The sequence below is a fragment of the Lathamus discolor genome, chromosome Z (assembly GCF_037157495.1).
Source record: "Lathamus discolor isolate bLatDis1 chromosome Z, bLatDis1.hap1, whole genome shotgun sequence".
NCBI lineage: Eukaryota > Metazoa > Chordata > Aves > Psittaciformes > Psittacidae > Lathamus > Lathamus discolor.
This window is the reverse complement of record NC_088909.1, coordinates 110,105,680-110,658,703: the sequence shown is the minus strand read 5'-3', so window position 1 is coordinate 110,658,703 and position 553,024 is coordinate 110,105,680. Positions and strand designations below refer to the sequence as shown.

The 553,024-nt window shown below is 45.3% G+C and overlaps 10 protein-coding genes and 6 long non-coding RNA genes across 31 annotated transcripts; 8 read left to right on the top strand and 8 right to left on the bottom strand.

Moving 5' to 3' along the window:
• Positions 1-6,030: 6,030 nt before the first annotated feature.
• ELAC1 (elaC ribonuclease Z 1) lies at positions 6,031-11,314 on the bottom strand. 2 transcript variants are annotated; one of them, XM_065661665.1, is made up of 4 exons: positions 11,235-11,314; positions 9,583-9,758; positions 7,769-8,236; positions 6,031-6,949 (listed from the first exon to the last, which is right to left on the bottom strand). In XM_065661665.1, exons 2-4 carry the CDS (start codon positions 9,737-9,739, stop codon positions 6,480-6,482), a joined length of 1,095 nt encoding a protein of 364 aa, XP_065517737.1. In that variant the 5' UTR covers positions 9,740-9,758; positions 11,235-11,314; the 3' UTR covers positions 6,031-6,479. The 2 variants fall into 2 exon arrangements, with proteins under 2 accessions (XP_065517737.1, XP_065517738.1); XM_065661666.1 differs by lacking the exon at positions 11,235-11,314 and adding an exon at positions 11,170-11,223.
• Positions 11,315-12,369: 1,055 nt separating this feature from the next.
• Positions 12,370-52,426, bottom strand: ME2 (malic enzyme 2). Of its 2 annotated transcripts, none has more exons than XM_065662540.1 (16): positions 52,324-52,426; positions 45,436-45,562; positions 34,878-35,011; positions 33,385-33,534; positions 30,282-30,357; positions 29,402-29,563; positions 28,804-28,907; positions 28,345-28,454; positions 28,142-28,239; positions 25,280-25,393; positions 25,072-25,186; positions 23,788-23,930; positions 20,325-20,427; positions 19,607-19,677; positions 18,728-18,826; positions 12,370-18,378 (listed from the first exon to the last, which is right to left on the bottom strand). In XM_065662540.1, exons 2-16 carry the CDS (start codon positions 45,541-45,543, stop codon positions 18,229-18,231), a joined length of 1,737 nt encoding a protein of 578 aa, XP_065518612.1. In that variant the 5' UTR covers positions 45,544-45,562; positions 52,324-52,426; the 3' UTR covers positions 12,370-18,228. The 2 variants fall into 2 exon arrangements, with proteins under 2 accessions (XP_065518612.1, XP_065518613.1); XM_065662541.1 differs by having other exon boundaries at positions 12,370-18,060.
• Positions 52,427-52,710: 284 nt separating this feature from the next.
• Positions 52,711-59,933, top strand: LOC136004946 (uncharacterized). 3 transcript variants are annotated; one of them, XR_010608627.1, is made up of 5 exons: positions 52,711-52,791; positions 54,183-54,353; positions 56,331-56,644; positions 57,461-57,564; positions 58,346-59,933. It is a non-coding gene; the product is annotated as an uncharacterized LOC136004946 (long non-coding RNA). The 3 variants fall into 3 exon arrangements; XR_010608626.1 differs by having other exon boundaries at positions 56,331-57,564; positions 58,401-59,933; XR_010608625.1 differs by having other exon boundaries at positions 56,331-57,564.
• Positions 59,934-72,399: 12,466 nt separating this feature from the next.
• On the bottom strand, positions 72,400-118,516 carry MAPK4 (mitogen-activated protein kinase 4). Of its 2 annotated transcripts, none has more exons than XM_065663297.1 (7): positions 118,433-118,516; positions 96,265-96,418; positions 95,054-95,745; positions 85,995-86,139; positions 80,006-80,167; positions 77,752-77,953; positions 72,400-75,764 (listed from the first exon to the last, which is right to left on the bottom strand). In XM_065663297.1, the coding sequence occupies exons 3-7, from the start codon at positions 95,597-95,599 to the stop codon at positions 75,077-75,079; spliced, it is 1,743 nt and encodes a 580-aa protein (XP_065519369.1). In that variant the 5' UTR covers positions 95,600-95,745; positions 96,265-96,418; positions 118,433-118,516; the 3' UTR covers positions 72,400-75,076. The 2 variants fall into 2 exon arrangements, with proteins under 2 accessions (XP_065519369.1, XP_065519370.1); XM_065663298.1 differs by having other exon boundaries at positions 95,054-95,677.
• Positions 118,517-136,692: 18,176 nt separating this feature from the next.
• Positions 136,693-155,690, bottom strand: LOC136004840 (spindle and kinetochore-associated protein 1-like). The gene is made up of 8 exons (XM_065661736.1): positions 155,672-155,690; positions 153,833-153,954; positions 153,475-153,599; positions 152,691-152,779; positions 151,362-151,496; positions 148,520-148,654; positions 139,913-140,082; positions 136,693-137,832 (listed from the first exon to the last, which is right to left on the bottom strand). The coding sequence occupies exons 2-8, from the start codon at positions 153,948-153,950 to the stop codon at positions 137,684-137,686; spliced, it is 921 nt and encodes a 306-aa protein (XP_065517808.1). The 5' UTR covers positions 153,951-153,954; positions 155,672-155,690; the 3' UTR covers positions 136,693-137,683.
• Positions 155,691-158,523: 2,833 nt separating this feature from the next.
• LOC136005566 (uncharacterized) lies at positions 158,524-200,817 on the bottom strand. Of its 3 annotated transcripts, none has more exons than XM_065663157.1 (15): positions 200,692-200,817; positions 198,999-199,120; positions 197,940-198,064; positions 197,156-197,244; positions 195,829-195,963; positions 192,938-193,072; positions 190,565-190,696; positions 186,245-186,379; positions 184,278-184,409; positions 179,958-180,092; positions 177,991-178,122; positions 173,671-173,805; positions 170,875-171,009; positions 161,744-161,913; positions 158,524-159,663 (listed from the first exon to the last, which is right to left on the bottom strand). In XM_065663157.1, the coding sequence occupies exons 2-15, from the start codon at positions 199,114-199,116 to the stop codon at positions 159,515-159,517; spliced, it is 1,857 nt and encodes a 618-aa protein (XP_065519229.1). In that variant the 5' UTR covers positions 199,117-199,120; positions 200,692-200,817; the 3' UTR covers positions 158,524-159,514. The 3 variants fall into 3 exon arrangements, with proteins under 3 accessions (XP_065519229.1, XP_065519230.1, XP_065519231.1); XM_065663158.1 differs by lacking the exon at positions 200,692-200,817 and adding an exon at positions 200,457-200,546; XM_065663159.1 differs by lacking the exon at positions 173,671-173,805 and having other exon boundaries at positions 200,692-200,816.
• A 3,292-nt stretch (positions 200,818-204,109) lies between these two features.
• On the bottom strand, positions 204,110-240,114 carry LOC136005677 (spindle and kinetochore-associated protein 1-like). 3 transcript variants are annotated; one of them, XM_065663374.1, is made up of 13 exons: positions 239,986-240,114; positions 238,293-238,414; positions 237,234-237,358; positions 236,450-236,538; positions 235,123-235,257; positions 232,232-232,366; positions 229,859-229,990; positions 225,539-225,673; positions 223,572-223,703; positions 219,252-219,386; positions 216,464-216,598; positions 207,334-207,503; positions 204,110-205,250 (listed from the first exon to the last, which is right to left on the bottom strand). In XM_065663374.1, the coding sequence occupies exons 2-13, from the start codon at positions 238,408-238,410 to the stop codon at positions 205,102-205,104; spliced, it is 1,590 nt and encodes a 529-aa protein (XP_065519446.1). In that variant the 5' UTR covers positions 238,411-238,414; positions 239,986-240,114; the 3' UTR covers positions 204,110-205,101. The 3 variants fall into 3 exon arrangements, with proteins under 3 accessions (XP_065519446.1, XP_065519447.1, XP_065519448.1); XM_065663375.1 differs by lacking the exon at positions 239,986-240,114 and adding an exon at positions 239,751-239,768; XM_065663376.1 differs by lacking the exon at positions 219,252-219,386.
• A 3,289-nt stretch (positions 240,115-243,403) lies between these two features.
• LOC136005684 (spindle and kinetochore-associated protein 1-like) lies at positions 243,404-276,048 on the bottom strand. Of its 4 annotated transcripts, none has more exons than XM_065663379.1 (12): positions 275,882-276,040; positions 274,193-274,314; positions 273,134-273,258; positions 272,350-272,438; positions 271,023-271,157; positions 268,130-268,264; positions 265,237-265,371; positions 262,864-262,995; positions 258,546-258,680; positions 255,753-255,887; positions 246,624-246,793; positions 243,404-244,543 (listed from the first exon to the last, which is right to left on the bottom strand). In XM_065663379.1, the coding sequence occupies exons 2-12, from the start codon at positions 274,308-274,310 to the stop codon at positions 244,395-244,397; spliced, it is 1,458 nt and encodes a 485-aa protein (XP_065519451.1). In that variant the 5' UTR covers positions 274,311-274,314; positions 275,882-276,040; the 3' UTR covers positions 243,404-244,394. The 4 variants fall into 4 exon arrangements, with proteins under 4 accessions (XP_065519451.1, XP_065519452.1, XP_065519456.1 ...); XM_065663380.1 differs by lacking the exon at positions 275,882-276,040 and adding an exon at positions 275,647-275,760; XM_065663384.1 differs by lacking the exon at positions 258,546-258,680 and having other exon boundaries at positions 275,882-276,048.
• A 6,578-nt stretch (positions 276,049-282,626) lies between these two features.
• Positions 282,627-300,232, top strand: CFAP53 (cilia and flagella associated protein 53). Its single transcript, XM_065662163.1, has 8 exons — positions 282,627-282,700; positions 283,941-284,170; positions 286,411-286,584; positions 292,419-292,722; positions 296,091-296,306; positions 297,367-297,583; positions 298,080-298,182; positions 299,690-300,232. The coding sequence occupies exons 1-8, from the start codon at positions 282,641-282,643 to the stop codon at positions 299,904-299,906; spliced, it is 1,521 nt and encodes a 506-aa protein (XP_065518235.1). The 5' UTR covers positions 282,627-282,640; the 3' UTR covers positions 299,907-300,232.
• A 6,591-nt stretch (positions 300,233-306,823) lies between these two features.
• On the top strand, positions 306,824-464,313 carry MYO5B (myosin VB). Of its 3 annotated transcripts, XM_065663543.1 has the most exons (40): positions 306,824-307,001; positions 337,955-338,065; positions 340,886-341,057; positions 343,951-344,095; positions 361,716-361,872; positions 364,403-364,546; positions 365,503-365,584; positions 370,248-370,355; positions 372,465-372,574; positions 374,820-375,085; positions 379,964-380,045; positions 381,621-381,761; positions 388,772-388,894; positions 390,146-390,229; positions 395,955-396,104; positions 396,236-396,333; positions 400,753-400,839; positions 409,227-409,338; positions 410,663-410,874; positions 413,496-413,652; positions 416,182-416,421; positions 421,946-422,185; positions 428,817-428,901; positions 430,487-430,635; positions 431,414-431,533; positions 432,658-432,795; positions 435,703-435,765; positions 439,986-440,225; positions 441,037-441,134; positions 446,956-447,033; positions 450,157-450,355; positions 450,998-451,091; positions 452,282-452,425; positions 453,511-453,662; positions 454,007-454,096; positions 456,252-456,402; positions 457,564-457,849; positions 458,924-459,098; positions 460,175-460,255; positions 461,025-464,313. In XM_065663543.1, the coding sequence occupies exons 1-40, from the start codon at positions 306,975-306,977 to the stop codon at positions 461,175-461,177; spliced, it is 5,544 nt and encodes a 1,847-aa protein (XP_065519615.1). In that variant the 5' UTR covers positions 306,824-306,974; the 3' UTR covers positions 461,178-464,313. The 3 variants fall into 3 exon arrangements, with proteins under 3 accessions (XP_065519615.1, XP_065519614.1, XP_065519613.1); XM_065663542.1 differs by lacking the exon at positions 446,956-447,033 and having other exon boundaries at positions 431,417-431,533; XM_065663541.1 differs by lacking the exon at positions 446,956-447,033.
• LOC136006092 (uncharacterized) lies at positions 316,790-318,634 on the top strand. Its single transcript, XR_010608965.1, has 2 exons — positions 316,790-316,876; positions 318,387-318,634. It is a non-coding gene; the product is annotated as an uncharacterized LOC136006092 (long non-coding RNA).
• On the bottom strand, positions 461,169-466,328 carry LOC136005761 (uncharacterized). Of its 2 annotated transcripts, XR_010608874.1 has the most exons (4): positions 465,708-466,328; positions 464,847-465,139; positions 463,404-463,503; positions 461,169-462,763 (listed from the first exon to the last, which is right to left on the bottom strand). It is a non-coding gene; the product is annotated as an uncharacterized LOC136005761 (long non-coding RNA). The 2 variants fall into 2 exon arrangements; XR_010608875.1 differs by lacking the exon at positions 463,404-463,503.
• ACAA2 (acetyl-CoA acyltransferase 2) lies at positions 466,034-483,800 on the top strand. Its single transcript, XM_065663544.1, has 10 exons — positions 466,034-466,136; positions 470,308-470,474; positions 472,444-472,572; positions 474,551-474,667; positions 476,107-476,254; positions 477,863-478,038; positions 479,018-479,147; positions 481,372-481,442; positions 482,081-482,235; positions 483,145-483,800. The coding sequence occupies exons 1-10, from the start codon at positions 466,121-466,123 to the stop codon at positions 483,227-483,229; spliced, it is 1,194 nt and encodes a 397-aa protein (XP_065519616.1). The 5' UTR covers positions 466,034-466,120; the 3' UTR covers positions 483,230-483,800.
• On the top strand, positions 466,240-468,523 carry LOC136005762 (uncharacterized). The gene is made up of 3 exons (XR_010608876.1): positions 466,240-467,297; positions 467,409-467,525; positions 468,453-468,523. It is a non-coding gene; the product is annotated as an uncharacterized LOC136005762 (long non-coding RNA).
• A 1,654-nt stretch (positions 483,801-485,454) lies between the features above and the next one.
• Positions 485,455-487,039, top strand: LOC136005701 (uncharacterized). The gene is made up of 3 exons (XR_010608844.1): positions 485,455-485,546; positions 486,096-486,230; positions 486,732-487,039. It is a non-coding gene; the product is annotated as an uncharacterized LOC136005701 (long non-coding RNA).
• Positions 487,040-490,787: 3,748 nt separating this feature from the next.
• On the top strand, positions 490,788-505,518 carry LOC136005025 (uncharacterized). The gene is made up of 2 exons (XR_010608665.1): positions 490,788-490,932; positions 501,466-505,518. It is a non-coding gene; the product is annotated as an uncharacterized LOC136005025 (long non-coding RNA).
• The last annotated feature ends 47,506 nt before the right edge of the window (positions 505,519-553,024 follow it).

Below are 553,024 nucleotides of genomic sequence, written 5' to 3'. Positions count from 1 at the left end.
GGAAACAAAACCCAAACAAACTCCGAGCCCTGCAAATGCAAAGCCCCCCAAAAGCAACATCCAGCAGTGCACAGCCCCAAATGCAACCCCTGCAAGTTGAGAGCCCTGGAACTACTGCCCCAGCAAACCCATGGCCCTGCAAAATGCAACCTCCCAGAGTGCAAAGCCCCACAAATCCAGCCCCAACAAACACAAACGTTTCCCCATTCCCCGTCACCATGTCCAGCAGAAGCAAACCCTCCAAAAGAATTCGGCTGAAAAGGGAAAGATTCATTTATATTTTAAACTAGAAGGTTACCTCCTCCCACCTGTGTGGTGCTGGGCCATTTTTAGGATGCCAAACAGAAGGGAAAAGGTGCACGAAAAACCATAGTACGGCAAAATACAGTATGTTTTTGCTAAATAAATAGGGTGTTTTGGTGCACTGTGGCAACTACTCTGATAAGAGCTAAGAGTGATGGAAATTTAGAACTGTTATGTTGCCATACCAAAGTCTCCTGCTCACACCATTAAGTCATTTATAATCACTCCCGCATCCTTAAGAGGATCTTAGTGATGAAAACCAATGTAAAATGCTGCTAGATTTGTCATCTTTTCCTGGGTAAATTAATTGAAGCCTCCTCCCACTAGGACTTGCTGAGAGTGTTGTAAATTACCTGTTTCTGGAGCGTGTGAAGCATTAAGGATGGGAGAGGGGAGCTCCAGTTCAATGGGGAGCAGCAAACGCATGTGCTCAGGGGCTGCCTCTCTGCGGGCACATTTACACCAGCACTTCCCTACCCTTCACAAGATATATAGTTTAAAAGCAAATAAATCATTAAGTAATTTCTAATCTGTAATCACAGCCTTTTCCTCTTTCTGCTTCCAGACCCAGCTTCAGCCCCTCATCCAGGGACACGATTTGCTCTAATGCGGGGCTGAATGGTGCAAAGTGTTCATGCTGAGTGCCAAGCAGTATAATTTTCACAGTTCCCAATGGCAAATAATGAGTCTAAATATAATATTTTACATTTTCTTCCACTGGAAATAGCCCTCATTTGCTTTCAAGACATGCCATCAACCAAAGCCCCATTTAGACTACCGGAGCACAGCAAACTGCCATTACTGATGCTGTGCATTAAACATCTTTTCAACATCTTTATAGTCAAAAATGTAGGGTTTAGGAATGGAGATGAAAGGGTGTAGGGAAATCTGATGCAATCTTTCACTTTATTCCACAAGCAGGCATGAACAAGGTGCAAATTCAACAAGGAAATTCCCAAGGATGACACTGCAGCAGGGTTGTGAGTGAGATTAATTCACCCCTGTAGCACGAATGTTGTATTAAATCAGACAGGATCTGAAACAGACATCTCAAAATTACTGTACCTGTGGTAACTCTCTCTGTGGTCTGTTTTGAGGCTGATGATAAAGCAATCATGGTGATGTGACAGAATCCCAGACTGGTTTGGGTTGGAAGGTGCCTCATCCACTTCCAACCCCTGCCATGGGCAGGGACACCTTTCACTAGACCAGGGTGCTCCAAGCCGCTGTGTCCAACCTGGCCTTGAGCACTGCCAGGGATGGGGCAGCCATCCCTGTTTGTGCTGGGATTGCCCTGACCCAGGGGCAGGACCTTGCCCTTGGGCTGGTTGAACTCCATGAGGTTCACACAGTCCCACTCTGCAGCCTGTCCAGGTTCCTCTCAAGATCCTGCTCAACAGGATCTGGGAACGTGAAATTTGGGGGTGTACAAGCTGCTGAGCAAGTGCCACCATCTGTCTCTGGCATCCCAAGCTCGGTGCCACAAGCCTTTGTGCATGGAGGCTGCTGGAGACACAAGGTGAATCCCACCACAGCCAGCTCCAGCATGAGGAAAGAACTGATCTGGAGCTGGAAAGGGGTGGAAATCTGCTTTACCAGGGAAGATACTGAGCAGCTGCCTCATGTTTATCCAAAGCCAAACAGCTCCAGTAACAATTAAGTCACGGAAGGGACCTTTATAGGCCATTAAAGTGATGCTGAAAGGCTGCAGAGATACCATATCCGACAAAAAGGTACTTTTCCTGAACACCTTTGAATTCAAACACGTTTCAAATATCAAACGCTGGTATTAGCAGAATCAATTCAGTGTGTTGTGGTTTAGCATCCACCCTTCCCCTCTTCAGAACACTGCTTTGATCAAATTTCTGCAACTTCTTCTACCTCAAGATCCCAATCAATATGCTTTTATCATTAATAAAAAAGCATTAAGTTGTTCCAGTGACTACAAGCCAAACCACCAATTTCACTGAGACCTGGATCTGTCCTGCCACCTCGCCAGAAATTAGATTTCTAGAATGAAACCATCCGAGGTAAATAATTAATATCCTTTTCCTTATAAATTAACATGATTCACTAAGAGCAAATTCTATTCAAAGTCTTTAAAACATAATAAAAATGCTCCCAAATGAAGATCGCGTTTCTCCTGCATTGCCAGATGAAGCGTCCTACTGGTTGATACCAAAGGTTGAGCCACCTCTGGCATCAAGGATCCCTTTCCCAGTGCGATTTAGAGCCCAGACTTGGTCCTGAGCTCTCCACGCTGCCTGCACTCAGAGCAGCACACCACTCCTGCGCTCGTTTCCCAGCCTTTTCTGCAGATTCATGCAGACCTCAGGAGAGGGAAGATTTGCCCTCGCTCCTTTGGTTGGTGCTCACCCATTCCGTTAGCAGCCGCATGTAGAAAGCAGGAACATCTCTGCTGTTACAAAACTCTTTCCTCTGTCCTCCTCTTTCCCGTAACATAAAATGCTTCTTTCGCAGTTTACCAAGTCCCTCTGCTGGTACGAGCTACAAAAAAAGGAACCAAACTTAGCGGAACTCGACCAGGAAAGCAGAAGAATGTTTAAAATCAGATATTCAAAGCTAAAAAAAAACAAAACCAAAACAAAAAAAAAATCTTCATTTAGAGACTCAGAACCTGTTAAAACACCCTCTGAGTCCTCAGAGGACCAGACCAGAATCGTTTATGTGCTGTCAAAGGAAATGCTCTCTGGCAGATCTATTTTAATGCAAAGGAATTCTGTTCTTCAGTAATTAACAACTGGTTAATGGAAAGATAAATTCATCTGGAAAAACAGGCAATTTATGGTCTAAATTTGTTGGTCCTGACTGGTGCACATGTTCCTATTAATTTAATTCAAGTCTCACTAGCAGTCAGATTTATGAAGAAATTCCGCATCCAAGACTTCGAGAGAGGAGTGGAACATCGTAAGCAAAACCACAAGGATCTGCTAAGCATGAGGCAACTGTAACTGGATTACAAATACTAAAATATATTAAAGTGGAAATAAAGGAATTTCACATAACTCCAGCAGTAGATACACCCTCATTCACCAACATACCAAAAAAGAAACCATTTCAGAAAGTCACAGAATCATAGAACAGAGTCCCAGACTGGTTTGTGTTGAAGGGACCTTAAAGCTTCTCCAGCTCCAACCCCTGCCACGGGCAGGGACCCCTTCCACTGGAGCAGCTTGCTCCAAGCCCCTGTGTCCAACCTGGCCTTGAGCACTGCCAGGGATGGGGCAGCCACAGCTTCTCTGGGCACCCTGTGCCAGCGCCTCAGCACCCTCACAGCAAAGAGCTTCTGCCTAAGAGCTCAGCTCAGTCTCCCCTCTGGCAGGTTAAAGCCATTCCCCTTTGCCTGTCCCTACAGGCCCTTGTCCGAAGCCCCTCTTCAGGTTTCCTGCAGCCCTTTTAGGCTCTGGAAGGACACTGACAGCTATATAGTTAACCTGGCCTTGAACACAGACCAGGCACTTTGCAGCTTTTCTTCTCAGGTTAGATGAAATGAGCATTTCCCCCCTTGGTTTTCCGTGCAGAATAAATAGCCCTAAAAATTGCACTAACACATCAATTCCGTGCAACAAAATTCCTAAACCTAACACTTGAAGCCCTAGCCTGCTCTTTTAATTCGCTACAATTTTCTCCTTTCTGTTCTTTACCCTAACTGACCCTTTCTGAATTAGAATTTAGATCCTAAAACATATTTATGATGTAGCTATTTAGCATATTTAGGGTGTGGTAGGACCGACATGATGTATCAGCTCACTATGTTAAAACTGGGGCTCCCAAGCAGTTCTGGCATGGCACTTCTGCACCCTCCTTTGTTCAAGTCATGCAGCAAGACAGCTCACTGACTGACTCAGTGATCGAGCAGAAAATGGGCCCAGAGGCTGTTTTCCTGAAGCCTATTGAGAAACTGTGTGTTTTTAGCCAGGCAAGCACGGACCAGCACATTGAGCTGGACCATGCGGGACTGCAGGGCACAGAGATGTGAGGCTTCCTCCGCACCAGGAGCCTGCACTGTGGATTCTCCGCACCCATCTACCCACCCCCTCTGTCATCTGAATGGGAACTGAAGATACTCCTGCATTCACAGCAATTAACTAACCACATGAATGCAAAACGGTATTTACTGCCGGGATGGATAACCCAGTTCTGGAGCAACAGTATCCAGCACTGCGGGGAGGCGAGCTGCAGTGGTGCCTGCACACAGGTTCCATAGGCTTTTGGGCTGTACCCTGGTTTTATTTCCACCCTTTGATTTTGTCACATGCAGGTGATATCCACAAAGCCTTTAAGTCATTCCCTAAACTTCATATCATGACTGTGAATGCCTTAGATATAGGAATTTTTGGTTGTTCCAGTGTGGAAGCAGATGTAGCAGAGCAGGTCAGGACACAAATAAAGTCATTCTTTCACTGTAAGAACCATAGGATAGCTGGAGTCTGCTCAGCTTTTGAACACATACAGCAGCATGAATATCAAGGTCTCTGGAGCTGGTATTCATTTTTATCTTACAAAAGAAAAACAATTTATGGGGTGAAAGAACGTTCCAGTGCATGATCTGCAGATTCTGCCTGCTTTGTACCATTTTTAAGAGAGAAGTCAGAGATCAGTGAGTTTCTACTCCAGAATTCATGTTCTTCAAGTCTGCACTCTTCTCAATACTTTAAGAAACCTCAGACACCCTCTAAATTTGAAGCAGAAAATATTAATGTTGGTGTAATTCAGTTCAGAGTTACCCTAACTGCAGGTAAGACAGTTTTGCAGGGTGGGGATAAGATGTTGAATTCAATTGCATCCATTTACTTAAACAGTAGGAAATCACACTCTTCCTTTGAAGACTGTTGCTTCATTACAGCCAAGAACACTCTTAGTGAAAAAAACTTGAATATCCTAAAGAAAGCTGCAGGATTTGACTTCCTCACCTCCAGTTTGGTCTGGGTGAGGGTTACTGCAGCACATATAGTGCACAGTGCTCTGTATCTAGAGGGGAGGGATTTTTAAAGAGCAGGAGTGTTCTCACGTTTTAGAGCTTTGTTATTCTTCATTAAAAGCAGGAAGGAAAACTGTATATTAAAAGGGATTTGTTTTCTATCTGTATTACCATCAAGTACACAAAGTAAAGCACAGACACAGCAGCTGCACTTTACATCTGCCAGAGTTTTCAGTGTTTATTAGAAAGCTCTGAAGTGTTTCAGCTTTCAGGAAATCTGTGCTGGGGAAAACAGCTTTAGGGTTCAAAACCACTCCGTTTCACTTTCAACCAGAAAAATAAGCTAAAATTTGGACACTTCTAGTTGGTTTCAAGGCAGGAAGAAAAGAAGATAAAGTTGGTCTGTATGTCCCTTAACTGATAAAGTTATTGCAGAAACAGACTGAGCAACACATAGGTGAAATTCCTCCTGTAGGGGTATTTCTACAAACACAAATATGCTTTTAATCGGGATAATTTGTCTTAGAAAATGCACCTGGAGGAGCATTTTAGGAGAGGCTACTTGTCACCTGCTAAAGACTTCCAGAGTCTTCTAAAACTTCACTGATGCAGGGAATAGGTATGCAAACTTAGGGCTCACGCCTCAGAGCTTTAAATGAATCAAACTTTTTAAGAGTGATTCAGGGAAGCCTAAACTGCATTTATTTATGGGGAAACTTCATATGCAAAGGGAGAATTAGAAGAGCTCCTCAACTTGAGCAGTAGCAACACCCAAGTTACAACCATTTGGCAAAGCTATACTTTATTAGTTCCAGTGTGATAGTCCTCTTACACAGAAACAGGGTCACAGTTACAGAATGCTATAGACAAGTTTGAAATAGATGTTACTCAAAAGCTTGTAACAGGCCAGGTATCTTAAATTCTGGTGCAGAACACAGACCTTCCTATTGTATCAAGCCAAATGATCTAGTGCTCTGCTCTAAGAATCTGTAGCCCAAAGAAGAGGACAGACCAGCCTACACATTCAGTTTCTGGGGTGTCTGAAACCATCTATTATGAATTTATTCCAAGTTCCAGACATCCGAGTATCCTTTTTTCTTGCTTTACAGAAGCAACATAACTGTACCTGGTACTGTCTCCAGTTTGCAAGTGTTCTGTGTGTCACAGCTGGATACCAGAACCCCACTGTTACCCAACACCGTCCTTGGTCTTCACAACAAGCTTGCTAACACTATCATTTTAACTTTTTCATTGGAATTTCTATTGTCATGAAGTCCTCTGCTAGTGTTACTTCTTGGCCATCTAACACTGACTCTGCCTGTTTCTTCAGTTCGGTGATGTCCGCATCCCCCTCACCTCTCTGCGCAGCCGGTTTGTACCGCTGACTGAAGTGAGTCAACACCAGTTTCTTAACTTTACACCATTTCGCAAACTCTGAAGCCATTTTTGGAGTGCTATGACCATGTTCTCTGGCCTTTTCCTCCTGGGTATCATCCAAAGTGGCTTCGTGTATCAGTACATCTGCTCCACAGCAAAGCTTTGCGGCCGCATCTCCAACCACCCCTGAACAATCCCCCAGAATGCAAATTTTTCTTCCAGGAATAGGGTCTTCTAAGACATCAGAAGGAGAAATCGTTAGTCCATTATCTAGAACAACTGTACTCCCATTCTTCAGCTTCCCATATAAAGGACCTGGTTGAACTCCTGGTGAATAAAGGCAAAAGAGTCCATAAGTATTATAACAAGTGTCAGGTTTAAAAATAAGAAGAAATACCCTCTATATATTATATACCTTTATATATATAGCTATCTCACTGAAAACATACAACCTCAATGTAAGGTGAGGTTAGAGTGGTGAGGCACTGGAATGCGTTGCCCAGGGAGGTTGTGAGTGCTCCATCCCTGGCAGTGTTCAAGGCCAGGTTGGACGAAGCCTTGGGTGGGATGGTTTAGTGTGAGGTGTCCCTGCCCATGGCAGGGCGGTTGGAACTAGATGATCTTGAGGTCCTTTCCAACTCTAACTATTCTATGATTCTATGATTCTAAGTAGAAATATAAATTGCAATTGACACTTCATATGCTTCATGCAAATACAGAGCTTATAACATTAACAGGAAGTGTGTCTGAAGGAAAGCTATATTAGCCATACTAAAGTCAATAAAGCCATGCAGATACACCAGCCATACATTTCCCTGAAAGCCACATTGTGCTTTTAAAACTCAACATCTGAACTTGTTTGCCCTTCTCAGTATGACAAGATTAAATGGCACTACTGTTACATACCAACATGAAGCATTTAAATGCCTTTCATAGAAAATGGAAAATTGAATTAAAGTGGTTATGGAAACATACAGCAGCTCTAATTTGCTAGACCCTTGGAAAGGCTGGTCACAAAGATTTCAACTGCCTGTGAATGCAATTTTGTTCCATTTGCTGAAAATCAGAGTCGCTACTCAGCTTAAACACATACATTTAGGCATTTAAAATACTTAAAAAAGACAGAAAACAAGTCAAAGTAATTACCAAGGTCTTTCAGCTTCTGTACATTGAGTTTACCGGTGCGGGGCTTCTCTTCCACCACAAAGCCAAAGGAAGGAATGCGGTGAAACAGGCGAAATGCTTTCAGAACTAGCTGCTCATCCTCAAGCAGCAAGTAAGAGTCTTCTACTGGATCCAGATGGATTATTCTCCCTTGTGCTCCCTCAGGAGGTATCTCATCACTGCCCATGTGAGAGAACTCTTTGAATTCTTCTGCAGGGCACTGGTCCCGTGTAGGCACCAGTTCATGAACAGCATAGGGAAAGAGAAGTTGTGAGTGGGAGAGCTCCATACTTCTCCAGATGAAGTCTCGCAGCCCTAATGGTCCATAAATATCCAGAGGTGGTTTGTCTGCGTCAGGGCTGCTTTGGAGGCTAATCGTACACAGCAGGCCAGGAAGTCCAAAAAAGTGGTCGCCATGAAGATGACTGATGAAGATCTTGGTAATTCTGCCTGTTGATCAGAACAACAGGGAAAGAAAAACCAGGAAAATAAAACCCAGGAAAATAAATGAGCACAGCAACTCAGAAACACTCACTTTGGGGCAAGAAGTAGAAAATGTAAGGGAGGAGGGAAATTAATATAAAACTAGTGTTTAAGAAATAAATTCCAAACCACAGTTTTTCTTTTCCACAGCAGTAATAAGTTTCGACACCAGGTTTATTTTGGCTTGATTTGCCAAAGACTGCCAGGACAGAAGTTTTAGTTCCTTCTAAGCAAAACATGCTACAAGCAGTAAGAGAGATGAGTGGTGATATCTGCTGTATTAAAAAGTGAAGAAGTGCTGGAAAGTGGTCATGCTTCCTCCATACATTACATGGAATCTGTAGGCTAACGAGAAATGTAATGTGGAATCTGTGTTGTTCCTACTTTTGAATTTAGCACATGAAATGAACACAAATTAAAACCAAAAAGCATCCAGGTTTGATTTCAACGTTTTTAAAAGGCAAGAACCCCACAGATCCTGCCTCGTTTCTTTGGAACAGATGAAAACCTGCACTTAAAAGATTTGGCTTTGTTTTTGTGTCTAAGCCCTCCTCTTGATCGATTACAAAAGCCCAGAATCTTCTCTCATTACAGACACATGTACTTTAACCAGGCTGCCTCAGCTGAGGTTCCACATCAACACAGTGAGGCATTTTCTCCACCATCTGTTAGGACTCAGCAGTAGGAAGAACAGAATCTTTGTTTTGATTGAGGAACAATTAAGTAAATATCAGTAACTCTAGCAAAAAATTAATCTATCCATTTGGCCACTAAATCCCCTGATAGCTTCAGATTTCAAAGGAGCAGAAGGCTGGTTTTCTGCTCATAATTGGTAATTCCATCTTTACAACTCGGGAGTCAGAAGTCTGCTCTTGCCACTTCAGGATGAGAATCACAGCGACTGAAGGCTTAAGTCTGGTTTCTACTTAATTTGCCAAAATGGAAAAGTTACCATGAATTCACAGAACTTTTCCTGAAAACAAAAGCACAATAATTACTGAGAGGAAGACTCACAGCAGGTTATTGTCTAGAGCTGCCTTCACACAGATGCAAACTGCACTGGTTTAAAGCTGGTTTGCGGCCCATATTTCAAAGTACAAAGCCTGATACATTAATTACGGAGAGTTTGGTCCTCAAACAGAATTCTTTACCAAAGGGCAATCAAGGATTTACTGCACAGCGGGTTCAGCAGCTGCCATCCATAGCCTCATGCATGTTCAGTACGTATTCCAATGCCACAAGAATAGAGTGTTTTGTGTAGAGCTCCTGAAACTCCCCCCTTCCCTCATCGCAATAGCTTCCACAGCACAAACCTGCTCTGAGATGGCTCTTCATGAACTGTGTTTGAGTTCCCTCCCCGCAGTCGAACAGCCAGCACTCTCCTTCCCTGCGAAGCACCAGTGCCGATGCTCCTCTGGTTGGAGAGGGATATGCCGAGCCAGTGCCGAGGAAAGTTATATCCATTGACATCCTCAGTGCGTCCGTATACCTGGAAGAGAGATCCTGAGCTGCTGAACATTTGTATTCATGCTGGGAAAGAAACGAACGTTTTGGCTTTAAATGAAGGCATCCTCCCTACTTTAGTGTGAGGACCAAATTCCCCTCCCCTGGAACAGGGTGTGACTTTCAGACAACATAATATTTACACGCAGAAACTCCTCTTTATGTCAGTGGAAGGTTGCAAACAGCCCAAACATAAGGACTGTGTTCATTACCCAAAGACACAGCCCTATCCAGGTGGAAATGCTCAAATCTTTAAACACACTACTACTTCGTTCTTCTTCTTCAAACTTTGTGTCCTCCTGCATGTGCTTTCCTCTAAAAGCCGTTTTGGAATGACTGAGAGCACAGCCACTGCTGACACTTGAATGTCGTTATTGGATGTCAGAAGCAGGCAGCCAAACAATGCAGAGGTGAGAGATCTGCTCCCCTCAAGACAACTTCAGAGACCACTGATTTACTTCACCTTTGCAACGGCACCTTTGAAAGCCTGTTTGATGTCTCAGTGTTAGGTGGCAAAACAAACCAAATTACCAAGGCTTACATAGCCATGAAGCTGTGTAACAGCCCACGGGACACCTACGGTGGCTGAAGGATCTACACTATCAGCTGTGCAGTGCTGGATGTACCCACTGTAGCGTCTGGATGAGGAGCCTGGCTGGTCTGCATGAACAGCACAACCTTTGGAAAGCTATGCTAGAATCATCGAATCCCAGACTGGCTTGTGTTGGAAGGGACCTTAAAGCTCACCCATTTCCAACCCCCTGCCATGAGCAGGGACCCCTTCCGCTGGAGCAGCTTGCTCCAAGCCCCTGTGTCCAACCTGGCCTTGAGCACTGCCAGGGATGGGGCAGCCACAGCTTCTCTGGGCACCCTGTGCCAGCGCCTCAGCACCCTCACAGGGAAGAGCTTCTGCCTAAGAGCTCAGCTCAGTCTCCCCTCGGGCAGGTTCAAGCCATTCCCCTTGGCCTGTCCCTACAGGCCCTTGTCCCAAGCCCCTCTCCAGGTTCCCTGCAGCCCCTTTAGGCACTGGAGCTGCTCTCAGGTCTCCCCTTCAGGAGCCTTCTCTTGTCCAGGCTGCCCCAGCCCAGCTCTCTCAGCCTGGCTCCAGAGCAGAGCTGCTCCAGCCCTCGCAGCATCTCCATGGCCTCCTCTGGCCTCGCTCCAGCAGCTCCACGTCCCTCTTGTGCTGCTGCCCCAGAGCTGGATCAGGGCTGCAGGGGGGCCTCCCCAGAGCGCAGCAGAGGGGCAGGATGATTCCCGTCACCCCCAACCCCACAGACGGGCGTTTCTCTCTCTCCCCGCTGCGAAAGCAGCCACATCTCCTCAGCAGCCTCCCGAGCTCCGCTCCGGGGGAACCCCCGCCCCGCTCCGGGCCTGCCCCCGCCGCTTCTCCGCACCGCCCGCGGAAACGGCCCGGGGGGTCCCGAGGCTGCCGCTCGGGGCCCGGCTCAGCAGGGCCTACCGAGTCCTCAGCGCGGCCCGGCCCGGCCCCTCCGCGCTCTCCCAGGCGGCTCTGCGGGCGGGGCGGGGCGGACGAGCCGCTGCGGCAGGTCCTGGCTGCGGCCGCGGGCTGTGGAAACGGGGGTGCAGCCCCGCGCGTGTGGGGCTGGTGTGTCAGTTAGCCTTGAGCAGGGATGGAAGGCAGCTGGTTCTAAATCCATGGAATCATGGAACAGTCAGGGTGGGAAAGGACCTCAAGATCATCCAGTTCCAACCCCCCTGCCGTGGGCAGGGACACCTCACACTAAACCATCCCACACAAGGCTTCATCCAACCTGGCCTTGAACACCGCCAGGGATGGAGCACTCACAACCTCCCTGGGCAACCCATTCCAGTGCCTCACCACCCTAACAGGAAAGAATTTCCTCCTTATATCCAATCTAAACTTCCCCTGTTTCAGTTTTAACCCGTTACCCCTTGTCCTGTCACTACAGTCCCTGACAAAGAGTCCCTCCCCAGCATCCCTATAGGCCCCCTTCAGGTACTGGAAGGCTGCTATTAGGTTCCCCACACAGCCTTCTCTTCTCCAGGCTGAGCAGCCCCAACTTCCTCAGCCTGTCTTCATACGCGAGGTGCTCCAGTCCCCTGATCATCCTCGTGGCCTCCTCTGGACTTGTTCCAACAGTTCCATGTCCTTTTTAAATTGAATTGTTAATGAAAGCAATACTAATATGCATGATCCTATCCAGTCCATGCACACCTGGCATTAATGCCTCTAAAATCATTCTGTTCCAAGAGCTACCTGGAAGCATACTTGATGAATTCCATGATTCACTGAATCCCAGACTGGTTTGTGTTGGAAGGGACCTTAAAGCTCCTCCAGCTCCAACCCCTGCCCCAGGCAGGGACCCCTTCCACTGGAGCAGCTTGCTCCAAGCCCCTGTGTCCAACCTGGCCTTGAGCACTGCCAGGGATGGGGCAGCCACAGCTTCTCTGGGCACCCTGTGCCAGCACCTCAGGACCAGTGTCCAAAAGAGGATACGTTTGGAGGTGATGTTTTGTGTAGTGAGGGTATGTTGGGCTCTGTAGGACTCTTGAGGTTACCCCTGTTTGGTGCCTCAAAGGAAAGAGGGTGAAGCACAAAGAAGACAAACCCATTTTGAAGATGGGTACCAAAGGTTTATTAGGATGTGGTGCGGATACTGTGATAAGATTGCTCCAACATCTGTGCAGTTTCACTGATGGCTTTTCCAAATGACCTGGACAGTAACAACAGTATGCTTGCTAGGTTTCAGTAGTGGACTTGGCAGTGACTGGTGAATGGTTGGACTCAATTATATTACAAGTGTTTTCCAACCGAAACAGTACTTTAAGCCCCTTTACAAGGGCTTTCTTTGACAGTGCGGTAAAACAACCAAATGTTCAAAAAAGCTGTTTTGTAATAAAAACTGGAATTGCATTACCTTCAGCTTAACTACCTGTTTTGTTGGCTGATCAGGCCAGGATGGATGGGGCTTGGAATAACGTGGTCTACTGGAAGGTGTCCCTGCCCGTGGTTGGAACTGGATGAGTTTTAGGATCCCTTCCAACCCAAACCAGCCTGAGATTCTATGATCATTTGCAAGGGGCAAAAGGGGGGGGGAGGGGGGGGGAATAAACCAAACCATCAGTAATCATGTACCAATTCCATACAGATTAAGTGCTATTTTCACAGAATAAATAATATCAAATATAAGCAAAGGGAATGCATTTTACTAAGAAAATAGAAGACCAGAACACACATTTCAATAGAGTTACAATATTATAAAGGAAGAAAAATCCCCAACCTCTTTACATTTAAATACAATTTTAGTTTCAGCTGAGCAATGACCCTCCCAGGTAAAGCCAAGCCTGGACAGATGAGGCTAGAACTGTTCTCACAAGCATTCCAGTAGACTTACATTTATTTTTGTAAGGTGGATATGCTCAAAATAAAAATAAATGTGGATTATTTTGACATTTATTGACAAACTGGCCATCTTACTATGTTTGTGTATTCCTAATAGTATTTTTATTTCCATTAGGAAGGAGCTACTTAAAGGATGGGTGAGTCAGAGTCAAAGACAGTTGGAGAGTTAAGTGCAATCCAGCGCCAACATTGTGTGCAGGGAATACAAACGCACACCACAGGTTTCTGCACTGCACGCACAACGTCTGATGTGAGGCAGCTTTTTACATGAGCCACGGTCCACTGTGCCAGCAGGTTCCGGATTAATCCCCATGAACATTTTCCCCCGGAGCAGGCATGAGTAAGCTGCGTCATCATGGAGTGCTGCAGTACGGGAAGCAATGGTAGGAAGCAGAGGTCTAAAGCTGGATTTTCCTTGCTGTTCACCCAGAACATCTGAAGGCTTCCCGATACCACGGTAATGATTTTTTTAGAAGCAGGTAAGTAGGTCAGTGTAGATCCATACAGAATTAGATGTTCCTTCAACAATGATAACTGAATTATGTTTCCCAAATTCATCAGCCATTTGGGTACAATTCGAGCTCTGCTCTAGATTTTCTCCTTGCTCCAGTATTCAATGTAACACCAGTCCCCGCCTGTTACATATGGCTGTTACAAAACACCACAGCAGTATGCATGCCCTTAAAAAGAGTTCAAAAACAACAGTGGTTTTCTTAGATTCGGGAATAGCATTTATGGCTGAGACAGAATGTGAATCCAAACTTGTAGTCCGATCTGAGAGGCTCACGGATACCGTTATTTGAATGACAGAGGTGCTCAAACCTGCACCTTTGAAGTCAAGATGACCCGGAGCAAATGGAAGATGACAACTTGGATTTAGTTAGGCCCAGAGTCAGCTGAACTAAGATTCACAGTTGTAGTTGTACATCAGTAATCCCCGTTCTCCTACAGGAGTAGTCACCAAATAGGGCTGCTAGTGAAAAACTAAAAGGAGTATCACTTATATTTGCAGTTACTACCAGAGGAGTGTGACAAGAGTTACTTTACCTTCTCCCACAAAATAGCGTGCTGGAAAGAACAGTACAGAGAAGACACGCACATACCACAGGAAACCTGTTAAACACCAATCTGCAGGTACAGTGTGGCTTTGTTTTAAGATTGGAAAACAGACACAACATCATGAAACATCACTATTCACAAACATAACTGAGAATTTATGCAACAGTCACATTTGGGGTTTAAAATCTATCAGACACTGCATTTTAACAATCTTCCTCTACATGTCAGTTGTGGGCATGTGCTTCAGGAACATACAAATCATCGTGGTATCTTTGAACAAGAATATGGGTATTTTATTAAAAAAGGCTGCACTCCCTTAGCTTTCTTCTTCTCTAGATGCTTCTATACATTGCTGCCACAAGGCTCAGCCCTCTCCTGTTGATTTTAAGGAAGCAAGTCCTGAAAAAGACCAAGCTACTGACCTCAGCGGGAGTTTCTGATCCTCTCAAAGTGTTCTGTACAACCAGAGCAGTATCCTCACAGAAGAGACAGGAAATACAGACTTCTGTATCACTTGGAGGGGGAAGTCCCTTTGTGAGGAGCTAGCACACTAGTCATCCTTTAGGCAATATATTTTTTTAACTTATGGTATGTAACATTAGAAAATGCATCCTGGTGACAATATTTTCCCTTTGCATACTGCATAAGAGTTTTCTGTATAGATAAAGATCAGTAAATGCTTTTGAATAAGCCATAAAACAGAAAAAATCAAGTAATACATGAAAATGGTACTGTGATTCCTTACTAAACGGCAAGAGTAGAAGTTGTAATTAATTGAAAGATTAACTGGATCTGAAGAATACTCAAAACTGAAAAAAAAAGTATCTATGTATTTTATATAAAGAAAAAATAACCTGTAAAAGATGACAGGGAGAGTGAAATGCACTTGAACATTTGCGAGCTGATATGTTACTTGTTGCTAAGGGAAAACAGCAGTACACTATAGGTAAAATTCCACCACGTCTTTGTTGCAAGAACCTGATTAAACTATGTCCACAAGTGAGGATGCACAGATGAGGTCTAACTGGTACCAGTTAGCCGCAGTAACTTGGACGGGTTAAAGAGGGACAGTCTACTCTAGAGCTCCAAAACGTGCAGATCAGGGCAGGGCTAGATGCCTGGAGCCTCAGAGCCAGCTAAAGGCTGTTTTTTTCCTCACCTGTGCAGTGGTATTTCCAGAAAATTTATGCAGGAACATTTGTACTTGGGAAGATCCCACTGACAGCCAGTTCTGAACAATCCCTCTTGGCATCTGCTTGAAGACAGCAGGGAGCCTGTGCCAGGAAGGGAAAGGACTGCACTGCTCAAAACAGGCATCTTCCCTTAGCTCGGTAGCAGCCCCTGCCAGTTTCAAGTGCAGGAGCTCCCCCTGGGAACAGAATTCGCTCTTGCTCAAAGCAAAGACTCCTGTTGGACACAGGTATTGCTATTTTTGCAAGCAGGAGGTTTTCACAGGTACTACCAGTGCCCACTGTTCATGGGCTGTGACTGCACTTCTTGCCTGAAAAAAATGATCAGACTGAAGAGATGGATGCACATCTTTATTTTGTAAGACAAGAGTTATGTTTACGGACTGACTGCCCTTACTCTGTAATCATTCCCAGCCAGGACACAAGATCAGTGCATGGGACATTTTTGTTACTTGTCTTATCTGATCAGTATGTGGGCAGATGTGGGGAAGTGTGCATTCCCAAAGTACTTGAATCTAATGATGTAGAACTCCACCGGCACTACAACAGGCTTCAGCTAGAGCTGAATTTTCAGGAGGCAAAAATAATTTGTACACTAAATAAATAATTTTTCAGTAAGATCACAGATTTAAATACAATAAAAACCAGGCACAGCAAAAACAGATGGGGAAAAAAGCATCCTCTGTAAAAACATCCCATGTGTGTGTTGGTCTTTTTGTCTATATGCTTAAGTATACAAGTTGCAAACCACGTACGTCGCCCAATTTGGCAATGCAGCATTTCAAGCCCCACCAGACAGCACTTTACCAGTTTGAATACACAGTCATTTCTCCACATCACTATTTTCTGTTTATGTAATCAGTCTTCTTTCCTCACTTAGGTAAAGCCTTCCCAAAGTTTATTCTTTTTATTTAATACATGGAGAAAATTTTAAATTCAAAGACTAAGCAGTAAGTGACAGAGCCTATGTCTAAGGGGGTAATAGAGATTATTTTCCTTGTTCTGTTTCAGGCCTACTCTGTGGAGACTGCATTTTCCAATATAAATGAAGCTATGAGAGACGTCCTTGCCATGACTAAATCCTGAACAAGCTTTATTTCATCACTACTACATTGGAATCTGGCTTCAAGTTTGCCACTATCGCCTTGTTATGTCTAATTATTCAGTTTTGGCTTTTTTCTGTTTTTCCTAATGCCTTGATGCAGCAAACAATGGAACAACACATTAACTTTTTTGTTCCTAATATACCACTGTTATAGTTACAGAGATTAGATTAGGAGAAGTCACAGACCAAAACTACCGGTGTGTGTCTGTGCCTGCTAACATGAAGTGATGGAGGGCACTCCGACCTCGTATAAACAAACCAGAAAGGAATACATTCTGGCATCTGCAGCAAATGTGCAGTACTGCTTATTTCAAGGAAAAATTCAACTTGCATTTTGTGTTCACACAAAAAAATCCCCTGACAAACCCGTAAATGGAGTGAGGAAGATGAAGTGATCAACTTGGAGCTTCGAAGCATGAGGTCTTTTGAGTCCAGTATTCAAACTGAATCAAATATACCAGACTGAGACCACAGGAAACATTCAGACTTGTGTATATATGTGCGTCAATAACTGCCTGTAACATTTTCTGTTCTAGCTTCCTCAGCTGCCTGTGGGGCATTTCTTTGACATGACAACTGAGTCCACTTAGGAGTTTTTGAGTCTACAATGTCATAGAAACATCACACACAAGTCTTTGTGAGAAATGGGTATGCAAGGGAAAGAATGATTAAACTTAGAAGAAACAGAACCTTGAAAAATTAACAAGTGAAACAAAAACCCTTCGGTACATCACCTTGGAGTCTGCTGCAGGAAATCTCCTTGTAAAATCTCTAAAATATTTTGGTTAGTTACCTCAGATCCTGCCCTTTACATGATAAAGTCTACTATGCAACAGTATAGCTTTGTTTTTAAAATATGTTAAGCAATTAATATTATTTTGGGGCTTTCTGAGCATAATTTTAACTGTTTCACATTTTTCCTGATTCATACATTTCACACAATGATGAAAACATGAAACACAAACATTGCTGCAGAGTCCACATCTCCAACCATGCAGCTCCTCAGAGCACACTCAAAGAAACAGAGGAGCCAACGCCACAAGCAAGACTGGATATGGCAAACTTTAAACATCAGACAAACCAGAAACCCCATTATAGAATCACAGATAGGTTTGGGTTGGAAAGGACCTTAAGATCACAAAGTTCCAAACCCCTGCCATCACCCTAGACCACATTGCCCAAGGCTCTCTCCAACCTAGCCTTGAAAAAAATTAGACTGTTAATTTTGTTTTAAGCTACTTTTTTTTGTTTGACAAATGCTCTCTGGTGATGTCACAGATAATGCAGTGTGACAACACGAGGACAATTAGAAGACTGATTATTTAAAGCAGAAATAAATCATTCTGGAAATTGGCAGTGATGAGAGAGCTATAGTTCATCATCAAACACATGTTTCTAAAACATCATTAATGGAATTTTTAGTGTGGTGCTGGCTTTAAGCTAGAAATGCAGTGTCATTAAATTAATTCTGGAGAGCTCTCTCATTCCTGTGACAGATGTCATCATCCATACAGTTTATCAGGTACTTGGGAGAGTGGGGAGAAATCTATGTCAAGTGAAAAACAGCACAGAAGGGGGGGGGGGGAAGAAAAAAAAGACAACAAAATGAGTGAAAATAAATTACAGGACTCAAAGATCATTATTTAAATCAGACCAAAAAGGGGATCCCTGCAGAGAAGAAGATACTGCCTAAGGAGTGTGATCTTCTGATGCATCAGTGAACCTTAGATTCAGGCCAGTCATACACATCTGGCATGAAGGACTCGTATTCGTAGGACCAAACCTTTGATCGAATGTAACTGTTCTTGTCTGCAGGTTCAGGGTAATGGAAAGCCATGTTGTTTGCGTACAAAAATTCCATAACCTGGAAAGTTAAATCACCATGTGGTTTGTGCCTTTTATTACATTCGCATAGCATCCAGTGCTTCCACTGCAATATGCTTAGAACTCACAAACTGGATAAAGACAAACACCAAAGGGATCTGAAAACTTAATTTCAGAAATCAAAGGAGGATAACTTTGGCTCACCATCACTGCCATACTGAAGCACCCAACAAATTTAGGCATTTTAAAGCATCTCTTATTAAAGGCATAAAGAGCTGGGTATTTTGTGCCCCAGCACCTAGTGTTCGAGGGTCATAGTGTGCAATTCAGCAGCTTAATGGACACATAAAACACTTTTAGTACAGTCCACTTTTATGCTTCATACTCACCTTGACAGCAATATAAATAGAAACTTCCCTGATATTAGACAGTGGAGGATAGAGTCTTCCCTGTGCAAGTTCTTCATCAGTCAACTGTTCCGACAATGCCTGGGTTAGAAAAACAAACAAATCCTTAGAGCAGCTCCAGTGCCTAAAGGGGCTGCAGGAAAGCTGGAGAGGGGCTTTGGACAAGGGCCTGTAGGGACAGGCCAAGGGGAGTGGCTTTAACCTGCCCAAGGGGAGACTGAGATGAGCTCTTAGGCAGAAGCTCTTCCCTGTGAGGGTGCTGAGGCGCTGGCACAGGGTGCCCAGAGAAGCTGTGGCTGCCCCATCCCTGGCAGTGCTCAAGGCCAGCTTGGACACAGGGGCTTGGAGCAAGCTGCTCCAGTGGAAGGGGTCCCTGCCTGTGGCAGGGGTTGGAGCTGGGTGAGCTTTAAGGTCCCTTCCAACACAAACCAGCCTGGGATTCTATTTACTGCTTCCCAAATAGGATCAAGAACATGCTAAAACACCTGAGAGAACAAGTTCCAGTGTTCTTACTACTAAAGTGCTCCCAAAGCACTAGAAAAACACAGTCAAAAAATCTCAAAATTCTCAAAGGTCAACTGAGGCCTGCTGCCAGACATACAAGGTGGGGAGGCACTGTACACATGGACAGATTTCCTATTTGAGTGTTTAGTTTCTGGATGAAAAAAATAAAAACTGCAGTGAAAGCTGACACTTTCCACACTTTTGTCTGATCAAAATCCTTTTTTTCCCACTGGGGAGGGCTAAACCAAGCAGAAATCAAACGGGAAACCTGAGAGTTTCAGCAAGACTGGCGAAATTGCCCATCGTGCCATCCACCATCACGTCAGAAGCCCCAGCCTACGCTGTTCCCACACTTACCTTAGCAGCTTCTAGGAAAACCTTATCACTAATATGTCGAACACTGCTGAGGATCACAGCAAGAGCCACACCTACAGTGAAATTATTGCCAATTAGGACACATCACTTTAAAACAGCAGCCTGCTGCTGAGAGCTGACAGTCATCTAGAATGTGGGGGGTTTTATTAATCTACCCATAGCTTTCTACATACATTCACAAAACTCTCAGCATGTGTGCTAGTCATTTACCCTAATAGGTAGCTTTCAGCAAGGAGCTACAGATTAGCAGCTCAGGAAGGATAGGGAGAGAAATATCCCCAGTGCTTCTTTTGTACTCTCACTTGTGCAGAGGTTAACTTCAAGGGGAGCATATTAACACCTATTTTGTGCCCCCCCTGCCTCCCCCACAAATAAGCAGAAGAACCCACAATGCAGCAGCTTTCAAAGCCTTTAATAACATCCTTCTGTTTTCTTAGAAACAATCAGTTGGGTGAGCTCACTGTGTGCATGTTTGCATGTGTAGCTAAACATGCCTAACATCCATCCTTAACTGATTTTCTTTCATTGATTCCGCTGATTAAATTCTCAGCTTTAAAGCAATTAAAGCATTTAAATGCTGGTAACGCCTCACGCTGCTTCACAAACAGTGCCTAGTGTAGCAAGGGAACCCAGGAAGAGGTACTAATAGCCTACAGATTAAATGATTTTTAAGTAGATTTTTAACAATTTTATTTATTACCTGGAAAAATATAAGCATTGTTTCCTTGGCCTGGTTTGAAGCTTCTTCCATCTTTCAGAGTCACCAGCTCAAAGGGACTGCCACTGGCAAACAAGCAACGACCCTGTTAAACAGAGGAATGATCACAGTCAGGCGACTTCTAAAGAACCAGGAGTATGGAGTCATTAAGAAATGCAGGGACACCAGAGTCCTGCAGCTCCCAGCTTTAGGACTGAGTCAGGAAGGCACTTGACCATACAGCAAAATGGCAAATGGCCCTTCTGAATGCAACTGGATTCAAGGACACACTTAAATCCCTTGCTGACTGTTTCTAGATGACAACCACCAAACCCACTCTTTCCAGTAGGGCCTGGAAGAGATACAAGAATCAGTAAGCACTGCATGTTTCTGAAGAAACACTACAGCAAACATCTGGAAAGTGAGAGGCAAGCACACACATTGAATTGTGCTGCTTTCTAAGGAACTGGAGCAATCTATTTGTTTTATCATTCATAGTTCTTTAAGACAGCAATGTTCAGAGGAACTCCTCACAGACAAAATAAAGTATTTGTGTATTAATTGTTATTATAACCATAACCATGATTGGAACCCACCAACGCAGGGACTGCATAAAGACAGCTGAAAACAGCTACTTCCAAAAGGAGATTGAGTAAAAGTACAGTAACAAAAGGGCACTTGTTTAGTGACGGGTGGGAGGGTGAAAGGGGGAGTGCTGTATCATACTTGCTGAGAGCTCTGAGAGGGGTGAATAATGCAGTTTGCTTACCCTTCCTTTGAAAAGGATTTTAATCAGCATGAAACATTAAAGCAAATCCAGAGCTTGGAGTGTGAAATACACCCTCCAGATAAATGACCCTTTCCTCAGGCAATAAACTCCCTATAAGCAAAAAATATCTACTTTCTTTTGAGTAACAGATTTAATAGCATTACTTTAAAATGCTCAAGGCTCCTCAGGACCACTACATTTGAAAACAAACCACCAAAGAGGCTAAAGTCTCGGGAGCTACGTTTGAATGTTAGGGCATACCCATGACAATAGCCTTTTGTGTAGGGAGCAAAACGTATGGATGCATTTGAGACAGGACCAAAGGACAATGAATATTAAAGCACAACAAAAGCCCACACAATACACAGTGGCAAAGGGCGCTAAAGCATCCTCGGGCTGTTACAGGTGCCACCTAGTGGAAAAAGAGTAAGGAATAGAAGGCTAGTGATGATACTTTCCTTACTGAGCTCCTACCTAAGATTTCACACCAGGATTAGGCTATTCCCGAGGCCAGAAGACACATGGGGCTGACAGCTCTGATCCCTAATTGCTTGACAACCTTTGTTACTTAAAACATTACGCTCTAAGGGCAAACGAGGGGTAAACTGAGTACATTTCAGAGAACTAAGACGCATTCTGAAAACAAACATTAGATGTGGAGAAAGAGCCAGAAACATTACAAAATTTATGGAACAAAATTAGACCCATTCATTTACTGGCCAGGACTATTTAATAATCCAAATAACCCATGTCTATAAACAATAACTTATAGAAAATACTGAATAAAAGGACATACAGATTCAATACAGGAGAAAACCGAAGTTCCTCTCTCCATTTGGCACAAACACTTCAAATAGCACTATGCTCACACAGCTACTTCAGTGAAGGCCTGTTACCACACCTTAATCCTACCAGCACAGTCTAATCTTGCTTCTGCATCTGATAACAACTGCCCCGAGGTCTGACTTGTGGGACTCGTCACACAGCCACAGGGAACAAGTGAGCCTCTTCCCTTAAAACATCTATTGCTCTGTTGATGCTCCATAAAAAGTGCAAGGAAAAATTAGGCTGATTCTCCCTCTTATAGTGCTGCTGGCCTCCTTCAGCCATCGGAGATGACAGTGGGTTTCACATTTATTTATGCCAACGAAAGGCTCTGCTGTGTAACGAACACTTGTTTACTTTTTATCCAAGATACTGGAATTTAATTTTGCATACTGAAACACTGCCCAAATCACTATTCTGACTAATGCAAAGTATCTGAGACATATTAAACCATCTTCATTTAAAACCATTTTCATTTATTATTAAAAGCTTTTGCCCAGAGGCTGTTATTCCTGGCAAGGCCTCACTCTGGACCTGCAAATCTCTGTTAATAAGAGCTCCCTTCAAGCTGACAGGCCCAGTAACAAAGAAAACCTGGGTGCCAACTGGACATAATGGAATGATACCCTTCCCAGAGTTAAGCTAACATCCCTGAGGCTGTAATGCTGTAAAATGAACCACACTGAAAGTGGAAGGAAGGAGTCTGTAGTTCTGCATTAAGAAACAAGGAAAGATATCCACCCATTCATTTTCATGTATGAGTCACTTGGTTTGGGACTGTATTAAGAAAAAAAAAAGTTAAAAAAGAAGTCTTTTCATGAGTCCCACCCCTGAAGCCTGCAGGCAGGCCCTGTGGACAGGGAGAGATTGCAGTGAGCTGGAGCTACGATGTAGAGGAAAAGCATTAACAATCAGTTCACAGTGTCAGAGAGTGCTCTATCTGCCTCATGCTCCCTTGGCCCCACCTCTGCCCTCAAGCTTTCTTCAGAGACAATTAGTTTCATATAAAAGGTAGTGCAGAAGGATAAAAGATAGAGATCCAGAGGTGCTGGTGATAGTGTTACTGAAAAACACCCAAAACCCCCAACCCCCACAAACACCCCAGAGTGTAATGGCTTGGAGGTAATGGTGCAGAATGAGATGTATCTGTTCTTGGTTCACTCATTTCAGTGTTTGGTGGTGTCAGTGTATGAGACACAGACTTTGTGAGAGGGATTCACGAGGACAGAGGGCTACCACTGACTCCTGCACAGGAAGCAAAGTCTTCATGGGTCATAGTTAATGATACGAGTTCTGACTTGCAGACATCAGGAAATGACCGAATACAAAGCAGAATTCCTGAACTGATGCAAGGACATTACCTGCTTTAAGGATTTTATTCAACCATTACATTTTGCAGGTCTCCCCTAGTCTCTATTACAGTATTAAGATCATACAATCACAGACTGGTGTGAGTTGGAAGGAACCCTAAAACTCATCCAGTTTCATCCCCATGCCATACGCAGGGATGCCCTCCATTAGACCAGGTTGCTCCAAGCCCCATCTTTAAAACCCAAAATAATTAAAAAGCATGGTGGGAAACAGTTAATTGAGTAAAGCTATGAAACAGCACCTACTAGTTATTCTTTTAAAAAGTAATAACAAAGATTTGGGCTATTTTAAGCTTTTAAACAAAATGTCATTATTTAAAAATCAAGACTTCTTTCCACATCACCTCCATTTACTTTTTGCCAGAAGACAGGAAAGATCTGAATTATTATGTCAGTAACTCCAAATAATAAAAAAATAAATTGAGTTCTTGTATTCTCACAGTCAGTAAACAGTTTCATCACTAATGTTGCCAATAGGTCAACATTTCTGTACGTTACATACCTCTGTTAATGTATATGCTTCCTCTGCTGTGCATTCAGATTTCACTGTGGGGTTACTTAGTGCAAATATTATTGGTCGCTCATTGATAGAGGCCATTGCTTTGATCACATCCTGAGAGAAGAGCCGCCCAGCTCCTGCAACTCCTGGAATAAATGGAAACACATAAAAATAGAATCAGTACTTGTCTGCCTCAGGGCAGGTGGCAGTGACTGTAGATTAAGTTCTTATCAACCCTGAAGTCTCCCACTCAGAGCAAAGCATCGCGGGCTTTTCTAGCAGCAGGAGAAGGAAACCAGGCACTGCTCTGTTTCTGGATGCTTAAAATTCTCATTTTCACAGGAACATCTAATTAATGTGTTCCAAAAGCCTATTTTACATAATTTTTTTGTATTAATATGTACAAAGAACACTTATCGCTGCCCTGTGGGAACTGCAGATTCTTCACAGATGATTCATCCTAGCTGGGTGTTAACTGTGCAATGCACATTCCCTTCATGCTGGTATTTCTCACCACACCCAAACACATAGGTGCAAACACATAAAAACACAGTGTACATGTACACTGGCTATAGACTTCAGGGAAGCTACTCAGCTAAGAAACTGCAACATTCCAAATAAATCACATGCAAAGGAAATTGCAGAGTTGCATTAGGAAATACCTGTAATCCCACCTGACCTCTGCAGACAGCCACAGTTATAAATCAATACCTACATATGTCAGTAACATAACAGGTATAGGTGACCTGCAGTATGAAACAAGCTCCTTCAAGCCATGCTGCTGTCAGATTCTGGCCAGCGAAGCTAATCAGGCAGGGAAGGTCAGAAAAATATAATTACTCAAGAAACTCCTGCAAAGCAGAAAACGTTGTGTTTGCGACTGTTGTCACCTTATTGATGATGTAGGGGATGTGTCTGGGGAAAAAAATGGTTGTATTTTTGCCTTCCTCTTAGTCCCTTTCATTACAATTTCAGTTCATTATGGCCATGCAGTCCCTGAGAACATGCTCAGTCTTCTAAAGAAGTCTAACACAAGGTGGGCAAGGACGAGAGGAAACTTAACACGGACACAAGATGCAGAAGGAGCACCACAACTGAATGAAGGATGCACTGGGAGCTAACCTGCAGCTCAGTGTATTTTCAAGCAGAAAACTGACCTCACATTTTCATCTTACACCAGCGGAAATGCAGATAACTGTCACCAACCTCCTTGGAGCCACATCTGTGAATCAAATGCAGCAAATAACTGAATGATGGAGCCACAGGATCAAAAATAATCTTACTTACCAATGATAGCTGAAGGCCGAAGTACATTCACTGCCTCCACAAATGTCTTTGGTATCTGCTCTGGAACCTGATGCGTAAATGGTTCTTGATTAGCATCAACCTTTTGTTCTCGGCCCTGTAGATAAAAGGTTGATTATTTTTGTGAGGAAGACACAGAAAGCATCTGGCCATCTGTACTGTGGTATTTCAAGGCATGGTGCACCCTTACCTGAACCAGTAAACCATATTTGTCAAACATCCATATTCTCCTATAGGCTTCCTCAGTAGAAACACCACTTTCCATCATAGCCATAACAATGAGGTTTGCAATTCCCAGTGCAGCCTTAGGGATAAAAGGACCTGGATTTTTAGCAATTCACAAAAAAGGTTTCTCATCACAAATCACAACCATCCCCCCCCAGTGCAAGATCTCCACAAAACTCATTTAATAAGCCAGTTCTGAAACACAAGTGATGCTTCCCTAGAGGGGGACAGACTACTGGCATCAACAGTGTCATGTTTTCAAGAGAGAGGCAGCATTTCTGGGTGTTGTGCCCCCATGTCTGTACCAGTTCAGCAGCCAGTATAAAGCAGCCCAACCAAACAGTAACAACAATTTCACAGAATCACAGAATCCCAAGGGTTGGAAGGGACCTAAAAAGATCATCTAGTCCAACCCCCCTGCAAGAGCAGGGTATCCTACAGTACATCACAGAGGAACTTGTCCAGGCGGGCCTTGAATATCTCCAGTGTAGGAGACTCCACAACCCCCCTGGGCAACCTGTTCCAGTGCTCTGTCACTCTTACAGTAAAGAAGTTCTTCCTGATGTTAACGTGGAACTTCCTATGCTCCAGTTTACACCCATTGCCCCTTGTCCTATCACTGGGTATCACTGAAAAAAGCCTAGCTCCATCATCCTGACACCTACCCTTCACATATTTGTAAACATTGATGAGGTCACCCCTCAGTCTCCTCTTTTGCAAGCTAAAGAGACCCAGCTCCCTCAGCCTCTCCTCATAAGGGAGATGTTCCACTCCCTTAATCATCTTTGTGGCTCTGCGCTGGACTCCTTCAAGCAATTCCCTGTCCTTCTTGAACAGAGGGGCCCAGAACTGGACGCAATATTCCAGATGCGGCCTCACCAAGGCTGAGTAGAGGGGGAGGAGAACCTCTCTTGACCTACTAACCACTCCCTTTCTAATGCACCCTAAGATGCCATTTGCCTTCTTGGCCACAAGAGCACATTGCTGGCTCATGGTCATCCTCCTATCCACCAGGACCCCCAGGTCCCTTTCCCCTTCACTACTTTCCAGCAGGTCAACCCCCAACCTGTACTGGTACATGGGGTTGTTCTTCCCCAGATGCAAGACTCTACACTTGCCCTTGTTAAATTTCATCAAGTTTCTCCCCGCCCAACTCTCCAGCCTGTCCAGGTCACGCTGAATGGCAGCACAGTCCTCTGGTGTGTCAGCCACTCCTCCCAGTTTTGTGTCATCAGCAAACTTGCTGAGGGTGCACTCAGTTCCCTCATCCAGGTCATTGATGAAAATATTAAACAGCACCGGTCCCAGCACCGACCCCTGAGGAACTCCACTAGTCACAGACCTCCAGCTAGATTCTGCGCCATTGACCACAACTCTCTGCCTTCTTCCTTTCAACCAGTTCTCGATCCACCTCACTACTTGATCGTCAAGCCCACACTTCCTTAGCTTATCTATGAGGATGCTGTGGGAGACAGTATCAAATGCCTTACTGAAATCAAGAAAAACTACATCTACCGCTCTACCATCATCCCTCCACCTAGTCACTTCCTCATAGAAGGCTATAAGGTTGGTCATACATGACTTCCCCCTCATAAAACCATGTTGGCTGTTCTTAATGACCCCCTCATCCTTGATATGCCTAGTGATGGAGTCAAGAATAAGTTGTTCCATCATCTTTCCAGGGATGGAGGTAAGGCTGACCGGTCTATAATTACCCGGGTCCTCCTTCTTGCCCTTCTTATAGATTGGTGTGACCTTTGCCATCCGCCAATCCTCAGGCACCTCGCCCGTTTCCCACGACTTACCAAAGATGATGGAAAGTGGCCTAGCAATGACCTCCGCCAGCTCCCTCAGCACCCGTGGGTGCATTCCATCCGGACCCATCGATTTACAGATGTCCAGTTTGCATAGCTGATCCCTAACCCAATCCTCATCTACCAAAGCAAACTCCTCCTTTGCCCTGACTCCTTCTGGGGCTATAGAAATCCGGGGCCCTCGGGGAGAGTCTGCAGGAGTAAAGACAGAGGCAAAGAAGGCATTCAGCACCTCTGCCTTCTTTATATCCTCTGTCTCCAGCCCTCCTGTCAAGAAACCATAGCAGAGTGTTTTGTGCCCAGCTGCTTTCCAATCCTGTCTTTTCTCCTGCTGCCCGTGATAAAGGCCTTGCTGACAGAGGACACAAAGTAGGTGCTGGCAGTGCTTCCCTCCACATCCCTTCTCTTGGCTCACTGCACACGCTGCTATATCTGGCAGCAGAAATAAGGTAGAGGGAAGTGCAGAGCAGGGCAACAACACAACATTGGCCAGTTACTGCAATCATAACCTTCCCTGGTTGGTTGGGAGAAATTTTTGGCTAATTAAGTTATTTTGCCAGCACCATACAAGCAATTTCACTGATATACCAAGAAGCATGGTGCTGGTCCTGACACGGCTGCCCCAGTAAACTTGCTGCGAACAGCCACTGATTCAACTTGCTAAGGAAACCACCACGTACATCTCTCAAATGCTACAAAAATTAACAAGATGCTCTTTCCCTCTCTCTTACTAATTATAATTTTATGGCACATTCCCCTTCAACTACACACAAGTCACTGATGCTTTTTCAGGTCCATGTAAGAAAGTGAAAAACTCGAGTCTTGTAAATGTTAAACACCTTTCAAATAGTCAACTTTCAGCAGGTAGTCCCTTCTGTTAACGTATTTCAGCTGACCTCACATAAAAAGTCCTGCAACGGAGTTCAGAGAATATGAATTTCCATTGAGTCCTACAGAACCAGAAAATAGACAGTTAAATCTCTTGTTGCTCTAGAGCCCTTAAGAGAACTCACCTCTCCTGCCCCAAGGAACAGCACTTTCTGCTCTGCAAGTGGTTTACCCGTGGCTTTTTGTGCTGCCAGCAGTCCTGCCAAAGCCACTGAAGCTGTGCCTGTGAAAGCAGTACAAATCTAAGGTGAGCCGAACAGATTTCTGTGGTAGATTATGGCTTCAGGCAAAATTTCTGCATACACATTAAGGAACATAAAGGGTGTACCTTGAATATCGTCATTGAAGGTACAATATTTCTCTCTATATTTTCTTAAAAACCGAAAAGCATTGTGGTTTCCAAAGTCTTCAAACTGGATAAGTGTGTTCTGGCCATACCTACAGAATGCGGCAAATATTCCTATCACCAGACACATCAAGAAATACAATCCTTTTAAAACAAATCCTGCACATAATCTATTATCTTTGGAAAGAGATTGTCCTCTGGCCTTTCACTGTTTGAAACAGTTCCATCTCTGTTCTATGTGTACTTAAGAGATAACTACAAGCAGCATGTTCCAGGTCACAGAGATAAATCACTACAGGGCAGATATACAGCCATGCCTCTTGACTTCTAGTCCTATTCTTATTCCCTAAATGACTGTTCCAAGGACTGTGTCTGGGGTGGGGGGGTGGTTTCTGCCAGGACTTTTGGCCATATTACATGCAAGAATATTCAGTGTCATACCTGTCTGTAATGGCTTCCATAAATTCATCAATTAGGTCGTCATAGACCTGAGAGCGATCCCTTTTTTGGTATAGTCCCATATAAAATGGGTCTTTTAAGAGTGTCTGAAAAAGAATAAATCAGACAGTAGCAGGATGAATCACTTCCTCAATATCCACTTTCGAGAGTTCACAGTAACACATTTCACCCCAAAGATATTGCATTTATATAGCCACTGTAACTGCCTCCAGTCTGTATCAATGTTCAGTAATTTCAGCTGGCACTTTAGATTGGTGATGGCTGTTTTTAAAATGGAACAAATCAATACTGTGAACAATAAATTGCTTTAATAAATCTGATTCACATTTCCAGCTTCTTAAAGTCAGGTCAGCCCGATCATCTGTTTTACAGTGTTGCAGCATTCAGATTACTTCCAAATGCAACATTTCACTGACAAATTAATTGGTATTTTTCAGTCACTTTTATTTATAACGTATTCCAAATAATTTACCCTTACATAAAATATTTGGTTTTATCTTTAACAAAAGTGCTCAAATAAATACCTTCTCTTACAGGACTAAGGGATAACTTAGGGCAGGTAAAGTGCAGTGAAACTCACTGTATTATCAGTTCCAACGTCGATGCACACAGGCAAGCATTTATCTGGATGTATTCCTGCACAGGCTGTATACAAACACAGTTTTCCTACTGGAATTCCCATTCCATACACACCTAGATCTCCGAGACCTAATATTCTTTCTCCATCAGTTACAACAACAGCCTGAAAACAAAAGGAGGTGAAATTATATACGATCACTGAAATTCATAAAGTTTAGAGCAATACCAGCAAAAATTCAGGTATGCTTGCACAATCAAGAAATAGATTACAAGGAATATTTTACTTGAGGCAATAAAGCTTAATGTTAGAATCTGCTATGCTTTTTCTTTGCCAAAACCCACTGAGTGGGAAGAATCCAAGCTGCTGTATGGAACTGCAGCTTGTAACTTGGCTTTATTATTTCCATTTGTAAATAATCCAGACATCAAAAAATTTCTGTAACTATTGTTCACTTCATCTCCTCATGGTTCTTGACTCAACTGGACCATAGAGGACCTAATGGCAAAATGTGGGCCTCTAAACTACCACTTCTCTGTCCTAATCTGAGGACAAGACCACTTCTGCTGCTGCTATGTAAAAGAGTAAGGAAGACATAGAGGTGCATCCCCCAACACCTCCCCAAAAGGTGGAATAAAGAAGTGAAGCAAAACATTTGGCAAGTCTAGTTCTCATCATCACCATTTACTCAAACCACAGACCTCATATTTAGGATAAAACACTGTTCTTCAAGGTACACTTCATTAGCTGCACTTTGCCATCATTGTCAAACAGCCAAGGATGTATTGTTCAGTATTTACAATTCCATCAAAAGGTGACAAATCTTAAGAAGCTCAACTGAGATTAAATAACAACTAGGAAAAATATTAAGCAGTGTTAGTACCTTAACGTCATTCTCTGGCCAGTTGTTCACAATTGACCGTATATGGCCTCTGTCTGAGATAGAAATAAATAATCCTCTGAAAGAAAAAAAAAAACAAAAACACCAGAAATAATTTATAGGTAACAGTTAGAAATTTCACCTTGCTTTATAAAGCTCAATGTCAAACAGAAGAGATTGCTTAAAATCAAAAGCGTAGTCAGGCATATATCACTCAAAGGACAATTTCTAACACAGAAGTCTGTACTTTGACACTCTTAAAATAAGAGCACAGAGAAAACAATTTTCCTGATGCTACCTGGATTTTACACTACTACAGATAATCACCTTTAATACCCCTCGAGGGCAAAATACCTCTGGTATTAGCATCAGACAGGACAGGGTCTACACTCCCCTCTAAGGATATGAGAAGGGAACATGGTCCTAAGCCTGGCTTTACCTTAGTGAATCTCCATCCATGGCATTACAAAAGGTTAGGGGAGGGAAAAGAAAGGGACAACAAAGACAGGGACTGAGCATAGTCTTCTGCAAGACCAGAAGAACAGTGCTTCCCCCTGCTGACTGTTCATCGGGGGTAACAGAGCTGAGAAAAAGCAGCAGAAAGAAGAGATGAAGAGAAGCATCTGTATTTCTTCTGCTTGAGCAACCCCTCTGTTTTTAGGAGGAAAGGGGGCATGAAAGGCTCAGCAGAGGTGGAAAGAGATAAATCACAAACACTTGGAAAGTGCTAGTTCTCAAAAAGAAGTGGGGGGGGGGACTTCCTGAATTCCAAACCATACTGCTCCTTCTTATACAGACAACTTCTTGATTGGCACAAGTTTCAAACTGGTCTATAATACATAGAGAGATGTGGAAGAGGAAAGGAAGAAAGTAAGAACTAAGGGGTGCATCTTCCACATCCCCTGTCCCAGATCAGCAGCAAACCCATGAGTTTCTTACTGTCTTTACCACAGCAGCTGCACTACACAGCCGAGTCCTCATGGCAGTGAAGGATTAGCCCTTCCTCCACACAGCACTAAAGCCTGCAAGCTTTCTAGAGGACTCCAGAAATATACCTGGAATTGCAGTGAGAGTGCCATGGAAATGAGCTGATACAACTGCCAGTCTGAACTGATTGCCTTAACACAGAGCTAAATAACCTGAAAAGTTGTTTTGAAGTCACTGCTGAACCCAACCTGATGCCAGCCAAGCGTATTTACTGTGCCAGAGTAACTGAAAGCTGACTCCTAGTGGCACAGCTTTAATACGGGGACTGTCTGCATTGAACAGTCTATTGAGCCACCACGAGCCAAGCCTCTCCCTTTCTGCTTTGCCAACATCCTTCCAACTGCTTGCTGGCTTCTGCTCCCGCACCCAAGACGTCTGCTGTGTGCTCTGCAACATCATGAGATGTCTCCAGCCCTGCGACCCTTTGCCACCAGCAGAAACATAGAATCCCAAACTGGTTTGGGATGAAAGGAGCTTAAAGCTCATCCAATTCCAACCCCTGCCACGGGCAGGGAGACCTTCCACTGGAGCAGCTTGCTCCAAGCCCCTGTGCCCAACCCAGCCTTGAACACTGCCAGGGGTGGGGCAGCCACAGCTTCTCTGGGCACCCTGTGCCAGCGTCTCAGCACCCTCACAGGGAAGAGCTTCTGCCTAAGAGCTCATCTTAGTCTCCCCTCTGGCAGGTTAAAGCCATTCCCCTTGGCCTGTCCAGGCCTCTGAAGACGTTAGTGACAGCTCTGAGCTGCCATTAGCCTGTGACTCCTCCAGCAAAACTGCTGTATGGGTGTGCATGCCCTTGTGTTTCTGTCCCTGTGCAAGGTTGCACAGCTGAATATATCTCCAATGAATCTACTTGAAGTTACCCTTTCTGAACAGAGGGTGAGAGTGGATGACCTCCAGAAATCCCTTTAAGTCTGCATTTCCCTTCAAATGCTCTGTCCTGGTATAGATCCTCAGACTCACATGTGATTTTGAGAGCTGGAGAAAGCCACAGCACTCTCCTTGGAATTAAGGAGCTCTATGGCATTGCCATGTGCTCCCCCATTTAATCCGTTACTTGGCAAGCTACCATTTTTGAAAAGCCAAAAGCTTGGTATTGTCACAGTTGCTTCTGTAGTAGTGCCACCAGATATCACCAACTGTTGCAACGACCCTTCTCCAGTGCATACACGTCATACAGCCATGGCAGACAAATACAGCCCACACTGTGGCAGCATGCTCCTGCTTAAGCCACAGGCACCAATGGGGGTTGTGGTGGCTGCTGCATCCAGCTTACTCTGGTCTTTGGTGGTCAAATGCTGCCAGGAACACTGATCCAGACCTCTTGCTGGTACATAGCCATGACTACCAGTCAGTCATCTCACTCTATAAGCAGTGGGCAGCTCGGAGCCTGTGGAGTTCTCCTGCACAGCAGCAGGCTGCACTTCAGGATCTTCCCTTGCACAGGAGTACCTCTCAATGTTACTCCTTGAGCTTGAGAGATTCCTTGCCACAACAGATCCTCAATAAGTGATTAACAGCATGCTAAACTTTGAAGAAGTAAGGAATATAAAGGATTAATTGCACATATATAATCCTGTGGGCATAAACTGATGACCAAGTGTAGGATGGATCCAGCTGTACCTAGACTTCTCTCTGACGAGTTTAGAAAGTAAGGGGGTCCTTTCTTAATCTTATGACTCAACAGGAGGATCTCCCTGACAGTTCTCTCTGACCCTGTCCTCTATATAGTAAATAATCAAGTGTACCTTGCATTGAATCTTGTTAAACCACTGTTTGCATTTACCATTGAACTTTGTCATATCAATAAAATATATTGTTGTTTCTTTCTTAACGAGTGAAGTGCATGACTGCATCCATGGCAGTGGATGGAAGTGGGTTGAAGCCCTGCACTTGTGGTATTTATGCGACACATTACCACTTCCATTTTCAAATGTTCTTTTTCTGATATAACCCAGGTCTTGAGATACTATTTAGTGAACATTTACTGCCTGAATTGGCACAAGTCCTGCATACCTGAATTCCAATGAAAATGACATAAAACATTTCCCACACCTCAGGCAACTATTGAGACAAACTGGCATTAAAAGTAGCAGCAGTATGTATCTGTTGTTCTTACTTTGGTCTCCTGAAGATGTGGCCATACTGGGAGCAGGCAAGGCCCACTGTTGGAGTGTATACAATTGGCATTAACCGCTCAATATCATCTTGTAATACCCTATAGAATAATTTTTCATTTCTCTCTTGGATTCCCATTATATAGATATACCTGAAATTAAGAAAAAGAGGAAAAAAAAAGTCACTTACTGTTTCACACTTATGCTTATTTAAAACAATGTAAAAAACGTCAAAGCATAAAACAGGTTTGCTCTGTATTTTTTCTGCATGAAGTTACTGCTTCCACTCAAGACTCTTGAGTACTAAACGCAAGCTGGAAAAGAGAGAGCAGCAGAACTGAAAAGCTGAAACAAGAACACTGGATATGACATACCATACATGTAAACATGCACTGTGATAAAAGACAACCCATGGATTCATTACAGGATGCAGCTGGGAATCTCATTACTGTTAAAGAAATACCAGTGAAAGAATTTTTCATCCAAAAAAAGTAAGGTCCTGACAGTAAGGTCTTGTTAATCTTGATATTAACACAGTTGTAAAACAGATTAACTACTAACAAAAGTTCATTCTGAAGGATTTACCCAGGTGTGCCAACTAAACCTGCATTTTTGCAAATTCACCTACCAACCTACCACATACTCATTCACATTCAGTCTTGCTGACCCAACTACATAAAGATAATGAATTAGTGATTCATCTTAGGCTACAGCCACTTTGCCAATACAGATGATACATATTATATGTTTCAGAACAGCAAGTGACATGAGTGTATTTGAAAATCACCTTTGGTTTTCATGAGAAATAGTTTTGTTGTGGCCCAGTAAGCCTCAAATCATGCTAGTTCTCCTCACACTGGTAGGAGACTGGATATTTTTACATGCAGATATACACAGGCATATATATAAAAACAGTAACAGGATGCTAAAACTGTTATTTAAAAAAACACACTATATTTCTTCACCAAACTAGTGTGCTAAATAGAAAAATAATATAAAAAATTACACATTATGAGTTTCAAAATTCTGACCCTGTAATTCCTTTCTAGCAGTAACTAGATAAACACTGGTTTTCATTCCTAATTATCGAACCCTCAGTTTACCTTCATGCTCACATACTTTTCTAGCATGTGCTAGCTGTCCCCTCCTCTCCCCCAACAGTTCTGTGCTCTTAACAACCTGCCACCCAAAACTTAGATGTTACAGAAACACACAGAACATATTACAGCAAGGTTTGCAGCTTTGTTACTGGCTAACTTGTGCACATTCTTGTTATCTTACGACTATGGAATACAAGAAAGAAGTTCCCAACCTCATTTAGCCGCATGATGAATACATGGTCAACGAAACCAGTTTTCTGTGCAAAAGTGAAAATAACCCCCAACAACTGAAAGACCCAGAAGAGGCACTGAAACCATGTTTAGTTATCCCCATGCGATATTTTACAGCAATTTCCATTTACTTGCATGACAAAACAAGGCCAGAGAGTGCTTACTTTTCCAAGGGATCAGTCATTTTTGCCAAATTCTTATGAAAGCGTAAGGCTTGAATGTCTTGTGTCTCTATTTTAGGAGGTAGAAGTCCTTGCAGACCAAGCATTTGTCGTTCATGTAATGTGAAGGCCATACCCTGAAAACAAGAGAGGTGAGAAATAATTAGTGGTTCTTCTAGCATTTCTACTTATAATCTGCCATTTCCAACTACCCACTGCATTCTTTCGTCATGGCAGAAGCCACAGCAGGCATGGTTTGGATGTATTTGCTTGGGTTCTCCTCATCTTATGTGTGTATCCCTTCTGACCACAGCTGTTGCACATCTCTGAGACCTCATGCCTTTTGCCAGACTGCATTTTCCTCTGTGAAACTGAAGAACAACTAAAAGATCCTACTGCAGACAGACCAAGGCTTACAAATAAAATAACAGCTGCTTTTTTAATCTTTTCATAGGAACATAAGGTTGATCAAGAACATATGCTTCAGACCCAGCATGGTCCCTGCAGCTACAGACAGTGACATTTAGTCCACAGAGGCTCATCTGCATTGCTCCATTTGCTTCAGTAATCCAGCCAGATCCCAAAGTTACTGAATTGCCCCAGTGCTTCTATTGAGATCATAATTAAACCTCACTTCTTTCTTTTTACTTAGGTCTAGAAGTAATTTATTGGTTTCCAGCTGTAGTTTTCTTCTACCAAAAAGCCTCATCTGTTAACAGATTAAACTTCGGAAGAGTTAAACTTGTATAATATCACACCATTTCCATTCTTCACTGTTTCAAGGTGGATGAAGACTTTAATTTATTGTTATTTAAAGACTAATTAAAATGATTTAACAATAACATTCAATAAAACTGGCTTTTCACTCAGTACACAAAACAGCCTGCTGTGAGCTACCTGCCAGTAGAGACTGGTAGGCACTTTACAAGCAGTTCACTCCACGGTGTAACTTTGTAAGGCGTTGACCAATCCCAGTCTGGATTCACAGACAATCTGTCTCGAACTGCTGACTCCATTTTGCACAACAACTGACCATGCTCTGATTTTGCCACTTCCAAACTGTAAACTTTCCTCATTTCAGTTCATCCAACTGGGTCAGTGCAGCAAATGGCTAAATAAATATTTGCGAAGAGGGGAGCTGAAAAAGCAGGAAAGCGTTTTGTTGTGCCAAGACCGTGCATCCATCTGCGAGCAAAAGCAGAATCTGAAAGGGAGGGGTTCTGGTAGCTGCAGTGTTTTCAAAGAGATGGGAACAAGACGCAGCAGTTCTGCTCCCAAACCACACTTCCTTTGTTTACTACAGCACACAGATTAAAAACCAACAGCACATTCTCTTAACATTTCCCCACACTGGAAGCTGATGCTTACTGCCAAGTAAAAAAAAAAAAAAAAAAAGAAAAGAAAAGTTTATAAAAGCTCTCTAAAGTTTGTTTTAAGCCTTGTAAGTACACCCCAAATTTTTCCTGAAATCAGAGGAAAAAAATAATCACCAAAAGAATTCGGTATTTTCTCACTTTAGAAAAAAAGGCAAATTCAGACTAGAAAATACATATACTTGCACCTCTGTTTATGTTTGAATAGACTTTCAGAGGTATTTGTAGAAAGTATGCCCATTAACAAAAAATCCCTAAATTAGCATCTACACTTGGTGTAATTCAGCACACTTGAATGGATTATAACTAATAGAACTACTCCTTAGGAAAAAACATTATTAAATATTAATGTTTTTACATAATTTTTCTCTTTGCTTAATATCCACTGTTTTTGATTCAAACTTGAATCAAGTGATTCAAGCACTCCACCTTCTTTTCTGTACTAATTCTATACTATGTTCAAAAGTAATATAATATTTGAAGAGTTAGCAAGAAAAAAATAGAACAAAGTGTTTTACAAAAAAACAATTGCAAATACTTTCTTGCTAAAAAATATCTAATCCTAAAGTAGATCAATGCTTTGTATTTCTGATAAAATAATTTATATATATAATGTATATATAAAATACATATATATACACATCTGGGGAAGAACAACCCCATGTACCAGTACAGGTTGGGGGGTGACCTGCTGGAAAGTAGTGAAGGGGAAAGGGACCTGGGGGTCCTGGTGGATAGGAGGATGACCATGAGCCAGCAATGGGCTCTTGTGGCCAAGAAGGCAAATGGCATCTTAGGGTGCATTAGAAAGGGAGTGGTTAGTAGGGCAAGAGAGGTTCTCCTCCCCCTCTACTCAGCCTTGGTGAGGCCGCATCTGGAATACTGCGTCCAGTTCTGGGCCCCTCTGTTCAAGAAGGACAGGGAATTGCTTGAAGGAGTCCAGCGCAGAGCCACAAAGATGATTAAGGGAGTGGAACATCTCCCTTATGAGGAGAGGCTGAGGGAGCTGGGTCTCTTTAGCTTGCAAAAGAGGAGACTGAGGGGTGACCTCATCAATGTTTACAAATATGTGAAGGGTAGGTGTCAGGATGATGGAGCTAGGCTTTTTTCAGTGATATCCAGTGATAGGACAAGGGGCAATGGGTGTAAACTGGAACATAGGAAGTTCCACGTTAACATCAGGAAGAACTTCTTTACTGTAAGAGTGACAGAGCACTGGAACAGGTTGCCCAGGGGGGTTGTGGAGTCTCCTACACTGGAGATATTCAAGGCCCGCCTGGACAAGTTCCTGTGTGATGTACTGTAGGTTACCCTGCTCTTGTGGGGGGGCTGGACTAGATGATCTTTTTAGGTCCCTTCCAACCCTTGGGATTCTGTGATTCTGTGATTCTGTGATACACAACTGAATGTGTAATTATTCCATACAATAGATTTAACATTAAATACTGGACTCAGTTTATCCTTTTTGTACTCTCTGCAAGTCATCTGCAAACCACTGGTTTCTTTCCTCATGTAATTGTTATTCTCAAGTATTCTTCCAGCATTATCTCTAAATAAATTTCAGATGAGGCTTGCTCCTGAACTTTTTTAACCTTGCTGCTGGTCTTTTGCTGGCTGTAACAGTCACTTTAGCTATCTGATACTCTTTTTCTGGAAACTGAATTGAAGAATCCAGAATTTCCACTGAGAACACAACAATGCAAGCAGCACTGGCATGAGGAAAAAAACCACAAGTACACACTGAATGCTGGATTTTATATCCTATACTGCAAAGGATTTACTTAGTTTCACTTCTGCATACGGAAACATTAAATACTGAAACATTATCTGGGAACACAAATGCATCTTTCAAAGTTGCATGGAAGAGAACCATGCAAAAGTGTCCCAGCTATCCTCCCTTTTTCCTTAACTACCCCCTAATTTGTCACCCTGAGAAGTTCAGGTCTTTCTAAAACAGCTTCTAAACACAAACTGTACTTGCAGTGGAAGTGATGTAGAACACAAAGCTGAGTACAGCTGGTAAACATCTGTAATACTGTTACTTTAGCCATTACAAAACCAAAAACGATGCCAAAAGACTTACAATATTAAGAAGGGGAAAAGAAAACAAGTCGCTTTTCAGAAAATAGATAAACACTGGCCAGTAAAGCCACTAATGTCACTAGCATGTCAAAGGCCAGAATTCCTTCAGTGCTACCATACTGGCCACACTGACATTTTACTCTAAACTAGCTGAAATATGTCACTAGCAAAACCTATGTCCTCCCCATCAGAAACTCTCAAGTCCCTTAGAAATAAAGCCTACCTAATTTCAAATTCCCGCTATTAGCATGACTCTGGGATGTGGCTTTTCCTTAATTTCCCTGCACACTGACCTTAAACTGTCTAGGTCTTTAATATCAAATGAGCCCTGAGGTCAGCACTAAGCAGAACCCATCTTTATTTGTTTTATTCACATTGTTCCCAGCCTACAGGCAACCTGGATTATCAGTGTATCTGGAGTTACAATAACATTAAACACAGTGAATTTTTAAGTGGCACTAAGTATTTCCAGCAGTTTATGTACAGGACAATTAGATCATACCACATTAAAAGACGCTTGCAATTTCTGCCCAGGCCTAACTCGGGAATCTAAATGCCATCAGCCTCCACACAGAAATCTAATCTTCTTTCCACCTAGAACAGCACAAGTTTTGTCCAGAGCAGCACTATAAAAACCCATAGCTCTTCCAACACTTGCTGTATTCCCATTCACTGTCTTCATCCACAAACACCAGCCACCTCTTGTTTTGGATTTGGGATTGTGGCTTGCTCCCTGCACAGCACCTTGCAGGATCTTCCTTAAACTAGCATGCCCAGGAGCTGCAGAATTGCACATTTCTCAGCTTTTTCCCTCATTTTGTGAAGGTCAGTACAGTTCGACAGCACCAGCTATCAGTTCCCAGTGAATCAGGAGGCAGTCAGCAATTTGCAGCAGTGAGACTGATGTTCTCAAAGGCACTTAAGATCCCAGCACCTATTTAAGAGCCAAATCCTCTCTGTTCTCCACTGGGATTAAATACTGAAATGCTGTAATGACGTGGGTTTAAGTCACAGTGATCACTTTTTTGCTTCCTTTGACCCACAGTGTCCTTTCTCTGAGTGTTATGCACTGACTTTCACTTCTATTAGGCCCCTTAATCCTCCTTATAGCTCAGAGAAATCAGGTGTCCTTTCCAAGGCGGACAAAGCAAGCAAGGAACGCATCTCAGAGAAAACCCAGCACACTTCAAAGACTACAAATGAATAAATTAATGCACATGGACAAATTAATTGCAAGAAAACTGATGTACTGCCATGGGGAAAAAAATGAAGTGTTGACAGTTATTTAGTTAAGACAAGCTCACACTGGATCACCACTACTGTGCCTTTAATCCATGTTTGTGTGTCTGGCAGTAGGACCCTCCTTTGGCCACAACAGCTGGGCTCTACCACACAAAGTGAGTGGTGCTATAGACATCAGCATATAAAAACTCTAGTTGCTTTGCATGAAGGTGAACAGGAGACCTGAATCCTGCAAGCATGATTTTTATAGCACCACTGATTAAGTAATACAGAGAGGTTTCTAGGCAGAAGAGTACTAGTGGTGATAACTTTTTCCTCACCTGCAAAGTCTTGGAGCCGTATACACACACACACATATAAAGGAGGGGATACTTTTAACTGATACCATAAATGTCCCCAAGCATCCTGCAAGCCTGTACAGTTTATAATAAAAACCTCATTCCAAGCCCCTCATAAAAATGTAAATCAGAATATATCCAAACACTCTGTTTGGGAAATGAGTTAGCCTACTTCACAGGGGAGATATAATCAAATGGTTTTCATGTAACTTCTAATCATTGTTATATTCAGCAGTATATCGTAGTCTTTGAAGTAGCATCATAAACAGTTTTAAAATAAAGCAGGTTTTACACTGGATTGTGGGCTGCTTCTCTTAACTCTGCTTCCTTTTGATAAATCAAAGTTCACGACTGCACAACATGTCTCCACTGCAAATTAATGAAGTTCATGCATATAAATCAAAGGTGTATTTGCTATCTCAACCACAGATTCAAAGTTTCTCTGTGTTTATGAGAACAGTGACAGCATGAAAATCTCCTTTGATTTCTCCTGCTTCATCTTTTAAACTCAATTTTGGATCTTTGTTCTTCCAGAAACTTGTAGCATATATACTGGAGGGAGCAGCTGATTGAGCACAGCAATTTAACTCCCTGCTGATCCATGAAATGACCCAGACATTCCCCAGGTTATTCAGCCTTTAAAACCCATAGTCTCACTGCAGGCAAAGATACCACCATTTCTTGTATTGCCTCTGTATGTGTGGAACCAAACGTAAGCCACTATGGCTGCTACCTGCAGTAGCTCTCATTTACTAATGACGTGGCTTCAACTAAAAGCATTCCCCCTGCAGAAAATGGGGAAAAATCAGAAACAGCCTTCACACTGGGAAGAAAGTCATACAGCCTCCCTAGGGTTTGCTTCCAAGCACCCACAGTTATGGTAAAGCTGTACCTTGCAAATCATGTGCATGATGACTGAAATTGTTCATCACATAGCATCCCTGAGCACCTCAGAGACATTTCATTAAGCTGCTGTTTTTCTAACTGAGCAGATGACATTGCTTTTGTTCCCCTTTAATGGCATTAATCCTACAACTAAAAAACCCAAAGCCAAAAAAAATTAAAAGCAAAGACAGTTTCCTTCCTTCATTCATTCACCAGCTCACAAGTCCTGAGCAGAACAGCTATCTAAGTAAAACAAGGTGCAATACAACCTACCACCTTTGGCACCTATAGCACCTCTTCAGACAGATGATAAAAGCTGGTTAAACAGATCCGTCTTTCCACATTTAATTCCCTCTAAAAGCATGCAGATCTCAAGGAAGCTGATAAAAGCAGTTTCTATCCATTTCCTGCCTTCTAGAATATTTCTTTGCAACCGATCAGAAACGGTATTATTTCAAGCACTGTATTTCCTAGCGACATGACAATTATCATCTGAAGTACATCTCCACATTCAGCCTATCTTGCTTTCCCCAGGAAGGCAGATGGGCATTGTGTATTCCACACCCCGGCTGCTCGACCCAACCGACACAGTCTGAGAAGTATTAAAATAAAAGAAATCAAACGTGTCAAAAACCAGCATGGTGAGAAAGGGCAGTGGAAAGGACAATCTGCTTTTAGATCTTCAAGTCCCTATTATATTTCTGCACATTCTCGTCCTATCTTATTTATTTTGTCCAATTACCTTTAACTTTGCGTTGGGTTTCTCTATTTTGTTTTTTATTCCAAATTGGAAACACAGTTTGAATATTTACCTAAAGTCAGTGAGGTTATATACACCTTTCTTAAGGAAACTGATTCTTTATACAAAAGGAATCTGTCAGAGTTTCTGGAAGTATTTATTAAGGCATACAGGAAAATAAATCGAGCAGAAAACGTGGGGAATGAACACAGATGAAACTGTGATTAGCAGTCTAGCTAAACACAACATATGAGAAGATGAGCACCCACATGGAAGACAGACACTGGGACAGTTTCTCATGAATTGGCCTGGGGTTAAACTGCCATTTGTGATATAGAATCATAGAATGGTTTTGGCTGGAAAGGACCTTAAGATCATCCAGTTCCAACCCCCCTGCCATTGGCAGGAACACCTCAAACTAAACCATGTCACCCGAGGTTCTGTCCAACCTGGCCTTGAACACCACCAGGGATGGAGCATTCACAGCTTCCTTGGGCCACCCATTTCAGTGCCTCACCACCCTTACAGTAAAGAATTTCTTCCTTATATGGTTTCTTTTTTAAAAAACTTACCATGTAATCCCATGCACATGTGCCCAGGCATATACAAGCATACATAAAATATGTGTGCATGCACGCGTGTTTAATGCAATGTCCTAAAGATGTTTGCTGCAACTAAAAGTTTGAGAGGCATTGTCAGGACAGGAGAAAGATATTAAAGAATGAAATAACCACACAGTATTGGGAAATAGAGTGACAGAAAAGGGGTAATGGAGTCAAGTGTACAAAACAGACACACGCTTAGAGAAGAAGAACTGATGCCACAAGGCAGAAAAGTCACCAACTAAAACACAGAAAGTGTCACTAATTAAGTGCCACAAATTTGCTGTAAGCACACAGAAAGCAAACATACAGATGGTATTACAGCTCACATATTTCCAGTGAAGATAAAGACATACTGATGTCACTCTATATGGCAGAATGGACATTGCCAAGGTCAGGGATCATGTAGTCATGCATCATGTTTGGTGCTGGAAGAATAAATCCTGAGCCTTGAGTGAGAATCTGAAGCCTTACCACAATATACTGTAAGAGTGACAGAGCACTGGAACAGGTTGCCCAGGGGGGTTGTGGAGTCTCCTACACTGGAGATATTCAAGGCCCGCCTGGACAAGTTCCTGTGTGATGTACTGTAGGTTACCCTGCTCTTGCAGGGGGGTTGGACTAGATGATCTTTTTAGGTCCCTTCCAACCCTTGGGATTCTGTGATTCTGTGTAATATAAGTAGCAATTTAATTGCCAGTATTAAACAAACGAGATTGTCCTAACAGTGTTCTAAGCATCCAACAGGCTTAAAATGCTGCCTTGTCACAGCAGGGATCTTCAGCAGAATAAAAGGTCCTGAAGCCAATTAACCGTAACTTGAATCCCTGTCACAGAGCTGAAATCAAATATCATGGAAACGTAAAACACCAAACCAGCTCATGCAGGTGTAGTATGCACAGGCAAAAGACAGGTAAGGATGGGAAAGTGAAGAATTAAAAACACAAATGATGAGGAGAGGAAAAAAAAGACACTCCCAAGAGCAGATCAATTTGCACAAGGGGAAGGGTGGTTTTCTGTTACTGATGCTGCCATCTTGCAGTTCTTATTTTAGGGCCCACATAATAAAAGAAGACCAAATGTTCTGCAGAGTTGATGGGGACTGTAAAAGCTAAACAACAACAGCTAAAAATTATAATCTCAACAAGCTGCCAGCAAGAGATAAAGCCCTTTATCTGTGCTTGTATATGTATTATACACATATATGCACATGAGGCACTGGGGACAAGAAAAGCACAAGGGGTAAAGTACTTTGCATATTTAGTCAATCATTTATTTCTCTGCTGAATTTCCAAAACAGATCTCTATATAGATACTGCATCTTGTCTCAAGCAGGATCACTTAACTAGCTAACAGATCCATTCAAACAGGTGTCAGTCTTAAAGTCAGACTGACACAACAGAGCCAAACAAATATGACAAGTTTTTCACCTCTCACAACTAACATTTCTTGGACACATTCAGAAGTCAAGAAAACTAAACTGCTGTTAGTCTCTGATGTTCCCTGCTCCTCCTCAAAAAACCCCAAACCATAAATACTGCACTGTCCTCAGTCCACCAGAGAATTCCAGGCTCAAAAAAAAAGTAATAAAAATTAAAATTATATCACCACTATAAAAACAGTAAGAAATGACCTATTGTTCTTGTTTCTGAATACTGTTGCATAATCAGCCTTGGAAAAGCTTACAGGGCATGAAACGATTTCTACTGGCATGTCAAAGTGTTTATAGTTCAGAAAAGACTTGAGATAATCTGATCTTGACAAATCACACCAATTTGCTCTTTTCTCCTTCCCTGACACGGCAATCCCAATTTCACTTTTGCAGTCAGCCAGTCTCTAACCTCTACAGCTCACGCTCTCTATAGGCAACCTGCATTCATGCAGTATCTAAGCATGTCACACAAGAAACAAACATGACTGCAGGTCTACATCTTGTCCTCTTCTTTGCTCTTGAGGAGACTTAGGAATCATGCTTGCCAAAAGGCACACTGGAGCAATTCTCCCTGTAGTTAAAGGCAGAACACAAGGAAATACAGCCTTCAGTTTCTAGCTTAATATCCTCCATGGATATTTTGAGCCCTGTGGCCAACATCTAATTCTGACAAAAAGAGGCAGGGACAGGAGAGGGACAAAAAAGGTTTGCCATGCAGGGGAAAGAACCAGCCTAGCCTTTCTGCTGAGAGACAGGCTTGGGGTTATGTGTCTGGCTTGCCAGCTGGCCAGCTTATAGCAGCACATGCTTCTTTGCATGCAGGCAAACAGGACATGGGATGGAGCTAAGAACACAAGGGGATAGGAGGAGTCAGGGCCATGGGCAGAAAAGGAAGAAAGTTAACAGTAAAGGGGAAATATAAAGCATTAAAGGAAAACGGAGCGGAATAAAAATCAGAGAATGGGGAAGGGGAAAAAAGGTAGACATTACTAACACAAGACAGAACTATGGAAGTCCAGCTTCCATAGTGCCGTTGCTCAGGAAATACCCTGCCAGGGGAAGCTAGCTTTGTCACCTTTGTGGGCTACTTTGAACATCTTGGATGAGGTACCAAAAGCTCTCATCTCATTTCTTACTAGTTTTAGTTTGCACATTCCTGAAGATTCCTGAAGGCTACTACTACTGCTACAGGAAAAAATAAAAAAACCAAAGGGATTAGGAATGGGTTTGTGGAAATAGGAGAATTTTTGTGAAGGGTGAAAAAAAAAAAGAAGTTACTTTTCTTAGGCAAAGCTCCTCCCAGTGCAGGGAATTAATGTCTCTACCTCCAAGCTCTATTCAAGGTTTATTTTTAGATGCTTTCAGTTCAACTCTCTGCACAGGGATGTTTCTTATTCATATGGCTCAGTCCCAAGTCACAGTCTTGCAGGAAAAAGCCAGGACTAGGACAAAGAGGGTAACACTTTCTATCACAAGCAAGACTGAATTCAGAATTAACTTTTGCAGACTATGAAATAAGACTCTTTAACTGCTGAAGCTTTATTTGAATTCAGCCAGCCCCAAAACCTAAGTCAGTAATCTGCAAGAATGGGCAACTCTTCATTTGGCACAAGGAAGGAGCAGTACTGATTGCGTAAACCATAGCAAACAAGGGGAGGTGCAGACTGATAGAAGCAGAAGGTGTTATTGGAAGTCCTTGTACTGTAGGCATCCAGGTAGTAAACCTGAAATGATCGCTGACTCCTCTGTCTTCTGTACCCTTTTTTGGCTGTGTCCCAGTACACCTCCAGGAGGTGGTTTAACCCTGGACCAAGCACTGGACAATTACTGAATGAAGATAAGGTATTTGATAACCATACAGTACCAACCTTGTTTGTTCTTGGGTTTAACATCAGTGGCTTGCCCTTCTCTTTTGTGTGCACGCTGCGACGTGCCATCGCACAGGGAGTGGTAGCGGCTCTCAGTCGGGAAAACATCTTTCCTCTTATACTGCACCTGAAAAAAGGGAAAGAAAACCATTCAGATGCAGAGGCAGCAGAACTAATGTTCATATTTGTAGGCCATCTGTTGTAAAAGGAATAGGGACATGCTAGATAAGAGTCTTTGCTCTTAACACTGTGATAATAACAACACAAAATTGCCTTGCGGCAGCAAGAAATAAAAAAGGGAGTCTTTAAGCAAAGAGAGCACATGAGTGAGTGAAGAGAATACACAGGGACACTGATGTGAGCTAGCATTATGCTGTGGGCTGCAATCAGGCAGCATTCAGTAAGTATTGTCTTATAGCACCATAAACCCAGAGCAAATTGCCATTAGCAAATATTAACCTTCTGTGGTGACCCATGAAACTGGCACCAGTACAAATACCAGGGAGGGCAGAATGACTTGGGCTAGTACAGCAGGAAAACTTAAACTGAGTTTCTCCAACCATGAAAACTTGTCACCTGGATAGCAGAAAAGAAAGAAACTATGCCTGTTAGAATATGAAAACTAGATTTGAATAAAATGTAGAATTAAAATGGTCAGAAATTCATTGAACTCTGGACTCTATACTTAGATTTTTTTTTTTAATTCCAAACCTAAAATAAAAGGCTATTTTAAGAAGGAATATATCCTTTTCAATAAAGGATATGTTTGTCTAATAAAATAAATACCCCTTAAGCATCAGGCTTATAGACAGCAAGGCAAAGATCCAGATCAACATGTCAAGGCACCCCTGCATCCCATGCTCCACCATCCCCTGACCCAGCTATTTGTTTATGTCCAAGACACAGGCTAGGACAGTAAAGCAGGTTACGAGACATTTTTAAGGACTGAAATGATGCATGATTTGGATTTTTAATTTCTTCCAGATGGAAGCCAAAATTAGATTAAGGAACAAAACTTCATTATCTTAAATATAGCCTGAATACTTCAGAAGACCTCTCTATAATCAAATTTACACATAATCAGCTTTTAAGACGGCAGGCTGATCTTACAAGTTACAGTCTGAGGATTCTCTTCAAAATCTTTCCAAGCGGTAAAAGAACATGAAAACATTTAATATTTTTCATCAGTAGTTACTCCTGAGTTTCTCTTCTACCCATGATAAAGCAGCACTGACATTCAGGAGGATCCCTTTTTCGCATCCTGTTTGCTTGTTTATGCCTTCCTGTTGGAAAAAGTTCCGCTCAAAACCAGCTGTTTCATGGAAAAGAACATAAATTTATTGTGGAGAGAAGAATGGGAGCCTTACAGCACTACTAACACATATTGCTTTTAACATTGATTCCTCCCTAAACCAGCTAGCGGTGGGCTAAACACAGCTCATATGCCAGAAATCAGGGCACCTGGAAACCAGTGACAGATCAGCAAAATTGATTTCATCCTGCAAAACAACCAGCCTTTAGGAATGGCAAATTCAGTCCTAACTCGTTTTAATCCCAATTGCTCATCTGCCATCATTAAACACTTGTGTGCCCATCTCCTCACACACGAGGCTAAAAATGATCTGTAGTGAGTCACATGAAACCTCAGCCCGCATCCCATCCATGTGGTGTTTGGGTGACTTCAGTCTATCGCGAGCAAACACCTTAAACAAGAAATTGAAAAGCAAGCCAAACACCCCACCTTATCTTACTCTAATTAAATTTAAATCACTTCATTGTAACTAACAAGGATTTAAGAAACAAGCAAGACTGTGGCCCAGATGTCTCCCAACTTGATCAATTAGCTGTCTGATCAGCGAGAGAGAGAAAAAAGACTTTTCAGGAGTGTGATTCAAATCTTAGAGATGTTACTTTCTTCTCTTCTGTGAGAGAGAAGACTTACTCCTCTCCTCTGAGGTGTACCTAAAATTATTCCCTTGGTGAAGGTATCTTAGATACATAAAGCAAGTGGGAGAATCAGGATTCATTTTCAACTCGGTCCTTCTGTTTAGATCCAAGAGATAAAATCCCAGTTAATTTATATCCAGCAAAAAACCTGACTGGTTACTCCTGCGCTCTCCTTCTCTCGCTCTTTTAATTGTTTCTTATTTGTTTCACCTCCCATCTTGCACATCTCCTCTAACTCCTTTTGCTGCAGACTTTTAAACATGTTTTAGCAAGAACCTGCCTCCAAAACTCACCTTAACATGAGTTACTCTGAAACCACAACACAAGCATCTTCACCCATCCCTGGTCCACATTCCTCTGTAGAGATGCCAAGAGCTCTGTGCTTTGCCAGTGTGCCCACAGCCCTCCATGACTCACCACCTCCTCCCAGCTCTGCTGGCCACCAGCCTGGCAAGAACAAGCCACCCGTATGCCCACGTCCTCCTTCTTCACAAGTCCTAATTCCTCCTCAAGAACACATGTACAGTAACCCTTAAGATTAAAAATCAAGTCTACATCCATACATGCTGCCAATGGTTTACTGCTCCTTAAAACAGAGCTCCCAGGCTGGCTCTGCTCACAGACAGTTTAAGCCAGATGGAACACTGAGGTAGCCATAAAAACCAGCTCACACTAGAAGCTTGGGATAGAGCTTCTCACATGAAAGATGCCATCAGACAGTAAAAATACTTTAAATGCAGCATGGTCTGACTGACAACAAATAAGCTGCCCTGGGCAGCAGCACTTCTCCCCTGACCTCATGGGAAATAAAGAAGGGACACAAAGCCTTGTGTCCAGTGGCTTATATTGCCAGCCCTGTTTCTGGGAAGCACTTTGGGCAGGCAGCAAGCTGCAAGGACAGGTCTGGAAGAACAGTCCCCAAACTGATACCTGGTTTCAAGAAGATAAAAAAGTTGGGTCATGCTTCTTTGTTTTTAAATGGTTTATGATGGTTTTGTAGAAGAGTGGCCAGGCTTGAGATCTTGGTACTTTATCCATATGAAAAAGGAATACTGATTTTGATAGCAGAGGCTGATAGAGAAGGGGAAGGATGTCAACTGAGGGAAAGTGAGGGGGTTGCAATGATGTGAAAGCATCCACAGAGGACAGAGGTTGTGCAATGTCTGCAAAGAAAGCAGAGGAATTGAAAAGGGAATAAAAGCCAGCTAAATCATGTGTCAGCATAACCAGAACAAGGACTTGTTTTCTTCTCTCAGTGGTATGGACAAGATGAGACCACAGTGTACCACTAAACGTAATCCAATTCAATTGGTAATTTCTGAGTTATTACTATGTACATGCTGTGCTACAATTTAAGAGAATTAAATTCTTAAGTATAACAGATGACAGCTCTCTGCTGTGCCTTATCAGGAGGCATCTGGCCAGGTCAAACTAATTACCAATACTGCACAAGTGCCCTTATCTAGGAGCAAATGTTTTGCTGCTGCAATTATGGATTTGTTAAATTGCAAAAGCTACTTTTAAGGGAAATGTTCATAATACTTTTAAAAGGTGCAATTATGTTGCTCAGAGATTCAGGAAGCTAAGCATCAATTAAAGCAAGGTTTGCTTCAATTACTGCACAGGCTGCCTTTTATGTGGATTATGCCTTAATGCAGATGAGTGGACAACAACTTGTGCTTGATGAGTCTGCAGTCATCCTTCAGTCCGAAGGATGGCTAAACATAAATAGGTTTCAAGTATTCCTGAAATGAACAGTTCTGATCTTACCTCTATGTACAAAAGTTACCAAGACTTGTGTGTTAACAGGAACTTGTTCTTGGTGGTACTTTCTGGAATTGTTAGTTCAAGACCCTACAGACCCCAAAGTGTTTCCAATCTTTCTGGCCTCAGTCAGTTTTTGTTTTTAAGCACCACTGCACTAGAGCCAACAAACATTTTCTCTTATACACCCGCAGCAATCTATGCAGTGGGTCTGCTGTGGATGCACCACTGCACTCTGTTCCCTCACTCTTACTCTTTTTAACAAACAGAAAAGCCTTGCCTACCCAAGCATGACACAAACCAGGCACACACTACCTGGCTTCATCACTTCAGTAATGATAAAGCAGTCAAAATTATTACATTACGCAAGCATCAACAATAAATGTGCTTCCCAATGAGACTTTTACTTAGAGAAAGCAGCTTTTCCTGCACCCTTCTTTGTGGATCAAGGGGAAGGGGGCATTCCATTTCACAACTGAAGCATGTACATGTGAGGAGGAAGGAGCAGAGAGATGAGGCTGGGCCATGCAGTTCCACACAGCAACTCGGCACCTCCAATTCCTTGAGCTCGTCAGACACCACTGGGGAAAGTTAGCAGAAAATGGTGGTAATAATGTTTCATGTTCCTTCCAGCAAAGCCCTGAGTTGTCATTCTAATATACCATAAGATCTGCAGATTAAAATGAATAATCATATGGGAAGATGTTACTATGTTACTAATAAAAGGTTTGGCAGCAATAAGTGGGTCCTTTTGGAAGCAGATCTTTAACATATTGGAACTTTTCTTCCTTCTTATTCTGAGGCAATCATTTCAATAAGGAGAAAAGTTAGATGTGAAGCATGTAAGTAGAGCAAATAAGTTCACAACTCGAGGTTTGAAATATTCAGCAAATAAAGCACACTTAGGTGAATTCAAACGAGAATGATTTCAGAACACCTTTGCAAAAACAGCCTGTGCTCTCTGAATTACTTTATCTAGGACTGAGTTGTTTGTTATGGAGTCTTGGTTCATAAAAGCTCTTACCATACAACATCAGAGAGCTATTGTTTTTTTATACATTAATGGATCTGACCTAAACATTTTACTTAAGCACCAGAAAGTCCATTATCCTGTGCTGTGGAAACTGCAGCAGCAGTATTTTCAGCCTTCTCTGACAAGAAGATGACTTTACATTCTTGATTTTATCCCAATTGTCTAACTGGGGGTGCTACCTGTTGTAAACGTAGGTGCATCTCTGTAGGACAATGGCCTTATCCTGCAGAATCCTCTGAAAGACTGCAGAAATAAACACAAAGGCATTGTTGCTTTATTCTGGAGAACCAGTATATCTCTGTATTAGACCTCTATTCAGATCAAAAATACGTATTTTTCTGGAGATAAGTTGAGAAAGAGACAAGAATGTTCTGAAAAACTGCTGCACTATCACAACAGGGAATACTTCTTTGGAGAACAGCTCAGCAATAAGCACAGAGAAACTGAGCTGCTAGCTAATTCAGTGCTCATTCGGTTAAGTATGAACCTGCCAACCACTTATAAACCTTGGTGTGCACTATAGTTAAGGACTGTAAATAAAAAAAGTCCTGTTTAAACTACAGAAGAATCTGAAAACTACCCACACACAAAGAGTTACCAGCCCAGGTAACAGTGAAGCCCTTCTGTTGCAATAAAGGTGCTGCCACCAGTAGTAAAGATGAAGATTCAGTTAGTACTCACTCAGGCACAGCACACACTACCACGCGTTTTGACAGCTTCTTCCCCAGCTTGCAGAAGGAAAAGCTTCAGATCTTGCCTGCACTCTCACTGCTGACTCAGAAAGCTACCACACAGGACGACCAGAAGTTGTGTCCTGGGACCGTTAACACACAATTTCGCTTAAAAGACTTGCTCAGACCAAATTTCTACAGACCTTATAGGGCCAGCATCACATTCAACAGTGCTGGGTGCACACACACATGGGTTGCTTACAGGGCTTCTTACTCTGCCTAGCAATATTAGCCATGTGCATATACTCTTACACAGAAAGTTTCTCTCTGCGGTTCACTATTAACATTTTGGAATTAAAACCACGAAGATACCAAATCAACAGCTTTCTTGGCTGCAAGATCATCCCTTTTAATCAGCTGTTTGTCAACAAAGTTTTTGGGTTTCTTTAATCATTGGGAGATACGTGCCATGACATAACACACCAAGGTGCTGAGACACCAGCACCATGAGAAGCTGCTGTGCCTCAGAGGCCAAGAGAGACGTGGGACCTGCGGCGGTAGCACTTCAAACAGCCACTGCTGCTTCTTGTGACCAAGAGCCAAAAGGCAGACCCCGAGGTCTGCTCTAAAAATACCAGCAGCCTGACAAGCATTTCCTCTTCCAACAGCAGCTCCGCTACTGCCCAGCATTTGCTCTCTAGTGTTTAGGGACACGCCGTAAAACTTCATTGCCGGCATGGGGACCATTGGCCAACACTAAACAGCTGGAAAAGCAGCTTCACCCTGGATGAGGGGGTTTGGGGAGCATCCCCCAGCCCTGACCCGAGGAGCAGCCTCCAGCGATGGGGGCTGTTCCTGAAGGGCGGCAGCCGCGTTTAACACCGCTCTGACAGCTGGTAAACACGCACCGCTGCACGGCCCAGGCCACGCAACCTCCTGTTTCCCCCGCAGCAAAACACCCGCTTTGGTTTCTTTCGGTTTCCACCTGCCGCCGGAGCCGCCCGGGACCAGGGCAGCGGGCCGCGGCGGGCGGAGCGGGCCCCGGGGTGGGGGGGTCCCCAGAGCAGGCCGAGCCCCAGGGCCTCACAGCGAACACAGAGGGGGTTTGGTGCGACTTAAGAGAGGCCGCGGGGGACCGGACTGAGGGGCGCGGAGCTCCCTGCGCCCCGCCCGGCCTCGTGCCCCTTCAGGGTGGGACGGGGCTGGCCACACGCCCGGGCCCTGCCAGTCCCGGTGCCGCCCCGGCCCTGCCCACCGCACACCTCCGGCGACTGCTCGGCGGGGTGCGAAGCGAGCGGCCTCTCCTCACCCTGGCAGCACGCAGGGTACTGTGCCGGGGGAGAGGTTTCAGAGGGAGGAGGGCAGGCAGCGAGGGTCGAGGCTCTGTAGAAAACACCCCCGAGACACGGGTTGTAAAGAGAGGCCTTTCGTACGCCATTGCAATCGTAAGATTGTTACCAGAAGGGGATCTACCTCTTCCTGCTGCTGCTGCGGCTGCTGCCTGCCGAGCGATGCTGGCCGAGGACCTGTGTCTATTGTGCCACAGCAACTCCCACCGCCGGAGCTCCGTCCACCACGGAGCCCACCACTGAATGAAGCGGACGGGGAGGCGCCGGCGAGGGACACCCCGGAGGGCGGGGCGTCAGCCGTGATCGACAGCACCGCCCAGCCAATGAGAAGGAAACCGGCTTGCCCGCCTGTGGCCTCGCTCAGCCAATCAATTGCCTTTGCCGCCCTGACACAAGGGAAACCGCGGCCGGGCACCGCCTGTGATATGTTAATGAGGCGGGAGCGACAGCGAATCAGCGCGGGGGGTGGGGCTGTGTGCCGGCCGTGCCCTGAGGGGACGCTGAGGGCCGGGGGTCTCATGGAGGACAGGACTGGGGTGCGGCGGGAGCGCGGCTGCGGGGCTGGCACGGAGCTCCCCTTGACCTGTGTGCAGTGAGTCCAGGGCCCCCCGTGTGCTGGGCTGCACCCCCAGGGCGTGAGCAGCAGCTCAGGGAGGGGATCCTGCCCCTCTGCTGCGCTCTGGGGAGACCCCCCCTGCAGCCCTGATCCAGCTCTGGGGCAGCAGCACAAGAGGGACGTGGAGCTGCTGGAGCGAGGGCAGAGGAGGCCATGGAGATGCTGCGAGGGCTGGAGCAGCTCTGCTCTGGAGCCAGGCTGAGAGAGCTGGGCTGGGGCAGCCTGGACAAGAAAAGGCTCCTGAAGGGGAGACCTGAGAGCAGCTCCAGTGCCTAAAGGGGCTGCAGGGAACCTGGAGAGGGGCTTGGGACAAGGGCCTGTAGGGACAGGCCAAGGGGAATGGCTTGAACCTGCCCCAGGGGAGACTGAGATGGGCTCTTAGGCAGCAGCTCTTTGCTGTGAGGGTGCTGAGGCGCTGGCACAGGGTGCCCAGAGAAGCTGTGGCTGCCCCATCCCTGGCAGTGCTCAAGGCCAGGTTGGACACAGGGGCTTGGAGCAAGCTGCTCCAGTGGAAGGGGTCCCTGCCCGTTGCAGGAGGTTGGGACTGGAGGAGCTTTAAGCTCCCTTCCATCGCAAACCAGACTGGGATTCGTTCATTCTATGTTTTCTAGTATTGCAAATATTGAGGGTCTTAATTCTCTGCTGGCCTCTAACATGATTTAAATTGTGAAATGTAGGAACAAGGACTGTGCAGTTAAAAGAAGCAGTGTTGCTATGGTAACTAACAATAACTCTATAAATCCACTTAATCAAAACCCCCTCGACTAATTGTGATTTTGAAGCCTGTCATTAAGTGCTCATTGTGCTGCTTTCCCCCTGTCAGCATGACTGATGGCTTTGAAACATCTCTGAATAATGTGGTGCTGAACCTATAAACAAAGGAGATGTATAAAATAACACGCAAGGTCATGACTTTTTTTAACCATGCATGGTTTAAAATAGCCCAAATCGCAGGCATTTAAAAATGACAGAGCTCATCTCCAAATAGGATGAATTGGTGTAGCTGTAAACCCATGTCATTTCAGACAGATCAAGGATCTTACCCAGTACATCTATATCATTAACTACAACAGTTAATGACATGTAAACTCATGTCATTTCAGACAGATCGAGGATCTTACCCAGTATATCATTAACTGCAATAGTTAATGGCTTGTTGCAGTTTATTGCAAAACACTTCTTTGTGAAAGAATCTGTTGAAAGCTGTGTTGTAATTAATCCCAGAAGTGAAAAACTTACACCCCAGGGAACAGGATTAGGCAGGGCTGCAAAGCCTGGAACTCACAGCAGCAGCTTTTAATGGAGGGAGAACTTTGGTTTCTAGACAGCACACCCACTACTTCTGCACTGGTGTTTTCTCCCAGCAGCTCTCTGATGTCCGTCACACTCATTCTTGAAGCCAGACTCCAAGCCACCAAGCCTTTTCCAAGCTACAGGTTGTTGTGAAGAGGAAGTATGGTACATCCTTCGTATCTTAACATAACCCTGGTCTTGTGCCATGGAGGCATGTGTCATGGTGATGCTCAGCCTACTGTCAGGTAATGCAGACTTGGCTTGTCCTGAGATAAGAAGGGGGTGCCTTACATTTTGTCCATTCATCTCATGCTGCTCCATAACCACTGAGTGCATGTTATGTTTCTAGCTACTTCCAGCAACTGCCTGTGGTACAGAAGCAGGGAAGTTGTCATTTCTTCTTCCTGCTGAGGACTTTAATCACCATATTTGGTGCTCAGCACAGAGGAGTTTCTTTTGGTGCTCATGATGTTGTTGCTTTGCTGTTGCCAAGAGAGCAACTTGGAGCCTTTGGCATTCCTTAGCTCCATAAAGCCAACTGTGATGGCTCTGTTGTTGCTCTGAGCTGTACGGGAGCAGCCTCGAGCAGTGTCACAGCTCACTTACTATGGGGCACGAATTCATTCAGGAACTTTTGATACAACAGGAGCCTCTTTGATTTCAACAGCAGATTTACCACAGGCCACTACATTTTACTGGGGTCCCTGTTCAGTGCTGAAGTAAAATGCATCTCTCAAACATCAGTTTCAAGGTTGTACATCAAGGTGGTTTTCTTAAATCACCTCCACTCTCCTAAAACCGCACTCTATTTGCTCTGAGCTTTCCTGGGCTTTTGATCATTTGCTGCTGTTCTGTCTCCCTGTGCTAAATGACAGTCAGATACTTCCTGTTTCATTTTCCTTGTGATAAACTGTATTGATTGTAACCCAGTCTGACAAATTAAACAGAAGACTTTTGATTTCTGTCCTTGAGATGATTGTGTCTCTGTTTTCTGTAACATTCCCTATTTTTAAAATATCTTATTTAAAGCAAAGTCACCAGAGCTGGACTCAGTATTTTCATCTTTTTATGTCAGTGATTCTTAATGGAAACTACCCCTCCAAAAAAAAAATCAAACCCCAAACTTCTCTGTTTTCAAGATCCAAAGCTCTTTTCCTCTTTTCCTTTCCTCCACAGCACTGCCCCAACACCTATGCTGTCACTTCTATAAATATATTTATAATGTAGTTATATATATATATATATATATATACAGCTACTGAACAAACAAATATTTAAGCAGTCATGTTGCTTTTTATCTACCTTCAATCTTGGACTTTTTTACAGTGCTGACTAGCAGACAAGCCATCTCTCAGGAAAATAAAAACTGGCACCTTCACTTTCCACTGTATTTCTGTTAAAAAGTGCCAGTTGTTAACTTCATGGTTAAACTAGCCCTCATATGGAGAGATGACTCTACTGACTCTTCTCATTTACGTTGTGAGACTATAGCCGGAAGTAGGCAGTAAAGATGATTGTTACCTCAAGGCAAGGCTTGTGAAGAAAAATGGTATCTTTTATTAAACTGATCCCACTGGAAGATACTGTTCTCCCCACACACCTTGTCTCTCTTATATCTTTAGAGCAACACTGCAAACTATCTTTATGCTGTTTCCATTATTTGATTCTACTTCTGCCTAGTAATTTTGTTCTATCTTTTAAAGTTGTTCTGCTTAAAATCACTCATGTAGCATTTTTACGATCAGATGTGTCCAGAATATTCTCTGGCTCCGAGACCAGCTCGCATGGGAACATCCCACATCCATGCTATAAAAGTGTTTTACAATCTAAATCAACGTTTATGTGCAGACTGCACTTTGGGCATAGCATGCTAATTCCCACACTGTCTCCAGCAGTTGTTTAGGAAACTGCTAGCTGGCCTGATCCAGAGCTATGCCTGGGGTTGTCCTATCAACTGAACAGTGTAGGTGACAAAGCTCCACCTCCTGGGGACATTTTGTAGCACTGTTAAATCTGTGCCTATTGGGGATGATGTTCTTTAAGCATATGTCCATACGTGTCTGTAAGTCTTCCCAGTTAGGGAGCTTTGGCCTACGTGCATACAAGTCCCTTCCCAAACTAGTTCTGATTAATTGCTTAGTAACTCTTGTAGGTTAACAATAGTCTGGCATTTGCTGCTTTTTAATTTAGGTTTTACTTTCCCTGCTTTTTGATATTTTCAGGCTGCCGACCCATTTCACCTCAGATCGTCAGTTGCTTCTACTCTGCTGAGCTCCTTGAACAGCCGGGGACATGGTGGCACAACCAGGTGGTACTTTATCTTGCTTTTCTGGCTCTTCCTCTTCTTCCTTCAATTTTCAGTTTCCTCAGTCTATCTTCAACACTGTGTCACACTACTTCTATTGACCGATGATGATTTCCTCCCTCCTCATTTTTGTTCCATTAATACAGCCACACAGTGAGTAGAAGATACGGTTGCAGTTTGCACAGATTTAACTGTACTGGAGCTAATCTGCCCACTATGGCAGGGCCAGAAGTAAGTGCATTGTAAAGGAAAGGCTGTTTTACCACTGGGTGCAGAGAGTGCAGGTACCACAAGTAGCAGCCTTCACAGGGGGAAATTGTAGCCTTTTTGGTGCATTAATCCCTTAATAAATTTTCTGCTGGGAATCACGGTAAACCTCTTCCTCTTCTCCACTGCTGCTAGTTGTATTAGTTGTGTTAAACCCAGGTAGATTTGTATGTGCTGTGCTCACAGCTCTCAGCACTGGTGCAGACACACAGTGGCCTTTCCTACACCATCCTGTCAACTAGGAGCTTTATTCCAGAGATTATCTACAGCACCCTAGCTCTGACATTCTGAACCATCTTCCTTAACATCCCCTTTCTTATAGTTCGTAGAATCACAGAATCCAGGTTGGAAGGGTCCTCAAGGATCATCTGGTCCAACCCTTCTATGCAAAGCATGACCTAGACTGGATGTCCCAGCACCCTGTCCAGCCCAATCTTAACAGTGTCCAACACTGGGGAACCCACCACTTCCCTAGGGAGATTATTCTCCCCATAAGAATAATCTGATTGTTCTCAGTGTGAAAATTTTCCTCTTATGTCCAGTTAGAATCTCCCCAGGAGTAACTTGTGCCCATCATCCCTTGTCTTTTCCATGGGACTCCTTGTAAAAAGGGAGTCTGTCTTCTTTGTAACCACCCTTTAAACCCTGGAACTTCTCAGAAGGCTTAGCTCCTTAGTTGTATTGATGGAAGGACAGAAGGACATGGGGCCTGAACTGAGGCTGGCAATTTAGTCTAAGGAGAAAAACCTTGTGTCTTTAATGTTCCTGTTTTAAGCACAGAAGTAACCAATTAATTTTCATCAAGAAGCTCGAATGGCTTATTGTCCTGTCTCCTTTTGTGTGATCATCCAGGAGGCGGCTGGGAACTAAAGTAGTCCTCACAGGTAAGTCTTTACCAGTCCGTTTCCACCAGTGTAACGGTATCAGCACGTACCTGCAACATCAAGTTTGTGGGTTTGAGACTGTTAATCCAAGCCTAAAGCAGAGCAAGTACTGAGGGGAAGGACTGCCCTCTTCTGATCACTCAGTATATAGCAAGTTGAGATGGTCATAGCTTGCTTTGACAAAACCGGGTATAAAAACCACAAAAACCTGAACACTAAACTTACCGTGAGTTTAGATGTCCTAACCACTGACTTCAGTTAAGCTGGCAAGAGGCATCACTCAGACACCTCAGAAGAAAGTCTAACTCCATCAGTAAGTGTTTGGTGACATTGCATCTGAGTTTAACATCTTGAAATCAGCATACAGTGCTTTTCTGTCTCTCTCATATCTGATATGGTGTGTCTGTGTGTGGCAGAATGAGACTTGGACCTTGCAGGGACTGATCAGAGCCAGTGGTAAGGTCTGAAAGTTAAAGGCCAAGTGCCCATCAACATACACACACTAGATGATTTTTGCTCCTGCCTTAAAATGGTGGACACCACACTCTCAGCCTGAGCTCCCAGGCAATTACAGTAGTGTTTCAGGCTTGAAACTGTTTAATGAGAACCATGTGCTTTTTCCCCCAGTATAGCAGTGACAGACAAAAATAATAGAGAAACCTGCCAAACCTGATCCATTAACCTTCACTAGGTCTCCAAATTGCAGTGGCTTGAGAGGCCTAAAAGTCAATTTTCTATATTGTTACATGGTATCACCATCTCCACCTTGACTTCTACCTAGGGTAGCAAAGGATATTGTCCTAACCAGTGCAAATCAACTTTGTTTCGTACCAAAGAAGTGACAGAACGGACTATGAGCTGGTAAGCAGAGCACCATCCTGGCACTGAAGAGAAAGAGCTTTTGCTTCCAGAGCCTCCATTTGCCTTCTGAATGTTGCTGAAGACAAGCCCACTCTGCTGTGACTCTGCTAAAGTGATGTTACAGCCGCTGACCCAAAACGTCACATCTGTGTCCTGCTTGGATTCCTGTGCACTTAAAGTCATTTGATACATACCCTCACTGGCTGCATATTGCTAGCTGAACCATAAAATTTACCTTCTCCTGCAGGAGAAGGCTGATATTAAAACACTGAATCATAGAATCATCTACCTGGACTTGTGCAAGGCATTTGACACTGTCCCACATGACATCCTTGTCTCTAAGCTGGAGAGGCATGGATTTGACAGATGGACAACTCTGTGGATGAGGAACTGGCTGGATGGTCGCACTCAAAGAGTTGTGGTCAGCAGCTCAGTGTCCAAAAGGAAACTGGTAATGAGTGGTGTCCATCAGAGGTCAGTACTGTTACCAGTCCTGTTCGTCGTCTTTGTCAGTGACATGGACAGTGGGATAGAGCACCCACAGCAAGTTCACCAATGACACCAAGCTGTGTAGTGCAGTTGACATGCTGGAGAGTCAATGGATGGCATCCAGAGGGACCTGAACAGGCCAGAGAGTTGGGGCCATGTGAACCTCATAGAGTTCAACCAAACCAAGTGCAAGGTCCTGCCCCTGGGTCAGGGGAATCCCCAGCACAAACACAGGCTTGGGGAGACTGGATGAAGCAGCCTGAGGAGAAGGACTTGGGGTGTTGAGTGAGGAGAAGCTCCCCATGACCCGGCTTCAGTGAGCGCTTGAGCGCAGAACTCTCCTGTGTGCTGGGCTGCACTCCTAGAGCGTGAGCAGCAGCTCAGGGAGGGGATCTTGCCCCTCTGCTGTGCTCTGGAGAGACCCCCCCCCCTGCAGTCCTGATCCAGCTCTGGGGCAGCAGCACAAGAGGGACGTGGAGCTGCTGGAGCGAGGCCAGAGGAGGACACAGAGATGCTGCGAGGGCTGGAGCAGCTCTGCTCTGGAGCCAGGCTGAGAGAGCTGGGTTGGGTCAGCCTGGAGAAGAGAAGGCTCCTGAAGGGGAGACCTGAGAGCAGCTCCAGTGCCTAAAGGGGCTGCAGGAAACCTGGAAAGGGGCTTGGGACAAGGGCCTGTAGGGACAGGCCAAGGGGAATGGCTTGAACCTGCCCGAGGGGAGACTGAGATGAGCTCTTAGGCAGCAGCTCTTTGCTGTGAGGGTGCTGAGGCGCTGGCACAGGGTGCCCAGAGAAGCTGTGGCTGCCCCATCCGTGGCAGTGCTCAAGGCCAGGTTGGACACAGGGGCCTGGATCAGCCTGGTCTAGTGGAAAGTGTCCCTGCACATGGCAGAGGGTTGGAGCTGGATGAATTTTAATGTTCCTTTCAACCCAAACCATTCTATATTAAAAACCAGATCAAGGAGAAGCAATTACATGGTGAGTTTCTACATCTCATACACACAATAAAAAACATAAATCCTTTACATCAATGGTGCATCGTATCACTTGCCAGAATATGCAGACATCTGGATTTGGAACAGTGACAGACATCTTAGTTATGAGATATCCGGATGGGGAGTTATGAGCAAGCTATAAAACCTCTTTTATAAAACAAGCTTTGGCTCTTATTCTGAGGACCTTCTGTAGTTTAAATTACAGAGAGTATAACTCCATCAAGATTTCACCAGCGCTGCTGTGAATGGAAGTTTCTCATTCTTGACAACTTCCAGAAACAAGATATTTCTCTTTTATGAAAGCAGCAGAACTTGAATCTTTTGAAAATTGAAACCTACTTAGCCATAAAATTTGGTGGTTTTTTTTCTAGTTCAGGCCTGTTTTCCTCAGTTCAAGGATTGGGTGAACTGAGGCTGAATGAAGCCACTGCAGGTTGAAGATAAAAGCTGGCATACCACAGAGCTGCAGAAACTACATATCTTACCTCTACTCTGATCCTGCAGGCCACAGATCTTAAAGGCAGTGTGCTGAAAGAAGAAAGCCATCACAGAAAGCTGTTAGGAATATTTACCCTCTGTCAATCTATGTCAGTTGTTCCCAACCACCTTTATCCAGTTCAGGAACTCACAAATGCCTTCCAGGATGATTTGCTCCATTTTCTTTGCAGGACCTCAGCCAAGGCTGCCTGACCTGCAGGCTCGAGTGATCCCTTCTATCCTGAGGAGGGTTTGGGGTCCCTTTGCACCCCTGCTCACACTTAATGCACCCCAGAGCAGCTCCTCCACCACTCCAGGAGTTGACTGAAGATGAGAGATGCTGTCAGTCCCTAACCAGGAACCTGCCAGCAGAAGCTGTTAGGCGCTGTCAGAAGCAAAAGCCTCCAGATGCCAGCCCTCACGGCATGGTCCCCACATCCCCAGGGGCCAGGCCTGGAAGCAGGGCTGCAGTCAGTGTGTATTTGCTGCATGACTGGGCCCAGGAGAGTCAGTTCATTACTCAGTGTCTGTTGTTCCACATGTCTCCTGCAAACTGCAAATTGCAGCCATCCGAGAATCCTCACTGGGGCAGCAGCTGTCGGTATTGCTGTTTGGATCCTTTACTTTCCAGTGCATACAAAAGCCTGAACAGCAAGACATTGTACTTTTTTAACTGTAGAGAAGCTCTTGTGAATGTGCGCTGCACATTATCCCTGTCACAAACGTCTGGGGGATGCAGAGTTAATGGGAAATCTGGTGGCAACACCAGGTTACTGTTCATAAAGATGTGGACTTGGCAGGAGATTGGAACTAGATGATCTTAAGGTCCTTTCCAACCCTAGCTACTCTATGATTCTATGATCCTATTACTTCTTACTTTGAGCTTCCCCAGTAGATCATATGCTTCTCTGTAGGAGAGAAAAAGCTGTCTCCAACGTATTTTTTAAAAAATATTGCTAAAAACATAAACCTCCTGGGTTTAAAAGCCACCTAATTTGTCAGGACCTATCAGTGCAGTCACACATGGGAAGACATTCCTCTTTTCTGCCTCCTTTGTCAGAGGGTACTGACAAAACTGAAGAATTTATATTTTTTAGGCACATTGATACATTGATACAATCCAGTTGGCTGCAGTGCTTACACAGGGTGGACTTGGGTCACCAGAAACAGAATGATTTCATTTTCTGTTCTAATCTCTTATTACTTAAAGACCAACCCGGGGGAACAAAGTGCTTAACCACATGTGTGTACACAACAGAACACTAGAGTAATCCCTGTTGACATAAATGTCTCTGCTGACCTGCTTGACAACGATGTGCTCAAATATTTTGCTGGAGAAAATCTACCTGATGCGATTCAGCAAGACAAAACACCTCCTGGCTTCATTCACAGGCACAGGGAGCACTCACCACCCTGCAAGCCCAGACCTACAGCTGCTCCTCACTGCTCACACATACACCAAATATGTGTGATCCCGTTATTTCTTCCCACAGGAGGAAAAGCTTGATGTCAAATCACCAGCTGCTGGTCCACCCTCGACCTGCGGCTCATCTGCACATCATGGGCACTGAAAATGGAAGTCAGCAGCCCAGAATGCCAGCTGTATCCTGGGCTGCATCAAAAGGAATGTGATCAGGAGCTCAAAGGACGTGATCCTGCCCCTCTACAACATAAAAAGGACATGGAACTGTTGGAACAAGTCCAGAGGAGGGCCATGAGTATGATTGGCGACTGGAGCACCTCCCGTATGAAGACAGGCTGAGAAAGTTGAGGCTGTTCAGCCTGGAGAAGAGAAGGCTGCGTGGGGACCTCATAGCAGCCTTCCAGTACCCGAAGGGGGCCTATAAGGATGCTGGGGAGGGACTCTTCATTAGGGACTGGAGTGATAGGACAAGGGGTAACAGGATAAAACTTAGACAGGGGAAGTTTAGATTGGATTGAAGGAAGAAGTTCTTTACTGTAAGGGTGGTGAGGCACTGGAATAGGTTGCCCAAGGAAGTTGTGAATGCTCCATCCCTTGCAGTGTTCAAGGCCAGGTTGGATGAAGCCTTGGGCTTCATCCACTTGGTTTAGTGTGAGGTGTCCCTGCCCATGGCAGGGGGGTTGGAACTAGATGATCTTAAGGTCCTGTCCAGCCCTGACTATTCTACGATTCTATGATTCTACTCTGCTCTCATGAAATCCTACTTGTAGCACTGTATACAGTTCTGGTGTCCCTAATGTCCCCAATGTAAGAAAAACATGGAGCTGTTGGAGCAAGTCCAGAAGAGGCTATGAGGATGATCAGGGGCTGGAGCACCTCCTATATGAAGACAGAACATTGGGGCTGTTCAGCGTGGAGAAGAGAAGGCTCTGGATACTTCAGAGCAGCTTCCAGTGTCTGAAGGGGGCTACAAGGATACTGGAGAGGGACTCTTCAGGGGTGATGGGTTCAAATGGAGACAGGGGAAGTTCAGGCTAGATAAAAGGAAGAAATTCTTTAATATGAGGGTGGTGAGGAACTGTCACAGGTTGCCCAGAGAAGTGATGAATGCTCCATCCCTGGCAGTGTTCAAGGCCCGGTTGAACAGAGCCTTGTGCGACATGGTCTAGTGTGAGGTGTCCCTGCCCACGGCAGGCGGTTGGAACTGGATGATCTTAAGGTCCTTGCCAAACCAAACCGTTTTGATTCTATATGTAAGGTCATGTCAGGGCTCTTACTCTAGGTGGCGTCTTCAGTCTGTGTCCCCCGTGGGGTTGGTGTGAGAATTGAATCCAGGCAGTGAGTTGTAAAGGGCGGGAACCGCACTTTGATGAACTTCCCTGCAGAGGGCAGTGCGTCCTCGCCTAAGGCAGCGCACATCTCCAAGAGCCGCACAACTCTGAAGTCAGAACAGACTTGTAACTAGGAAATACAATTCTTTCCGGTGTCTGGGAAGGAGATGCCCTCCAGAGCGACAGCCCTGGCCTGGGGAGATGCTCCTGAATCTACAACCCAGCTTCCATTTCTGCATGTGCGTGCTCAGCTCTGTACCCATGACTTCCCATCTCCTATGGTTTCTCCGTCTACCCCTCTTTTCTCTATCCTTCTCCTCAAAAAGCCAATTCTGGCTCTTTTATGGCTGCTGCTGAGCAAACAGCTCAGCATGTCCAGCAGGAACCTGTGCTAGAAATGGAGTCACAGTAGCTGGGACACGTGGGCTTGGGGTCTGCTGCTCACCCCATTGATGGTAACTTCACTGACCTAAACTACATGATTGTTAAAAGTCCCTTCCAACTCAAACCATTCTGTGATTCATAACAATTGGAGAAGAAAACCAGAAGATACCTCACCTTTTTCATCAGTCAGTCTTACAGCATATTCTTTGCATCTTCCCCATTTACAGATGAGGTCAAGCAGAAACGCATACAGAGATGGGGTGGTTCTGCCCCTGGGAACTCAGGAGACCAGGGAGGAACAGAGTGAGTCTGAGAGCAGCAGTCTGCCATGTTTCTAATCCCTGAGTAAGGAAGTAAGGGTTATAGAATCATAGAATAGTTAGGGTTAGAAAAGACCTTAAAATCATCAAGTTCCAACCCCCGTGCCATGGGCAGGGACACCTCACACTAAACCATCCCACACAAGGCTCTGTCCAACCTGGCCTTGAGCACTGCAAGGGATGGAGCATTCACAGCTTCCCTGAGCGACACATTCCAGTGCCTCACCACCCTAAACAGTAAAGAACTTCTTCCTTATATCTAATCTAAACTTCCCCTGTTTAAGTTTTAACCCATTACCCCTTGTCCTATCACTCCAGTCCCTAATGAAGAGTCCCTCCCCAGCATCCCTATAGGCCCCCTTCAGGTACTGGAAGGCTGCTATGAGGTCTCCACGCAGCCTTCTCTTCTCCAGGCTGAACAGCCCCAACTTCCTCAGCCTGTTTTCATACGGGAGGTGCTCCAGTCCCTTGATCATCCTCGTGGCCTCCTCTGGACTTGTTCCAGCAGTTCCATGTCCTTTTTATGTCGAGGACACCAGAACTGCACACAATGCTCCAGGTGAGGTCTCATGAGAGCAGAGTAGAGGGGAAGGATCACCTCCTTCAACCTGCTGGTCACGCTCCTTCTGATGCAGCCCAGGATACAGTTGGCTTTCTGGGCTGCGAGCGCACACTGAAGCCAGCTCATGTTAAGTTTCTCATTGACCAATACCCCCAAGTCCTTCTCCTTGGGCTGCTCTGAATCTCTTATTTGCCCATCCTGTAGTTGTGCCTGGGATTGCTCTGACCCTGGTGTAGGACTTTGCACTTAGTATGGTTAAACTTCATAAGGTTGGCATCAGCTCACCTCACAAGCATGTCAAGGTCCCTCTGGATGGCATTCCTTCCCTCCAGTGTATCAACTGAACCACACAGCTTGGTGTCCACGGCAGACTTGCTGAGGGCGCACTCAATCCCACTGTCCATGTCACCGACAAAGATGTTGAACAAGACCGGTCCCAACACCCATCCCTGAGGGACACCACTCATTACTGGTCTACAGCTGGACATTGAGCCATTGACCACAACTCTTTGCATGCGGCCATCCAGCCATTTCTTTATCCATTGAGTGGTCCATCCATCAAATTGATATCTCTCCAATTTATAGATAAGGATGTAGTGTGGGACAGTGTTGAGTGCTTTGCACAAGTCGAGGTAGATGATGTCAGGTGCTCTGCCCCTGTCCATCAGTTCCATAGACCCATCGTAGAAGGCCACCAAATTGGTCAGGCAGGATTTCTGCTTAGTGAAGCCACACTGGCTGTCACCAGCCACCTTGTTGTTGTTCATGTGCCTTAGCATGCCTTCCAGGAGAATCTGCTCCAAGATTTTGCCAGGCACAGAGGTGCGACTGACTGGTCTATAATTCCCCGCGTCATCCATTTTCCTCTTCTTGAAAATGGGGATTATATTTCCCTTTTTCCAGTTGTCCCGAACTTCACCTGACTGCCATAATTTTTCAAATATAATGGACAGTGGCTTAAGCAACTTCATTCACCAGCTAGTAAAGTTGCTAATGGAAACTGAGTACGGGCACAGTGGTGTTTACCGGAAGATGAGACTACATAGCTCTTGGGGGAACAGCTCAAAGTGGTAGGCGAATAGATGGAAGATCTTAGCATTTACTGGCAGCTGCCATGTTTGTGGGTTTGAGGAACAGCATGTAGGCAACGAAGTACCTGATGTTTAATGGACTCTTTCCTGATGGAGAGATGATGAAGGCGTCTTGCTCATGTTTTACTTTTTATGAGCCAGTTCAGTCAGTGTGAAATGTCAGTTGGTGTCTGTGGAGACAAATCACAACCAAAGGAATAAACCAAGGTTTCTGCTTTGAGCTCCCATTAAATGGCTCTGTGATTAAATGCTTCAGTCTGTTGCTCAGCAGTTTATGGAATGACATTGGCTACCCAGGATTTGGAGAAGGCTGAGGTTCTTAATGACTTCTTTGCCTCGGTCTTCGCTGGCAAAGGCTCTGACTGCACTGCCCAAGTCTTGGAAGGCAGACACAAGGACTGTGAGAATGATGAACCTAGGCCCACTGTAGAAGAGAATCTGGTTTGAGACCATCTTAAAAACCTGAATGTACACAAGGCCATGGGACCTGATGAAATCCACCTGTGGGTCCTGAAGGAGCTGGCAAATGAAGTTGCTAAGCCACTGGCCATCATATTTGAAAAATCATGAGAGTTCAGTGAAATTCGGGACGACTGGAAAAAGGGAAATATAATCCCCATTTTCAAGAAGAAGATAATGGATGACCCAGGGAATTACAGACCAGTCAGTCGCACCTCTGTGCCTGGCAAAATCCTGGAGCAGATTCTCCTGGAAGGCATGCTAAGGCGCATGAACAAAAACAAGGTGGCTGGTGACAGCCAGCGCGGCTTCACTAAGGGGAAATCCTGCCTGACCAATTTGGTGGCCTTCTATGATGGGGCTATGGAACTGATAGACAGGGTTAGAGCAGCTGATATCATCTACCTGGACTCGTGCAAAGCATTCAACACTGTCCCACACTACATCCTTGTCCGTAAATTGGAGAGACATCAATTTGATAGGTGGAGCACTCAGTGGACAAAGAACTGGCTGGATGGCTGCACGCAAAGAGTTGTGGTCAATGGCTCAATGTCCAGCTGTAGACCAGTAACAAGTGGTGTCCCTCAGGGATGGGTGTTGGGACCAGTCTTGTTCAACATCTTTGTCGGTGACATGGACAGTGGGATTGAGTGCGCCCTCAGCAAGTCTGCCGTGGACACCAAGCTGTGTGGTTCAGTTGATACACTGGAGGGAAGGAATGCCATCCAGAGGGACCTTGACATGCTTGTGAGGTGAGCTGATGCCAACCTTATGAAGTTTAACCATACTAAGTGCAAAGTCCTACACCAGGGTCAGAGCAATCCCAGGCACAACTACAGGATGGGCAAATAAGAGATTCAGAGCAGCCCAAGGAGAAGGACTTGGGGGTGTTGGTCGATGAGAAAATGAACATGAGCCGGCAGTGTGCGCTCGCAGCCCAGAAAGCCAACCGTATCCTGGGCTGCATCCAAAGGAGCGTGACCAGCAGGTCGAAGGAGGTGATCCTGCCCCTCTACTCCGCTCTTGTGAGACCTCACTTGGAGCATTGTGTGCAGTTCTGGTGTCCTCGACATAGAAAGGACATGGAACTGCTGGAACAAGTCCAGAGGAGGGCCATGAGGATGATCAGGGGACTGGAGCACCTCCCGTATGAAGACAGGCTGAGGAAGTTGGGGCTGTTCAGGGTGGAGAAGAGAAGGCTGCATGGAGACCTCATAGCAGCCTTCCAGTACCTGAAGGGGCCCTATAGGGATGCTGGGGAGGGACTCTTTGTCAGGGACTGTAGTGACAGGACAAGGGGTAGTGGGTTAAATCTTAAACAGGGGAAGTTTAGATTAGATATAAGGAAGAAATTCTTTCCTGTAAGGGTGGTGAGGCACTGGAATGTGTTGCTCAGGGAAGTTGTGAATGCTCCATCCCTTGCAGTGTTCAGGGCCAGGTTGGACAGAGCCTTGTGTGGGATGGTTTAGTGTGAGGTGTCCCTGCCCATGGCAGGGGAGTTGGAACTTGATGATCTTAAGGTCCTTTCCAACACTAACTATTCTATGGTTCTATGATTCTATGATTTTTGCCACAGCTGCCTTCAGTTTCCCACTTGTTTTCCCATCCGAGACTTAGTGAACGCGCAGCCTGGCTGAGGACGCAGGGGTGACACAGCAACTGCCACTGCCAGCTCTGCCAACACATGACTCCACATGCCAGCCACATCTCTGTTCCCAGCCAATCCTGTCCCTCCACTATGGAGGGACACCATAGAGAAGCTCACCCACATCCCAGCCAAGCCTGTCCCTCTGCTGTGGAGGATGGACAAGCTCACCCCGACCACGCAAATCCCTGGTGGCACTTGGAAGTTGGTGGGGTGCAGCTCCAGTAGAAGTGGGATGAATGTACAGCAACCATGGGCAAGAGATGGCATGAGCCATGTCACAAGGGTGACGTGAGCCCCTGATTTGATGCTAATTTGGACAAGAAAAACTAATTTTCTGCATCCTTCTGTAGGAAGAGAATAATGAGCTATCTCAGCTGGAGGGACCACAGAGGACTCCAGCTGCTCAGCACACTGAATGAGAGTCAGAAACACTTTAATGTAAGGCCTCGTTTTGCTGCAGTGATGAATAACCATTATATACCATATTCTCTGGAGGGAGAGGCTTTTCTTCTTTCCTTTCACAGCTGACAGTTGCATGGGATTACACAAGGAAAAGCTGGAGCCTACTGTAAATGGTTTTTAACAGTTTCCAGGAGGGTTGTGTCTTGTTCCTGGACCTCCCTGGAGGCTGTTTATCTACACTGGGCAGACGACAGCAGTCCACATGTCCCTCTTGCCTTGCCTAGCCTTCCTCACTACCAGCTCTGCCAAGCAACTGATTCTTGACCTTCAGGAGACTTTCCCAGTTAAAGGTCTTCTCTGGCCCAGCAGTGACTTCTCTGGGGACTGATGAGTCTTCCTTGGTAGGATGTGAGAGCTGCCCATCCACAAACATGTCCAGGCTCATCAGAATCCTAAAACTATGGGCTAGTTCCTCAGGAATGGAGTAATTCAAGTATCAGTCATCACCAGCAAGCAGATGATCTGTCTGCAGACAGCTTGGATCCTTGCTGCATTTGCTTTACACTGGGCTCCTGGTGTTTTTATTCCTGCAACGGCGCGAAGAAGCTCTCATAAGGGAGAAGGAATTCACATCTCCAGAGGCAAAGAAGGCTGAAGAGATGTGGCTCAGCATTGTGATGAGGGGGAAAGATGGAACTGTAAGGATGGAAACAAGACGCCTCTATCCAGTGACATGATTCAGGAGCTCCCCAGGCATTCTCTCCCATGGACACTGAAGCACAGAGGGTAAGCAGAGTGTTCAAATCACACCTTGAAGCACCTTTATCTGCATCTGTTGCCATTTCTGGGAGGGATATTACATATTCCTTAAACTTAATATACTGTTTCTGTGTGTGTACGTACAAACACTTTATGTAATAGTGACATATAGCAGGAGTTAATTATATTTTTAGTTACATTCTGCCCTGTCAAATAATTACCTGAGTATATTCTCTCCAAAGCTTCATAAAAATTTGTACAGACATCCTGAAACCCTGCTTATTTTCACTGCGACATTAATTAAAGCAACCCTTTTGGGATCCTTTTGTTGCAACCTATTCTGCTGCAACCTAAGAGCCAATGGAGTAAGACCCCGTAAAAAAAGACAGAATCATAGAATCTTAGAATAGTTAGGGTTGGAAAGGACCTTAAGTTCCAACCCCCCTGACATGGACAGGGACACCTCACACTAAACCATCCCACCCAAGGCTCTGTCCAACCTGGCCTTGAACACCACCAGGGATGGAGCACTCACAGCTTCCATGGGCAACCCATTCCAGTGCCTCATCACCCTCACAGTAAAGAACTTCCTTATATCCAATCTAAACTTCCCGTTTCAGTTTTAACCCATTACCCTTTGTCCTGTCACTACAGTCCCTGATGAAGAGTCCCTCCCCAGCATCCCTTTAGGCCCCTTCAGGTACTAGAAGGCTGCTATGAGGTCCCCACGCAGCCTTCTCTTCTCCAGGCTGAACAGCCCCAACTTTCTCAGCCTGTTTTCATACGGGAGGTGCTCCAGCCCCCGATCATTCTCATGGCCCTCCTCTGGACTTGTTCCAACAGTTCCATGTCCTTTTTATGTTGAGGACACCAGAACTGTGCACAGTACTCCAAGTGAGGTTCCATGAGAGCAGAGTAGAGGGGCAGGATCACCTCCTTCAACCTGCTGGTCACGCTGCTTTTGATGCAGCCCAGGATACGGTTGGCTTTCTGGGCTGCGAGTGCACACTGTTGGCTCATGTCCCATTTTCTCATCGACCAGCACCCCCAAGGACTTCTCCACAGGGCTGCTCTGAATCTCTTCTTTGCCCAAACTACAGATGTGCCTGGGATTGCTCTGACCCAGGTGTAGGACCTTGCACTTGTCATGGTTGAACTTCATAAGTTGGCATCAGCCCACCTCACAAGCATGTCAAGGACCCTCTGGATGGCATCCCTTCCCTCCAGCGTATCAACCGGACCACACAGCTTGGTGTCATCGGCAAACTTGCTGAGGGTGCACTCAATCCCACTGTCCATGTCACCGACAAAGATGTTGAACAAGACCGGTCCCAACACCCATCCCTGACGGACACCACTCGTTACTGGTCTACAGCTGGACATTGAGCCATTGACCACAACTCTTTGCGTGCGGCCATCCAGCCAGTTTTTTATCCATTGAGTGGTCCATCCATCAAATTGATATCTCTCCAATTTATAGATAAGGATGTAGTGTGGGACAGTGTTGAGTGCTTTGCACAAGTCGAGGTAGATGATGTCAGGTGCTCTGCCCCTGTCCATCAGTTCCATAGACCCATCGTAGAAGGCCACCAAATTGGTCAGGCAGGATTTCCCCTTAGTGAAGCCACACTGGCTGTCACCAGCCACCTTGTTGTTATTCATGTGCCTTAGCATGCCTTCCAGGAGAATCTGCTCCAAGATTTTGCCAGGCACAGAGGTGCGACTGACTGGTCCATAATTCCCCGCGTCATCCATTTTCCTCTTCTTGAAAATGGGGGTTATATTTCCCTTTTTCCAGTCATTGGAACTTCACCTGACTGCCATGATTTTTCAAATATGATGGCCGGTGGCTTAGCAACTTCATTTGCCAGCTCCTTCAGGACCCACAGGTGGATTTCATCAGGTCCCGTGGACTTGTGCATGTTCAGGTTCTTAAGATGGTCTCAAAACAGATCCTCTCCTACAGTGGGCACAGGGTCTTCATTCTTTAAATCTTTTTAAGACAGATTCTCCTCTTTTTATATATATAAATAAAATTCTGCTCTTTGAATTTAGCAATGTGATTGTTACAAACCAGCTCCAACAGAGGCCTGATTGTAGTGCAAAATACCATGGTGAGCATGGTCTAGGAAAGTGAAGATGCCCTTTGAAAGGACTACATTCATCTGAATGTTTTACTACTTGATGATCAAACCCTGCCTTTGAAAATGTCAAAGGCAACTATTCAAGATCAAACACCATACGGTACATTTGTCCTCTTCAATTCCTCTTACAATCAATAGGTGAACATTTCAGACCTGCATGCCACACTATACAGTGTTATCACCTCAAGACCTCCAAAATGTGAGATAGTGGCAGGAAACTGCTCAAATACATGTTTGCTGGATTAAAAGGAACAAAAATGATCATTAGAAGTCCAGTCTCCTATAGCTCTGTTTGTGACACTATGGTGTGGTTTTACTCTGGAATCCAGGTGTGATTTGCTTATGAAACACTTCCCAGGATGTCCCTAGAACCATATATAGAAGTAATCTGAAGTTGATTTTTCATGACTCTACTAGTAAAGCTCTGAAGATCTGGTTAATGCAGCTGTGTGATAGGGTAACAGCTGCTGAGCCCAACATGATTAAAAATAAACCACAGTAAAAATAGTCATGTATTTGTAACTGGGGAGGAACAATCACCAGGGCAGCAGCTGAACTGTTGACAGGCAGGCATCACGTTGACATTTAAAGGTGTTTTTAAGGGCAGCTGCACCCTCCTCTCCCTGATGGATTCCTGGTCCCCAGCTTGTGGCAGGCGGATGGCTGTAGTGGATATACCTGACCACTGGCTTAAACACACCTCTAAACTTGAGGTCCTCCTCAGCTTAGAGACAACTGCAGTCCCTCTGCTTCTGGCATCTGACACCTGAAGTCCCCTGTGCTGGCACTGTGGTGCCTCTTAATGTCACCAAACAGGATGACCTCACTCCTGAGCCCTGGTGATCCCAGTGAGCACCTTCCATCCCTTTGGCCTCTGCTCAGCATTCCCACTTTGGCACATCTCTAAATCCAAGGTGGTCACCCACCCAGTACCACTTGGCCTCGGAGACCGAACTGTTAATGACAGTAGTGCTCCTTTTTTTCTCTTTTGCAAATACGTAACATGCAGATTTATTGAAACACCTCATGGTTAACCTTGCACTGAAGTGATTCTTCAAACTGCAAGAAGAAGCAGTTTGCAGAAGTCATTGGGTTGGTGACACAGTCTAAATTCCCTCCCTGTGACTGTGAGCACTCAGCTGGCCTGCACCAATCAAAGCAAAACCCAGTGAAAAGCAGCCCAACACAAACAACCCCAGAATGCAAATATTCATCTGATGCATGCATAAATGGAAGTGTCTGTGATCATTCCTAAAGGTCTTCTCCCATTTTTGTTGGAAGGGGCCTTAAAGCTCATCCAGTTCCAGCCCCCTGCCATGGGCAGGGACACTTTCCACTAGAGCAGGTTGCACCAAGCCCTGTCCGACCTGGCCTTGAACACTGCCAGGGATGGGGCATTGCAGAAGAACCTAGATGTGAGTACTGGAATAAAAATTTCTAGTCTCATAATGAGCAAAATAATTACACGCTATGAAGCAAGGAAGTCTCAGGCCTTAAGTTTTATTGTTGATGAGAAACAAATCCGGCTTGTGATTGGCTGAGCACACTCAGGTAACGAATTAAAGCCACGCTTCTCATTATCCCCTTTATCGCAGCACGTGATTCTGAGGTTTTGGAACAACATTAAATTACCGCTCACAAACCAAGATGAAAAATTGAGAGCAGCAGCAGTACAATCTATATGCTTCTTGTGAAGTTAGTATTACACTTTAACTGTGGATTTAACAGCTCTCACTACTCTTAGAAGAAAATATGCAAAAGCAAAACTGGTAATTCCATGGCTGTAACAAACAGTCCCATAGGCCTCTGGTGAAAATGTTCAGCCTAAGTGTAACAACCCATGGAAAATGGCTTCTGGTTTCAGAGACATTTTTACATGTCAGCATGTATCCATGTTTAACACAATGGTAGCAAATAGTCACTGAATCTGTCAGAAGAGAGTTTTAGAAGTCAGCTCTGGCCTTGCTGATCTTATCCTTCATTTCTAAACTCCATCAGCTCCCAAACACCTAATTTTTCATTGATGCCCCGGCTGCAGTGTTTGTGCATCTCCCATCAGAAGCTAGGTGTTATCTGCTCCTCTCCTGTTGGGTGGCACAAAGCGATGGGACACAACTGCTGTCACCTCCTCTCGTGGCATACACTTGAGCTCCGTTAATCCCACTCCCAGCCTTTCCTGGATGCTGCCGGCTGCATGGTGAAGTTGAGCGGGACTGACCATGGGCAGCGAGTCGTGGGCTACAGGGCCTGGATCTGAATCCACTCCACTGCAGGGGTGGCTGCTCTTCAGCATCTGAATTTCTCCCACCATCAGTAAAAGTTCTGAGCTTTAGCTGAGGTATATCAATTATCTGCAATACACTGGAAACCAACCTCTGTTTCTCCTCTGATTCCCCTTTCTAAACCACTGTGGGGGACATCCAAATGGTAGAAGTGAAGACCAGTGCCCAGTTTGCTTTCCACCCCTGCCCCAGTACTTCCACCCCATCCCATCCATGCAGCCAGCAGCCGTCACACCTATGCTGCTGATTAGCTGTGGTAACTGCATTTTCATCAGCTAAAGAGAGATCTGCTCAATAAGAAAATGTTTTTGGGCTTGTCAATGCTTAGCACAAGCTCTCCTACAGCTAAACCTGTCCCTGATCCCACCAAGAACAGAAAGCAGGGTTAATATAGTAAATGCTGCTATTGATTATGATCTGAGTCTCACAGGAGTTTTCTTCGGATCTCAGAACATTTAGTAGATTGCTTGTTAGAAGAGCAGAAATAATTCGCATAGGAACAATAGTTAAATATGGACCTTGGAGTTACTAAATACAGGAATTTTTCTTTTACAAATGAAAGTAGTGCTGCTCTGCTGGAGAGCACAGTGACATGATGGCAAGGAAAGCAGAGATTGGCTTTTATGACACTATTTACAGATTTTCCATTTAAAAAACTGCTGAATTTGATTAAATATAAGTATAGAACTTTTCTTCCATATACAAACTCTTGTTAGCTGATTAATTATTAAGGTGCTCAGAAGTGTGGATGAAAACAGAAGTTACAGTAGATCAGTTGTGGTTTCGTCTATTTACAAACCGCGCTCAGTTGCCTGCTGACACTAGTATCTTCCAAAGGAGCTGGAAACCAAGTGGCCAGTTACAAATCTACTGCCACAGGAACTGTTGTCTTCTTCACACAATCTCTGTCAGAAGGTAAAATAGTAGTACTTCCATTCATTTTTTATTAGCAAAGGTGGGTGCCCTTGCTGAGTCTGTGTAGCTGGTGGTGCCAAGCAGCATCACACCGTGAGACACCCCGTTTCTAGCTGTTGACTCCTGTCCAGACCTTACCACCAGAATTTGCTGGTCTGATGGGCAGCTGCCCAAGTGAGGACTCGCAGCACCAGGTTGTTACACTGCAATGCATTGTGTATGGAGCCTTCTGAGTACTCAGAGAGCTCAGATCTACCATGTGCAACAGAAGGGAACATTTATGTGTGAGAAACCAAACAAGGAGAATGCGCTTAGCAAAAAATCTTGTCTTCCCATCAGAAAAAATAAAGTCCCAAGTGGCCCATATTTTGTAGGTCAAATTCCTTCCCCATTAACATTCTCAGAGTTATTTCCTGTCTGAGGCCAAAATCTACCTCTGGTTCTGTTCTCTGCTAACTGGCGGCTGACCACTGCCTGGCATTGCTTTTCTCCGTACAGTCTGTATGTGCATGGGTGCCTCAGAGGAGCTCAAAGTTTGCAGTTTTGGGGATCTGTCAAACCAGGAGGGTATCTGACCAGAATGAAAATGCTGATTTTTGTCCTTGTCATTTTAAGATGCTATAGAAAAAGAAAGGAAAATGAGTTGATTTGATTCCTGTTTGTAAACTTACTATGTACTGTCATCTTCCCCATGTACATTTAAGTTTCAAACAGGTCCCAGAGATTGCAAGGCAAGAGTGTTAAGGCAGTATAAGAAACTCAGTATTTTATTCACACCTCTTGATTCCCTTAAATGTATTTCTAAGGCATCAAAAGGGGCACATGGTTTGTGCTTGCCTTTTCAGAAAAAGGCATTCAGTACAGTGTAAAAAATGGGTGCTCAACGACAGACGTAAGATGCTCACAGCCCCAGGCAATGGCCACACCATTAGAGAGGAAGGAGGAGATGCATCGGGGTTTCCTGGGTGTGGGTTCCTCACCATCGATCTTTCTGGTACACCTCTGTTTGTACAATCTCATTGGGGTGCTCAGATATGCAGGCCCCATTGATGTCATTAAGCTTGCTGTCTGGAAGATCTTCAGGTTTTGTGCAAAGTTTCAGTGCCCTGGAGATGAAGACGTCCAAATCAAACTCAGAGTCTTTTTTGCTGTTTACCTCCATGGGTTCTTTGTGGAGGTGGTGAGGAGAAGATGGCAGGCTCCGTTCCTGAATCTCTGGAAGTGGACTGGGACACTCAAGGCCCACCTGCGTGCTCTTCACCCACTGAGCAATCTCCAGGAAGAGGTTGGATGGTTCTTCTTCTAGTGACAGCTCAGCTGTGGGTGCTATGGCTGCTCTTTTCCAGTGGGATAAATCTAAAATCAGCTTGGGTTCTGAGTAGTGATGGGGCTTATTGTCTCTCCACAGCAATTTGTCCAAGTAGGAAGGTGACCCCACTTTGTAATCACATGATTTTCCACAGTCGGCATCGAATACTCGGTCCATGGATGAGTGGGAGAGCTCCAAGAACCTCTCTGAGCTGCTTTGTGAGTATTTCCGTGGATCAACTTGTGCTTCCTCAGCGATGGATTCAGACCCTGCCCGAGGGTCGCGCTGAACATCATCCATATCATGGTATTTATCGTGTCTCCATTCCAGGTCAGAGGAGAGGCTTATGTGATACCTGTGAAAAACACGCTGTTATTAGACACGCAGATGATGGCTTCATTAGAAGCAGCACTGCTCAAACAGACATGCACCTTGCTGCTGCTATTTTTGCCTTTTTCTTGCTAATATACTGCTTAACTACAGATTTCTAACTTATTAGTATTAGAGATCTTCTGTGTGTTAAAACAGACAGGGGGTGGTTAGAAGTTTATCAAGAGTCTGAGATGGGACCAGTACTAGGTATAAAGCCCCAACAACCAAACCAACCGGATCCTTCATTTAGGCCTTCATCATCTTCCCTCCACTTGGTATTAAAACATTATTAACAATGTTAATAATGAAACTGACCTTCAGCCCACAGACAAGTACCCTCAGTGTGCGAGCTCCTTGTTTGTTGGCATAGAAGTAAAAAAGATGAGATTGTACATCACCATTTACTCTGACACTGAGATTGTATATCAGCATTTACCCTGAAATGGTGGACCAAGACCATCGCTGAAGGGCCACCTTCCAAAGTGATTACTTCTCTCCATTAACTGCAATTACCTGATAACACCCATTCTTAAACATGATTTTTCAAAGTGACATTTAATTTACTGGTTCCTAACTGAGCTGCTTTTAAAAGACATATTATCCCAGTTACTGGGGCTCTGTGTCCCAGGAATGAAATGGTCTTCAGGTATCCCACAACAAACAGGTAGAAATCGCTTCCCATCTCTAAAACACTCAGCTTGTGTTGCAAAAAATGTAGGCCCCTATAGCAGATGTCCCCAGCTGGGTGGCAGGACCTACAGCCCAGGTCACAGCTTCTTGTGTCACACCAAGAAAACCAAGAGATAAAAAGGTGACCAGGTGACCTCCAGCAACTGATTTGCTGCTTTGGAGATTATAATGGGAGGGATTCTGGAGCTGTGGGTACATGGAAGACAGAAATCCTGAGAAAAGCTTCCAGCTTTCCTCTTATACCTGATTTACCTCATTGCCCCCCAGCCTCCACACTGATATGTGTTCACCAAGCAGACAGACTAATAATAGTGAAGGCAAGGGATTTCTTTAGATTACTTTTTCAGTGCTGGTGAAATACGGTGGATTAAGAAGGCGAGGAGATTTAATTGCTATTCAGAGAGCAACAATGCTGCAGACATCCTCAGGCAGCTCACCCCACTCAGCTAGAAAGAGCTGTGTAGGAAAATGAACCTACTTAATTCTTAGCTGCTTATTTTGTCCTACCTGCTCTGGCACTGGGACTGGCCTAGTAACTGGGGTAATCATCTAGGGCATGGGAGGCCTCAGCTCAAGGCTTTGGTTTGCTCTAAACTTGCTGTACGATTCCCAGCAAACTATTTAAAAGTCATGCAATTAAGAATACTTTAAAAAAACCCAGATATGTAGCCTCTGAGGCTTATGAACCTTGAAAAGTGATTATATTCTGCTCCAAATCAGGCCCAGTCCCCAAAAGGTACAAGAATTACATTATTTTGTAACCGGTATTATCATAGAATCCCAGCCTGGTTTGTGTTGGAAGGGACCTTAAAGCTCACCCAGTTCCAACCCCCTGCCACTGGCAGGGACACCTTCCACTAGAGCAGGTTGCTCCAAGCCTCATTCAACCTAGCCTTGAACACTGAGAGGGATGGGGCAGCCACAGCTTCTCTGGGCACCCTGTGCCAGGGACAGAGGACAGAGGGAAGAACCATAACATCACTTCAACAGAGTAACTCAAATGAAGACAATATAGGCTGTGAATAAAAGCAAGAGCAGAAAGATAGTGACTGGGATGTGCGCACTCAGCATCTGCTCACTATGGACATCAGTGATGAACCTCTCATTGCCTTTAAAGAAAGCATAAAGATGGCATAAAGAAACAAAAGCAGGTGTCCTTTGTGGGTCTGCAACATGTGTGATTGAATCTAGCCAAGAGCAGGTCGGAGGTTCACCAGTCAGGTTCTGCTTAAGTTATGTAAGCCAGTATCTGGTCTGTGCCCCAGCCTTGGGTACCATACCTGTCCCAGTTAGACATCTGGCTCTGGTTGGCTTCCATCAGTAAAATATCATCAATCTCATCCTCAATCCGGAATGGATGCTGAGACACTGGTTCATCCTCGGGGCAGGAATACTGACTCATGTAAGGATGCTGCAGACCCATCTCAGCTGTTAATCGATCCATAGGGTTAAATGTCAGTATTTTCTCCAGAAAATCAATAGCTGTGAAGCAAAGAGAAACAAGCTCACTAATTCCTCAAAAGCAATACCAGATTCCTTTCCAGGATAAGCCTTTTGAATCCCCCATAACAAATCCCTTTGAAGTAAGGAAGGAATTAAAGGTCACATGCTGTGTGCATCTAAAACAGGCACTTCTGTCCTTGCAGCATCCATCTTACTTGCCCCGGGAGCAGTGTCCTTGGAGTGGAGCAATCCGACATCCTGCAGGTGTCATTTTATCTAGCAAGGCAGAAAAAATGACTGAGAATATCACACCTCCACAGTGCAGCATGTACACGTTATACCCTGTCCTGTTATGTTCTGTGATCCTGGGCCAGAACACTGAGCTCAATGTCAAAAGACCTTTGCATGGTGTTGGTTTGATTCTGTGCTCTCAGATTCATTTGACAAGCACACTGCATTTCAGACAACTGATTTCACATCTTGTGCAGCTGAAGTGGGATTAGATTTAAAGTGCAATTTTTAGAAGTCTTTGGCATGACCAACACTATGAAATTATTTACCCTTCAATATTTAAAGAACTCTGAGTGCCTAATATGACTTTAGAAAGACTGTGGAGCATGAACTCTTTTTACAATGATGAAGGAGGAAGTTAAGTGAAATTGAAATTTCTAGAATTACATCTAATATAGAGGTCTTGTTGTGATTTCTTTGATGATACATTTTACTGAGTTTATGTGTAAAGATCAAATCCTGTCATTAAAGAGGCTCTTCAGTTTATTCTTGGTGAATGGAAAAAACCCTTTAGAGTTCAGATAATACAAATAGGAAAACACCTTTCTTCAACTGCAACTGTGGATTGTACCTTCAGAAATATCTTCATTAAAGGTGTAAGTATGAATGGGACAGTTTCTTCAAGGACAAAAATCACTCAGCAGAAATGGCAGGCCATACCTGTTGCCTCAGTGCTTAAACATTAACCGATATCCAATTGTCTCCCACAAGATTATTTCATTGCTTGGGCTAATTAAGTAGGAAGGAATCAAAAGCTTCATAAGGTCACCGACTGTGAGCAAGAAGCATGGAGGAATGATATATTACAATGTATTACGGGTCAGAGAGGAAGGAAAATATCAATGAATTATATAAAGTGCACAGGTGACCTTTCTTCCCACAGTAACGACAGGGAATAAATCCATCCCTGCTTGCTGGAGGCTGACGCAGGTAACCCAGGCCGATGGCTATCACATTGCCAAGCCCTGGTAGCACACGTCTTATAACCAGGAATTATGCCAATGAACATAAGCCAGGCTGGGTCTTGACGTCTTCCCAAAAGCAGGAGGCCACGTCCACTACCCCAGTTTAAGCCTTGGAAGGAGGTCAGAAGAGCGGATGTGCCCTGATCCACACTGCTCAACTCTGGCTGCCACCCTGCAAGCTCTCACTGCCTGCAAAGCTGCTTCAGGCAAACGTTCAGGTCTGGAAGCCTGTGGTTTTCAGCCCCCTCACAACAACACACTGCTGATTCCTACTTTTTTAAGATTTAGCCAAAGGAGGAAAGGGGCTGAAGTGGTGCTCGAGCACTGCAGGCTGCAACAGCCTGACATGAGTAATGTCCAAGCCTCAAAGCACTTGGATGCTTCTGCTTGTAGTAACCATCTCACTGAGTTCAGATATTTGTGAAGTAAATGAATTTATTCTCTTGTATTATACAATTGCATTCATGCAAAAAGCACAGCAAGAAAATTAACAGGGCTTGAAAATAACCTCTGGAGTGAAGCCTCACAGCTCAAGAAAAAGCATAGGAATGCAAGGATACACCTTGAAAGTGTCTTGGAATAGTCCTGGAAGACTATTTCTCCCTTATTTCTAGAACAGCTACCTGCAAGCAAACTACTGCATCACCCTTGCTGTCCTGCGGCCACATCTTCCCTGGTGGGATGGCAAACAGGACCCTGGTGGGGACAGCCATGCACTGTAACCCCTCAGATATCTGAACCCTGTTCACCAGTGTTAATGCACTTGGACTTAGAGGAGAATTCCTGTGACCCCCTGAGAAAACAGGTCTGCTGAAGCCGGCAGGCACTACAGTACCTTCACTGTCCACTTCGGGGAGCAGCTTACGCAGTGGCTTCCTCACTTCCCAGGTGCTGTTGATGAACGTGGGCATCACTTTGAGCAGTTCCTCTTTGTCCTCCTCATGGATAACTGGAATTGTCTCCAGAATAAGCTGCATCTGTTCCAGCTCGTGACCCCCTAAGGGGGCAGAAAACAGGCAGAGAGGTAAGACACAGAAATTAAACTGGGTGTGCATGTGTGTGGCATTACCTCCCTGAAATGAGCCATGTCACTGCAATGCTGCATCTCTGAGTGCATCTCTGCACTGATGCTTTCCAGCATCAGCCACCACTATAAATGCAAGGAAAACATTCTCACTGGCTTCTCATGAACCAGGTGCAGTAATATTACCAGGTCACTTTCCTGTTCCTCTGTTCCTATGCTTCTCCTGCATGAGAGCTCACCTTTTGGTTCTCCCTCTACACAGCAGCACGTGGAGCAACCGCTCAGGTGTGTCCAAGGTAGAGCTTCAGGTGAGATGCCTCCATCTACACACACACAGGCCGTGCAGCCCAGAAAACCCCCATACCTCCTCTCCCATTCACCCTGGCCGGACAGCAGGGTCACCTCATTTTAAGGGTTTAAAAGTTGACCTAGACAATTTGCCCCTTATCACCCTGAGGCTGTCAGGCAGAGCAGAAACTTTACCCAAACAAAATCACAGAGGTGGGAGCTATTATCCATTGCTGGGCTCCATCCTGTGTGATAACGAGGAGATGAATATTTGCTCTAACAACAGCCTCAAAAATGACAACTCCTCTACCTCTAGTGTGCTCTGGGGAGACCCCCCCCCCTGCAGTCCTGGTCCAGCTCCGGGGGAACAACACTCTTTAAATGAATGCAAGCACAACATTTGGGAGAGCACAAGGCTCTGATTGTGACAGTCCCCACAACTGCCATGAACAATCATGTATTTTTCATCCTTTTCCTTCAGGACATATTAATCCACAGCTACGAGTCAATGAGGGGAAGAAGCAGCATTGTCAGTGGAGCGAAGCAAACCACCTCATTAATGAACGTTAATCCCATTCTTTGATGCACTATTGGATGTGACCAACAGCTCAGCGGCTGATTTCCAGCCTTCTATGTGTACAGAGAAGCAGCCTGGCAGAAATACCGAGTCACACTATTGATTTTGTGTCTGCCAGAAACGCTGATTATAAATATTCTGTCATTAGAGGCAGGACTATCCATTAAGACAGCAAGCTGTCTGGCGTGAACAAACCAATGTGGGTTTTTGGGCCACCAAGACCCTGCTGTCCAAGTTGTGGATTTCAGGTGGCTTCACTGGCGAGCAGCAACCGGATGATCCACAACAAGAGAAGTGAACCTCATTTATGGCACAGGACTTCAAACCAGTCTGCAGGGAGGGTGGAGAGCACAACCTATAGGGGCTGGTGTGGACCATCACTGGTTTCACACCCTCAGACAACTCCTTCCCTTTGGAGGCCCCCGGCACCTTGCAGGGGCTGCCCTCCCCAGCCCAGAGCTCCCTCTGGGTTTGCAGGAGGTTTCCAGACTCACGTCCATGGAGCTGACCCCAAACACACACAACCCAGGGCAAGGGTACGTCCAAATGTCAAGGTTGGGAAAGGGTCTCCACCCATCATGGCCTCATCACTCCAACAAGTTTTGGTTCAGTGTAGTTGTGTGCACTCCAAACAGCAGAGCTCCAAGCCAGGACATGACAATGAACTTAGACAACACCAAAGTAACACTTGATATATTTTGAACAACCTGCTCTAGTGGAAGGTGTCCCTGCCTGTGGCAGGGGGTTGGAATTGGATGAGCTTTAAGGTCCCTTTCAAACCAAACCACTCTGGGATTCTATGACATTAGCAGACCTGGTCACCACTGCACCGCACATCCACCCAGAAGAAAACCTCAGAAGAAGATAGAGCAATAGGAAAGAAAAAAAAAAAAAAGACAGAGGGACAGTCTCTCAAAAAATCAGTCCTGGGCAAATTAATTAACTTTCCTATAGAAGAACTAATTTTACGTCATTTAGAGGTTCACAACATGGCTCCAGGAGAAACTAAAGATGACCATCAAGAAACAAACACTTTGTTGGTCAGGCTAATTCCCAAACTGTGATCAGAATCACAGGGTATTGAAAATCCCAAAGGCTTCATGGCTGTTCTCCTTTCAGTGCAGCTCCTGCCACTGCTCACTGAAGGTATGTGGAAGCCAAAAAGCACAGTGTTTAGGCACACAGAGAAGCTGCTAATGCAACGCTGAAAGCCTTGAATTACAGCTCTCAGGAATCCAATTCTCCACCATTATCCTCTTATTTATGTAATTCCTAGGGACCTTCTGGAGGCATTAATTCCTGAGAAGAAAAACACAAACTACAGACAGAATAAACGTAATGTGCTGTCATTACCCGAGGAGAGAACAAGGAGCTCTGCATCACATCTTGGAAAAGGGAACCCTTCCCTTGGGCTTGCAGCCAAATCCTGGCTCAGCACCCAAGCCCTACTAGCGAATTATCTAGGAGCAAGCACTGATCCCACGGGAAATGCCACCACATCACCTCCTATCTCATGGTCACGGCCCACTGGCAAACCCCACAGACACCTGCAAGGACAGGCAGCTTATCTTTTCCTCCCAGTTTTCTCTTGCCCGCACTGGCGAGGCTTTCAGATGCACTTCGGCAGCAGAGGGTGGAAAGGTCACTAGAGGGAGCTGTAGCTGCTCAACTGTGGATGCTGTTCCTTGTTCTCAATGCAACTCGCGCTGGGGGAGCTCTCCAAAGAGCCAGATTTTAGCTGCGGGAGACAGGCTACGCTCCGTGAGCTTTGGATCAGTCACATTTCTTGTGGTTTCCCAGGTTTCTGCCAAACCCAAAGCTGCTCCTGCCACCGCACCACACAGAGAAGGAGCTGTGGAGAGGGCAAGAAGCTGGGGTCCCTCTTTGCTGGGTGTTCACTAACATGTGTGGGAGAATGAAAGCAGTGAGTGAAAGCTAGTAACTGATCACCTTAAGTTAACTGTGTTGCTTAAGGAGCCCAAACAGACTACCGAGTTAATTACATTGACTTATGCCAAGCACTTAAGTTGTGCTACTGACGCATACTCAGAAAACAATTTATCCAGTGAAAGGCAATTACTGGAGGTTTGCAACTTTCTGGGAACTACATCGCTCTTCTTTCCCACGGGGTGTTGCTGGCGATCCAGAACCCTCCAGAAGTCTAATCCTGCAGTGATGGGGGCTGTAGCTGGCATTGGACAAACTCATTCCCCCAAGCAAAGAGGAGAAAACAAAAGGAAAGATGAACCTGTGCTGTCCTATGAGTGTTCACCAGTTTTAGTTGCTCTGAGTGGCTGGAGTTTATTCCCCTCCTCTTTGGACACCAGCAGACGAAAGTACATGGCATGGGACACCACCATGGGCACCCTACCCACTGCCAGGCTCCCACCCCAGCTCTTCTTTACTTACTGGTATAGGAGGAGGCCAGGAAAATGGAGCACAGGGCCAAGACCTTCCCATAACAACTCTATGGACTATTTTTAAAGCAACCCAAAATGAATATATATTTTGAGCTTTGGTTTTGATCCCCACCCATTAACTCAGTATCCTGCCATCATCTGGAGGCTTATTAAGGGACTGCACAGGGCTGGAAAGCAGAGAAGCAGAGATGCTCGCAGCATGTGTCTGGCTGAGCCCAACCTGTGACCTGCCAAATCCCATCTCCTGATCTCTGACCTACTGTGGACTCTCAGGAACCAACCTGCAAAGTAGGTTCCCGTATGTCTGCTCTGGGGCACCTCACCGGGGCACCCAAGACAGGACTGATGTGGCCTGTACCCATGTGTAACACCAGCACAAGCACTTCAACTGTCCTCCAGACACTTCTTATATTGGAAAAATAAATAGTCAGTTAATCTCATCTAATGCAGAGAGCTAATAGAGAACAAATGAATCACATTCTGGAGCTGCCTTTGCCTCTGCCTTGACCATGAAGGGAGCTTTAAGGACCAGTGTGTAGGTTGTAGGTATCTGGTGTCAGCCAATGTAAATTCTACCCCAGGGTCTACAAACAGCAAAAACACCAAGCTGAGGCAGGGGTCAAGCATGGCTTGAAATGCCAGGATAAAGATGAGTGCTTGGCTGCTATGGCGGGGATGGCCAGAGAAAGACGTAGACAAGCTAGTCTTGTTTTGCTGTTTGACACAGGCAATGAGTACAGGAGAACAGAAATTGATTTGAGTCCAAAACGATTTCCCTGGGGCTCCAGCCCAGGGAGGCTTAGTATGTTTCGTATGAGGTAGTGCACTGCTCTGCTCTGGTTCAACTCCTGCAGGACCAGGACCATCTGAGCTGAGGTTTGCTTCTGCTGCTCTGGTTTACCTGGAGATAGTTTGGATCCAGTGCTCTGGACTGGCAGAGCTGAGGTGCCTGATAATGCCTGCAAAGGCATCGTCCAGTTTGCTGCCACCCAAAAAACTCAGGAGACTCTTCCACGTTGTAAACCATGGCCTGGCAAGGTGAGGCCCCTGGCAGAGCTGTCCCTGGACCTCACCCATGTGTAGTGTCTCCCAGTGCCTGCACAGACAAGTGGCACGTGGAGACATGCCCTCTCCTGGAATACATCCTGAGGAGGCACCAGAAGCAGCCAGGTCTGACTGAATTATTTTCATAACTGAAGACCCTGGACTTGAAAATTCTGGGGAGGGGGGGACCAAGGACATGAGGAAGGAAGGAAAATGAGGCAGTTTTAATGACCTCTTCCAAGTGATACTGACTGCTTCATTTTCAGCTTTCACAAAATAAATATGGAAGCTGGAGCATGAAGGGAGCAATTGAGCAGCTGCAATCAAGCACCAGCTGTGGAGCTCTGCAGCGCACTGAAATATTTGTGAAAAAAATGTCCTTCTCCATTATTAATGAGCCTAATTATTTATTTACACAACTCTGTGAGCAGCTGCATGCAGAATGCATAAGACCTTGTCATTCACAGCACTAACAGGCAATGGAGAGACAGGCGAGGAGGAGGGCTGCTGCAGACACCAGGCACGGGAGCAGTGTGGCCAGCAAGCAGAGAGTGGCTGCTTAATCCCCAAACATGTCTTCATGTCCAGCCTGGGCAGCACAGCTTTGCTCCTGACAGCAGCACTTGCATTAAATCAAGATTTGCTTCTCAAGAACATCAGAGCTGAGCTTCAAATGCTGCACTGATAATTATGCTCTCCTTGCCACTGTTGCCTTTGTCTTCTTTTCTTTGCGCTGCACCTCTACAACTCCAATACCTGCTTATAAGGAAATCCTGAAAATGGCTGCAAATGGATAGTGGCATTAAAATGTCTTCCTTCAAAGAAAAGAGATACCTTGAGGACACCAACCGCAATTCAGATCCATAGCTTAGAGTACAAACCTCTTGGGACCAGCTCACATTATCATCTCCCATCCTATACTCTACCCTATATTACTTTTTAGCATCCTCTGTCCCAACAAATGCTCCTACTTTCTGTTGAAAACCCAGAAACAGAAGAAAGTCTGATTGTCTCACCAGAATTGCTCATTGTTTGGGTTTTACCTTTGGCAGCAGACCATCTCTGCCCGACAAGGCTCAGCACAGCAGCACTGTCAACCCCAGCCAGCCTCAGGCACCCCACCAGCTGGTGGCTTTCCTCTGGGGCCATCATACCAATACCAACAGGTGTCCTTGCCAGGGAAGCGCAAGAAAACTGAGTGAAAATCAACTCTTCTCCATCCCCAGGAGCCTGCCTATATCAGGGAAGTCTGTACCAATCAAGGGACCCTGTAATAGAGGCTGTGCAAGTGATGTTTTTTCTGGAGACAACTCCATGTAAACAACTGTAGGACCCCTGTAGTGATGCTACAAGTATTGCCTTAGCTGGAAGGAGAGGGGAATTACCTCTGCCATGCTAGGAAGGCTTAGAACTGGGTAGCAGGGAGAGAGGGATGAAACAAAAATGAATTAACAGGGAGGCAGAAACCTACCAGCAAAGAGCATCCTTCCCGTCAGCATCTCAGCAAGGATGCAGCCGGCTGCCCACATGTCGATGGCTTTGGTGTAGTTGTTTGGCGAGAGGAGGAGCCGGGGGGAGCGGTACCATTTTGTCACTAAGCCTTCAGAAAGGTAACCCTGGAACAGCAGAGACAGATATGTCAGGAGCCTTGCAGCAACCATGCTGGCACCATGGCCACACCATCAGATCCTACAAAACCTGCCCACCACACTTGTGCCGTACCTAAGGCAGGCTGCGGTTGTGTATCTTGCAGGAAGCAAGACATGAGACATACACCACAGGCAACAAGAGATGCTTCACTCCTCCAGGAGACAAAGCACTTGCAGCTCCCCTAAAACTTGTTTGCTGTTTGTCACCATAGGATTGAAGCAACTTCTGCAAAGAACAGATGGCTTGAATAGCACAGATTTGCAGATCGTACCTGCAAAAGTTATTTCAGGTCACTGTTAAGAGGACTTAGATGTATTATATAAATCCCAATTTCATCATCTGAGGCATTTGGGAAGTTAAGCACGTTATTTCAGTACTTTGCTGGGTCCCAGCTGTAACGCAGCAGCGTGTGAAGGAAGCCCTTCCCAGCTCAGTACTAGAAGCACAGTGCTTAGACTTCCAAATGTCAACAGTTTGCAAACTTTTACTGATTCCATCTCTACTTAATCCCACATCTACAGTCCCTCCATAGCTACCTAAACCACTGGTAACAGCAAGCTACATATCGTTGAGTTCCCACGGATCCAACTCCAAGCCCTGATGCCAAAAATTGATTTTATAAGGGCAGGAGCTCCCAGGGGAGCCCACGCAAGAGGAGGCACCCATGGGTAAGTCCAGCAAGCACCAGGGGACACACAAGACCAGAGCAGAGGTGGCTGAAAGGACTTCCAAGTGGACAGCACCCAGAGGATGTGCTCATCAGGATCTAGTCTTTCACAGAAGCCAGGCTTCCTTGGGATGCTGCCATAGCTAACCCCACTTGGGTTTGGGGCACATGCTGTGAACTGCAGATGAGCCTCTTCAGCATCTCACAGGGGTGAGACGTGGGACCTTGTGATAAGGAAGAAAACAAGGGAATGGGCAGAGAAATGGATTTAGGGAGGAACATCACTACTGCATGGAAGGAAAGCCTTCTGGATGAACAGATGTCTTAAAGCATCGCCGAGCCGGTAACAGCCCCACAAGGGCTCTTAGCCAAGACTCTTGAAAGTAAGACACCATGGGATAAGTGGGAAAGCCCTTTCGAGGATTAGCTAGCTGATGCAGAGCGAGGAAACCCTGCCATTTCTGCACCAAGCCTGAGTGTTGCCTAATATATCACCTCCCTCCCTCACTGCCCAGCTCCTGCAGACCCAGCATTGCAGCTGGGTGGCATGGAGCAGGTCATCTCCTCTGTCCTACTTTGCTTACAGTAGGATGTTTTGCTGGGATGCCTGACCTGCTTTTAAAGGAGATGCCCTCAGCAGCACCCCATGGGACAAAGACCAAGCGCTGTCACCTCCTGGACCCCAGCCTTCCTGTTCCTGAGTTCACCCAGGAGATTCAAGACAAGTGCCAAGCGCTCAGCAGCTCCCGCTGGAATCAAGGGGATGTGTTCAATCCTGCAAATAACACTGGCACCATGAGGGATGTCCCATCGCCCCCCTCTTTGCCCACCAGCCAAGCTCCGGATGCGTGGCGCAGATGGGCATGAGTAGTTATTTCACCAGGATAATACCAGAATATTCCTAAGTGCCATTTTCTACATTAAATATAATGCAGTAAAAGAACGAAATAGATTGAAATGCACTTGCAGAAGTAGAAAAGACAAACTAAAATTAAATTATAAATTTAAATTGCATTTAAATGCCGTGAAGCACTTGGAGAGTATCTAAATGCAATGACAGCATGAATACAGTTCACATAAAAACTCCATCCTAGTTGATTTAATTCACAAACTGTCTTCAGTTGCAATACAACTGTGGATGCAGTTATGCCATGTAACGTCTCCTAGCATGTTACAGGATGCATCTCTCAACCTAAACAGGAGAGCAGTGCACCATCACAAACACGCTCCTCTTCCCCCAGTGCAGGTTTTTGCTCCCATTTCCAAATGCGCAAGTCATCAAGCTTTTAATCATAAAGGGTTTGCTTTTAAAAGAACATTTTAATTTTGGTCTTCTTGAGATAAATTGTAATGAAGACTGATGAGCTGAGAAGTTTCATTTAATGCCATTACATTTTTGTTAATGCTGCTGAATCAGAACCAGCACAAAACCCCCCAGGCATTAACTGATCAGACCGCCACTCTTCAGCTACTGCAATTATTCCCAACAATGCTGATACTTATTGGAAAATCCTAAGAAAATGAATTTTGGGGATAATGATCCCAGGCAACTCATAGCAGTAGCAAATTATTCCCCTTTGCAGAAAAGGAATGCCACTCTCCTTACAGATTTAACACTTGGTTCATACATTTATTTTCTCTGACAAGATGGATTTGAGTTCTTGGGGGCATGTACAGCATGCAAAATGTATGAGGAATATACTGCAAATATCTATATGTTAGAATAAGCCAAACCTTTTTTCCCCCAGGCATCTCTCATGTATTGCAGAAAATTCCCTACAAAAACTCACCCAATACTGTGGACACATCAACCCCTCCCCTGCCGTGTGAGGTTACTGGTGGTAATTAATTAGCAGCACTTCTCATTGTGCTTCCCTCTTCTGTCACCCATCACCATGACTTTGGCTGCCGTCCCCTGTTTTCCTCTACTGAATAACCCAGACACTGGGTCACCCACCACCAAGCCAAGGAAGGATCCGTGGAGAGGCGCAACTACATGAACCAGACTGATGCATCGATCCCTCCTTGCTTCCCATGGCATTCTGCTGCTGTGCTCTGGGTTATTCTTCCTCTTTCCCAGGAGGAAAATAGTGGGAAGGGATGATGGGAGGTTTGAAGATAGATAGACTTTACTGACCTGGCCTGAGGTCTTCCAGTGGGAGCAGCTGGGGTTGCTGCCACAGCAGTCCAGTCCTGGGCGGCTTATACAGCCCCAACGCCTATGTCTGCTCTGCCTCTATGGTGGCTAAAAACGTGTGCTATGTGTTTGCTTTTATAAAATATACAGAATAAGTTGCTGTCCACAGACCTGTGGACTATAAAGTCCTCAGGAGAAATACCACCACAGCTCGGTGGCAGCCGAGATCATGCAGTCACTGGCACAGCCACAGGATGCTTGGGTAAGGATCCACCTAAACCTAGGTTAGGTATGGGCTTGGCTCTTACCCATGGTGCCAAGACTTGTCTGAGGACAGGAGCCATGCCAGGATGCAGGGCCTGAGCACTTCCAGTCATCACCTATACAGGGCATGGGCTTTAGCACAAGAATTTCACCATTTATGTGTATTCAACCAGACAGACAGACCAAGAACAGGAGTATGTTAATTAGTTCTAATTAAGATGGAACATACATCTTCATGACAATATTCTGTGGATTCAGCACAGCCCTTTCTGAACTGAAGAACTCCCATAATCTCTTTAAAATCCAATATAACGGAGTCGATTTGAAAACAGAAGTAGCTTCAAGTCCAAGGTTTGCTCTCAAGCCCTCCCACGCTATTTTGGGGTGGGTTTTTTGCAGTTTTCAAGTACCATTTTCCTGCTTCTCCTCTGCTCCTATAGCATGTGCAGGCATGCTCAGCAATCTATAAATGCGATGAATTCACTACAGGTAGGATAAACATTGAGTTGCATTCAACAGCACCAACCAGAAACTGAAAAGCAAAACAAAAAAGAATGTTTCTTTCTAATCTTTACACAACACAGATTTTGTGTGTCACTTGTAGCACCAGAAGGAAAAACTATTTCAGGTGGGTACTGCTGCATCCCAGCATTGCACTGGTCATGACCGCCTGCATCCCGAGAGCACCATGGGAAGCTGGCACAGCATGACAGCACATGGGGAGCACAGCAAGATCCCCCAGTGCTCTGAAACAACCATCATCCAAGGCCAGAGCTCCTCCTTGGAGCTGGAGGCCTCCTTGAGGTGGATACCAAAATCCAGGATCCCACCTCCTGCAGACCAGGCAGCCCCCAGTGCTGTAGCCCAAAGCTTCTCCTGAGAGTGTTTCACACCAAAATCCATCTTCCTGCACTCAAAAAGCCACAGAAGTGCAGACCAGGCACCCACAAATTGTAAATCCAACAGGATTCAGGCACAGCCTGTGTATTCACACCTCCATCCACAGCAGCAGACAGGATTTCTGTAGCTGCACCAGGAGCTGGGTCAATTCCTGCTGCAGATGGCTGCATTGCCAAGGTATGGGGACTCAAAATAGCAACAACCCCAAGCTTTTGGAATGATGCTGTGCAGCAGCGGGCTGCTGCCTCTGTACAGCATGGTTCTTAACCTTATCCTTTAGAAGGCAGGTAGGGCAGATCTAGGAGGAGCTGAGAAAGAAGACAGATTTGCAGGAACATTGTTCTGTAATAAAATAATAAAACTGGCATTGTGCACGGTTCCAGCAATATGACGTGTGTTCTCATGGTTTTGGGATGACAGAGCACATTTATTTCAGGACTACACACTGTTTTGTGCTTCATCAGAGGACAGAGAAGGAGAACAACTGAGCTGGGGTCACAGCTGGGAGGCTCGGTGCTGCCTGCACGGGGCCACAGGCAACTGCCCGAGGGCTGGACATGGAGGGTGGTCCTCTCCAGGGCGAGTCGGGACCAATATCTACATCCTCCTCTCCTCTGAAGACCTCCTCGTGATGCCCCACCTGGGAATTCCATTGTTTTACTGGATGAACTGGAAGCTATTAAGTTTGCAATGACCAGCAAGTACAAAACAAAGGGAGGACTTCAAAGGTTTGAAGATGTTCTGAAAACTATTTACCACGAGATCGTCCCCTAAAAGTGCTGCTGCACCCTCCTTAGCATGGAATTTCTGCCAATTAATTCTGTAATTAATGTTGCCGTTAAAGGCAAAGGGAGAGAGGCAGCCCCATGCAGATGCCCCCAAGCGCTTTGACGAGCCAGACAGAGCCCCCATATCCCCACAAGAGGTAATATGACTATTTTGTACAACATGGGCAGGCTCAGGAGTGTCCCACTTCACTGTCCTGTCACTTGAGTAAGGAGATTTAGCAAGTCTTTGTATCCCCATATAATAGCAGGCATTTCTGCTGTCTTCTCCAGCCATCTCTGACCAGCACTAGGCACCATGACACACGGAATGCATGGCCTGGGCCGTCTGCCCTCCAAAATTATTCTGAAGTCTAGACATTCATTGATATTTATCCCACTTCCTTATTCTTGACTTTGCTACCTCCCTGCTTTCCCATCCCTCCTGCCTACCATGAGCTGATGATGCTCAAGGGAGGAGAGCACCTCACATTTGCACCCCTCTCCCTCCCACATTTGGGGCAGATCACATGTGGATATTTTATTAGGCATAAGATCAGGGGTGGGTGGATGGATGGATGAGCAGCTAAGCACACTCAGGCAGTATCTGAAGAAATGCAAGACGGAGCATTGCAGAGTGCTCCCGTGGCGAAGGTGAGATGCTTCGTTCAGCAAGGAGGTGGTTAATGACAAGGAAACACTCAGCTTTGCCTGTTTTGCACATGAATAAGGACCCTGTGGAGGCTGAATCTGCCCCTTACCTTCATCTCCAACACTCCTCTGCTCACCATTTGGGCACCAAGTCACATGGCAAAGCATTCAGACCACAAACAGCAGGGACTGAGGAAAAAGGGATTAACATGGAGATGTTCTACAGTGATAGACAGCAGGATTAGTAACTCCTGGGTAAGAAGAAGGAAGAGAAGGGAGCCTGCATGGCTGGATGGCGACAGCATCAGATAACAGACAGGATGGCAGAGAAACAGGGACATACAGCATCATCTCCTTGCTAGACCTGATATTCTGTGCCCTAAAGAGATGCTTGCAAGCTCATGAGCACCCAAGTTGCTTAAAAACGTGTTTATGTGATACAGGGCTAAAATTTAAGCTGACAGGTCTAAGCAGCCTGTGAAGGTGCAGACACAATCTGGATGTGACCTTGGCAGCCTGAAATTCATCTCGTCTGTTATGGGGAGGTTTGAAAACAACAGATGCACATGCGCTGCTCTTAACGCGTGAAGAAAGGGATTTGAGCAGCAAACACAGCCAAATGGTGGGAGAAACACAGGTGAAGCTGCTCTGCTTCAAAGCTGGTGTGAGCCAGCACCCTGCAGTGGTCCAGGGCATCTCCCAGAGCTGAAGAGCTCCCTCTTTTCCACCAAATCATCCTCAGTAAACGGCTGCCTGCTGCAAGCATGTGAACAAGGCACATTGCCAAGTAAGGGCTATTATTTAAGCAGTATATGTATTTCTAAACTCTGTTCAAAACTCTGCTTGGTTTGGGACTTGAGAAGCATCGGGGCAGAAAAGCTGTGACCTTTTAGACAAATAACAATACACAGCCTGTGATTTTTTGGTTTTAGCAGAAGCCAGACACCAGTCCAAGCACATTCCAGATACAAAACATCCTAAAGGAAAAAAAAAATCCAAGTGTTTAAGACAACCCTTCCTCACCACAAAGGCTTGAAGAAGACATTATGCTAGAGTTATGCACTGCCTTCAGAGGTTTGGATCTGATGGGTCTTTACAGTAATTAATTACCCTGGGAGAAGGATTTCACATGCTTTTGGCCAGCTCTGCATTAGCACTTGCTGTGCTACCAAATTAGCACTTGCATTAGCACCAAAACTGGGCTGGGAGGATCTCTGTTATGCTCAGTGCTGGCTGGCAGCAGTGTGGAGGCTCAGCAGCTTCAGACAGGACCAGTGATGCTCTGGTCCTTTCCCTCTTGCTGATGCTTTCTGCGAAAGCACAGACCAAGGAGCTTATAAATCTGTATGAGCCCCTCAGGAAGGTGGAGGTTGAAAGAGAAATATAGAAAGGAATTGATTTTTATGAGTCATCTGAGACGAGATGGAGATCAAAGGCGCAAATGACCCAAGCCCTCTTGTCAGACCTTTGCAGCAACCATCACCTGACAGCAAACACAGTCCTCCCCACCACCAGAATTTACAGGTAACTGACATCATTTGTGGTGCTGGGTGCTCACCACTGCTGCTATTTTCAGCTCTGCTCTGGAGTGCTATCCAGCCTTCCCTGCACAGTGGGGATCTGCGGGCTTGTTTGCAGTGATGCTCCAGTGGGAGGAATCAGAGGATGCTCATGGAATGGCATCTTGCTTAGTTACATCCCACCACAGAGCCACAGCCCTTGACAGATCTTTCCCACTGCACTGGCTGTTATTAAGGTGACACAGAATCGCTTAGAAATAACAATAGTTGTGCAGCACAGACAGATGACTCTTACCCTGATCCTTGTGTCTGACAAGATGATGCTCCTTAAATCGATGACTTTCTGACTCATGAAGCACTGCCTTGTTTGCAGGGTTTTTTTTTTTCCCAGGAGTTTCCCTCCCTTGGGAAAAGCCTCTGAATGCATTTGACTTTAAAAAACAGAAACCACACACTTAAAAAGCCAGAAGCCTCTTCCTTAGCTGGGTAATAAATAACCAGTGAGGAAGGGGCAGGAAGCAGTGACAAAGACCCTCCTCTCAATCCTGATGTCCCTTGCAACCTTCTTCCTTTTCCCTAGGCTCTGTTTCAACCCAAACCCCAGATTTAAAACCAGATCAGGGCTCAGCTTCAGGATCACAAGATAGTCTCCACCATCCTTCTCCCTACCCTCTTTCCTGCCTACCCACACAAAGCAACAGTGTCCAAATGAGAGCCATGCTGGGGAGGTACATGCAAAGTGCATTTAAACCTCAGCACAGGCACAACAGCGGGTCCATGGGGACACCAGATTCATCCACACAAAGATCTAGCTTAAGAAAGCAGATGTTACCTTTTCTCACAATATCAAATAGCAATTTCCACCAGATACCAGCTGCACCTGCAGCATCACATCTGCTGGCACAGACCATTTCCTTTTTCCCAGCAGCATGTGGCTCCACGACCTGATGAAGCATCCACTGCACTTCTCTGGTACTCAAAAGCTCCAGCCTGGGCAGCAACCCACATTAAACATCTGCAACTCCCTTCAAAACCCATTAGCATCAGGACTATGTGTTACAGAGACCTGTGACCCATTTTCTTCACCCCCCTCCCTCCCAGACTGCCTGCCCGTTGTCAGCACAGCCACTGCTCCCACCTTGAGTTGCTCCAACAGTGAAGCCACCATGAGCTGGTCCCAGCTTCAACCTCACTTTCTGGAAGGTAAAGGAGAGCCTGGGGACAGGCCGGCAGCTGTGGGATGGCAGCTTCCTGCCCAACCCCATCTCCTAAGAGAGGGCAACACATCCAGGGCTACCCCACCAGGTGGTTTCTCTCCAGGAGAATGTCACACTGGATTGAATTTGTTAGAGGAAAAGTGCAGTTCCTTTAAGATGTGCATGTTTGCCCGAGTATAGAACTGAGCATGGTCCTGCGTCCAGCTTTGGGGCAACAGCACAAGAGGGACATGGAGCTGTTGGAGCGAGGCCAGAGAAGGCCATGGAGCTGCTGTGAGGGCTGGAGCAGCTCTGCTCTGAAGCCAGGCTGAGAGAGCTGGGCTGGGGCAGCCTGGACAAGAGAAGGCTCCTGAAGGGGAGACCTGAGAGCAGCTCCAGTGCCTAAAGGGGCTGCAGAAAACCTGGAGAGGGGCTTGGGACAAGGGCCTGTAGGGACACGACAAGGGGAATGGCTTGAACCTGCCCGAGGGGAGACTGAGATGAGCTCTTAGGCAGAAGCTCTTCCCTGTGAGGGTGCTGAGGCACTGGCACGGGGTGCCCAGAGAAGCTGTGGCTGCCCCATCCCTGGCAGTGCTCAAGGCCAGGTTGGACACAGGGGCTTGGAGCAAGCTGCTCCAGTGGAAGGGGTCCCTGCCCATGGCAGGGGGTTGGAACTGGATGAGCTTTAAGGTCCCTTCCAACACAAACCAGTCTGGGATTCTGATTCTGTAACACCTCCTGTGCCAGCCAGCAGCTCATTGAACAATCTGGCGCTGCCTACCTTGTGTGAGTAATGCTGATCCACGATCCTGGCCAGCCCGAAGTCTCCGATCTTCAGCACCAGGTCCTCTGTGCTGATGAAAATATTGGCTGGCTTTAGGTCACGGTGGAGGACATTGGCCGAGTGGATGTACTTGAGCCCCCGCAGCAGCTGGTACATGAAGAGCTTGGCATGCTCCTCGGCGAGCTTCCCCTGCTCCAGCAGGCGCGCCAGGTCTGTCTCCATGTACTCCTGGACGATGTACACCATGTTGAACTTGAAGAAATCCCCACGCAGGCAGGCGCCCTTGGGGCCTAGCACCTCGTACACCTTCACAATGTTGTCATGGTCCAAGCGGCGGATGATCTTGATCTCACGGAAGGCGTGCTTCATGCTGCGTGCGTCACCGATGGTGATCTTCTTCACCGCCACTTTGCGGCAGCTCTTGCTGTCTAGGGCTGACAGCACCAGCCCATTGGCCCCAAAGCCTAAGGGCCGGAAATTAATGAAGCGACAGCCCAGGTCATATCCGTACATGCTGGCGATGCAGTCGCACTTCTCTGCCATCGTGGGATCTGTCCTCTTGAGGCTCTTTCTCCTTCACTTGAAAAGCTGGGAGAGTCAGAGGGCTTCCAGATCACAAATCTGGTTTGAAATCAAGAGCCTCATTATTACTTACAGATGCTTGGAGGGATCTTGCTCTGAGCCCATTGCTTCAAGATGACACGCGGACGCAGTGAAAATAGATGCGAGCACACACAGACACAAACAAAATGTTTTAAACTGGGTAGAAGAGACTTTGAAGCAGCAAAACAGAAAGTTTATCTTTCTTGAGACTAAAGAAACCAGCACTGCTACATTTTCCAGACACTGTCTTGGTTTCCTTCTCTGATGTCCCCAAGATGATGCCAAAGCACAGGGCTGGAGGTGCAGCCAGATGCCTGGCCTCACGTCCCCAGTGTCTCAGTGCTAGAGCGGCCAGGCAGCCCCGCCATGGGGCAGAGCCCAGAGAAGCCCCATGGCCCCTCCGCTGCCCCAAACCCTCCCTTCCCACAAGTTTTGACAGTGTTTTCCCCACCAGTGAAGTGCATCCAGGCACTGGCCGGGGTCCCCAGTGGTCAGCAAAGCTTCACCCTTCTCATTGCTCCCTTTTTGGTATAGGCAGACCTCATCTTCCCCATCAGCTGATAGAAATCTCAATGGCAGCAAATGTTTTGCAGACCAAAACTCACTTTATCGGCTGCATTCAGCACAGCAGGCTTCCATGCTTGCAGTTCCTTCTATGTCTTTTGTCGGCGAAGCCAAGTGTCATCAGATCTTTACAGCTTGATGGAATTCCCTGTGCTGCACAGCCTGGTTTTGCCTCTGTCGGTCTCAGGACCACTCCTGGAAGAAAAGAGGACATGGATTCATTTGACACCAGCACTGCCTAGTAATGGCTTGCTGAAGGTGTGAGCAAAACTGTGACCTTTCAGAGACTCATTAGTTATCCCCTCCAGAAGCACACACAATTACCAGCATGTTACAGATGGTTAATCCTTCCTTTTCAATTGGTAATTTGCAGAAAACTCTAGCTCTTCCTTTCCCCTTTGCTCTTCAGTTTTCATTTTAATCTGTCTGAAACTGTTATGGAGCGATATGCACAGGCTGCACAGGGTGCTGTGTCTCCAACTGCCCATTTAAACCCCATCACAAGGAGAGCAGCAGCCCATGAGGCTATAAACCCTGGGAGCAGAGAGGACCACAGAGTTTATGGGCTTATAGCAATCAAAACTGCTGTGGAAAAGCTGCAGTGCCACCCTGTGTGGTTTTGCAAAGAGCCCTAAAGACTGGCTGTGAGGGTGGGACACCCCCCGAACTTGGGTCTGACAGCAAACCTCAGCAGCCTGGGAATGCCGCTGGCTCCGTGCTGGTTCCGTGCTTGCGGTCACTGGGAGCTGCCAAGCCCTTCCCTCATGCAGCAAACCATTTAGTGCCTTACAGAGATGCTCGATATTGCTCAGCCTGGGGTGCATGCACAGCACATAACACAGCTTTTTTCTTCTTGGATGTGCAGGGGGAAGGAGGAGAGCATCCTTATTAAGACGAATGGAAGAAGGTGACCCTGCCCATGGCAGAGGGTTGGAACTGGATGAACTTTAATGCCCCTTCAACCCAAACCAGCCTGGGATTCTGTGATTCTACTCCCAAACACCCCCTGACACCTCATTTTGCATCACCACATGGAGTCTGGTGTCCTGTGCTGCCCACCAAGGGGACCACCAGGTCCTTCAGAACCTGGGGCAGCTGCATGACAATGGCTCTAATTTTGCATAAGGATGTCCCAGATTACCAGCACTGCTCAGAGGGGAGGAAATAAAATTACCATGGATCTGCTCTCCTTGTGTTCCTCATGCCAGAATAATGCCTCTGCTGGAGCCCTTTATCACCAGAGCTGCTCCATTAACCCGGCCACGAGTTCCCAGCACGGTCCTTCACTTTGCAGCCCCCAAGCATCAGCATTCCCTGCCTTCTGCTCTCTGGCAGAAGTCACCCATGAAGTAATGATAAGGAAAATACCAAATGCTGAGCTATGTTTCAATCTGCATCCTTCAATCATTTAAGATTGAAGAGAAATGTAATATTTGAGGCCAGCATGGAGCATGCATTTGAAGAGGGAACTGGCTAATTGTTAAAAGACGTATGGACCATATGATGGCTGGGAGGGATGTAGGCTGGGCAGGGATACCCTGCAAGGAGCATCTGCCAGCAGTTACCAAACAATTTGGCAAACACTGCTTGCTCCTGTAGTTGGAAACAAAAATAATTACAGCCTCTCTTCAATCCAGCAATTATCTAATGCTGGCTTTTGCATGCAAAGATTGAATGGAGAAAACTGCTCTTGCTATTACAAGTGGGGCAACACACAGCCAGAGAAATGTCTTGGTCTGTAGTCAAACAGAGGGAAAAGAAATAAGGATGAGAAACAAGGAGTGAAGGGGGAAAGGCAGGTAAATAAATCCCAAGGCTCTGCAAGGACAGCAGGAAAGAGGAGCCTGTGCAGGAAGGTTACCTCTGTATTGCAACCCATGTGCATGGCCAAGGAAAGGGAGCATGAGTTGCTTAAACCCCAAGAAGGCAGTGGAGGATTTGAGGACCACAGGATGGCTTACGGGCAGGCTGGGACCTGATGAGCCACAAGAGTGCTGCAAGAGGTACACCTGGGCAACACGTTCCCCTTGTGGTGACTAGTCTTGAGTTTCCTAAGCCTGTGCTGGAGAACTCAGTGTCTGCACAGGTCTCCTGGATGTCTGAGGAGGGAAAAACACCAAGGAAAGTAGCAAAAATTTCCTACTGGCAAAAAGGGAACTCTGAGAGGTAGGAGTTGGGCCAACGTGCTTCTACACAGTGCTACATCAGTTTGAGATCCACCTCTACATCTCACCTCTCAGCACCGTCATAGAACACAAGACGCTTCCCAGCTTTTTGGCACTATGAGCCAAACTCCCCAGGGTTGCTGAGACCAGGTAGGGCTGGATGGGAGGTGGTGCTGGCTCCCACACTGAACTTCTTGGCTTACTCTACATGCAATGGAAGGAAACCAAGTTTTGCCTCGTCAGCTTAATTATTAATAATTAGTACAGTTCTAGAAGCACTGAAAGGGAAAATGCAAAGCATGAGACTAAAAGGGAAGAAAGAGCCTCATTTTATCTCATGAGCAAAGTGATGGGCTTCATGGCGCTCCTGGCTACATCTCAGTCCCTGATGAATGATGACCCTGCAGCATGTCCTGCAATTAGAGGGCCAAGGCAGAATCACCCCTGAAAGGATGACCCCAGAGGATTCAGGCTATGTTCTTGCCCTTGTTCTCATGGCTGGGTCCCTCTCATTGAACCACCCAGGGAAAAGCTGGTGGTGAATACGGGGATGTGCACCATGGCTGAGAGACCAGCAGGTAACACGCTCCCACTGGGGCAGTGCTAACCTAGTGGGAGTTCCAGGATTCACCATCAGCAATCCCAGTATTTGACTCTTCTCTTCTTGGGTCTCCAGGTCTATTGTAATGAAAAAGTATTATTTCAGTGGCCTAATGAAAATAGCTGCTTAGACCAACAGCTGTCGTAAAACCAGCAGTGATGCTCTCTGGCAACAGATGATGGAAACTGTGGTCTGTTTTCATGGAACTACAAACCAGAGTCCCAAGGGCTTTTCAAGCTGATGGATCCACTTGAGAAACCAAATTCAATGGGAGCTTCAGGGCAAACTGCAGCAGAAGACAGCCAACAGGTCCTGAAGCACAACAGAGGGTCAGGAGCAAACATTAATGCAATCTGTGGTTACATCAAGATGGCATTTGGGGAAAATAAATCTGAGTTGTTTATATTGGTGAAGTCAGCCCAATCTTTTGCTCATGTGCTCGATAGACGGTTTTGTTGCGGTGCTGGAAGATGGTAGAACACAAAGGGACAGTAATTTTTAGAGATTTGAGTGCTAACTTGATTCCCATCCCATTTCCCACCTCCTATCCATCCTAGTTTAAGGCTAGGAAATCTTTTGGGAACTTTCAGAAAACACATACCAAAATTGTTCTCTGTTGGAAAATTCTCCTGTTCTGTGGACCATAAATCCCATCCATTTAATACATATGAGCAAGGTCAAACTCATCGTTGAAACATGCAGCATGGACAGACAGAAGGGTCAGGAGCTCTCATGATGCCCCTGATCCAATCACCCAGCCCTTCAGTTGCCTGGCCATGGCCAGGAGACCAGGGAAGGGACACAGTTGCTTATAAAGAGAACTATACAAGCAAACTGGTAATAAAACAAATCAATCAAATACAACCAAACCAAGCACAAACACAGGCTGGGGGAGACTGGATGAAGCAGCCTGAGAAGGACTTGGGGTGCTGGGTGAGGAGAAGCCCCCCATGACCTGGCTTCAGAGAGTGCTTGAGCCCAGAACCCCCCCGGGTGCTGGGCTGCACCCCCAGAGCGTGAGCAGCAGCTCAGGGAGGGGATCCTGCCCCTCTGCTGCGCTCTGGGGAGACCCCCCCTGCAGCCCTGATCCAGCTCTGGGGCAGCAGCACAAGAGGGACGTGGAGCTGCTGGAGCGAGGCCAGAGGAGGCCATGGAGATGCTGCGAGGGCTGGAGCAGCTCTGCTCTGGAGCCAGGCTGAGAGAGCTGGGCTGGGGCAGCCTGGACAAGAGAAGGCTCCTGAAGGGGAGACCTGAGAGCAGCTCCAGTGCCTAAAGGGGCTGCAGGAAACCTGGAGAGGGGCTTGGGACAAGGGCCTGTAGGGACAGGCCAAGGGGAATGGCTTGAACCTGCCCGAGGGGAGACTGAGAGGAGCTCTTAGGCAGAAGCCCTTCCCTGTGAGGGTGCTGAGGCGCTGGCACAGGGTGCCCAGAGAAGCTGTGGCTGCCCCATCCCTGGCAGTGCTCAAGGCCAGGTTGGACCAGTTTGTGATTCTGTGAAATTCCCAAGAAACACTGTGCATATAAGAATAATGCAGGAAATGCAAAGACTTGTTCCGTCTTTATGAACACTGAGCAGATTTTACAGTTTCCGTTTACCTCTCACTTGCTTTTTACTGAAGGCAGCTGCAGCCTCTGCACAGATGCAGAGATTTCATAATCAGGACCCCTTATTCCATAAAATAGTAGGATGAGGGAATCAAGAAGTTTTCTTCTATTCTTCCATTCTCTCTCGTTCACCACTCTAGGCAAGGTAAGCATTTCTCCTTGTGTTGCTGCTGGGATCTGCAGGCACCTTTCTGCTCCCTTCACTGCTCTGAAGGCAAGGGGAGATCTGGGTGCCCTCGCATGAGCTCTCCATGCCATCTCCCAGCATTTCCCAGCCCAAGCCCTGCCCAAGACGTTGTGATGAGCTTTTCCTTGCCACCAAACCCTCTCCAAGCTGCATCAGTCTCTCTACCTAGATGAATTCATTAAAGCTCAAACTTCATAACAAGATGTCTGTTATTAACAGGGCACCACATGTGCTAATTAAAGGAGGATAACAGCGATCTCTTAAACACTTTGTAAAGGGATGCATCCTGCAAACCATCACATCTCTACAGCCTTTTCAACTGGTGCCAAGATTAAACATAAAGCAGAAGGGGTGCAGCAGGGGCTGTGTTCATCGTACAGGCTTAGCTCATTGATTCCTGCATTCGGTGGGTCTGGCGGGAGCAGGATGAGATTCATTTATGTTATTTCTCCTCACTCCAGAATCCCTCCCCTCCTTCCCAGCATCAAAAGCCTTTCAAATGCCCTTTCTCTTTGCCTCACTGCTCTCAGTGCCACAGCAGCATCATCCCCACCGAGCACAGAAGAAGCCACCTCTGACCCAGAGGAGCTGAGCAGAGCAGCAGAGACCCCGCAGTGGAGGGTGCAGAGAACTGAGGATGGGGAATTTGGTGCCCACTGCTCCCGTGATGGACTTGCATGTCCTTAGGGAATCTCTCCAAGCTTTAGTCACAGTAATGGAGTTAGTGAAGCAGAGGGAGTATGGGCAAACCTCCTGTAGCTCGTAGCTTCGAGGCCAGTGGCTGCTTCAAGGCTGAAATTTAATGAGTTCTTCCCATGAATAAACATGGGCTCCTGCTGCTCAGTTCTGCAGGAACATCCTGCAGAGAGCCCCAGGGAGGGTCACTCTTTGGGGCTGAACACAGGTAAAGGCAATGCTCTGGTCTTGGCAAAGAGCCTCTTCCTTTCCCTCCTGCAGCTGTGAACTATGGGATCTGGTTACGTGCTTTGCAATGTCCCGCATTGCCCAGGAATATGAAGTTCCTATCACAGCCCTGGGAAGCTTCATGCCCTGTCCCTTCCCGAGACTCTCCAGACACTCTGATGCCAAAGGGCTGTGCTCTGCACCAGCCTCCCCAGGAGAACAAGCACATCGGTCAGTTGCCTGTAATATATACTCAGAGCAATGCAGAGATATTCCAGCTGCTCCAGCCAATGAGCCGCCTTCATCTGAGGCTCGGCTCAGATGCCTCTATCCAAAAGCCTGTAGCATGGCGAATAAACAAGAGGAATTAGAGACGTGTGCACGTCTAAGGGGGTATGATATAACAGGCATCACAGAAACATGGTGGGATGGCTCCTATGACTGGAATGTTGGAATGGAAGGTTATAGGCTCTTTAGAAAGGACAGGCCAGGCAGGCGGGGAGGGGGAGTTGCTATTTATGTTAAAGATAGGCTGAAGAGCATGGAACTCTGTCTGGGGGCAGGTGAGCAGTCAACAGACAGTTTGTGGGTCAGGCTTAAAGACAGAAGAGCTATGGGGGACATTACTGTGGGGATCTGTTACAGACTGCCTGAACAAGAGGCCTCTGTGGGTGAAGCATTCTACAGACAGATAGTAACAGCCTCATGATCGCAGGCCCTTGTTCTCATGGGTGACTTCAACCACCCTGACATCTGTTGGAATGATGGTACTGCCCGGCACAAGCAATCCAGGAGGTTCCTCGATTGTGTGGAAGACAACTTCCTTCCGCAAGTAATAGAGGAGCCGACAAGGAGAGGTGCCATGCTTGACCTTGTGCTCACCAACAGGGAAGGGCTCGTTGGAAATGTGACGCGCCAGGGCAGCCTTGGTTGCAGCGATCATGAGATGGTTGAATTCGAGATCCTCAGGACAGTGAGAAGAGTGTACAGCAAGCTCATTGACGTGGACTTCAAGAGAGCAGACTTTGGCCTCTTCAGGAGCCTGCTTAGTAAGGTTCCATGGGATATAGCCCTGGAGGGCAGGGGGGCCCAAGACTGTTGGTTGATATTCAAGGATCACCTGCTACAAGCTCAGGAGTGATGCATCCCGACTAGAAGGAAGTATGGCAGAAGGGCCAGGAGACCTCCTTGGATGGATAAGGAGCTGCTGAGGAAACTTAGAGGGGAAAAAAAGGGCTCACAAAAGGTGGAAGCAAGGACAAGCAGCCTGGGAAGAATACAGGGATGTTGTCTGAGAAGCTAGGGACCACGTTGGGAAAGCTAAGGCCCAGTTAGAAGTAAACTTTGCTAGGGATGTGAAAGATAACAGGAAGGGATTCTGTAGGCACATTGCAAATAAAAAACAGACTAGGGACAAAATAGGCCCCCTGAGGAAGCTTTTGGGAGAACTGGCTACACAGGATTTGGAGAAGGCTGAGGTTCTGAATGACTTCTTCACCTCGGTCTTCACTGGCAAAGGCTCTGACCGCAAAACCCAAGTCTTGGAAGGCAGATGCAGGGACTGTGAGAATGAAGACCTTGGGCCCACTGTAGGAGAGGATCTGGTTAGAGAACATCTTAAAAATCTGAACGCAGACAAGTCCACGGGACCTGATAAAACCCATACGCGGGTCCTGAAGGAGCTGGCGAATGAAGTTGCTAAGCCACTGGCCATCGTATTTGAAAAATCATGGCAGTCAGGTGAAGTTCCCAACGACTGGAAAAAGGGAAATATAACCCCCATTTTCAAGAAGGGGAAAATGGAAGACCCGGGGAATTACAGACCAGTCAGTCTCACCTCTGTGCCTGGCAAAATCTTGGAGCAGATTCTCCTGGAAGGCATGCTAAGGCACATGAAAAACAACAAGGTGCTTGGTGACAGCCAGCATGGCTTCATTAAGGGGAAATCCTGCTGACCAATTTGGTGGCCTTCTGTGATGGGGCTACGGAGCTGATGGACAGGGGTAGAGCAGTTGATGTCATCTACCTGGACTTGTGCAAAGTGTTCAACACTGTCCCATACAACATCCTTGTCTCTAAATTGGAGAGACATCAATTTGATAGATGGACCACTCGGTGGATAAAGAACTGGCTGGATGGGTGCACACAAAGAGTTGTGGTCAACGGCTCGATGTCCGGCTGGAGACCGGTAACAAGTGGTGTCCCTCAGGGATGGGTGTTGGGACCGGTCTTGTTCAACATCTTCATCGCTGACATGGACAGTGGGATTGAGTGTGCCCTCAGCAAGTTTGCCGATGACACCAAGCTGTGTGGTCCGGTTGATACGCTGAAGGGAAGGGATGCCATCCAGAGGGACCTTGACACGCTTGTGAGGTGGGCTGATGGCAGCCTCATGAAGTTCAACCATGCCAAGTGCAAGGTCCTACACCTGGGTCGGAGCAGTCCCAGGCACAGCTACAGGTTGGGCAGAGAAGAGATTCAGAGCGGCCCTGCAGAGAAGAACTTGGAGGTGTTGGTCAATGAGAAACTTAACAGGAGCCGGCTGCAGTGTGCACTCACAGGCCAGAAAGCCAACTGTATCCTGGGCTGCATCAAAAGGAGCGTGACCAGCAGGTCGAAGGAGGTGATCCTGCCCCTGTACTCTGCTCTTGTGAGACCTCACTTGGAGCATTGTGTGCAGTTCTGGTGTCCTCAACATAAAAAGGACATGGAACTGCTGGAACAAGTCCAGAGGAGGCCACGAGGATGATCAGGGGACTGGAGCACCTCCTGTATGAAGACAGGCTGAGGAAGTTGGGGCTGTTCAGCCTGGAGAAGAGAAGGCTGCGTGAAGACCTCATAGCAGCCTTCCAGTACCTGAAGGGGCCCTATAGGGATGCTGGGGAGGGACTCTTTGTTAGGGACTGTAGTGATAGGACAAGGGGTAATGGGTTAAAACTTCAACAGGGGAAGCTGAGATTGGATATAAGGAAGAAATTCTTTACTTTAAGGGTGGTGAGGCACTGGAATGTGTTGCCCAGGGAAGTTGTGAATGCTCCATCCCTGGCGGTGTTCATGGCCAGCTTGGACAGAGCCTTGTGTGGGATGGTTTAGTGTGAGGTGTCCCTGCCCATGGCAGGGGGGTTGAAACTTTATGATCTTAAGGTCCTTTCCAACCCTAATTATTCTATGATTCTATTATCAGGAGACCAGATGTGGCAGGTGGGATCCCAGAGAAACAGGAAAATGGGGGGGGGGGGGGGGGGGGGGGCAAGAACCCCAAAGAAAATGGTCTAATCTCAGAGGAATGAGTGTTCCCCAAACCTCCTGAGGAATACAGCCAACAACAGGAACTGCTCAGCCTTTGAAGGATGGTGAGGAACAGGCAATGCTCTTGTGCTGTGTGTCCTCAGCCGCCTCGGTGCTGTGGTCTCTGCCAGAAACACAACACAGGTACCCCAGAAATTATCACAAGCCTGTGCACAGACACTGGCAAGCACCAGGACCTGTCTAAAGACAAGCTACAAAATCAGAGAATGGATGTTGTGAGCTCCTCAGAATGAAGCTGTTGCTAATTGCCACCGGCAGAGTCCTTCCCCTGTGTAGAATCAGAACCTCTTATGCCAGAGCTGCTTATAGCAAAGACTGAGAGATTACTAGAGTCAAATCGACGAGCACACTTCGGGTTTCTCAGCATGGGTTTATCCTCCCTGGTGCACTGAAGTAACCTGTTTTTCACAGAGCTTTTTCCTTTGGCATCTATCATGCCTAACAGCCTGGCTGTACCAAGCAACAGACATGCAACCTGCTCAGGGGAGATCATATACCTACATCTCAAAAAATAGTATTTATTGGATGCATTTAATACCAGGGTCCAAATGGAAACCCACTGAGAAGATGAGCAGAGCTGCCACCAGCTAAAAGCCAGAAGTCACCAAGTGGCCCTGCCCCAGAAGGTGAAATCTCTGTGAGCCTGCAGGAAAAACCAGAAAGAAAAGGCAAAACCAAAGAGAAACAGGACAAAAATGACCCCGGAGTCCTGGCTTGAACAGTAGTAAAACAATTTTCCCATGCATACCATTGTACTGTAAGTGGTGGAGCAGCATCACTCAGCATTGCAAAATCACCTCTGCTGCCCAAACCTCTCGCAGGAAAATAGGAATTTTCCTCCTTCACAGCGAGGGCCCTTGTGGCCAGGCCAAATCACACTCAGGAAAGCAAAAAAGACAAATCAGACAACGTTCATTAGTTCACAGAAAGAACAGAAAACAATGAAGAACTCGCAGGGGTTTGAAGCAGTGCGGGAAAGCCGCCGTCTAGCGCCTGACTGGGTCTGGTCAATCAGCCGTGGCAGGGGGCTGTGAGCTGAACACAGCAGAGATGTGGGCAAAGGTCTTGTTTCCCAGTGGGACCTAGCACATACAACTGCCCTGGGGTTGGTGGTCTTCAGCCAGACAGCAACCAGACAGGGCTCCCTATGTGTGCCCTCTCCCACCAGCCTAAGCACATTTGTGTAATGTGGTATTAGCTGGAAAAGCCCAGCTCCATCTCTGTGAAGGCATCCACCTGCATCTAGCCATTCACAGTGAATCGACAGACAGACGCTGTAGCCAGCACATTCTGCTCTACCTGTAACCTCCATCCTGCTCCCTCTCCAGCCCCTATTCCTGCCAGCCATAGTTTTCATGCTGCATGGGCTCTTAATCGATTTAAGAGCAGCAGAATTATTTCTGTTACATAAATAAAGCAATTCCTAGAAGAGATGACTCAGAAGCCTCTCCCCTAGCCATAAATCAGAGAAGAAACATGATACCTCATCGGGGCAAATCACTTTGCCCTTTTGGTTTGGCACCTACAGTCTTTCCTTCCCAAAAGAGACGAGATCCGCTCTCAGCCAGTGCTGTGTTGGAGACCTGGGCTTCGTTCCCCAGAACACCACAGGTCAGGACCTTGCCTGTGTTATCACTGGAGGGCTGGAGCAAGATAAGCAAAAGCAGGACGGTTATTAAAAAAAATAGTAAAATATCACATAGAAACAGCCCTAAAGGTGTTTTTTTTCATTGTGACTGAGGAACCCACACAAGGAATTTGCCCCAGAGGAAGTATGCGCAGCATGTACCAGAAGGCAGAAAGATGGCAGAGTGACTCCTTCACCTCACACCTACCCAACATGGGCCCCCAGAGAGCCTGATCTCCTCTCAAAACACTACACTAGGATCTCACAAAAGTGCTTGCATTGGTGTCTCTCAGAGCTGGTCTGTAACCTCCCTGTTAATCCTCCTGCTCACTGACAAAGCTCATCCAGTTTATTCTGGGGGACGGGGCCAGGCTGCATGCTCGGCTTGGGAAAACAACCAAGACAGGCTTTATGGAGAAGAAAAAACCCTACATTTGTGTGCAGAAACCATTCTGTAAAAGGTTTCCACACTCACTCTTCCCACTGCAGTCCTGCAGCGATGTCCCCATGCTGCTGCAGCATGAAAGATGCAACTGAGAGAGGAAAGGGGGTAAAACTATACAGTAGGGAGACCTGCACAGGGCCCCAGACAGAAAAAAACCCTGGCACCCCCTTCTCCTCCCAGACAGCACTGCTGAGAGCTTCAGGGATCTGTACATACAGCCACGCGCTCTTGTCTCCATCATTCTGGAGAGGAGTAACCAGAGACATCCATCGATGAACCACCCTCAGGGAGGGTGAGGGCAGCCTTCACACAACCGATGCTCCCACAAGGCGCTGGGGCTGCCAGACTGAGTGGCATGGCTGCTGAGCACAGTGACCTGAGACAGTGACCTGTAACCCATCATAACCAGCACAGGCTGCTCAAACCTCGAGGAGAATTAATTGTATGTCCAGGAGATTGAGCAGGCATGGGATTTCATAGAAACACAGACTGGTTTGTGTTGAAGGGAGCTTAAAGCTCATCCAGCTCCAAACCCCGGCCACAGGCAGGGACCCCTTCCGCTGGAGCAGCTTGCTCCAAGCCCCTGTGTCCAACCTGGCCTTGAGCACTGCCAGGGATGGGGCAGCCACAGCTTCTCTGGGCACCCTGTGCCAGCGCCTCAGCACCCTCCCAGGGAAGAGCTTCTGCCTAAGAGCTCCTCTCAGTCTCCCCTCGGGCAGGTTCAAGCCATTCCCCTTGGCCTGTCCCTACAGGCCCTTGTCCCAAGCCCCTCTCCAGGTTCCCTGCAGCCCCTTTAGGCACTGGAGCTGCTCTCAGGTCTCCCCTTCAGGAGCCTTCTCTTGTCCAGGCTGCCCCAGCCCAGCTCTCTCAGCCTGGCTCCAGAGCAGAGCTGCTCCAGCCCTCGCAGCATCTCCATGGCCTCCTCTGGCCTCGCTCCAGCAGCTCCACGTCCCTCTTGTGCTGCTGCCCCAGAGCTGGATCAGGGCTGCAGGGGGGGTCTCCCCAGAGCGCAGCAGAGGGGCAGGATCCCCTCCCTGAGCTGCTGCTCACGCTCTGGGGGTGCAGCCCAGCACCCGGGGGGGTTCTGGGCTCAAGCGCTCACTGAAGCCAGGTCGTGGGGAGCTTCTCCTCACCCAGCACCCCAAGTCCTTCTCAGGGCTTATTTCACAACAAGCTCTGTGATACTGGGGCACTGTTGAAGAGTCAGTCCTTGATCCAAGCACATGGGGGTTGGGCAGCAACATGGGGGCTAGGCAGCAACATCTCCTGGACGAAGGGCAGGCTTGAGCTTTGTTTCAAACCCAAACTGCTTCACCACTCTTACAGACACAAGCCCTTGGTCATGCTCAGGTTTCTGTGGTGCACATCTCTGCCCCACATTAATGTGCAGCCCACCCAGTGTGACCCACACATCTACTTCAGATGCCCTTGTACATCTCATCTGCCTGGTGCAGCCAGCAGCTCCATCCTAGTAATGGTGACACAGCATCCCAAACCTCAGCCCTTTTCTTAGCCTGAATCCCTGCAGAGCAGAGCCACAGGTTCCCAAACCTGCAAAGAGATAGTGGAGACCAGGAACCCCACACTAAATAAAGCTCCCCTCTTCTACCCTGGGGAAAAAGGTCTCTGCTGTTTTAATGCTTCCCGGGAGACCATGGTGAGGAGTTATGGGATGCCAGCAAAGCTAAAAGCCAGTGGCAGAAATGTGCCTGCATTGTCAAAAATAATGTGGAAGATTTCCTAGAGAATTGAAACAAAAATGTTGTAAGTCCTGGTCCTAAAATAGCCTGAGTAAAACCAAAGCACATACCCAGCGACTTGTAGCCATCCAGATAATGGATGGGGGATAAAAGGCTCTGCTGGACCACTGCTAAAGCTTGCTCTCAGTATAATCACCTACTACTATAATAAGATTATGTGGATTAGCTGTGTTTTAAGGGAACATCAATGAACCGGACAGCCTTTCTAGGCAGGTTTTTAGTGCTGCACAGAGTAATACCGGAAAGACATCAAACCAGGCAGCTATTTTTAGAAAGAATTCCTCTAAATAACCTATATCACAAGGCAACAAGGTGCTTTAATGCAGGCAGTAGCTAAATGAATGAATGCTGCAAAGGAAAACAATTCATCTCTGGTTTCCCTGGCTGAGTTGCACCAGAAATTAACTCAGCCAGACTTAAGCTTGCTTTTCTCTAATGCTGTGTTGTGAAACAGGCTCAGTCTGTGCTCCCTCAGCCCTGCAGTGGTGATGAGCCCCAAGTCCTCCCCCAGGCACATGCCTGGGAAAGCATCCCGCAAATGACTCTGGAATTGGACTTGATCATCATCACCACGGTATCCACCACCACATGAGGTGCAGCAGCTGTGTCCCATACAGACAGCAGGTCTGGCAGGTCACCAAGGTGCAGACAGGCACTCAGAGGGATGGTCTGTGTTACAGTCATTGAACTCTTGCTCAGGGAACCCACTGCTTGTGTACTCACTCTCATTTTCTCCTCACTATCCTCAGGATTTAAGAGGAACTCTAAGAGAATCCATTTATTTATTTTTTTTTCATTGCTTTTTGTTCTTGGAGCATACTCCTGCAAAATACCCAGCAAAAAATAGGTAAATACCCAGTCAAAATAAACTGGACACTGCACTGTCCGAAGTCCTCAAACTCTTCTTGTCTAGGATGGATCCAAACTGGAGCAGTGGGGATTGAAGCCTGGATGTTTTCCTGTCCATGGTCTATCCAGACACATCTCTGCACCAACTTCTCTCGCTGTGACTCAGCCAGGGCTGGTGAATAAAACCCAATTAGGGATTAAGCATCAGAGCATCACAGCACAAGGATTGTCCCTACCTCAGACAGCTCACAGCCTGGATCTTTAGCTACCACCCTGGTGAAGCGACAAAAAATTGACTCATTAAAAAGTCACCTTAATTGCCTTGCCAGTGGATTGCACAAACTCCAAGCCAATGCTTGAGGTTAAATTGAACTAAGGCTTAAACAGCAAATTCTCTTCCATTCCTCCCACTTCCACCTTAAATTTCAATGGCATCATAGTAAGGGGCAAAACAGACCCATACAGTCCTCCAGCTCTTGTACCCAGCTCCTCTCCAAGGACCAGGCTCAGCTCCACTGTGTTTGCTTCCTCATGGGCTCCCATTGCAGTCACCCAGTCTGTTTTGGGACGCATCAACCACCCAGGCTGCTGCCTACATGCAACTAAGACAGTTATGAAGTCAATATTCTTCATGTCAGAAGGAGTCTTAATCAGGAGAGGAAAATTGAGAGGATGCAACCATGCACCCCAGTCCTGCAGAGCCATGGGAAGGTCTGCTCTATCCTATGTGAGGCTTGTGCTACTCAAACATTGCCCAGCTCTTCGTGTCCAGGTTGTCCACCACTCTTCTCTTGGAAAAAAAGATGCAAACAGGAGATAACCTGTTGGAGCAAGTCCAGAGGAGGCCATGGAGATGCTGCGAGGGCTGGAACAGCTCTGCTCTGGAGCCAGGCTGAGAGAGCTGGGCTGGGGCAGCCTGGACAAGAGAAGGCTCCTGAAGGGGAGACCTGAGAGCAGCTCCAGTGCCTAAAGGGGCTGCAGGGAACCTGGAGAGGGGCTTGGGACAAGGGCCTGTAGGGACAGGCCAAGGGGAATGGCTTGAACCTGCTCGAGGGGAGACTGAGCTGAGCTCTTAGGCAGAAGCTCTTCCCTGTGAGGGTGCTGAGGTGCTGGCACAGGGTGCCCAGAGAAGCTGTGGCTGCCCCATCCCTGGCAGTGTTCAAGGCCAGGTTGGCTTGGAGTAAGCTGCTCTAGTGGAAGGCGTCCCTGCCCATGGCACGGGGTTGGAGCTGGATGAGCTTAAAGCTCCCTTCAACCCAAACTAGTCTGGGATTCATTGATTCTATGATACGTAGCAAAGCCCAAACAGCACCTCACTGGAGCACAAGTACAGCACTGCCTGACCACTGCCTGCTACACATGAATCATCTGAACTGGCACAACCCTGCTGCTCATCAAGAGCTGGGTGCCCAGCAGGGAGTGAGACAGCAGCTTCATGGCAAAAATGGAAGTTTGCTGACAGTTCAGACCAGTTTGCTGCATTTTAAAATCTGATGCATTAAATGCAGAGCTAGAGCATCATCCCACCCTCTGCTTCACTGAGAGGAATGCAGTGAGGATCCTCTGCACCAGCTTGGACTCTAGACCACTGGTGCCTCTCATTTAGTCAAATATTGCTTTGAAATATCCCTTCTGCTCTACACAGGGTCGTAAAAGAATGATCAGGATGGAGCAATCCATTGCCTTCATCCCTTTCTTCCCTTCTGGCTCCAGCAGGCAGTAAGATACCCATTTTGCAAAAGGAATCATGCCAAGAAAACCTGGCTGAGTGGTTTGGTTTGGTTTATAAGACTCAAGTCTTGGAGACTCTTTCAGTATTTATTGCTCAAAAAAAAATGCTTATGTTTCTAAAGCATTTTTCAGATATTACAGTACTTTGCTGGGATAAAGGAAAGCTGACAAACATACTATGGCAATAAAGATTACTTTTACTGTCTAAGTAGTAGCAGACACACGAAATTTATTTACTCAGGTAGAAGAAGCCAGTGTAGGAGATGCGCTTAGATTCTGAGATACATGTCCAAATCATTGGGAGATTTGCTGACTCCATGGAGGATGGGCATCCCACATCACAACATGGGACATCCTGCACTAAAAGCAGCATCCCCAACCCTTTCCAAGGCTTGCAGGACTCTGTCCTCCTCAGTCTCTAATGAAATGAAATGGGTGAGATGAGCAAAACTACCAACTCATGCCCCTCTGTAGGGATAAAGGAGTTTTCCAGACTTTTCTGTGATGGCTCTTCCCCAGCTGTTCAGCTACTGCATTCATCCTGCGGCTGCCCCGGGGATCTGCTGGAACACACCACATTTTCATGTACTGAAAAGATGTTGCAAGCATTATAATAGGAATTTCCTTCAAACTTCCTCCCTCCTTCCAGAACCACTCTGCCCATTTTGCTGTGTTTAAGGAGCAGGCAGCGATTACCTTTCCAGCTCACAGATACTAATATTTTTTCATCCTTAGACACATCTTTCTAACAGATGAGATCTTGGCATTTCTAATGACTTAAGGAGACAAAGGACTGTAAAAGCCTTCCCCAAATGCACAATTGCCTCCTTGCTCTCCACACACACAAGATAATGAGGCCTTTCAAGTGCTCTTATCAAACTCCTTCCTACCAGTCCCGATTAGTGCCACTAACAATCTTGTTTGTGTCTCCATCACCTCACCCAGCTCAGCAAAGAGCTTTCTGCAGCATTTACACTGAGTTAATCAGCTGGTATTTGACACAAACCTGAGGTGGCTTGTGCTGAGCTGCTCACCTGCCTTAACATCAGGGATGCGGTCATGCAACTGAATCCCCAGGCAAAGCTGATGGGGCACACAGATGGCATGGACGTCTGTCGTGCCTAAAATCAAGCAGAAGCAGGTATTTGGGGAATCTCTGTTTTCTCTTTAAATAGGCTGAATAAACAAACCACTGTCTGGTAACAGGGGCAGATAAGACTCAGGTGAAGGTGAGACAAGTCAAAAAGGTCAGTAGTATCAGCCACTGATCCTGTTTGGCAAACATAAAGCCCATCAAGATGCCCTTTGAGGTTTCCCTGCCTCTTATTCAAGTGAGAAAGGAGATAACTCAGTGATGCCGTGTTACAAGACCCGCTCCTCTCCACCCCACAAGCATTTCTGCTTCACAAGGCTTCCCTTTAGGCTCTGCCCTACACCCACTTCCCCACCATTCCCTCTCCACCCATTCTCTGCTCCCAGCTTTCCTTAGCAAGACAAGAAGCCTTGCTTACATCCACAGAAGCAGCGGCAGCCTGCTCCCTGCTTCCTGCCTTACTAGAGACATGGAATTATTTCTCATTCATGGAATTTCTGCACTTCTGACATCACTGAGCCTGGGAGATATGTGGAAGGAGACTAAGGCAGGCATGCATTTCAGGCTCTGGGGAAAGCCTTTCTGAAGCTGATACAACCTCGAATGAAAATTAACAAAAAAACAGTGAGGAAGCAGAATTCCCAAAGAGAAAAACCATTATAAGTCTTAAAAGAAATTTTCTGAAATATTCCCTGGGTCAGATTCCTTGCGCGTAGAAGAGATGTAAACCAGTTCAGTGTTCCACACTGCAAAACCTGACAGAAACGCAGAAACAATCTTGTTTCCTCTCTTCCCATTCTCCTTGAGCTCATTTTAATTGGAACTGGTCCCATCTGAATCAGATCCTGAGAAGCCCAGCACCTACCCTTTGTCCTTGAAGTCGTTTTAAGCTGGGACCTATTTCCACATTCACATTTCCAGCCCTGCCTCCTCACAGCAGGCAAGGGTTTAATTTACCTGTACCCAAAGGCACTTTGTAATGGCTCAGAACTTTCCCTGTCTCACCAGACGGGGCAGGGGGAGTTAATGGAGCACACACACAGCCCCTGCGAGGGCACAACCACTGGGAAGATATTCCACCTGGACTGCAGACCTGATCCTGCCTGCATTTTCCTCTGCCTTCTCTCCTCCATAAACCCCTAGACCAGAAGCATGTGGTTTGGGAATGTGGATACCCCCAGCTCCTTCCAGAAGGATTGGCAGCATCACAGCCATAAAAATGGGAGATAGGGAAGGGGGAATAACTCCTTCTAGAAAGGCTCCTTGGTAGCTGATGTGCTGCATTCCCCTGCCCCGCTTCACTTACATGCAGGAACAAGCCTCTCTCAGGGTCCAGAAATGTTCTGCAGCTCCCTTTAGGTAGGGATTATGGGCTTTGGAAGCCTCTAGAAACATGATATTTCATTGGGGTTTTTATCTCAGTTTACATAGCTAATTGTTGCATAAGTATCAATTACCATGTAATTAATAGGGTTGTAAAATCAGGTGTAGCCCAATAACTGACTTGTGCAAACAATCTGAGCGGGTGGAACAGATGGACACCGATGGTTATCAGCCCCAGGGAGTTGTTTGATCTTTCCTGAATCTTGAGGGATCCTAAAATGAAGCTGGGATGCAGCTGATCCTCTTCCCTGGGAAATCATATGGACTCCAAGTCTCCCATCACTCAGCCTGGAGTAAGACCTGTGTGTCTGTTCTCAGGAGGAGCATCCCTGCTGGTGACTCAACAGACACACACATACCTGGGCACTGCTCCTCACACCACCAGGGAATGAAGGCTCACACCAGCGCTCCAGAAAGCCTCTTCCTTGAGTGACCCCCCCTCCCCGCTCCTTCCCATCCTCCCAGGAACGCCCCAAGGATAAGCACGCTAAGAGCCATGTAGCTCCAGGCTGCTGCAGCGGCGTGGGCTGGCCAGCTTCCTACAGAGATGACTGTTGTGTATAATATAGAAACTGAGCTGCTTGTTCCAAGCACAACCACGCTGGCTGCTTTTTAAAGACAGGCTTAGCTCGGATGTGAAGCGCTGCAGGAACAAGAAGCACTAATTCCCCCTGCAGCCTCCAAGCCAGGGGAAGTTTTCAGCAGGGAGATTTGTGAGCTTGTCCTGCTCCTGACCCAGCTCCAGGGACAGGGTAATCCTGGCACCTTTCAGTAGGGCTGAAATAGGCTCCTGTAAATCCTCACATGGAATTCTGCCTGGAAAGCTTTCAAAGCAGATCGCTGTTTAACCTTGCCCTAGCAGAGATCATGGGAAACACACAGTAGCTTCCCGGTGCCAGGCTTGAGCTGCACCCGTCAGCATTGTGCCTGCCTGGGAAGCACAGCCTGGGAAGTTTGAAAGGTGCAGCCATCGGTTAGGAGAGGAATATGTAGACATTGAGGCACAAAAGAAGAGATTTGGTGCTTAAACATGCCAAAATAATGAAAAATGTATGAAGTACGTTTGGGACATACAGCAGATTTTCTTTGCAGTGGTGTCAAAGACACTCAAAGACTATTTATTGGGTATTTGCAGGTCATAATCAATGAATTTTACTCTACGTGTTCAGCCACACTGGTGCAAGGAGGACATCTTAGAATAATCAAAAAATGGTTAGGGTTAGGGTACAGTATCACAGGGATACATGTCATAGGAATGGTTAGGGTCTTGCCACTATTCAGAACATAGAATCATAGAATCATAGAATAGTTAGGGTTGGAAAGGACCTCAAGATCATCCAGTTCCAACCCCCCTGCCATGGACAGGGACACCTCACACTAAACCATCCCACACAAGGCTTCATCCAACCTGGCCTTGAACACTGCCAGGGATGGAGCACTCACAGCCTCCCTGGGCAACCGATTCCTGTGTCTCACCACCCTAACAGGAAAGAATTTCCTCCTTATATCCAATTTAAACTTCATCTGTTTAAGTTTTAACCCGTTACCCCTTGTCCTGTCACTACAGTCCCTGATGAAGAGTCCCTCCCCAGCATCCCTATAGGCCCCCTTCAGATACTGGAAGGCTGCTATGAGGTCTCCACGCAGCCTTCTCTTCTCCAGGCTGAACAGCCCCAACTTCCTCAGCCTGTCTTCATACGGGAGGTGCTCCAGTCCCCTGATCATCCTCGTGGCCCTCCTCTGAACATACATACACCTAGGCAGGCAAATAAAAATACCACAACACAACAACTGATGAATAATCAATACCAAAGCCAAGGAACACACTGGTAAGTCTTTTGGATGAAAAACTGCTGCTAGCACACGGAGTAGCTCATGTTTCAACATTAATTGCCCAAGGAGCAGCAGCAGATCTACAAGACAAGGATGAAGCCAAAATGAACTGCCATGTCTAATGCAAGTCCTCTTCCATTACAGGTTGCTCCTGTGCCAGTCACAGAAACCACAAGCCCAAAATAATGGCAGCAGTGTCTAAATTTAAAAGGGCCAATTTTAAAAAGCCAAAAGCAATCAGTTAGCATCACTGACAGTACAGGACTCGCTTAAAGCATCTACCAGTGACCTCACAAGTTCAAACCTTGAAAAGCAGCAGGAGTTAAGTCATGAAATAAACATTCTGGAAAAAATGAGATGTGGAAACATGGTCTTTCTACAACACACAGAAGGGAAGAAGAAATGGCACTGGAAAGGAAATGTCCAGGCATTAGTAACTGATGAGGAGGTCTAAAAGAATCCATTAAATCTGAACAGCCAGCAGAATTAATTGTAAAGTAAGGCACTTAAGCAGTCTAAGAATAGAGAATTAGATAGCTGCTAGATTCACTATTAGGTACCATGAGTAAAATTGGAAGCAAGTTCTGTGCTGCCAATGGGATGAACAGTTGCCAAAGAGAATGAGAAATTCAGTCTACAGCTAAACCATGTTCCCCCCGCCTCATTGCGCAAAAGCAGGGTCCCAAAAACCTCCTGTATAACCTGTCCTAAAACCCCTCAATGACAGAGATTTCAGTATTGCCAAACATCTGCTAAGATAAAGCATTTTATGACCAACCAGTGGAACGCAGGGAAGCTTTGTGTAGTGCAATATTTTGGGAAAGGATGAGAGGTGAGAGGCAGGAGCAGGAGGCTACCTGGGGTCCACTCCAGCTAGGAACAGTGGGACAGAAATCTCAGGTACATACATGAATTGGAGACTAAAAATACAATTCCAATCAGCCTGCTGAGTTTCCTGGAATTAGATCTATTTAAAACACTTTCTTCTGACAGCTAACAGGGCTGCATGATGCAAGAGCCTCAACACAGAGTTTGCCCCCATTTCTTCAAAGCACATAATGTTTTGAGTATGAATCTCACACCAGGTGTAACAATCTCCACACACGTTAGGTATGTGCTGACACTGCCCTTAGCATCACTGTTTGTGGGGCGAGACCAGAGAGGGAAGCCAATACCCAAGCATGGTCCTCAGGGATTTTTGTTACTGCTTAGTCTCACCTGTGATTCTTTGCAGGGTTTTATTAACTATAAACCTGTAACATAGACAAAAAACCCAGTAACTCATGGGTGGCTGATTGACAGCACATTGCACAGAGACCCAAATCACCTCAGTGGAGGTTACAGTCCAACAGATCATGATTTCATGTGGTCAGGTAATCATGGAATGGTTTGTGTTGGAAGGGAGCTTTTAAGCTCATCCAGTTCCAACCCCTGCCACAGGCAGGGACCCCTTCCACTGGAGCAGCTTGCTCCAAGCCCCTGTGTCCAGCCTGGCCTTGAGCACTGCCAGGGATGGGGCAGCCACAGCTTCTCTGGGCACCCTGTGCCAGCGCCTCAGCACCCTCACAGGGAAGAGCTTCTGCCTAAGAGCTCAGCTCAGTCTCCCCTCGGGCAGGTTCAAGCCATTCCCCTTGGCCTGTCCCTACAGGCCCTTGTCCCAAGCCCCTCTCCAGGTTCCCTGCAGCCCCTTTAGGCACTGGAGCTGCTCTCAGGTCTCCCCTTCAGGAGCCTTCTCTTGTCCAGGCTGCCCCAGCCCAGCTCTCTCAGCCTGGCTCCAGAGCAGAGCTGCTCCAGCCCTCGCAGCATCTCCATGGCCTCATCACCTTCTCCACCCAAGCACACGGACAGTTACCGGAGGTACCCCAACACCTCCAGCACTGAGAACAGCCGGAGCTCTGCACACACACTGGACCCGAGGGACGCCTCTCTCCCAACCCACACCTCGGGGCTGCAGGACAGGCTTAGTGCGGGTCAGAGCCGCTGGGACACGAGGGTCGGGGTTTCTCCCGGCGTTTCTGATGCTCGCACTACACCAGCCTGGGGGGGGAAGCCTCTTCCCGAGGCGCCGCTTCCCGGAGCGGCCGCCAGACCCGCACGCATGGAGCACGTTCGGTACTATGGACGCTCGGACTGTGGCCGACTGCCATCTCCAGCGCACACTCCCAGATGGGAGGGTCTCATTTCGGCGAGGAGAAGAGGAGCGAAGGCAGCCTGCCTTGGAGCGGGGGTAGGGGCACAGAACCCGGATTCCCTGCCCGGTGATGGGGAAGGGACCGCGACCTGCCCGGCACCGTGCCAGCAGCGGCTCGGCGGTGCGCAGGCTGAGGTGTGCAAGCGCACGGGGCCGTACGTGCACACACATGAAACACGCACACAGCCGCAGAGAACCACATGCATGTGCACCGCTCGCCCTCCTGGGCGGCGAACCGGCGCCTCACGGATTCGAAGCGCACCGTGCCACGGAGAGGGAGGGGGGGGCGGAGGGGGGTGTCTGCAGCAGGCCGGCGCTGAGCCCCGGGGAAAGGCGAGGCCACACCGGCACCGACGAGGGCTCCAGAGACCGCTCCCCCCGTGCGGGTCCCGCCGGGCACCCCCGCTGCCCGGCCCCGCACAGCGAACCGGTCACCGCTACCAGCTCCGCGGGCCCCTCGCAGGGCTCAGCCCGCGGCACCGGCGCGGCGCTGACAAGTGTGGGGGTGAGGCGGGCACCGCGCTTACCGGTTCCGTTCGGCTCCGCTCGGTTCAGTCTCGACTCGGCTCCGCTCGGCCCGGCGCACCGGCACCGCGCGCCCGCCCCCGCCGCTGACGTCACCCACCGGCCTCCGCCGCCGCGCTGGAGCCACCTGCCGGGAGAGGGACCGGGGAAGCGGCGGGGGGGGGGGGGACACGGACCCAGCTCCCCTCACCCTGCCCGGGAGGAGCCGCCCCAGCGGATCCTGTGTCCGCGGCCCCCCCCGCCGCGGTCCCTGTGAGGAGTCCCCTGGGGGAACCTGGTTGGTGACCCCCGTACCAGCCCCGCCACGGTCCCTGTGAGGGACTGAGGGAATCGGGTGTCATCCCCGCACCCCGCCCTCCCCGCCATAGACCCTGTGAGGAGACTCTGGAGGGACCCGGTGCCCCCCGTGAGGAGCGGCCTGAGGGGATCTTGCCCGTGACCCCCGTACCCGCCCTGCCATAGTCCCTCTGGGGAGCCTCCTGAGGCGACCAGCCATAGAACAGTGAGGGTTGGAAAGGACCTCAAGATCATCCAGTTCCAACCCCCCTGCCATAGGCAGGGACACCTCGCACTAAACCATCCCACACAAGGCTTCATCCAACCTGGCCTTGAACACTGCCAGGGATGGAGCACTCACAGCCTCCCTGGGCAACCGATTCCAGTGCCTCACCACCCTAACAGGAAAGAATTTCCTCCTTATATCCAATTTAAACTTCATCTGTTTAAGTTTTAACCCGTTACCCCTTGTCCTGTCACTACAGTCCCTGATGAAGAGTCCCTCCCCAGCATCCCTATAGGCCCCCTTCAGATACTGGAAGGCTGCTCTGAGGTCTCCACGCAGCCTTCTCTTCTCCAGGCTGAACAGCCCCAACTTCCTCAGCCTGTCTTCACACGGGAGGTGCTCCAGTCCCTGATCATCCTCGTGGCCTCCTCTGGGCTTGTTCCAACAGTTCCATGTCCTTTTTATGTTGAGGACACCAGAACTGCACACAATGCTCCAGGGGAGGTCTCACAAGAGCAGAGCAGAGGGGCAGGATCACCTCCTTCGACCTGCTGGTCATGCTCCTTTTGATGCAGTCCCATATATATACACTCCCATCAGCCATAACCCCTATAAGGAGCCACTTAAGGGGGTTGGGTCACCATTTTAATCCCCCCCCCTCCCTCCCCCCCCCCCCCCGGCACAGTCCCTGTGAGGAGCCGCAGAGAAAGTATCTCAGTGCACTGGTTCACACAGGGGTGATGAACCCCCTCCCTCCAAACACCAGCGCAACCCTGTCTGTGTTTCTGCCCTTTTCCCCTGCAGTAGCCCACGTATATCTGCTGGTTGGTGTTAACGTGGGCCTGCACCAAGCCAGTGTTCCCAGAATGGCTGGGGTTGAAGTGACCTCTGGAGATCATCCAGTCATGCCCTGGCCAAGGCAGGGCCACCCAGAGCAGGTCAAACAGGAACGTGTCCAGGCAGGTTTGAATGTCTCCACTGAGGGAAACTCCACAAACCCCCTGTCCTGGTGCGCTAATACACTCAATGCAAAGGAGTTCTTCCTCATGTTGAGGTGAAACTTCTTGTGTTTTCCTTTATGGCTCCTTGTCTTGTCACTGGGCACCACTGGAAAAAGCCTGGCACCATCCTGGTGCCGCCTTTGAGATAATTGATCTGCACTGATGCAACTGCCTCTCAGCCTGCTCTTCTCCAGACTAAACAGGCCCCTGCCAGGGATGGGGCAGCCACAGCTTCTCTGGGCACCCTGTGCCAGCGCCTCAGCACCCTCCCAGGGAAGAGCTTCTGCCTAAGAGCTCAGCTCAGTCTCCCCTCAGGCAGGTTCAAGCCATTCCCCTTGGCCTGTCCCTATAGGCCCTTGTCCCAAGCCCCTCTCCAGGTTTCCTGCAGCCCCTTTAGGCACTGGAGCTGCTCTCAGGTCTCCCCTTCAGGAGCCTTCTCTTGTCCAGGCTGCCCCAGCCCAGCTCTCTCAGCCTGGCTCCAGAGCAGAGCTGCTCCAGCCCTCACAGCATCTCCGTGGCCTCCTCTGCCCTCGCTCCAGCAGCTCCACGTCCCTCTTGTGCTGCTGCCCCAGAGCTGTACCAGGGCTGCAGGGGGGGGTCTCCCCAGAGCGCAGCAGAGGGGCAGGATCCCCTCCCTGAGCTGCTGCTCATGCTCTGGGGGTGCAGCCCAGCACACGGGGGGGTTCTGGGCTCAAGCACTCTCTGAAGCCGGGTCATAGAGAACTTCTCATTGACCAACACCCCAAGTCCTTTTCCTCAGGGCTGCTCCAGTCTCCCCCAGCCTGTGTTTGTGCTGGGGATTCCCCTGACCCAGGGGCAGGATCTTGCTTTTGGAAGAGCTTGTTGGGGCAAAATAGGGGTTCTTGGGCAAAGATGTTCTCAAACATCTACTGACTGGTATATTGCTTCAAGGTTTTCTTACAGTGAACCATGTCGTCATACGCTCAGCACTGACTCGATGGTCCTTGCAATGAAGCAGTAAGTGTATGTCGATGCACATAATAAATTATATTTTCTTTCAAAGGGCTGGTTTGTTTGGTAGAGGCTGGATAGTGCCAGCATTTCAGAAAACCCAGCAGTGCTCAGCACCTCACAGGACGTTCGCTCCAGGACCCTGTTGCCAGAGCAGCACTGTGTGACAAACAAACTCCGTTTGCATTGTGCAGCAGCTCTCACACCACTCTAGTAACGAACACCACAGCCTGGCAGGATCTGTCCTGAACACCGATGAGAGAAAGGGGTATCTCCGTTCAAATGGGGTGATTAAACTCAGCAATAGCTCATCATGACCACCAAGCTGCCATGCGTAATGAATGGAAATGCCATACTTGAAGCATGTGATGTTGGCATGACTCAAGCTGTGCGCCATAAATTGCAGGGTTTGGGCACTTGTGGGTGCGTAATGGTGCTGATGTTGGACATGCACGCACACAGGAGCTCCTGCTCTCTAGCATGAGATGGGTGCAAGACAACATGTTTCCATGCGGGATGAAGAGAGACAGAATGGTAACATGATGAGGGACTTAATTAAACACTGTGGAGCCTGAATAGATAATCACAGGCCTGTGCTGCATCTTCATGCATGAGGAGTTGTGTCTCTTTGTAAGCAGGGGAGAAGCAAAGCTCTCAATAACCTGAGTGTTTACATTAATTTCCCATGATTGGTGAGGAGGGACCCAGCGCACTTGATCAAAGCAGGCAACGCTGGTGCCTGAAGCGTGTGCCAATAATGGGAGCTATGAGAACCTCGTTTTTCACCCTGCCATAAGGTGGATTTTAATCCAAGCTCTCTCCCTCTCCTCTGTGAGAAGCATAGGGAAGGCAAAAACAGAATAGTGAAGCATTAGTCCTGGAAGTCAGGGATTTGGCTTTCCTGCTGCAGGCATGGGCTATTAGACACCTTTAGGAAGAGGCTGCTTTACTCTGCTCTCTCCTCCTACACTTCATATGTTCATAGAGGGAGGGGGCATTTTAATTGTCTAACCACAGCAGCATTTTATTCAGAGACTGAAATTCACCCCTTTTACAGGCAAGCAAGCTGAGGCCCACAGGGGTGATGTTCAGACTGTACTGGGGGTTTATACCCTGTCTGTGTGTAGATTTCACCGCAGCTGCAAAACAATGCCCTTATACCCACTGCAAAATGTTTGTCTTGCATAATACTGTTGCATCTCTCATTACAGGACTTCTCCAGCATATTTAGGAAGTTAAATCATTAGCTGCTCCAAGTGCATACAGCATGAATGAGGCTCAGCAATTCTCTGCCAGACCTGGACACCTGTGTCATCAGCGAAGTGATAGGAGTCAGCCCAGCACCAGTGTTCCCACAGGGAACATTCAGCACATCCTTTTTAATACTGCCTTTTCTGGACACTTCCCAGTGTTTTATCAGCACTTGGAACAAGGTACAACATGTCATGTGGTTGCCCTATTAGTGACCTGCAGTAGTACACCTTGGGATGGATCACTGATACTTTCACCAACCCACACACAACAGGCAGAGAACAGACTCTTTTTCTCATAACAAAGTCGATAAAATGACGAAGCAGTGTAAAAGTGGCCACAGTTCCAGAGGTGCTAAGACCAACTGATGGGCTTTGGGAGCATCTAAGGACCCATGAAAGAAGAAAAAACTTGCTTTTATTCAACATTTTAAGAATTGCTCTATGTGGTAGGAATTTTCCATGTTACAGTTGCTTGTGGGGAACCACAGGACAATTTATGTGGGAAGGGACCTCTGGAATCACCCAGTCCAGCTTGGAGCACATCTTCTCAGATCAGATTCCTCACAGCTGAGTCTTGACCACCTCAAAGGATGGAAGGTTGTATGGTGGGGTAGGGAGAAGGGGATTTAACAGAATCGGGTTTCCTGTGTGAGGCAGGAAAAGAAAAACAGCGTTGCTTGCCTCGGCAGTCTTCTCTGTTGCACATTGCTCACCAAATTTTAGCTTTCTTCAGCGCTTTGAGCTTGCAGCCCAATTTCGTTCTGTCAGCTGTATTATTAATCAGCAGGCTGCCAATTATTTTGCTGTAACCCATGTACTTTCTATATTTTAAACTGGAAATAAGATAAATTGGTGCAGGGTAAACAAATTCCAGCTTTCTGAGAGAAGCACAGAGCCAGCACAGCAGAGCAAGGGGAGCTGTGGGTGCTACAGCCAGGAGCCCATGGAGAGCAACCTCAGTGAGCCTGGACCCCTTGTCAGCTGATGGAGATAATTGATGGAGTGCTCATCCAGACAGGCTCCATACAGATCACAGAGCAGCAAACACACCTGCAAGACCATCTCCCTCCTGCTTCTCACCCAAGGTGCCTCTCGGTCTGCTCAACACCGGCATAAATCACCATGTGAGCATGGTCCAGTGGCATGAGTTCTGGTAGCTCCATTGAAATCACTCTGTGTTTGCACTGACGCCATCAGAAAAAGATGAATTCCCCAGGGGATTGTGTGACAGTAACGTGGGATCAGTCGCCCCAGAGCAGTATGAATATACAAAAAATAAAGTGGAAATTAAAAACAGTGGGACAGGAAAGTGCTGTGACTGTGTCAAGCAGAGGAAATTAAATCGCTCCAACACACCACGTATGCTGATTTCTCCCCAGAGTGTTATAAATCAAATAGATGCTTCAATATTGGTGTCTGCAAAGCAGCTAGGCACGTTAGTCCTGGCTGGTGGGGGCATATTAGTGGGGTGAAGCAGCTGTTGGTGTACAATGCCCTTCCCACAACGACTAAGGACATCAGAACCAACAGGCATCACACCTTCCTCTTTAATCTACCTTTAAAACACCAAAGATATGTCATAGAATCATGAATCCCAGCTTGGAAGGGACCTCAAGGTTGGATCTGGTCCAACCTTTGTAGGCAAAGAATGACCTAAACTAGATGTCCCAGCACCCTGTCAGCTGAAGCTTAACTGTCCTGCGTTGAAGAGTCTACCGCTTCCCTTGGGAGATTATTCCAATGACTGGTTGTTCCCGTGGTGAAAAATTTCCCTTTGGTGAAAGAAAGGATCTCCCCAAGACTAACTTGTGCCCATCACCCCTCATCTTTTCCATGGGACTCCCTGTAAAATAGGAGTCTCCATCTTCTTTGTATCCACCCTTTAAATACTGGAACATGGTGACAAGGTCTCTCCTGAGCCTTTTTTATTCCAGCTGAAGTGTTCCAGCTCTCTCAGCTTTTCCTCACACGCTACCCAATCCTTGGATCATCTTTGTGGCCCTTCTCTGGACCCTCTCTGTCCATCCACATCTTTTTTGTATAGCGGGGACCAAAACTGAACACAGTATTCCAGGGGTGACCCGACAAGTGGTGAGCAGAGTGGGACAACACCACCTTTATCTCTGCTGGTGATGCCGTTCTTGATGTTCCGCAGCATCCTCTTGGCTTTCTGTGCCACCGCTGCTCACTGTTCACTACGATTGAGCTTGTGTCCCCCAGGACCCTCAGGTCCCTTTCCCCAGAGCAGATGATGCCCAGACATCGTGGTCCTCAGGATGAGCCCACCTAGGGAAAGCAGTATCAGCAGCCCAGCCCATTTACTTTATATTTATTGCAAATGCTGGTTTGCTGCCTTGTGCCTCCAGAGTCTGCCTCTGGTGCTCTTCCTCCCTGTCCCACCCCACCACAGCAGCACCCAGGCCTCGGCACCCTCCTTGCATCCAGAATTAACACTCTTTACTCCCTCTTCCTCCATCTTCCCACATCATGTTCAATTTAACACTGGTGTCAAAGCACCCACCCACCAAAGCAGGGCAAGAGCTACCACTCGGCAGCTGCGAGGGATCCCAGCTTGCTCCTTCCACCTCACTGGCAACAAAACTAGTTGAGAGCAGAGCTTTTCATTTCCCAATTTGGCATCAACTCCCTTGAAGGTTTCCTGTTTTCTTCTGTTTTATTAAACTGACCTAAAACTGCCAAAGCAAAGAGAAATATGATGAAGTCTCTGTCACATCACAGGCAGCCACCTTTATAAATCCTGGGGAAGGAGCTTGTCACAACTCCCTGGTACAGGAGGATGCCCTTAGAGCAGCTGCACGCCCCCATTCTCCATCAACATCCTGCTATTATTTTTCACGTATGTCATAACCAGCCTTTATACAGACCATGAACATCACATCTGCCAGAACAATGGCAGAAGCCTCCCGGGGACATGTAAATGCCACCTGGTTTAATGTGCTGGGGAGCTTCAGGGGTGGCCTTGGAGAGCCCAGATTTTGCCATGGTGCTTCCCTGTTTCTCTCCCACCCAGAGCCGGTTTTTCACAAGCAATTAGCACATGCCCGAGAAGGAAATCCTGCAGCCCACAGCATCGCCTCCCTTTTCCTGCCTAGTGTCCTTCCCTACTTACCATGCAAGCCATTTACCCTGGCAACTCGGTCATTAACTGTCCTGTGTTCAATTTAAAGGTTCTAATTAAAAGCACAACCTCTGCCTGCCCATAACCCTTGATGGCACTGGTTTAGCCATGGCTTCCGAAGCTATGAGGGGCAAGGAGAGCCCAGGCACAGCGGAAAGAACCGTGCAGGGTCCACAGCGCTACAAGGTAATTTTGGAGGCTGGTATCCAGGTCAGCTGCACTCCTCATTGTTCTCATAGCAGAAATCCAGAAAACCATCAAAAGTCTTTTAGAACTTGTGGTATTCTTTGTAAAAGCAGACACTTTTCATTTGTCATGGCTGTCCCCCGCATGCCAAATGCAGAAGGCACGCAGCATCACCTCAAAAATCCTGTTTCCCCACCCTCTGGGGCAAATTCCAAGGAGTACTTGGATCCAAGCTTAGCTTTAACAAAGGAGCTATCCCAGGACCGAGTCACCTGTGTTTGACAAGCATCCTTGCTCTTTGCTGGACTGTGCCTGTAGGAAACAAGTGGCCAGGTTATCTTTCCATGGAGCTTCACAAAGTGCCCCTCCAAATTACCTGGGAGAAGCATGGGAAGCAGAGGAGAAAGAAAAATGGGAGTGAGTTAAGGTCTTCCTATTCACAGATTATTTTATCCATTAATTAAAGCAGAGCAGGCTTCAGAATGGGAACAGCTTCCCTGAGGTACCAATTAAGTGGGATGGCTTTGCACCAGCCGCAGTGGGTATCCGAAGGACTGGGTGAGGACAGAGGGATTGATGGATGATAATGAAGGAGCTGTTTGAACACGTGCAAGTGAAGCTCACAAATGACCTTAAGCAGCCTGGTTTGGGAAAGCTGTGCTGTCTGTGCCTGGAGATGCTATCTCCTCTGAGAACAAAGCTGAGGCATCATACAGCCCTTTAGATTTTAGATCAAACGTCTTGGGAATATTTCAACATGAGAAATAACCAATCTCAAGTACACAGCAAGAGAATATTTACTGTTTTTTTCCCCCAAGACTGTCCATTTCCCTGCACTGTTCTAATTGCAAATGGTGTTTTTAAGCTTAAAAATATGTTTTGGAAGTGATGCAAACTGTCCCAGCCTCTCAGAGCCCATGAAATACTGAAGCTGAGCAGTGTGTAGCCGAGTTTGCCTTTTAATAGGGGGATCAACTTGAATTTACAACTCCCCCCAAACACTTCAACGCTAGGAATGCAAAGAAGCAGATGCTGACAACTACCTCCCTGCAGAGAAATCTCCCAGACCAACACAGTTGTCCAAGAGCAGCATCTGGATGTCACATGGGGAGCACATTTGAGGTAATGCCAAAGGTAGTTTGGGAAACAAGCTCTTAACTAATACTGCTGTGCCTTTTCTAGAGGCTCTTAGCTGGGAGTTCAGCAGGGAAAGGTTGGCAGCACTGCAGAGCTGCTCGCTTCCACCCCAAGCTGAGAAGATGCATCTGATGTGCTTATGACAGCAGCATAACAGTCCAGGGAGAAATAGCTCATAAGGCAGTTGCTTAGCCCAAAATTTCATCCCTTCCCTGCACACATCACCCTGCTGCCTTATGTGGGCTCCAGCCACTGCTTTTGTCCTTGGAATTAGCCAGCCACTGCATGTCCTCATGAGGTCATCTTGGGAATGCCTATGCTGTGTGGGAGCCCCTCCTGGTTCACACTGCAGCAGAAAGTATTGATAACTTCCAAGTCATTTGTGACAATCTGGGGATGGAAATGCCCAATAAGGATCTCATACAGGTGCTTCACAGAGAGCTCAACCCATCACACAGCAGGAAGAAGCCCCATGAGCGTGTGACTACAGATAGTAGAGCAGCCAAAACATCTCAAAACCTCCAAACCAGTTCAGGAGTGAGGGACAAGCAAGCACGGGGTCAGGCAGGGACAGAGGAGCCCCAGAGCCAGGCACCCGCTAGCACAGAGACATCCATTCGATACTCATATACTTTACTAACAAACCAGGGGTCCCGCTGCATGGGCTGGGCTCACTCTTCGCATGAAGGACTGTTTAAATTTGAATTGGCACGTGCATATATGTTCATACCCACCCAACTCCAGCCTGAAATGTTGCCATGGCATTTCCCAGCCCCACAGCATCGATATTTGACTGCCAGATTATTTACACCCAGCGGTGCTGAGGGACAGCAGGGGATTCATAGCTTGGATGTACCAGCATGGGGAGAAACAGGATGGTTTATGTTCATTGGGTTTTAAAGAACCAGTGAAATTGCTGCTGCTCTGCCTAATTACACCCTTCATTATCAGCAGGGGAAAGAAACACTGCAACTCCATCAATTTCCAGACTTCCCAGTTGCTGGAAGAGAGAAGTGAGGATCCAGGAGAGACCCAGTGTCGTATTTGGGATGCACCCTCCAATGAGACACTACAGCAGCCCAGCTCCAAGGTCAGCACTTCCACAGCTGCTCATGTATGTATTCCCATACAACCACCCTTCTGAGAGCAGGATCCCGGAGCCATTTCCCAGTGGGTAGCAATCCTGAGCCTTTCTCCCCTTAAGCAACTGAGCAACAACCAGAAGGAAATGCTGCTGCAAACAATAAACACAAGATCAACGTATTTCCAGTTTGTAACACCGCATTGTTTAATTAAAAAACCTTGTTAAGATCAGCCTGATTTCCCAGAGTGAAAATGTATATAAATCACTCCAGCTGGTTATGCTCACTGCAGTTACTGTTAAGGCAGGGACACCTTCTGCCCTGAACACCCACTGCACCTGAGAGCAACAAGAGGAGGAACATTTCTAGTCCTAATTCCCTGTGCAATCAGGTTTCAGGGCCACCTTCACATTTGTTGACTCTTCCCAGCAGGTAGCACAGGCTGATAATTTAAAGTCTATTTATTCCAATATGCTTAAATGAGGAGCCTTTGCACCCTGAAGTAGTTTTTTGTGGGTTTTAAAAGCCTTCTGACTTTTAAGATATTGCAGGAGTATATTACTGGGCACTGCTAAAGAGCTAGTAAATGTAATTTTGATTTAAACTCATCTGGAGGCAAATAACTTCATCATCTAGAAGAGCAGTTTTCCTCACTGGGCACCTGGAGCTCTGACCACATAGAGGACACTGTCCTGCATTATGGATTCGTTTGAGGCAAACCTGGTTTATCCTCAGTGGGTATGGAATCCCAAACTGCCTTTTTTTTGGGTTGGAGGGACCTTAAAGATCATCCAGCTACAAGCCCTGCCATGAGCAGGGACACCTTCCACTAGAGCAGCTTGCTCCAAGCCCCATGCATCTTGGCCTTGAACAGTTCCAGGAAGCAGAAGACATGGATCTTGGGCAAAATATTGTTTAGAAATCAGGAGCTCACATGGCAGCAGCAGGGAAAGAAGGGTCCCATTAGTATTTTAATGTAATTTATTTCCTTATTTTTTGGGAGGGTGCAGAATCAGGCTGTCAGACCTCCAATCCAGGCTGCCAAGATGACTGACACAACCACACTCTTTACAGATGGAAGAAGACAACAGACTAGTGATAAACCCACTCTTAATTAAACATTTGTCTTGCAGTTACATACTCCTGAGTAATTATCGCCATCAAGACAAACACCAACTGGATTACACAGAGAAGAGACAGACGGTAAAAGGTTAATGAGTCTTCTTCTCCCTTTGCAATTATTCCTGAGATCTTGCAGAGGGAAGGGCAGGACGTCCAGAGAGCTGCTCCCACTATGAGAGAGGAACAAGCTCATTCAAGGAAGAATAAGCCTGAACTAGCTGATTGTGAAATTACAGGACTGAGAGGTTGGATGATAATTTCTTTGAGATCCTGGTCCAGGCTCGGTGCAGCCTAGACCATATCCAACAGCCTCCAGTGGTTGTGAATCATCCCTCCATAGCACCTTCCCATGTTATATCTGCTCTGAGGCCCATGAACACTGCTGCTGGCACACAAGCACACAGCTTCAGTACAGGGCTTTGGGCTCTGCAAAAACTGGGATTGGGAGTGTCCAGGAGTGGCTTAATGCTATTCTCCTTGGCCCTTCTCCAACACCAGTCCATCTAGTCCCACAGCAGGGTCCCCATAAAAGCGTTCTCCTCAGGGCTGCTCTGAATCTCTTCTCTGCCCAAACTACAGATGTGCCTGGGATTGCTCCGACCCATGTGTAGGACCTTGCACTTGTCGTGGTTGAACTTCATAAGGTTGGCATCAGCCCACCTCACAAGCGTGTCAAGGTCCCTCTGGATGGCATCCCTTCCCTCCAGCATATAAACTGGACCACACAGCTTGGTGTCATCGGCAAACTTGCTGAGGGCGCACTCATTCCCACTGTCCATGTCAGTGACGAAGATGTTAAACAAGACCGGTCTCAACGCTGATCCCTGAGGGACACCACTTGTTACTGGTCTCCAGACAGACATTGAGCCATTGACCACAACTCTTTGCATGCGGCCATCCAGCCAGTTCTTTATCCACCGAATGATCCATGCTTACTGCCAGCCATCTCCCCCAAATGCTCCCTCCAGGAGCAAGTTGCTGTTCTCCTCCTTGCTCTGAACCCATCATTTTTCTACTGTGAAAATTGAGCCAATGCTGGAGTACTAATGGCCAGCGCCACCATCTCTGCAAGGAACAAGCACACAGGTCGCAGTCATTACACCAGCAAAAGTTTCAAGGTAGCCCATGCCTGTGAAGGAGCTCATGGCCTGCTCAGGCCATAGGGGAATGTCATTATTTAGGTTTCTCAGCTGTTGCGTAAATATCAACCATAAAACATCAGTTCATAACTGAAATGCTGCTGCTCAGCACATGGCACGAGTAGCTGCATCAGCAGGAATGGGTGAGGTGGGGATGACCAGTGCAAAGGGGTACAGGGGAACAGGGGCTGAGGTTCTCCTGTGGACAAATTCCCCTGAAATCTGGGAAAATTTGAATCAATAAGGGGAAAAAAAAATAAACTTCAGGATGAATCAATCCACAAGACTTCTATTAAGCATAAAACAGCCTTAAAATATTACCAGGAGAGTCCAAGCAGCTTGAGCTCACAAAGTGACATAAAGACCTGGATGTATCATCAGCTACTAATCTCACATCAACTAAATAAGAAACACTACTAAATTGGAATAGAAAAAAAAACTGGAAACAACAAAAATTTCTTTAATTTCTTGACTAAGAAGGGTGTGTTGCTATTCACTGCTGTGATTTTCCACTAGTTTTAAATCCAGGAAGAACTGAGGAAATGGGAAAACTAATTTTCCTAGTACAATTCTCAATACAAGGAGGCAGAAGCTATGACCCTGTACATCAAAGTACAAACACACTTACCTGGTTCTGATCATGGCTTTCCAAAACACTTGGTTTTATTCAGCTTTGAAAGCAACACATGTAGGAACAAACTTGTTCCGTGGTTCTATACGTATAAAACAAAAAAGTGCTTCTGTCTATACATAAACCCCAGTGTGTTGAAGTGACTTCATTTAAACAAGTTTTTCTGCATTTTAATTGCATCCCAGGAAATTCCATGTGACACAAGATATATTTAAAAAAAAAAATTTAATAAGAAAGTACCATTTAATTTTCCTTCTTCACTGTGGAAAAACTGCAACCCTAATTACAAGGATATTATACATATACAAGGATACTGTATGTATACAAGCACCTTTGTAGCTGATTAAATATATATTCTCCTGATTATCACATGCACATCTTCCACGTTTAGCCCAACTCTTGGTTTTGGTTGCAGTGAACATGTCATAAAGGGTCTTGTCCAGTAAGAAAAGCACCTAAGAGGAAGAAAAAAACAACAAACAAGTGCAAAACTGGATTAAAAATCATTATTTGAATGCAGGTTTCCTGCTTTTCCATGCTGGTCCTCAGCACAGGAGCTCTCTGTAAATAGAAATATATACATATTCTATTCTTCATAATATTATATTCCAAATATTATATTATTATATATATAAGGAAATATAAACCCCATTTTCAAGAAGGGGAAAATGGAAGACCCAGGGAATTACAGACCCGTCAGTCTCACCTCTGTGCCTGGCAAAATCCTGGAGCACATTCTCCTGGAAGGCATGCTAAGGCACATGAAAAACAACAAGGTGCTTGGTGACAGCCAGCATGGCTTCACTAAGGGGAAATCCTGCCTGACCAATTTGGTGGCCTTCTATGATGGGGCTATGGAACTGATGGACAGGGGTAGAGCAGTTGATGTCATCTACCTGGACTTGTGCAAAGCGTTCAACACTGTCCCACACCACATCCTTCTCTCTAAATTGGAGAGACATCAATTTGATGGATGGACCACTCGGTGGATAAAGAACTGGCTGGATGGCCGCACACAAAGAGTTGTGGTCAATGGCTCAATGTCCGGCTGGAGACCAGTACAAGTGGTGTCCCTCAGGGATGGGTGTTGGGACCGGTCTTGTTCAACATCTTCATCGCTGACATGGACAGTGGGATTGAGTGCGCCCTCAGCAAGTTTGCTGATGACACCAAGCTGTGTGGTCCGGTTGATATGCTGGAGGGAAGGGATGCCATCCAGAGGGACCTTGACACGCTTGTGAGGTGGGCTGATGCCAACCTCATGAAGTTCAACCATGACAAGTGCAAGGTCCTACACCTGGGTCAGGGCAATCCCAGGCACAGCTACAGGTTGGGCAGAGAAGAGATTCAGAGCAGCCCAAGGAGAAGGACTTCGGGGTGCTGGTCGATGAGAAAATGAACATGAGCCGGCTGCAGTGTGCGCTCGCAGCCCAGAAACCAACCGTATCCTGGGCTGCATCCAAAGGAGCGTGACCAGCAGGGCGAAGGAGGTGATCCTGCCCCTCTGCTCTGCTCTTGTGAGACCTCCCCTGGAGCATTGCGTGCAGTTCTGGTGTCCTCAACATAAAAAGGACATGGAACTGCTGGAACAAGTCCAGAGGAGGCCACGAGGATGATCAGGGGACTGGAGCACCTCCCGTATGAAGACAGGCTGAGGAAGTTGGGGCTGTTCAGCATGGAGAAGAGAAGGCTGCGTGGAGACCTCATAGCAGCCTTCCAGTACCTGAATGGGGCCTATAGGGATGCTGGGGAGGGACTTTTCTTCAGGGACTGTAGTGACAGGACAAGGGGTAATGGGTTAAAACTTAAACAGGGGAAGTTTAGATTGGATATAAGGAGGAAATTCTTTCCTGTTAGGGTGGTGAGGCACTGGAATGGGTTGCCCAGGGAGGTTGTGAATGCTCCATCCCTGGCAGTGTTCAAGGCCAGGTTGGACAGAGCCTTGAATGACACGGTTTAGTGCGAGGTGTCCCTGCCTATGGCAGGGGGGTTGGAACTAGATGATCTTAAGGTCCTTTCCAACCCTAACTATTCTATGATTCTATGATTCTATGATTCTATAGCTGCATGGGTTTGTAGCTTGTTTGAAGGCTATGAAGCTTTCAAGCTCATAGAGACAGGGAAGGGGAAGGCAGGCAGACCTCTGACAGCAAAAACCACGGTACAAGACTTAGTCCCCTGAGCCATAATAGCACCATCCCAGAGAAAAGGCTGTTAAAATTTCATAGTTTATTTGATTTTTTAAAGTAAGAGAAAACTCTGAGGGTCACTCGAAAAAGCTGTCCACGGCAGAGACACTGTTCTCAGCTCTCCTGTCCAAGTCCTTCACATCAGTTACTTCCTTCACCCAGCAAATGCTGGGTTACCTACAGTTACCTACCTTACGGTTACCTACCAGCTTTGCTCAGTACTAACTCCCTGGAAGTGAAGATACAGCATGAATGACATGAAACTCATTTTCTCTTCCTCCTCATGGGCACAGTGAAAGGGAACATGTGCTCTCACAGATGGCAGTCACTGCCTCCTGAAAGAACACGCAGCTAAACACCCAACTAAATACTCACGGGTAAGACAGCTCTGAGCTTTGACTTCAACAGATAATTTTTTCCATTAGTGCCTCTTCAAAAGGGGAGTTTAGGGAAACAACAACAAAAAAAGCAAGCTTTCGTCTTCTTTTAACAAAACAGCAGAGCAACAGGAATGAACACTTTTTAGATGATGTGGAGGGTCCCTGCTGGCACAGGACTCACAGCCTCATGCAGTGGTGCTGTCATGGTCAGATGGCATCTTTCCCATCGTCCAAACCCTCCCCCACGTGCAGGGCGATGGGATTCAGTTTGATTTCTGACCCTCAAGGCCGAAGTGAACTGACATTTCTTTCCACCTCATAGAACTATAGAATAGAATCATAGAACAGTTAGGGTTGGAAAGGACCTTAAGATCATGCAGTTCCAACCCCCCTGCCATGGGCAGGGACCTCTCCCACTAAACCATGCCACCCAAGGCTCTGTTCAACCTGGCCTTGGACACCTCTGCCCAAGACTTTCACCGTATCACATCCAACCATTGCAAACACCAGGTTCCGTGTTTTGTCTCAACCAGCCCGAGGATGCAGCTTTGCTCACCAAATACATTCATCAACTGTTTCTCCTGTTCCTCACAGCTGCTGCCGCACCCAGGGTGTAAAAGCAGAAAGCCGGCTGTGTCCCAAAGAGAACAGATTACAGCTGCGGGAAGATCGTGATTTCCTTACTAACGTATCAGGTAATTAAACTTGTGTTACCCCGGCTGTGTTTTCTTGTTTTCAGAAGCGAGGATATCAGAGAGGCCAGAAAGCTGCAAATTCATTATATTTTGGAGTAGTATTACATTAAACCATCTGGCAGGACCATCAGAAACACTGGTATCTAGTTCTGTTGCCGGCTGTATGCTGATGAAAGATAACGGGGAGCACTGGCCAGCGGGAGAGACAAGTAAACACACAGCAGAAGATAGTTATCTTTTGAAGCAGCTCCTAGAAATGAACATTTTGTCCCCAAAATGGAGATCTGGTATCTCTTTGGAAACACCAAAAACTCCTTGAAGAGAGGAGACAGGAACTTGCTGAGCAGCCCGGACACCAGGGCACTGCACTTCACTAGCTTGCAAGTCCTTGTGAACTCCTTGACGGAGAAGGGTTGAAGGGTACAGTAAGTGACCATCATCCGGGACTAGATCTCCTCTTGAGGGGTGAAAGAAAGGAACCCACACTGTTGGGATAGCAGATGCAAATAACAAGCATGTTTGTGAAAATCTGCCTGGGGGAAAAGAGTTTGGAAAATTCAAAACTCCATTGTAACAGACTGAAAGCTGCTCACCAACATCCAAGGATCACCTGCTACAAGCTCAGGAGTGCTGCATCCCAACTAGAAGGAAGTGCAGCAGGAGGGCCAGGAGACCTCCTTGGATGGATAAGGAGCTGCTGAGGAAAATTCAAAGGAAAAAAGAGGCTTACAAAAAATGGAAGCAAGGACAGGCGGCCTGGGTACAGTACAGGGATGTTGTCCGGGAAGCTAGGGACCACGTTAGGAAGGCTAAGGCCCAGTTAGAATTAAACCTAGCCAGGGATGTTAAGGATAACAGGAAGGGATTCTACAGGTACGCAGCAAACAAAAAACAGAGTAGGGACAACATAGGCCCCCTGAGGAAACTTTCAGGAGAACTGGCTACACAGGATTTGGAGAAGGCTGAGGTTCTGAATGACTTCTTTGCCTCGGTCTTCACTGGCAAAGGCTCTGACTGCACCACCCAGTTCTTAGAAGGTAGATGCAGGGACTGTGAGAATGAAGACCTTGGGCCCACTGTGGGAGAGGATCTGGTTTGGGACCATCTTCAAAATCTGAACGCACACAAGTCCGTGGGACCTGATGGAATCCATCCGCGGGTCCTGAAGGAGCTGGTGAATGAAGTTGCTGAGCCACTGGCCATCGTATTTGAAAAATCATGGCAGTCAGGTGAAGTTCCCGACGACTGGAAAAAGGGAAATATAACCCCCATTTTCAAGAAGGGGAAAATGGAAGACCCGGGGAATTACAGACCAGTCAGTCTCACCTCTGTGCCTGGTAAAATCTTGGAGCACATTCTCCTGGAAGGCATGCTAAGGCACATGAAAAACAACAAGGTGCTTGGTGACAGCCAGCACGGCTTCACTAAGGGGAAATCCTGCCTGACCAATTTGGTGGCCTTCTGTGATGGGGCTACAGAACTGATGGACAGGGGTAGAGCAGCTGACGTCATCTACCCGGACTTGTGCAAAGCGTTTGACACTGTCCCACACGACATCCTTCTCTCTAAATTGGAGAGATATCAATTTGATAGATGGACCACTCGGTGAATAAAGAACTGGCTGGATGGCCGCACACAAAGAGTTGTGGTCAATGGCTCGATGTCTGGCTGGAGACCGGTAACAAGTGGTGTCCCTCAGGGATGGGTGTTGGGACCGGTCTTGTTTAACATCTTCATCGCTGACATGGACAGTGGGATTGAGTGCGCCCTCAGCAAGTTTGCCGATGACACCAAGCTGTGCGGTTCGGTTGATACGCTGGAGGGAAGGGATGCCATCCAGAGGGACCTTGACACGCTTGTGAGGTGGGCTGATGCCAGCCTTATGAAGTTCAGCCACAACAAGTGCAAGGTCCTACACCTGGGTCGGAGCAATCCCAGGCACAGCTACAGGTTGGGCAGAGAAGAGATTCAGAGCAGGCCAAGGAGAAGGACTTGGGGGTGCTGGTCGATGAGAAAATGAACATGAGCCGGCTGCAGTGTGCGCTCGCAGCCCAGAAAGCCAACCGTATCCTGGGCTGCATCAAAAGGAGCGTGACCAGCAGGGCGAAGGAGGTGATCCTGCCCCTGTACTCTGCTCTTGTGAGACCTCACCTGGAGCATTGTGTGCAGTTCTGGTGTCCTCAACATAAAAAGGACATGGAACTGCTGGAACAAGTCCAGAGGAGGCCACGAGGATGATCAGGGGCTGGAGCACCTCCCGTATGAAGACGGGCTGAGGAAGTTGGGGCTGTTCAGCCTGGAGAAGAGAAGGCTGCATGGGGAACCTCAGCAGCCTTCCAGTATCTGAAAGGGGTCTATAGGGATGCTGGGGAGGGACTCTTTGTCAGGGACCGTAGTGACAGAACAAGGGGTAACGGGTTAAAACTTAAACAGGCGAAGTTTAGATTGGATATAAGGAAGAAGTTCTTTCCTGTTAGGGTGCTGAGGCACTGGAATGAGTTGCCCAGGGAGGCTGTGAATGCTCCATCCCTGGCGGTGTTCAAGGCCAGCTTGGACAGGGCCTTTGGTGGGATGGTTTAGTGTGAGGTGTCCCTGCCCATGGCAGGGGGGTTGGAACTTGGATGATCTTAAGGTCCTTTCCAACCCTAACTATGATTCTATGATTTTAAGGTCCTCTCCAACCCAAACCAGTCTGTGGTTCTCTCAATTTATTCCGACACGATGCAGAGTAGAGACTTCACGTTGGATCTCAATACCCCACACAGAAGACCAAAAAGACTCCACCTCAAAACCAGCCAACACAGCCCCTCAGAAAAAAGCACAGAAATCTAGGGTTGCGTAGCACGTGTTGGGGTACACCTTTATTAATAAATTTAGACGTATTTTTTTTTTACTCACATTGTCATTTTCATGGGCCGCGAGAGCAGATATTTTAGATGAGATGATGGGCCTAAAACAGGGATGTGTGGTCTTTTTTGTCTATGAGCATGTTTCTCTTTTTTTTTGACCAACTTGCAGAATTAGAACTTATCACAATTAAATTTGTTCTGGGACTCCAAGGCGTTCTAAAACAACCTTCTAAATCAAAAACTGGCAAGTTTGGCCACCGTTCTCAAAACGGACGTCGACTTTTCTCCTTAAAAACACTCACTCCTCTGCAGGTTTGGTCCAAGGGGTAAGCCTGAGGGGAAAAAAATCTGGCTTTTTTGTCTTCATGAAATCCAAAACCTGCATGGCTCATAGAAACTACCTGGCACAGAACAACCTGTTAATGTTAAAATGGCATCAGATATTCCTGCTCAAGTGATGGATACTCCAAAACATACAATTAGGATCAGAAGGACTAAGAAATGAAAATCTGGAAACTGGTTTGCAGGATTTAAGAAAACAGACCAGAATCAAATGCTTCCTTTGAGTAGCTGCAGAGCTTTGGACACAGTATGTAACTCATAAACAAAAAAAGGAACTTAACGGTAGTGTAGAGGACATTAATGTTCAAGTGCTGATCTGAAAATGTGATTAAGACTGCCTGTGAGCACAGATGAGCCAATCACTTCTTCGGTTTACACACATAACCTATCAAAAGACATTAGCTCCCTCTCAAGTTTTCAAAACAAAAATCAGATACTTTGAGGCCTTTTGGGATTGCCAGTCCTGATTTCGGATGTCTGAAAAACACTAGGGAAAACATTGCCTTTCAGAAAATAAAGAGACCTAAACAGTAATGTCGACACATGCAACCTTTCTGCATACAACAAATCTCTCTCTGTGTCTCAAAACACTGCTGCCATCTACATCTGGGGTAAGCAGAGTATGGGAAGCACGTTAGCACATGGCATAGAGGATAATTCCAGAGGTACGAATTACTTTCAGTCTTCGGAAGTGGCGCAGGACGGTGATGATCTGATAGAAGCGCTTATCCATCTTCATAGAGGTGAACAATCTGATATCCTCCTCCACAATAAAAGGACAACCTGGAAAACAAGAAACGGCTTTGGTAGAGAAACAACTGCTGTAGGATACGCTTAATATTGCACACATAACTACACAACCTCTACTTAGCAACTGCACGTGCTTATAAACAATACAGTCATCAGCAGGACAGCCTCACACTGTCTCAGGAGCTTTGTCCTAACATCTAAACTATCACCAGAAAGAAGAATTACCAGCGTTCATTAAGTTAACGGAAACCCTGCACCATCCACAGGCCCCATTCAGTGAGCTCCCTCTGTTATCAGCCGTATCTACCAACGTCTCCCAAACCACGCACCCTCCTGTCAGGGTGAACATTACAATCACCGAGTGGTCTGTGTTGGAAGAAACCTTATGGCTCATCCAGCTCCAACCCCTGCCACGGGCAGGGACCCCTTCCGCTGGAGCAGCTTGCTCCAAGCCCCTGTGTCCAACCTGGCCTTGAGCACTGCCAGGGATGGGGCAGCCACAGCTTCTCTGGGCACCCTGTACCAGCGCCTCAGCACCCTCACAGGGAAGAGCTTGTGCCTAAGAGCTCATCTCAGTCTCCCCTCGGGCAGGTTCAAGCCATTCCCCTTGGCCTGTCCCTACAGGCCCTTGTCCCAAGCCCCTCTCCAGGTTCCCTGCAGCCCCTTTAGGCACTGGAGCTGCTCTCAGGTCTCCCCTTCAGGAGCCTGCTCTTCTCCAGGCTGCCCCAGCCCAGCTCTCTCAGCCTGGCTCCAGAGCAGAGCTGCTCCAGCCCTCGCAGCATCTCTGTGGCCCCCTGCTCTGGACTCAAGCAGGCCCACAGTATATTATCACCCTACCATAATATTGGGAGAGTCTCAATGAGCAACAAATCCAAAAGAAGCAGGAAAAAGTCTCAGTTTGTCATAAGGTGACTCCCAAGTACCCAGTGAATGCTTAGGGCAGAATGTTCTTGCGTTCTCTCCAGGGCAAAAATTAAGAGGCGGGCCCCAACATAAAGAACTCTCCTTCTGTGAGACAGACAGAGTTTCCTCCGTGTTTTATGTCTGAACTTAGAAACATGAGGACATTCTAAGGATATTGCCAAGCACGGCATGTGGAGTACACCCCTCCAGGAATAATTACATTCTTGTTCTCAAAAGGAATGTCAAATAGGGCATTTTAATATTAGAGATTCATTGTGCCATGTATCTTCGAAAAACTAACCTGTAAGAACAACTGGCTTTTAAGTTGAGGGAAAGACATTTTGGTGTATTGTCACTCTTTCCACACTTTAAAGAGGAGAAAACCTCTTGAGACTATCAGACAGCCCTGTCTTTTCTATAAACCCTCTGCAGCATGACTGATTACCCAGATTTCCCAACCTGAGAACAAGTATTTTAATAGTTCGTGTCCATTCTAGCTTAAAACCTGAAAGCACCGTTTATGCAGCTTGGTTATCAAAGCAGGAGCTTCCAGAACTTGTAGCAGTTCCTCACTAAACCTTTGTGCACTCAAAGATTTTGCTACAACACACTGTGAAAGTGATAATTTTTTTAGTGAAAACATATAAAAAGCAACCAAGTTGATAATGGGAAAAGTCTTCACTCAAAACCATAACCCTTATTGCTATGTTGTATGACTTTATCCAGAAAAGGTTTTTATACTGAGTACTTCAAAAGGTTTTTTATACTGAGAATATCAAAAGGATTTTATACTGACTACCCAGATCTGTACAGTAATAAGACACTTATAGTCCTTATGGCCTAGAATCTAATCTGGAACCAAATCTCATTTCTGTTCCCCTTCCCTTACACAGAGGCAGAAGCAGAACTTCCCAAGCTCCAGACTGCTGAAGCATTGTAACTCCACAAACTATTATTGTTTCACTACTTTTTTTTCATCTGAGAATAAGCAACAGCAGATTTCCTAAACACTCCAGCAGGTTAGACCATTCCACCATTTACCACAGCCTGCACAGACTGTTAGCTGACAATAAAATGCTCCGAGTTACACCATAACGTGAAAAGCATGTGCTGTCATTAACAATTCAATATTTTGGTCAGTATCTTTATACTTGCGCTGCAATATCCAAATGTTACGAATTTGGTACTAAGAAAGGGATAAAAAAAATACCTTCTCTAGTCTCGCTTTCTTCTCTTATGTATCTGTAGTACAGGGTTCTGTCTCTTGTATTCAGAGAACTTGGAGCCTGACAGCGGATCCTGTATTTGGCCATCATTGCTTTGTTTAGATTATTAACAACCGCATTGATCTGATCACATGTTATGCGGCCTTTCATATACCTGAAAATAAAAAATAAAAATCAGTAACCAGAAAATCAAAGTTCTGTGTTTTTCACCTGCCTTCATTGAACACCTTATTCAGTTTCTTCTTCAGTTTTTCTGCTCTGTTAATGAATAAACACAGTAGTTAATTTCGTTCATTTCCTTGACTGTCTAATAATCTTGAAAGTAAAAAGCTGTGATAAAACTTAAACCAGAGAGATGAAAATTAAAAAAATTTCAAGAAATCTATTTTAAGTAAAAAAACCCCCAGTGCTTAAGTTGTAAGAAGCATTTCAAGATGGAGCAAAGGTTGCTGTTACATTGTACCACTTATAGAATCATAGAATGGTTAGGGTTGGAAAGGACCTCAAGATCATCTAGTTCCAACCCCCCTGCCATGCACAGGGACACCTCTCACTAAACCATCCCACACAAGGCTTCATCCAACCTGGCCTTGAACACCGCCAGGGATGGAGCACTCACAACTTCCCTGGGCAACCCATTCCAGTGCCTCAGCACCCTAACAGGAAAGAGCTTCTTCCTTATATCCAATCTAAACTTCCCCTGTTTAAGTTTTAACCCGTTACCCCTTGTCCTGTCACTACAGTTCCTGATGAAGAGTCCCTCCACAGCATCCCTATAGGCCCCCTTCAGGTACTGGAAGGTTGCTATGAGGTCCCCACGCTGCCTTCTCCTCTCCAGGCTGAGCAGCCCCAACTTCCTCAGCCCGTCTTCATATGGGAGGTGCTCCAGTCCCCTGGTCATCCTCGTGGCCCTCCTCTGGACTTGTTCCAGCAGTTCCATGTCCTTTTTATGCTGAGGACACCAGAACTGCACACAATGCTCCAGGGGAGGTCTCACAAGAGCAGAGTACAGGGGCAGGATCACCTCCTTCCACCTCTTGGTCACGCTCCTTTTGATGCAGCCCAGGATACGGTTGGTTTCTGGGCTGCGAGCGCACACTGAAGCCGGCTCATGTTCATTTTCTCATCGACCAGCATCCCCAAGTCCTCCTCTGCAGGGCCGCTCTGAATCTCTTCTTTGCCCAACCTGTAGCCGTGCCTGGGATTGCTCCGACCCAGGTGTAGGACCTTGCACTTGTCGTGGTTGAACTTCATAAGGTTGGCATCAGCCCACCTCACAAGCATGTCAAGGTCCCTCTGGATGGCATCCCTTCCCTCCAGCATATCAACCGAACCACACAGCTTGGTGTCATCGGCAAACTTGCTGAGGGCACACTCAATCCCACTGTCCATGTCAGCGATGAAGATGTTGAACAAGACCGGTCCCAACACCGATCCCTGAGGGACACCACTCATTACCGGTCTCCAGCCAGACATCGAGCCATACAAATGCAGAAAAATCAAACAGCATTGCAGAAAACACTGTACAAGCCAAAACTGAAATTAAATGTTTCTGCCTAAGAGTGCAATGTTATTAGCACTAGATACTGTGTGTGAATCTAGAGCCATTCCTGTCTTTTCCTGAAGAAATACCAGTTTTGTGTTGTTTTCTCTATTTTATTGTGCAGTGTACTGAGCTATGCAAGACACAGCTCCTCTGAACTTTCAGAGCGGTTCATAAAACTGGCACTAAAATAGTAAGATCTGCCAATAACAGCCTAGAGGTGCAGGAAGCACAGAAGATAAAGTGATGTGGAAGCATTAGAACACTGGAATATTTGCAAGTTAAACTATTTAGTATTTATTATGTAAAGGCATGAATTCAAGAAAAAGGAAACATGCTACAAACTGAGGAGCCATTATAAGTTTTAACCCATTACCCCTTGTCCTGGTCTCTTCGTCAGGGACTGTAGTGACAGGACAAGGGGTAACGGGTTAAAACTGAAACAGGGGAAGCTTAGATTGGATCTAAGGAGGAAATTCTTTCCTGTTAGGGTGGTCAGACACTGGAATGGGTTGCCCAGGGGGGTTGTGAGTGCTCCATCCCTGGCCATGCTCAGGGCCAGGCTGGACAGGGCCTTTGGTGAGATGGTTTAGTGTGAGGTGTCCCTGCCCATGGCAGGGGGGTTGGAACTGGATGATCTTGAGGTCCTTTCCAACCCAAACTATTCTATGATTCCATATAGAAACACAGGCTGAAACTCACATAAACAAGCAGTAAGCTAAATACAAAATAAGACCCCAGAAACCACTGCAGTAACAGAGAGGGCGCCCTTGTAACCTGAATTATCCTGTGACTGCTTTTCAGGCACTACAACAAACCAAACTTGGCTGTTGGTGTTTGGTTCAGTACCAGATCGCTGATGTGTGGAACTGAGGGAAGTGGTGCCATTAATTTTAAGAACAGAGTTCTTTAGGTTGGTACATCAGGTGGCTAAAAGCTGTAGGAGAGTAAGGCTGAAAAGATTAATGAACAGAAAATTTCTTCCCTCGTTTTAATCTGAATGGAAAAACGTATTTGGAAAACATACAAAGCGTTAAAAGCACAAGCAGCTGATCATTGAGAAATTCAATACACCAAACCACAACGTGGCCAGGCATTCTACAATTGCCAACTAGAAATAACTGTTTGCTGTCAATCTGAAGAATAGCCAGCCCCTGCCAGGAACACAGGCCTGCAAGGGGAGTGTAAAATCTCCTGAATTCAAAGCATTTGATCTAAACCCAGCCTGAAGAGCTGCTAAGTTATTTGCTACCAGTTTTCAACTGTATTGATACTTTGGTTAATCCAGACTCAAAGTTTGAGGTGCAGGCATTTCTTTTTATAAGAATATTCTACTTTGCACAAATAGCATCTGTTCAAATAAAAGCAGCACTTCCACCCCTGAAGTTCAGTCACACTTGGCATAAACAACCACAGAAGGGCTTTGCCTGTATACATTAACTGCTATTTATTGCTCTATCTGCATCCCTTAGCCTATTTATGAAGTCACAGGGGAGGGTGCAGAGTTACAAAGATTAAGGCCAGAGGATAAAATACCTACATTTAAGTTCCTGTGCTCCCACTACCAGAAGCCAAAGAGTGTGGGAAGCAGAAACAGAAAAGCAGGATTTGGTTACCTGAGCCTGAGAAACGAGTGCTCAACGAGAGGCCCTCAGGGATCCAAGGTGTGCTTGGCGGCGGCCAGCAGATGTGCTAGGGTTTAGAGACAACTCACTAACTAAAGATCTGACAGTGCATGCTACAGCATCCGCAAAGCCACCAACTGCCTTCTGGTTTCTCCAAAGGCATTCAGGGACAAGAGGGGGAGGTGGGGCACCCAGTAAGCATAGGGACACCAGTATCACAGACATATACACGTAGATGCCTTCATCTGAAAGGAAATTCTGCCAAAAGAAACTGCAATTTTTTTTTCTGTGCGTAACCGTACGGGTCACAAAACCCCCTCATGTTTCGAACAACCATGGCTGGCAAACACGTAAATGCTGGCACTTATTTCCGTTGGCACATACAGCAATATGAAAACACAAAGTTGAGAAGTTAAAAATTCACCCATTTAATTTAGATTTAAAGTAACTTTAAAATCTATTTTACTACACCAAATGCAAAAGAAAAAAAAATAGAAAATCAGATTCTTTTTTATTTTTTAAAAGAGTGACCCAATTTCAATTTTAATCCACAGAAGCTCTTTTCAAAACGTTTTTCTCCCTAGGTACGAAAACCAAAGCACAGTGCTAGTTCTTCAAAGAAAAAACCATCAGTATATCACATATATGTCACTGGAAAAGAGATGAACCTCCTCCTAATGGCTAGCCCCTGCTCCCTCAAAAGTATTTAGGCTAAAAGAAATCTCTGTTCCCCCAAGTTACCATCTTCTGAGACTCGAATTATAACGAATGTGCAAATTCTAAAATATCTTAAGTGGTAAGAATTTTATGCAGGGAATAAAGCAAGCATTTTCTTTTGCCTTGAATTCAATGTTAACTGAGACAGCCACTGTGCAATTTCCTTTCTCTTCCTCCAAAACGTGCCTTTCTGTGACAGCTTTGAAGGGCGAGATGATTTGCAAGTTTCTTCCTGTGCTGAAGCATTCTGTTTGATCAAGGGACTCTTGCATCCACACTTTAACACAGCATGGACCTCTGCGAAATACCTGCTGCAGAGTTCCAAAATTAGGAAGCCACTGCAGACAATACCCCTTTTTGTGCCCTAATGATGTTAGGGATAGGCTGTTGTTCACATTCAGCACAAAGAGGGTGAAAACCACCTAGATTATTCAGTTACAATCTACAGCAGCTGTGGGAGGCAAGGAGAGAGGAATGAGACACTTGGCAGATGCAAAATCCAAGATACCCAGCTGGTACAGGATTTAGACACATATGTGATGCATTTGTGCTTTACTAAGTCCCTCAGACAGGCTTAGCACAGTCACAGTCCTGTGCTACCACAGCCAAGCAGCTCTAGGACTAGAGGTGTGCAAAGAAGCAGCAGGTACATTGACAGACCTGACATTGGAACCAGTGCTGACCTAGAGAACTGGGATACGAGCCTAATTCTCATTGTTCTAGGACAATATGTGAAGTGTGAGAAAACCTGGGTCACAAGCTTGCTGGTTAGATTTGAATAAACAGTATGTGAGATGGCAAGTTTAGCAGACTCTCCCAACCTTCTGTTACAACACTGCCAGGCAACAGATAAAAAATGGCAGACTAATAGTACTGCTTGAATTCATGTAAATGATCCTCCACAGAACAAACATGCTTTTCCCATACGAGTAAAAATACTTCTATAGCTCCAGAAGCACAGTTTAAGATGTGACCTTTGTATAAACCTGGAATAAATAGAAGAGAGCCCATCTGGGCTCTATCCTGATAGGGCTCCCCACCTGGGATCAGCAGTGGAAAGTCTTCCATTTTTAGGGATAATGAAACAATCAAGAAGTTGCATGGAAGACTGTAGTGTTAAGTGGAAGACACAATATTTGGCCGCAATGTCTGGCTGGAACTACTCCTGCAATAGCATGGGACTAAAAATTCATGTACTCCAGATTCACCTTTCCAAAATTTTATCAGAGAAGCACCTACAGGATTAAATCCACCCTATACCAGAAATGATAACCAGAGTGAAAAATACCAGCAGCACACACTTTTAAGAAGTAACCAAGAGTTGTGCTTCATTAGCTCAATGTTGAGACAAAAAACTAAAAATATCTTACAGAAATAAATACTATCAGGGAACACGCTCAATCCAGACTCTTGGTAACAAGGAACCAGTGAGCCCAGAGGAGACCATGGAGATGCTGAAGAGGGCTGGAGCAGCTCTGCTCTGGAGCTAGACTGAGAGAACTGGGCTGGGGCAGCCTGGAGAAGAGAAGGCTCCTGAAGGGGAGACCTGAGAGCAGCTCCAGTGCCTAAAGGGGCTGCAGGAAAGCTGGAGAGGGGCTTGGGACAAGGGCCTGTAGGGACAATCTTAAAAAGTAGACACAGGGACTGCGAGAATGAAGACCTTGGGCCCACTGTAGGAAAGGATCTGGTTTGAGACCATCTTAAAAATCTGAACGCGCACAAGTCCGTGGGACCTGATGGAATCCATCCGCGGGTCCTGAAGGAGCTGGCGAATGAAGTTGCTGAGCCACTGGCCATCATATTTGAAAAATCATGGCAGTCAGGTGAAGTTCCCGACGACTGGAAAAAGGGAAATATAACCCCCATTTTCAAGAAGGGGAAAATGGAAGACCCGGGGAATTACAGACCAGTCAGTCTCACCTCTGTGCCTGGTAAAATCCTGGAGCACATTCTCCTGGAAGGCATGCTAAGGCACATGAACAACAACAAGGTGCTTGGTGACAGCCAGCATGGCTTCACTAAGGGGAAATCCTGCCTGACCAATCTGGTGGCCTTCTACGATGGGGCTACAGGATTGATGGGTAAGGGTAAAGCAGCTGACGCCATCTACCTGGACTTGTGCAAAGCGTTTGACACTGTCCCACACGATATCCTTGTCTCTAAATTGGAGAGACATCAGTTTGATAGGTGGAGCACTCAGTGGATAAAGAACTGGCTGGATGGCCACACACAAAGAGTTGTGGTCAATGGCTCGATGCCCGGCTAGGGAGACCAGTAATGAGTGGTGTCCCCCAGGGATTGGTGATGGGACCGGTCTTGGTGACAGCCAGCATGGCTTCCCTAAGGGGAAATCCTGCCTGACCAATTTGGTGGCCTTCTATGATGGGGCTACAGAATTGATGGATAAGGGTAAAGCAGTTGATGTCATCTACCTGGACTTGTGCAAAGCGTTTGACACTGTCCCACAGATGCCATCCAGAGGGACCTTGACACGCTTGTGAGGTGGGCTGATGCCAACCTTATGAAGTTCAACCACAACAAGTGCAAGGTCCTACACCTGGGTCGGAGCAATCCCAGGCACAGCTACAGACTGGGCAAAGAAGAGATTCAGAGCGGCCCTGCAGAGAAGGACTTGGGGGTGCTGGTCGATGAGAAAATGAACAGGAGCTGGCTTCAGAGTGTGCTCGCAGCCCAGAAAGCCAACCGTATCCTGGGCTGCATCCAAAGGAGCGTGACCAGCAGGGCGAAGGAGGTGATCCTGCCCCTCTGCTCTGCTCTTGTGAGACCTCACCTGGAGCATCGTGTGCAGTTCTGGTATCCTCACCATAAAAAGGACATGGAACTGTTGGAACAAGTCCAGAGGAGGCCACGAGGATGATCAGGGGACTGGAGCACCTCCCGTATGAAGACAGGCTGAGGAAGTTGGGGCTGCTCAGCCTGGAGAAGAGAAGGCTGCGTGGGGACCTCATAGCAACCTTCCAGTACCTGAAGGGGGCTATAGGCTTGCTGGGGAGGGACTCTTCGTCAGGGACTGTAGTGACAGGACAAGGGGTAAGGGGCTAAAACTTAAACAGGGGAAGTTTAGATTGGATATAAGGAAGGAGCTCTTTCCTGTTAGGGTGGTGAGGCACTGGAATGGGTTGCCCAGAGAGGCTGTGAATGCTCCATCCCTGGCAGTGTTCAAGGCCAGGGTGGATGAAGCCTTGGGTGAGATGGTTTAGTGTGAGATGTCCCTGCCCATGGCAGGGGGGTTGGAACTGGATGATCTTGAGGTCCTTTCCAACCCTAACTATTTTATGATTCTATGACACAACAAGGGCAATGGCTTTAATGTGACAGAGGGGAGACTGAGATGAGCTCTTAGGCAGAAGCTCTTCCCTGTGAGGGTGCTGAGGCACTGGCACAGGGTGCCCAGAGAAGCTGTGGCTGCCCCATCCCTGGCAGTGCTCAAGGCCAGGTTGGACACAGGGGCTTGGAGCAAGCTGCTCCAGTGGAAAGTGTCCTGCCTGTGGCAGGGGTTGGGACTGGAAGAGCTTTAAGTTCCCTTCCAACTACACCATCGGTAATTTCAGGGTAACAATTTGGTCATAAACATAATTCCCTCATTTGGGCAGAAATATTTGTTCTTGTCTATCAAATGCCATGTAAGAAAAGTTACTCCTACATAACAGACTGAAAAACACCCTTTAAGGGAACAGCACAGGATGGGGCAAGTTGGTGCAGTCCGGCCAGTTTAGACCCATATGGCCAGTGCAAAAGTCTAAAAGAGAGCAGAGACTAACAGCAGACTTCTAAGAGAGCAGAGACTAACAGCAGACTGTCGTACCCTGAATGAAGTCATAGCAGCACTGAGTGCTGCCGTACCGGACATGCTAGAACTTCAGTATGAACTCGAGTCAAAGGCAGCTAAGTGAGATATCACAATTGATATCGCCAAGGCATTTTTCTCCATCCCTTTGGCAGCAGAGTGCAGGCTACAGTTCATGTTTACTTGGAGGGGCATCCAGTACATTTGGAATCAACTGCCCCAGGGCTGAAAACACAGCTACTAGAAAGCAGAAAAAAGACTGCTACAGCTGAACCCATGAAACGAGGACCTATAATAATCAGGTCCTCACAGTAGAGGAAAAACCCACAGTTGTCCATTCCGAAAATCTGGGATGTTATAACGGGAGGCCTTTTTTTCTTTTAAAAAGTCTGGTTTCTTTTCCTGTCCCAGAGCAGGCTGGTAAAGTCTAGACCTTAAGCTTTCAGAAACCAACTGTTAGGTTGAATAAAACCAGCATTTATTATTGATTCTCCTTTTAAGCATAACCGTACCTTTACTCTTATGACATAGTGGGTCCCTTACTTTACGCCTCTTTGCAGAACACAAAGAGAACGCATCTATACATAAAATAGCTAAGATATTTCATAAACTCAAAGTGACTTTAGAGAATGAGAGGTTTGGGGTTTAAGTGATGGTTTCTCATCTTCCCAGCATACACATCAGAAAGGAATATAAGCACCTCCATTACTTTCATTTCCAGGTTTTACAGTGTTGCACATAAGTTATCTGGAGCTCACATCATGATGTTCCACCCTGTGGAATATCTACAACTTTAAAGCAGCTCTGTCAGTCTCAGATATGCAAGAGCTCACTCACCCAGACCTGCCCTTGCCACCAGACTGGCACAACAGCGGTAAGAAAAGCCACGCATACTTACACAGGAAGTTCTTCAAGATCTTCCAGGGTTACTGGGAGAATTTTCTGAGAAAATGCTGGTATTTCACATGCCTTTGGGGGTTTTCCTTCTTTGCCTTGTGGTCTTTCTGAAGGTTTCTTGCTTCTCCCAAAGGCACTGTAAATTGAATGAATATTAAGTGTATAAATAGCAGGTAAGTGTAAGGAGAATACCATTAAAGTATCAAGTCTGCTCACTCACAGGCCTAAACTTCCGACCCATCTGTCTGAAGGAAGACAATTCACAATCTCTTCTGAAAGAAGAGGAAATAACAAAGCGCACCTACTCCATTGTAAGTTGCATTCTTCAGCTGACTTCGGGATAGCTCTTCATTTCTCGGCTAGAGAGGCTGATAGCTGGTGAATTAGAAGCACTCCAAACACAGCACAGCGCAGTTCAGGATTCAACGTACCATTACATTTCACACAGAACATGAGGCCTCACTTTTCATCAGATGAACCACAGCACAGAACTGCAGCCTAACAGGCAGATCTCAAACACTTCACAGTGCTTTGAAACAATTCCAAACCTTGGGAAGCCTGACTCGCCCATTAAGGTTATCAAGCAAAGGAATCCAACACCATGCAGCAGGCTAGGGCTGTTTACATATGAATTTCTGTTGCTTAGGCAAGCTCCCAAAAGCTGAGGAATGTCCTGCTTTGAGTGATTATTAGAGAATTATTTTCATATTTCCTCAAAGCCCTCACCTTAGAGCCTCAAACACCAACTTACTTGCCAGTCGCACACCCAGCTGCTCTCCTACTCACTGGTAAGAGAACAGCAAAGAGCATTTAGCCTAATCCAGCTGAACAAAGGACATAGCTGGGATGAGATGTGCAACACAAATAACTTAAAAGCAGTACCAATCTCATCTGTCACAAAAAGCTGATCCTCTACTTCAATCTAACCTTCCCACGAGAAGAAATATTTGAAAGGGCTCTACACCCACTGAAGGGCACACTAGTGCCCCATCTGTTGACACCAGGGCTGAGATTTCATGTGTTGCTCAAGGCAACACCCCCAAAACAAGTGTCCTGCACTAGTGGCAGGGAACATCTGCCAAGAGTTCCCTCAAGGAAGGGTGTGGATTTCTGGTGGTTTGGAAGGAGGATACGAAATGGGATAAACACAAGGACCAAGAGATGCGAGTTCACATCTTAAAACTGCATTCCTCCCATACTCTCCAGTCTTATGCTATCCTCCTCGCCACAACAAACCTTTCCTAGAGGATTCCCTGCTCATCTATACCATCTATGACCCACATGTACTCCAGGACTGTGGGTTCCCACCCACTACCTCGACTCTATACAGCTGCAATGAGATAGTACATTTACACAGTTGGCTGCTAACCTCAACCACGAAAAGAAACAACTGAAGCATATTTCAAAACCTTGCTGCTGTGTAATGATAATCCGCTCTCTAAAGAAACACCTAGAATACAAAGGGCTTAAAACATACTCAACTCGCTTTTTACTTCAGTGAGATTCCTCTGCTAAATGAGAACATCAGAACCAAGAATATGAGAGAAAAACAGCTAAAGACATGAACTGCCCCATTCCTCTCTGTGTGCATTCTCAGTCTCCCTCAGATTTGAAGCCCTGCATCAGCAGCACTCAAGAGCTCTGCTTTCTCCATCACTTACAAAACGTACTCAAAGGGTAATTAGTGCTTGCCTCCCCACACAGTTTGGGACATACGGGAACAGAAATGGAGAAAGTCAACGCAGGAATGTTTGAGGAAGACGACTGAAGACCTATTTACAGCAATACAGAATCACAGAATCACAGAATCCCAAGGGTTGGAAGGGACCTAAAAAGATCAAATACAGATGGATCCTGACCAATTACGCTCTGTCTGGCACTTGCTTCATCCTCCACTGCACAACAAAGTGAACATCAAGAAGTGACAACACCAGAGACATTGGCACACAGTGCCCAGAGAAGCTGTGGCTACCCCATCCCTGGCAGTGTCCAAAGCCAGGCTGGACAGGGCGTGGAGCATCCTGCTCTAGCGGAAGGTGTCCCTGCCTGTGCCAAGGGGGTGGAACTGGGTAAGCTTTAACGTCCCTTCCAACCTAAATCGGTCTTGGATTTTAGGATAACAATTTAGTATCAGGCATCAAGAGAACTCCCTCTTTTGGGCAGAAATACTTGTCCGTGTCCAAAAAATATCATTTAAGAAAAGTTATTACTACATGACAGACTGCAGGCAATAACATCTGTCAATCTGGTCCTGAGGGTAGGGGACAAGAAACACACAGCTTTCCATTCAAGAAATCTGGGATCTTTCAGTGGGTGGTCTTGGTTGCTTTTAACAAGTCTGATTGACAGTCTAAATCAGATTAAGTGTCTGAATGCCTGTCCCAGAGCAGATTGGAAAGTCCAGACCTGAAGCTGTCAGAAACCAACTGTTAGGTTGAATAAAACCAGCATTTATTATTAGTTTTCCTTTTAAGCAAAACCTTACCTTTCCTCTTTCATTTACGCTTCTATGCAGAACACAAGGAAAACCCATCTATACACGCAGTAGCTAAGATATTTCATAAACTCAAAGTGACTTTAGAGAATGAGAGGTTTGGGGTTTAAGTGATGGTTTCTCATCTTCCCAGCATACACATTAGAAAGGAACATAAGCACCTCCATTACTTTCATTTCCAGGTTTTACAGTGTTGCACATAAGCTATCTGGAGCTCACATCATGATGTTCCACCCCGTGGAACATCTACAACTTTAAAGCAGCTCAGATCTGCAAGAGCTCACTCACCCAGACCTGCCCTTGCCACCAGACTGGCACAACAGTGGTAAGAAAAGCCACGCATACTTACGGTGGAGCTTCTTGAACATCTTCTGTTTCGACTGTGACTGTATCCCTTGGAAATCCTGGGTTTGCTGATGCCTTCGTGTGTTGTTTTTCCGTCTCCGCTGGCCTGGTGTCATGGTCCGGGTTTTGCAAAAACTCACTGTAAAATGAATGAATATTAAGTGTATAAATAGCAAGTACGTATAAGGAGACATCACAGGTCCATAGGTACATCATGCATAAGGTACATCACAGTATCAAGTCTGCTCACTCACAGGCCTAAAGTTCCGACCCATCTGTCTGAAGGAAGACAATTCACAATCTCTTCTGAAAGAAGAGGAAATAACAAAGCGCACCTACTCCATTGTAAGCGGTGTTCTACAGCTGACTTCGGGATAGGTCTTCATTTCTCGGCTAGAGAGGCTGATAGCTGGTGAATTAGAAGCACTCCAAACACAGCACAGCGCAGTTCACAATTCAACGTACCATTACATTTCACACAGAACATGAGGCATCGCTTTTCATCAGATGAACCACAGCACAGAGCTGCAGCCTAACAGGCAGATCTCAAACACTTCACAGCTCTTTGAAACAATTCCAAACCTTGGGAAGCCTGACTCGCCCATTAAGGTTATCAAGCAAAGGAATCCAACACCATGCAGCAGGCTAGGGTTGTTTACATATGAATTTCTGTTGCTTAGGCAAGCTCCCAAAAGCTGAGGAATGTCCTGCTTCGAGTGATTATTAGAAAATCACTTTCATAAAATTACTTTTCCTCAAAGCCCTCACCTTAGAGCCTCAAACACCAACTTACTTGCCAGTCGCACACCCAGCTGCTCTCCTACTCACTGGTAAGAGAACAGCAAAGGGGATGCATTTAGCCTAATCCACCTGAATACAAGGACATTACAGGGCTGAGACGCCCAACACAAGTAACTTAAAGGAGTACCATGCTGATCTACCACAAATAACTGATCCTGTATTTCTATCTACACTTCCCACATGAAGAGATCTTTGTTTGGAAGGGCCCTACACTCACTGAAGGGCACACTAGTGCCCCATCTGAGCCCACACGAGGGCTGAGATTTCATGCGTTGCTCAACGCAACACCCCCAAACCCTGTGTCCTTCTTGCTAGTGAAGATGACCTGTGTTTTTCAGATTTTACCCAAGGGATTTTTTAGGGTTCTAGCAGAAGCTTTAAAGCGAATAGTCAAGAGCAAACTCTGGAATCAATACATATAACAACCTCAAGTCCCAAATGTTCACAGTCAATATACAGGAAAACAAGTACCATTCTGCAGCTGGACAATGCCAGGAGCAGCCCAAGCCCTCCATACTTATGTACCACATACCAGCTGCCCCATGCAAAATGACCATTAGGAAGCACTTCCAGATAGCTGTGTGCTTCATTCTTTTTCTTCTCCACAGTGTCCTGGAGCTCCTATAATTAATTTAAAACTTTATCAGAAATCTTGAATTATTAATGTCAAGCACATAAAATTAGTTTACTATTAGGGTATTGCTGAAGTAATTTTTAACTTGGTAACAGGTGTTCTTTCCTCTCCCCTCATCATCTCACTTCTTCACCCTGCACTTTACCAAAAGCAACTAGTAAAGCTTAGAAAAACAAATCTAATTATGTCTGTCCTTGCCCTCAAAGTGGCAAATACCTGTGAGCAGGCAAGAAAAATCTTTACTAATATACCTTAGTAAGTCTGGGCAGGGGAATGGTGAGGGCAATGAATGATCACATAGTACAGAAAACTCATCTACATTCCCCAAACAACACTTTCACAAAGACTTAACACATGAAAGCGCTGCATACACTTACGAGAACACCACAAAGAATTAAATAGTTTTTGTAGCTACAGCAAGGATGCAGAAATAGAACTGCTGTTTAGCTCATGTATCTCTTAGGATCAAGATGTGCTTTCAATCTATAAAGCTTGATAAATAAAATGTTTAGTTTTCACTGTGCTGGAGAGCTGTTTAATAAACCATTAATAAACCCAGTACAGGCCCCAGCTGCTTCTGTAAGCACTGAGGATCTGGAAAAGAACAACTACACGTTTATCAAACATCCCTTTGCATCTTCCGGTGTTTTATGAACAGGATTAAAAAAGAAAAAAAGATTACTTTTAGTGATGTTGTCTTTCCAAGATTTTCTTGAAAATCATGTTCTATTTTATTCAGAAGACTATGCAAGGCTGTTATCTGTTCTCTTATTTCAGAGACCACACAACTAAGGGTTCCTTCTTTACCTGCCAGAAAGAAAGAACATTAAGCCAAACCATCTCCAACACAAAATGAAAATCCCATTTACCTCCCCTCCACGTGTAGCCATTATCTACTAACTCTATGCTCCCCAAACACCAGCATCTTCCCAGGAGAAGCACCAATATTTGCTGGTCAAACTGTTCCCTGTGTATAATTACAGCATTCCCATTTTCTGCAGGGAGGTGCAAACCAAAACCCACTCTTAAGTTCCTTTTACCTGCAAATGCTAATGCAAGAAGCTTTTTCAAATATGCAATCTTTCCCGTTTCACCATGTAACATGTTCAGGTCTGACAGCAACCTTTCCGGGTATAAAAAAGCACAACCCTCTGCCATCACTCTGAAGGGAAACAAAGAAAGCAGTAATTTCAGAAAGAATTGCAAACACTAGGCACGCAAGCAGCATTTTAAAGAGGACCCTGATCTGCCAAAGCAGCAAAAGGAACCTGAATGAAGTAGTAAATGCAGTAACTACAAAACAAAGCAATTTCCTTTAACTCTGGAGATAAACACAGTGTAACACCATACATTACTCATGAAACTGAATTAAGTCTTTAGCATATTAAAGTGCTCACTACTAAAGGAGCTGGAAACTTAATGCAATAAACAGGAAAAATGGGTTTATATGGACTAGACCTATAAATCCCTCTCTGGGATAGATCCTGAGGTGATCAATATTTAAAGACACTGTGCTTGTTGCAGGTTTTTTAAGAAATTAGACAAACAAACAAAACAACCCACCAAAAAAAAGAAACACAACAAACAACAAAAACGAAAACACAAAGAGAAAAAACCCAACATGCTCTTGCTTGCTAGAGCACAGAATGAAAGCACAAAAAACAGCGTTATGGAAAAACAGAACGGTTTTGACTGCAAGGGAGCTTAAAGCTCTTCCAGTTCCAAACCCCGGCCATGGGCAGGGACCCCTTCCACTGGAGCAGCTTGCTCCAAGCCCCTGTGTCCAACCTGGCCTTGAGCACTGCCAGGGATGGGGCAGCCACAGCTTCTCTGGGCACCCTGTGCCAGCGCCTCAGCACCCTCACAGGGAAGAGCTTCTGCCTAAGAGCTCAGCTCAGTCTCCCCTCGGGCAGGTTCAAGCCATTCCCCTTGGCCTGTCCCTACAGGCCCTTGTCCCAAGCCCCTCTCCAGGTTTCCTGCAGCCCCTTTAGGCACTGGAGCTACTTTAAGGGCTTCGCGCAACAGCCCCCGCCTTGGCCGCGCCGCCCCTGCAGTCAACACCCTCACATCCCTACCTCCGGTGTACCCCTCACGCCGGAAAACCAAGCTTTGCTTTCCTTTTAGTTTCGCAGCGCTACGAACCAGCACATCGCAGGTATCAGTCAGTCACGACAGCCCGGCCGACCTCCGCGCCTCAGGAGAAGCGGGCGGGGCTCCTTCCTCACCCGCATTACCCCGCGGCACTCCCACCTCCCTCACCCCCATTTTCTCCTCGCCCCAGCACGACCCCTTATGTCCCCCGGCACTCACCGCACCGATGCCTACAGCGACCAAGAGAAGAGAAGGCACGAAGGACCAAAACAGACACAGAAGAGGCGCCTCAGCCGAGCGGCTCCGCTTGTAACCCGCCGCGCTCCGGCGGCCTTTTAAGAGCGCGGGCAGGCGCCGCAGGGGCACATGGGAATGGGGTCTCAGCGGAGCAGCGCGGCGGCTCCCCCCGGCGGCGGCCCCGCAGCGGTTGTGGATTGCGATAAAAGTTCAGTTTATGTCGGCGTTCCACACCAGGCAAGGCCATCAGGGAACAGAAGCCGGTTTCCAGCGCGTCCGGACTCGTACGTCTCCCACGAAACACTGAAATCCTCCCCTTTCCTTTTTCCTCGGGGAGAGGGATAAAGTTCACCCTAACTCCTTTCTGTTCTGCTCACCTACATATATAAAGGCTTATTGCTAAGGATACGCTGTTTATCTCTCCGAATTAAAACCAAGCAAAAACTCTGCTGCTTTTCCACAGTTCCCTAATAAAACATAGCTCATCGCTCTCCCTCGAACGTTAAAAATGACCCAATCCCCCTAAAGAACTGAGAAACAGATTAACGTACAAACGAGTTAAAGAAGGGCCGTTTTAAAGCAGCAGTGCACTCCAAGCAGTGACTGCACTCAGCAGACCTGTAAGAAGAAAGGAGAATCAGCAAACAAGGAGTTGCATTGACAGTAATTAAGTTACTGAAGCCGACCCATGGAAGGACACAGCATTTTAACATATTTAGCACCGGAAAGGAATCACATCTTCAGGGGCACAGGGCAGCGAGCACAAACCCCAACAGCAGTCCTGTCTCCACAACCACATTGAGCTATTCTGTTCTCTGATTCCCATTTCTCAGCCTGTATTAATCTAATTATTCAACTCCTACACTAAATAGAAAAAAATGGACTGTATTTCTGTGGGCAAACCATAAACGCATCAGTAAGGGGGGGGGGGGGGGGGTTGGGGGGGGCGGGGAGAAAGAGAAAGAGAATCAAAGGCCCTGTTTCACAAGCAATTTTCCTAAAAACAAAGAATCACAGAGTAGTTAGGGTTGGAAAGGACCTCAAGATCACCTAGTTCCAAACCCCCTGCCATGGGCAGGGACCCCTCACACTAAACCATGCCACCCAAGGCTTTCTCCAGCCTGCCCCTGAACACTGCCAGGGATGGAGCACTCACAACCTCCCTGGGCCACCCATTCCAGTGCCTCAGCACCCTAACGGTAAAGAACTTCTTCCTTATATCCAGTCTAAACTTCCCCTGTTTAAGTTTTAACCTGTTACCCCTTGTCCTGTCACTACAGTCCCTAATGAAGAGTCCCTCCCCAGCATCCTCATAGCCCCCCCTCAGACACTGCTCTGAGGTCTCCGCACAGCTTCTCTCCTCCGGCCTGAACAGCCCCAACTTTCCCTGCCTGCCTCCATACAGGACGTGCTCCAGCCCCTGACCATCCTCGGGGCCCTCCTCTGCACTTGCTCCAACAGCTCCATGTCCTTTTTATGCTGAGGACACCAGAACTGTACACAGCGCTCCCTCAAATACTGCTTCTAGGTTTTAACTTCTTTGTTAGTTGTCTTGCACCAGAAACCTGTGCAGTAAATCGAATTACAACATACGACCATAAGAACCATATCATCCCGGAATGGTTTGGGTTGAAGGGACCTTAAAGCTCATCCAGTTCCAAAGCCCTGCCAGGAGCAGGGACACCTTCCACTAGAGCAGGTTGCTGCAAGCCCTGTCCAGCCTGGCCCAGAGCACTTCCAGCCTATGAAGGCAGGCTGAGAGAGCTGGGCTGCTTCAGCCTGCAGAAGAGCAGGCTGCTTTAGGGGAGACCTTAGAGCAGCTCCGGTGCCTAAAGGGGCCCTAAAAGAAATCTGGGGAGGGGCTTTGGACAAGAGCATGTAGTGAAAGGACAACAGAGAGTGGTTTTAAACTGAAAGAGGGGAAATTTAAATTAGACATTAGGAAGTTCTTTACTGTGAGGCTGGTGAGGCCCAGGTTGTCCAGAGAAGCTGTAGCTGCCCGGAGATCTTAAATTGTTTCAGAAATTAACTTCTTCTTGCGGTTGAGCTAAAAGAAAGCAAAGACATAACAGCCGGATCCTCACAAAGCAGTTCCGCCTTCTATGATGGGGCTATGGAACTGATGGACAAGGGTAGAGCAGTTGATGTCATCTACCTGGACTTGTGCAAAGCGTTCGACACTGTCCCACATGACATCCTTCTCTCTAAATTGGAGAGACATCAGTTTGATGGATGGACCACTCGGTGGATAAAGAACTGGCTGGATGGCCGCACACAAAGAGTTGTGGTCAATGGCTTAATGTCCGGCTGGAGACCGGTAACAAGCGGTGTCCGTCAGGGATTGGTGTTGGGACCGGTCTTGTTCAACATCTTCGTCGCTGACATGGACAGTGGGATTGAGTGTGCCCTCAGCAAGTTTGCCGATGACACCAAGCTGTGTGGTTCGGTTGATACACTGGAGGGAAGGAATGCCATCCAGAGGGACCTTGACACGCTTGTGAGGTGGGCTGATGCCAACCTTATGAAGTTCAACCACGGCAAGTGCAAGGTCCTACACCTGGGTCGGAGCAATCCCAGGCACAGCTACAGGTTGGGCAGAGAAGAGATTCAGAGCAGCCCAAGGAGAAGGACTTGGGGGTGTTGGTCGATGAGAAAATGAACATGAGCCGGCTTCAGTGTGCGCTCGCAGCCCAGAAAGCCAACCGTATCCTGGGCTGCATCCAAAGGAGCGTGACCAGCAGGGCGAAGGAGGTGATCCTGCCCCTCTGCTCTGCTCTTGTGAGACCTCCCCAGGCCACGGGGATGATCAGGGGACTGGAGCACCTCCCGTATGAAGACAGGCTGAGGAAGTTGGGGCTGTTCAGCCTGGAGAAGAGAAGGCTGCGTGGGGAACCTCAGCAGCCTTCCAGTATCTGAAAGGGGTCTATAGGGATGCTGGGGAGGGACTCTTCGTCAGGGACCGTAGTGACAGAACAAGGGGTAATGGGTTAAAACTTAAACAGGGGAAGTTTAGATTGGATATAAGGAAGAAGTTCTTTCCTGTTAGGGTGCTGAGGCACTGGAATGAGTTGCCCAGGGAGGCTGTGAATGCTCCATCCCTGGCCTTGCCCAGGGCCAGGCTGGACAGGGCCTTTGGTGGGATGGTTTAGTGTGAGGTGTCCCTGCCCATGGCAGGGGGGTTGGAACTTGGATGATCTTAAGGTCCTTTCCAACCCTAACTATGATTCTATGATTTTAAGGTCCTCTCCAACCCAAACCAGTCTGTGGTTCTCTCAATTTATTCCGACACGATGCAGAGTAGAGACTTCACGTTGGATCTCAATACCCCACACAGAAGACCAAAAAGACTCCACCTCAAAACCAGCCAACACAGCCCCTCAGAAAAAAGCACAGAAATCTAGGGTTGCGTAGCACGTGTTGGGGTACACCTTTATTAATAAATTTAGACGTATTTTTTTTTTACTCACATTGTCATTTTCATGGGCCGCGAGAGCAGATATTTTAGATGAGATGATGGGCCTAAAACAGGGATGTGTGGTCTTTTTTGTCTATGAGCATGTTTCTCTTTTTTTTTGACCAACTTGCAGAATTAGAACTTATCACAATTAAATTTGTTCTGGGACTCCAAGGCGTTCTAAAACAACCTTCTAAATCAAAAACTGGCAAGTTTGGCCACCGTTCTCAAAACGGACGTCGACTTTTCTCCTTAAAAACACTCACTCCTCTGCAGGTTTGGTCCAAGGGATAAGCCTGAGGGGAAAAAAATCTGGCTTTTTTGTCTTCATGAAATCCAAAACCTGCATGGCTCATAGAAACTACCTGGCACAGAACAACCTGTTAATGTTAAAATGGCATCAGATATTCCTGCTCAAGTGATGGATACTCCAAAACATACAATTAGGATCAGAAGGACTAAGAAATGAAAATCTGGAAACTGGTTTGCAGGATTTAAGAAAACAGACCAGAATCAAATGCTTCCTTTGAGTAGCTGCAGAGCTTTGGACACAGTATGTAACTCATAAACAAAAAAAGGAACTTAACGGTACTGTAGAGGACATTAATGTTCAAGTGCTGATCTGAAAATGTGATTAAGACTGCCTGTGAGCACAGATGAGCCAATCACTTCTTCGGTTTACACACATAACCTATCAAAAGACATTAGCTCCCTCTCAAGTTTTCAAAACAAAAATCAGATACTTTGAGGCCTTTTGGGATTGCCAGTCCTGATTTCGGATGTCTGAAAAACACTAGGGAAAACATTGCCTTTCAGAAAATAAAGAGACCTAAACAGTAATGTCGACACACGCAACCTTTCTGCATACAACAAATCTCTCTCTGTGTCTCAAAACACTGCTGCCATCTACATCTGGGGTAAGCAGAGTATGGGAAGCACGTTAGCACATGGCATAGAGGATAATTCCAGAGGTACGAATTACTTTCAGTCTTCGGAAGTGGCGCAGGATGGTGATGATCCGATAGAAGCGCTTATCCATCTTCATAGAGGTGAACAATCTGATATCCTCCTCCACAATAAAAGGACAACCTGGAAAACAAGAAACGGCTTTGGTAGAGAAACAACTGCTGTAGGATACGCTTAATATTGCACACATAACTACACAACCTCTACTTAGCAACTGCACGTGCTTATAAACAATACAGTCATCAGCAGGACAGCCTCACACTGTCTCAGGAGCTTTGTCCTAACATCTAAACTATCACCAGAAAGAAGAATTACCAGCGTTCATTAAGTTAACGGAAACCCTGCACCATCCACAGGCCCCATTCAGTGAGCTCCCTCTGTTATCAGCCGTATCTACCAACGTCTCCCAAACCACGCACCCTCCTGTCAGGGTGAACATTACAATCACCGAGTGGTCTGTGTTGGAAGAAACCTTATGGCTCATCCAGCTCCAACCCCTGCCATGGGCAGGGACCCCTTCCGCTGGAGCAGCTTGCTCCAAGCCCCTGTGTCCAACCTGGCCTTGAGCACTGCCAGGGATGGGGCAGCCACAGCTTCTCTGGGCACCCTGTACCAGCGCCTCAGCACCCTCACAGGGAAGAGCTTGTGCCTAAGAGCTCATCTCAGTCTCCCCTCGGGCAGGTTCAAGCCATTCCCCTTGGCCTGTCCCTACAGGCCCTTGTCCCAAGCCCCTCTCCAGGTTCCCTGCAGCCCCTTTAGGCACTGGAGCTGCTCTCAGGTCTCCCCTTCAGGAGCCTGCTCTTCTCCAGGCTGCCCCAGCCCAGCTCTCTCAGCCTGGCTCCAGAGCAGAGCTGCTCCAGCCCTCGCAGCATCTCTGTGGCCCCCTGCTCTGGACTCAAGCAGGCCCACAGTATATTATCACCCTACCATAATATTGGGAGAGTCTCAATGAGCAACAAATCCAAAAGAAGCAGGAAAAAGTCTCAGTTTGTCATAAGGTGACTCCCAAGTACCCAGTGAATGCTTAGGGCAGAATGTTCTTGCGTTCTCTCCAGGGCAAAAATTAAGAGGCGGGCCCCAACATAAAGAACTCTCCTTCTGTGAGACAGACAGAGTTTCCTCCGTGTTTTATGTCTGAACTTAGAAACATGAGGACATTCTAAGGATATTGCCAAGCACGGCATGTGGAGTACACCCCTCCAGGAATAATTACATTCTTGTTCTCAAAAGGAATGTCAAATAGGGCATTTTAATATTAGAGATTCATTGTGCCATGTATCTTCGAAAAACTAACCTGTAAGAACAACTGGCTTTTAAGTTGAGGGAAAGACATTTTGGTGTATTGTCACTCTTTCCACACTTTAAAGAGGAGAAAACCTCTTGAGACTATCAGACAGCCCTGTCTTTTCTATAAACCCTCTGCAGCATGACTGATTACCCAGATTTCCCGACCTGAGAACAAGTATTTTAATAGTTCGTGTCCATTCTAGCTTAAAACCTGAAAGCACCGTTTATGCAGCTTGGTTATCAAAGCAGGAGCTTCCAGAACTTGTAGCAGTTCCCCACTAAACCTTTGTGCACTCAAAGATTTTGCTACAACACACTGTGAAAGTGATAATTTTTTTAGTGAAAACATATAAAAAGCAACCAAGTTGATAATGGGAAAAGTCTTCACTCAAAACCATAACCCTTATTGCTATGTTGTATGACTTTATCCAGAAAAGGTTTTTATACTGAGTACTTCAAAAGGTTTTTTATACTGAGAATATCAAAAGGATTTTATACTGATTACCCAGATCTGTACAGTAATAAGACACTTATAGTCCTTATGGCCTAGAATCTAATCTGGAACCAAATCTCATTTCTGTTCCCCTTCCCTTACACAGAGGCAGAAGCAGAACTTCCCAAGCTCCAGACTGCTGAAGCATTGTAACTCCACAAACTATTATTGTTTCACTACTTTTTTTTCATCTGAGAATAAGCAACAGCAGATTTCCTAAACACTCCAGCAGGTTAGCCCATTCCACCATTTACCACAGCCTGCACAGACTGTTAGCTGACAATAAAATGCTCCGAGTTACACCATAACGTGAAAAGCATGTGCTGTCATTAACAATTCAATATTTTGGTCAGTATCTTTATACTTGTGCTGCAACATCCAAATGTTACGAATTTGGTACTAAGAAAGGGATAAAAAAAATACCTTCTCTAGTCTCACTTTCTTCTCTTATGTATCTGTAGTACAGGGTTCTGTCTCTTGTATTCAGAGAACTTGGAGCCTGACAGCGGATCCTGTATTTGGCCATCATTGCTTTGTTTAGATTATTAACAACCGCATTGATCTGATCACATGTTATGCGGCATTTCATATACCTGAAAATAAAAAATAAAAATCAGTAACCAGAAAAACAAAGTTCTGTGTTTTTCACCTGCCTTCATTGAACACCTTATTCAGTTTCTTCTTCAGTTTTTCTGCTCTGTTAATGAATAAACACAGTAGTTAATTTCGTTCATTTCCTCGACTGTCTAATAATCTTGAAAGTAAAAAGCTGTGATAAAACTTAAACCAGAGAGATGAAACATCAGAAAGCTAAATTAAGTAAAAAAACCCCCAGTGCTTAAGTTGTAAGAAGCATTTCGAGATGGAGCAAAGGTTGCTGTTACATTGTACCACTTGAAATACAAATGCAGAAAAATCAAACAGCATTACAGAAAACACTGTACAAGCCAAAACTGAAATTAAATGTTTCTGCCTAAGAGCGCAATGTTATTAGCACTAGATACTGTGTGTGAATCTAGAGCCATTCCTGTCTTTTCCTGAAGAAATACCAGTTTTGTGTTGTTTTCTCTATTTTATTGTGCAGTGTACTGAGCTATGCAAGACACAGCTCCTCTGAACTTTCAGAGCGGTTCATAAAACTGGCACTAAAATAGTAAGATCTGCCAATAACAGCCTAGAGGTGCAGGAAGCACAGAAGATAAAGTGATGTGGAAGCATTAGAACACTGGAATATTTGCAAGTTAAACTATTTAGTATTTATAATGTAAAGGCATGAATTCAAGAAAAAGGAAACATGCTACAAACTGAGGAGCCATTATAAGTTTTAACCCATTACCCCTTGTCCTGGTCTCTTCGTCAGGGACTGTAGTGACAGGACAAGGGGTAACGGGTTAAAACTGAAACAGGGGAAGCTTAGATTGGATCTAAGGAGGAAATTCTTTCCTGTTAGGGTGGTCAGACACTGGAATGGGTTGCCCAGGGGGGTTGTGAGTGCTCCATCCCTGGCCATGCTCAGGGCCAGGCTGGACAGGGCCTTTGGTGAGATGGTTTAGTGTGAGGTGTCCCTGCCCATGGCAGGGGGGTTGGAACTGGATGATCTTGAGGTCCTTTCCAACCCAAACTATTCTATGATTCCATATAGAAACACAGGCTGAAACTCACATAAACAAGCAGTAAGCTAAATACAAAATAAGACCCCAGAAACCACTGCAGTAACAGAGAGGGCGCCCTTGTAACCTGAATTATCCTGTGACTGCTTTTCAGGCACTACAACAAACCAAACTTGGCTGTTGGTGTTTGGTTCAGTACCAGATCGCTGATGTGTGGAACTGAGGGAAGTGGTGCCATTAATTTTAAGAACAGAGTTCTTTAGGTTGGTACATCAGGTGGCTAAAAGCTGTACGAGAGTAAGGCTGAAAAGATTAATGAACAGAAAATTTCTTCCCTCGTTTTAATCTGAATGGAAAAACGTATTTGGAAAACATACAAAGCGTTAAAAGCACAAGCAGCTGATCATTGAGAAATTCAATACACCAAACCACAACGTGGCCAGGCATTCTACAATTGCCAACTAGAAATAACTGTTTGCTGTCAATCTGAAGAATAGCCAGCCCCTGCCAGGAACACAGGCCTGCAAGGGGAGTGTAAAATCTCCTGAATTCAAAGCATTTGATCTAAACCCAGCCTGAAGAGCTGCTAAGTTATTTGCTACCAGTTTTCAACTGTATTGATACTTTGGTTAATCCAGACTCAAAGTTTGAGGTGCAGGCATTTCTTTTTATAAGAATATTCTACTTTGCACAAATAGCATCTGTTCAAATAAAAGCAGCACTTCCACCCCTGAAGTTCAGTCACACTTGGCATAAACAACCACAGAAGGGCTTTGCCTGTATACATTAACTGCTATTTATTGCTCTATCTGCATCCCTTAGCCTATTTATGAAGTCACAGGGGAGGGTGCAGAGTTACAAAGATTAAGGCCAGAGGATAAAATACCTACATTTAAGTTCCTGTGCTCCCACTACCAGAAGCCAAAGAGTGTGGGAAGCAGAAACAGAAAAGCAGGATTTGGTTACCTGAGCCTGAGAAACGAGTGCTCAACGAGAGGCCCTCAGGGATCCAAGGTGTGCTTGGCGGCGGCCAGCAGATGTGCTAGGGTTTAGAGACAACTCACTAACTAAAGATCTGACAGTGCATGCTACAGCATCCGCAAAGCCACCAACTGCCTTCTGGTTTCTCCAAAGGCATTCAGGGACAAGAGGGGGAGGTGGGGCACCCAGTAAGCATAGGGACACCAGTATCACAGACATATACACGTAGATGCCTTCATCTGAAAGGAAATTCTGCCAAAAGAAACTGCAATTTTTTTTTCTGTGCGTAACCGTACGGGTCACAAAACCCCCTCATGTTTCGAACAACCATGGCTGGCAAACACGTAAATGCTGGCACTTATCCCGTTGGCACATACAGCAATATGAAAACACAAAGTTGAGAAGTTAAAAATTCACCCATTTAATTTAGATTTAAAGTAACTTTAAAATCTATTTTACTACACCAAATGCAAAAGAAAAAAAAAATAGAAAATCAGATTCTTTTTTATTTTTTAAAAGAGTGACCCAATTTCAATTTTAATCCACAGAAGCTCTTTTCAAAACGTTTTTCTCCCTAGGTACGAAAACCAAAGCACAGTGCTAGTTCTTCAAAGAAAAAACCATCAGTATATCACATATATGTCACTGGAAAAGAGATGAACCTCCTCCTAATGGCTAGCCCCTGCTCCCTCAAAAGTATTTAGGCTAAAAGAAATCTCTGTTCCCCCAAGTTACCATCTTCTGAGACTTGAATTATAACGAATGTGCAAATTCTAAAATATCTTAAGTGGTAAGAATTTTATACAGGGAATAAAGCAAGCATTTTCTTTTGCCTTGAATTCAATGTTAACTGAGACAGCCACTGTGCAATTTCCTTTCTCTTCCTCCAAAACGTGCCTTTCTGTGACAGCTTTGAAGGGCGAGATAATTTGCAAGTTTCTTCCTGTGCTGAAGCATTCTGTTTGATCAAGGGACTCTTGCATCCACACTTTAACACAGCATGGACCTCTGCGAAATACCTGCTGCAGAGTTCCAAAATTAGGAAGCCACTGCAGACAATACCCCTTTTTGTGCCCTAATGATGTTAGGGATAGGCTGTTGTTCACATTCAGCACAAAGAGGGTGAAAACCACCTAGATTATTCAGTTACAATCTACAGCAGCTGTGGGAGGCAAGGAGAGAGGAATGAGACACTTGGCAGATGCAAAATCCAAGATACCCAGCTGGTACAGGATTTAGACACATATGTGATGCATTTGTGCTTTACTAAGTCCCTCAGACAGGCTTAGCACAGTCACAGTCCTGTGCTACCACAGCCAAGCAGCTCTAGGACTAGAGGTGTGCAAAGAAGCAGCAGGTATAAAGAGACCTGACATTGGAACCAGTGCTGACCTAGAGAACTGGGATACGAGCCTAATTCTCATTGTTCTAGGACAATATGTGAAGTGTGAGAAAACCTGGGTCACAAGCTTGCTGGTTAGATTTGAATAAACAGTATGTGAGATGGCAAGTTTAGCAGACTCTCCCAACCTTCTGTTACAACACTGCCAGGCAACAGATAAAAAATGGCAGACTAATAGTACTGCTTGAATTCATGTAAATGATCCTCCACAGAACAAACATGCTTTTCCCATACGAGTAAAAATACTTCTATAGCTCCAGAAGCACAGTTTAAGATGTGACCTTTGTATAAACCTGGAATAAATAGAAGAGAACCCATCTGGGCTCTATCCTGATAGGGCTCCCCACCTGGGATCAGCAGTGGAAAGTCTTCCATTTTTAGGGATAATGAAACAATCAAGAAGTTGCATGGAAGACTGTAGTGTTAAGTGGAAGACACAATATTTGGCCGCAATGTCTGGCTGGAACTACTCCTGCAATAGCATGGGACTAAAAATTCATGTACTCCAGATTCACCTTTCCAAAATTTTATCAGAGAAGCACCTACAGGATTAAATCCACCCTATACCAGAAATGATAACCAGAGTGAAAAATACCAGCAGCAGGTACTGTGAGAATGAAGACCTTGGGCCCACTGTAGGAGAGGACCTGGTTAGAGAACATCTTAAAAATCTGAACATGCACAAGTCCGTGGGACCTGATGGAATCCATCCGCGGGTCCTGAAGGAGCTGGCGAATGAAGTTGCTGAGCCACTGGCCATCATATTTGAAAAATCATGGCAGTCAGGTGAAGTTCCCGACGACTGGAAAAAGGGAAATATAACCCCCATTTTCAAGAAGGGGAAAATGGAAGACCCGGGGAATTACAGACCAGTCAGTCTCACCTCTGTGCCTGGTAAAATCTCAGAGCAGATTCTCCTGGAAGGCATGCTAAGGCTCATGAAAAACAACAAGGTGCTTGGTGACAGCCAGCACGGCTTCACTAAGGGCAAATCCTGCTTGACCAATTTGGTGGCCTTCTATGATGGGGCTACAGGATTGATGGATAAGGGTAAAGCAGTTGATGTCATCTACCTGGACTTGTGCAAAGCGTTTGACACTGTCCCACACGACATCCTTCTCTCTAAATTGGAGAGACATCAGTTTGATAGGTGCAGCACTCAGTGGATAAAGAACTGGCTGGATGGCCGCACGCAAAGACTTGTGGTCAATGGCTCGATGTCCGGCTGGAGACCAGTAATGAGTGGTGTCCCCCAGGGATTGGTGATGGGACCGGTCATGTTGACAGCCAGCATGGCTTCCCTAAGGGGAAATCCTGCCTGACCAATTTGGTGGCCTTCTATGATGGGGCTACAGAATTGATGGATAAGGGTAAAGCAGTTGATGTCATCTACCTGGACTTGTGCGAAGCGTTTGACACTGTCCCACAGATGCCATCCAGAGGGACCTTGACACGCTTGTGAGGTGGGCTGATGCCAGCCTTATGAAGTTCAACCACAACAAGTGCAAGGTCCTACACCTGGGTCGGAGCAATCCCAGGCACAGCTACAGACTGGGCAAAGAAGAGATTCAGAGCGGCCCTGCAGAGAAGGACTTGGGGGTGCTGGTCGATGAGAAAATGGACATGAGCTGGCTTCAGTGTGCGCTCGCAGCCCAGAAATCCAACCGTATCCTGGGCTGCATCAAAAGGAGCGTGACCAGCAGGTCGAAGGAGGTGATCCTGCCCCTCTGCTCTGCTCTTGTGAGACCTCACCTGGAGCATTGTGTGCAGTTCTGGTGTCCTCAGCATAAAAAGGACATGGAACTGCTGGAACAAGTCCAGAGGAGGCCACGAGAATGATCAGGGGGCTGGAGCACCTCCCGTATGAAGACAGGCTGAGGAAGTCGGGGCTGTTCAGCCTGGAGAGGAGAAGGCTGCGTGGGGACCTCATAGCAACCTTCCAGTACCTGAAGGGGGCTATAGGCTTGCTGGGGAGAGACTCTTCTTCAGGGACTGTAGTGACAGGACAAGGGGTAAGGGGCTAAAACTTAAACAGGGGAAGTTTAGATTGGATATAAGGAAGGAGCTCTTTCCTGTTAGGGTGCTGAGGCACTGGAATGGGTTGCCCAGAGAGGCTGTGAATGCTCCATCCCTGGCAGTGTTCAAGGCCAGGGTGGATGAAGCCTTGGGTGAGATGGTTTAGTGTGAGATGTCCCTGCCCATGGCAGGGGGGTTGGAACTGGATGATCTTGAGGTCCTTTCCAACCCTAACTATTTTATGATTCTATGACACAACAAGGGCAATGGCTTTAATGTGACAGAGGGGAGACTGAGATGAGCTCTTAGGCAGAAGCTCTTCCCTGTGAGGGTGCTGAGGCACTGGCACAGGGTGCCCAGAGAAGCTGTGGCTGCCCCATCCCTGGCAGTGCTCAAGGCCAGGTTGGACACAGGGGCTTGGAGCAAGCTGCTCCAGTGGAAAGTGTCCTGCCTGTGGCAGGGGTTGGAACTGGAAGAGCTTTAAGTTCCCTTCCAACTAGACCATCGGTAATTTCAGGGTAACAATTTGGTCATAAACATAATTCCCTCATTTGGGCAGAAATATTTGTTCTTGTCTATCAAATGCCATGTAAGAAAAGTTACTCCTACATAACAGACTGAAAAACACCCTTTAAGGGAACAGCACAGGATGGGGCAAGTTGGTGCAGTCCGGCCAGTTTAGACCCATATGGCCAGTGCAAAAGTCTAAAAGAGAGCAGAGACTAACAGCAGACTTCTAAGAGAGCAGAGACTAACAGCAGACTGTCGTACCCTGAATGAAGTCATAGCAGCACTGAGTGCTGCCGTACCAGACATGCTAGAACTTCAGTATGAACTCGAGTCAAAGGCAGCTAAGTGAGATATCACAATTGATATCGCCAAGGCATTTTTCTCCATCCCTTTGGCAGCAGAGTGCAGGCCACAGTTCATGTTTACTTGGAGGGGCATCCAGTACATTTGGAATCAACTGCCCCAGGGCTGAAAACACAGCTGCTAGAAAGCAGAAAAAAGACTGCTACAGCTGAACCCATGACACGAGGACCTATAATAATCACAGAATCACAGAATCCCAGGGGTTGGAAGGGACCTCAAAAGATCATCTAGTCCAAACCCCCGCAAGAGCAGGGTAACCTACAGTACATCACAGAGGAACTTGTCCAGGCGGGCCTTGAATATCTCCAGTGTAGGAGACTCCACAACCCCCCTGGGCAACCTGTTCCAGTGCTCTGTCACTCTTACAGTAAAGAAGTTCTTCCTGATGTTAACGTGGAACTTCCTATGCTCCAGTTTACACCCATTGCCCCTTGTCCTATCACTGGATATCACTGAAAAAAGCCTAGCTCCATCATCCTGACACCTACCCTTTACATATTTGTAAACATTGATGAGGTCACCCCTCAGTCTCCTCTTCTCCAAGCTAAAGAGACCCAGCTCCCTCAGCCTCTCCTCATAAGGGAGATGTTCCACTCCCTTAATCATCTTTGTGGCTCTGCGCTGGACTCCTTCAAGCAATTCCCTGTCCTTCTTGAACAGAGGGGCCCAGAACTGGACGCAATATTCCAGATGCGGCCTCACCAAGGCTGAGTAGAGGGGGAGGAGAACCTCTCTTGACCTACTAACCACTCCCTTTCTAATGCACCCTAAGATGCCATTTGCCTTCTTGGCCGCAAGAGCACATTGCTGGCTCATGGTCATCCTCCTATCCACCAGGACCCCCAGGTCCCTTTCCCCTTCGCTACTTTCCAGCAGGTCAACCCCCAACCTGTACTGGTACATGGGGTTGTTCTTCCCCAGATGCAAGACTCTACACTTGCCCTTGTTAAATTTCATCAAGTTTCTCCCCGCCCAACTCTCCAGCCTGTCCAGGTCTCGCTGAATGGCAGCACAGTCCTCTGGTGTGTCAGCCACTCCTCCCAGTTTTGTGTCATCAGCAAACTTGCTGAGGGTGCACTCAGTTCCCTCATCCAGGTCATTGATGAAAATATTAAACAGCACCGGTCCCAGCACCGACCCCTGAGGGACTCCACTAGTCACAGACCTCCAGCTAGATTCTGCGCCATTGACCACAACTCTCTGCCTTCTTCCTTTCAACCAGTTCTCGATCCACCTCACTACTTGATCATCAAGCCCACACTTCTTTAGCTTATCTATGAGGATGCTGTGGGAGACAGTATCAAATGCCTTACTGAAATCAAGGAAAACCACATCTACCGCTCTACCATCATCCCTCCACCTAGTCACTTCCTCATAGAAGGCTATAAGGTTGGTCATACATGACTTCCCCCTCATAAAACCATGTTGGCTGTTCTTAATGACCCCCTCATCCTTGATATGCCTAGTGATGGAGTCAAGAATAAGTTGTTCCATCATCTTTCCAGGGATGGAGGTAAGGCTGACCGGTCTATAATTACCCGGGTCCTCCTTCTTGCCCTTCTTATAGATTGGTGTGACCTTTGCCATCCGCCAATCCTCAGGCACCTCGCCCGTTTCCCACGACTTACCAAAGATGATGGAGAGTGGCCTAGCAATGACCTCCGCCAGCTCCCTCAGCACCTGTGGGTGCATTCCATCCGGACCCATCGATTTACAGATGTCCAGATTGCATAGCTGATCCCTAACCCAATCCTCATCTACCAAAGCAAACTCCTCCTTTGTCCTGACTCCTTCTGGGGCTATAGAAATCCGGGGCCCTCGGGGAGAGTCTGCAGGAGTAAAGACAGAGGCAAAGAAGGCATTCAGCACCTCTGCCTTCTTTATATCCTCTGTCTCCAGGGCACCCACTTCGTTCAGCAGTGGGCCTATATTGCCTCTTGTGTTAGTTTTATTTGCAATGTATTTGAAGAAACCCTTTCTATTGTCTTTAACCCGACTAGCAAGATTGAGTCCCAAGGAGGCCTTAGCTGTCCTAATTGCCTCCCTACATCCTCTAACAACTGTCCTATATTCCATAATCAGGTCCTCACAGTAGAGGAAAAACCCACAGTTGTCCATTCCAAAAATCTGGGATGTTATAATGGGAGGCCTTTTTTTCTTTTAAAAAGTCTGGTTTCTTTTCCTGTCCCAGAGCAGGCTGGTAAAGTCAAGACCTTAAGCTTTCAGAAACCAACTGTTAGGTTGAATAAAACCAGCATTTTTTATTGATTCTCCTTTTAAGCATAACCGTACCTTTACTCTTATGACATAGTGGGTCCCTTACTTTACGCCTCTTTGCAGAACACAAAGAGAACGCATCTATACATACAGTAGCTAAGATATTTCATAAACTCAAAGTGACTTTAGAGAGGTTTGGGGTTTAAGTGATGGTTTCTCATCTTCCCAGCATACACATCAGAAAGGAACATAAGCACCTCCATTACTTTCATTTCCAGGTTTTACAGTGTTGCACATAAGCTATCTGGAGCTCACATCATGATGTTCCACCATGTGGAACATCTACAACTTTAAAGCAGCTCTGTCAGTCTCAGATCTGCAAGAGCTCACTCACCCAGACCTGCCCTTGCCACCAGACTGGCACAACAGCGGTAAGAAAAGCCACGCATACTTACACAGGAAGTTCTTCAAGATCTTCCGGGGTTACTCGGAGAATTTTCTGAGAAAATGCTGGTATTTCGCATGCCTTTGGCGGTTTTCCTTCCTTGCCTTGTGGTCTTTCTGAAGGTTTCTTGCTTCTCCCAAAGGCACTGTAAATTGAATGAATATTAAGTGTATAAATAGCAGGTAAGTGTAAGGAGAATACCATTAAAGTATCAAGTCTGCTCACTCACAGGCCCAAACTTCCGACCCATCTGTCTGAAGGAAGACAATTCACAATCTCTTCTGAAAGAAGAGGAAATAACAAAGCGCACCTACTCCATTGTAAGCGGTGTTCTTCAGCTGACTTCGGGATAGCTCTTCATTTCTCGGCTAGAGAGGCTGATAGCCGGTGAATTAGAAGCACTCCAAACACAGCACAGCGCAGTTCAGGATTCAACGTACCATTACATTTCACACAGAACATGAGGCCTCACTTTTCATCAGATGAACCACAGCACAGAGCTGCAGCCTAACAGGCAGATCTCAAACACTTCACAGCTCTTTGAAACAATTCCAAACCTTGGGAAGCCTGACTCGCCCATTAAGGTTATAAAGCAAAGGAATCCAACACCATGCAGCAGGCTAGGGCTGTTTACATATGAATTTCTGTTGCTTAGGCAAGCTCCCAAAAGCTGAGGAATGTCCTGCTTTGAGTGATTATTAGAGAATCACTTTCATAAAATTACTTTTCCTCAAAGCCCTCACCTTAGAGCCTCAAACACCAACTTACTTGCCAGTCGCACACCCAGCTGCTCTCCTACTCACTGGTAAGAGGACAGCAAAGAGCATTTAGCCTAATCCAGCTGAACAAAGGACATAGCTGGGATGAGATGTGCAACACAAATAACTTAAAAGCAGTACCAATCCCATCTGTCACAAGAAGCTGATCCTCTACTTCAATCTAACCTTCCCGCGAGAAGAAATATTTGAAAGGGCTCTACACCCACTGAAGGGCACACTAGTGCCCCATCTGTTGACAAGAGGGCTGAGATTTCATGTGTTGCTCAAGGCAACACCCCCAAAACAAGTGTCCTGCACTAGCGGCAGGGAACATCTGCCAAGGGTTCCCTCAGGGAAGGGTGTGGATTTCTGGTGGTTTGGAAGGAGGATACGAAATTGGATAAACACAATGACCAAGAGATGCAAGTTCACATCTTAAAACTTCATTCCTCCCATGCACTCCAGTCTTACGCTATCCTCCTCGCCACAACAAACACACCTTTCCTAGAGGATTCCCTGCTCATCTATACCATCTATGACCCACAGGTACTTCGGGGCTGTGGGTTCCCACCCACTACCTCGACTCTATACAGCTGCAATGAGATAGTACATTTACACAGTTGGCTGCTAACCTCAACCACGAAAAGAAACAACTGAAGCATGTTTCAAAACCTTGCTGCTGTGTAATGATAATCTGCTCTCTAAATAAACACCTGGAATACAAAGAGCTTAAGACATACTCAACTCGCTTTTTACTTCAGTGAGATTCCTCTGCTAAATGAGAACATCAGAACCAAGAATATGAGAGAAAAACAGCTAAAGACATGAACTGCCCCATTCCTCTCTGTGTGCATTCTCAGTCTTCCTCAGATTTGAAGGCCTGCATCTCCATGCTCAAGTGCTTTGCTTTCTCCATCACTTACAGAACGTATTCTAAGGGCAATCAGTGCTTGCCTCCCCACGCAGATTGGGACATACAGGAGCAGAAATGGAGAAAGTCAACGCAGGAATGTTTGAGGAAGACGACTGAAGACCTATTTACAGCAATACAGATGGATCCTGACCAATTACGCTCTGTCTGGCACTTGCTTCATCCTCCACTGCACAACAAAGTGAACATCAAGAAGTGACAACACCAGAGACATTGGCACACAGTGCCCAAAGAAGCTGTGGCTACCCCATCCCTGGCAGTGTCCAAAGCCAGGCTGGACAGGGCTTGGCGCATCCTGCTCTAGCGGAAGGTGTCCCTGCCTGTGCCAAGGGGGTGGAACTGGGTAAACTTTAACGTCCCTTCCAACCTAAATCGGTCTTGGATTTTAGGATAACAATTTAGTATCAGGCATCAAGAGAACTCCCTCTTTTGGGCAGAAATACTTGTCCGTGTCCAAAAAATGCCATTTAAGAAAAGTTATTACTACATGACAGACTGCAGGCAATAACATCTGTCAATCTGGTCCTGAGGGTAGGGGACAAGAAACACACAGCTTTCCATTCCAGATATCTGGGATCTTTCAGTGGGTGGTCTTGGTTGCTTTTAACAAGTCTGACTGACAGTCTGAATCAGATTAAGTGTCTGAATGCCTGTCCCAGAGCAGATTGGTAAATCCAGACCTGAAGCTGTCAGAAACCAACTGTTAGGTTGAATAAAACCAGCATTTATTATTAGTTTTCCTTTTAAGCAAAACCTTACCTTTCCTCTTTCATTTACGCTTCTATGCAGAACACAAGGAAAACGCATCTATACACACAGCAGCTAAGATATTTCATAAACTCAAAGTGACTTCAGAGAATGAGAGGTTTGGGGTTTAAGTGATGGTTTCTCATCTTCCCAGCATACACATTAGAAAGGAACATAAGCACCTCCATTACTTTCATTTCCAGGTTTTACAGTGTTGCACATAAGCTATCTGGAGCTCACATCATGATGTTCCACCCCGTGGAACATCTACAACTTTAAAGCAGCTCAGATCTGCAAGAGCTCACTCACCCAGACCTGCCCTTACCACCAGACTGGCACGACAGTGGTAAGAAAAGCCACGCATACTTACGGTGGAACTTCTTGAACATCTTCTGTTTCGACTTTGACTGTATCCCTTGGAAATCCTGGGTTTGCTGATGCCTTCGTGTGTTGTTTTTCCGTCTCCCGTGGCCTGGTGTCATGGCCCGAGTTTTGCAAAAACTCTCTGTAAAATGAATGAATATTAAGTGTATAAATAGCAAGTACGTATAAGGAGACATCACAGGTCCATAGGTACATCATGTATAAGGTACATCACAGTATCAAGTCTGCTCACTCACAGGACTAAAGTTCTGACCCATCTGTCTGAAGGAAGACAATTCACAATCTCTTCTGAATGAAGAGGAAATAACAAAGCGCACCTACTCCATTGTAAGCTGTGTTCTTCAGCTGACTTCGGGATAGCTCTTCATTTCTTGGCTAGAGAGGCTGATAGCCGGTGAATTAGAAGCACTCCAAACACAGCACAGCGCAGTTCACAATTCAACGTACCATTACATTTCACACAGAACATGAGGCCTCGCTTTTCATCAGATGAACCACAGCACAGAGCTGCAGCCTAACAGGCAGATCTCAAACACTTCACAGCTCTTTGAAACAATTCCAAACCTTGGGAAGCCTGACTCGCCCATTAAGGTTATCAAGCAAAGGAATCCAACACCATGCAGCAGGCTAGGGCTGTTTACATATGAATTTCTGTTGCTTAGGCAAGCTCCCAAATGCTGAGGAATGTCTTGCTTTGAGTGATTATTAGAAAATTATTTTCATATTTCCTCAAAGCCCTCACCTTAGAGCCTCAAACACCAACTTACTTGCCAGTCGCACACCCAGCTGCTCTCCTACTCACTGGTAAGAGAACAGCAAAGGGGATGCATTTAGCCTAATAAATCTGATCAAAGGACATAGCTGGGATGAGATGTGCAACACAAATAACTTAAAGCAGTACCAATCCCATCTGCCACAAAAAGCTGATCCTTTACTTCAATCTAACCTTCCCACGAGAAGAAATATTTGAAAGGGCTCTACACTCACTGAAGGGCACACTAGTGCCCCATCTGTTGACACCAGGGCTGAGATTTCATGTGTTGCTCAAGGCAACACCCCCAAACCAAGTGTCCTGCACTAGCAGCAGGGAACATCTGCCAAGGGTTCCCTCAGGGAAGGGTGTGGATTTCTGGTGGTTTGGAGGACGATATGAAATGGGATAAACACAAGGACCAAGAGATGCGTGTTCACATCTTAAAACTTCATTCCTCCCATACACTCCAGTTTTATGCTATCCTCTTCACCACAACAAACACACCTTTCCTAGAGGATTCCCTGCTCATCTATACCATCAATTGCTGAGATGAGCAGCTTCACAGAGGATGCCTTCAACACCGGAGCAGGGGAGAGATCAGTGTCCAGGAGCCTCAAATCAGAGCGGCCAGAGCTACCAAGGGAGCCTCAAGTCCTTGACATGAACTGACACGAGCAGGTACTCACGTGGGGCGGAGTCAGGAGGAGCGGCACCAGCACTGAGTGGTTAAAAACCTGCCCCAGGGAGCGCGGCGACCAGGGCGGGTCGGGGCAGGCAACCAGGATGTTGAGCACCCATCATATGACCAGGGTCTGCTCTGGGAGCTCTGCTCTGGCTGGCCTTGCAGTGGCCAGCGTGGGCACCCAGACAGAGCAGATGACAGGGGAGGCTGCAGTGCAGAGCTCGGAGTGTAGAGAGTGCCTGCGCTGGTCTTGTGAGAGAAAGGTGCACGATGGGCAGGGTTGCACCCAGTGCTCCCTGGTGGAGGTCCTCCTGCAGCAGGGGCTGAGCTGCGGGGTGCTATTAAGAGGCTGCAAGATGTCAGGGTAGCTAAGAGGAAGCAGGGCTGCTTGCTCCAGCCCCAAACTGTGCAGGGGCCTCAAGCTCATGAAGGAAAGAAGGAGGCCATTACTCCGGTAAGCTGGGAATTAGTGACAAAAAAAACAAAAAACAAACCACAAACCAAAAATCGCACAACAAAAGAAGGAGGAAAAGGACAATTAAAGCCAAGGGGCTTCCTCCTAAATCTGTTGTCCCTACGCAGAACCCCTTTGCTGTCCTGCAGGAGGCTAATGAGGAAACGCGCTTGCACCAGAAATAGTCGGCTGACGCACAGGTAAAGATCTCTGCTGGCACTGCCAAGAAAAAGCGGCAGGTCGTAGTAGTAGGGAACTCTACTTTGAAAGGGACAGAAGCACTCGTCTGTTGGCCTGACCCTGATCCCAGGCGAGGTGTGTTGCCTACCAGGGGCATGGATCAGGGATGTTACAGAGAGGCTGCCTGCTCTAGTAAGTCCCAAGGACTATTACCCGCTCCTGGTGATCCATGTGGGTGCTAGGGATATAGACAGTAGTAGACTGGGGACCATAAGGAAAGACTACAGAGCCCTGGGAGAGGTGGTTAGGGTCTCTGGAGCTCAGATAGTCTTTTTGTCAATTCTCCAGGACACAGGGGAGGACCAAGAAAAAGCTGGGAGGATTGCCCAGGTTAATAAATGGTTAAAAGGGTGGTGTCATAGTCAAGGGTTTGGGTGTCTTAACATGGGACTGAAGCTTGTAGGCCAGGTCTACTGTGGGCTGGTGGAGCTGGTCTGGTGATAAAGAGGGGGAAGAGCAGTTTTGGTAGGAGGCTTGCCAGACTGGTCAAGGAGGCTTTAAACTAGATGTGTTGGGGGAGGTGGGCATCATTACATCCCAACACACCCAGTCAGTTGCCAACACCTAGAATAAATGCTCAGAGTAATGTAGATATATTCCAGGCGCTCTAGCCAATGAGCCGGCTTCATTTGGAGCTCGGCTCAGATGCCTCCATACAAATGCCCGTAGCATGGGGAACAAACAAGAGGAATTAGAGATGTGTGCACGTCTACAGGAGTATGATATAACAGGCATCACAGAAACATGGTGGGATGGCTCCTATGACTGGAGTGTTGGAATGGAAGGTTACAGGCTCTTTAGAAAAGACAGGCCTGGCAGGGAGGGGGAGTTGCCCTTTATGTTAGGGATAGGCTGGAGAGTCTGGAACTCTGTCTGGGGACAGATGAGCAGTTTACAGAGAGTTTGCGGGTCAGTTTGTGGGTTTGCGGGAACAAATTTCCTCTTTATATCCAATCTCAACTTCCCCTGTTGAAGTTTTAACCCATTATCTCTTGTCCTGTCACTGCAGTCCCTGATGAAGAGTCCCTCCCCAGAATCCCTATAGGCCCCCTTCAGATACTGGAAGGCTGCTATGAGGTCCCCACGCAGCCTTCTCTTCTCCAGGCTGAACAGCCCCAACTTCCTCAGCCTGTCTTCATACGGGAGGGGCTCCAGCCCCTGATCATCCTCGTGGCCTCCTCTGGACTTGTTCCAGCAGTTCCATGTCCTTTTGACCACAAACTCTCTGTAAACTGCTTGATCCTCCACTGCACAACAAAGAGAAGGTCAAGTGACAATACCAGAGACACTGGCATACAGTGCCCAGAGAAGCTGTGGCTACCCCATCCCTGGCAGTGTCCAAAGCCAGGCTGGACAGGGCTTGGAGCATCCTGCTCTAGTGGAAGGTGTCCCTACCTGTGCCAAGGGGGCAGAACTTGGCAAGCTTTAACATCCCTTCCAGCCTAAACTGGTCTGGGATTTTTGGATAACAATTTAGCATCAGGCATCAAGAGAACTCCCTCTTTTGGGCAGAAATATTTGTCCGTGTCCAAAAAATGCCATTTAAGAAAAGTTATTACTACATGACAGCCTACAGGCAAGAACATCTGTTTATCTGGTCCTGAGGGCAGGGGACAAGAAACACACAGCTTTCCATTCCAGAAATCTGGGATCTTTCAGTGGGTGGTCTTGGTTGCTTTTAACAAGTCTGATTTAATGCCTGTCCCCGAGCAGATTGGTAAGTCCAGACTTGAAGCTGTCAGAAACCAACTGTTAGGTTGAATAAAACCAGCATTTATTATTAGTTTTCCTTTTAAGCAAAACCTTACCTTTCCTGTTTCATTTACACTTCTATGTAAAACACAAGGAAAACACATCTATACACACAGTAGCTAAGATATTTCATAAACTCAAAGTGACTTTAGAGAATGAGAGGTTTGGGGTTTAAGTGATGGTTTCTGATCTTCCCAGCATACACATCAGAAAGGAACATAAGCACCTCCATTACTTTCTTTTCCAGGTTTTACAGTGTTGCACATAAGCTATCTGGAGCTCATATCATGATGTTCCACACTGTGGAACATCTACAACTTCAAAGCAGCACTGTCAATCTCAGAGCTGCAAGAGCTCACTCACCCAGACCTGCCCTTGCCACCAGACTGGCACAACAGCGGTAAGAAAAGCCACGCATACTTACGGAGGAACTTCTTGAGCATCTGTTTCGACAACAAGCATATCACTAGGAAATGCTGGGTTTTCAGACATCTTCAAGGGATTTTTTTCTCTCACAAGCGGCTTCACATCTTTTTTTTGGTTTACCAAAAACTTACTGTAAAATGAATAAATATTAAGTGTATAAATAGCAGATAAATATAAAGAAAATACGATTACAGTATCAAGTCTGCTCACTCACAGGCCTAAATTCCGACCAATCTGTCTGAAGGAAGACAATTCACAATCTCTTCTGAAAAAAGAGGAAATAACAAAGCGCACACCACAAGGCAGAGAGCCCTTCTGAAAACCAGTTACACTAATTCAAATTTAAACATCTGAAAAACAAGATGAGGCACGGAACAAAATTGATCCTGGCACCCCTGAGCTAGCACTAGCGGCAGGGAACATCAGCCAAGAGTTCCCTCAGGGAAGGGTGTGGATTTCTGGTGGTTTGGAAGGAGGATACGAAATGGGATAAACACAAGGACCAAGAGATGCGAGTTCACATCTTAAAACTTCATTCCTCCCATGCACTCCAGTCTTACGCTATCCTCCTCGCCACAACAAACACACCTTTCCTAGAGGATTCCCTGCTCATCTATACCATCTATGACCCACAGGTACTTCGGGGCTGTGGGTTCCCACCCACTACCTCGACTCTATACAGCTGCAATGAGATAGTACATTTACACAGTTGGCTGCTAACCTCAACCACGAAAAGAAACAACTGAAGCATGTTTCAAAACCTTGCTGTTGTGTAATGATAAACTGCTCTCTAAATAAACACCTGGAATACAAAGGGCTTAAGACATACTCAACTCGCTTTTTACTTCAGTGAGATTCCTCTGCTAAATGAGAACATCAGAACCAAGAATATGAGAGAAAAACAGCTAAAGACATGAACTGCCCCATTCCTCTCTGTGTGCATTCTCAGTCTTCCTCAGATTTGAAGGCCTGCATCTCCATGCTCAAGTGCTTTGCTTTCTCCATCACTTACAGAACGTATTCTAAGGGCAATCAGTGCTTGCCTCCCCATGCAGTTTGGGACATACAGGAACAGAAATGGAGAAAGTCAATGCAGGAACGTTTGAGGAAGACGACTGAAGACCTATTTACAGCAATACAGATGGATCCTGACCAAGTATGCTCTGCCTAGCATTTGCCTGAGCAGGGGGTTGGATCAGGGTGAGCTTTAAGGTCCCTTCCAACCTGAACCAGTTTGTGATTTTAGGATAACAATTTAGCTTCAGGCATCAAGAGAACTCCCTCAGTTTGGCAGAAATACTTCTCCTTGTCCAAAAAAGGCCATTTAAGAAAAGTTATTCCTACATGACAGACCGCAGGCCAGAACACCTATGAGTCAGGTCCTGATGGTAGGGGAAAATACCCACAGCTTTCCATTCCAGAAATCTGGGATCTTTCAGTGGCTGGTCTTGATTGCTTTTAACAAGTCTGATTTAATGCCTGTCCCAGAGTAGGCTGTTAAGTCAAGACCTGAAGCTGTCAGAAACCAACTGGTAGGTTGAATAAAACCAGCATTTATTATTAGTTTTCTTTTTAGGCTTAACCGTATGTTTCCTCTTATGACATGATGGCTCATTTTTTTTAATTCCTCTTCTCAAAGCACAAGGAGAACCCATCTACGCATGCAGTAGCTATGACATTTCATAAACTCAAAGTGACTTCAGAGAATGAGAGGTTTGGGGTTTAAGTGATGGTTTCTCATCTTCCCAGCATACACATTAGAAAGGAACATAAGCACCTCCATTACTTTCATTTCCAGGTTTTACAGTGTTGCACATAAGCTATCTGGAGCTCACATCATGATGTTCCACCCCGTGGAACATCTACAACTTTAAAGCAGCTCAGATCTGCAAGAGCTCACTCACCCAGACCTGCCCTTACCACCAGACTGGCACGACAGTGGTAAGAAAAGCCACGCATACTTACGGTGGAACTTCTTGAACATCTTCTGTTTCGACTTTGACTGTATCCCTTGGAAATCCTGGGTTTGCTGATGCCTTCGTGTGTTGTTTTTCCGTCTCCCGTGGCCTGGTGTCATGGCCCGAGTTTTGCAAAAACTCTCTGTAAAATGAATGAATATTAAGTGTATAAATAGCAAGTACGTATAAGGAGACATCACAGGTCCATAGGTACATCATGTATAAGGTACATCACAGTATCAAGTCTGCTCACTCACAGGACTAAAGTTCTGACCCATCTGTCTGAAGGAAGACAATTCACAATCTCTTCTGAATGAAGAGGAAATAACAAAGCGCACCTACTCCATTGTAAGCTGTGTTCTTCAGCTGACTTCGGGATAGCTCTTCATTTCTTGGCTAGAGAGGCTGATAGCCGGTGAATTAGAAGCACTCCAAACACAGCACAGCGCAGTTCACAATTCAACGTACCATTACATTTCACACAGAACATGAGGCCTCGCTTTTCATCAGATGAACCACAGCACAGAGCTGCAGCCTAACAGGCAGATCTCAAACACTTCACAGCTCTTTGAAACAATTCCAAACCTTGGGAAGCCTGACTCGCCCATTAAGGTTATCAAGCAAAGGAATCCAACACCATGCAGCAGGCTAGGGCTGTTTACATATGAATTTCTGTTGCTTAGGCAAGCTCCCAAATGCTGAGGAATGTCCTGCTTTGAGTGATTATTAGAAAATTATTTTCATATTTCTTCAAAGCCCTCACCTTAGAGCCTCAAACACCAACTTACTTGCCAGTCGCACACCCAGCTGCTCTCCTACTCACTGGTAAGAGAACAGCAAAGGGGATGCATTTAGCCTAATCCATCTGATCAAAGGACATAGCTGGGATGAGATGTGCAACACAAATAACTTAAAGCAGTACCAATCCCATCTGCCACAAAAAGCTGATCCTTTACTTCAATCTAACCTTCCCACGAGAAGAAATATTTGAAAGGGCTCTACACTCACTGAAGGGCACACTAGTGCCCCATCTGTTGACACCAGGGCTGAGATTTCATGTGTTGCTCAAGGCAACACCCCCAAACCAAGTGTCCTGCACTAGCAGCAGGGAACATCTGCCAAGGGTTCCCTCAGGGAAGGGTGTGGATTTCTGGTGGTTTGGAGGACGATATGAAATGGGATAAACACAAGGACCAAGAGATGCGTGTTCACATCTTAAAACTTCATTCCTCCCATACACTCCAGTTTTATGCTATCCTCTTCACCACAACAAACACACCTTTCCTAGAGGATTCCCTGCTCATCTATACCATCAATTGCTGAGATGAGCAGCTTCACAGAGGATGCCTTCAACACCGGAGCAGGGGAGAGATCAGTGTCCAGGAGCCTCAAATCAGAGCGGCCAGAGCTACCAAGGGAGCCTCAAGTCCTTGACATGAACTGACACGAGCAGGTACTCACGTGGGGCGGAGTCAGGAGGAGCGGCACCAGCACTGAGTGGTTAAAAACCTGCCCCAGGGAGCGCGGCGACCAGGGCGGGTCGGGGCAGGCAACCAGGATGTTGAGCACCCATCATATGACCAGGGTCTGCTCTGGGAGCTCTGCTCTGGCTGGCCTTGCAGTGGCCAGCGTGGGCACCCAGACAGAGCAGATGACAGGGGAGGCTGCAGTGCAGAGCTCGGAGTGTAGAGAGTGCCTGCGCTGGTCTTGTGAGAGAAAGGTGCACGATGGGCAGGGTTGCACCCAGTGCTCCCTGGTGGAGGTCCTCCTGCAGCAGGGGCTGAGCTGCGGGGTGCTATTAAGAGGCTGCAAGATGTCAGGGTAGCTAAGAGGAAGCAGGGCTGCTTGCTCCAGCCCCAAACTGTGCAGGGGCCTCAAGCTCATGAAGGAAAGAAGGAGGCCATTACTCCGGTAAGCTGGGAATTAGTGACAAAAAAAACAAAAAACAAACCACAAACCAAAAATCGCACAACAAAAGAAGGAGGAAAAGGACAATTAAAGCCAAGGGGCTTCCTCCTAAATCTGTTGTCCCTACGCAGAACCCCTTTGCTGTCCTGCAGGAGGCTAATGAGGAAACGCGCTTGCACCAGAAATAGTCGGCTGACGCACAGGTAAAGATCTCTGCTGGCACTGCCAAGAAAAAGCGGCAGGTCGTAGTAGTAGGGAACTCTACTTTGAAAGGGACAGAAGCACTCGTCTGTTGGCCTGACCCTGATCCCAGGCGAGGTGTGTTGCCTACCAGGGGCATGGATCAGGGATGTTACAGAGAGGCTGCCTGCTCTAGTAAGTCCCAAGGACTATTACCCGCTCCTGGTGATCCATGTGGGTGCTAGGGATATAGACAGTAGTAGACTGGGGACCATAAGGAAAGACTACAGAGCCCTGGGAGAGGTGGTTAGGGTCTCTGGAGCTCAGATAGTCTTTTTGTCAATTCTCCAGGACACAGGGGAGGACCAAGAAAAAGCTGGGAGGATTGCCCAGGTTAATAAATGGTTAAAAGGGTGGTGTCATAGTCAAGGGTTTGGGTGTCTTAACATGGGACTGAAGCTTGTAGGCCAGGTCTACTGTGGGCTGGTGGAGCTGGTCTGGTGATAAAGAGGGGGAAGAGCAGTTTTGGTAGGAGGCTTGCCAGACTGGTCAAGGAGGCTTTAAACTAGATGTGTTGGGGGAGGTGGGCATCATTACATCCCAACACACCCAGTCAGTTGCCAACACCTAGAATAAATGCTCAGAGTAATGTAGATATATTCCAGGCGCTCTAGCCAATGAGCCGGCTTCATTTGGAGCTCGGCTCAGATGCCTCCATACAAATGCCCGTAGCATGGGGAACAAACAAGAGGAATTAGAGATGTGTGCACGTCTACAGGAGTATGATATAACAGGCATCACAGAAACATGGTGGGATGGCTCCTATGACTGGAGTGTTGGAATGGAAGGTTACAGGCTCTTTAGAAAAGACAGGCCTGGCAGGGAGGGGGAGTTGCCCTTTATGTTAGGGATAGGCTGGAGAGTCTGGAACTCTGTCTGGGGACAGATGAGCAGTTTACAGAGAGTTTGCGGGTCAGTTTGTGGGTTTGCGGGAACAAATTTCCTCTTTATATCCAATCTCAACTTCCCCTGTTGAAGTTTTAACCCATTATCTCTTGTCCTGTCACTGCAGTCCCTGATGAAGAGTCCCTCCCCAGAATCCCTATAGGCCCCCTTCAGATACTGGAAGGCTGCTATGAGGTCCCCACGCAGCCTTCTCTTCTCCAGGCTGAACAGCCCCAACTTCCTCAGCCTGTCTTCATACGGGAGGGGCTCCAGCCCCTGATCATCCTCGTGGCCTCCTCTGGACTTGTTCCAGCAGTTCCATGTCCTTTTGACCACAAACTCTCTGTAAACTGCTTGATCCTCCACTGCACAACAAAGAGAAGGTCAAGTGACAATACCAGAGACACTGGCATACAGTGCCCAGAGAAGCTGTGGCTACCCCATCCCTGGCAGTGTCCAAAGCCAGGCTGGACAGGGCTTGGAGCATCCTGCTCTAGTGGAAGGTGTCCCTACCTGTGCCAAGGGGGCAGAACTTGGCAAGCTTTAACATCCCTTCCAGCCTAAACTGGTCTGGGATTTTTGGATAACAATTTAGCATCAGGCATCAAGAGAACTCCCTCTTTTGGGCAGAAATATTTGTCCGTGTCCAAAAAATGCCATTTAAGAAAAGTTATTACTACATGACAGCCTACAGGCAAGAACATCTGTTTATCTGGTCCTGAGGGCAGGGGACAAGAAACACACAGCTTTCCATTCCAGAAATCTGGGATCTTTCAGTGGGTGGTCTTGGTTGCTTTTAACAAGTCTGATTTAATGCCTGTCCCCGAGCAGATTGGTAAGTCCAGACTTGAAGCTGTCAGAAACCAACTGTTAGGTTGAATAAAACCAGCATTTATTATTAGTTTTCCTTTTAAGCAAAACCTTACCTTTCCTGTTTCATTTACACTTCTATGTAAAACACAAGGAAAACACATCTATACACACAGTAGCTAAGATATTTCATAAACTCAAAGTGACTTTAGAGAATGAGAGGTTTGGGGTTTAAGTGATGGTTTCTGATCTTCCCAGCATACACATCAGAAAGGAACATAAGCACCTCCATTACTTTCTTTTCCAGGTTTTACAGTGTTGCACATAAGCTATCTGGAGCTCATATCATGATGTTCCACACTGTGGAACATCTACAACTTCAAAGCAGCACTGTCAATCTCAGAGCTGCAAGAGCTCACTCACCCAGACCTGCCCTTGCCACCAGACTGGCACAACAGCGGTAAGAAAAGCCACGCATACTTACGGAGGAACTTCTTGAGCATCTGTTTCGACAACAAGCATATCACTAGGAAATGCTGGGTTTTCAGACATCTTCAAGGGATTTTTTTCTCTCACAAGCGGCTTCACATCTTTTTTTTGGTTTACCAAAAACTTACTGTAAAATGAATAAATATTAAGTGTATAAATAGCAGATAAATATAAAGAAAATACGATTACAGTATCAAGTCTGCTCACTCACAGGCCTAAATTCCGACCAATCTGTCTGAAGGAAGACAATTCACAATCTCTTCTGAAAAAAGAGGAAATAACAAAGCGCACACCACAAGGCAGAGAGCCCTTCTGAAAACCAGTTACACTAATTCAAATTTAAACATCTGAAAAACAAGATGAGGCACGGAACAAAATTGATCCTGGCACCCCTGAGCTAGCACTAGCGGCAGGGAACATCAGCCAAGAGTTCCCTCAGGGAAGGGTGTGGATTTCTGGTGGTTTGGAAGGAGGATACGAAATGGGATAAACACAAGGACCAAGAGATGCGAGTTCACATCTTAAAACTTCATTCCTCCCATGCACTCCAGTCTTACGCTATCCTCCTCGCCACAACAAACACACCTTTCCTAGAGGATTCCCTGCTCATCTATACCATCTATGACCCACAGGTACTTCGGGGCTGTGGGTTCCCACCCACTACCTCGACTCTATACAGCTGCAATGAGATAGTACATTTACACAGTTGGCTGCTAACCTCAACCACGAAAAGAAACAACTGAAGCATGTTTCAAAACCTTGCTGTTGTGTAATGATAAACTGCTCTCTAAATAAACACCTGGAATACAAAGGGCTTAAGACATACTCAACTCGCTTTTTACTTCAGTGAGATTCCTCTGCTAAATGAGAACATCAGAACCAAGAATATGAGAGAAAAACAGCTAAAGACATGAACTGCCCCATTCCTCTCTGTGTGCATTCTCAGTCTTCCTCAGATTTGAAGGCCTGCATCTCCATGCTCAAGTGCTTTGCTTTCTCCATCACTTACAGAACGTATTCTAAGGGCAATCAGTGCTTGCCTCCCCATGCAGTTTGGGACATACAGGAACAGAAATGGAGAAAGTCAATGCAGGAACGTTTGAGGAAGACGACTGAAGACCTATTTACAGCAATACAGATGGATCCTGACCAAGTATGCTCTGCCTAGCATTTGCCTGAGCAGGGGGTTGGATCAGGGTGAGCTTTAAGGTCCCTTCCAACCTGAACCAGTTTGTGATTTTAGGATAACAATTTAGCTTCAGGCATCAAGAGAACTCCCTCAGTTTGGCAGAAATACTTCTCCTTGTCCAAAAAAGGCCATTTAAGAAAAGTTATTCCTACATGACAGACCGCAGGCCAGAACACCTATGAGTCAGGTCCTGATGGTAGGGGAAAATACCCACAGCTTTCCATTCCAGAAATCTGGGATCTTTCAGTGGCTGGTCTTGATTGCTTTTAACAAGTCTGATTTAATGCCTGTCCCAGAGTAGGCTGTTAAGTCAAGACCTGAAGCTGTCAGAAACCAACTGGTAGGTTGAATAAAACCAGCATTTATTATTAGTTTTCTTTTTAGGCTTAACCGTATGTTTCCTCTTATGACATGATGGCTCATTTTTTTTAATTCCTCTTCTCAAAGCACAAGGAGAACCCATCTACGCATGCAGTAGCTATGACATTTCATAAACTCAAAGTGACTTCAGAGAATGAGAGGTTTGGGGTTTAAGTGATGGTTTCTCATCTTCCCAGCATACACATTAGAAAGGAACATAAGCACCTCCATTACTTTCATTTCCAGGTTTTACAGTGTTGCACATAAGCTATCTGGAGCTCACATCATGATGTTCCACCCCGTGGAACATCTACAACTTTAAAGCAGCTCAGATCTGCAAGAGCTCACTCACCCAGACCTGCCCTTACCACCAGACTGGCACGACAGTGGTAAGAAAAGCCACGCATACTTACGGTGGAACTTCTTGAACATCTTCTGTTTCGACTTTGACTGTATCCCTTGGAAATCCTGGGTTTGCTGATGCCTTCGTGTGTTGTTTTTCCGTCTCCCGTGGCCTGGTGTCATGGCCCGAGTTTTGCAAAAACTCTCTGTAAAATGAATGAATATTAAGTGTATAAATAGCAAGTACGTATAAGGAGACATCACAGGTCCATAGGTACATCATGTATAAGGTACATCACAGTATCAAGTCTGCTCACTCACAGGACTAAAGTTCTGACCCATCTGTCTGAAGGAAGACAATTCACAATCTCTTCTGAATGAAGAGGAAATAACAAAGCGCACCTACTCCATTGTAAGCTGTGTTCTTCAGCTGACTTCGGGATAGCTCTTCATTTCTTGGCTAGAGAGGCTGATAGCCGGTGAATTAGAAGCACTCCAAACACAGCACAGCGCAGTTCACAATTCAACGTACCATTACATTTCACACAGAACATGAGGCCTCGCTTTTCATCAGATGAACCACAGCACAGAGCTGCAGCCTAACAGGCAGATCTCAAACACTTCACAGCTCTTTGAAACAATTCCAAACCTTGGGAAGCCTGACTCGCCCATTAAGGTTATCAAGCAAAGGAATCCAACACCATGCAGCAGGCTAGGGCTGTTTACATATGAATTTCTGTTGCTTAGGCAAGCTCCCAAATGCTGAGGAATGTCCTGCTTTGAGTGATTATTAGAAAATTATTTTCATATTTCTTCAAAGCCCTCACCTTAGAGCCTCAAACACCAACTTACTTGCCAGTCGCACACCCAGCTGCTCTCCTACTCACTGGTAAGAGAACAGCAAAGGGGATGCATTTAGCCTAATCCATCTGATCAAAGGACATAGCTGGGATGAGATGTGCAACACAAATAACTTAAAGCAGTACCAATCCCATCTGCCACAAAAAGCTGATCCTTTACTTCAATCTAACCTTCCCACGAGAAGAAATATTTGAAAGGGCTCTACACTCACTGAAGGGCACACTAGTGCCCCATCTGTTGACACCAGGGCTGAGATTTCATGTGTTGCTCAAGGCAACACCCCCAAACCAAGTGTCCTGCACTAGCAGCAGGGAACATCTGCCAAGGGTTCCCTCAGGGAAGGGTGTGGATTTCTGGTGGTTTGGAGGACGATATGAAATGGGATAAACACAAGGACCAAGAGATGCGTGTTCACATCTTAAAACTTCATTCCTCCCATACACTCCAGTTTTATGCTATCCTCTTCACCACAACAAACACACCTTTCCTAGAGGATTCCCTGCTCATCTATACCATCAATTGCTGAGATGAGCAGCTTCACAGAGGATGCCTTCAACACCGGAGCAGGGGAGAGATCAGTGTCCAGGAGCCTCAAATCAGAGCGGCCAGAGCTACCAAGGGAGCCTCAAGTCCTTGACATGAACTGACACGAGCAGGTACTCACGTGGGGCGGAGTCAGGAGGAGCGGCACCAGCACTGAGTGGTTAAAAACCTGCCCCAGGGAGCGCGGCGACCAGGGCGGGTCGGGGCAGGCAACCAGGATGTTGAGCACCCATCATATGACCAGGGTCTGCTCTGGGAGCTCTGCTCTGGCTGGCCTTGCAGTGGCCAGCGTGGGCACCCAGACAGAGCAGATGACAGGGGAGGCTGCAGTGCAGAGCTCGGAGTGTAGAGAGTGCCTGCGCTGGTCTTGTGAGAGAAAGGTGCACGATGGGCAGGGTTGCACCCAGTGCTCCCTGGTGGAGGTCCTCCTGCAGCAGGGGCTGAGCTGCGGGGTGCTATTAAGAGGCTGCAAGATGTCAGGGTAGCTAAGAGGAAGCAGGGCTGCTTGCTCCAGCCCCAAACTGTGCAGGGGCCTCAAGCTCATGAAGGAAAGAAGGAGGCCATTACTCCGGTAAGCTGGGAATTAGTGACAAAAAAAACAAAAAACAAACCACAAACCAAAAATCGCACAACAAAAGAAGGAGGAAAAGGACAATTAAAGCCAAGGGGCTTCCTCCTAAATCTGTTGTCCCTACGCAGAACCCCTTTGCTGTCCTGCAGGAGGCTAATGAGGAAACGCGCTTGCACCAGAAATAGTCGGCTGACGCACAGGTAAAGATCTCTGCTGGCACTGCCAAGAAAAAGCGGCAGGTCGTAGTAGTAGGGAACTCTACTTTGAAAGGGACAGAAGCACTCGTCTGTTGGCCTGACCCTGATCCCAGGCGAGGTGTGTTGCCTACCAGGGGCATGGATCAGGGATGTTACAGAGAGGCTGCCTGCTCTAGTATGTCCCAAGGACTATTACCCGCTCCTGGTGATCCATGTGGGTGCTAGGGATATAGACAGTAGTAGACTGGGGACCATAAGGAAAGACTACAGAGCCCTGGGAGAGGTGGTTAGGGTCTCTGGAGCTCAGATAGTCTTTTTGTCAATTCTCCAGGACACAGGGGAGGACCAAGAAAAAGCTGGGAGGATTGCCCAGGTTAATAAATGGTTAAAAGGGTGGTGTCATAGTCAAGGGTTTGGGTGTCTTAACATGGGACTGAAGCTTGTAGGCCAGGTCTACTGTGGGCTGGTGGAGCTGGTCTGGTGATAAAGAGGGGGAAGAGCAGTTTTGGTAGGAGGCTTGCCAGACTGGTCAAGGAGGCTTTAAACTAGATGTGTTGGGGGAGGTGGGCATCATTACATCCCAACACACCCAGTCAGTTGCCAACACCTAGAATAAATGCTCAGAGTAATGTAGATATATTCCAGGCGCTCTAGCCAATGAGCCGGCTTCATTTGGAGCTCGGCTCAGATGCCTCCATACAAATGCCCGTAGCATGGGGAACAAACAAGAGGAATTAGAGATGTGTGCACGTCTACAGGAGTATGATATAACAGGCATCACAGAAACATGGTGGGATGGCTCCTATGACTGGAGTGTTGGAATGGAAGGTTACAGGCTCTTTAGAAAAGACAGGCCTGGCAGGGAGGGGGAGTTGCCCTTTATGTTAGGGATAGGCTGGAGAGTCTGGAACTCTGTCTGGGGACAGATGAGCAGTTTACAGAGAGTTTGCGGGTCAGTTTGTGGGTTTGCGGGAACAAATTTCCTCTTTATATCCAATCTCAACTTCCCCTGTTGAAGTTTTAACCCATTATCTCTTGTCCTGTCACTGCAGTCCCTGATGAAGAGTCCCTCCCCAGAATCCCTATAGGCCCCCTTCAGATACTGGAAGGCTGCTATGAGGTCCCCACGCAGCCTTCTCTTCTCCAGGCTGAACAGCCCCAACTTCCTCAGCCTGTCTTCATACGGGAGGGGCTCCAGCCCCTGATCATCCTCGTGGCCTCCTCTGGACTTGTTCCAGCAGTTCCATGTCCTTTTGACCACAAACTCTCTGTAAACTGCTTGATCCTCCACTGCACAACAAAGAGAAGGTCAAGTGACAATACCAGAGACACTGGCATACAGTGCCCAGAGAAGCTGTGGCTACCCCATCCCTGGCAGTGTCCAAAGCCAGGCTGGACAGGGCTTGGAGCATCCTGCTCTAGTGGAAGGTGTCCCTACCTGTGCCAAGGGGGCAGAACTTGGCAAGCTTTAACATCCCTTCCAGCCTAAACTGGTCTGGGATTTTTGGATAACAATTTAGCATCAGGCATCAAGAGAACTCCCTCTTTTGGGCAGAAATATTTGTCCGTGTCCAAAAAATGCCATTTAAGAAAAGTTATTACTACATGACAGCCTACAGGCAAGAACATCTGTTTATCTGGTCCTGAGGGCAGGGGACAAGAAACACACAGCTTTCCATTCCAGAAATCTGGGATCTTTCAGTGGGTGGTCTTGGTTGCTTTTAACAAGTCTGATTTAATGCCTGTCCCCGAGCAGATTGGTAAGTCCAGACTTGAAGCTGTCAGAAACCAACTGTTAGGTTGAATAAAACCAGCATTTATTATTAGTTTTCCTTTTAAGCAAAACCTTACCTTTCCTGTTTCATTTACACTTCTATGTAAAACACAAGGAAAACACATCTATACACACAGTAGCTAAGATATTTCATAAACTCAAAGTGACTTTAGAGAATGAGAGGTTTGGGGTTTAAGTGATGGTTTCTGATCTTCCCAGCATACACATCAGAAAGGAACATAAGCACCTCCATTACTTTCTTTTCCAGGTTTTACAGTGTTGCACATAAGCTATCTGGAGCTCATATCATGATGTTCCACACTGTGGAACATCTACAACTTCAAAGCAGCACTGTCAATCTCAGAGCTGCAAGAGCTCACTCACCCAGACCTGCCCTTGCCACCAGACTGGCACAACAGCGGTAAGAAAAGCCACGCATACTTACGGAGGAACTTCTTGAGCATCTGTTTCGACAACAAGCATATCACTAGGAAATGCTGGGTTTTCAGACATCTTCAAGGGATTTTTTTCTCTCACAAGCGGCTTCACATCTTTTTTTTGGTTTACCAAAAACTTACTGTAAAATGAATAAATATTAAGTGTATAAATAGCAGATAAATATAAAGAAAATACGATTACAGTATCAAGTCTGCTCACTCACAGGCCTAAATTCCGACCAATCTGTCTGAAGGAAGACAATTCACAATCTCTTCTGAAAAAAGAGGAAATAACAAAGCGCACACCACAAGGCAGAGAGCCCTTCTGAAAACCAGTTACACTAATTCAAATTTAAACATCTGAAAAACAAGATGAGGCACGGAACAAAATTGATCCTGGCACCCCTGAGCTAGCACTAGCGGCAGGGAACATCAGCCAAGAGTTCCCTCAGGGAAGGGTGTGGATTTCTGGTGGTTTGGAAGGAGGATACGAAATGGGATAAACACAAGGACCAAGAGATGCGAGTTCACATCTTAAAACTTCATTCCTCCCATGCACTCCAGTCTTACGCTATCCTCCTCGCCACAACAAACACACCTTTCCTAGAGGATTCCCTGCTCATCTATACCATCTATGACCCACAGGTACTTCGGGGCTGTGGGTTCCCACCCACTACCTCGACTCTATACAGCTGCAATGAGATAGTACATTTACACAGTTGGCTGCTAACCTCAACCACGAAAAGAAACAACTGAAGCATGTTTCAAAACCTTGCTGTTGTGTAATGATAAACTGCTCTCTAAATAAACACCTGGAATACAAAGGGCTTAAGACATACTCAACTCGCTTTTTACTTCAGTGAGATTCCTCTGCTAAATGAGAACATCAGAACCAAGAATATGAGAGAAAAACAGCTAAAGACATGAACTGCCCCATTCCTCTCTGTGTGCATTCTCAGTCTTCCTCAGATTTGAAGGCCTGCATCTCCATGCTCAAGTGCTTTGCTTTCTCCATCACTTACAGAACGTATTCTAAGGGCAATCAGTGCTTGCCTCCCCATGCAGTTTGGGACATACAGGAACAGAAATGGAGAAAGTCAATGCAGGAACGTTTGAGGAAGACGACTGAAGACCTATTTACAGCAATACAGATGGATCCTGACCAAGTATGCTCTGCCTAGCATTTGCCTGAGCAGGGGGTTGGATCAGGGTGAGCTTTAAGGTCCCTTCCAACCTGAACCAGTTTGTGATTTTAGGATAACAATTTAGCTTCAGGCATCAAGAGAACTCCCTCAGTTTGGCAGAAATACTTCTCCTTGTCCAAAAAAGGCCATTTAAGAAAAGTTATTCCTACATGACAGACCGCAGGCCAGAACACCTATGAGTCAGGTCCTGATGGTAGGGGAAAATACCCACAGCTTTCCATTCCAGAAATCTGGGATCTTTCAGTGGCTGGTCTTGATTGCTTTTAACAAGTCTGATTTAATGCCTGTCCCAGAGTAGGCTGTTAAGTCAAGACCTGAAGCTGTCAGAAACCAACTGGTAGGTTGAATAAAACCAGCATTTATTATTAGTTTTCTTTTTAGGCTTAACCGTATGTTTCCTCTTATGACATGATGGCTCATTTTTTTTAATTCCTCTTCTCAAAGCACAAGGAGAACCCATCTACGCATGCAGTAGCTATGACATTTCATAAACTCAAAGTGACTTCAGAGATGAGAGGTTTGGGGTTTAAGTGATGATTTCTCATCTTCCCAGCATACACATCAGAAAGGAACATAAGCACCTGTGGGAATCGCCGGGAGACGAGCTTATCAGATGATGACCGACAAGTCTCATTTATTGCTAAGCAGATGGACACTTATATACTTTGCATACAGAGATCATTAGCTCATAGCTTTTACATGTTACAAGATCATTGGCTCGTGATGCGGTAATAGAGTACATCAGAACAGGGTAAAAAATAGAACCGAGAATAAGGAGTCTAGTAGTAGTAAGATAAACATTAAACAATTTGAAGGTCACAAAATTAATTATCGTTCTGCTTCTGCCGCAGACTATCTCCAGGGCGCATTCTTCTTGCTCCCTCGCACTTCTTCATCTGAAATCTACTCCAGCTGCAGTACATCACTATGACCTTTATCTTTTAACCATTCAGCAACATAGCAACTCTCCACAAGCACCTCCATTACTTTCATTTCCAGGTTTTACAGTGTTGCACATAAGCTATCTGGAGCTCACATCATGATGCTCCACCCTGTGGAACATCTACAACTTTAAAGCAGCTCTGTCAGTCTCAGATCTGCAAGAGCTCACTCACCCAAACCTGCCCTTGCCACCAGACTGGCACAACAGCGGTAAGAAAAGCCGCACATACTTACGGCGGAACTTCTTGAACATCTGTTTCGATTGACAATGTATCCCTTTGAAATCCTGGGTTTCCACAAGCTTCTTCTGTGGGTGGTTTTTCTGTCTCCACTGGCCTGATGTTAAGGTCCCGGGTTTGCAAAACCTCACTGTAAAATGAATGAATATTAAGTGTATAAATAGCAGGTACGTATAAGGAGACATCACAGGTCTATAGGTACATCATGTATAAGGTACATCACAGTACCAAGTCTGCTCACTCACAGGCCTAAAGTTCCAACCCATCTGTCTGAAGGAAGACAATTCACAACCTCTTCAGAAAGAAGAAGAAATAACAAAGCGCACCTACTCCATTGTAAGCGGTGTTCTACAGCTGACTTCGGGATAGCTCTTCATTTCTCGGCTAGAGAGGCTGATAGCCAGTGAATTAGAAGCACTCCAAACACAGCACAGCGCAGTTCACAATTCAACGTACCATTACATTTCACACAGAACATGAGGCCTCGCTTTTCATCAGATGAACCACAGCACAGAGCTGCAGCCTAACAGGCAGATCTCAAACACTTCACAGCTCTTTGAAACAATTCCAAACCTTGGGAAGCCTGACTCGCCCATTAAGGTTATCAAGCAAAGGAATCCAACACCATGCAGCAGGCTAGGGCTGTTTACATATGAATTTCTGTTGCTTAGGCAAGCTCCCAAAAGCTGAGGAATGTCCTGCTTTGAGTGATTATTAGAGAATTATTTTCATAAAATTACTTTTCCTCAAAGCCCTCACCTTAGAGCCTCAAACACCAACTTACTTGCCAGTCGCACACCCAGCTGCTCTCCTACTCACTGGTAAGAGAACAGCAAAGGGGATGCATTTAGCCTAATCCACCTGAATACAAGGACATTACAGGGCTGAGACGCCCAACACAAGTAACTTAAAGGAGTACCATGCTGATCTACCACAAATAACTGATCCTGTATTTCTATCTACACTTCCCACATGAAGAGATCTTTGTTTGGAAGGGCCCTACACTCACTGAAGGGCACACTAGTGCCCCATCTGTTGACACCAGGGCTGAGATTTCATGTGTTGCTCAACGCAACACCCCCAAACCCAGTGTCCTTCTTCCTGGGGAAGACGACTGCAGCGTAGGGGACAGCCAGTGACACCTGCTGGACTCCCAAGCTGTCTGGTCTGCAACTCAGGGACAGGGGAATGCTCTGCTCCCTGCCACACCACAAGGCAGAGAGCCCTTCTGAAAACCAGTTACACTAATTCAGATTTAAACATCTGAAAAACAAGATGAGGCACTGAACAAAATTGATCCTGGCACCCCTGAGCTAGCACTAGCGGCAGGGAACATCTGCCAAGGGTTCCCTCAGGGAAGGGTGTGGATTTCTGGTGGTTTGGAAGGAGGATACGAAATTGGATAAACACAAGGACCAAGAGATGCAAGTTCACATCTTAAAACTTCATTCCTCCCATGCACTCCAGTCTTACGCTATCCTCCTCGCCACAACAAACACACCTTTCCTAGAGGATTCCCTGCTCATCTATACCATCTATGACCCACAGGTACTTCGGGGCTGTGGGTTCCCACCCACTACCTCGACTCTATACAGCTGCAATGAGATAGTACATTTACACAGTTGGCTGCTAACCTCAACCACGAAAAGAAACAACTGAAGCATGTTTCAAAACCTTGCTGCTGTGTAATGATAAACTGCTCTCTAAATAAACACCTGGAATACAAAGAGCTTAAGACATACTCAACTCGCTTTTTACTTCAGTGAGATTCCTCTGCTAAATGAGAACATCAGAACCAAGAATATGAGAGAAAAACAGCTAAAGACATGAACTGCCCCATTCCTCTCTGTGTGCATTCTCAGTCTTCCTCAGATTTGAAGGCCTGCATCTCCATGCTCAAGTGCTTTGCTTTCTCCATCACTTACAGAACGTATTCTAAGGGCAATCAGTGCTTGCCTCCCCACGCAGATTGGGACATACAGGAGCAGAAATGGAGAAAGTCAACGCAGGAATGTTTGAGGAAGACGACTGAAGACCTATTTACAGCAATACAGATGGATCCTGACCAAGTATGCTCTGTCTAGCATTTGCCTGAGCAGGGGGTTGGATCAGGGTGAGCGTTAAGGTCCCTTCCAACCTGAACCAGTTTGTGATTTTAGGATAACAATTTAGCTTCAGGCATCAAGAGAACTCCCTCAGTTTGGCAGAAATACTTCTCCTTGTCCAAAAAAGGCCATTTAAGAAAAGTTATTCCTACATGACAGACCGCAGGCCAGAACACCTATGAGTCAGGTCCTGATGGTAGGGGAAAATACCCACAGCTTTCCATTCCAGAAATCTGGGATCTTTCAGTGGCTGGTCTTGATTGCTTTTAACAAGTCTGATTTAATGCCTGTCCCAGAGTAGGTTGTTAAGTCAAGACCTGAAGCTGTCAGAAACCAACTGGTAGGTTGAATAAAACCGGCATTTATTATTAGTTTTCTTTTTAGGCTTAACCGTATGTTTCCTCTTATGACATGATGGCTCATTTTTTTAATTCCTCTTCTCAAAGCACAAGGAGAACCCATCTACGCATGCAGTAGCTATGACATTTCATAAACTCAAAGTGACTTCAGAGATGAGAGGTTTGGGGTTTAAGTGATGATTTCTCATCTTCCCAGCATACACATCAGAAAGGAACATAAGCACCTCCATTACTTTCATTTCCAGGTTTTACAGTGTTGCACATAAGCTATCTGGAGCTCACATCATGATGCTCCACCCTGTGGAACATCTACAACTTTAAAGCAGCTCTGTCAGTCTCAGATCTGCAAGAGCTCACTCACCCAGACCTGCCCTTGACACTAGACTGGCACAACAGTGCTAAGAAAAGCCACGCATACTTACGGCGGAACTTCTTGAACATCTGTTTCGATTGACAATGTATCCCTTTGAAATCCTGGGTTTCCACAAGTTTCTTCTGTGGGTTGTTTTTCTGTCTCCGCTGGCCTGATGTTAAGGTCCCGGGTTTGCAAAAACTCACTGTAAAATGAATGAATATTAAGTGTATAAATAGCAGGTACGCATAAGGAGACATCACAGGTCTATAGGTACATCATGTATAAGGTACATCACAGTACCAAGTCTGCTCACTCACAGGCCTAAAGTTCCGACCCATCTGTCTGAAGGAAGACAATTCACAACCTCTTCGGAAAGAAGAAGAAATAACAAAGCGCACCTACTCCATTGTAAGCGGTGTTCTACAGCTGACTTCGGGATAGGTCTTCATTTCTCGGCTAGAGAGGCTGATAGCCGGTGAATTAGAAGCACTCCAAACACAGCACAGCGCAGTTCACAATTCAACGTACCATTACATTTCACACAGAACATGAGGCCTCGCTTTTCATCAGATGAACCACAGCACAGAGCTGCAGCCTAACAGGCAGATCTCAAACACTTCACAGCTCTTTGAAACAATTCTAAACCTTGGGAAGCCTGACTCGCCCATTAAGGTTATCAAGCAAAGGAATCCAACACCATGCAGCAGGCTAGGGTTGTTTACATATGAATTTCTGTTGCTTAGGCAAGCTCCCAAAAGCTGAGGAATGTCCTGCTTCGAGTGATTATTAGAAAATCACTTTCATAAAATTACTTTTCCTCAAAGCCCTCACCTTAGAGCCTCAAACACCAACTTACTTGCCAGTCGCACACCCAGCTGCTCTCCTACTCACTGGTAAGAGAACAGCAAAGGGGATGCATTTAGCCTAATCCACCTGAATACAAGGACATTACAGGGCTGAGACGCCCAACACAAGTAACTTAAAGGAGTACCATGCTGATCTACCACAAATAACTGATCCTGTATTTCTATCTACACTTCCCACATGAAGCGATCTTTGTTTGAAAGGGCCCTACACTCACTGAAGGGCACACTAGTGCCCCATCTGTTGACACCAGGGCTGAGATTTCATGTGTTGCTCAACGCAACACCCCCAAACCCAGTGTCCTTCTTGCTAGTGAAGATGACCTGTGTTTTTCAGATTTTACCCAAGGGGTTTTTTAGGGTTCTAGCAGAAGCTTTAAAGCGAATAGTCAAGAGCAAACTCTGGAATCAATACATGTAACAACCTCAAGTCTCAAATGTTCACAGTCAATATACAGGAAAACAAGTACCATTCTGCAGCTGGACAATGCCAGGAGCAGCCCAAGCCCTCCATACTTATGTACCACATACCAGGTGCTCCATGCACAATGACCATGAGGACGCACTTCCAGATAGGTGTGTGCTTCATTCTTTTTCTTCTCCACAGTGTCCTGGAGCTCCTACAATTAATTTAAAACTTTATCAGAAATCTTGAATTATTAATGTCAAGCACATAAAATTAGTTTACTATTAGGGTATTGCTGAAGTAATTTTTAACTTGGTAACAGGTGTTCTTTTCTCTCCCCTCACCATCTCACTTCTTCACCCTGCACTTTACCAAAAGCAACTAGTAAAGCTTAGAAAAACAAATCTAATTATGTCTGTCCTTGCCCTCAAAGTGGCAAATAACTGTGAGCAGGCAAGAAAAATCTTTACTAATATACCTCAGTAAGTCTGGGCAGGGGAATGGTGAGGGCAATGAATGATCACATAGTACAGGAAACTCATCTACATTCCCCAAACAACACTTTCACAAAGACTTAACACATGAAAGCACTGCATACACTTACGAGAACACCACAAAGAATTAAATAGTTTTCGTAGCTACAGCAAGGATGCAAAAATAGAACTGCTGTTTAGCTCATGTATCTCTTAGGATCAAGATGTGCTTTCAATCTATAAAGCTTGATAAATAAAATGTTTAGTTTTCACTGTGCTGGAGAGCTGTTTAATAAACCATTAATAAACCCAGTACAGGCCCCAGCTGCTTCTGTAAGCACTGAGGATCTGGAAAAGAACAACTACACGTTTATCAAACATCCCTTTGCATCTTCCGGTGTTTTATGAACAGGATTAAAAAAGAAAAAAAGATTACTTTTAGTGATGTTGTCTCTCCAAGATTTTCTTGAAAATCATGTTCTATTTTATTCAGAAGACTATGCAAGGCTGTTATCCGCTTTCTTATTTCAGAGACCACACAATCAAGGGATCCTTCTTTACCTGCCAGAAAGTAAGAACATTAAGCCAAACCATCTCCAACACAAAATGAAAATCCCATTTCCCTCCCCTCCACGTGTAGCCATTATCTACTAACTCTATGCTCCCCAAACACCAGTATCTTCCCAGGAGAAGCACCAATATTTGCTGGTCTAACTGTCAACCACAGAGCCAACAGTCCAAAGCTGCTGTGGGAATAAAGGCTTCTCTCCAGCACGAGGCCAGAAAGCACTAAGCTTTACCCACTACTGCTACAGGTTACAGGTGGACGACATAGGTTTTAAACATAGTCTGGCTTTCACAAGCACTTGGCTTCAGCACCCTGCTCTGTCATGATCTCCCTCTGCTTAGGGATATAGTTCTCTGTGAACAATAGGATAGCTTGGATGACCAGATGACTCTCCCAACAAACATTTCTATGATCCTGTGTAAGCTCTATTTGTGCCTAGGAATGGATAAGAGATCAATGTAAAACATTCAGACCTATTTTAGTACATCAGATTAAATAAGCTTGTTATTTAAGCACTGTGGGTCTTCATCACAGCCAGGCACTCCTGGAATGCTAGGCTAAGACACCTGTATACATCTCCATCAGTGCTTTTGCACAGTTTTGTGATTAGGCTTAACACACTCATTTAACATACCAACCAAGACAGTTTTTTTCTCCTATCGGGGTCTTTCCCCACAAATTATGTAAAATACAGGGTACCTTAACCACCAGTCTTCAAGTCCCACAGCAGAAGATACTTGCACTTAGCCCACATTCTCTGCCTGGCACCTGTGATAATTTTCCCATTTTACTATATCCTTGCTCACTTTCTTTGTCACTTTATTTTACTTGATTTCCGCTTCATGTCATGTTCCCTGTGTATAATTACAGCATTCCCATTTTCTGCAGGGAGGTGCAAACCAAAACCCACTCTGAAGTTCCTTTTACCTGCAAATGCTAATGCAAGAAGCTTTTTCAAATATGCAATCTTTCCCATTTCACCATGTAACATGTTCAGGTCTGACAGCAACCTTTCCAGGTATAAAAAAGCACAACCCTCTGCCATCACTCTGAAGGGAAACAAAGAAAGCAGTAATTTCAGAAAGAATTGCAAACACTAGGCACGCAAGCAGCATTTTAAAGAGGACCCTGATCTGCCAAAGCAGCAAAAGGAACCTGAATGAAGTAGTAAATGCAGTAACTACAAAACAAAGCAATTTCCTTTAACTCTGGAGATAAACACAGTGTAACACCATACATTACTCATGAAACTGAATTAAGTCTTTAGCATATTAAAGTGCTCACTACTAAAGAAGCTGGAAACTTAATGCAATAAACAGGAAAAATGGGTTTATATGGACTAGACCTATAAATCCCTCTCTGGGATAGATCCTGAGGTGATCAATATTTAAAGACACTGTGCTTGTTGCAGGTTTTTTAAGAAATTAGACAAACAAACAAAACAACCCACCAAAAAAAGAAACACAGCAAACAACAAAAACGAAAACACAAAGAGAAAACCCCCAACATGCTCTTGCTTGCTAGAGCACAGAATGAAAGCACAAAAAGCAGCGTTATGGAAAAACAGAACAGTTTTGACTGCAAGGGAGCTTAAAGCTCTTCCAGTTCCAAACCCCGGCCATGGGCAGGGACACCTTCCACTGGAGCAGCTTGCTCCAAGCCCCTCTCCAGGTTCCCTGCAGCCCCTTTAGGCACTGGAGCTGCTCTCAGGTCTCCCCTTCAGGAGCCTTCTCTTCTCCAGGCTGCCCCAGCCCAGCTCTCTCAGCCTGGCTCCAGAGCAAAGCTGCTCCAGCCCTCGCAGCATCTCCAGGGCCTCCTCTGGCCTCGCTCCAGCAGCTCCACGTCGCTCTTGTGCTGCTGCCCCAGAGCTGGATCAGGGCCCAGAGCGCAGCAGAGGGGCAGGATCCCCTCCCTGAGCTGCTGCTCACACTGGGGGGAGGTAGAGCCCAGCACAGCCGGGGGGGGGGGGGGGGCTCGGCTCACTGCACACTGGTCACGGGGAGCTCCGTGCCAGCCCCCCAGCCGCGGTCCTGCCGTACCAGGGTCCCGTCCGCCATGAGATCTCCGACCCTCAGCGTCCCCTCAGGACGCACCCAACCTGGCCTTGAGCACTGCCAGGGATGGGGCAGCCACAGCTTCTCTGGGCACCCTGTGCCAGCGCCTCAGCACCCTCACAGGGAAGAGCTTCTGCCTAAGAGCTCAGCTCAGTCTCCCCTCGGGCAGGTTCAAGCCATTCCCCTTGGCCTGTCCCTACAGGCCCTTGTCCCAAGCCCCTCTCCAGGTTTCCTGCAGCCCCTTCAGGCACTGGAGCTACTTTAAGGGCTTCGCGCAACAGCCCCCGCCTTGGCCGCGCCGCCCCTGCAGTCAACACCCTCACATCCCTACCTCCGGTGTACCCCTCACGCCGGAAAACCAAGCTTTGCTTTCCTTTTAGTTTCGCAGCGCTACGAACCAGCACATCGCAGGTATCAGTCAGTCACGACAGCCCGGCCGACCTCCGCGCCTCAGGAGAAGCGGGCGGGGCTCCTTCCTCACCCGCATTACCCCGCGGCACTCCCACCTCCCTCACCCCCATTTTCTCCTCGCCCCAGCACGACCCCTTATGTCCCCCGGCACTCACCGCACCGATGCCTACAGCGACCAAGAGAAGAGAAGGCACGAAGGACCAAAACAGACACAGAAGAGGCGCCTCAGCCGAGCGGCTCCGCTTGTAACCCGCCGCGCTCCGGCGGCCTTTTAAGAGCGCGGGCAGGCGCCGCAGGGGCACATGGGAATGGGGTCTCAGCGGAGCAGCGCGGCGGCTCCCCCCGGCGGCGGCCCCGCAGCGGTTGTGGATTGCGATAAAAGTTCAGTTTATGTCGGCGTTCCACACCAGGCAAGGCCATCAGGGAACAGAAGCCGGTTTCCAGCGCGTCCGGACTCGTACGTCTCCCACGAAACACTGAAATCCTCCCCTTTCCTTTTTCCTCGGGGAGAGGGATAAAGTTCACCCTAGCTCCTTTCTGTTCTGCTCACCTACATATATAAAGGCTTATTGCTAAGGATACGCTGTTTATCTCTCCGAATTAAAACCAAGCAAAAACTCTGCTGCTTTTCCACAGTTCCCTAATAAAACATAGCTCATCGCTCTCCCTCGAACGTTAAAAATGACCCAATCCCCCTAAAGAACTGAGAAACAGATTAACGTACAAACGAGTTAAAGAAGGGCCGTTTTAAAGCAGCAGTGCACTCCAAGCAGTGACTGCACTCAGCAGACCTGTAAGAAGAAAGGAGAATCAGCAAACAAGGAGTTGCATTGACAGTAATTAAGTTACTGAAGCCGACCCATGGAAGGACACAGCATTTTAACATATTTAGCACCGGAAAGGAATCACATCTTCAGGGGCACAGGGCAGCGAGCACAAACCCCAACAGCAGTCCTGTCTCCACAACCACATTGAGCTATTCTGTTCTCTGATTCCCATTTCTCAGCCTGTATTAATCTAATTATTCAACTCCTACACTAAATAGAAAAAAATGGACTGTATTTCTGTGGGCAAACCATAAACGCATCAGTAAGGGGGGGGGGGGGGTTGGGGGGGGCGGGGAGAAAGAGAAAGAGAATCAAAGGCCCTGTTTCACAAGCAATTTTCCTAAAAACAAAGAATCACAGAGTAGTTAGGGTTGGAAAGGACCTCAAGATCACCTAGTTCCAAACCCCCTGCCATGGGCAGGGACCCCTCACACTAAACCATGCCACCCAAGGCTTTCTCCAGCCTGCCCCTGAACACTGCCAGGGATGGAGCACTCACAACCTCCCTGGGCCACCCATTCCAGTGCCTCAGCACCCTAACGGTAAAGAACTTCTTCCTTATATCCAGTCTAAACTTCCCCTGTTTAAGTTTTAACCTGTTACCCCTTGTCCTGTCACTACAGTCCCTAATGAAGAGTCCCTCCCCAGCATCCTCATAGCCCCCCCTCAGACACTGCTCTGAGGTCTCCGCACAGCTTCTCTCCTCCGGCCTGAACAGCCCCAACTTTCCCTGCCTGCCTCCATACAGGACGTGCTCCAGCCCCTGACCATCCTCGGGGCCCTCCTCTGCACTTGCTCCAACAGCTCCATGTCCTTTTTATGCTGAGGACACCAGAACTGTACACAGCGCTCCCTCAAATACTGCTTCTAGGTTTTAACTTCTTTGTTAGTTGTCTTGCACCAGAAACCTGTGCAGTAAATCGAATTACAACATACGACCATAAGAACCATATCATCCCGGAATGGTTTGGGTTGAAGGGACCTTAAAGCTCATCCAGTTCCAAAGCCCTGCCAGGAGCAGGGACACCTTCCACTAGAGCAGGTTGCTGCAAGCCCTGTCCAGCCTGGCCCAGAGCACTTCCAGCCTATGAAGGCAGGCTGAGAGAGCTGGGCTGCTTCAGCCTGCAGAAGAGCAGGCTGCTTTAGGGGAGACCTTAGAGCAGCTCCGGTGCCTAAAGGGGCCCTAAAAGAAATCTGGGGAGGGGCTTTGGACAAGAGCATGTAGTGAAAGGACAACAGAGAGTGGTTTTAAACTGAAAGAGGGGAAATTTAAATTAGACATTAGGAAGTTCTTTACTGTGAGGCTGGTGAGGCCCAGGTTGTCCAGAGAAGCTGTAGCTGCCCGGAGATCTTAAATTGTTTCAGAAATTAACTTCTTCTTGCGGTTGAGCTAAAAGAAAGCAAAGACATAACAGCCGGATCCTCACAAAGCAGTTCCGCCTTCTATGATGGGGCTATGGAACTGATGGACAAGGGTAGAGCAGTTGATGTCATCTACCTGGACTTGTGCAAAGCGTTCGACACTGTCCCACATGACATCCTTCTCTCTAAATTGGAGAGACATCAGTTTGATGGATGGACCACTCGGTGGATAAAGAACTGGCTGGATGGCCGCACACAAAGAGTTGTGGTCAATGGCTTAATGTCCGGCTGGAGACCGGTAACAAGCGGTGTCCGTCAGGGATTGGTGTTGGGACCGGTCTTGTTCAACATCTTCGTCGCTGACATGGACAGTGGGATTGAGTGTGCCCTCAGCAAGTTTGCCGATGACACCAAGCTGTGTGGTTCGGTTGATACACTGGAGGGAAGGAATGCCATCCAGAGGGACCTTGACACGCTTGTGAGGTGGGCTGATGCCAACCTTATGAAGTTCAACCACGGCAAGTGCAAGGTCCTACACCTGGGTCGGAGCAATCCCAGGCACAGCTACAGGTTGGGCAGAGAAGAGATTCAGAGCAGCCCAAGGAGAAGGACTTGGGGGTGTTGGTCGATGAGAAAATGAACATGAGCCGGCTTCAGTGTGCGCTCGCAGCCCAGAAAGCCAACCGTATCCTGGGCTGCATCCAAAGGAGCGAGACCAGCAGGGCGAAGGAGGTGATCCTGCCCCTCTGCTCTGCTCTTGTGAGACCTCCCCAGGCCACGGGGATGATCAGGGGACTGGAGCACCTCCCGTATGAAGACAGGCTGAGGAAGTTGGGGCTGTTCAGCCTGGAGAAGAGAAGGCTGCGTGGGGAACCTCAGCAGCCTTCCAGTATCTGAAAGGGGTCTATAGGGATGCTGGGGAGGGACTCTTCGTCAGGGACCGTAGTGACAGAACAAGGGGTAATGGGTTAAAACTTAAACAGGGGAAGTTTAGATTGGATATAAGGAAGAAGTTCTTTCCTGTTAGGGTGCTGAGGCACTGGAATGAGTTGCCCAGGGAGGCTGTGAATGCTCCATCCCTGGCCTTGCCCAGGGCCAGGCTGGACAGGGCCTTTGGTGGGATGGTTTAGTGTGAGGTGTCCCTGCCCATGGCAGGGGGGTTGGAACTTGGATGATCTTAAGGTCCTTTCCAACCCTAACTATGATTCTATGATTTTAAGGTCCTCTCCAACCCAAACCAGTCTGTGGTTCTCTCAATTTATTCCGACACGATGCAGAGTAGAGACTTCACGTTGGATCTCAATACCCCACACAGAAGACCAAAAAGACTCCACCTCAAAACCAGCCAACACAGCCCCTCAGAAAAAAGCACAGAAATCTAGGGTTGCGTAGCACGTGTTGGGGTACACCTTTATTAATAAATTTAGACGTATTTTTTTTTTTACTCACATTGTCATTTTCATGGGCCGCGAGAGCAGATATTTTAGATGAGATGATGGGCCTAAAACAGGGATGTGTGGTCTTTTTTGTCTATGAGCATGTTTCTCTTTTTTTTTGACCAACTTGCAGAATTAGAACTTATCACAATTAAATTTGTTCTGGGACTCCAAGGCGTTCTAAAACAACCTTCTAAATCAAAAACTGGCAAGTTTGGCCACCGTTCTCAAAACGGACGTCGACTTTTCTCCTTAAAAACACTCACTCCTCTGCAGGTTTGGTCCAAGGGATAAGCCTGAGGGGAAAAAAATCTGGCTTTTTTGTCTTCATGAAATCCAAAACCTGCATGGCTCATAGAAACTACCTGGCACAGAACAACCTGTTAATGTTAAAATGGCATCAGATATTCCTGCTCAAGTGATGGATACTCCAAAACATACAATTAGGATCAGAAGGACTAAGAAATGAAAATCTGGAAACTGGTTTGCAGGATTTAAGAAAACAGACCAGAATCAAATGCTTCCTTTGAGTAGCTGCAGAGCTTTGGACACAGTATGTAACTCATAAACAAAAAAAGGAACTTAACGGTACTGTAGAGGACATTAATGTTCAAGTGCTGATCTGAAAATGTGATTAAGACTGCCTGTGAGCACAGATGAGCCAATCACTTCTTCGGTTTACACACATAACCTATCAAAAGACATTAGCTCCCTCTCAAGTTTTCAAAACAAAAATCAGATACTTTGAGGCCTTTTGGGATTGCCAGTCCTGATTTCGGATGTCTGAAAAACACTAGGGAAAACATTGCCTTTCAGAAAATAAAGAGACCTAAACAGTAATGTCGACACACGCAACCTTTCTGCATACAACAAATCTCTCTCTGTGTCTCAAAACACTGCTGCCATCTACATCTGGGGTAAGCAGAGTATGGGAAGCACGTTAGCACATGGCATAGAGGATAATTCCAGAGGTACGAATTACTTTCAGTCTTCGGAAGTGGCGCAGGATGGTGATGATCCGATAGAAGCGCTTATCCATCTTCATAGAGGTGAACAATCTGATATCCTCCTCCACAATAAAAGGACAACCTGGAAAACAAGAAACGGCTTTGGTAGAGAAATAACTGCTGTAGGATACGCTTAATATTGCACACATAACTACACAACCTCTACTTAGCAACTGCACGTGCTTATAAACAATACAGTCATCAGCAGGACAGCCTCACACTGTCTCAGGAGCTTTGTCCTAACAACATCTAAACTATCACCAGAAAGAAGAATTACCAGCGTTCATTAAGTTAACGGAAACCCTGCACCATCCACAGGCCCCATTCAGTGAGCTCCCTCTGTTATCAGCCGTATCTACCAACGTCTCCCAAACCACGCACCCTCCTGTCAGGGTGAACATTACAATCACCGAGTGGTCTGTGTTGGAAGAAACCTTATGGCTCATCCAGCTCCAACCCCTGCCACGGGCAGGGACCCCTTCCGCTGGAGCAGCTTGCTCCAAGCCCCTGTGTCCAACCTGGCCTTGAGCACTGCCAGGGATGGGGCAGCCACAGCTTCTCTGGGCACCCTGTACCAGCGCCTCAGCACCCTCACAGGGAAGAGCTTGTGCCTAAGAGCTCATCTCAGTCTCCCCTCGGGCAGGTTCAAGCCATTCCCCTTGGCCTGTCCCTACAGGCCCTTGTCCCAAGCCCCTCTCCAGGTTCCCTGCAGCCCCTTTAGGCACTGGAGCTGCTCTCAGGTCTCCCCTTCAGGAGCCTGCTCTTCTCCAGGCTGCCCCAGCCCAGCTCTCTCAGCCTGGCTCCAGAGCAGAGCTGCTCCAGCCCTCGCAGCATCTCTGTGGCCCCCTGCTCTGGACTCAAGCAGGCCCACAGTATATTATCACCCTACCATAATATTGGGAGAGTCTCAATGAGCAACAAATCCAAAAGAAGCAGGAAAAAGTCTCAGTTTGTCATAAGGTGACTCCCAAGTACCCAGTGAATGCTTAGGGCAGAATGTTCTTGCGTTCTCTCCAGGGCAAAAATTAAGAGGCGGGCCCCAACATAAAGAACTCTCCTTCTGTGAGACAGACAGAGTTTCCTCCGTGTTTTATGTCTGAACTTAGAAACATGAGGACATTCTAAGGATATTGCCAAGCACGGCATGTGGAGTACACCCCTCCAGGAATAATTACATTCTTGTTCTCAAAAGGAATGTCAAATAGGGCATTTTAATATTAGAGATTCATTGTGCCATGTATCTTCGAAAAACTAACCTGTAAGAACAACTGGCTTTTAAGTTGAGGGAAAGACATTTTGGTGTATTGTCACTCTTTCCACACTTTAAAGAGGAGAAAACCTCTTGAGACTATCAGACAGCCCTGTCTTTTCTATAAACCCTCTGCAGCATGACTGATTACCCAGATTTCCCGACCTGAGAACAAGTATTTTAATAGTTCGTGTCCATTCTAGCTTAAAACCTGAAAGCACCGTTTATGCAGCTTGGTTATCAAAGCAGGAGCTTCCAGAACTTGTAGCAGTTCCCCACTAAACCTTTGTGCACTCAAAGATTTTGCTACAACACACTGTGAAAGTGATAATTTTTTTAGTGAAAACATATAAAAAGCAACCAAGTTGATAATGGGAAAAGTCTTCACTCAAAACCATAACCCTTATTGCTATGTTGTATGACTTTATCCAGAAAAGGTTTTTATACTGAGTACTTCAAAAGGTTTTTTATACTGAGAATATCAAAAGGATTTTATACTGATTACCCAGATCTGTACAGTAATAAGACACTTATAGTCCTTATGGCCTAGAATCTAATCTGGAACCAAATCTCATTTCTGTTCCCCTTCCCTTACACAGAGGCAGAAGCAGAACTTCCCAAGCTCCAGACTGCTGAAGCATTGTAACTCCACAAACTATTATTGTTTCACTACTTTTTTTTCATCTGAGAATAAGCAACAGCAGATTTCCTAAACACTCCAGCAGGTTAGCCCATTCCACCATTTACCACAGCCTGCACAGACTGTTAGCTGACAATAAAATGCTCCGAGTTACACCATAACGTGAAAAGCATGTGCTGTCATTAACAATTCAATATTTTGGTCAGTATCTTTATACTTGTGCTGCAACATCCAAATGTTACGAATTTGGTACTAAGAAAGGGATAAAAAAAATACCTTCTCTAGTCTCGCTTTCTTCTCTTATGTATCTGTAGTACAGGGTTCTGTCTCTTGTATTCAGAGAACTTGGAGCCTGACAGCGGATCCTGTATTTGGCCATCATTGCTTTGTTTAGATTATTAACAACCGCATTGATCTGATCACATGTTATGCGGCATTTCATATACCTGAAAATAAAAAATAAAAATCAGTAACCAGAAAAACAAAGTTCTGCGTTTTTCACCTGCCTTCATTGAACACCTTATTCAGTTTCTTCTTCAGTTTTTCTGCTCTGTTAATGAATAAACACAGTAGTTAATTTCGTTCATTTCCTCGACTGTCTAATAATCTTGAAAGTAAAAAGCTGTGATAAAACTTAAACCAGAGAGATGAAACATCAGAAAGCTAAATTAAGTAAAAAAACCCCCAGTGCTTAAGTTGTAAGAAGCATTTCGAGATGGAGCAAAGGTTGCTGTTACATTGTACCACTTGAAATACAAATGCAGAAAAATCAAACAGCATTACAGAAAACACTGTACAAGCCAAAACTGAAATTAAATGTTTCTGCCTAAGAGCGCAATGTTATTAGCACTAGATACTGTGTGTGAATCTAGAGCCATTCCTGTCTTTTCCTGAAGAAATACCAGTTTTGTGTTGTTTTCTCTATTTTATTGTGCAGTGTACTGAGCTATGCAAGACACAGCTCCTCTGAACTTTCAGAGCGGTTCATAAAACTGGCACTAAAATAGTAAGATCTGCCAATAACAGCCTAGAGGTGCAGGAAGCACAGAAGATAAAGTGATGTGGAAGCATTAGAACACTGGAATATTTGCAAGTTAAACTATTTAGTATTTATAATGTAAAGGCATGAATTCAAGAAAAAGGAAACATGCTACAAACTGAGGAGCCATTATAAGTTTTAACCCATTACCCCTTGTCCTGGTCTCTTCGTCAGGGACTGTAGTGACAGGACAAGGGGTAACGGGTTAAAACTGAAACAGGGGAAGCTTAGATTGGATCTAAGGAGGAAATTCTTTCCTGTTAGGGTGGTCAGACACTGGAATGGGTTGCCCAGGGGGGTTGTGAGTGCTCCATCCCTGGCCATGCTCAGGGCCAGGCTGGACAGGGCCTTTGGTGAGATGGTTTAGTGTGAGGTGTCCCTGCCCATGGCAGGGGGGTTGGAACTGGATGATCTTGAGGTCCTTTCCAACCCAAACTATTCTATGATTCCACATAGAAACACAGGCTGAAACTCACATAAACAAGCAGTAAGCTAAATACAAAATAAGACCCCAGAAACCACTGCAGTAACAGAGAGGGCGCCCTTGTAACCTGAATTATCCTGTGACTGCTTTTCAGGCACTACAACAAACCAAACTTGGCTGTTGGTGTTTGGTTCAGTACCAGATCGCTGATGTGTGGAACTGAGGGAAGTGGTGCCATTAATTTTAAGAACAGAGTTCTTTAGGTTGGTACATCAGGTGGCTAAAAGCTGTAGGAGAGTAAGGCTGAAAAGATTAATGAACAGAAAATTTCTTCCCTCGTTTTAATCTGAATGGAAAAACGTATTTGGAAAACATACAAAGCGTTAAAAGCACAAGCAGCTGATCATTGAGAAATTCAATACACCAAACCACAACGTGGCCAGGCATTCTACAATTGCCAACTAGAAATAACTGTTTGCTGTCAATCTGAAGAATAGCCAGCCCCTGCCAGGAACACAGGCCTGCAAGGGGAGTGTAAAATCTCCTGAATTCAAAGCATTTGATCTAAACCCAGCCTGAAGAGCTGCTAAGTTATTTGCTACCAGTTTTCAACTGTATTGATACTTTGGTTAATCCAGACTCAAAGTTTGAGGTGCAGGCATTTCTTTTTATAAGAATATTCTACTTTGCACAAATAGCATCTGTTCAAATAAAAGCAGCACTTCCACCCCTGAAGTTCAGTCACACTTGACATAAACAACCACAGAAGGGCTTTGCCTGTATACATTAACTGCTATTTATTGCTCTATCTGCATCCCTTAGCCTATTTATGAAGTCACAGGGGAGGGTGCAGAGTTACAAAGATTAAGGCCAGAGGATAAAATACCTACATTTAAGTTCCTGTGCTCCCACTACCAGAAGCCAAAGAGTGTGGGAAGCAGAAACAGAAAAGCAGGATTTGGTTACCTGAGCCTGAGAAACGAGTGCTCAACGAGAGGCCCTCAGGGATCCAAGGTGTGCTTGGCGGCGGCCAGCAGATGTGCTAGGGTTTAGAGACAACTCACTAACTAAAGATCTGACAGTGCATGCTACAGCATCCGCAAAGCCACCAACTGCCTTCTGGTTTCTCCAAAGGCATTCAGGGACAAGAGGGGGAGGTGGGGCACCCAGTAAGCATAGGGACACCAGTATCACAGACATATACACGTAGATGCCTTCATCTGAAAGGAAATTCTGCCAAAAGAAACTGCAATTTTTTTTTCTGTGCGTAACCGTACGGGTCACAAAACCCCCTCATGTTTCAAACAACCATGGCTGGCAAACACGTAAATGCTGGCACTTATCCCGTTGGCACATACAGCAATATGAAAACACAAAGTTGAGAAGTTAAAAATTCACCCATTTAATTTAGATTTAAAGTAACTTTAAAATCTATTTTACTACACCAAATGCAAAAGAAAAAAAAATAGAAAATCAGATTCTTTTTTATTTTTTAAAAGAGTGACCCAATTTCAATTTTAATCCACAGAAGCTCTTTTCAAAACGTTTTTCTCCCTAGGTACGAAAACCAAAGCACAGTGCTAGTTCTTCAAAGAAAAAACCATCAGTATATCACATATATGTCACTGGAAAAGAGATGAACCTCCTCCTAATGGCTAGCCCCTGCTCCCTCAAAAGTATTTAGGCTAAAAGAAATCTCTGTTCCCCCAAGTTACCATCTTCTGAGACTTGAATTATAACGAATGTGCAAATTCTAAAATATCTTAAGTGGTAAGAATTTTATACAGGGAATAAAGCAAGCATTTTCTTTTGCCTTGAATTCAATGTTAACTGAGACAGCCACTGTGCAATTTCCTTTCTCTTCCTCCAAAACGTGCCTTTCTGTGACAGCTTTGAAGGGCGAGATGATTTGCAAGTTTCTTCCTGTGCTGAAGCATTCTGTTTGATCAAGGGACTCTTGCATCCACACTTTAACACAGCATGGACCTCTGCGAAATACCTGCTGCAGAGTTCCAAAATTAGGAAGCCACTGCAGACAATACCCCTTTTTGTGCCCTAATGATGTTAGGGATAGGCTGTTGTTCACATTCAGCACAAAGAGGGTGAAAACCACCTAGATTATTCAGTTACAATCTACAGCAGCTGTGGGAGGCAAGGAGAGAGGAATGAGACACTTGGCAGATGCAAAATCCAAGATACCCAGCTGGTACAGGATTTAGACACATATGTGATGCATTTGTGCTTTACTAAGTCCCTCAGACAGGCTTAGCACAGTCACAGTCCTGTGCTACCACAGCCAAGCAGCTCTAGGACTAGAGGTGTGCAAAGAAGCAGCAGGTATAAAGAGACCTGACATTGGAACCAGTGCTGACCTAGAGAACTGGGATACGAGCCTAATTCTCATTGTTCTAGGACAATATGTGAAGTGTGAGAAAACCTGGGTCACAAGCTTGCTGGTTAGATTTGAATAAACAGTATGTGAGATGGCAAGTTTAGCAGACTCTCCCAACCTTCTGTTACAACACTGCCAGGCAACAGATAAAAAATGGCAGACTAATAGTACTGCTTGAATTCATGTAAATGATCCTCCACAGAACAAACATGCTTTTCCCATACGAGTAAAAATACTTCTATAGCTCCAGAAGCACAGTTTAAGATGTGACCTTTGTATAAACCTGGAATAAATAGAAGAGAACCCATCTGGGCTCTATCCTGATAGGGCTCCCCACCTGGGATCAGCAGTGGAAAGTCTTCCATTTTTAGGGATAATGAAACAATCAAGAAGTTGCATGGAAGACTGTAGTGTTAAGTGGAAGACACAATATTTGGCCGCAATGTCTGGCTGGAACTACTCCTGCAATAGCATGGGACTAAAAATTCATGTACTCCAGATTCACCTTTCCAAAATTTTATCAGAGAAGCACCTACAGGATTAAATCCACCCTATACCAGAAATGATAACCAGAGTGAAAAATACCAGCAGCAGGTACTGTGAGAATGAAGACCTTGGGCCCACTGTAGGAGAGGACCTGGTTAGAGAACATCTTAAAAATCTGAACATGCACAAGTCCGTGGGACCTGATGGAATCCATCCGCGGGTCCTGAAGGAGCTGGCGAATGAAGTTGCTGAGCCACTGGCCATCATATTTGAAAAATCATGGCAGTCAGGTGAAGTTCCCGACGACTGGAAAAAGGGAAATATAACCCCCATTTTCAAGAAGGGGAAAATGGAAGACCCGGGGAATTACAGACCAGTCAGTCTCACCTCTGTGCCTGGTAAAATCTCAGAGCAGATTCTCCTGGAAGGCATGCTAAGGCACATGAAAAACAACAAGGTGATTGGTGACAGCCAGCACGGCTTCACTAAGGGGAAATCCTGCTTGACCAATTTGGTGGCCTTCTATGATGGGGCTACAGGATTGATGGATAAGGGTAAAGCAGTTGATGTCATCTACCTGGACTTGTGCAAAGCGTTTGACACTGTCCCACACGACATCCTTCTCTCTAAATTGGAGAGACATCAGTTTGATAGGTGCAGCACTCAGTGGATAAAGAACTGGCTGGATGGCCGCACGCAAAGACTTGTGGTCAATGGCTCGATGTCCGGCTGGAGACCAGTAATGAGTGGTGTCCCCCAGGGATTGGTGATGGGACCGGTCATGTTGACAGCCAGCATGGCTTCCCTAAGGGGAAATCCTGCCTGACCAATTTGGTGGCCTTCTATGATGGGGCTACAGAATTGATGGATAAGGGTAAAGCAGTTGATGTCATCTACCTGGACTTGTGCAAAGCGTTTGACACTGTCCCACAGATGCCATCCAGAGGGACCTTGACACGTTTGTGAGGTGGGCTGATGCCAACCTTATGAAGTTCAACCACAACAAGTGCAAGGTCCTACACCTGGGTCGGAGCAATCCCAGGCACAGCTACAGACTGGGCAAAGAAGAGATTCAGAGCGGCCCTGCAGAGAAGGACTTGGGGGTGCTGGTCGATGAGAAAATGGACATGAGCTGGCTTCAGTGTGCGCTCGCAGCCCAGAAATCCAACCGTATCCTGGGCTGCATCAAAAGGAGCGTGACCAGCAGGTCGAAGGAGGTGATCCTGCCCCTCTGCTCTGCTCTTGTGAGACCTCACCTGGAGCATTGTGTGCAGTTCTGGTGTCCTCAGCATAAAAAGGACATGGAACTGCTGGAACAAGTCCAGAGGAGGCCACGAGAATGATCAGGGGGCTGGAGCACCTCCCGTATGAAGACAGGCTGAGGAAGTCGGGGCTGCTCAGCCTGGAGAGGAGAAGGCTGCGTGGGGACCTCATAGCAACCTTCCAGTACCTGAAGGGGGCTATAGGCTTGCTGGGGAGAGACTCTTCTTCAGGGACTGTAGTGACAGGACAAGGGGTAAGGGGCTAAAACTTAAACAGGGGAAGTTTAGATTGGATATAAGGAAGGAGCTCTTTCCTGTTAGGGTGCTGAGGCACTGGAATGGGTTGCCCAGAGAGGCTGTGAATGCTCCATCCCTGGCAGTGTTCAAGGCCAGGGTGGATGAAGCCTTGGGTGAGATGGTTTAGTGTGAGATGTCCCTGCCCATGGCAGGGGGGTTGGAACTGGATGATCTTGAGGTCCTTTCCAACCCTAACTATTTTATGATTCTATGACACAACAAGGGCAATGGCTTTAATGTGACAGAGGGGAGACTGAGATGAGCTCTTAGGCAGAAGCTCTTCCCTGTGAGGGTGCTGAGGCACTGGCACAGGGTGCCCAGAGAAGCTGTGGCTGCCCCATCCCTGGCAGTGCTCAAGGCCAGGTTGGACACAGGGGCTTGGAGCAAGCTGCTCCAGTGGAAAGTGTCCTGCCTGTGGCAGGGGTTGGAACTGGAAGAGCTTTAAGTTCCCTTCCAACTAGACCATCGGTAATTTCAGGGTAACAATTTGGTCATAAACATAATTCCCTCATTTGGGCAGAAATATTTGTTCTTGTCTATCAAATGCCATGTAAGAAAAGTTACTCCTACATAACAGACTGAAAAACACCCTTTAAGGGAACAGCACAGGATGGGGCAAGTTGGTGCAGTCCGGCCAGTTTAGACCCATATGGCCAGTGCAAAAGTCTAAAAGAGAGCAGAGACTAACAGCAGACTTCTAAGAGAGCAGAGACTAACAGCAGACTGTCGTACCCTGAATGAAGTCATAGCAGCACTGAGTGCTGCCGTACCGGACATGCTAGAACTTCAGTATGAACTCGAGTCAAAGGCAGCTAAGTGAGATATCACAATTGATATCGCCAAGGCATTTTTCTCCATCCCTTTGGCAGCAGAGTGCAGGCCACAGTTCATGTTTACTTGGAGGGGCATCCAGTACATTTGGAATCAACTGCCCCAGGGCTGAAAACACAGCTGCTAGAAAGCAGAAAAAAGACTGCTACAGCTGAACCCATGACACGAGGACCTATAATAATCACAGAATCACAGAATCCCAGGGGTTGGAAGGGACCTCAAAAGATCATCTAGTCCAAACCCCCGCAAGAGCAGGGTAACCTACAGTACATCACAGAGGAACTTGTCCAGGCGGGCCTTGAATATCTCCAGTGTAGGAGACTCCACAACCCCCCTGGGCAACCTGTTCCAGTGCTCTGTCACTCTTACAGTAAAGAAGTTCTTCCTGATGTTAACGTGGAACTTCCTATGCTCCAGTTTACACCCATTGCCCCTTGTCCTATCACTGGATATCACTGAAAAAAGCCTAGCTCCATCATCCTGACACCTACCCTTTACATATTTGTAAACATTGACGAGGTCACCCCTCAGTCTCCTCTTCTCCAAGCTAAAGAGACCCAGCTCCCTCAGCCTCTCCTCATAAGGGAGATGTTCCACTCCCTTAATCATCTTTGTGGCTCTGCGCTGGACTCCTTCAAGCAATTCCCTGTCCTTCTTGAACAGAGGGGCCCAGAACTGGACGCAATATTCCAGATGCGGCCTCACCAAGGCTGAGTAGAGGGGGAGGAGAACCTCTCTTGACCTACTAACCACTCCCTTTCTAATGCACCCTAAGATGCCATTTGCCTTCTTGGCCGCAAGAGCACATTGCTGGCTCATGGTCATCCTCCTATCCACCAGGACCCCCAGGTCCCTTTCCCCTTCGCTACTTTCCAGCAGGTCAACCCCCAACCTGTACTGGTACATGGGGTTGTTCTTCCCCAGATGCAAGACTCTACACTTGCCCTTGTTAAATTTCATCAAGTTTCTCCCCGCCCAACTCTCCAGCCTGTCCAGGTCTCGCTGAATGGCAGCACAGTCCTCTGGTGTGTCAGCCACTCCTCCCAGTTTTGTGTCATCAGCGAACTTGCTGAGGGTGCACTCAGTTCCCTCATCCAGGTCATTGATGAAAATATTAAACAGCACCGGTCCCAGCACCGACCCCTGAGGGACTCCACTAGTCACAGACCTCCAGCTAGATTCTGCGCCATTGACCACAACTCTCTGCCTTCTTCCTTTCAACCAGTTCTCGATCCACCTCACTACTTGATCATCAAGCCCACACTTCTTTAGCTTATCTATGAGGATGCTGTGGGAGACAGTATCAAATGCCTTACTGAAATCAAGGAAAACCACATCTACCGCTCTACCATCATCCCTCCACCTAGTCACTTCCTCATAGAAGGCTATAAGGTTGGTCATACATGACTTCCCCCTCATAAAACCATGTTGGCTGTTCTTAATGACCCCCTCATCCTTGATATGCCTAGTGATGGAGTCAAGAATAAGTTGTTCCATCACCTTTCCAGGGATGGAGGTAAGGCTGACCGGTCTATAATTACCCGGGTCCTCCTTCTTGCCCTTCTTATAGATTGGTGTGACCTTTGCCATCCGCCAATCCTCAGGCACCTCGCCCGTTTCCCACGACTTACCAAAGATGATGGAGAGTGGCCTAGCAATGACCTCCGCCAGCTCCCTCAGCACCTGTGGGTGCATTCCATCCGGACCCATCGATTTACAGATGTCCAGATTGCATAGCTGATCCCTAACCCAATCCTCATCTACCAAAGCAAACTCCTCCTTTGTCCTGACTCCTTCTGGGGCTATAGAAATCCGGGGCCCTCGGGGAGAGTCTGCAGGAGTAAAGACGGAGGCAAAGAAGGCATTCAGCACCTCTGCCTTCTTTATATCCTCTGTCTCCAGGGCACCCACTTCGTTCAGCAGTGGGCCTATATTGCCTCTTGTGTTAGTTTTATTTGCAATGTATTTGAAGAAACCCTTTCTATTGTCTTTAACCCGACTAGCAAGATTGAGTCCCAAGGAGGCCTTAGCTGTCCTAATTGCCTCCCTACATCCTCTAACAACTGTCCTATATTCCATAATCAGGTCCTCACAGTAGAGGAAAAACCCACAGTTGTCCATTCCAAAAATCTGGGATGTTATAATGGGAGGCCTTTTTTTCTTTTAAAAAGTCTGGTTTCTTTTCCTGTCCCAGAGCAGGCTGGTAAAGTCAAGACCTTAAGCTTTCAGAAACCAACTGTTAGGTTGAATAAAACCAGCATTTTTTATTGATTCTCCTTTTAAGCATAACCGTACCTTTACTCTTATGACATAGTGGGTCCCTTACTTTACGCCTCTTTGCAGAACACAAAGAGAACGCATCTATACATACAGTAGCTAAGATATTTCATAAACTCAAAGTGACTTTAGAGAGGTTTGGGGTTTAAGTGATGGTTTCTCATCTTCCCAGCATACACATCAGAAAGGAACATAAGCACCTCCATTACTTTCATTTCCAGGTTTTACAGTGTTGCACATAAGCTATCTGGAGCTCACATCATGATGTTCCACCATGTGGAACATCTACAACTTTAAAGCAGCTCTGTCAGTCTCAGATCTGCAAGAGCTCACTCACCCAGACCTGCCCTTGCCACCAGACTGGCACAACAGCGGTAAGAAAAGCCACGCATACTTACACAGGAAGTTCTTCAAGATCTTCCGGGGTTACTCGGAGAATTTTCTGAGAAAATGCTGGTATTTCGCATGCCTTTGGCGGTTTTCCTTCCTTGCCTTGTGGTCTTTCTGAAGGTTTCTTGCTTCTCCCAAAGGCACTGTAAATTGAATGAATATTAAGTGTATAAATAGCAGGTAAGTGTAAGGAGAATACCATTAAAGTATCAAGTCTGCTCACTCACAGGCCCAAACTTCCGACCCATCTGTCTGAAGGAAGACAATTCACAATCTCTTCTGAAAGAAGAGGAAATAACAAAGCGCACCTACTCCATTGTAAGCGGTGTTCTTCAGCTGACTTCGGGATAGCTCTTCATTTCTCGGCTAGAGAGGCTGCTAGCTGGTGAATTAGAAGCACTCCAAACACAGCACAGCGCAGTTCAGGATTCAACGTACCATTACATTTCACACAGAACATGAGGCCTCACTTTTCATCAGATGAACCACAGCACAGAGCTGCAGCCTAACAGGCAGATCTCAAACACTTCACAGCTCTTTGAAACAATTCCAAACCTTGGGAAGCCTGACTCGCCCATTAAGGTTATCAAGCAAAGGAATCCAACACCATGCAGCAGGCTAGGGCTGTTTACATATGAATTTCTGTTGCTTAGGCAAGCTCCCAAAAGCTGAGGAATGTCCTGCTTTGAGTGATTATTAGAGAATTATTTTCATATTTCCTCAAAGCCCTCACCTTAGAGCCTCAAACACCAACTTACTTGCCAGTCGCACACCCAGCTGCTCTCCTACTCACTGGTAAGAGGACAGCAAAGAGCATTTAGCCTAATCCAGCTGAACAAAGGACATAGCTGGGATGAGATGTGCAACACAAATAACTTAAAAGCAGTACCAATCCCATCTGTCACAAGAAGCTGATCCTCTACTTCAATCTAACCTTCCCGCGAGAAGAAATATTTGAAAGGGCTCTACACCCACTGAAGGGCACACTAGTGCCCCATCTGTTGACAAGAGGGCTGAGATTTCATGTGTTGCTCAAGGCAACACCCCCAAACCAAGTGTCCTGCACTAGCGGCAGGGAACATCTGCCAAGGGTTCCCTCAGGGAAGGGTGTGGATTTCTGGTGGTTTGGAAGGAGGATACGAAATTGGATAAACACAAGGACCAAGAGATGCAAGTTCACATCTTAAAACTTCATTCCTCCCATGCACTCCAGTCTTACGCTATCCTCCTCGCCACAACAAACACACCTTTCCTAGAGGATTCCCTGCTCATCTATACCATCTATGACCCACAGGTACTTCGGGGCTGTGGGTTCCCACCCACTACCTCGACTCTATACAGCTGCAATGAGATAGTACATTTACACAGTTGGCTGCTAACCTCAACCACGAAAAGAAACAACTGAAGCATGTTTCAAAACCTTGCTGCTGTGTAATGATAATCTGCTCTCTAAATAAACACCTGGAATACAAAGAGCTTAAGACATACTCAACTCGCTTTTTACTTCAGTGAGATTCCTCTGCTAAATGAGAACATCAGAACCAAGAATATGAGAGAAAAACAGCTAAAGACATGAACTGCCCCATTCCTCTCTGTGTGCATTCTCAGTCTTCCTCAGATTTGAAGGCCTGCATCTCCATGCTCAAGTGCTTTGCTTTCTCCATCACTTACAGAACGTATTCTAAGGGCAATCAGTGCTTGCCTCCCCACGCAGATTGGGACATACAGGAGCAGAAATGGAGAAAGTCAACGCAGGAATGTTTGAGGAAGACGACTGAAGACCTATTTACAGCAATACAGATGGATCCTGACCAATTACGCTCTGTCTGGCACTTGCTTCATCCTCCACTGCACAACAAAGTGAACATCAAGAAGTGACAACACCAGAGACATTGGCACACAGTGCCCAAAGAAGCTGTGGCTACCCCATCCCTGGCAGTGTCCAAAGCCAGGCTGGACAGGGCTTGGCGCATCCTGCTCTAGCGGAAGGTGTCCCTGCCTGTGCCAAGGGGGTGGAACTGGGTAAGCTTTAACGTCCCTTCCAACCTAAATCGGTCTTGGATTTTAGGATAACAATTTAGTATCAGGCATCAAGAGAACTCCCTCTTTTGGGCAGAAATACTTGTCCGTGTCCAAAAAATGCCATTTAAGAAAAGTTATTACTACATGACAGACTGCAGGCAATAACATCTGTCAATCTGGTCCTGAGGGTAGGGGACAAGAAACACACAGCTTTCCATTCCAGATATCTGGGATCTTTCAGTGGGTGGTCTTGGTTGCTTTTAACAAGTCTGACTGACAGTCTGAATCAGATTAAGTGTCTGAATGCCTGTCCCAGAGCAGATTGGTAAATCCAGACCTGAAGCTGTCAGAAACCAACTGTTAGGTTGAATAAAACCAGCATTTATTATTAGTTTTCCTTTTAAGCAAAACCTTACCTTTCCTCTTTCATTTACGCTTCTATGCAGAACACAAGGAAAACGCATCTATACACACAGCAGCTAAGATATTTCATAAACTCAAAGTGACTTCAGAGAATGAGAGGTTTGGGGTTTAAGTGATGGTTTCTCATCTTCCCAGCATACACATTAGAAAGGAACATAAGCACCTCCATTACTTTCATTTCCAGGTTTTACAGTGTTGCACATAAGCTATCTGGAGCTCACATCATGATGTTCCACCCCGTGGAACATCTACAACTTTAAAGCAGCTCAGATCTGCAAGAGCTCACTCACCCAGACCTGCCCTTACCACCAGACTGGCACGACAGTGGTAAGAAAAGCCACGCATACTTACGGTGGAACTTCTTGAACATCTTCTGTTTCGACTTTGACTGTATCCCTTGGAAATCCTGGGTTTGCTGATGCCTTCGTGTGTTGTTTTTCCGTCTCCCGTGGCCTGGTGTCATGGCCCGAGTTTTGCAAAAACTCTCTGTAAAATGAATGAATATTAAGTGTATAAATAGCAAGTACGTATAAGGAGACATCACAGGTCCATAGGTACATCATGTATAAGGTACATCACAGTATCAAGTCTGCTCACTCACAGGACTAAAGTTCTGACCCATCTGTCTGAAGGAAGACAATTCACAATCTCTTCTGAATGAAGAGGAAATAACAAAGCGCACCTACTCCATTGTAAGCTGTGTTCTTCAGCTGACATCGGGATAGCTCTTCATTTCTTGGCTAGAGAGGCTGATAGCCGGTGAATTAGAAGCACTCCAAACACAGCACAGCGCAGTTCACAATTCAACGTACCATTACATTTCACACAGAACATGAGGCCTCGCTTTTCATCAGATGAACCACAGCACAGAGCTGCAGCCTAACAGGCAGATCTCAAACACTTCACAGCTCTTTGAAACAATTCCAAACCTTGGGAAGCCTGACTCGCCCATTAAGGTTATCAAGCAAAGGAATCCAACACCATGCAGCAGGCTAGGGCTGTTTACATATGAATTTCTGTTGCTTAGGCAAGCTCCCAAATGCTGAGGAATGTCCTGCTTTGAGTGATTATTAGAAAATTATTTTCATATTTCTTCAAAGCCCTCACCTTAGAGCCTCAAACACCAACTTACTTGCCAGTCGCACACCCAGCTGCTCTCCTACTCACTGGTAAGAGAACAGCAAAGGGGATGCATTTAGCCTAATCCATCTGATCAAAGGACATAGCTGGGATGAGATGTGCAACACAAATAACTTAAAGCAGTACCAATCCCATCTGCCACAAAAAGCTGATCCTTTACTTCAATCTAACCTTCCCACGAGAAGAAATATTTGAAAGGGCTCTACACTCACTGAAGGGCACACTAGTGCCCCATCTGTTGACACCAGGGCTGAGATTTCATGTGTTGCTCAAGGCAACACCCCCAAACCAAGTGTCCTGCACTAGCAGCAGGGAACATCTGCCAAGGGTTCCCTCAGGGAAGGGTGTGGATTTCTGGTGGTTTGGAGGACGATATGAAATGGGATAAACACAAGGACCAAGAGATGCGTGTTCACATCTTAAAACTTCATTCCTCCCATACACTCCAGTTTTATGCTATCCTCTTCACCACAACAAACACACCTTTCCTAGAGGATTCCCTGCTCATCTATACCATCAATTGCTGAGATGAGCAGCTTCACAGAGGATGCCTTCAACACCGGAGCAGGGGAGAGATCAGTGTCCAGGAGCCTCAAATCAGAGCGGCCAGAGCTACCAAGGGAGCCTCAAGTCCTTGACATGAACTGACACGAGCAGGTACTCACGTGGGGCGGAGTCAGGAGGAGCGGCACCAGCACTGAGTGGTTAAAAACCTGCCCCAGGGAGCGCGGCGACCAGGGCGGGTCGGGGCAGGCAACCAGGATGTTGAGCACCCATCATATGACCAGGGTCTGCTCTGGGAGCTCTGCTCTGGCTGGCCTTGCAGTGGCCAGCGTGGGCACCCAGACAGAGCAGATGACAGGGGAGGCTGCAGTGCAGAGCTCGGAGTGTAGAGAGTGCCTGCGCTGGTCTTGTGAGAGAAAGGTGCACGATGGGCAGGGTTGCACCCAGTGCTCCCTGGTGGAGGTCCTCCTGCAGCAGGGGCTGAGCTGCGGGGTGCTATTAAGAGGCTGCAAGATGTCAGGGTAGCTAAGAGGAAGCAGGGCTGCTTGCTCCAGCCCCAAACTGTGCAGGGGCCTCAAGCTCATGAAGGAAAGAAGGAGGCCATTACTCCGGTAAGCTGGGAATTAGTGACAAAAAAAACAAAAAACAAACCACAAACCAAAAATCGCACAACAAAAGAAGGAGGAAAAGGACAATTAAAGCCAAGGGGCTTCCTCCTAAATCTGTTGTCCCTACGCAGAACCCCTTTGCTGTCCTGCAGGAGGCTAATGAGGAAACGCGCTTGCACCAGAAATAGTCGGCTGACGCACAGGTAAAGATCTCTGCTGGCACTGCCAAGAAAAAGCGGCAGGTCGTAGTAGTAGGGAACTCTACTTTGAAAGGGACAGAAGCACTCGTCTGTTGGCCTGACCCTGATCCCAGGCGAGGTGTGTTGCCTACCAGGGGCATGGATCAGGGATGTTACAGAGAGGCTGCCTGCTCTAGTAAGTCCCAAGGACTATTACCCGCTCCTGGTGATCCATGTGGGTGCTAGGGATATAGACAGTAGTAGACTGGGGACCATAAGGAAAGACTACAGAGCCCTGGGAGAGGTGGTTAGGGTCTCTGGAGCTCAGATAGTCTTTTTGTCAATTCTCCAGGACACAGGGGAGGACCAAGAAAAAGCTGGGAGGATTGCCCAGGTTAATAAATGGTTAAAAGGGTGGTGTCATAGTCAAGGGTTTGGGTGTCTTAACATGGGACTGAAGCTTGTAGGCCAGGTCTACTGTGGGCTGGTGGAGCTGGTCTGGTGATAAAGAGGGGGAAGAGCAGTTTTGGTAGGAGGCTTGCCAGACTGGTCAAGGAGGCTTTAAACTAGATGTGTTGGGGGAGGTGGGCATCATTACATCCCAACACACCCAGTCAGTTGCCAACACCTAGAATAAATGCTCAGAGTAATGTAGATATATTCCAGGCGCTCTAGCCAATGAGCCGGCTTCATTTGGAGCTCGGCTCAGATGCCTCCATACAAATGCCCGTAGCATGGGGAACAAACAAGAGGAATTAGAGATGTGTGCACGTCTACAGGAGTATGATATAACAGGCATCACAGAAACATGGTGGGATGGCTCCTATGACTGGAGTGTTGGAATGGAAGGTTACAGGCTCTTTAGAAAAGACAGGCCTGGCAGGGAGGGGGAGTTGCCCTTTATGTTAGGGATAGGCTGGAGAGTCTGGAACTCTGTCTGGGGACAGATGAGCAGTTTACAGAGAGTTTGCGGGTCAGTTTGTGGGTTTGCGGGAACAAATTTCCTCTTTATATCCAATCTCAACTTCCCCTGTTGAAGTTTTAACCCATTATCTCTTGTCCTGTCACTGCAGTCCCTGATGAAGAGTCCCTCCCCAGAATCCCTATAGGCCCCCTTCAGATACTGGAAGGCTGCTATGAGGTCCCCACGCAGCCTTCTCTTCTCCAGGCTGAACAGCCCCAACTTCCTCAGCCTGTCTTCATACGGGAGGGGCTCCAGCCCCTGATCATCCTCGTGGCCTCCTCTGGACTTGTTCCAGCAGTTCCATGTCCTTTTGACCACAAACTCTCTGTAAACTGCTTGATCCTCCACTGCACAACAAAGAGAAGGTCAAGTGACAATACCAGAGACACTGGCATACAGTGCCCAGAGAAGCTGTGGCTACCCCATCCCTGGCAGTGTCCAAAGCCAGGCTGGACAGGGCTTGGAGCATCCTGCTCTAGTGGAAGGTGTCCCTACCTGTGCCAAGGGGGCAGAACTTGGCAAGCTTTAACATCCCTTCCAGCCTAAACTGGTCTGGGATTTTTGGATAACAATTTAGCATCAGGCATCAAGAGAACTCCCTCTTTTGGGCAGAAATATTTGTCCGTGTCCAAAAAATGCCATTTAAGAAAAGTTATTACTACATGACAGCCTACAGGCAAGAACATCTGTTTATCTGGTCCTGAGGGCAGGGGACAAGAAACACACAGCTTTCCATTCCAGAAATCTGGGATCTTTCAGTGGGTGGTCTTGGTTGCTTTTAACAAGTCTGATTTAATGCCTGTCCCCGAGCAGATTGGTAAGTCCAGACTTGAAGCTGTCAGAAACCAACTGTTAGGTTGAATAAAACCAGCATTTATTATTAGTTTTCCTTTTAAGCAAAACCTTACCTTTCCTGTTTCATTTACACTTCTATGTAAAACACAAGGAAAACACATCTATACACACAGTAGCTAAGATATTTCATAAACTCAAAGTGACTTTAGAGAATGAGAGGTTTGGGGTTTAAGTGATGGTTTCTGATCTTCCCAGCATACACATCAGAAAGGAACATAAGCACCTCCATTACTTTCTTTTCCAGGTTTTACAGTGTTGCACATAAGCTATCTGGAGCTCATATCATGATGTTCCACACTGTGGAACATCTACAACTTCAAAGCAGCACTGTCAATCTCAGAGCTGCAAGAGCTCACTCACCCAGACCTGCCCTTGCCACCAGACTGGCACAACAGCGGTAAGAAAAGCCACGCATACTTACGGAGGAACTTCTTGAGCATCTGTTTCGACAACAAGCATATCACTAGGAAATGCTGGGTTTTCAGACATCTTCAAGGGATTTTTTTCTCTCACAAGCGGCTTCACATCTTTTTTTTGGTTTACCAAAAACTTACTGTAAAATGAATAAATATTAAGTGTATAAATAGCAGATAAATATAAAGAAAATACGATTACAGTATCAAGTCTGCTCACTCACAGGCCTAAATTCCGACCAATCTGTCTGAAGGAAGACAATTCACAATCTCTTCTGAAAAAAGAGGAAATAACAAAGCGCACACCACAAGGCAGAGAGCCCTTCTGAAAACCAGTTACACTAATTCAAATTTAAACATCTGAAAAACAAGATGAGGCACGGAACAAAATTGATCCTGGCACCCCTGAGCTAGCACTAGCGGCAGGGAACATCAGCCAAGAGTTCCCTCAGGGAAGGGTGTGGATTTCTGGTGGTTTGGAAGGAGGATACGAAATGGGATAAACACAAGGACCAAGAGATGCGAGTTCACATCTTAAAACTTCATTCCTCCCATGCACTCCAGTCTTACGCTATCCTCCTCGCCACAACAAACACACCTTTCCTAGAGGATTCCCTGCTCATCTATACCATCTATGACCCACAGGTACTTCGGGGCTGTGGGTTCCCACCCACTACCTCGACTCTATACAGCTGCAATGAGATAGTACATTTACACAGTTGGCTGCTAACCTCAACCACGAAAAGAAACAACTGAAGCATGTTTCAAAACCTTGCTGTTGTGTAATGATAAACTGCTCTCTAAATAAACACCTGGAATACAAAGGGCTTAAGACATACTCAACTCGCTTTTTACTTCAGTGAGATTCCTCTGCTAAATGAGAACATCAGAACCAAGAATATGAGAGAAAAACAGCTAAAGACATGAACTGCCCCATTCCTCTCTGTGTGCATTCTCAGTCTTCCTCAGATTTGAAGGCCTGCATCTCCATGCTCAAGTGCTTTGCTTTCTCCATCACTTACAGAACGTATTCTAAGGGCAATCAGTGCTTGCCTCCCCATGCAGTTTGGGACATACAGGAACAGAAATGGAGAAAGTCAATGCAGGAACGTTTGAGGAAGACGACTGAAGACCTATTTACAGCAATACAGATGGATCCTGACCAAGTATGCTCTGCCTAGCATTTGCCTGAGCAGGGGGTTGGATCAGGGTGAGCTTTAAGGTCCCTTCCAACCTGAACCAGTTTGTGATTTTAGGATAACAATTTAGCTTCAGGCATCAAGAGAACTCCCTCAGTTTGGCAGAAATACTTCTCCTTGTCCAAAAAAGGCCATTTAAGAAAAGTTATTCCTACATGACAGACCGCAGGCCAGAACACCTATGAGTCAGGTCCTGATGGTAGGGGAAAATACCCACAGCTTTCCATTCCAGAAATCTAGGATCTTTCAGTGGCTGGTCTTGATTGCTTTTAACAAGTCTGATTTAATGCCTGTCCCAGAGTAGGCTGTTAAGTCAAGACCTGAAGCTGTCAGAAACCAACTGGTAGGTTGAATAAAACCAGCATTTATTATTAGTTTTCTTTTTAGGCTTAACCGTATGTTTCCTCTTATGACATGATGGCTCATTTTTTTTAATTCCTCTTCTCAAAGCACAAGGAGAACCCATCTACGCATGCAGTAGCTATGACATTTCATAAACTCAAAGTGACTTCAGAGAATGAGAGGTTTGGGGTTTAAGTGATGGTTTCTCATCTTCCCAGCATACACATTAGAAAGGAACATAAGCACCTCCATTACTTTCATTTCCAGGTTTTACAGTGTTGCACATAAGCTATCTGGAGCTCACATCATGATGTTCCACCCCGTGGAACATCTACAACTTTAAAGCAGCTCAGATCTGCAAGAGCTCACTCACCCAGACCTGCCCTTACCACCAGACTGGCACGACAGTGGTAAGAAAAGCCACGCATACTTACGGTGGAACTTCTTGAACATCTTCTGTTTCGACTTTGACTGTATCCCTTGGAAATCCTGGGTTTGCTGATGCCTTCGTGTGTTGTTTTTCCGTCTCCCGTGGCCTGGTGTCATGGCCCGAGTTTTGCAAAAACTCTCTGTAAAATGAATGAATATTAAGTGTATAAATAGCAAGTACGTATAAGGAGACATCACAGGTCCATAGGTACATCATGTATAAGGTACATCACAGTATCAAGTCTGCTCACTCACAGGACTAAAGTTCTGACCCATCTGTCTGAAGGAAGACAATTCACAATCTCTTCTGAATGAAGAGGAAATAACAAAGCGCACCTACTCCATTGTAAGCTGTGTTCTTCAGCTGACTTCGGGATAGCTCTTCATTTCTTGGCTAGAGAGGCTGATAGCCGGTGAATTAGAAGCACTCCAAACACAGCACAGCGCAGTTCACAATTCAACGTACCATTACATTTCACACAGAACATGAGGCCTCGCTTTTCATCAGATGAACCACAGCACAGAGCTGCAGCCTAACAGGCAGATCTCAAACACTTCACAGCTCTTTGAAACAATTCCAAACCTTGGGAAGCCTGACTCGCCCATTAAGGTTATCAAGCAAAGGAATCCAACACCATGCAGCAGGCTAGGGCTGTTTACATATGAATTTCTGTTGCTTAGGCAAGCTCCCAAATGCTGAGGAATGTCCTGCTTTGAGTGATTATTAGAAAATTATTTTCATATTTCTTCAAAGCCCTCACCTTAGAGCCTCAAACACCAACTTACTTGCCAGTCGCACACCCAGCTGCTCTCCTACTCACTGGTAAGAGAACAGCAAAGGGGATGCATTTAGCCTAATCCATCTGATCAAAGGACATAGCTGGGATGAGATGTGCAACACAAATAACTTAAAGCAGTACCAATCCCATCTGCCACAAAAAGCTGATCCTTTACTTCAATCTAACCTTCCCACGAGAAGAAATATTTGAAAGGGCTCTACACTCACTGAAGGGCACACTAGTGCCCCATCTGTTGACACCAGGGCTGAGATTTCATGTGTTGCTCAAGGCAACACCCCCAAACCAAGTGTCCTGCACTAGCAGCAGGGAACATCTGCCAAGGGTTCCCTCAGGGAAGGGTGTGGATTTCTGGTGGTTTGGAGGACGATATGAAATGGGATAAACACAAGGACCAAGAGATGCGTGTTCACATCTTAAAACTTCATTCCTCCCATACACTCCAGTTTTATGCTATCCTCTTCACCACAACAAACACACCTTTCCTAGAGGATTCCCTGCTCATCTATACCATCAATTGCTGAGATGAGCAGCTTCACAGAGGATGCCTTCAACACCGGAGCAGGGGAGAGATCAGTGTCCAGGAGCCTCAAATCAGAGCGGCCAGAGCTACCAAGGGAGCCTCAAGTCCTTGACATGAACTGACACGAGCAGGTACTCACGTGGGGCGGAGTCAGGAGGAGCGGCACCAGCACTGAGTGGTTAAAAACCTGCCCCAGGGAGCGCGGCGACCAGGGCGGGTCGGGGCAGGCAACCAGGATGTTGAGCACCCATCATATGACCAGGGTCTGCTCTGGGAGCTCTGCTCTGGCTGGCCTTGCAGTGGCCAGCGTGGGCACCCAGACAGAGCAGATGACAGGGGAGGCTGCAGTGCAGAGCTCGGAGTGTAGAGAGTGCCTGCGCTGGTCTTGTGAGAGAAAGGTGCACGATGGGCAGGGTTGCACCCAGTGCTCCCTGGTGGAGGTCCTCCTGCAGCAGGGGCTGAGCTGCGGGGTGCTATTAAGAGGCTGCAAGATGTCAGGGTAGCTAAGAGGAAGCAGGGCTGCTTGCTCCAGCCCCAAACTGTGCAGGGGCCTCAAGCTCATGAAGGAAAGAAGGAGGCCATTACTCCGGTAAGCTGGGAATTAGTGACAAAAAAAACAAAAAACAAACCACAAACCAAAAATCGCACAACAAAAGAAGGAGGAAAAGGACAATTAAAGCCAAGGGGCTTCCTCCTAAATCTGTTGTCCCTACGCAGAACCCCTTTGCTGTCCTGCAGGAGGCTAATGAGGAAACGCGCTTGCACCAGAAATAGTCGGCTGACGCACAGGTAAAGATCTCTGCTGGCACTGCCAAGAAAAAGCGGCAGGTCGTAGTAGTAGGGAACTCTACTTTGAAAGGGACAGAAGCACTCGTCTGTTGGCCTGACCCTGATCCCAGGCGAGGTGTGTTGCCTACCAGGGGCATGGATCAGGGATGTTACAGAGAGGCTGCCTGCTCTAGTATGTCCCAAGGACTATTACCCGCTCCTGGTGATCCATGTGGGTGCTAGGGATATAGACAGTAGTAGACTGGGGACCATAAGGAAAGACTACAGAGCCCTGGGAGAGGTGGTTAGGGTCTCTGGAGCTCAGATAGTCTTTTTGTCAATTCTCCAGGACACAGGGGAGGACCAAGAAAAAGCTGGGAGGATTGCCCAGGTTAATAAATGGTTAAAAGGGTGGTGTCATAGTCAAGGGTTTGGGTGTCTTAACATGGGACTGAAGCTTGTAGGCCAGGTCTACTGTGGGCTGGTGGAGCTGGTCTGGTGATAAAGAGGGGGAAGAGCAGTTTTGGTAGGAGGCTTGCCAGACTGGTCAAGGAGGCTTTAAACTAGATGTGTTGGGGGAGGTGGGCATCATTACATCCCAACACACCCAGTCAGTTGCCAACACCTAGAATAAATGCTCAGAGTAATGTAGATATATTCCAGGCGCTCTAGCCAATGAGCCGGCTTCATTTGGAGCTCGGCTCAGATGCCTCCATACAAATGCCCGTAGCATGGGGAACAAACAAGAGGAATTAGAGATGTGTGCACGTCTACAGGAGTATGATATAACAGGCATCACAGAAACATGGTGGGATGGCTCCTATGACTGGAGTGTTGGAATGGAAGGTTACAGGCTCTTTAGAAAAGACAGGCCTGGCAGGGAGGGGGAGTTGCCCTTTATGTTAGGGATAGGCTGGAGAGTCTGGAACTCTGTCTGGGGACAGATGAGCAGTTTACAGAGAGTTTGCGGGTCAGTTTGTGGGTTTGCGGGAACAAATTTCCTCTTTATATCCAATCTCAACTTCCCCTGTTGAAGTTTTAACCCATTATCTCTTGTCCTGTCACTGCAGTCCCTGATGAAGAGTCCCTCCCCAGAATCCCTATAGGCCCCCTTCAGATACTGGAAGGCTGCTATGAGGTCCCCACGCAGCCTTCTCTTCTCCAGGCTGAACAGCCCCAACTTCCTCAGCCTGTCTTCATACGGGAGGGGCTCCAGCCCCTGATCATCCTCGTGGCCTCCTCTGGACTTGTTCCAGCAGTTCCATGTCCTTTTGACCACAAACTCTCTGTAAACTGCTTGATCCTCCACTGCACAACAAAGAGAAGGTCAAGTGACAATACCAGAGACACTGGCATACAGTGCCCAGAGAAGCTGTGGCTACCCCATCCCTGGCAGTGTCCAAAGCCAGGCTGGACAGGGCTTGGAGCATCCTGCTCTAGTGGAAGGTGTCCCTACCTGTGCCAAGGGGGCAGAACTTGGCAAGCTTTAACATCCCTTCCAGCCTAAACTGGTCTGGGATTTTTGGATAACAATTTAGCATCAGGCATCAAGAGAACTCCCTCTTTTGGGCAGAAATATTTGTCCGTGTCCAAAAAATGCCATTTAAGAAAAGTTATTACTACATGACAGCCTACAGGCAAGAACATCTGTTTATCTGGTCCTGAGGGCAGGGGACAAGAAACACACAGCTTTCCATTCCAGAAATCTGGGATCTTTCAGTGGGTGGTCTTGGTTGCTTTTAACAAGTCTGATTTAATGCCTGTCCCCGAGCAGATTGGTAAGTCCAGACTTGAAGCTGTCAGAAACCAACTGTTAGGTTGAATAAAACCAGCATTTATTATTAGTTTTCCTTTTAAGCAAAACCTTACCTTTCCTGTTTCATTTACACTTCTATGTAAAACACAAGGAAAACACATCTATACACACAGTAGCTAAGATATTTCATAAACTCAAAGTGACTTTAGAGAATGAGAGGTTTGGGGTTTAAGTGATGGTTTCTGATCTTCCCAGCATACACATCAGAAAGGAACATAAGCACCTCCATTACTTTCTTTTCCAGGTTTTACAGTGTTGCACATAAGCTATCTGGAGCTCATATCATGATGTTCCACACTGTGGAACATCTACAACTTCAAAGCAGCACTGTCAATCTCAGAGCTGCAAGAGCTCACTCACCCAGACCTGCCCTTGCCACCAGACTGGCACAACAGCGGTAAGAAAAGCCACGCATACTTACGGAGGAACTTCTTGAGCATCTGTTTCGACAACAAGCATATCACTAGGAAATGCTGGGTTTTCAGACATCTTCAAGGGATTTTTTTCTCTCACAAGCGGCTTCACATCTTTTTTTTGGTTTACCAAAAACTTACTGTAAAATGAATAAATATTAAGTGTATAAATAGCAGATAAATATAAAGAAAATACGATTACAGTATCAAGTCTGCTCACTCACAGGCCTAAATTCCGACCAATCTGTCTGAAGGAAGACAATTCACAATCTCTTCTGAAAAAAGAGGAAATAACAAAGCGCACACCACAAGGCAGAGAGCCCTTCTGAAAACCAGTTACACTAATTCAAATTTAAACATCTGAAAAACAAGATGAGGCACGGAACAAAATTGATCCTGGCACCCCTGAGCTAGCACTAGCGGCAGGGAACATCAGCCAAGAGTTCCCTCAGGGAAGGGTGTGGATTTCTGGTGGTTTGGAAGGAGGATACGAAATGGGATAAACACAAGGACCAAGAGATGCGAGTTCACATCTTAAAACTTCATTCCTCCCATGCACTCCAGTCTTACGCTATCCTCCTCGCCACAACAAACACACCTTTCCTAGAGGATTCCCTGCTCATCTATACCATCTATGACCCACAGGTACTTCGGGGCTGTGGGTTCCCACCCACTACCTCGACTCTATACAGCTGCAATGAGATAGTACATTTACACAGTTGGCTGCTAACCTCAACCACGAAAAGAAACAACTGAAGCATGTTTCAAAACCTTGCTGTTGTGTAATGATAAACTGCTCTCTAAATAAACACCTGGAATACAAAGGGCTTAAGACATACTCAACTCGCTTTTTACTTCAGTGAGATTCCTCTGCTAAATGAGAACATCAGAACCAAGAATATGAGAGAAAAACAGCTAAAGACATGAACTGCCCCATTCCTCTCTGTGTGCATTCTCAGTCTTCCTCAGATTTGAAGGCCTGCATCTCCATGCTCAAGTGCTTTGCTTTCTCCATCACTTACAGAACGTATTCTAAGGGCAATCAGTGCTTGCCTCCCCATGCAGTTTGGGACATACAGGAACAGAAATGGAGAAAGTCAATGCAGGAACGTTTGAGGAAGACGACTGAAGACCTATTTACAGCAATACAGATGGATCCTGACCAAGTATGCTCTGCCTAGCATTTGCCTGAGCAGGGGGTTGGATCAGGGTGAGCTTTAAGGTCCCTTCCAACCTGAACCAGTTTGTGATTTTAGGATAACAATTTAGCTTCAGGCATCAAGAGAACTCCCTCAGTTTGGCAGAAATACTTCTCCTTGTCCAAAAAAGGCCATTTAAGAAAAGTTATTCCTACATGACAGACCGCAGGCCAGAACACCTATGAGTCAGGTCCTGATGGTAGGGGAAAATACCCACAGCTTTCCATTCCAGAAATCTGGGATCTTTCAGTGGCTGGTCTTGATTGCTTTTAACAAGTCTGATTTAATGCCTGTCCCAGAGTAGGCTGTTAAGTCAAGACCTGAAGCTGTCAGAAACCAACTGGTAGGTTGAATAAAACCAGCATTTATTATTAGTTTTCTTTTTAGGCTTAACCGTATGTTTCCTCTTATGACATGATGGCTCATTTTTTTTAATTCCTCTTCTCAAAGCACAAGGAGAACCCATCTACGCATGCAGTAGCTATGACATTTCATAAACTCAAAGTGACTTCAGAGATGAGAGGTTTGGGGTTTAAGTGATGATTTCTCATCTTCCCAGCATACACATTAGAAAGGAACATAAGCACCTGTGGGAATCGCCGGGAGACGAGCTTATCAGATGATGACCGACAAGTCTCATTTATTGCTAAGCAGATGGACACTTATATACTTTGCATACAGAGATCATTAGCTCATAGCTTTTACATGTTACAAGATCATTGGCTCGTGATGCGGTAATAGAGTACATCAGAACAGGGTAAAAAATAGAACCGAGAATAAGGAGTCTAGTAGTAGTAAGATAAACATTAAACAATTTGAAGGTCACAAAATTAATTATCGTTCTGCTTCTGCCGCAGACTATCTCCAGGGCGCATTCTTCTTGCTCCCTCGCACTTCTTCATCTGAAATCTACTCCAGCTGCAGTACATCACTATGACCTTTATCTTTTAACCATTCAGCAACATAGCAACTCTCCACAAGCACCTCCATTACTTTCATTTCCAGGTTTTACAGTGTTGCACATAAGCTATCTGGAGCTCACATCATGATGCTCCACCCTGTGGAACATCTACAACTTTAAAGCAGCTCTGTCAGTCTCAGATCTGCAAGAGCTCACTCACCCAGACCTGCCCTTGACACCAGACTGGCACAACAGCGGTAAGAAAAGCCGCACATACTTACGGCGGAACTTCTTGAACATCTGTTTCGATTGACAATGTATCCCTTTGAAATCCTGGGTTTCCACAAGCTTCTTCTGTGGGTGGTTTTTCTGTCTCCACTGGCCTGATGTTAAGGTCCCGGGTTTGCAAAACCTCACTGTAAAATGAATGAATATTAAGTGTATAAATAGCAGGTACGTATAAGGAGACATCACAGGTCTATAGGTACATCATGTATAAGGTACATCACAGTACCAAGTCTGCTCACTCACAGGCCTAAAGTTCCAACCCATCTGTCTGAAGGAAGACAATTCACAACCTCTTCAGAAAGAAGAAGAAATAACAAAGCGCACCTACTCCATTGTAAGCGGTGTTCTACAGCTGACTTCGGGATAGCTCTTCATTTCTCGGCTAGAGAGGCTGATAGCCGGTGAATTAGAAGCACTCCAAACACAGCACAGCGCAGTTCACAATTCAACGTACCATTACATTTCACACAGAACATGAGGCCTCGCTTTTCATCAGATGAACCACAGCACAGAGCTGCAGCCTAACAGGCAGATCTCAAACACTTCACAGCTCTTTGAAACAATTCCAAACCTTGGGAAGCCTGACTCGCCCATTAAGGTTATCAAGCAAAGGAATCCAACACCATGCAGCAGGCTAGGGCTGTTTACATATGAATTTCTGTTGCTTAGGCAAGCTCCCAAAAGCTGAGGAATGTCCTGCTTTGAGTGATTATTAGAGAATTATTTTCATAAAATTACTTTTCCTCAAAGCCCTCACCTTAGAGCCTCAAACACCAACTTACTTGCCAGTCGCACACCCAGCTGCTCTCCTACTCACTGGTAAGAGAACAGCAAAGGGGATGCATTTAGCCTAATCCACCTGAATACAAGGACATTACAGGGCTGAGACGCCCAACACAAGTAACTTAAAGGAGTACCATGCTGATCTACCACAAATAACTGATCCTGTATTTCTATCTACACTTCCCACATGAAGAGATCTTTGTTTGGAAGGGCCCTACACTCACTGAAGGGCACACTAGTGCCCCATCTGTTGACACCAGGGCTGAGATTTCATGTGTTGCTCAACGCAACACCCCCAAACCCAGTGTCCTTCTTCCTGGGGAAGACGACTGCAGCGTAGGGGACAGCCAGTGACACCTGCTGGACTCCCAAGCTGTCTGGTCTGCAACTCAGGGACAGGGGAATGCTCTGCTCCCTGCCACACCACAAGGCAGAGAGCCCTTCTGAAAACCAGTTACACTAATTCAGATTTAAACATCTGAAAAACAAGATGAGGCACTGAACAAAATTGATCCTGGCACCCCTGAGCTAGCACTAGCGGCAGGGAACATCTGCCAAGGGTTCCCTCAGGGAAGGGTGTGGATTTCTGGTGGTTTGGAAGGAGGATACGAAATTGGATAAACACAAGGACCAAGAGATGCAAGTTCACATCTTAAAACTTCATTCCTCCCATGCACTCCAGTCTTACGCTATCCTCCTCGCCACAACAAACACACCTTTCCTAGAGGATTCCCTGCTCATCTATACCATCTATGACCCACAGGTACTTCGGGGCTGTGGGTTCCCACCCACTACCTCGACTCTATACAGCTGCAATGAGATAGTACATTTACACAGTTGGCTGCTAACCTCAACCACGAAAAGAAACAACTGAAGCATGTTTCAAAACCTTGCTGCTGTGTAATGATAATCTGCTCTCTAAATAAACACCTGGAATACAAAGAGCTTAAGACATACTCAACTCGCTTTTTACTTCAGTGAGATTCCTCTGCTAAATGAGAACATCAGAACCAAGAATATGAGAGAAAAACAGCTAAAGACATGAACTGCCCCATTCCTCTCTGTGTGCATTCTCAGTCTTCCTCAGATTTGAAGGCCTGCATCTCCATGCTCAAGTGCTTTGCTTTCTCCATCACTTACAGAACGTATTCTAAGGGCAATCAGTGCTTGCCTCCCCACGCAGATTGGGACATACAGGAACAGAAATGGAGAAAGTCAACGCAGGAATGTTTGAGGAAGACGACTGAAGACCTATTTACAGCAATACAGATGGATCCTGACCAAGTATGCTCTGTCTAGCATTTGCCTGAGCAGGGGGTTGGATCAGGGTGAGCGTTAAGGTCCCTTCCAACCTGAACCAGTTTGTGATTTTAGGATAACAATTTAGCTTCAGGCATCAAGAGAACTCCCTCAGTTTGGCAGAAATACTTCTCCTTGTCCAAAAAAGGCCATTTAAGAAAAGTTATTCCTACATGACAGACCGCAGGCCAGAACACCTATGAGTCAGGTCCTGATGGTAGGGGAAAATACCCACAGCTTTCCATTCCAGAAATCTGGGATCTTTCAGTGGCTGGTCTTGATTGCTTTTAACAAGTCTGATTTAATGCCTGTCCCAGAGTAGGTTGTTAAGTCAAGACCTGAAGCTGTCAGAAACCAACTGGTAGGTTGAATAAAACCGGCATTTATTATTAGTTTTCTTTTTAGGCTTAACCGTATGTTTCCTCTTATGACATGATGGCTCATTTTTTTAATTCCTCTTCTCAAAGCACAAGGAGAACCCATCTACGCATGCAGTAGCTATGACATTTCATAAACTCAAAGTGACTTCAGAGATGAGAGGTTTGGGGTTTAAGTGATGATTTCTCATCTTCCCAGCATACACATCAGAAAGGAACATAAGCACCTCCATTACTTTCATTTCCAGGTTTTACAGTGTTGCACATAAGCTATCTGGAGCTCACATCATGATGCTCCACCCTGTGGAACATCTACAACTTTAAAGCAGCTCTGTCAGTCTCAGATCTGCAAGAGCTCACTCACCCAGACCTGCCCTTGACACTAGACTGGCACAACAGTGCTAAGAAAAGCCACGCATACTTACGGCGGAACTTCTTGAACATCTGTTTCGATTGACAATGTATCCCTTTGAAATCCTGGGTTTCCACAAGTTTCTTCTGTGGGTTGTTTTTCTGTCTCCGCTGGCCTGATGTTAAGGTCCCGGGTTTGCAAAAACTCACTGTAAAATGAATGAATATTAAGTGTATAAATAGCAGGTACGCATAAGGAGACATCACAGGTCTATAGGTACATCATGTATAAGGTACATCACAGTACCAAGTCTGCTCACTCACAGGCCTAAAGTTCCGACCCATCTGTCTGAAGGAAGACAATTCACAACCTCTTCGGAAAGAAGAAGAAATAACAAAGCGCACCTACTCCATTGTAAGCGGTGTTCTACAGCTGACTTCGGGATAGGTCTTCATTTCTCGGCTAGAGAGGCTGATAGCCGGTGAATTAGAAGCACTCCAAACACAGCACAGCGCAGTTCACAATTCAACGTACCATTACATTTCACACAGAACATGAGGCCTCGCTTTTCATCAGATGAACCACAGCACAGAGCTGCAGCCTAACAGGCAGATCTCAAACACTTCACAGCTCTTTGAAACAATTCTAAACCTTGGGAAGCCTGACTCGCCCATTAAGGTTATCAAGCAAAGGAATCCAACACCATGCAGCAGGCTAGGGTTGTTTACATATGAATTTCTGTTGCTTAGGCAAGCTCCCAAAAGCTGAGGAATGTCCTGCTTCGAGTGATTATTAGAAAATCACTTTCATAAAATTACTTTTCCTCAAAGCCCTCACCTTAGAGCCTCAAACACCAACTTACTTGCCAGTCGCACACCCAGCTGCTCTCCTACTCACTGGTAAGAGAACAGCAAAGGGGATGCATTTAGCCTAATCCACCTGAATACAAGGACATTACAGGGCTGAGACGCCCAACACAAGTAACTTAAAGGAGTACCATGCTGATCTACCACAAATAACTGATCCTGTATTTCTATCTACACTTCCCACATGAAGCGATCTTTGTTTGAAAGGGCCCTACACTCACTGAAGGGCACACTAGTGCCCCATCTGTTGACACCAGGGCTGAGATTTCATGTGTTGCTCAACGCAACACCCCCAAACCCAGTGTCCTTCTTGCTAGTGAAGATGACCTGTGTTTTTCAGATTTTACCCAAGGGGTTTTTTAGGGTTCTAGCAGAAGCTTTAAAGCGAATAGTCAAGAGCAAACTCTGGAATCAATACATGTAACAACCTCAAGTCTCAAATGTTCACAGTCAATATACAGGAAAACAAGTACCATTCTGCAGCTGGACAATGCCACGAGCAGCCCAAGCCCTCCATACTTATGTACCACATACCAGGTGCTCCATGCACAATGACCATGAGGACGCACTTCCAGATAGGTGTGTGCTTCATTCTTTTTCTTCTCCACAGTGTCCTGGAGCTCCTACAATTAATTTAAAACTTTATCAGAAATCTTGAATTATTAATGTCAAGCACATAAAATTAGTTTACTATTAGGGTATTGCTGAAGTAATTTTTAACTTGGTAACAGGTGTTCTTTCCTCTCCCCTCATCATCTCACTTCTTCACCCTGCACTTTACCAAAAGCAACTAGTAAAGCTTAGAAAAACAAATCTAATTATGTCTGTCCTTGCCCTCAAAGTGGCAAATAACTGTGAGCAGGCAAGAAAAATCTTTACTAATATACCTCAGTAAGTCTGGGCAGGGGAATGGTGAGGGCAATGAATGATCACATAGTACAGGAAACTCATCTACATTCCCCAAACAACACTTTCACAAAGACTTAACACATGAAAGCACTGCATACACTTACGAGAACACCACAAAGAATTAAATAGTTTTCGTAGCTACAGCAAGGATGCAAAAATAGAACTGCTGTTTAGCTCATGTATCTCTTAGGATCAAGATGTGCTTTCAATCTATAAAGCTTGATAAATAAAATGTTCAGTTTTCACTGTGCTGGAGAGCTGTTTAATAAACCATTAATAAACCCAGTACAGGCCCCAGCTGCTTCTGTAAGCACTGAGGATCTGGAAAAGAACAACTACACGTTTATCAAACATCCCTTTGCATCTTCCGGTGTTTTATGAACAGGATTAAAAAAGAAAAAAAGATTACTTTTAGTGATGTTGTCTCTCCAAGATTTTCTTGAAAATCATGTTCTATTTTATTCAGAAGACTATGCAAGGCTGTTATCCGCTTTCTTATTTCAGAGACCACACAATCAAGGGATCCTTCTTTACCTGCCAGAAAGTAAGAACATTAAGCCAAACCATCTCCAACACAAAATGAAAATCCCATTTCCCTCCCCTCCACGTGTAGCCATTATCTACTAACTCTATGCTCCCCAAACACCAGTATCTTCCCAGGAGAAGCACCAATATTTGCTGGTCTAACTGTCAACCACAGAGCCAACAGTCCAAAGCTGCTGTGGGAATAAAGGCTTCTCTCCAGCACGAGGCCAGAAAGCACTAAGCTTTACCCACTACTGCTACAGGTTACAGGTGGACGACATAGGTTTTAAACATAGTCTGGCTTTCACAAGCACTTGGCTTCAGCACCCTGCTCTGTCATGATCTCCCTCTGCTTAGGGATATAGTTCTCTGTGAACAATAGGATAGCTTGGATGACCAGATGACTCTCCCAACAAACATTTCTATGATCCTGTGTAAGCTCTATTTGTGCCTAGGAATGGATAAGAGATCAATGTAAAACATTCAGACCTATTTTAGTACATCAGATTAAATAAGCTTGTTATTTAAGCACTGTGGGTCTTCATCACAGCCAGGCACTCCTGGAATGCTAGGCTAAGACACCTGTATACATCTCCATCAGTGCTTTTGCACAGTTTTGTGATTAGGCTTAACACACTCATTTAACATACCAACCAAGACAGTTTTTTTCTCCTATCGGGGTCTTTCCCCACAAATTATGTAAAATACAGGGTACCTTAACCACCAGTCTTCAAGTCCCACAGCAGAAGATACTTGCACTTAGCCCACATTCTCTGCCTGGCACCTGTGATAATTTTCCCATTTTACTATATCCTTGCTCACTTTCTTTGTCACTTTATTTTACTTGATTTCCGCTTCATGTCATGTTCCCTGTGTATAATTACAGCATTCCCATTTTCTGCAGGGAGGTGCAAACCAAAACCCACTCTTAAGTTCCTTTTACCTGCAAATGCTAATGCAAGAAGCTTTTTCAAATATGCAATCTTTCCCATTTCACCATGTAACATGTTCAGGTCTGACAGCAACCTTTCCAGGTATAAAAAAGCACAACCCTCTGCCATCACTCTGAAGGGAAACAAAGAAAGCAGTAATTTCAGAAAGAATTGCAAACACTAGGCACGCAAGCAGCATTTTAAAGAGGACCCTGATCTGCCAAAGCAGCAAAAGGAACCTGAATGAAGTAGTAAATGCAGTAACTACAAAACAAAGCAATTTCCTTTAACTCTGGAGATAAACACAGTGTAACACCATACATTACTCATGAAACTGAATTAAGTCTTTAGCATATTAAAGTGCTCACTACTAAAGGAGCTGGAAACTTAATGCAATAAACAGGAAAAATGGGTTTATATGGACTAGACCTATAAATCCCTCTCTGGGATAGATCCTGAGGTGATCAATATTTAAAGACACTGTGCTTGTTGCAGGTTTTTTAAGAAATTAGACAAACAAACAAAACAACCCACCAAAAAAAGAAACACAGCAAACAACAAAAACGAAAACACAGAGAGAAAAACCCCAACATGCTCTTGCTTGCTAGAGCACAGAATGAAAGCACAAAAAGCAGCGTTATGGAAAAACAGAACAGTTTTGACTGCAAGGGAGCTTAAAGCTCTTCCAGTTCCAAACCCCGGCCATGGGCAGGGACACCTTCCACTGGAGCAGCTTGCTCCAAGCCCCTCTCCAGGTTCCCTGCAGCCCCTTTAGGCACTGGAGCTGCTCTCAGGTCTCCCCTTCAGGAGCCGTCTCTTGTCCAGGCTGCCCCAGCCCAGCTCTCTCAGCCTGGCTCCAGAGCAGAGCTGCTCCAGCCCTCGCAGCATCTCCAGGGCCTCCTCTGGCCTCGCTCCAGCAGCTCCACGTCGCTCTTGTGCTGCTGCCCCAGAGCTGGATCAGGGCCCAGAGCGCAGCAGAGGGGCAGGATCCCCTCCCTGAGCTGCTGCTCACACTGGGGGGGGGGGGGTAGAGCCCAGCACAGCCGGGGGGGGGGGGCTCGGCTCACTGCACACTGGTCACGGGGAGCTCCGTGCCAGCCCCCCAGCCGCGGTCCTGCCGTACCAGGGTCCCGTCCGCCATGAGATCTCCGACCCTCAGCGTCCCCTCAGGACGCACCCAACCTGGCTTTGTGCACTGCCAGGGATGGGGCAGCCACAGCTTCTCTGGGCACCCTGTGCCAGCGCCTCAGCACCCTCACAGGGAAGAGCTTGTGCCTAAGAGCTCATCTCAGTCTCCCCTCGGGCAGGTTCAAGCCATTCCCCTTGGCCTGTCCCTACAGGCCCTTGTCCCAAGCCCCTCTCCATGTTTCCTGCAGCCCCTTTAGGCACTGGAGCTACTTTAAGGGCTTCGCGCAACAGCCCCCGCCTTGGCCGCGCCGCCCCTGCAGTCAACACCCTCACATCCCTACCTCCGGTGTACCCCTCACGCCGGAAAACCAAGCTTTGCTTTCCTTTTAGTTTCGCAGCGCTACGAACCAGCACATCGCAGGTATCAGTCAGTCACGACAGCCCGCCCGACCTCCGCGCCTCAGGAGAAGCGGGCGGGGCTCCTTCCTCACCCGCATTACCCCGCGGCACTCCCACCTCCCTCACCCCCATTTTCTCCTCGCCCCAGCACGACCCCTTATGTCCCCCGGCACTCACCGCACCGATGCCTACAGCGACCAAGAGAAGAGAAGGCACGAAGGACCAAAACAGACACAGAAGAGGCGCCTCAGCCGAGCGGCTCCGCTTGTAACCCGCCGCGCTCCGGCGGCCTTTTAAGAGCGCGGGCAGGCGCCGCAGGGGCACATGGGAATGGGGTCTCAGCGGAGCAGCGCGGCGGCTCCCCCCGGCGGCGGCCCCGCAGCGGTTGTGGATTGCGATAAAAGTTCAGTTTATGTCGGCGTTCCACACCAGGCAAGGCCATCAGTGAACAGAAGCCGGTTTCCAGCGCGTCCGGACTCGTACGTCTCCCACAAAACACTGAAATCCTCCCCTTTCCTTTTTCCTCGGGGAGAGGGATAAAGTTCACCCTAGCTCCTTTCTGTTCTGCTCACCTACATATATAAAGGCTTATTGCTAAGGATACGCTGTTTATCTCTCCGAATTAAAACCAAGCAAAAACTCTGCTGCTTTTCCACAGTTCCCTAATAAAACATAGCTCATCGCTCTCCCTCGAACGTTAAAAATGACCCAATCCCCCTAAAGAACTGAGAAACAGATTAACGTACAAACGAGTTAAAGAAGGGCCGTTTTAAAGCAGCAGTGCACTCCAAGCAGTGACTGCACTCAGCAGACCTGTAAGAAGAAAGGAGAATCAGCAAACAAGGAGTTGCATTGACAGTAATTAAGTTACTGAAGCCGACCCATGGAAGGACACAGCATTTTAACATATTTAGCACCGGAAAGGAATCACATCTTCAGGGGCACAGGGCAGCGAGCACAAACCCCAACAGCAGTCCTGTCTCCACAACCACATTGAGCTATTCTGTTCCCTGATTCCCATTTCTCAGCCTGTATTAATCTAATTATTCAACTCCTACACTAAATAGAAAAAAATGGACTGTATTTCTGTGGGCAAACCATAAACGCATCAGTAAGGGGGGGGGGGGGGGTTGGGGGGGGCGGGGAGAAAGAGAAAGAGAATCAAAGGCCCTGTTTCACAAGCAATTTTCCTAAAAACAAAGAATCACAGAGTAGTTAGGGTTGGAAAGGACCTCAAGATCACCTAGTTCCAAACCCCCTGCCATGGGCAGGGACCCCTCACACTAAACCATGCCACCCAAGGCTTTCTCCAGCCTGCCCCTGAACACTGCCAGGGATGGAGCACTCACAACCTCCCTGGGCCACCCATTCCAGTGCCTCAGCACCCTAACGGTAAAGAACTTCTTCCTTATATCCAGTCTAAACTTCCCCTGTTTAAGTTTTAACCTGTTACCCCTTGTCCTGTCACTACAGTCCCTAATGAAGAGTCCCTCCCCAGCATCCTCATAGCCCCCCCTCAGACACTGCTCTGAGGTCTCCGCACAGCTTCTCTCCTCCGGCCTGAACAGCCCCAACTTTCCCTGCCTGCCTCCATACAGGACGTGCTCCAGCCCCTGACCATCCTTGGGGCCCTCCTCTGCACTTGCTCCAACAGCTCCATGTCCTTTTTATGCTGAGGACACCAGAACTGTACACAGCGCTCCCTCAAATACTGCTTCTAGGTTTTAACTTCTTTGTTAGTTGTCTTGCACCAGAAACCTGTGCAGTAAATCGAATTACAACATACGACCATAAGAACCATATCATCCCGGAATGGTTTGGGTTGAAGGGACCTTAAAGCTCATCCAGTTCCAAAGCCCTGCCAGGAGCAGGGACACCTTCCACTAGAGCAGGTTGCTGCAAGCCCCGTCCAGCCTGGCCCAGAGCACTTCCAGCCTATGAAGGCAGGCTGAGAGAGCTGGGCTGCTTCAGCCTGCAGAAGAGCAGGCTGCTTTAGGGGAGACCTTAGAGCAGCTCCGGTGCCTAAAGGGGCCCTAAAAGAAATCTGGGGAGGGGCTTTGGACAAGAGCATGTAGTGAAAGGACAACAGAGAGTGGTTTTAAACTGAAAGAGGGGAAATTTAAATTAGACATTAGGAAGTTCTTTACTGTGAGGCTGGTGAGGCCCAGGTTGTCCAGAGAAGCTGTAGCTGCCCGGAGATCTTAAATTGTTTCAGAAATTAACTTCTTCTTGCGGTTGAGCTAAAAGAAAGCAAAGACATTACAGCCGGATCCTCACAAAGCAGTTCCGCCTTCTATGATGGGGCTATGGAACTGATGGACAAGGGTAGAGCAGTTGATGTCATCTACCTGGACTTGTGCAAAGCGTTCGACACTGTCCCACATGACATCCTTCTCTCTAAATTGGAGAGACATCAGTTTGATGGATGGACCACTCGGTGGATAAAGAACTGGCTGGATGGCCGCACACAAAGAGTTGTGGTCAATGGCTTAATGTCCGGCTGGAGACCGGTAACAAGCGGTGTCCGTCAGGGATTGGTGTTGGGACCGGTCTTGTTCAACATCTTCGTCGCTGACATGGACAGTGGGATTGAGTGTGCCCTCAGCAAGTTTGCCGATGACACCAAGCTGTGTGGTTCGGTTGATACACTGGAGGGAAGGAATGCCATCCAGAGGGACCTTGACACGCTTGTGAGGTGGGCTGATGCCAACCTTATGAAGTTCAACCACGGCAAGTGCAAGGTCCTACACCTGGGTCGGAGCAATCCCAGGCACAGCTACAGGTTGGGCAGAGAAGAGATTCAGAGCAGCCCAAGGAGAAGGACTTGGGGGTGTTGGTCGATGAGAAAATGAACATGAGCCGGCTTCAGTGTGCGCTCGCAGCCCAGAAACCAACCGTATCCTGGGCTGCATCCAAAGGAGCGTGACCAGCAGGGCGAAGGAGGTGATCCTGCCCCTCTGCTCTGCTCTTGTGAGACCTCCCCAGGCCACGGGGATGATCAGGGGACTGGAGCACCTCCCGTATGAAGACAGGCTGAGGAAGTTGGGGCTGTTCAGCCTGGAGAAGAGAAGGCTGCGTGGGGAACCTCAGCAGCCTTCCAGTATCTGAAAGGGGTCTATAGGGATGCTGGGGAGGGACTCTTCGTCAGGGACCGTAGTGACAGAACAAGGGGTAATGGGTTAAAACTTAAACAGGGGAAGTTTAGATTGGATATAAGGAAGAAGTTCTTTCCTGTTAGGGTGCTGAGGCACTGGAATGAGTTGCCCAGGGAGGTTGTGAATGCTCCATCCCTGGCCTTGCCCAGGGCCAGGCTGGACAGGGCCTTTGGTGGGATGGTTTAGTGTGAGGTGTCCCTGCCCATGGCAGGGGGGTTGGAACTTGGATGATCTTAAGGTCCTTTCCAACCCTAACTATGATTCTATGATTTTAAGGTCCTCTCCAACCCAAACCAGTCTGTGGTTCTCTCAATTTATTCCAACACGATGCAGAGTAGAGACTTCACGTTGGATCTCAATACCCCACACAGAAGACCAAAAAGACTCCACCTCAAAACCAGCCAACACAGCCCCTCAGAAAAAAGCACAGAAATCTAGGGTTGCGTAGCACGTGTTGGGGTACACCTTTATTAATAAATTTAGACGTATTTTTTTTTTACTCACATTGTCATTTTCATGGGCCGCGAGAGCAGATATTTTAGATGAGATGATGGGCCTAAAACAGGGATGTGTGGTCTTTTTTGTCTATGAGCATGTTTCTCTTTTTTTTTGACCAACTTGCAGAATTAGAACTTATCACAATTAAATTTGTTCTGGGACTCCAAGGCGTTCTAAAACAACCTTCTAAATCAAAAACTGGCAAGTTTGGCCACCGTTCTCAAAACGGACGTCGACTTTTCTCCTTAAAAACACTCACTCCTCTGCAGGTTTGGTCCAAGGGATAAGCCTGAGGGGAAAAAAATCTGGCTTTTTTGTCTTCATGAAATCCAAAACCTGCATGGCTCATAGAAACTACCTGGCACAGAACAACCTGTTAATGTTAAAATGGCATCAGATATTCCTGCTCAAGTGATGGATACTCCAAAACATACAATTAGGATCAGAAGGACTAAGAAATGAAAATCTGGAAACTGGTTTGCAGGATTTAAGAAAACAGACCAGAATCAAATGCTTCCTTTGAGTAGCTGCAGAGCTTTGGACACAGTATGTAACTCATAAACAAAAAAAGGAACTTAACGGTACTGTAGAGGACATTAATGTTCAAGTGCTGATCTGAAAATGTGATTAAGACTGCCTGTGAGCACAGATGAGCCAATCACTTCTTCGGTTTACACACATAACCTATCAAAAGACATTAGCTCCCTCTCAAGTTTTCAAAACAAAAATCAGATACTTTGAGGCCTTTTGGGATTGCCAGTCCTGATTTCGGATGTCTGAAAAACACTAGGGAAAACATTGCCTTTCAGAAAATAAAGAGACCTAAACAGTAATGTCGACACATGCAACCTTTCTGCATACAACAAATCTCTCTCTGTGTCTCAAAACACTGCTGCCATCTACATCTGGGGTAAGCAGAGTATGGGAAGCATGTTAGCACATGGCATAGAGGATAATTCCAGAGGTACGAATTACTTTCAGTCTTCGGAAGTGGCGCAGGATGGTGATGATCCGATAGAAGCGCTTATCCATCTTCATAGAGGTGAACAATCTGATATCCTCCTCCACAATAAAAGGACAACCTGGAAAACAAGAAACGGCTTTGGTAGAGAAATAACTGCTGTAGGATACGCTTAATATTGCACACATAACTACACAACCTCTACTTAGCAACTGCACGTGCTTATAAACAATACAGTCATCAGCAGGACAGCCTCACACTGTCTCAGGAGCTTTGTCCTAACATCTAAACTATCACCAGAAAGAAGAATTACCAGCGTTCATTAAGTTAACGGAAACCCTGCACCATCCACAGGCCCCATTCAGTGAGCTCCCTCTGTTATCAGCCGTATCTACCAACGTCTCCCAAACCACGCACCCTCCTGTCAGGGTGAACATTACAATCACCGAGTGGTCTGTGTTGGAAGAAACCTTATGGCTCATCCAGCTCCAACCCCTGCCACGGGCAGGGACCCCTTCCGCTGGAGCAGCTTGCTCCAAGCCCCTGTGTCCAACCTGGCCTTGAGCACTGCCAGGGATGGGGCAGCCACAGCTTCTCTGGGCACCCTGTACCAGCGCCTCAGCACCCTCACAGGGAAGAGCTTGTGCCTAAGAGCTCATCTCAGTCTCCCCTCGGGCAGGTTCAAGCCATTCCCCTTGGCCTGTCCCTACAGGCCCTTGTCCCAAGCCCCTCTCCAGGTTCCCTGCAGCCCCTTTAGGCACTGGAGCTGCTCTCAGGTCTCCCCTTCAGGAGCCTGCTCTTCTCCAGGCTGCCCCAGCCCAGCTCTCTCAGCCTGGCTCCAGAGCAGAGCTGCTCCAGCCCTCGCAGCATCTCTGTGGCCCCCTGCTCTGGACTCAAGCAGGCCCACAGTATATTATCACCCTACCATAATATTGGGAGAGTCTCAATGAGCAACAAATCCAAAAGAAGCAGGAAAAAGTCTCAGTTTGTCATAAGGTGACTCCCAAGTACCCAGTGAATGCTTAGGGCAGAATGTTCTTGCGTTCTCTCCAGGGCAAAAATTAAGAGGCGGGCCCCAACATAAAGAACTCTCCTTCTGTGAGACAGACAGAGTTTCCTCCGTGTTTTATGTCTGAACTTAGAAACATGAGGACATTCTAAGGATATTGCCAAGCACGGCATGTGGAGTACACCCCTCCAGGAATAATTACATTCTTGTTCTCAAAAGGAATGTCAAATAGGGCATTTTAATATTAGAGATTCATTGTGCCATGTATCTTCGAAAAACTAACCTGTAAGAACAACTGGCTTTTAAGTTGAGGGAAAGACATTTTGGTGTATTGTCACTCTTTCCACACTTTAAAGAGGAGAAAACCTCTTGAGACTATCAGACAGCCCTGTCTTTTCTATAAACCCTCTGCAGCATGACTGATTACCCAGATTTCCCGACCTGAGAACAAGTATTTTAATAGTTCATGTCCATTCTAGCTTAAAACCTGAAAGCACCGTTTATGCAGCTTGGTTATCAAAGCAGGAGCTTCCAGAACTTGCAGCAGTTCCCCACTAAACCTTTGTGCACTCAAAGATTTTGCTACAACACACTGTGAAAGTGATAATTTTTTTAGTGAAAACATATAAAAAGCAACCAAGTTGATAATGGGAAAAGTCTTCACTCAAAACCATAACCCTTATTGCTATGTTGTATGACTTTATCCAGAAAAGGTTTTTATACTGAGTACTTCAAAAGGTTTTTTATACTGAGAATATCAAAAGGATTTTATACTGATTACCCAGATCTGTACAGTAATAAGACACTTATAGTCCTTATGGCCTAGAATCTAATCTGGAACCAAATCTCATTTCTGTTCCCCTTCCCTTACACAGAGGCAGAAGCAGAACTTCCCAAGCTCCAGACTGCTGAAGCATTGTAACTCCACAAACTATTATTGTTTCACTACTTTTTTTTCATCTGAGAATAAGCAACAGCAGATTTCCTAAACACTCCAGCAGGTTAGCCCATTCCACCATTTACCACAGCCTGCACAGACTGTTAGCTGACAATAAAATGCTCCGAGTTACACCATAACGTGAAAAGCATGTGCTGTCATTAACAATTCAATATTTTGGTCAGTATCTTTATACTTGTGCTGCAATATCCAAATGTTACGAATTTGGTACTAAGAAAGGGATAAAAAAAATACCTTCTCTAGTCTCGCTTTCTTCTCTTATGTATCTGTAGTACAGGGTTCTGTCTCTTGTATTCAGAGAACTTGGAGCCTGACAGCGGATCCTGTATTTGGCCATCATTGCTTTGTTTAGATTATTAACAACCGCATTGATCTGATCACATGTTATGCGGCATTTCATATACCTGAAAATAAAAAATAAAAATCAGTAACCAGAAAAACAAAGTTCTGTGTTTTTCACCTGCCTTCATTGAACACCTTATTCAGTTTCTTCTTCAGTTTTTCTGCTCTGTTAATGAATAAACACAGTAGTTAATTTCGTTCATTTCCTCGACTGTCTAATAATCTTGAAAGTAAAAAGCTGTGATAAAACTTAAACCAGAGAGATGAAACATCAGAAAGCTAAATTAAGTAAAAAAACCCCCAGTGCTTAAGTTGTAAGAAGCATTTCGAGATGGAGCAAAGGTTGCTGTTACATTGTACCACTTGAAATACAAATGCAGAAAAATCAAACAGCATTACAGAAAACACTGTACAAGCCAAAACTGAAATTAAATGTTTCTGCCTAAGAGCGCAATGTTATTAGCACTAGATACTGTGTGTGAATCTAGAGCCATTCCTGTCTTTTCCTGAAGAAATACCAGTTTTGTGTTGTTTTCTCTATTTTATTGTGCAGTGTACTGAGCTATGCAAGACACAGCTCCTCTGAACTTTCAGAGCGGTTCATAAAACTGGCACTAAAATAGTAAGATCTGCCAATAACAGCCTAGAGGTGCAGGAAGCACAGAAGATAAAGTGATGTGGAAGCATTAGAACACTGGAATATTTGCAAGTTAAACTATTTAGTATTTATAATGTAAAGGCATGAATTCAAGAAAAAGGAAACATGCTACAAACTGAGGAGCCATTATAAGTTTTAACCCATTACCCCTTGTCCTGGTCTCTTCGTCAGGGACTGTAGTGACAGGACAAGGGGTAACGGGTTAAAACTGAAACAGGGGAAGCTTAGATTGGATCTAAGGAGGAAATTCTTTCCTGTTAGGGTGGTCAGACACTGGAATGGGTTGCCCAGGGGGGTTGTGAGTGCTCCATCCCTGGCCATGCTCAGGGCCAGGCTGGACAGGGCCTTTGGTGAGATGGTTTAGTGTGAGGTGTCCCTGCCCATGGCAGGGGGGTTGGAACTGGATGATCTTGAGGTCCTTTCCAACCCAAACTATTCTATGATTCCATATAGAAACACAGGCTGAAACTCACATAAACAAGCAGTAAGCTAAATACAAAATAAGACCCCAGAAACCACTGCAGTAACAGAGAGGGCGCCCTTGTAACCTGAATTATCCTGTGACTGCTTTTCAGGCACTACAACAAACCAAACTTGGCTGTTGGTGTTTGGTTCAGTACCAGATCGCTGATGTGTGGAACTGAGGGAAGTGGTGCCATTAATTTTAAGAACAGAGTTCTTTAGGTTGGTACATCAGGTGGCTAAAAGCTGTAGGAGAGTAAGGCTGAAAAGATTAATGAACAGAAAATTTCTTCCCTCGTTTTAATCTGAATGGAAAAACGTATTTGGAAAACATACAAAGCGTTAAAAGCACAAGCAGCTGATCATTGAGAAATTCAATACACCAAACCACAACGTGGCCAGGCATTCTACAATTGCCAACTAGAAATAACTGTTTGCTGTCAATCTGAAGAATAGCCAGCCCCTGCCAGGAACACAGGCCTGCAAGGGGAGTGTAAAATCTCCTGAATTCAAAGCATTTGATCTAAACCCAGCCTGAAGAGCTGCTAAGTTATTTGCTACCAGTTTTCAACTGTATTGATACTTTGGTTAATCCAGACTCAAAGTTTGAGGTGCAGGCATTTCTTTTTATAAGAATATTCTACTTTGCACAAATAGCATCTGTTCAAATAAAAGCAGCACTTCCACCCCTGAAGTTCAGTCACACTTGGCATAAACAACCACAGAAGGGCTTTGCCTGTATACATTAACTGCTATTTATTGCTCTATCTGCATCCCTTAGCCTATTTATGAAGTCACAGGGGAGGGTGCAGAGTTACAAAGATTAAGGCCAGAGGATAAAATACCTACATTTAAGTTCCTGTGCTCCCACTACCAGAAGCCAAAGAGTGTGGGAAGCAGAAACAGAAAAGCAGGATTTGGTTACCTGAGCCTGAGAAACGAGTGCTCAACGAGAGGCCCTCAGGGATCCAAGGTGTGCTTGGCGGCGGCCAGCAGATGTGCTAGGGTTTAGAGACAACTCACTAACTAAAGATCTGACAGTGCATGCTACAGCATCCGCAAAGCCACCAACTGCCTTCTGGTTTCTCCAAAGGCATTCAGGGACAAGAGGGGGAGGTGGGGCACCCAGTAAGCATAGGGACACCAGTATCACAGACATATACACGTAGATGCCTTCATCTGAAAGGAAATTCTGCCAAAAGAAACTGCAATTTTTTTTTCTGTGCGTAACCGTACGGGTCACAAAACCCCCTCATGTTTCGAACAACCATGGCTGGCAAACACGTAAATGCTGGCACTTATCCCGTTGGCACATACAGCAATATGAAAACACAAAGTTGAGAAGTTAAAAATTCACCCATTTAATTTAGATTTAAAGTAACTTTAAAATCTATTTTACTACACCAAATGCAAAAGAAAAAAAAATAGAAAATCAGATTCTTTTTTATTTTTTAAAAGAGTGACCCAATTTCAATTTTAATCCACAGAAGCTCTTTTCAAAACGTTTTTCTCCCTAGGTACGAAAACCAAAGCACAGTGCTAGTTCTCAAAGAAAAAACCATCAGTATATCACATATATGTCACTGGAAAAGAGATGAACCTCCTCCTAATGGCTAGCCCCTGCTCCCTCAAAAGTATTTAGGCTAAAAGAAATCTCTGTTCCCCCAAGTTACCATCTTCTGAGACTCGAATTATAACGAATGTGCAAATTCTAAAATATCTTAAGTGGTAAGAATTTTATGCAGGGAATAAAGCAAGCATTTTCTTTTGCCTTGAATTCAATGTTAACTGAGACAGCCACTGTGCAATTTCCTTTCTCTTCCTCCAAAACGTGCCTTTCTGTGACAGCTTTGAAGGGCGAGATGATTTGCAAGTTTCTTCCTGTGCTGAAGCATTCTGTTTGATCAAGGGACTCTTGCATCCACACTTTAACACAGCATGGACCTCTGCGAAATACCTGCTGCAGAGTTCCAAAATTAGGAAGCCACTGCAGACAATACCCCTTTTTGTGCCCTAATGATGTTAGGGATAGGCTGTTGTTCACATTCAGCACAAAGAGGGTGAAAACCACTTAGATTATTCAGTTACAATCTACAGCAGCTGTGGGAGGCAAGGAGAGAGGAATGAGACACTTGGCAGATGCAAAATCCAAGATACCCAGCTGGTACAGGATTTAGACACATATGTGATGCATTTGTGCTTTACTAAGTCCCTCAGACAGGCTTAGCACAGTCACAGTCCTGTGCTACCACAGCCAAGCAGCTCTAGGACTAGAGGTGTGCAAAGAAGCAGCAGGTATAAAGAGACCTGACATTGGAACCAGTGCTGACCTAGAGAACTGGGATACGAGCCTAATTCTCATTGTTCTAGGACAATATGTGAAGTGTGAGAAAACCTGGGTCACAAGCTTGCTGGTTAGATTTGAATAAACAGTATGTGAGATGGCAAGTTTAGCAGACTCTCCCAACCTTCTGTTACAACACTGCCAGGCAACAGATAAAAAATGGCAGACTAATAGTACTGCTTGAATTCATGTAAATGATCCTCCACAGAACAAACATGCTTTTCCCATACGAGTAAAAATACTTCTATAGCTCCAGAAGCACAGTTTAAGATGTGACCTTTGTATAAACCTGGAATAAATAGAAGAGAACCCATCTGGGCTCTATCCTGATAGGGCTCCCCACCTGGGATCAGCAGTGGAAAGTCTTCCATTTTTAGGGATAATGAAACAATCAAGAAGTTGCATGGAAGATTGTAGTGTTAAGTGGAAGACACAATATTTGGCCGCAATGTCTGGCTGGAACTACTCCTGCAATAGCATGGGACTAAAAATTCATGTACTCCAGATTCACCTTTCCAAAATTTTATCAGAGAAGCACCTACAGGATTAAATCCACCCTATCCCAGAAATGATAACCAGAGTGAAAAATACCAGCAGCAGGTACTGTGAGAATGAAGACCTTGGGCCCACTGTAGGAGAGGACCTGGTTAGAGAACATCTTAAAAATCTGAACATGCACAAGTCCGTGGGACCTGATGGAATCCATCCGCGGGTCCTGAAGGAGCTGGCGAATGAAGTTGCTGAGCCACTGGCCATCATATTTGAAAAATCATGGCAGTCAGGTGAAGTTCCCGACGACTGGAAAAAGGGAAATATAACCCCCATTTTCAAGAAGGGGAAAATGGAAGACCCGGGGAATTACAGACCAGTCAGTCTCACCTCTGTGCCTGGTAAAATCTCAGAGCAGATTCTCCTGGAAGGCATGCTAAGGCTCATGAAAAACAACAAGGTGCTTGGTGACAGCCAGCACGGCTTCACTAAGGGGAAATCCTGCTTGACCAATTTGGTGGCCTTCTATGATGGGGCTACAGGATTGATGGATAAGGGTAAAGCAGTTGATGTCATCTACCTGGACTTGTGCAAAGCGTTTGACACTGTCCCACACGACATCCTTCTCTCTAAATTGGAGAGACATCAGTTTGATAGGTGCAGCAGTCAGTGGATAAAGAACTGGCTGGATGGCCGCACGCAAAGACTTGTGGTCAATGGCTCGATGTCCGGCTGGAGACCAGTAATGAGTGGTGTCCCCCAGGGATTGGTGATGGGACCGGTCATGTTGACAGCCAGCATGGCTTCCCTAAGGGGAAATCCTGCCTGACCAATTTGGTGGCCTTCTATGATGGGGCTACAGAATTGATGGATAAGGGTAAAGCAGTTGATGTCATCTACCTGGACTTGTGCAAAGCGTTTGACACTGTCCCACAGATGCCATCCAGAGGGACCTTGACACGCTTGTGAGGTGGGCTGATGCCAACCTTATGAAGTTCAACCACAACAAGTGCAAGGTCCTACACCTGGGTCGGAGCAATCCCAGGCACAGCTACAGACTGGGCAAAGAAGAGATTCAGAGCGGCCCTGCAGAGAAGGACTTGGGGGTGCTGGTCGATGAGAAAATGGACATGAGCTGGCTTCAGTGTGCGCTCGCAGCCCAGAAATCCAACCGTATCCTGGGCTGCATCAAAAGGAGCGTGACCAGCAGGTCGAAGGAGGTGATCCTGCCCCTCTGCTCTGCTCTTGTGAGACCTCACCTGGAGCATTGTGTGCAGTTCTGGTGTCCTCAGCATAAAAAGGACATGGAACTGCTGGAACAAGTCCAGAGGAGGCCACGAGAATGATCAGGGGGCTGGAGCACCTCCCGTATGAAGACAGGCTGAGGAAGTCGGGGCTGTTCAGCCTGGAGAGGAGAAGGCTGCGTGGGGACCTCATAGCAACCTTCCAGTACCTGAAGGGGGCTATAGGCTTGCTGGGGAGAGACTCTTCTTCAGGGACTGTAGTGACAGGACAAGGGGTAAGGGGCTAAAACTTAAACAGGGGAAGTTTAGATTGGATATAAGGAAGGAGCTCTTTCCTGTTAGGGTGCTGAGGCACTGGAATGGGTTGCCCAGAGAGGCTGTGAATGCTCCATCCCTGGCAGTGTTCAAGGCCAGGGTGGATGAAGCCTTGGGTGAGATGGTTTAGTGTGAGATGTCCCTGCCCATGGCAGGGGGGTTGGAACTGGATGATCTTGAGGTCCTTTCCAACCCTAACTATTTTATGATTCTATGACACAACAAGGGCAATGGCTTTAATGTGACAGAGGGGAGACTGAGATGAGCTCTTAGGCAGAAGCTCTTCCCTGTGAGGGTGCTGAGGCACTGGCACAGGGTGCCCAGAGAAGCTGTGGCTGCCCCATCCCTGGCAGTGCTCAAGGCCAGGTTGGACACAGGGGCTTGGAGCAAGCTGCTCCAGTGGAAAGTGTCCTGCCTGTGGCAGGGGTTGGAACTGGAAGAGCTTTAAGTTCCCTTCCAACTAGACCATCGGTAATTTCAGGGTAACAATTTGGTCATAAACATAATTCCCTCATTTGGGCAGAAATATTTGTTCTTGTCTATCAAATGCCATGTAAGAAAAGTTACTCCTACATAACAGACTGAAAAACACCCTTTAAGGGAACAGCACAGGATGGGGCAAGTTGGTGCAGTCCGGCCAGTTTAGACCCATATGGCCAGTGCAAAAGTCTAAAAGAGAGCAGAGACTAACAGCAGACTTCTAAGAGAGCAGAGACTAACAGCAGACTGTCGTACCCTGAATGAAGTCATAGCAGCACTGAGTGCTGCCGTACCAGACATGCTAGAACTTCAGTATGAACTCGAGTCAAAGGCAGCTAAGTGAGATATCACAATTGATATCGCCAAGGTATTTTTCTCCATCCCTTTGGCAGCAGCGTGCAGGCCACAGTTCATGTTTACTTGGAGGGGCATCCAGTACATTTGGAATCAACTGCCCCAGGGCTGAAAACACAGCTGCTAGAAAGCAGAAAAAAGACTGCTACAGCTGAACCCATGACACGAGGACCTATAATAATCACAGAATCACAGAATCCCAGGGGTTGGAAGGGACCTCAAAAGATCATCTAGTCCAAACCCCCGCAAGAGCAGGGTAACCTACAGTACATCACAGAGGAACTTGTCCAGGCGGGCCTTGAATATCTCCAGTGTAGGAGACTCCACAACCCCCCTGGGCAACCTGTTCCAGTGCTCTGTCACTCTTACAGTAAAGAAGTTCTTCCTGATGTTAACGTGGAACTTCCTATGCTCCAGTTTACACCCATTGCCCCTTGTCCTATCACTGGATATCACTGAAAAAAGCCTAGCTCCATCATCCTGACACCTACCCTTCACATATTTGTAAACATTGATGAGGTCACCCCTCAGTCTCCTCTTCTCCAAGCTAAAGAGACCCAGCTCCCTCAGCCTCTCCTCATAAGGGAGATGTTCCACTCCCTTAATCATCTTTGTGGCTCTGCGCTGGACTCCTTCAAGCAATTCCCTGTCCTTCTTGAACAGAGGGGCCCAGAACTGGACGCAATATTCCAGATGCGGCCTCACCAAGGCTGAGTAGAGGGGGAGGAGAACCTCTCTTGACCTACTAACCACTCCCTTTCTAATGCACCCTAAGATGCCATTTGCCTTCTTGGCCGCAAGAGCACATTGCTGGCTCATGGTCATCCTCCTATCCACCAGGACCCCCAGGTCCCTTTCCCCTTCGCTACTTTCCAGCAGGTCAACCCCCAACCTGTACTGGTGCATGGGGTTGTTCTTCCCCAGATGCAAGACTCTACACTTGCCCTTGTTAAATTTCATCAAGTTTCTCCCCGCCCAACTCTCCAGCCTGTCCAGGTCTCGCTGAATGGCAGCACAGTCCTCTGGTGTGTCAGCCACTCCTCCCAGTTTTGTGTCATCAGCAAACTTGCTGAGGGTGCACTCAGTTCCCTCATCCAGGTCATTGATGAAAATATTAAACAGCACCGGTCCCAGCACCGACCCCTGAGGGACTCCACTAGTCACAGACCTCCAGCTAGATTCTGCGCCATTGACCACAACTCTCTGCCTTCTTCCTTTCAACCAGTTCTCGATCCACCTCACTACTTGATCATCAAGCCCACACTTCTTTAGCTTATCTATGAGGATGCTGTGGGAGACAGTATCAAATGCCTTACTGAAATCAAGGAAAACCACATCTACCGCTCTACCATCATCCCTCCACCTAGTCACTTCCTCATAGAAGGCTATAAGGTTGGTCATACATGACTTCCCCCTCATAAAACCATGTTGGCTGTTCTTAATGACCCCCTCATCCTTGATATGCCTAGTGATGGAGTCAAGAATAAGTTGTTCCATCACCTTTCCAGGGATGGAGGTAAGGCTGACCGGTCTATAATTACCCGGGTCCTCCTTCTTGCCCTTCTTATAGATTGGTGTGACCTTTGCCATCCGCCAATCCTCAGGCACCTCGCCCGTTTCCCACGACTTACCAAAGATGATGGAGAGTGGCCTAGCAATGACCTCCGCCAGCTCCCTCAGCACCTGTGGGTGCATTCCATCCGGACCCATCGATTTACAGATGTACAGATTGCATAGCTGATCCCTAACCCAATCCTCATCTACCAAAGCAAACTCCTCCTTTGTCCTGACTCCTTCTGGGGCTATAGAAATCCGGGGCCCTCGGGGAGAGTCTGCAGGAGTAAAGACAGAGGCAAAGAAGGCATTCAGCACCTCTGCCTTCTTTATATCCTCTGTCTCCAGGGCACCCACTTCGTTCAGCAGTGGGCCTATATTGCCTCTTGTGTTAGTTTTATTTGCAATGTATTTGAAGAAACCCTTTCTATTGTCTTTAACCGGACTAGCAAGATTGAGTCCCAAGGAGGCCTTAGCTGTCCTAATTGCCTCCCTACATCCTCTAACAACTGTCCTATATTCCATAATCAGGTCCTCACAGTAGAGGAAAAACCCACAGTTGTCCATTCCAAAAATCTGGGATGTTATAATGGGAGGCCTTTTTTTCTTTTAAAAAGTCTGGTTTCTTTTCCTGTCCCAGAGCAGGCTGGTAAAGTCAAGACCTTAAGCTTTCAGAAACCAACTGTTAGGTTGAATAAAACCAGCATTTTTTATTGATTCTCCTTTTAAGCATAACCGTACCTTTACTCTTATGACATAGTGGGTCCCTTACTTTACGCCTCTTTGCAGAACACAAAGAGAACGCATCTATACATACAGTAGCTAAGATATTTCATAAACTCAAAGTGACTTTAGAGAGGTTTGGGGTTTAAGTGATGGTTTCTCATCTTCCCAGCATACACATCAGAAAGGAACATAAGCACCTCCATTACTTTCATTTCCAGGTTTTACAGTGTTGCACATAAGCTATCTGGAGCTCACATCATGATGTTCCACCATGTGGAACATCTACAACTTTAAAGCAGCTCTGTCAGTCTCAGATCTGCAAGAGCTCACTCACCCAGACCTGCCCTTGCCACCAGACTGGCACAACAGCGGTAAGAAAAGCCACGCATACTTACACAGGAAGTTCTTCAAGATCTTCCGGGGTTACTCGGAGAATTTTCTGAGAAAATGCTGGTATTTCGCATGCCTTTGGCGGTTTTCCTTCCTTGCCTTGTGGTCTTTCTGAAGGTTTCTTGCTTCTCCCAAAGGCACTGTAAATTGAATGAATATTAAGTGTATAAATAGCAGGTAAGTGTAAGGAGAATACCATTAAAGTATCAAGTCTGCTCACTCACAGGCCTAAACTTCCGACCCATCTGTCTGAAGGAAGACAATTCACAACCTCTTTGGAAAGAAGAGGAAATAACAAAGCGCACCTACTCCATTGTAAGCGGTGTTCTTCAGCTGACTTCGGGATATCTCTTCATTTCTCGGCTAGAGAGGCTGATAGCCGGTGAATTAGAAGCACTCCAAACACAGCACAGCGCAGTTCAGGATTCAACGTACCATTACATTTCACACAGAACATGAGGCCTCACTTTTCATCAGATGAACCACAGCACAGAGCTGCAGCCTAACAGGCAGATCTCAAACACTTCACAGCTCTTTGAAACAATTCCAAACCTTGGGAAGCCTGACTCGCCCATTAAGGTTATAAAGCAAAGGAATCCAACACCATGCAGCAGGCTAGGGCTGTTTACATATGAATTTCTGTTGCTTAGGCAAGCTCCCAAAAGCTGAGGAATGTCCTGCTTTGAGTGATTATTAGAGAATCACTTTCATAAAATTACTTTTCCTCAAAGCCCTCACCTTAGAGCCTCAAACACCAACTTACTTGCCAGTTGCACACCCAGCTGCTCTCCTACTCACTGGTAAGAGGACAGCAAAGAGCATTTAGCCTAATCCACCTGAACAAAGGACATAGCTGGGATGAGATGTGCAACAGAAATAACTTAAAAGCAGTACCAATCCCATCTGTCACAAGAAGCTGATCCTCTACTTCAATCTAACCTTCCCGCGAGAAGAAATATTTGAAAGGGCTCTACACCCACTGAAGGGCACACTAGTGCCCCATCTGTTGACAAGAGGGCTGAGATTTCATGTGTTGCTCAAGGCAACACCCCCAAACCAAGTGTCCTGCACTAGCGGCAGGGAACATCTGCCAAGAGTTCCCTCAGGGAAGGGTGTGGATTTCTGGTGGTTTGGAAGGAGGATATGAAATGGGATAAACACAAGGACCAAGAGATGCGTGTTCACATCTTAAAACTTCATTCCTCCCATACACTCCAGTCTTACGCTATCCTCCTCGCCACAACAAACCTTTCCTAGAGGATTCCCTGCTCATCTATACCATCTATGACCCACAGGTATTTCGGGGCTGTGGGCTCCCACCCACTACCTCGACTCTATACAGCTGCAATGAGATAGTACATTTACACAGTTGGCTGCTAACCTCAACCACGAAAAGAAACAACTGAAGCATATTTCAAAAACTTGATTTTGTGTAATGATAATCTGCTCTCTAAAGAAACACCTGGAATACAAAGGGCTTAAGACATACTCAACTCGCTTTTTACTTCAGTGAGATTCCTCTGCTAAATGAGAACATCAGAACCAAGAATATGAGAGAAAAGCAGCTAAAGACATGAACGGCCCCATTCCTCCCTGTGTGCATTCTCAGTCTCCCTCAGATTTGAAGCCCTGCATCAGCAGCACTCAAGAGCTCTGCTTTCTCCATCACTTACAAAACGTACTCAAAGGGTAATTAGTGCTTGCCTCCCCATGCAGTTTGGGACATACGGGAACAGAAATGGAGAAAGTCAACGCAGGAATGTTTGAGGAAGACGACTGAAGACCTATTTACAGCAATACAGATGGATCCTGACCAATTACGCTCTGTCTGGCACTTGCTTCATCCTCCACTGCACAACAAAGTGAACATCAAGAAGTGACAACACCAGAGACATTGGCACACAGTGCCCAAAGAAGCTGTGGCTACCCCATCCCTGGCAGTGTCCAAAGCCAGGCTGGACAGGGCTTGGCGCATCCTGCTCTAGCGGAAGGTGTCCCTGCCTGTGCCAAGGGGGTGGAACTGGGTAAGCTTTAACGTCCCTTCCAACCTAAATCGGTCTTGGATTTTAGGATAACAATTTAGTATCAGGCATCAAGAGAACTCCCTCTTTTGGGCAGAAATACTTGTCCGTGTCCAAAAAATGCCATTTAAGAAAAGTTATTACTACATGACAGACTGCAGGCAATAACATCTGTCAATCTGGTCCTGAGGGTAGGGGACAAGAAACACACAGCTTTCCATTCAAGAAATCTGGGATCTTTCAGTGGGTGGTCTTGGTTGCTTTTAACAAGTCTGATTGACAGTCTGAATCAGATTAAGTGTCTGAATGCCTGTCCCAGAGCAGATTGGTAAATCCAGACCTGAAGCTGTCAGAAACCAACTGTTAGGTTGAATAAAACCAGCATTTATTATTAGTTTTCCTTTTAAGCAAAACCTTACCTTTCCTCTTTCATTTACGCTTCTATGCAGAACACAAGGAAAACGCATCTATACACACAGCAGCTAAGATATTTCATAAACTCAAAGTGACTTCAGAGAATGAGAGGTTTGGGGTTTAAGTGATGGTTTCTCATCTTCCCAGCATACACATTAGAAAGGAACATAAGCACCTCCATTACTTTCATTTCCAGGTTTTACAGTGTTGCACATAAGCTATCTGGAGCTCACATCATGATGTTCCACCCCGTGGAACATCTACAACTTTAAAGCAGCTCAGATCTGCAAGAGCTCACTCACCCAGACCTGCCCTTACCACCAGACTGGCACGACAGTGGTAAGAAAAGCCACGCATACTTACGGAGGAACTTCTTGAACATCTTCTGTTTCGACTTTGACTGTATCCCTTGGAAATCCTGGGTTTGCTGATGCCTTCGTGTGTTGTTTTTCCGTCTCCCGTGGCCTGGTGTCATGGCCCGAGTTTTGCAAAAACTCTCTGTAAAATGAATGAATATTAAGTGTATAAATAGCAAGTACGTATAAAGAGACATCACAGGTCCATAGGTACATCATGTATAAGGTACATCACAGTATCAAGTCTGCTCACTCACAGGACTAAAGTTCTGACCCATCTGTCTGAAGGAAGACAATTCACAATCTCTTCTGAATGAAGAGGAAATAACAAAGCGCACCTACTCCATTGTAAGCTGTGTTCTTCAGCTGACTTCGGGATAGCTCTTCATTTCTTGGCTAGAGAGGCTGATAGCCGGTGAATTAGAAGCACTCCAAACACAGCACAGCGCAGTTCACAATTCAACGTACCATTACATTTCACACAGAACATGAGGCCTCGCTTTTCATCAGATGAACCACAGCACAGAGCTGCAGCCTAACAGGCAGATCTCAAACACTTCACAGCTCTTTGAAACAATTCCAAACCTTGGGAAGCCTGACTCGCCCATTAAGGTTATCAAGCAAAGGAATCCAACACCATGCAGCAGGCTAGGGCTGTTTACATATGAATTTCTGTTGCTTAGGCAAGCTCCCAAATGCTGAGGAATGTCCTGCTTTGAGTGATTATTAGAAAATTATTTTCATATTTCTTCAAAGCCCTCACCTTAGAGCCTCAAACACCAACTTACTTGCCAGTCGCACACCCAGCTGCTCTCCTACTCACTGGTAAGAGAACAGCAAAGGGGATGCATTTAGCCTAATCCATCTGATCAAAGGACATAGCTGGGATGAGATGTGCAACACAAATAACTTAAAGCAGTACCAATCCCATCTGCCACAAAAAGCTGATCCTTTACTTCAATCTAACCTTCCCACGAGAAGAAATATTTGAAAGGGCTCTACACTCACTGAAGGGCACACTAGTGCCCCATCTGTTGACACCAGGGCTGAGATTTCATGTGTTGCTCAAGGCAACACCCCCAAACCAAGTGTCCTGCACTAGCAGCAGGGAACATCTGCCAAGGGTTCCCTCAGGGAAGGGTGTGGATTTCTGGTGGTTTGGAGGACGATATGAAATGGGATAAACACAAGGACCAAGAGATGCGTGTTCACATCTTAAAACTTCATTCCTCCCATACACTCCAGTTTTATGCTATCCTCTTCACCACAACAAACACACCTTTCCTAGAAGATTCCCTGCTCATCTATACCATCAATTGCTGAGATGAGCAGCTTCACAGAGGATGCCTTCAACACCGGAGCAGGGGAGAGATCAGTGTCCAGGAGCCTCAAATCAGAGCGGCCAGAGCTACCAAGGGAGCCTCAAGTCCTTGACATGAACTGACACGAGCAGGTACTCACGTGGGGCGGAGTCAGGAGGAGCAGCACCAGCACTGAGTGGTTAAAAACCTGCCCCAGGGAGCGCAGCGACCAGGGCGGGTCGGGGCAGGCAACCAGGATGTTGAGCACCCATCATATGACCAGGGTCCGCTCTGGGAGCTCTGCTCTGGCTGGCCTTGCAGTGGCCAGCGTGGGCACCCAGACAGAGCAGATGACAGGGGAGGCTGCAGTGCAGAGCTCGGAGTGTAGAGAGTGCCTGCGCTGGTCTTGTGAGAGAAAGGTGCACGATGGGCAGGGTTGCACCCAGTGCTCCCTGGTGGAGGTCCTCCTGCAGCAGGGGCTGAGCTGCGGGGTGCTATTAAGAGGCTGCAAGATGTCAGGGTAGCTAAGAGGAAGCAGGGCTGCTTGCTCCAGCCCCAAACTGTGCAGGGGCCTCAAGCTCATGAAGGAAAGAAGGAGGCCATTACTCCGGTAAGCTGGGAATTAGTGACAAAAAAAAAAAAAACAAACCACAAACCAAAAATCGCACAACAAAAGAAGGAGGAAAAGGACAATTAAAGCCAAGGGGCTTCCTCCTAAATCTGTTGTCCCTACGCAGAACCCCTTTGCTGTCCTGCAGGAGGCTAATGAGGAAACGCGCTTGCACCAGAAATAGTCGGCTGACGCACAGGTAAAGATCTCTGCTGGCACTGCCAAGAAAAAGCGGCAGGTCGTAGTAGTAGGGAACTCTACTTTGAAAGGGACAGAAGCACTCGTCTGTTGGCCTGACCCTGATCCCAGGCGAGGTGTGTTGCCTACCAGGGGCATGGATCAGGGATGTTACAGAGAGGCTGCCTGCTCTAGTATGTCCCAAGGACTATTACCCGCTCCTGGTGATCCATGTGGGTGCTAGGGATATAGACAGTAGTAGACTGGGGACCATAAGGAAAGACTACAGAGCCCTGGGAGAGGTGGTTAGGGTCTCTGGAGCTCAGATAGTCTTTTTGTCAATTCTCCAGGACACAGGGGAGGACCAAGAAAAAGCTGGGAGGATTGCCCAGGTTAATAAATGGTTAAAAGGGTGGTGTCATAGTCAAGGGTTTGGGTGTCTTAACATGGGACTGAAGCTTGTAGGCCAGGTCTACTGTGGGCTGGTGGAGCTGGTCTGGTGATAAAGAGGGGGAAGAGCAGTTTTGGTAGGAGGCTTGCCAGACTGGTCAAGGAGGCTTTAAACTAGATGTGTTGGGGGAGGTGGGCATCATTACATCCCAACACACCCAGTCAGTTGCCAACACCTAGAATAAATGCTCAGAGTAATGTAGATATATTCCAGGCGCTCTAGCCAATGAGCCGGCTTCATTTGGAGCTCGGCTCAGATGCCTCCATACAAATGCCCGTAGCATGGGGAACAAACAAGAGGAATTAAGATGTGTGCACGTCTACAGGAGTATGATATAACAGGCATCACAGAAACATGGTGGGATGGCTCCTATGACTGGAGTGTTGGAATGGAAGGTTACAGGCTCTTTAGAAAAGACAGGCCTGGCAGGGAGGGGGAGTTGCCCTTTATGTTAGGGATAGGCTGGAGAGTCTGGAACTCTGTCTGGGGACAGATGAGCAGTTTACAGAGAGTTTGCGGGTCAGTTTGTGGGTTTGCGGGAACAAATTTCCTCTTTATATCCAATCTCAACTTCCCCTGTTGAAGTTTTAACCCATTATCTCTTGTCCTGTCACTGCAGTCCCTGATGAAGAGTCCCTCCCCAGAATCCCTATAGGCCCCCTTCAGATACTGGAAGGCTGCTATGAGGTCCCCACGCAGCCTTCTCTTCTCCAGGCTGAACAGCCCCAACTTCCTCAGCCTGTCTTCATACGGGAGGGGCTCCAGCCCCTGATCATCCTCGTGGCCTCCTCTGGACTTGTTCCAGCAGTTCCATGTCCTTTTGACCACAAACTCTCTGTAAACTGCTTGATCCTCCACTGCACAACAAAGAGAAGGTCAAGTGACAATACCAGAGACACTGGCATACAGTGCCCAGAGAAGCTGTGGCTACCCCATCCCTGGCAGTGTCCAAAGCCAGGCTGGACAGGGCTTGGAGCATCCTGCTCTAGTGGAAGGTGTCCCTACCTGTGCCAAGGGGGCAGAACTTGGCAAGCTTTAACATCCCTTCCAGCCTAAACTGGTCTGGGATTTTTGGATAACAATTTAGCATCAGGCATCAAGAGAACTCCCTCTTTTGGGCAGAAATATTTGTCCGTGTCCAAAAAATGCCATTTAAGAAAAGTTATTACTACATGACAGCCTACAGGCAAGAACATCTGTTTATCTGGTCCTGAGGGCAGGGGACAAGAAACACACAGCTTTCCATTCCAGAAATCTGGGATCTTTCAGTGGGTGGTCTTGGTTGCTTTTAACAAGTCTGATTTAATGCCTGTCCCCGAGCAGATTGGTAAGTCCAGACTTGAAGCTGTCAGAAACCAACTGTTAGGTTGAATAAAACCAGCATTTATTATTAGTTTTCCTTTTAAGCAAAACCTTACCTTTCCTGTTTCATTTACACTTCTATGTAAAACACAAGGAAAACACATCTATACACACAGTAGCTAAGATATTTCATAAACTCAAAGTGACTTTAGAGAATGAGAGGTTTGGGGTTTAAGTGATGGTTTCTGATCTTCCCAGCATACACATCAGAAAGGAACATAAGCACCTCCATTACTTTCTTTTCCAGGTTTTACAGTGTTGCACATAAGCTATCTGGAGCTCATATCATGATGTTCCACACTGTGGAACATCTACAACTTCAAAGCAGCACTGTCAATCTCAGAGCTGCAAGAGCTCACTCACCCAGACCTGCCCTTGCCACCAGACTGGCACAACAGCGGTAAGAAAAGCCACGCATACTTACGGAGGAACTTCTTGAGCATCTGTTTCGACAACAAGCATATCACTAGGAAATGCTGGGTTTTCAGACATCTTCAAGGGATTTTTTTCTCTCACAAGCGGCTTCACATCTTTTTTTTGGTTTACCAAAAACTTACTGTAAAATGAATAAATATTAAGTGTATAAATAGCAGATAAATATAAAGAAAATACGATTACAGTATCAAGTCTGCTCACTCACAGGCCTAAATTCCGACCAATCTGTCTGAAGGAAGACAATTCACAATCTCTTCTGAAAAAAGAGGAAATAACAAAGCGCACACCACAAGGCAGAGAGCCCTTCTGAAAACCAGTTACACTAATTCAAATTTAAACATCTGAAAAACAAGATGAGGCACGGAACAAAATTGATCCTGGCACCCCTGAGCTAGCACTAGCGGCAGGGAACATCAGCCAAGAGTTCCCTCAGGGAAGGGTGTGGATTTCTGGTGGTTTGGAAGGAGGATACGAAATGGGATAAACACAAGGACCAAGAGATGGGAGTTCACATCTTAAAACTTCATTCCTCCCATGCACTCCAGTCTTACGCTATCCTCCTCGCCACAACAAACACACCTTTCCTAGAGGATTCCCTGCTCATCTATACCATCTATGACCCACAGGTACTTCGGGGCTGTGGGTTCCCACCCACTACCTCGACTCTATACAGCTGCAATGAGATAGTACATTTACACAGTTGGCTGCTAACCTCAACCACGAAAAGAAACAACTGAAGCATGTTTCAAAACCTTGCTGTTGTGTAATGATAAACTGCTCTCTAAATAAACACCTGGAATACAAAGGGCTTAAGACATACTCAACTCGCTTTTTACTTCAGTGAGATTCCTCTGCTAAATGAGAACATCAGAACCAAGAATATGAGAGAAAAACAGCTAAAGACATGAACTGCCCCATTCCTCTCTGTGTGCATTCTCAGTCTTCCTCAGATTTGAAGGCCTGCATCTCCATGCTCAAGTGCTTTGCTTTCTCCATCACTTACAGAACGTATTCTAAGGGCAATCAGTGCTTGCCTCCCCATGCAGTTTGGGACATACAGGAACAGAAATGGAGAAAGTCAATGCAGGAACGTTTGAGGAAGACGACTGAAGACCTATTTACAGCAATACAGATGGATCCTGACCAAGTATGCTCTGCCTAGCATTTGCCTGAGCAGGGGGTTGGATCAGGGTGAGCTTTAAGGTCCCTTCCAACCTGAACCAGTTTGTGATTTTAGGATAACAATTTAGCTTCAGGCATCAAGAGAACTCCCTCAGTTTGGCAGAAATACTTCTCCTTGTCCAAAAAAGGCCATTTAAGAAAAGTTATTCCTACATGACAGACCGCAGGCCAGAACACCTATGAGTCAGGTCCTGATGGTAGGGGAAAATACCCACAGCTTTCCATTCCAGAAATCTGGGATCTTTCAGTGGCTGGTCTTGATTGCTTTTAACAAGTCTGATTTAATGCCTGTCCCAGAGTAGGCTGTTAAGTCAAGACCTGAAGCTGTCAGAAACCAACTGGTAGGTTGAATAAAACCAGCATTTATTATTAGTTTTCTTTTTAGGCTTAACCGTATGTTTCCTCTTATGACATGATGGCTCATTTTTTTTAATTCCTCTTCTCAAAGCACAAGGAGAACCCATCTACGCATGCAGTAGCTATGACATTTCATAAACTCAAAGCGACTTCAGAGATGAGAGGTTTGGGGTTTAAGTGATGATTTCTCATCTTCCCAGCATACGCATTAGAAAGGAACATAAGCACCTGTGGGAATCGCCGGGAGACGAGCTTATCAGATGATGACCGACAAGTCTCATTTATTGCTAAGCAGATGGACACTTATATACTTTGCATACAGAGATCATTAGCTCATAGCTTTTACATGTTACAAGATCATTGGCTCGTGATGTGGTAATAGAGTACATCAGAACAGGGTAAAAAATAGAACCGAGAATAAGGAGTCTAGTAGTAGTAAGATAAACATTAAACAATTTGAAGGTCACAAAATTAATTATCGTTCTGCTTCTGCCGCAGACTATCTCCAGGGCGCATTCTTCTTGCTCCCTCGCACTTCTTCATCTGAAATCTACTCCAGCTGCAGTACATCACTATGACCTTTATCTTTTAACCATTCAGCGACATAGCAACTCTCCACAAGCACCTCCATTACTTTCATTTCCAGGTTTTACAGTGTTGCACATAAGCTATCTGGAGCTCACATCATGATGCTCCACCCTGTGGAACATCTACAACTTTAAAGCAGCTCTGTCAGTCTCAGATCTGCAAGAGCTCACTCACCCAGACCTGCCCTTGCCACCAGACTGGCACAACAGCGGTAAGAAAAGCCGCGCATACTTACGGTGGAACTTCTTGAACATCTGTTTCGATTGACAATGTATCCCTTTGAAATCCTGGGTTTCCACAAGCTTCTTCTGTGGGTGGTTTTTCTGTCTCCGCTGGCCTGATGTTAAGGTCCCGGGTTTGCAAAACCTCACTGTAAAATGAATGAATATTAAGTGTATAAATAGCAGGTACGCATAAGGAGACATCACAGGTCTATAGGTACATCATGTATAAGGTACATCACAGTACCAAGTCTGCTCACTCACAGGCCTAAAGTTCCGACCCATCTGTCTGAAGGAAGACAATTCACAACCTCTTCGGAAAGAAGAAGAAATAACAAAGCGCACCTACTCCATTGTAAGCGGTGTTCTACAGCTGACTTCGGGATAGGTCTTCATTTCTCGGCTAGAGAGGCTGATAGCCGGTGAATTAGAAGCACTCCAAACACAGCACAGCGCAGTTCACAATTCAACGTACCATTACATTTCACACAGAACATGAGGCCTCGCTTTTCATCAGATGAACCATAGCACAGAGCTGCAGCCTAACAGGCAGATCTCAAACACTTCACAGCTCTTTGAAACAATTCTAAACCTTGGGAAGCCTGACTCGCCCATTAAGGTTATCAAGCAAAGGAATCCAACACCATGCAGCAGGCTAGGGTTGTTTACATATGAATTTCTGTTGCTTAGGCAAGCTCCCAAAAGCTGAGGAATGTCCTGCTTTGAGTGATTATTAGAAAATCACTTTCATAAAATTACTTTTCCTCAAAGCCCTCACCTTAGAGCCTCAAACACCAACTTACTTGCCAGTCGCACACCCAGCTGCTCTCCTACTCACTGGTAAGAGAACAGCAAAGGGGATGCATTTAGCCTAATCCACCTGAATACAAGGACATTACAGGGCTGAGACGCCCAACACAAGTAACTTAAAGGAGTACCATGCTGATCTACCACAAATAACTGATCCTGTATTTCTATCTACACTTCCCACATGAAGAGATCTTTGTTTGGAAGGGCCCTACACTCACTGAAGGGCACACTAGTGCCCCATCTGAGCCCACACGAGGGCTGAGATTTCATGTGTTGCTCAACGCAACACCCCCAAACCCAGTGTCCTTCTTCCTGGGGAAGACGACTGCAGCGTAGGGGACAGCCAGTGACACCTGCTGGACTCCCAAGCTGTCTGGTCTGCAACTCAGGGACAGGGGAATGCTCTGCTCCCTGCCACACCACAAGGCAGAGAGCCCTTCTGAAAACCAGTTACACTAATTCAGATTTAAACATCTGAAAAACAAGATGAGGCACTGAACAAAATTGATCCTGGCACCCCTGAGCTAGCACTAGCGGCAGGGAACATCTGCCAAGGGTTCCCTCAGGGAAGGGTGTGGATTTCTGGTGGTTTGGAAGGAGGATACGAAATTGGATAAACACAAGGACCAAGAGATGCAAGTTCACATCTTAAAACTTCATTCCTCCCATGCACTCCAGTCTTACGCTATCCTCCTCGCCACAACAAACACACCTTTCCTAGAGGATTCCCTGCTCATCTATACCATCTATGACCCACAGGTACTTTGGGGCTGTGGGTTCCCACCCACTACCTCGACTCTATACAGCTGCAATGAGATAGTACATTTACACAGTTGGCTGCTAACCTCAACCACGAAAAGAAACAACTGAAGCATGTTTCAAAACCTTGCTGCTGTGTAATGATAATCTGCTCTCTAAATAAACACCTGGAATACAAAGAGCTTAAGACATACTCAGCTCGCTTTTTACTTCAGTGAGATTCCTCTGCTAAATGAGAACATCAGAACCAAGAATATGAGAGAAAAACAGCTAAAGACATGAACTGCCCCATTCCTCTCTGTGTGCATTCTCAGTCTTCCTCAGATTTGAAGGCCTGCATCTCCATGCTCAAGTGCTTTGCTTTCTCCATCACTTACAGAACGTATTCTAAGGGCAATCAGTGCTTGCCTCCCCACGCAGACTGGGACATACAGGAGCAGAAATGGAGAAAGTCAACGCAGGAATGTTTGAGGAAGACGACTGAAGACCTATTTACAGCAATACAGATGGATCCTGACCAAGTATGCTCTGTCTAGCATTTGCCTGAGCAGGGGGTTGGATCAGGGTGAGCGTTAAGGTCCCTTCCAACCTGAACCAGTTTGTGATTTTAGGATAACAATTTAGCTTCAGGCATCAAGAGAACTCCCTCAGTTTGGCAGAAATACTTCTCCTTGTCCAAAAAAGGCCATTTAAGAAAAGTTATTCCTACATGACAGACCGCAGGCCAGAACACCTATGAGTCAGGTCCTGATGGTAGGGGAAAATACCCACAGCTTTCCATTCCAGAAATCTGGGATCTTTCAGTGGCTGGTCTTGATTGCTTTTAACAAGTCTGATTTAATGCCTGTCCCAGAGTAGGTTGTTAAGTCAAGACCTGAAGCTGTCAGAAACCAACTGGTAGGTTGAATAAAACCGGCATTTATTATTAGTTTTCTTTTTAGGCTTAACCGTATGTTTCCTCTTATGACATGATGGCTCATTTTTTTAATTCCTCTTCTCAAAGCACAAGGAGAACCCATCTACGCATGCAGTAGCTATGACATTTCATAAACTCAAAGTGACTTCAGAGATGAGAGGTTTGGGGTTTAAGTGATGATTTCTCATCTTCCCAGCATACACATCAGAAAGGAACATAAGCACCTCCATTACTTTCATTTCCAGGTTTTACAGTGTTGCACATAAGCTATCTGGAGCTCACATCATGATGCTCCACCCTGTGGAACATCTACAACTTTAAAGCAGCTCTGTCAGTCTCAGATCTGCAAGAGCTCACTCACCCAGACCTGCCCTTGACACTAGACTGGCACAACAGTGCTAAGAAAAGCCACGCATACTTACGGCGGAACTTCTTGAACATCTGTTTCGATTGACAATGTATCCCTTTGAAATCCTGGGTTTCCACAAGTTTCTTCTGTGGGTTGTTTTTCTGTCTCCGCTGGCCTGATGTTAAGGTCCCGGGTTTGCAAAAACTCACTGTAAAATGAATGAATATTAAGTGTATAAATAGCAGGTACGCATAAGGAGACATCACAGGTCTATAGGTACATCATGTATAAGGTACATCACAGTACCAAGTCTGCTCACTCACAGGCCTAAAGTTCCGACCCATCTGTCTGAAGGAAGACAATTCACAACCTCTTCGGAAAGAAGAAGAAATAACAAAGCGCACCTACTCCATTGTAAGCGGTGTTCTACAGCTGACTTCGGGATAGGTCTTCATTTCTCGGCTAGAGAGGCTGATAGCCGGTGAATTAGAAGCACTCCAAACACAGCACAGCGCAGTTCACAATTCAACGTACCATTACATTTCACACAGAACATGAGGCCTCGCTTTTCATCAGATGAACCACAGCACAGAGCTGCAGCCTAACAGGCAGATCTCAAACACTTCACAGCTCTTTGAAACAATTCTAAACCTTGGGAAGCCTGACTCGCCCATTAAGGTTATCAAGCAAAGGAATCCAACACCATGCAGCAGGCTAGGGTTGTTTACATATGAATTTCTGTTGCTTAGGCAAGCTCCCAAAAGCTGAGGAATGTCCTGCTTCGAGTGATTATTAGAAAATCACTTTCATAAAATTACTTTTCCTCAAAGCCCTCACCTTAGAGCCTCAAACACCAACTTACTTGCCAGTCGCACACCCAGCTGCTCTCCTACTCACTGGTAAGAGAACAGCAAAGGGGATGCATTTAGCCTAATCCACCTGAATACAAGGACATTACAGGGCTGAGACGCCCAACACAAGTAACTTAAAGGAGTACCATGCTGATCTACCACAAATAACTGATCCTGTATTTCTATCTACACTTCCCACATGAAGAGATCTTTGTTTGGAAGGGCCCTACACTCACTGAAGGGCACACTAGTGCCCCATCTGAGCCCACACGAGGGCTGAGATTTCATGTGTTGCTCAACGCAACACCCCCAAACCCAGTGTCCTTCTTCCTGGGGAAGACGACTGCAGCGTAGGGGACAGCCAGTGACACCTGCTGGACTCCCAAGCTGTCTGGTCTGCAACTCAGGGACAGGGGAATGCTCTGCTCCCTGCCACACCACAAGGCAGAGAGCCCTTCTGAAAACCAGTTACACTAATTCAGATTTAAACATCTGAAAAACAAGATGAGGCACTGAACAAAATTGATCCTGGCACCCCTGAGCTAGCACTAGCGGCAGGGAACATCTGCCAAGGGTTCCCTCAGGGAAGGGTGTGGATTTCTGGTGGTTTGGAAGGAGGATACGAAATTGGATAAACACAAGGACCAAGAGATGCAAGTTCACATCTTAAAACTTCATTCCTCCCATGCACTCCAGTCTTACGCTATCCTCCTCGCCACAACAAACACACCTTTCCTAGAGGATTCCCTGCTCATCTATACCATCTATGACCCACAGGTACTTTGGGGCTGTGGGTTCCCACCCACTACCTCGACTCTATACAGCTGCAATGAGATAGTACATTTACACAGTTGGCTGCTAACCTCAACCACGAAAAGAAACAACTGAAGCATGTTTCAAAACCTTGCTGCTGTGTAATGATAATCTGCTCTCTAAATAAACACCTGGAATACAAAGAGCTTAAGACATACTCAGCTCGCTTTTTACTTCAGTGAGATTCCTCTGCTAAATGAGAACATCAGAACCAAGAATATGAGAGAAAAACAGCTAAAGACATGAACTGCCCCATTCCTCTCTGTGTGCATTCTCAGTCTTCCTCAGATTTGAAGGCCTGCATCTCCATGCTCAAGTGCTTTGCTTTCTCCATCACTTACAGAACGTATTCTAAGGGCAATCAGTGCTTGCCTCCCCACGCAGATTGGGACATACAGGAGCAGAAATGGAGAAAGTCAACGCAGGAATGTTTGAGGAAGACGACTGAAGACCTATTTACAGCAATACAGATGGATCCTGACCAAGTATGCTCTGTCTAGCATTTGCCTGAGCAGGGGGTTGGATCAGGGTGAGCGTTAAGGTCCCTTCCAACCTGAACCAGTTTGTGATTTTAGGATAACAATTTAGCTTCAGGCATCAAGAGAACTCCCTCAGTTTGGCAGAAATACTTCTCCTTGTCCAAAAAAGGCCATTTAAGAAAAGTTATTCCTACATGACAGACCGCAGGCCAGAACACCTATGAGTCAGGTCCTGATGGTAGGGGAAAATACCCACAGCTTTCCATTCCAGAAATCTGGGATCTTTCAGTGGCTGGTCTTGATTGCTTTTAACAAGTCTGATTTAATGCCTGTCCCAGAGTAGGTTGTTAAGTCAAGACCTGAAGCTGTCAGAAACCAACTGGTAGGTTGAATAAAACCGGCATTTATTATTAGTTTTCTTTTTAGGCTTAACCGTATGTTTCCTCTTATGACATGATGGCTCATTTTTTTAATTCCTCTTCTCAAAGCACAAGGAGAACCCATCTACGCATGCAGTAGCTATGACATTTCATAAACTCAAAGTGACTTCAGAGATGAGAGGTTTGGGGTTTAAGTGATGATTTCTCATCTTCCCAGCATACACATCAGAAAGGAACATAAGCACCTCCATTACTTTCATTTCCAGGTTTTACAGTGTTGCACATAAGCTATCTGGAGCTCACATCATGATGCTCCACCCTGTGGAACATCTACAACTTTAAAGCAGCTCTGTCAGTCTCAGATCTGCAAGAGCTCACTCACCCAGACCTGCCCTTGACACTAGACTGGCACAACAGTGCTAAGAAAAGCCACGCATACTTACGGCGGAACTTCTTGAACATCTGTTTCGATTGACAATGTATCCCTTTGAAATCCTGGGTTTCCACAAGTTTCTTCTGTGGGTTGTTTTTCTGTCTCCGCTGGCCTGATGTTAAGGTCCCGGGTTTGCAAAAACTCACTGTAAAATGAATGAATATTAAGTGTATAAATAGCAGGTACGCATAAGGAGACATCACAGGTCTATAGGTACATCATGTATAAGGTACATCACAGTACCAAGTCTGCTCACTCACAGGCCTAAAGTTCCGACCCATCTGTCTGAAGGAAGACAATTCACAACCTCTTCGGAAAGAAGAAGAAATAACAAAGCGCACCTACTCCATTGTAAGCGGTGTTCTACAGCTGACTTCGGGATAGGTCTTCATTTCTCGGCTAGAGAGGCTGATAGCCGGTGAATTAGAAGCACTCCAAACACAGCACAGCGCAGTTCACAATTCAACGTACCATTACATTTCACACAGAACATGAGGCCTCGCTTTTCATCAGATGAACCACAGCACAGAGCTGCAGCCTAACAGGCAGATCTCAAACACTTCACAGCTCTTTGAAACAATTCTAAACCTTGGGAAGCCTGACTCGCCCATTAAGGTTATCAAGCAAAGGAATCCAACACCATGCAGCAGGCTAGGGTTGTTTACATATGAATTTCTGTTGCTTAGGCAAGCTCCCAAAAGCTGAGGAATGTCCTGCTTCGAGTGATTATTAGAAAATCACTTTCATAAAATTACTTTTCCTCAAAGCCCTCACCTTAGAGCCTCAAACACCAACTTACTTGCCAGTCGCACACCCAGCTGCTCTCCTACTCACTGGTAAGAGAACAGCAAAGGGGATGCATTTAGCCTAATCCACCTGAATACAAGGACATTACAGGGCTGAGACGCCCAACACAAGTAACTTAAAGGAGTACCATGCTGATCTACCACAAATAACTGATCCTGTATTTCTATCTACACTTCCCACATGAAGCGATCTTTGTTTGAAAGGGCCCTACACTCACTGAAGGGCACACTAGTGCCCCATCTGTTGACACCAGGGCTGAGATTTCATGTGTTGCTCAACGCAACACCCCCAAACCCAGTGTCCTTCTTGCTAGTGAAGATGACCTGTGTTTTTCAGATTTTACCCAAGGGGTTTTTTAGGGTTCTAGCAGAAGCTTTAAAGCGAATAGTCAAGAGCAAACTCTGGAATCAATACATGTAACAACCTCAAGTCTCAAATGTTCACAGTCAATATACAGGAAAACAAGTACCATTCTGCAGCTGGACAATGCCAGGAGCAGCCCAAGCCCTCCATACTTATGTACCACATACCAGGTGCTCCATGCACAATGACCATGAGGACGCACTTCCAGATAGGTGTGTGCTTCATTCTTTTTCTTCTCCACAGTGTCCTGGAGCTCCTACAATTAATTTAAAACTTTATCAGAAATCTTGAATTATTAATGTCAAGCACATAAAATTAGTTTACTATTAGGGTATTGCTGAAGTAATTTTTAACTTGGTAACAGGTGTTCTTTTCTCTCCCCTCACCATCTCACTTCTTCACCCTGCACTTTACCAAAAGCAACTAGTAAAGCTTAGAAAAACAAATCTAATTATGTCTGTCCTTGCCCTCAAAGTGGCAAATAACTGTGAGCAGGCAAGAAAAATCTTTACTAATATACCTCAGTAAGTCTGGGCAGGGGAATGGTGAGGGCAATGAATGATCACATAGTACAGGAAACTCATCTACATTCCCCAAACAACACTTTCACAAAGACTTAACACATGAAAGCACTGCATACACTTACGAGAACACCACAAAGAATTAAATAGTTTTCGTAGCTACAGCAAGGATGCAAAAATAGAACTGCTGTTTAGCTCATGTATCTCTTAGGATCAAGATGTGCTTTCAATCTATAAAGCTTGATAAATAAAATGTTTAGTTTTCACTGTGCTGGAGAGCTGTTTAATAAACCATTAATAAACCCAGTACAGGCCCCAGCTGCTTCTGTAAGCACTGAGGATCTGGAAAAGAACAACTACACGTTTATCAAACATCCCTTTGCATCTTCCGGTGTTTTATGAACAGGATTAAAAAAGAAAAAAAGATTACTTTTAGCGATGTTGTCTCTCCAAGATTTTCTTGAAAATCATGTTCTATTTTATTCAGAAGACTATGCAAGGCTGTTATCCGCTTTCTTATTTCAGAGACCACACAATCAAGGGATCCTTCTTTACCTGCCAGAAAGTAAGAACATTAAGCCAAACCATCTCCAACACAAAATGAAAATCCCATTTCCCTCCCCTCCACGTGTAGCCATTATCTACTAACTCTATGCTCCCCAAACACCAGTATCTTCCCAGGAGAAGCACCAATATTTGCTGGTCTAACTGTCAACCACAGAGCCAACAGTCCAAAGCTGCTGTGGGAATAAAGGCTTCTCTCCAGCACGAGGCCAGAAAGCACTAAGCTTTACCCACTACTGCTACAGGTTACAGGTGGACGACACAGGTTTTAAACATAGTCTGGCTTTCACAAGCACTTGGCTTCAGCACCCTGCTCTGTCATGATCTCCCTCTGCTTAGGGATATAGTTCTCTGTGAACAATAGGATAGCTTGGATGACCAGATGACTCTCCCAACAAACATTTCTATGATCCTGTGTAAGCTCTATTTGTGCCTAGGAATGGATAAGAGATCAATGTAAAACATTCAGACCTATTTTAGTACATCAGATTAAATAAGCTTGTTATTTAAGCACTGTGGGTCTTCATCACAGCCAGGCACTCCTGGAATGCTAGGCTAAGACACCTGTATACATCTCCATCAGTGCTTTTGCACAGTTTTGTGATTAGGCTTAACACACTCATTTAACATACCAACCAAGACAGTTTTTTTCTCCTATCGGGGTCTTTCCCCACAAATTATGTAAAATACAGGGTACCTTAACCACCAGTCTTCAAGTCCCACAGCAGAAGATACTTGCACTTAGCCCACATTCTCTGCCTGGCACCTGTGATAATTTTCCCATTTTACTATATCCTGGCTCACTTTTTTTGTCACTTTATTTTACTTGATTTCCGCTTCATGTCATGTTCCCTGTGTATAATTACAGCATTCCCATTTTCTGCAGGGAGGTGCAAACCAAAACCCACTCTTAAGTTCCTTTTACCTGCAAATGCTAATGCAAGAAGCTTTTTCAAATATGCAATCTTTCCCATTTCACCATGTAACATGTTCAGGTCTGACAGCAACCTTTCCAGGTATAAAAAAGCACAACCCTCTGCCATCACTCTGAAGGGAAACAAAGAAAGCAGTAATTTCAGAAAGAATTGCAAACACTAGGCACGCAAGCAGCATTTTAAAGAGGACCCTGATCTGCCAAAGCAGCAAAAGGAACCTGAATGAAGTAGTAAATGCAGTAACTACAAAACAAAGCAATTTCCTTTAACTCTGGAGATAAACACAGTGTAACACCATACATTACTCATGAAACTGAATTAAGTCTTTAGCATATTAAAGTGCTCACTACTAAAGGAGCTGGAAACTTAATGCAATAAACAGGAAAAATGGGTTTATATGGACTAGACCTATAAATCCCTCTCTGGGATAGATCCTGAGGTGATCAATATTTAAAGACACTGTGCTTGTTGCAGGTTTTTTAAGAAATTAGACAAACAAACAAAACAACCCACCAAAAAAAGAAACACAGCAAACAACAAAAACGAAAACACAAAGAGAAAAACCCCAACATGCTCTTGCTTGCTAGAGCACAGAATGAAAGCACAAAAAGCAGCGTTATGGAAAAACAGAACAGTTTTGACTGCAAGGGAGCTTAAAGCTCTTCCAGTTCCAAACCCCGGCCATGGGCAGGGACACCTTCCACTGGAGCAGCTTGCTCCAAGCCCCTCTCCAGGTTCCCTGCAGCCCCTTCAGGCACTGGAGCTGCTCTCAGGTCTCCCCTTCAGGAGCCTTCTCTTCTCCAGGCTGCCCCAGCCCAGCTCTCTCAGCCTGGCTCCAGAGCAGAGCTGCTCCAGCCCTCGCAGCATCTCCAGGGCCTCCTCTGGCCTCGCTCCAGCAGCTCCACGTCGCTCTTGTGCTGCTGCCCCAGAGCCGGATCAGGGCCCAGAGCGCAGCAGAGGGGCAGGATCCCCTCCCTGAGCTGCTGCTCACACTGGGGGGAGGTAGAGCCCAGCACAGCCGGGGGGGGGGGGCTCGGCTCACTGCACACTGGTCACGGGGAGCTCCGTGCCAGCCCCCCAGCCGCGGTCCTGCCGTACCAGGGTCCCGTCCGCCATGAGATCTCCGACCCTCAGCGTCCCCTCAGGACGCACCCAACCTGGCCTTGAGCACTGACAGGGATGGGGCAGCCACAGCTTCTCTGGGCACCCTGTGCCAGCGCCTCAGCACCCTCACAGGGAAGAGCTTGTGCCTAAGAGCTCAGCTCAGTCTCCCCTCGGGCAGGTTCAAGCCATTCCCCTTGGCCCGTCCCTACAGGCCCTTGTCCCAAGCCCCTCTCCAGGTTTCCTGCAGCCCCTTTAGGCACTGGAGCTACTTTAAGGGCTTCGCGCAACAGCCCCCGCCTTGGCCGCGCCGCCCCTGCAGTCAACACCCTCACATCCCTACCTCCGGTGTACCCCTCACGCCGGAAAACCAAGCTTTGCTTTCCTTTTAGTTTCGCAGCGCTACGAACCAGCACATCGCAGGTATCAGTCAGTCACGACAGCCCGGCCGACCTCCGCGCCTCAGGAGAAGCGGGCGGGGCTCCTTCCTCACCCGCATTACCCCGCGGCACTCCCACCTCCCTCACCCCCATTTTCTCCTCGCCCCAGCACGACCCCTTATGTCCCCCGGCACTCACCGCACCGATGCCTACAGCGACCAAGAGAAGAGAAGAGAAGGCACGAAGGACCAAAACAGACACAGAAGAGGCGCCTCAGCCGAGCGGCTCCGCTTGTAACCCGCCGCGCTCCGGCGGCCTTTTAAGAGCGCGGGCAGGCGCCGCAGGGGCACATGGGAATGGGGTCTCAGCGGAGCAGCGCGGCGGCTCCCCCCGGCGGCGGCCCCGCAGCGGTTGTGGATTGCGATAAAAGTTCAGTTTATGTCGGCGTTCCACACCAGGCAAGGCCATCAGTGAACAGAAGCCGGTTTCCAGCGCGTCCGGACTCGTACGTCTCCCACAAAACACTGAAATCCTCCCCTTTCCTTTTTCCTCGGGGAGAGGGATAAAGTTCACCCTAGCTCCTTTCTGTTCTGCTCACCTACATATATAAAGGCTTATTGCTAAGGATACGCTGTTTATCTCTCCGAATTAAAACCAAGCAAAAACTCTGCTGCTTTTCCACAGTTCCCTAATAAAACATAGCTCATCGCTCTCCCTCGAACGTTAAAAATGACCCAATCCCCCTAAAGAACTGAGAAACAGATTAACGTACAAACGAGTTAAAGAAGGGCCGTTTTAAAGCAGCAGTGCACTCCAAGCAGTGACTGCACTCAGCAGACCTGTAAGAAGAAAGGAGAATCAGCAAACAAGGAGTTGCATTGACAGTAATTAAGTTACTGAAGCCGACCCATGGAAGGACACAGCATTTTAACATATTTAGCACCGGAAAGGAATCACATCTTCAGGGGCACAGGGCAGCGAGCACAAACCCCAACAGCAGTCCTGTCTCCACAACCACATTGAGCTATTCTGTTCTCTGATTCCCATTTCTCAGCCTGTATTAATCTAATTATTCAACTCCTACACTAAATAGAAAAAAATGGACTGTATTTCTGTGGGCAAACCATAAACGCATCAGTAAGGGGGGGGGGGGGGGGGGGTTGGGGGGGGCGGGGAGAAAGAGAAAGAGAATCAAAGGCCCTGTTTCACAAGCAATTTTCCTAAAAACAAAGAATCACAGAGTAGTTAGGGTTGGAAAGGACCTCAAGATCACCTAGTTCCAAACCCCCTGCCATGGGCAGGGACCCCTCACACTAAACCATGCCACCCAAGGCTTTCTCCAGCCTGCCCCTGAACACTGCCAGGGATGGAGCACTCACAACCTCCCTGGGCCACCCATTCCAGTGCCTCAGCACCCTAACGGTAAAGAACTTCTTCCTTATATCCAGTCTAAACTTCCCCTGTTTAAGTTTTAACCTGTTACCCCTTGTCCTGTCACTACAGTCCCTAATGAAGAGTCCCTCCCCAGCATCCTCATAGCCCCCCCTCAGACACTGCTCTGAGGTCTCCGCACAGCTTCTCTCCTCCGGCCTGAACAGCCCCAACTTTCCCTGCCTGCCTCCATACAGGACGTGCTCCAGCCCCTGACCATCCTCGGGGCCCTCCTCTGCACTTGCTCCAACAGCTCCACGTCCTTTTTATGCTGAGGACACCAGAACTGTACACAGCGCTCCCTCAAATACTGCTTCTAGGTTTTAACTTCTTTGTTAGTTGTCTTGCACCAGAAACCTGTGCAGTAAATCGAATTACAACATACGACCATAAGAACCATATCATCCCGGAATGGTTTGGGTTGAAGGGACCTTAAAGCTCATCCAGTTCCAAAGCCCTGCCAGGAGCAGGGACACCTTCCACTAGAGCAGGTTGCTGCAAGCCCCGTCCAGCCTGGCCCAGAGCACTTCCAGCCTATGAAGACAGGCTGAGAGAGCTGGGCTGCTTCAGCCTGCAGAAGAGAAGGCTGCTTTAGGGGAGACCTTAGAGCAGCTCCGGTGCCTAAAGGGGCCCTAAAAGAAATCTGGGGAGGGGCTTTGGACAAGGGCCTGTAGTGAGGGGCTTTTGACAAGAGCATGTAGTGAGAGGACAACAGAGAATGGTTTTAAACTGAAAGAGGGGAAATTTAAATTAGACATTAGGAAGTTCTTTACTGTGAGGCTGGTGAGGCCCAGGTTGTCCAGAGAAGCTGTAGCTGCCCGGAGATCTTAAATTGTTTCAGAAATTAACTTCTTCTTGCGGTTGAGCTAAAAGAAAGCAAAGACATAACAGCCGGATCCTCACAAAGCAGTTCCCCACCTGCATTTCTTTGTTCTACTGAGTTGCCCTTGCATGATGGCTGAGAAGAGAGGTTTGTGTTCATTTGTGTTTATCAGCATAGGCTGCTTTCTTCTCGGCCAAACCTAAACAAAAAGCAGCACAGGAGCCAAACTGCCACCCATGAGATTAAAAAGCAGCGCTTCTTGGTTTGAGAATCTGTGGGGCTGCCGTTGCTGGTTTTCAAAGTTTCTCCCAGCATCATCCAGTGTCAGAGTGTTGATTTTGTCACTTAGTGTGTTAATGTGAACCAGTATAGTACTTTCTTATTAAAAGGCTGCTCAGTTAAATCCAGAGTAACAAAGCTAGAGCATTAAAAGGAATTTACAGGGTAAATAGCAAGTTACCCCTTGTTCTATCACTACAGTCCCTAATGAAGAGTCCCTCCCCAGCATTCCTATAGCCCCCCTTCAGATACTGGAAGGCTGCTATGAGGTCTCCACGCAGCCTTCTCTTCTCCAGCCTGAACAGCCCTAATTTTCTCAGCCTATCTTCATACGGCTGTCCCCTTTGTGGGACTGTTTTGATCTCTTTGCACATGTCCAGGTAGATGACGTCAGGTGCTCTGCTCCTGTCCATGAGTTCCATAGCCCCGTTACAGAAGGCCACCAAATTGGTCAGGCAGGATTTCCCCTTAGTGAAGCCATGCTGGCTGTCACCAAGCACCTTGTTGTTTTTCATGTGCCTTAGCATGCCTTCCAGGAGAATGTGCTCCAGGAGTTTGTGAGGTACAGAGGTGAGACTGACTGGTCTGTAATTCCCCAGGTCTTCCATTTTCCCCTTCTCGAAAATGGGGGTTATATTTCCCTTTTCCCAGTCATCGGGAACTTCACCTGACTGCCATGATTTTTCAAATATGATGGACAATGTCATTTCTCCCATATCTGTCTGGACTTTCTCATGAGCAGCATTAGTATCTGCCATAGCACAAAATTTGAACTGATTTGATTTTGTCCCATATTATAAGCCTTTTTGGAGAAAAGAAATGGTTAATAATATAGCTTAGAGTGACAGTAATTGTTTTCTGCAGCAAACTGTGACAAATACGTGCTAGAAGAACTATCAATATTCACAGAAGCACATCCTGAAACACTCCCTTTTAGTTTTTCCTCAGATAATCAGCTCACTGTTTTATTTAAATCTGGGCCTTGAAAACCACTTCTTATCCACCAGTATCCTTGCATAGCAGTGATTTAAGTCAAAACACCTCACCCCACAAAAGAGCAGGTGCTGATGTTTTGCTTTCACATCCAGCAACAACATTCACTAGGGTGTTATCACCTTTTCAGCAATTTTGATTTTCCAGAGGACAGAGTAGGAAACCATCTGCAATTATTTGTCACTGCTGTGAGTTTCCCATGCCCTCCATATCTAGACTGAAGCCCCAGCACTGCTGGTCTCAATTACATCTGCATATCCCATGCAAAAGTGTTTCTTTGTCTTTGGATTTCTTACTTACTTGACAGGCAAATCCTTTGCTCAAAAAGGTTTGCACAGTATTTCCTCCGTAAATAATGTATTATTTTATCACCCCACCAGGCAGCACACACGGCAAGGGGAATTATTCTTTCTAGCTCCCCTGCTGCTTTGTTGTACTACAAGTTTTATGCTTTCCATTTGCCACGGGATTTTCAAGTCATCCCTAGCTGCTGTATTACTCTATTTCCAAGGAGTCAACAGTTTTCTCGTGACTTCATAAAATCTTAGGCAAAATTGTAACATACCAAGAAATTCATCCCTCCCAGCTCTTAAATATGAGTTTTCAGGGGAGAGTCCACAGTTCCCTGGTGTGAAGTTGTTTACATCTCCTAAACATCTCAAAGACTAAGTCACAGTAGAATGATAGCGTAAGTCTCCACTGAAATAGATTCCAGTTCAAGCACTCCTGTGTTGGCATAATATATGTGTGTGAAACACAGTGTATACATGCTGTGTAACACAGCACTTTGTCTGATTGTGCAAGGATCCTGTGACCGCTACCTGAAGTAACTGCATTGCATATTTCAGTTGGATGAGAACAAGCTTTACAGTCAGCTTTAAACACTGACCCGTCGTCCTTTGATAATTTTTCCAACTTGTTATCAGCCAAGTCCTCATTTTCTGCAAGAAAGAGAAGTTCTTGGCAGACAGAGGAACAGCTTTTTCCTTCTTTGTGGGCAATTAACTTGAAGCAATCTCTGATCCACAGTCACTGTTTTAATTCCCATTTTCCTCTATCCCAGGCAGCTCCAGTGCCCGTCCATCAGCAGGACACGGACCACAGGAGGCCTCTAAGGTGACTGCCCTCCCTAACCAGGAGCTGATACTGTGGGGCTCACACAGCTACCACCAACCCACAGGCACAGGGAGCCCATTCTTGCCATGAAACTCATTCTTTGGTTTATGCACATATTAATGCAAAACTTTCTCACTCTTGTACCCATCTGTGCAAGCTCTCCCCTCACTAGATGTCCTTAGCACTTCCCAGCCAGGCACTTTGCTCCGAAGGGCTCCAGGGCCCGGGCTCTGTCACCCTCTGGATCGTAGACTCATAGAATGGTTCAGGTTGTAAGGGACCATCAAAAGCTCATCCAGTCCAATCCCCCCTGCAGTGAGCAGGGACACCTTCCACTAGATCAGGTACCCCAGAGCCACATCCAGCCCTGAATGTCTCCAGGGATGCTGCAGCTGCCACCTCTCTGGGTAACCTGTGCCAGTGTTTTACCACCCTCATTGTGAAGAATTTTTTCTCATATCCAGCATGAATGTCCCCTCTCTTAGTTTAAAATCATCACTGCTTGTTCTATCACAACAGGCCCTGCTAAAAAGTCTCTCCCCATCCTTCTTAATAGGTCCCTTTTAAGAACTGAAAAGCCACAATAAGGTCTCCCCGAATCTTCTTCCTCCAGGCCGAACAAGCCCAGCTGTCTCAGCCTTTTCTCACAGCAGATGAGCTTCACCCCTCTGATCATTGTGCTATTGCCCCAGAGCTGGATTAGGGCTGCAGGGGGGGTCTCCCCAGAGTGCAGCAGAGGGGCAGGATCCCCTCCCTGAGCTGCTGCTCACGCTGCAAGGGTGCAGCCCAGCACATGGCGGGGTTCTGGGTTCAGGTGCTCACTGAAGCCAGGTCATGGGGAGCTTCTCACCCAGCACCCCAAGTCCTTCTCCTCAGGGCTACTCTCCATCCCTCCATCCCCCAGCCTGTCTTGATACTTGGGGCTGCCCAACCCAGGGGGTTGTGATAAACACATAAATGTATTGGCTTTCGTAAATCATAGGTGCTGCTATGTGGATATAACTGTATGAGTTCGCAAAGCTCGCTAAAGATACAGGATTAAGCAAGTTGAAAATGGCCATAACTCCTGAGCAAAACGGAGTCATATAGCAAAATCATTTGTAAAGCTAAAAGAAAAGGGTGGGGGTGGGGGGGGTGGGGGGGTGGCTTGATATAAGAAAAGCTAGTGCCTGGAAAACATAGGGTTAAAGTACTTTTAGCCTAACTTAGGTCGAAGATAACAAATGTTTCTGTTGTAAGTCTGTGGGATTTAGTGGCCCCACTAAACATGAATAATGATTTCACACCATCCTTCTACTTATCAGTTAGTTTAGAGACAAAGCCTCCCAAACATCTGCTAGCTTGGGATACTCCTTGTCTGCCCATCCTGCAATAATTTTGCCCTGTTCTAAATCTTTGCCAGCCCTCAGAAGAATTACAGACATGGCTGGTTTCAGCTAATTTGTGATTACTGGGCATCCAACCGTGCCAAAGGTGAAAAGTACACCGCGAGGAAGACTACTTACTTCATCTTGAAGACCCCTGCTGACATGAGGAAGACTGCTTACTTCATCCTCAAGACCCCTGCCCACAGTCAGCGGAGAGCAGTGCACAGGCGCCAAGAGACTTATGATAATAAGTTCCTGGAGCTAGTTATAATATTCCCTGCCTATACACAAGAATTATGAATATGTATATGACTAATACAATAGTGAAAGTATATAAACCTGTAACAAATGCTAATCAGTGCGCCTCTGGCTACAGTCACGTGCCCAGCACTGTTGCTTTTGCTTTATTTACTCTGTCCCTCAATAAAACCCTGTTATCTCGATTAGAGGAGTGAGCTCGTATTTCACAGGGTGGACCCTGTGCTTGGCCTCATTGAACCTCATGAAGTTCACATGGTTCCACTTCTCCAACCTGTCCAGGGCCCTCTGTATCCGATCCCTTCCCTCGGGTGTGTCATCTGCACGCTTGTGACAGTGCACTCAATCGCACTGTGTTGCCGATGAAGATACTAAACAGCACTGGTCCCAGTACAGACCCCTGAGGGACACCATTTGTCACTTGTGCATCCAGACATTGAGCTGCATGCGATTGTCCGACCATCGATCAGCCCACTCATTAAACCCATATCCCTACAGTTTAGAGACAAGGACCTTGTGGGGGGCCCTGCCAGAGGCTGCAGACCTGCGGCACCACACAGCTGACCCGCGGGGCTACCGCTCACCTCACGCCGCCATCACTGCCCCCTCACCCCTCCATGCGGGCTGCATCATGACGCCACATCCGCCGCCGCGCATCGCTATAGCAACGGATGAGGCGGCCGGGCGGCCATGGCGGCGCAGCGGCGGTGCCGGGAAGTGGCCGGGCCCGGCCCGCACTCCGTAGCGGTGGTGAGGGACCGAGCCGGGATGGGGACAGCCTCCTCCCCTCCGCCGGTGGAGGGGGGGCTATGGGAGCCTCAACCCGGTGCCGGGCCCCGTGAGGGGAGCTGGGAGAGGGGTGTCGTGAGGGCTGCAGGCTTTGGGGGTTCCTGAAGGAGCCTTCCCGGCTGCACCCGTGTGGGGCGAAGTCTCTCCTTCGGGGATATACAGGTCTCCTGTGTTCGCCGTGGGGTGCGGCTGTGTGTGAGAGGGCTCTGGGGAGATGTGGCTGGAGGGAGATGGCTGGAGGTGACGTGTGGTGAAGACGCTTGTTTGGTGTATGTAAAGCACACTATAAACATCCCCCATACATTGCATGTATAGGGCAAGAATAAAGCTGTACCGCAGCAGACAAAGAAGTGCGGGCACCTGAAGCCATTTCATGCTCTTGTACAGGTGTTGTGCTATTTAAGGCAGTCCTCTCGGGGTTTACCCTTATAACCCCAAATTCTCATCATTTGGTGTTATGTATCATAGAACCCCAGACAGGTTTGGGCTGGAAGGGAGCTTAAAGCTCATCCAGCTCCAACCCCTGCCCCGGGCAGGGACCCCTTCCACTGGAGCAGCTTGCTCCAAGCCCCTGTGTCCAACCTGGCCTTGAGCACTGCCAGGGATGGGGCAGCCACAGCTTCTCTGGGCACCCTGTGCCAGCGCCTCAGCACCCTCACAGGGAAGAGCTTCTGCCTAAGAGCTCAGCTCAGTCTCCCCTCGGGCAGGTTCAAGCCATTCCCCTTGGCCTGTCCCTACAGGCCCTTGTCCCAGGCCCCTCTCCAGGTTCCCTGCAGCCCCTTTAGGCACTGGAGCTGCTCTCAGGTCTCCCCTTCAGGAGCCTTCTCTTCTCCAGGCTGCCCCAGCCCAGCTCTCTCAGCCTGGCTCCAGAGCAGAGCTGCTCCAGCCCTCGCAGCATCTCCATGGCCTCCTCTGGCCTCGCTCCAGCAGCTCCACGTCCCTCTTGTGCTGCTGCCCCAGAGCTGGACCAGGGCTGCAGGGGGGGTCTCCCCAGAGCGCAGCAGAGGGGCAGGATCCCCTCCCTGAGCTGCTGCTCATGCTCTGGGGGTGCAGCCCAGCACACGGGGGGGGGGGGGGGGGCGCTCTGGGCTCAAGCGCACATCATCTCACTTGGTGATTAATTCAGCTAAAAAGCAAAAGCAAAACAAAAAGTGTAATAACTGATTATATTTTCACTACTGATGGATGTTTTCTCTTGCAGAGAGCCAAGCCTCCGAAAGAACAAAGAAATGAAAATTTTGTCTTGGCCTGGCGACAGAAAGAAAAGGAACTCCTTGAAAATACTAAATTAATAAAGCTGTTCGACCAGTACTGCAAGGTCTACAGGTGGCAGCAAGGCAAAGAACAAAAATGGCTGAACAGTGCTGTGCAGAGAAGGGTTGATGAGACAATGCAGGAGTATCTGGCCGAGATTGATGAGAGGAGAATGAGGTAGCAAACAAGTAGCTAATACCAATACCTGCCCTACTATTTTCAACTTAACATAGAGGAACGATGACAGGGAAGAACATTCTAGAGCTCAGCATTGTACGTTATGCTGTGTATTGGAGCATGATGTTTGTTATTTTAACAGGAATCATGAGTTGTGCTTATTTGTTCACTAAGCAGTAGTGTACAGCAAATAGTAGTTATTGGGCTGCTATTACTATTATTGATGAGTGAATCAATCACTAGAGATCACATCAAACACATTAAGTAGTACAGTTTAGGTGGCATTTAGAGCCTAGTCTGCCAAATGCAAATTAAAAGTAGTATTTCATAGTAGTATATTCAGTATATAGGTGTAGTATATTCACTTTAATTGCTTGATTTTTAAAGAGAGCAAAGAGTACTTTATTGTCAGAAGCTTTAATTGCTGGGTATAACAGTGTTTTGTTGTAGCTTCATCAAGTCAGTGTTCAGGTCATACAAGTAATTTTCATTACAGGCAGTTTCAAAAATAAAAATTTCAAAAGTCAGAAATAATAAATTTGAGGCATATTACAGTCTTGTAAAGAACACAACTGAGCTGTGTTGATCTTTGGGAAAAAAAACATAATTCCATTTCTTAGTTACTTTTTCATGTTAAGTGACTTTGGAGCTGTGAAGGTCACTGGTTAGGTATCCTGCTCTGATGTGTCTTTGTAGCAATTGCATACTACTTGCACAGGTTGCAAGGAACCTCCTGAGATAATCTAGTCTGACCCCCTGCTCAGGCAGTCATGTAGAGCAGGTTGCCTGGTACAGGTGTCAATTTGGGTTTTGTTTATCTCTACACATGGAGACTTCACCATCTCTGTGGGCAACCTGTATCAGTATGTGACCACCCTCACAGCTAAAAATCAAGCCAAAACAAACCTGAGTTTTCTTGTGTTCAAATGGAATTTCGCATGTTTTAGGTTATGCCTGTTGCCTCTTATGCTGTCAGTGTGCACTACTGAGAAGACCCTTTTCCACATTCCTTTCCTTCAGGCGTTTATATACATCGATAAATCCCCCTGAACTTTCTCCAGGCTGAAGGTTCTCCTCTCAGGAGAGATGCTGTAGTCCTTTAATTATCTTAGTGGTCCTTCACAGGGCTCACTCCACTAAGTCAGTATTTTTCTTGTCCTGGGGAGCCCAGAACTGAATCCAGCAATCTGTGTGAGGCCTGATCAGTCTTGAAAGGAAGGTTCGCCTCCCTTCACCTGCTGGCAGTGTTTTTCCTCATGCAGACCAAGATGCTGTTGGCTTTCTTTGATGCAAGGGTGCATTGCTGGCTTCTGCTCAGCTTGTCTGCCAGGACCTGCGAGTCCCTTATGGCAGAGCCACTTCTCAGCCATTTAGCCTGCAGTGCATACCAATTCATTGAGTTACTCCTCTCCAGGTGCTGTTGAACTTCATGGGATTTGTTCTTATTTAGCTACTCAATATCCCCATGTTGTCTTTGCATGGAGACCCAGCTTGGTGTATAATTAGGACTTTGTAATTCAGTTTCCAAAATTGGTTAGTCTTTGGCTTTGCTACTATAACTGGCAGTGGCAGTTCAGGTCCTAGAGCACTATTGCTCATGTAGTAGCAGGGGCACACCATTGCATAAAAGTGGAAGTGATTTCCTGGAAAACACTGGGGCATTCAGGCTCAAATTAGTGAATTTCTGGATTCCTGAATTCCTCCACCTTTCTTTCTGCTAGGACAAATAGAGAGGTAAATGGCAGCATGTTTAAAAATTGCTGATTTGATATATTTTTTTCATCAAAGTTCTTTCAGAGTGAAGTGGTTTATGGAGTGATGCTTAAATAATAGGAGGTAGTTTAAGGGAAGATACAGTTACAGATGTGTAGAGAAGGGTGGTAAATACCAGGGAGGAATTATGCTGAAGGATAACACTAGTACAAGAAGAAATTAATTTCATCTGGTGACAAATGTAGTATTTGTTTAATGGGGGATTGAAGTTGTAAAGTAGCATCGGAAATGGGTTTGTGAGATCAGGAACTTACATTGCGCCAGGGCAGAAGAGCTCATACTGTGCTGTAAGATTCCCTCCATGGGCACAACAGGAATGATCCCCGAGTTAAAATTTGATGTTCCCTTCTTTGGCATTTCCAAGAAATGTTGAAAGGAGCCTAGCGCCTATTTTGTGCTCATTAACAAACTCAAACTTACTCAACAGAAGGATTGTTTTAGCTTTTCTTTGAACATTTTTATTACAGGCTTTGTGAGCTTCTGGAAGCAGAGGAATGTAGGTATTGCGCTGAAATGGAGGCACTTGAGGAAACGGCACAGGAGAAACAAGCAAAGATGAAGGAGCGAGCAAAATTACTGAAAGAGAAGAGAGAAGAAGAAAGACAACAGCTGGTGGCTGAAAAACGAGAGCAGCAATTCAGGTATCACCATAAAAATATCTTATAAAAGAGAATTTGCCTGAAGAAAATGTAAAGAAGCCATTTAAGAAGGTGACAATAGTAAACTGAGTAAGATAAGATGAATGTGAGTGAAATGATAAAACCAAAAAAGATTCAAGTGGTTTGGATAAAAGTGTATGAGCTTTGCCAGAAGTTGTAAGGCCTCAGCTCCATTGCATGCAGTGGAGCAGAGTATAGCCTGGTTTTGACTTTCTGTGGTCCAGGGACCAAATTTGCAATGCTGTAATGCTCAGTAAAATATATGAGAAAAAAGTTTAATTAGTAGAGTGAAGGCAACAGGTACAGAGATCTTCACTATCCCCATTATTTAAGTGTTGAGATACTAGGAAAACATTCTTCCAAGTGTACTGTGAAACACTGAGTCCTGTGTGAGCATCCCTGCACTGTCACCTGCCAAGTCAGCTGTTTTTGTCATTCCTTATTTTGGCATTATAGCTCTATTTCAGCTTTATACTATTGGAGTGAAAAGCATTTATGGGAGATTAATTTGGCCTAAATGATGCTTCCTAAGCTACATTGAAAATCCTTGAGAAGTGAAGATTGTCCAATAAGACAGTGTTTTTATTTACTGCATATTCAAGAGTTCCAGCCAAAGGTAAAGTTTAAATGCAACCTGAAGTTCCTGGATGCTGAGCTTGTCAACATCTTCCAAAGTCATCAAGATTTACAGGTGTATATCAGGCTCTGAGCCCCTGGCGTGAAATCTGAATTGTTCAGTTCTTGGAAATCTGATTTTCTGAGGAAGGGATGAAAATAATATTAATGGATTTTAATTGTAATCATTTGAAGTGTCTCTTGCTACTCTCCCACCATGGGAATCCAGAACACCTGCTTCTCAGTGTGCAGGGGTAAAAATCAACACTTGCATTCACTTGTGCATGAGCTCTAATTAACTGATTTCACATGTAGATGTCTGTTTCTTAAGTGTGGAGTTTATTGACTGAGGCAGGTGTTAAGACAGTGTGTGCACGTCTAAATTCACATGCTGGCTTTAAAATATGGCCCTCACAACTGACAACTTCTAGTTCATATCCATCATGCAGTAGTTGAAATTCACTTTTAAAATTGTTTTGAGGAGACGCTGCTGGACTGCCTTTTATTTTGTACCTGTAGCTTGTCTTACATGCTGAGGAGGCATGATGCAGCTTCTGATTTAGACACCTAAAGGTAGGTGTCTAAGTGTTGCTGTCTTTATAGTCATTGTGAATATGAAATCCTGTTCTGCTCAGTGAATTTTCATTGCGATCAGGACAGTTAAAGGAACCTAATGCTATACTGAATTAGCCATATAGTGGTCTGTCAGTTGAACTGCACCCTGGCTAGTATTAACTGCAGTGGTTGGGTAGATTCCCATTGATTAGAATTTAGCTGATATGTAGATGCCTGATTTTAGGTATTGTAATTGCAAACTGAATCCCACCGGTGAATCTCATAATCTGCTGCTAACACACTTGGACTTTCATACTGCAGTTACCTGCCTTGATGTCTCAGGTCCTCTTTTCTCTCAGGACAACCCTGCTGATACATGACTGACTCAGTCTCATGGGATCATTCCCATCATTCTTCTGCCTTTCCCAGTCAGCTCTCTCAGTCTCCCCTCTGTCAGCTTAAGGCCATTCCCCCTTGTCCTTCCTCTACAGGCCCTTGTCAAAAGTCCAGCTTTCTTGTAGGCCCACTTTAGGTATTGGAAGGCTGCTATAAATACATATGCATAATATATTTACTTATTTATAAATTATGTACTTGTATTATAGTAGTATATTATATACATTATAAAATGTATGCAAAAATAGAAATTTAAAGAGGGCAAGGTAAAGAAGAAGTAAACACTATTTTAATTTTAATGCTACTTATTAATGTTACAAAACATATTTTCTTCCTGCACCCCAGTGGATTATCTTACGCACCCTGCTTTGAAAACGTTTGCTCTAGGGCACAGCCAGAGGAGCCCAAGGAGATGATTTCAATAGCAGGTGGATGTACACATGATTTTCTGTTTCTCTTTGCCTGTGAATTTACAACTATTTGGAATATCTTTCTGAAACCTAATACAGACTTCTTTATTTCTTTTAACTTTAAGAAAGTCACCGCACTCTTTTGCAGTATAGATTCTCAGGCTGAGGTATGGGAGCACCTGAAGTGTACAGCATTCCAATACATTATTTCAGAATACTAAAAGGATGCTCTTTTATCAGCTGTGTGGGCTGGGTTTGGAGCTGTAGCCCGAGGGTAATAGATCTAACAGCTTCTCAGTGGTTACGTTAGCCAGGAAGAGTCCTTTGTGGTGAGGTCATAGAGGGCATAGTCCTTGGACTACTTGAGTCACACTGGAATTAATTTTCATGAAAGGCTACAACTTGTATGAAGAGATACTCGGCCAGTTTTAGCCCAAGGGCATGTTCAGCATTGGTATCTTTAAAGAAAATTGCAGTGTCTTGAAATTTGCATAAAACACATCCTTTTTATTGTGATAACATCAAACATCCATACAGAGATGCTGTTATCACAGCAACTTTGTATTGCAGCCATAAAATGAATAAATAACTGCGAGTGGTGTGGAATAAGTGCAGTTTCTGTCTTTGGGAAGTAGCTACATACATTTTAATGTTAAGAAGCTTAGGACAGCAAAGTGAGGAAGAAAACCAGCCATCTGGGGGAGCAGATGTTTATGGGTTGCTGTAAAAGCTGCTTTAAAGGAATTATTTTGATGAAATCAAGCAATTATAGGGTTATTTTATATTAAAATTCTAACCTTGCTGAACTTTTATTTAACTTCTCTTCCTTTCTGAGAATTCAATTAAAAATCAGATTAGTTTATAGTCACGAAAAAGAATAAGTAATTCTTTATTCCTTTACTGCTGAGAGAACTTTGAACCCGTTATGTTAAGGTAATACAGTTATTTCTAATGGTGTAAGATTTCAAAACTTAATAGTGGCATGTTTCCTTCACAATATTGGAGAAACACATTTTTCATGAATACTAATTAGTATTGTAGTCTTTAATCACCACTAGCTCCTGCCCAGGAGTTGGAAGATAGACCCCAGTGCTAAAATGTAAGAAAACTGGCAATAATGTAGTATGTTTGTTGGTCTGCTTGAAGAATGGGGACACCTCTTTGAGTGTGCCATTGCTTACAGCCTGCACATCTCTGTGCTGCTCTCTGCTTTCATTGCTGGGACAGCCAATATTCAGAAGGTTCCTGTCCTGTACAAGAGGCAAACCATTCCTTTTCACTAGCCTGCACCGGAGCCTGCTCCTTTGTTACTGCATTTCTTCACCCTTCTCCAGCTATGCTAAGGGTGGTTCCTCACTCCAGGGGCAGTTTCTCCTTTAGATGATACAAGCCTGACTCTAGGGAAAGAACCAGCATTTGGTTACAGTATGTGGAATATCCTAGGGTTGGGGGTGGGGCAAAGTACCAAGTGTGGCAGGCTTTATCTCACAGCAACTTGGTGTTGATGAAAGGGAACTTGACAGATTGCTGTTGTTTCCTTCTAGTTAGGAGGTTAGAAATACCTTCTGGATATCAAGCAAAATGAGAATTTTGTTTTCATGGCACTGCTGTACCTTTTATTGTTTGTGTATAGTGCCTAGCACCTTCCACCACAGGCTCCATGGCGTTAGGTGATTTACATGTAGAGGATGAAGAGAGGGATGCTCTTGGCCTCAGAAGCTTACAGCTGAAATGTGAGGCAGCAAACAGTGAATGATGACAGGAAAAAAATGCGGTGAGACCTCTGCTTCTGCATGAAATTACAGGTCATGGATTGTGTTCTTTGGCTGTACCTCACTGCTACAGCAAAAAGGGACAGCAAGGTGTAGCCACCTTTCCCCTCCACAGTTAGTTCCTATTTTGCAGTGCTCCACTCTAAGTTTGACTGTTGTTGTGGCAATGAGAACAGGGTCAGTTTGGCTTTCAGCACTGTCACTTTTTCTGTCTGTCAGCAGCTTGTTCAACCGGTTCTGAACCAGAGGAGAGCTATTTGGGGAAATGCTTTTTGCATTTTATAAGCCATAAGTATTTTTTAGTAGGGTGTCTTAGCACGAAGTTTTATTGGTAAAGCTTTGGAAGATCTCGTAAGCCAACAAATAATTATTTACATGCTGGTGTTTGCCTCAGCTAACTCACCTCATGCTGGTGTTTGTGCTCATCCTGTGCTTGTTAACAGAAGGTGAGCAAGAGGTGACAAAGGAGCAGTGTCAGGTGAAGAAGCCATAATTTCGGAGCATAATCTTATGAGTTCTAGGGCAGAAATGAGTTACAGTCACATGCTGGTTTGCTGTATTTTCCCTGTTTGACTCATTGCCAGTGGATATAGCAGTTGACCTTTGGGAGAGGCCAAATCTGAATTGTTTCTGCGGCCTCCATGGAGGTATGAACCCATGCCCCAGAGGGAATAATGCTTCTATTAACTCTGTACCTAAACCCCACATCAGGCAATATAAATGTGGGTTTAGATGAAGACAGCAGCTATACTGGACTTTAGAATCATTTAAAAAAGTGAAGACTTTGCAAAGACAGGTCCTTAGCAGGGCTACAGAACATGAAAAAGCAAACGACCAAATACCTGCTTTTAGTGCTGGCAAACTTAATTTTGTTTTTAAGTATAAAAAAAAAATAACACCTTAGTCAATGGGATTCAGATTTTGTGTCGTTGCTGTAGTTACTCAAATCACCTGTAACTATCCCAGTGTGGAGACTGAGTTCTGTGAGATAATTCTTTGGTGACTATTAAATATTTTTGCTATGCAGGACTGTCAGCTAGGTGCTGTGCAAAGTAATAGTATTTCACATTGTACAGGTAACTGCTGCTGTCATGCAGTGGTTTGAGAGTCAATCAATGGTGTCTTACTATATTTGCTACAAATTCCTAATTAGGATTGTAGTAACCTGTAGAAGATGGTTTCATTCAGCATAAAATTGAGATATCTTTTTACTTCACAGCATTCACATTTGTCTGTCACACATCCTTAGAGCTCGTAGATCCTGAACACTTCTAGATCTTCACCATTGTTTGCCAGTTTCCCATTTTGATTTTGTGAAAATTTGTATCCTGGTTATAGTTATATAGTTATATATGGTTATTTTGTTTGCAAAAATAAAGGCAGAATCTATAATCAGCTGGGGACAAATACCTGTTTATAAGCAGCTCAGTTGCAGTGAGTAAGCGAAAATTGAAAGCAGCATTAGTTGTTTGACTTTCTAGCTTCTCCCGACTTCCATTGCAACTTTTCTGAGTTATCCCACAAAACTTCATTAAAAAAATTAATAAATTTCTAGTGGTTCCTGTTGAACCTAAATTTCCGTGCTCAAAGTATTTCCTGAATATGAATGAGCTTTCAAGTGACTAATAAAGATATTCTAAGTCTTCATTTGAATAAAGAGCAACCTACACGTTGAACAAGTGCAGTGTGCATGTGGTTTATATGTTATAAGAAATATACAAACCCCACACATTGCATGTTCCAATGATATATATATATTGTATAAAATACACATTGTGTATAAAATGTATGAATATATTGTGCATGTATATATATATATATATATTTTACAAATGCAGATATAGGACCTGCTCTTCAACTCATTCATGTCAAAATCTCCATCACATCAGGCTCTCTGTGATTCCTTAGGTCTCACAAGGAGTCAGTGTCAGACCAGGTGTACAGTTTGGTATCCTGAGCCATGGTCCTTTGAGTATTATGAGCTGGAAACCTCTATCCATCACACCTCCAGACTTGCTTATTACTTTGAGACTTTTGGGGTTTTTTTAACTTCTATGTTGCCTTTCAGAGAACAATCTGAAGAGCTTCGTACACTGTGGATGAAGAAGCATCAGAAGCAAGTGTTTGAAGACCAGCTGGCCCAGGTAGCAATGAAGGAGGAGTTGGAAAAGCAGCAGAAGAAGGAAGAGCAGATGCTTGAAGAGCTTTTGAAAGAGGATATGTTAGCAAAGGAAAAACAGGAGGCGGTGAAGATGCAGAAAGTAGCAGAACAGAATCGGGAAACTCTGAATGCGCTCAATGCCCATGTAGTGGTGCTCAGGGCTCACAAAGAAGAGGCAAAGCGGCTGAAGGAGGAAGAGACTCGACTGCTGGTAATTACTGTTATCATTCTCAATTCAGGGTTGTGTCTGAGGCCCTCCTAATGATAGGCTTAGTAGACATTCAGATTAATCCGTACCTTATTTGTACCTTCACTGATTCCATTAGTATCTGGGACTGCCCTATTATGCTAAGCCTCTTTTCCAGAGCTGTGGCAAATGCATTCCTGTTTACAGAGAGAAATACATCTTTTGAAGCTTAGTATCGTACAGGATTTTGACATTCAAAGGCTTTCAGAGCCTCTGTGGGAAACTGAAATGTTTTTAACCTTTTGCCCCACATCTTTGCAGTTTTCTGATTTCCGCTTTCTTGTGGGCTAGCTCGTGAGTCTTGTGTACCAGCTGTAGCACCCAACACAAGATCTCAGACCATGATACGTATGTTCAGTGATCATGGTAAATGCACTGGGAGAAAACACCAAGAGTGTGCTGCTCCCAGAAGGGAAGTGGAGCCAGGAGCTGAAGTTGACAGTAGGGCAGGCAAGTACACTGTCCTCCTTGTCAAGAGTCCCACAGTACCCAAAGGAATGGAGCAGAGGAAGTCTGCTGACAGTAACTGCTGACATATAAAAGTCCAGACTGCTTGGCAAGTCAAGTTGGCAGGTCTAGATCAGGATCAACCACAGGCATAGGCATACCTGCAGCAGAGTTCTTGTAGGCACCAAGGGCAAGAGGCAGAACCTAACTGCAGCTTGAAGCGACTTCTCTTAGCCCTTTCTCACACCAGTCTTTCGCAGCTCTCTGATCCAAGGCTCACGTCGGGGCTGGCTGCAAGCACAGGTAGATAAACCCTGAAGAGAGGTTGTAGAGCCTGTTGATGAACTCAGGACCCTGATACATACATGAGGAGACACGTTTATATGAAAAATCCTGACTGCTTATGGTGCAGCTGACTGAATTTCAGAATCTACATCCTTTTTTTAGAAACAAATTAGCAAGCAGTGCCCAGGCTCTCTCACCTGCTAGTGTTGGCTGCTGTTGGGCATCACAATATGAGAAGCATTTGACTACCTTGGCCAAAATGACCACTACCCTTTCTTTTTTCCTCTCCCCCCCAGTGTAGGCTTGCTGTAGTTGGGCTGAATTTGGTGGGGTCACTGGTTCACAGTATTCTTGTTGACTTTGTGAACTGAGACTGTTTATTTCAGACTCAGTCTTCATTTTGCAGCTATTTACATGTAGCAATTGAATAATCACTCAGGGTACTGTGTTAGGCACTGGAAGCTGATGTTGGCAATCTTTTAAATACTCCACTGAGTTTTAAAAATAATGACTCTATGCTCTGAAAATCCTGGCTGTAAAACAGTAGAGTCCTTATTTCAAGCTAGACTTGTAATGTTTCACTTATTCAAAAACATGCAGAATGAAATTGTCTTCTTGTAACAACTTTTAAGGCACTGCCAAACCTCCCAGGCAAAGAACTCTTCTACTTAACTGGCCTTTTCAGAAAAATGCGACTAGAGTAGAAGATTCTGTAGCTTCCCCTGAAGACAGCTGCCTTGGGCTCTGTCAAGGACATAAATTTCTGGTGAAGTGGTGTAGTGTCTGAAAAAAAGCTTTCTTCAAGGGGTCCATAAAGGAGAGTTTCTGTATTGAAAATGGGATATAATCCTTTATCAGCAGAAGAGGGATATGGCAGATGGCCCCATTACAAGTTTCTCAGTGCAGAGTTGATAGCCTCTAATGGTCAGGGGTTTCATATGGATGAAGGACACACCAAGGACAACTAAGTGTCTCGATGTGTAATGGTTTCTTCTGGTTGTTGCTGGAAATAGATTATTTAGTAAATTAAAACTTGCGCCTTTGCCACGAAATGCCATGTGTGCATCAGAATGCCTCAGTCTGGATGGCAAAACAGAGACAGCAATTTTGCATTAGCTACACTAGTGACATTAGCCATCTTCCTGCCGCTCATTCTTTTCTCTCTGTTAAAGAATTATGATTTCCTGAGAAGGTGATTGAAATCACATTATTCTGGCTGTAGTCTCGCAAGTGCTACATGGCTTTCTGCCGTAGCACTTTGGTCCTAGCTTACAGATGGATGGTTGGTAACAATTTCTGTGTACACTTGCAGTGTTGCATTACCCCACCGCTTATACCTTCCTAGAATAACTACCACAGCTTCCATCCTTGGACACTCTCACACAGCTTCACTGGTGTCAGAATTCAGTCTACAACATGTGGCAGCTTGCCCACTGGACTGTTAACTATTTCCACTTTCTTTTTAGTTTACTGTTCGAAATTTTTTTGTTTACTTATCCTGTGGCTCAAATAATAAATACTGAATTCCAAAGGTGTTTTACCAGCTTCTGAATTTGACCACTCAGGCAGATAGCAAAGTCAGCTCTGGCTTTGAAGCGCTGGAAAAATCAGTGAGTGCTTTATGTCTAGCATAGGAAGTTCTGTTCCTTAAGAAGTGCAGCTTGTACTTCTGTATGGGGAAGATTAGACAAACCTGCTAATGCATTTCAGAAGAATTGTTCATATTACAAAAGAGATATTTAATTTAAAATCAGGCTAACAAAAAACTGTACCTTCAAGACAGCTGACACATTGCTTCTGAGGCCTGTAGACAAGTTAATGATGGTCACACGCTGTTTTATGACTATGTTTAAGCGCAGTTGTGCTTGTAAACTTACTCAAATGCAGGCTGTTCAGGAATTATGCTAAGTTAGTTTATTGATGATTCTCTGGGATTAATTTTTATTTACTTATTTTTTCTAAATATTCTTGAATAGAACTGTTTGATCTTGAATATGTTTCCTGGTTTTCACTGTTTGATTTTTCAGAACTCAGCTCTACTGTCCATTTTTTCTCTTCTTTCCAATATAAAATGGAATGGTTTGAAACCATGGAAATTCAGTCACTGCCCATCAAAATATAAAGATCCAATTATTTACTTTATACAACTTTACATTCACTAGTTCTGTGCTCTGGACATCCAGCACAGACATGACACAGGTAATACATGCAGAAACAGGAGGGCTCTGTTACTGGTTAATGGCTATGGCTGCATTTGACGACTTGGGCATAGATTATAAATGCTGCAACGCTACTGATTTCTCTGAAGAGACAATTCTGTCTACCCTTTGAAATACTTGGAGGACATCAGGCATTTCAGTGTTTTGATATTGAATTACATGTGATAATTAAATGTAAAAATCCTGAATTCTAGTAGATGATATGCTGAAATGTTCATGCTTTAACAGGTGCAATGGATCACACTGATTCTCTAAAGTCAGCAAGAAAGGCTTTAAATATTTATCTTTGCTGTCCAATGTTCCAATTAAACTAATTCTAGCCGTCACTTTATTTTGAAGTTATGCAATGATTTTACAAGCTGGCTATTTTTACCATTGTAGGAAGAAGAGCAGCAAATGCTTAAACTAGAAAATGAACAACTTCAGATGGAGAAACTGCAGAAACAGAGGGAATACAGGGATATGTTGCTCAGTGCAGCACAAGACAGGAAGAATCGTCTTAATGAAGAAAAACAAGTTGAACTTGCCTTAGAGATGAAGATCTTAGAAAAAGCTCTTCAGGACCCCCAGGAGAACATTGAGAAAGCAAGAAGAAAAGTAAGGCCTAGAGGTGTTTGTTGTGAAGTTGTGGGGGAGTACCTCATCTAGACTAATTTTGTGGCCCTTAGAGCTTTATACTACACAGTATAAATGAGATCAGAGACAAGCCCTTTTCTCTGAACAAGTTGATTCTTTTCTTGCATAGCTTGTTGCCTCTCCTCCTGCCACTGCTCTACGTCTCTGAAGAAACCCATTATCTATTAAAACCACAGTGAGTAATTTAAAGCATGCTTTGCAATGAGCAAGGATACCAAGCTAGGTGAAAGAAGGGAGCTCTTAAGAAATCCTGGACTCTTGTCCTTATGCCAATTTCATGGTGTATAAATCACCTGAGATTTTTCATCTGTGCACTACATGGATATAATGGAGGTTAGAAATATATTTTTTGTTTCATGGACCTGATTTGTTAAGTATTTACAACTTCTAATTCATTAATGCTAAGGAATTATTTTAAGTCTTAGCTGGATAAGCCAAGATGCAGATATAGCATGGATATAGATAGCTGCATCTATAGATGCAAAACCTCATGTTAAATATCTTGGAGATGCTGTGAATTGATGGACATGACTGTCACTTCCTAAATTTAAAACAAGTAGATTGTCCAGATTCAGGGTGAAAATAGCTTTTAAGGTAACTTTAAGCCAGAGCCCAGAGCTGCATTCGTTACTCTGCTCAAGTTATTTAGAAGCTCATGTGAGTTTATATGAGAAAATTGTATAAACTCACTGTAAGACCTTGGCACAAAATTAGAGGAGGTGATATTTATTATTATACTTACTGGACCCCAAGACTTCTAATGCAGGTAAAGGTGAAGTAGCTGTGGGAAGTTTGTGAAATGTCAGTGTTGTAGGCAGCTGAGCTTCTGTAGGGGCAGGGGTAACTTGGTTTTGTTCTGCTCTTATGCTATTGTCCAAGCGCTGCTGACTGGCTGGGAAGAAGATTTTGTATGGCTCTTTCCCATGGCAGGGTTTGGAATGGAGCTCCCAGTTCCCACACTGGCTGCAAACCCCACTTCTCTTCATGTTTTGAAAGCTCTGCTATGTCTCTGTGTTTGCAGCAAGAGCTGTTAAAGGAGCAGAAGATTTACCTGGCACACCTGGCTCAACAGCTGGAGGAGGAGAACCAGCGACAAAAAGAAATGAACAAGATTGTTGATGAGGAGATAGCAAAGATTTGGGACAAAAAGGCTGAGCAATTGCGACTAGAAAAGGAGGCTAGAAAGCAGCTCCTGAATGATGTCCTGAATACAAGACAACTGCAGATTGAGGAGAAGCGTAAGTAGTAACAGCTCACTGTCTGGGCACCAAACCTGCCACATGAATATGAGTCTTGGCAAAGGCAGAGGGAGTACAGCACACTGCTTTTGGGAAGACCATCTGGCCCAGCATGCACAGGGTGTATGGTTGACTGGACAGCAATGCTACTGTGTCTGAATCTGCTTCTGAAACTTCACTCCTACAGACAGTCCCTGCACTAATGTCCCATTGCTGTCACCACAGCAAAGCCTAGTAAAGTAAAGATTGCATGATCAAGCAGTCATTATTATTAATTATATTATTATTAAGTTCTTAATGTGAAATCTTTCCTATTCCGAGTGGGTGAAAAACTAAGCTGAGAATACACTTGCCATTGTTTTGTGTGCTTCTTCAGAAGCAACAGAATTCAGGCTTGCTATTAAGGCTACTTGGCTTGAACACAGCCTCGCTGTCCCTTCAAGCTTAGCAGAGCTGTTATCTTTAAAAGGTTTTGTTTTGGTTTTTTTTTTTGCAGTGCAGAAAAATGTAAAGAAGCGGGAAGAACTCGCTCAGGAGAAGAAGTTACTAGCTGAAGCAATCACCAAACTCCAGCATACAGAAGAAGAAAAATATGCAAGGTTTTTTTTTTTTTTTTCTTTTTTCTATGCCAGCAGTTCATTCCGTTGCCGATCAATGTTTTAAGCTCGTGGAAAGTATAATTCTTATTTTCATATAATTTTAAGAGCACTGGGTGGGCTTTATTCTGTTCAGAGAGTCTCTGGCAGTGTGCAGCCTGTTAGCTCCAAACTGCTCAACAGCAGCTCTGTTAAACTGCAGTTGTTATTAAATCACTAATTCCAATCTCATCACATAAATAATGGTGTTTTATTACATATCCTTATTTTGGTCTTTTGGGAACATCATGTGACTTGCATCAATCATGGTTATTAAAAACATCCCCTCATACTCTGAGCTGTTACTATGAGTGGCAGAATTTGGGGAGGAGGGTTAATGAAGGGTTAGTTCATTACTTACCTAGGAGAACTAGTGTGTTCGGGCGTATTGCTAAACTCCATCCACATGCATCCCTTAAAACAATCATATAGGCAGCCACCCAAATAACAGACTACTGCAGGAAACCCGGCTACACGGGGTTCTCTTTCCCTTGCAGCTCCTCAGAGTGAGAATGTAGTTACATGCAATAGCTGAAATGTTCCTCTGGGTGTCATGCAAAGCCTAGGGCGCCGGGCCTCCTTCCACTTTCTCAATTTCCATTTTGCACTCCTGCCCTGTCTCCATACTTGTCCGCAGGAGGTAACAGTATCTTCTTCTATAGACAGTATCTGTTGTGTTCTCTGATGGTGTTATTGGTAACAATCTCCTGGCTGCAGCAGGAACCTCACCCTTCTGGAGGAAGCAAGCTGGGCTTCGTTTTGGATATGCTTCACTTAGCGAAGGTGTTATTCAGAGGTGTCACTAAGGGTTTGTGGTTCAGCTGTGTTGTGTTAGTGCACAAGTCTGGACTAGACTGTTGGTATTTTAAGTGACTGTGTGAGTCTGTCTGACTCGTGCTTCAGAAGTGCCTGAACAAGTAGGTAGACTTCCACTGCTTCTTCAGAGAATAGTGAAAGTAATCTGTGAGTCTTGAGGTGGAAAGGAAGAATGATTTCTTCTGACAGCCATTTCCTAGAATATCAGTACAACAGCGCAGCAGGAGCCTGCACCTTGCCTTCCCTTTGTCAGTAACTTGTTGTCTTCAGAATTAGGGCGTGGAGGTGGGGTATGCAAGCCTCAGCTAGGAAAGGACAGAGACCTGACACACTCATTCTCTGTCCTCTCGCCACCGCTGTGAGGGGCAGAGAAGGGGCCATGCTGGTTACAAAGAGTTGTTCTTGCTCTCTTTGTTGGCACTGTTGAGCACTGATTTTGCAATCTGCTTTATAAAATGTTACAGAATGCAGTTAATACTCTAAAGGCCCTAAGGTTAGTATGTAGCATTTGGTTAATAGAATGGTAGTTATTCTTAACACCTAAAAGCAGTTCTTTAGTCCAAGGTTGAGTGCTAATAGCTATAATAATAAATTATGTTATTTTGGGGGTTTTTACCCACACTTCATAAATAAGCTATTCATATATCTTTTACAGAAAAGTAAAAGAAGCAAAAGAATACCAAGAGCAACTCAGGGCTCAAATAGCCTATCAACAACAGGCCCGTGATGCTGAGAAGGAAGAGAAGCAACAAGATTATGAATCAAGCCTAGAAGCAGAGAGAGCTTACCGAGAAAAGGTACAGGACATTCTATCAATACCTCGTGAGAAAGTATCAAAAACCCACCCTTTCAGAAGAAAACTAATGTCTTAACTCTAAAGAAGATAACCCAGTGTGGTATTTTAGCTCCCTCAGTTGCCTTTAAAAACATTTTCTAAAGAAATTTATAACTGACTTGAGTTAGTATACCCCTCTCCACTGTGATGCTCAAAATATTTAACTGGAATATACAAGAAAGAGTATTTTACTTGTACAAGAAACAAGTATTTTAAAGGTATTTTTTTTCCATGTGGACTTTTACAAAATGACTAATCCAGATCAAAGTGTGTGACTTTTTAATATGAGACTACTGTATGTTCTCTGCAGTATAATAATGGATTATGGCACAAATGGTATGTAGGCATCCTTTAAAATCTACACAAAGAAAACTTGTATGAGTTTTAGCAAACTTTCATTAAAGTGCCTTTCAAACTGCAAATATTTTCAAAGTCTTTTTTTGTATTTAGACAGAAATTACCTGAAGATTCATCTTCATTTCCCTTGTTAAACACAAAACTATGAATCTATTTTACTATGAATTGGGCAGTAAAGAGCTGATACTGCTTTGCACGTGTTATGATAGCCCTAGAATGATCTGTGGAATATTGGAGTCACAAAGCTAGCCTGTGAGACATCTGCTTGGACAGAATTAATTGTGCAGGACTGAAGTTATCATTTTCTTGCAAAAAGGGTTATTATTTATAATTTTGACAGCAACTCTGCCTCTTTGGACTGCCTCTGGATTGCTGCCAGTGCTGTGGTCTGAACACACAGAATGAGATTGCAGAGCACCAGCAACATTTTAAGACAAAGCAACACAAAAAATGGTCAGATGTCAACAGGAACCTTTTGGAAAGGTTTTGGCAATGGGGAGGAGGGACAGCTTCCACAGGTCACTTATCTCCCCCTGTCAATGGACAAAATTGCCCTTTATGCCAAAGGAGAGGTGGGAGCAATTCAGCTTCTCTCAGGGCATTGCCTGCAAACAGCTCCCTGTTGTGTATTTCATTAGTTTTCCCGCTGTCCTTTTCAGAGGAAGGAAGTGAAGAATCCATTTACAGCCTCATATTCTTTCTTGTTCATAGACTGTGTGGCACCCAGAAATGTTTTAGCTGCTTTCTTGCATTTTTCCAGTTGAGTCCTTGCTGCTAGTTACCTGCAGATGCTTCTCTCCAGCTTTTCAGATTCTACCATCTTTCCTGCACCCCCTGCCTTTCCACCCTTTTCCTCTCCCTATCTTCCCTTCCCAGTGTTTGGCTCCCTGTTGGCAAGTACAAGGACTCTTGTGAGTTTTGTTTTGTGGGAGCATGAATGGATGCATGGGGAAGCTGATAAATGGCTGGGATTGGAGTTTAGGAGGTCTTGGAATGAATCAGGAATAAACTGCCTGCACAGTCACCTCAGTTTCATGGTTTAAAGCACCAACAAGTTGACGAACACTGTTTGCAGAGAAAGATGTGCATCTGTTTGCAAAAGGACAGGAAGAGATATATTAATCTGAAATGATATCAGTGATCTTAGCAGAGCAACACAGCTAATTATGGGTGTTAATGGTGGAAGAACCTGGCCCCAAGACCTTGCCCTGCTGAGGGGTGAAGGTGCGTGGTGGGGTTTTATCCTTGCTTACAGACAGGACTTCTCTGAGAGCATCTTTCTGAGATGGAAAAGGAATGAGTTCACCAGCTGTGATCATCCAGACAAGTGACTAGACAGAGCAGAGCAGTGCCTCTTCGTGTCTTCCTTGAATCCAAACAGGGATGTCTGTTCTGGTATTTAAAGGGTGGCTACAAAGAAGATGGAGATTTGCTTTTTACAGGAAGTCCCATGGAAAAGATGAGGGGTGATGGGCACAAGTTACTCCTGGGGAAACTGACTGGACACAAGAGGAAAATCTTTCCCAGTGAGAACAACCAGCCACTGGGATAATCTCCCCAGGGAAATGGTGGATTCCCCAATGTTGGACACTGTTAAGATTCAACTGGACTGGGTGCTGAGACATGTAGTCTAGGTCCTGCCATGTCTAGAAAGGATGGACCAGGTGACCCTTGAGCTCCCTGGGATTCTAATGTCTGTTGCAAACCAGAAGCATGCGTTGTTAATCGGGATGTGTAGCCCTTACTCAGTGCTTTTCAGCAGCCATCTGCAAAGCCACATAGAGCAGCTTCTCCTATTTTGCAGGTGGAAAGGCCATCTCAAATAATGCGAATAGTCTCATCAGTCCAGAGAGCTCAGGTAATCATAGGTCTCTGCTCTCCCTGCTGGGTCAAACTGGCAGAATGATTAAGAGATTAATTTCCTGGTCTGCTGGTGTGGCCCTGCACAAGCAACATAGATTTTTTTCTTTACTACTTTGACCCATCTTTGAAAAATTATCATAATAGCACATTCAGGATTCCAGGATTAATTAAAGTGTGTTATTAAAGGTTGTGACACTGTTGGTTTGTACACCTGATGTGAGAGGCAAAAACTATCACATCGGTGAGCTCAGTGAATTTGAGCCATCCAAAACCATAATAAGTCCTTTTTTAATAGAATAGTATCTCAGAAGAGGTGGTCAGAGCTATCAAGTATTTATAAAGTATCTGAGCTCCTGTTCCTGGAGGCAAAATTCCTCTGCAATGAACACGAAGTCTGCACAAAAATGAAAGTTCAAATGGGAACAGGTTTGCCTTCAGCAGAAATGGATTCCTCTGGGATAAGGGGCAACCGAACTCCTCTGAAAAGAAGCTAGTGGTCAATTAACATGTTGCTGGGGATGACCCCTTTGCTGCTGAGAGCTCTGAAGGCTTCAGGTTGGTCTAGAAGAATGGATAAGGCTCATACCAGGCTGATAAGTGGCTGGGTGGGTGAGCAGACTCCTTGAGAAGCATCGTCTCACTTCCCCTAACAGTCAGGTGAGTGATGCACTAAGAATGGTACTGTCTGTTGAGACTGAAGAGTTTCCTTAATCCTACTGATTTCCATCTTCTTCCAGTTCCTTTCATGTCCTCACAGTAAAGGACAAACAGGACAAACAGGGTGCCAAGTAGCACATGCTTCAGAGTGTGGTCGTTCCTTTGCCTCTCTCCAACTAACACTCGTGTTAGGCTTATGACTTAGAGAACCAGCAAGCAATAATAAAATCACAGAATGGTTTGGGTTGGAAGGAACCTTGAAGCTCATCCATCTCCAGCCCCCTGCCACAGGCAGGGACACCTCCCACTAGAGCAGCTTGCTCCAAGTCCCTGTGTCCAACCTGGCCTTGAGCACTGCCAGGGATGGGGCAGCCACAGCTTCTCTGGGCACCCTGTGCCAGCGCCTCAGCACCCTCACAGGGAAGAGCTTCTGCCTGAGAGCTCATCTCAGTCTCCTCTCTGGCAGGTCAAAGCCATTCCCCCTTGTCCTGTCCCTACAGGCCTTTGCCAAAGCCCCTCTCCAGCGGCCCAGCCTGTGGGACACATTGCATTTCAACAGAGCGACAAGGCTGGGACCTGTGAGCATCTGGGGGCGCAGACACATCTGACACACAACCTGTAGCTGCAAAGAAGCCACTGGCTCTGCTTAGAGGTGAAAAAACTAGTATGTGGTTCTTTTTCCCCCCAAAGTGCTTCAACGTGCATGCAAAAGGTGGCACTATAAATTGCTATTTAAGAGCCAGCACTTGTTAAATATTATCATCAACACAAGTTAACAAGGGCAAGTGTAGAGTCTTGCATCTGGGGAAGAACAACCCCATGTACCAGTACAGGTTGGGGGTTGACCTGCTGGAAAGTAGTGAAGGGGAAAGGGACCTGGGGGTCCTGGTGGATAGGAGGATGACCATGAGCCAGCAATGTGCTCTTGTGGCCAAGAAGGCAAATGGCATCTTAGGGTGCATTAGAAAGGGAGTGGTTAGTAGGTCAAGAGAGGTTCTCCTCCCCCTCTACTCAGCCTTGGTGAGGCCGCATCTGGAATATTGCGTCCAGTTCTGGGCCCCTCTGTTCAAGAAGGACAGGGAATTGCTTGAAGGAGTCCAGCGCAGAGCCACAAAGATGATTAAGGGAGTGGAACATCTCCCTTATGAGGAGAGGCTGAGGGAGCTGGGTCTCTTTAGCTTGGAGAAGAGGAGACTGAGGGGTGACCTCATCAATGTTTACAAATATGTGAAGGGTAGGTGTCAGGATGATGGAGCTAGGCTTTTTTCAGTGATATCCAGTGATAGGACAAGGGGCAATGGGTGTAAACTGGAGCATAGGAAGTTCCACGTTAACATCAGGAAGAACTTCTTTACTGTAAAAGTGACAGAGCACTGGAACAGGTTGCCCAGGGGGGTTGTGGAGTCTCCTACACTGGAGATATTCAAGGCCCGCCTGGACAAGTTCCTGTGTGATGTACTGTAGGTTACCCTGCTCTTGCAGGGGGGTTGGACTAGATGATCTTTTTAGGTCCCTTCCAACCCTTGGGATTCTGTGATTCTGTGATTCTGATTCCCAAATGGAAAGAAACTCCTGCCTCCCAAAGGAGACAATTTCCAGCAACTCAGCACTTAGGACATACTTCAAGGATTTTATATGTATTTTTAGGTTTTTAGTTTCTAATTATAATTAAGTTTTAGATTAATGGAAAATCACGCATGGCACTGGCTGGTATTTCATGGGAACAGCCATGCTTTGCCTCTGGGCTATCACTACTAGTCAGGCTTCGCTGACACCTTTGCTCCTGATTGCACTGGTATTTCATTTTTACAGTTGATTTAATAAAAGGAGAGGAGCAAGTTTTGTTTGCCTGACAAAGCTTTGGAGGCTTTGCAGAGATTAAGCTGTCAAATGTGTTACCCAGGGTAATTTCTATGTAGGGTGCAGGTTTTTCTCCCCTTCTTTGCTCCTTCCCAGAGCCACCTGCAATTTATTTGGGGGTGGATTAAGAGCTGGAAATGAGAGATATCTGCGATGCTGTCTGTCCTCCCATCTGGCTCTGGGGTGGCAAGGGGGAAAGGTGCCAGAGGGGGGAGTTTCACCCTCCCAGAGGATGAGCAGCAGAGGGTGAGATGCCGCCAGTTATTGCTTTAAAGAAAGGCTGTGGGTGCCCCTGTGAGTGGCACAGCCTGAAACCACGGCAGTAGGGATCCCCAGTATGAGTAAACAACCGTGGCAGAAAATAAACTCCCGCTGAGCACATTTTCTGCCTCCTTAGTTAATATGCAAAACACCTTGGATGATAATGAATAGCAATAGTGATTAATTAGGAATACTTTGCATGCACATCGTCCTTCTCAGGCTCAGAAGGTGTCTTATAAACAGGAACTGGAGCATAGGGTGATCCCTGTGGGATGGGGGGAGGCAGTGTGGCCATGGACCAAGAGGCTGGGGAGTTTGGGGCTGTTTCTGTCCAAAAAAACATTCCTGATGGTGGTGTAGGTTAAAGCAACACACACCAGTGCCCAGGAGCACACAGTGTTGACAGTGGGAACCCAAACCCACCTTCAGGCAGGAGACAAGAGAAAAAACCATCCCTGGATCATTCCTTGCATGTGTTTCCAGTGGGATCATATGCTGCTTATCCCTGCAAAGACGTGTCCTGGCTAAGGACACCCTGTTACAGCCATTCCTTGCACCCCAATATATGGCGATCCCTATTTGGGAGGGATGGCAGAGCCTCAAACCACCAAGGGGCACCTGCTTGGGCCTTGATTACCCTTCTACCATGAGGGAGGAAGAAGAATCAAAGAATAAAAGGGAAAAGAACCCAAAACCAAACCCAACAACAAATATGGTGGGTGCTTCAGTGGCTCCCTGCTGCTGCAGGGGGCGGGACCAGAGTGGGCTCCTGGTGACCATGGGGAAGAGGCCAGGACTGGGGAGGGGAAAATGTATGTAAAAAGGGGTTTATTTTAAAAAGAAGTAATAAAAGCCGATACAGGCAGTGAGGGAAAGCGCTGCTCCCCTGCCAAGCCGTGCCGATCTGAGCCCGAACAGTGCTGAGCCCAGCTGAACTGAGCCCGAACCAAGCCAAACTGAACACGATTAGTACTGACCCTGGCCGAACTGGGCCCTTGCAGAGCCGAGCCCACTAACAGTGCTGAGCCCGGCCGAACTCGGCCCGAACAGTGCTGAGCCCAGCTGATCTGAGCCCAAACTGAACCGAACCGAACCGAGCCCAGCTGGACTGAGCACGAACAGTGCCGAGCACGGCAGAACTGCGTCCAAACAGTGCTGAGCCCAGCCGATCTGAGCCCAAACCGAACTGAACCTAGCTCAGCTGGGCTGAGCACGAACAGTGCTGAGCCCGGCAGAACTGCGTCCAAACAGTGCTGAGCCCAGCTGATCTGAGCCCAAACCGAACCGAACCGAACTGAGCCCAGCTGATCTAAGCCCGAACCGAACCGAGCCCAGCTGGGCTGAGCACGAGCATTTCTGAGCCCTGCAGAACTGCGTCCAAACAGTGCTGAGCCCAGCCGATCTGAGCCTGAACCGAACCGAGCCGAGCCCAGCTGGACTGAGCCCGGCAGAACTGGGTCCGAACAGTGCTGAGCCCAGCTGGTCTGAGCCCGAACCGAACCGAGCAGAGCCCAGCTGGACTGAGCCCGGCAGAACTGAGTCCGAACAGTGCTGAGCCCAGCTGGTCTGAGCCCGAACCGAACCGAGCAGAGCCCAGCTGGACTGAGCCCGGCAGAACTGAGTCCGAACAGTGCTGAGCCCAGCTGGTCTGAGCCCGAACCGAACCGAGCAGAGCCCAGCTGGACTGAGCCCGGCAGAACTGGGTCCGAACAGTGCTGAGCCCAGCTGGTCTGAGCCCGAACAGTGCTGAGCCCGGCCGAACCGAGCCCGAACAGTGCTGAGCCCGGCCGAACCGAGCCGAGCCTGAACTCACCCCAGACGGGCCGAACGGAGCCGGAGGGGGCCGAGCGCGGCCGCACGGCCCCATACCTGAGCGGGGCGCGGCAGAGGCGGAGCGGCGCTGCCTCCTCCTCCTCCTCCTCCTTCTTCTTCTTCTTCTTCTTCTTCCAGCGCTGCCGCTCCGCCTCGTCGCTCCCTTCCCTGCCCGCGCCCCGCCGGACGCGGCCGTGTAAAGGTCGCTCGGGCCGGGGGTCGCTCTCTTGGTCCGGCGCCGCCGCTCGCTGCCTGCCAGCCCCATGCCCCGCGCCTAGCGCCGCCCGCCCCTGCCATGTCCGCCGCGGAGCTCTACACCAAGGTGAGCGGGGCGGCCGGGGGTGTGTGTGTGTGTCTGTGTGCATTTTCCTTGTGTTCTGGGGTAGGGGGGCCCCAGCCGTGGAGGGGACCCGCAACTTTTCCCTGACTCGTCTCTCCCCTCTGGGCTTCCCCCGCTTTCGGCGGGGCCCCGATTTTCCATAGGGAGCAGAGGACTTCGCCCGCGGGTCCGGGTTGCGGCAGCGTTGGCCTCGTTCTTGGTGGGGTTCCGCCACCTGAGCGGGCTCCAAACCGCGCTCAGCTTCCCCAGATCCCCACGGAATAGTTTGTTTCCTATTCCTACAGCTCCGGGTGCGGGGAGAGGGGGAAAACCCGTCCTTAACAACTGCTGTAAGTAACCGGAATGCTCCCGGTGCCTGATTTCCGGAGTCCTTTTCGTTCTGTGGCTCGGGTAAAGCCTTCGGCCGTGGTACTGCCAAAGGCACCCGCTTCCTGGTGGCAGTCGGGGAGGTGGCATGGCTGATGGGATGGTGGCCTCGCAGGGTGTCGCCCGGTTTGCATCCAGCTGCCCTCCCATCGCTTCCCAGAGAGAAACACGGATTTGTCCTAAAAGGTGGCTGGTTGTGATGACGGGAAGCTCGGGTGCTTGGTTTTTGAGCGGAGTTTGAAACCTAGATAAGATATCACTTATGTTTTCTTTCTCTTTTATTATTCTGTGGCTGCAGGGTACTCAGGCAGGGCACAGGGTATTCCAGCTCCTTGGTCAGAGCAGGATAGGGATACATCCCGCACAGTTCAGGGCTTTCTACCCCCTTCCCAGCATGAGGTTTGTGTCCAGAGAGATTTTTGCCGGTTGACTTGGCTTGATGAAAAAGCTCCTTGCACGGTATGGAGTGATAACTGGCACAGGGAGAGAGCCCTGTGCCTGTGCTCCACATCTTCCCAAGGCTGGGGAGTGCTGTGGGCATCCAGGATGCAGGGAACGTGCGTACTAAAAACCATCAATAATGCTAAGCAGGGGCTCATCGAGCAAAGTGTTTGGCTTCAGAATGGGTTTTGCCGCAATAATGAGAATTTTAGTGTTTTAAATTCTCCCTGTGACCATGGTCGGTGCGGGGATGCTGCCAGATTGGTACCAGCCCTCTCAAGGAAACACTTTTTGTCTCTGTGCCAGCTCCCCAGGTTTAACTTTGGGGTAGATTTCTGCTTCTGTAACTCATTTTGTGGACAGCCTTTATGTAATATTGGGGTTTGCCGCTTAGTTTTTTTTTGCTGTTGATACCAAACACGTGCAGGATGAATTGTGAGTCTGGCAGCTCCTCCTTTGAACCTCTGGGAATTAAAGAAGCCCCACTGGACCGATGGGGCTGTCTGTGGGCGGGATGACCTCCATCCTTCCTGGGAGCACTTCAAAAGCAAAGTCTCAGGTTTGGAAAACCTTTTACCCGTGGCAAATCTGATGAGGAGCACAAATAAAGCCGTGGCTGAAGTGCTCTGATGTGCCGACCGCAGCATCTCTTCGGATGAGTGCATGGATGTGATGGGAAGCATCGCTTGGGAGGAAGGAGGCTGGCTGCGAGCGCGGTGTTATCCCTAACAGCCAGGTTAATTGATTCTTAACCTGATGATCGGGTAATTAACCCATGTGGTGTTTTTATGCAAACTTGGTTAGCTTTATATTCATATCCATTTGTTGAGTGGGTATATGATGCCTGCCGGGACATCATCACTTGTGATCCTGGTGCTGTATAGGGACTTTTCAATGAGGCACTTGTGAAGTGATGGGTTTGGTGACAATCTGTGCCTGTCATTAATTTCTAATTCAGTTGAACTAACAATAAAGATTCTTGATGAGAGCTAGCCCTTCTACTGGTGTCTGTCTGTCCTGTGGGGACAAGCTGGTGTGGTGCAGCCATGGACGGTGTCTTGAACCCATATGGGTCATCTGTGGGGCTGACCGCTGGTGTTGTGAAATTTAGGACCATCCTGCTGTGCTTTCTTCTGCAGAGGGCGTCTGTGCCAGCTTTGGGCTTCGAAGCAGCAGGAAAATATGTGACTTTGAATATGTGAGAAAAAGAACAAAAAAGGCTTTAACAATTCAACAAAACCAACAACCTCGTGCTTAACCTGATGGTTGCCAGTGGCTGATGGAGGACCCCAGGACGAAGCAGATGGGGCTGCCTGGATCGCCTGGTCGGCAGGGTGGGCATGAGGCTTTTGGAGGAAAAGTATATGGTCCGGCTTGCTAGAATTAATACAGGTGTATTACTAAAAGCCTACAGATCCAGTGTGAGGGGTTGCACTAGCACAGCCACAGTGGGGGTCCTTTGGGACCTTCTTTGGGGTCCTTCCTCCTCTTGCTTGAGCTGGGATGAGAGAGACTACTGGGTAGCCACTTCAGGGCAGCTGAGTGGGACCTCTGAGGTCGTCCCACCTCTCCTTCCTGCTGGGCTGCAATGGGAGCAGGTATGTGTTGTTTAGAGAGCCCTTAGCTTCCACTTGATGCCTGCAGAGCTCTCCTGGGACTCTGTGGGACACACAGCATTTCCTTGGTGCTTAAGGCCATGTTTGTTAAGCGATGCTGGTGATTTTGTTGTGCACTTAAACTAGAGAGGAACCCATCATGGAAACCCCAGCAGCTCCAAGTTGCTGGTGGAGGCTCTTTCCATGTGATGTCTCGCTTGTGCCCCTTTTAAGAGCAGGGATGACTGATGTTTAATAGCCCCCATCAAACAAGATAATTAACAGCTTTGCCTAATTATGAGCATGAGAGTAGTTCCAAAACTGCATCAACCTTCAAGCACGTAGGACTCCACTTGTGTAAATAGTTACAGGGAGACCATTAGAATACTATTCTTACTCCGGATGCCGTACCTGGGGACTTTGGGATTGCCTGGCTATGGGGTTTATTTTGTTGCAGAAGAAAACAGGATTTTAGTGTGACTTGTGTCCCAGCAGTAGAGCAGCTGTATGGTGAAGGGTCATCCAGACCTGGTCCTGGAGCCACTGGCACCAGTGTGTGAAGGAGGAGTAGGGGATGTAATGGTGTTAAGGACTCCTGCTAGAATCAATGAATCCCAGACTGGTTTGGGTTGGAAAAGGACCATAAAGCTCATCCAGTTCCAAACCCTGCCATGGGCAGGGACACCTTCCACTAGAGCGGGTTGCTCCAAGCCCCATCCAGCCTGGCCTTGAGCACTGCCAGGGGTGGAGCATTCACACTTTCTTGGGCAACTGCTTCCAGCACCATACAAATGTCTTTCTAAGGCTGCCTGGGGCCCCTCCTGCTCCTGCCATGTCCCTGGGTGTCCTGCTACAATGCCCTTTCCTTCCTGTCCAGCCAGAGCCTTTCAAAGAAACCTGTTGCTGACGTAGCTAAACTACAGCTAAGGTTAACTGCAGTCCAGCCCTGTGCAGATGCCAGCTTTACTCTATAATGAGATAAGGGGGATGCTGTGCTCCTCTGAGGTGGGTGCTGGGAAGGATGGAGGGAGGACATGGTCCCTGGATGATGCTGTCTCCAGCAATGGTTTGATGGGCAGTATTAAACCAGAGATCAGACCTGTTTGCATGTCTAGCCTTTGTTATTGTATTGAAGCTCTTCATATGACTAAACTATAACTGGTTTTGCTTCTGGATGTTCTGCTGTCTTAAACGTACTTCTTGAAATGTGTTAATTGAAGTGTAGCCTCTGAACCTCATGTGAAATGCTGCTTCTACCAGGTTAGGGAATGAGCTGTGCCTTTCTGCTCCTGGGGTGCTGCTCAGCTCCAGGTAATGCTCCTCAGAAGGTCTGCATGCCCTGGGTGAGCAAAAACCAGGGTATTTCTTTCTTTTTTTCACCCCCCCCGCTTTGCAAAGTGACTGTTATTTGCCAAGTATTTTTTAACAGATGATAGAACTTAATGCATTAAAAGATCCTCTTCTAATGGCTGGTGTTGGGTATAGAAAACTCTCTGGTTTTCACTTAAAGTTGTATTAAATAAAGTAGCTGGAATGAATTGGTGGTTTCTTACCCTGGGGAGAAACTCTTCAAAAGCAAATATTGCCAGTGCGATCACACAGTGATTGAGTCAATGAATTGGCATAAACCTTCTGGCATAAAACCTCTCTGAAAATGATTTATCCTTCAAGGCTCAGGGAGGATTCATCCCTAGTCTGTGCCTTTGTGCTGCTTTGGGTTGAGCAGCAGCGGGGAAGGAAAGAGGAGATTTTCTGTATGTTGAGTAGAGAGAGATTTCTGGGAGTAAGTGTTGGCAACAGGGAAAGTCTGGGGCTCAGTCCCAGGACATCCATGGGACCACTGGTCCTGAGCTCCTGCCTCTGCTGTTTGCAGCTACTGTTAGGAAAAAGTGGGTTATACTTGAAGGTTTTGCTTGGTTTGGGTTTTTTCCTCTTTTCCTCTTTATTTTAGACTATGAGAATGTGCATGGGTCACACCACAGAGGGCAGGGACAGCTCGGAGGCCATGCTGGGGACACCTTGCTGAAGGAGCCGGATCCATTGGCATCCCCAGGCTCTTCCTGATCCTGCCTCCATATGAGCTGCAGTCGTGGAGAGGGAATCAGTGAGATGTAAAATATGATTGCTCCAGCCAGCTCCCTGCGGCTGGGGACCGTGCCAAGGGCATGGCCACCTCTGCAGCCTACCCTGGACAGCATGGAGGGGATGGAAGCAGAGTCCAGCCTAGGGGCTTGAATACCATTCAGTCCAGTGAGTAGGTGCAGGGAGGTGCGTGCTGCTGGTTTTGTGTTCATTGCCCTCCCTTGATAGGCAGGACATGGCTAGAGTTTGCTCTGTGCTCTCTCAGCATTGTGCAGGTGCATGTCCTGCTGCAAGGCACATTGTGCCAGGGACTTTGCGCTGCAAAAATAATCAGGTTTTGTCTTCTGTTGGTGCAATTGTTCATCTCAGCTGGGCATTTAATAGCACCTGTGCTGGGGTTAGAGGACAGCCACTGAGCTAACAAACATGGAGCTCAGTGCAGGTGCTGGGGCACAGCCCAGAGAATTATTCCAGCAGGGATTGAATAGCCTGATTCCTGCTTTATGTGCTCTTGCTGGTTGGGATTAGTCAATTTGCCTTTCTAAAATACTATTTTCAAGAATGCCCACCTCGATTCTGCCTTGATACTGTGTTAAGGGTATGAAATGTGTATGTGGGGAATCCCAATACACGTAAGCCAAAGTTGCAGAAATTTGCTGGTGAAGGGTGGATATCTATGTGTGTATGTGTGTATATATACATATGTATGGTTATATATATGGTTTAAGTTGCTCTCAGTTTGCTGTAGTGCAGTGCAGCTGTAGACATGTTGATATTTTAATTTGCACACCAAGTAGTCTGTAGCTCTGGCCAAAAAAAGGAGCAGTGTACCCTTACTGCAATAGCTGTACAGAGAGGAGTAGTTTAACTTTAGCATGAAGATGGACTTTGGACCTTCCGAGTTAGTCGGTGGTGTAATAAATAGCAGGTAGTGAAGTCGAAGCCCTGAGTAGGGTTGTTTTTTTTCGGCATTATTTTGTGCTCTTTGACCTGTTCTGCAAACAGAGGCATTTTGTGGCTGTTACAGGAATATCAGCATGAACTACAGTTCAGATGAGGAAAACGACTGCTTTTACTGCAGCAAAACCTCCAGCTTTGGCTGATACCTGGAGCACTTGCAAACCGTTTTAGTGCAAAATTCGTTATTTAGCAATGTTATTGTTATTCCCTGTGAGCTTTCTGTCTCTTGAGTGGGTTGTGTAAGGCAATTGCCCTCAAATGCCCCTGGCCTGCTGCAAGATATGTCTTGAGGGCTTGGGCTGGCTTTTGTCTTAGCCTGGTCCTCCAGAAAAGACCAAAGGGATAGTGGCAGGGCTTGGAAGGTCCAGGGGTTGATGGGTGATGGGCTTTATGTAGCCTTCCTTGTCTGAATGCTCATTAACATGATATCCAGGGCTCAGTAAACTCATCAGTTTTACTAATGAGTCTATTAAGGATTTAGTATCTCTGCTCTTTGCCTTTGCTGTGATATCCAGAGGATTTGTAGAGGAACATCCCAACAGGGAAGAGCCTGCAGCCTGGAAATGTGACCTTTTCTCCCAGCTGTGCACTGCTTTTGTCCTTGATTTGCTGTGTCTAAAGTCTTCTCCAGCCAACTGAAACCTGTGAGTCATGGGAACGGGTTAAACGTGTCAAAGGCTGGACTATAAGACTACAAGAACTGTAAGCATCATAAGTCCATAAACCCTTACTATAAGGAACATAAGCCCTTAATGGCAAGTTATGGCCCCAGATCCATGGCTTGGTGTGATGTGCTGGGACAGTGGTGCAGGTTCTTTATCAGTGTGTGCTCCTGATCTGCTGTGACAGCATCCTTCACCACTTTTAAGTATTAGCTTTTTAGTCTGGTTTTTAGTCTTTTAGCACTGTCTTTTAGTCTCCCACATGTGTCCATACGAAGCTAGTAGCCCTTTTAGGACATTCAGACCCTGCTGTGGCAGTTACAGCAGATGACACACACGGTAAAGTGTAAGTAACATGTCTTGCTGCCCTTCCATTAGACCAGGTTGCTCCAAGCCCCATCCAACCTGCCTAGGGATGGGGTGGCCACAGCTTCTCTGGGCACCCTGTGCCAGCACCTCAGCACCCTCACAGGGTGCTTCTCTAATGTCTAATCTAAATCTCCCCTCTGTTAGTTTAAAGCCATTATGTTCCTATATGAGTACTGATGGGGTGGTTTTGTGCTGTTTGGGTTCTCGGTATTGATATGCTCTAGGTAATGTGGCTTGGAGACGTGTGCTCTGTCTACTTGTCCATCCTGCCTTTTGGATGTTCTTGCTGGTTCTCATCCATCCTTCTGCCCATGAGTCTCTGTTTGCCACGTGCTCCCAGCTTAACTCTTCCTTGAGGACACATCTTTTGCATGCCTGAGGTTGACCAGCATTTTCAGCTCGTGACCACTTCCCATGCTGCTGAACCATGGGCAGCCCTGTGGGTCTGGTGGGCTCCATGAAGGCACATGTTTCACTTGGTGAAAGCCAGGGATTATCTCAGTTGATCCCTACCTTCACCCTTCCAGTGAGTCACTGCCCAAGCTCCATTACGATAGCCTCATTGAGGTGTGAGGCGCTGGTAGGATGTGCTAACCACCATTTACAGTGCTGTTGGGAGCAGGATGTGTTGTGGGTGAATCACAGCCGCTACTTATCAAAATAACACCTTACATCCTGGGAACATGTCCTGGTGAGTCACCCCTCTTCAAAGGAAAAAAGACCCTTAATGTGTTTAAAGATAGCTTTTTAGAAGCCATGGAGGACAGTGGTGGGAATGTCTGGTTTCTTCTGGAAGCCCCACAGTGACGATTTCGGGTGGCTCAGGCAAACCAAGTTCCCAAGCAGGCTGGATGTGAGCAGCCGACATGTGCCTTAAAAAGTAGGTGTTGAAAACTGTTTTAGAATCTATTCATTTAAAATAAATCTGATCCCTGTGCCTGCTGTGAAAGCTGGTCCTTGGTGCTACACCCCATGTGAGCAGAAAGTCAGTGTAAGCATATTTCAAGGCAGCGAGTGGATGCGGAGGTACTGAGATGATGTAAGCTATAATTTTCAACCTAATTAAGCTGAGTAACTCCTTGTGGATTTATGCCTCTTAATTACTTTTAGCGCTGCTAGCATGGGTGCTGTGGGTATTGCTGTTTTTTGGGCACTGAGTGTAATGTCTGGCTGTGTTGGAGGAGCGGTACCCACGACATGGTCTCAGTCAAGGACACAGTCTCCTGGTGGGGTGGGGATGGAGAGCTGGAGGTGGCTTTCACGTGGCAGTACTGGACTACAGTTGTCTTGGATTGTCCCCACATGTCCTGCTAGGACCATGTGTCCTGTTCAGAGATGAGGTGGAGGTGCAGGAGGATCAGGTCGTGCTCCAGATCCATACAGACCTCAGCAGGAGGTAGATGTGCAAATACTGATGTGGCTCTCACCAGCCTTTCCCATGGTTCTAGAGCGCCTGTTTCTTCCCTAGCTGATGCCTGCTTTCACCATCATGTTCAGTGGTAAGAAATAGAACAACAAAGGAAAAGAAGGCCCAAGTGCTGCTCATCCAGCACTTGATTGGTGCCTTGTGTCACTGTGCTGTCCCCTCGCTTGACTTTATTGGTAAAAAATCACTTTTCTGCTGGGATAGACCATCAACATCTGCGCTACCATCTTGTAGTAGTGGTACCAACAAGGCATGGTTTGGCTGGAGGAAGACCTTTAACAGCACTAAGAAGCTCTTTTGGAAGTCGTATCTGCATGGGGTGAGAACATCTCCTCTTAGGGCTTGTGGAGAGCTGCCCTTGGGGTGTCTGCAGGGACTCTCCCACTCTGAATATTGCAGTTTTCTCCCCCAGATTCTGGTGTTGCAGAAATGCAGTTTGCTTTTCCTCTCCTGTCTGACTCTGACCATGGCAGCTGAAGTGCTGCTGGAGACACGTTGTTTGTGGCTAGATGGCTTTTAGGGGCCAAGGTCCCTGCATGAGGGACTCTCTTTTGAGCTGGACTGCCCTCGATTCTCCTGCAACACATCTTCTATGGCCCTTAGCATTATAAAGATCCTGTCCAGAGGGATAGGAAGATCATGGCTCTTCTCTGTAGACCCAGAAATTCCAGGTTTGAAATCTCTTGCTCTACTTCTGCATTATTTCTTTTTTCTTTTGCTTTCTAAAGCCTTTGTTTTCATTTGGACCTTGCTTCAGTGAGGTGATAACTTCTTCGTCCCGGTGCAGAGTGGTGAGATGGATGCTTATGCTTCATCCACCCTGCCGTGGAGGACGGAGGCAGGGCTCTTAAATAAAATACTTCCTTTTTAAATAAAAACAAAGAAAAAAGGAAGGCGGAAAACCCCAGGTGTCTCAACATGCAAATCTGGACTTTAGACAACACTGATGCCCAAGGTTAGGGCGCTGGTGCTTTGGGTGCAACTGGTGTCAGGACTGGCTGCGAGTTTCAGCCTTGCAGCACTGCTGTCACCCTGGGGTGATTCCTGCTGCCCGGCCCCTTGCCTGCTCGCTGTGGAACCTCGTGAGCTCTTGCCATGCCAAAACAAACTGCGTCGGGGCTGTCAGAGCTGATCTTCGTTCTCTTGTTCTCTGCCCTCCCCGCTGCTGTTCCGGTAAGTGATGGCTGTGCTTGCACCCGCTTCTTGGCGTGGAAGCATGGGGGCCATCGCTGTGATGCCAGATGGACACAAGAAGTGCTGCCTGGCTTAGAAACATGAAATACCCATTTGCTTGTCCATCAGAGTAGGCCTAAATCATCTTCAGGAGCAAAACTTGCTTGAATTTGCCTTTCAGCACCCGACACTCCATGCTGAAGGAGATGGGATGGACAAGGCTGTTTCAGGCTGTGCAGCCCCTTACAGTCCCCGAAGACTGAGCTGCAAGGAGGCTTTTCCTTCCCCAGCAATGCTGCACCAGCATTTGCATACAGAAGTCCACCAGCAGGCAGAAAACATGCTGATCTCGCACAAATGCAGCCTCTCTGGGGCCTTCTGCTTTGTCCAAGGAACAGTGTGGTATAGAAATCCATACTTTTTTAAAAAGAAAGTCTGTTCTCAGAAATAGAACATTCTATTTGGCAATGCCAGAAAGTCTGTACCTCCTCAGGTTTTCACTGTTTTTTTTACACGTATTTTTTTAATTTATTTTCTATTTTTTGACCAAAAAGGTCCTGTCCCCTGACAGTCTTTGCTCTGGTGCAAAGTTTGAGTGCTGGCAGGTCACATGAGGTGAATCAGCAGAATGCAAACCCAGCTGTTACTCGCTAAACTTTGCAACTCATCTGATTGTAGACCCGATAAGTGCTTCAGGAGCTCCAACTCTTTTCCTTTGAGGATGGGGCTCAGCTCCAGCCCCCGGGGCCCACCTGAGCGTCCTCCCAGGATCCATGCTCCAAAGTATGACAATTTTGAACCCTTTGGATATAAATCATGCTGAGCGATTACTTCCTGTTGTATCCCAATTCTAGGCGGAATTTTCTTTGTTGGGTAACAGGTTTACTGCTTTTTCATCCTTTTTAGTCACAGATGTCTCTGCTTTAATACTCAGTCACCTGCGAGGTATTACCCAAATTTAGGCTGCAACTAATCTGTGGCATGACGGCTTTTGGTGTATGAAGACCAGGCTAGATATTGTGACTGATACAAAAAATCCCTGGGACTTCAGTGTGCAGAAGTGTGTTTAGCTGTCGGATCACACAGCTCATAAGTTAGTGAGGCTTCGTCCTTTTAGCAGCTCTGGAAGCAGTTTCTTGTCTCCATGCGTTCAGTACTAAAGGCTGAACGTTTCTAAAGGAAAAACCTTCCAACAAACCAATTTAATTTTCCTCGGTAATATTGTGTGGACAATCTGTTGGCGACTGTTTTATCAGGAGTGCCATCTCTGGGGTTATGACCCTCTTTGATGTGGCTTATTCAGGGGAAAAATGGCATTACACACTACCTCAATCACTCAGATGTCAGAGAGGATATCTCGTTTGACTAATCGGGGGAAATTTAGGAAGATTTAGTAATGCCAGGAGACATGACCCACTTTCAGATAAATGCTTTTCAAACAATAGAGGTTGCACTGAGCTGTGGGGGAGGGAGAAACATTCACAGGGTAGAAATAATTAATAATTGTTTGTAATTATTAGATTTTATATTGCTGTGCTGACCTTCTCCCAGGTGCAGAATGCATTTGCTTCCTAATTCTGGTGTTCTGTTGCATCTTGTTTTTTGTTTTAGAAGAATAAAGTGCTGTCACTAGCTGGTTTTCAACGTATTTGTATTATCCAGAGATCTCTGGCTGCTGATACCTGTCACCTTTGGGATGCTCCATTAGGCACAGCGGGTGGTTGAAGGGTGTTGTGATGGTGTTGGGAGCTGTGGTCTGGTGTGATAATGGCTCTGGTCCAGCTGCTGGTGACCAGCGCAGGTTGGAGATGGGGAACCTGCTGTGGGAGTCTGCCTTGAGTGTCCTGGAAGGTGTCCACCCGATGAAATACATCTTAAGTACATGAAGACAGAAGAATATCAGTCTGTAATGCCAGGTTTCTGTGTTTTCTTCATACCACAAACCTTTTACGCAGTTCACCCTTATTCCTATGTCATTGTGGGGCTTCTGGCCAAAACAGCAACAGAAATCACAAAGGTGCAGCGCTATGAGATTGTAAAACTGTGAGAAAACCAAACCTGATGCTTACTTTTGTAGTATATAAATTTTATTCTTCAATGACAACAAAAGAGAGCATTCTTTAAGTACTAATTGCATAATTTTCAGTGCTGCAAGTTCTGTCAAGCAACTTGTTGTGACTGTTCCTTTGTGCAAGGTTTTATCATTGCAGCCGTATGAGCTGAGCAAAACCAACTTAGTCTGCTTAAAACTTCTTATAACCCTTTAGTAAAAGCACTTTTGTTATCATTCCAGAACATAGCAACAACAGTTTTGCCTTCATTTCTTATTGTCGCTAAACTTCTGGCAGTATCCTGGAATTGGCTGTGCTGATGTGAACGTCCAACATGATTGAGCAATGTTAGGGCCCACCTGGGAAATCAGAAGATGAAAAACTCCACTTTGAGATGCTCCTGGTTTCTGCAAGGGGTCCGAATTTTCAACCTCTTATTGTCATTTGGCAAAACAAACATGTATGTCAAAACAACCTTTTGAATGATCAAGCAGCTGTAGGTGTTTTTTAATGATCTGTTTTTCCCTGCAGCCACAGACTTCACCTCTGCTCTTCAACAGTAAAAAACCCTTTTTGTTCCCAAGTAGTTACCTAAATTCTGTTCTTTTAAGAGCCACATTATAACAAACTTCAAGCACAGAATAGAATCATAGAATAGTTAGGGTTGGAAAGGACCTTAAGGTCATCCAGTTCCAACCCCCCTGCCATGGGCAGGGACACCTCACACTAAACCATCTCACCCAAGGCTCTGTCCAACCTGACCTTGAACACCTCCAGGGATGGAGCATTCACAGCTTCCTTGGGCAACCCATTCCAGTGCCTCAGCACCTTAATGGTAAAGAACTTCTTCCTTATATCCAATCTAATCTTCGCCTGTTTTAGGTTTTAACCCGTTACCCCTTGTCCTATCACTACAGTCCCTAATGAAGAGTCCCTCTTTGCTAAGCAAGCTAGCATCTTCCTCAGGTTGAAGTCTCGCTTCTTCTGCCTTTAAGCTTCTAAGCCAGTGGGCTGACAGAATTTGGGCGCATCTTTGTTGATGAACGCTGCTTTTATATGCTGTTACAGTGATAGCTGGAAGATGCGTGGCCCTGGCTCTTGTCTAGTTAAATCCGTTCCCTTCACACATACTTCTGGGTGTTTGGTACATTGGTCACTGGGGTATTCGTGGGGGCTCTGAATTCCAAATTATCATTGTGTCCTGTGCAATGCTCCAGTGGAATTCCTGAAGCGCTAACAGAGGGTATTGAAGCCCTGATTGAAGTAGTTTGTGCTGCTGAGAGCATCTATGCTCTTTGCATGACTCAGGAGGGATGGTACCTGGTCGGGGAGGAAGGTGGTCTTACTGCTTCGGTAAGTACCAGGGATGCCTGCTCACCGTCACATGCCTGGGAAGCAGCTGGAAAGTTGGGAAGAGCTAAAATACACCTGGGAGCTGGACAAACCTGTCCTGCAGTCAGGCTGAACTTCAATATAGTTATTTTGTCTGGGAGGGAAGAGGCTGCTTTGGAAGGACTTGACTCCACTCCTCCTGCTCACGCAAAACACACGTAATTTAGCAAGTCAGGACAGAGCAAAATGTAGTGGCCAAGGCCTGAAGGAGCCAGCCCAGCAGCTGGACGTGCTGGAGACAAATGCAGATCTGAACCACAGCTCATAATTTGAAAGCTGAATAGCTTTTGAAACACCCTGAGAGATGGAAGAGGCCCTGGCTGTGTCTGCCTTACCTGCTTTAACCCCATAAACAGCACTGACCCTTGTCTCTTACAGGTTCTGTGTGTGATTTATGTTTGATTTAAAAGCTGACTGCTGCATTAACACAGTTGTCCAGTGCCCCTATTTCAGCCTTGGAGTAGTCTCTTGGGAGTCACAGTGCCCATCCAAGGGATTCATGTTGGATGGCTGAGTTGTATTAAGGGTGTTTAAGTTGTTTTATGGAAGCAGGCCAGTGAAAAAGGGAGTCTTGGCTTCATTCACCCTTTTAGTTTCAGGCAGAGCTTAAGAAAAGCTGAAGCCACCAGAGAAACATGTATAGATCTTCTGCTCTGGTACTAAACCTGCAGCGATGGAGCGGACAGGGCCTCCTTCATCCCATAAGCATTTGATTGCACTGAATGTGGGCAGCCAGAGCAAGTGTGAAAATGTGGCAGTAGCTTTTTTGCCACTAAACTGGCCATGATTACTTGTGGGGCTGAAGTGACACATGAAATCTTAAAGGGTCTCTTCAGGATCCAAGTTTTCCTTCAATAACCAAATGCTGCTGGTCCTGATGGCAATGTCCTACAGTTGCACGCTGGAGCAGTGTCCTACCCACCAGGCATGAGCCTCAGTGAGGCTTTTCTGGTCCATGAGGATGCTTTGAGCCCTCCAAATTAGAGCCCTGAGCTCTCATGTATGTAGTTGCTGACCTCTCTATGTGTTGCACATCCTTTCCACATGCTCATAAAACATCCCACTTTGGGCAATTTAAACAGTCTGTGAGGATTTCTCTTGCATATGATTTCTGTAGATTGGCCGTATGATGCTCGGGATAAGTTTACTGTAGTGATAAAACACACGTTAGGACTGGTAGCAACATCTAACTGCTAAAGTCTGTCTACCTACTGGAGGAGTCCCAATGTTTTATATCTTGCAATGGGGAGAGATTGGTGACTTGCTTTCTCTAGTGTCAGTGTAATACAAGATGTGGGCTTTCTCTCATGCATGCATATCCTGAAAGGAGTTCAGAAGCGTTGGAGAAGAGGGAAAATCCCAGCTCATGAGTTTTCCCAGCTGGTGTTTCTGTCTGGAAGCAGGCAGTGGGGATGCTGTTTTCTGGTTGCCTTTCAAGCGAAGCCCAGCCTTTTGACAATGCTTTGCTGGTAGTCAACAAAGGCATGAAACATCCTCTGAAAACAGGCTAAAATAGTGTTTAAACAGGTTAAACTGCTTTCCCATGAAAAGAGCTGTTGTGAAAACCAGTCCCTCGGGGTTCCTCACTGGGGCATCAGTGCTGGCAGCCAAAATGAGCTCAGTTTGTGGCCATGCTGTGCCCACTGGTGACAGCCACGTTGTCCCCTGCTCCTCGATGTGGCCACCAGTGCTATCATTGCAAACCTTGCGAAGATTTGGGCAGTGTTGTGTTTCATCTGAGGTGGTTTCTCCAAAATGCATTAGGCTGGAGCTCAGATCCACATTCCTATGGCTAGAAATGCCAGCAGTGAAGGGAGCATGGAAATACGGGCACTTCTGCACCACCTCTGTGGGGGGGTGTGACTGAAAGCATAAGGAAAATCACCAGGAACTGACCATCAGGGTATTGGGCTGGGCAGGTTTTGCTCTGCAGGGTTGGTTGGCCTCTGGTGCCGTTAATGCTGAGGACATCCTTTAGCTTTGCATTTGGAAGTGACCCTGTTTTGCAAATACAATATGGGGCGGACAGGGGAGGGGAAGGCAAATATTTGGATTTCTGCTGCTGAATTCGTCTTGCTGATGTTCTGATAGGACCTGTTCCTGTCACATTCTAGTCTCTGTGCCTACTGAAGTATTTCTGAGCTTGTTGTTGTTGATAAGACCCAGAGAGGGTCTTATCTCCAGTGTGGCTGGGAGTAGGGAGGCTGTGCTCTGACAGTGGATTTAATAGTGCTCTGATAATGGCTTGCCACCGTCCTTGCAGACAGAGCTGGCTTAGTGGGGAGCAGCAGAGTGAGAGTGCCAGAGGCAGAAGGAAAACTGAAAAGGTGTCAAAACCTGGTTGGTATTTGGTAGCCTGCTTTGCTGGTGGGTGAAGGAAGTGAAGAGGGTGGGCATGGTCTTAAGTGTGGAAAACACCTACATGCTTGACTTCAGCATGACTTCTCTGGTCAAAAATGAACCTCAGCGACTCTTATATTTATCAAGGCAGCGGTCTGAGGTTATTTTATTCCTTATCATGCCATACCAGAGTTGGCTATATCTTATTGAATTGTATTCCAGTAATTGTATTGTATTGTTGTTAATTGTTGTTGTTATTGTTGTATTCCAGTAATTGTATTGTTACCATAATTGTATTATGGTAACTTGAGACTTACATCTGATATTCTGAAATTTCTGGAAAAATGGGTCTCAGTGATACGCTTGTGGTTTTAGGGGTAAAAGGGAGTTGATCCCGGTGGAGGAGTTTGGGATGTGATGGTAACCCACTTTCATCTGTTAGCTAAGCCTTTGGGTAGCTGCAGTTGGGTTCCTGGTGCTCTCTCATGAGGCCACTGTCCCTGTGATTATCCCCAGGGATAATCTGCCCTCCTGAGGTGGCCTAGAAAGGTGAAAGCTTCGTTAATGGCTCTTCTAGTGTGGTCAATTTATGAAAGAACCACTCCAAGTTCTGATTCCTACTCATGTGGCTCCATTATCTATCTATGTATGTACCTATCTATCTAGCTATCTATTTATCTATACGTGTGTGTATGTATATACCTATTTCTCAGAATTTCTACCTGTGGACTGCCCTGAGTTTAGCTGAAATTCCACATTAAATGCCCATTGCTTTAATAAAGGCTCATAATTGTGCTCAGAGAGTAGTAACTCATGTTTCCTCAGCCACGACCTTTTCAGTTCTTCCAGTCAGTTTTGATGCATATGGAGAATAACTGATGTTCACGTTATGAATTTCAGTTTAGTCCTGTGGTCATGCTTGATGCTTTGTTCCTAATAAGCAGAAATCAGCTTCTTAGAAGGTTGGGTGGTTCAATAACGGTACAGAGTGCTTCTACAAGGAAGAGGTGCCAGCTTTTGTAGGTCTGAAAAACTGACTTGATTTGGAATAATAAATTAGGAAATCCCAAACTGGTTTGTGTTGGAGGTGACCTCAAATCTCATCCAGCTCCAACCCCTGCCACGGGCAGGGACCCCTTCCACTAGAGCAGCTTGCTCCAAGCCCCTGTGTCCAACCTGGCCTTGAGCACTGCCAGGGATGGGGCAGCCACAGCTTCTCTGGGCACCCTGTGCCAGCGCCTCAGCACCCTCACAGGGAAGAGCTTCTGCCTAAGAGCTCATCTCAGTCTCCCCTCGGGCAGGTTAAAGCCATTCCCCTTGGCCTGTCCCTACAGGCCCTTGTAAAATGCTTTTAAGTCTCCAAGTTGAAGGTTGAAATACCTTGAACCTTCACAGTCATGCTGTGAAGCAGGGCTCTGGGAGCTTTCACTCTTGGAATTCAGGTCTGTGGGTCACTTTTGGCTTGTGGATAACAGCATCAGCAGCAGCATCATCTTTTTAATCTAAATTACTATCTGACTGCAATTGTCCAAGAGTGGAGGCGTTGTTTGTACTTGGAAGAGCACTTTTTCCTGGTCACTCCAAAAGGACCTGGATTTAGTTTATTTATAGGCACAAAAGACATATCACACTTTAGGACCTGAGCTCCTAAGCTCAGGTGCTCCTGAACACCTCCCCGGTACTGCTGGGAAGCCTGTGGAGCTGTGGTCCCTTGTCCAGTGCCACCATGTGCTTGAGCCCTTGTCTTTCAAACACTGCCAATTCCCCTGCAAATGAGAGGTCATGCAAGGCCACCTCCTGCTCTGGCATTTTCTTAATGCCTCAAAGCTTGTGCAGTGTTTAGCACCAGGTACATGTGGGTACAGAGCTTTGGAGCTCAAGTTTTAGACAGTTGAAGAAAGCTCCTACTAAGGGATATACTCAAGAGGTTGCATAATGTGCAGAAAGAGCCATTACATCCTAGTGCATCATGATGCATGCCCTGACCGTTGCTTGAGGCTTTCTTTAGGTTAGAATGACCTCTTCTGTCTCAACTGTTGAACATCCATACTTACGCTGAGAGTTTCATGGAACAATGGAGCCTTCATACAACAAATCCAGATTTGGACAGGAGTGACATGACATGCACTTGAAGATGCTGGTGGGTGCCCACCAGCAACGGCTTAACAAGAAATAGCTGTGAACAGCATAACGTAGAGTTACATCTCTAATGTTGGTGTTGAGGGGTAGGTGGGTGACTGTGATCGTTTCTCTTGCTGCCGCTTGAGTTGATGGCCATTTGGCTCACACCAGCCTCTTTTCTCATTAGCTGATGGGGGAGCTGGTGTGGACGCACCACGCTGTGAAAGGCAACAGGATTTCAGGGTCTAATTGCTGTGAGCTTGAAATGTGTCTTAAGTGGCTGTTGTTGAGGAGGGGATGCTAAAGGCTCTGAAAATGTTTCTTGAAATATAAATTTCTCATTGCATGCCAGCTGTTAAGCAGAGAAGTCTCTGCTGATCTGCACATGAGGTTTAAAAAGGCTTCAGGGATTTGGGTGTTGTGGTGGTGGGGAGGATTGTGCCTTTTCCCCCACAACTGCCTGACTTCCCCCTGTATGTGTGCAGCCACAACACATGCTGAAATCTGGCATTTCCAGGAGTGACACATAGATCTGTGCTTCACAGGTTAGGTGGCTATAAACAATGGCCGTACACGGTGATCCAAACAGCAGTTATATTTTTTCTCTAACAAAGCACCTAACAATAACTTTTTGAGGGTTTTCGGCAATTTCTCCATAGTGTGGGGCCTTCTAGTCCAAGGGGGAGATGAAAGGGCAAGCAGCTGGAAGAAAACACAGCTATGAAGGGACATGTGTTGCTTCAGCATCTCTCTGTTTTTTGTAGATCACATTCTCTTCTGAGTAGGGTCCTAAATCCCTGCTGTGTGCATGGATGTGTGTGACCACTAATGCTTCTTGTAATGCATTTGAAGGTCCCGTGGACCAAATCCATGATGTGAGTGATGCTGTGGGTTGTCTGGAGCTTTGCCCATGGTGGTGGGCTGCACTAATTCAAGTGTCCTCATTCAGCCACCAGACCATGGGTTTTGCAGGAGCTCTGGTCTTGGGAATATTACTGAGAATATTACTAATATTCTAATATTACTAATATTTTATCAGAAAGGGCAGAAACTTTTGGGTTTGTGTGTTAGGAGCTAGGAACTGGCAGAACAGTTTGCAAAAGCTTCGCTTTCACAGCAAAATAAACGGGTAACATAATGTTTATTTAATTTAAGATTTTTCCCTTGATTTATTCATGTACCTAGTGAAGCATGAAGTCATTCCCTAGAGGAGAGAAAAACGTTGCAATGCAATTCTTGGTAGAGATGGATATAAGTTAAGGTTTTCCCTAATTTGAGTGAGCCACTCTCCATCTCTCATTGTTGTCTTCATGCACTCTTGAATCACTATAACTTGGGTGTGTTTTAAATTTTTTTTCTGCTTTTTTAATTAATAATCCTATTTATGTATATATATATATATTTGTTTTTTTTTTCTTCTCACTGTGGGTAGTGAGAGCAGGTTGAAGTAGTTTTGCTTGAAGCAGATTATAGTCCTTAAGCTGTGCTGGTGAGACCCAGTGGCTCCAAGGCAAGTGGCATCAGCAGAAGGGTGACCAGAAATGTATGTCCTTCCCAAAGGGAAACACATCCTTTGGTAGGAACTGAGTTTCTTGGTCTTGGAACAAAACCCCCTGGGCCTGAGCTGGGGGATGTGTTTTGGGATGGAAATCCTGTAGTTGGGATGATGTGATGCTGCTGGTAATGATAGAAGAGCCAGAGTTGAGACTTACTTGCATTAAGACTCTGCACCTGTGCCCAGAGGTAACTGCTTAGGAGGAATAAAGAAATGCTCTTGTAATGCAGGAAGCAGTGTTTAAATGAGTAAATACATCTCCTTGTATGGGTGTTGTCCTGTGTGTCAATCCTGTGTGTCAATCCAAGACACATACAACAGAATGGATGTACTTTGGGGATGGGAAAGGAAGAAGCAGCACAGGTGGCTGTGATAGCTTCTTTTCATTTAAGTTATTTTCTCCTTCTGCTCGGGATGTTTTCTATATGGGCACTCACTGGTTCATGAGAGCCGTTTGATCTGCATGGGAGTGTGTGTTTGTGTGCTGCTGAGGCATCCGCCCTTCCAACGCACAGGGGACGTTGCCAAGCCAGGGAAGAAATCCAAGCCAGAAGGCGAAGGGTAGAAAAGCTGCATTTGGTGGTGTGGTCATTTTTATGTTTATTTTATCCTTTTATTTGGAGTGGGGGCAGTTGCCTTCTTGCAGCCCTCAAGGGCAGCCTTCTGCATCTTGATATCCTTCACTGAGCCCTTCCTGCACAAAGCAAACAATGTTCTGTTAATGGCATCACTTCCCAAATCTTCTGCAATTCAAAATTCAGGGGTTGATGGAGACAACTTTTCCTGCATCCTTCTTTATTCAAGCTTTCATCTGCCTTACATTTATTAGAGGAAATTGTATATGGAATTTAAGGAATGGCTTTCCAGGGAGCTGCTGTGTGGTATAAATAAGAGGCTGCAGGATGTCAGTGCTGGAAAGCCCAAATGTCAGTATTTTAGCTGGACACTTGAAGCTATAAAGAAATACGAAGGAGAGCATAGCTGAGTGTCTAGCCATCCTGTGTCTTCTATTTTGGATATGAAAAAGGAACCTGCCTTTTGTCTGAGTTTCCTCAGAGGTGCATTTTGAACCAATTTCAGTTTACCAGTTGCAATACCTTGCTTGTTTTCTTTGTCTCACTGAGGAGAAGAGACCACATATATACACTAATGTAGAGTAACTCATCATACAAGTGAGCATCTGAGGTCTGGAGTACAGATGTCCTGGGAGAAGAAGAGCAGGGTACAAATCACATTCCCAAAGACCTGAAAATTACTGCAACAAAATGAAAATGCAAGTCCTTCCTTCCAGGAGACCCTTTCCCTGCCCTCTCTTTCCTAAGCAAATAGGGGTGTATGAATGTTTGTTCACTGCTTCAGATATTTTAATTAAATGTATTCATTCCAGCTTTGCATCTGGATCCCCGGTGCTGTTCTTCAGCTGTCTAATATCTCCTTGCTATCAAACTTTATTGCTGGGATTTTTTAATTATAACCAGTAAAACACTTCTTACTTAAAGCCTCAGTAATCAATTTGTTTTCCTTCAGTTGCTCAGCGATGAAAAGGATGTAGAGGTGGCCTGGGGGGTTTTACAGAACATCCTTCTGGTTAGCAAGTGCTGAAGAAATGCCTGGTACATAAAACTAGGGGTCAAAACCCCTTTGAATTAAGCATGCACAGAGTGATGCTCTGAGAGTGGTTTTTAATGCATGAGTTCTGGAGAGGTGAGGGATAACTGTACAGGTAGATTAATTCAATTACTTCTTTCTAATAAGGATGAAAATCCAGTCTGGTGGGGATGTTTCTCTGCAATTAAAGGTAGATTTTGATGGTGCTGTTTGGGCACAGCAGTGCCTGGTGGGGAGGATGGTTCAATGATCAAGCTGGGGGCGAGGTAGCATGTACCCCGAGTTTCAGAAGATGCTTGTGACACCATGAATGCCACTTGTGTTACTGCAGTAACAGCCTAGAGGCAGCCCCTGTTCTTACTGTCCCCTGTTGGAAGTCCTGGTGTCCCCTGGCTACATCCTGGGGCTGCCCAGAGGGGCTCCTCCCAGGAAATCATTTAATGGGAAATGGTCACTGCACTGGAGAATGAACATGCTCATGAGCTTCCCTAAAGCATCGTGAGGCTATGTTATACATAGAGGACTGTGAAAACCTGGGGGGAAAGCCTATTTTTAACTTCTTAATTAAAACTGAAAGGCCATTTTTAGCTACTTTATTAATAATCAAATATATATGGTGTATACTGAGCATGTTTCGGGTACACCTTATGTTCATCAAGGTGCTTACGTGGAGTTTGGGTGGAAAATGGGACTGCGGGGACAAGATTACACCACAACACTGCTCAAGGTTTTGATTAATTGAGAATTAGGTAAGAGAAGGGTAATTAATGCCAATCAAGAGGGATTTGCAGAAAGTAGTCTGGGAGGATTTAAGTTGCGGTGTGACAGGCTGTTTGATAAGCCATGCTATGGAGACACTTAACCCCTGCATGGGGTTTTGAATTAAAAAAGCAAAATCAAACCTGGGAAGCCCTAGCAACCTTTATTGGAATAAAAACCCTCATGGCTGTGTTAGGACCATGAGTCTCTTCTTGATTCCCCTTAGACACCAGGTCAGGGATTTTTTTTCTTGATCCTGGGCAACATTTAACGTTTGTTAATCAATGACTTGGAAGATGATGTAAGGAGCACTGGAAGGAGCTGGACCAGGTGAGTGGTGCTGGTGGTGGTCATGAGCATCCCATGGGTGCCTGGCAAAGGGGAGATGCTGGGGAAGGTGGTGTAGAGCCCCCTGCTCCCCACTGCTGCTGCCCTGATGCCCGCTGCTCTTCCAGGAGGAGCTGCAAGTCAAGTGCATCATGATCTGGGTTGGCTTTAGCACCAGACTGTTGTGCTTCTCCATGGACTCTGCAGTGGTTCAGGGAGTCTGCAGAGCATCCCCCTTTCTGGCAGCATGGCAGAGACTGGATGGTGATGGTGAGCATCTTGCAGGGTTCATCCAGGCCTGATAGAAGAGAACCTCGGTGCTCTCTGTGGCTCACTAGGTTAGTGATCCTGTATTCATGGTTCTTTATCGGACAGGACATGTGGAGAGGTGTCCCACTCAGCAGACTGGTGCCTGCATCTCTTGGTGCAGCTCTCTAATGATGGTGAATATCACATTTTGAAGGGGCTTTGCCAGTGTTTGTACCAAATCCTCCAGTGGAGCATGTGCTTTAAATCCAGGTTTAGACACCTAAAGGGGCAGCCCTGCCTTGTTACCCCATGGTTTGATCAGCCTCCTGGCTGCACCCTTGCAGCAGACAGCAGCCTGCCTGTCCCACTGCCAGCTCTCAGCCTTTAGTGGTGCTGCTTCAGAGCAACCGAAGGCAAAGGGCTCCTGTGCTCAGACTGGTGATGCACATCCCCTGCAGGTGAAGTCTTGTTGACCGTGTTAGAGAGGTTTGGTTCTGTTCTTTCTTAGAGTAGAGAAGCAAAGCACAAGTACAAGAACTATTGTACAGCCCAGAGCAAATCCTGGTCTTGCAGCCCACGATGGGATCGCTCCCCAGCCCAGGAGGGACTCCTTTTCCCCCCAGGTTAAAACCAAGCTGTTTGTTCACCCTCTCCCAATCCACCTGGGGCTGTACCTGGTCTTGCAGCATCTAATGACTTATTGCAAGAGGGATTTTGCATTTCAGCCAATTGCTGCAGTGAGAGCAGGGCTGCGTGTCCGCCAGAGACCTTGGTGCTGAACTCGTCAGTCTTAATTAAGCCTTCAGTAACGAGTGCTGCTGAAACGCCACGGAAGAAATGGTAGGGGAGAGGATGGGAAGACAAAGCTGGCTGTTAGTTACACGTAAGAATATTGATTACTCCTGGAAATCATGTTTAATTAAAGTGAAGCCTCCGAGCCTGCCCTCAGTGTTTCTATCCTGGTGTGGGGTTTGCCTGCAGCCACGCTCTGCTCAGTGCCAGTTTTACCACCGCTGTTGGTGAAATGGAGCTGGTGCAATGATGAACTGAAGCCTTTTAAATGCCCCTTCATTAGCAATGCTGGTAATGAGCTGGTGGATAAATGCTGCAGATGCTGCTTGTCCAAGCTGCTGAGTCCTGCTCAGCTGCTGTGACACTTTATGCAAATCACCATCTGAGTTAATTTGGGCAGGGGAATAAAATTCAGCAAAGAGAAATTTAGTGCTGGTGGGAGGCGCGGGGCCATCCATCAGTGTGACAGCCCTTTGGGAGGGAAGGACAATATCCCTGTACCTACAGGGCATCAGCAAAGCATGTGCGTTGCTAGCTCAGATCCAGTGACCTGGGATGGACAGAGATGCTCCGCAAGTTCAGGAGCTCTGCCTTGATTGGGACATGGTCTGGGTGTGCATTTATGTGCTTTCCCTGTGTCCACCTCCATGCTGGTGGCATGAGGAGGATGAGGAATATGAGGCACAGTATTGATCAGGCTCATCTGCCTTTGCTTAGCTCTTTGGGTTGGTGAGTTATCAGCCCTGGGAAACTCACAAGTTGCTTGTTCTCATGTTGAGGAGTTAAAGATGCTTCTGCTGCATGCTGCTGTCCTTACCTTTGCATTTAACACTCAGCAAGTTAACATTTGCATTCTGTAGCTCAAAATGGTGGTTTTTGTGTGGGTGCTTTTTGTTTTGTTGTTGTTGTTGTTGGTTTTGTTTTTTTTTTTTAAGTAGTAAAACACAGGATTATTTTTCTTGCCTTACCCCTTGAGCATGATGTTGGTGTACTGGGTGTCCCTTGCTATGTGTTGAAATATTGGCTGGTCATGACCTCTCCTTTCAGCTTTTTTGTTTGTTTGTTTTTGTGGTTTTTTTATGGTGAGGAAGAAGTGGATCTCTTCCTATTACAGGTTCTTGATGTCAGTGGATGCTCTCTGGCCAGGCAGGGGATGCTGAGCTCCTGCATGGCATCGCAGCATCAGGTAGCAGCATCCCTGTCTGCTCTGTACCAAGCAGTGAAACCCTCTGTCATCCCCCCATGACCCTTGTGAGGGTTTGCCAGCTGGTGGTACTCAGCAGCAAACAGAGAAGCCAGCCTGGAGCGAGATGCAGGCATCAGCCTGTCCTGGAGTCACAGCATGGCTTGGGAAGCAATGACCTAAATATGGGCTTTGCTTGTCTGCTGGGAAGGGGAGAAATCACTCCTGAGATGAAAATCTCATTTGGAGGCTGGGAAAAGGAGGATTATGATCTGCTCTCTGCCCTGATAGTCAATATTGTAAATAATAATAGCAAAGCTGTTTTTATAACTTAAAAGAGAGGTCCCTGAACAGGGCAAATGCCCTCTCTGCTGCCAGAGCACCTCATCTGTGCCTCACTGCGTCATGAGCAAAGCAGATTTTGGTCCTGAGTCACTGCCAAGTGGGGCAGAAAGTGTTTTTGAGGCTGCAAGGCACCCAGGAGAGCCTTGGATCTGGTTCCTTTCCATGCTCTCCTGCTCATGGCACACGTTGAGTGGCTTTCCCCAACACCGACAAGCAGGGTGGTTTGCACAAGCAATTTTAGCCCAGCTAAATAACTCCATAAATAACTGCCTGTTAATGACAGGGGATGTGGGATCCTGCTGCAGTGGGAATATTACCAGTGGATGTGCAAAAACACTCGTGGTGGTCACCCCAGTTCAGCCCAGGACTGCAGACGCAGTGCAAATTAATGAGGAGAAACTCGTTTGCTGTAGTGCAGAGCTGGGAGGGGATGCTGTTAACATGCACAGTGGCTGCAAGGAGAATCCTCTGGGGATTTTTGCAGCAGGAGCCTCTTCAAATTAACTCTGTGGGGTAATTTTTAACAGTGGTTTAAGGGAAATAAGAAAGATGGCATCAAACCCTGAGTTGTGCTGGTATGGACCACTTTTAATTTAAGGTAGAGTTTGTATTTTGCTCTTTTTGCTTGGGAAAAACAAAGTTCTGGGAAACTTTAAATGTAGTGATAGATGGCTTGTGGGAGCTGAAGGGCAGTTATCGGACTGTTTCAAAGTGAGCTGCTTAAGCATTCACATGCTGTATGTATAAATGTAAACATTCTTGGGGAAGCACGGACTGCTATTTATTCTTTCATATGTGTTTTTGTCCTCTTCAAGAGTATCAAGTAATACTGAACCATGTTATTTCTTTGTACAGTATGGAATGAAGTTGCAATAAGCCTGCAGCAAAGTGGGGAAAAGAGCAGGTTTTTTTGTCCCAATTTGCTTGTTCTTAGTTGACATTTGTGTGTTCACCTTTGTTTTTCTAAGCTGGACACCACTGTCTCTGCTTTCTGCTACAGTCCTTTTGTAAGTCTTTTCTTAATCTGTGTGGAAGTACCTTGGTTGTGAGACACCATGTCTTCATTACTGGGATGGACTCTTCATTAGGGACTGTAGTGATATGACAAGGGGTAATGGGTTAAAACTTAAACAGGGGAAGTTTAGATTGGATATAAGGAAGAAGTTCTTTACCATTAGGGTGGTGAGGCACTGGAATGGGTTGCCCAGGGAGGTTGTGAGTGCTCCATCCCTGGCAGTGTTCAAGGCCAGGTTGGAAGAAGCCTTGTGTGGGATGGTTTAGTGAGAGGTGTCCCTGCCCATGGCGGGGGGGTTGGAACTGGATGATCTTGAGGTCCTTTCCAACCCTAACTATTCTATGATTCTTCCATGATTCTACTGAAATCATAACTGCTTGGTGGTTGGTACTATTGTATTGCTAGCATTATGGGCTTTCTGCTGTGCCCTCCTTCTGGTTGCAGTTCTGTTGGAAGGATGCCCCTGGAAAGGTGCCATTAGCTCAGGAGCAATGAAAACTTCCCAGGGTCAGCTGTGAGTATTGCCATTCCTGAAATAACTCTGGAGATTAAAACACAATAATAATAAAGATGGATTTGCTGACTTCCAGCTTGCCACAAATACTTGCAATCACCAAACACACAGACTAGACTGAAATAGCTCATTTTTAAGCATTTTTTTCTGAATTTAATGGACAGTTATACACTTTATTTAATGTCCACACAGAGTACACAGAGGTGTAACTCTTTCTGTGCAGACCAGCATCCCTTCCTGCTGCGATGGAGCATCCTCTAAGCACATCGCCTGGAGTTTGCTGGGGGTGCCTTTGGCTGTCACCGAGGGCTTTCAAACAGCAAAACAAAACCTGCCTCTTCTAATTTAATGTTGGTTTTAATCTGCATCCACAGTGGCAGCCTGCTAAAATCTAAATCAAATCAGGAGGTGCAGATTGAATTTATTAAGCTTCTGCTTAAGCTGGGTGGAATAATGCAAGAGGCTTTGAGAGCACCGAATTGCTTTGGTTTTATTGGGAACCTTGTTTAAAACAAACAAAACAAAACAAAACGGATCATATTTTTTTTCTGGAGCATGTGGAGCTATTTCTGATTTACGCTAACACATCATTCAAAGGCGTCCTTGAGGATTAAAGAAATGTTTTTCTTTACACCCTCTTGGATGGAGACGTGTTGGGAGGTTAAGTGGTCTGCCCAGGGTTGTGTCTCCTTATAATTCTCCAGTCCCAGTGTTTTGACATAGACATGTCTGCCCTTTCCCTTTATAACAAGCTCCTCCAGAAGATCAACAGGTTAAAGCTAACGAAGCCAGGACCTGGCCTAGAACAGGGAATAATTATGCTAGAGGTGAGATTCTGGAAGTAAAGGTTCACAGAGATGCCCACCCCCTGCCCAAGTGGGTACCTGTCTGGGGGCATGGTTTTGGTGACCTGGTGGTTGTCATCTATAGAAGCTTAACTGGCAAACATACAGCATGTGAAGCCGCTTTGCAGGTTTCAGAAGTTGGAGATGGGGAAGGCAGGTGACATGAGCATGGTCCTCTAGTGTTCCCCCAGCATGTGCTGCCTCCAAGCCTCATTGGGCTTTAATTAAAGCTGACTTTGTAAAGATCTAAGAATGGCAAAGTGCTTTTATTTTGTCGCTGTGTGGTTTGACATATTTGGGATTTATGGGTGAAAGGGAAGGTTGAATGCAAGTTTGTGTAGCAGCCTGCCCTGCCTGGAGGGCTGAGCGCTGGCATTCTCTGCTGGAGTGCAGCAAGGAGGTGAGGGTGGTGAAAATACACAATAGAAAAGGTGATCCCCTCTTTGGATATGTCTGTGCATGCATGCATGCACGAGACGACAGCATTATAAATGCTTGGGGAAATGCATTCATAACAGCCTATTCTAACAGCCTGCAGCTATTTAGCAGGATGGGAAAAGCTCGATGTAGAGAGTGCTTAAGAAGGGATTTAATTCGGGATCTCCCAGCCAGGGAACAAGCTATTCCCAGGGCTCCTGAGACCTTGCAAACACCTTGACTTATTGCCTTCTACACTACATGATCCCTTATACATGTTGTGTATACACAGTGTCTTGGAAAATCAGTTATATCATGCAAATTGTCTTGTTTTTGTTGTCAGGGTGGCTGGTGGGACGTGAATCTTCCATCACCAGGTCGTAAATTCATCCCTGGATGTTGGATGCTGAGAGTTTCTACCCTTCCACACTGCTGAGCCACTGGGAGGGATGATGGTAGAGCGGTAGATGTAGTTTTTCTTGATTTCAGTAAGGCATTTGATACTGTCTCCCACAGCATCCTCGTAGATAAGCTAAAGAAGTGTGGGCTTGACGATCAAGTAGTGAGGTGGATCGAGAACTGGTTGAAAGGAAGAAGGCAGAGAGTTGTGGTCAATGGCGCAGAATCTAGCTGGAGGTCTGTGACTAGTGGAGTTCCTCAGGGGTCGGTGCTGGGACCGGTGCTGTTTAATATTTTCATCAATGACCTGGATGAGGGAACTGAGTGCACCCTCAGCAAGTTTGCTGATGACACAAAACTGGGAGGAGTGGCTGACACACCAGAGGACTGTGCTGCCATTCAGCGAGACCTGGACAGGCTGGAGAGTTGGGCGGGGAGAAACTTGATGAAATTTAACAAGGGCAAGTGTAGAGTCTTGCATCTGGGGAAGAACAACCCCATGTACCAGTACAGGTTGGGGGTTGACCTGCTGGAAAGTAGTGAAGGGGAAGGGGACCTGGGGGTCCTGGTGGATAGGAGGATGACCATGAGCCAGCAATGTGCTCTTGTGGCCAAGAAGGCAAATGGCATCTTAGGGTGCATTAGAAAGGGAGTGGTTAGTAGGTCAAGAGAGGTTCTCCTCCCCCTCTACTCAGCCTTGGTGAGGCCGCATCTGGAATATTGCGTCCAGTTCTGGGCCCCTCTGTTCAAGAAGGACAGGGAATTGCTTGAAGGAGTCCAGCGCAGAGCCACAAAGATGATTAAGGGAGTGGAACATCTCCCTTATGAGGAGAGGCTGAGGGAGCTGGGTCTCTTTAGCTTGCAAAAGAGGAGACTGAGGGGTGACCTCATCAATGTTTACAAATATGTGAAGGGTAGGTGTCAGGATGATGGAGCTAGGCTTTTTTCAGTGATATCCAGTGATAGGACAAGGGGCAATGGGTGTAAACTGGGACATAGGAAGTTCCACGTTAACATCAGGAAGAACTTCTTTACTGTAAGAGTGACAGAGCACTGGAACAGGTTGCCCAGGGGGGTTGTGGAGTCTCCTACACTGGAGATATTCAAGGCCCGCCTGGACAAGTTCCTCTGTGATGTACTGTAGGTTACCCTGCTCTTGCAGGGGGGTTGGACTAGATGACCTTTTGAGGTCCCTTCCAACCCTTGGGATTCTGTGATTCTGTGAACCTTGCATCATGCCTGGGTGTTGAGCAGCTCCTGGCTGTGGTTGGTGATGAGTTGCTGAGAGGGGCTGATGTGACCTCTTACTGCTGCTGGAGGTGCACCCAGATTTCAACCACCAAAGCATGAGCAAGCACCACCATGGTTTTGGGGTTGCTTTAGGGTCAGTGAGCCCCTCTTCCCATCCATCTGTCCTTACAGGTCCATGTCTCAGCCCAGCCCATTGTGCAGGTGGAGGATTTGCAGGATTCCAGCCACCTCTTGTTTTTGAGGCTGCCTTGAGCTGGGTACATCCTGATCCCTGGCTATTTCAGGCATTTCTAGAGCATATTTGATCTCTTTCTGCCACAGAGAGCTGGCACTGGATGAAACCATGGTGGTGGGGATGAAAAGGCAGGCAAGGCACTCTGCAGGAGGGGTGAGAGCCTCAGCAATGGTTTGAAAAGCCCTTCCCATCGTGTTGGAGAGGGAGAAACTGGGCTGAGGTGCAGGAGGTGAGGAAGGCTGGTGTGTCCCCATCTTGCCTACTGCACCTAGTCCTTCTTTCATGGTCCAGCTAAAGCTGGGTTCCTGGCTGTGCTGCAGCGATGTTTCACCTCTTGCAATACTGCCTTGGTTGGAGTGGACAGCGGAGATTAGGCTGGGGTCCCAGACTTGTCCCTTCCCTATGGCAGCTTCCTTTCTTTGTGGCAGGGAAAGCACTGAAGGCTCGTGAGGAGCTAGAGGTGCTGGGAAAAGTCTACTTATTTATTTCATTTTTTCCCCTCCCAGATAAAACTGCTGTTCTGGCAATACATTTGTGTAGCTCTATTTAACATCTAAAGGTTCTCGCTGCTGTAGCTATTGAGCAGCTCTATAAATAATTACACAAGATACATATAAAAATCTATTACTCTTCAGCTGCAAAGAAGGCTGCTAGACAGTTGCTGCTCCTTTAACTCTTGAATTGCTGTGAATGTTATTTGGCGATTGTGTGCTGGAGGTTTGGCTTTAAGATGAAAGCCAAAACCTTCTTTGGTTCTGCGGTGCTGGTGTCACTTGGATTTGCTGGGATTTTCCCCAACCCCTTGTGTTTTGTGTAAGAATGAGTTTATATAGCTCTGATTGCAATGGATAGGAAGAGCTGGGGGAAGACTAGTGAAGGGGACACAGATGTGATGAGGAATGGCTGAGGAACATGGGGGGTTCAGTCTGGAGAACAGAAGGCTCAGGGGGGACCTGATGGCTCCCTACAAGTGCCTGACAGGAGGATGGAGCCAGGAGGGGCTGGGCTCTGCTCCCAAGGAACAAGGGATGGGACAAGAGGAACCAGCCTCAAGCTGCACCAGGGTAGGTTTAGATGGAGCTGAGGAACAATTCCTGCCCCAGAGGGTGCTCAGGCATTGGAACAGGCTGCCCAGGGCAGGGCTGCAGGCACCGTCCCTGCAAGGGTTCACACAGCATGGAGACGAGGCCTCAGTGCCGTGGATCAGTGGTGGCCTTGGCAGTGCTGGGGTAAGGGTTGGACTTGATCTTGAAGGTCTTTTCCAACCTGGTTGATTCTGTGAGTCTATGACATGTCCCCCCAAAATGCCAGTAAGTGATTGTAGAAGGATTCCCGTTGACTCTGTGCTGTCTGGCTGAGTCCAGCATCAGGCTGGCTTTACGAGTCTGTGTCCAGCAACAAAAGGTGGCTCGCTGCAGAGATGGAGCAATTTTAGGTTCCTTGCTCTTGGGACCTTGCCAAGGTAGCCCCATGAGTAGGGAAACGGGTACCTGCTCTGGCCAAAAGAAAAGTGGATGTGGAGAGTGAGGGAAACCCATGCATGGAAGCTGCAGTGTTACTGCTGGTTTTGCAGTGCCTTTGTCCCAGTTCCTGAGAGCATGCACTGAGGTCTCAGCACAGCAGCAGTTACTTGCTCAGCACGGGGGGGATGCTTTTACACAGCCTGAGCAAAGTGTTTATCTCTGCATCATAAAAGCAATTAAATCTCATTAGCAGGAGGTGCTGTGGCTTTGGGTAATGCCACCATCTCATTACACGTGAGTGGTGCTGCTTGCTCTTGGATTTCAACCTTTTGTGGACACTTTGACAGGGTCATACTGGTCTGCCTTTGGGATTTACCCTTAGAAGAACAAGGGTGTCCCTAACTTTGGAGATGTTAATAACATTAAATGTTGCATCTAAGCATTTTTCTGGAGCCTTAAAGCCTGTTTGCCTCCAACCGAAGTAGCTGGCTTTGGTGTTTTCTGTGTGCTTTAGCCCCATGGCAGTGGGTTTGGTTTAGGACATGCTATGTGGGGAGAAACCTGACGTCGTCTTGATCAAAAGAAATATGTTTTGGTGTACAGTCTGCTGGGGGAGAATTGCATTATTTCATAAAAGCTTCTGGAAGGCTGTCTTTTTCCCAGGGAAATTAAATTCCATGTTTTGCCTTGAGACTCTGCCCTGCTTCATTAGATTGGTAACAAGCCAGTGTACACCCTGCCTGATTGAAAATCAGACTTCTGGTCTATAATTTACCGCAAAACCTAAAATTAGAAGAGTTTTTTTTTTTACTGAAATAAATGGTTTAGCTGCGCTGATTTTACACTGAGTGCGGAATTGTATCCATGGTGAATTAATTTATTTCTGATTTAATATCCTGAGCTTTCCTTATGTTTAAACTTTTTCTTTCTCTCTCTCTCTTTTTTGGTTTTTTTTTTTTTTTTTTTTTTTACATATTTTTCTTCTCCCTTCATTCTACAGTACACAAGGGTTTGGATTCCTGACCCTGATGAGGTTTGGAGATCGGCAGAAGTTATCAAGGATTACAAAGAGGGAGATAAAAGCCTGCATCTGAAACTTGAAGATGAAACTGTAAGCTTTTGAATGTCATTTTATACTTTTCAGAAATGTAAAGCTTTGAATTAACGTGTGAAGAAGCCTCAGCCATCTCATATTTTTAGGAAGTATTTTAACGTGTTCTATTGCCTTAGCACTTCCAGCTTTTCCTTGCCCGCTCCCTCCCCAGGCACTTGCGTTAGAGTGGGTTGTGAGAAAAGCCCTTGACCTCTCTCATCTCATTTCATCCCTTGGCAAAGTTGTAATAGTCTGTGATATCAGAATGATTTCTTTAATAGCAGCAGTGTGTTAGAAATATCAGTTTATGCTTTTTGCTGCTGAGCAAACTGGGAAGAGAGAGACTGGTGGAATCTACTCAAGTTTGGCCACCAATGGAAAAATCACTTAGAGCATAGAAGTGACTTCTGTGCAACAGCTTTCTCCATGCCTTAGTTTTTCTCTTTAAGTATAATCTTCCATAAAACCCCTTTTCCTCCATTTTTTATTTTAAATAAAAAAGCTCTAAAAGACAAAAATGAGAAACTCTGCATAGGACTATGAGTCACTGCCCCTTGCTTTTTTGTGGTTTCCCTGCCCAGTAGCCCTGTGCCTGGACCTCCTGGATTCACCATCCTGTATCTAACAGTCCGTATTCCAAGTCATATCAATCGTTATTTGCGTGTATTTTTTTTCTCTAATGACATGATGCTTCGTGCTCATAGACTCATAGACCGGTTTGGGTTGGAAGGGACCTTCAAAGCTCATCCAGTCCAACCCCACCTGCAATGAGCAGTGACTTCTTCCACTAGATCAGGTTGCCCAGAAACACATCCAGCCGGGCCTTGAATATCTGCAGGGATGACACATCTATCACCTCTCTGGGCAACCTCATGATGCAAGGATGTTGCACAAGATAGGCATGCTTCCACCATTCCACCATGCAGCAGCTTATCGCTGCTTCCCAGTGACATTGGGTGCCATAGGGATGACTGCAGGTTTATTACATGATTTTTCTCTTGTTCCTGTGACAAGAAGATATAAAACTTGGGAGAAACCAAGCAGCAATGCTCAAGTTTTTGCAAGAAACTGGTGATGGGTATGAAAAGCAATACAGGCTTCAGCTTCAGGCATGTTTTTTGAGCAGTGCTAATGGTGTCCTTTTTGGGGTGCCTGAGTGAAGGTGGGTGCCCATCTCATCCACAGCAGCTCCTTCATACTGCTTTTTGTGCTCAGGCTGCCAAAGTACATTTGCACATAACGCTGAGCGCTGCGACCTCCACCCTTCTGCTTGAGCTCTTCAGCAGTTTTAGTTCTGGGGTTGGGGTGGGAGAGGGTTTTTCCTTTCTTTCTGATCTTTAATCTGGATGTTTCTCTGGAACCAGAGGGTCTAAGAAGTCCTGCAAGGTCTAGCCTTTTTGTACAGGGTCAGCAACATTAAAGCACAAGGAGATTAAAGGATTACTAGGTGTTGGTAGCTTAATAAGCATGTCACTGTCATGGCAAAACACAAGAACATCTCACTTTGAGGTTGTGCAAGAGTAGCCGCTGCTCAGTGAGGGTGCTCCCAGAGACCCCTGTTTGACGATTTGCTGTATTAAACCTTGCCTGGTCCCAAGTCATGTTAGGCTGAAAAGCTTTAGTGAAGGGGAACAGCACATGTGTGCATCGGAGATCCTGAGCATACGTACCTTTGGGGCATTTGAAGCTGTTGAAAGCCTTTTGTTCCTGACAGCCAACATGCATTACCCGACTGTTTAGTGCTTCTCTTTTGTCCTTGTGCTTAAAGTGAATTTTCATGGATTTTGTGGTTTCTGGCTGCACTTTGTATGCAAGTGTACTCCCTTTGAATGAAGAGCTGATTTTTTTAATATCACAAGGGATCCCTTGTGTATTTGCCATTAAGATGTGATACTGAGTGCAGACTCTTGAAAATTATCATTGGCAATGTGGAATTGGAGTATAAAACAAGCCTGAGGTTGTCAGATGTGCTGCAGGAGCCTGTCATTGTGTACTTTGGGTCAGCTTTTCTTGTGCTGTTTGCACAGGCAGTAAGTAACCCAGTGCCAAAGCAATGGTAGTGGTGCCTTTTCGATCCTTCTGCTGGGATCTGAGTGTCAGGACCCCTTCCAGAAGCACCCTATGCAAAGTAAGATCACAACAGTTTTGTTTCCTCCACTGTAAAGGAAGGAAATTACACTTTTTCTCTTTATTAGGTGTCTGCTTCATTTAGGGATGAGTCAAAAGTAATTAGTATATGGGCAGCTGTATATTTCAACAGCATAAGCTGGCTCTTGACATACTGAAGCAGCAGGGGCTCCTCGCTTCTCCATGTCCTTCTCTGCCTGAAAGGGTATAAGGTTTTAAGTTTAAAAGCAACCTGAATTAAAGATTAGCTGAGAAATCTCTCTGATGGGGAGAATATGGTCTGGTTTGAAATAAGGCTACTTTTCAAAGAGCATGAAGATGCTTAGATCAGATGAAGCTGTGGTTTTCTGTATGGTACCTGCTACTGGTCAGAGCTGGCTCAAGGCAATTTGGCTAAACGTAATTTGATCCAAGGCTGGCATGAAAACAACCCTGGTGTGCTCAGGTTGGTGCTTATCCACCATCAGTGTCCATCAGGACCATCTTTTGAACAGCTCAAAGGCATTTACCAGAAAGGTGGATGACCTGTCACCTGGTCGTGCGCCATCCACATCTCTATAGGATGTAGCACAAAGGGGCTTTCATTTCCTTTAGAGCAAGATGTGTGTGTATTTTGTAGTGTCAGGATGGAGTTATGCTTGGATAAGTTGTAAGACCTTAAAGGAGCTGCTGGTTTTAGTATTCTCATGTTCTTTGTGTGTGTCTCTTCAGCTCTACGAATATCCCATTGACCTGCAAGGAAATGAATTGCCTTTCCTGCGCAATCCAGATATCCTTGTGGGAGAGAATGACCTGACTGCCCTGAGCTACCTGCACGAGCCTGCAGTGCTCCACAACCTCAAAGTCAGGTTCGTCGAGTCCAACCACATCTACACATACTGTGGTGAGTGTCCAGGCCATACATTCAGCTCCTGCAATGCAACGGGTTAGAATACGTCCATATAGAAACCCTCTGAGACCCACAACCGAGAGGCTGTGGCGTGAGGAAGGTCCAGGGCTGTGAATCTGGGGTGGGTGGAAAACACGAGTGTGTGTCAATAGGCTTTAGGTTGCAAAACCAGAGGTTGTTTTTGAGGGTTGGTGCACTGGGAACTTCCCGAGCTCATGGTCCATGTATCTCTTGGTGGGAATGTCTTGTCAGATGAGTTTGAGGCCAACTTTGCATGTGCTTGGCAGTCTGAGGGGTAAAAAATAGGATCTAGCAAACCACTGAAGAGCAGCAGCATGCCAGAAAGATGCGGCCCAACTGAGAAGCGTCTATGGTGGGTTTTCCTTCCAAAACACTGCAAAAAATCCCTTGCTGCACTGTTATTTCCTTCCTATTCTTGATGACTTTGGGGGACATCTAACTCAATGCAAAGCAGAAGGAGGGTATGTGAATGCTCCACCGCTGGTGGTGTTCAGGACTGGGTTGGACAGAGCCTTGGGTGACATGATTTGGTGTGGGGGACCCTGCCCATGGCAGGGGGGTTGGAGCTGGGTGATCTTGAGGTCCTTTCCAACCGTGACTATTCTATAATTCTACGTGTGTACTTCTCAGGGAGGGTGGCCTGCCAAAGCCATTCAAGACAGCACTTACCTGTGAATGGATGGCAACAAGTTGCAACCTAAAAAAAGAAAAGGAAGGAGACAATTCAGCCATTTTTATTTAGTTATGTTGGAGAATATTGAATGTTGAACTCTCTTAATAGCAGTGAAAGTGATTTTGCTAGCAGTGGTGCAGACTAATGATTCTCTAAATGGTGAGTTGCAAGGTATCAGCAAAATGCATGGGACTATTTGTGTGGTTAAGGCTGCTATGGGTATGATCAAGTGTTCCAATTTAGGGTGCTTGAGGAAATGCGTGGCAGGAGGAGGTGAGCCTTAAAGTAGTGCTCTTGAAATACATGGCCTCAGTGGCTGGCAGTAGTGGTGTGTACTTTAAATATTTAATGGTGTGTAATGTTAGACTGCTGTCATAACTTGCAGACTTTTGCAGCTGCACACGTGTTCCCAGTCAGCTGCAAACCTGCTGTCATCCAAAATCAGTCAGGTTTCATTAGTGCAGCTCATTGTGAGGGCTCCTGGTAACCTTGAACACAGCATCGTGATAATCAAGATACATGGGTTTAGGCTTAGCCATTTGGGCTTAGCAGGTGTAGGTTTAGCTGCAAAGCTCTGTGTGGGTGCTACATACATTGTGCTTTGCTTATGAAGTAGTTGAGGAGAGAAGAGTGCTTATCTAGTAGCCAGTCCTGAGGCAACTATAGGCCTTCAGCCTGGTTGGCATTGTGGCATGTTTTCAGCGACTAAGGGAAACAGATGAATGACCCTAAGAGAGCCAAGATGGGAGCAAGGCATGGTGAGGTGAAGCTGTTGGGTTGATATCATAGAATCACACATTGGATTGTGCTGGAAGGAACACTAAAGCTCATCCAGCTCCAACCCCTGCCACGGGCAGGGACCCCTTCCACTGGAGCAGCTTGCTCCAAGCCCCGGTGTCCAGCCTGGCCTTGAGCACTGCCAGGGATGGGGCAGCCACAGCTTCTCTGGGTACCCTGTGCCAGCACCTCAGCACCCTCACAGGGAAGAGCTTCTGCCTAAGAGCTCATCTCAGTCTCCCCTCGGGCAGGTTCAAGCCATTCCCCTTGGCCTGTCCCTACAGGCCCTTGTCCCAAGCCCCTCTCCAGGTTCCCTGCAGCCCCTTTAGGCACTGGAGCTGCTCTCAGGTCTCCCCTTCAGGAGCCTTCTCTTCTCCAGGCTGCCCCAGCCCAGCTCTCTCAGCCTGGCTCCAGAGCAGAGCTGCTCCAGCCCTCGCAGCATCTCCATGGCCTCCTCTGGCCTCGCTCCAGCAGCTCCACGTCCCTCTTGTGCTGCTGCCCCAGAGCTGGATCAGGACTTCAGGGGAGTCTCCCCAGAGCGCAGGATAGAATCCCCTCCTCGACTGCTGCTCTCACTCCTTTTGATGCACGGAGGCAGGGAACATGACTTGGCTGCTCTTGGCCTCCTGTCACGTATCCTGGCGTTTGCTGCAGGCTGACAGTTCCTGTGCTTCGCTGTAATTTCAGCGTGCCCAAGCCCTGAATCGTCCGGGCTGTGCACAGCGCCCGGTCCCACTGGCCACAGGCTCTCTGGAGCTCCTCACAGTAGCAATTCAAACCCACAAAACCTGAAGGTGCTCTGGATGTGGAGCTTGTCAGTACTTCAGTTCTGCAGGGTGCAAACCAGCTCCCTCGAGCGCACAGGTAGCACCACGCGTGTCTTTGCCTCTCATTAATGTCATTAATTCCAGGGCTTGCTGCCTCCTCCAGCCAGGCACGGCGTTCCTAGAGCTGGAGAGGAAAGAGACATTAAAGCTTTAATGCAGGCTCTGGCATTCATTTCCTGTGATTTATGCATTTCATTTTGATTTGAGTACATTCTTTGTTACTAGTTTTTACTCAAGATTTAAGACAGGGGAAAATCCGGGATATTTGTTTGGGGCTCACAGAGCTTTGGTTGCACAGGAATTGCTTTTTCGAAGTAAAGGCTCACGGACTGCTCAGCTCTTCTTCTCACTCCTCCTGCAAAATCTGGCTTCATACAAGGAAGATTATTATGTATTTGCTCTTCTAACCAGTATTGTGTGCCTTCTCTGTAGATGTGGGAGATTATTGCCTTGCTATCAAGAGATGCTGAGATAAGAATTAGAAGTCCGTCACCAGATTGATTGAAACAACTAACACAAGCCCTAAAAAGCCTGAAGTATTAACTCTGTGCTTGGTTTGTAACGTATCTGTCCATTTATCTGTTCCAAGGTATTGTACTTGTGGCCATTAATCCATATGAGCAGCTGCCAATCTACGGACAAGATGTCATCTATGCGTACAGTGGCCAAAACATGGGGGATATGGATCCTCACATCTTTGCTGTGGCAGAGGAAGCCTATAAGCAGATGGCCAGGTAAGTGATCATTCGGTCAGTGGGGTCAGATTGAACTGTCGGATCAAATAGGCAATTAAACATTGCAAACTTGAAGTTAAAATGAAGTTGTGGAATAGTGTGTGAAACACCCAGGTTTTCCTCTCTTCTGAGAATACAGGGTCTTCTGTTGTGCCTTTATATCCCCAAGTTGGTATGGTATCTCCCCATCATGGTAGCTGTCTTCACCCATGGGTGCTTTGCTCTGTCCTTTCGTGAGATGCAAGACTTGATTCCTGCAGCACCTTCCCCTGCACGGTGCAGAACTGCTTCACACTGAAATCTCTTTGAGGTCGGGCATTTCTGATTAGTTCTGCTTACAGACCTGACCCCATTGTTGGCTGCCAAGACTGCCAGGCAGGCTGGGCTGGTGGGGATCTTTGGTCTTCGGGAGCTCATGAGTTCAGTGCAACCATGATTCAGATGGAGATCCTTCTCCTGTTGCTGCTTGGATGAGTTTCCTGGAAGAAATTCAAACCACTCTGCAAATGTCATGTGTAATAGCTTAGAGGAAACCGCATTTCGGATAATTTGTAGAGATAATCAGTCTAAGGCTGATGTTAGTCGTCTTTATGGAGACACTGTGATTTTTGAGTTAGAAGGTGACTGGTAATATTTACAAGTCCTTTAAAGCAATGTCTTCACCAGAACAATGCAGTGTGAATTTTACTTCATTTATTTCTGCTTGTGTGTTGCTGGGGGCAGATGCAGGATTTTGTTTTGATAAGCCATGATCTACAAGAGAATTTGAGAGGAAGCTGAAAGCTTTGCACCAGGGATCATTTCATTATGATTATCTGCACTTTCACAGCGTGTTTCGATGCACTTGTGGATTAGCTGTGATTTTTTTTTTTCTTCCTTGGCTTTTAATAGTAAGAGTAAGCACGTAACCGTTTACCAAGGGTTGCAGCCTGTTTTCTGCTGTATCTCATCTTTAACTTGTGAGTTAGGATGCATTTATAATCGGAGATGCTCTAGAGTTCAATCTGGAAATGAATCTGGAGGAACACTGCCATGGGCAGAGATTGGAGGGATTGCACCCAAACTGACTCCACGCCTCAGTTCAGCCCTCCAGCAAGTGCTTGTGCTTGGAGCAAAACCACTTTGAGAAGAATTTAGAAGTCTGAGGAGCTGTCTATGGAAAAAAAGAAGGCTTAGGACTGTGTTCTTGTTATATGAATCCAGCCTGAGCAGCAAGCTGCACTGTTCTATTTGGAGGATGTCAGGGTTTTGTTGACCAGTGTGGACAGGCCCCATTGATTTTCCTGGGTATGTGTCTAAAATACAAAGACTTAATTTTCTGTTGAAGTCTGTGCTAGGAAAGTCTTGATGGTTTCCCACATGCCTGCATTGTTTTGCAGGCAGTGTGCTAACAGGGAGCCTTAGCCAGAGATGCTCAACTTTGTCCTCCTTATCAGAGTAAATCTACTTTTGACAGCCACCTATAATTGACAGCTGCCTGTGCATGGTTAGGGCTGCTATGTTTGCAAGGAGACATGGAAATAACCACCTTCAGAGCTCTTAATAAACAAGATGCTTGCTGGTAGTGCTGTTCTGGTGCTTTGTGTCTCAGGCTGGTATTAGGGTAATTGCAGGCTTGGAACAAAAGAGGGATTCAAATGGGGCTGAGAGGAGATTGTAACGTGGATTATAGGAATCTGCCTCATTATTTAAAATATGGCTCTTAAAGTGAAGCACACTATATTTTAAATCTGAAAGCTTCTAAATGGTTGTTGTGTCTCCACAGTTTGATCCATGCTTTCCCCTCTGCAGTGCTGCAGGGAGAGTGGTGGAGCTGCTGGAGCAGGAGGTGTGGATAGTGTGTCTCATGAATGATGGATGTAGTGCATTGGACAGGACCTAATTTTGCCCTTTTTTTTTTTTTTTTGTTTTTCTTTTTAAACTGACTCAACGGGATGCCTTGTATCTGCAGCTCTGCTTAGGGGGGTGTGTGAGCATGGTGGGACACGGGCAGCTCAGCCATCAGGATGGAGGTCTGTGAGCATGTTAAACCTAAACTGGTGCAAAGCTATCACTTGTTTTGCAGTGTCTTTAGCTTTTAAACACTGTGTCGTGTCTGGTGCATCCGATAGACCAGGAATAAAACTAAACCTCCAACCTCAAAAGGTCAAACCTGCAGTGTGACTGAGAGCAGAAAGGTAATCTCTAGCTAGCCTTCCGGGTTTGTTTGTTTTCTAAGTGTGTGCTTGTGTATATGCATATATAGGCTTGTGTATATATATATATATACATGCATATATGTACATATATATATTTATATATATATAAAGGGATTACTCATTCTAAAAACAAACAATGCAAATCATATCATAGAAAAACAAGAACAATGCTGCAGACGTGCATTCTGTTTGAATTTCTCTGGTTTCCTTTCAATCACAATGTCTTCAGTGTAAGTAAGAAAATCAAACGGGTAAAACAAGCCTTCTCCGTGGAAGATTATTTGGAAAGCAGTTGTGTTATTTGCAACACCAGTGAGCAAAAAGGTGGTGAATAAATAACTTCCTGTAGTCACCAAGCTGTTATTTCTACATGAGCTTGTCTGGTGTTTGGTGGAGTGTCATCTCCAAGTTTTGCGATGGTATATGTCCATGGGATAATACTCATGCAGTTTGTGTGGTGGAGCAAAACTTCATTAGCTGACTTCTCAGTAAACTGCTTCATTGAGATCAGGCACTGCACTGGGGCAATAAAACCTTCAAAAAACCTATTGCTGAAATGGTCTTTGAGGCTTTTTTGGGGCCACAGGCAAATAGAGCAAACTTGGACCGAGCGTACGAACAGGCTCACGGTGCTGGCTTTTCTCTTGCTATGGAGTTTCAAGTTCAGTGGTGCTCTAAGGGCAAACTTTTCCTCCTTTTCATGAAGATCTGGATAAAGAGGGCTGCAAGGTGTATCTGGTTTTATAGGAGAAACAGTGCATGGATGTAATCAGGAACCATGAGGTCACTTTGAGTAGGTCTTTTACAGTGCAGAAGGCAAGGTCATATCTATCTCTTTATCTCTATCATCTCTATCTCTCCATCATCTCTATCTCTTTATCGTCTATTATAAATAAATATAAAATATATAAGCATAATATATACATCATATATTTGTATAAAATATATAAAAATATAAATATCTCTGTTTTCATATATATAAAACCAGATATAAATATAAAATATGTACTCACACATATATGTATATAAAAAGCATAATATATGTATGTAATTAAAGTTTACATATGTATATTTTAGCTTTATTAGTTTTGCAGAGCGCCCTGGGAAGATGCAATGGAGGTGACTGAATGGGATTGAGTAGATGCCAAGGAAAAAGGGCCTAAAATCTAAGACTCTGTAAATGGGAGAAGTTGGAAGCAATTTGGTTCTTTTACCTAATTTTAAGATCTCTACATTTCTAGTATGCCACAGACCTATAGATGCAGAGTGCCAGGGCAGAAGTTAAGATGTCTGCTGGTGTACAAGTGTTAGTGAAGTCATCCTATGCTTTATTTCCCTCCTCAAGCTGATAGTGTCTATGAGATGGGGCTGGAGGCACCTTCACAGGTGGATGTAAAGATCTGCTGTATCCTCTGGTGTTACCCAGTCATCAGGAAATGACAATTTAAAAGGGAAAAAAAAGGGACTGCAGATGGTGTGCAGCAGCATCCGATTCCTTTCTTATGGCCGCAGTAGTTCAGAACACCTATGTACGTGTGCATGTGTTAAAACTCCCCTTTAAATGAAAGTGTTTCCCAAGGAGGATGGTTTGCAGCACTTGTGTGTAAAACAGCTTAAAAAAGGGCAAGTGATTAAAATTCACATGTGACAGCCTCTAATTTTTACAGTGACCAGCTCTTTATAAACTCCCTGCGTACGCAGTGTGAGACTAAGTGCACCTGGTTCACTGAAACAATATTGTTTTAGGCTAAATACACAACACGGAGTTAACTTGCTCCAAGCGCTGCTGCCAGAGGCATTGGAGTCAAGTGCTGGGGCTGTAGAAAAATGGATCATTTGGTGATTGCTAATAGCTGTGGCTGTGGGGTTTGAAGCAATTCGTGCTTTGGGATGCGTGTTATCTGCAGGGCAGTGCAGCCATCTCCTCTGCTCCTGGTTTCTGTCTTCCTGATACACTTGGTGAGATGCATTGGGTGTTGGTGCCTTTTACACCTCTGAGTGCCGCAGGAAGATATCTGTGCTTTTGAAAGCAGGCTGAAAGCTTTGTGGGGACAGCCAGGATTGCCCAGAGCAGCAGCATAGCTGCCAGTGCCCTGGCTGATTGCTTTTTGCTTTCCTTACAGAGGAACAAAACATCCCTTGTGTGCCCTGATCCTGACAGCGGCTCTGATTCCCCTGTGTGTCATCGGTCTGGGCAGAAGCCTGGAGTCTAGCAAGAATGTTCCCCTTGAACCTTCATTTCTGCTGAAGTGAGCCTGACCAGCAGCTTCCCATGCGTGAGCAGGGATTGTTTGTCACTTCTAACCCTAAACCACATTACTCTTGATGGGTATGTCCCATCAGTTATCAGCTCTATGAAGGTGACAAAAGTTTGCATGGGGACAGTGCAACATCAGTTTTCCATTTCCACCCTTCGATGGCTTTAGCTGGCTATTCAGTTCTCCTTCATGTCTGCAGCCCCATTTTTCTTCTCCCCAGCTATCCTCAGCCAGCTCAGCTTGTTGATGTGGTCACTGTGTTGTCCCTTGATGCTGAGCTGAGTGTGTTGGGAAAATTATTGCAGTATGCTACAGTACTGAATCTATTTGTGTGGTTTTTTATGCCCTTGGTACCTACCTCTTTCTTTTGTACCAGTTGAGTTCACTCAGGCCAGGACTTGCTAGTTCAAGTAAGGTTTCTTAATGGGTGTTTTATTTACTTACTTTTAACATAATGGAATATAATTAATAAAATGCAAAGTTGAACAGCACTAGGTGATAGAAGTATGTGGTGTATCATTGCTGTGGGCAATGGGGCAGGAGAATTGGCTCTCCTAAGGCTGTAAAACATCTTCCAAAAATGGGGAGCATGTAGTGAAGGTAGCTTTTGCTCGAATCATAAATCAAACACCAAAAGCATCATAAACCCTTTACAGCATATTCTGTATGTTTTCCAATGAGCACATCTGGATCTCACTGTGGTAGCAATTTTATTGTCACATATGTGGACCTCGTAGCTGGTGTGACATGGCAGCAGTCCATGTCCACTAACAAACACAAAGTAAGTTCAGTGTTCAAATCTTACAATGAAAAAGATCTCCAGTAACTTGCAAGTCTAGAGACTTACAGAAGCCATCTAAGAAACGTGTGGACTGGGTGAAGTGATGCTCTTTAGTCACTTGTGTATCCACCAGGCTGATGCTTTCACAGATGATGCTTGTAACATCAGTGGGAATGCGAGTGTTCTGGTACCCTGCTGGTTAAACTGGAGTCTCCTCCTCCCCAACGTGAGGATCTCCTCACAGTGTTGTCACTAGTTTTTGCAGAAGAAACAACTCAAGAAACATAGAGGTCATTTGGGGCCTGGGTTTGCATCTCTGGACTGCTTGGTGGGTACCAGAGAAACCCTGGTGCCTGCAATTCAAACCAGGGTCAGCGTCTCCTGTGTGATTCTAAAATTCTAAGTTATATGGAAATAGCGCGTCTTGCCTTTTCAGCCCTGTTGCCAGCATGCTGTTTCTGTCACTAAGTACTCAAGCACCAGGACTGCAGATGGATAACTCTATTTAGTAGTGTCTTTCTGTTTTGTTGGAAGTTAGTGCCCTCAGGTCTTGCATTGCACTGTCAGAAACATACGCCGAAACGTAAAAATCACTGCTTGCCTACGCCAAAAAACACCACACATGATCTGTGTCTTGCGAGATGCAGTGCTGGTGGGGTGGTACGTGGTCACAGCCATGCTGTCTTCTGCTCTGGAGAGCAATGCGAGAGCTGAAAAAGAGCAGAAATTGCAGCATCAGCCCTGTGCTTAACCCCATAAAGATGGGCAGGGGTATGGGCACAGCAGGGGGTGTTGTTTGACAGCATTTTAAATTTCAAACTTTAAAAGAGGATTTAAAGCCATACAATGAGAGAGTGGGTAGGAGTCAAGAGAGATTAACCCCTGACAGAGATGGGCGAGGAATCAGTCTGGCACAATAAATAAGGCTGAATGCTGTGTTGTGTTAAAGGCAAGGAAGGGTTTCAGGGCTTCTGGTGGATGAGGCTGGGTTGAGGGTTTACAGTGAACTGTGGGGCTGACCTGTGCTGCAGCTCAGCAGGGCTTTGCAGCAGGTACCTCTCAAAAAGGGTCAGAGGATAAAATCACTGATAGCTTTGAATTTAAAAAGCAGAGAAACTGGGGTGTGTGTGTGTGTGTCTCTTCTGTTTAGAGTTAAAAGTGGGGTAGGGAGGAGGTTTTGGAAGAGCTACCCCATGAACACGCCAATGCTGATGTGAAACCTCAGGATTTGCAGAAGCAGCTGGACACATCTCCTCCAGAGGCAGTATAAAGAAAGAAGAATAAAACTGTGAGAGACTTAGACAGTGTTTGTCAGGTACTGGAGGAGAGACCCTTCAGTCTTACTTGTCCTGCTATGGGAGAGGACAGAGAGGCTCTAAGTGGCCAACCAAATGATCCTATTTTAGTTTCTTTTTCTTTTCTTTTTTGGCAATCTGGAATGAGAACGCTGCTGTCTCCTAGCAGCTTTAATCATAAATGAGACATGCTTGGTGGCAGCCAGCATGGCTTCACTACGGGGAAATCCTGCCTGACCAATTTGGTGGCCTTCTGTGATGGGGCTACAGAATTGATGGATAAGGGTAAAGCAGTTGATGTCATCTACCTGGACTTGTGCAAAGCGTTTGACACTGTCCCACAGATGCCATCCAGGGGGACCTTGACACGCTTGTGAGGTGGGCTGATGCCAACCTTATGAAGTTCAACCACGGCAAGTGCAAGGTCCTACACCTGGGTCGGAGCAATCCCAGGCACAGCTACAGGTTGGGCAGAGAAGAGATTCAGAGCGGCCCTGCGGAGAAGGACTTGGGGGTGCTGGTCGATGAGAAAACGAACATGAGCCGGCTGCAGTGTGCGCTCGCAGCCCAGAAAGCAACCGTATCCTGGGCTGCATCAAAAGGAGCGTGACCAGCAGGTCGAAGGAGGTGATCCTGCCCCTCTGCTGCGCTCTTGTGAGACCTCCCCTGGAGCATTGTGTGCAGTTCTGGTGTCCTCAACATAAAAAGGACATGGAACTGCTGGAACAAGTCCAGAGGAGGCCACGAGGATGATCAGGGGACTGGAGCACCTCCCGTATGAAGACAGGCTGAGGAAGTTGGGGCTGTTCAGCCTGGAGAAGAGAAGGCTGCGTGGAGACCTCAGAGCAGCCTTCCAGTACCTGAAAGGGGGGGCCTATAGGCATGCTGGGGAGGGACTCTTTGTCAGGGACTGTAGTGACAGGACAAGGGGTAACGGGTTAAAACTTAAACAGGGGAAGTTTAGATTGGATCTAAGGAGGAAATTCTTTCCTGTTAGGGTGCTGAGGCACTGGAATGGGTTGCCCACGGAGGTTGTGAGTGCTCCATCCCTGGCAGTGTTCAAGGCCAGGTCGGAGGAAGCCTTGGGTGGGATGGTTTAGTGTGAGGTGTCCCTGCCTATGGCAGGAGGGTTGGAACTGGATGATCTTGAGGTCCTTTCCAACCCTAACTCTTCTATGATTCTACGATCCCTTACAGAGAAATCATAAATATACATAATGGGACAGCACTGGCATGGGACAGCTTAAGGCCCATAAAGGTCAGTGTGTGACGAAGAGTAACGACTGTGTGTGTGAAATATTGGGAGGAGTTGTAATAGGCTGCATCAGATATGTAATTACTGCTGTGATGCAGAAGAGATGTTCCAGCTCTGAGGTGTGAAAGCTGTAACACCGAATATCATTAAACATTCAAAAACGTGTTTATAAGCATCATAATTACATCAGAACACAACAACTTGTGATTGTCCTTGCCCACCTCCTAGTCACTCCTTGCCATATCCTCAGTGAAGTTCTGGAGACCTCAGGACAGAGACCCCAGAGTCAGTGGCCCCAGTGGCTTCTGAAAATCTTTCTGGGGTTTTCCCAATATATATCAACCGTAATTAATTAGGTGGTCAGGCAGGAGTTCTAAAAGATTCAGTGGCTGATAACGGTTGAGGTAATGAATTCTGTGGGAAGGACTTTCTGGAACTGCCATGGGGTGGAACAACAATAGGCTTGTCCTCCTGGTGCCTGCAGAGCTGAACTGCTGGGGTAGCATTTTATGAGCTCAGGGAGAAGAAAGCCATCATGATTCTTGCTCGTTTGTGATGCTTTTTGGGAGGATGGAGTACAAAGCATCCTGCATCTGCAGGGCTGCAGTGCTCCACGGGGACGAGTGCTTGTGGGTGGCTTTGGTCAGAGCCAGGGATGTTCTGTGATGTGATCCCAGCGCAGAAAAGAGCATCAGGGTGCCAGAGAGCTAATAAAATTGGCAGGGTGTGTGTTTTGCTCTCATTAGAAACGGCACACAAAAGAATTGCTGACCTCGTTTAAGTGTGGCTGAGGAGCTTGTGCTCTTCCCCAACGGGCTATGCAAAGCATAAATCCTGGGAGAAGGTCATCCCGCCTGCCTGCCCTTGGGGATTGGTGGGAAGACTGGAGATAGCTCAGCATTTTGCAGGAACTTTGAGTACACAGGATTTTCTTTGCTATTGAAGGGGCATTTCCAGCTGGCTGCACAAAGCAGTTCAGGGAGAAAGTCCCTCGATGAGCTGGGACCAGTGGGACTCCCACTGCTCTCACAGGAGTTTTCTGGAGCATCACATTAAAAGTGCTCTGGCCTCTGCAAAGGCATCTTAATTTGCACTGTGGTATTTGATCTCAATGTTAGAAACATCAGATTGATGTGTGTGTCAAATAGTGCTGTACAGAAGGAACGGTGCTGCTGGCGACCACTGCAGAAGAGAAGGTTAATTTGCACATTACCTGTTCTTTGAGCATCATGCTGTGAGCTCATCCTTTCCATTCAGGGCCAAACCAGTACTGGTAGGCTTTTCCCAGCAAACGGGACAAGCTTCAACCTGCCAGAGGGGAGACTGAGATGAGCTCTTAGGCAGAAGCTCTTTGCTGTGAGGGTGCTGAGGCGCTGGCACAGGGTGCACAGAGAAGCTGTGGCTGCCCCATCCCTGGCAGTGCTCAAGGCCAGGTTGGACACAGGGGCTTGGAGCAAGCTGCTCCAGTGGAAGGGGTCCCTGCCTGTGGCAGGGGTGGGAACTGGATGAGCTTTAAGGTTCTCCCAACCCAAACCAGTCTGGGGTTCTGTGATTCTGAGAGATTCAAGTTTGCCGATGACACCAACCTGTGTGGTCCGGTTGATACGCTGGAGGGAAGGGATGCCATCCAGAGGGACCTTGACATGCTTGTGAGGTGGGCTGATGCCAGCCTTATGAAGTTCAACCATGACAAGTGCAAGGTCCTACACCTGGGTCGGAGCAATCCCAGGCACAGCTACAGGTTGGGCAGAGAAGAGATTCAGAGCGGCCCTGCGGAGAAGGACTTGGGGGTGCTGGTCGATGAGAAAATGAACATGAGCCGGCTGCAGTGTGCGCTCGCAGCCCAGAAAGCAACCGTATCCTGGGCTGCATCAAAAGGAGCGTGACCAGCAGGGCGAAGGAGGTGATCCTGCCCCTCTGCTCTGCTCTTGTGAGACCTCCCCTGGAGCATTGTGTGCAGTTCTGGTGTCCTCAACATAAAAAGGACATGGAACTGTTGGAACAAGTCCAGAGGAGGCCACGAGGATGATCAGGGACTGGAGCACCTCCCGTATGAAGACAGGCTGAGGAAGTCGGGGCTGTTCAGGGTGGAGAAGAGAAGGCTGCGTGGGGACCTTATAGCAGCCTTCCAGTACCTGAAGGGGGGGGCCTATAGGGATGCTGGGGAGGGACTCTTTGTCAGGGACTGTAGTGACAGGACAAGGGGTAACGGGTTAAAACTTAAACAGGGGAAGTTTAGATTGGATCTAAGGAGGAAATTCTTTCCTGTTAGGGTGGTGAGGCACTGGAACGGGTTGCCCAGGGAGGTTGTGAGTGCTCCATCCCTGGCGGTGTTCAAGGCCAAGTTGGATGAAGCCTTGTGTGGGATGGTTTAGTGTGAGGTGTCCCTGCCCACGGCAGGGGGGTTGGAACTGGATGATCTTGAGGTCCTTTCCAACCCTAACTATTCTATGATTCTATGGTTCTAAGATTCAAGCCCATTTTTTCTCTCTGACTTGTTGCTAAACCCCATGTATGTGTAGGCAAATTGGCTTGGAAGCTTCTCAGGATGGACTCTGATGCATCTTTTGAAGTAATACCTTGGATGTGCATGATCTAACATCCCCCAGGGACACCTGCAAAAGCTGATGGACATTACACCAGGCTTTGGCATCCCTGAAATGGGATGTTGTTGTGTTCCTTCTTTAGTTTGTTGCATTCAAATGCAATGCTATCTTTACAGTTGTGATGGTACCAAGATGGAGAAGGGGTACAGCAGCTTCGGGGTGTTTCTGGCCAAAATGTATTTTGGAGTTGTGATGTACCTCATGTTTGGTGTAGGATGTTGGTGAAAAAATTAATTCTTCTTCCCCATCAGTACAAGCCACTATATAAAAATTTGTCTACATCAAAATAAAAAAAGAAATAAAAAAAATGTATAGGCTGTATTCATGCTGTTTATGCTGTTTATGAGAGCTGCAGTGTAAGAAAGGCCTTGAAAAACATGTAGCACTTGAAAAGCCGTCCTTATGTTGCTGCTGGCTTCAGCATCTGCGGCTTAAAGCATGTATTTGCAGCAGATGTGTGATAATGCAAAGAGAAAGCATGCCCTTAAACACTCTTGTTCAGCCAGACGCTAGATAATGTCCTCTTGGGTTTCCCTGAGGGAGAAGTCCCACTACCCTAAAGTTGTGTTTTCATGTATGTGCTGACTGATGATGCCAAGCCTGGTACGTTAAATACCCAACTTAAAGTCAACAAGTAAAACATTGCTGCCAAGAGTGGCAGCAGCTCTGCTGCTCCAAATTCCGCTTATCTCACTTATCCCACTAAAATGGGAATGATTCCTGGCTTCAGAGGTCATTTCCAAGGCAGATCTTATCCACATTACAATGCTGCAACACACTGATTTTAATCTTTATAGTGTGAAACTTCTGTTTATTCATGTGAAGGCAGAGTTAGGCCTGTCTCAGTTTTCATCACTGTCATTAGCACTTGGGGCAATGCAATCCTATGGTAATTAAATTATTGCATTTTTATGTATTGCTAACAACGTAAGGTAATAGCTAAGCTCTTTTTTAGCCTGCACAGCACTGTCAATACAGCAGTGTATTAGAGCTTGCTGTGCATTGAGTCTTTGTGGGTGTTCTTGTTGTGGTGAAGCTAAATTCAAACTAGAGTACCTAAAGCATTTTTAATCTTCAGATTGCTTTATGAACACTAATCCTCCAAGCATCCTGAAAGAAGTAGGTTAGATATGATGTCCATAGTGGAGAGATTTATTGACTTTTTCCAAGACACAGAATTAGTGTTAGATCTGGGATTAGAGCTGGAGTGACCCCTGATAATTATTCACAGGGTCTGGCTCTGTCATGGTTTGCTTTGTATATTTTTCTCTCTCAGAGAAGTTGCGGTTTCAGTGCAACTGTTTTTACTCTTACGCTGTGGTCAGGATGAAATTTGCAGTGGTTTGCTTAAGCTGCTGGTGCCAGTGATGGTTTTCTGAAGACATTATTATAAAAACAAGTCCTGTAAATTCTAGTTCCCTTCTAATTGCTGTAGGTTGCTGCTTTGAAGAAACCTGACTGGAAAAATTCTGACTGTGCTTCAGGTGTGGAGAACATTTGGAGTATGTTTATCTTCAAATAGTCCTGCTTTCAAACTGTGTTGGGGAAGACTAAAGATGTTGGATGTGTACAATGACACTGGGATGTCCCCTGTCTCTTCTTGTCAGAGGGTTCCATCACTGTCCTTGGGTCCAACCCTTTTCTATTGCCTCTATTGTCCATCCTGTTGTCTGTAGTGAGGAGTTTCCAGGGGCATTCAGCCCTGACTTCACCAGGTAAATTGATGGGATATCATATATTACAATGACTAAGGACATTCCCAGACTGGGAACTCATATGGAAACACTGAGCAGTGTTTCATGTGCAATTGCTCTGATGCAACCAGAATGGGTGCAGCTCTTGGTACAGTTGGAGAGCGTGTCCAGTTGGGCAGCCTTGAAGTTTTGACATTTCTACACACCTTTCCCAGGCTCCAGGGGTAGCGCTGCTCTCTGCATTGCTGCAGGTAAAGGACTGACTGCTTAAACAGGGAAATCCGCTTCCTCAGTGCAAAGGCTGATGATTAGTGGCTAGTCCCAAGCAGTGCAGGTATCTGTTCGAACTGCCCTTTCTCTTCATAGAGAGCTGACATTTATTTTTTAGCTTGTGAAACACCTTTAGATGTTGCCTTAATAAAAAAAAACCTGGTATATATGAGGCTTTAGACTAGATATAAGAAAGAAGTTTTTTTTTTTTATGATAAAGGTGGTGAGACACTGGTACAGGTTGCCCAGAGAAGTGGTAGATGCCACATCCCTGGAAACATTCAAGCTCAGGTTAGATGGGACTCCAAGCAACTTTATCCAGTTGAAGATGTCCCTGCTCATTGCAGGATACTTGGACCTTGAAAGGTCCCTTCCAACCGAAACCATTCTGTGATTCTGTGGTATTTTTCACATAGTGTTGAAACGCTGAAACTCCAGTGACTGCCGTATTCACCTCTCCCAACTCTTGCTGCATGTCTGGCCAAGGGTGAGAGTTGTGATGGGCATTGCTCATAACATGATAAAAAAGAGATGTGTTACTCACCTACATAGCAGCTTTGGAAGTCTGTGGCACCTTGCATTGAAGAAACAATCCTGGACTTTGTTCTGTTTGAACATATGCTCCTTGATGGTTTTGTAAGCATCTCCAGTGAGTGGAGGCAGTAGCTCAGACCATGGTATTAGTATTCCAGGCTGTCTTAGAAAGCTTCTCTAAGTGAAGAACCTAAACCTCTGCAGGCCCATGAAGGTGAAGGTTTGCGGGTGAAGGTTGGGGAGTTGCATCTTTAAGTGCCTCATACCTAGTTTTGAGCTGCAGCAGTAGCATGTGTTGGGAACACCACCTTTGGCCATTGGTGAATCCTGATGCACATTGCATACTCTATCCTGCTGGATGAGCGTGAGCATGTTGTGTGCTGGCATGTGTGCATCGTATTTTCAGTGAGAAGAGCACTAATGCATTTCATAGCAGCATAACAAGCCAGGGTGTCATCCCCAAGGTGCACAGGAGCCACATAAGCCCCAGGAGGAGACATGACAACATTGCCATGCTGCAGTATGGTATTCACCCACAGCATTCCATTTTATCCAGCCTTTATTTCTATAGTAATTCTATGATGATGCTGCCAAAATTGACTGTATTTCAAGCAGCTTTGTAGCGTACTGCACCTGCACAATGGGCAAACATTTAAATACATTTTATTCCATGCTGAATGCAAACAAGAACTGCCTAGTTTTAACCATTTCTGCTTGCTGAGCAGCCTGCTTGCTACCAGCTGCTCTGTGGGGTTCATCTGTTTTTTCCCTGCTGGCACCAGCAGTTGATTAACTTGTATGCTGAAGAAGGGAAAGACTCTGTAGCCTGTATTCCTGAAGGCTTTAATTCCTGAAGTTGAAAAAAGAAATGTCTGAATGTGCATTTTCCACTGAAAAAAGACATGAGACACATTACTGCAAAAGCAGGAGCTGGAGTGGCCTTGCTGTCTTGCTTGGAATCATAGAATGGTGGAAGCCAGCAACTTTCTTTTAACTTTTATTTTTTAATTAATATAGAACAACTCCAGAAGTTTTCTTGTGCAATGCATGGAGAACCTGCCTGGCCCATTCCATGTAGCTGCACATCAGCTGTTAGGGCAAATTCTTGAGAAGCTCTAATAAAATGAGGCCAAGCAGCAGTAGTAGCAGCAAATGGTGTTGTCCTTGGTTTTTATCACTAGGTTCAATGTCTTTTGGAGAATGATGGTAGTTTTAAAATAAGGCAAATCAGAGACAGGAGTACAACACTCAGGATGCCACTTAAAAGGCAGTTTGTGATGGGACCTGAATCCCACAGAGACTGTGGGTCTGGAGATCCCCTTGGATGATCTTCCTGATGGGATGGTCTCTGCCTGCTTCAGCCAGCCATACCCCAGTAGCTGATATGGAGAAGTTTGGTAGCAAGAGGTATTAGTTCTGAATTTTAAATAGAAAAAAGCCAGATTATAAAACACTACCTTGTAGCAGTGCTGACTGGATGCCAAGTAATGCATAATTCCTCTATTTTGAGCTTTACTGGCTTCATTCATCCAAAAGTTCTCTCTCAGAATGGTGTAGTTTTCATCTTGACTTAAAAAAAAAAGTGGTAGTGAAATGTTTTCTGAACTGAATGAGCAAAAATTCTCAAGTGACTTTCAGGCAAGTGTAGCTCTAAGCCAGACAGACACCTTTGCATTCGCAGAGTTCCTTTCTCAAGGCCAGTGCTTGCTGGCAGAGATCTTGGTTGTCACCTCTTTCTTCTGCTTCTTCCTCACCTCTGATGAAGAATAGTCTGTTCATCTGCTCTTGCAGCCCATGCCAGAGCTGATCTTAAGGTCCTTTCCAACCCTAACTATTCTATGATACCATGATACTGTGATTTCTTTGTAGCCAACACAAGTTTTATGTGTTGCATCCTACTCATAACCAACATAGGATGTTCACTGCTGGACTTCAGCAAGTGATTGTCCATAAGGATTAAAGCAGAGGTGAAACTTGTCACCTACTTTTATCAGAGATAAACCATGGTATATTGCTGCCATCACCTGTCCCAGGAACTGCTGATGTGGGCTTATCTAGCCTATTTCTGGTTTGGTTCTTAGTCTTCCTTCCTAACTCTGAAGTTGGCACAGGTTTCCTCCCCTGGGCTCATGTGTCTGATGGCTCATGCTACAAAACCAGCTTTACTGCATACCCATGGAAATGTAGAGGTGTGAGACAGGCATGTTGGCAGGCCCCTGTCTGCATCCTGCCAGCTGGCTGCCTGCAGCAGAGTCATGGTGGCTGTGCCAAGATGCACAGGGGGCCTATAGGGATGCTGGGGAGGGACTCTTTGTCAGGGACTGTAGTGACAGGACAAGGGGTAATGGGTTAAAACTTAAACAGGGGAAGTTTAGATTGGATCTAAGGAGGAAATTCTTTCCTGTGAGGGTGGTGAGGCACTGGAATGGGTTGCCCAGGGAGGTTGTGAGTGCTCCATCACTGGCGGTGTTCAAGGCCAGGTTGGATGAAGCTTGTGTTGGATGGTTTAGTGTGAGGTGTCCCTGCCCATGGCAGGGGGGTTGGAACTGGATGATCTTGAGGTCCTTTCCAACCCTAACTGTTCTATGATTCTATGATTCTATATAGCCATGACTTAGCAAGTCCTGGGTAAGATAAGCAGGTTGTCCCCACCTGGGGTGAGTCACCAGGAACACCAGCTCCAGGTTGTTGTCTGCCTGGGTGAGGTTGTGCTCAGTTCACAGGTGGTAGAGATGCGGAGGTTGGAGGCTCCTCTTGCCTTCCTAATGGGTGATGCCCAGGAGACTGGTGGAGCTGGATAAGGGATAGATAAGATGCACTTTGTGAATCAGTACCTGTAAAATATAGAGTTGGATATTAACTTGCCAGTGCTGGAAGTGTCACAAAGTTGTGGTTTGCACCAAAATGTCACATGTTTGACTTTATAGAGTCAGAATTCTTCAAGGAATTAAGATGTACATGCCTGCAGAAGGGGAAAGTAATAGTGTGGTGTTGCAGCATCTTTGTATTTTTATTGAAAGAGTAATATATGGCAATCATTTAACCCCTGTTCTCGTCTCCTGCTGGTATAAACTTGAACCAAGTATCTTAAATTGAAATGCATTTTTTAGTGTTTCCTGATGTCAAAAGAACTGCAAAGTCTAACTTTATTGTTGCACTGGTATATATGGTTTTGTGTGCCTGCATTCAGCTCTGATTCATGGAAGCTGGGCAGATTCTGGGAAGTTTAATTTGATCTTCTTTAAAACTACACTCAATTACATACTTGCAGCATACCTCTATACCTCTGGTAGCTTGGGAGCTGATATCAAATCCTACAATGAAAACTCTTTCCTTCCGAAAGTCTGTGGCCACATTGCGGAGGTGTTGGGTTTGCCATGTGCCGGGATGCCATAGGGAGCAGATCCCACTGCACCAGAGGCACTTCCTCACAGTGCCAGCAGATCTTTGCCTAGAGGGATGTAGTTCTCCTCAAAATGAGCTCCCCTTAGTGCCCTGATGCTTTCTTTGCCTTGTAGCTCAGGCACATTAAACTGATTAATTATTGGGATGTATCTAATGGGTACCACTTTGTGCACCTATGGTGGGAAGAACTAGGTATTTAATATAGACATGATGACTTGTGCAAGAGGGGTTTTTTTTGTGTGAATGATGAGTTTTGCAAGTAGAAAAAGGCATTAAGGTTAGTCTTGTGCTCCATGCAAAGCTCAAAAGCTACCTGAGGTTAGGCACCCTCAACTTCCCTATGCAAAGTCCTGTGCCCTGGAGGTTTCAACACTTTTGTAAGCAAATGTAGTGTGTGCTTGGAGGGAAGGTAAGTCTGCCCAATCCTTCTGTTAATGAGTGAGTCATTCTTAAAAGCTTTTGCAAAGCTTCAGGAGTGGAACAGACCTTACTTAGTGATGTCTACCAGGAATTGCTTTTAAACTCTTCATTAGTCTGTTTTTACCTCTCGATCCCAGAAGTACCTCTGCACTTTGGAGCAGTGACTTACAATTTTGCAGGATTTGGGGATGGATAGTGTGAGCCTGATGTCAGTTACATGCTTTGTATTATTGTTGCCAAAGTTTTGAACAGATGTTATATATGTATATACGTAAAAATGTTGATATTCATATGATTGTATAGGGAATCATAGGACTTCTGCAATTTCCCAATTTTCAGGTGCTTGATTTCACAACTTCAGCGTTTTTAACTTATTTGGAGCATAATAGCTCAGCAATAGGCTACTTGAGCAACTTTCACAACTTGTTTTGCAGACAAAGATCTCTAATGCTCGAGTGAACGTGTTGGAGGGAAAAATTAAATATATAATATTAGAAACTAATATCCAACCAGTGCTTGTTGTTCTCCAAGCAAATGTAAAGCAGAGAAGGTTTGTTACTGTGGTATGAAAGGATGGGCTTCCCAATGCTGGGCTATGTGCTCCAGGAGTGAAGAAAGCCACAGCACTTCATGCAGGAGTTGATCTCATGCTGTCTTTGCAAGTCCTTGAAGATGTTCTGGAGATGTTCAAAATGTCCTTTATATTTTAGCTGAGACGTACCACTACTATGTATTCTTCTTCATTATTTTGGTGCAGTACAGAATAAATCCAGCATCCATAACATGAACAATAAGGTGAGGGAGTCAATGACATGTGAAGATGGAAGATCATTGCATGATGCAAACAAACTGTTAACAAGGAAGCGGATTAACTCACAAATGCTTTTCTCTTCTGCTGCAACAGGGATGAGAAGAACCAGTCCATCATCGTGAGCGGGGAGTCTGGTGCTGGAAAGACAGTTTCTGCCAAATATGCCATGCGCTTCTTTGCAACTGTTGGTGGTTCTGCCAGCGAGACCAACATCGAGACCAAAGTCCTCGCATCAAGCCCAATTATGGAGGTAAAAGCTGCAGCACTTCCTTTGTCTTGCTTACAGTGAATTCTGCGTGTGTCTCCTGAAGTCACAGAAACATTGAGAGCTGCAAGGGTTTGTGAGCCAGACCTGATTTGCAGCCTCACAGCAGCGCTGAGCTGGGCTGCAGCGCAGAAACACACTGATGGCTTCCATTTAGCTAGGCCCAATTGCTCCTCTATTTCATGGTCTTGAAGTTGAGTCCATACATCCCCAGCATGGCTTCAGGAGCTGGTGTTTGATGGAGCTCCATAGCGGAGAGCCTGAGTGGTAGGCCCATCACTAGTATTTCGTCATGTTCATCTTCCTCCTTGTTTTGCTACTGCACGATAGCTCCAAATTTTATTTATTTGTAGAAGGGTGAAATATAAAAGAAAAGGATTAATCTGTTTTGAGATATTTCAATGCAGTTCTGTTTTTGCTAATTTTCTATTGCAGTCGGTCATATAGGGAAATAACAAGTCTTGTTATAGGGAAATTCTTGCTCTGAAGAGAAAAACCTCCTTTTGTAAATATAAAAGAAAGGGGAAAAGCGACTCTACTTCATTGCACCATGTCTAGATGGTGAAAATAAATGTCTAAACTTATTTTCCAAAGGGATTTTGGAGTCAGAGTGCCTTTGTTTGCAAAACAATTCAAGTCCTGTATTTAACCTTAGGCTTGGATTAACTTGCAGGGAGGTTTCCCACCACTCATGGCCAGAATTGTCATAATAGACACTGAGGAGGTGGCTGATGTAGGACAAAACCCAAGCCCACCCCAGACCCAGAAGCAGCATGCGTGGTCTGGCATCATGCTGCCTGATGTGGGGTGCTAGCTAGAATGATAAAACAAGTGGCTGTGCAAGTGAGGAGTAAGAACTGTAAGGCTGGCAGAGAACACTCAATGATCTGCTGCAGCATGGGCTTCATGCTGGTTTACTCCTTTCCTTGCTCATCTCTTTTGCCTCTGTGAAATGTAGCTGCAATACCTGGGAGCACTTAAAAAGCATTCAAGGAAAAATTCATAGTACACACTATTCTTCTATGTGACCCTATAATTTTGTTGCGCTAATTTTCTTGCCTGTGTTCAGTTCTGGATGTAATTTCTGAGTGCCAGGGCCAGGGATCCTGTCTGTCTTTACTGGAAATTGTTGAGAACATTTTTCATGCAAAAATCGAGAAAGAGAGCTGCCTGATGTGCAAAAACCCCAGAATTAGCGTGAAGATGGAGTAGAGGGGTGTGTGTGTCGTGAAATAGCCCTTAGTGCTGAGGTGAGCTGTGTTTGATGTGTAGGATATATGTCCCTGCTGGGACGATGGGGCAGGTATCTCTGCTCTATAGCCAAGGAATTGAATCACATGAGATAAAGTGATGATGGTATTCTGGATGCTCAATTCAGCATGCAAAATACCTAGTTGTAGTGTGTGTTGTAGCAGTTTGTGAACCCCATTTTCTGGGGAATGGGCATTAGTTTCTGCGCAGAAATGGAATGTGAATGCTCTGCCTCTGCCCTGCTGCTTTTATGTACAGTCTGGGGTAAGTGCTGGAGGGTTGGAGGTGGGAAGTGGGGACTGTGGATCTGGGAGCACTGTAAGTGATGTGGAAGGGTGAACCGCAGTAGAGGGGTTGGATGGGGCTTGGAGCAAGCTACTCTAGTGGAAGGTGTCCCTGCCTGTGGCAGGTGGCTGGAACTGGATGAGCTTTAGGGTCCCTTCCAAATCAAACCGTTCTATGATAAATGGGCCTTGGAGGAAGGGGATGCGTTAGCTACATAGAGGTTGGATTGGTGGTGAATGGATAGGGCATGGAGCAGGCAGGGCTTGCTCTGAGTGTGATGCTGAGGCTGTTGAGTCGAGGAACCCTCAACACTCAATGGAGAGGTGGAGCAGCCAAAGGGTCAGGCAGCAAGGAGCAGCTTTGTGTGTGCAACAGCCTCTTTTGTGTAGGCAGCACTGTACTGCACAGATTGGGGAGTCCTCCGCATGCAATTGGAGGCATCAGGTTCTATGATCGAAGAATTTTGGATGATGTCAATGTGATGCTGTAGGTAATACTGTGATTCTTGTTAAGGATGTGCACTTGGCGTGTTCCCCAGGAGCTGTGCCATAGGTTGAGGTAGTCTGCAAGTAAAGGCTGGGACAGGCAGACATCCTTCAAGACGCCTGAGGGCTCTTGTCTGTACATGTCCATCCCCTTTCATCACTTCCGTGCTTGCTTGAGGCTCATCATCTCAGGACAGGGGAATGGTGGTGGAAAAAACAAAACAAGAGTGCTATGGCTGTTGGGTTGTAGATGATCTAATTACTGTGCAAATACTCATTGCTGTTTCTATGTATTTTTCTTCTATAAAAATTCTGAAACACCAGATTTTCAACAAAGAATTTTCCCAAAAGTCATGTCGTTGCTTTGCCTTCTGCATCTGGGAAGTGGTTTTCCTCAAATCCTCCCATGAGTGTTTATGTAACACTGATTACACATTTAAATGTTTAAAAAACCTTAAAAATTAAAGGTTAATGTTTAATTTTGTTTCATGCAGGCAATTGGAAATGCTAAAACAACAAGGAATGACAACAGCAGTCGCTTTGGGAAATACATTCAGATTGGCTTTGATAAAAGATACCACATCATTGGTGCCAATATGAGGACTTACCTGTTGGAAAAATCACGAGTTGTATTCCAGGTGAGGAGTTGTGGGTTGGTGTTGTTTTTTTTCTTTCATTTTTTTGTGCTCTAGTCCAGGAAATTTAATAGTCTGGGTATTTCTGTAGGTTAAAAATACCACTCTAAAGGTGTTTCTCCTGGTGGAGACAGATCCAAGATGTGTCTTTCAGACTCAGTCTTTTGCAGTTTTTCTTGATGATCCCAATCTGATGACTTCATAAGTACCTGTGAGACTTGTTAGTTGGGCTCTGGCTGTTCCCTTCATCTACCTGAGGCTGGAACCTAAAGGAGGGACCACTGCTCCTGGCCTGGCTGATGGGCAGGGATGGAAAGATTTCTCTGGGCAGCAGCAGAACTTTTTTCTGAAAAAGAGGTTTTTCATGAAAAAGCCAGGAAAAATAAATTCGAGGCAACAGTCTTCAGGTCTGAAGATGGAGCAGAAGCAGGAGAGCAGCTGAGGAAGCTAATGTCACTGCTGTGACACGTCACACGGGTTTCTTGTGCTGGGCTCAGGACAAGCTTTCTTGGTTTGTGCTTGAGATCTAGGTCATAAGCACCTGAAACACTTATGTCCTTACACACCAAAACCCCCAAACCTACAAAATCATTAAAAGGAACAACTTTGGGAAGTCGTGAGTGTAGGCCCCCTCTTTATGTTGCCATGTCAGTTTGCAAAGTGGTGCTTGCTAACTCTGTTAGCAGTTATCCCAGATAAGGATAAGGCATGGAAGGTAGTATAAAGTTACTTATTTCATTTGCAAGATGGGCAAGGTACATGGGTCAGGACAAGGCTTAGCACCTCCTCTTTCCCAGATGGCAAAAGATCTCTGTCTTCTTGGTGGCACTGAGAGGGTCTTGATGGTGGAAAGCAGGAGATTGGGTTGGGATAACCCTGGGCTCAGTGAGCACTGGGCTGAGCATGGGAGCAGTGCTGTAACCTCTTTGTGCCTCTAGTAACTCAATGTTTTCCCATAGGCGGAGGATGAGCGCAACTACCACATCTTCTATCAGCTTTGTGCCTCAGCGAGTCTACCAGAATTCAAAGACCTTGGGCTAAGTAAGTACTTTACCCCCCTGTGCACTGGTGTTGCTGGCTAGCTGTGATTGCGACAGGAAGACATGATGAGGTTAGAAATGCAGGTCATTGATGAGGTCATGTGTTCCTGTTCAGTGAGAGGAGGTAAAGGGAGATGAGCTTGAAGGGCAGCTTCTCCCCAGTGGCACCCAGGTTTGCTCATACCATCTTCAGGCATGTGGCATATTGGATGGGTGAGGTAGGGATGAGGTGGCGAGGCGCTGGCACAGGGTGCCCAGAGAAGCTGTGGCTGCCCCATCCCTGGCAGTGCTCAAGGCCAGGTTGAACACAGGGGCTTGGAGCAAGCTGCTCCAGTGGAAGGGGTCCCTGCCTGTGGCAGGGGTTGGAACTGGATGAGCTTTAAAGTCCCTTCTAACTCAAACCAGTCTGTGAATCTGTGATGAGACACCAGCGCTCATCACCTCTGCTGTGCAGCAGCTTGCTTCAGAATATACATGAAGTTTGTGTTGCCCTGGTTGGTGCTGTTAGGTTTCTGCAAGCACTGCCAGTGGTAGGAGCTTTCTCCTGGAGGTTAGCCGTGGTGGGAGACAAGAAGAAGCGTATGTATTTTGTAGAAACTGGCTGCAGAACTGCAGTGAAACCACACACTGTGGTAGACACCAGCTAATGCAGGGAGATCATGTGTTAAGATTGTACAAAACAATATTTTGTATGTAAAGACACGTGTTTTAAATCAAATATGTTAGTATGGGTTGATACGGCCAGGGTCTTGGCAGGAGTAGTTGTGATCCATCAGATCTTTTCAACGGTAAACTCCTGAGTTGTTTTTCCTGCCAGGATTTGCAGCAAAACCACCTGAATAAAAGGGTTTACACCTGGTGGCATAGAGATGTGTTGTAATTATAGTTCCAAAATCTCGAACATTTGCTGCTGCTTAAGAAGAGAAGCAAGGCTTAAAAGGTATTTTTAAGTACTACAAATGGAGAGCAAGGTGGATTGTGATCCCAACTCAGAGCATTGTGTCACTGCAGTCTTTCAGAGGTTTCCATCATGGGTGATCAATGGCAGATCAAGAGAGATTCAGTTCCTGGATAATTCTGGGCTTGTCTTAATGACTTTTTGGGTCACAGTAGGCATGTTGGCTACACTTACTGAGTGCTGGTGCTGAAATGGAAGCACTCCTCTTCTTGTCCTTTTGTCAGCAGGAAATGTCAGTGTGTTACCCAGCTGTAGTCTATATTCTGCTCAGTGACACCAAATCAGACAACCGCATCATGAATTTGCTAAGGCATAAGATAACTTCAGAGACTGTCTAAGTATAACCATAATGTCTGTCCCAGGATTCCTGGGTGAAGGTTTTGCATGATTCACTGTGCACCAGCCATAGTATGAAACCTGGCTCTGCATGTAGTTCAAGGCTTGTGATGGACCTGGGGCTCCTTTTGGTCTCTAAGGGCACGAAAATTATGTTCTTCTAATAGCAGCTTCCCAGGTACCATTGAAGAGCATGTGTCTGGTCCCATTGCAGACTTACATGACCCCAAATCACATCTCTCTGAGCACTTTAAAGAGTTCCTGCCATGGGATTATGTGCCTCATTTTTGCAAAGATAGCATGAATTATGGTGATGTCTGCTGGCATCTTAAAACTCAGACTTAAATTATTTCAGCCCAGTCTGGGAGATGAGTTGATATGGGAGAGCTCCAGCTGTGAAACCACCTTTCTGTTCTTGGGAACATGTGGATCAGAGGAAGTATCAGTCTTGTTCAGCACAGCTCTTTAAAAGCGTTGTCTGTATTTGTTGTGACTAGTAATAGTGAAGAATGAGAGCACTCTGCTCTCCTGGTGCATCATCCAGGACATCTTTATGCTGTTGTGACTGTGGCTCTCAACTTCAGTGTCTCAAGGGACAATGTGTAACGGCAGCAGCTGGCGGTGTAGGAGGCAATGGGTGCCAGGGCTGTTAGCCAACGGAGATGGGTCATTTCTAATCAAACTTTGATGCTGTCAGTGTGTGCCAGTCTCCAGCTCCACTTTTCCATGGTACTTGTGCATTTGCTGTGTATCGCAGTGCACACAAGTATCTGAACGGCCTGCGGCTTCTGCATTTGGGTGGAACGCAGCAACGGGAAAAGAAGTGATTCTCTCCAAAATCCAAAGTGCGTGTCTTTGGTGTTTCCTGCACTGTCACCTTGCAATAACTTAGAAATACTTCCACAAAACGTTTTCATAGCTGCTCATATGCTAGGTGGGGATGTCTTTTGGGGTACATGGGTGCCATGAGCTACTTTTGTTGGGGTGAACCAGGCTCTGCCTTGACCTGTTGAATTAATAGTGGTGGGAGGTTTTCTGTGAGTGCAAATGAGCACAGTTGAATGGTTTTTCTTTCTTTTGTGGGATTTTTTTCATTACCAACTTTGCATCAGCTGTACCAGCCTGTATCTTGAGATGACTAGTCAAAACACACTTTTTTTTTACTCATGTAAACTGTACCTTACATACCTGTCAACCTTGTCTTCCCAAGGCTTAAGTGGTATCTTGATGTGAAAATCCATCTTTTCTTAGCTAGAGAGGAGCATATATATTTTTCCGTATAAAATGTTGGGTCTTTTTTTTCTCCTTTGGGTCTTGCACACACAAAAAATTGTTGTTGCTATCTTTTATATTGTAAAATGCTGGCAAATAAAGAGAATCTCTGTGTGAGCCCAACAGAGCAAACTAGTAAGTGCTGGCTCTTCTAAAAGCTTGATTTTAAACTAGAAAATAAATATCTGACTCAAAAATGCGGGAGTCAGTATTCAACAAAGTGCCTTCCCAAGTGTGATTAACTTACTGATGCCTGGGCAATGGTGCAAAGCATGAACGTGTTTTATTTGTTTGCAGTGAATCAAAGAGCTTCTGTGGTTATTAAAATCATTGTACACAGATTGGAACACGAATATTAGAACCAGTTACACCAGAGATGACTTGAGGCAGAAACAGATCCCAGTGTTGACGTATAAAATTGGAGTCTGATGTCCTGTACCATCAACCACCACCAGCTTGGGATGCATCTTGCAGGGTGATGTGCAGAAACATCAAGCTGTTAATCATAGAATCCTAGAACCACAGACTGGTTTGTGATGGAAGGAACAACAGAGCTCGTTCAGCTCCAATCTCCTGCCGCAGGCAGGGCCCCTTCCACTGGAACAGCTTGCTCCAAGCCCCTGTGTCCAACCTGGCCTTGAGCACTGCCAGGGATGGGGCAGCCACAGCTTCTCTGGGCACCCTGTGCCAGCGCCTCAGCACCCTCACAGGGAAGAGCTTCTGCCTAAGAGCTCATCTCAGTCTCCCCTCGGGCAGGTTCAAGCCATTCCCCTTGCCCTGTCCCTACAGGCCCTTGTCCCAAGCCCCTCTCCAGGTTCCCTGCAGCCCCTTTAGGCACTGGAGCTGCTCTCAGGTCTCCCCTTCAGGAGCCTTCTCTTGTCCAGGCTGCCCCAGCCCAGCTCTCTCAGCCTGGCACCACAGCGCAGGTAGTCCATCACAGGCTGGGTGAGTTCTGTTGTGCTGGGAGCACCAGCATGGACATCAGCTCTCTGACACCAAACAGCATTTTCTGCCCCTTGCTCCTGATGCTCCAGCCATGAGCAGAGTTACTGAAATCTCTGGGTCCCAGGGCTTTGAATGCCAGAGAGAATTAAGTGTTTTTCTTAACAGCCTGAAAGTATAGCTAATGCAAAAGCCTCTGCAGGAGGTCTGGGAAGGGATGAGGACCTTCTGGTGGCAATGTGATTCAAAAAAGGTACAAATTGCAGTGATTTTAAAGGTTACCAGCAGGCTGATGTGGAACGCACAGTAGGCTGGTTTTGTCGTTACTTCCATGATAATTCAGAAATATGTTTGTGAATGTTAATGAATTTTCTGAGGTTTTCTCTGCAAGTCACTGCTACCTAGTTTGAAGCAAGCTGAAGCTGGTGCTGGGGACTGATTCTGGGTAGGATGGGGAAGTTACCCCCCTCCTGGGCTCCCCAAGCCTGCTCCAGCTCTGCCAGCACTCAGCCTAGCAGCCTTTGGCTTGTGTCTTCATAGTTTTGGCCTCAACTAAGCCCTTGTTTAAAGGAGGGGCAATTGCTTGTGCAACTTTAAAGTGGGTATCAATCCTGTTGTCTCTTTTTGTTGCATCTGCATTTAAAATGCATCTCAGTCTCCATAGGATATAGTTTTGTGTTGTTCTGAAATAACTGTGCTAAACCACGAATGCTCAAATGGTGTAATGCTGGCACTGCAGGCGATTCTCCATTCCCATTGCTCCACTGATTTAAGGCATTATGGGGGAAAGGGTTTAAAGTATCTGAATCGGTTGTGAGTATATGAAACAGGATAAAAAGAATAAAGTAGTAATGTGTTTCAAACAGTCAACACCGATGCAATACAGATGTTATTTGAATTGCAAATATACCCTAGCTCTGCTCTGAATGAGCTTGCTTTGCATGGGGAAGGGGTTTTGTCACTGCAAGAAGTAGCTACAGTCACTTATCAAGGTTGTACTTCATCCATTTCTGAGTAAACTGTGGTTCAAAAGAGATGGGTGCTCTTTGGGAATGAGGTGGTGGGGGACAGTGAGCATCCCAGAACACACTCTGGAGAGTGGCCGCAGGGATAAGTGCTGCACGCTGATGTATTTCTTCTCTTTCTTCTCTCCTAGCGTGTGCTGAAGACTACTTCTACACATCTCAGGGGGGTGGCACGTCTGTTGCTGGTGTGGATGATGCTGATGACTTTGAGAAAACAAGGCATGCCTTCACCCTACTTGGTAAGGGGTTGCTCTCATTGGAGCCTTCCTAGCAGAAATCTCTTGCAGATGTATTCAGTATTTTGCCTGAACTATATGGCTCTCCTCTAACACCAAGAGACGTAACAATCTGTTTTTCCTATTGACCTAGTTGGCTTTACCTTGTTCTTTAGTATGAGCTGCAGAAGTGTTTCACACAGCTATCTGTGAAGCAGCAGTGAAACGGAGGAAGACACTGGGTTTAAGAGAAACCTACATAAACCATTCTGGAGTCAAAGCTGTGCTGCAGCTTTGACTTTCTATTTTTTACCCTATTTATAAGCAGGAAAAGAGCTATTACTCTGCAGTTCAGTTTGTATTTGGGTTGAGGGTGATGTCACTTTTCAGACCAGCACACTATTGTACCAACTAACTGATGGTTGGGAATAATGTGCTGACTACATCCCTGCTCTGCAGAGTCCACATTTGCATGGCCAGTTGCAAAATCTACCACTGCAACAACCACAGGTTCATGCTACAGGTGAGCAATGCCATCACCTACCTGCAGCACCAGCTCTTTGACAGGAAAAACAGTTTTTGCCGGGGAAAACTTTCCCTGTTTATTAATATTTATCTGAAGCCATGTTTTTAAATCTTGTTTAAGTCTTGGTGCCTCCCCGCTGCATTTCACGTGTTGGGAGAGGAACTCACGGTGTTCACAGCTGGCTGTGAAATGCCCCTGAGCAGATGTACTCCAACCACACAACCTTTGTCCTCTTTGTGTTTTAGGTGGGCTCAACCACTTTTTCTCTGGGGTAGCAGCAGTGTCTTGTCTTTGTATTTACCCTCCTCATGTCTGGCTTGTGTGACTTTGGTGAATACTTAAAAATTACTCCACTGAATGCTCCAGACTTGCACAGGGGACTGTAATCCCCAAGGAGCTTTCTCCACATCACCTTGTTATGTGTAGTCTCTCTTTGGTCCCCTTCTCTACATCTCCAGGCTGACCCCCTGTCTCCTGCTGGTCCCTGTGAAGCACTGTGTGAGCATCTCCTTCCACTACCAATTTGATGTTTTCCTGCTCTTCATGTGCTTCCTCTGGCTTTGCCTTTCATGTTTTTTTTTTTATGTGTTTCCAAGCTCTGTCTGGTTCTGTTCAGGGCCTAGTGAAATTGCTACTACACTTTCTAGGCCTGTTTTTGTATGTGTAACAAGTCATATTTATCTGCAGTTCTCCACCCTAGCGAGGCTTAACTTCAATTAAGAGTGCCAAGTAACAGCAGAGCATTGCTCCTTTCAATAACCTTGAAACGTTTCTCACTGTGCTGATAACAGAGAAATCCCGAGAGAGGGAAGCTCTTGATAATTCAAAAAACAGCAGGTGATGTCTCAGACCTTGGGTGTATAATGAGGACACCAGCACTGAACACAAAAGGGGCACAGAAACCCAGCTGGGATGTAAAAGTGCAAGATGCAGCAAGAAAGCCATGTGCAGACAGCTGCTGGGCAAAGCTCCTGCAAAATCATGCCAGAAAAATAATATATAACAATAACATCTTACAACCCCAGTGAAGACTCGCAATGCATAGCTCCTGTTGGGGCAATGGGGATGGTAAAATAGAGCTCCACATCACCTTCATGGTGAACTGATGTATCCAGCGGTAACACCAGTCTGGAGGCGTGCATCATGTACATGGCTTTAATTTTCTCTTCTGTTTGTGAGATGCCAGCAGTAAGTTGTAACTTCCTTGCTTCAGTTATCAGCAAGATCTTGCTGCTAGACTGAGATCACAGAGAAGTGACTCCTTGTTCTGTGAAAGCCACAGAACTCCTACAGTTCTGGTCCTGTTTGATCATTATTGAGTAGTGTCCTTGGTTTTGTGCATTTTCACAATAGTATTAAACCCATCTGTGATAAAACTGCTCTGATGCAACCAAAGAAATAACATAAGCAGCTCCTCTCACATCCTCTGCTCTCATTTTTGAGTGATGACTTAACTGAGAGCTTATGATGTGTTTTCTGGGAGAGGTCTGATAGCTCTGAAACGCAGCATCCTGGGAAGGAAATAAAACACTGCATGTGTTTTCAAATGAACTGAAAATTGCAGTTTGTTTTCTGTTGTGACAGCTAGCTGTCAATTGTTCCCGTAGGAGTGAAGGAGTCTCATCAGATGACCATTTTTAGGATAATTGCTGCCATTCTGCACCTAGGGAACTTGGAAATCCGAGTGGAACGAGACGGCGATGCCTGTAGTATATCGGTAGGTCACCAGCAAGAGTGGGGTACATGGGGAGCTTATAAATCGGGCGACATTGAATGTGTTCAGCTTCACGGCAGTATCTTTTGTTAGAAAGCCCTTTTTCTGCTGGTTTTCTTTGAATTTTTTGAAAACACACCATAATTTCCTGGTTGCTTAGACTTTCCTGGAAGACAATGCATTATTTCTCCTCTCTAGCCAGCCTGTGAATGAGGTGATGTAAAGGCTGCTTACCACTGCTTACCATCTTACATTGCAACCCCTCTTCAACTCCTCCTGCTTTCTTAAAAGACTTGGTGCCCAGAGTATTGGGTGAACAGTGACTCCCACCAGCAAAAGGTGTGATGCTCTAGAACCACTTTCCTATTAGCAAACCCATGAAGCTGCGGCTTGTAATGTGGCCATCCAATACCCAAAGGAGCACAGCACAGTTAATTAGCAAGAATAAATAAGACTAAAAATGCCTAGTGTTTTGTTTTGTTTTTTTTTTTTCTGTTTCTGTGTTTGGTCAGAGGAGGGGGAAAAAAAAAAGGCAATTATATGGAAAACACTATCATTACATCCCAGACTGGGTTGTTTCTTCCTAATTAAAGTATTGAAACAGGTTCTGTGCACACTTTTAGTGTTACCCTTGAGATAATGTGGCGTTCAAGTAGATGCTGGAGGTAGTTTGCTTGATATTTGGCAACATGGATATGTGAAAATGGTCTGCTCTGGCAATGTTGAGTTCTATAAAGGAGTTCATGTTGTTTAATTACCTTTAGACGTAATTGCATGCTATTAAATCAGTCCTGTTTTGACTTTGAATCTGCAGTCAAAAAGGTATCACAGCAATGAGGCATCCTAGAGGTCTTTTAAAATGCATTTTCCTCCCCATCTCCAAACCCGTTCACCTTCTGTACATGTATGCATCTGGAAACTGTTTACGTCCTTTAGTTGTGTGTTACTACACTGAGGAAAGGAAGATTAATTTCTCATTGTCCAAAATGCAGTGTCAACTATATGGGCATAACAGAGACTCAGAACGGCCTTGTCTTACTTTGAGGAAGGAAAAAAAATACAATGCACTAGAGAAAATGAAGCTCATATCTCATTGTATTGATTATGCAAAACACAAGCCCTTCTGGTGATGCACGTTTTGTGAATTTGTTGTTCAAAATGGAGTTAGTTTGTGAAAGGCATGGTGTAATGACATTCCCTAGCCTTTAACTTCAGGCTTAATCAAGGTTGCTGTGAGGGAGTGTGTAGCTGCAGCTCAAAGAGGAGTAAAGTAGAAAGTACTCCTTCCTGTTGGCAGTGAATGTGGTGATCTGCTCTTTATGCAAACATAGACTTTAAGGATGGCCAGACCAGAAGTGAAAATGAACATGAGCCGGCTGCAGTGTGCGCTCGCAGCCCAGAAACCAACCGTATCCTGGGCTGCATCAAAAGGAGCGTGACCAGCAGGTTGAAGGAGGTGATCCTGCCCCTCTGCTCTGCTCTTGTGAGACCTCACCTGGAGCATTGTGTGCAGTTCTGGTGTCCTCAACATAAAAAGGACATGGAACTGCTGGAACAAGTCCAGAGGAGGCCACGAGGATGATCAGGGGACTGGAGCACCTCCTGTATGAAGACAGGCTGAGGAAGTTGGGGCTGTTCAGCCTGGAGAAGAGAAGGCTGCATGGAGACCTCATAGCAGCCTTCCAGTATCTGAAGGGATGCTGGGGAGGGACTGTAGTGACAGGACAAGGGGTAACGGGTTAAAACTGAAACAGGGGAAGTTTAGATTGGATCTAAGGAGGAAATTCTTTCCTGTTAGGGTGGTGAGGCACTGGAATGGGTTGCCCAGGGAGGTTGTGAGTGCTCCATCCCTGGCGGTGTTCAAGGCCAGGTTGGAAGCCTTGTGTGGGATGGTTTAGTGTGAGGTGTCCCTGTCCATGGCAGGGGGATTGGAACTAGATGATCTTGAGGCCCTTTCCAACCCTATTCTATTCTATTCTATTCTATTCTATTCTATTCTATTCTATTCTATAGGGTATATTAATATTCAGAGCTCCATGTTAGCCATTTTGTCCATATCCATGAAGGCTAGCTCAACTGGATGAATGCCCATTGCTTTCCTGTTTCTTGTCAACCACATTGAAACACAGTATTTCCCTACACAGTTATGAAATGCTGTTTATTTCTTGCACTGATCTGGGAACATGATGTTGAATCTCCAGCTTTGGGGTGTCACCAACCTGCTGACTTTGCTTCTTGTTACCCCCAGAGCAAGGACAATCACTTGAACAGCTTCTGCAGCTTGCTGGGTGTGGAGCACAGCCAGATGGAGCACTGGCTCTGCCATCGCAAGCTGGTCACCACGGCCGAAACCTACGTGAAGAGCATGTCCATGCAGCAAGTGGTGAATGCCAGGAATGCCCTGGCCAAGCACATCTATGCCCGGCTCTTCAGCTGGATCGTGCAACACATCAACAAGGCCCTGCACACCACCATCAAGCAGCACTCCTTCATTGGCGTGCTCGATATCTATGGGTAGGCACGCTTTCTGCTTGTAAGGCTATTTAGTTAATCCTTTCTGATTTATCTCTTATGTTTTGCTTGGCCTTGTCTTGTGGTAGGTAATGGGAACAATAGAAAGGGGTGCAACAGTGTGCGGTTTGCACTTTTGATCCTCCTGAAGACTGTGCAACCTTGAACCCAAAGTTGTGCACACAGATGTTTTAGTGATGGCTTCTGGGGTTTACCTCCCATGCCATTACCATTTTGGATTTCTGTCCCCTGTGCTATTTAAAGCATCACTCTTAAAGATGAGCTATGGGTAAAGATGCCCATGTGGAGACCAAGGACTGCTCTTGGCTCTTCCTGGGGTTGATGTGTAGTTTGAGGAAACTGCTTCTTTAGCAGTGAAACTGATGCTGCAGGGCCCTTGTGTTTCAGAGGTCTTTGGAAACCTGCTGCAGGACAGGGTAAGGTGCAAAAAGCTCTGCCATAGCAGCAGGCAAGGACTGCAGCCTGCAACCTCAGGGGCAATGAGCTGCTCTAAATTCGGTCTGGGTGCGAGTTACTGTCAGCCTGTCACCCTGACACCTGAGCCCTTGTAGATTGAGCTTGAGCTCGAGCTCATTTTAGCTGAAGTGCTGCAAAGAAGCAGAATGTGGGGGAGAAAGGGAGGGATTCTGCCATTTGTGGGGTGGAAAAGGGAAGAGGTCTTCAGGGTTTAGATTTTCCCTTCTCCTCTTCCAACACCATCCATTCTCTGTCTTTTGGGGGAGCAAGGGCAAGGAGAGAAGTCAGAGGTATACCCAGGGAAGTGGTAGGTGCCCTATCACAGGAAATATTCAAGATCAGGTTGGAGAGGGCTCTGAACAACCTGTTTAGTTGAAGATGTCCTTACTTATGCAGGTTGGACTAGATGACCTTCAAATGTCCCTTCTAACCAAAACCATTCTGTGGTTGTAAGTGGGACAGCAGTGACCAGCTGCGCTCCCTGAACATATTGAGATGCCCCTGTTTTGGAGGGGAATGAGGGATGGATGAGTTGTAGCTGCTTCAGGAACCAGTCCCGGACCCAGTGCAGTTGCTGTGCTTGCTCAGTCTCTAATCTCATGTAATGGCAGACTTCTCGTGAAGGTCTGTCAGATCTAGGTGGACCTGAAGTTCAGAGTTAAATCCTGCCAAAGCTATTCTGGGTCAGCTGCAGAAAGTTTTTATGGCTATAATACCTACACAGTTACTGGAGTTTGGTCTTGGTATGAAACCTCCCATGGGGTTTCTGCAGCTACTGGTGTTTGGGATGTTGATTTTAACATCTGCTGAGCAGCCACAGCAGCAGAAAGGCTGCCAGAAAGTGCTGGAGCATCAGCGTAGTCCACTGCCTGCTCATCTCCACCAGTTACTGTGGCCTTATGGTAAGATTTAGGGGGGTACTTGTATTAAGTATGATAAGAATACAGTCCTCTTTTGGGGGTTTCAGATATCAGTGGTATTTGAGATGGTTTGAGATGGTGAGGTTGCTCTCAAAGGTTTGCAAGTGTCTGGGCTCTCTTCAATAGATAACACAGGACCTGGAAGATGTTAAATAATGAGATGGGATTGGCACAGTCTGGTTTGAAGGCTGTATGAGATGGAAAAGTTGTTTCCCATCAGTGTCCCTACAGATGAAGATTTCTACAGGCTGGGGTGTCATAAAGCAAGCTTTGGGATGAAGCCATGCAGCCGATAGTGGGTCACAGCAGAAAAACTGGATGTCTGAGTTAGAAAATCAGACGCAGTCTTTCAGAAACCTGAAGGAGACTTGAGGATATAACGCTCATGAAAGATTAAGCTGGGCTTGAAAATCTGTTAGTGTGGAAGAAAAACATGCCTTAAATGCAGGTCCTTGGTGCGTCATGTCCAGACAGAGACGCTTTTACAGCACTGCTGTCAATGCAGGGTACAGGAGGGCTTCTTTTCCACAGGGACCTGCAGGTCCTATCAAAAGAAGCAGGTCTGCTGGAGGAGGGTGTCCGTGCTTCAGCCTATAATGCTGGTGTGTGAGTCCAAGCTCTTAAAGACACCATAAATCCCTTTCATAAAGGGGTAGGTCTGTCTAAATGCCAAGTATTTCACAATGCAGGGGTTTTAGGTGATGACAGCCTGGCTCTCTGCAGTCCCTGAAGGTGGTTTCATTCTCTAGACTCAGGCAATTTGGGAGTTTTAATGCATTCTGCTAAATATTGGACTTCCTCCTCTTCTCTCCCCACCCCAGTCTGTATTTCCTCTGAGAGGGAAATTAAGCTAGAAAGGCAGGATCCTGCAAGCAGCCTTCACCACATCTCTGACATTCCCAGAGCACCTCGGTCCCAGCATTCCAGGGGAAAGCTGCCCCGAAAGTGGGATTTCTAGAGACAGGAGCCAAGCCAGAGGTGCAGAGATGATTGGGTTTGTTTCCTAAATCTCTGATGCTCGACTTCTTTATTCTCTTCTAACACGGAAGTGAGAGGGTGCAGCATTAAAAGCCTTTATTGTATTTATTTGAAAGCATGCTATTTGCTATAGTAACAATACTGCAGTTTGAAGAGTGAATTCATGTGACATTCCTGGGCTTGGGTGGGATAACTTTTCCCTGTTTGCCATGTGAAGTGTGAACACCCACATGGCCAGCTGTATTCTGGACTTATTTATGAACTTTAAATATTTTAGTATACACCCTGATGCTGCAGTGGATTTAGGATATACTAGTCGCACAGCAGAATAGAGAATAGGAGAAAAGCCAAAATGTGGTATTTGTCCCCTTGTACTTGCTCACAATGTGCCTTCCTGGAAGCCACAGGGATGGGCTGGGTTCGTGAGTAAGCTTATTTAATACACCAAGGTATGGTGCACTGAAAGTACTAGAAATCAAAAAGCCATTTGTTTGCTTTTCCCATTAGGATGTCATCTCAGTGCAGTCACTCTGGGCAGGTAGGACCTCCTGGTGAGTGCACATATGAAGCTAGTGACAGGTCTGCTCCATCAATTAGCAAACTGCTCTGGCAGAATCCTTTAATTAGTGATTTCACACGATCTCCCTTGGAGTTGATGTGGTAAAGCTACTCTGCCCCTGACCAGCATCTGCTGAGAGGGTTCATAAGTCACATCTGCCGTCTCTGAAGTCAAAAGAGAGTTTCCACTCCGCTATCTTTCCCTCTTGTACTGCCACTCTTGGGTATTGCCACCTAGCTCACCATTGTCTTTTCATCTCTGTTCCAATTAAAGCTTTTCTTGCCCTGTTGCTCTGATCATGAGCCTGCAGGAGTTGGTGTTTCCAAAGAGTCCTGGGAAAGTTGTGCACCTTTAGTTACAAGAGATGAAGGCAGTGATCCTCATTGCGCAACGGGCATACAACCAAGATCAATCATAGCAGAAGCTCTTCAAGGACATGCTGATCACTGAGGCTCTGGCCATGTGTTTATATCAAACACTTGCTGGTCCCATACACCAAATCTTGTTGCATTAAAGATTGTAAAACTCAGTTCCTGTGGGATGGGGATGAATTGAGCATCCTCTGCTTGGCATGGGCTGCACTGGCTCGAGGCACAACGCCATCCCTGGCACAGACAGAGAGCAGATCAGTCCTGGGTTTCTTCAGGACTGTGCGGCTGATAAAAGCACAAAAGTAGCTTCTTTCTCCTGTTCCCTCTTTTTCTTCTACATTTTTGCATTGTCTTTCCTCAAGGGCCCAGGCATTTTGTATGGTGAGGGCATTAACACCTGACAATACTGCATCAAATGGATAACAGCCTGGTAGCCCCCAGAAAGAAGCAGAAATACTGATTTATGTTTGAGGGGCAAGGGGGAGAAAGGAAGGGAAAAGAACTTCATTTTTTTTAGTGCTTTAAGTCTGTTCTGCCAGCTCCTACAGCACCTATTACCCAAGCAATTACTTCGAAGTGCATTTATCATTGCAGCTGCTTATTCGTCAAGCGGAGGGAGACTTGCCACTTCTTGCCTTAGTTTAATCCTTACAGTCCTGTGTGAAAGACCTTTTTCCTCTCCTTTCCCAGTGTGCTTTAAAAACAGAAATACAAATAACATTAATTCCCGGTGGTCCTGGGTTTTTTGAGAACAAACCCAACTCCCTCTGCCTGTCCCTGGGCTTCAAGTGCTTCAGCTTCTGTCGCCCTGAGGGCTCTGCTGGTGCTCTGCTGCTTGCCTGTAGTTTGTGCTGTAAGGACTGCAGATTTTTCTTTGCTATCTGTGACTAGGAAGCCAGTTTCAAGCTCGGTTTGGAGTTGGCCAGTGGTCTGAGGAGGGTTTGGATTATGTTTTGACAAGGGGAGCTTTGGAAGCCCTGGTGAAGAGAGGATCACCAAGGCCAACACCAAGCTCCTAAAGAATGTGTTGAAATTGGACCTGAAAGCACTATTTTTCCCTCTGCTTTCCAGAAGTGACTTGCTTACATGTATCCAATTTTTATGCTGTCAGGAACGCAATATGGAGGCTATAATTATGGATTTAATACCTTGGTTTTCTGCTCTGTTGAATTGCATTAAAAATACCATGTTTGGTCTTTTAAGACAGCAGCTACTGTCTCTTTATCACCTTTGCAGTGAATATATTTGGACTTAGTATTTCAGAATATTTTTCCCCGAGAGAGGCTGTTACATTTCTTATCTCAAACAGCACTTCTGCCTGATGGGCAGGAAGCTACAGTCGTGCCAAATATCTCATTTATGCACAGAGGAAGAGCCCTCTCAAATCCCTCGAGTTATGGCAAGGAAAGATAGACATTTTAGGGAATGAGGAATAAAGTGTGGATCTGGGATAGGAGGAACGCGAAGAGATAGTTGAGTAACTGGTGCTCCCCATCCTGCATATGACACAGCTGCAGTGGAAAGTAGGTTTTGAGACAAAGAAATGCCTGATGCCGGTTTATTCATTGCTTTGCAGGTTTGAAACTTTTGAAGTGAACAGCTTTGAACAGTTTTGTATCAACTACGCCAACGAAAAGCTCCAGCAGCAGTTCAACTTGGTAAGGTCAGCTTGGAAATGTTCCATAAAAGTTAGCAGAAAATACGGATTTTCTTAAGGTGGGATTATTGTATATTTGCTTCCACTTCATGGCATTTACCTGCAGCTTTGCCAGATCTCATGGACAGCAAGAATATAGTCTTTATTCTATGATGCCATCTCACAGGTTATGATTTTACATTGCAGTTACATTAAATATATCAAGTTGACAATGTGGCTCAGCTTGATACCGGAACAGGCTTGAAATGGTTTACTCAGAGGTTCAATGATGGTTTTGAATAAGTAGATAGTTTGACAATTTTTCTTTTTTTTTTTTCTTTTTTTTTTTTCTTTTTTTTTTTTTTGTGTGTGTGTGTAGTTTCAGTCCTAAACCAAAGCCTGGTTGGTGGTGTGCTGAGTCCAGTTTTCCAGTGTGCTAAAAAGCATGGGTGGAAACCTGCCCCATTAAGTGTGGCTTAAACCTCTGCAACAAAAGCTCTGTATTAAATAGTAGGATTGGACACACTCCCTGTTTTTCACTTCAAATTGCCTCGCAAAACCCAGAGATTATACTATTTTATTAGATAGAAACGCTTGCACTGGAAGTGAAACCGGGAAGGGGTTGTCATCTGCTTCTTGTTGCCAGCAGGGAAAAAAACGCTACTAGTTTCAGGATACAAAGGAAAAATTGTTAAATATGAGCAGCTAAGTACTCCAGAGCAGTCTGGCACTTTGAAACTGTATAATATGCATGGACATGAACATTTCCAGTATATCTAATTTATCAGATCACTGCTGCTAAAAATGAAAAGTAAATTATGGACTGTATTTGCACCATTCATATCTTACTTAGTATGTCCAACTATCACTTCTGAAGCTTATTAATTCAAACTCTGAGATGACATGTTTGAAGAGATTTTTAAAAGCTATCTTTGAAGAAAAAAGTGCGTTTGAAAAATCATTTTTTAATATGCTTAGGGTATCTCAGAAATAGCCACAGACAATTTATCTGCTTGGGCAGATACAGAAGCCGGGCAAGGAGTTTTAAAATTATTTTTTTTCCTTAAAATAAAAATCTGCAATAGAAGTGTTCCTGAGTCAGATATTGCTGCTGATATCCCTTGTAGGATGATGGATGCTCTTTGTGAAGCTCTGCTCAGAGATGGGGGCACATGAACTCACACAGCTTGTGAACCTGCTGCAGGTCATTAGTCTAATCAGCAGAGCACTAAGGGAGAGAGGGATCTTTGTCAGCCCAAGAGATACATACATCGTTGCCATTTCAATATATGGTGTTCACCCAGATGTACTGATACTGTCATCACTTCAGTTGTTTTTTAGCAAAAGTCATTTAAAAACTTTTTGTTTCCTCCTGTCCTGTGGTTTCCTAGTGTAATGCTTTTATTTTTCTTAGCAGAACCTAGATTGAGTAAATGGCAGAGCCTATACAAAGCTGTACATGAGGACACCTAAAGCTTCTATGGCATCTGGATGTATTGACAGAATACTCCAGCAGGGACAAGTGGGTGAACAGGGAAGTTGCTGGTGCTGTGTTGGCTGGAGTCACTATCAGTAACTGCTGTTTTTCCATTCTCAGCATGTGTTTAAGCTGGAACAAGAAGAGTACATGAAGGAAGGAATCCCTTGGACTCTCATAGACTTCTACGATAACCAGCCCTGCATAGACCTTATAGAGGCGAAACTTGGTATCTTGGACCTGCTGGATGAAGAGTGCAAGGTAAAGAGGACTACCTACCTTTTCACTGGCATTTTTATTTCTATAAAAGGTGAAGAATGGGCTTTAATCTGTGGTATCTTGCAAGAGAGTAAATACCTTCTTACACATGCATTGCTGGTGTAGGCTCTTGGTATTTTTGCTTTAGGACCACCAAGACCCTCCATGGCAGATGTTTGCTACCAACCTGGGCACCTGATCTCTCCATGTGTTGCTAGAACTCATGTTTCTGGCCTGGCTGTACTTAGGAATAGTCATTGCTTTGACTTTTGATTCCTTCAGTGTTATCCGGGAGCTCCCTGTCTCAAATCTGATTTTGTCTCAAGGGAAACCTGAGTCCTCTTGTGATAGCTATTTTGGGTAAAGTTGATTGCATTTAACATACAGGCTTCAGATGCTAGTGATGTTGGGAGGATAGCTTGCCATCTTTTACTCAATCTCTCTCTCTCACACTAGCCTAAATTAAATCTTGCCAGAAAGTTGAGAAAACAGGCCAGAACCACAAACTTTCATGAGAATCCATAAGAAAGGTTGGACTCACTCATTCCTTTTTCAGTCATGAATTATCAAATCTATTTATGAAAAGAAATGTAAGATGGGAGATTTCCGTAGGAAGTTGAGATCCCTGTTTTGAAGATCTTTGGTTTGAAGAGTAGGTGGAAAGTCCAGAGTCTTTAGATATCATCATCTCAACGGGAGAGCTCAGTGTGATGCTGTGATGAAAAGGGCAGTTTATATCTCATCCAGTTCTGGCCTCTGCTCAACAATGATAATGAGGAAATGCCAGAGAGAGTGTTACCAAATCTATAAAACATATAAAACATTGTGATGCTGAGGATAAAGAAACTTAAGTGCTGCATGAATGAGCATCAGTCAGACAGTGGGAGGGTTTTCAGACCCTTTGACACAAAACGCTCTAGTGTGCAATAGCTAAAAGTTGAAGTTTGACCAATTCAGCCACGAACTGAGCCTTTTTAAGGCTTGAATAGCCTGGTGGAAGGGCTTTCCTGCTGGATGTGGGTGCCTTGTGAAGCCTCAGACTGGTTTTGCTGTGGTGCATTCAACAAGTTGTCTTTGGGAAGAGTTTCTATTGAGACTCTGATTCCGTGTCAACAAGTGTCCTCCTGATTGTGGGAGGGCGTTAAACATTTTTGAACAAGTGCAGGGAAGGGTGAGGCAGGGATTGATGGGAGAGCTGAAGCAGGGTAGGGCCCGTTTACCAGGATAGCCAAGGTGATAAGAAGGACAGACCGAACTCTTGCTGGGTTGGTGAGATCCATGGGTATGGGACAGATCCTGTGGCTCAAGAGTGTGAATGTCACATTGCATCAGAGGGAAAGATTTTTGGATCCATTATTTAGACTAGTGTCCCTGTTGGGATTTAAAGAGATGTGTGACCTGTCCTTGTCCGGGAGGGAGGTGACCTGTCAAGCGGCTGCTCTCTCCAAGTGACAAGGCTGCAGTCCCAGGCATGACAGGGCTGTCCCAACCTCAGGGCTGGTTCTTTGACCTTTTCAAATCCAGTCTTGTGAAAACTCCTTAAAAATGAGAAAAAATTAAACTTAATTCCGTGCCCTTAAAAATAGCATCTTACTCTGTGTTGGCTCAGAAGGAGGTCAGATAGTGCTTGATACTCAGCACTATTTCATTTGGTCTCTGTTCTTTTAAGCCTGGTAAATTCTTAAGGCACAAACCAGCTCCTGGGTACTGTAAAGTGTCCCTCATGCCATATTGACAGGTAATGCACTTCGCTCCTCTCCAAAGCACCTGGCACTGGTTGCTGCTGGTGACACGGCACTAGTTGGAGCAAATCCTATACATCAACAGTAATATGGGCGACTTTGCTGTAGATACACCTGGTACTACTGTTTTCCTCCATGTTTTGGGGTTCTTTTGTCTAAAAGAATGAAATGCAAGACCTATTCCCTGCACTCCATCAAATGCCAATTATCTGGGTATTTACCTGTCAGTGGGAATGCTGTCATTAGTCACAGGCTTTTATTACGGGCCCTGTAGTAGTCTCTTTTGTAATAACCTACAAGCGTTTTCCAGCTTTATGAAAATTTCAGCAAAGCCTGTCAGCCAAAAGCAACAGTTTATGGATGAAAATCTTTACCCCCCCCAGCAGTGGTTCACCTCTTGGGGAGAGCTGGCCATGACAGGCACAAGACCACAATAGGGTAATTGTAAGTCATCTTGTTAGCACATTCAGTGGCAGATAAATATACTGCAGGACTTGAAATGGGCATCGAGGGGGTCCTGGCAACATAATGAAACATTAGCGCAAAAGCGGAGGGTTTGTTGCTAATATTCTTGCTTCACAGTATGGATTTCTTTAAGTCTTTAATGTGAGATTGGGAGGGGGTGGTTGGGTATGTGCTGGAGCACTTCAGCTAACAAAAGTCATATGAGAGTCTTGTCATTGCTTAGAGAAGAACAGGACCAGACAGGCTGATTTTTTTAAGAGGTGTAAATTATCCTCAATGGAAGTTGAAAACCCTCTAAATAATGAAGTTAAATCACTGTGTCAAAGCTGGATGAGGTATTCTGCTCTTCAGGCTTAAACTACTTCCTCTGTTGGAGTGATGCTTGCCTTCTGTATGCTTCCAAAGTGCCATTAGGGAGTATAGTCAGAAGCTGCTGTGGATGTCCAGGTTTCTCCATAAGGTGTCTTGCTGTTTGGCTGCTTTCTTGCTTTGGCCTATGGTGTTGGGATGGGAGTGGAAATGGAAAAACTAATGAAAAAGATTTTCGTTAGCATGAAGTGCATCTAAAAGGGTTTCATTAAGAATGGGCTGGTTGTAAGGCTTGATGTGTTAATCACGGTATAATCTTGGTTAATCATTGTTATCCAAGATTTATTAGGGACCTTACTGAAATTCTTTCTGCTGAGGTGTGATGTGACCCTCAAGGATGCCAAAGGGGGATGTGTCTAACCGAAGACATAAGCTCCCTCATATTCTTGAACTCTCTTGTGGTTCTGTTTTGTGTTTTATGGCACATTGCCATCGTGTTACACTGTTAATGTGCCAAGTGTATTTTCAAAGGGTGCTCTTTAACCTTTCGTGTGTCCTTCTGTCAACTGCCAGAAACACTGAGGTCTGCTTCTAGCGGACTGGTTTTCAATCCTGCTTTTCTCTAAGCATTGCTGTGAACTTGGGTATTTGAGCAAATGTGTTTTCCTTGCCTGCAATAGTTAGGTTTTTAAACATTAGAAATCAGCATGCTGCCTTCCTGTGCTGCCCTGTCTTGTCTGGCTAACCCTGTCTTGTCTGCGAGATTTCGGCTCCATGAGCAGATACACGAAGATTGGACCTCTGGGCTTTCCTTTCAGGCATTCAAAGGCAGAATAACCTCATCTACGTCACGCTGTCAGCTTTTGTGACTTAAAAGTCAGACACATCACTTGCAGTGGAACATGTCTCTGGAGCGCGGATGAAGCCCAGGCCCTCTTCAGGATTTAACATTTAATGGAATAGTGAGAAAAGAAATAAAACACTAATAGCTCCTACTGTGTTTTAGATTATTAGGTCAGAATTGACCTTTATTGCTTTTATCCAGTTAATTGTCCTTCCATTGGAGGTGATGGTGGAGGGAATCTCACTCTTCAATCCATGCAATCCCAAATATCTCCTGAGCTGCATGATGGTCATGGTGGGTTCTTCACCCTAGGATGTTTCTGATACAAAAGCAGTGGACTTGAGCTTGGGGGGCTGATGCTGGCTTAGCTGGGTAGGTTCAATTTAGGGGAGATTTAGGTTAGATATAGGGAAGAAATTCTTTATTGTGAGGGTGCTGAGGCGCTGGCACAGGGTGCCCAGAGAAGCTGTGGCTGCCCCATCCCTGGCAGTGCTCAAGGCCAGGTTGGACACAGGGGCTTGGAGCAAGCTGCTCTAGTGGAAGGTGTCCTTGCCTGTGGCAGGGGTTGGGGCTGGATGAGCTTTGAGATTGTCTCTTCCAACCGAAACCACTCTGGGGTTGTATGATTTCGATTGCAGTAGCTCCTGGCAGGTCAGAGGACAGGAGACAGCATTTGGAGATGTGAGGTGACACTGGATAGGATTACGCTGCCGGACCAATTTTACACAGTAATGGGCACAGGGGTGGTGAATGCGGATGAGCAGAAGAGGTCACCTTGTGCAATTACTACTGTAAGGTTTTTCCCATTTAGAGATTTACGTGCAATACTTGCAAATCAGTAGGTTTCTCTTCCCCATCCCCTAAAAAAGGTCTTGCACTAATGAGATAGTCTGTAAATAACTTTCTCAGCAGCCTTAAACTGCCAAGCCAATACCAAAAGCTGTTACAGTAGTACACGTAATGGCCCTGCTAGTTTTTATCCCGAGGACTTGGTCCCTATTAGGTTCTTCTCAGGCAGCTAAAAATACCCAGGCTGCACAACAGTGAGCAGAGAGTGGTGTGGGTATGGTGAACCCCTCCTTCTGGGAGGCAGGAGTGATGCCTTTGAAGTTCATCTCTTAAATAAGCATCTGGCAGCTCAGGTGGCTGTGGTACTCTTGCTCTGCACCTCCAGCTCAGTCTTGAGCAGTACACAGCTAATGATAGTACCAGAAAGGATGTTTTTTACATGTAAATATGAAATACAACTGATGGAAAGAAACCCATCTGCATTTATAAAATGTCATAAACATACATGTCTGTTGCATAACAATTGTGTACAACAGAACTGCATAGAATTGCATAGTATTAGAATAATTGAATTGCTTAACTAAATGCCTTTCAATGTTTATATATAGTTTTGTGTTATTTCTATGTGTATCCATAAGTGGCTACACTAAGAACTGTCAAATATAAATACATCTGTGATAACATGGCTTGCAGGAGTGGCTGCTTCATTTAGTTCAGCCATTTCTTCCACTTAACGGGGATGGGAGATGCTTGTCACTGTGTCCAGAACCTTTCTGGTCTGCTTTGGTTTGCTGTCATTAAATCAAAGGCTGTTTCAAAGCAGCATTAAAAAACAGTTCTCTTCTGTCTCAAGTTTTCCTTCTTACTGTTTGCTCCTCCTGTTTCCTATGTCACTTTTCATATAAAGGTGAACACCTGATGGATGATCCAGAGCTTTCCCTGACGCTGCACAATTATTCTGTGGTTTCCAGGCTTTGTCCTATCTAATTTTAAATATTGCCTAACACTTTTGTTCTGACTCTTCTCTTTTTCTAACCTAAATAATCCAGTCAGCCATTTTTTGTTAGAAATGTGTGTGCAACCATTGCTGTCCTATTGACAGTGATGGCAGGTCCACCAGTCTGTGCCTTCTGCTGTGGATGGAGAGATGCAGATAAACCCCATTAGCTGTGGTCCCTACCCCTCAACTGCAACAATTTCTCTCTTTGTTTCCCTCAGTTTTCAAGAATTTTGCTTTGTGGCGAACTGATTTTTCTGGAAAAGTATAAAACAACAGTTATTTACAGCAAAGCTGCTTTCCTCAAATACCCTTATGTTTTTTGGAAAGCTTTGTGGGTATTGGCTGGTTAGCAGAGAGGGACAGAAATATACCCTAAAAAAATAAGTCTTTATGGGAAATGTAATCATAAGGGTATCAAAAGTTACAATTTATTATTATAGAATCAACGAATCCCAGACTGGTTTGCATTGGCACGGACCTTAAAGCTCATTCAGTTCCAAAGCCCTGTCACTAGACCAGACTGCTCCTGGTCTAGTGACAAAAAGCCCTGTCCAGCCTGGCTTTGAACACTGGCAGGGATGGGGCAACTCCTTCCAGTCAAGACTACCCCATCGTGCTCTTCCACAGACACTGCTAGAAGGTGTCCAAAATGCAATGTCCAAACTGTTCCCATACTACAACATGGGGCATGGGAAAGCTGCCTCACTTTCCTCCCCACAGCTTTTTATTTATCTCTGCTTTAAAGTGAAGAAACAAGATCCTAACTGTAAAAATGTATCTGGACTTCCCCTTAGCCTGTCCCTACAGGCCCTTGTCCCAAGCCCCTCTCCAGCTTTCCAGCAGCCCCTTTAGGCACTGGAGCTGCTCTCAGGTCTCCCCTTCAGGAGCCTTCTCTTCTCCAGGCTGCCCCAGCCCAGCTCTCTCAGCCTGGCTCCAGAGCAGAGCTGCTCCAGCCCTCGTAGCATCTCCATGGCCTCCTCTGCTGCTATACAGCTGTATGAAGTTAAAAAATAGTAGAACAAACCCAAATGATTATTGTGTCTCCACTCCCCTACCTTGCATTAACTGAAGGAGTTTACTGTTATTTAGCGGGTAAAACCTACAGGTGCTGACTAGGAACATGAGCTCAAACCCTACTTACAACTGCTGATTCATGGAAAGTAATTCATTTCCTTGCTGGACAATTAATGCCAATGCTATGTGCAACTGGGGTTAATGCATCCTGTGTTTGGGATCCAAATGACCTCCCAAGCCTCCTAAGAGAAAGAAGTTTCTTAATAATAATAATTTTATTATTATTTTTATTTTAATATTTTAAAATTATAACTTTGTTGTAATTATTTTTAATGAAATAAAACACAACCTCTTGCGTGTTGTCTCAAGTGGCTGTGGAACTATTTGGTCACCAAAAATTGCATTAAAAAAGTAATATTACTGCCTGAGCAATTAGTGTAAATTAATTGCAAATACACTTGTTCAATCTTTTTTTTATTTCCCCCTCCCCCCTCACGAGAGTTATTCAGGCTGTTGGAGCAGAACCACCATTTGGGTGGTTTTCACTGGAAATGAAATTTTACTGTGTTTATCAAGAGCTCTACAGTCTTGGAACTTGGACTTGGTGGTCCTACAGGTCTTTTCAAGCCAACCTGAACTTTTCCATGATTCTATTCTGTGATTTTAAGAATATACATGAAAATAAAATCGCTCGTACTCTGAGTGCTGGGGAATGGACTTTGTTTTTCAAATATTCCTGTAGCCCACATGGATTACATGCAGCCCCCAAGGAGGGCTCTTCCAAAATCTCCTTGCATCCCTTCTGCATGTCTGACCATGACTTTTTTTGGTCCATTTTCTCCCCATTCAGGTTCCCAAAGGCACTGACCAGAACTGGGCTCAGAAGCTGTATGACCGGCACACCAACAGCCAGCACTTCCAGAAGCCCCGGATGTCCAACACCTCCTTCATTATCCTGCACTTTGCTGATAAGGTAACCGGGTGCATGTCGTGTGTGCTGGGATGTGAATGCAGAAATGGGAAACGAATGGATTGGAAGAAAGAGCCTAGTGAAGGAGAATTAGTCTGTAGTACCAGTGAACTGCTTCTTAGTGATAGGGATGCCTGGTTGGCAGTAGTCTCGATTCGGTGCTCAAACCTAGATCAACTTGGAGGACTTCAGGCTCCAAACTATTGCACTAAGCTTTAAACAGTGCTTTCCAGAGGAGAGAAAAATCCTCTTTCTCAAAGCTGCAACAAATAGGTTTCTGTAAGGGCAGCTTGATGAAAGTGTGTCGGAAAAGGGAATTGCTTTTGAAGAGCAGGAGCTGCGAGCATCAGCAAGGCATGGTGGAGAAGAGTGCATGAGAGGTGACCATAGGCTGATCCCACCCTTCTGAGGGACGAGATGCAAGTTGTAGGACTCTACATCCCAGTGTCTGGTGCTGTAGCATCTTGTCCATGGGCTCCAGCTTCATTGAATCCCTGATGTGACAAGTGTCCTTCACAGCAAATAAACTTAAAAGGTTGCAGTTATCCAGAACACGTTTGTTAGAAAGGGAAACGTAAGAACAACCTGGGGATGTGTTCAAGGAGCCAGATGACGTGCAGGAGTTCTGATCTGTGCAGGGACTTCTCCTAACCAGGTCTGCTCTGAATGCAAGCACCGCTTTTCATGGCAAAGGTCAATACCTTTCCTTAAGCATGTGATTTTGCACAAGCATTGTTCATAAGCAATATCTCTTAACAAGTTTTCCTCTTTTTTTCTTTTTTGTGTATGCATGTCAGTTATTTTAGTCAACTTTGAATGTAAAAAATGAAACAAGATTTTATGTCTTTTCTAAATCCTTCCTTTGCATCCCAACCCTCAGCAATTCAGAAACAAGAGACATAGCCAGGGCATTTTGTTTATATTTATTGATCAGCTTACAAGGCATTCAGGAGTGAACAAAAGAGCATGTAGAGATATTGATAATCTTTGCATTTTTACTACTGGTTGCCATGGAAGTGCGGTTGCATCCCATATAGAGCAGTCATTAGACTAAGGAACAGTCTGTGAGGAGTTTGCTTTCGTTCAGATTCACTTTCTTTGATAAAGAGTGACCTTTAAATTCCAATTGGGCCCCCTTATTTCTCTCTTTCAGGTCTTTCAGGTTAACTCCTGACAGTAGGGGAGCAGTCATAGGTACTTGTCGTTGTGTGGCTCGACTTTAACCTCTGGGCTTCTTCCTTTGTCTCCTGCTAGGTGGAATACCAGAGTGAGGGATTTCTGGAGAAGAACAGGGACACTGTGTATGAGGAACAGATCAACATCCTGAAAGCCAGCAAGGTAAAAGGCACAAGCTGGGGTAGTGGTCCTGGTTGGAGCTATATTGACGCTGCTTCTTTCCAGTGCATACACTTCATACGTTCATGCCCAAGCCATGTCACAGCATGCTGTGTATGTGAACACGTAGGTGCCTCCGGCTGCTAACAGCAGCACATGAGGCAAAGGAGTGGGGTGTGGTGGAGTGACAGGAGGGAGCTGGGGGCTGTCGTTGTACCCAGGTGTGGATGTGCTTAGTCCTCTGCTCTCTTACACCTTGTTGGATGAGGTGTGTTGCTATGCTGTCAAGATGCATCACATAAACCTTTTCCAAACCTGCTGGTCCTCGTCGTTTTTGGTCAGGAACAAAACTGGGAACAGCTAGTTTTGGGGCATAGTAAATTCAACTTAACTCTTACTCAGAGCTTCCCACCCAACACCTGGCACCAAAGGTGTTCTTGGATTAAAAACCACTTCAGCAGTATAGTTTGTATATTGTGGATAGTGTTGCTGACCCTACCAACCTTCTGTATGAAAATGGCTGTTCCCCTTAGCTGTAGTCCATCATGGTTGGCCCTGTGACTTTTAGTTATTTTAATAATTAGGGTGCAAAAATAGGTTTAATATACAACGATGGAAATCCAGTGCAACTCCTAGACATTCCAGCTGCTGTACAGCTATTTTAAACTGCTGCCAATATAGAATATTGACAAATTAACACATTGATGGTCATGCTTGCTGCCACTCTTGTATTACAAGATTTTGTGCCATGTACTTTTCCTCTCCTGAGTATTGTACAAGTTGTCAACACGTCGTATGTTGGGTACCAAACAAGCTGTATTGACTGACCTCGAAAACCAGCTCTCCTGGTGAAGAGCTTTTTGGAACATGCGGTTTAAAGTCTCCCTCAGTCCTGAGGGCACTGAGCTCTGCAGGCTGTTGGAAGGAGAAAAGCAGAAGCTGTGGAGCTCTGCAGGCTTTGGCATGGGTTATGCCTGCAGTAAATGAGCCCTTGGCAAGTGGGCTTCAAGCTGAAGGGTATACAGTTGCATGTATGAACACAGCAGGTTTTATGCTGGCTTCTGCTACTGCACTGTTCTTTGCCATGGGCACTTGAGTGTTCTGCCTGCACTTGGGTGGGTTGGGTTAAAAGCGTCAATAACTGACATCTAATGTGGGCTGCATCAAAAGGAGCGTGACCAGCAGGTCAAAGGAGGTGATCCTGCCCCTCTGCTCTGCTCTTGTGAGACCTCACCTGGAGCATTGTGTGCAGTTCTGGTGTCCTCAACATAAAAAGGACATGGAACTGTTGGAACAAGTCCAGAGGAGGCCACGAGGATGATCAGGGGACTGGAGCACCTCCCGTATGAAGACAGGCTGAGGAAGTTGGGGCTGTTCAGCCTGGAGAAGAGAAGGCTGCGTGGGGACCTCAGAGCAGCCTTCCAGTACCTGAAGGGGGCCTATAGGGATGCTGGGGAGGGACTCTTCGTCAGGGACTGTAGTGACAGGACAAGGGGTAACGGGTTAAAACTGAAACAGGGGAAGTTTAGATTGGATCTAAGGAGGAAATTCTTTCCTGTTAGGCTGGTGAGGCACTGGAATGGGTTGCCCAGGGAGGTTGTGAATGCTCCATCCCTGGCGGTGTTCAAGGCCAGGTTGGATGAAGCCTTGTGTGGGATGGTTTAGTGTGAGGTGTCCCTGCCCATGGCAGGGGGGTTGGAACTGGATGATCTTGAGGTCCTTTCCAACCCTAACTATTCTATGATTCTATGATAATAAGTCCTTGTTGTTTAAAACCAGATCAAAAGCTCCCTCCTGCCACCTTGAGTCTTTCATTGGCAGTTGAGACTTAAAATGGCCTTGACCCTTAAGGAGTTAGTATGAAAACCATCCCTGCAAAATCCAACACTCCATCCAGCAGCCAAAATTGAGACTGCATGACTCTGAGCACCTTTATTTCCACCAGACCTTATGTGTGGTGTAGCAAAGGAACGTATCTGCTTTTCTCCAAGCCATCTCAAAGCTTCCCCACCATGGGCCACTTCACTAACTTGCATTTGCTTTTTTTTCTTCATTACAAATTGTGAATCTCCCCCTGCGTGTTGCAGCAGATGTGTTGTGCATTCAGATATCTCTTATTTATGCCACCTCCCTTGGGTTTAATGCTGGGTGTGACCTTCTAAATGCCACCATAAAAGAGTGTGATGAAGGGAGATGGAGGAAGTATTATTTTTAGGAGCATTTTAAACATGAGTTTGTTCCTGACCAAGGTAAGAGAGATGAGAATGGGAAATGACTTGAGCGTCATCAGTGGTTTGCCCTGCATCTCAGCAGTGAATTCATATGAAGATGGCAAGAGGTACAATTTTCTCATCCATGGGGGTAGTTGTGAGTTTAATAACTGTGAAGCTGGGCTTTAATAATGCCCAAATCAAGAGCTCTTTGTGTTCAGGAAGCTCCCAGTTCCCCCAGGGTGAAAACTGGGCATGATCAGAGCTTATTAAAAATACCAGGTAACCTGCAGGAATAATTGATGCTGTATAATGAATTATTTAGCAAGTGCTGAATTTGCTGTTGGAGGTAGTGCTACAGAGCAGTCAGTGATAGGGTTTTCTGTCAGACTTCTCCCCACAGGTGCAGAGGTGTAACTCACTGGAGTAGTGAGTTGCAGAGTGGTGGGGATGGTGCCACCTGTAACTTCTTGCTCAAAGTAAATAAATGTATAAATAAAAGCTGAAATTGTTGTCTCTCTTATGTAGGGACCATAATACAACATCAGAGCAGGCTGGGCTTTGGTTCAATAGCAAAAAAACCTCAAAACCCTGCTCCTTGCCACTGGTTTGCTTGACCTAAAAAACCATTAATGTGTATGCCTCAGGACCAAAGATTTGGGTTTACCTGGCCTGCAAACTAAGCTAATGCACCTTGGGATAAGGTGTTAGGACCTTGCGAATGCACAGTGGTGGCTCTGTAGGTGACACCAGCATCTCCACTGTGATCCAGCCTAGAACACTCTCAAATACACATGGCTCTGAGAACATTTGGGTGATAGTCTGATGAACTATGTGCCTTTGAGGCATTTCTTTAGTGACATGGGAGCAGCAGCTGCTGTCAGCCTGTGCTGATGCTGTGCCTTCATTTCAGGGAGGAAGAGCAATGCTTCTCATGGTAGGAGCATCGTCATGCTCCACAATCAAAGCTTCCAAAACATGATCCTCTGCTCTTGCTTTCCCTAGCCCCGTTGGCTGGTGGATTCAATTATCTCGACTGTTTTGCTTCTCACCTGCCATGCGCTCTCCATCAGTATAAACAGATAGATATGTTTGTTTTCTTTGGCTGTAAAAAAGCAACCTGGTTTCTCTGAACCAAAACAAGCAGCAGTGCCAGCGCTGAGTCTGCTGCTCAGATGTGCCAGTTGGACTAAAACTTAAGCTTGTGCTGCAAAAGGCTGTGCTATGAGGCCTTCATCCTGTACTCAGGATCAGGCCTGCAAGCAGTATTCACTGCATTCTTCTTTATATCCTCACTAAAGTGATACACAGGGCAACGGGGAACACTCAATTTAACAAGTCAAGGACTTAAACACTTCTCTCAGCGAGTGCATTGCTGAAGAAGCACTCCCACCAAGGCAGAATTGCCTTCTGCTAATTAGAATGCAGTTACTGCCGTCAACAAGGTGGTGAAAGGGACTTTATAAAGAAGCCAATTAGTTTTGTTAGTGCTGATCAGCTAAAACAGTTGAGAGTTGATGTTCTTTGAATTAAGGAGACTGATTTGAATACTGACTGAAAGCATACAGGCATGCTGTGAAGTTATTATGTCCCAGTTCTCTGTAATTACAAATAAGGGAACCAATGGTTTTGACTCTGCCAACTGGGAAAAAGGGATCTATCCTTGCTTATCCCCCAATATCTGTGGAATAAATGCTGGGCTGCTAAAGACCATCTCAGTTACACTATTTTTTTTTTGCATTACACAAGCTGAAAGCTCACTTCTGAGGTTCTTTTTGAGTGTTTGTGCAAGAGCAAGCAGTGCTGTTATGAATAGCAGGTGAACGAAGGGGTCAATGGCATGCCTAGCTGTGTATTGAGAAGATATTTTGAAATCTGAAATTACAGCTGAGGATTTCACCGCTTTGTCAAGCATGAGATAGTAAAATGGAGCCTGTGTTGGAGGTCTTCCAGCATTAAGCACTTTGCCACCCAGGCATCCTGTGTTTGAAGGAGTCAAAGGCAGTGACATGTCATTGAAATACAGCTGTGAGGATATCTTTTTTGGGGGGAGGATAAAGGGTTAGGCAAAGAAGGTTTGAACCTTAATTCTGGTAGGAAATGAGTGAGCTGCAAAGATACAAATAGTGAGTATGAAGAAGAACCTGAGCGGGTGCCATTCTGGAGCCTGCGAGCAATTAGCTAGTGTAATGCAAAGAGTTTCCTTTCCACAGTGGTATTTAGGCTGCCATGCTAGCAAGCTGTGTGAACAGCCTGTGAGACCGGGGATGGAAATGTTCCTGTCAGTCCAGGGATGTGGCAGGGAGCCAGGCAGCCCTTTATAGCACGGGGCTGTCTGTTAATGTCTACATAGTGTTAAACCCCTGCTTTCTTCTCAGGATCTTAATGGATATACAACTAAGTTTGGCTTTTAAATGAGTTTGGGATGGAGGCAAGAGCACCGTGCAGTAAGCTGCTGCCTTGTGCCGGTGGTTTTGTGTGGACAAGTGAAGCGTGATGTTGATGCCTTCTCCCATGCTCCAGAGTGGGCATTGCTGGTGGTGTGTGTGGTGCTGGGGCAGCGTCATGCGTGCTTTGGCAGTGTCACCAGGCTGGAGCCCAGCTCAGCTTCGTGACAAGTGACATCCCACCTGGTGACAGTGGTTTTTCCTTGAAGAAAACTCTTTTATTGAAGAATTTACTGTTTGGATGTAAGTGCAGCTTGGCAGGATCTTGGCAGGAGCATGGCAGGAGTGTGGGTGCATAACTGGATCCGAGATGTAAAAATTTAACATCCTTGCTAAACAGACCAGGTTATGACTTAGTACACAAGTTCCCCACAAAACCCAAACAGCACTAACTGCGTTTGCCAGCTCACCTGGTCTGCCACTCATGAAGTGGAAATGTTGCTGCTGGCTTGCCAGAAATCCCAGACTTCAGGGATCTGAGCAGCTAAATGCAGTGCTTCCAGGGCTGCAGAGTAGCGGTCCTGCTGTCGCCTTGCTCATTCATGCTGAATGCAGGTGATTAGTGAGGAAGTGCTGGCTTCTTTTAATTGTTTGGAAAAGCAAGACAGCTTCTTCGGTTGTGGTGGGAGCAGGCTCCTGCCTGTCTGCATGTAGAGACCCCATTGCAGGGACATGTGTCCCTGTTGTGGTCAGGACTGTATGACTGCTTTGAAACAAAGCCTGGGAGCAAGCATTACCTCACATTCGGGGGGGCTTTGTGCCTTGAACAACACTTCAGCAATCCAGAACACTTCAGCAATCCAGCCTTGGAGCTAACCATCCTCTTTTTGCTTCCTTTTTTCTTGTTTGATTTAATGTGCACCTTTCAAGGTTTGGTGGACTACAAAACAGAATGGTTTGTGTTCCTGCTGACGTGGTTTATGTGGAAAATACTTCTTGCTTTCAATTTAGTGCTCTCTTTCCTCTTCCTGGTTTAAAATAGATAAAAAATGACTGGAGCAGTGGGTCTTGAGTGCGCTCATTCAGGAAAGAACAGGACCAGAGGTGTTCAAACATTGTCTTTTGTTTTAGTATCAGATGGTAGCAGACTTATTCCAAGATGAGAAGGATGCTGCATCCACCTCTCCTGTGGGAAAGGGAGCACTCAAAATCAGTGTCCGTTCCGCCAGACCAGCCATCAAAGCTGCCAATAAGGAACACAAGAAAACTGTGGGGCACCAGGTAACGTATGATTTGAGGGGGTCAGTCGATGGCAGGGAAATGAGGGAATCCAGATACATCATTGCAGCGAAGATCTTGTTTCTTCGATTTGAAGAAGAGATAAATAAAAAGCTGTTGGTTTCATCTTTCAGTTCCGCAACTCACTGCATTTGCTCATGGAGACCCTGAATGCCACCACCCCACACTACGTGCGCTGCATCAAGCCCAATGATGAGAAGCTCTCCTTCAAGTAAGTGGGCTTCCAGACAAGCAGATGTGCTCAGAATTATAGCAACAGAGTGTGCTTTGGACTTTTCCTTTTGCTAAAGAGATTTTCCCCCTTGTAACATTTTCCCTGTAACTAGAAGGCCCTTGGAGATTGCTGGAGTCACTTCTCTTTGGTTTCATTATGGGGTTTTGGTCCCTGAAATGAAAACTAATGCAGGTCGTACTGATTCGCAGATACACTCTGCTAATACAGAGCATCCTTGCTTTGCAGTGGTAGGGTATTTATAAACTTTCAACTTGGAATCACTTAAACTTACATAACTATGACTATTTAAACAGTGAAAAGTAGCAGAGAAAGAAATGAAAAAGTGGAGGTAAGTAGTATGATTGCAAAATGGCTTGTAAAATGAATAGAAATGTCTTGGTACTTCAAAAATAAATGTGGAAAAAGTAAAGAGCTGGCTTTATCAACTTCAGGCAGGTTTCCAGTTGGGTGAACAGCTGAAGCAAACAGCCAGTCTTGGTCACTGTAGTTTAGAGATGTAAGGCAAGCTGTGGATGTTGTAAGCAAGTGGCTGTTAGCCTTGTTTGACATCTTGATAATGTACTTGTACCCAATTTTGTTGCCTTTGACTCTAAAAAGGCTTGGCTATTAGTGTGCAGGGGCCTTGTAGATGTTGTTGTGATGTCCTTTAAAGGCTCTGCCATAAACTGCAGGTGGTGACATTTAAGAAAGCAGAGTTATAATTGTAACCCATAAGCAGGGAGGCAGTGCTCTCCAGCTGTTTCAGTGTAGTTTCAGTGCTCCTGGTGAGCATGCAGCCACCTTCAAGCGCAGAGATGGCTCTGACAGTATCTTGCAAAGGAGGGCAAAGCATCTGTACAGGGGTTTGCCCATGGTCATGATATGCTGGTGAGTATGTATGCCCCATGAAGCTTCCCCAGCTTGACTCTTCTTCTGCAAACAGAAAAGCAGAGAGTATTAATGGTTAGGAGACATTCAGGAACTGACTTACATTTAACTGATTCATCAGATGGTTAGTTAACAGCTGTGGAGAAGGCTTTGTTGGCTGTCCGGGGCAGCAGTTTCTGTGGGGCTTCTTTTATCTATTTCATGTACCATTTTGTAGGTACTGGAGATGCTTAGGGCCTCAATTGCTTGTTGCCTATAGCAGAGGTTGTCAATTTAAATGAAATTTTATGATTCTATGATTCTGTGAAATTCAGGATTACACTTTTGTTTGGTTGCTTCCTTTATATAAAGCACTAAAGTGTTTTCTAACTTTTCTGTAGTGAAGGTCTGGTAGATGCTCTTCATGTTAAAATGGCTTCACCTTCCCAAAGGGTGTTTCCAAGATTCCATGTACCTGCTTGGCTCTACTTTCAGCCCATCCAGCTTCACTTCTTTGCTTTTAACTTTGTAGTTCAGTTTTCCATGTGATGCTCAGGATGCAGTTAATATGGTTTTATAAATGTGCAAGCTTCTGGTTGTCAAGATGCAATAATTACCTAAATGAAGTACTTCTGAGATGTTATGGGTAGCAAATACCATGAAGATAATTCTGCATGTCTCTGCCTGCAGTCTGAGTGATGCCTCGGTTCAATGTTGTGCTCCCAATCTGGCAAATGTCTGAGTTGTCAAAGCTTGGGATTTTGGGAATAAAGGGCAAATCGAAACAGACACAAGAATGATTGTGGGAGGAGTTGCATGCAGGTGTCTGTGCAGCCACCAGCATTGCAGGAGTCACCTTGGGCTGGAAACAACAGCGGGGTGCTTTGGGTTGAGCATCCCCATCTACAAACTGGAACAAACTCGTTCAGGTGTCTTGTGCTGGGATTTTTTCTGCAAGAGATTATTTCCTCCTCACTCAGGAGGAAACCTTGGTCAGTGTTGATCTTGCTGCCACTGGCTTGAGGAATTTGTATCCTTAATGTGGCTCAAATAGAGTCTATTTGCTTATATGTAAAACTCAGGTCTGGAGAATAATGGGATGGCTGTAAATGAGTCTGCATTTGTACTGAAAAATGCACAGTGTCAGGAGGCATTAGTGAAATGAAACATCAGTGGCACCACTCCGGGTTAGCAGTGAAGTGGTATCTTGTAGCATGCAGAACACTCCGTGTTATGTTCATTGTTCATTGAAAAAACACAGAGCTTTTTCTCTTCCTAAACCAACATTTTTTGTCTTACAAGAACATTACATTTCATTACATCAAAATGAGATGTTTAGCCTGGAGAAGACAAGGGACCTAATAGCAGCCTTCCAGTATTTACAGGGGCTATCATACAGTGGTGTGTGGTGGTAGGGCAGGAGTCAATGGCCACCAATTGACATGAGAGGTTCAGACTAGAGATGAGGAAACACTTCTTCTCCATAGGGACAGTCTCTCAGTGGAAGAAGCTGCCCATTGAGGTTGTGCAACCTCTGTCTTTGGAGCTTTTCAGCCCTTGACTGGCTAAAGCCCCGAGCTGTGGGCCTGCCCTGATAGCTGCCTCAGCTTTTGGACATGGGGGGGTAGATTGCACCCTGCATTGCTCTCACTCCTCCTTTATATCTTGGTCCAAATGTCGGGTTTGTTTCTTAGGGAGTTGAGAAGTGTAAGGCTTCCAGCCTGGAGGAAGCATTGGCACCACACAATCATATTTGCCGTGTCTGATGGCAGGCTGCATTTGGGGTTGATCCCTCATGGAGAAGACTTCAGAGAGAGATGTGTGAGGGGAATGCCTGACTTCAGCTGTAACTTTGACAGTTTTTCTTCCAAATTCTGTTTCAGGCAGGGTTTGCGATCTCTTACTTGGGTTTCCAAGCCAAAAGCAAACTGCCAGCTGCTCCTACTTCCCGTGGCAAGGAAAAGGACTTCATAATAATGCATGTTTTCCCACTTTTATGCCCCTTCTTTCAGCCTAAGCCTGTAGCTGGAGTTGTTGCTAGAAAGAGTCCTGGCTTTCCATGCTGACAAGTGACTGCAGCCACTCTGGTTCCTGCATTTCACCTGCACTCAGCAAGGCTTGACCACGTTGTAGAAAGTTCCCCTTGTGTACAGTGTAGATTTCCCTGGGATCTTCCAGGACTGAAGCTTGCCATCCATCTGCCAGTCCTGTTTATTACACATTGTTATGGAAATTGTTCCCTTGTGGATTCTTCCTTGAAGTGAGTGACAGTCAAGACTGATTTTCCATCCTGCATCGTGTTTATGGTGTTGTAGTGAATAACTTGATGCAGACTTGACAGGTCCAGGGAATTTAAAGATGCACAAAGCAGCAGGAGACTGTTTCTTATGCTGCTTTTGCACAGCAGGAGCCAGCCAGAATTATTCATGAAATCTTGACCTGCAGGTGTAAAGACTTTGGGCTTTCGGGAAGGGACAAGCAGGTACCTGAGAAGCTTTTGTTCCTTGCTTTGTTCTGGAGACCTAACACAGGTATGGACATCTGCATCGTATGAGTCCAGGCTTGATCCAATGACCTCTTCCAGGGTCCAGTGTCTCAAGCTAAAGAGCTGGGACCTCTTTGTACATTTGCTGTCAGGGATGGAAGGAGGGAGAAGCAGTGGAAGATGCTGGTACCTGGACTCGTTCTGTGCAGAGATAGACTGATCTGAAAGTGGGTTCATGCCAGGAACCAGAGAGAGCACAGTGCGAGTGTTCAGCTGGAAGTTGGCATGAACATTTTCAGTACCAATTGCTGATGGAAATGAGATGCCATTGTAAGGGGTAGAGCCAGCTAAAAAGAGGAGGGCAGACAGCTGAGAGGAGAGATACCTTGAATATCCACACAATGCCTACCAAAGCCATTAGCCTGGGGCATGAGCACCACTGTTCTTGGTAAGCATAAAGGTCTCCAAATCCATGGGACTTGTTAATTACTCAGTTTTGTTATTGAATTTAATATATCAGATTTATTTTGCTGTTGAATTTGACTTTTTTTTTTTTTTTCCTGGAAATAGGTTGTGGCCCTTATAGCTGCAAAGGTAATACTGTCTGGTTCATCAGGCAGCTTGTGATGGGGTCGATGCTTCCCTTCTTCATTGCAGTTGTGTTGTTTTATGTATATGGGTAGATTACAGATGTAGAGACTAATTGCAACAGATTGTCATCTTGTCCCAGGAGCACCACTTGGCATTGGTAATAGGGCAATAGCAAGGTCTGTTGCACTTGAAAAGCACAGCATCTTGTGACATGGAGGGGAAATGAATGACATTTGTGCAACCTGTTCCCAGAGCAAGGCATGGGATTTGATAAGATTTGCAAGGGAATGGCTATGGACAAAAGCTATCCATGGATCTCCGTGTTTCTTCACCCCCTATACTAACAACAAAAGCAAAGCTTTTTCCACAAATTGGAACCTAATCCCTGTTTCCAAAGGGGAGTCGCTATGAGATGGGTTGATGGTATGGATTCCTCCTCATTATGTTAATCTCTACCCTAAATATAATTGCAGGTTTGATTCAAAGAGAGTGGTGCAGCAGCTGAGAGCTTGTGGAGTGCTGGAGACCATCCGCATCAGTGCAGCTGGCTTCCCATCCAGGTACTGTGGTTGGAGTTCAGTGTGGTGGTGTTCTGCTGGTGTGCTTTCCTCAGCAAGTCCCTTGTCTGGGGCACGGAAGGGAACAGAAGAAAACACCAGTGTTTTCAAGACAAACAGGGTTTATTTAGTAGGTTTATATCCAAGATAGATTCTTGCCTTTTTCCTTTTTTTTTTTCATTTTTCAAAGCCCCCATTAGGTCATGGTTTCCTCAAATGTAAGACGTTATCAAGTGATGAGCTTCAAAGTGAGGCTGCCATAGGGTGTGTTCTTGTGTCCAGTGTTTCATCTGGTCCATTCAGTTTGGTCTTGAGGAGTAATTTGCTGTGGCGAAATCTCTGAAAATACTGGTACATGGCAAATACAGGAATTCAGCTTTAATCCCATATGGAGGTGGACAGCAATTAGCAAACCAACGGCTCTATATCCTCTAAACCCATCTTGCCTGGAAGCAAGTGTTACCCTAGGGGACTTCTTCCCTGCTTGCCTGAAGCTCCCCATACAAAAGCTCATTGCACTGTACAGTTTCCTTTCCTTTTTTTCCCCCATGCTGCAATAGTAATTTCATCCAAAAAAAAAAAAAAAAAAAATTTGGTTATACTTACAGAGAAAGAAAATAAGGTTGTAAATTATTATCACAGACTTTCACACCGCACATCCGAAGCATACTGGGCTTCAAAGACTTGCATCTTAAAAAGGAAAGGTTATGAGTGGCGTGGCTCTTGCTGATTATGGTATGAAATTCAGAAGAGGTTTTTAGGGCCTCATAAATCAGAAAACATAAACTATAAATAAGCCCTGAAGATGACAAGGGCAAATAATTCTAAAAATGCATCAGTTGCATTCTAGTGCCAAGCAGCTTTGTGTTAATGTCAGCATAGCCATCAGCCTTTTTTTATGGAACAAAGGAGTTATAAATATGCTCAGTAAAGAGTCAGCTAAGCGTGATGCTGAACACCATGAGAAACTCCCTGTCCCGGATTTTGGGGAGGAGTGTGCTGCCTTATTGGTTACTCACATCTTCTGCAAGGCAGCAAAGAGCCTGTAACAATTGATGGTGGCTCCTGCGTGATGAGGTGAGGGGGGTCTGCCGCATTTAACCTCTGTTGGCCAGTGACCTCCATGGACAGGCAAAAATTGGTGAGTTCAAAAACCACCAGAACCGCTGAGCTCAGCTTCAGGAAGGAAAAAATTAAAATCAGTTGTTCCACAGAACAGTTTTCTCTCTCCTCTGTAAGTACAGGAGGGTGGAAGAGGTACTTTGGGTCTTCCGTGGGAGTCTGGTCCTGTTAGGGGACCCAGCAGCACCCCATCTCTGAAGTCTTCAAGGCTTTTGTGGAAGTAACTAGTAAAAAACTTGCTCTTAAATGACGTGATCTCTAAGCCACAGAGAGGAATTAAAAATCAGCCCATAGGTTGGGTCTTTTATTATCTTCTTTGTTAAAGTAGCTGCAGGAACAAATCTGTCTGTCCTCTTGCAGTAAAAGCCCTAAAGCAGTGAAACAGCCCTAGTTTCATTTGGAGGAGGCCACAGAAAGGCAGTTTTGTGCTCACTAAGCAAGTACTCAAGCTCCCAAGTGCAGTCTGGGCTCCTGGCTCTGCAGCAGTGCATCCCAGGGGAGGACTGAGGAGCTCTGCTTTGAGGGCTGTCCATGGCTTTTGCTGCTGGTCTTAGCATAGCTGCAGGGACAACCTGTACCTCCCCATTCATAATTTTCCTACAATCTTGCAGCCTTTTCACACCTCTGCTCACTTAACTCTGTAGTTTAGGCCCTACAGCACTGAAATTGATATACGGTTAGTGACTGGGGAAAGGACACAGATGACAGAAACAACTGCAGCACTTGCAGGCCAGCCAAGATCTATTTATGACAAATAATTGACTGATGTGAAGCCTACTTCATCCTGAAAAGCTCAAAAGTGATGCTTTGAGCTCTGTTTGCTTGCTTTTGGTTATGAGGTGTTTGTCTCAAGATACTGAGAATACAGAATCTTCTACCACTGTAACTCATCAGCTTTTGTCCTTCCTGCAGGGGAAAAAAAAGGGTACAAATAAGCTATTTCTGCTTTTCAGAATAATCTTCACTAGTTCAGTATTTGGGGTGCTTCAAGGACAGAGTTTTGTTTTGTTTTGTTTTTTATATTTCTAGAAGATAATTGCATACAGGAACAGCTCTGCGCTAAATAAGATACTCACTTTGGGTTCTGGTAGTGCTTCACCCTCCTTGGTCATAAGATTCCTGTCTTGAGAATCCAGGAGTTGGACAACATCATTGAAAGTTTCTGAATAACCTGTATATTTGAATTGGTTTTATAAACCAGCTTGGCAAAAGGTGCTTCCACAGGATCTTATTGTGTGGGAAGTGTAATAGATGTTTCTTTCTGCAGTTTTACATCCATGCGAGATGTCTCAGTTTTCATCACAGTAAGCATGGATTATTTTTTTCCCTTTCTTTGTATTTTTAGGCTAAAACCAAAAAGGAGGGTCATTTCTTTGAATAGTAACCCTGTGAGAAGGCTATCCATTTAAACCACTTAGTAATAATGGAAAACTTGATATTTGTGGGTTTTGCTTTCTTTGGGTGTAAGGAATTTACCTTTAGGGCAACAGGGATTTTTCAGGATGTCTTATCTCAAGAGAAGTTTTATTACAGAAACAGGAAATAATGTTTATTTTCATCCTGTAATATTTACATCTGAATGTTTTCCAGCATACTGTCACAAGAGTAACTTCTGTTGGCCTTGGGTCAGAGGTCTCTGGATAAAGCCATCTTCTGCCTTTATTTCACAGTTCTCCACTGTGGTTGCTTTATGGGTTTAAGAATTGAATGTCTTGAGGCCTCAGTAATTTTTTTCTACCTGGTTCCTTTAAGAAGAGAAGAAGTTTTAATGTGATTTGTAGTGTTCTTCAACCCCTGTAACTCATGGTATGCTCCCACCGAAAGATGAAGCCTTGCACTCCCCATGTTGGGTACGCCTGGCTTTACTTTATCATTTCCATGGTACGCTGCACTGTGCCTCTATCTCAAGTAAATTGGAAATGTATCATTTGCTTTTGAAATGTTACACAGCAGTTAAGAAATGTATTTGTTAGCATGTACATAAATGACTGTGATGAATGGACTGTCTTAGACGCATAGATAGTAAATCTATCATCACCTTCTGTGGGTAAAGCATGGAAGATGTCTCTGTGCTATGAAACCATTCATCATCTTTATAGAAACTGGCTACATCGAGATTAGCCTGTAGAGAATTAATTGGTGCAGATCTCCATTAATAACAAAATACTCTTTTAAAACAAGTTTTTAACTTGCATTTTGTCAAAACTACTTGCTGGTTCTTGCGGTTTCCAGTCAGTGGTACAACGACAGTGGTCTCCCAGCATGCCATCACTCTGCATAACATTGTCATTGCAGTCTCCCTGAAATACTGGTTATTGTAGTTGTTATGTATGAAATTTACTGTTTTAAGTACTCTTGGCATTTGGCTGCTTCCTCTGGTCGCTGGAGCTGGTTGTCAGACGCAGCATCTTTGTATCAATTCAGTATGAAATCACAGCTGCTAAACTCTATAAACATTAAACATTTACAATTGAAATGTATCATGAGCTTCCTTGGGTATAAAACCTTTTCTTTTATAATGTGCCTTTAGCTGTCATTTCAGGAAAACAAAACTTATAAATGACTTTGGCTACCAGCAGTTGTGTTTGCTCACTCCCCCCACTCCCAACAAAGGTGTAATATGTAAATAGAGGGTGTTTTCCCCCCCTCATTCCGCTCTTTGAATATATTCCAGATAATTTCAAGCCATGCCAGCCTGCATGTTTTAGAGCTAATTGAAAGGCAAATCTGGTCTGCTGCAGTAAACAAGGCAAGAGAAATTTTCTTCCTGAACCACAGTTTCTAAAATAATTTCATGTCAGATCTTGGCTCAGATATTCAACGTGCTTGCCCCCAAACAGGCTTCAGCTCCTGTAGGAACATAAATATAGTCCAGCTCCTTACTGCTTAAAATACTGATCCCTATGGAGCATGGTCCCACATGGTGCTGGCAGGATTTCTTACTTGAAGCTGGGACGTGGGTGAAGGGGGACAATTAATTATTTACCCTTAATAGAAATATTTTGCATTCAGTTATTTTAGGCCACCAAGAGAAACCATATGACGGTTAAGTCATAAAAACTCCGAGGTCTTATTATGCTCTGTTTTGCTCTTCAGTGCTGCTGAATTAACGTTGCTGTAATCACCCTAAACAATAGGTTGGAGATATTTTGGGCAGTTGCTCACTGACTGCAGAGATGCTTTTAAGAGGCTTCCTCTTGGGAGTCAGAACTTCACCCCAGTTTCTGACCTGAGCCTTCCCTTTAATTGCAAGGTTGCCATCAATCCAGCTGACTCTGCAGCACGAGGACTGCTCTCAGGTTCATCTCCCCATGATTTTGGGCAGGAGCAGCCCCTTTGCTTTGCATCCTGTTGTAGTTTTGTGTGAAGCGTTCAAATCTCGTTCTTTAAACTGCAGATACAGGGGTTAATTTGTGGTGTGTTTTATGGGTTATTCTCTCTGTCTGATTCCTGTAAATGAAAAAGTTATTGCTGGGTTGACCAATTCTCCTGCTCCTGGCTAAGCCCTCAAGCATCCTCCTTGCTGCCCAATGTGGGTTGTGTTTTTCATACGCATAAGTTACTTTCCTGTGTCCTTACATTGCTTTTATTGCCTCTTCCCTTTAGTGACCTGTGCTGACTTCAAAGCAAAATTGTTATGTTTGAGGTCAGTTGTACTTGATCTCAGCCCTGAGATTACTATGTTTTTCCCTGGGAAAGTTTGAATAATATCCATCTATTCCTTCATACCTCCTTCCCAGTTCTGCAGGTACCCAAATTCTCCTGGTCACAGCTCTTTGCCTGTACCACCTGTCTGGATCTTATCAGTTGATAATTATAAGGAATGGTATTTATTTAGTTGCTGTTGGTTTCCACCTCTTACCAATGAGGTGTACAGTGCTGTGCGCTGTGTGGCACCATTCTGAAAGCCTGAGATCTGCTTGTAATTTAATACCTGTCAACAAGTCAAACTGAGGTATAACCTTCCCATAATCTCTCCTGACCTGCTAAGCTGTGCGGTAACATGGCACATCTTGTATCTCGTGCTGGGAATCGCTTTGTGGTCTAGCAGGAGGGAAAGAAATTTTCTCCTTTTTCCTTTTCTCAGATGTTGAATCTTAAAGGAAAGACATATGTGTGCGGAAAAAATGAAAGGTCTGTGTTCGCTAAAGCATGAAGCTTTGGTATTTCTGCACCAGAGAGATCTCCTATGTAGGGTTGTAGGATCGTGTTTGTTTCTCTCAAAGCACATAGTTGTAAGGGAATTTTACACCGCTTTGAGCCTGAAGTGGTTTAACCAGGCATGTTACATTAAACCTGAGTGCTTTGATTGTTCCATTCTCTGGGGGCAGATCCTGTAACGGCACCTATGAGCCCCTGCAGCTTTCCTTTGCTGTGAGCTGGGACTGCAGGTATTCCAGTGAAACTCCTGATGGACCAGCAGAGCCCCATCGTGGCACAGCTTTTGTCTTGATATCCTGTGGTCAATAATACAAGCAGTGTGATCTCAGGAGTGTCATCTCCTGCTAAATCAGTGAGGCTGGTGAGAGCAGCCTCGCTGCAGCAAGGGTGAAATGTGCCATAGACGTGTAGCATCGGGCTATGAACATCTGGGAGATGTGGATAGAGGACTACAGGTGCCACAAGCCTGGCAAAACACCCTGGCAGCAGTCAGTGAGCACATTTCCTGCTGCTTCCAATATCCCATGTGAGACTTACTCCTAACGAGTGAATTAGTTACACTACAGATGGAAGATTGTTTTTTACCACCTTCTGAAATGTAAAAGACGGGCTCTGAAGAAAGACCTCTGTGTACAGTGACTTACGATCTATTGTCAAGGAATTTCTTGTTGGAAAGCAGTTGTAGGGTCTCTGTGTCTGTCTTGGTGCAGGAAGGTGACGGATTTTCCTTCTTTCTGCCCAGCTTTGACCCACACCCTCAGTTACACGTGTTGCCTCTTCTCCACTCGCTCTTTGTTGGAGGAGCCTGGGTGGCACCTGCAGGATCATTTCGGCCTCCAAATAGCAGCATTAGTCCCTGAACTGACTCTGGCAGCTGAATGGGAATACTCCCTCCTTCCATTTCCTCCCTTTCCAAGCTCTCCCTAGCTTGAGTAATACCAAAGCCAGGGAGGAGGTCTCCAACATTGCGTGCTGGACTGTGTGCCTCGGGCATTGCATGCTCTGCTTCTCCTATCGGGTTTGATTTGGAGCTGCGGAAGCCTCAGATGTGCTGAAAGTGAAAATGGGTTTTATTCACACAAAACAAAAGGATTTAGGTGTGGGTACAAAATGGGAGCTGTAATTATAAAACAAAAACATCTGGAAAGCAAAGAGACAACATGTTTAAACCCTACATGACACAAGCCTGCAGTCTTGCTTGTACCTCACCCCAGTGAGACCCCCCCATAGCAAGTGTCTTTGGTGTTTTTTTCCAGTGATAATCCAGTACTTTTGGTTATTTGAGGGTGGGTAGCCTTGGCTTTTCAGCCTCTGAGCAAGTCCATGTAGACTGGTACAGGATCATCACAATATCTGGGCAATCCAGAGCTAATCTGTCCATGGGCAATCCTCTCATCACAATTTCCTTCTTGCTTCTGTCTCTAGGAACCTTCCAGCTTATCTTTTGCTTCAGGTGCAATGCTAAGGACTCTCTATTTTTGCTGTTCCCATATTCTTTGCAAATCGTGTAAAGGTTGCAGTGTGTCCATGAAGGAATTGTGTGGCACTTTGGCACTTCCCAATCCTTAGCAGTCCATTTAGTTATTTATTTATTTGCCTTTCAGCCTTCATTTTTTTTTGGTAAACATTTTCTTCCACTCTTTTAATTAGAATATTGATTTTAATTAAAGCTGCATTCCTGTCCTTGTGCTTTTTCTGAACTGGTGTGAAACAGTGTTGGTCATGTATTTTGAAGTACACATTAAATTTTTGGTATGCTTATCTTACCAAATATCCTAGCTTTCAGGAAGTTTCAGTAGAGATTCTATCAGCGGTTGGACTCGAAGATTGTTGTAAGTTATTTCCAACTGAACTATTCTGTTCTGTGAGGCATTTTATAGAGATGGCAGCCTTTGAACATGGGAAGAGCTCAGGTGGAGGTGTGACGTCTTGCTCAGCCCCACCACTGCAAAGTGACCAAGTGTAAGACCTGTTACAAGCATCACTCTGTCCCTTCGCAATGTATTTTGCCTTTCTTCCCCCTGCTCTTGATCTCTGGAAGTGGAAAACCAAGAAGAGTTGGGTGTAATAATACAGGAAAAAAGATATGCATGGAGCAGCTGGGCAGAGGAGGAGATGTTTCTGTGTGGCTGCTCTTCATACTGCATATTCTCATTTTGGCTGCCAGAACATCCTTGTGGGTGAGGATCAGCTCACAGATGGCTTTGTTGGGAGAGGGCAGAAATCAGAATCATTGTAATTCTCTCTCATCTTCCTTTTTTATGCATATATTTTTAAATTATGATGGCCATGCTTGACATCGCTGGAAATGCCTAGTGTTTTAATTAAGCGCTCAGGTTTTGAGGGGTCCATAACTCACTGTGTTAATTTGGGGAAGGCTGGAACCTGGCAGATGCTGAACCAATTTCAGGATCCAGTCTGCAGGCTCTACGTCTAACAGCAGCGGCAGGGGATGGTATTTCCTAGCAGTAAGATGCAGTGCTCTAATTCCTACAATTAGTATTGCATGTTTGAAACTTAACTGTTGGTGACAGTGAGGCATCTTCCCAGTGGCTGCTTTATCTTGTCAGAGTCCAAAGAATCTGTGTTTGTTTTTAGAGTCTGGATCACAGACCTCAACATAGATTAGTGAATTAGTTGATTAAAATTAATATTCAACAGAGTCTGGAAAAACAAAATAAAGGAAGAATTTCTATTTGATGCAATCTCTAAGATTGCTTTTTTAATTATTTTTATTTTTTGCCAAATCAGATCCACAGTCTCTTCAAAATGATCGTATCCTTTCCAAAGGGAACAATGTTGTTAGATTTGACTGGTAAAATGCAGCAGCTTGAAAAGCACATCAGGAGAAGGGAAAACATGGTGATTCATGGCCTTTGTTCCATGCTAAAAGTACACAGATAAGGTCATTCAGTGGCAGAGGAGAGCTGAGATTTGGGATTAAGTTTGAGGTGACCTAACTAACGTGACTTTCGTGCTGAGAGTAGCGGTGAATGATCCCTTGGTACATGAGTTTCATATATTGAGTCATCTATGACTCCAAATGCCTTATTTTAAGGAAATTATGCCCAGCATGCAGACTAATCCTGTGTGTGCTTTACTTTCAGATGGTCCTACCATGACTTTTTCAATAGGTATCGTGTTCTTATGAAAAAGAGAGACCTCTGTAACAATGACAAGAAACAGATATGTCAGACCCTGTTGGAAGACCTCATTAAGGTGAGCTGTGACCAGATCTTTGGCAGTGATTTTTACAGCACAAAAGCTCATAGCATGGATACGATCTGAAGTGCTCTTCCTGCTCCTACTTCACTTGCTGCTTGTGCAGGTGCTTCTTCAGCCTAGTCAGCCTGGGGCTTTCTCCAGAATGAGGTAGTCTCATAAGGAGGTAGAAAGAGCAGGTTTGATGTGGGATCTCTTCATTGTGGTCAAGCTGAACATACCATTTCAGTGCTGTGAATTCCAGAGTTTGCTGTCTCCGGCTGGATGCGAACAACTGACCGTGTCTGGAAAACTTGTCTCCTCAGCCCCTCATTCTGGTTTTGCATATCCATAGCTGGAGCATATTTTGGAAGGTCAGATTAGAACAGCACCATGCACCTTATTCAGTCATAAAATTCCTCTTTGCACAAATAAGTAAGAGAAAAATGCAATGAATACCCTGTATTGTGTGGGAGACTTTCAATAGCCACTAATACAGAGAGAAAGCATTCCAGAGAGTGACACTCTTTTCCTTCAAGCAAAAAAGAAGTTGTTGCCACCTTTCTTCACAAAACTGGGTTTCTCTTCACAAAGCTGTGGCTGCCCCATTCCTGGCAGTGTTCAAGGTTAGACACAAGGGCTTGGAGCAAGCTGCTCTAGTGAAAGGTGTCCCTGCCCACGGCAGGGGGTTGGAAGTGGATGAGGCACCTTCCAACCCAAACCAGTCTGGGATTCTAGGAATCTATGAGACTCATGCGAATTACTTCTAAATTGCAAATGTGAACACAGAGGATTCTTCCTGTGGTCTTGCCATTGAGCAACCAAGTGCACAGAGCTCCTTAGCCTGGTTTTAATGTTCAATCTCTTGCTTTCCTCATGGACTTTTGGGGAATTTACTCGATTGGGCTCCTCTCTGGAAAAGCCATTCTCCTTATGCACCAAGGATTTCCTTTAGCTAAAAGCCATTTGCAGTGCATACATGACTTTGCAGATGTAAGATGTAATCTTTTCAAAAAGAAATCTTTACTTGAAGTCCTCTGGTGTTGCGTTTCTCTATTTAATTTAGAAACAAACCCTAAAAAGTGAAAAAAAAAAAAACCAACCAGATTTTGTGTAAATATATGTAAATTAACATTGAATCCTAGTGCTGCATTCCTCAGTGGGTACATGGAAGCTCAAGTACTTTGCAGCCTAGTATCTTAATCACCCAATTAAGAATAAATGGCAGCTGAGCTGGTGTGGATTCAAAGTGTAGGGGGTTTAATCTGTATCTACTATTTTTACTAAAAATTAAAACATATTTGCCTTAATTAAATGTCGTTTCCTTTATGTTTTTGAAAAGGATCCAGACAAGTTCCAGTTTGGGCGTACCAAGATCTTCTTCCGTGCAGGCCAGGTGGCTTACCTGGAGAAACTGCGAGCAGATAAGTTTAGAGCTGCCACAATCATGATTCAGAAGACAGTGCGGGGCTGGCTGCAGTGGGTCAGGTACAAAAAGCTCAGACAAGCTACAGTCACCATCCAGCGCTACGCACGTGGGCACCTGGCACGGAGGTGGGTCCTGGGGAGCCCTCTGAGGAAGGGCTGGCTGGGAGGTGCTTTGGGGCACTTGTATTTTCAATCTATTCCATCTTATAAACCTTAAACGTGGGGATTTCATATAAGAAACCTTGAAAATGCTCTGCATGAGGTGTTACCTTTAAGCCCTGTGAAGACAAGATCCATATTGGGCATGTAGATGCCACTACAATGAAAGCTTCTCTTGCTGAAGTCACGACTCATTCGTGGCCTCTCTCTGTAGCTTTATTCAGGGTCAAGAGATCAAAATTCTTTACCTCAAACTGAACGATTGCATATCTATATAAATTTAATTTCTAGGTACCGAGCCAGGGCTATGGCATAGGCAGCTAGGTTATAAACAGATGACTCGAGTATTCTGAGAAATGTAGATGAGTGTTCCACAGAGCGGATATTTTTCTGAGTACATCTGATAAAGGGCATTTGTGTCATTCAGTGAACACTTTGCTGGTTGGTATGTGCTCCTCTTCTGCATGCACTAGGTTTGTGCTTCCTGGTATTCAAGGGAAGTTCTCAGAATTGTTTTCTGTATCATTTGCAATGAGAAAGATCACTGCAAATCACTGGCAATGGGGCTATTTAGAGTACAGAATAACAGAACTTAGCATTTAACCCTTTGTGTGCAAGAACCTCATCTTGATGCCTTGCTGGGATTTCTGGGATATAGGTAACAATGTGCTGGAGAGTAGGCTGCTGGTAGCAGATGTGGGGTGGTTGTGAGGGAGCAGTAAAGCAATGTAATAGCATCCCAACACCCTGGCCACCTTGCATCTTGTGCCCCTTATTTATGTCAAACACTGCCATTGGCCTGTATTTAGCCAAGCTGGCTTCAGGCACTTCGCAGATAGTAATGAGTAGAGTATTTTGGTCCTTTCAGGTTTGTTTCCTTCTTTGTTTTCTCCTTAGAGAAGCTGTGGTGTGTTGGCTGTGTTGTTTGTTTTTGGGCAGCAGTATTCTCTCCCTGGCTCTGAGTTAGCTTCTGCCTACCAGTAGTATTGCTAATATACCTAACCTACCACCCAATTGGCACTGCTTGCACTTGGGCAACATGAGATGCTGTCTATATGCCACAAGGTTCCTGCGTAGTAATTTCTTCACTCCTGGTTGCTGGATGAATGTCGATTTCTATCAATTATTGAGGGTACTAAGGGTGAAGAACTTCCATGTTCTTTCCAAGCATTTCCTCTAATTCATACAATATCTCTGTGATGTATTTTGGAAGAACATCAGAGATGCTAACTGAATTTGTGGTGTTATTTGTGCTCATAAAAGGGATTTGCATCATGGAGAATCTGGGGCTGAGAAGGTCTCCAATAGGCAAAGCTGGACAATTTAGTGACTTCTATTTAAAACTGAGCACAGATTCTTCTTGTCCTTAGAAGTCCATATACATCTCTAGGCTCATAGCTGCCAGTCCCTCTTGGCAGTCTCAAGCTCACTTCAAACAAGGCAAATGAGACTGAAGCAATAAGAGGAAGGTTAAGAGAAAGAGAGTCCATTATTAACTTCAGCCTCTCCAATGGGCTGTCCATGCACACCTACAGACTTGGACTCTATATTTAACTTCACATCAGTCAACCATCCCCTTAAGGGGGAAGGAGGAATGCCTGGTGATGTTGAGGTGATGAGGTATGAGCTAAAAGGGAGGCTGGAAGCAGGTGTGCCAAAACCACCTGCAGCAGTTCTTCAACATGATTTTTCAGGTCACCTATTCATAGGGATGGATGTCATCTAAATAACTGCTTTCTTCTTTTTTGGAAATGGACTATCCCTTGTCCTCTTTAATAAGCTCTGATTCAGTAGGTCCTAACGAGAAGGAGACTCTATAAACCAGTCTGATATGTCTCTTGGTTTTGATACTCTTTTCACAAAATAAAGTAGATCAAATATCTATAAAATCTTTCTTTTAATATAATAAAAATCTATATAATGCTTCATGTTGACAGCAATAAACAATAAATTCAGCAAAACGAGCTAATTATAAAATCAAATGGAGGTTTTACAGGCATTTATTAACCTGTATAACAGCAGATTGAACTTGAGTTCAGCTGAAGAATGAGAGCAGCATGCCACAGAGTTGAGCACATCCCTCATTATTTACTCTCTGTGAATTGCCTGGGGCTCTGCTCATGAATGTAGCTAAACCAGTGCACACCAGTTTAAATGTCAAATCAGTTTGCTGCTGTTTTCTCTCAGTTGGTAGATATTCAGCACAACACTTGCTTTTTATATTTAGGGAAGTGATGGAGCCAACCTGGACATTGATTGGCTCAAGTACTCAAGACAAAAGAGTTCAAACCAAGGGAAAAGCTGGAAAATATTTGTTTTGAATGGTAGTTAGGAATAATGAGGCGCGTCGATTTCTAGTTCCAGTGCTCCTGGGTGCTGTGGATGCTGTCTGATTGCATGCATGTTCCCATTATTATAACAGAGACATGCTATCAGCTGCTCTTCTCTTAGCCCTGCTGCTGGATTGGTCTTTCTTGAATACCATGAAGCTACTTTTGGATGAGAGGTTTTTCTCTGCCTAGTCTGGAATTTATTACAAATGAAGAGGAGTTTAGTTTACTATTAACCTTTTTTCCTGTGCTTTGCAGACTCGCTGAGCACCTGAGGAGGACAAGAGCTGCCATCATCTTACAGAAGCAGTACCGAATGTTACGGATCCTCCGAGCTTACCAGAGGGTCCGCAGTGCAGCCATCACCATTCAGGCTTTTGCTCGGGGCATGATTGTCAGGAGGATTTATCACAAGGTATTGACTCCAAGGAGTGGCTTTCCATTAGGAAAGAGTAGGAAGAGCCTTACATCCACTGGCATAGCACAGTGATGTATTTATTGTGCCCACTTTGATGTTTAATGAAGCCGACAGCTTCTGGTGTTTCTGGAGAGCACATGGCGATGGCAAGCATTGCCATTTAAAGCTATGCAAGCAAATAAGATTTTGGCAGCAGCACTTCAGCAGAGCAGCTAAATGAAGTCAGTAATTTGGGTGCCAGAAGGTATTGTGGAAATCTGGAAATGTCATTCAATCTAACCCATACTCTGCAAAAACCTCCCTGGCAAGCTGAATTTGTATCTGAGCTGCGCTGCAGGTGCTGTTTCCAGAATGGAAGGAAGACCAGTTGGGTCAAGTAATTTATTGATATAAATCCCTCTTTAATTCATTATCTCCATTAGCTTTCTGTGTTAAACCAGGAGCTGGAAGCAAGGAAGTAAAGGTTTGATGACACTAAGTGAGACATGATAAATGCCCCATCCCTGGCAGTGTTTCAAGGCCAGGTTGGATAGAGTCTTGGGTGACATGGTCTAGTGTGATGTGGCCCTGCCCGTGGTCAGGGGCATTGGAACTGGATGATTTTAAGGTCCTTTCCAACACAAACCATTCTGTGATTCTATGAAACTGAGAACAACTCTGGGAAATCTTCAGTCTGCTCCTCAGGTCCAGCCTTAGTTTTGTAGTCACCTGAATTTATGCCTAATTGTGGGGATGCTGGAATTCAAGTCAGAGGCATGATGAGCCAGGAGGGGAAATCTTCCTTCTGGAGTTGATGGAAGCCTACCAGAGAGGTCAGTGATGTCCTCCGAAACAGAGCAGCTGGATGCTGGTGATCAGGAGTTTATGCTGCCACTGCTTTATCAGCATCTATTTTTTGAATCAGAAGCCTCTACAAGGAAGGCAGCTGGTCTAGCATTCAAACTTTCTGAGTGCCGAGGTAACCCAAAATCTTAACAAGTTGTAGAAGTTGGCTCTGAAGGTCAGGCTTCTCAAAACTGAGCATCCTTTATCTCTGGAGCACCAGAACATAGGTGCTAGAGATAGGTATTGGTTCAAATGCACGCTTAGCAACAGATGCAGGACTACAAGTGAAGCTCCATGAGGTCAGGCTGTTGTTAAGGCCTGTTGTAAGATCGGAGTAAGCCCCCAAGGCAATGCAGTAGGGTTTTTTCTAGCTGTTTGGGCACCCGCAGCCCAAACATCTGTAAGAGTGACAAGGCTGGAGACATACAAAGTTTATTTCAGAGCAGCTCCTACTGCATCCTAAGTGCACACAATCATTTTATTCTGAGTTAAAATTTGCAAGTGCAAAGAAACCCTCAGGGTGAAACAAAAGATTTGTAAGAGAAGCTCCTGTGATACCTTTTCTGAGACAACTTATCCCCAGCTAATAACAGCAAAGTGTCTTGTAATCTTAAAATTCTCCTCCCATTTCTTTCCTCATAATACGACAGCATAGATCAACATAAGAACGGTTTTAACAGCATGCTTTTATATCTCATATGTCAGCATTCAGGTTTAGAGGAAGCAGTTGAACTGCCACCTCCTGAAAAGATAGTTGTAAATTTTGGGGGAGAAATTAAATCAAAAGTGCCAGAAATTTCACAAAACCAGATACAAGTTCCCAGAAATTGAATCATGCAACAGAACTGGCTGCAGACTGTACCGAGAGGACTCTAGGGTTTTATTTGAAGGTCATCCGCATGATAAGGAATCCCGCCAGGACAGCATTTTATCTGCCGTATAAATTATCATAATGCAGGGGTGGAACACAGAGGAAAAAACTCTACAAACCTGTTCTGGTGTGAGTTACATCTGATGCTGAAGGGCCAGTAAGTTTGGTGCTAAGTGTTGATGTGTCTGTTAATGGGTATTTATTCTGCTAGCAGTGGATCTCTTGTATCTGAGCACTGTTCCAGGGTGGTCCATAAACACATAGAACCACCTAAGTTGGAAAAGACCTTTAAGATCATCAAGTCCAACCTTTCCCCCAGCACTGCCAAGGCCACCACTAACACATGTCACTAAGGGCCTTGTCTACACAGTCTGTGGACACTTCCATGGATGGTGATCTCACCACTGCCCTGGGAAGCCTGGAAGTGGTGAAGTCTCCCTTGAGCTCAGATGTCCCCTGTCCCCATCAAGTCTTCTGCCCACTGGACAGGATCATACCCCTCACTGCACTGGCTAAGCAGGACTTGACTCTCTTTAGTGAGCAGCATGGCTCCTAAGAGAGGACTGGATGTGTCCTGCCTGCATCAGTTGAGCTCAGAGACTGGAGAACTGCCCCCAGGAGGGGGGATTGAAGTACCCCTTCCCTTCTATGAAAGAGGATGCAAAATAACAGCTTCTATCTCCAGCCATCACCCTCTACACAACCAGGACAGTGCTCCTTGGAGGAGAATCCCTTTCAAAGGCAGATTACAAAGTGCTGAGTGCTGTGTTGCACCAGACAAGGGCTGTTGCTACCTTTACAGTGACTTTTCCCCCGTGACTGTTCTGTAGATCCTGGTGGAGCACAAAGCCATCACCCTCCAGAAGTACACCCGGGGCTGGCTGGCCCGCACTCAGTTCTGCCGGGTCAGGACGGCCACCATTGTCCTGCAGTGCTGCTACCGGCGCATGAAGGCCAGGCAGCAGCTGAAGGCGCTGAAGATCGAGGCCCGCTCAGCACAACACCTAAAGAAGCTCAATGTTGGCATGGAGAACAAGGTGGTCCAGCTCCAGAGGAAGATCGATGAGCAGGTATGTCCTGAGCTGTGCTGATCCTGTTGCTGCTTTGCCTGTCTGCTGTTGTCCTTCCTCAAAAGGATTCTATCTTCCTGTGGTGTCTGGGAAGGATGCCGTGGTGGTGACAGCCTTCTGCTACTGCTGGCTATATATCTGGGAGACTACCATGGAAGTGCAGATGCACTTGGATCTTGGGTCTCCACCAGGCTCTATGAAGAGCTTGCTTGGTAAGCTGGAAAAGCTGCACTGTCATTGTTGTGAGAACTGCCCAGAAGGACTCAGGGGAGGAGGGCAGAATGGTAATTCTGAAAGCTGGTGCTTGAAAACCCAAGCCAGCTCCATGTGAAATCCCCATGGCCCAAAGGGCTGGATTGCTCCATTACACTTTCGCTTTGTAAGCACTGAGAATGCAGACTGCCTGCCTCTGTTGTACTGAATCATACGTCATGAGTCTTGTTACCTAGAAGGTAAACAGTAAATTGGGTAAATACTTCACAAAGTAGTTTGAGCACATTCTTGTTACTGGATGTAACGTGTTCAGAGGTAAGAGCCATGATGAGGGGTGAGATGGCACAGTGTAGTACATGCCTGTGTGGATGACTTGATGGTCTTACACAGAGTTCTTTACCAGTTGCCACTTGTCATTAATGATCTGCAGAATACTAGTTTGATTACACACTTAGGAGGAGAGTTTTCCCCAACTACTCACATGTCTGCAAGTTACTCTGATAAATACTCTCTATGTTGCTTCCCAGTACTGTGCAGGATTTTCAGGGTTGATTATAAGAAATGCTGAGTAGGACGCAGTTGCATCCCCTCCTACAAGCAGGGAAATTCATATCCACCTATATCCTTAACCAGCCTTTTCACAGGCAGAAGAAACATTCTGTATAAGTCAGGATACCTACTTACTGTAGTACCAACTATTAGTAGTTGCAGTTTATCATTCTGTTAGGATGGTAACAAGGATGTGTATGTCACACGCAGTTTTCGTATGGCCTTAAATCACTCCCATCCCTGCAGGACATAAGAGGTCCCGTGATGAATAAGATGAGAAATGAATCTGCGTTGGCTCAGATGCCACAAAGTCAAGACACCCAGAGATCTGCATTACTGCAGGCCACTTCCATTGCTGTATTAATTGGCTGCAAAGTGTGCACCACAGTAGAGTCTGACTTTCAAACTGTGGTGTTGAACTCAAAAATGCCTGCTTGCACACTTAGATTTTGCAGACAAACCATAGCTTAGGAATAGAAAACCTTAGGCATAAGGTTTTCTATGTATTTATATAGAATCATAGAATCACCGCCAGTTAGGGTTGGAAAGGACCTTAACGTCATCTAGTTCCAACCCCCCTGCCATAGGCAAGGACACTTCACACTAGACCATGTAAATGTCAGAAACCTGTTAGATATGACCCTTCATCTGGAGGGTGAGCGGTGTAATTAATTAGGATGAGTCCATATAGTTGGGCTGAACTTGTGCAATGAGTATGTGTTAGGTCTGCTGAGCTGCTGGACTCGGCAGTGGAGCAGCAGTATACATTTTTGTTATTTCTGACCACCCCCCCCTCGCCCTGCTCAGTGAGTTCCAGGCCATTTAGTGCTAAGAAAGGTGTGGGGGTGGAACAATAAAAGAAAAACAGTCTCTGGTTAATGTCAGCTTTCCCTTTGTGGATTGTGAAAGCAGCAGAAAGGTCTAATTTAGGGAAGGAGACATGGAGAGCTTTTAAGTAGGCAGAAATAATGGGATGGAGGTTGTCTTGATCAGCCTAGGTCTCCACACGGAAAGTTTTAGAGTTACTTTGATGCCTTCTGTGTAGCTTTTGCAGTAAAGAATTGCTCTGTATGATCGGTGTAGTCTGTCCAGAGAGCAGATTTTAACCATTGTTTCAGGACTCACAGGTTTCCCTGGGATGCTTTGGAAGCATTAATGAGCACTGTTCCAATGGACGTGTTTTCTGGCAGCAGTGAGTTTGTTGCACGATTGTTTCCCTGAAGTTATCTTGATTTCAGTCCTTGCTAATCTATAAAGATGGGCTTTCAAAATGCCAATTAACTGTTTAAGAAAAAAAATATATACTTTACCTGAAGGGGGCCTATAGGGATGCTGGGGAGGGACTCTTCATCAGGGACTGTAGTGACAGGACAAGGGGTAACGGGTTAAAACTTAAACAGGGGAAGTTTAGACTGGATATAAGGAAGAAGTTCTTTACCGTTAGGGTGCGGAGGCACTGGAACTGGTTGCCCAGGGAGGTTGTGAGTGCTCCATCCCTGGCGGTGTTCAAGGCCAGGTTGGATGAAGCCTTGGGTGGGATGGTTTAGTGTGAGGTGTCCCTGCCCATGGTAGGGGGGTTGGAACTGGATGATCTTGAGGTCCTTTCCAACCCGAACTATTCTATGATTCTATGGGTTACTTGGAGAGCTGCATTAGTATAATTTTCCAGCTAGTGTGATGCAGAATGTTTTTATTGCTGCTACTTTAGCTCATGAATGGAGATGCAATAGTCCATGTGCCCTGAGGAAGAGAAGATCTTTCTTTGAACAGAGTAAAACCTGTTATTGTATGTCAGCTCCAGCTCACATGCTCTAGCATCCGTTACTGAGGCCTATTTAATTCAGTTTCTAAATCAGGTGAGGGATTTTTTTCCACACACAATAAAGATTTAAGTCTGTTTTGCTGCGAAATATCCGCACTGGACCACTTCTTTCTATCCACATTGGACCACTTCTAGTTTGGGGTTTTTTTTCAGTTACTTAACTTTCTTTAAATGTACCCACTTTTTAAGGCTGTTACTTAACTTAGTGTTACGTGTTCATGCAGCCAATATTTAGACTCACTGTGAGCTCCTAGCACTGTTAATGCAAACGGCAGTATCTTTGTGAGCATTGATTGTAAATAAAGTTTGCTTGGGTAACAGCAGTGGTGAAGTTGTCTCTGCTGTTGGTAGCAAAATAAACCCTAGATTGGTTCACAGGGCCTGGATTGAAACCGAGCTGATCACAGCCCTCCTGGGCTGGATAAAGATTTAAAATAACCACATTCAAGTTTAACAGGGTCTTTTGAGCAGTCTCTTAATGGAGCAGGGACCAGTTGTTTTGGTACAGGGAAGGAAATGCTCTCTCATGGCTCTAGTAGCTAGTAACAAGAAAAAGCATTCCTGTGCATTTATCTTGAATATGGATTGAAACCTTAGCTGGCTGCTATGCAAAATTCACAGAATCCCAGACTGGTTTGGACTGGAAGGGACCTTAAAGCTCACCCAGCTCCAACCCCTGCCACGGGCAGGGACCCCTTCCACTGGAGCAGCTTGCTCCAAGCCCCTGTGTCCAACCTGGCCTTGAGCACTGCCAGGGATGGGGCAGCCACAGCTTCTCTGGGCACCCTGTGCCAGCGCCTCAGCACCCTCACAGCAAAGAGCTTCTGCCTAAGAGTTCATCTCAGTCTCCCTTCTTTCTGTTCAAATCATATATGTAAACCTTGGGACACAAAGCCATGAAACACTGTGTGTCGGAGAACAAGCAGAGGCTGGGAGAAGCAGCAGAGATTTGTGAACCAGAGTAGTTATTGCCACTCTCTGCAAAGCTTTCCTTAAGTAAATAAGTAATTTCCTCAACACCACAGGAGAACTGAATTTTGCTGCTCACTAATAATTTATTACAAGGAAGTGAAGGAAAAGATGTTAATGTCCCCTGTTTACTTGGTTTTCCACTGGAGATGTGTCTTAATCTTGCTTCAGAGAGCTGAGGTTGCAGCAAGAGAGGGGTGCTTTGGGAAGTCATCTAGGGAGGGACCAAAAGGATAATCAGAGCAATGGCAGAAGAAGTGATCCTGTGAGCCAGTTTGGGAATCTAGGAGATGAATCTGAAGTATGGCTGCAGGTTTCTGGTATCCAGAAACTCACCATGCATTTGTCCAGGGCTTGTCTGGTCTGGAAGAACCTGTGTAGACCTAGAAGATGAAACTCTACTTTCCTGAATGGTTTGTTTTGGTTATTGATTTTTTTTTTTTTTTTTTTTTTTAATTCTTTTCTAGGCTATAAAGTTCTTTGAAAACTAACTGTTGTACAAGAGTTATTAGGGGCCTTTGGCTCTATTATAGAGATAGTTGTCCCACCCCTGGCAGTGTTCAAGGCCAGGCTGGATGGGGCTTGGAGCAACCTGCTCTAGTGGAAGGTGGCCCTGCCTGTGGCAGGGGTTGGAACTGGATGAGCTTTGAGGTCCCTTCAACCCAAACCATTCATTCCATGGTCATACATTTTTTTGCATTGAAGGTTTTTTTTCTTGCTTATTTGACTCTGGTGAGCATCTAAATGAATTTACATCTCAGGATCTGTGACTTTGCACCTTTAATGTTCATCCTGAGTCTGTATCAGGACTTCCCTAGTCCATTGACTTTTCAAATGTTACATTTGTGTCTTTAAAGACTTTTGTCTTCTGGCTGCTTCACATCAAGCTCATCATGCCTCTACATCAACTAAAAACTTCTGGAATTTCTCATGAGCTGGTGTCACACTGAGGGGGACTGAAGCTCTGAGAAACAGCAGAAGGTTAAATTGCAGAACACTCATCTGGTCTGGAGAGTGATGTTTTCCAGCAGGACCAGGAAGGGCCAAAACTGATACTTCTGATAAGAGAAATATCCATCAAAGCCCCATTTAAGAAAGCAGTGATTTTGGATCTGTTGTACAGTGATACGAGCCCAGATCTTTGCAGCTGTATTGAAAGTTTTCAAAAATAAACACCCAGACTATACTTTAAATTTCAAAATGGTTCTTTTGCTCTCATGATTACCAACCTGTTGTTAGCAAACCTGCGTGGTAGGTTCTTCACTGAAGCTCTTGGTCTGTTGTGAATTCATTGTCCTTTCTGGGCCTGGCTAATATTGATGGTGGTTTATTAGTCACTAACTAATCACTGACTTTGATTTTAACCATGAAAATGAAATGAGGCTGCTGAATTTTCAGGTCTTAAAAACTTGGAGTAAATCATTGCTAAATGCTTTAAAAAGAGAAAATTTGAGCAAATAAAGAGACAGTTGAGCTAGCACATGACTGAAAGCTGGAGTTTAGGGAGCTTTTTTGTGCTCAGAGCTGCCATTATGCTACCATGTGTTGTCACCCCTGGTTCCTGTGGGCATAGGAGTAGAAATAAAAGGATAAACTGCAAACCAAATATTACAGACATTAAAATAAAAAGGACAAACCAATTGCATTAGGCAACATTGTTTGGAAGCTCTAATAAAACTGTAGGTTTCTGTTTTGGTTGCCAGTGCTACCAAGCGTTGTTTGCTTTCACTTCGAGAGTAACCATCGATTTAACAAAAGCTTGTATTATCATTATCAAAATATTGAGATTTTGTCACAGTTTTGAAATTGCTTTTAGCTCTGTGAGCTTTATTGGCATATGCATGGAAATATTGTTATTGGAAGTTTATTACCCACCATGCTCAAGGATTTCTAACGGTTACTTCTGTAGTGCATCTGTGCATGCATCAATCCCACTTACGGTCTTACTTTCTTCTTTTTGGGACACTGCAGAACAAGGAATACAAACTTCTGAATGAGCAGCTCTCAATGCTTACATCAGCCCACTCCTCTGAGGTGGAAAAGCTGAAGAAGGAGCTATTGCAGTATCAGCAGAGCCACCAGGGTGATGACAACCAGCTTATCAGCTTGCAAGGAGAGATGGAGCACCTCCAGCTGGAGCTTGAAAAGGCTCGTGGTGAGAGGAAGGTCATGGAAGACAGCTACATTAAGGAGAAAGACCTACTGAGAAAGGTAGGTCTGTCTGTCACATCTCATGTGTAGGTCTCCTGCAGGCGGTCGTACTGGTGAAAGCTCACTTCTTAAGTCTGAAAGGGAAAGTATTTGGTTTTTGGTGAAGATTTTTTCCTCTTTGTCACTGAAAACCCCTGTAATTTGCCTTTTTATGGGGTAGCAAGGGCAGATGGACATCCCCAAAGGAGCAGTGACTCCGTCATGTCAGGAGGACACCCCATCTTGATGCCTTTGGCTCTGCCAGCCAAGAAGAAACTCCCCAAACCCAGACCTGTCTGGAAATAAGGGCTCTTAATCATATAGGCTGAACAGCAATTCGTCATGGCATGTAATGTGAAATATTACAGAAGGCTATTGCTGATGCTGTAAATATTAGGATGTCCTTCCTCAGCCCAGCCTGATATGGAAAATGAGGGCTCAGTATCTTCCATGCAGTACATGACCATTGCAGCTGGTCACAGTGGTTGGTGTTGTAGGCACATTGAAGAGTGTGACCTGTGTGGGGACCAATGTGTCCCTGCCAAGCAAAGGCTTAGCTCCAGGACAAGCTAGCGTGGTTGTTCCAACCCTTTGTAGAGTTTGGAGAAATGATGTAGACTAACCATTTCTAAATCTCTCTTCCTTTGTGCAAACTCCAATGCTTTCTGGTTTTCTTGGGGTGTAGATGGTCCAACACTGCAACCATTGTACAAGAAAGACTTCAGAGTGTAGATGGTTTTTGCAAATAGTAAAAATGGACTTTTTTTCCCTGAATTTCTTGCTGGTCAGGTTCATTCTGAGTAACCTTCACACCCATTTTCGTAACCTAAGGTACTGAGGTTTAGTTTCCTGCTGTGAAGGCTTGCGACTGCTCAGGTTAAATCTGTGATCTTCTACATTTGACAATTGAAGTGGTTTCTTTGATCCTGCTATTGGAAAGAATTTAGGGCTTTTTTTACTCAACACATTGTGTAGAAAAAGCTGTTTTGCAGCTACAGTAGTGATTTGTGTGTGACAACCTGAAGAGAAGTCACTTTTGCAGATTAAAAAACCCCAAAGGTCTGGGGATAGCTGTGGGTTTATTATGGTGGAAGACTGCTTGGATGGAGCTGTTCTAGGGCACATCCCCAGGCCAACCTCCCCTTGTGGATAAGACCCCGGATGGTGGGTTTCGGTGAGAAGCTGTGGGGACTGTGTGGTCAGGATAACTTAATCTGATCATCAAGCACAGCTGAAATACATCTTTGGCAGTTCTATCCAAGAGGGCGTTCAGCCTTTACACATGTTGTCTCCTGGCTGGACCAGGAGAAAAGTAATTGCTCAGCTCTTTGCACATATATTGCACCCACACAGGATGTATGAAATTAGTGATTTTCTTCTCTCCAGCATCAAATTAGAAGATCCTTTTTGGCACAGGGCTCAGTTCATTAGCTGGCTGAGGCACAGGCTTTTAAAACCCTGAAAAGATGCTTTATTTTAAAGGTGATGCATCTGGGGAGAAACTGTTTCTCTTTGTTCTTGACTGCAAATCAGAAGAAAGGTTGATTTAATGACCGAAGGAATGCTTTCAAAAAGCCTGAAAGCAAAGCAAAAGCTTCCCCTTGTTGTAGAAGTGCCTACAGCATAACAGATACTGTGCACTCTACCAGTACAACAAATGATTTAATTTTAAAACGTTTTTACTGAGCAGTGCAGGCTGCCATTTCTGGCATTATTTTTCAATCACTCCCTTCGATTCCTCGTCAGTGGGAAGATAAAGACCTGTTTCCTTCCTGGAAACGATGGTTCAGCCGAAACACTTTCTAAGAAAAATTCTGAAAGAGGTTTCTGAATTCTCATAGCTGCCAAAAGGGTGGGAACTGTCATGAAACTGAATTTAGGTGAGAAGCACTTTGTACCTTCAGTATCAAAATTACACCTTGGCCATGGTTTAGATGGGATGGATTCATCCTGGAGGTTATATCTAAAGTCATTAGACACTTCAGAGTCTGAAATGAGAGCCTTAATTTCATTGACATGAGCTGGGGCTTCAGCTTCTGAAAATCCATATTAGCTATGATGATGTTACAAAAAAAATATCCTTTAATCTCTTCCTTATAGATCCAGGTCCTTAATTTTAGGATAGCTTTTCTTATTTGAATTTGAAATAAAGTTAAAAAATCGTATGTGGGTGAGTTCTAACTTCCTATGGATTTTGGTCGTACCTAATCTCACTTGGTGAGCTAGGATGATTCAAAGCCTGGCCAGGAATTTTATTAGGAAAATCCTAAATGCCATTATCTTTCCTCACAAGATTAGGGGAGCACAAGAGCCAGATCTCATGAGCAGGTGCTTCCAGTGTAACACTGAAATAAGGGCTGAAGCCATTATGTGTGCTCAGTGCTGAACATCTTCCACATAAATCCTTCAAAGCAGGTGCTGTTTGAAGCATCTTCAAAGATCTGTTTCCTATAGAAAGAAAAGTGAGAAGTACAAAAGGTACCAATGTAGGTACCAGAGATATAGAATTTGTGCTGCTTGGCCACTGTGTAACCCACTCTGCTTGCCTCTACCTGTGTTCAGTGGAGTGTTTTTATTCTTATTTGGTTTCTTTTAAACACAAGACAAATTCTGGATTCCAGTTAATTTCTGTTTCCTGTGGAAACAGGAATGTGATAAACAAGTCCAGTCACTGAAGATCATATCCTAAAACTATGTTTACCCAATCTTTGGTGGCCTTCTATGATGGGGCTACAGAACTAACAGATGGGGTAGAGCACCTGACGACATTTACCTGGACTTGTGCAAAGCATTCGACACTGTCCCACAGAACATCCTTGTCTATAAATTGGAGAGACATCAATTTGATGGATGGACCACTCGGTGGATAAAGAACTGGCTGGACGGCCGCACACAAAGAGTTGTGGTCAATGGCTCAATGTCCAGCTGGAGACCCGTAATGAGTGGTGTCCCTCAGGGATCAGTGTTGGGACCGGTCTTGTTCAACATCTTTGTCGCTGACATGGACAGTGGGATTGAGTGCGCCCTCAGAAAGTTTGCCGATGACACCAAGCTGTGTGGTCCGGTTGATACGCTGGAGGGAAGGGATGCCATCCAGAGGGACCCTGACACGCTTGTGAGGTGGGCTGATGCCAACCTTATGAAGTTCAACCATGACAAGTGCAAGGTCCTACACCTGGGTCGGAGCAATCCCAGGCACAGCTACAGGTTGGGCAGAGAAGAGATTCAGAGCGGCCCAAGGAGAAGGACTTGGGGGTGCTGGTCGATGAGAAAATGAACATGAGCCGGCTGCAGTGTGCGCTCACAGCCCAGAAAGCCAACCGTATCCTGGGCTGCATCAAAAGGAGCGTGACCAGCAGGGCGAAGGAGGTGATCCTGCCCCTCTGCTCTGCTCTTGTGAGACCTCACCTGGAGCATTGTGTGCAGTTCTGGTGTCCTCAACATAAAAAGGACATGGAACTGCTGGAACAAGTCCAGAGAAGGCCACGAGGGTGATCAGGGGACTGGAGCACCTCCCGTATGAAGACAGGCTGAGGAAGTTGGGGCTGCTCAGCCTGGAGAAGAGAAGGCTGCGTGGAGACCTCATAGCAGCCTTGCAGTATCTGAAGGGGGCCTATAGGGATTCTGGGGAGGGACTCCTCATTATGGACTGCAGTGACAGGACAAGGGGTAACGGGTTAAAACTTAAACAGGGGAAGTTTAGATTGGATCTAAGGAGGAAGTTCTTTCCTGTTAGGGTGCCGAGGCACTGGAATGGGCTGCCCAGGTAAGCTGTGAAGGCTCCATCCCTGGCGGTGTTCAAGGCCAGATTGGACAAAGCCTTGGGTTGGCATGATTTAGTGTGAGGTGTCCCTGTCCATGGCAGGGGGGGTGGAACTAGATGATCTTAAGGTCACAAGCGTGTCAAGGTGCCTCTGGAAAAGATGGTCTTGAACCAGATCCTCTCCTACAGTGGGCCCAAGGTCATCATTCTCACAGTCCCTGCGTCTGCCTTCCAAGTCTTGGGTGGTGTGGTCAGAGCATTTGCCAGTGAAGAGCTAGGCAAAGAAGTCATTAAGAACCTCAGCCTTCTCCAAATCCAAGGTAGCCAGTTTCGATAGCTTCCGGAGAGGACCCGCATTGTCCCTAGTCTGTCTTTTATTCACAATGTACCTATAGGATCCCTTTTGCTTATCTTTCACATCCCTAGCCAAGTTTAATTCTAACTGGGCCTTAGCTTTCCTAACCTGGTCCCTAGCTCCCCGGACAACATCCCTGTATTCTCCCCAGGCCGCCTGTCCTTGCTTCCACTTTTTATAAGACTCTTTTTTCCTCTGAATTTTCCTCAGCAGCTCCTTATCCATCCAAGGAGGTCTCCTGGCCCTCCTGCTGCACTTCCTTCTAGTTGGGAAGCAGCACTCCTGAGCTTGTAGCAGGTGATCCTTGAATATCAACCAAGAGTCTTGGGCCCTCCTGTCCTCTAGGGCTGTATCCCATGGAACCTTACTAAGCAGGCTCTTGAAGAGGCCAAAGTCTGCTCTTTTGAAGTCCAGGGCAGTGAGCTTGCTGCACGCTCTTCTCACTGTCCTGAGGATCTTGAACTTGGCCATCTGATGATCGCTACAACAAAGCCTGCCCTGGAGCGTCACATTTCCAACCAGCCCTTCCCTGTTGGTGAGCATGAGGTCAAGCATGGCACCTCTTGTTGTCAGTTCCTCTATTACTTGCAGAAGGAAGCTGTCTTCCACACAATCGAGGAACCTCCTGGATTCTTTGGGCCGGGCCGCACTGTCCCTCCAACAGATATCAGGGTGGTTGAAGTCTCCCATGAGGACAAGGGCCTGCGAGCACGAGGCTGTTCCCATCTGTCTATGGAGGGCTTTGATTTGAGCATGAAGTCTGTGCTAGGAATGCATTACAGCTGGGATGCCTATAAATTTTTATCTAGTGGTGACAGGAAAATTATTATCCTTGGGCACAGAAAACTTTTATTATAGTGTGTACAGTGCTGTTTATCTTTGGCATCTTGAGATTCTTCTGCTGTCTGTAGCTGTTTCCTAAGCCATGGCTAGAGGATGCGATAGAGCAGGCAGAGGGAATGACATTATGCTGGGATGATATGTCAGCTTGTTCTTTTCCTGACAGGAGCAGAACCATCCTGCTTAACTGTAGCAGCATATTTCACTTGATAACCTGATGTTTTTGTGTTGAATACATTGAAATTCCTGAGGATGAACAGAATTACAGGATCGGTTGCTTTCAGCATCAGCACAGCCTTGTAGTTGTGACAAGTTGCTTTGCTTCCCTTTGTTTTTAATAAAACAATAGTAAAAAAAAACCACCCTAACACCAGTATTTTTCAGGGTTTAGTTTCTATTTTCATTAATTTTTTGTATTTATTGCTATATATGCTCCTGGTCTGTTACTAAAAGCTCTGGTACATGCTGTGCATCCCTTTACTTGAGGTTCTGTAGTAGCATGAAGCATTAAAGTGACTGTTACTTGAACTGGATACAGTACACATGAAGTTAAAAAAGCCTGAATTATTTAGTTTTAGTGCCCAGATTCACTGTGTCCATCTTATGTAATTAAGTCCTACATTGCTTGAAACAATCAGCAGACTTTCAGCTCCCCCAACAGCAACCAGTTGTATGACTTGAAGATAATCATAGAATCATAGAACAGTCAGGGTTGGAAAGGACCTCAAGATCATCCAGTTCCAACCCCCCTGCCATGGACAGGGACACCTCTCACTAAACCATCCCACACAAGGCTTCATCCGGCCTGGCCTTGAACACCACCAGGGATGGAGCACTCACAACCTCCCTGGGCAGCCCATTCCAGTGCCTCACCACCCTAACAGGAAAGAATTTCCTCCTTATATCCAATCTAAACTTCCCCTGTTTAAGTTTTAACCCGTTACCCCTTGTCCTGTCACTGCAGTCCATAATGAGGAGTCCCTCCTCAACATCCCTATAGGCCACTGCCAGATATTGCAAGGCTGCTCTGAGGTCTCCACGCAGCCTTCTCTTCTCCAGGCTGAACAGCCCCAACTTCCTCAGCCTGTCTTCATACGGGAGGTGCTCCAGTCCCCTGATCATCCTTGTGGCCTCCTCTGGACTTGTTCCAGCAGTTCCATGTCCTTTTTATGTTGAGGACACCAGAACTGCACACAGTGCTCCAGGTGAGAGGTCTCACAAGAGCAGAGCAGAGGGGCAGGATCACCTCCTTCGCCCTGCTGGTCACGTTCCTTTTGATGCAGCCCAGGATCCGTTGGCTTTCTGGGCTGCGAGCGCACACTGCAGCCAGCTCATGTTCATTTTCTCATCGACCAGCACCCCCAAGTCCTTCTCCTTGGGCTGCTCTGAATCTCTTCTTTGCCCAACCTGTAGTTGTGCCTGGGATTGCTCCGACCCAGGTGTAGGACCTTGCACCTGTCATGGTTGAACTTCATAAGGTTGGCATCAGCCCACCTCACAAGCGTGTCAAGGTGCACTTCTTGTACACTTCAACTCCTCATATGCTTTGCCAGTTATCCTGTGTACAAGGAGAGGGATCTTTTAAACAGCAAAGAAGGCCTGAACAAAGCTGCCTGGCTCCAGCCAGGTGAAATGTAATCCCTTTGCAGAGGCTCTGACCTGCAGTAAGAAAGATTCTTTGCCTTGTTTCATAGCGTATATCCGACTTGGAAGAAGAAAATGCTTTCCTGAAGCAGGAAAAAGAGGAGCTTAACAACAGGATCATTTGTCAAGCTGAAGGTAAGAAAAAAACTCTTATAGCATTGTAATGCCTCTACTAAATGAGGAGCTCCATTGTTCTGCCCATAACTTGTTTTTTTCCTGTGTGCTTTTCTACCTTAAAAAGTGCTAATCTTCCTGCAGCCCTTTGCTGGTGTTTTTTTTCACTGTTTTGTTGTGCAGGTAGTTCAGTTTGTGCTGTCCTACTGGTGGGTGGTAAAACACAGGCTGGTTTAATTGGTGAAATATGGAATAAAGTACCTAAAAAGGCTTTTTAGTTTGGTTATGTTGCAGCATTTACCATGGCTGATGTGGGAGGCAGTGAGGCTGCTGGGGTGGAGGGCAGAGCATGACAACATCCAGGATTGATGAAAAAAGGATCCACGGAACAGCACAGTTAACGAGATTGAGCTGTGACAAAAGGTTTCTCTAATGTGACAGGAGTCTGTGAGTGTTTTTAAAGCAGAGACCTACATGGTGAGATGTACTTAGAGGAAAGAAGTCTGGGAAAATCCCCAGCCACAGAAGAAACTCCCATGCATGTATTGAGATTTTTTTTACTATTTATCACAATTTTCAGCTTTGATTTTCTTGTAGAATTTTCAAAGAGCATCATGCATCATTCTGTGGCTGTATCTATCATTGCCTCACAGTGCTTATGAACTATCTTCTGCTTTCAGCCTGATGCAAAATAAAGGAATGAACGTGTTAAAAAGAAACTTGCTGCAAGTATTTCTTCACCTCTTGAATGCTTTCAGAGCATCAAATCTTGAGGAAAGCAGGTGAAGGGAGTTTGGTGTTAACCCATCATAAAAGGATATATCAAGTATATTTGCCTGGTTTCTCAGAAAGAGGGACCAAATTTGTTTCCAAATACGAGTTCTTGGCAAATAAATGTATTTATTTAGATCTAAAATACTTTCAACCCCCAGTCCTACCACGGTAAATGGTTGATGATGATAAGAGAAAGAGATGCTGCTGTTGATGTGGTGGTGGGAAGCAGGTAAAGAAGTCTTTAAATGCAGCAAGTACCACTTCTTAAACATGACTGAATTCTGTACTGAGCTGGTCTTTAACTGAGTGGGTTCATGGCTGACGCATGGGAACTGAAGCTGGAATGGTTCAGTGTAATTAGACCTGATGGTTTGTAGGCGCTGGAGAGTTTTCTTGAACACAAATGGCAGAGAACTCTGCTCTGTGAGCAGAAGACTTCAAGCTCTTCCAAATAGCAAGGAGACAGATATAGATATTGCAACAGTTTCTAAGTATTAGAGAATCCCAGACTGGTTTGGGTTGAAGGGACCTTAAAGCTCATCCAGTTCCAGCCCCCTGCCACGGGCAGGGACACCTTCCACTAGAGCAGGTTCTTCCAAGCCCCTGTGTCCAACCTGGCCTTGAACACTGCCAGGGATGGGGCAGCCACAGCTTCTCTGGGCACCCTGTGCCAGCGCCTCAGCACCCTCACAGGGAAGAATCCTTGTATTCTAAATGCTCTTGGCAGAGAGTATTTTGTTAATTAGTCGTTGTTACTACACATATTTACAAGAAGTTCATTTTGTAGATGAAGAGCACAATTAATTTGGTTTTTTTTCTTCTTATTGTAAAGATGAATTTGCACAAAACACAGTTGAGGAAAACATCCAGATGAAGAAAGAGCTGGAAGAAGAGAGATCTCGTTATCAGAACCTGGTAAAAGAGTATTCAAGGCTGGAGCAGAGATATGACAATTTGCGGGATGAAATTACTGTTATAAAGGTAACAAAACTGAAATTATCCTTATTCTGTTACGTCCTGGTCCTGATATTGGTGGCTGGACAATGTGACTCACTAGAACTTACTACTAGAACTGACATTATTGTTCAGTTTGTGTTTGATATTTCTAAGACTGAACTTTTACACTGAAGCTAAACCATATGTGTGCCTTGAAGAAGGGGTCTAATAATTCACACTTCTCTATTAAGTGGTTAAAGATCTCTGTAAATCTCAAAAGCTGGTTCATGCTTCTTGTTTTGCTTTTGTTTCAGTGATGTTCATGTGTAGGTGTTGGGTTAAAAACAAAACAAAAATCCCAACAGCATGGCTGCAGAATTTCAAAAGCTAACATTTTTTGATTCAGTTTTGCTGAACTGTTGAGAAAGTGTTGAAAATTAGGTAACAGTGCTGCTGGATTAGGTGGATGGTTGAGCATTAAAAGAAAGCCCTGGAGCATGCTGTGAACAGCATAATCTTGAGCTCAGATTTGCCTGTTCACACTTACTGGGCAGTTCGTGTCATGAAGAGCCTTTAGTACAAGAAGGGTTTTTAAGCTGAGCTTTGGTATCACTTTGTATTTTAAAGTATTCCCTTGTGTTAATATGCATGTTATGGTAGGGCGTAAGAACTAGAAAATGGAATTTGCTGTAAGATGGCAGTCAAGCCTTTTCTAAGGGTAACCTTAATATTTAGACAAATGTTTGCTCTAAGAAACAATGCTTCATGAAGAATCCATCCTTAAACCCTGAATGCTTTATGTTTCTGCACTGCTTCTTGGCAGCAGGCACCTGGGCACAGAAGAAACCCATCCAATCAGAGCAGTTTGGAGTCTGATTCCAATTACCCATCCATCTCAACCTCTGAGATAGGAGACACCGAAGATGTAATGCCACAGGTGGAGGTACAGTAAATCAGGCAGGCTCAGGGGGAGGAGGAGAGCCTTGATTGACATGGATCTTGGAGGACATAGGAGAAATGCAGGTTGGACTGTAAGGTGTGATGGATGAAATTGATTTTGCGTTACAAAATTGCATCGTTAATTGTGTGAGAGGGATTGCAGGGTTGCAGTGCAATGGCAAATGCTTAATTGTTTGTAGTATCAGGCTTAAATGGGGTTCTAAAATGATAGTGCTGTTTTTTGGTAATGCCAGCTTAAAGACTGATGAAAATTCATCAGCGTGGTCAGCATTGCTAAATGGAATTATTCTTAGCACTGATGGCAATGGCTGTATAGTGATCCTTCTCTGCAAAGATGCCAGAGCTCATTATCCCCTTGCTCTTGAGTGTTTTCATTCCAATGCATCTTCACGGGTGTTTGCTGGCCAGCACATTCCCTTTAATCAACAGTCTCTTACTCCAGAAAAGAGCAGCGTAAATTATTCTCTAGCTATTAAGAATCACATGGGAAATGGAAGTGTGTATTTTGCTTACATATCCGGGAATAGGCATCTTTTTAAACTCCAGTTTCATGACAGAAGAGCATGTATGTATGATGAATGTTCCTAGAATCGGCCACCTCACTGGCAGGACACTATTTTGTGTCTATATATACCGGGCCTGCAGAACCCCCCCACTTCCCTTTGCTGCCTGCTGTATTGTGTTGCTTTAGTATTTCTGAACTGGTCTGAGAGCATTTGCTGAAGTCAAAGTAATCAGTGTTGACCATGCTCTAATATAAAGTATTCCAGGTGAAGCCAACTGAAAAACAATTCATGAATACTTGGCTACAAGGGACTCAGCAGGGTGTTTTTAATGTTCTTAGCTGTGGCCCCAATCAGCCCACTGGTCTATTGGGCTGCTAAACATTCGGTGATTTATTAAACAAGTCTACTGTTTATTGACATTAAAATAGGTGTTCAAAATGGAGGTTTGGTCTTTGAAAGTACACCCCTTTCTTGGGGTGCTCCTGTTTTCTGTGGCTGGGGTCAGTGCTGGTGTACAGTCAGGGTGTATCTGGGACTGTCTGTGGTTACACAACTTGACTGAGGTCTCTTCTTTTTCTTCCACGCTCCTGTTGCTCTCCAGGAGGTTGGGATAGAGGAAGCAGCCATGGACATGACCCTCTTCCTGAAGCTACAGAAGCGAGTGAGGGAGCTCGAGCAGGAGAGGAAGAAGCTGCAAACACAGCTGGAGAAAAAGGAGGAAGAAAGCAAGAAATCCCAGGTAAGGGATAAGTTTTCATTGATACTAGTATTTCATGTTGGTATCTGGCTTTCCTTGACTGCCCGAGGAAGCATAATGTAGGGTTTGGGGTTTGAGCATAACAGTAATTCTGCAGGCAACCCTGGAACTTGGCATATGGTAAGTGATACTGAACAGGGAGTGGAGTGAAGACGTCGTGCATGACAAGGCTTGGAATCTCTGCAGGTGCTGGAACGTGAAGATGCCATGTACTGACAAACCAACTTGCAGCTGATAAACAACAGTTTCAAAGTGAGAGAATTTTACACCAAAATATGTATGATTAGAGCCTACCAAGCTCCATACTATTTAGTTAAAAAGTTGAAACTTGTATTACTGTGAATGAGCCTGAACAGATACAAGAGACTCTTAAAGGGTCATGGGACCTGAAAAACAACAGTGCTTTATGAGGAGTCCAGAGGAGGCCACAGAGATGCTGCAAGGGCTGCAGCAGCTCTGCTCTGGAGCCAGGCTGAGAGAGCTGGGGTGGTTCAGCCTGGAGAAGAGAAGGCTCCTTAAGGGGAGACCTTAGAGCAGCTCCAGTGCCTAAACAGGCCAGGAGAGGGGCCTGTAGGGACAGGCCAAGGCAAATGGCTTGAACCTGCCCGAGGGGAGACTGAGATGAGCTCTTAGGCAGAAGCTCTTCCCTGTGAGGGTGCTGAGGCGCTGGCACAGGGTGCCCAGAGAAGCTATGGCTGCCCCACCCCTGGCGGTGCTCAAGGCCAGGTTGGACACAGGGGCTTGGAGCAAGCTGCTCCAGTGGAAGGGGTCCCTGCCTGTGGCAGGGGGCTGGAACTGGATGAACTTTAAGGTCCATTCAACCCAAACCATTGCATGACTTGATGACTATTTAGTATGTGCTTTCACGAGTCAGCACAACATGATAAGGGTTTCCTTTTGATGAACTATCCTCATAATCTAATTCCAACACTAAAAACTCACACCCACAGATCAAAAGACCCTTGCCCAAGAAGACCCTTCCCTGAGCATGTGTAGTAAAGCAGTTAGTTAAGTAACTTTATGCGAATTACTTGACCATTGGTAGAAGGTGAGAGGGTTAGTGGGAGCTACTGATCTGAATTTAATTACGTGAATAGGTAGAATAAGGGGTGGAATTAGAGAAGACTTCATCATAACTACTGGGCTCAGTCGCCGGGCTTAACCTGTCCTCTCCTCCCCCATAGGGACACCTATTGGGTAAGAGCTATGCTCTGTGCATTTAATGATTGCTTTTTAGCTGGCTTAATATGTTATTTTCACAATTGTATATTATATTGTCAGCGTCAGTCTTCAAACCTGAAGTGTCACAAAATTATGTAGTAAAAATTCTCAGCTGAAATATATTTTGTGTGAGTTTCCGGAGATTTAAAATTGGCTTTAAATTTAACATAGAAATTTTAACTCGATGGATGAATCTGTTCCTACGTACCCTGAATAGGATGGTCAAATTGCCCTCAGATATTTGCAGGGCATTGTGCAGGGCTCTGACATGAAAGCAAAGGCCCTGACACCCCACATCTCCAATAGCCCTTGCTTTCAGTCCGTTTGAGTTATTCAAGCATTTCTTTGCAGTCCTGGCTTCCCCTCTGCCCAGCGGTGTGTGGTGTGAGCTGATAAGCACTTCATAGACACGTCAGTCAGCGTTCTGTCCTCAGTTTGGTATTGTTATGATCTGTGTGGTTTGGTGCTTTTTTGGGGTTTCTTTTCCTTCAGTAATTGTCATATGAGAATGTAGCTGAAAAAAGTGGTGTGGTAAATCAGAAATAGCAAGACAGATGTCAGAAGAATGGGTTCTCCTATTGCAGGGCAGGGATATTCCTTTGATACATAATCTTTCTTCCTTGTGGGGGAAAAAAAAGAACCAAACCCACAGACTGGTTTGTGTTGGAAGGGTCCTTAAAGCTCATCCAGTTCCACCCACCTGCCACAGGCAGTGACACCTTCCACTAGACCAGATTGCTCCAAGCCCTGTTCAACCTGGTCTTCTTCCTAAGTATTCGTACAGTTTGGGTCATTTGCTTAGAAGCAGTTTAAAAACCAAATATTAATAAAAATCAAGATTCCTAGCAGCCTAATGGTAACTTAAGAAGCAGGAGTCCATCCAGGCTTGCAACTGGAGCCTGAAAACACAGCTTTCTAGTTTCGGTGAGCTGATGTTTGGTGTAGGAGACTTTTAATAGCAGATCTCTTGTATAGATTTAACCCTGCCACCTGTAACTGAGACTTTGTGGCTTGATCAGACACCGGAGTATCCGTTGTTATGCATGTGGTGAAACAGCAGCACTGTATGCGTGGTGTCCTAAAGCAGTAAAGATGCTCTTACATGAAATGTTGAAGAAATGACATGACCCTTTGGTTTCATATTTGTAATTTCTGGGGCTTCTATTGTTTTGTTTCGGAATTATTTTGTTACCTTCTGGTGTGAGATCTATGGATCTTTTGACAAAAGCAATAAGAGACCAAATAAAATCATCAGCAGTAACTACTTGCTTCAGCAAGATATTCTCACTGATCACCTCTGGCAGTTTGCAGGAAACATGAAACAGGAGACTGCCCCAGCACCTCTCCTTAGTAAGGAGGCAGATTAAAAACCTGCTCTCCAGCTGCTATGTTGAAGATCATTCCCCTAATGACCGTCATTGTTTGAAAGCTGCAGTGAGCCACAGTTAACGAGACGTTAACGAGAGATTAATCCGTTTTCTCTTGAAGTGGCTCCTGCCCCACTACCTGTTGCTGGGACTCAGTGAAATGGCAATTAATAGCATTATTATGGTTGAGCTGGCCAGCAGCTCTGCGGCAGCTGTTGATGGAGACTTGCCTAGCCATCCTGCGCTGTAAGCCAGTACCTCTGGCTGCTTTTAAATATAAACTTATCTCTAATCCACACAGGTAACAGAAGTGAAGACTGAAGTGACTTCAGAGCATGAGGATTTTGCATACAACAGTCTGAAGGTGAGTGAGAAGCTCCTGCTTAGTGTTGCAACCTGTTGGGTGGCTCCAACAGCCCTAACAAATTGTCTGAATGTGTTAATAGCCTGGCTCTGGCTGTTTGACATGCAGTTGGAAAACTGCAGCTCTCCATCAGCTCCTGGGCCTGGGGTGGGCTCACAGATGTTTCTCTGCAGCAACATCTGCTGGTCTGCTTGATTCTGAGTCATCCATGGCAGTAACAAGCCCATTTATGGCAAAAGGTGCTTCTTCCACTGCACATATTCCCACTGGGACTTTCTTCGGTTTCCTTTGTCGTGACACTGCAGTAGATGTGAATTATCGCAACTGAAGACCAACATGTTTTGTGGTCCAGACTCCAACTCTGCTTCTTGTCTGATTTACTTGCACTCCCAAGGTGCCACTCATGTAAAAACCAAATAAATCTGCATGGATTACAGTAACAGCAGAAGGGACCTCAAAGCTCATCCCATTCCAATCCCTGCCACAGGCAGGAACACATTCCACTGGAGCAGCTTGCTCCAAGCCCCTGTGTCCAACCTGGCCTTGAGCACTGCCAGGGATGGGGCAGCCACAGCTTCTCTGGGCACCCTGTGCCAGCGCCTCAGCACCCTCACAGGGAAGAGCTTCTGCCTAAGAGCTCATCAAAATCTAGTCTTCCCAGTTATCGCCCTACTCTACAATTTAGCTTGTCCCCAAGTGCTAAATCCTTACAGTTCTGCCTCAATCATTAGCTCCTTACAACGTACAGAGTGACTGAAACCTGCTAGGCTCCTACTGTGGCTTGTGTGGCTTGTGTCCTCCTTCCCTAACTGTTCCCAAATACTTCTGGTCTTGACTGTTTAGGCAATTCCGAAGTCTTCTTATCCTCAGAAAACTGAAAGAAAACTCTGTATTTATATTCTAGGATAGGCTCTACAAGGGATTTTTTGTTTTTTTTTTTTTTTTTTTGTGTAGTTAATTATGAACAGCCAGTTTTGGGTGAGATAAGGATATTTCTGAGTCTTGTTCAGTACTCTGTGACCTGAGTCTTCACTGGTTTCTGTTCACTTTTGGGTCTCATTCAAGATATTTTTGACATGCACAGCCCCCTTGAGTGGGAAAACAGAAGGTGTAGGTATTGGCGGATGGCCTTGTAAGCTTGTTTTTTGCAACCAGCACATCGTTTGCTACTTCATACATGTATACTGTCATCTAGCATGTTTCTTTTTGTAACACTGCAAAGAAATGTAAGAAATGTGGTCTATTACTGATATATTTACAGAAGGCATAAATTCTGCATGGTTTGCAATGGATAAGTACAGTTTTCAGAAGATGCTGTCCCAGAATATGCCCCCCAGGTATTTGGTTAGCCATGATGCAGGGCTGGAGAAATGTGAATGTCTCCCTGGGAGATACGTTCCTGAGTAACACCTATACCACAAAAAGTTCCCCAGGGAAAAATGTATTTTCTGGCTTGTTTTGTTTTTTTTTTCAGGCTGGAAAAGTAGGAGTGGGAATGAAAGCACCTTGCTGTGACTCTGTATTCCTAGCAGGAGTGCAATGCATAGTTGAAGACCTTCTCACTCTTCACATAGCTGGGATGTTTGTTTCATCCCTTAGATTTGGAAGCTCATCATAAAATAAACTTCTAGTGGACTTCATTTTCTTTTCCCATTGAGTACCAGAAATAGAAGAGAGGGAAAATTTCTGCTGTGGCAGTGCTAATCTCTGTTTTACATGGGTTCATACTTCATCCTGCACTACTATAAAAGCCCCTCTCTAAAGAGTGAGGCTGTTCCCATCACCATTAGTGCTTGGGCACCCCTTTCATACCTCCATACTGCTGTACTTGTTGGGACAAGTGTGACTTCATGTTCTGGATGTTCTGACTGTACAATTTGTCAAATAAATAGGTGTACTGGACTGTGCTGAAGAAACAGCACAAGTAAAAATCTCTCTTTCCACATTCAAAGCTTTCTATTCTATCTTCTATTCTGCCATCACTGATGCTGATGCAAAAAGGGTGTATGGGCAGGGGACAGTGGATGTCTTGCCCATGTTTATATATATATTTTATTATTACTCCACGAAATCCATTGAGAAAGGAGTAGGGAATGAATTTAAGTGTAACCTCTGAATGGAGCCCAGGACATGAGCTCTTGGAGCAGGGCTGTTGATTACTGCTTTCTCTCCTGATCTTCCTGGCTTCGCTTCTAACCAGAGCACAGCTTGATATGACCAGTCCTTGGAGTTAGCAGTGTGGCTGACCCATTTTAGAATAAAAAAAGAGAAGGAGGAAGGGAAAAATGAGGATGAGGAGGTGAAAGAAAAAGAAAAGCAGGGGGTTTACCCAGCAAATAACAAAAATCACAGAAGCTATTTGTGTAGAAAAGCATGTAATTGCTTTCATCTTACCCTTAACCTGTCTCTGGGCTTGGTCAGAAAAGAGTGGAAGGCAAGCTGATGCTTTAGCCACACAGCAAGAAGAGTTAAACCCAGTGTGGTATCAATTTCCCACAGTGCACACACTTTCCACGCTCTTGTTTTCAAGCAGTTACAGAAAAGCCATTGTCTCATACACTCCCTCTGCCGAGCTGTGATTAATGTGGCTGTGGAGGAATTTCTGGATCTAATGCATTTCTCGCTCTTTTTCTTTCTGTGTGTTTTCTTTTTTTTTTAATGACAGATGGTATAAAAGTACCTAAATATGTTCTGTTACTGATTATGTTGGTTCAGCTAGGAGTATGCTGGCTGTCCAGATGCCAGATCAGCTATTCTGTTCACACCTCTGCTGTGATAAGGCATGCTATTTATAATTTGTAAGGATTTATAATTGCAACACCCGTTTCCTATGGAAACGAGGTTTACACAGCTGTGCTAGCTACACATTGTATAAATTGTATAAATTGGTCCCATCCCCCTATCCCCAGCCATTTTTGGAGTTGTTAGCTCACCTCGGCTGAAGCTGATAATGAAGCAGATATCCCATAGATAAAGAGGGGTTGTGTGGAAAGGGTCGAAAGGCCCCAGGAGAGAGAAGCACTTGGATCTAAGTGAGGAAGGAGCTAGTGCTGCTGTAGACATAAGAAAATCCACATCGATAGAAGTCTGTCCCTAGGAAGGAGCTGACACCAAATCAGTCAGACACCAGACTTTGTCTTTAGATGTCTTAGGGTTTGCTGCGTGGTAGCTGGATATGGATTCCATTGGGTTTTGGTGTGGTCTAAGAGATCTGGGTGCATGAGGGAGCAATCCCAGGTGCCACACTGTAGCAGCTGGTGATAGAGGATCTGGTGCAAAGAGGAGGTGGGTTGTTAGGATCTGGGCTGTGAGCAGGACCCCAGGAGTCTGTCTCCTTCCCTGTCTATGACTCATAGCAAGAACTGCCCCATCCACAGGAGCAGAGCTGCTCTTGACCCAGCTGGGATGCTCCAGATAGGTTTTGGATGCTGGCTAAGAGCTGCCAGAGGTGATGTTATCACCTGCAAACAAAGCTTCATGGTCAGATACTGAAATAAAGGCTGTCTTAGCTGATGGAGTTTTATTCTTCTTTCTTTCACTGTCATGCAAAAGCAAATAAGTCCTTCAATTGTCTCTGCAAACACGGTGAAGCTCGTTCATCGTTATTCAGGAGAAGCTGTTGGCGTCAAACTTGTACAGCATTGCCCCTGCCTGTCAAGTGCCAGCAACTGACAAGATGTCAGGGCGAGAAATCCTCCAACTGCAAACATTGCACTGGAACAGGGGAATTACAAAGTGTGTGAGAAAAGAAGCTGTAGTGGGAATTCACGCAGCCCTAGCTCAGCTAACGGGATGTCTGTCATGATGAAGAGTCATGTAAATCGACATCTTCCAGCTTACCTAATGAATATGAAAGATGAGCTAAATAGTGGAGCTGGTCATGATTCTTAGATTGAGAAGGAAAAGGAGTGGAGGAGAAACAAACATGTTTGGCTTCTTTAATGGCTTGCTTTTGTGTTTAAAACCAGTGTCAACAAATAAAAAAGTCTCACCTGTGTCACCCTGTAGTGTTATTATTAAATAGCAACAGGCTGCTGGTTACAGCAAAAATCTTTTCTGAACCACACATGGCTGGTCAGGCAGCAAAAACCGGATCCTGCCATGGACTGATCTTTCAGCTGTGATGATTGGTAACCGAGTTACCTCAGAGGTATCTCAGAAAAGGATGAGGCAGTGCAAGACAGTTTATCTAAACTGGTTAATGGCTTGGTATTTTCCAGAGGCAAGAGCTGGAGTCGGAGAACAAGAAGCTGAAGAACGAGCTTAATGAGCTGAGGAAAGCTATCGCAGACAAAGCAACCCAGAACCACTCATCCAACGATATTCAGGACAGTTACAATCTGTTACTGAACCAGCTGAAATTGGCCAATGAGGAGCTGGAAGTGAGGAAAGAAGAGGTGCTCATCCTGAGGACACAAATTATGAAGGCAGCCCAGCAAAAGGAGATGGGGAAAAACGTGGTAATGGATTTTCTTTTCCTTTTCCCATTCTGTTGCTGGAAATTCTCTTAATGCCTGTGCAATGCCGTTTCTGCTTTGGTAGGCTCTGGGTGGCAGGATAGAGTTGGGAGATCGTAGCAGGTTCTGCAGGGTTATAGGATGTTCTGCCTATGGATAAGATACGGTCCATGACATCTTTTCAGGCAGCTCAGGATGGTATGTCCCATGGTCGTCCGTACTGTTGTAAGGTGCTTGACCCCATACCTGATGAGGTCTGGCTGCACCACACAAAGGAAGAGTTTCTCCAACCCCACACCAGGGTGTGGTGGTCTAAAATGCTCCGAGTGATGTTTTGTGACACCTGGCTTATTCTACAAAGAAATGGGATGGGGAAAAAGAGCTTCTGGACCAGATTCTGCTCACTGGATGCGGTGCAGCTGTAATGTTTCAGTTGTTTATGCTGGTGTGTAGGAAAGAAGGGAGCTTGTCCCATCACAGTCATTTGACAGCTTTTTGTTTAGAGCCTGTTCCAATGGAAGAGTACATTTTATGAACGCCCTCACTTCGGCTTTTTTAATTCACTGCCTTATTATTCCTTGAGCTTTTCTATATTTTGTATTGCAGTCCACACCACCTCTCTTATCTCCCTCCCAGGTTCACAGCATCCTCCTTCCATCTCCTAATCTTTGCTACTGTCTGTTTGCATGCATGTGAATTCATAGAAACTTTCTATTTTAATGGAGGTCCCAGAGAAGTTTCAGTATTGGTAACTTTGAAACACAGGAAGAGAAGTGCAGGATGTCATGCTACTGTGTTTTGCTGTTGAATTTAGGAGAGCATCGCCAATGACACCAGATGGCCAAACAGTGACAAGCACATTGATCAGGAGGATGCGATTGAAGCCTACCAGGGGATGTGCAAGACAAACCAGTAAGTGTGGACCACTTTGCAGCAGCAGGAGGGGCTGACGGAAGGAGCAAAGTATGAGAGGTGGGATCCAGACCAGAATTCACAACATGTTTTAGAGAGTTACCAGTTTTTGGATTGTATTCTGCACCATGAGTAAAGGATGGATCATAAAGGACCACACACACACATATTGTAATGGGTGAGGAACCCAGCTTGTTGAGGTGGTGTATCCCCAAAGGAAGGGAGATACTGGTTGCTGAAGGTTGTTAGCATTCCAGGGTAGGAAAGCCTGGACTTACTTAGGGTTTTATTCATACCTGTATGTATATGAGTAAAGGCACGCCATCTCTGAATGTAATGTGAAAAATTGTGAAAAGCTGCTTAACGCTTTCAGGACTGGATGGCTAGGTGCAGTGGGAAATCCATGTGCCTTGCTTGATGTGCAAAAATTCAGCGTATATACAGCTGTACGTACATTGTAGCGACAAGACAAGGGGGAATGGCTTTAGTCTCTCCAGAGGGGAGATTGAGATGAGCTCTTAGGCAGAAGCTCTTCCCTGTGAGGGTGCTGAGGCGCTGGCACAGGGTGCCCAGAGAAGCTGTGGTTGCCTCATCCCTTGCTTTGCTCAAGGCCAGGTTGGACAGGGCTTGGAGCAGCCTGCTCTAATGGGAGGTGTCCCTGCCCATGGCAGGGGCTGGAACTGGATGAGTTTTTAAGGTCCCTTCCAACCAAACCATTCCATGACTCTATGATTCTATGTAGCTGTCCAGTCAGCTTTGGCATAGTGTCTGTGCTGTATGTCCCTCAAGGTTTCTGCCATAGTATGGGCTGGATTTTCTGAATATGCATCTATTTTACTTCTTGTGAAAGCCATGGGAGAACCTGTGGAAATCAAGTGTGTGAGTACAAAGATGGGCTTGCTGGAAGGGCTGGGTTCCACATACATTGTGTTTAAACATATGTGGAAACCCTGATGGCTGGAGTGAGGCTCTGCCCACACTAGTTCTGCCACCAGTTTTTTGGGCTGGAGGCCTGGAGGAGTTGGGATTGTTGGGGTCTAGGACTCTTGTGACAAGGGTTTCTCATCTGGACATCATGTCTGTCTGGATCAGGACCAGGGTTTGGGTTTTTTTCCAGTTTGTTGCCATTGCATATTTGTTTTCCTGAAGTAAACTTCCTGATGAAATTTCTGCACCTCTTGCAGCAAAAGTGATGAGATTGATTTAAACATCACCATTTTGTCAGTAAATCAATGGGGCTTGGTGTGCTTCTACTGCGAGGTATGTTTTTTGGTCACTTTTCCTTCGAACTTTATCCTGGAGGTGTAGGCACTGGTATGGGATGTGAAATCCCATTATCAGTCACAGCTTTCATTACTCTCTAAACTGCATTTTCCAGTATGACATGTGTAGGGATGATCAGTCTGTGACCAGGCTTTGGTAAAGGAGTTTGAGTCGAAGTAAGAGTTGCTGCTTTTGTAGAGCATGTGCCTGACCAGGTTGTATCATTGTTCCCCGGCATTCGTCGGTATTTGGCCATTCTGGAGTATGTGTTTTCTGCTTTCACTCAGCCTGCCAAGCGACTTCAGTCCTTGGAACTAGACGGTCGTTAAGGTCCCTTCCAACACAAACCATCATATGGTTCTTTGATTCTTTGGCTGCTCTGGTTTCCAGACTTAACAACTTCCGCAGGGAGGATTGAATCAAGCATGTAAATCATCAGAAATGCTGCAATGATCTAATTTTCCACAGGAATACAAATCTCTTTCCTTTCAATGGGACAGGTGAGCTGCAATTTAAAAGTTCGTGTGATCAGGCCTTGGTGGTTTTTTGGCCTCTTAAGATTTGGTAAGGGAAGTCTGCTACCTCCAGGCTCAGTTTCTTATTATTTCTTTTGTTTACCTCTCATATGCAGGCTGGCTGGAGCTAGGCTCGTATAGTTCAGTAGCAGCAGCTCTATGTATATCACTCCGATTTCTGCAGTGATTTATCCAGTGGCTGATTAATCACCACCAGCTTCCCAGTTATATGGTTCCCTGTGCATTTGTTTGTATATCGAGCTGAGTTTTAAACTGTAGGCTGGAGTCGATGGCAATAAAATAGATGAAAACAAAATCTCAGGGAGCATGGATTATTGTATTCAGGTATATAAATTATATCTCTTCCACCCAGCACTAATTAACATTCGTACTCTAGAGTCAAGTGTGGCAGCATGAGAAATAAAACTGTTTTCTCTTTCTAATCTTGACCCATAGATCGAGATTATGATGGACAGCTTAATGGACAGCTTTCCTGCTGGGATTGCAATTCTCAAGTGGGACTAACAAACAAGAGCCACTTTTTCTCCCACCTGCAAGAATCATTTCTATTTCTCTTTACCCTGATCCCCCTCAGTCTGAGGGCAGTTTCTAACTGAGGTGGATGCTCTTCCACCAGTTCAGTCTGACTGACGCGGTAAAGGTCCACCTAACTTGCCATGGTCACTCTTGAAGTCATGTCTTAGCTATTTGGGCCGTGGATGAAGTGGCTTTACCTGGGTGGGAGACAGACTTTTATTCACTCTATGTCTATATAATCCAGGAGTTGTAAATACAGCAGGAGAAAAACAGGAAAAACTGCCAGGTGCTGCTAACCCTGCCCATGCAGCAGTTCTTTCTCCACGCTGCTCTCAGGGGAAAGCCCTTTGATGCCAGGTCAAGGGGAAGTATGGATTAAAAAACAGCCCCTTATAAATGCAGCGAGCTCAGATTATTTTCTTTGTTTTATTATTTTTTAATTTTTATTCCCCCCCCCCCTTTTTTTTTTCCTGACTTTCAACTGCTAAAGAGTAAAGCATCAAGTTAGTTGCCAGCTGATTTTCTGCTTCAATAACAAATGTAAAGCTAAGTAGGCTTTTTGTTTCCTGTTTCAGTTCTTGGGATTTTTCTTTCAAGCCTGTTTTGATCTTGGTGGAAAGTTAGAGCCAACAAAAGACCAGGTGATGATGTTAGAGATAATAACCTGGCAGCTCAAAGCAGATCAGGCTTAGTCTTTGAAATTAACTTCTGTGATAACTTCCAAGTGATTTCTGTGGAGTACATGGCTCTTTATTTTCTTCTGGGTAACTCCCACCTGCAGCTGCAGTGCGAAGTCAAGAGCTTCATGTGGAGGATGCTTTCGCAGCTGGAAGAGGCCATGCCATGGGAAGGGGTTCATATCTCTCCTTACTAGTCTCCAACATGTCTCCTTTTATCCCTGCTTCTCATTCTGTCCTGTATCTAATCTGTGATGTGCATTAGTTTTTCACTTAATTAAAAAAAATCAAAACACATTTGTGTTTGAAAATCAAATATGCTTTCTTCTTTGTTGAGAGATGATAATGATCTGAAGATGATAAAAATAACATCTCTGGGGTTGGGTGTATGTGCACCTCCTTCAAGCCACTTGCAGAAGGCTAAATGGAGGAGGAGAGGGAGGCAACTGGCAGGAATTTGTCTCCTTTCATGTCTCCTTTCATGAAGGCAGTTTGCAAACTGCAGGTCACCAGCTGCACTCTCAGGCCCAAACCTCCAAGATAAGGAGATAAAGGAGAAATGAGGATTTGTAAAAAATGTCATTTCAACTCCTTTCAGCCTTATTTCTGAGAAAGATGGATTTACCCAGCATTTTACAGAATTATTTTAGCATATACCAATTACTCTAATTAGCTTGAAAGGACTCCTGTTGACTTTTAATGTCAGTATGACCTTCTGGGTAAGGGGATCTCAGTGATTTCTGAATCCATGCTGGCTGATGGACATGGACTGAATGCTGATTTCTCAGGGCAGTTTTATCTTAGTATAATTGCACCCTGTTGAGCTGCTTTCCTCATTTACCACAACACAGATGATTAAAAGAAGCAGGAGAGCTGTCTTCCTCCTGTTCCAAGAAGATGCATCTCTTAAAAACGCTGCTCGTTTTGTGAGATTTCCCATATTACTGACATAAATAAATAGTGAGGATCCTTCCTGGGCTTTCTCTTGGGTTTCAGTGCCAAAGCACATGTTCTGTTAAGATTAACTGAACCCCCAAAAAACGCCTTACTAACCAGACCAATAAACCTCACTGTATCAGTCAGCCAATGGACTCTTTTGGAAACCTGCTATGTATGAGATGAAAAGAAGACTTCAGTTTAAATTCATGATGAATTTTCTAAATGTTAATGCCTGAAATATTTGCTAGTTTTGAGAAATGCCATGCTCATACACTAGAATAGATGTACAAGCTGTTTACATTGGTGAGACACCTCTTGAGTCCTTTCATGGTGGTGCTTCAGCATCATATATCTCACCGCTTTCCTTGTGTGAAAATTTGCTTTAGAAAGTTTTGTGTTGTTCTTTTACACTTAAATATGCAGAGCTTTGTTTGCTGGGGAATGGCATCTGCTACACCTCTTTTCAAAACCGGAGATGCATGTTGACTTAGTTCTTTTATTGGTCTGAAAGTTTAATGATACATTAAGTGATTTCTTATTTTTTTGGTTGTCATTTATTTTCTTTATTATATCAGAAAGAAAAACTGTTTCTGAACTGACATCAAAGCCAAGTAAAATCTGGCTGTAGGAAGTGTTCCTGGTCAGGTTGACCAGCTTGTATCACTCTTTGTCATGTGTTCAACACCTCATTAAAAAAGACAAATGAGTTTCTTGCCTTTTAGAACTTAAAAAAAAAAAAAAAAAACTCGCAACAAAAATCAACACAAACTCAACTGTTAAAAGGAATCTTTTAGTATTTAAGTGACAAGAGACATGAGGCATTTTTCTGCCTGTATGGGTATTGGAGAGATTTGATATAAAGATCCTTCTATCCAAGATATAAGGAAACAGACATCCAAGGGCTGTTTGGACCAAAGTTTGCTCTGAGGAAGGGCTGATGGTTTTGACTTGATGACTGATCCTTCTGAAGAACGAAAATTTATTTGGTAGAAAGACCAGTGCAAGTATTATTTAGACAAGTGCAAGCTGCTGCAGAAGGAAGGAAATGGAGGAACTCATCTTTAAAATGTCTTATTAGTGAGATGTGCCAGAGGATAGAAGGTCTGGAAGAGAAGTAAGCTATTCCAAGCAATCAGTAAGCAATAAAATATGGGGTTGTGTTGTGTTTGCACTGTAGGTTGGAAGCGCTTGCAGGGTGCTCCAGCTTTAATTTTGTGACAGGGAGAAGCAAGGAAGCCTGTTGGGAGCTGCTAAGGATCATTCTGTCTTTAAGTTCACCCTGTCTGTGCTTGGGCAGCTATTCCTTACCCCTTGTGCTGACTTCTGCTCTCTCATTTATCCCTCACAGTCCTTGTTGCCTCTTCCCTGGTTTTAAAGCATAAGGTTTTCCCGAGGATTTGAGCTAGCTGGTGTGATATGGGCATCCCAGATTTTCTTTGCAGTCATACGGAAACAGTTTAGCCATACAGAAAGAAAAACTCAGGCTCTGACATCCGGGAGTTGGGATTTTTGGTAAAAGCAGGAACATCTCAGGAATGATGATAACCTGCTAGAAGGCCGGACTGGGTGATCTGCGATGATCCCTTCCAACCCAAATCATGTTGTGTTCCCATATTAACTGCAGTGGGTTGGGAAGGATGGGAATGCACAAGGACATGTTTTATAGCTGGGGAGGAAGGAAAAGCTCCCCTAGCCAGGGGTGTCATATGGAGCACAGCCAGGGCATGGTTGTCCTTCAGCAGGGTGGAAAAGGAAATACAGTGTAATCAAAGTGTAGTTTAAAACCAGAATTAAATTAATAAGGGTTCTGCACCTTTTCCCCTTCTACTGCAATTGACCTTTTGTCTTTCTTTGTCCTTCTTGTTTCCTTTCTCTGTCCGTTATTTCTAGCATGACTGAGGACTGGGGGTATCTCAATGAAGATGGAGAGCTCGGCTTGGCTTATCAAGGTTTAAAGCAAGTTGCCAGGTCAAACACTTTCTCTTTTCCCCTGCTGCTTCTCCCCTCTCCCCCTTTCACTTGCCTTTTTGTTTTTTCTCTTCCTCTGCTGTTGTCCTGTTGTCCTCTGTAGGAAACTGTTGTCCTCTTTGGGAGCAGCCAGAGGTAGGAATCTGGAGGAAATGAGACCCTCTAATTTTCAGAGGAGGAGTTGTGTTTCTAATTGGGCATTGCTGCTGGTGGCTGTTGCCATTAATGCCTGATCTGTGGTTCAGTGAGAATTATGTGAGATAAAGGTGTTGGGAAGCTGTAATCTCCACTATGCCAAAGAAAACCCAGCCCCATTTTAGATGGGATTTGTTTGGGTTTTTTTGCAAATTGTACTAAGACATGACACCTCCTGAAAATGCTTTCTCCCCATTCTGGACATGTCAGAAGTAGAGTCCCCATGCTTGTATTGCGATGCTGTCTGCTTTGCATGATTGTGTGCTCCCATCCGTGCATTGCCTGTAGGTATAAGGAGGAAGGTGGACACCCAGTGCCATCCTTCCCATGACTGGATCTGGTGGGGAAATACCCAGAGGGATACACAGGGGCAGTACCTGCAAATTCCGTATCTCCTGGGGATGCTGGTTGCTCTGTAATGACCTCTCATCTCCAAGTTAATGAAGGTTTAGAAATACAGCTAGGCAGGACTCCTGGATTCTTCTCCTGGCTCAACCTGGTGCTTGGAATAGCTGATAATTAACTGTTAATTAATCTGTGCTTTTATATATATATATATATATATATATATGGTAAAATGAGCTGATTAAGGACATTATAGAGAGGGAAACAAATCTTTTGTATAAAGTAGTCTAAAGTGGTCTGATATATAGGTATCAGAGTAAAACCAAACAATAACAAGAACAACAAGAGGGATGATTCATCTGTTTTCCAAAGCAATACAGGAAATTCATAGAAGGGGGATGTTTTTCTGCAGGCGGCTCACTTAATCTGAACCTATGTGAAGAAATAAAATGGAAATTAAGTAATTAATATTAATTTCATGGTGGGCCTGTATTTTCCAAGCCTATTAAGAATATAACTCCTGACATGATTACGAGACTCCATGCATTATTGACAAGGTTTCTATAGCAGGAAAACATGTTTTTCTGTCTTTTGCTGGATATGCTGGTTTTGGCTGGGATAGAGAAAATGGGAATAGAGATTGGGTTATTTAGATCTTCCAGTAACAATAACAAACCCCATGCCCTCGGAGAATGATTAATACTTCTTATGCAGAGATCTTTCATAGAAAGTATATGTTCTTTCATACAGGCTTTAAAAAACAAAACAAAACAGTAAAAATTGTCCATGCTTAATAGTTCCTGCAGGGGAACTGCTCACAGGCATGAATTTCCATGAGTTTCCTAGTTTCTCCATGAGTTTCCCAGAATTGTAGCTTTTTCCCACTGGCACAGCTCCGTGTCTGTGTGTGTCTTGAGTGAATGTGAAGCTGTCAACACCAGAGTTTTCCTCATCTTTGGGGATTTCCATTTGCATCAGTGTCACAAAGACACAAAGCCCATAAGCCTGGGGTGTAGTGTCTGTAGCTCTGCCCAGAAGAGCACATCCATCAGCTACAGGAAGAACGTGGACTTGGTTGTCCTCCTCTGTCATTCTTCCTCATTGTCACCATTGCCCTGTGTAATGTGACTAGTCCCTGTGTTTGGGACTAATATTTTGCATTTGCTGGCCCTTCCTTAGAGTCCTCATAGCTTCTGGAGTCACTTTCTTTGGTTTTCTTGAAAGAGCTGGGGGACTAACAGGGAGATTTCTATTTAGCAGAGGGTAGGGAATACCCTTTACGATGTCACTTGGTGGGTTTATCAACATTCCCATCAGGTGTGTACAGGAGGGGAGTTAACATCCAAGTAATGAATCATTCTTCCCTTGGATTAATGGTTTTAAGAAATAGCTGGTTAATGCATTGACTAAATAGCATACTTTAGTTCACCATTTTCCTGCCCAGGTTTGTCCTTGTGCACAGGCTCAGGGCAGGGCTAGAAGGAGACCTGGAGTAGGGGAAGAGGGAGTAGGAAAGTTTGGCAGGACAAATTATTAGAGAAAAAGTTGGGTACCCACCTAAAAGTGGGAGAAGGGCTGGTTTTCATAGCTTCCGTCAGGTGTGTGTCATGGAGGTAGAATTTGTTATGGAGTAGAAGTCTTTTTTCTCCCTACTGAAGGGTCCAGGTGAAGTCAGTAGCAATATTGAAAGCAGAAACTGATGAAGATGACAGAAAATCCACAGAGAAGCTGTGGCTGCCCCATCCCTGGCAGTGTTCAAGGCTAGGTTGGACAGGGCTTGGAGCAACCTGCTCTAGTGGAAGATGTCCCTGTCCATGGCAGACAGTTGGAACTGGATGAGTTTTAAGTTCCCTTCCAACCCAAACCAGTCTGGGATTCTCTAATATTTAGAGACTACTACAGGGGTAAAGAACCGAAGTTTGAAAGGAAGTGAGCACAAAAACAAACGCCCTTCAAGCTGAGCTTTTGCAAAAAGATCACAGGTGGTGATCTGCATGGATTTCTTGCCATGCATTTGCTTTTTGCTAATGGGAAGAATAAAGGAACTCAAATTTTTGATACTGTTACAGATAAAAGAGAACTCTTGGAATTGTTGGGGGTTTTTTTACTTCGTTTTATAAAAAAGAAAAATAAAAAAGCCAGACTTTTGATCTCACTACTCTTAATTTCACAAGTATTTGATCTGCAGTAATGACAGACAGATGTCAGACAAATATACCAGTGATAGCCACAGCACACCTTTAGAATCATAGAATAGTTAGGAAAGGACCTTAAGATCATCAAGTTCCAACCCCCTTGCCATGGGCAGGGACACCTCCCACTAAACCAGGCCAACCCAAGGCTCTGTCAAACCTGGACTTGAACACCGCCAGGGATGGAGCATTTACAACTTCCCTGGGCAACCCATTCCAGTGCCTCACCACCCTAACAGTAAAGAATTTCTTCCTTATATCCAATCTTGTGTCAGTTTTATTGGAAGTTGACTGGGAACACTTCCCAGGTTGGCCAGCTTTGAAGGATGTAAATGGTGGTTACAACCACAATGCTGAAAACACAGGCTGATAGGTATGGTCCTTTTCTTAGGTTGCTGGAAGCACAGCTACAGGATCAGAGAAGGGAGCATGAAGAGGAGGTGGAAGCTCTGAAGAACCAGATGGATGCAATGAAAGAAGAGATGGAGAAGCAGCAGCAGACTTTCCTGCAGAACCTGCAGCTCTCTCCAGAGGTTCAGGTGGAGTTTGGAATTCAGCAAGAAATTACACGTCTCACCAATGAGAATCTGGTAAGAGGCTGTACTGAAAACACAGCCTAAGGAAGAAGAAAAAAAGCCATGCTGAAAGAAAGGAGCTAGGAACCATGAATGGGAAGAAAAGCACTGGGGTCACTTTCACACCTCCTAAACTCTGCAGAATCCTTCAGCATCTCCCACTGGAGCACTGGGGAGTGTTGGTACTTGGCCTTGGACCATGGTTCAATGGCTGTATGACTTTCCTAACTTCCTAGGTGTTTTATTTTTTTATTTTTCATTTTCTTTAAGCCTGTCCACTTTGTGGCACTGCCTAACAAATGAGATCACTGTAATGTGTAGTTATGCACACAGATAACACAATGCTTTCTTCTTACTTGCATTGATTGGGAGTGTGGAGGGGCAGTTGTTACTCCAAAAACTTGGCCTTGGCTGGTCATAAATCTTCCCTTTCTCACCTCCTGTATCTGGAGTGAACATTGGTCTCTTCTGAGTTCAGGTGCCTTTCTAAACAACTCTAGTATGTAGAGTAGTGTTGGAACTGTTTACATGATTAAAAGTCAGGAGTAAAATGCTCTGGGTGGTGTATTGTGAGTATTGCCTGCTGCAAACTCCTCATTAGAGTTGTTCTTGGGCTTAATGTTTTATTTTAAACCCAATGCATCTTCTGTTTTTCAGGATCTTAAAGAATTGCTAGAGAAGCTGGAAAAGAATGAGAAGAAGCTGAAGAAGGAGCTGAAGGTTTATATGAAGAAGGTCCAAGATTTTCAAGGTGGCTTGGCTGTTGGTAGACATTGGGGTGGAGGAACAGCACTCTGGTTTTGCTTTTTTGGTTCGCTTTGGAGAGCTGCAGGTTTTGTAAGATTTTGCTCATTCTGGCATTGAACTAGGAGCAAGCACTGAGCTAATTGCTGGCATGACAGCAGGGAACCAAATGTCCAAATGGTGCTCCTGGGTCATGCTTAGGCTGCCTTTGAACAAGTACAGCTGCACTGCTGTAGCTTTAGCTTGTTAACATTGTTGAACATGGTAAACTTGGAAGTGGGCCCAGGAAGTGATGGGGGACAAGCACTTGGTGGAGATATTGGTCTGATTCTTGGTGTATCAGGGTTTGGAGGGTATTTAAAGGAACCTTTTTGCTGTCATTGCTGTTGATGATGTGACCCACGAGGAGATGGAGAGAGGATACCAATGGTTAGCAGTCAAGTGTGCTGATATGGCAATTTTGAGGAGGAATTAAAACCACTTAGGATTAAAATCTATGCATACATTCTGCTTGATCAGAAAACATCTCAGATGTGACATCTGTGTTGTATAGAAGGACCTTCCCACTCTCTGGAGATGCCATGATTAGTCAGAGAACCCCATTCTCATGAGCTAATTTTTGAAAACTAGGCATTAAATGAAATTAAGCTGAATAACTGGAGAGCTTCCATAACTCGCACAGCTGGTCTCTGTCACTGTAATTTGCATGCAGCAGGCCGCTGTTTCCTGCAGTACTTGTGTGCTGGTCCTTTCTCTTTTATTAAGCTTTTATGGAAGCACAGTGTTTAATGGTGTGCCACCATGGTTCTTCAGCTTTACAGCCAGCAAGGAGATGTGATGTTTCAGTGTATTTTCATTGTCTGGCTATTTTTCTTCCTCTCTGTGAAAGCCATACACTAAAAAATTTCCCACAGAGTTATTACTTTCTAGCCTGTGGTTCCTTAGAAAATAAAAATTACTTCATATTTCCCTCCTTAAATCCAGCTTTTGTACTTTTTCTTTCATTCAGAGTCAGAACCACTGCTGACTGGTAATTCAAGATCTGGTTCTTTATATTTCTAGAAGTCTGTTGAAGATAATAACATTATTGGAAACAATATATAACGTTTTTGTCCTGGTGTCTGCTCTAAGGCTGTGGAGGAGCTGAACAGTTTTCAATTGCCAGGTACCACCTTTTATGCTCTTTTCTCTTCACAGCATTCCAGACTGTGGTACCAGCAGACAGAAGGCAGCGTGAATGTCACATGCAAGTTGCTGTTCAGAGGAAGGAGAAAAATTTTCAGGGCATGTTGGAATATTATAAGGAAGACGAGCCACTCCTCATCCAAAACCTCATTATAGGTGAGGAGCTTCCTTGTTTCCTTCTTCTCTTGCGTGGGATAGTTTGTAAACTTGAGATCTCAAGGTAGACAAATATATCTTCCTAAATTAATCCTTTCTGAGGGCTGCATGTTTGTGGTGACAGCAGTTTTGGTAGGCAGATCAGTGCAGCACTAAGCAGATAGACCAGCATGGATATAATCCTTAGGAATAGGAAAAAAAAAAATTCAAAAAAGGAGGCTGTAGGGCAGGCAGTAACTTGCTGAACTACATACAGTGTGGTAATTGATAGGGAGGGGATAACAAAGGATAGACCCTGTGGATTTTGTGCAGCAATGGAACAGAAGTAGTTTGATTTATGAGATAGTAACAGATAACAGATAATAAACTTGGGAGCACCTTTGTGCTTGAAGGTCTGATCGGAATTGCTGTAGCATTCCCTTATTCAATGCTGTTAGGGAAGCTGTGCTAAAGTGTTAGTATTTACCATCTCTCTCTAACCCAGAAGAAACCAGTAAGGATATAGAAAGTGTTCAAAGAGCAGTGCTAGCCCATTGCTGTGGTCTTTGAAGTTCCCCTAATCAAACAGGCTTTTTCTTTGGAAGCTGCAAATCCCCTAAGCTGCCATTAGGATTCAGTATCATAAGGGAAAGGATTTACTACGTCATGAGTTCAGTGATGGGGGTTATACTCTGTGGGAGAAAGTCCTAAAAGCCTTAGGAGGCTTTTCTAAGGTTGTTTTTGTGCCTCTTGGGTAGGCTTTTACATGGTAAAGAAGATCTAATGCTACCTATGCATCCATAAGGTGAAATGAGACACTGTCACAAACTTCAGCGCAGACAATGCTACTCCCCTGAGGCATAGTGTTGCAGCTTTTCTGCTTTGGCAGGCTCCAGCAGGTCCATCTCTCCTGCACTTGTACCTCTGGTTCTGTGTCCACGTTGCAGAGAGGGATGCAAGTCACAGGGCCAAAATCTAGCCTTCCCCAGGTTTGGGGCAGACAGGTTTGCTGGTTACAAGTGCAGCTCAGGTGCTCACTGTTTCCCTGCCAGTTGATGAATTTTGAGAGGATTTACAAACAAAAAAACCCTCACTAAACCTTCTAGATCTCAAGCCCCAGGCGGTGTCTGCTACTGTTCCTTGCCTTCCTGCCTATATCCTCTACATGTGCATCAGACACGCGGATTACATCAATGATGACCAGAAAGTGCACTCCTTGCTCACCTCCACCATCAATGGCATAAAGAAAGTGCTGAAGGTAGGTATCAATTTTTTCTTGTCCTGGGGTTGAGATGATCTAAGCCGGTAATAAGCATGTCAAAAGGTGTGATATTCAGCTCTCATTATGATGATTTTCAAACCAAATTACTCTTATGGCTTCCCTTTTTAAAAGAACAAGGAGAATTAATATTCTAGCAATATAATTGCACCTACAGATTAAAAATAGAATGTTTACAGGGAACAAATGGCTAATACTGCCCATATGCAGAGAGAGAGCTTCATGATTCTAGATGAGGAAACTCAAAATCATTTTGTCTTGCTATGCCAGCATCCCTCACTGAAGGAGAGGAGTCTCACATTCCTTTAATTTTGCTCCTCTAGAAACACAATAATGATTTTGAGATGACATCGTTTTGGCTGGCGAATACACGTCGCTTCCTGCACTGTTTAAAGCAGTACAGCGGAGATGCGGTAAGAAACTCATCATTGATCTTGAGTTTGCTGGCATTCCTCCAGGAAGGATCGTCAGGTCCCCCGGGTCTAGTGGCTTCCCTCTGGTCAGGGATCATCTCTGACTTTGCTCTTTTGTTTGGGTATAACATGAGGCAGTTTCTAGAATCACAGAATCCCAGACTGGTTTGGGTTGGACAGGAGATTAAAGCTCATCCAGTTCCAACCCCCTACTACAGGCAGGGACACCTTTCACTAGAGCAGGTTGCTCCAACCCCGTCCAACCTAGCCTTGAACACTGCAAGGGATGAGGCAGCCACAGCTTTTCTAGGCAACCACCATCATAGTGAAACATTTCTCCCTTCTGTGTAGTCTGAAGTGGACCAAAGGTTCATGGGGCATTGCACTATTTGATCTCAACATATGAGATCTGAAGGCAGAACCCCTACATCACATGCAACAGAATAGTTTAAATTTCATAGCCAACCATGCACTTCAATTTGTCCAAACAGGGGATTTCCTTCTGGCAGGGTGTTTTGAAGGCTAATCTCCTAGTTCTAGTAGGTCCTGCAGCTTTTCATTAACCATGATTTTTAGACAGCGGAAAATTGTCCCAAATTTCGCAATTTTTATTTATTTTTTTTTTTTTAATGTTTATACTGATATTTATTCCTGTTCTGTCCAACTAGATCAAAATAACCACACTTTGAGATGGCAAAAATGAAAATCATAATGTAAGCTTTTGGAAATAAATCCTCTCATTTCTTGCCACCTTAGTAATATTTCATAAGAGCTGATCCGAGAAAATCAGATCGTAACAGTCCTCTTAGTACATCACACGCTGCCATCCTTATAGCCACATGTTCCGGGTATTAAGATTTTCAACAGAGCCAAATACGTCATTTCTCATTTAGTTTTGGTTTGGGTTAGATATATTAAGCAATCAAGCTTTTAAGAAAAAATGAAAAAAAATAAATCATAGAATCAAATTAACTGTTCAGGTCATTCACAAGATAATGACTGGTGTGTAAAACTCGGTGCTGGACTTCCAAGATTTAAATTAAAAAGAAAATTAATTTAGATGATAATTACTCATCGTTTAGCTCCTGTTCGCCCTCTTCTGCCTGCATAACAACATTACATTTCAAGAAAATCTCCAGAAAACCAGCAGGGTAGGAAAAAACGGAACCCAAACTTAAATTTCAGATCCTTTGCTGTGATTTACTATGTTAAGTGAAACACTATTTGCAAATTAAGTTGATAATTTGGTGGAAAAGCAAAGGGGAAAAATAATTCTGAACGGTTTTCAAAATACTGTTCATTTGAAATCCAACCTATCTGAAAGGAAACAGGTTTGAAAGGAAATCCCAAACTAAATGCAGTCTGTCAGTGCAAAGAGCATTTGTCAGAAAAATGGAGAAATTCTGAAGTCAACTCAAACTGTACATGTATTTTTGCATCTTCCTATTCAGCAAACAACAGAAAAAGTTTCATAGCTATCAATTGGTGTCAAAACAAGAAAACAATATGAACAGGCAATTAAAGTGGCTGCGTTGACTACAGAATTAAGTTAGATCACATTTGGTTCTGTCAGCAAAACTAGCACTAATGTCTGAGCCCAGAACTTGTGGCAGGGTCAGAGATCTGCTGCTGCTTCAGCAAAAGGCAGGGAATAAATTCAGTTACTTGGAGAGATTTCCACATTTCAGATCTTTTAAAATATTGTCAAAGCATGCAGCATGTGGTTAAATTTCTTTAAATCATTTCCTAAACTATCAATCTCAAAATACTTGGTTTCTCATAAATAATTGTGACTTAGAGGGATAAATAGCTAGAAAAAGTTTCTCAGGGACTGAAATGTCATTTTCTAGTTCATATATATATTGCAGTTAATACAGATGTTGCTCCTTGCTAAAGCTAAAATGGCACACTTCTCACTTAATGGTACTTTTCTTCAAAAAGCAGACCTGTAGTAATAATTTATGAACAAATGGCTGAGTAAATCAAAGGTGATTTATGAGTCTAGATCTTTTCTATAATAGAGTAACAGTGTCCTTTGGTAACATCTCTGGATATATTATACTGTAAGGGTTGTTTGGTTTTTTTTAAATAGGGTGGTTTACTGGACTATAAATAGGTGGAATAACGAAACTAGGTGTTTTAATCTCCCATTCAGGGTTTCATGACACAAAATACGCCTAAACAGAATGAGCACTGCCTGAAGAACTTTGACCTGATCGAATACCGCCAGGTGCTGGACCACCTCTCCATCCAGATCTACCAGCAGCTCATTAAGATAGCAGGGGCCATACTCCACCCCATGATTGGTAAATTCACATTAGCCTTTAGGAGGGTGGGGTTTTTTTTTTCACTATAATTATCTACTCTGAGGGCTTTTCAGACCTTTGTATGGTGCTAGAATGACCTCACCACAAAGGAAATGCCTGTAGTTGGTCGGAAGGCATATGTTACGAAAAATAAGGGCTTGGTTTGGAGGTCCTTGTGTCAGCAGTGACCAGGAGTTAGGAAGGCAGACCTGGATGAATTTATATTTTCCCCTATGATAGAAACTAATAGAGATGAGGGCTCCCCCTCCCACCCCCCAAATGATAAATGATACCTCCTCCCTTTCTGTTGGGGAGGTGGTGACAGAGGTGAGGTGGTGCTGGTAGGTCTGTAGGAACACAGTTCTCCTCCATACCATGTTCACAGTTAAGCTTTTTATGGGTGGAAATGCACATTATGAGGGAGGGGAGAATTGGGAAGAGGAAAAAGAGACTAATAAAGCCCTTGTTTTGCCAGGGTGAGTCAGTATGAGAAGAATTACCTCCCCATCTACATTAGTCCTCCTCATCACTAAGCTAATTGAGGGGTTGTTCTCAGTGCTTTACATTTTCTAGCTACTAGTGTTTTAATTGAGCTCCCAGCCTGGTCCCTTCTGTATCTGGGACTCTTTTTCTTTACCCTCCAAATGTCCTTACACAAATTCTGGCTACACCAGATGGCATCACTGCCTACCATCGCTGCATGTACCTCCTGCTCGTTGTAGAAATTTGTCCTGTTCCTCTATCAGTTAGTCAGGCTGTTATTACTTCTAATCTATCTTCATTTCTTCCAATCCTTTGAGCCAATTAATCACTTTAACTGCAGAATTTAAGGCTTTGTGGTGGATATACAGAGAGAACTGATTACAGCTCAAAAGAGAGCTGTTGCCTGTTTCTGCAGCATCTTAAGTGATTTCTGTGTAGTAACACCAAGGAAGAAAAAAATGTAACCTTACAGATATATTTTGTGCTTCAACTATTCCGTATTATCACAGTAAACTAGCAATTCATAGACCTGTCCTGCTTTCAGACCTCACAGCATCCATCATGTTACATTACTGAGACTGCTGCATGTTTGCAACTGCTCACGGAGGATCAGTTCTTGCCTCTAGTGACTAAGAGGTGGATAGAGGTGCTTTTAGCTCATTTTCCCCCCTTTTTCAGTGTCTGCAGTGTTGGAAAATGAGAGTATCCAAGGGCTTTGTGGTATCAAACCAATGGGCTACAGAAATCGCTGCTCCAGCGTGGCAGATGGTGACATCTCCTACAGCCTAGATGAAATCATTCGCCAGCTGAACACATTCCACACCATCATGTCTGACCAGGGTCTGGACCCAGAGATCGTGCAGCAGGTCTTCAAGCAGCTGTTCTACATGATCAGTGCAGTTGCCCTGAACAACCTCCTATTAAGGAAGGATGTCTGCTCGTGGAGCACGGGCATGCAGCTAAGGTGGGACAGGGACTTGGGGCAGGGATGTACCTACTTAAGGAAGCTTTGTTAATTTTATAAGGTAGTGGAAAATAGGAAAATCAAATGCAATGGTGTAAGTAAGGAGAGAAACTGGATTCAGCAGGGGACTGATGCAGTTAAATCTAACCCCCATTGTGTAATGCCTGTGTGATGAAGTTTACCATGCCACTTCTGAATTAAATACATGTTATACTAATTTTCTCTGGGGTATGCTTTCCCCACCTTTCTCTCACCAAGACTGAGCAGCTGATGTGGGACAGGTTGGACACTGGGATGGAGAAGTCTCTGATTTTGAATGTTGTAGTGTCAAAGACTCCAGCCTTAAAGATGTTAAACCCCTGCTGCTGTGTGCAGTGCCTCCAGCTTCTCATGAACAGCAGAGAAGTGGCAGCAAAGGATCTGCCGGGCTGGGATCAGGGACCTACATTCCCCATTGCTGTCTTAGCATAGTGGTGTAATAAGGGTCAAAATTTGAAAGGGCATCTACTGCAAACCTGCCACAAAGGGGCCATGAATATTTATTAGCCCTGGCATAAATCTATCAACTTCTTTCTTAGTGCAAGTGATTTAAACCTTCCTTTTTTTTTTTTTTCCTACCCTCTCCCCTTCCCACAGTGGATCTTTTGCATGTTCCCCATCAGCGTGGGTGTGGGCACAGGCACAGGCAATTTTTTGTGTAAATATTTTCAGATACTCGGGTGCCTTGCAGGATTTTGTTATAATTTGAAAGCTTGTCTAAAGCTTAATTTTAATTGACTTCTGAATCTGAACAAACATAAATGTTGTAGAAAAGCACATCCCTTGTGCTTTTCTTGTGTTCAGCTGTTACTTAGCTCATCTATTTCTAAGGTACATAGAATACAGATTTTGCTTTGAGTTATTGAGTATTAAGCTTTGGTCTGGTTCTGTCTTGTCATGTGTATCACAAATATGAATCACAAAAAGTCACATCTACCAGCGCTGCAGCATACCTTGAGTCTGTAGAGGATTTTTCAGATGCTATGTCTTATCTCTGGGCTGTCAGCTTATGTCTTATCTTGGTTGCTTACCCAGGTTTAACATAAGCCAGCTGGAGGAATGGCTCCGTGCGAAGAATCTGCAGGAGAGTGGAGCAGCACAAACTTTGGAGCCCTTGATTCAGGCAGCACAGCTTCTGCAGCTGAAAAAGAAAACTGCAGAAGATGCTGAGGCCATCTGCTCCTTGTGCACATCACTCACAACCCAGCAGGTAAGGAGCAGGGCAGAGATTCATACCACAGGATAACCAAAGGAATGGGAAAGGGTGGTGTCCTGGTGCCAGCTCTTCAGTGCCTGGACTCAGCGTGCCATTCCAACAGTGGGGGCACCTTGTCCTTTTCAGGGCTACTGGTAAGTACTGACCCCTGTCAGTGGTGGTCACAGCAACGGCTCCACTCCATCCAGCACTGATGACACTGGAGCTCCAGAAACCTGCAAAGTTGAAACACAGCCCCAAAAAGTTCATGATATAAGTCAGACACTTGGAATTTTAAACCCACACATTGGCATTTCCCAGGGTCTAACCTGGCTAGGTCTGCAGGATGCCCACCAAAGATCCATATTTGGGGCAGGAAGTTGATAACCACCCATGTAGGCTGGTGGGATCTGACCTTAAACTATAAGACTAAGTTCCAGAAGGATATGAACTCATGTTTTTTGCTGCTGGATTGCCTGGTCCTCATTTGATAATGGTGTAGAAGGAAAGAAGTGAGAGGTGTGAGCTGATCTCCAGTTCTTGGAGATCCTTTCTCCTGTATTTCTGTCTCCCTGTCTTGAACATGTGTTCTTGAGAAGCTGACGGGTGGTAGTGGAGGAGCAGAAGTGTGGAAGCTTCAGAAGTCTTGCAGAGGTGACATCAGAAGTACTGGGAAGTGGTCACCTGTGTCACTGTGTGTCAACCGAACAGAGTCCCTGTGTAAATCTGTTGTTCAAGTGTATTCCCAGTTGACAGACTTTGCCATAAGAAGTAGCTTTTATAGGACTGTAAAGGCTTACCATAGCTTAGAGTGGGCAAAGGAACACCAGGATGATATTTCTGTTACTTCTGCTTCTCAGTAGTGTCATGGGAGACTTGTTATCATAGAATCAGAGAATGGTTTGAGTTGGAAGAGACCTTAAAGATCATCTAGTTCCTCCCTGACACCTTCCACTAGACAGGGTTGCTCAAAGCCCTGTCTAACCTGTCCTTGGTTATGGCCATAGCAAGATAACCTTTTAGTGGTGCTTTGTATTCTTGAAAAGTTTGGTTTCTCATGATTGTCTGTAATCCTATTTTGTTTTCAACAGATTGTAAAGATACTTAATCTCTACACTCCAGTGAATGAGTTTGAAGAACGTGTGACAGTAGCTTTCATTCGAGACATACAGGTAAATTTCAAGGGCTGTAAAATGGAGGAGATAGTACTAATGACTGTATTAAGTACTAGTCTGTATTAAGTCATTAACAGCTCGGATGTTTTGTAATAGGCATGCTGCTGCATGTTGTCCCAAATTTAGTGCAAGTAAGCACATGCTTACTTGCAACATACAGCTGCAGGGATAAGTGGCCTGTTAATCACAATGAGCAATAATCACCCATTTTCCCAGCTCAGCTAATCCAAAGTTCTTCAGTAGCAACACAACACAGAAATAAGGTTGCAGGAGTCAGCGAAGCATCAGTGAAATGGAGTTACTTCAGAGACAGAAGACAAAAAATGGTAACTAAAGGAGAAATAAATAAATGAAACATGAATACCTTTTAATGCTCACAAGGAGGAGGCAGGAAAAGGAAATGGAAATATGTTCAGCTACTCCGAGAATATGTCTCTGTCACCAAGTAGGTGAATCAAAAATTTTTGTACTGCTGCTGCTGCTGTACAAGGCGGTCATGCTGTTCCCAAGCCCTGTATCTTGCTTTGTGGTCATGTACAAAATGTATTTGGGTTCTTCTGAAGCAGTGTTTCCTACAGTCTCTGTAGAAATTACTGTGGATATTTGCTGAAAAGATGGCTGTGGCATTAGAGAAGAAAAGAATTCTCACCTTTTTTTCTGTGGTATCTCTAGAATTGTGTACATTCTCAAACTTTTGTGATGTTAAACATGACAAATGCAAAGAAAATGCAACAACTGATACTATTTTCTCCCACACCTCCTACAGATGCACTTGCAAGAGCGAAATGACCCTCCGCAGCTGCTGTTAAACTTCAAGCACATGTTCCCAGTTTTGTTCCCGTTCAACCCATCCTCCATAACCATGGACTCTATCGATCTCCCCGCTTCTCTCAACTTGGAATTTCTCAATAAAGTCTGAAGACAGTATAATTAAGCCCTACTCTCATACCCACAGATCTCCAGCAAAGAAAGAAAAATCCTGAAAGGAATTTAAGTAGCTCTTTAAATACAGACCAAACAGGATTGTAGACAAACCAATACATAGTGATAATTGGATGCTAAACTATACAGTAAAACCAGACTGATCTGTACGTGATGTTGGGTTTTTTTTTTTGTAATTTGCAGCTCAGAAATAATGATATTTGAAATATAGATTTATTTCTTACTGTTTGATTTTACACTCAAAGCCCATAATCATCTCCAAAAGACACTAACAAAAAAGAATGGGGAGTGGGATCCCCCCTGGTTTCCATAGATGTCTAAGAAGAAACGAGAGTTAAATCAAGACCAAAATCTGAGACATGCTTGCCTCATTTAAAGACATGTAATTTGTCTGATAGGTGATTTTGTAGGTATTAATCATGTGACAAGCAATTCTGCCTCCTGTTCTTGCTACTAACCCTATCACAATAGTGAGTTGAGAAAGTCAACTGCAGAAAGCGCAAGTACGTATTTATCATGCTGGTTAAGGTTATGGGCTTGGACACTGCTTGTTTCCACTGACACAGAATTTGGCACAAATTCTATGTTTAAGAAATGCTATTGCTCCTCCTAAATGCATCCAGTGCATCTGCTTCATGGGAAATGGCAGTTCGGACTTTCTTCTGTTACCAAATTTACATTAGTGACTTGAAAGCGTTTTGTTCTCATGAAATTATCTTAAGACAAGGGACTGTCTTAGGCTTCCTGGTTTTAGTATAGATGAGCTTCACCTTGATATCTGCTATTGCCTTTTCCCTGTGTTTTTGAAAGTCAGAAACTTTCATCCAGTGGCTATTGAGGTTCTTCTACTTACAGAGCCTGTGTCAGAATTTCATGCATAGATAAGATGTGCTAACACAGCCCAATTTAATCATTAGGTCTCCACTTTGGTTCAGTGGGTTACTCCTAGCTCTAGCAGGACTGTGGAAAAACTCTATTCAGTTCAACAGACATCTGGAATTTTACCAGCTGTGCAAATACAGTGGTTACATAAATGAAGAATACATAAAGTTCTGAAATAAAAGGGAGTGGATAAGCAATGAAATGTTTTTGTTAACACAAAAAAAATTGTCAGTGTGTTAGTAATGTAAGATGTTTCTTTAACAGTGAGCATGAACTCTTTGTCTACAACAAAATTCAATGAGCAACTGCAATCAGTTCAAATTGTTAGGCTTTTTTATTAACCTAACTTCTAAAACAGACCAACCCCCTGATCTCACTATGTAGACACTGCAAGGGGCCAGCTCCTCACAGCTGTCATTGATTTTTCTCAGTACGTACCATGACGTTGGTGAATTCTTGGTTTCTGCGGAGCCACTTTTCTCACTGAGATGGGGAAAAGCCATGGCTGAGTAATGTGCTGCAATGATCCTAATAGTGATGGGTCTGCAAAGTGTTCAGTGGCAATCCTTCTACCGGAGCTCAGCATGCCAAAATGCAGCGAAAGCCCCTCTCATCTCATCACCTTGAGCTGTTTCCATAGTGCTCTTGTCCAAGTGTATCTGAACTTTGTGGTTGTGGTTCCTGAAAAAAACCCCACAAACTTCTTATCATCTGACTGCTTTTAGTTGGTGTAAGTCAGATCCAAATAGCAAATTTATCACCAGGTACCCTATCTGCTCAGAGGATTAAAGTAGGTGAAGTCTTGTAAAGATACACTAAATCCTGCCGTGCTGCAGTCATATTTTTAGATAAGCATTGTGTTTTGATTTAAACATCATGTATATAATCAATGTATATACAAACTGTAATAGGTCCTGTATGTACTATATATGTATATTGCTATCCAAAAAGCACATTTTTAAAGAAAAAGATGAGTGCTGTGAAGAATTATATTGGTCTGCGCCGGTGAATAAATAACCTTGCTTCAAACAGACCATGGTTTAGCGTGGCTGTTACCAGTGAAGGACCAATTTAAGGCCGAGAAATTATCTTTGCCCCTGTCACCCAACTAATTATAGAATAAAATTGATTTCTTGTGTGGCACCAACACTACCTCCAAAAGACAGTCTTCGAGCATTGCATCTACTGCTTACATTCAGTAGTGCCTTCATCTCCCCTTCATATATATAAGGGTAATGCCACTGTCTTGTGGTCTATGCCCAGTGAACCCGTGCTCTTCTGTCACCCACTCATCTACCATACTTTTATTTCTTACACCTACCTCTCTCCACGTTTGCAAATGAATGTTTTTGCAATGCTCGCAATTTAATTTTTTAATTGTATCTTACTCCTTCCTCCCTCCACCCCATAGTAGTAATCACCTAAAAATTACAGAAGAAAAAAAAAATTATTCAGAGGAGCATTCAGTCTTTCTGTAAAACTGTTTAAACAGAGCTATTTTTCAGAATTCATCTTAGGCCAACAGTTTCCTCTTGGGCTCTTCAAGTCTCTACCTCTCTCTGATGTAAAGTGTTCAGGGTACAATTGACAACAGATTGACTAAAGCAATGGTTGGCGTGCAGACAAAATTACAGGTTGCTGCAGAACCCACTTCTGCCACGATTTTGTTGCTGACTGCAATTGTGAAGTGTGGTTAATGGCCTTCTAGGGGATAATGGTCTTTCACTGACATTTTCAGGATCATAATTTATACGTAGAGACTTTCTTAAAAACTCTAGGTATGTGTAGATGGCAACTGGGATTTAACGTCTTGATTGGTGATAATGTAGTTTATCAATTAAAATCCACCTGGAAGAAGACTGTCTATGAAATATCTTTAATATATGTTATCTTTTCTGATAGTTGTTTTCAAATGTGAATTTTGTTAAATTGCTATGCTCAAGCATGCCTTTCTTTCCTCAGATTGGCACTTCTTTATTTAAAGAGCAAATCTAACACAAAGCATGGCTTTGAGAAAGCTGGCTGTTATCTGGATCTGTTTTTATGTTTAGATATTGACTATTAAGTTGAGCATTTTCCCGCTGTGTGCCTTTAGCTGTTACTAAGGTAACTGACTTCTCAACCACTGTTTCTCCGAAACAAGCATTAAAATGTGGGGATATTTTTATTGTTCTCTCATAAAAAGTTGTCTGTGGATTTATAAGTAAGCCAATAAAATCTCACTCTGCAGAGGTCTGTAAAGATGCTTTTTTCCTAGTAAGTTAGAATCATAGAATCATAGAATAGTTAAGGTTGGAAAGGACCTCAAGATCATCTAGTTCCAACCCCCCTACCATGGGCAGGGACACCTCACACTAAACCATCCCACCCAAGGCTTCATCCAACCTGGCCTTGAACACTGCCAGGGATGGAGCACTCACAACCTCCCTGGGCAACCCATTCCAGTGCCTCAGCACCCTAACAGGAAAGAATTTCCTCCTTAGATCCAATCTAAAAAAGTTCCTAGTAAGAAAACAATGCTGACCAGTACTGGGTTTTTTTGCATGTATAATGTATCTCAGAGAAGTGCTATTAGGAATAAAAACCCCAAAACAAAACAAAACCACACCCAAAAATGAAACTCTAAAAAAATCCAAAAAACAAAAAACCCACAAAAAAACCAACAAAAAAAAAACCCACAAAAAACAAAACAAACAAAAACCCACCAAAAAAACAACAAACCCCCCCCCCCAAATCACACCAAGCACCACCACTATGAACCCACCATTTCAAATGCGAGGTTCAGGCTGTGCTGTCCGACATCCAGGGAAATGTACGTGTTAGATTTTCACCAGGAACTTGCTTTGAAATACTCAATTTATGCATGACAAATGTCTTTTGCTCATGTGGTTTATTCTGCAGTCTCTAAAATGACTTCTTTGTGTCAGTGAAACAGTAATGGGGGGCATGTTTCAGAGTTTTAAGTGCAGCGGTCACTTTTCCTGGTACTTCAACTGAAACACTGTGATCACTTTTCCAGAGGTGACCCTCCCGTTGTGTGATATGCAAAAGAAAAAACTGAAAAAAGAACATTTTAAGCAACTATTCATTTTCCTCCATTTTCAATGGTAAGCGAACAAAACTGTGCAAACATACTCTTTCTGACTGTATTCAACTGAAGAATTAGCATTTTGCCATTGCATGGAAATATAATGGAATCACAGCATGGTTTGTATTGAAGGGACCTTAAAGCTCACCCAGTTCCAAACCCCTGCCACGGGCAGGGACCCCTTCCACTGGAGCAGCTTGCTCCAAGCCCCTGTGTCCAACCTGGCCTTGAGCACTGCCAGGGATGGGGCAGCCACAGCTTCTCCGGGCACCCTGTGCCAGCGCCTCAGCACCCTCACAGGGAAGAGCTTCTGCTTTATTTCCAACCTAAATCTCCCTTGTTTCAGTTTAAACCCACTACCCCTTGTCCCATCACTACAGTCCCTGACGAAGAGTCCTTCTGAAGGCCATGAGGCAAGTCCTGCTCTCCTCAGAACGACTAAAGGTGGGAAACAGGAGCAGCTGGGCCACCAACCCTCCATTAAACCTCCATTAAACCCCAGGGGAGTGTTCAGGGGGTGGGTGGGGATCACCTCACCCCATCATGGACATCGCTGCCCTCAGGGCTCCGGGGGTTACCCCAGCCGCCTCCCGCGACTCTCAGGTGCCTTCCTCAGCCGCCCCCGGCGTGCTCAGCGCCGGCTCGTTACGGACCGCGAGGCCGGCCCGGAGGAAGGTATAGGACCCGCGCCTCCCGTCGCCGTTGCCAGGCCAACACCTCGGGGTCCGCTTCCTCCGATTCGTCAAAGCCTCTTCCAGGAGTGGGGCAGGAAAAATGGATCAGAGGAGAAAGACATCAAATTCAACTCGCAATTAAATAAAATAAGATTAATTAAGCGTGCTCTCTAGGCGTGCCCGCCCTCCTCCGTCCCCAGCGTGGCGAATGTGCGGCGGGTGAGCTAGGTGGGGCAGACGTCGGAGCAGAGAGGAGCAGAGCGGAGCGGTGCGACCATGGCTCTGCTGCGGGGTGAGGGCCGGTCAGCCCGCCCCACCGAGGGGCAATGGCGGGGGGGTCTGACTCTTCTGCTGAGGGGAAGCGGGGCTCGGCCTGTTTCCGTGTGTGTGTGTGGGGGGGGTTCTGCCGTGGGCCGGAGGCAACGGTGAGGGGTGGTGGCGCGGCTGTCCCGACTGTCGTCCCGGGGGTGGTGGGGGATGCCTCCAACATGGAGCCTCTGGAGCTGCTTTTGGTCCCCTCCCCTGTTTCCCCCTTCTCCCCCCCTTTCTCCCCCCCCACCCCCGTACTTCCCGTGATGATTTTCCTTCCCGTTGTCATGTCAGCATAAACAGCTGGAAATGGAGGCGACCCTTCAAAAAAACACAGCTGGAAACGGGGTGCGGGTATCAGTCCCCTCTTTTTTGAGCTCCCTTTTGCTAAAGAGAATAGTATGTGTTTGGCTTCCTGTGGCGTTTACGGTACAAACCAACCTCTAGCAAAGGGTGAGGATGTGTGTCCCGTGTTAACGGGCAGTGGCTGGAAGTCTTTAGAAGTGGCGCTTAAAAGTGGCAGCGACTGCCAGGTTCTTTAGTTCCATCCACCCCTCGCTTGTGTTTGTTTGCATGAACAGTGCGGGATCAACTCAGTGTCAACAGTTCCTCAAAGTGTTTTCTGTAAAGAAAAGTTCTTTCTGCTCTACCTTGGGCCTCTTAAAATTAGATTAAGACACCCTTTAATACCTGATTTGTTTAGAAGTACCATTGAACTGTACTGAAATGGGGATTTTTGTCTATTTGATGGTGCTTTGCTACAGTCTGCACTTAAATAATAACATACCTGTAAGTTGTGGTTTGAAGTTTCAGTCCCAACAGCCTGTCAGGTCAGCGCAGCAGTTAATTCTGTATTGCTTTTCTGAGCTGGAGCAGCTTTGCCCACAGTACTTGCTTGATGTTTATTTTCTCCGCCTGTTTCATAATCTTACCTCTTGCCATAGTATTTTTCAGAAGCTGTTTTTGTGCCTTAACCTGTGGGAGCAAATGATTGTTTTTTAGGCCTTTGGAATAAGACTTGACAAAATATTTTCATACCAAGTGCATTTGAGAAATGTTGGAGGGTTGGAGAAAGTTGCAGGCCTATAATAGCAGATCACCATTTGGCAGCAAAACAGATTTAAAAGAGGCCTTGAATTGTTTGGTAAGGATTCAGACTGTCCTTTGCTTTCTTGCCCCAACATTTACAGATTCCTGTGCAATTTGTAATACTCTGCTCTCACCCAATGTTTATTATCACCTTGTAAAACTGCAGATGTTGCAAGTCTTGCTGTGGTAATGCAGGACAGTACCAATTAATGGAGATTTAAGAAGAGCTGGGCACAGAACTGATCCAAATGAAAACTAGCCCCTCGTTTTCCACCACCTCTGGGTTAGTCTTCAGGTGTCTTGGTTCCGTGATCTGCTTTGGTTTACATGTTGGCTCTGTAGTGCTGTTGAGAAGTGGGCAGCAGTGAGTAGCTCAATGAAAGACTTTGTTATCGTGAAAGGATGGTGTAAGAGCAAAGTTCCATCCTTGCCCCGGTACTGTTCGTAAGGCAACAATGTTGTGTGTGTGATTCAGCAAATAATGTGGATTACCAGCAACCTGGCCAAAAGGGAGGAAAACAAGTTCATTTAACTTGGCCAGGTCCCTGAGCTGACTTGCAGCAAACCTGTGTAATGAGCTTGGATGGCAAAATTTTGGGAGACTGAGGGAGGGATGTGGAAGGATGATTGTCAAAAGTCTGCTTTGTCACAAGGAAGATAAGGTTAGGAATGTAAGATAACCCTTAAGAGAGCAAAGGGTCTTTATTTTACCAATGTTGTTAACATTTAACGAAGACTCAAATTTAACAATCCATAAATTATTGTTAATACAAGACATCTTGGATAGTTAACTGAAAACTATTAGTATAAATTTAAATCTTTCACCTTATTACTTGAGAGAGTCAAGGGACTAATTCTGCATGACACGGTTGATAACAGTGGTTTTCCATAGACACAAATCAGTTAAAGCATCCTCAGCCTTGTTAAAAAATCTTGTAGGGGCTCACACTTTGTGTTAGTAGTTTTTGTCAGGGTTTTTTGTTGTTCATTTTTAGTATGTACAACCAAACTAAAACATGCTCAGTCAATGGATTAAGAATTGTTTTAGATTAAATTAAATTACTTGCTCTCAGTTGCATGATGATAGATTAAGAATGAAAACTGACAATGGATGTAGTTTACAGGGTGTGGATGAGGAGTCAGTTCTGAGCATTCCTTGCAGACCTGGGTACAGAACCTTCTCTGTGATACCAGTTTTGTTACTTTTCAGACCTCTCAATATACAGAGGCCTCTGCAATGTCTATGGTGTTCCCTCTGTGCTTAAAAAACCTGGAGAGTGGACTGTTTGGAGGTATAGTATCTATTTATTCCTTGGAGGAAATGAATTTTGCTTCTCCCAGGTTTTGACTAGTTATCCTGTCAGCACTGCATTTTAAGGGAGCAGCAGTAGAGTGTTTAGCAAAGATTTCTTTCCAAGGTCTTTGGGGTATCCCAGAAAGAAGCCTCAGCAGCATAAGGATGTGAGGGTGACACACTAGTTTGCTGTCTACATGTCTTTGAAAGCGACATTCCATGGTCATCCCTATCCTTGAAGCTTCATTACTTGCTTAGTCCACTTTGGGGTACTTCCCAGATGATCTTAAGTGTACTTGTTCCATGTTTCAGAACCTGACATTGTGTTCAAGCCCTTGTCAGTGGGACAGGCTTGACCTTCACCAGTTTGGAAAGTCCTTTTCTAGAAATTGCTGCCTGGGCTCCAGATACACGAGTAGCAGAGGAGTACTCTCTCCCTGACAAAACAGGCAAAGAATGTGGATCTTGCAGCCTCTAACAGCCTGAAAACAGTGTTCATGAGCAGCTTAATGAACATTTTCATTTGCCTTCATTCTTTTATCAATATGTATCTTTCCAGCGTTACTTAAAATAACTCATGGCAGCTGTAGAAAAGGGAGGTGTGAACTCTCTTGTTCAACTGGGGGAAAGTTCACAGGCTGCCTCCTGCTTGTTGCTGCACATGGAGACAGAGACACGCAGTCAGTAATGTTTGGTTTAGTTCAGAGACATCTTTTCCCAAGCCAGAATTCACATAGACTGCTTCTGGCCAATGCCTCAGTACACAGGTGCTTGCATGTGCTCTCCTGTCGAAAGGGAGGGGATTCTCCCCTTCTATCTGCAGTCCTAAGTCCAGCTCTGGGGCAGCAACGCAAGAGGGATGTGGAGCTGTTGGAGCGAGTCCAGAAGATGCCACGGAGATAGGTGGATTTAGATGAACTCTTAGGCAGAAGCTTTTCCCTGTGAGGGTGCTGAGGCCCTGGCACAGGGTGCCCAGAGAAGCTGTGGCTGCCCCATCCCTGGCAGTGCTCAAGGCCAGGTTGGCCACAGGGGCTTGGAGCTACCTGCTGTAGTGGGAGGTGTCCCTGCCTGTGGCAGGGGGTTGGAGCTGGGGGAGCTTTAAGGTCCCTTCCAACACAAATCATTCTATGATTCTGTCAAAACTCTGTAATTATTCCCAGAAGCTGGAAGGCTGATTCTAATACAGTTTAGATGGCCTGTATAATTCTGGAAATAACCCAAAGTTTTTGAGTAGAGAATGTTTTTCCTCTTAAGTTAAAGGAGTCAAAGTTAAAATGCACATAAAGTTTTTATTTTTTCTTTTCTTTCTGAAAACTGTTTCAGGGTATAAGCCAAAAACATGCTGATTTTTCTAGGATGAGGGAATGGCCTCTTTGTTTTTCAAAAGAGCAGTTCCTCACCTGACTATTTCACAGGTGCCCACTGTGGGATTCCATGGATGTTACTTTCATCCTTTCAGTATGCTAGCACTCACGTCTGATACGGTGTTCAAGCCTCCATTGTTCAGTGGTATCCGAACTGTCTGTTCTTTATGAAAACTCTTTGTGTAAAGGAGGTATTTCTAGAATCTTCCCAGCTTTCCTATCTGACCATTAATTCTGCATACCTCCCCTGTCTAAAGTATTGCTATATCCTATGCCTTATCTTGAACTGTGCGTTCACATTGCCTATATTTATGAAGTTGCTTGTGAATGTAGGATGTCGAGGCTGACTTGGTGAATTTTTGTTTGTTAGCTTCTGCACATCTGGGTAATTCTTGCTTGTCTTGCAGGTGTGTTCATTGTTGCAGCAAAGAGAACTCCTTTTGGGACCTATGGAGGTTTGCTGAAGGACTTCACAGCCACTGACCTAACAGAACATGCTGCTCGAGCTGCACTGGCTGCTGGCAAGGTGTCTCCTGAGATCATCGACAGTGTTGTTGTCGGCAGTGTCATGCAGGTTGGTAGCATGGAAAATCTGCTGGTTGGTAATGACTTCAGTTGTCTACTTCAGTATGGTCCTATAGATAGTTACCTCTGTTTTGCAGCCAAGAATAAACCAAAGGGTTGGAAATGAAGTGACGTTTATAGTGTAGTATTTCCTGTTCATGTTTAAGGGCCATACCCCACATGATTTGTGATAGTATTGAGAGCAAGTCTTAGATTTCTCTTTTAGTACAAAAGGTAGTTTAAACTACGACAAGCTTATGTTCTAAAAAATGTGCATTCTTCAAATGGTTAATTGCTCTTCCCTGGTACATTTTTGCTATTTTATTGACTTGAGCTGTGTAACTCAGCTCTGTAACTGTACAGTAACAATAACTGTGTAACTGATTTTTCACTGGATTATATAATCTCCTGTCTTTCTGGAGACTGTAATTTGAGTCCATTTGCCTTGAGTTTTCTATAGATTTTTTTTTTTGACTGAATATGAGTTTATTTTGAGCTGAAAGCGTACATGCCTTGATTGGCAGAGACATTGAGACAATCATATCTTTTCCAAAGAGCTTGTGGTGTAGATGCGGTTGTATGCAGGGCATCAGCATTGCAAAACTGCAGTTATCCATATATCTAGGTGAGGGTCTTTGTTTTAGGCGGGACAGCAAAGAGCATTTTTCATTTGGTTTTTATTCTGACTTCATCATTGTTAAGGGTGGCACTCTTTATTTTGCGCTGTTTGAAGGGTGCAGAAGAAACAAAATCCTGAGAACTTTCACGATAACTGAACAAGTATGCAGTATTCCTTCTTAAGGATTTTCATCCTAAAGAGTAGCTTTTGGTTATTCTGTCTCCTATAGCTAACATCTCAGCTTCTTTATTCAACTCTTTTAGATTTTGTAAGAACTGTTTGAGGCCAAGAAAAATGATACTGCTCTTGTAATGCTTTCACATGAAAAAATACAGTTCTCCTAATAAAATGTCTTTTCATGTTGAAATTTTTTTTCCTTTGCATCATACTCCCCCATCCCAGTAGATTTTCTTTTTTTAGTCCTGTATTGCTTTTAAGTATTATTTGATGAAGTTTAAATATTTAAGAATCTGTAAACATTTTACACTCCCCTTCTTCAGCAGAAGCGGCTTGATTGATTTTATATTATTTTTTCTTCTGAACTTGTATTGACACATAGCATTATGCACAGAATTTTTTGTCTTTATAAAGCCTATTAGCCTAGGGCATGATCCCCAAGAGCATGTGTTCTCTCTGGAAAAAGATCCATTGCAAGCCTATAGCAGTGCTGTTAGAATTTTTTATGCTGTTCCTGTGCTCATTGTCATCTGCTGACTCAGTAGCTGAAATACAGTAAGCTAATTGGTTTTGTTTCATGTTGGAGCCTGGTTTGTTAAAGGAGTGGGTTCTGAAGTGTTTTGTTTGCAGTATTTTGCTTTTGAAATAGAAATGTGGTAAAACTGTCTTTGAAAAGCTTCAGAGGAACAAGATTTCATGTTAGGTCAGGCCAGTGTCCAGTTAGAACACAGTTACAAAATTTCACCAAGTGGATATGAAGCAGCAATGTCATCTCTGCATTTTCCACACTGGCTGGTTTTGGGGACCCTTCCACCTGTTAGTCTGGGCAATTTTAATTTACCTTGAAATATTTTTTTCTTGCCAGGCAGGATCTGCTCCTAGGTCTGTTGTGTGTATGCTGTTTTGAAAACAAGAGATAAGTGAAAACATAAGACTCAAACTGCTGACTTCAGTCTTAACGTCTGAAGGCCCATTTTTGGCCTGATTTCTGACTTTTACAACACACAGTTGCCTTAAAAAGCATGTTAAGACATTGGCCCTTTTTGATCCTATAGGATGGTGTCTTTTTGTTTAGCAGGATTTCTGCTGTACACTGTTGTATTTTTTCATGCTCTGTCTTTTTGTCAGGACTTTTACTCCAAAGAAATTAGAGTGTAACGAAACTTGTTTGTTCTGTCTGCAGAGCTCCGCAGATGCAATTTATATTGCAAGACATGTTGGTCTGCGTGTGGGGGTTCCTGTCCCAGTTCCAGCCCTCACTGTCAACAGACTTTGTGGCTCTGGTTTCCAATCCATTGCCAATGGATGTCAGGTATAAAGCTGTGTATTTCTGTATTAGTTGTAACCTTTATCAGTTTGTTACATCAGACAGTTAAAGAGAGAAGAGGCTTGTGTAGAAGTGTGGACTTTGTGCTTGGTATGAGTAATTACTATTATCCCATAACCCAGACAGGTTGCCCAGAGAAGCTGTGGCTGCCCCATCCCTGGTAGTGTTAAAGGTCATGTTGGATGAGAATTGGAGCAACCTGGTCTTGTGAAAGGTGTCCCTACCTATGGCAGGGTGATTGAAACTAGATGATCTTAATGGTGCTTTCCAGCCCAAACCATTCTATTTTTTGATTCTATGATTTTTGCTGCCACTATTAGAAAGTTCCTATTGCCCTGCATGTTCCTGTGTCAGAGTTCAGTCTCTGCAGATTCTTACTTTGTGGCTGGATTTAAAGATCATCATTACAGCTATTTTGAGTTTAACATAAGGAATGCAGCTGATGTTAGCCAGTGAAATAGTGTTCAGCTGTGCAATAGTTGCATTCTGTGATCCTGTTTGTACAAGTTGGAATTACTGGCTATCAGAACCACAACAGGAGGCTTTCACCCTTTGATCATTGTATAGAATCTTACCTACTAGCTATATTAGGAGCATCCTGTGTTTTTTGTGGGGTTTTGTTCCAAGATCCAAAACCTCTGATGGGTTAGGTAATTTGTAGAGTCACTTCTTTTAAAACAGAAGAAAATCAACTTCTCTTTGAATGGTTGGCCAAAACCACTGAGTACTGAGCAGGATGCTATAGTGGTATAGAGTTTTTTATTTATTCATACAGACCAGTGGTCTATGACACTAGCAGTGGTCTAGACTTTACAAAATTAAAGGGTATTTTGTAGCTATTTGAGCAGCCACAGAGTTGGCTTTTGTTCGGGTGTTTTTGCTGGGTTTTGGGGGTTTTTTTTTGTTTGTTTGATTGGTTTTTTACTTCTGAAAGTTCCCAATGGCTAGAGAATCGTTTTAGGTCTGATCCTCCAGGAAAAAATGTGAAAGACAATGTAAACTTAAGGTTACATGTTTACAATAATATCCACTTGGCTGTTTTTCATAGTGCTTTCTGCAAAGGCTATGTGTGTGTTGGTCTTCACTGAAAAAAAGTCTACTGGAGAATTTGACCACTTATATTGGAAGTGTGGTTGTGAGGTCTTTTCCAAAGTTGGCCTTTCATCAGTGCAGCTAATGCTTTTGTATTTCCCTGGCACACAACAAAGCTATAGCTTCTGTTCTGAGCTGCTCAAATGTATACAAAATTTTTGGTAACTATAGGAAGCATCTTGGAAGAATCTCATTTGTATGACTACAAATCAGTCATGCTGATTACTAAGTAGTTATCTCAAATGCAAATGAAGGTCACTTCATCTGCTTCCATTCCAGTACACAACCAACCTTAACTGCCCACCTGACTGAACTATTTTAAAGATTCATAATTTTTGAGTGACCTTACGGTGTGCTTAATAATCAGGACTTTTAGGTTGTGTTGAACTAATGTGTTTTGGGGGGTTATTTTGGCAGCTTGCATGTCTAATGTTTTATAAAATGATGTCCTGAATTTTTTAGATTTGTAAGGTCTAGTTTCAGGCTTCATGGTTTAATTTGTGTTCCTTTTGAGAAGATTGGAAGCTCAAAAAGAAAAAGCTCAACCATCTGTGAACTGATCCACACAAACATGCAGGTGCTTAATGGCTTTGTTCCTCCATCCTGTCATTTGTGTGCACCCATATTCTCTTCCTTCATCATTGGTATAATCATTCCTTACTGAAATGAGGAAGAAAGAGCATGTCGTGAAAGAGTCAGACCCTAATCTTAATAGAAGGGTGAACCCTTCATAAATGTACACATGCCGAAGCTTGAATACATTCTCTGTTTGTGGCTCTGTAGGCAGTGAGGTCTTTTTCTAAAACATTTGTTATTGTCTTACAAAACCAGCAAACTCAATCCTAGATCTGTTTTGTTTTTCTGTTAACAGGAAATTTGCCTTAATGAATCAGAAGTTGTTCTGTGTGGTGGAGCTGAAAATATGAGCCAAGCACCGTACGCAGTTCGAAACATTCGATTTGGAACTAGATTGGGAGCAGACCTCAAGGTCTGGTACCTTTTATTTTTTTTTTCACCTGTTTGTTTGTTTGTTTTATTGTGGGGTTTTTTTCCTCTCATGTTTACACAGCAAAGTATCAGGCTTGTAGATACTATATCCTTGCAAATTAAAGTACTTGAGATTAGATCCAGATTTAGTTATTCCAGGCATGAATCAAGTATTCAGACATTATCATAAATGGTAGGTTGAGGCAATTTTGTTAGGCATGCCAGTTTTCTAGCTTACCCAAACCCATGTTTGAATTCCTGTCCCGTGTTAAATGTATCAATAAACTCTTCTGCACAAAACTTACTTCACTTGGTACATCCCATTGAATTACTGTATACAATATAAAACCTTGTCAGAGGCTGTTAAGTAGAGGCATACAATTTAGGTTAAGCTAGTAAGGCTAGCAGTGGGTGGACAGCCTGGTAAAGAACGTGTGTATCTCCAACTTATAAGCATCTCTTGATTTTTGAAGAGGAAACTTGAATTTAAATACATTGATAGGTAACTTATTTTTGCATTTTCTTCTGAAGACACATCCTTAGTGAATACTGTGGGAAATTTGCAGCAGGATCCAGCTCTGCTCTGATATTTTTGATTTACTCAATGGGTTATAACCAACATCAAAATGCTAAATTAGGGTATTTTAGTCTTTCAGTCCTTAGGGTTTTTTTGCTATTTTTCCATTGTGAAGGTTTTGAATCTGAAATATCAACTCTGTTCAGTGAGTCTTCTGTGGCACTGTGACTAAGTCTCAGATCCTGCAAAGAAAACCTTCACAAGTTTGCTGATGTACTGAGTCTCCTTAGGTGCCACTGGGTTCTTATCATGAAGATAATTGACTTACACAGTTGCAGGTGAATGGGTGATTGATCTTGCAGAACTTTGCTGGTCACAGAGAGATGGCAAAACCCATGTGGACTTACTGGGCTTGCCTGTGTCAGGTTAAGTGAAGTTAAACTTGGGTGTTTTCTCACCAGAGAGGTTTTCCCTACAGGAATCTTTGGTCCCAGTAAGGTGATTTTCCCTGATAGTAGAGAAAGACCTGAGGAATCAGTAGGCTGCTGTGCCTTTTCGTAGCTCATCTTTCCCTTTTGGTAACCAGAAAGACAGGCATGTGTTCTCATAGGTCTCTAATAAATAATTCATGCAGCAGTAAAATACACTGAAATGATAAGACTTGTAGTTTTTTTTCCAGATCTCTCAAGGCCACATGTGAGTAGAAAGAACCGTGCTAGAGCACAATGTCTGTTAACTGAAATAGCACACAAGAACCTGCAGACTGTTTGCAGTATATTCTAATTTAAATAAAGTATCCATAGTTAACCTGAGTTAATTTTACAAAGAGGCATTAGTTTCCAAGAGGCTACTGAATAATTAGAAACTGTCGATAATAAATGTTAATACTGCTGTGCTTTATAATTTTCTCATGTTCTGTGCAGCTGGAAGACACATTGTGGGCAGCTCTAACAGATACACATGTTAAAATACCTATGGCAATTACAGCTGAAAATCTGGCTGCAAAGTACAACATCACGCGAGAAGACTGTGACCGATACGCTTTCAAAACACAACAGAGATGCAAAGCTGGTTAGTAAGTTGAGGAATTGAAGTGTTTATATAATACTAGTTTCAAATCTAGAGGTTTTAGAATCAATTAAAAGCATGTTTAAGTTTTTTGTAGCTCATGCATCTTGGTGTAATTTGTCTTCTGATTTTCAGGTACTGTAAGTAAAGCCCTCTGATCTAAATCCTTTTCCTTTCTTTTGGAAACCTTGAACAGTTAGAGCAGATGGAATCTGAAGAGGGGATACTTGTTCAGGACCTATTTAAAAACTGTTCTCTAGGTGGTTTCGTGTCCAAAGCCATAATTTAGAGTCATTTGATTCCTGTGAATTTGGTTGATAATGTAAGGAGGATGGTAAACCAAAAGTCACTAGAATGTGTAGTGATTGTACTGGGACCTCAAAATGCATTGCAACCCGAAGGTGAACCTAAGAAGGAAAGACTTTGGTATGCTTATAGATTCTAATGATGCTGCTTTTTAACAGCTGCTAGTCTCGAAGGAAGATTTTGAATTTTTACAGTGTGTGCAGCAGTGTCTTTTGTAACTTTTCTTAGTCATATGTTGCATTTCCTGCTCATCTTGTTAGCTACCTCCTGCCATTCCTCCAGCTTCTGTTAGAAACTCTGCCCCTGAAGAGGCTTTTGCTTCTTTCTTGTTTTCAAGGATTCTGCCTTGCTGTTTTCATGTCTGCTTGTTATGACTAGTTAATCTTATTCCACACTAAAGAGAGAGTCTTGTGGTTAATCAGCAAAGAAAAAGATTTTATAGAATTAACTGAGAAGTTCAGAGGTAGCTAAACAACGTCAGATACGGCAATTTCACTGTCATAGTTCTAAATCCCTTAGAGTTCCATTTGTGGAATGGTTAGAAGAGGCTGGGAGTCTTGGTTTAGTTTTGGGAGATAGGAATTGTTTTGGTTTTATATCTGTGTGTTCATATCAACAGCGTGAGCATGAAAGGTGGTGTTTCGATGCCTGAATATTGGCCACTAATGTCGCCTTAGGTGATGTGGCCCTCATGTGGGCATTTTAGGTAGCTACAACGTCTTAAATTATTTCAAGATGCTCAGGCAGCTGAATTCCATTCTAAGATCATGACTTGAGTTGAGATCCTGTGGGGGTGCCCCTTGGACAGGATTTTAATTGATATACAGTAGCTTATGCTGGTTGTCAACAGAGAAAATGTGTCTTAGGATTTTTTCCACATTCCTCTCTGAGTGAGGCTTACAGCTTCTTGCCTTCTGGTGAATGACAGAGCTGTAGAAAAAAGCAACAATAAAGGGGAATGTGTATAAAAAAATAAATCTAGTTATTAAAACAAAAGAAGGAAGAATAGTTCACTTATTTAAAGCTGAAATATAACTTCAATATTTGAGACTTCCTTTGGAGAATCTTGAGAATGTATTTTTAGAGTTTTTGCTCAGTTTCTAAAAAAAAAAAACCAAACCCGAACAAGCAATAAAGCACCAACCAGCCTGTTTAGGCAAAATAAAGCATAAACAGTACTGTCCCTGAACTCTTGGCTAAAATAGAGCAGAAGTTGTGTGCACATGAAAATAGGATTATTGGTCATGCTGTGCAATCAGCTTGATATTTGTATCAGACTCTTTATTTTCCTTTTTGTGGTTGCAGCTCATGATGCTGGTTACTTTAATGCTGAGATGGCACCAATTGAAGTGAAAACCAAAAAGGGGAAAGAAAGTATGCAAAAGGACGAGCACCCCAAACCCCAGACCACTCTGGAACAATTGGCAAAACTCCCGACTGTCTTTAAAAAGGATGGAACAGTCACTGCTGGGAATGCTTCAGTGAGTACGTCAAAGCCTTGGGTTGTGAAAGTGTCACCTTTAAGGTTCTCCAAATTTAGTGTCACTGTATTTATGTCTCAGTGAGCCGCCTTTGGCTATCAGTGGTGTCTCGTGACAAAAATGATTTCTAATTCTGCAATGGAATGCCCCTGCTTGAATGCTTCAGCCCCAGGATGGCAGGGGATCCTTCAGTCTGCTTCTGTGTCCTAAAATTTGGTTCTTTGGATTGCCATGTTCTTTTAGTGGGGCATTGACAGTTCCTCATCAGGCTTGAGTTACACAGCTGGTACCTGCAGTGGCTGTGTACAGGCACCTTCTTTTCTTTGTACTTTCTTTTGGTGGCAGTGATTACTGAATATTTGTTTTACAAATCATGCATTATGTTAGGTGGCTCTATTGCTGATGATCATCTTTGTACCACAATTAGTATCCTCTAGTCCAAACCATATTTTGTTCTTACGCAGAGTAGACTGGGTGCTTAGCAACATGTTATTACAGACTGTTCCTCTTACAGTCATTATCTTAATCAAGTGATTAATGATCTTTGGGCCAGAAGGACCACTGTGATCATATAATCTGCTTTCCTGCCTAAAATAGATCATAGCCACTGTAAGTTTGAGTGTCTGTAAAGCATCTTTTATAATTTCTAATACATGTATTATACAATATTAACACTGTTCTTGCTAGTCAACAGAACTATGTTTCCAATGTAAGGGAGACTTTTAAGTGGCAAAAATGTATTTTACTTTTCTAAAACACTGAAATTAATTAAACATATTTATTTAACTTTTTTTCCACAGTCCACAAAATAGTGAGATTGTGGTTTGTTGTTTTGAATAAACAATAATAGTATTGTCTGCTAAATGTTGATACTGGTGTCTTGGACACAATTGTTTTATGAGGGGCATACTTAGTGTAGTGGACTTTTTGTTTGATTTTTTTTCCTTCTACTAAGAATGCTTTTCTCTCTTGTTGCAAGGGAGTATGTGATGGAGCTGGTGCAGTCATCATTGCCAGTGAATCGGCACTTAAAAAGCACAGTCTTACTCCTCTGGCAAGAATAGTAGCATATCACTCATCTGGCTGTGATCCTTCCATAATGGGCATTGGTAAGTTGCAATAAGGCACATTATTTTATAGGATCAAGCAGCACTAAAATATTCTTGTATTGGGCATTCTATGGAAAGAAAGAGAGACTGCAGTGTGCTGAGTCTGGAGGCTCTGAAGATGCTCATGTAGCTTACTACAGAGAGACTGTCCATTCCTCTGCATCACTCCCCCCCTCTTACTCAGAGGGAGTGACTTACTCCTCAGTTTGGCTGAAAGGGTATGTGCAGTGCCTGACTTACAGCATTAACACTGAACTATAGTCTCCCAGGCACCCTTTTTTTCCTCCTTTTTTCCTCTCTCTGTTAGTCAAAAAAATAGGTATTTCCTTAATGTTTTTTAAAACACGTTTCCTCCTGAAATTCACTTTAGTTTCCCAGCTTTGAAGCTTTAAATCCCATTATTTAAATGGGCTACTATGAGTTGCCTTCTCCACCTGTTGCTGAAGGAGTATTGTCTAAGTGTACACTTTTCAGCAGTTACTCAGTTGCTCAGCCTAAGATGGGATTCCAGGTTACACATCTGTTCAGATATTATTTTGGCAAACCAACTCTTTTTTCAGTCGCATATTTTATGCTTCTTAATCAAGTAGCTATTAACACAAACAAACCTTCAAAGCCAATCCAGACATCCCAGGATTTTCCCTTCTGTTTAGTTTGTAGACAGTGTTGTATCCCGGCATCTTTTCCTTTCTGACATTCTGTTCAGAGAAGTCATTGTTGGCTGGTTCCATGTGTCAGTAGAAATGCAAATGAAGCATTGTCAGATTTGTTTTCTCGATCAGACTATCTGACTAACACAACCTTCAAAGCAAATGTAGAGGGAGGATTTCTTTCGCTAGACTTCATGCTGTCATTGTGCTTTCTAAGCTAGCCCATTCTTTCAAAGTCAGGCAACTCTTTTAGCTTGTTTAAAAACTTCATAAATCATACGGAGAAACATTTAGTATCCCAACTTCTTAACACCAGAGCTTGTCCCCAGCATCTCAAAAAGACCAGAGGAGATTCATCGACATGACAGCAACAGATCTGAGAACAGGAGCTCAGTCTAAGCAACTGCTCTTTCACATACTGATAGTGATGAGGAGTCCTGCTTCACAATGTCTAGTGAGAGAATTCATTGTTTTGAAAGAAAAGAGAGAGGGAAAAATGTCTGCTTGGCTGTCATTAATGGTCTTTGTATTGTCCACATGAGACCCGCCCGTTACTCTCACGGGTAACGGGCATTCTAAAATCTGTAATGAGATGCATTTAGTTCAGTATTAAGCAGCCTGAGGCTTTCTGATAATCCACTGAGCTTTGAACTGGGCCCCTACTTTTAATTTTTCTGTCTCTTCTGTTGTTTACTTATTTTTATCTATTTTATTCTTTGAGCTGTGAGTTTTCATCACCGATTTTTGGTAGTGAGATAGCATTTAGGTTTGTTAATGTTCTAGGACTGGGTTTTTTTGTCTAATGACCAAAATGGCCATCTAACATCTCAATATCTTTGTCCTACAAGCAGATATCTAATTAACCCTTTCAGATTCTCTTTGAGTGTCTCTTTCTTTAGGTAGCTGAGAGATTCATCTCCTCTAGTGGGTTATACTAGGTCATAGGTGTCAGCTTTCTTATTGAAACAGTTTTATGGCCAAATTCTGTAATATTCCCAGAAAAAATCTTAACTGACTTCAGTAGCTGAGACCTGGGTCCAAGGGAGCATTTTATTCTTAGGGATTTTTACTAGATTTTCAGATAAATGATACTAAGAAAACCAAAACAGCAATACCATAACTAAGCACATGACCAGCAAATTCTAGAGCACCCTGCCTTTTTCTGTTTTGTATACCTGGAGGCTGCAAGTTGTGAAGAAAGAATAAGCTGAGCCAAGAGTACAGGGAAAGAGAAAACCTCAAAACTGTCATGAAGTTGTTCTATTTGGCTGGGGACTGTCAGTTCTCTTGACTTGAAAGCTATGTCTGTGTTTACCAGCTGTGCAGCAGTAGTGACACTTCTGACTTTCCCTGGCAGTGTGTTGAGAAGGCTGCCAAATAGTTTTGAGATTTAGGAGTTCTATTACTACCTAATAAAGCAGGTGAGTGGCATATCCAGAATTCATTGGCTGCACAGAGGCTCATGGGAGGAAATCTGATGAGGCTTTATGAAACTATCCTATGTATGTCATGTTTATAAGCTTTTATTTAGTTAATTTTTTATTTAAGTAACTGTGCATACGATTTCCAACTAGGCCCTGTACCTGCAATTACTGAGGTTCTGAAGAAAGCAGGATTGACCCTGAAGGACATGGATTTAGTAGAGGTAAGGAGTTTTAATATGAACAATAAGGTTACTCCTGATCTTTTTAGCAGAAACATTCCACTCATATGTGTAGCCCGCCATCACAAAGTAGGTGTTTCTTCATGTCTGGAGCCTGTCTGACCTCTTTCCATCTAGTTGCTACAACAGTTGCACAGTTGTTAAAATAAAAAAAAAAAAAAAGAAAAAACCCCCAAAACCTTAGGCATGTGGATGTGGAAATGGCATGATAGCATTCCATGGAAAAAATCCTCATGTGACATGAAGTTTTACTCTGCTGGCTGGACTGTTAATGTTTAAGTTAATCACACTTCTCCATTTGTGACCAAGGCCATTTTTAATCAGAGCAATGGTTTTTTTATGAGCACACTGCATCAGAATACAACATGCTTTTTTTTTTTTTTTTTTTTTTTTTTTAAATATACTGCATGCTAACTTTGTATCACATGTGCCAGGAGGTTTTGAATTTACATTGTCTTGGCCTGGCAATTCGTATGTTGTCTGAGTATTCTTTTATATGTTTCATATTTTTCTCAATCAAAATGACCTGGACAATAAATAAATGAGGTGCACTTTGTCTTGTGTGCACACATACTACGAGTCAGACATGAACAGTTTGTATTGTTCCTCTGGTGTTTTAGGTGAATGAGGCATTTGCACCGCAATACCTAGCTGTCGAAAAGGTTTTGGGCCTTGACCCTGAAAAAACCAATGTCAATGGAGGTGCCATTGCGATAGGTCATCCTTTGGGAGCATCAGGCTCACGGATCACAGCTCATCTGGTTCATGAGTTGAGGTATGTACATAGCCAATAGCTGCTGGTAGTGAATGCAGTGCTGATGTGTTTACCCATGCAAAAGATTCTCGGTGTGGATGCTGTGTGACTAAAATCTTCCAGTTGACTGGGTTAAAACTCTGCTCACTGAAGTACACTTTGTTACCTTTGCGCAGTACTCCAGGTCCTGCAGTTTGCCTCATATTCCATTCTGGTCTCATTGCAGGATTTTTGCTTCCTCTACATCTGATCCAACCCCACAGTAGGCAGTGGGAAGCTTTCTTTTTTTAAAATGGCCTTTGAACGAAGTCTGTTCTTTTCTTAACAGAGTGCATTTAAAAGTCTTTGTCATCACCTTCTTTCTTCTTTAGTCCACTTTCAGAAATTTTGACTCTTTTTGGCTTGATATGCTCAACACCATTTAATCTGAATTTTTCAAGTTTCTCCCCGACCCCAGGGCAGAGATCACTCTATCTTTTTGCTTGTACTTGCAACATTAATGTTCAACCATAAAGCTTCAGTTAATTTGTACCTTGCAGAAAACTGTTTCTTGGAGTATGGCTGCAGAAAACTTAGCTTTAAAATACTGCCTTGGCAATTAAATCTTGTCTTATTTGCACCACTCATATTACGTGTTGAAACCGCAAGTATCCTGTAATGTTATTCTTTCTGTTTCTAAGAACAATATAACATACAGTCTTTCAAATGGCTAAATACATTCAAATGGCTAAAGACTGACATGTAACTCCTTTTTCTACAGAAATATTTCAGTCAGTTGAGGTTTAATGAGAATTTTCTAGAAAAAGAGCGACATACACTCTTAAATGTCATCTTTAGTGGTACCAAGTTGATGGCTAGTTTCCTTTCATAAAATCAGGACAACAACTACTGTGGTTTTATAAATGTAAATCACTCTCACTGTTTTTACAGGCGTCGTGGTGGGAAATACGCAGTTGGGTCAGCTTGCATTGGCGGTGGACAAGGTATTGCTATTCTCATTGAGAACACAGCCTGAGAGATTCTGGAGACTGCAGTGTTGCCTGACTTACTGATTCCCTGAGAAACTCCTGCGTTTTGTGACAACAGAGCATCACTGCCTGCCTTCACTTTGTGCCATTCCTGCAAGGTAAAGGAATAGCTGAGAAGTCTGAATTCTGAACAAAAGGATTCATTACTGTCTTTTTAACTAAAGGAAGTGTAATAATTTCACACTGATGAAGTATTTTGTACAACCCTCTTTTCAATCAAAATTAATGTATTTCTGTAGGCGAAATGATTGTTTTAATTTCCTGAGGAAATTGTCTGTCAAACATTCACCAAAACTGCCTTAAAATAGCAGTCAGTGTAGCTTTTTAAGCAAGTTTTGCTTAAACTCTTCTTATTTCAGTTGCTGCTGCTGTCTGGCACGTGTGCCTCTTTTATCATCAGGAAATGTTAAAATTTAATTGGAGACCTGAAGTATATACTGATTGTAGATTGATGGCTATAACCTGTACCCTGCTGGTTTACAAGGGCAAATAAATGAGCAAAAGCTGAAATTTCCATTGTGCCTCCCAAAAGAACAATAAACGCAAGAGGGAATAAAAGGGCTTGGTGTTCATTTGTTTGTTTATTTTAAAAGTAGATCGCTGTGGGAATTGTTACTTTTGGTAAGTCAGTGCTTGTTTTTGGAGAGACTGTTCTTCCTGCCTGAGGAATAACTGGTGTTGACTAGGTAGTTTCTAGAGAATTCTAACAAATCTGCCAGCCTTCCAAGTTGTATTGTGTCTGCATACATCCAGCAACTCATATCTTAACTTCCTCTGATAGTACCATCTGTTATCTCCTGGGTCATTTAAGGTGGGGCTGTGCTTAGCTAATCCAAGAAGTGCACATCAGAGCAAGTTATCTTGCCTCTCACAGGCAGTGGAGTTCAATTTATGAATCATTCGATGTGATGTACTTGAGGTGTGAATTAAATGAGATGGCCATTGACTGTGTTCTAGGCTCACTTCACTGTCAAGAGCAGCTTGCAGCTTGCTCTGGTGTAGATGTCTGTGTTAGATGTTCACAGTTAATTGGACAGATCCCATGTCAGAAGCAGCATGCACTTCTGCATAGCCTGTATTGTGCTGCAAAAACTGAAATAGTAGCAAAAACTTCAGCCTTTACTCTTTCTCATCCTCTGTTCACTGCCAAATATTGCTTGTATACAACTCCTTCTTGCTACTCCTCTGGCATGAGCTGTGATGATTGTGAACAACAGCAGGTTATTCAAAACCTGACTGCCTAGCCTAGCAAGAAATTCAGGTCAAGGCAAGTGTTGTTACAACTGGTGGATAACAGCTGAAGCATGCCCATCACTGTTCCTGTTTTTTTTTTTTATGGATACAGTGTCTTTAATGACAAGAAATACTTCGCACTGTTTCAATGAATTAAAAAAACCACCTGCCATAAGCCAGCAAACCAGATGTTCATCTAATAGGGTATCCATTTTCCTTTCTACTGTATGTGGTTAGGGTTACGGGGGTTTCACTGCTCAAGATACGGTTGCCACATGGATCTTATAAAGCAAGATATTTTCTGTTCTTAGTTCCATAATAACTAATTCCCTCTTCCATCTTGTCTGTGGGTAATTATCAAGCTCTTATTTACAGAGTACTGGCCACAGTTTTTCCAAGATCTTGTCCCTGTGCAATAGCCATTCTTTGAGAGCTCATCACTATATATGTACAGTGAAGGATAATCCCCTTCATGTACTTTATTTTGCCTGTAATGTTTTGTGTCCCCCTTTTATCAATCAGCTTCTTGAGATCCGTGTGTAATTCTAGCTGGGAGAGTTGAATTTAGTCATCCTGCATAATTATGTCTTTTCTGCAAAATGCATCATGATGTCCATCTCATTTTCCAGATAACTTATGAATGTGTTATCAGGGCAGATGATTGTACATCCTGCTAGTAACCATTCTTTGCTGTGTGAGCCAGCTGCTTCTCATATCATTCCATTTTTATCCTGTTCATTTCCTGCAAGAGCCTCTGATGAGGGGCTTTGTCACACTAATGTGAAACAGCGAAATCCTTTCCCCTAAGGTTACTAGGACTTAATGTATTGAACTTCTAATACGTGCAACTTCTTCCACAACTTCCAGGTTTTAAAGTTCAGTGTCTGTATTTTCAGGGGCAGGAGGGGAAAATGCTCTTGTTTTAGGAGTAAATTTCATTCTTTTTGCCTGTCTGTGTTCTCGATTGCAGTGCCTGGTGTATAAACACTCACTCTAAAGGATGTTCAGTTTGCTTAGGGAGAATGCTGTCCCTTCTTTAGGTTCAAAATGAACCCAGGTGTTCTAATTAGGGTGAGTTATGTATGTATTATCTAAATATGTGCTTCTGTTCTCTGTTGTCCATTTGAAATGCGTCTTGCATTGTGAGGCTGCTGCCAAAAGGGCTATTTTGTGTCAGTTAAACCCTTGAATAGTTGAGACCCATGCAATTACTCTTTGTAGACTAGAAGTCATCAAGTGAGTTGCCAGTGGCTTTCTTCCACCTTTGAAAGTTGCATGGATACTCTGCAGTTTGGGGGAGTATGCTGTATTCCACTTTGAAGTTCCTGAATTAGCTTTAAAGCCTAGAGTGTAATGTTCCCAGAAGTGCAAAACCAGGTTCTGTGCTGGATCATGCACAAACACAGGTTGCTGTGCTTCAGAATATTGGCTTTTTCTTACCAAGTTATTACTAAAGATGAGCACAAGCAATGACATTTGATTCCTTAGCCAGTATTTCACAATATATAGGGTTGCTGAGCATTGAGGATTTACTTTGGTCTGAGCCTGTCTTTACTAGCAAGTCCAGTCATTTATGACAGACTAACAGCAGCAATATCTTATCCTTGTACATCATTCCAGAGTATGTTATCCAGTTTCTCAAATACGACTGCCTTTGGGAGATGAAGGCATCTCTGCTGACAGCAATCAGGATTAGGGGAATTTAATCATGTCCTGGAAGGAGCAGATTAAATTTATCCCTCTAAAATCTAACAGGTAAGAAATGTGGTAGATTTCAGAAGGGTAGTGACATATGTTGATTGTACCAAGCGCATGCTTCTTTTTTCATTTTAGGCTCAATTTAGGATTCTTAGGATTTTCCATTTTTGTGTGAGTAGTCTCTGTTATACAGTATAATGGAGTTGTTTATTTTTAATTTCTAGAAATGTGTGAGAAAAGAAAGCATTTGTGGGCAGTATTCATTGCCTGCATAAAGCTGTGCAGTATTTACTCGTAAGTGTAGATGAGGCTTTCTACCACCGGGTGGTGCGTTTTAAACACCCTGCGGGTCTCACTGTGTTCCAAAGGCGTTTTGTTGTCCCGATAGCAGCACAGCTTTTCTTTTGAGTGCAGGCTAGGTTATCCTTGAAACAGGATCACCTGAAATTCCGGGTCCAGTTTCTCCTTTTGTGGGTTTTAAGCAGGGAGGTGCTGCAATACCAACATATCTTTGCTACTGTACACCGTACAAGTGAATTAGAAACATTTGTTTTGCAGAGTGGGGTCCAACCGCAATTGGGTTCAACAAGATGATGACAGGAGCATTACATCTGGCAGAAGATGAAGAGAATACATTATATGGTTCTTTCATCCAGAAAAAAAGCTATTAAACCTATGCAACTGTAAATGAGAGACAGAGAATGTAGAGATCCAGTGGAGATAGACTTGCCTGTTGCACAGCTTTCTGGACTAAGCGCAAGCAGCTCTGTTATGCTGCTAGTGGAACTCAAATAATTAAGATAGGGTGTTGCACAGCATTCTATAAAAAAAAGTCTTACATCTTGAAGCTTCTAAAGTGCACAATTTCAAGGAAGTCTCACCTCATTGTGAGTATGTCTAATAAACTCTTCCTCAATCTGTAAATCCAGACATTTTCCATCTGTTCTGATGTTGTTAAGCCAGGCAGGGCTCTGTCTCGCCTCCACCTCAAAAAGTCTGTGTCATCCGACTGGGGCAGCTGGATGCAGCACAAGGATGCTGGGGGGTGGGGATCAGAGAAGAAGTTAATCCTTCTGGGAGTTCACACACTAAGGGTTTAGTAACAGGGGGTGCAGTTTCCCCTATGGCTATGAGGGCTACAAGTGACTACAAGGAACTAGCGCTAGTGATATGTTTGCTGGTTTAGGTACATTTACATAACAAATTAAATTAACAAATAGATTGGATTATGAGTTAGATCTAAATTATACATGTGATTGTTGGTTTTAGTATTAGAATGGATAAGATTACTCATGAAAGGTGAGTTAAGATAAAAAAATAACATTTTTTTAACTTGTCTGCTGTTTGATAACAAATCCAGCTAGTAATGCCAGGTCAAAATGCCTTAGGAATTGCAGGGCAGATCAGGTGTAAAGCCAGGGTCCCAATCCGCAGCTATCTGAAATTGTCAGCATGATAAATTCATCCTGGCAGGTATTAAGCCAGAGTAGCTATTGTTTTTTCCTCTTGTTGTCATGCTCTTACTCAGATTCAGCAGAAGCAGGGCTGTATGTTCACACCCTACCTGATGCTTTTATTTCTCTGTTGCTGTATGACAACCTGTGTGAAACATTTGTCATTCCCGTTACTAACTAATTATTTAATGAAGATTGGAAACACCATCTGACTACATCTCAAAGGAAAACTTATGGAATTTTTACTTTGAGAGATCAACATTGGCAGCAAGCTGGAGCTCAGAATTTTTATGGTGGTAGATTCTTCTGCAAGTTCCTCGCAGTACTGTATCTAAATATGTTCCTTCGGTGTTAAGCGAACATCTTCTATTTCACATATTTTCTCTAGCATTGTATTTATTATAACTGTTGTCAGCTATAGGAGGAGAAACAAGATGGGAGGAGAAAAAAGATCTTAATCCCTCTTTATAAACATTTAGCTGTAGTACAAGATGCACATGATAAAAGCATTGGGCTTTGTGTTTTGCTTGTAGGAATACTTTACACTGCAATGTTTTTCCCCTCTGCTCTGGTTATTTAGAAATAGAGATTTTTCATAGAATCATAGAATCATAGAACAGGTCTTCAAAAGGAATTTGCAAAATCTAGAGTGTGTAGCAGAAGACAACATAATCTAAACACAGAAGGGAGGGCTTAAGAGTTGGCAGAACATTGGGAAGTTGTATTTACTGGGCCTCTAATCATTGAATTTACCAATAAATAACTCATTTTCAGGAGTTTTTTTCTCACGCTCACAAGGCTAAAGCTTCTCACCTACACAAAACTGAAGTTGCACTCTTTTTAAGAAAAAGTATACTTGCCAGACTACAGAAACTTCTAAATCCTGTTTTAAGAGTAATGATAAAACTGTGAGATTCAGCAAATCTATAGTTGGTAGAATGATAAAAAGTTGACTGAGTTGGAGAAAAATGTGTAAGGTTGCGGTGACCAAAAAGCAGAACTCAGCACTTAGTGGCTACTGCCGCAGCAGTGGCAAGTGTAAAGTCTTCAAATACTTAAGATTCAGGGTAAGGTAGGAAGGAAGTGGAGTATGAAGTAGATTGAGTATAGAATAGAGTCTGAGTAGTTTTAGTATGGAGTAGATTGAAGTTGATGGAAAAGGCAAGTGTTGGATATGAACCAAAACTTGCTGTGGCAGGTGTTGAGCACAGACCAAAACTATGCTACGCAAACACCAGTATTTATTCATTACTCCTATTTCTAAAAACCAAGGTGTGATTCAGGTGCTGTACACAGGGACTGGGGACATCCTGCCTCTGGCCTCTGTACCTGTAGCATTACATCCTGGAGATTTGGAAGCCCAGGTCCTGGTCCTTTGTGCAGAAGTGTATGCGTTAGGTTCTCTGCGTTGGGGGAAAGCTGTGAGGAGCTATGAACCCGAGCACAATCCTAGTTTCAGTGTGTGATTAGTCCCATTGCATCTAGTGCAATTGTGTGCCTACTTATAGTTGGGCATGACTTTAGAAGATCAGTGAAAGCAGGTTAGTGCAACTGCAGAATGACCAGTGATCCTTGTCCTTCACTGCAGTATGTCTTTCAGCATCTCTCTTACCAGCGCGAGTTCCTTTAGGAACTTCTTCATACAGTTACAGTAGCATGATGACCACGCACTAGAGCTATAAGGAGTCAAGTTCTTGAGAACTTCATATTTCTCAGTGCTGATGTGTTCTTAAAATGGTTTACGGATACCTCAGTGGTTTGCCTATCACTCTCACACTTCAAATCAGGTCTGCTCCTTGCTCACATCTGTATGTTTCCTGCGCTGGAGGGCTGGTCTCTGTCTTTAGTCGACAGTAACTGCGTTTTCTTGCTCTGCCCAGTACTGGGGTGTGAGACAGGCTGATTGAGTGTCATGGAAAGATGCAATTGCAGGCCTAAAAATGTATTCCCTGAGAGTCATTTTAGAACCAGTCAAACCCAAAGAATCTGTGGTATGTTGCTACTACCTGTATAACTCCAGTCTAAATCACTGTCTTACAAGATGGGAAGGGTTTCACTGTGACTCTTCAGGGAAGTAAGGGGGAGTGTCAGTGACTCCCACCAGTGCATCCAGTGGGATGGAGAAGTAGCTTAGGGCTCTTACTACTGAGGTATGTTCTCCTTGCTCTTTCTTTTTTTTAATTGACTTCCCTGTTCTCCCCTTTTTCACAGTACTGTTAGACATTTGTGCAATTAGTGGTACATAGCTTGGTAGTTAGAGCAATAGCTGAATGTGCTGCTGCTGGAATGGGCCTCTCCATGGGGCGAACTTAATCTCACACTTCAGCCCTCTTCTCAAGGATTGCCAGCAGAAACAAGATATTTTGTGTGTCAAGAGATTCTCTGGTTCCGTTTTGATGCTGCAGATAGTCCTCCATCACTCTTTTCCTCTCTTCCATCCCCTGATCTGAAGAATGAATTGCGTAAGTATAAGGGACGTTTGGAAGCAAGATGCATAACTGCGGAGCACAGCACTCGATCTCCCACCCTGCTCACTTCCTCTCCTTCCCATCGCTTCTCTTGACATGTTTCCTTGTTGAGGCAAAGCTTGAGCCCAAGCCAGTAGGTTGCCTTTGGGTCGAGCCCTGGATAGGGGCCTATTCGGGAATAGACCTATTAGGTCAAGTCTTGGCTAAAAGCTGAACAGTAGAAAGTTATTTTTCCATGAAATAAAGTCTGAAATAACTCCCTATGTGAGATAGATCATTAAACTACTATATACCACTGATGGTGCTAGGATAGATACCTGGGGTGATGCTGTAGTACATTGCATAAAATGAATGCCAGAATATGGCAAAATAGTCGAAACCTGACTTTCAAATTTATGGCCCCAGTCTCATTTTCCTTTCCAATCCTTAAGCTTGTTCTGGCAGCAGGCTTGCTGGATGGCTGTTTCCCAACATGGACCTGAGCAACTGATGTCTGCTGTTGATGTTGGCCAATAACAGGTTGCAGGTGGGGAGCTCTGTGGTGTGATTCAGCACCTGACATTCAAATCAGTAACATGCAGCATCACCAGCTAAAGCAGCTCCTGATGCGCTTGTGATGAGGGGCTCCAGGCCTACCAGGAGGTATTTAATGCATGGGATCCTCACCTCCCAAAAATGGGGATGTGGTCTGGCTATGCCATGCAGATCTAAGAGCGCTTGTAGGTCCTTACTGTTTTGTGCAACTGCTTGATTCACCCAGACGTGGCACTTGAGCTCGACTGTACTTTTTTCATGGCACAATGGCTGTGTGAGCACATAGTCTGAATCCCAGATGAGGTAAGAAAGAGTTACGTCGGTGTGCGCTGCATTCACAAAGCCTGATGAAGAAACGAGTGTTCTCAGCAGTTGCTGAGCAAATGCATTTGCACAGCCTGTTGTTTGTCATAGGGGAAGTTTTATTTTTTACATAAATTTATTATCGTGAGCCATGTTGAGGCCAGTACGGGGGTCAGTTTGGCATGTTTTGAAGTGACTGTTGGCTCTTTAAAGCATGTATTTAATGAAATAAAATCTTTTAGGTCAACAACCACCATAAATATACTGAAGTTTATCAAGGTATTTGTTAAACTACTAGAAAACTTGCAACTGGAGCTCTCTCTGCCCCTATGTAACCATGAGAATTTGGGACTGAAAAATGAAGGGAGGACTCTTCCTAAGGGAAACGATGTTCTAGTGGTGGCAACTCTATTTCTAAAAATGCTTTATGATATTTATGGAGCTGCTTGTTGCATGTGCATATGCAATGCATATGAACTGAGGCATTGCTGGCTTTTGAAAGCTTCTTGGTAGTGTTTTCAAGCTCTTCTTGTGCTGAGGAGTGAAGGAGGTGCTTTTCCTCCCATTTCAGGTCTTGATACCTGTATGATAGAAGCACAATTATGCACATGTATGAAGGGATTTGCTAAATATGGAGGACTCATCCAGTCTCAGACCTAAGGTTACATGGCAAGAGTGTGGTTTAGTGCTAGAATAAGGGAAATACATTAAAGGATAGTTTGAACAACTGAGCAACCTGACTTTCTTGCTCTCCAGGGAGATGGCGGAGATGGTGGAGGTACTGCTTGCAGTTTGCCTCGGGATGCCAGCCTTTCCAGCCCACAGTCTCCCTATGGGCTAGCGTTAAACCTGCTCTCTTCCTGTGGGATAGCCAAAACACTGTGACTGTTAAAGTTTATACCCTTGCTGACGAATGGGGAAAGAAAGACTTGCATCTCCCTTTCTTGTGCAACACAGAATTACACCACTGTCTATACTTAGAGCTGGATTTGTGGTAGTCCCCTGTCACCCGTGTATGAGTACTAAAGACAGTCAGAGCAAGCGTGGACTCAACATCAGTCTGTGATACAAGGCATGGCCATTCTCCTGGGTTTGACCTCTTAATTCCATTTTGTAAGCATGCTTCAAGCCCGTGAGTGTGCTCCTTTTGAAATGACAGAGGTGCCTGTCGAGGCAGCGTTTCTTTGCTGTACTGCAGTTGAGGTTTCAACAGCATGACTTGGACAAACTGTTCTTCAGAGAAGTGGATTCTCCCACTGTTTATTTTGGGCTGCATTAGGGCTTATCCTTTGGTCTTAGTCAGCAGCAAGCTAGCTGTGTGTGCTGGTTATACCTGCTCTGTCACCACCTGCAGCTCCTTTACTCACCAGCTGGCGTGAGGTCTTCTGCAGGCTGGATGACTGCAGGATGTTTACCTGGGGCTGCATGCTCTGGGGCTGTTGCCTTCAGCCAAGAAGAGCAACAGGAAGAGGTCAGGATGTGCTATAGTGATTTCACAGCCAGCAAAGGTTCTTTAGGATGATCAACAAGAGGTGAGACCTCAGTTTTATCCTCCAAGATGCCCTGAGTTGCCTCTGTAGCCTCTCTTACAGGTCTGTTTCTGGGCTACTGAGGCTAGACTGTTCATACGTATCATTTGTCCACATTAGCACTGTCAAACCTCTGAAAAAGCCTGGCTGGTATTTGCAGGGGAGATGGGTATCTCTGGTGTCCTTTGTGAACGTGCCATATCTTGCTGGACTGTGACAATGTGCAGCACCCATGAAACCTGTGTGTCCCTGCTGTCACACCACACGGCTGATCACAGGCAGATGCAATGGCCTGAGGCTGTGCTTAGGAGGGCTCCGGTATAATTTCCTTCAAAGAGACAGCTTAGTGTTGGATTGAGCTTTGCCCAAAGTCTTGCTGATGCCTGCCACTGGGGCCTCTGCTTCGGCACAGCCAGCTCCCATGCAGAATACCAGCCTTGGATGACGCCATCCATCACCTGAAGGCAAGGCATGGGGATACCTGGCAAATATTATTTATGAACTGTGGCTTTGCAGTGTTCAACAGCACCTGCAGTCTGGAGTTGGTGTTGGGTTTTTTTCCCCCACTTATTTCAATGGGTCTGGGCTCAGGGTCTTGGCACAGCTTTTTGGATGAGAGAATGCCTGTTGGGACTTCAGGATTCAAGGAGGCTTTCTGTCATCCAAGAGACTTATTTAAGTTCGTGCTCAACCTGTTTTGCTTGAGTTATGCAGCCAGTTCTGGATTCATTTCCACTCCTTGGAGGTCTCAAGAAGTGGAAGTGAGGGTGACAAACAGGTCTTGGGGGACAGCACTGTTAAAAGCCAGGAGACTGCTTGGCAATGTTGCAAGCAACAGTTATGAGAGAGCTGGTGCAAAGCAAGGTGATAAAGGATTTTTACTCATTGGAAAGATGTGCTGTACAAATCTGGTCTGAATTTTGATTTTAGTACTCTCACTGGGAACAGGTAATGCTTTTAACAACCCTTATAGTAGCACTTATTTTACTATTAGTGTTATTTATGCTGCAATTCCCCTGTGTTATTCCTTGCATTGTAGTTAATGCAAAGTGTTGTGGTGGGGGAGAGGAGGAAGAAACATGAAAGTGGGACAAAGGCGGAGAAATGTAAGGCTTAAAGGACTTTACAGGTCCTCCCAATACCACAGAGTTTCTCTACCAAATCATACTTAATGCTTTAGGCACCAAAGGAAAGCAGGGTATATCCAGCTCCTTCCAGATGGCTCACAGGCAGTAACACATCCACCCAGAGAGGGATTTTCTGTGGGTTACACATCTTAGAAGGCTTGACTGTGGTACTGGCGCCTGGCTTGGCTTTTGTCCATCCAGGGAAGACATGTCTGAGTTGTGGATTCAGCTCTTCCTCCTTGCAACATGCAGCCAGCTCCAGTGAGGCTGTTACTTATGGAAACGATTTCAATTTAACTGGGTTTCTTCTGTAACACTGGCTTACAGAAAGGATTCCCCTTTATGCTGCTGGTTATATTGCACCAAGCTCAACCTGGGTTGGGAAATTCAATGCTGGTCTTGTAAAACAGCTTCCACCTGCCTCTGATTACAACAGAAGGTAACCCACGTGGCACCGGGAAGCACAGAACTCTCTCAACTGAGTGAAGAAAGGCAAGAACAAGCGCAAGCTACCAGGAAACGTAAAACGATGAGAGGAATTCGCAGCTGAGCAGCATCCCCCAAGGCACAGGAGGCCTGGGCAGTGGTGCCACACATCTGGTGCAGCAGAGGCCAGGCTCGCTGGCGCTGCGCTGACGCAGCCTGCAGCGTGCTCTGTCATTTGGGATGTGTGCACACTTCACCTCCCTCCGGCATCATCTGCAGCCTCCGACCGAGATTGGCTGCGACGGAGTCAGCCCATATCTTACTAGAGGGAAACTTGAGACCCGCCAAGCCCAAATGTCAAATGCTGCTTAGTCAGATGAATAGCAGCAGTCACCAGCAGCCAGCCGGGGCTCTTTCCACACTTCATTAGAGGCAGCGTTTTGCATCTAAGCTTTGTTTCTCAATGTAACATGGTCAAAAAACAGAGTGTGTGTGGAGCTGGCAGCGTGTGTGGAAAACCAGCATCTGCCATGCTACAGAAAATACAAGCGGATGAGCTTCTTCCCTGCCTGCTCCTGCTCTGCTCCTCACGCACCTGCCCCTGACAGTTGGATGTTAAATACACAACTGAGAAAGGGCAAAGCCCTCACAAGTGTTTTGCTGGGGTTTGAAGTGTGAGGCTCCAACAGTAAAAATGGGGTCTCCTTTCCAGGCCTCCTTAAACACTGCAGCCCACTTAGATCCCTACATGTCTCCTTGTTGTGCTTGGTCATCCAGGAAGGATTTTCTGACAGCTTGATGCTCATATTGCTGCATACACCTCCACTACCACATGGTGCCTTTGAGGTGGTGTTAGTTGGACACCCTCTGCCTCGGGCACCCTACTCGAAGCGCAGTTCTTATGCAGGGTGCTGCTGTTGGGAGGAGAAGCTGGTTTGGTCAGGCTTTGTTCTGGCTTTGTGCATGTACAGATGGAACGTACACATTTGCCTGGTTGCATGCATGGTTGTTACAGTGCAATGGAAAATGCTCTCAAGCTGCAGGTCATAGGTGTATTTAAACTATTTTTCTTCTTTTTTGTTTTTCCTTCTTCTTTTCCTCACTATTGGACCTTTTCCTGGATTTGACTCTCAAATGCGCCTGCATTTGAACTTCAGAGTTGCTCATTCGAGTGTGCCTTTGTAGATCAATGCTGCTCTGCTAAGGGTTAGCAGCATCTTAATAGTGAAAATATCCCAAGCAATTAATCTTGGCAGAGAGGTTGGGAGTGCAAACTTGCTTTCCTGTTTGCCTTTGCTTTTGAACCGAAGCAATGGACGCTGGAGGATGCCGGATGCTGGGATGCTGCCAGCCAGGTCTCTCCAGTCGACTTCCATAGCACCTCCGAATCATCTTGACCTCCCCAAACCTCCAGGCAGCAGCATCAGGGGATTGAAACATCCATCCGGAATCACAGACTCAATTGTTCCAGGGGCTCCATTGCGCTTTGGATTCGAGCCATGCACTCAAGAGTTGTGCTGAGGGTGGGATACCTCTGATTTAATTTCAGCCTCCTATTTTAGTTTGGCACTTGAGTGCTTTCTAGAACCTCTGGGGAGAGAGCAAGGGAGACCTGCACATAGCGGCTATTTTAATCTATGTTAAAAAGGAAGCCAAGATGACTATCAGCCATTTCATTTTTAGGCGGATTATGTTAGAGGAAGTTAATCCCTTCCTTTGCATCAGCCACTCGTGGAGTTTAGATGTTGATGTCTGCTAATGTCTCCTCTCTCCTTGGCAGGGGCAGGAATAGGAGGTGAGCTGTGCATTTCGGAAATGTGAATGTTTAGAGTTGAAAATGAGTTTTATGGAGGGTTTTCTAGTATTGTATCTTACTTCTGCAGAGTGGAACATTCCAGGGTTTATTTTCTTTTAATTGTTTTTCTATATATTATTCCAATGGGGTCAGTTTACTGCAAGCTCTTGTTTGGTTTCTAAAACCTTGTAAATGTGAAATACCAACTCTGGATTCAGCAATCACACTGTCTCTCCCATTTAATAATGTCTGCCTGGCTTAAAGAAAAATGAGTGTGGATGTTTGCAGACTCCAGTAAGTGTTTCCAGGGATAATGTGCCCCTGTAATGTGGCCTCCCATTAGAATGCTATTGGAAAGGGGTAGATGTTGGAGCAGAGCTGATACCTGCTCTGAGAGCAACAGGCACCCAAGTTGGTGTGTTTGAGTCAGGGCAGATGGCAGTATGTGATCCGGGTATTTTGGTAGCTGAGCATCAGCATCATACAATTGTCACTTTCCCTACTATTACTTAATGTCTGGCCAATTCTCCTACGCAACTATCCCCTTGGAGAATCCTCAAGGACTTCCACAGGGCAAAAGAAGAGCAGTGAACAATGCATTTACTACAAATTGAAGGTTAATCAACATGGAATATATCATATTAAGGGACGTATTTAGTGCATCAGTTCTGTCACTGGAAAGCTGGAATTCTGGGGTTGCATAATGATATTCCAGCAAGTTTATCAGCTTAAGCCAGCAGTGAGAATGCTGTCTGTGTTTAGCCTCCAGCTGTAAGAGTAGCTGGGATATTTTGCTGCCCTGAAGAGTTCTTCTTGCCTTCAGGGACTGTTTATTCAAAAAAAAAAAAAAAAAATAAGGCAATGATTGGTGAAATCTATGGGAGTTTTTACACAGAAAAAAAGTGTTGCAACTGGCAATGTAAATAACACGCTGTGTTTCTGGAAATTCAAGTACAAACTGCTTACACAGAGCTGCCAAGTGAAGCTGCATGGTCTCCTTGCTTCAAGAAATCAAGGGGAAATAAAAAGATTTCTGGTTTGCTGGAACAAAAAAATAATGTGATAGGAAGAGGTTGCAAAAACCATCCAGCTCCACTGTCTTTAAAAACAAGGCATTTTACGTGTGTTAAGTACATACAGAATGTTGCATTCGCAACTCTCTGAGTATAGAAATACCTTGTGTGTCTCTCCAGGGAAATGACGGATCTGTTGGCACAAACACAGTGACTTTAGCAGCAGATTCAGAAACATGAACAGAGCTTTACAAAATCACAGCCTGGTTTGCGTTGGAAGGACCTTAAGGTTCATCCAGTTCCAACCCCTGCCACGGGCAGGGACACCTTCCACTGGAGCAGCTTGCTCCAAGCCCCATCCAACCTGGCTTTGAGCACTGCCAGGGATTACTCCTTTCCCAAAAGGCTGTTAAGTTCCTAAAAAGTACGTATCTTGTTACTTACTTATTTAAAGCACTTTGTAGGTCTGATAAATACTGCATTTAATACTGCGAGGCGTCTTTGAAATACAAGTTCTCACAAAGGTGTGTGGCCTCTGATGACTGGTGGATGTGACTTCTTGAGTGTACACAGTTTCATTTCCTCTAGGCAATGTTTTTAAAGAGTTTCTGCAAACCAATTATTTCTTTTGATAGTAAAATGTTGTTTGGTTGTGAAATACTGATAGGAAAATGTGGTCTTCAAGAAATTCTGAAATTAATCTAAAGAATATGTTTAAAATTATTTTTATTGTTCTTGAACTTCTTCTTGGAGGATGGGGAGAATTATTTTTGGTTAAAAAGATACAAATACAACCTATTTCATGCTGTGATCCCAGAAAACATCCAGGACCACTACTCTGATGGTGCATGTCTGTCTTGTGTCTTTTGAATGAGGGTTTTGCATACAGCAAGCGTAGCTTCTGCCGAGACAGGAAACAGCAGGGTGTGTTCAGTGTGAATAAATGGGAACACATGAAGGAAAAATGAGTTGTTCCTTTTCCATAGGTGCTCCAACAGGAAATCTGCAGGTTTCTTGGCATCGCTGCCATCCAGTGCTTGTCCCTGTGGTTTGGCTTCCTCTGATGTCTCCACTACCAGGAGATGTGGAGCATCACGATGGTGGGAAAGGGAGAAACTTGTGTGGCTTGGAATGGGGCTACAGGAGAAGAGTGATGAAGTCCGAGATGGTACTGACTAATTTGATATTAAATTGGGAGGGAGAATAGGGGAAAATTAAACTCTGGTAACTGAAGCCAAGTAACTGGGCTTGTGGCATTCCTGAGTATGAGCTCTTGGAGATGCAAGACTCAGTGATGAATAAAGATGAAGAAAGGAAAATGTTTCTAATAGTTCGAAGCAAAATAGAGAAGCAGAGTCTGCATTTCAGTATTCATTGCCTTTGCTAGGAGCATCAGAATTCTTGGTCTGCAAAAGGGAGAATCTCCACCTACCTGGTGAATGATGGGCAGAGGAGATGGGAGATGCTGTTGCAAAAATTGGGTGGGTAGCACTTGATTTACGTATTCCAGAGGTGCAGAACAAGATAAAAAAGCTCAAGTCAGCAACTTTATCACAGGTACTTTCATAACGCTGGTATGAAGAAGGGTCTTACAACAGAGTCTAAAATAAGTACAAAGTGCTGAGCTGATCCCAGATGCCTTTTGCTTAGGTATGTGTCACCACAGTTGTATTAATGTGTGAAGGAAAGGCTTAGAGTTACAGACAGAGGAAAAATGATATGTCTTCATATCTTATGGTTCTTACCATAGCAGTGTTGTGCTTGTTGCCTTACTCCAGTCGTACCGGGGTACATGTGTGCTCTAACAATGAGGACTAGGAACGGAGCTAAATGCTGAGCCTAAGCAAGATTTCCCAACTAAAATGAATTCAAATCACAGATAAATAGGTATCTATTCTGAGTGCCAATCCCTGAAACTCCGTGTGGAAACTGAGGATCATTCTAGGCTCTTTCGTCTTCACTCATTAACAAGAATAATCCCACAGATGGGTCTTCATTGGTGCCTCTGATGAGGTAGGAACTGCAGAGGGAAACAAGCCCATGAATAACATAGGAATGAACGTCAGCACTGATTCCTCCATACAGGTACAGTTACGCATTGCAGTTTTATCTTCGAAGTAAGAAGTTGCTGTTTGTACCAAGGCATCTTCTTTTTCTGATCCTACCCAAATGTTATCACAGGGTTGCTCCAGCACTGAGGCAGAGCTGAACCTCATCATCAGTTTCTGAAAAGTGCCTCCAGACAGCCAAAACCAAGGCTGCAATACTGGCATGATTACAGCTTTCTTGGTTCTGGATCATATCACAGAATCACAGAGTGGTTTGTGTTGGAAAGGATCAGTTCCAAACCTCTGCGACAGGCAGAGACACCTTCCACTAGAGCAGGTTACTCCAAGTCCCTGTGTCCAGCCTGGTCTTGAGCACTGGGGCAACCACAGCTTCTCTGGGCACCCTGTGCCAGGATTTGGATCTAAATTGTTCAATTCCTGCTGTCTTTAACTCCCCACATCAAGTGTGCATCAGATTCTTGGAAACAGATTCTATTCATATAGGAAAGTAGGGAATAAGTATGTAAATATATATGCAATGTAAGAAATAGTATGTAAAAATATGTGAATAGGGAGAACCCCATGGCTAACGGAGACAAGCTCTATCTGTGTTGGGCTGTCATCTCATATTACAGCATTTATAGCCCTCCCCAGCTTTTTCCTAGCTGTAGTTAGGGGCTAACTCTTTTTGTATCTACTAGCCACTCTGAAGATACATTTGGTCTTGCCAAAGTCTTCTTTGGCCTTGATGGTATCACGGGACAGCAGAGTATGTGAAGTAAGCCTCGGCATGGGCTACAACTTGCAACTCATCATACCTTACACCAGTTGAACCTGCTGGTGCACCACTCCTCCTCGGGGCCAGTCAGGGACCGGCGGAGGCATATTCCCACATAAGGCAATATGGGGATCACTGGAGCATTGTTATTGCAATGGAGGAGCTCCAGGCTATGTCAGGAATTCTCCTGCTTGGTGGCTGAAAATACCAAGGTTATTTTCTCGATGATAGCAGTTTTCCTGTTTAGGGATCGAGAGCACAGTAGACAATGGGTAGAATATCTTATTTAACACACGAAAAAGTGTGTGCTCTGCACTTTCCCTAGGGAACTTTACATTGCAGGGGTGTTTTTAAGTAATTGGGGGGTTTATTATGGACCAAAACTGTTAGTCCTTCTGATGTTAATAAATGTTGATAAGATGAGGAGCCCCAAGAGAGAGAGATCAGTCAGCACTCTCCGACTATGAGATGTCTGTGATTCACTTGCCATGGATCAATACCTTCCCATTCATGAGCATTGCAATGCAAGGATTTGAAGGAGAAGCTCTGCCCAGAGAGGCCGTACAGCCTCCATCCTTAGAGACTTTCATGACTCAGCTGGATAAAGTTCTGAGCAACACGGTGTGACTTCGTAGCTGACCTTGCTTTGACCAGGGTTCAGCCTGGAGACCTCCTGAGGCCCATTACAACCTGAATCATCCTACGAGCCTGGTGCTGAGGATGCTAGACAAGCTTGATGATTAGCTCTGGGTCTTTCCCTGGTGAGCAGCTGCTTATTCCAATTTTGTATAGTTTGGAAACTATAGTTTTCTATTTTTTGCATGTTGTCCTAAAGAGGAAAAATCCATGTTCCTGTGAGCATTGCAACTAGGAAGCCTGATTTCCTGTAGTTTTGTGTCTTGAGGTTGATTGACTTTGGTGTTTTAAGAGAGGATGAACTGTGATTTAAAACCTTTTCATAGTCAAGGCATTTCAAGGGGTATCTTGTGTGTTTCTCCAATGTTTAATATGATATAGACCCATAGATTGTTAGTCTGAGTGGATACACTTAAAGGGTCTTTCTCTCTCTGTTCTCCCCAACACACTTTCAGAAACCTTGCATAAAAGCAAATTCTTTTTATGAAAAAATGATCACTCTTTTTATGTCAAATTTACTTAAAAACTTGACGTGAGGCTTGTTGAAGGGGGAGAGATCCTAAACAGCTTGTGTACTTTGATGCAGAAAGCAGATCTGCAGACAAACCCCAGACCTTTTGGGCCCTCTTATGTCTTTGCTTTAGGATATAATAGACACCGACCTCTTTGAAAACGTGACCCTTTGTCAGGTTTGTATGTGAGAGCCAATATCTACAAATATCTGGTGTTGGATTTCTTTTTGGTCAAGAAAACTAGTCATAATATGGCCTGTGATTGTACAAAAGTGGGGTGGACTTTCTTGATCAAGGACAAGATCAAAAAGAAAGCAAAGTGCTTTGTACCAGGCTCAGTGTGCCCTCTAGCCTCTGATCCTCCTCCTGCCTTGTCTCCTCCTCTTCCTTTTTAGTTTCCTTTGGTTTCTTTGTTGCCTTTTAGCCTTAGTATTTGCCACTAAAAGCAGAAAAAATAGCACTGTGGAGTGCAACATGGTCCATGTAGATCAAAATCCCTGTTTGCTTTTTCTTTTGGTGGCTCCACTCTGCGGTAGTGCTGCAATAGACTCTCAGTCACCAAAACACTGTGGCATAGAAGCCTGTTCTCTCTTCACACACATATGTGAAAGACTTCTGTGTCCATTGCTCAAACCCTGATTTTTCTTCTTGTGTGTGTTTATTAATTAGGTTGACCAAAACATGGGACAAAGATGGGCTTCGAGGGACAGTTCTGTCAATGGGGGTCAATCCCCTGCCTCTTGGTCCATGAAGCCCCAGCATGAACCTGGTAACAACAGTCAGCGTATGAAAAGAGTATTTTATCATTGACAGGAAAGACAATGTGAATGAGGCTCTCTGACCCTTTTCTCCCATCTTGGACACCCGGAGGTATCTGAACATCATCTTAGTGCCCCAGAGCATGGCGAGATAACTAAGTCCCTTGAGTGGTGCTATGATCTGCAAGTTACATTGTCATTGAGGACAGCTAGTGTCACCACTCTAAAGGTAAAGGACAAAAGAATATTAAGAAAACAAGGGCAAGGAGCAAGAAGATCTGTTAGGAACTGGAGGTACTGCCAGCTTGCACTGTGGGGTGGTTGCCGTGTCTAAGATCCATAAGCCAGCCGAGTGACAGTAATCTGGCAGCAAGAAGAGATGGCATGAAGCCCTGCATCTCCTAGAGAGGATAAAAGGCATTCTTGCCCTGCAAAACATCACATGTTTAATTGTTTTATCTTAGGCAGTCAGGTTTCTCTGCTGGGATGCTGGGATGGAGCAATGCAGCTTGTGTTTCACACAGAGACGTGGGCTTGGTAACGCTCTGGCTTCTGCCACTCAAGGAAGGTCCATACCTGCTGATGAGTAGAAGAGTTTGCACAGTAACGTGCCCCATTTACATACATTGAAATAAGTATTTTAACAAAGAACACTGTGTTCTGGCTCATTCTCCATCCAGTGCCCTGGTCAGCTCTGAAATGCCATCAAGAAGATTGGCCTCGCCAGGGAGAGGTCACGACTACAAAGAGGCAGAGGCAAGGGAGAAAGAGCAAGCGCGGTGGGACTTTTCTGAGTGCTCCACATCAATGGGTTGGTCCCTCCGTGCTTCCCACGCTCTTTGGGTTGCATTCCCAAAAGGAATATGGTGCAGGACGGTGATGCGAGTCGAGTGACGTGGCCTGAACCAGTGGTGGGGTGAGCAGCACTGTTGTGGTTGGGCTCCACCTCCTGCAAACCAGCAGAGAAAGCTCTCAGCAGTGAAGAAATAGACAAGTTTAATAAGGCAAATGGTTATAATCACACTGCAATGAGACCAGGGTCTCACATGTGGTATTAGTTTCACTGAGAGACTTCAAAGCCCTGCTAGGTAAGTGCTGCTAGGCTCTTGGAGCAGGTAGGGAAACTGAGGCACGCAGCTTTGGTGCTAGAAGTGGCCTGGTGCTAGAGATGGACACAGATTTTGCTGCTTTTGTGCCAGTCAGCCCTAGAGAGTAGCCCAGGCACTGAGAGCGCCAAAGCGGTTATCCCGCTATGGACTGTGACGCACCACAAAGCTCAGGTCCAGACCTGAACATTTTATCCCCCCCGGGTACTGCCTAGTGCTGCTGTCTGGGTCCTTGCTGTCCATCCTATCTTGCTCCATGCAGCATCCTTGCTCACGTGCATGGGGATTCCTGGAGCCCCTTCAGAGGTATTCCAAATCCAGGCCATGTGACAAAGCTCCAGGTCTCCAGACTGGGTCTGCAGGAAGCTTTTTCTGCCTGGCAGCAAGCCGGGGCTGAGATCTGAGTGCCTCAGAGCTAAACCTGGTGCAACTCTTCTCTTGCTTCTTCCTGGGCTGAGTTCGCGCTCGGGATGGATTTTCCCTTTGTTTTATGGGCTTGCTTGAATTTTATTGTGAACATAATGACTGGAAAAGGGCAGTCACCAAGGTCTCTTGGAGCAGGCTGTGGCTTTGCGAAGAGGCCAGGACTCAGCCACACCTGCAGAGCAAATAAACGTATGGGTCACACAACAAGGGTGCAGGTGGTGGGGAAAGATAAAAAGGCCCATCTGGCATCTTCTACCTGTGCTGGGTTTGGCTCTTCCAGCCTGAATCCCATCAAAGTTTGCTGAGGGTTTTTCCTAGGAAAATGAAGGACTGATGTGAGTCAACAGAGAGACCTGAGGCCAGACGGTCCTAAGCCTCTGAGCTGGAAGACCTTTACCTGCTGCTGTCCCGACAAAGAAACCATCTGTACGTCTTGCTGCTAGCTTGACGGCTGCTTCTAAATCTGATCCTGGTGCATGGAAAAACTTGTCATCTAATAAAGCAGCCGGCTGGAGAAGGTAGTTGGCAGGCAGCGGCGGGGAGCAGTGTCCAGCGTGCATCATGTTTTGGCATGTCCATCTCTGTTTCTAGCCGCCTTGGAAGGTTTCCCAAGATATTAGCTCTTTATGAAAAAGAAAAACCCAAACCAAAAAACAATGCTTTTTTATTGCAGCACATCACTCCATAACCGTCTCCCTGCAGTTAACCAGAATGGGGGGATCGGAGCAGGCAAACATCTGTACATCATGTTAACGCAGCACTCTCACTCTGGATTTCATCCAGATTGCGCTTTCCTGCTCAGCAATGATTATCCCGCTCTGTCTTCTATGAACAAATAGAGATGCTCTGACAACAAAATTACTGGAACAAGCTTCTAGGAAAGAGTGCTTTGCTCGTCGCTTTCCGGAGCCCCATTGCCTTAATGGGCAGGCATCCTCAAGCGCTGGAAAGCCTGACCTCTACCCAGCTCTCTGTGTTTCAAGCTTTCAAAAAAGTATATAGTGATGTATTTTCCTACCTCCTAGCTGATTCAGCTCGTTGAGCACTTTATATCACAGGTGAATTACATCAAATCTAACGTGGATTCAGTGAATCCAGATGTTAGCTCTGGCAATCACTGATTAGGTTTGGGGCACCTGGAGGCTGGGCAATAATGTGAGGTTGGATTTGCACCTCTTCTTGTATCAGCTCCCAATAAACCAGGTAGACAGCGAGTTTCAGGATCTGCCCTGCTGCATCTCCAGGCCAACATGGGATGACACCACTGCGGGGTGCTGGCTGGGGTTCAAGGCTCTGAAACGCATGATGGATGTGGCACAGTAATGTCTCCCCACGTTGCCCAACTGCTAACCACACACAGATGACTGCAGTCACAACAATCTGCAGGCACGTTTGACTTCTGTAAGGCTGGATGACAAAAAGGATGATGGAAGGATGGGACTGACCGTTGTGTCACGATGACCAAATATGTTTGTTTCTATTTAAGGCTGAGGGGCTTTTTTTAGTGCTTTAACAGATGAGGTTTGCTAATCTGTGGCAATTAAGGATTTTCTGCAGTTCATGAGTATGCTGGGAAAATATTCATTTGCGTATTATTTAGCTCTGCTGACATGTCAATAATTTAATGTGGTTTTTAATGCCATTTGTTGAATGAAGTGGGCGTTTGCAGATGTCAACATTGGAGTGGAATCCTCAACATTGACATGGTCACAGCTCACTGGGAAGCAGAGTATATTGTGCAAATACAGAACGGAAAAAGTGGTGATGTGAGTGACCTTTCCTATGTGATAGGAAGTCTGTAGTATTGCCCTATTGCATTCAAAGCAGACAGCTAAAGAAGCATCCTTTCATTCTTCATCCATTTCTCCTTGGGACTGTCCACTCCTCTGTGACCCCTAGCACCAACGTCCTTGCAAAGAAGGGAGGAAAACTACTCTCACAATCCCAGACTGGCTTGGCCTGTCCCTATAGGCCCTTGTCCAAAGCCCCTCTCCAGGTTTCTTATAGGTCTGCTCTAGGGAAAAATGTATTGGTAACTTGAGTTATCAGCAGGATACAGGGACCAGGATACTGAAGGCTGTACATGAGAAGCATGTAAAACAAAAGTTATGTTTTTAAATTACAACTTTAGTGGGCTCCAGACATCAGCAGTGCTTTTTATTCAGCCTTCTAATATGACTGGAATAAATTGAGGGGGGCGTGTGTGTAGGAAATAAGTACCTATCAAAAAAAAAGGAGTGTTACCAAATATAATGTAACATAGAATTATTTAGGGAACACCCTGGGGATGTGTAATTGGAAGGTAAAATAGCCGTGTATATAATGTTATGGTAGGCTGTCAACGAGTGGCTGTGTTCCACACAGACATCCAGGACGTTTTCTTTAATGTGCGAGCCAATGCTCAGTGTGGGGAGGACAAGCTGTGGTGATGTTAGCTTTTTATTACATCCTGTTCTGCAGGGAAACCAGTGCCTAGGAGAAGCAGTTTATGAATGCATTTACTTCTTGATTGTCTGCTTTGCCCTGAATTGTCTAATAAAGCACTTTAGCTGGTGTAAATTGTTGCTGAAACTAGTTGGTCCAGCTTTTGGGGCTGGAATGGAGCCACTGGAATGGTAACGTGGCAGGTTACCTGAAGAGCAGCCCTGGTCCTGGTGGGAGTTACTCCACATCGTGCTATGAATGCAGATGTACAAATAAACACATACGAAGGAGTTACCCCTCTAGGCTTATGCACATGGTGAACTTGAGAAACAGATGCTCATTAAGGAGGTCAGATCTATGCATCTCTATGCCCCCCCTGTGAATAGTTTCCTCTTTAGCAGCTGAGCCCATCACCGGTGTTCAGGGTTTGAATCTGACACCTCTGCCAAGTTTGACATTTCCTGGCTCTTTGTAACCAGGAAATTTCTCCTTTCTGGTCTTTTTCCCTGGGCTAAGACAGACACACAATGCTATTCCTGAGCCTCTAATCCACTCTGAGACTCATGTGTGCAAAACACTGCCCAGGAGCCTGATCTGGGATCCTCTCTCCATTTGCAGCTCTGGGCGAGGCAGAAGAGCAGGAATTTGAGAGATCTTTGCGCGATGCAGCAATTCAATCAGTTTTAATATTGCAGGAACCCCGGCTCACCTCAAATCGCCAGTGCTGAACCGTACAGCATCCATATGTGCTGGCTTTCTTCTTCATGGATCACTCGCAAAGCCCATGTTTGACTCTAAAATCCATTCATCTCTAGCTGTACTGCATTTATCTCCGGGTCAGACACTAGCTCCTAAGTGGGAGCTGATTCAAAACAGATCGAGGCTTTCAATCAAAATCCTTTTCTTTAAGTGCACCATGGCAAACCTGGATGTTTAATGCATTTGAGGAGAAAAATAACCCTTCCTTTCTCAGCTGTGCAGAGAGCCTTACTCTGTAAAACATGCTGGCTGCAGAAGTAGGAAGTGTGTTTGTACAAAGGGGAATTTCTGCAAGGGGTTCTGCTGAAGGGGCTGGTATTTATTGTGAGGCTGCTCGAGGATGAATGAATGAATGAGTAAAAAATCATGTGATACAAGTATCTGGGGTTACTTTGAGTCAGTGAACTTCAATTGCTGCATAGGTAACACCTCAGGCCCTCTCTTCCAATAGGAAAAGGACTTCTACGGGGAGAAATCAGGAGAGTTTGTCAACCAATGAACGCTTGCTCTGGGAGTGAGTCACATTCATAAGGAGTTTCAAGTCTGTGGTCTGGCAGATCCTGAGAGATGATTAAACCCACATAAAAGACCATTATTAATACAGTTTCTATAGTTCTGCACCCGCGTTAGTTCATGCAGATGGGACAGGGAAAGAAGTATGGGGGGGGGGGGGGAATGAAAAATTACTTAACCATGCTGGAAGCATGAATCACTGCTCTCCTGGGTGAGATGCAATCCTATAAGTGCTCTGTGCGCTTTATATACCTGCTGACACTCTTATCAAGAAGCTCCTATCTGGGACAAAGACAGTTGCAGAGCAATTGGCCCAGAGGATTTTTAGCTGTGGCTGGTTGCTTTGAAGTAGCTTTCCACCTTCTGGCTGCTACCCAGTGTTCTGCCCAGCGGTGCTGCCAGCTGGGATGGGACCCCATTGCTATTTGGCAGTGGGATAAAACAGAGGATAGGCCAACCACAAACAACTTACAGGGTTTTGCTGGAGCAGTACCCACCTCCTGACAAGATGCTCATTTCTCCCTTTCTACCACTGGGACCAATTTACAGATTTATATGGTCATAGATTCACAGAATGGTTTATGCTGGAAAGGACCTTAAAGCTCAGGGACCCCTTCCACTGGAGCAGCTTGCTCCAAGCCCCTGTGTCCAACCTGGCCTTGAGCACTGCCAGGGATGGGGCAGCCACAGCTTCTCTGGGCACCCTGTGCCAGCGCCTCAGCACCCTCACAGGGAAGAGCTTCTGCCTAAGAGCTCAGCTCAGTCTCCCCTCAGGCAGGTTCAAGCCATTCCCCTTGGCCTGTCCCTACCCATCCTTGTAAAAAGTCTCTCTGCTTGTCTTGGACTGGAATAATTAGATTGGAATAAACCTCGTTGTGGGCTGGAGTAATTTGTCTTGATTTTTTACATTAAGATGATTTCTCAATGTTTCTATCCCTGGAAGTCTTCTGTTAGAGTAAATGTTTCTCATTATCAGCTATGAGGTTGCCAGGTCTGGGAAATATTTCTGTTTTATATTACTCTCTATAATCTTCCTAGTGTGCACGAGACATCCCAGAACCAAAGATGATGAGATCCCTGCTTTAGCTGTAGGAAAAAGATGAAATATAGTACAAGGGGCTGCTGCCCCATCGTTGGTACTCGCACCAAAATGCCATAGCCCCGTCTCAGCCATTAGACCTTCAACCCCCTTGATAGGGAGCACGGGGAAGCCTGAGGACATCTGTCCCTGTGGCTGGTGCTCTGGTGCTCTGCCACCCTGCTGACCTATATACCTCACTGCAGGAGAGAAAGAGGTGCAATTCTGACGCACCTCTACTACCGCACCAGCAGCTGCCAGGGAAAGTGCAAGAGTAATGATGGGGAGGAAGAGAAGAAGGGCAAATTACAGACTGTGAGCCTCCTGACACCACATCAGGAGTGGTTTAATAAGAAAGAAAAGGAGAAAGGGACCCATCTGGTGTCTAGCTGAAGCAGGTGACTGCTGGGGGTGGGAGATCCCTCAGTGACATGGGGGAAAACCCTTGAGAGTTTCCCAATGAAATTGGATCAGAAGTTTGTAAGGGAGTGAAAGCATTCAACAAGGCTCATCCTGGTCCCATTGTGTTCAAGGTGCTGCACACAGACCTGATCAACTGGTGATGGGTAGGTCTTCAGGTGCACTCTTCTCCACATACCCAGAGGACAGGGGCTATCTGTGGTTCTAATACGCTCCTGTTAAAGACCTGTGAGTGGGACAGGGATTTTTCTCTTCTATAGCCATTGACCTTCTGACAACTCTTGTCTTTACCCAAAATAGCTAGGTTTTAACTCTAAACCCACATGACTCCATCACCCACCCCATCGTAGGCTGAGCAGCACAGGAGGATGCCACAGGATACCAAGTCCCTGCATGAATGGAGAAAATGTGAGCAAAACCGCCTTCATCTTTATCTTCTCACCCTGCTCAAGGGCTCTGTGTGGAGATGCAATAGGTTTCATATTGCATCGTTCTCTGGGACAAGAGAGGAAGGACTTCTTTATCACCTGGCCCCAAGGGGTGCTCCACCAGGCCGGTTGTTTGACCGGTGACTGGATCAAATCCCATCTGAGGTCACACTATTCCTACCTGATCACACCCTGCGGTTTTCTGCCTAGGTAAATAATCCCACACCAGCTTCAGGAAGGGGCGTCCCAGACTCAACTAAATATTTCTATAAGCAAATACTGCTCTATTATTTTTGGAATGAGACTTTAAATGAAATAGATTTGCTGTTCCTCAAAACCCTGTCCACCTCTCTTCTGCGGCTGTGCCAGGCTGGGCGTTATCCTGAGCTTTACCAGTACTGAACTAAGCTATTTCCCATCAAATATATATGTTGGGAAGGCTGTTCTTATCCTTTTGGCTTCCTGCTGAAGAAACAAAGTATAGCTGGTCTCAGCCATACCTACAGCACATTCACCTTTTTAGGGCTTTTCATATAGAAAGGAGCTAGAAAATTGTGTTCTCAGATCTGCCTTAAAGAGAGATGGTAGTGACGACTGCTCATGGCTCTGCTCCAAAGGATGGTACAATCCTACTCATCCTACATCCATGGGGAGCTCTGAGCTGGTACCCTTCAAGGAACACGATCTCCTCCCCAAGCTGGGAGCTTCTGGACAAATATATCCTTGGACAGAGCCATATTGGCTGATGTAGCTCAGCACCAAAGCAAATCATAGATTCATAGAATAGTTCAGGTTGGAAAGGACCTTAAGATCATCCAGTTCCAACCCCCCTGCCATGGGCAGGGACACCTCACACCTAAACCATGCCACACAAGGCTTCATCCAACTTGGCCTTGAACACCGCCAGGGATGAAGCATTTGCAACCTCCCTGGGCAACCCATTCCAGCACCTCACCGCCCTCACAGTAAAGAACTTCTTCCTTATATCCAATCTAAACTTCCCCTGTTTCAGTTTTAACCCGTTACCCCTTGTCCTGTCACTACAGTCCCTGATGAAGAGTCCCTCCCCAGCATCCCTATAGGCCCCCTTCAGGTACTGCAAGGCTGCTCTGAGATCCCCACGCAGCCTTCTTTCTCTTCTCCAGACTAAACAGCCCCAACTTCCTCAGCCTGTCTTCATACTGGAGGTGCTCCAGCCCCTGATCATCCTCGTGGCCTCCTCTGGACTTGCTCCAACAGCTCCATGTCCTTTTTATGTTGAGGACACCAGAACTGCACACAATGCTCCAGGTGAGGTCTCACAAGAGCAGAGTAGAGGGGCAGGATCAGCTCCTTCGACCTGCTGGTCACGCTCCTTTTGATGCAGCCCAGATACGGCTGGCTTTTTGCCATGCCCTTCTACATACCACATGGGTGGAGAAAGCCATCTCTAATTACAGTTTCTGAATAATAAGAGCAAGATTTGTGCTGAGCATGTTCTGGTCTGAGGGTATCACTGTGGCCAGGGCAGCTTTGGCTTATGTTCTGAGGAGAGCTTAAATGCAACTCAACTTGTGACAGCTTCCCTGGATGGCTGGGGAAGCTGGGAGCATTTATCTGAACACAGTTCAGATGGCAGATTTAGCTGTTCCTATTGTTACCTCTTCCCATTATTTATCACTCTATAGCTGTTGCATGTGTTTCACATCAGCTGGTGAAGGGGCAGGGACTCAAGTGCCCAGCTTTTACTTGCAGGGTTAGCAGAAAGGAGCCTCAGTTGGAAATGATGAGGCATATCACTGCTAGGATGAAGCCTTATCCAATGGCCCATGGACAAAAAAACTCCCCATTGCCAAAAGTCACCATTTACTTGAGGTGTCCATCTTCAAGTGAAGAAAAAGGTGCCGAGGGAAGCTGTGGATGCCCCATCCTTGGAAATCATAGAATCATGGAATGGTTTAGGTTGTAAGGGACCTTAAAGATCAATTAGTTTCAAAATATTCAAGGCCAGGTTGGACAGGACTTGGAGCAACCTGTTCTAGTGGAAAGTGTCCCTGCCCATGGCAGGGGGCTGGAACTGAATGAGCTTTAAAAGTCCCTTCCAACACGAATCAGTTTGGGTTTCCATGAATGAATGCTGAGGGACCCCACCATGCTCTGCAGGGTGAGATGGGTCCCAGTGTGACCATGAGCGAAACTTGCCACTTGAAACCTAGGAACTGCCCATCCCAGAGCTGGGCTAAGCTGTGCTAAACCTGATGGGTTGTTGTTGTTTGCACAAGGAGGGTGTTATAGGAATGCACCAGCCTGTAAAAGCACCAGGTGCCATTAAAGCATCCAGTCCTGCAAGCTGGGAAGGGTTGGTGGGGTCCCTGTTCCCTCTCCAGAGCTTTGCCTGGAGAAGGGAAATACTACCTTTGCACAAGCATTTAAAAGAAAACTGTGATGGAGGCTTTCCCTGAGTCAATTCTTTTCCTGGAAAACTTCTGCGAGGCAGAAATTCATCACTACGGAGAAATTTGTGGGGTTTCATCTTCCGAGAAAGCTTCAGAGGCCTTGCTTGAGAGGGGGATTTTTTCAGAGCTAATGCAACAGATATGCTCATGCTGCACAGCGACAGGAGAGGCTTTCAACACTGGCTGAGACGCTTCTCGTTTCCTCGAAAACTTAACTGGGGAATTTGGTTTGCTGCCATCAGTTGCTGCTCTTCAAAAAAAGCCCCCAGTGCAATCTCATACCAGCGAAATGTAAAGAAAAAGGTCTCTGCTGAGCCCTACTCTCATGCTGATCGTTTGCTGTAAGCCTGGGGGGGGGATGGCTTCAGAGAGGCTCAGATACATCATGCATGCGAGTGTTCAGAAAACACATTATTTTTAGTATTTTCTAATGCCTGTCAATTTTGCTGATTAACACTTATGAACACCCAGCTTTGTTTTCGCCATTCTGAAAAAATCCCCCTCCTCGACCATGATTGCCACTCCCCCCCCCCCTTTTTTTTCTCTTTCACCTCAAACCGATTGTTGTAGATGGTACATCTTCCTGGGTAGATGCCTTTTGCTTTTCACCTGTAGCTGATGTTCATGACCTGAATGCAATAACCTGACAGTATTAAAATTGTTCCCTCAAATGATGTACCTGCATTGTCTGTTTAACATCCCTGAAGCCTAATCTTCAAACAACACAACATTGGGAGCTAATGAATGTTTTTGCCAAAATAGATACTTTGCAACTATTTTTTCAAAAAAAAAAAAAAAAAAATCATAGAATCATAGAATAATTAGGGTTGGAAAGGACCTCAAGATCATCCAGTTCCAGCCCCCCTGCCATGGGCAGGGACACCTCACACTAAACCATCCCACACAAGGCTTCATCCAACCTGGCCTTGAACACCGCCAGGGATGGAGCACTCACAACCTCCCTGGGGAACCCATTCCAGTGCCTCACCACCCTCACAGTAAAGAACTTCTTCCTTATATCCAATCTAAACTTCCCCTGTTTAAGTTTTAACCCGTTACCCCTTGTCCTATCGCTCCAGTCCCTAACAAAGAGTCCCTCCCCAGCTTTCTTATAGGCTCCCTAAAGGAATTGGAAACTGAATTTATTTTAATACTTTATAGAGGCAGAACTGTTCCTGAGTGTTGGTGCTGTCAGTTCCTCATTATTGTAGTTAGCTGGATTTAGACTCTAAAAATAAAAATCCCTGAATGAAAGTTCGGTTGACCCTAACTTGCTGGCCAGTTATTTCCTGGGGAAGTAACAGTTGCATGGTAGATTTTGAAAGAGAAACTGAACATTTTACTTCCCAGTATTTCCATCTGGTTTTATGTGATTATAATTACATGATTATATTATGGAAAAAGATGGTAGAAGTAGGAATACAGGTAGAAAAAAGACAATTCACTGTGTAGGAGTGCTTAGAGATCTTGAACTTGACCAGGGGCCCATTTCCAGAAATGAAGGGCTCACCTGAAATAGTCCCTCCTCACCTCTGTCTTGCAGAGGTGTTTGAATTCAGCTTTACCCCTGGCTCTCTCACTGATTATATTAATTATAAGGTAATCACTTCCCTATTTCTTCTTCCCAACACAGAAAATTGCTTGAAATCACAGCGGCTTGTTTGAAATCAGGTATTCAGTGAGGCTGGTTGACCTTTCCATTTAATCATAGAATAACAGAATCACAGAATGGTTTGGGTTGGAGAGGACCTTAAGATCATCCAGTTCAACCCCCCACCCGTGGGCAGGGACACCTCACACTAGACCATGTTGCCCAAGACCATGTCCAACCTGGCCTTCAACACTGTAAGGGATGGGGCATTTGCAACTTCTCTGGGCAACCCATTCCAGCCTTCACAGTAAAGAACTTTATATCTAACCTGAACTTGCCCTATTTCAGTTCGAACCCATCGCCCCTTGTCCTATCACTACACTCCCTGAGGAAGAGTCACTCCACAGCATCCCTATAGGCCCCCTTCAGATACTGGGAGGCTGCTCTGAGGTCTCCACGCAGCCTTCTCTTCTCCAGACTGAACAGCCCCAACTTCCTCAGCCTGTCTTCATACGGGAGGTGCTCCAGCCCCTGATCATCCTCGTGGCCTCCTCCGGACTTTTTCCAACAGCTCCATGTCCTTTCTATGTTGAAGATACCAGAACTGCACACAGTGTTCCAAGTGGGGAGTTTTTTGATCATTTTTGAGGGTTTTGATCATTGTTTTTCCAGTATCCACAAGAAACAGGTTTTGGTTTTATGTTGGTGACAGCTAAAATTTTCCTTTAAGCACAGGAACCCAGGAGTGAAGATTTTAAAGAAACACTAAACACTGTGAACCTAAGGAGACTGAAGCAGCTCTGACTTGGTTTATTATGTCATCATGAAAGGTACCAGTCTGCTTAGGACATGGAAGGCTGAACTTGTAATTCCACCATTGTGCTGTGCTTCTAGTTTATGACGAGTATGTACAACGGAAACAGAGATGTCTTTTTTGCTGTTGATTGCTGATGACTGTGAAGGTTCTTTGGGCATGCTTCCAGCTCTGTAAAGGGATGTGATGGTGCTGATGATTTTTATTACGTGAAGTTATAACGTGTGATTTCCATGTGGAACTGAAAGCTTGTGTTAACATCTTCCCCAGAAGGGGAAAACTTCAGACCCTTGCAGAGCAGCTATTCAGTAGTCTTGTACCACCTTTGTTTAACAAGCATGTTTTGGTTTTTAGTACATTTTATTAATTTCTAAAGTGCTCCAGGCTATTATTTAGCTAGAATATGACTTCTAGAGAATATTGAAATAGTTAGCATGCAAAATCACTTTTTTACCAGTAAAGACTCATGGAATAATTTTATTCTCATACAACTCACTGATTTATGCAGCCTCTACCCCACTGTTGAAAAAGGAGACAGCAAGGGATGAAAATACCTGATGGGAGGTGGCTTATTGCTTATGAAGCTCTGCAGAACATAGAGCAATTTGGAAACGGACTATTGACACCTCAGTATGCTCAGCCACATTTTGTGCTCTTGAGCTCTACTGGTAAACAGATATTCTGAAGGGTAGGTTGCTAAAGTAGTTGTTAAAGACTAAGGGATGTCTCTGAGCAGGAAATAAGGAATAGACCCATCAGATGACTTCATAAGAGTATGCTGCTTCACAAATTCGCATTTGAAAACGCAATGCGTTTTGACTGCATGGTGTATCAGGGGTTTAGGCCAAAGCTGTCCACTGTGGCTTTGTGGAGCTGAAAGGCTTTATGTGTGGTAAATAGCTCAAGATGAGACAGATGATATTGGGGTAGCTAAAATAACAATTAAGAACACTTCTAAACAACATTGGCTGGTACCACATGACAAAGGCTGCTATTTGACTTAGACACAGCCCTTTCACTGAGGTGCTTGTGCCAAGGAGCATGTCAACGCACAGGTGAATGATGATGATGTTCCTGCTGAGTAATATGCAAGTATTTGGTGGAAAGTACTGTACATTTCTTAGGGACTATGAGTTCATGCCGGCATTTAACTATCTTGCTACAGGTCAGAGACTTTCCTTGAAGTTTTTGGACACTGGAAACACCTTTCTCCCTCCCACATCAGCAGCTCATGATCCAAGTAGTGTCTGACCTGAAGCAAACCTCAATGCCCATCAAAGCAGTGTTTTGGGGAGGTAGCACTTGAGAATCATGTCCCTGTATCCCAGTTTGAAGGGGTTGCCAACCCTCGGAGAGGAGAATACCTTGTGGTGCCTCAGCTCAGGCTCACCCAGCTGTACCACTAGACAGGGCAGACAGATGAAATAGTACATGAGGCTGAAAACATAGATTTGAAGTAAAGGTTAAGAATAAAAGAAGATAAAACAAGAAAATACCTTCTTAAGTTTATGCTTCGTTACAGAGGTGTTGCTTAGCTGGATCAGCATTTTGACAAGCACATGTTGCTTTTTCTTCTGGAAAGAAGTTGGAAGCACCCTCTCTTTTCTCCAGTAACTAAGACAGATCCCGAGTCTTTGTTTCTGCTCTTCTGGGAGATGAAAAGTTCCACTGGAAAATCTGCTACCCTCCCATTTAACAAGCCCAGGCTCAAGTACCTGTAGTTGTGCATGTCTGTTCAAGAAAGCTCCATATCTTGTTCTCTGTGACTGGGTGATGGGACAGTGCATGGACCTGGGACAGGCGAAGTCTTGTCCTCCTGAAGCCTTCTGTGAATATTTGCATCTTAGCACTTCACTGGCCTCTGGCTGCTTTCTGCCTATTCAGCTGTGTAAAGGTGTATCAGTAAAACTCTTTAACACTGAGAATATCCTGACATTTATAGCTGAGTTAATAACTACTTTTAGATCAGAAGCACTATATGATGAATTCTATGAGCAGTTTTCGGGGAGTCTGTGTAGGTAGCCAAGGAAAGGAAACATTCTGCCTATAGGTGTTCCCATACATAAGACCAAACTTTCCATGCGAAAAAGTCAGAGGCTCTCAGGGAATAATAGCAGTTGAAAATGCTGGCCGTAGGGTTCAGACCCATTATGTTAAAAATTAACAGAGACATGTGAAAACCTCAAGCCACATCTGTGGTTCGTAAGTGAAGGTTTACAGTTGAACAAATTACTGCTGAAGTCTATTGACTCATTGAATTCCCTGAACTTCTGGTAGGTCTTTAAAAGGCTGCATTTTGCTTCTCAGCACTTCCCCATATTATGTGAGACAAGTAACAGCATCAGTGTTCTATGGAAATCCAGTCTTGTCCTCTCCTGACATCTTCATAGGTGGTGCAGCCAGCCAGATAGCTAAGGCATGCGCTGTGATTGTAAACTCCTTATATTAAAGAGTAATGAGGTTTAAGATGGAAAACAAGTGATGGCTATGTGGGTAAATAACAGCACCAAAATAGAAGTGCCTAGGATAGCCTCCTGATAATTACTGTGTGCATCTGCTGGTGTTTACTTTACGTCCAAAAAGCAAGCGAGCACTTGGTGGCTGCGTGCTGAGCCCTGTGTATTCCCAGGAGATGGATGCTCAGCTGTCAGGTGGAGATGCTGAGAAAAAATATGAGCTTGTTTATAAGGCCCCATCTGAATTTTTGCCAGCAGAATAAATGAAGACAGGATGTCCTCAGGAGTCTTGACCCAGCCATCCCCAAGGGCTGTGCCTTTGGGGTGACTGAACCGAAGGCCCCAGTGCTAAAAGAGGCAGGGATGTGGCTGACTTGGGGCGGAATGTGGTATTAGAGCTGATTATTTTCCAGATAAAAGGAAGTGTTTTACCCTTCCAACTTTTTGGTTGTTAATCCAAAGAGGAACATTTCTGTACCACCTGAATTTCTGAGGAATTTCCCGAAGCATTTCAGTTTGCTGAAATCTGCTCAGCACCTAGAGCCATTCTCATGTTGTGCTAGCTTCATTCTTCTCCTCCTCCTATCCATTATCCTCTATATGCCTAACTGCCTTCATGCTTTGCCTCCCAACATCATTTACATAAGAGTAAAATTAGCAGCCTGAGTAATTGTGAATGAGTTACATTAGACAAAAAGGCCTTTAGGCTGAACGTAGCCAAAATGTCTGGCATCACAAAACTGCAACGCACAGAACAGCAGGGAAAGGATCCTTTTTCTCTGTCTTCTGAGAGAAATTCCTAGAAATGTCAAGGGTTTAGGAACTTAAATCCCATTGATGCTCAGCAGGAGGCTGGTGTGGACACAGGGAATGCTCAGTGTGCAAATGTTCAAGGTGCCCAAGCTGTGGTCTTTGGTCTGGCTCACCTTTGTAGACTTCTTCTCTGTAGGTTAGTTATGTGTAGCGCCCAGCTACAAACACCACTACCTACCTGCATCACACCAGGTTTATCTGGCACTGAACACCACTGAGCTGTTTTTGAGAGCAAAGCCCTGGGGTTGGAGCTAGATGATGTTTAAGGTCCTTTCTAGCCCAAACCATTCTGAGATTCTATGATTCTATAACTTGTGCCCCACTAGTCCCTGGTCAAGGGGCTGGGAAGGAAAGCTGCACCTGATTTAAAAGAACAAAGGCTGGAGTTTGGGTTGGTGTTTCCCAGATTGAAGGGCTTACCAGCCACATCTAATGAGGAGAACGGGTGCTGCTGAGCTGAGTCCAGGACAACAGCTGTTGCTAGTAAAAATAGTGATTGTTTTTACTAGGGAAAATCTATTCACAGGCAGCAGAAAAAGAGTTTTACTTGAGTGGAAACTGCGAGGTCTGTCTCCTTATACCTATATATTAAAAATACAGCCTTAAAAAGACAGCTTGTAAACAGACGTGTTGCTGTCTCCAAGGCCTGATGAACATAAAGGAGTCTATTTCATTTTTCGCATGTATTTGAACACTTACTTGCATAAAAAGCAGCTTGTTTTTGTTTAAAAATATTAAAATAGGTGTAAAAAACATGAGGCTTGTGGACAATTTTGCAAAGGATACCACCACAATCCCCCCAGCAGTTTCATACCTGCACCCTGGCAAAATCCTGTGCTGAAAACCCCCAAGTAACTGAGCTAATCTGGGATTTTTTTTTAGGTTTCGGGTTAAGCACTGAGGTTTAAAACCCAGAGATCACACCAGGACACACATGCAGGCCAGTACAGGGTCAGTGTCAGGGGTCCCAGCAGATCCAGACTGATACAAACAAGTATCTGACCATCGGATTTTAATTGCAGACAAAAATAACCTCTTTTAAAAAAAAAAAAACTTTTTTTTTCTTTTTGTTCCATGCCATAAAAAGAATGAAGTTCTTCTCCCATCATTTGCATATGGAAAAGGTCTGGTTCTGAAATTGTGCGCTTCCCGCTTGGAAAGAGATGACTGTTTTACAGCTTGCCGGTTTTCAGTGTTACTCCCCAAAAAAGTGTCATGAGATGACACATTTCAAGACAGTAATTTGTTTTTCCTGCACTACAAGGCCTATTTGCATTTCATTTCTTTCGATTCTGGCCTCTGGTGGCTTCCTGGTACCTCAAAGTTTATTTTTCTGTTACCGTTTTGTATCATTTTGATGCATTTGCTCTGCCAGGATTTCTGTTTTATTCCAGCTGTCATATTTCTAAGGGATTTTGGTCAGCTACAACATGTAGAGGCCAGAATAAAAGCCTTGTTTGGCAGAGGTGTTGAATAGCTTCTTGGTGAGCACAGTTTACTGTACACAAAGACATCACGGAGGAGAAATTTTCTTCTGTCTTTTGCCTCTTCTTCATTTGGATTTGGTATCACAGTGCTGCTGCTTGATGTGAATTTGCTTAAAGACTCGTTCTACCATCTCTAATCTGCTGCTTCGTCCAAGCTCTCATGGACCGGCTTCCAAACAAAAGGGGTTTTTAAACTTCTTTTCTGTTTTTTTTAATTGTTGCCAAGAAGGTGAAGGGAGTCACAGCCTTTCATCCCTATTGCCTCATTTTTAACTAATTTGAGATGATATTGCAGGGCAGGGAGTTCCCCAGGTATGTAGTGAAATGACTGCCAAACCCTTTGTCTCACTTTTATTTTGCTCTTCAGTATTCCCGCTTGATCACTGTGACTTTTGCTCGCTTCAGGACCAGCTTCATAAAGACACCAGAAGCCTCTTCTTATAATATTTTGGCTTCTTAACAAGCAGTCGTTTGTATGCTGTAAATCCTTTGGTATATTCCACACTGCCTCCCCTGCAAAGATAATTTTAAGAGAAGTTGCACTATTACAGATACTGAAAGGTCATGGGAACCTCTTGCTAAGATTAGTCCAACTTCTTCCTATCAATGGCTGTAAGTGGCGTTAGCATTGTAAAAGGAGTACTGTGTGAGCATTAAAAGACATTTTTTTTTCCCAAGTTCACATTGAAAAGCACTTTTATCCCATGTCTAGGGCTGGGCACTAACTGGAGCTCTATCACTATGGGCTGATGTTTTTTATTCAGTGGCTCACAGAGAATGCATTGTTCGGAAGGGAGCTGAGATGCAGAGGTTGGAACAATTTCATAAGCGCAGAATTATTGCAAGGTGTCTGTGAGGAGCCTTCAGATGGAAGGGAAACCCTACGATGCAGGCTGTTAAGCAAATGAGCTTCACATTGTACAACTCTAAGAATGGGAAAAATAATTAAAACCCCCAAAAGTTGGTGCTTCACTTCATCCAGTTTATCATTACCAGAAGACGAACAGAAAACATGATGTTGTACACAGAGCAAACAGATTGTCCTGAATTTCTCCAAAGGTGCATCCCTCTTTCATTAGCAGCTTGCCATGGCGGTGATGCTGTGAGGATGTAGACGCGTGTTGTTCTAAACCCTCAGAGACAACACTCTAATCTGAGATCCCTACCCAAATAGATTAAATTTCTCAAATGGCTGCTTCTCTTTTTTCTTTGCAGCATGTGCGATCTTTACAGAATGAAGGCTGTAGGTGTGAGCCCTCATAGAATCATAGAATAGTTTGGGTTGGAAAGGACCTTAGGATCATCCAGTTCCAGCCCCCCTGCTACGGGCAGGGGCACCTCACACTAAACCATCCCACCCAAGACTCCATCCAGCCTTGCCTTGAACACTGCCAGGGATGGAGCATTCACAGCTTCCCTGGCAACCCATTCCAGTGCCTCAGCACCCTAACAGGAAAGAACTTCTTCCTTAGATCTAACCTAAACTTCCCATCTAGACTCATCTCCATGGGCTGCACCCCTTCCTTTGAGTAGTGACTGGAGGCCACCTTTTTAGAAACACCATGGGTTGTCCTTGGCACAGAAGCTCAACCCAAACCCTGCCCAGCACCCCTGGCAGATTCTTCCAGTTAAGTGCATTTCTACCAATATTAAGGGTTAAATGTGTTGCTTGGTGACGTTTCTGCTCCTTCCAGGTCTTTGCTGAAATGTCCAGCTTACAGGTAGCTCTCCTGGTTCCTCAGCCCTTAGCAAAAGGAAGAGAAATCAGCTTGGAAGGATACCAGTTTCTGCAGGGGAGGGATTAAAACATCAGGCGATCACTGAAAACTCTCCTGTGTAGTGACAACAAATTTCCTGATGCAAATGGAGAAAGACAGAGATGTCCCCTGAGTGAGATTAGGGTTGGCTAGCACAACAGGAATAACAAGATGTGGTTTTGGAGGCTTTTCTTTCTCTGAAAAGGACAGGCAGTGCTTCAGAGAATCTTCCTTGTACTGCTTGCAGTGATGCTTCCCACTGAAAGGCTGATTCATGGTCATAGAATCCCAGACTGGTCTGGGTTGTAAGGGAGCTTAAAGCTCATGCAGTTCCAACCCCTTGCCACAGGAAGGGACACCTTCCACTAGAGCAGCTTGCTCCAAGCCCCATATCTGGGGAAAGGTACCCGAGGGTCCTGGCCGACACAAGCTCAATAGTAGTGGATAGTGAGCAGCTGTGGCAAAGAATGCCAACAGGATACTGGGGAACATCAATAAGGGCATCACCAGCAGAGATAAAGATGTTACTGTTCCGTTCTACCCAGTGCTTGTCAGGCCACCCATGGAATACTATGTTCAGTTTTGGTTGCCACTACACGAAGACGTGGATGAACAACAAGAGCCCATAGAATCATGGAATCATAGAATCATAGAACAGTTAGGGTTGGAAAGGGCCTCAAGATCATCCAGTTCCAACCCCCCTGCCATGGGCAGGGACACCTCACGCTAAACCATCCCACCCAAGGCTTCCTCCAACTTGGCCTTGAACACTGCCAGGATGGAGCACTCACAACCTCCCTGGGCAACCCATTCCAGTGCCTCACCACCCTAACAGGAAAGAATTTCCTCCTTATATCCAATCTCAGCTTCCCCTGTTTAAGTTTTAACCCATTACCCCTTGTTCTGTCACTACAGTCCCTGATGAAGAGTCCCTCCCCAGCATCCCTATAGGCCCCCTTCAGGTACTGCAAGGCTGCTATGAGGTCTCCATGCAGCCTTCTCTTCTCCAGGCTGAACAGCCCCAGCTTTCTCAGCCTGTCTTCATACGGGAGGTGCTCCAGTCCCCTGATCATCCTCGTGGCCTCCTCTGGACTTGTTCCAGCAGTTCCATGTCCTTTTTATGTTGAGGACACCAGAACTGCACACAATGCTCCAGGGGAGGTCTCACAAGAGCAGAGGGGCAGGATCACCTCCTTTGCCCTGCTGGTCACGCTCCTTTTGATGCAGCCCAGGATCCGGTTGGTTTCTGGGCTGCGAGCGCACACTGCAGCCGGCTCATGTCCATTTTCTCATTGACCAGCACCCCCAAGTCCTTCTCTGCAGGGCCGCTCTGAATCTCTTCTCTGCCCAACCTGTAGCTGTGCCTGGGATTGCTCCGACCCAGGTGTAGGACCTTGCACTTGTCATGGTTGAACTTCATAAGGCTGGCATCAGCCCACCTCACAAGCGTGTCAAGGTCCCTCTGGATGGCATCCCTTCCCTGCAGCGTATCAACCGGACCACACAGTTTGGTGTCATCGGCAAACTTGCTGAGGGCGCACTCAATCCCACTGTCCATGTCAGCAACGAAGATGCTGAACAAGACTGGTCCCAACACTGATGCCTGAGGGACACCACTCATAGAAGGGCCATAAAGATGATCCAAGGAGTGGGCAGTATGAGAGGTAAAGCTGAGAGAGATGGGACTGTTTAGCCTGGAGAAAAGAAGGCTCAGGAGAAACCTTGTCACCATGTTTCAGTATTTAATGTGGCTACAAAGAACATGGAGACTCGCTGTTGACGAGGAGTCCCATGGAAGAGATGAGGAGTGATGGGCACAGGTTACTCCTGGGGAGATTCCAGTTGGACACTAGAGGGAAAGTTTTCATACTGAGAACAATCAGCCACTGGAATAAGCTCCCCATGGAAATGGCAAATTCCCCAGCATTGGACACTGTTAAGACTAGGCTGGACAGGGTGCTGGGACATCTAGTCTAGGTCATGCTTTGCCTAGGCAGGTTGGACCAGAAGATCCTTGAGGTCCCTTCCAACCAGTTATGATTCAATGATTCAATATCTAAAGGTCTTACCAGCTCAGGTGTCAGTTTAATAACCCTTTTCCTTAGCTAGCTGGTTATTCTAGAGAAAACCTGTTAGCTGAAGGTGCATGCACAGCTCTCCTGCTTCAACTCTGAGCAGTCTCGACTGCAGGCAGCTCAGGAGAGACCTTCATCCTGCTCTCCCCAAACTGCAGGTCTGGGGTGACACTGTGGGGTGGTTTGGGCCTGCGTGTGCCTCTGTATTTCGGTGAGGAGTCCCCTGTGCTCCAACACCCACAGCTCACCCTGTCATGCTCAGAATCCAGGTACGTCCCAACCTCTCTGCCATGGGGATGCTGCAGTCACAATTAGAGCTGTGAACCCCCAGCAAGGTTGATGAATATGAAGCTGCCTTTGCTTTTCGTCCTTCTTCTTCATACAAAGACCTGAGAATATTTGTTTATGTATTTTTCTTTATTTTTAGCTTTTGTCTTTTTATTTCTTTCCTTTTTTTTTTATTGCTATCACCTTTCCCAGTATCATTACAGATGCATCTGCAATATTTCATCAGTTGCAATATCATTGCATCTGCATTGTTTCCAGATGAAACATTCCAGGACACATTTTCCCACCACGTAGGTAACAACTACAACTGCAACTTTCTGTACAGCTCAGTGGAAACGGGATTTGCCTGAATATGTTTGCCTGGCTGAAAGATCCCCATCATTCTGTGCCACTGCCCTGCCCTCAGTTATAGCTGCCATGCTGCCAATGCTAATATTACCCACAGATTTTATCAGCGGTGTCATGTAGGCGTATTTCGGGATCATTCATTAAAAAGCTCAATTAGCATTGCAATATTTCCCACTTAAAAAAAAAGAAATGAGAGTGCATTTCAAATTCTTGAGATTCCAAATCTGTGAGAGTCTTCAAAAGGAGCAGAGAGATGATGCTGCACAAAGGAAACTGTCTCTTGAATTGCCTGCTCCCATATCTACAGGTATATTCTCTCCCGTCACTGTATCTATGGTGTATATGTAGCTGGGGATGAGGATGAAACCTCACTGCAGTCTTCCAGTGTCTGAAGGGGGCCTACGAGGATGCTGGAGAGGGACTCTTCATCAGGGACTGGAGCAATAGGACAAGGGGTAACAGGTTCAAACTTAAACAGGGGAAGTTCAGGTTAGATATAAGGAAAAAGTTCTTTACTGTGAGGGTGGTGAGGCACTGGAATGGGCTGTCCAAGGAAGTTGTGAATGTTCCATCCCTGGCAGTATTCAAGGCCAGGTTGGACAGCGCTTGGAGCAACCTGCTCAAGTGGAAGATGAAGGGGGTTGGTACCAGCTGAGCTTTAAGGTCACTTCCAATCCAAACCATTCTATGATTGTATGAGTCTATGATTCTATGAAAGCCCATGTGGAAGGCGTGGATGCTCTCACAGGGGTTCTGCTGTCAGTACTAATATTTTCCACACTCGGTGTCCAGTATTGACAGCGGGATAACTTTCGGTTGAGGCTGATAAGAAGAAACAAATCAGAGCAAATGTTTTATTTCTATTTAATATATATTCTCAGTGAAACTGCTGTGGGGTGTATGACTGCTTAAAACACACAGCCTGAATTTAAATCTTGATTAATTTCATGCAAAGACATTAGGAAAGCATTTGCAATATGATGTGTATGGCACAACCACGGGCCGTAACAGAGTGGATATAGAATAGTATTCTGCAATGCTAGAGTTTTTATCTTTCACTTTAGACAGTGGGCATTTTTGTTTGTCCCATCAGGAACTACTGATGAAACACCACTGGAGCTAATCTGGAGCATTTCTCATGGGTATTTTTTAAATGGGTACCAACAGGTTAAATAAATTTGCTTGTAGTTATCAGTAAAACAACCCCTCCAGAAGGAGCAATGAGCAATCTGATTTTGTCTTAAGCTTTTATGTCATTCCTTTTTCAGACTGGGGAGAGTACAAGGTAATTCTTATGGTAAACATAGGAGATGGGATGGGGTGGGATGTCTAGAGTGGTAAATGAAAGAACTGGTAAAATTAACAGATTTTTCCAGCCATGATGGTAAATTGACAGCTCTTGATTAAGAGTGATATTATAAATCAATGGTTGTACTTAATCTGTTAAAGTTATCATAGGATCCTAGGACAATCTTGCTTAAGAATCTGCTCACTGCCTCAGAGAAATGTATAGAGGTCAGGTAGGAAAAGGCCAGTTCCAAGGCACAAGCATGGCCCAGCTTGTGAAAACAGCATCCTCCAGGGTAGCTCCTGGACTTTGCTGGCAGCTCGGGTGGTTTGGGATCTACAAATTCCACCAAGCCCTGCAACAATGGCACAAACTGTGATTCGAGGGACACCTGAATCCTCAAGCTCCCAGTGTGGCTGTGGCCCTTCTGGTTAACGATGCAACCTTTTGTTTCAGCCTGGCTTTTGAAGTCTGAAGGAAGATATTAAAGCTACACTTGCTTTAACTGAAGCTGAAAGGAGGGAACGGGGTCTTTGCAGCTCCCACATGGCTGTGCAACGTTGTTCCTAAGCACCTTGTGCTCAACCTAGGGCTTCATTTCATTGCAGAAGAGCCTAGCAAACACCAAGCAGACACCAATGTTTTAGGCTTTGGCATAGCCGAGGGATAAGAAACACGCTGGTCCTCACCAAACTAAATGTCAACTAGCAGAGAGTTTATCTTTCATCTTCTCCCAAATACATCCACTGCTGTGCAGATCTTTCAATCTAAGTATTACATGGTTGAATACCTTGAGTACTCCCAGGATGCAGAAGCTGAGTCCATGTTTGCAAAGTCAGAGTACTTCTTCAAATGCACCTTCCAGTTGGGTTTGAGCTGGTGGCATCAGGTTTGTACACCCAGATCCCTTTAGAAACCAAACCAGGGGAGCAGGAGCCTTTCAGAGACTGAACCCAGGAGTATGTTCCCAAGTCAAAAAGAAGCCCTGATATGGATTAAGGACCAAGCTCTGATTTATGGACACAGAGCAAACGTGGGTGCTGTGGTTGCCCGCAGGTACTCATCTTCCCCCTCTCTCAGGATGCCCATCTCTGCTGCAAGGGTGGTTAAGCTCCCACGGAGCAGCTGCTCAACAGCTGCAGATTACACTTCACATATGAAAGAAACCCCAAATCTGTGTGAAATTTCCAGTGGTTTAACAGCTGTCGCTTGAGCCAGGCTGTCTGTGTCACGTATATGGGGACACTGGAGGGGAGAGAGGCAGGACAGACAGCTGGGAGCAGTAATTCCTCCAGCCGCTCAGTTTTAATCTGCTTTTGGTCGTGTCAGAGCCTTCTGAGTGAAAACTTGAGAATGGAGAAGCCTTTGGATTTACTTTCCTCCCTTTTCTCACCCCCTACCCCACGGCTGCAGTGAGCCCAGTGCGAGCCAAACTCTGTCATTAAGGGATTTATTTCTAGAGAGACTTCTTGGTGGGATTCATTGCAACGTGTTTCAAATATCTCAGCAAGTCAAATGCTCATTCTTGTGAATGGAGATGAGCAAGCATCCAGGAATGGTCAATTCAACTGAATTAACTATTGGTTTTAGAGAAATACAATTCGAATTCTGAAGACAGCAGTCTTCTCTGACTCTAAAATTCCTGGTTTTAGCTGCAGTGCTGGGGGTAGATCCCAGTGTGTTCTCTACCTTCTGGGAACGGGAAGGTGTTATGGAGAGACGAGAAACTTTGGAAGGAGAAGTGCCAATAAAACTCAGGAAATTAGTTGTGTGTGGTGAGAAAACCATGAAGAGCAATTTGCCAAAGAATCTGAATGGTGTTTAAAATATCTACGTATTAATAGTCTGTGGTGTGACCAACTGACTAACCTTGTTTGCCTGTGGAAAGGGAGAGTTTTATGCCCAGGACATAGTGGGGAAAAGTCTGGGTCACCAGAAGGGCTTCATTTACCTCAGTCAACAAGTAAGTGCAGGATAAAATCTGTGGTATCCCTGGGATTTATTTTAAAAACACCTGGTACAAACCCTTGGTTTTACTTCCTGACATTTTGTGTTCTGTCTGCATGTATAAAAATAAAATGACCCATTAATTCTTAATCAAAACCAGCCCTTAATTCTGTTTTTACTGAAATTGTACTTATGCCAGGAATCCCCTGTTTGCTCTTAAATGTGAATTCAGGTTAACCAAAAAGTGATGTGGTTTAAGCTGTAGAAAGTACTGCTGTCAGCAGAGGTGATGCTGCAAAGTTCAAGCACACATAGCACATGCTGAGGAGGTCATGTCTTCCCCGCACTACTTCGCTGTATTTTGACCGGTGTTTTCCTGCTTTTTGCTTGCCCGATGAGTTTCCTGCAATGTGCTATCAGTGTCTGTTCAGATAATAACTGCATCGAGGAATTATGTCTTGCTGGAGCAGGGTCTCCTGCAACGAAGCAGCAAACAGGTCACTTCTCTCTTGGTCTTGGTTCCTCTGTTTGAAATCAAACTTGGAGTGCAGTTTGAGTGCAAGGTCAAAATGATTTGGGTCTTAGTGTCTCCCAGAATCAGCCATGCAGTGTGCTCTTCCTAAACACCAAACCTCCCTTCACATCTAATGGTTCCACAGGGAATGGGGCACCAGGAACGGAGAGCCAGACGGGAGACCCTGAGCTGAATGTTACACTAGGGGAAGCTCTGCGTCTCCTGTGGCTTCCTCAGGAGCTTGTTCCACAAGCAGCACAAACCGGAGTTTTCTGTTTGTGGCAGTGGGATGTGGAGTTCATGCTTAAGGATGGCTGGAGGGGGCTGGGACAACTGGAGGCCCCGAAGTGGTGGGAGGTGGGCTGCTGCCCAGCAGCTGTTAGGGTGAGACCATGGACACGCTCCCCATGGAAAGAAGAGCACAAAACAAGGCTGGTCCTACTAGGTTGAGGGAGAGCTGGGAGGGCACCTGCTTTTCCCTTCCTCAGCCCCTGCAAGGGCTCCGGCATGCCAAAATAGAATTACAGAAACACAGAATCAACCAGGTTGGAAAAGCCCTTTAAGCTCACCCAGTCCAACCATTGCCCAGCACTGCCCAGGCCACCACTAACCCATGGCACTGAGGCCTCGTCTCCACGGTGTGTGAACACTCGCAGGGCCGGTGCCTGCAGCCCTGCCCTGGGCAGCGTGTTCCAATGCCTGAGCACCCTCTGGGGCAGGAATTGTTCCTCAGCTCCATCTAAACCTGCCCTGGGGCAGCTTGAGGCCGGTTCCTCTTGTCCCATCCCTTGTTCCTTGGGAGCAGAGCCCAGCCCCTCCTGGCTCCATCCTCCTGTCAGGCACTTGTAGGGAGCCATCAGGTCCCCCCTGAGCCTTCTTTTCTCCAGGCTAAAATCCTCTCCTTGACACTGCAGTGTAGAAAAGACATGTCCCATGCTGTCCACTGTTTCCACAGCACTGTTACCCTCAGTGTCCCACCGGATAGCTCCAGGGGTACAGGACACCCCATCTCTGACATGGGTCTTGTCCAGGGACTGGAGGTGTGATGCCACCAGGGATGCAGGGGCAAGCAAGGTGATACAGGGTGAGCTATCCCTGCCTGGCACAGAGGCTGGACGCTGCCAGGGTATTCAAAGCAGAAAATGCCAGGGCTGGATGTGCGATGGCTTGGTTTTGTTGTCTTGTTTAAAACAGCCCCTGTGAACAACTGTTGTGCGTAAGAGGCGGGAAGGGGGGTTGCCATGGCAAAGTAGGATTTGTTGGGAATGAATAGCTTTCTTTTTCTCCCCTGAAATGAATGGGTTGCTAAGACCTCCCTGCATATGAAGATTTTAGGTGCTACGCTCGATGGAAGAGGCAGCAAACAATATCCCCCCCCAGTTCTACGCTATCCACAGGACTCTTAATACAACTCAATGTTATTACACACAAAAAATGTGATCTCAAGTGTAGATTGAGAGAGACAAAATGTTCCCAGTGGGATCTATCCGTGCCTCTTCCCCAGTCCGCTCCAACAACAGGGATTAGCGGCAATGTTTGCACTGACTGTAACTAGGACATAAAGACCATGGTTCATTTCTTCCCATTCAGCTAATTCTTTACATTGCAGACACTACAGGATCCATTTATGGTTTGTTCTTTTCTTTCATTCTTTTTTTTCCCCCTTCTTTTGTGAGAGTGGGTTGGGGTGGGAGGGGGCGAGGGGGAGAAATCTGCTGAGGAAACTGTTGGCATCTCCAAAGAAAAGTGTCTTTTCAAACCCTCACCCTGCAGCCCACAGCCCTCCTCTGCCGGGGATGAAAGAAGCCGCAGTCCACATCTGATGCAATGACATTCAAAGGCAACGCTGCTTTTAGACGATGGCCACAATATATTCGCCAAGGAGGGCAACGTTTAAGAAATAAACTGATTTAAGCTGGCAGATTTGACTTCTCATATCAAGCTCTGGGGCTTTTTTTTTACAGCTAATGGGAGTGCTTGCTCTCAGCCATCTCTCATTCCTGACACGTACCCACCTCTAAAGCAAACTACAGCACAGACTATAGGTATGTTTTTCTTCTGGGAGAGCTCTGGGAGGCAGGATTTGGCCAAGTGGGGAGGGTTTGACCAGGACCCTGGGGTAAAGGTTTTTGCCCCAGTGCAATCCCTAATACACATCAACTGACAATGTTCGTGTTTTATTCCTGGAAGAAAACTTCTCCAGCAGCTGAAAACACAGATGCGGGACGCAGGATTTGTGCAAAGTGGCTGGAAGATGGCCTCGATGTGGTGCAGCACAGTCCTCAGCCTGTCTAGGGAAGGGTCAGTGAGGCAATGTCATCTGGAGCATCCTCATGTTGGTCCTGAACTCACTCCATCCTTCTTCTGGTGCATGGGGGTGAGAGAAGAGATGGTTAATACTGCCAAAATGCCTTCTGGCTGACCCAGGAACATGCTTTATCTGCTTCAAAGCCATGCATCAATCTTGCCTTAACAGACAAGTCCTGCTGACTCACAGAGGGTTCAGCAGAGGTTATGTGGTGAAAATGAAGGATTGTGAAGTGAAGGAGGAGCTCATACATCTTTCCGAGGTGGAGAGCAGGCAGGGCTGAGTGTCACAGGCAGTACCAGGATGTGGTGACCCATCTCTGCCTCATGGTATCTCATTCCTTACTGCTAAAAGTCAACTAATGCAGAAATAAGAGCCACGGAGCTCTTCAGGGCTTCAAGATGTTGACTGTGATGGTTTATTTCCTTATTTAATTGCAAACTTCCCGCCTCAGAGACGAAAAGTGCATTGTGGACACACCCCTCGTCTGAAATTTGGTCATCACACTTCCAGGCCATGGTCCATGCAAGGGTTAATCCATATTTGTGCTCAGACAAGCAAGAGGAAAAATGATCTAAAATTGCACTGTGCATCTCGGGTGATCCTCGCTAATGTGCCCCAAATGTGTGCGATGATATATCTACTACCTCTCGCTGCTGTTCTTGGCACTGAGAGAGAAAGCAGATGAATCTGAGCTGCCCTTTGGGGAGCACAGCCTTGCAAAGGACTTCAGCACATGCTTTGGAAAACAATAGTGCATGTGCTTGAAATGGAGGATGATGCCTGAGTATGTTTTTCTGCAGCACTAAGAAATATCCTAGGAATGGGCAAGTGCTGGTGTGCATTAGGCATTCCCAGGGAAAGGGAAGGCATGAATGGCACCTGGGAGAAAGTCCCCTTTCTGGCATTTCAGTTCTTCTTGCAAAGGAAATCTGGTCCAGTCCTCCCAGGCTGTCAGTGTTGAGACTGATAGACAATCTGTGTTCCCCATTGGTTTGTAGGGAAAAAAACAGGACTTCCACAGGGTCCTACCTGAAATGTGCCCTTCACCTTCAAATGTGCCAAACTGAGAGTGGAGAGGGTACCAATGGAAAACAGAAAATAGCTGAGGATAAGATTAGAGAAGTTTGCAGGAGGCTAAGGAGGGATTTCATGCAGTGGGATTGATCCAGCATCCTGGTGAGGATTTCCATACTGGGAAGTGACTAAGAAGGTTGGACAGGTCTTGGAGCAAGCTGCTCTAGCTGAAGGTGTCCCTGCCCACGGCAGGGGTTTGGAACAAGAGAAGCTTTAAGGTCCCTTCCAACCCAAACCAGTCTGGGATTCTGTGACACAGTGGGTGGGATTTAGGCCTGGATTATCAATGCCCAAATGTAGATGTGCCCTGGTGTCTCCATGTGTCATTGATCTCCAAGTTTCCATCAGCTGGCAGAAATCTAACCATGTGGTCAGGCACCTAGATGGCCCATGGCTGCTTTATCTGAGCAAAGCGCTCTCCAGCCTTCATTACCTGCATCAATCAGTTCTCAGATGGCTCTGGGGGAGCTCGAATGTTTAGCACACATACAGACACCTCCATTCAGGCGTCTCCCATCCTGTGGCTGCTCACACTGCCACTTTTGCTCTGATGACACACCAAAAAATACACAGGACACTCAATCTGCTCATCCCAGGAATACTTATATGGACTGCTCACCAAAGCCACACAATGTTAATATAGTGGCTGTCCTAACGAGTTTTCCTACTAGGTGCGGATGTGTTTTTAGTAGGTCAAAGGATGCTATTTTTCAAAATAAAGGCATATTGGAGATTTTGGAGAATGTGTGCTCACGATGACATGTTCATTTGATGTTAATTAGTGAGGAGAGGGAAAATACTTTGTCAGATTCAGTGCTCTCTGTTAATCCACTCCTCTTAGTCCTGATCTGGATGAATGATTTATATCTTTAAACATAAAGAACCTGGAAACAGACCTGCATTTTCTTCCCATGGGAATATCACTAACTCCACTTGTTCTAGCTTTTGTAAGGTCTGAAACAAAGCTGGTTTTAATTCATTACTGTCAAATGTGAATGATGCTCTGACTTTGTAAAAAAGCAGCATAGTTCTAAAATTAGTGTCATCCTGTTTCACCTTCTTCCTGGTCTCTTTGTGCAAGCAAAGAAATCAAACCTTTGTGCTTCTCCAGAACAGAAATCATCCATATCTGAACTAATTTAAAGCGAGATCACACCACTGTAAGTGCGGACTGAATCATGTTTGAAAATCAGGTGGGAAAAAGTACATACTTTGACATTAAGAAATGTTCTGAACTTCCAGATGCTCTTCAAAGATGCACTGGAGATCAAAAGCCTCTGAGATTTTCTGCTGCAAAAGCAGTGAACATCATACCGTGTTGTGTAAGGAAATAGGTTAAATACACAGGACATAAAGCAACTTTATTACTCAGTTCAGTCATCATGAGACTTTACCTAGGACAGAGCTGAAGCATGGTTTTGTGTACTACCTGTTACGGTTTTGGCTGGAGGGGTGGACTCAAAAATCCAACCCACCCTATTTTCAATTTTTTATGGAGATTCTTTAGGGTTTTTTTTGATGAAAATACCCTAATAGCCACAGGAAGCCAGCTAACAGTTAGTTCCAGGTGGATTACTTCAGCTACCAATTAACTTGAAGGAGTTAATCAGAGTTTTCTCTTTCACCTAGGAGCTAAATCTCTTCATCATTCAATTTATGTAGTAATGGGTGCCTGCAAGAGCCTGGAGCAATTAATTACCTGTGTGTTTCCTCTTGTGGTGGGAAGAGCACCAGTCGCAGGAACTGTCTTAACAAACACATATCAGGACAGTCTCAGCAGCCCATAAATCACTGCTGGCTCCCACATCCAAAGCTACACAGCCATGAAAATCAGTCTTATCTTGGTATAAAGTAGCAACCCTCTCCCTTCAGGGCAGTCTATCTGCAGGTGTCCTTTGTCACTGAGAACATCTTCAGAATTAGCATCAGAAGATGCAACTCAGCTGGAAGGAGAAATACTAGTGGGTTGCTTCCGAATGCATCTGCAATTAATTACCTGCCAAAGGAGGAGCACCTCCCTCTGTCAGCAGAGGATGTGTAGCTTTGTTTCAGACACCCAAATGTAATCAAAAAGCTCAGGAAAAAACCTTGCTGAAGATGTGGCAAGTCCCTGTGCACAGGAGCATCACTGAGCTCACCCAGCTCAGGGTGATGTGTTCATCCTGAGTTCAAGTACACAGGTCGATACTGGGAGGTGACAATAATCTTGCAGTAAAGCCACTGCCCAAATTAAACAGCTTTGCATTGTTTTCTGCACAGATGGTTTCTCAGGAGGCTTTGGCCACAAGGACGCGTGCTTTTTGCTGCTGGCAAAGAGTGCAATCACCCCTGCTGCTAATTACCCCACCACCTGGGAGAGGTAATAGGTTAGGTTGGCCTCCCCCTACTAGCCTTATGAGAAGCTGGGTGGTGATGCTGGAGCAACGTTGGGACGACAGGAGAGTGATGGGTGATGGAGCACAGTGTCTTCAAACTACACAGTGGCTTAGAGGATGGTCCATCAGCTTTATTTCCAGCTAAGATATATGCTTAAAAAAAAAAAGAAGATAAGTGTTTTATTTCTATGATTTTCTTCATGAGTGCTTGCTGTGGGTGGGGGTCATTATTTGTAAAGGGCAGGGAGGAGGATGCTCTGGTGTGAGTGGATGTGCTAGCAGCAGTGTGAATGTTCGCTCATTTAGCTGTGGTAGGGTACTCTCCTGTTTCTTTCATGCAAGCATGCTGCTGAATGTTAGCTTTGTGTAGCTAAGGATGCAGTGCCTCTAGCTCTGCTAATTAGGGTCTTCTGTATTTCATCTACTGCTGAAAGGCTGTGGCTATAAATCAGAGAACAGAGATCCTGCTGTGTTTTTCCAGATTTTAGGGATTTTGGAGTGGTTTACCTTGACAAATGAGCTAGGGGGTTTATCTTCTAGGAGATGCTATTCTACTTAGTTACTAGTCTTATTTGAGAAATGTTTCCTGGCTAAAAATCTAATATAACTGTTGGAATGGCAATGTAGTTTTAAAGTATAGTGTTTGGAAGACAAGCTTTCATGAGTTATTCATATCCTGGCTTAATTTTTTTGTTTACCTATTCTATTATATTAGCTTTTCAATTTTATGTTTCTATATATTGTTATCCTCAGAAAACAGAGTATGAGTATACATCTTATATGGAATACAGAAGAACTACTTGGAAATATAAAGGATAGTTCTTAATTTTAGATAAATTTTTGGTAAAATTAGCTTATTATATTTTGTCTGTCAATAGAGTATGAACACTTCTAATCTTCAAACATATGGTTCATTTGTTAAAGTTTCCCTTTATCTATTAAAATCATTCTTATTGCCAGTTTAAATACATTCAGACTATGTAATGAATATAGATTTTCAATTTTGCAATCAGTTCTTGAAATTATGTGCAAATGCTGTTAAATTAACATCTGTTTTAAGCTCAATTTTAATAAAATTCCTTAGTTGGAGAAATCCATCAATTTATGTATTTACGAAAGCAGAATTCTTTCCTCAGTGGGATAAGGAATGAAGACACCAAATTCCAGAATTTCTACAGAACTGAAGAGCTGGGATTTATTTTTTTTTTTCCAAGATATAAAGATTAAGTAATTTCCTCATTCAGGGTCCCAGAAGCACTGCATGTTGACATGCAGGGCTCTGCATACAAATAATCCATCCCCTATTTGGGGAGTTAAGGCACACCCTTGCGTGAAATCCTTTGCATGTTTTTCCTGCTTCACAGTGTTGTGTTATTGGATACAAATTCTATTTACAATAAAATAATCTTTGATCTGTTCCCTATTGTGAAGCTGAGTTGTGTCTCACCGTTTCACTTGGCTGATGAAGGTGGAAAGTTAGTCATACCGCCTCTCTCCGTAGCTGCTGGAGCAAGACAGATTCAGGAAGCAATCAACCCAGCTGTGCTGGGGGGGTTTATTGGTTCTGTAGGACTTTTTTTATGCCAGGACAATATTCTCAAAGTTACTTGCCTCTTTATCTTCTTACACATTGATTTCATGTTGAGTTCACCCCTCTTCTGGAAATGCTCCTCTCCTGATGCCTGTAGGTGAGATGCTTCCTATGATGATGGCTGGAGCGAGACAAAGCCACTTCCCACCAGTGTCCTCTTCAGACCACAGTGTTGACACAAAAAGCTCCACACGTGGAGCTGATGTGATTCCTTTGGCTGGATGCCCCTGTCTTGTGTCTTCCCGGAGGAACGCAAGGCAGGAGAAGGTGGTGATGAGGGAGAGGGCAGCGTGAATGGGGAAGACGGGGAGTGTGGTAATGAAAACAAGCAGAGAGCCAGGAGGGGCTGTCAAAGGATGACCTTCTCACCCTGCTTTCCTGGGACTTGGAATGTTTTTTTTATATCTGGTTAATAATAATAATCTTTTTAATAATAACAATCTTGTTATTTTTATATAATTTAATAAGTTGTGTGCAAACCTCAGTTGAGGCTGAGCAGTGCTGTTCAGATCAATGGTTGCTGGCTAGGGAGCTGGATGTGGGTCAGGTTTCCTCCAGCAGAGTGCCTGATCATGCAAAGATTTCTATGGGGATGGAGAAGGTTGTGTTACTTGTGATATGAATGTGGTGGGCAGACCAAAAACCCTGTGATTTTCTCTATTAAGTTGTATCTGAAGAGGTGTGCTCTGCCTCAATGTTTAGGCAGAAGCAGGAATTCACTAGTTCTGTCTCCTTTTGGTGTTTGGAAAGTCCCTCTCTGGGGACTTTTGGGGCTGGGGAGGTGAGGCAGGCTTGTTTGTTGGGTTTGAATCCCCAGCGTGAAATCAGACTTTCCTGTGTAAGAGTGATTTCTCTTTGCATCTTCCTTTCAAGGGCATGTGGGTGGTATACACCAAGGGCCAAGGAGAAGAAAGAAGGATGGACACATAGTACCATGGTGGGTTAGGAGCAGGGCATGGAAGCAATGCAGTCCCTTCACTGGTGGATGGACACTGGCTTCTCAGGGCGTAAGGGAGACTTCAGAGCTCTCAGGCCTCCTCCTGGGATGACTAGTCCAAATTCCCTTGGGATGAAGGTCCCTGAGAAGTTCCTTCTCTCCTGTCTATTAGCAAGACTGTTTGGAAGGGCGTTTGGCTGCAGAGCATGGTTGCTGACAGCAAAATGAGAATAATTCTTCACCATGAGCAACATAACCAACTGGGAGTTATTACCATGACAAGCAAGGTGATAACCTGGGGCATGGTAGGAGACAGAAAACAGCCAGGAATGAGAGGGTGTCAGGATAGCCTCTCTCAGAAAGCATAGCTCAGTTTGTTTTGGGTTTTTTTTTCTTTTGCACAGCTTAGCTTACAATGGGTGAAACCACTTGTGGTTTCCTGTTTTCATTATTTGGCTTTTTTTAGTGTATGGCAGCGATGTTTTTTAGAAGCAGAGTCATCTCCAGGCCCACTTTCGCAGGTTTGGTGCTACCGTGCATTGTAGCATAGCCACCCAGAGGCTCCGTTGAAGGGGTTTGCATCCCACCATAAAGAGAAAGCAGTACTTTATGGCAAAGGAGAGGGAAAAGAAACCTGGTGTGAGGCCCATTTTACCACAAAGCCAAGTATAATCTGCCTGTGTATCTATTTTTATTGTCGATACCCCAAGCTCTGTAGCTGGAGACTGTCATTTGTAATGCACTGAGAAATGGAGTAGACAAAACAGGAAGCAAAAGAGCTTTGCAAATATAAGTATTTGTGATTCACAAGTATTAAGAAATTTCTAAGTGCTGGAGATAGTTATGGAATGATGGTGCTTTCCCCAGGAGTTGAAAAAAAAAACAAGGAGCATGCACTGGGCCACCTCTTTGGCTGCTTTTCTCCACAAGTGACTATGCAGGAAGAATTCAATCCCATGTTTTTTCCCCTGAGTTATACCCAGTATTGATACAACCATGCAAAATATGATGGATGGTTGCATCTTGCTTGTGTTAGACTGCTGAAAATTCCTAGAATTAGCAGCTTTCTGCCAGCCCGAGTGCACGAGGGAGAGGGTGTTGCTCTGAACTGACCATCTGTACAAACGTTGAAGGAGCTGAGGGGAGAAGAACAATGTTTTGGTGCATTCTTGGCTCCGGGGTTGGGTTAGCAGCAGTGTATCCATGTCCAGGATTTAAGAGAAATGTCACCATGGGGAAACATACGCAAGAAGAGTTTCTGTACTTGGAGAAGAGCCCCTGCTCCTGCAGCCCATGCTGCACAGCTGAAAACACGGGTGAAGTCTTACAGATGGAGTAATACCTGTCGCAGCCCCACTGGGTTCAGCCCGAGAGTCACCACTGCTTCGGGCTGATGCTGTGTTATGTCCTTAGAGCCTGTAAAGGCCAGGAGTGTGCTGGTCTCCGGCTCGCTTCCCCCCATCATCTGTCAAGCTCTTCCCCAAACACCTTCTCGCATTGCAGTGACATCACAATGAGCTGTAAGTGACCTTCTTCCCTAAACATTCAGAGATAAACTTAGCTTTTAAGTTCTTTTTCTCTAACCAGGAAAACTTCTCCTTTTTATGACCTCTGCGAGTGAACCCTGAAATTCAGTTCCAATGAGTGGACTTCTGCCATGTTTCCTAGAAATTTTGTCAATTTATACAAGACTTCTTTCAGGAAAGACAAAAATATTCCTGTAGTATAAACCTTTGGGAAGCACTCTTTGCAGTAAGTGCTGATAGAGCTGTGTTACACTGGTTTACATTCTGCAGATGGCTGATTTATGGTGGTGGCAGGTTGGTGGTTTTTCTTCTTCTTCTAGATGCAAGGTAATTTCCTGAGCAAGTCTGAGGTTGAGTATCTGTCACATGTATCCTGAAAGAACTCGTTTTGTTTAAAGGTACCTCAAAAATGAGAACGCTGAATGCCCTGCCGGTATGCAATTGGTACAAAGTCATGTTTGCAGTGAGCAGAAACTCTCCCCAGACTGGGTGAGATGAAGATGCTGAGGAGAAAGGATGTCTCCCTCCCCGTTCCTCTGAGCAAAGGCCCAGTATTACACAGAAACACTTCACCAAAAAATGATGGACTTACTAATTAAAGGCCTTAAACAATTATTTAGCTTCTAATAAGAAGCTGCTTCTGTAGAAGGAGAGGTGTGCAAGCAGTACTGGATGAGAAAAGCCACTGATGTTTGGTGTGTAAAGGTTTTATGAACAGCCAGCGCGGTTCCTTGTAGTAGTATGCAGCTGGATGCACTTGAGAATATTTTTATTTATCTATTCTACTGCTCAGCAACAGTAAACACTGTTTCTTCTTCACTAAAAGTTGCTCATCCATGTTTATATCCATAATAACATGTCAGTTTCTGGCACAAATGCTCCTTGGAAATTTCATCCACTTGAAGAGCCATGGAAGGATGAAAAGGATTTGGGGATGTACTTGAAGGCTGAGCTTCAAAACGTTTAACCTCCCCAAGTGAAGCAATGAGGGTCTGCTTGCTGAGAGCTGCAGGTACTTTATTTGCTGGGGTTACCCTTGCATTTTGCAAGTGGCCTCCAAACTCCAGCCACCAAATGGATGCAGGATGCCATTCTATAATTCTATATGGAAGGAGCTTAGTAGCACTTTTAATCCTGTGCTCAAGACCCACCAGGAACATTTGCATCTGTACCTCAATGGAGGATTGCAGCAGCTGAGATGGGAATGAAAGTTTTGATGCCATATCCTACATTCCAGGAAATACTCTCCCCCAAAAATCAGGAAAAAAACCCAATGAAACCAGCTTATCTTTTCCTATAGTGGATACCTAAACAGAGCTTTTCAGTGCTATCCTGTTTTGTGGTTTCCTTCTGTGCTCCTACTTTGTCTCTTTCTATGTACACCATCAAATGTATTAACTGGATTTTAGAGTCCACTTAGCTGAGATCCTTAATACTGAGTCAGTGGCACTTTTCCTGCTGTGCACAGGCAACTGTATGTGGTTGTATGTCTCTAAGCAGAAGCTCTATATGTATTTTCAGCTTTTCTAAGGAACCGAAATGTAAAAAGCTCTTTGTCACTGTCAGTAAATGGCAACAGGAACAACTGAGAGGTGGGAAGGAGAAAGAAAATGGGGGGGGGGGGGTTTCACCAAAAGACAAATTCTGGGAAACAGAACAAAAAATAGATTGCAAGTTAAAAACTCCAAATGACTGCCCAGAACAGGTTCCTTCTAAGGTTCTCTCTCTCCATCTGAAATGTGATTTAAACAATAAAACCTACACATCTCCACCAGTGGCAGTGAGAATATTCCTGGCCAGCTATGCCCACCAGCTTTCTTGTATACGCATAATTTTGGCTTCTCTTGGGTATGAGCTGCATGCAGATTACAGGGACAAGTGTCTACAAGCAGCTGATACTGGGACTAAAGCTGGTATAAATTGGAAGTGTGCCTTGTCTACAGCTTCAAAGGTGTAGTACTGCAGATGTGTGGCACAGGGAGGACCACAAGTTCATGCCCACCTTTACTTACAGAACAAAATACCCAACCCACCACCACCAAAAGCCAAACAGCAAAACCCTTCCCTGTGATGTTTCACTCTCTGCTTAACCCATCGTTGCGTGATACTCGAAGACATCCTAGTGATGTGACCAGTACAAGAACTGAAAATCATTTCAGGAATACCCTGGGAATGAAATGCTCTGAAAAAGATGAATTCTCCAACCTTATGGGCATTGAGTGGGAAAACAAAAAAGGCCATGAAAAATGCAAATATTAATGTAGATAAGCTACTCCTTGGAGAAGACACATCTGGAAATAGAGCAGCTCACAGTGGACTCCCCTCATATGCTTGTGGAGAGCCTCTCTGAGGAGAGCCGGAGGTGCTCTTTGGGAGTGTTCATCCCTCCCTAAGAAAAAGGATGACCATGAGATAAACCATCTTCTGAAGTGCCTGTTATCTTCAATAACTATAATAAACCTTTTGCTGAGACTTTGAAAATCAAACTTTTAGCAGCCTAAGAGTACAGTGGAGCTTTGTGTGCTTGAGCTGGATGCTCCAGCTGTCCCTTCTCTCTGCTCCTCTAGGTCTATGCGGACATCTTTGTTCTTGCTTTGATTGCACCTGAGAAAGCTTGGCAAATGTAGATCCTTCTCCTTTAACAGGCTCTGCATGTGAGCATGTGCTGCAGTTGCTGCCTGGATACTTGCGTGGCTCAGATTTCAAGCCTTTTTTCTGCCCGGAATCATATTGTTCCCTTATTCATGCACCCCTGTTCATAGGAGACATCCTCATCAGGTTTTTGGCAGTGCATCTTGTAGGCACTATGACTTGCTCGGTGTTTTCTCTGCTGTTTTAACTGCTGCAGCGCGGTGCATGGAAGCATTTGGCCTGTTGGAGTAGGGTGGTGTGGGCTCTGCATGCTTTATGGATGATCCTGCCAGTGATGCATGGTGTCAGACCTATAGGTTAAGACTAATCAGAGGGCATGAATTACTATGATGTGTTGAGAAGACAGGAAGGAGAAAGGTCAGTTTAATTTTACTCTGTGAGTATGAGTTATTCTGTAATCTTCCTGTCACAACTAGGAGCTGAATCTGGATAAAGCCTATTAATTCAGGTTTTGCAAGCAAAATCCCTCAGTGCGTTCCAGCCGTTTACCCTGAGTGTAGTCTCCAGCTCCTCTTCTTTCTAAAGATGTTTCTGTGGTGTTTTTTACCTTATTACACCATGAGGCATCTCCTCTTCCATACTAAGACATGCTTAAAGGTCTCCTCTGCAAACAGGAGCCTTGAGTTGTGTGGTCAATCTGAGTACCATCGTTTTCTCTTCCAAATACGTAATTATGTGAATAACTGGCCAGCCTGTAGCCATGCTGAGCTGAAAGCTGGTCCCCTGTAGTCATAGCAAAAGATGGTCATGGTGGTTGTGTGCTTGGGGTGGGAGCAGAGGACGCTTCTTTCTGACTCAGCCCTGGTCAGGAAGTCACTGGGACACTTCCATGGTGGAATAGTTTTTGTCAAAGCATGACAATAACCCATAATCGCCCTTACGTGGCCAGCTGAGTAATTTGGTTAAATAGTCCAGAATTTCCTACTGCTATTCTGGCTGGAATATGGGATTTTCCTGCCCCAGCCCCCTGTTAAACAGGTGCTTTCTATCATCTGGAAATAGCTGCATTTCATCACGGGGATCAAGTAGATTTCATGGTGAGGCTGAGAATTGCTTTCAAGCTTGGCTCGTGTGACGTGAAAAGCCAGCTCTACGTGTAATAAGCACTAATATTACTAAAGCACATTTCAAGGTGGGCACTGTGACATAAAAACACCACTTTATCACAAATGCAAAAGAGAAGCGTGGGGATTTTGTGGGTCTCTTTCCAGTTTTTTTGGGGGGGATTTTAACTCTTTTGGTATTGTTCCAAACCGAGGTGCATTTGGGCTAAACCTCAGTAATAAAAAACTCTCCCATGGATGGAGCAGACCAGTAATCTCATAACCACACTGTGTGGATAACAGAGAGCAAACACCCTTTGCACCTCAGCACATTGGAGGAACAGGCTGCTCTCCCTCCTTTGCTCTGGAGTCAAGTCAAAGCAGGAATCTTGGCTGTGTGAGTGAAAACAGGATGCCAAGAGATTTATTTTTTTATTATTTTTTTTTTTTTTGTTTTCATTGATTTATGGCTACACCTGCAAAATATTCCCGAACTTACATCTATTTCTTTTCAGCATTGACCTGATACAATGAAATAGTGCCATGATTCCCAAAAGCTCAGGGGCTGTGTGTTCACCCCCTCTCTTTTGCTCTCTCTCCATTTCTCACAAAAATGGGGAAAAGTAAAAGCCTATTCAGGGTAAGGACAGTTTCTTACAACATGAGTATTCTGCATAGTGCCAGGGAGAAGGATCTTAAATGACAGGACTCTTAATTCCTCCATTTAGCCCCTATTATTTTCTTTCCTTTGCACTGGCTCGGCCATGGCAGCATCCCTGGAAGCCTTGAGGAACACACTGGGTGAATGCACAATGAGGGGAGCGCATTGCTCTTAGAGTTACGTGGGCTCATGGCACATCTCAGTTGACATCATGCAATAACAGCCACAAATCCTTCACCTCCTCTGTATCACACCAGCACGTTCAAAGGATTTAATTAACTATGAAGGCAGTAATTCTTCACGGGTATCAGTTTGATGACATTTTGAGGTACTTTTGTCTGGTGTTGCAGTTTCCCAAACACACCTTCTCACGTTTTGTAATCATGGTCTCTGAAAGATCCCCGGTGACTACAGAAACTGGGCACACGCACAAAACAAATGGAAGCAGGGAATTCTTTCTTCCTCTCTCAGCTGCTGAGACTTTCCCTTCTCCCAGCTGCGCTCCTTTCCTGAAAACTAAAAGGCTCCTTGGTGTTAATTGTACTGTATTTTGTGTAATGATCCAAAAATGACTGTAAAGGGCTGCTGGTATCGTGTGGATGCAGTAGTACATTTTCAAATGTAAGTAACTTGGCTGCCAAAGGTTGTTATGTTGAAAGCAACTAACCAAAGAAATTTACAAGCAGACCTATATGTAACCCCATGCTACCATTTTGATCACTTCAGATTTTTGTGGCTCAGGCCATAGACTTGAACTAATTCACTCTGGAGATATTTTAAGCTGGAAGGGGGGAGACTGAGATGAGCTCTGAGGCAGAAGCTCTTTGCTGTGAGGGTGCTGAGGTGCTGGTACAGGGTGCCCAGAGAAGCTGTGGCTGCCCCATCCCTGGCAGTGCTCAAGGCCAGGTTGGACACAGGGGCTTGGAGCAAGCTGCTCCAGTGGAAGGGGTCCCTGCCTGTGGCAGGGGATTGAAAGTAGGTGGTCTTTAAGATCTCTTTCCAAGCCAATCCACTCTAAGATTCTATGAAGATGTGCTATTGATACAACATCTGTAGTCATGAAATGAGAATGGAGGCATCTGTGCATGGAGACTTGCTGGGGTGATATACTATAAACAAGGGGCTAAATGCACCGAGGCATTTTGGGAAAGGAGGACCAGAGACCCACCTCCCCTCTTCTCTGTGCATGGGTTGGACCCCCATGGGCAATGGTGAACACTGGAGCTACTGGAGCATCTTCCCAAGCACTGCAGTGCTGGAGTTTGGACCTTCTGGGGTAAGTGTTTCTCTTTATTTGGGGAGGTGAAACTAAGATAGGGGATAAGGGGGATATTTCCTTTTATGCAAACAGAGCAAAACAGGATCTGTCTCGGATTTAGTAGTCCAGTAGAGACTATTCACCTGAGATATGAAAGAGCATTGAGCAGCAATCTCTTCTTCAAGCCATACACAATTATCTATACAAATGAGAGCTGTTTCAACAGGATGTGTTGGCTTAGGGCAGAGGACACAAGCTCAAACCTGAGCAAGGAGGGTTTTGAACTTGGTCTCCCTCACACCATTCAAATTGTTCCAGTGTCTGAGTCAAAATGGATATTGGCTGGGTTGGGATGTGCTTTGGGAACACGGGGGCATGTTCTGCAGCAGCTTGCCCGGGACTCTGGGGGTTTCCACAGTAGTGTCCTGAGGGGATACATGTGTCTGTGGGTGCACATCTTGCTGAGCCCAGCCTTGGGTGGTGGTAGCCCACACACTATGCTCAGTCCTGTTCATGCTGCCCTTGGGAACATAGCATCATGGAATGGTTTGGGCTGGAAAGGACCTTAAGATCATCAGGTTCAAACCCCCCTTCCATGGACAGGGACACCTCACACTAAACCATCCCACACAAGGCTTCATCCAACCTGGCCTTCAACACCGCCAGGGATGGAGCACTCACAACCTCCCTGGGCAACCCGTTCCAGTGCCTCACCACTCTCACATTAAAGAACTTCCTCCTTATATCCAATCTAAACTTCCCATAGAAGGGTTTGTGTTGGATTAAGGCTTAAAGACCACCTAGTTCCGACAGCTCCACACCCCTGTCATGCTGTTGCCCCAGAGCTGGATCAGGACTGAAGGTGGGGTCTCCGCAGAGCACAGCAGAGGGGCAGAATCCTTTCCCTTGACCTGCTGGTCATGCTGCTTTTGAAACTATCTCCACTATGATGCTCAAATCATGTTTGGGACTGTATTAGCTCAGGGCAGGGGAAAATGCAAGTAAATATGAGAGCAGTTCAGTAGTATATATACAGTATATGTAGTGCTTGACCTTTGCTTCCTGGCTGTTTTATTCAAGTGTATGTAGATGCAGCTTTGTGATTCCTGGTTTGCAGTGCCAAAGGAAGAAGGCACAATCTATTTATCAGGACATAGTGGGCTGTGGAGCTTGCAGTCCCGAATGCAGAGTCCACGTGCACTCCATCATCTCTCCAGTAGATACAGGCAAGTAAAGTGTCTTTTTTAGGCGAGGGAGTAGGACACAGCAGGCAGAGAGAGCTGGGTTGGGGCAGCCTGGAGAAGAGAAGGCTCCTGAAGGGGAGACCTGAGAGCAGCTCCAGTGCCTAAAGGGGCTGCAGGAAACCTGGAGAGGGGCTTGGGACAAGGGCCTGTAGGGACAGGCCAAGGGGAATGGCTTGAACCTGCCCGAGGGGAGACTGAGATGAGCTCTTAGGCAGAAGCTCTTCCCTGTGAGGGTGCTGAGGCGCTGGCACAGGGTGCCCAGAGAAGCTGTGGCTGCCCCATCCCTGGCAGTGCTCAAGGCCAGGTTGGACACAGGGGCTTGGAGCAAGCTGCTCCAGCGGAAGGGGTCCCTGCCCGGGACAGGGGTTGGAGCTGGGTGAGCTTTAAGGTCCCTTCAATCCAAACCAGGCTGTGATTCTATGACACGGGAAACTCGTAGATTTGAAAGGCCGTTTCTTTGTCCTGCTTTGAGTTCTTTAATCCCAGCAAATTTATTTTCCTATAAAGGCTTTATTCATTCTCTTTAAAATCAATATCCATTTCTCTTAAAATCCCTTCGAGACTACAAATCCCAACCTTTCTCACTCATGATGCTTCACTCCACGTGAAAGCAGAATGAAAAATCAATCCTCCTGAATTCTGGGGAAAGGAACAATTTTCGGGCAGTTAAGCTAATTGCTGCCTCAATCATTGTGTACAGCTGGGGCACTGCTCAATTGTCCTTGTACATGAAATCCCTGTAAATGCCACTTGAAGCAAGTTGTTCCAATTAACAAAACAAAGTGTTTGTACTTAGACAAAACATCCTGACGCAAAATACTGACTGTGCAGTTTAGCCTCACTGGGCTCCTCGGATGGATGCAACTATTGGAGCAGATCTGAGGCCAGTTTCAATTATATATTGAATATTCCAGCTGTAATGAAAAAGCAGCAGCTAACGCTGATTTTTGTTGAGCTGAAGAGAGCACTGTCACCGAGATAAAACTCTTTGAAATGTCACTTGCCCCTTGGGGCCCAGCTCTGTTCTTCTGTAGGCAAAATAGCAATTAACATATTTTATTGTTTCTATTTCCTTGCTTTGCATTGGTCTTCCCAGCCACATCAGGAAAACCGTTAGAAAGGAGAAGCATTCCTGCTGAAAAGGCTTCTTTGAGTCTTGGGTTTGACACTTTTATGTAGGATTTCCATCCATATACACAGCAAGGCAGCAGCTGTTAACAGTGGGGAAGGGGCTGGGAAGCCAGGGTATGCAGCAAACAGCCAGCATTTACCTTGTCTTCCTCTTGTTTGCAACTGCTGCGTTTAATAAGTAATTAATAAGTAGTTATGTGATCAGTGCAAATGGATGTGCTCCAACAATACAAAAAAGGGCAAGGCCATAACAATGTCTGTAGCTATGTCCTTCTGGAGCCAGAGATGCTGTCTGTGGCTTGAACAGAACTCGCTGGGTTAAGTATCTTATCCTGTTCCCATCCTGTTGCCACTGAAACCAATGTCATGTCCATGGCTTTTCTCAGCTTCATGAAGCATAAAAAATTGCCTTCATTATGCCTTCTTTTCTTTTTTTTCTTTTTGAGCTTCTAACTAGTAATTTGATTCGTTGCTCTCCTGTACCTGGCCCGCAAAGGTGTGGATGCAAAATAGGCAATAAAAAGATTATGGAAGATCACCAAAATGTGATCTTCGATAATCTTTTTAATACTACACAAGATGTGCATTTGCATCTCAGTTTCTCAGACTCACCTTCTAATTACATATAGGTACTAACTAAACTTACTCCTAGGTGTATTTACAACACCTTTCTTTCTTTTAAGGCAGTTTTCTTGTTGTCTTTAAGCCATCATCAGCCACACAACCCTGCATGCAGCCAAATATTTGCAGTACTCCTTTAAAGCTAGCATCCACCTCGGAGGTATGTCTTTCTATGCTAAGCCTTGACATCTTCATTTCAAGTGTCCAAATGGAGTCCAAGACAGACACAAACATTTTTTGCATCCCAAGGCTAATGGCAGCCATGGAAAGTTGTGATGGCAGCTTTGAGGCTGGAGGTAGGACCATAGAGATCACAGTGAGAACTCAACTCAGCATGAGCAGGCGCTGCATGGCCCGATTCAGAACAGTTTTAACTGGTGATATGAGTGGTGATGTTTGGCAAAAGCCATGAGATGTAAGGAGGCAGAATGGGTTCTGTTTAGCTGGTTCGCGTGAAGCTCAATGGGAACTGAAATCACAAGTACCAACAAGAACCTTCTCATATGTTTGCTGCTTTTTGACTCATCTCCCCTCGGGCAGGTTCAAGCCATTCCCCTTGGCCTGTCCCTATAGGCCCTTGTCCCAAGCCCCTCTCCAGGTTCCCTGCAGCCCCTTTAGGCACTGGAGCTGCTCTCAGGTCTCCCCTTCAGGAGCCTTCTCCTCTCCAGGCTGCCCCAGCCCAGCTCTCTCAGCCTGGCTCCAGAGCAGAGCTGCTCCAGCCCTCGCAGCACCTCCATGGCCTCCTCTGGCCTCGCTCCAGCAGCTCCAAGTCCCTCTTGTGCTGCTGCCCCAGAGCTGGATCAGGGCTGCAGGGGGGGTCTCCCCAGAGCGCAGCAGAGGGGCAGGATCCCCTCCCTGAGCTGCTGCTCACGCTCTGGGGGTGCAGACTTGATGAGAAAGTATAAAAGTGTTGGAAGGGGAACACAGAAGGATGAGGATGTAGAAGGTCCTTCAACACTGAAGCTATGGCACACTCATCAGGAGTGCTGGGAAGCTGGACAGTTTTCCGTGCTTATTCCTGCTCCCAGAGAAGTCTCAACCCACAGTAATAGCCAAACTAGTGCGAAATGAGGTGGCTTGTTGGTTGTTTCTTTTGTTACTTGGTTTCTCAAAAGCATAGTAAGAAATTCTTCCATTTTCTGTAACATTCCACACAGCAACAAGAAAAGTTCTTCAAGAATTCGCACATTTCCTGTGACCATGTTTTTAAAACATTAAACCATTGTAAGATCAAAGGGAAATGGAGACTTCGTCTTGAATCCTAGAAGTATTTTGGCTAGCCTGAACTGTACATCAGCTAGACTGAATAATCCAGAGTTTCAGTCTCAGGGAACTTCTTGAGGGCCGTACAGTGACGTTTCTTTCTTTAAAGCCCTGAATGTGCAACACAAGCATTGGCTCTGTGAAAGGACAAGCGATGTTTCTAGAAGACAACCAATAATATTGCAAGGAGCATGATTCAGTAAGTCTCAACCCATTTATATTTTCAAGCCACTCTTTTATATTTACAGTTTAAACAAGCCTGTATAGCAGTTAAATGCAGGGAAAACACCGAACCTTGGGAATTGGTTAGAAATTGAGAACTCAGTTGCTAATTCAGTGCTAAGCTACTGTATTTAATCCCTCTGGATTTTTATGGGGTGAGGGTGAGAGCAAAAATCATGGTATTTAGGATTTTTGCTGCACAAGCTACTTGGGTTTGTGTAAGATCTGAAGTTGATTCTCCAGCACAGTATTTCTTAGCACAAGTATTTTCTGAAGCCCTGATTTCTTAAATCTGAAAATTCCTGTATATAACTGTAGTCTTGACAGGTCATGGTTTTCTTTCATAACTCTTGCAATGTGCTGTGATGCTTTTATAAAGCCCTGTTTCTTGTGTTTGTGAGAAACTCAGCTCTTGTTAAATAAGCAAACAGAGCTCCTGGTCATCTTGACTGTAAGAATAAAAGGAAAATAAAGTCTTTTAAGACACAACAGGAGCATAACCCAGTGGTGTGGGTGGCTCCTCGGCCCCAGGAAGGAAGCTGCACCCCCGGCTTTGCAGAGATGTTGTGTGTTACTGGAAGTGGGAGGAGAACTCATCATTCGGATGTTGGGGATTGGCCTCTTCAAATGATAAAGTGGGTTTTCTGGGTCACCTTGAGGTGTAACAGCTCACAGAAAAGAGTTGGCTCCTTGGGGCCCTGCTAGAGAGTCCTCTTCTATAGACTCCTTGTAAAGCTGTCCGTATGGAGAGGAAGAAGTCAGCATGGCTGTCAGCAGCGGAACATGCAGGATATATCTATAGGCCACAGAGGGGAAAGCTACCGGCTTAGTGTGGCCTTTCTAGTGACTATCGGACAGCTAATAGGAGATATTCAGTGTACTGACACCTTGGAGCCAAAGCTGCCTTTGTTTCAGCTGTGCTGGTAGCTGCAAAAGTGTAATGGAGATGCAGAAAGGGCGAAGATCTTGTCAGTCTCCTAATCTCTCTGATCCTTGTAGGATCCAGTTCTCTTGTTGAAGCAAGAGATCAAGACTCATGTGTTGTTTCATCACGATGTCTGTGCTGTAGGGAAAATCCATGTCATGTAAAGACCAGTGACTCCTCAGTAACTGAGAGGGGCTTGGGAGCTATTCCTTACCCAATCCTCTTACCTGCAAGTATCGGTATTGTTAACTCACAAAATACATGGGGAATCTGTTGTTACTCACGGCTAGAGCATGATGGACTGTGGAGTCCTGCCAAACATAGGTGTGTGCAGTCTGGCAAGGATTCTCTGTGGTGCAAAATGGAATGTACAAGATTTTCCAGGGAATGTTTGGGGAGCGACTGGGGGTTTGACTGAGGCTGCAGGCACCTGAGGTCCCACTGCATCTGCTCAGGATGAGTCATTCCAACCTTATGGACCCAGAGAAGAATTTCATCAAGTTCCTTCAGATGAGCTCACCCCCTGCTGTGAGACTTTTATCCTGGATAAATGGGAAGTGAATCTCCATATCATGCCTGAATTTTGAAACTGAAAAAGGTACTGACTTGTTTTTGTCTGACTTCCTTGGCATTTCTACTCTGCTTCAGAAAAAGATATTTCTGGACTTCCTGATCAACTTTTGTCTGGTATTGAACAATAAAATTGCTGTACTTTAACCTTCTGAATACCTACTTTTTGTATTGTTTGTCTGGAGGCCCTTTCAGAGAGGTAATTTCTTGCACTTGGTATTGTGCAACCACATGGGGAAGTGTACGTAGACTTTTTCTTTAAAGAACTGATTTACAGATCCAGGTTTGGCACAGAGAGTGTTTCAGAGCTGACTAAAATGGACTATACTTGTTGAAATGCCTATATACGGTGAACGGACTGACAACTTCATTCTGCACACATTCTGACTGGTTAAACGTCCATCTGCTGAAATGTAAAGGTCACCCTCTGGCTTCACATGGGTCATCATGTCCTTTTACAGGACATCTGCCAAAAGCACATATACCCATTCTGGCCAATTTCGACGCTGAAGTTTGAAGAAGCACTTTTAAGAAAAAGCTTTAGGCCTTGAAGTGATTAAAAACAACAATTAATTGCCATCTTACTATGAAACTGGTATTCTGTTAGGGATGAGGAGGTTTAACAGCTCTGCAGTGAACCTCCTTTTCTCCTGCTCTTTGATCTCAGCCTCAATGCATTTTTGAAGGTTATGCTTTGGATAAATGCAAAGTTTTGGCCCTGGTACAGGATGACTCGATGGCTGGATCCTTCCAGAGCAGCCTGCAAAGTGTGTGCACTTCAGATGCATGTTTGGATGTCATCCACTATAGCAGTAAGAGCCACCCGCAGAGATCTGCTCTAAGTTTAAACTTTCTGGGAGCATTCAGAGGATTTGACAGGGATTCTCAGTTGGGGGTTGAAGTACAGGGATAAAATACACACATGAGCTCCGTAGCCAGATGAATAGGATCCTAGCAGGGAATGCCCATCACGATATAAACACATATGCTCCTTAACATCTAGACACTCACTGGGGCTATTTATGTCTGCCTCATCATTTATGCAATCCCTAAAACATTCTGGAAAAGCAAAAGCTTTGAAGGAGAGAGGCCTGGTGAACCTGGCTCAAAGTCGCCTGCAGCAGTCCCAGAAAACTAAGGATTTGGTGAGTCCCCACAGGAAAGAGGCTTTCAGGTGATGGAGGATGGATGGAGGAAGATCTGTTACTGTTGCTCTGATGCAGTGAGGACTAACAGAAGTTACTGTTCCTGTTTATGTGTGTACTTCATGTGTATAATTTAAACCCATAACTCATCACAAGCTATTTTTTCTAAGTTTGTCTTGAGTGTCTTGACTGTTTCTAGATTGTCAAAACACAGCTCCTTAGGGATGAGTCGTTGCTATTGCCTGTAGAAAACTCGATGCTCAGTCCTGCTGGGCCAATTCCAACGTACACCAAAAAGAGAGTCTCTGTCCCAGATGACTTGCAGTCTGAACACAAGGAGAAGAAAACAGACATATTGGAAGCGCTAAAAAAGTGAAGATCAACTTCCAGGCACAGCAATAATGAGCAATTCACATCTGCCAACTCCTAAATTTCATTTAGTGAAGGTTTCTGCTTAGCAGCTGTATCTGGAAATTTTATCAATCCAAGTTCTTTCCCTTCCTCTCATGCAAGCATAATGATTTTATCTTTTTTGTGCCCTGAAGTTTTACTGACTTTTTTTCTCCTGCTCTTTTGATACTTAGTATTTTGGTTGCTCTTCCTTCTGCTCCCAGCCCATTTTTTCCCCAATATTTCGAGTATCCAGATTCCAGCTTCTTAAACTACAGAGATGGCCAGATGAAAAGACCATCTCCCACCAGTAATTCCCCAGAGTCTGGTGTAATCTGAGTCCCCAGGGCAGCTCCTGGATAACAAAGGCTTTGGCGTGATGCTGTCTGACTCAGGCATCACCCATGTCAGCATAGCAAGTGTTTTAGCTGACCTGTAAGTAATGGCAGCACGCACACTGGATGATAATTACAATAATCAGTGGAGATGTGAATATTCCAGTTAGTGTTTACTGAACTCCTGAAGCTGTATAGAGACTGTATTTTGCAGTGTGGACCCGTTCCAAGCAGAATCAGAGAACACCAGTGGCACACAGAGTGAGGCTCTGCTCTTGCCCGGTTTTGCAGGTTCATGACATTTGGAGCACATCGGGTCTCAGATGCTGATCCAACCCTTAAGACACAGTCACTGTGGGGTGCATTCAGGCAATGTTTTTCACATGTTGAGAATATACAATGAGGGCCAGACTTAGAAGAAGCTCACGTTGCATTTAAGAAGTCGGATAAATCTAAGCAGCTCCTTTTAGGGTGAATGAGTTGCAGAACTGGATGTTCCACCATATGAGAAGGGGCTTGATTTCCCCAGGGTCTGAGCTACCACAGGGCAACAGCTCTTGATATATCATCCCAACCAGCGCAGTGCTGACCTGAAAGAAGCAGCTAGACATGGGAAACCTGTGTCTCTATGCCAGAAGGACCAGATGGATATTAAACAGCCAGACTCCTCCAACCATGTGTAACTGATAATGTTCCAAATTCTTGTTCCAGGTAGAAAGTCCACAAGCAAACAGACCGTTTAATTAATTTATAGGGTTTTTAAGCTCAGGTGAGTGGTCTCTGTGCATCAGTGTGCTGCTGGCTGGGCTCCAGGACTGGATGTATCAGGTTCCTGCCTGTGTATTTGCACATGGGTTTAGATATGGTAGGGGAAGCCCTTCCTCCTGTAACATAGCTGCAGCCTGTGCTGGACTTTCAGCTGCCGAAGCACTGCATGATTAAATGGATTTTAAAAAGCACGGGTCATGTTTAGACTGCTAAGCAAAGGCAACTTCAGTTTTGATCCTTGTGGCCAGTTTTTATGAATCCCTTGGTGCTGTATTCCCTTCAAGATCCAGGGCCTCCCTTTGGTGGGATGCTTACTTAACTTTCTTTGCAGCTGAATTTGGTATCAGCGGTCACTTTTCCAAGTGCCTGGGGATGCGATGATTCAATGACTCTCCTTCTCCAGTATCTATCTCTAATTTCAGTCGTTTGTCATCCAAAACAACTGCTTTGTGTTTCCACGTGTTGAGCGTTCACCCTGTTGAGCTGACCTTCCTGGCTGTTTGGCTGAGCTTGACTCGTTTCCATCACCCAGGAGACTGGTGCAAGGACAGATCTGAGTCAGCATAAATGTGTTTTGGAAGACAATCAAGCTTTATTTTGAAACGCTCTTACTCCCTCCCTTGTTACATTCCCTGTCAGTGCTGAGGTTTTCCACGCATGTCGATCATATCCAGTGTCTGCCCTTGTCCTCAACCAACCCCTCTTTTCTGGTAACCTCTGGGTCACATCTCACTGGCACTGTTTTATTGCCCTGTTTGATCACTTTCCGTCTGGTCAGCTCCTGCAGGCTGAGGTTGGTGGTGTTTCTGAACCAAGACTCAAAGACCTTGGCTCCTACCAAGTGCTGGCTTCCTTTTGTATTTATTTTTTTTTTTTTTTGACATTTACATCTTTTCTAGCCTTTCCTGGTTATCTCTTTGGCAGGGAGTTTAACTCCTCTTTCTTAGAGTCTGTCACTTTGCCTCTTCTGCTCCACCTTGGCTTCTGCAGGCCTTGCTCTTCTTTACCTTCACCAAGTGAATGAGGCCATCAGTGCCAGTGCAAAAACCCTCTTGGCTTCAGATTAAGTTCGTTTTTTTCCTCTTTTTTGTCTGCTGCTTAGCATGTTTCAGTGCATTGTGGCTGCCACAAACAACATCAAGTTTGAAAATGAACTAAACATCCCTGAAGGTATTTAAAAGATGTGAAGCTCAGGGGTATGGTTTAGTGGTGGACTTGGCAGTGCTGGGTTAACAGTTGGACTTGATCATCTTTTAAAGGTCTTTTCCAACCTGGATGATTCTATGATTAAAGGAGCTTGCAGCATTACTGTAGGAGCCTTTGGATGGGGAACCGAAATCCTTGTCCTTACACAGGTGATACCGGATGAGTAGTCATGTATTGATGAGAGGCTCTATGTCCCTGGGAAGGGAACCACCATCTTTTCTCTAAGTGCAAAATGTTTCTTCTTAGCAGGACGCCTGCAGGTCGTACACACAGAAGTTACAAACCTAAAAATACGAGGTTAATCTTTCATTTTCAGCTGCTTTTCACTTGCTGTCCTTGCTTTCCTGCTGAACCCCGACGCTTTCTTTCACCCAGTAGATGTGGCATTGGTTTTGTCACAATCCTTCACACACACATTCTTGGTAAACTTATTGTCGTATCTTCACAAGCTTTTGGTGCCTTGTGTGACTTGGAATTTGGGCATGTAAGTTGCCGAGATACTGAAGTTGCTATTTCTCCAGCCAAAGAAACCATGCAGCACTGATTATAGTTAAAATATCTTTAGAGAGGACATCATATACTGCATGTGCGCTACGCTAGAAGAACAAGAATACCGCAGCAGACATCCATTGCATAATTACATCTAAGATTGCAAGCATAAGTTCGGTGATCTTCCCAATATTTATTCCAGCTTTCAAAATTGGCCAACATAAAGAGTATTTTACAGTTGTTTCTGGGGTAAAGACTCCGGCTTTTTAACTTTGTAAAAGTACTTAATAATAGGTAAGTAAGTGAGTTCAAGTCCTACCCAGGTTGTTATTCGGTCCATGTTCTGGTCAAGTAAGTAGAAGAAAATCACAGAATCCTAGAATGGTTTGGGTTGGAAGGGACCTTAATGCTCATCCAGTTCCAACCACTGCCATGGGCAAGGGCACCTCCCACTAGAGCAGCTTGCTCCAAGCCCCTGTGTCCAACCTGGCCTTGAGCACTGCCAGGGATGGGGCAGCCACAGCTTCTCACGGTTTTTGTCTCAACTGTGTTTGGGGTAGCTAAAGAGAAACTGAGAAACAGGGACTATGTGTTTTAGACAACAAGGGCTTAACTAATGCCAAAAGATCAAGGTCAGACCTGAGAGCTGCATGCTCACTGAGAAACAGCCGATCCCCTGGTGACATGTAGCACAACCACTTTCTAGAAGCACAAAAGCATGCGGGCACCCACCTGCCCGTACTTAAAGACGAGCAAGCTCCTGTGT

Coding starts and splice junctions, on each gene's coding strand:
- ELAC1 (XM_065661665.1), bottom strand. CDS start 9,739: ATGTCAATGGATATAACTTTCCTCGGCACTGGCTCGGCATATCCCTCT. Junction 8,237..9,582: donor GAAGAGCCATCTCAGAGCAG/GTTTGTGCTGTG, acceptor TCTGATCAACAG/GCAGAATTACCAAGATCTTC. Junction 6,950..7,768: donor ACAGAAGCTGAAAGACCTTG/GTAATTACTTTG, acceptor TTTATTCACCAG/GAGTTCAACCAGGTCCTTTA.
- ME2 (XM_065662540.1), bottom strand. CDS start 45,543: ATGTTTTCCCGACTGAGAGCCGCTACCACTCCCTGTGCGATGGCACGT. Junction 25,394..28,141: donor TGTTCCTTGGGGCAGGAGAG/GTGAGTTCTCTT, acceptor TTTATCCCTAAG/GCTGCACTGGGAATTGCAAA. Junction 18,379..18,727: donor CTATTTATATTGCTGTCAAG/GTGAGTATGAAG, acceptor TTAACTTTCCAG/GTTATGGAATTTTTGTACGC.
- MAPK4 (XM_065663297.1), bottom strand. CDS start 95,599: ATGGCAGAGAAGTGCGACTGCATCGCCAGCATGTACGGATATGACCTG. Junction 86,140..95,053: donor ATCAGCATTACTCACACAAG/GTAGGCAGCGCC, acceptor CTGCTGTTCCAG/GGTTACCTTTCTGAAGGCTT. Junction 77,954..80,005: donor CCCCGAAGTGGACAGTGAAG/GTACTGTAGTGC, acceptor TTTGCTTCACAG/CTATTGATTTTCTGGAGAAA.
- LOC136004840 (XM_065661736.1), bottom strand. CDS start 153,950: ATGGCAGAGGGTTGTGCTTTTTTATACCCGGAAAGGTTGCTGTCAGAC. Junction 152,780..153,474: donor GAAAGACAACATCACTAAAA/GTAATCTTTTTT, acceptor AATTAATTATAG/GAGCTCCAGGACACTGTGGA. Junction 140,083..148,519: donor GATCTTGAAGAACTTCCTGT/GTAAGTATGCGT, acceptor TTTTATTTTCAG/GTATATGAAAGGCCGCATAA.
- LOC136005566 (XM_065663157.1), bottom strand. CDS start 199,116: ATGGCAGAGGGTTGTGCTTTTTTATACCTGGAAAGGTTGCTGTCAGAC. Junction 198,065..198,998: donor TCTTGCATTAGCATTTGCAG/GTAAAAGGAACT, acceptor ACTTTCTGGCAG/GTAAAGAAGGATCCCTTGAT. Junction 161,914..170,874: donor GATCTTGAAGAACTTCCTGT/GTAAGTATGCGT, acceptor TTTTATTTTCAG/GTATATGAAATGCCGCATAA.
- LOC136005677 (XM_065663374.1), bottom strand. CDS start 238,410: ATGGCAGAGGGTTGTGCTTTTTTATACCTGGAAAGGTTGCTGTCAGAC. Junction 232,367..235,122: donor GATGTTCAAGAAGTTCCGCC/GTAAGTATGCGT, acceptor TTCATTTTACAG/TGAGGTTTTGCAAACCCGGG. Junction 205,251..207,333: donor AGAAAGCGAGACTAGAGAAG/GTATTTTTTTTA, acceptor CTTGTTTTCCAG/GTTGTCCTTTTATTGTGGAG.
- LOC136005684 (XM_065663379.1), bottom strand. CDS start 274,310: ATGGCAGAGGGTTGTGCTTTTTTATACCTGGAAAGGTTGCTGTCAGAC. Junction 271,158..272,349: donor CATTGTGCATGGAGCACCTG/GTATGTGGTACA, acceptor TTCATTTTACAG/TGAGTTTTTGCAAACCCGGG. Junction 258,681..262,863: donor GATGCTCAAGAAGTTCCTCC/GTAAGTATGCGT, acceptor TTCATTTTACAG/AGAGTTTTTGCAAAACTCGG.
- CFAP53 (XM_065662163.1), top strand. CDS start 282,641: ATGGCGGCGCAGCGGCGGTGCCGGGAAGTGGCCGGGCCCGGCCCGCAC. Junction 282,701..283,940: donor GCCCGCACTCCGTAGCGGTG/GTGAGGGACCGA, acceptor TTTCTCTTGCAG/AGAGCCAAGCCTCCGAAAGA. Junction 286,585..292,418: donor AAACGAGAGCAGCAATTCAG/GTATCACCATAA, acceptor GTTGCCTTTCAG/AGAACAATCTGAAGAGCTTC.
- MYO5B (XM_065663543.1), top strand. CDS start 306,975: ATGTCCGCCGCGGAGCTCTACACCAAG. Junction 375,086..379,963: donor GGCGTGCTCGATATCTATGG/GTAGGCACGCTT, acceptor ATTGCTTTGCAG/GTTTGAAACTTTTGAAGTGA. Junction 416,422..421,945: donor AGAGGAAGATCGATGAGCAG/GTATGTCCTGAG, acceptor GGGACACTGCAG/AACAAGGAATACAAACTTCT.
- ACAA2 (XM_065663544.1), top strand. Junction 472,573..474,550: donor CCATTGCCAATGGATGTCAG/GTATAAAGCTGT, acceptor TTCTGTTAACAG/GAAATTTGCCTTAATGAATC. Junction 479,148..481,371: donor TCCTTCCATAATGGGCATTG/GTAAGTTGCAAT, acceptor ATTTCCAACTAG/GCCCTGTACCTGCAATTACT.